Raw genomic sequence first — 533534 nt, forward strand, 5'->3', positions numbered from 1 at the left:
ACTTGAAGACCAACACAGTGCCGACACAAAGTGTGATGAGGAAGCGGATGACGCCGGCGCTCTCCAACGTTTATTTCAAATCTATGAGGCCCAAGGTCAAGGTGTTCGCTGGCCTGGCGCCTCCCTTAAAGGGCGGCGGCAGCGACTGGTACGTGCCGCCTGAAGAACTATTCCGAGGAAGGTTGGTTTTGAAACCTATTAAAAAAGAACAACTTTTAGAAATGGGGTTCGATGGGCTAACACATGTCGGTGAGAAGTTTTTCAAAGGCCGCGAAAAAAAACAGGAACGTTTTAGGGCAAAAAAACTTGAGGAGCTCGATAACTATTGGAAGTTTATTACCAAAGTGAAATCTCAAGAACATGAATTAGAATGCAAACAGAAAATAATTCTCAAAAATAAACATAAGATTGAGCGTGCTTTTCATCAGTTTTGTTTCATGTATAGCACATCTCTCAACAATTTGGAAGAGTTGCTACTTACAGCTGCTATCAAAGATGTGCAGAGGTATAAATCTGAGACATATCAATACATGCAAACTCGTTACGAAATGTTGGTAAATAAACAGGCTAAACGTCTTTACGATCATTATGCTGAAGGACTATTGCAGGAAAAACAACATATTAAATCAGAATTCATAAAGAAACTGCACACAATCCAGAAGTGCTTCACCAATCAAATGCATGACATCAACGTCGAAAAGCATACGGTTATAGAAAAATTAAGAAACTTTCTTGAATGCCAAAACTTAGCTTGTCAAGTGTATGTAGCTTTGAAAGAAAAAGAAGCGTGTGCGAAACAAATAGAAGAAATAAAGCGCAAACATAAAAAACAAGTAAAACTACTGACAGAGCAAATAGCTTTGAAAGAATTTGAAATAAAATTAGCAAAAGAGAAAGAAAGGAAGCGTCACGTATACCAGAATGTGTGGCGTAAAAAAATTTGCGAAGTTGTGAAGAAATTTCAGTTGTTTGTGACTTACTGCTTGAACGAGTTACCAGAATGCGCGGAATTCTTCGTTAATACTGAAAAGCTTCTGCTATTACAGTTGAATGAAGTTTTAGAAAATCCAGACGAGAAAAGCCTTTTCGAGTCTGACAAGACGGATTCAATTCACACTCCGATTCCGCGACCGCATCCTTATTTTCTCTTTTGGGATAATACAAGCCGGCCCGATGTAGACCAGGAGCTCTGCCCCAAACACTGCACGTCGAGCGCCTCCCAGTTCCCGGTGATAGTAGTGAACAAGAGATGCATTTACGCCGCCTGCGATAATTTCAAAACTTTTACTGAAAAAGTTACCGAATATATTAACGGTAAGAGAGGGGATGACAAAGATTTCGTGGATCACCATGATTACACCAACAGTGTCCCAATACAGTGTACTTCTTCCGATCAGATTCAACATCTTAAGTTAGAGAGCTCATTGCAACAACTTCTTCAAAATGAATGGGCGAATATCAGGAATCTTCCCTTAGAATGTTGCAGTTGTAGGATCCCTCATTGCTTTTGCAGTAATTTGAGAGCGCGAATGTCTACAGTGTCAACTGCGGTGTCATCACAAACTTTGACCTCAATAGATTCCGGTAATAAAATAAATACGCGCGAAGTGGAACTGGAGCACGAACGCGAGCCCAAATGGGAGAGTTACTTGGAGTATGTCAAGTCAAAAAAATGTAATTGTTCCAAAATGGCCAAAAATCATTTGGAGGAGCACCTGCCTCCGTACATGAGGCAGATGTCGGCATACGAAACGCCAGACTTGCCGCACTACGAAATGTGCGATTTGGAGACGTTGAAGAAGATGGTGAGAGAATCTCAGGGCAAGCGGACACCAACGCCAGCGCCCGCGTCTCCTGTACAGAACTCTAAAGACATTGGGACACAATATTCCGACTTGAACTTCGAATACCTTTGCACTTGTTTTTCAGAAGAGAAAGATTTCACCAGCACGATTGACTCCAACTGCGAAACAGAAGCGCAATGCAAGCTGGTGACCGGGTCTATAACGGCGACGTATTTGGATCATTCGACGCAGTCTTTTGTAACTGGAAGGACACAATCGTTGAAAAATTTGTTGAACGTTGCGCCCGAACTCGAGGAAATATTCAGAAGAAATGATTGCAAATTTCACTAAATCTTTTAGATGTATCTATTTGTTTTTTTTTAAATAAATTTGATAATAATAATATGTATATTATCAATGACATGTTCTTATTTACAATTTTTTGTATAAAAGAATAATTCATTGAAGATTGGACAGATAATCTCTCTGACGACAACAAGCTTGTTGGAAAGTAACATTTTTGTAAAAAAAACTTGTTAAAATCTTGAATGAAGGGTGACATGAATACGAACATCAATTTATGAATTCTTAAAATTGATTTTCAAAATCCATACGTTTTTGAGTTTATCGCAACAGAGACACGCGAATTTCTTTTATAAATTGTAGTGATAGTGATGTAGTGATTACTCACCTAGTTTTGCTATATTATTATCTACAACCATATTTACGATTATTCAAAGACGACTACCTACTTAGAATAAAACACATTTGTACTTCAAACATTATTTTAATAAAGCTAATATAAAAACCACATTCTAATCATCGAACTTACAATCTGTTTTCTTAAATATCATCTCCAGTTCAGGCGAGCCATCCAGCAGGTCTCTCAACGAGTACGCTCTCCTGGTGGCGAACGAAGGCGATGGCGCGTCCATATATGACGGGGTCAAAGACCCGCTCATCACTCTGAATTGTCTCTGAGCTAAACTTGAATCGTACATCTGAGAACCCTTTATAAACACCTGGAGAAATTTATCAGCTTCATCTTCAGATAAACAAGTACAAAGATAGTCGAAGTTGAGATCCGAGAACTGAATCCCAACGTCCCTCGTCCTCGGCTCTGGCGGCTCCGACGCCGAAGGCGGCGTCCGCTTGCCCCGCGCCTGTTTCACCATCTTCTTCAACGTCTCCAAATCGCACATCTCGTAGTGCGGCAAGTCTGGCGCTTCGTATGCCGACATCTGCCTCATGTACGGAGGCAGATGCTCCTCCAAATGCTTTTTGACCATTTTAGAACAATTACATTTTTTAGTCTTAACGTACTTCATAAAACTCTCCCATTTGGGCTCACGTTCGTGTTCCAGTTCCACTATACGCGTAGTTATTTTATTACCAGACGACATTGACTCCAGGGTGTGTGATGATGGAGTGCTGGGTTTTGGTTCGACCGGCACCGCCGCGTCCATGCTGCTACAGAAACAATACGGCACTCCGCAACCGCAACATTGGAGCGGGAGTTTCCTCACATTCACCCACTCGTTTTGCAAAAGTTGAAGCATTGAGCTCTCCAACTTCAGATGCTGGATCTGATCGGACGGTGTGTGCTTGATTGGAAAAGTGTAAGTATAATCTTGGTCATCTTCGAAATCATCATCATCACCTCGTTTCCCGCTAACGTATTCAGTCACTTTGTCAGAAAACATTTTGAAATTATCGCAGGCGGCGTAAATGCATCTCTTGTTTACTACTATCACCGGGAACTGAGAGGCGCTCGACGTGCAGTGTTTGGGGCAGAGCTCCTGATCCACCTGGGGTCGGTAACCTCTATCGCAGAAGAGAAAGTAGGGATGCGGCCGCGGTATCGGAGTATGAAAGGATTGAGTTTTGTCAAATTCAAAAATGGACTCGTGATCTGGATTTTCCATAACTTCACTGAATTGTAATAACAGTAGTTTCTCCGTGTTAATAAAGAAGTCTGCGTATTCCGGCAACTCGTTCAAACTATAAGACACGAATAACTGAAACTTCTTCACCACTTCGCATATTTTTTTGTACCATACATTTTGAAATTCCTTACGCTTTTTTGCTTTCTCAGTTTCTAGTTTAATCTCGAAATCTTTCAAAGCTATTTGGTCTTTCAGAAGTTTCACTTCTTTTTTATGCTTTTTCTTCGACTCTTCAATTTCTTTCGCACATTCTTCTCGCTCTTTTAATGCTACGTACACTTGACAAGCTAAATTTTGGCATTCAAGAAGATGTCTCAACTTTTCTATGGCCAAGTGCTTCTCGACGTTGATATCATGCAATTCCTTGGACATTTGTAGCCGGGCTTCCTCGAGGTCGCATAAAAATTGTGATTTAAGCCTTTCTTTTTCCTTGAATAGTTTATCTTCATAAAAATCGTAAAGAGTTGTAGCTTGTTGCTTCAGCATTTGCTCGTAGAGTAACTGCATGTGCTTGAGAGTCTCGGCTCTCACTCTCTTGATGTCTTTAATGGCGGCGTTAAAAAGCAAGTCGTCTAGATTACTGAGAGACGTGCTGTACATAAAACAAAACTGATGGAATGCAAGCTCAATCTTGTTTGTGTTATGGAGAGCGGCCATGCATTCACATTCCTCCCTTTCTTCGCGACATTTGGCGTCAATCGCATTCTTCCAATAGTCGTCATTTTCCTGAAGTTTCTTACGTCTGTACTCTGCCTTTTTTCTATTGTGGTCTTCTACAATTTTCTCGCCGAAATGAGCGATGCCGTCGAACCCTAGTTTGGAAAGGTACTCTTTTTTCATAGGTTTCATGACGGCCCTACCCTTGAGGAGCTCCTTGGGAGGCACGAACCAGTCGCTGCCGCCGCCCTTCATGGGCGGTGCGAGCCCCGCTAACACCTTCAACTTGGGCCTCATGGAGTTGAAGTATACCTTAGCGAGAGCCGGCGTCATTCGCTGCTTCATCACGGTTTGCGTCGGAACCGTTCCGGTTTTCAGGAAACATTTTCGTTCATAGTACTCGTCACTTAATCTCGCCATATGTAGTTATAAATATTCTAAAAAAGTATATACTTATTTAAAAAATGCAGAAAACCTATCGAAAATGCTCTGATGTCAGTAATTGAAGAAATTGCAACTTTTTGACGTGACTTACATGACACTTGTGAATTTTTTTCTAATTACCTATTTCGATCTCATTGAAAATTCTCGCCTAAATTAACGCGTTTTAGTGGCCGTAATCCAAATAGGTATATTGGATATATATAAAATACGATGCAAAGTTCCTTTGAACCAGAATTTGGGTTAAAAGCCACACTCAACCTAATCATAAATCTTTAGAGGATATCATAAATTGAAGTAAAAGAAATAAGAGTCAAAAATAACTTTTATTTATACAAAATTATAAATATTTCGCTTATGACTAACTTCAGTTATCTACGTGACTTCGCCTACCGCCATCTTCTGTAATAGACTCATAACATGACAGAACCTCTCTTTGATTTCGGGCACGGAGCGGTGAGGCAGCAGCTTGCTGATCCTGCAAAACATTTCTTCTGAACTAGCCTCCCCCTTAATCACCTGCAGCATGGTCTTATCCTCGTCTCTAGTCCAACTGTTGTTTTTAATTTCAGTTTTAATGACTATAGGAATCGGGTCGATCCTAACTTTTTTCTCTTTTATTCCATCTTTACACGTATGGTTTTTGCTATCTTTTCTATCTCTTTTAACTTCTGCTTTATCATCCTTCTTCTCTTTTTTCTTGTTATTTTGCAACTTCCCTTTTGCAGTTTTGGGGCTGCTTAGAACGTTAATTTCTTTGAGTTTAGTGTTATCGTTAACGTCTTTAGAGTTTTTGGTGGGTGATTTGAGTTTTTTCGTTTTTTTCGGAGTGACCTTGGTCGCTCTGCGTTTGGGGGAGGAGCGTTCCTCCTCGGAGTCCGGGGGGGAGAGGTGGGAGTGGTCGGGGGCGAGGCGCCGCGCGTGCGCCCGGTAGGGCTCCTTGCTGTAGGGGAAGGCGATCCTCGCCGGCCGCAGCAGCCGCCCGTGCTGAAGGAACACTCGTCCGTGGAGGTACTGGAAACAAGATGATGTTCTAAGGACGCGACAAGTGTAGTCTATCGCTGATCAGCTATGTATCTATGCATACCATGTGCATGCGCATAGATTAACAAAAATGAAAGAACGAAAAGACATACATTTTAAGTTCCATCAGTAATTAAAATGCGTACGTCATTTCAATAAATCATTTGTATCACACACCTCTTTGGTCTTTTTTCGAATAACCGCAATTAATAATTGCATAAAGCATTTATCCATCCTACCTTACGATCTACCTCCTTGGCGTCGAGCTTTTTCTTGATTTTGCTTCCCTGATCGTCCCTTAATATAATTTATTTATTTATTTCATACATTATATCGTACACTATCATTACAGGTACTCCCAACGCAATAGATAAGATTAACAAAAGATCATAGATCAACAAAAATAAAATGCATGACAGCTGCTACTTATTCACTCGCGCGGTCGACTTTGTCTAGCTAGGAATTAAGAGTTCATCTAGTTTTATTAGCTGTGCGGGCAAGAAGCGGCCTTAATTTCGACTTTATTTTTGCGGAGGGGTAAGCCTAGCTATGGCCTCTCCAACAGAAACTTAATGCTAAATATATACACATCTTTTAAATAAAATCCATATACTCTTACCATAGTATCCAACTCCTCCTTAACGTCAAGTTTCTTCTTATTGTCGGTTCCCCCCTCGAACTCCCATACATCGCAGCCCTTGTCTCCAGTTAGGAAGCTCTCGTTTAATACGTCAACGCCACTTTCATATGCGCTAAAAATATTGTATACATTTAAATAACATATAGAATAGAAGAATTCAAAATTGAGTTGCAAGGTCCCATAGTATTGACGTCAGACAAGAAGGTTATGAAGTCACAGCCAGAATAATGGAAATCACTGGTTGTAAAATCAAGGTCGAGTCTTCAAAATTATAACGGTTTATTGGTCCGACTACGGGGTTCTCGACGTCACACGCCGCTAAACCTGTGGCATGCAGCCGAGAAAAAAAAGTATAAAATTAAACGGCTTTTTCTATCTGATGCGTGTATATCATCAGGCAGTGACAAAATAAAACAAAAAATTAAAATCTTTATTTAAATCACTTAGATATATTTTTTAAAGATATATATTCAATTTATTATAAGAGTTACTTCACTGATTTATATGCTAAAGTTGTTACCTGTCAGGTGGTCGTTCATCATCAAACATGGCTGTGAACATCCGAGTCAGTCTCGGATGAGCCCGGAGGTGAGGCAGCACCCTGGTCTTCAAGTCTCCACTCTGACCTGTGTTGATGGCCGTGGTTATGGCGCGCACGATCTTGCGCAGTACTGTGGGTTTGCGGGAGAATGTTTTCTGTTGACAAGAACAAATGTCAAGATTTTTGGATTAGCTACAAAGTTTTGCGGGTGAAGATAGAGCGCAGCCTCATTGTTCCGTTGTCTTCCGTTAAAGAAAGGAAATTTAACACAATACAATCTCAATTCAAGGCAATATTGAACACACAAATTAAAAAAAAAATCATTTTTAAATTACTTTAAATACTTCATTCTCATTTATTATGAATCAACACTTTCATACTAATTAATCCTATTATTTACCTCTATATAGGCTAAAATGTGAAAGTTTGTGAGGATGTTTGTTACTCAATAACAAAAAATCTACTTGACTGATCTCAATTATTTTTTACACATTGTTAGATGGTTAGAATAGTGTATAGGGTACTTTAAATCCCAAAATCAAGCATCCTGTCCTGATCCTAAGGAGGAGGTTGTTATCCAATCACTGACCGATTTGTCAAAGATACTTTTTCCGCGGACGAAGTTGCGGGCAATAGCATGTCATTTATAAAGGAACTTGTAAAAATTCTATAAGAAAATTCGCAATGCAAATTAATGTTTTAAAAACTCGCAAGTAAAGCAAGTAACAATTTGTTTTACTTGTTTCATCGTAGTCAACCAATCTTCACTCATTACAAAGGGATTATTCAAACAAAGATGCAACAAAAAATTATTAAAAAGTAAAGATTTAAAGACCTAATTATATAGGAGCAAAATTCTCCTATCCTCCTATGAAGTGAGATATACAGCCAAACAAGAACTAATTCTATTACAATTAAATTAAAAAAAATACTGAGTATATATATGGCTTTATCCAAGATCAAGCAGATATTTAGGCAAACAATTTTAGCAACATATTTTTTATGGTAATACAATAAAAATGTTAATAGAAAAAAATTAATCAAATATAGATCACACCACATTAGAATATGTTTTTTCATCACACATCCCTATATTAGTAAATAGAAATAAAGCTACATATATATGTGACATATAATTTGTTTGACGAAAGCAGGTTTTGATTTGAATAATCCAATAGGTCCTCACCTGTAATAGTTCAATGAAACTAGTCATATGAACAAGGGTTAAATGGTCCATAAACCTCCCTACTTGCCCTGCCTGGCTCGGCTTCAAAAACAACAAGAATTCCTCTACTATGTCTTTATGTTGTTCTCCAAATATGTCTTCAATTCTCCTGTATAAATCGACTGGTGTCTCCTTAGATGGATCGAAAGACTTCAAGGTGTTTTGGAACTGAACAAACTTATTGGTCGGCACCTGGGTGTTCGATGCAAATCTTGATTGTACTTTGGTGTAGTAGGATCTTACAAGTGCTGTAAATAATTACAGAATTCAACAATAAACTCTACAGAAACAAGTATCTTTCATGCATTTGTTTGAATACTTTTAATAAGAAAGCACTTCTCAATGAAGTTTGGTTTCTAGATTATGTTGTTCTTTCAATAATAAAATTGGTAACTCAAGGCAAAATATTGGATTAACAATTGTAAATCCAATATTTATCTTGTGTATTGTACTGTAGTATACAGATTGTAAGTAGTGAATCAAGATTTATTCAATTATAACAATATAAACAAACATTACCTAAAATTCTGCTTTAGACAGCTGACAGATTTGTATATAATATTATGGCAAAAAAAATTAAATCTTAAAGATAATTTAGATTCCATTTATTTAATTTTTATAAGTTCAAAGATCTGTGTTAAGTTACTATTCAGTGGAGTTTTATTTAGCTTTGTCTTACAAAAAATAAAGTGGAATACAATTAATATTTTGCAATCTTTTGAGGGCGAGTCTTATTAAACCTCTAATACTTGCCGGTTTCTAAGTCATTTTCTCTCATTTGCGGCGGGTCCTCTTTTTTCTTTGGAGCTGGTTTACTTTTTGTATCTTTCTGACCAAAGCTGGGAGCATCTTTCGCAAGGATTGGAGGTGGTGGCTGAAAATAAATCGTGGAGATATTTTACTGGTTGTCAACAAAAATGGCGACGAATCTTATTCCATGCAGTTTCATTTTTATATCGTAATTTTCTGATATTGTAATACAAATTATTGCAATAAAATTCGTGATTCCAGTTTTGAGAATTTGCCCACTCCTAATTTTATAAACAGAAAGCTACATTTTATGGCTTAAAATGGTTTGAAATGAGAGAAAATCACATATAAACTCTTCGACTCACCTCTGGATTAATTAGGGGTTTTGCTAAGGAATGTTGACTGAAAAAACTGGTACTTGGTTCTAACTTATTCCCGAAAGCATCCTGGCTGTCTCTAGTGAAGAGGATGGGCATAGAAGGCAGCATCTGGAAGATCTACGTGATCCACTTCGAACAAAACAAGAAACGGCACTCCTTGATTCAAAGATTTTTACAAATAAATTGAACAAAATTAACAACAATATAAAAATAGAGTAAGCACCCACTATAAATAAAACAAAAACACAAATTTAAATAAAGTTACAAGCATTTTGTTTTTATTTATGCAAACAACACAAGCAATCGAAAGAGTGAAACATTTTTGACAGATGGAAGGATGCACGCAAAACTGGTGGCGGGCGCGAGCGAGGTGCGCGAACATTTCATTTCAAAAATTAAACTTTTAAAATTCACAAAATGTATTTGAATTATGTACAAATATTTATTTATTCTATAAAACGAATTATGAAACAAAAGAAGTTTAACAAGATTTAATTTTCAACAATGAAAGTTAGTTTGAAATTCGCAGTGTTTTACCGCGAAATTTTAAAAAGTTTTATGTAAGAATATTAGTCAAAACCGAAAGTAAAATAATTTTTATTCTTATGACCAAATATCCAAATACCTATGTTAGCAACAATTTGACATAATACCATGGAATTAGTAGGTACGTAGTACTTACTGAATTCATGCATAATACTATATATATCTTAGGAAATTTAATTTACCGCGAGTCACTTGCACAAACTATTTGATTTACCTTAAACTACCTTTACCTACCTATTTACCTTTAACTACCTACTACCAAATCAACATGTATAAAAGCTTCAATTTAAATTTATTTACTATACTGTAATACTTGATTAATATAATTAACATTATTATAATAATTCTAAGAAATCATATTATGATTTCTGTTGATAGACTTTCTGTCACTAGGTATACTATAAATCAAAATCGCTTTCCGCTGTCTGTCCCTATGTAAGTATAAGTACTTAGATAATAAAATCAAAAATTATTGTTGGTAATTATGAGTTAGTGTAAATGAATGTGTTATTATTTAGTAGATAGCATACAGTCGGTTTTTGCATATAGTCGGTAAAACAGTACCTAGCTTAGGTTTTTTCTTTTAGCACCAATTGGTTTTTAACATGTTTTTTGCAAATATTGCTTTCAAAGAGATGTACCAAAATAATACTTTATTATTACTGAAAATCTCGACCAGTTAAATATGATCGTAACGGGAAAATATGACTAATTTTTAATTTGTTATGATACCTAAGTTTGCTAAAGATACGAAAATAGTTTATGCGACTATTATTCGTTCGTTCATCCGTTTCGTTGCAATTTCAGTATCCTTACATATTATAAAACAAAGTTACTGCCGCGTCTGTCTGTCTGTTCGCGATAAACACTAAAACTACTGCACGGATTTTCATGCGGAAAGAATTCCTGAGGAAGGTTTAGGTGTAAAATAATGTTTATGCTTATAATATATGTTGCGCGTTATCATATTCCAATTTATATTCTACCCGACTAAGTACCAAAGGACAGTGCCAAACCATCAAAATCTGTTCGTTCATGTAATTTTGCGTGACTGAGTAAAAACATTATCACATCCAAGTTATGTATTAATAAATCTTTTAAATTACTACCTACTATAAATAGTTAACTAATAGGTAGGTACTTATTAGAAAATGTGGTGATTTTAGGTACATCGAATACCTAAGTGATGGTAATGAGTAATTTTCCAACAGTTAGGTACGTCTACGTATCCTATTCTATACTACGTATACTATAAGCGATTCGAAAGTTTGTGAGGATGTATATGTGTGTAAGTATGTTTGTTAATCTTTCATGCGAAATCTACTGGACGGATTGTTAGGATTGTTATAAAATTTGGTACATGGGTAGAATATAACCTGAAATAACATATAGGGTACTTTTTATCCCGAAATTACCACGGGAGCGAAGTCCCGGGGCGCAGCTAGTAAATTATAATTTTAACATAAGTTTTGGGTAATAGTAGGCCACGCCTAGGTACAGCATTGATTCTTGAACTAACTACAAAAGTTTCTAACTCAACATAATAAGGCTACTCGTATTGTCCTACGTATGTAAAGTCTTTATAGTCTTACTAACCGATTGTTTATTACCGCCGTTGTCTGAGTAACGACATCGATTTTATACAAATCGAATCCGAAATCAGCACGGCAGACAATGTGACAGTCGCATCTTTTCGATGTCCTCCCAAATTATACCGAAAGGATTTTTGTTCTTAGTCTCATACATAATGCTGATTTTATGAGTTGAAAGTTTTGAATTTGGGGCGTACTTATTACATTATTTATACGTAATTCAGTAGAAATGGCTTCAATTTTGCCTGCGGGACTACGGAACGGGGTGAGTCTAACCTTCATGTTCATTTAGAACAATTTTAAGAAATCTAAACAATCAGTTTTAAAAATATCTTGAACTAGGCACCTACATCACTTCCGCTGCTTCCGCATAAAATCCATATGTACAACGACTCTTCGTTTAAATTAAAGTAGATTTTTTGGTAGGTGCGTATCCCATTTCTTTGAAGGTTTGTTATTTATCAACCAATGTTGTAGAAAATACTTCAGATTCTGTTTAAAATAGATATATTGTCATTATCATCAACGTCACACTATCATTATCGTCTTCACAATCACAATCATCAACATCATCACTTTCATACTCTTCATCACCACCATCAGCCCTGTATAACCCAACGGAACCGAATGACTAACGAAGATGCTGATGAATTCTGATCACCATGCTGACCAAACCTTAAGAAGCAATCACAGGGCCGTATTTTCATACAAACGTAGTCCCCTAATTTCTCGCCAGATGGTAAAAGTAGAGAAATAATTTATTTCATCAACAAATAGCGACCGTGGTATTACGTCTTAATTGTTAACCAAATCTTACTGACAAATGTTGCTGCCAAATACATATTTTACTGCCCAAATAATTATTTTGCTCGCCATATTTTGCTGGCCAAATAATTATTTTGCTGGTCATATGTTGGTATCCAAACAATTATTTTGTTGGCCTGCTTATAATTAAATTGCCGACTATTATCATGATTTTTTGCGGAACAATAATTAGGTACCACCTGATTTTTTTTTTTTGCCAACCAAATTATTATTTACAGGCCAAATGATTATTGGGCTGACATTTTTTCTTTATCAAATTTATAAAACGGCATACCAAATTATTAATTCTCATTTTTCTGTAGTCTGGGTGTCCTAGTAAAAACACCCCAAGACACACGACAAACCAATCGCATTTATAATTATTCTGGATATTGTAGGCGATAATAGCGGTTTTGCAACGCCACCGAAAAGTTATTTTGTTCACTATACAATATGCTCATCAACCTACTACCTAGGTATCTGATTCGGAAGTGAAACGTGAGACTGACTTTAAAATTGTAACTAGGAACGTCCTTCCGAAGCAGGTTTTCCTGTAAATCAATCATCTGATTGATAGTGAAACCTAACTTGTTAAATTCAAATAGAAATACCTACCTAAGTAATTGGAAATGTATGTAGATATTGTTGTTGCGCTTTGTATGCCTACTACAACTTAATTTAATATGCTTTCAGAAAAATATGCCTAAACAGAAGCGTCTACTTGAAATTTTTCTTGTCTTGGTCGAAGTCGAACTTTTCGATCGGTAACTGACCATAATTTACTCGGTTACTGCAAGATCATGCGTGTATTCGGTCACTCTGACCACAGATTAAATACTTGAAATACTCCATTAAGTACTCTGGCATTCAAAGCTTCTATTTAATGACAGTATAGTATCCCACTGATACCCACCTACTTACTTACCAATGAGGATTGAAATAATCAATCAGACAGCGAACAGTAAAATTATTGTTTTGTTGCTGGCCTTGTAGAAAGGAAGTACTGCAAACATGCAATTCCTTACGAAAATTTCGAACAGAATTCAGTAAACATAGACACGCGAAGTGACGAGCACAAAAACCGCGAAAGCCGCGAAAACTATTTTTGGCAACATGGCTGATAAGAAGGACAGTGATGGTGGTCCCGTGGTCGACATCGACGAGATTGTTATAGGTCAAGCACCGACGGATGTTATCAGTGACGATGTAAAGTGTCCCTCATTTATTTTTCATTTAAATCGCCAGAATAACCTTCAAATCCTCCCTTGAAAAATACAATTTTCCTAAGTACATAGCCATATTAAATGTATGTGTGAGCGATTCATTTTTAGAAATTTTTCTTCCCGCTTTATCTGCTCAACCGATCTTTTTGAAATTTTGGAAACATGTAGGTAGTCTGAAGTACGGAGAAGGACAACACCTGTTTCAACCCGGACAAATAAATGTTCCCGTGGGAAATACACGCGAGCGAAGCCGCTTGAAAATGATATCTATAAAAATATAGATAGTATCGTTGAGATGTATCCCGTAATACAAATCACGAACTTAGTTTGAGGCTAACTCATTTGTTATGCGCATATTATTTTTTTAAAAAATGGCGCGGACAAAGCGAGACCTAAACTCAGCAGTGGGTTGATACAGGCTGAAAATGATGATGATGATGATATATATATTTTTGTCATTCCAGGTCAAAGGTCTGGACGCCAATCGCTATGCCACCAAGAAGACGGTTGCGCAGGGCATGCTGGACATCGCGCTGCTGACCTCCAACGCCTCCCAGCTCAAGTACGTGCTGCAAGTGGGGCCCAAACACGAGTTCTACACGCTCTTGGTTGTGCTCATATCCATCTCTATAATTCTACAGGTGAGATGAATATCTATATCCATGCTAATACTATAATACTATACGCTTTCACAGATGATGAATAGACCTACCGAGGACGGAGCTGCGAGCAAGAGCTAGTATAATAGTATATTTTTGTAACTATTATCGGTAGCGCTGTGGATGAAAAAAAAAAGTTTTCAAAAGAAAAAGTTTTCTGGATTTTGAAAACTCAAATAGTATATGGATTCTTGTATTACAAATGCAGGCAGTTATTGAACTTATTGATCAACGTTGGAGTCCAAGGGTGGTTCGCTGAGCGTTTCGTCGCTGCGCGCTGTCATTACGATCCGTCAATTTTCTTGAGCAAGGAATAATTTCCAAAATCATTCATAAAATGGACATTACTGCAGTAGGTACATATTAATTATTTTAAAGTCAGATTGTACACATAATTCTTGTCTTTGTTATAATTTGAAAAGTTGTAATGACAGCGCGATCGCAACGGTTGAAACGCTCTGAGAAACAGCCTTGAAGATAATTTTATTTGGTCTTTTATCACCTGAAATCCATAAGTTCATCTAGGTAGTAGGTACGTCAACGGAAAATGTTAGAAGAAACCTAATTAAGTTATTGAGAATTGAGCTGACCAGTTCCCCCTAGCAGCACCCGTTGACATGTTGCCGTGAGACGACCCGGCCCACGATAGACAGACATACGGCCCACCTGATGGTGTACGATGACCACAACCAAAGGACACCATTATTATCAGGTGACGCAAGGCGCCACGCCTGCAACGCTGATTCCAAGCCTATTAACGCCCTTTTGAATAACTCCATATCAAAATAGGTGGCGATGGGTTTCGTCCTCTTGACCTTGAACCTGCTGAGAGACTGCCGCTTCCACCAGCCTCGGCACAGGTCTTCAGCTCTGAACATCAACTATGCCACCACCGCATCGGCCTTCGTCGTGACAGTTCTCAATGTACTCGTCTCTGCCTTCGACTCATCGCTGGCCAGATACCTCGAACTTGATTATACTGTTTAGACAAATCCTTTTTTATATATTTTAGTGATTTAAAGTATTTAGTAGTTTCCAAGGAGGTATGGCATGCCAGCGTCGATGTGAGTTGCAGTCTATCGTCGGTGTAGATTGCAGCTAACTAGCAGTCGATAGATTTTATGTCTGAAAAATGTATCAGTCGAAAACGCAACATTTTCTATTATTACATCGTTACTTCATTAGAAATTTTAATTTGGAAATGTAACAATCACTTACCGACCGAAGGCGATTTCCCCTAAGATTTAATTGTTCATTACGATTAGCAATTAATTTCTAACTTATAAACCGACAACTCATAAAATGATGCGATGAGTCGAAGAGCATCGAAGGATGAATAGTCGCATATTTGATGGTCACTAATGTATAATAAAATCAAAATTTGTAAAAAATTTAATTGCCTCAATAGTTTTTGTTTTTTTAGCTCCTCGTCGGGTTGTTATTCGTAATCATTGGTGGTTTGGACCTTAACGACCACGAAGATCAACCTTCAGCGCTCGTCCTCAACGATATCATTGTTATATTCATTTTTGTCATATCGGTCATCAATGTAGTAATATCAGCCTTTGGACTGGAGTATTCTAATAGCCCGTTAGTTTTAGAAAGATTAAAGTATATTAATAGTGAATATTTGAGGAAGGCAAATGCTACTGTCTCGTAAATGACTTTAAATACCTATTATTTATTTTATGGTATGTACGGCGACATGTTGTAGTAGTTGCAAGTTCATTTTAATGTATTAGGTTATAACCTGTAATGTTAATACATCTTAATGTATGATAATAAATAAAAGTAATGTTCAAACTTATATTTACTCTAAGTATGTATACCTACTATTGTAAATTGATTATACTCGCTCGCTCGTTGTAACTTGAAATTGTTAATGCCAAACCTTACCATCATACATCTTGGTGGTAAATGATAGCCGAGGAGTTAGGGATTATGTTGAAAAGTATTGGAATGTCATTTCTGTAATCGAAGGAATATTCATAGGCTGTGCATGTCTAGTCAAGTAATATTAAACCTAATAACATATTTAAATAATTGTTACTAAAAAGTAAATCTATTTTATACCTGACAGTATTTAGCTGTAGTTTAGTAATAATGTAGCTGATAAGTTTAAATGACTTGTAAAATTGTGTACACTTGGAGGAAATATAGGAAAATTACAAAAAATCATTGTAAATGGTATTGCTAAAACAATGAATTTTTATTCCCAAAATAATCATAAATTTTGCTTGACGCAGGCAATCTCGGGCGTTTTGGCGCTGATCAACACGTCTCTAGACGTGGAGCACAACCAGAGACAAAAGAAGATCTCTGACTGGCTGTACCACACGTCCATAGGACTGATGACCGGAGTCGTGTTCTGTGACGTCATTAAGATGACATTTGGTCTCGACCCCGCACTCTCCGAGAAAGATTCTTTTGGGAATAAATCTGCTAACAATTATTTCAGCTCTTGGAATTAAGTTTTTAAGTTTAGGATACATAGTGTTGTAAGACATGGGTAATAATGAAAAATATTTATTACCTATCGTATATAGTGTGCCATGTCAATTAACTGTAATAGTAGGTAGGTAGTATTTTATAACTTAGGAATATGTAATTAGGTAGTAGGTATAGGTAACTACCTATACATAACTATGTAAGACAATATTTTACTAACTACCACTTTCTAGGGTATCTGTAATATACAAACCATTCCTAAGTACATAACCTTTTAGCACCTTTATTAAAATGAAGTATGTAGCAGTAGCACATAGATATGTTTTAACTTTTTTGTTATTTCCATTATGACCATCGATTTACATTTCCAACGAAATCTATTTTTGTTTTTTTTTTTTAACTTTAATTTTTATTTGTTTCTTTTTTATGTTCTTTTTTTTTTAATTTATAGGTGGTGTCTGCAATAGTGGCCATCGTACTAGGCTGCATTTTCAATATAAACCGCCAACCGGACCAACGAAAAGCTGAAATTCTAAACAATGTTAATCTCGGTTTCAAAACAATCACTATATCCCTTAATTTTCTAATCAGCATTTTTTACACTATTCAAAATCAAAATAATGATATTGATGTATGATATTTTTATAAATATCTACCTAGGTACCGCCGAGGACCTATTGGCCATGTTTGGCCACATTTTGTTTGATATTATATTACTTACTACAATTAAATATTTATTTATGTTATTTATCTACTTCTTATAAATTTAATGAGAGCATAGATTATATACTTACCGATTTTGTATTTTTCTAAAAATTAAAACAAGTTCCTTTACCTTACTTCCGTCCATCTTGTTTTTGTGTGTTTTTTACAAAACTATCAATAGCTCTATTTCAATTTCAACTAATGAGATACTGTATTACTCGGATATTATTTCATTTCGTTACATTTAGTTGTTTTTTTTTACTTATATTATAATTCGTTTTCATATCTAGTTAATTATGAAAACAAATATTTTTTTTAATGCTAAATAAAGCAACTGATATCTAAATATCACACATTTTTTAAGATTCTGTGTAACTGTTTTCTCAGGCTAAGCAAAGTTTTTTCAAGTGTTTAACAATGTTTCAATTTTTGTAATCATTCTGATGTGTCGTATCTTGTGCATTTCTTGTCTAGATTTGAAAAATGCGCGCCACTAGAGAGGTATGTACCTAACCATGTAATTGAAAAGCAATTATAGGTACTATCGATTTTATAAATATATTGATGATTGATGATTTTCTATCGATAGTATGTTTAATGTTTCTTCAACACTAGAGTTTGTTAAGTGCGTGGATTTATTAAGTACTTCGAACGGAGTACCTACTAATTCCATGGTTGAGTGTTAGTATGCACGTACCAAGGCACATACAAGTCAACAGCACATCAACCTACCCAAATGCATTGCAAACTAGTCGCTATTACCGCGCCATAGTAATTATTGCGGGGGAACTTAATGTGCTGTTGACCAGACAGAGGTAGAAAAAGAATTATTTTAACTAGTTTTGAAGATTTTATTAATAAATGCGATAGTGGCGCGCGCGAACAATTTCAAACTATCTATGTTCCCTTGTTTAGATGCAAGTTACCATATCATAATCTCTATATTACTCATTTATATATACAACATACAAACTTTCTAATTAAAATATTAAAATCAAAATCAAATTATTTATTCAGAAATTAGACCTTCATAGATAATTTTTCATATTCTAAATTAAATAATATTCACCAAAGCAGCAAACTACTAGCATTTTAGAACGACCACTGCCGAGAAGAAACTCATATAGTGTAGGTCACACACTGCACAATTTTCTCTGTCAACGACCTATACCTATATCCTACTTAGGTTCGTGATCTTGGCGAGAGAAAAACCAAGAACCATGGAATTAGCACGTACTTGTACGAAGTACAAGTACGTGCTAATAATAGTACTAAATCCATGCCAAAAACTAAACGCAAAAGTCTATTTGATGTATGGTTGACATTGACATTTCGTATGTTTCCTTTCTCCCCTTGTCCCCGTCCGTCCTCGTTTGTCAAGTGAGTGGTTAAACTTCAGGACTCAAGTTTTTTGCGAGCAATTGAGCGCAGAGCTAATCGATACCTATCTTATACAATTAATAAAAATAATTTCTATGACACAGAAAGTATACACGGGCTTTCCCACGTGCTAGTTTGGTATTGTTTACTGCAACAAGTAATAGCTAATTTCAAGCAATAGGTACCGGCCTTTCGTGCTTGTGAACGAGTGATAGTCGAGGCTACTTCACGCGATAGATAACACCATTCGCCGTTTGCCCTCGCCTGTCGTTTAGTTACTTTGAAATCGCGACAGTAGCAAGACGTAATAATGGCTAGTGGTAGAATTGTCGTATACGGTGGCCGCGGCGCGCTCGGCGCCGCTTGCGTCAACCACTTCAAATCTGCAAACTGGTGGGTTGCCAACATTGATTTGAATCCGAACGAGAGTGCTGATGTCAATATTACGGTACCTAAAGATGGTTCGTGGGTCCAACAAGAGGAGCACGTCGTCAAGGAACTCGACTCCGCACTACAAGGTCAGAAAGTGAATGCAGTGATTTGTGTAGCCGGCGGCTGGGCTGGCGGCAATGCGGCCAAGGAGCTCAGCAAGCAAGCCGATCTCATGTGGCGCCAATCGGTTTGGAGCTCAACAATTGCGGCAACTCTTGCTGCAAAATACCTTACTCCTGGAGGACTATTAGCCTTGACTGGAGCGAAGGCTGCATTAGAGCCAACCCCCGGTATGATTGGCTATGGTCTTGCTAAAGGTGCAGTCCACCAGCTAACAAAATCCCTTGGAGCTAAGGACTCAGGGCTGCCTGAAAACTCATTAGCAGTGGCTATACTGCCTGTGACATTGGACACAGAAATGAATAGAAAGTGGATGCCAAAAGCAGACTTCAGCAGCTGGACTCCTCTCACATTTGTTGCGGACTTGTTTGAGAAGTGGACCAAGGGGGAGCAGCGACCTACCAGCGGAAGCTTGGTGGCTCTTGTAACAAAGAACAATGTCACCGAACTTATTGTCCAGTAATCCCTGCCTATCTGTACTGTATGTCTTATTAAATTTATAAGACAATTTGTCTAATGTATTTACCAATGTATACATGTCCTATTGAATGTTGTCAAGTATTTATTGTGAACATTGAGGCAAAATGTATCTTAATTACTTTTGATTATTGCACAAGACTGTCAAATAATTTCTAGTATTTTTTATGAGCAAAAATTGCTTTTAATGTCTTAAGCATAATGATATCTGACAATAAGGGAACAAATCTCATTGTGTTTAGTATATGAAGTTGAATATTATTTTTACATAATTTATGTGATATTTTAAGAGTATAATATATGTTGAAGCATGATTACAGTTTTTCAATGAGCATGTTTGTTTTAAGATTATGTAAGTTCACAGTATGATAAGCTAGGTCAGTCTATTTTAAGAAGCAAACTTGTGAAATTGTTGTATATCGTTTTTGACAAGATTCTGATGTTATTTGAAATAACAATCGTATTTCTGCATATCCATTATAAAAAAAAATCAAACTAAAGCAATAACATAGGTATGCCACTAAACCCATATTGCTTATGACGTCAATGACCTAATTGAGTCAGTGGTAATTTCCCAGGTAGCACTTTTGTGAAACCTTAAAATCTTCCTGTGAACAATAAGAATATCTTTTATTTTTATCTTATTATACATTATTGCTTCGATTTACGTAAATATAAGATTGCTTCGATTTACGTAAATATAAGACTGTTTTAACCAGGAATTGGGGGGTTATGTATGGTAACCAAATAATAAACAAAACTTTCACTATTACGCCTTGAAGGCAGAGCAGATTGATTGGGCTAATTTTTTGCGGCAGCCCAGTGATAAAACCACTTTCGTTTTATGACACAAACAAGTGAACCGAATTGCGTAACCCAAATTATTCGTAATGTTTTGCACTTTAATTCGTGCCAAAATGATCTAGAAAGATTTAATAGTTTGGTGGAGTGTGGTTCCATTCCAGAATAGGGCCTGTTAGACCGTCTTCTTCATATTGATTTCTTTCTCCTTTCATGTCCGCGACATAACATACCGAGATAAACCGCCTAAGCTACTACGAACTCACGTTTTATGTAAACATATTACGTTTCTCGGAGGACTCCCGACTCAACAAGTAGGTTCCAATGCTGACGACCGTACAAAAATTTATAGCAGGTACCTAAAATGGGTTGACGTCTAATATTTTTTATTCCCATGAAATCCTGCGCAAATACTAGTCTGGCTAGGTGGTTGGAATAAACGTCTCTGGGTGGGGCGCCTACTGCGAGATTATAGAATTGTCGCACTGTTATCCAATGGACCGTCTTTGTTGCATATTTGTAACAGGCGCATTACAAAGTTAAGCGCCTGCTACACTGTTTATTGTGGGTAATCTAAATGTAGTACAAGTTTATATACCTACTTACGTTGTAGGTATTGGAGGGATTCGTAGACAGAAATTTAAAACAAACATGAATTAGGTACATAAAAAAACGTTTAATGGCTTACTTATTTATAAAAAAGTATTTTCGAAGAAAAATGTAGTTTATGTCTATTACAACATTTTCATCTTAAAAAAGGCTTAAGTAGTAAGGCACTAAGAAAAACTTTATAATAGTTCTAAATAGTTATAAATAAATTAACACTTACTATATGAACTAAATTAATTATGAGTTTATATTGAGATTCGCGTTTAAAACTAAATAATTAATGCCTAACTCTCTCCAATATTGACAATATTTTAACATTTTAACTCAATAAATAAGTATTATCACCGGCCATAACTACGAAATATTCACAAATACTTAGCTAGATTCTGATAAGAGCTGTGGGTACTGGTTAAATTTAATATATAGAAGATATAAGTAACTTCTTTTACAAAAGTAATTTTAGATGGCATCAACAGCTTACTGAACTAAAAGCAAGGCCCTATTGCTGTCTTGCTCCGTTTGTTTTGACATCCGTCGATTCTCCGACGTCGAATCTCCATACAATTTCTATGTATGGAGATTCGACGTACGCACGTGTCACAACCTCAGAAATCAGTCTAGATTGATTTCTGTGGTCACAATCTATGGAAAACAACAGCATTACGAAGCGGCAGATTGCTGCGTCGTCGCTACAGAGCACGACTGAGCAATGGGGCCTAGCTCTACAAGTATAGTTCTTTAACGATTTTTACTATTGTACTTAAATCTTTAACTGTTTTGTTGCTGAATAATGATGAAAAAAGTGTACGATATAATTAAATAACTAAGATAAGCTTTGACACTATATATACCTAGTGATGTAGGTATGTAACTGTTCTTCAAGAATCTTATAACCTATTGTTTTTTTACAATCTCATAAGGAATAGTAATTGCTTTGTTAGATGAATGTATCTAATTTAAATATTTTTACAAGGCACTTTTGATCAATTAATTCGTGTGTTTGATTGCACGAACTGTAATGGTTTTTTTTTACAGAATAGCCAAAATATTTTAGAACCAAACGTGTCGGTGGTGTTGCCAGTATTATTAATCTCACATTCTTACGCGTAAGCGCACTACTTACTAGCTATAAATATAAATATAAATATAAATAAATATAAATATATTAGGACAAATCACACAGATTGAGCTAGCCCCAAAGTAAGTTCGAGACTTGTGTTATGGGATACTAACTCAACGATACTATATTTTATAACAAATACATATATAGATAAACATCCAAGACCCGGGCCAATCAGAAAAAGATCATTTTCCATCATGACCCGACCGGGGATCGAACCCGGGACCTCTCGGTTCAGTGGCAAGAATCTTACCACTGCGCCACCGAGGTCGTCAATTGAGCTATATTGAGCACCATGGAGAGTGATGATGAAACATACTCGTACAGTCTCGTGCATTTATGTATGTACACATCGGTTCTTATTACAATGTGGCAAAGTCTACAAGTTTGGCGATATGGCCCTTGAAATATAGGTTGCGTAGTTACAATAGACGTGTTAGATACGCAAGTTGTATGACTTGCGTTTTGAACCCAAAATCACTCCCCAAATCAGCTCCTCAACCAACGCCATCTACCGGCCGACCACAGCCCTGACGGTGTTCCTCAATATGTCGGTGACCAGTTCCGTAGTTCTGATGATCTTGTACCCGATCTGGTCTATGAGCGTGATCGCTGTGGTGTACGGTGGAGACATGTCCTTATTGGGTCTGAGTGGGAAGCGAGTTGGCATGGAGTCTGATGCTGCTGCTGTCCAGATCATTGTTGGTCTGGAAAAGAAAATAAATAAATTAGCTAGTGATTGCAGGGAGCAATAGTATATGTTAAATAATAATAAAAAAGGTTCATTTTTACATACAAATCACGTCATGAAATCATCAAATCAAATCAAACATCATTAATGTCTGGCCAAGCTGGCTGTTCTGTAAGGCTATTTGGTTTAGTGACGGCAACTCTATACCTAAATATGGCCTTCCTGTGGCCTATATATCTGGGTGTGGTTGTACTATCATAAAAAACACAATTCATTCGATAGTACTTAATACGAACGTAAACAAACAGTGAACTTGTTTTTTTTCTTACATATTGTATGTATATTAGTTTTTATCGCTTACATAAACCTAGTCACATATGCGGGCTAAAAGTGTGTTATGCATATCATCTATTAGTAAAGTACAGGATGTGCATACCAGTTTGCAACATAATACCTACCTATATTTTTTACAATGTATTTATTTAATGCTAATATTATTCCATAACTGATCCGACATAATTGATCCGACAACAAATATCTATGAAGTTGATAGTTAATTTAATAGATTCAATTAAACGATTAGGACCCAAGTAAGTACTTAATGGCCGCATGATTTTGTACTCGGCATACTGGTTTTATTGTTATACAAGTATTTATGACATTTTAAACTTCCTTCTGGATACACCTTCGCACGCGTGACGTTCCACCAATAGATAAAAAATATTTGTATGGATCTAACTATACTTAAGTTGACAATTATTGGTAAAATGTCGCTTTTCTCTCGAAGTGTATACTCTTGTTTTGAGATTTTGCATCGATTGTGAGGAAATTAAAAACAATTTATTAAGCATTCTAATATTCGTGCATTAACGACCCTGATCATCGTGGCCAATTAAATTAGTGGCCACTTATAACGACGACTGATTAGGACGAAGATTTTACTTTTTTTATTTACATTACTTTTGTAAAAAACTAAGTTCATCGACGAAGATTTTACTCTAAAAATATACTTAATTGTAGGCAGCTTACGTCCAATCGTAATGTCAAACTTTACAAGTACGAGAAGTGAAAATAGCATTTTAGCCACTTTTCTACCCCTTCTACCCTATTTCAGAAATGGTAAAGTGTGTCTTCGTGTCTCCTGTGCCAATTCCTGTACCAATTACTATCTCTTCGCGTAATATGTCTTTACATGTTTTCTGCAACTAATAAGTTGTTTTTTCCAATCAAGAATGGAAATTTGATATCTGTAGTATCTTGTATATCTGTAATTCATAAGTACAAGTACAGCCGACCGCATATCAAGCACATCACAACCCTGCCTGGATGTATATGCCGCGGTAATAACGACTAGTTTGCAATGTACTTTAGCAGCTTGATGTGCAGCGTTAAGTCTATTTTAGTATTCTGTGGTATCTCAAGCACAGGGTGTTGCCAATATTTTTTGTCGGTCTCAGTTTTCCAATGGTCTGTCCCACGCTCATTGATACCGCGGCCATTGTTTGATTTTCATCACAATAACCAGCTACAGTCCTAGATGCAATCGTTCCTTTTTAATTTAGTAATTCTTACTTGTTCTCTGTGTTTTGTCGAGGTTAAGAAAGAGGACAATATGTTGGTGTCTTTACATGACTTTCATTGGTTTTGTGAAATATTTCTTCGCTATGTTATCGGTTCGGCTTCGTTCGGGTACAACGTAATAGATTATACACCTAAACCTTCAACGGGAATCATAGGTACTATCTATTGGTAAAAACCACAAGAAAATCAGCGAAGTGGTTTTTAAGCTTATCGCAATCAGACAGACGCGGCAGAGGAATTTGTTTTATAATATGTTAGGATAATGAAGGAAACCTTGCATATTTCCATTGTTTAGTTGATTAGATCAGAATCCAACGTGTGGTTCCCGCCTTGGATTACCGTCACTCTATTACTGACTAAGGCTTAGTCAGATATAGAATTATATTAATAGAACCGAGGGATAAAAAGACCTAACAGCTGATTATTAACGATAGTATTATCAAAGACGTGTGATGTAGATTGTAAATGAGTTAGCAATGAATTTGTTGATGGTACCGTGGCTGCATCATGGGCCGCATGTTGGTAGTTGAGATGGGCCTCATGGTGGGCGGGGTGGTGCCGGCCGCAGACGAGGGGCTGCCCATCATCAGCTCGCCGTCGTCTCCGAACCTGGAACGTTGGGAAACACCGTAATTATTGAGAAAAAGTTATTGACAAATTTAATTTTTTTGCCAAAAGCTTTCATCGTCGTCAAAGAGCATGCTTGACGTAAATTGTCGTGGAAACTGAACTGACCAAAAAAAATTTCGACTCTATAGGACAAGCGGAATTAGGTGAAAAATCGTTCATAAATTTAGAGTTAGTAAGGAATAGACAACGCCTCGGTTTTTCTTGTAACATACTCGTGTTATACACCTTTCTTACTGAATTTAGGTACCTATGTGAGTGACTTCAAAAAAGGTTGTCGTCCATGAAGCATTTATACATGAAAATGACTCAAATTCAAGCACAGCAGTAATTCCTCTAAAGAAATCAGCGAAATTTCATCCATATCGATAACAACTTTTTTGTTTGTAAAATCTTTAGTCTCTGCCAGACTAAAGATGATGACTGAATAGGTACTATGATGTTTTCTATACTATCTATATGACGTTATAAAAGTTACAAAAAAGATTATTTACAAAGTTGACGTACATTTGCCGCGAGGATTTACAATGTAATTTAAAATAAATAGTAAAAAGATAATAGGTAAATAATCCAATGATATATGTGGTATAACTGAGGTAAAATATTTTAATTTCAACGTCTAATTAAAATACTTGTTACAAAAAGTTATTTACCTAAAATCTATACTGACCTAACAAATTAATTAATTTTATAAATCTCCAATTTAATTATATTTGATAAAACATCTAGTTTTTAATGTTCAAAGATTTTTAATACGTATGTTGATACGTTACATAAAATATGTACTTCTAGGTAGGTAGTAAGATAAAAGGACTAAAAGGCGACGATGATGTCAAAATGGCCGCGAAAAATAAAAAAATTGTAATACTCTTCTTTTTTCAAATTTTATTTTGGCGTTAACGAGCGTTTTATCATGTACTAAATATTATTTGTATTTAATTAAACCGGTTATAATCTTTACGAAAGACATCAATACGTTTTTGAAAATGTAAATGTTAATCCATGGGAACTTAGATTGTTGTATTGATCTTGATCCAATCAACGAAGAATGTAGTTAACAACTAATGACACTTATTTTTTTTATTACGTAACAATTTTTTTCAGTCATTGAGACAGATAATTTTTAGCGACGTCGTAAGAACAATAGTAAGTGTACTACCTATTATAATATCTCGACGCATGATTAAAGACTTATGTCTAAGTCATTTTCTATAATTATCACTTGAATAGTTAGTATGATTGTGTTTGAAAAATAGCGTACCTACATGCAAAAGCGATAAATTTTTTATTATACCTATATACATTATACATGTATATTGAAAAAGTTGACAACGCTTTATAATAAGAGGGCATTAGAGTTCAATTATTTAATGCTGATATTGATTGCATTTATCAGAATCGGCAGCAAAGTGTGCCACCGAAATTTCGTGTATACGAATCGAATTATATCGATATCGACACGCGAATCGATCGAGTGAATCGATTGTAATTCGAAAACTTCTCTAAAAGAAGGTTAATGTTCGATTTGATTAACATTTTTGCTATTGTTATGATTGTTTCTGGTGACAGATTTATGTAATAATCTGTGTGATCAATTATTATTACGTCATCGATTGTAATGGTTGGGTTCTACGTGTCTGAAATGTCACCGATATTTTATGATATCTGTGGTAAGTACAGATTAAAAGTACGGTAAAGTTCTAATTGGAATATGCTATCTAATTACGTGTGTATTTAATATATTTTTAACCAAAAATAGTATTTTTAAGTTTGTGTTTGTATGCATTTTTAAAATTACCTATGTATTATGGAAATATGTATGTGTTATGGAAATTATGTTTTAAAAATATATAAACTACCTAAAATAAGAAGTATTAATTTACTAGTCCATCCATTGCATGCGCTTATTAAAATACCAATAAAATCTTAGTTTTCCTTAAATTACGTAAGGTTATGATAACTGAATATCAAGTATTTTAGTTCGAATAAATTAATTACAATAAAACACCTGTATCCGTGATAAATTAGATCGTTTGCGATAACATTGTTGCAATAAATATGCAGTCAATATTTTTATTTTATGTAAATTTTACAATAATGAACCTAGAGATCGACACTACTTCCTATTGTTGATGACGTGGTAAATAAATTAACCAAATTTACTTAATGTAAAATGTGAGGCGGGTAATCTCCGAAACTACCGAACCGATTTTAAAAATTATTTCACCATTAGAAAGGTACTTTATCCAAGATTGCTATAGGCTATATATATTTTATCTTAAAATATCCACGGGGGACGAAGTCCCGGGCAATATCTAGTAATAAATAAATAAGTGATATTGTAAGTATTATGTACAACGCCACATACACTGTATCTGGGGTAGATGTGACTCTAGAATAGGACCATGTCATATGCTCCTGTAAATGGCGACTAAGAGACATATCTTGCCAGTTGATAGGTAACAATAGCATTCCCAAGGAGGGTTGACATCAGGCAGATGGCCAGTTATAAAATTACAGCTAAATCTTCAAAATGTTAAGCATATTTTTAACGCTGATCCTGGGCTTCGTGGATCCACAACCCCGAATACAAACGGGAAATTGCGGAGTGATGAGAGAGATTATCCCTAATAATCCAGAGTAATTTAAAATACGAAGAGTGTTTCGTTCACTACATTACAGTAAAAGTTAAATTACAGTTAAATTATTTAATATGACCACCCAATTATTAAGAATCGGTGGGTAAAACCACTAAACAGCAAAACGAGCTAGTTTTATTCTATAATCTAATGGTTGCCAAATTACTGTAACTGTGGCGTTTCCACTGAGGTATAAAAAAATGGTATACCTAATTGCGTTGCTTTGCAATACAGGTTTTTTATAGCCTAAACGCTTTGAAGTCTTTTCCTAGTAGAGGGTAGATGACAAGGTCAAAAAAGTTTTAAAAAATATGTATGTTCTAGATTAAATAGATACATTTAAGATCATTGTGATCATTCATAGATTGTAACATTGCCGCTGGATCGTACGAAGATTTAAAGTTGATTGGAAATCTTATTTTAAAAATATATAAAAATAAATAAACTCCATTATACCTATGTATAAATTTTAATTTATTTCGTAAGATAAATATAATAATTGATTGAATAATAAAATTACATAAAATATAAAACATTATGAACTCTTCAATACAGACAATTGAACAACAATAAGATCGCAGTCCGATTAGTTAAATCATGATACTTAGATCCCAACACAATACCTAATCTAAGTTCAAGAAGAATCTCACCTGTTTAGTATCACAGGTCTAGGGGAGGTGGACGGAAAGCTCTGCGGGGGGTAGGTCTGCGACGGGGGAGGGTTGGTCAGCATCGGTGGCGCGTTAGTCAGCATCGGTGGCGCGTCGGTCAGCGGTGGCAGCGACGGCGGTGGCGGTGGCGACGGCGGCGACGAGCCTGGGATTTCATTGCCGGCTGTGAACATACATAAAATATATTTTAATATTCTATGACTACTAAGACCTGTGTAGGTGACGTGTTCCATTGCTGGTCTAAAGTCTCCTCCTTTTCCATCGACATCGTAGAGGTAATGGTCCAGTGGATTACACTTTTTTATTTTAGATTACACTTACACCTGTGATTGAAGGGTCCCAGGTTCGAAACCTACTCGTGCCACATGAGTTTGTATCTGACTCATATATAGTAGTTTATATTGACCACCACTTGCTTCCGGTGAACACCTACTTTCAAACATTCACATTTAAGTATAATAACAAAAGGATAAAAGAGAAGAAATATCTTGAAATTCAGATTTTTACAGTATTGTTTAAGCACTTGTCTTCCACAAGTTTACACTTAAATTGTTATAAATGAAATAATAATTTAAGACAATAAATAATTATGTTAGTGTAGGATATTATTATATTAAGTTTGTATATAGACTGTAGATAACGTGTATGTTGTGCTCGTATAGTGGGTAATTACATATAATAAATATATAAATAAGTATCATTAAGTTTCTCTAAGTGTAAGTGTGTGTGTAAGTGAATACCTAAAAATTCAAATTTCTAGAAACTTATTGTGGAGAGACAATAATGTATATAGTTAAAATTCAAAATCCTTTATTCAACATAGGATGGATGGATATACATCACTTATTGACATCAGACGGCGTGGTGGTAAATATACGTTAAACCACAGTATAAAGAGTACTCCAAGTGTAGTAAACTGCATTAGTCACAAAGAGCATAACATTAATTTCTACCATTATGGGACAAAGATAAATGGTGCAAGTGAATTACAGTAAAATGTCACACGTTAACTTAGTACAGCTATATCATCACGCATAGTATAGAATGGACGGATCGAAGAATGCCATTCCTAACGTCATTTTAATTATTCATCATCAATTAAGAACATTGTTCTTATCGGTGGAGCATTTTCCATATGGAAAATGTTATGGTTATGTTATGGAATTTTAATTACTGGAAAATATATAATCAATTACATATTATTATTCTTGTCAATAATCAGACATATACTGATTTTATAATCACGTCACGTGTTTCCACCCAGGGATATAGGGAATATAATGATACCTCGCAGATCGTTATCTGATAAGGCGTTTAAGAATCACAAACATACAAACATGAATCCTGACTGACATGTCACTCTTTTTCGGTAGTAAAATAGTCTAAACTCAAATAATATGCTATAATTTTTTTGATAGACGAATCTCTCTCTTATTCGGGGAAACGCGGTAAACGTTTTTCCGTCTTCGTCCTCAGCCGTTGAGCTTCGGAGTTCAGAGTCCACTTTTCTTGACACGGTCGTCGGCGACCCTTGTTTTCAGATCAGTGGCACGCTTCTCTAAACAAATAGCTATTCTTATTTTCTTCGTAGAGTTTGTAGAAACGGTAAAAAAATACCATTAGTAGAAGGGTCGTTAAGTGGTAATTATGCTATTAATGCTTACTAATATGCTTATTAATACTTAAATATGTTGGCCTTCTTTGGAATACTCAAAGGTAACTACCCTAGGGTCAGAACAGTTACAAAACCGCAATTAAGTGTCATCCGCCACTTGTAAACTTCTGCCGCACTTGCAGAAGTTTACAAGTGCAAAAAGTCTGTCTGTTCCGCTTTCACGGCTAAAGCGCTTTTGATGGAATTTGTTTAAAGTAAAATTCACAATTAAAACTGAAATTTCTTTATCAAAAATCAACCCTTAATGCGGTGAAAATTTGTTTTGTATGAAAATCATTTCTGTTTCGCTTTCGCGGAGAAATTCTCATTGGCGAATCCGGGGGCAAAAGCTAGTAATATATATATTTATTTGTCATTGATCGTGGCTGCACTCTATAGTTAAGTTATAAAGTCTAGACACTAGACTAGATTATTATTTAATGTCAACTTGTTTTTGTGTAGCTATTTATTTTTTATTATTAATATGATGATGATAGGAAATATTTAAATTTTGTCCTTGTCAAAATGTCAATAGACTTTTTTTTCCCCTTGACTATTTTAAGTAATCTTATATTAGTGTCATTTGTACCATCAATAGAACTGCCTAATGATCTACCTATGTGTAACGTTTTTTTTTTCTTCCCACATAACAAACCCATAGGCCCTTCAGGCATCTTGAGCAATATACCGCTCTGGCCATTTTTGCGAGTAACGCCCAAAGCCGAGGTTCGTTCCCACCTGGAGCCCTTTGCGCTGTTACTGTTTCGGCTGTATGATCCTGAGACTGTCGCCATATTTCCTCCAGTTAAGCAGTAAAGGTCGACGTGGCGACTGAAGTACGCAACGATTTAGTTCCAAACCCTAACGGCATGTTCGTTGTTAGAAAAACGATTGTTCATAGGTATTTAATGTACATGTTAATCTATTTTTGTGAAAGTAAGTTATATTCTTCATCATATACGAGAAATGAAAGTAAAAATGTATAAAATGATAATTTTATGCAGTTGATATGCATAGCAATAAACAATCTTATAAATAAATATATTGGACAAATCACATAGAATGAGCTAGCCCCAAAGTAAGTTCGAGACTTGTGTTACTTGTCTTAGGATACTAACTCAACTACACTATATTTTATAACAAATAAACATCCAAGACCCAGGCCAAGCAGAAAAAGATCATTTTCCGTCATGACCCGACCGAGGATCGAACCCGGGACCTCTCGGTTCAGAGGCAAGCACTTTACCACTGCGCCACCGAGGTCATCGAATACATAATTTAACAATGACGACATTTATCAGTTTCAGCGGTTAAAGCTGTCAATATCTAGGTTAATTTTAAACACACGTGAGTAGGTACTGCTGTCGGTGGTTAGCCACTAAGTTGGTTATCTTATGGTTTAACTTCATTAGTTTTATGTTATCATATTTTATGGTTAAAATCACGTTTAAATACTATATTTTCTATAGGTATTAGGTCTAAAACAAATTCCCCGCTTATTGCAAAATTTTTGACCTTGTTAATTAACAAGTAACTCCACTCAAGTAAACGTAATTACGTTTTGTCCACCTGGTTGAGTGGAGTTTCAGTGTCCTTATTTCACATAGGTAGGACTCATATCACCCAGGTGATTGATTTATTTTTCTCCTTTAATATTGCCATGAATTGAGCCAAATGATCATACGTGATTTTTTTTTTAAATAATTGCGGTAATTTATTAGGCTTAAATACTTTTTAAAATTAATTTCAAGAGCGTAAAATAAGCGTTTTGTTTTCTATTTTGACGTAACGTAAATCGTTTTAGGAATTTTAATTTTAGGAGCAGGTAGATAGGTACTTTATAGATAAGACTCTAGAAATACCATGTACAGATACACTAAAAGATAAATTTATGCTATTTTTAACAAGCAAGCCAAACGTTACTCATCCACGACATAAAAAACCGACAACAAACGAGAACTTTTCTCACGTTTATTTTTTTTTTTACCAAAACATAATGTTTTTAGTAATAACACTTGAAAATTATATTTAGTTGATAACATATGATGTCAACTTGTAAGCTGCGGGTTTTCCATATGTGCCTAGATACATCCTGAAGAGTTATATATATTACGAGTATGCCTATTTATATTTGTAACAAAGTTTAGCTTTAAAATTTAGCTTTAAAATTATCACAATGAAAAGTCTTAACTTATATACACTATTCTATTGAAAACACGGTCATGTACGAATCATAAAATTTATTTTTTCAGAGATAAGTACCATATTTCTACACTTAGGTATTCTCTAAAATTCAAAATCAGACTCTCTCAATATATTATTTTCAGAAAATCGATGATGCGAATCGAAACGGTATATATTTCTTGAAATTTTGCCTTGGTCGCAAAAGGGCATTTTATCATCATAGTTAAAGCTGCTTTTACTAATAATGTATTTCAAAGGAAATCCCCATGCAAGTCTCTCATAGGACCGAGATATGTGCTGTGAATCTCAAAAGGAGCCGCAACATAAAAATAATAATCCATACCTAAAGTGATCATACGTCCCGTTTTGAACGGGACTGTCCCTTTATTGGACCACTTGTCCCGTTGTCCCCAAAACAATAATGGGGGATGCAAAAAAGTGCCGATTACGTAACTTGAATTCAAATGCACTTCTTTAAAATCATCACGACCTTAGTAAATTTGTAATACTAAAAAAATATGTTGCATAAAATTTAAATAATTACGGTCATCGAAATGTCGCTTCACTTAATACTGGTTCTTTATTTTTCATGATTTCTTATAAAATAATTTAATTAGGTACTTAATGTGAACACAAAATAAAGAACATTTAAAAGTTGTGTATATATTTTTTTACCTGTTCACTAGCGTATATATATTATATTAGTAGTATAATCCATACTTAATATTAGTAATAATGTATGGATGTCCCGTTTTGAGTTGAAAAAAGAATTGTCAGTTGAGGTATAAAACAAAGGCCTGTGCCGCGTCTGTCTGTTCACTATAAATTCAAATACTACTACAGGGATTTTCATGCGGTTTTCACCAATAGATAGTGTGAATCCCGCGGAAGGCTTATGTGTAATTTATTATATTTTTACCAGCTAATTTCATATCATTAGTAATTTCATTTGAAATAAGTAGAATCTTTGTATTTAAGTACTATTTACTGCCTATTGTATTTCTGTGTATATAAATAAATAAATAAATAACATGAACATTTTACCCACCAGATCCAAGAATGGTGTTGAAGTGTTCCTTCGCCAGGAACTCCTCGAAGTACCTCGTGAAGTCTCCGGTGGGGTCCCACCTGGTGGACAACTTGGCCCACTCCTCAGGGTACTCGTACTTCAGCCGCTTGATGACCTTCACCGCCGTCTTCTTCTGCCGCTCGGTGCAACGGATGCACTTCGTTCTTAGCGCTTCTGGAAGGATTCCTGCGTACAAAATGAAATATGCCTTAGTTAAAAAACATGTGTTTCTCTCTTTCACTCTCTGATCTGCGCGTTTTAACGGATTCTTCCACAGCCATAGAGCGTCGGTGCCCAAGGTTCGCTTTCCTAATTTTTCTCCTCGACTTCGCACGGTTTTCGACATCCTTAATTGTCAGACCTATGGCACACACAGTTATCCTTGATGACGTTTACTTGTGTTAATTTTGTTTTGCACGTGATATCCTACAAAGCAAAACAAAGAATTAGTATTTCATTTATCTGTAAATGGTTTAATAAACTGTTCATCTCTATATCTATCTTAGTTGTTGTAAAGATCAAATTAGATAAAATATGATATAGTTGATTTATCGGTGAATATGAATTCTATATATGTATTTGCATAGTTGCGTTTACATGTCTAATTTATTTCTTTTATCAATAAAAAAGCCTGCCATGTTTTACTTTGTTCTTTGTAATAAAATAATAACTAGTTAGGCTTTATTAATTATGATAATTGTGCAAATAATCGTTTAATTCCGGTCTATTATACATATTATTTTTAAAATAGATTCATGAAATGTAATAGGTTACGATTGCGTGACGTGAATAAGAACGCGCTTTTTAGATTTAAAAAAAATATATAATTTTAAAAAATACCCGCGTGCATGAGTGGATTGCTAATAGGTAATAATTATCTAAAATCGTGTAAATTAAATCAAAAATATACATAACATCGATTTGAAAATAGTGATAATAATATGAACAACATAATGTGAATTTTGACGAGATTGATGCCCAGTTTTACTATTTTCTTAGAAGTTGTGTATTCATTTAGAAATTTGTCACAGGCAGATCGAAAGATCGCGCATAGTCATAATAATAATGTAACATTTGATTTAAAAGTTAATAAAAAAATGATATAAGTACTATAGTTCCATGGAATGTTCATACGTAGGTATGCAATGCACCATGACTGTCATAATTCTATCTTCATCTTAAAACTAAAAAAAAAATAGGTATATTATTTTCAAAATAAAACTTATACCGTTTTGTTTAAGTAAATGTTTTATCACTTATTCATGAGTATGTAAGTGATATTTTTTTCTTTCTAGAATACGTTTTTGTTAATATTTTAAAACAAGTCAAGAAGTTTCCGTGTCATACCTAAGTGTGCATCTTATTTTGCCTACTTAGAATATTTTATTTACTTTTCAAAAATAATATTTCATTCGCTGACGTTTATTTTTATTCTCCTATTTGTGCATTAATGGCGCGCCGGCGCTGATACGGGCGAATTTATAATGATTTTGGATAGGTTGATATCCTACCGACTGTACAATATAGTTGCCACTTGTATTGGAATTGTAAATCGTCGCTACATTGCGTTACAATTGCATTCCAATTCAATGCACTGTAATGTGCGCAATAACAAGAAATAATAGAACATTATTATAGCCAATTTAATGATCATTTGTATGACCGCTTCGAATACAATAAATATCTAAATGAGTCAGTCACATGTGGAAAAATCATAAGATTGACTTGCACCAGTTACCAGTTGGACGTTAACCTGCGCTCCCCTGACATTTAGATAAAATGGCGTACCTCGCGTTTTTCTATGTTGGTTAATGTTAACGTCAAATTTGACTGATGCAACGCACAGGACGCTTAGATTTTTTCCGAGTTACGCCGGTTTTATCACGTTGACACTTGTAGGAATTTATCTATAAAAAGTTGTTGAATAAAAATGTAATTAAATGAAACTAGGAATTTTGTTTTTCTTTATTGAATAAGTACCTATTTTATAAAATGATATAAATATTACAATAAACATTGCGAAGATTAAAAAAGAAAGAATAACATTCCAAAAATAGGTATGAGATGTCAACGTTCGTAAACACTGTCAATTAAAATTTATGTTGAGTTTAAAACTGGGGTCAAAGACACTATAATAGAAATTAGTACGATTCCACTGTTTTGATAAGCAAAGATCTAGCCGTTAATTCATGCAAGAATTTGTCTGGAAAACATAAATAACATCGCTATAAATATCCTAAAATAGCAAGATTCCAAAACCTAGTAAGTATTTTAAGAGCAAACAAAATTATAGATAATTTATATTCGGAACAAATGCTGGGCTATATGAGGTGCATTATAATAATTTCCGCGTTTGACATTATTATTTTTTTTTTCAATAAGTAGGCGATAAAAATGCCGAATGCAATGCTCAGTAAGTGGTCTCAAGATGGGTAAATTATAAAAATTACCGACTGATTTTGGATGCAAGTATTTATACGAATATGTACTGAACTTTTGTATGGTATGTAGGAGCATAAATGGGTAGTTACTATAGTGCCCTGCTCGCCAGGTGCGTGTCCCAGCCCTAGAATAGGACTACACTATATCCTCCCGTGGATACTCGCGTAGACACAGTTTAGGCAGCCGATAGGCAACAATATCATTCCTAAGGAGTGTTGACAATGGCAATTGAGATTGTTATAAGTAGTCAATTTTTCGAGAGATTTGATACTCATATGATTTTCTCAAGACATATCCTTCATACAAAAATATCTACTAGATTTCTCACTTTTCATATCACATTTATAACAAAGAGATCATCGATTCGATTAATTGAAAGTAGATTATTCGATTAGTAACCAGGCAATCATTATTCACATCTGATTTACAAATGCATGCGCCATTCATAATGCATTTTCGACCTTAACATTACCATAATAAGATTCAATTCTGCAGATGCAAGTGTTTCATCATCAGTTTAACTATAAATGGTCATGACATGATCTTCGGGTAAAGGCCGGTGTAGAACTAATGCGTATGCAGCACGCATGCGCAAGGAAGAACGAGTGGGAACGAGAAAAAAATCTATCGCAGCACCGTATTTCTATCCGTTTGTAACCAAACCGGTAATCAATCGCTCATCTTACCTAGTCTAGTAGCCAGAACCTATATTTACCGTAAGGAAAAACCAGCAATGTATATCGAAAAATTTTGGCAGTTTACCGATAATGTTCAGCCGGCATGACGGAGGCCCATGCGACGTGAGAAACGCCTAAATACCTACGTCGCAACGTTTGTGGAAACGTTTGGCCAATGTGAACACGCGACAGAAACACTATAACAGACGTTATATTCGTTCCGTCCGTAACATATCAGCCGTTAGATAATGTGTCCGAAATGTCAAAATGGAAAAATATAACATTTTGAATGTAGGACAGTATTATCTAATGACTGTGAGAATATTGGTAAACGCTCGCAAATTGAATGGGACAATTCACTTAATCTTAATCCCTTAACCGGCTATTATGCACACAATTCACGTGCTACAGTCACTCACACGTTTGTGAAAATGGTTTTAAAAATGGAACACTGTAATTTCCGATCAGACCATATTTCAATTGTGACTTTTGTGACCATAAAGTTTTCGTGTGGGAGTATTATTTCACAATAGACTAATTGAAACCAAAATTACTTTACCTTTTAGTCACTGTCACCGAACCGTCCACTACTGTGTACATTCTTTTCTTTCGACTAAAAAGTTGTAAAATCATTCGATCCGATGATGTGGCGATTCTTTATATATATATTTTTTTATTTGTAATAACTTTCTTGTATAAAAATAAGTACATAAATTAAAATTAATACAAGACATATTTCACGCCGACCCAAGGCTTCGCGACGTCACAACCCCACTAGAAACCGGGAACGTGCGGAGACGAGAGCGACTTTATTTGCCTGCTTATGTTGTTGATTTAAAAAATATATAACTACTATAAAAAATACAAACAAAAAATCATTATTTAACATACATGTTATAACAAAAAAAAATACACGGAGTAATGTACATACATGTAGAACGTCACAGTGATTGTTTCGATTTACAAGCTCAAGATTACAAGAGCGTAACTTCCTGTTATAAACCAGTAAGCACGGAAAACGTTTAATTTAGATTGTATCAGATCATATAGCACCCGACTAGGTACCTATATAACATCTATGTTATACAATATGAAAGTATTTAAACATCATTTGGTTGTGTGCCATCACAATAAAATTGTCATAGCTGGGGGCTTACTATAAACTGATCTGCATCGTTCGTACTATCACGATAATTTTAATACTAATACGATTCATTTCAGGTTCTTAAATTGAACTGCGTGCATGTGAATCGTTTGTATTATAATGGTAAAATTTTAAATCGCTCCGTAAACGTTAATGGTAGCCCTTACTAATCATAAATCAAAGTTTCTCAAACTTTTTGAAGATTTTTGTAAAGCTAACCACTAAAGTTGTAAAATTCAAACTGGTTTTATGTGTAATTTCGTAACATTATACCTACTTACTGTTATTAGACTTTTAGTAAAGTTTAAAGTTCATATTTTCTAGTTAAAACTAGAAATTACTGCTAAATTAGAAATTCATCATTCTCCAACGAGATCAGTCAATTCTATTAAGTCATGTTTAACTTGGAAACAAGTGGAAACTCAGCCTAAAGTCAGCTAAGTCAGTAGTAGTCAGCTATCAGCAACAGTAGTTTCCTCGCTTGAATACGGTAATTTGCATTGTGATGAAGTCGGTCGCACGAGCCGGTGCATATCATCATGAATCATTTCCTCAACAACTGGGCTGTCACACTCGTAATGCACTGATAGATAACAATAACAGGTTATTGATAGGTGCGTTTCCTTGGGTTTTCATTTATTTGTTTAACATATACTTAGAGTACTTACGTTTTGAGTTGAATAACATAGTTAACGTTTAAATGCTAGGATAGTGGACCGTCCGGATAATCTGGACTTTAAGTGGACAAGGACGTCGTAAAAAAAACTGAAATGTTGCAAAGTTTGATGTTATTCTAATATACGTCACGTCTTTTTTTTTGCCATGATAATCAGTATGCCAAAAAGAAAAGGACGTAAGATATACTAGGCCTATTTGCATATTTTTCTGAACATTGGCGCCGGGTCGGCAATAACGACTTGAAAAAAGTTTAATAACATTACATAACCGGATTACTTACCTACACATAGAAAAATTGAAGTAGTCTTAAAACTCATTATAACTAAAATAATAATTTATTATTGATCAACCTCCTATAAATAAAGTAAATGTCTGTGGAATTAACATAATTTAAATTGATTTATGAGGTTACATTTAAAAAAATTGCGACTATTAAAAAAATCGCTGTGCATAATTTATTTTCCTTTACGATTAGCAATGAAATAAAATTCATTACATTGAAACTGATAGATTTGAAAATTTCAACAATCATTCGAATAAATCAATCGCACGCTTGTCAATATCTAATCATTTTAACGAAGTGAAGAGCGATGAATTGAATCGATTGGACTAAATGTATTCGTGTAAGAATAACTACGGGACAAAGACTGACGGTGCTTACGATAATTTTTAAAATACTTTGATGAAAAGACTAAGAAAACCATAGACGACAGACGAGTGTGACCAAATGAGATAGAAGATTACCAAACAAACCCGGCCCAATCCGTCTAATCTATAGTATTATTTTATAGAGGTAAGCGTTTTTGTTTTGCGTTTAACTACGGAACCGATTTCAAAAATTCTTTCACCATTTTAGCCTATAATAATTTTGGATAATCTTTCTAAGATTATCCAAAATTTTTATAGGCTATATTTGAATTCAAAATTTCCACGGGAGCAAAGCCCCGGGCAACATCTAGTCTCATACAAAATGCCAAATTGGGTCGGGCACGTGATGAAGGACAAATATTTCAGCGCTCTGTCTGTTCTCTTCTCATATATTTCTACTCGTAATACGCACATGTCTTGTATGAGCGAAATTTAAAGGAGGACACGATCTATAACTTTTGCTGTCTACGCGTCGAACATTTTCCATACACATAAGCTTTTTTTATACGTCCATGCACATAAGTATGATTTTTTGTAACAGTACTCGAAAATTATCTTTGACCGTCCAAAATTTCATTGGAATGTATCTCACAAATGGATTGAAATTTAACAATGTCCTTGCTGACATATAAGTTTTGTCATATAAGTAGGTACTATATATAGGTACCTACTCATATCTGCTTCCTTATTACTGATAATAAAACAGTTTTTTTTTTAATCTTTAGTCGCCTCCTACTCCATCCGCGGTGGGATACGGAGTGGTCCACAAGACAACGATTGTGGTTGCTCTCCTAGAATTGGATCACTCTACATCACGTGGACGTAGTAGGAGGCGAGTATGGGACAAAGTGCTTTGACAATTGATAGGCAAAGGAAGCATTCGCGAGGAGCATCGTCAGACTAGTCTTAAAATCTTTGCCATGCCATACATGACACAGACGAATCATGAGTAAGAAAAAATCCTAACTAATATTATAAATGCGAAAGTAAGTCTGTTTGTTTGTTACCACTTTACGCTGTATCCACTGAAAAAAAATCCTAACTAATATTATAAATGCGAAAGTAAGTTTGTTTGTACACTTTACTTTGTTTGTGTACCTACTTTACGCACTTTACGCTTACGCTCCACTCAACCAATCTTCTTGAAATTTTACATACATGTAGTTTAAAGTATGGAGAAGGACAAAGGGTATTTTTAATTCAGGAAAAATGTTGTGAAATGTAACTGGTCCCGTGGAAAAAGTAGGTGGGCGAAGCCGCGGACAACACCTAGTTTGATTAGTACTTACTTCCGGTGCCGGAGCCTGTCTACTATACACCTAAATAGCTTATAGTGCCATAAAAGTAACACTTAACCTTAGAATAGGAGCGTAATGGCATTTTATAACTGTACAGTATTAATTTTAAATTATTACCTACTAAACTAATTATTTAATAGGGTTAAAATTATTTTTATTTATACTAGACGCGCGGTGATCACAATATTCTTACCTGTATCTAACTGACTTCTAACAAGTATAACATAAACAAAATATGTGTTTCTTAATTTAGTAGGTACATGTTTTTTTTATATTACAGTAGTTAATATACTTAATAATAATGACAAGAGAGGACTTATTACTGATTTATTTTCAACGAATTATTTTCTGAATTTAGATTTTCAAGGCTTTTTTACAAAAGTATCTATAATAATACACGTTTTAATGTCTCTCTCATTTAAATTGACAAAAAAAATTACGCCGAACGATTGGACTTTGAAAAATAAATAAATAAATAAATAAAATAAATAAATATATTAGGACAAACCACACAGATTGAGCTAGCCCCAAGGTAAGTTCGAGACTTGTGTTATGGGATACTAACTCAACGATACTATATTTTATAACAAATACATATATAGATAAACATCCAAGACCCGGGCCAATCAGAAAAAGATCGTTTTCCATTATGACCCGACCGGGGATCGAACCCGGGACCTCTCGGTTCAGTGGCAAGAACTTTACCACTGCGCCACCGAGGTCGTCAATATAGTCAATAGTATAATATAAAACTTTTGTATTCATATCTTTCTGGCCAACTTGCAGGAGGGTAGAGGCTGAAGAGGCTTGCATATTGCTTTTGAGGTAAGTTTTTATATCTTTCTTATATTTATATATATCTTTCTCCATTCCTGCTGCAGTACTATAATGGTCACAGTGTACGATCTTGCTTGACCTTACTCCAGCTACTGATCTACGAATAGCACAATTGATCAATTACCAAACGTCAAACCAACAATTATAACAATGGTCATCTAGTGGAGTATAAAATAGTATTGCCCGATAACAAAATTATGATCTATGGTTCCGTCATTGTATTGTATTGAGCTGGCCATGTATGGTAGGACTTAAGGTCATACGATAGCCGAAATGGTACGAATTTTATGAGTAATGGTATGACGGATAATAATCATGGAGGATTTTTTTCAGTGTCAAAATATTTTCAAGTTCCTAAATAGGTACTTGTTTTGATACCTACTTTGATTCCTGTTGAGTTTTTTGGCCCAGAAAAAACTAAATATATAATATAATATAAATATATAAAATAAAATCGAGATCCATTTTAGCTATCGCCTGAGTACTTTTTCGCCTCCGAGCTGGTAAATATTCTACGATTATGACTTTCAATGCTTAGTATCTGTTTCGGAACACAGCACTCCGCACAGCCTAGGTTAGTACAGTCAACAGCACATCAACCTACCCAAATTGATTGCAAACTCGTCGTTATTAGCGCACTATACAGGTTCATGCAGGGTGATGTGCTGTTGACTGTAACGACGAAATAAATGGAAATTAGTACAATCAATTCTAAAAGTGACAAGAAGAAATGGAAAAGGGCCGAGCGATTTAAAAACACCGTCCATTACAAAGCTTGAACTACCGAAAGATTTATGACAGACAGACAGCTGTAGGAATATCGATAAGATCGACAATGATTAGCGGCGCGACAGAAGTCGTGGACGCGTAGCATGAATGGTTACAGCCCGTGACTAAGATTTGTAATGCCAATGAATGTACAAAATATAGAAAACTTACAATTAGAGATTTACTGCTCGTCAGATCGAAAATAATTTTGAGCATCACTGATTGATATTTCGTCGACAAAAATTTAACAAATGTGGGAAATACATTATATATAGGAATGTAAAAATATACTATTGGTTCCCTTGAGCTGCTAACTGCTTAATAAGTACCTACATTAGGTATTATTATGTATAATTTGTGCCTTGAGGGAGCTACAAGGGGTGTTACAGGTAAAATCGATCATTAATGATAATGACTAAGTAATCTAAAATGTAATCAGTGTTTTATTAGTCTTTCTTTTTACTCGTTTTTGATTAAATTTTATCAAAATCAGGCCAAGATTAGTTACTTTTTCTTTTTCCTGTGTTACAATAATACTTAATACGGTTATCACTTTTTACTGACAGAGTGGCTCTTCTGCACTGCTTTTTCTGTGGCGAGTGCTGCCGACCTTAGCCGAACTGTGTCGCGAGCGTAGGAATGCGATCGCAATGTAAACAATGGGTTTGGCGCGAAAGTCATCGTGTGGGAAAGTTGTATGCTCGATTGTTTGTTTGTTTGTGTATAAATAAATAAATATATTAGGACAAATCACACAGATTGAGCTAGCCCCAAAGCAAGTTCGAGACTTGTGTTATGGGAAACTAACTCAACGATACTATATTTTATAATAAATACATATATAGATAAACATCCAAGACCCGAGCAAATCAGAAAAAGATCACACGACCGGGGATCGAACCCGGGACCCGGTTCAGAGGCAAGCACTTTACCACTGCGCCACCGAGGTCGTCAATGTATGATTGATCGTATGACTGCTTGACTCATCGAGCTTCTGTGTGTGACGAGTGAGATTTATCACATTCAAGTGGTATAGACTATGATGGCGAGACGACATATTTAATGACTGGTTCGTCAAAGCAATAATGGCTGTTAATAATAATAAAAACATATTCTAACACAGGAAATATTGGCCACATGTTATCCCTGATCACTTAATATGTCCCAGACAATCTAATGTAAGTCATTATATAAAATTGTGCTAAGAATTTTGTGCGTCCATTCACAACTTATTATTGTAAATAGGGGTTCTAGGCAACGTATCGCGATGATACCTATACCAGAATGTATGTTAAACCATCCGCTATACAACTGTGAACCTAATCAAATTACATTTAGTAGTTATAACGTGATGCCCGAACAAACATAGCTAACTGGTTTTACCCGAGCCAAGCCGGGACGGACTGAAGAAATGAAATGAACCTGCATGATCAATCCATGCATTCCACTCGGTTCTAAGGAAGTGCCCAATACATTGGAACAGAAATAAATATGTTTTATGCCCATTGTTTTGACAAAAACACGTCACCAGTGGAATGGATTTTTTTCCTCATAAATATTAATAAATTTATACGCAGATTTATTATATCACATGCGTCACTATAAAATACGACGAAAGAGAGGAACTCTGAAGATAGAGTTCCTCTCTTCCGTCGTCTCCTTGATAGGGGTTATGAGAAGGGAGACGGATAACGTTATAAGAAGGATTATGGATTATGGATTATGGATTTTAAAATGAATGGGAAAAGAAGTAGGGACAGGCGGAGATGAGGTGGTTTGAGTGCGTTAGGCAGGATATGGCTAAAAATAAATAACAGTTTCGGTTAACATCAGACAGGGAGAAGTGGAGGAGACTGATGTGGTATATAGTGAGGCAAGGGTAGGCTGATGATTATAGTGTCACTCTACCTATGAAATAATAACTTACGGAAAATACTTTTTTACCATTTTCGTCGACAATCAGATAATTGGAGGCTCCGAACCAAGTACTCCGATTAAAATTTGATTTTATATATGCTTTTCTTTGACGTTAACTTTAACCAACGAACCACTTTCGTTTGGACAATTTGATTGATAATTGACTGGTATAACGTGTAACTGACCCTTACACAATCCGGTCCTACGATACTCTAAACACGATTTCATAGAAAATGTTTATTGTGATGTGTCATTATTATTATAATGTGTTACATAAAAAGCGGAAGCGCACATGATTTTGTTCTGAAGAGAACGGGCGGCGAGGTCACAAGGTACATTCCTAAATATTATATTTTTTAAATTGAAAGAATGTGTATGCCTTTTAAATATTTTATTTGCGTATCCCATTAGACAACAAAACGCTTTTGTCTTCCATAGGTTTCTGTCTCACTCAGATCGAACATTAAACTTGTCTATATCATCCCGGCCCGCCCCCTGCGCTTGCGCCCCTCGGGAACCCAAGTTGAGTGCGCCCATTTCCCCTTGAGCCTTGCTCTTTTGACGCTATGTCTATGATTATGTGTGTCTATGTTTATCAGTACTTACAAAATTTTAAAGTAATGTGAGTGACTGTTATTTTTTCACTTTGATATCGCTGGGCCGATGTTTATGAAATTTCAATGACCCGAGATCAAAAACGGGGTTTAAATTTTGTATGGCGAACATGCGGGAAACAGGTAGTAAGTATCAAATAAGTCCTTACATTTTATATAAATCAGTCCGTGTCATGTCTGTCTGTATGAAAATTCAAAACTACCGGACGGATTTTTGTACGGTTTTGACCAACATATAGTGTAATTAGAAGGTTTAAATATAATTTATTATGGTTTTACCCGAACGAAGCCAGATGGGCCGCTAGTATCAAGTAAATTTAGAAAATATCTACTCATCATAACGCTTACATACGTTATATTCCACGTACCAAACAAGTTTGCTTCATGAAACATTAAAACGCCATTTGATAATAAAAAAGTTTGCATAATAAATAAATTAGATAATGCCAAAGCGCACGCCACAGACAGTGATTAAAAACCTTACGATAAACTTGTAACAATATATAATTTATTACAACGCATGCGAGTTTGAAATTTTAATATATGATAAATGGTTGCCTGGGACAAAATTACGAATTAATTCTTATAACTTCAATATATGTATACTTACGTAATCATAATAATACAAATCAACTAATAAAATTAGAACACTATATAAACTTAATTTAGTTTTATATAATTATATTATAGTGTTCTAATCATTACTATAAATAAAGTTCCTCTTAAATTACAACATTAATATATTTGTTTATTATGTACATACTGAGAACTTAACAATATTTTTAATTATATACTATTAAAACAAAAATATATTATGGTCTAAAGATAATAAAATTGGTAATAAATTGTGTAAAATATCAGATCACTTCCCGGATGTAGCATGATTAGGATCGTCCCTTGAAATGTTATTTATTTCAATTATTACCTTTTATGGAACACTCCGCGCGCCCGACTCACTCTTGACCCATCGGCAACCTATTGTGTAAAAGTATCGATCTATAAGCCATATAACGGTTATCACCTAGAGCAACTCATTCACAAAACCGTTGATTATATTCCCACAATTAGTTATTTACACAGCTATGTATCAATCTCCAATTGTTTTACGCCACCAACTCAGGCATTAATTATTTCTAGCAGCATCTACACGTTCTTGGCATAATGTTTATGAATTCTGTATTTTAATCGTAAGTAATAAATTTACCATAAGCAGAATTTTCATTATAAATTTCAATGCTATGGTACCTATTTACAATTGTACATTCTATGTTCGAGTTGACATTTTCTTTTTATTTATTTATTCCATCGCGACTCTTCGCTTCGTGTGAGTATACTGTGTCATAATTTGCATGCATTCGTTTTTTTTTTTCAAAGATCTTACGTAATTATTTCACTGAAAAAGGTGCGAAAACAAACGAAGCGCAATTTTTGAAAATAATAATCAAATCAGTATATAGTAAAAGCATGCATTGTAATTTGTAACTTGACATTTACACGTGAAATTAGTGACGAAATTAATGCCATGAACTTGTTATGTTCCAATATTTTTTTTTGTACATTAAAGCCTAGGCAAAAACCACTAAATTAGGAAATACATATTAAAAATAAATTTGTTAATTTAGCTAATTGCTTACAATGACTTCTCAATTGAGTAATGACTGGTGATCAAAAAACCGCAAGTTAATAGAAATGACTTGCTTGGAGTAATATTTAGGATTACATGATGCCCGCGTGAGTTACCTACAAGAATCTTACTTTTCCTGGGATGAAATAATCATAATGTGTCTTTTTGTAGCTACTGTTACTGCTACGCCTATTTACTATTATAAAAGAACTTAATATTATGAAATCTAATATAACAAATAAGGACTTCAGGTTCGTAATATAAGACTTAGGTATATCTGTGATACGGCCTCGTAATCATTGAAATGTTTAATTATGAACACAAATAAAATTAATATTAATAATTGCATGGCTACGTTTCGCATCGCCTGTTAAGATGCCTATTGCAAATGCAATTTTAGTCACAGTAACGGCAAACAACAATAATAAATTTTTTTGGCGATTAGGTATTCCCAGCACACAAGCGCTAACCCACATAGGTATTTATTAATTTTCGTTAAGAAATGGAAATAATTTGATAAAAATGTGAGGTGTGCGAGATATAATCGCCTTAATAAAATTACTTGTCTAATGTGGCATAATAATAATGATAAATTATTTTAAGAATTCATAATTTGTCAAGAGATTTTTTTTTTCGGAAATAAACATAAAGAATGGATAAAAATGTGATGGCGGCTCTACTGTGCGGCAAGATCTATGAGGGTCTTAAGTAACCTCTATATTAGATAATATTTCGTATTAATTCAAATATCTTCTGTCTGTATATCACTGAACCATAATTAACATTAATTTACCTAAATTGAAAACAAAATAAGACCTTTATAGTTAAAATACTAATACTGATAAATGAATTCAAAAGTATAAGTATGTCGGGGTTTTATCGTGGGTTGGATAGTAAATAGGCACTAGGCAGTAGGTAGTAAAGTAAGTTTATTATAAAACTTAAGGTAAGACCTAGAACAATTAAATAAAAATTAAAAATCTAAAATAGAGATTAGGTGATACGTTATATATATTCACAATAAATGGAGCACTTAGCCTTATTGGGTCTGTTCTTATTATTTTATATAATGTATATAAATTTATCACGGCCACCCTCTTGCCTCGCTAGCTTGATCGTAATGAAAATAAAATTCTAAATCGGCTCACACTTTTAGAATTTTAAAATTTATAACAGTAGATCCAAATGTGCCAGCGCAGGCGAAAAACATCGAAAGAGATTCCAAACAAAGCGTAGCTGCGTTACAAGTACATGAACATATTAATAAATACTTACTCTGGGCACTTTTAAACATGAAGTTTGTTTGTTTAACCTTAGACATTATGGAGATAAAATCTCTTATTATGTTCCTAAAAACAACAGTATTGAATTATATTAAATATAATGAGGATATAATACTCATATTTTATTGTACCTATCATTATTTTATTTATGACCGTTTATAGGTTTAAAGTTTCGGATGAAAACAATTTTAGCATTTACATTTTATATTAATAGGTATGTATGTGTGATAGGATAGATATAGAATTATTGGATCACTCCATATACTTCTGTGGACGTCGTAGGAAGCTACTGGGGAGCTATATGCTACAAAGACATTCCTGTTAGGCGCCAGGTTGCAAAATCACAGCCGTATTTTCAAAAGTTCAGTGTTTACTTTTGTACGTATTTGTCCTCGGACACAGTCCCGAATGTAAACAGGAACACGCGAAAACGAGACAGATCTAGATATATACAAAACCGGAAACCGTAACTAAATCAATGTCAATGCGTAAAAAGCTTCACTTTGCCTTGAAAATGTGAAGACAGTCAAGAATTTATTAATCTGTCTCCACTTACTTTTGAGGGCTTTTCCTTCCGGCGTACACCTCGAAGCATTAATAAGACAATCCACATAGTTCCTGACTAGCCTTTTGCTATTAAACAAAGCGTCCACATCCAAATAGTCGTAACGTTCATCGTATTTCGGCATATTTGCCATATCGATAACATTTTGTCCCGCCACTACGTACACACACACACACAAAAAAAATAAGGAGCGCATTTTTCAAATTTGAAATTCGAACATTCGGAAAATACGGGACTCCCGCGTTTTTGTCAATGGTCACATTGAAATGCGCGCGCGAGTTGCGGCGACGCGAGGCCGAGTGTCTATGAGTTGCGCATGCGTGGTAACGCGGTTATAATGTAAAGTGACTGTGTCGACTGCATCGGTGCGCTTTCTTTTGCATTCGATGCATTGAAAAGAAAGTTTCACGGGCAAGTTTATTAGTTTACAAAACCGTTCTTCTTCATGAGATGTAATCTGTATCTAGTTATTTTGTGTTGAGTATGATTACGTGTTACCTCTTAGTAGGTAAATAATTAAAAATTAAACATCATGCGCATTATTATTATTTAAAATATTCATCTATTCTTGAAATACATTTATCTCTTAACGCACATCGTAAATTAAAAAATATAATTTTATTGAAATTGATCATAAGAAATAACTATTAATAAAACAATTTTATAAATATTATTTAGACTTCACGCACAACAACAATAAACATACTTAATTAAAACAGATGCTTTATAAATTTTCCCACAATGTTATTATAACATCATCTCATTAAAAAAATACTTAACTAAAACTTTGATTTCCGTATAAAGTTACGACTTGGTGTTCACTAAGTTGGAATCTGGAAATAAACCGCAAAAAGAAAAGCGATAATAAAAAATATTTAAAAAATAACAATTCAATTTAGATATTAGATGTAATCAGATCAAGTGGATTTTAATTCGTAAATAATGTCTGATCTTACGTAAAATATCTCAGTAGGAGCTGCCATTGTGCGGGACCAACCATCTGCAACCATGCTTGTTCTGCTAACGCGAATGAAGATCAAAATTGCGACATTCACATTGTCTTTGCGATAATTCTCTGTGCCTTTGTAATACTATTGTGATTGTTTTTTAAAGATTTTTTTAGATTTGTAGGGATATTATTGAAATTAATACTTATATCATTTTACTTACGGGTCATGAGACAGCATACTGAGTTATCTCCAATTTGTGTCATTGTGACACATAACTACATCACAGAAATAATGCTTTTCTCTTTGTTTGTTATTATTTATACTTTTAACTATAACCCTTCCATGCTTAATTTTTTTTAATTTTTAGAATGTGTCTTCTTAGTTGATGCAAACACAATTTTTATCTCTCTATCTACCAAAACAGAAGCGCAACATCAAACCGCTACCTACCTATTGCAACAACAATGTACCTACTTTTGTTCTAATAGAAATACAGAATCGCGATATTATCTACACAATTAATGAATGAGCATGGAATCAAACATGAGACGATTGTAATGATTATATTGAGATTTATAGAAAGAAAAACATATACTTACAAACAAATTTGTAAGTATATGTTTTTCACTAAGTTTATGTCATATGTTAATCACAAATGATTCAACCACAATATCAGCCTCTTAATCATTTGGCCAGCAATAAAAAGATTCAAACGGCAATTCTTGTTCCGCAAAAATCGTAATAATAGCAGAATATAAGCAGACCAACAAAATGATTATTTGAGCAGAAAGACAGATAGCAGAAAATGATGTAAATTACAAACCATTTTAGAATTATTTGCTGACCGTAAGTTGCTGAACAATTAGATAACGAAATATATTTTTTGCTGGACAAAATATGAATACTTTGCCGACCGTTTAAATAACACCCATTAAATAATAACCTCAGGCGACTAAGGAACAATTATCGCTAAATATTAGTTCTTTTGTGAACTCTTCAAATTGTATCGATATAGTATATATAGAAGTTTATAGGTATAAGTTTTAAATTATATTATTGAATTTAGATTTTGTTTTGCAGCTCTCGTATAAGAATAGGTGTTAATCTCATCCCAAATTCCATGTGTAGATTAATAAAGACTAAAAAAGAAATATATTTATTACACGCGGCGACTAAAACGTGTGTACGAAAAACATGAGTGAAAGCTAATATAAATATTTAACATTATTTTAGCAAAATTAAACCCTTTTAGCGGTACACTGCGAACGGGGGCCAACCTGAAAGCCATATCTTCTAAATATTTACAAAGTTTTTATTTGATAGCACAAAAGGTTACAATTGACAGCACAACTTACTCAAATTCACTGCAAATTCGCTTATATTACCACGAGAAAAAGAACTATGCAGGATAACTTAAAAGGAGGTCGACAGTATGTGTTAATTAGACTATGTAGGCAGAGTGGCGTAGCTACCTAGAGACAAGACGGTATCAAGCACAAAGGGCCCTAATCTAAATGGGCTCTCCATTTCCTATAAAAAGCGTAGGTAAGGGCCCCAGATCTTTCACACCACTGCATATGGTAGCTACGTGTAGCTACGCCACATAGTGGCGTATGTAATGTAGAACACCTTATTTCGGTCAGGAGTTCAGAGAACAAAACCGCTCGACTGTAAATAGCGTCATAAATATTATAAATCTAAAAAAAAACTAGACTAACGAGTCTGTTTTACGATTATTGTTTTAGATTTCTTAATGATGTTATTAGAATCCTTTCTTAATTTCGTATTTCAGGTTATTGCGAAAGTGTATTTGTAACTTTTCGTTACATTTCCTGGATTGCCAATCGTCGGGAAAATGATATAATTAATAAAATAATATATTCCTCCTTTGTATGTCTGTCTGAACAAAATAAACTCAAAAGCTACTATACTAAGACCTACTTACTATATACTATAATATATACTAATATTATACTATGCGGTTTTCTTTATTTAGATTAGATAAATTAGATAGCCTCCCGTCCCGTAAGATCTATGTAAGACAGTAGTGCAAGATAGTTTGTAAAGTAGGTACTTTGATACTCAAGAATAAATTATGTATTTTTATGCTTACATAACACTTAAATGTAAAGCAGAATTTGTGTAACACAAGCCACGACGACATGTAACGTGCTATAACGGTATTGCCCTTTGACCTCTATACATAATAAATTATGCCCGTTCGCTACTCTTTGGGTTTCGATACATCTTCCTATATTTACGTTGTAAAAAAAAACCATCCAACCTTATATCCTGTTATCCACATATTATAAAACAAAGGCTGTCTGTTCTGCGTCTGTCTGTCTGTTCGCGATAAACCCAAAAACTGTTGCACCGATTTTCATGCGGTTTTCTACAATGTATAGTTGTTATTCCTGAGGTTTAGGTGTGTAATTTGTTATGTTTACCCAAACGAAGCCAGGACCGTTAGTATTACATATATGTGTATTTGTCTGTGTGCGTGTTCACAGTAAAGATGTTCTATTCACAAATCAATAAAGTTTACAAATAATAATAAATGAACAACACACAACGGTTCACACTAAGCACTAAGCTTTTATCTCGGGTTCTATAAACATTAAACACAGACACGGACAAAACACACCAACAAAATGGCTTTCTTCCCGTTTGTTCTACTGATTAGTTCTACTGTGAAACTGTTCAGTAGAATATACAGATTCATAAGCCGCTTATCGTTATTCTGTCTATTTTAATAATTATATCATAAATAGCAGGGGTATTTCCATTATTAAGTACAATACAAAAACCTTTACTGTAACTAATAATATAATCGGAAACATAAATAATATAACTATCGCAAAATCGTGACTGCCATTATTTAATATCCATGGTTTGCCCGAGATATCTGTCTATAATTCATACTTAGTTGTGCTCCAAGTATGGTATTTTTGTTCATTCTATGGACTGACATTTAAAAATAGTTATACTTACTGCTTCGCCAAATAATTATCCGGATGTAGACTTTCGCGTTTAATTATTAATTACTTATAAAAGGTATTAAACGCGCACGTACCTTTCATGCCTCTGATGTTTCGTGTCATGTTACACAGCGACCACGGTGTCGCTCGGTGACCATGGGTTTTTTATTAATCAATTGATTAATATATTAATTGTTGTTGCAGGACGTCGACAGACGTGGCGAGATAACTTTTGCGGTGTGTGGTTCCCGCCCTAGAGTAGGGCAACCCCCTATTCTCCCTAGGACCAAAGACGACAACAGTACACACAAAGGGGGTTGATGTGATGAGTCTGATCGGACATAAAATAACAGCCAAATCTCAAAATTTTAAGGAACGAATTGGGGAACTTGTTTTTTTATTTGATAAAAAAAAACGCGTTCATATCAAACTATACAAATCTATATTATCACAATCATTAATATTTTATCACACGTGAGATGAAATATTGGGTTTATTGCACCAATCAATTTTGACGTTAACTTTAATCTGCGCAGAAAAACGCAAAGTGCGCCATTTTGTCTTAACGTCGGCGGCGCTCAGGTTAAAGTTAACGCGAAAGATTACCGGTGCAACGCACCTTAATATTGATGACAATTAAAATGACATCAAGATATTTCAAAGAGGGTTATAGTAATGGTTTAGTCAAGCCAACCTATTATGTAGATTAATTAGGAAATATAATATCGTTTTCCCAAACAAACATTTAAAACAAATTTATAAGTAGAAAATTCCAACTTTGAGTGATTTACATAGAAATCCCAAATTAATTTTGAATATAATCTGGTCCAATCCATAAATAACGAACCTATGAAAATAATTTGGATTTCGGTGAAATCATTCAAGATTTTAGTGAAAATGCGTTATGTTATGAAATGTGACCCACACGACACTCTGCCAGTTCGTAGATTAAATGAAGAGTACGGAGCGTAAGTTCATCTTGTTTCTTGAAATAATCCAGTCTATAGCTAATAGCAGTGGTAGAATGCCGATCTCGGTAGTCAGGCCACGATTGCCAAGGTTGCGTTAAAAACAATGCACTCTTGCATTTGATATGCAACGGACAGTAATTACGATACAAACCGTGAAATACGCGATTATTGCAGAGTAATCTGACGTCGGTATAGAGCTCTTAAATATACAGTGGAGGGCAGATAAAACAGACTAATAGTCTAACTAACTTATCACTAACACGTGGTCAGGTCAATCTGCCCTTCAGTGTACCGCAACGTTTTTATCTTGAAGCGATTTCAGTGACATTAATGGTGAATGTACAAAATTGCGGCGACAAGGTACTTATAAAAAAACTATATCTATTATCTATAAGTATTAAAAATATGGAAAAAAGTTACTTCATGCTTGTATGTCTGTTAAGTATATTTAGGTCCTCAGAAATGCTCTATCGAAGATGCTATTTTCACAGATAATGTTTTCTATTAGGTTTTTTTTTGTAAATTTCAATGTTCGGATATCAAATCTCGATTTTGACCGTATGTCAATACGTAGTGATCCTTGCTACTTTAATAGTTTTCAATACTTTTCAATGGGAAAGAATAACTAGTTATTAGTGTAGTGTAAGATTTATTGAATTACATAACTGTTACGGCTTCCTGCTGGTCGTGACCACCATAATAGAATTCAACCTGCGGTTCAGCTTGCAGTACTTTAACTCAATCATGTAATATAGTAATGTCTGCGAAAGGATTTCTGATAATTCGTAACGGAGCGTTTGATTGAGATATTTTTTTGTGTACCTACACCCAAATTCGGCGAGGATACAGACTACCTCTTGCGGTAGGTTGATCTACGGGCAACAATAAAATAAGTAATAGACATTAATAAAATCATAAAAAATCGACGATAAACCTGAAAATAGACTTTTAAAAAGTAATAAACGTTTATTTGCTCTCTTTGACAATGCTCTCTTAAACAAATACATTAATAATCCTGTTTTATTCAAGCTCTAAACGAAACAGACCTCTGTTCTGATCTGAAATAAGATCTAAAACTTACGTTTATTTGAACGTGACATTGTCGAAGTCAGTTGGATTTCCTTCACTCCATATCCTTGAAACCTTAGACCAATGCCAAAGATAGGATATGTACGAGTATTTGTGACTAAAGCGAGCGCATTAATTGTATTTGATAATTTCATTATGGCTTTTATTATTTTATACATAGCCATTATATTTTTTATCACACACTACTTACTTGAGTGTCTATTCTGCAACGGGCATATTGGTGTTTCAATTGTCAATCTTATAATTTACAGTTTGAGTAACGCCACTGTTGAAAAAATATTGAGACACGATTTTGGCTAACGTTAACAGAATCTACACCCTGTTATGTCGTGTACTGTAGAATTTTAATTAAAAAAGACATAATCTATAGAGAAACTACAGGTTTTACAATTAATTATATGAATAAAACCATATACGTTTTTAATCATTCGAAATTGAAAATATTCGTTCGTAATAAATATATCTACTAAGTCATAATTATCATGTAATTTAAGAGGAACGCATATAGTTCGATTTTCCCTCACCTTTTGATTAGACACGACGATGACGACTACATTTTACTTTAATTACTGGGTGTGACTAAGTATCTCGTGGTCTTCCTGGGTTGTGATTAACTTTCCTTCTATAATATATCTAAAGAAGGCATGATATCGTTTCAAGTATCTTAACATTTACCCTAGAAATGTTATTTCTACTTTTCGGTATTTCCAATCTTCTTTTTCCGAGATATCTACTATAAACATTTATTAATTTACATTTTACAACACAATATTAAAGTTTAAACAACAATTAAGTGGTTATTAAAATAATATTCATAACGTAGCCTATAAGTTAGCCCTGACCTGACTGACCATATCATATAATATGATCGTGAATATTAATAAACTATATATAAATAAATATAAGTACTAGATCCATTCTCTTTGCTAATACTATAAATGCGAAAGTCTGTCTATCTGTTCTGCTTTCACGGCTAAACCGCTGGACTGCGCTGGGTCGATTTTGATGAAGATTGGTATGCATGTTGTTAAAGACCCCCGTTCAAACATAGGCTACTTTTGTTTCAAAAATCAACAAACCCAAGTAAATCTAATGGGTAGACAAACACACGAACGATACCGCGCGAAAAATCTAGTGCTACATAGATATATTGAAACATAAATAAGTCATATTTTGGCACATACACAGGTAATTTGCAAGATGACTGTTATAATATAATGTATGTGACCTCATCAGTACAATTAGCGTATCAATTTCCGTAATATTTGCAAGCAGTCAAAGCATTATTGGATTTAGTACTCGTAATATATTCTACGGGTGTTACAAAATACATACGAAGTTGGTTACGAATCTACCCTACCTTTGGTAGATCCTTTAAGCGAAGTTTCAAGCTAATAAAAACACTTCTTAAAAATAGTCGATAGTCACCGTCCACTGGAACGTTTTAGAAATGATTATATTAACTTGAAACTTAGCATAAAGGAAGGTGACGTCGTGCCTTCGAATAACAGATAACAGATATTTTGTAACACGTATAAAAATAGTAGACTAACAATTAAATTTATTTTTGCAACTACTTAGTATTTTGTGGCTAGTAGTATATATACCGCTTCTTCTACTTCTAATTTTATACCGCATCTTCCTGTTGGATCATCAAAATCCATCAGTCAATTTTAGGTTAAACACGTTCAAATTTAAATACGATGCAGGTTTTCTTTTATAGCAGTATGATTAGTTGGGTGGCAGTTTGTTTGTTACCTCTTCACGCTCTATCTACTGAACCAATATTCTTAATATGTATTTTGAAGTATGAAGAAGGACATAGGGTAGGCACCTTTCATCCCTGAAAAATAACTGTTCCCGTGGAAAATTTACGCGAGAGAGGTCGCGGACAACAGCTAGTATTAAATAATCTTATATTACTGGACTTAAGGCAAATCGCCAACATAACAAGAGAAAGTCGGCCGAAGTCAGGACCTTTCTCTCAGATCCGGTTCTCTCTTAGGCTAAATGCCAAATGCAATGAAATTTTATCATCTACACCATAAAACTGAACACCAAACTACTTCTACTTTCCTTTCGTATTTCTTCATTTCACAACTGGGTATACCTAATGATGATAATACCTAAGAAAAGAAGCTTCTATAATCGAGTTCAATTGACGACAACGGTGTCGCAGTGGTAAGTGCTTGCCTCTGAACCGAGAGGTCTCGGGTTCAATCCCCGATCAATGATGGAAAATTATCTTTTTCTGATTGGGTCTTGGATGTTTATCTATATATGTATTTGTTATAAAATATAGTATCGTTGAGTTAGTATCCCATAACACAAGTCTCGAACTTACTTTACGCCATACGAACATTTAATTAATTTAGATTTTGAATGTCTTATTTGACTCGGTAAAAAATAAAAAGTATTTCAAAAATCGAACATGGTTCGAATACACACCATTTATTTTTTACCGAGTAAAGCGATTTACTTTTTATTTTTATAAGCGATTATTATTTTTTTTGTTTTTGATCGTAACGTATGTGGAAATGCTTTTTGACTCCAAAATTGTGACGTTACAGTATAAGACGGTCATTACAAACTCCATGTAATTTTATATAGGTATTACAAAAAGTAATTGTTTAGTTGTAAAATAGCCATTTTATATCGTCATTATATTGTGAGACACACACATTGTTGTTGTATTTTTAAACATGGATCCATTATTTTAAACTGGAGATTTTTTAACTAGATAAATTATATAAGTATGGACAATTAGCGGACGGAAGACAGCTAACAAATACAGTGAACCTCGAAATTATCTTCGGTCTGACTTAATGGCCTTAAAAATTTGCTTCATGAATAATCACCTGAGGAAGCAAAATATTGTTTCTCATTACACTTCACTTCTATTTTGGTTTAGATTCTGTTACTTACTGTACTTAGTGCTAAATCTTTTGGACTCAAATATGTGTTATCGGCTATATCTACACTTCATCCATTAATATCGAGTGTTTTATTGCTAACACTAGTGTCAGAATTTATTCAAGTCGCCTAAAGTCATCTTACATGACTTTAACATTTACCCACCGCCATATAACTAAAATGTTCGTCCTCCAAATAGGTATGCAGGTTTCCCCACGATATTTTCCTTCACCGGAAGCAGGCGGTGGTCGATGAAAACAACTATACATTAGTCAGATTCGTATACAAACTCATGTGGCACGAGTAGAATTCGAACCTGGAACCTTTCGATCACAGGCGGTCTTAACCACTGGGTCGCGTACCATTAGTGTTCATCAGGAAGTTCGTAAGTAAGGGGATAATCTTTGGAACTACGCAACCAATAAACAAAATTATCCTAATAATCATAATAACTATAACTATTATTATAAATGCGAAAGTAAGTTTGTTTGTCACGCTCTATGTACTTAACCAATCTTCTTGAAAATTTGCATACATATAGTTTGAAGTGTGGAGAAGGACATGGGGTACTTTTCATCCCGGAAATAACTGCTCACGCGGGCGAAGCCGCGGGCACTTTTACTATATATTAAGAAGCTACAGTATTCTGAGTACATAGTTTACTTTTTCAATGTCCAGAACTGACTCCATTGTTATCAATAACATACAAGATTTAACGAATAAGAATACAAAGATCTTGTAAAACTTACGTCACTCGGATTATTCGCGGCATTAAATGCTCATTGCCGACTAAAAGTCGGTTGCACCAGTCAACTTTGACGTTAACTTCAACCTGCACGCCGCCGTCGTTTAAATAAAATGGCGTACTTTGTGAGATAGTTAAAGTCAACGTCACAGTTACGCGCTCTCAAATGTGAGTTGAACTAGTCAACTTTGACGTTACGCCGCCGCTGATTAGACAAAATGGAGTACCTTGCGTTGTTCTACGCAGGTTAAAGTCAACCACAAAGTTGACTGGTGCAACCCACACTAAATGCATTTATTGCTTGAGTAAGGAATGTACGACGCACGATCGACCTATAGAAGATAATAAACATAAACATATTCATTTAATATATACATGTATACAGAATGCGATATTCATAGCGTAGTGCTCACCACACCCCCGTCCGTTTCCTGGAGATCCTGGGTTCGTTTCCAGCGGGAAAATATTTGTACTTTTGTACTTTTGATCACAGATGTGTCTGCGGTTCTGGGTGTGTTGAATACCTTTATGTCCACAGTACCAACGAGCGATACAAGCTTGCTAAGTGTGGCCCGTTGAGCATTGTTTATTTATTTTTTTATGCCAGCAACCTAATAGTACTAAAAAGTACATCGTAAAAAAATATTACAAACTAGATGTCGCCCTGGGCTTCGCTCCCCTGGGAACTTTGAGGTAAAATATATTTTTATTTTATTTTATTTCTCAAGAAAACTTACAGCTATTGAACAAGTTAATAAGCACTAAACATAAATAACTATTAAGCCATTTACAAGCCGTATAGCCTATCTTGAATAATGTACCTTTCTAATGGTGAAAGAATTTTTGAAATCGGTTCGGTAGTTAGAGTTTACCCCCCTCAAACATACAAGTAAACTCACAAACGCTTACCTCTATATAATAATAGTATGGATAAAAATTTACAACAAAATAAGTACGATAAATGCTAAATTCTCGGGATGCAATATACGTATTTCGACATGGGTATACTAAACATACATGTCTGCAAACCTTCATACTGCGTTTTTTCTAAATTATTACAATATCTATTAATTTGTTCCTTTTCAACCTTTTGTTCCCGTCTGTTCAGCTGCATAACCGCAGTCCCCTTCAAAAGATGGTAATTACAAATCAGTGTTTTGCTCTCTGAGTAAAATCCACACTGAGATACTGTCTATTTGTATCACTGTGACACATGGTCACGATCTCGATTTCCGTGTATCATAATTTCTATGTCTCTTTGTTTGTGTGTCTTTTGTGATGAAAATAAATGATTTAATCTATCTATAAAATATTTAAGTACCTATAAGAAGTTAAATTCAAACGCCACCTATTTTGATCTGTTCATTTTAAAACCACCTGTGAGAGATAACATAGTGTATAATTTTCTTTAAGCTAGCAAACTATATATTAAAGACGAGTACAAACATAGAAGACTCGAGGTGGCAAAACTTGTTAAACTGGTGGTTGTACAGTCAAGCAAAGTTCTTTAGCGCATAACTTTTTTAGGTCATAATATTTGTTGCACATTTACCGCGCTACATGCACATAACACCGCGGACAATGGTGGGTCATCATCTATCGTCCATATCATTTCTTCTTCTGTGCGTGTCGATGGTAAATCTACAAGCGCTCAGATGGATACTAAATATTTTTTGCCAGAACCAAGCCACTTCGATGACTACGTCAGAAGATGCCAGCAAGACAAGCTGAGTACAGGCGTTTGTACACTCGGCACAGGCGAGTTGATGAGCCATCGATTCCAGGGAGAAACGCACGTACTCGTATTATGCAAAATATGATTTAATGCTATAAAATTGTCATTTTGGATTAATGACGATCAAGACATATTCTTGTTCAATCTTTATTCTTCCTAATAAGGAAGGAACTGGATTTCCTTATTGGGAGGAATTAGAATTGAAAAATACCAGTTGTTTAACAAAGAAAATATCTTTCCTCATAGATTGAAATTGAAATACGTTTTTAAAAATACCCTTTTGTCTTTACTTCCCTAATCCCTATAATATGCTATTTCTTTTTTTTCAGTCACTCATTATAGTAGTTAAAAAACTCAATTTTGTAAGACATTTTATTCTTTGATAATTCGACAAATATCTTACAGACTAAAAGTAACTTTACCATATAAATCTAGTAAAACTTTTACTCATCTAAACTGTACATTCTCTCCCTTTTGTGGTGTGGGATAACTATACCGGTTCTAAAGAAGCATTGAACTGTGCATAGAATATATTATACGAGCTGACATTTGAGTCTTTGCAGGCTTTATTGCTATTTTGTTCATGTTCATAATATTCTCTGATTAGGTAATAAAATTATGTGCATTACAGCCACACTAAATGGTTTGTGATTACAACTTTTGTTCACAGATTCTTGCTCTCTCTCTCTCTCTCTCTCTCTCTCTAATATGAGCTTATTCCGGTTTCTTCCTCAGCTACGTTCGTTTTTCTGTTTTTCTACATTTTCGTCCCCATTTGGCACGGTCATCGGCATCCCTATTTGTCAGACCATTGGCACGCATATTATCCTTGAAGATATCAAGCCAGCACTTCTCGGATTTGCTAGAGCCAGGCGGGAACGGATAGCCACACATTTATTTGTCCACAGATTCGCCCGCGATTGTCGTTTTTCACCCTTTGGGATGTAATTTCCGAAGTTCCTTTCAGATACTACGTGACTCACAAAATAAAGAAAAATCCTCCTCTACAAAATTTCAAGTTACTTTAATGTTATCGTAGTACCTATTTATATCGTAAAAATTGTGCACCTTTAATTCAGTTTTTATAATCTGTACATATTACAGACTCATTAACATTTTGATACACGGTGTCCGCCGATGGCAATAAAAACGTGAGAAGGTCTTTATGTTCAATAAAATATGAATATTTTTTGCTTCATATGAATATGTGTAGTACCTACATTGATATTTTTTGTTTCATTCGGCTCTTGTCCCATGGTGTTTAATTAAATATTACAAGTTAGTACAAAAAGAAATCTTAAAAAGTAACTGGTTACCTGATTGATGACCCGATGACCAAAAAAAAACAAAATTAAAGTGCCAAAAATGTATAGAACACGTTAGCCGACAGCTAAATACAGGACGTAATAAAATTTTGAAGATATGACGTCAACTCTCTACTCTCTCTCAATTTGGGTAATTTAGGTATGCAATTGTTGCCTCGCGCGACATCCACGAGAAGATATGAGTGGCCCTGTTCTAGGGCGGTACCACACGCAAATACTATGTGAATTGAACAAGAACAACTTTACTGCTGGTTGTTTAGGGCGTCGTTACTGTTGAATAAATATGTCAAGAAATTGATTGTAAATTTTGGAACATTTCCAATATATTTTATCAAGTATCCTTTTCATTCTGTATCCAGTCGACTAAGCTATACTTATTAAAAAGTCTGTTAACATACACACTTTACATGTCACACTTTCTATAATAACAGTACAACAAAGCACTGTCCACCCACAACAAATCAATCAAAAACATCTTTATGATGACCGTTATTTTCTGTGAAAGGAAAGTATTGGCAATTATATTTTTCTCTATTGTGTGTAAATTTTAATTGACTTAAAAAAAATAACCTACTTGCCTATGACTAAGTGTTGTAATAGGTATGTATTCTTTATTTACAAAAAAAAAACAGCTTCCGAAAGTTCAAGCGAATGCATCGATCGATCGAACTCTTTCGTTTGTCGAAAATTGATGGAGTAAACTTTGATTGCGTGAGAATCGTGCCCCAGGGATCTTTTATAGGTATACTTACTTGCAGAATGCCCATACTAATATTATAAATTTGAGTGTGTGTGTTTGTTTGTCTCTCTTTCACGTCTAAACGGAGCATGTAATGAGTCATTTTCATTCATTTTTGATGTGTATAGATAGTTGGAGAACTGGAACTCTCCAGACAAAGCTAATGCGGACAACATATGGTTTCGAATACTTTATCGTTTAATTGTGCATTCTATGGATTTTTGAAGTGATAAAATGCCTGTGAACGTCTGATTTCTGAATAAATGATTTGATTTAAGTAGAATAAAGAGGTGTTTTTTTTTTCGTATAACGTTTTTATATTTATGACCATTGAACAGCTGGATGCAAGATTATTACATTCATTTCATCAATTAATTCAATGTAGAGAATTTAGTGTATTAAATCCCTGACATGAGTAAGTAGGTATTAATTTATCCTTACCAAATATGGTCAGACAATTTGTCTTCATTATTCTTCGCGAATGGTAGATACAAAATAATTGTGGGTACTTAAGTACAGTACTTACAGAAAATTAATAAAATGTTAAACAACAAAAAATATAATTGAATAATCATATTTCATTATAGTATTTAAATGGTAGGTACCTATAATAACTCTCATAAGTATATGGGAGCAAAAACAAAATACCCTGTCAATACAAAGAACAATGAATTCCGTGTACAGTACAGTATAGTGACGATACTGGAAATAAGTAACTATGAACAACAATTTTCTTGTCAAATTTATTCAACAGCAGCGACGCCGTCACCTCCGTATAAATTTGTTCTTCGGTAACACTTTCAAATTAGTTTCAACATTTCTAATCCTAATCACATTGGCTGATATTATTACTTCTATGATAGTGTAACTTTGAGCACCTAAGTGTCAAAATAACCCAGGCCATAAAGTCGGTAACATGTGTGTAACGCCCCTGGTAACGCCCTGGTAAAGCAGGCTTACATAGGGTATCCCATCATGTGGGTATTATGCCTGCTTTGTATATCTACAAAAAAAAAACTAACCTTTTGTGACTCGTCGGGTCGAGTATCCGCCTTTTAAGACTTGCTTGCTTTTGATCATCAGTTTTAAAATAAAATGCAAAATAACAGATATCGCTTTACTTAACCTTCGTTAACCAATAAAAAAACAACAACAACAAAAAAGTAATAAACAGAACGTTATTCCATCCGGCCAGTATCAACCTATGCGACGACCTGCAAAGGTCTGACACCAACAGTGGCAGCCACGGCGTTGCTAACGTCGACCTGCCTCTGAGCATAGACAATCGTCCCACGTGATTTGGTCTTCTCTGCATTTATGCGCTCCTTGTCACCGGGAGCTAGCACTGGTAATGATGGGTCCACCTTGAATAAAAAACAATAATGACATTATCTGTACCTAATTCAAGGAAGGAAGAAGAAACTGTCAAATGTTAGTGCTGATACAGTTGAGTTTTCCAACCGAACTATGAGAAACCAAAAATTTACCATGTTTCAACTGACTCACTTGGAGACGTGGATGTCTATTACTAAGACGCCTGTAAACCGAAAGGCCCCAGGTTTGAATCAAAGTCGTTTCACATCAATCTTATTCAGTTAAGTTACCCCAAGTTGAAGGGCTCCATCCCTGGAACCATTATTCGACCTGATAGCGTTGATACCAGTTGGTGATGTTCAGTTACTAACCGGTTGTAAGTTCCTATACGTTCTCAAGCAGTCTGCTACTCTCTCCGCGAAGCCTGGCGCGAAGCACTCAGGGTTGATTACTGCAAAGCACTGCCCTAAGTTAGGTGGTCCTTCTTTACTGTCGAGGGCCCAGCCTCGTATATTGTGCGTTGCGTTTGCCCCTGAACATAACAGAAAAACATCAACATAATAAATCAATATATAAAAAATCTGCCGTAGAGCCCAAGGGTAGTACCGCCTCCTACTTTTTCGTCTCCACTTCGCACGGCCGTCACCATCCCTCCCTATAGTTGTCAGACCATTGGAACGCAATCATCCTTAACGATATCAAGCCGGTATTTCTTTAGTCCTGGCCCTGGCAAGAGGTCAGCACGATTTTCCTCTAATATTACACGATGTAAAATTACATAAATTGATTTTATGTAACAGACATGCCACCATAAAAGAAACCACATAAAATCCCAAGGCACATTTTCAAGAATAAAATATTATTTTACCCGTTTCCACAGTACACTACAATGTCACATTATTTTAAAATTTTAAATCTATATAAGTATATCTAAAAGAAACGCTGTTTATTAGGTTTCCATTTATATGGAAATTTAAGCATCTAAAATGGGGAAGAAGTGGCGAACGACGCTAAATCTTTTAGTACACCCAAACATTATCGGCGAACTCAGACAGGTACCGACGCTACTGAACTTACATTGCATAGTTTCTATATGAGATTTTTTTTTACCTCAGGTTAAAGCCAGCAACGTGCCTCGAAATCGCCAAAGTTCGGCGAACCGTACGCCGATAGCTTAGATTATCAAAGACTCTAAATTCTGTGGGCGATAGGTGTACATAGCCGGCGTTATACTCACCCGAGAGTCCGCTACAGAATACTTCAATCATGGCGCTGAGGCAGAACCCTTTGTAACCGCTGGTTTGCTCGAACCCACCCAAAGGCAACAGGTGACCGGTGTTGAACGCCTATACAAATTTCAACGTAAGTAATTAACTATAAAATGTAATAGAATACATTACACAGCGACCCAAATTAGATTTTTCTATTGGTTAGGCCTCTATCTCGATGTTTCGCCCACAAAGTTTTTGACAATTAAATCTTTGAAAATTTTGAATTTGGGATTAAATTATGTAATGCTGTTTTACAACGTTACAATATTGTGCGTTTCTATGTTTCTATGTTTACGCGATTAGTACCTACTTAATGTGGGCTGTTAAGTGTTGTTCATTTGTCCATTTATTATTATTATCTCACCAATTGAGCATCGCTTGTAGTCTTCCCATCGGGACCTAAAGCCCATCCATGAGGTATGGATTCTCCTTTATGAATTTGCACTTCTATCTGAAAGAAAACACACATTGCTTGTTATCGCCACAATATAACCACATAAATAGTTCGTAAAATTTATGTAAACATAAAATGTACTTTATTACTTTTACCGTTTATTTAACGAATCAACGACGAAAGTTATTTATCTGTATGTCTGAACGTGTGCTTAGCCCTCAATGGATACTATTGTTTATTATTTGGTTTAAATCTTGGTTTGAAATCACGATGGATATACTAGTTATTTGTGGAGTCTCCTTTTAATTGCAACCCGCAAAATGCGCGCAGATGCGAAACTGCTATTTATGTTTATGCCCAAGCAAACTTTTAAACCGAGTTTCTCAATTCCTTTTTTACGGCCTGAATGTGTATTAAAAATTAAACTCATTACGTAATTATCCTCACACATATTTTGCGAATACAATAAAAGAAAAGACAGAGAAAACAATAAAGATGTGCGTATTAGAAATGAGAAGAAACGAGACGTGACGTTGTATGGAAGTCTTCTATCTCATGTGGTTACGCTCGTCCGACGTCTTTATAGTCTTCTTGTACTTTGAATGAAAGCTAATGAAATACGATATCGTAGGTTACCTTCCCCATAGCAGCAGTGGTGCTGGCCATGTCGACGCCCAGTGAATCGCCGTCAGCCGCAGGCGCGAACATTGCGACAGGGTTTGTGCCACACGCACGCTAAAACACAACAAAATTCATACTATACATCCGTACTTGATCCTACTAATATTATAAATGCGAAGATTTGTGAGGATGTTTTTCACGCAAAATCGAACGATAATTATGAAATTTGGTACACAGGTAACAAAAGCGAAGCCCCGGAGCGCAGCTAGTATTATAAAAGTATGTCTGTCTGTCTGTTCCGCTTCCACAGCTAAACCGCAGGACCGGTTTTGATTTTGATGAAATTTGGTACGCGTGTAGTTAAACTTTAAAATCAACTCCCAAATAACAACTGGGGAATCCTAATTTCGGGTTATGTTGACCCGCTTTGCCATCAGTGCCATTAAAAGCAGGTAAAGGCTGTGATGTATGTAGGTTAGTTTATAATAAATGGTGGGGGGTAGTCTAAGTAGCTTGGTTGTGAGATGTCATTTTATAAACCAGTCCGGAATAAATGCTTGTTACGTACGCCCGTGTTTCAGTTAGCTCCGCGACACCGTTATCCCTCAGGACTATCGACCGCTATATCACATTGGCGAACGAGGATTAGTACCAATATTTACGCGTGCAGGTTAGACATCGCAATTATGTCGATGGGTAAAGTGCGGGAGTTCGACGTGAAGAACGGGGCGTGGTCGTCCTACGTGGACAGGCTCGAGATGTACTTTACAGTGAACAGTGTGAAAAATGAACTAAAAGTGCCTACTTTAATTGCGGTAATGGGTGACGAAGCTTACGAACTATTATCGAATCTAGCCAGCCCTAAGAAACCAGCGGAACTAAGCTACGAGTGTGCGGTCAGATTATTACGTAATCACCTCCAACCGACCCCGTCGGCACTGGCAGAGCGGTTCAGATTTCGGCAGAGAAGGCAAGCGGCGGACGAGAATGTGGCAAGCTACGTGGCGGAATTAAAAAAGTTGACACGCTATTGTAAGCTGGGGGACGGATTAAACGAAAACCTTCGGGATCAATTCGTGTGCGGCTTGAGGAGTGATCTCATCCGGCAGAGGTTATTTGCAGAGGATGACACGCTCACGTTTACTAACGCGGTGAAGTTAGCCAGCTCATTAGAAGCCGCGGAACGCGACGCAGCTGCGGTTGACGCGACAGGAGCCGCAAGCCGGGAGCTATCGGCGGATGTGCATGCTCTGGCGGTCAGCAGCGGCAAGCAGCGGCGGGAGCCACGGGCGGCGGGCCGAGCCGGGCGCGGTACACATGGAGGAGCGGGAGCGCAGCGGGCGGAGGTCGCCGGAGCGAACCTTAGCGGCAACAAGATTGCGAGGAGTGGCAGTCGGGATACACACAGTGGACAATGTTATAGCTGTGGGGGAGTGGGCCATTATCGGGAAGAGTGTCGATTTAACCAATACACCTGTAGCAAGTGCAAGCGGGTGGGGCACCTCAGGCGTGTGTGCCCGGACCAGAGGCAGGGGCGAAGAGCAGCTGTACACTATGCCGCAGGAGAGGAGGAGCCAGAGGACGAGAATCTGGACAGTCGCGGGGAGGATTTTCACCACTTATGCCTGAACGATTATAAGGCGGTGAGTGTGCCCGTTGTCATAGAAGGTCATACAATTTATATGGAAGTGGATACTGGTACGGCTGTATCCTGTATAAGCCGAGGAACTTATAATAAATATTTAAAACATTTAAAGATTGAGGCTAGCAACGTCATTTTAAACTTTTACGATGGTTCTAAGCTTAAGCCACTAGGTGTCATTAGACCAACTGTGAATTATAAGGGTGTTCATAATAATTTAGAGTTATTTATTATCGATGGAGGGACGACCTCACTGTTAGGACGGCAGTGGTTATCAGAATTAAAAATAAAGTTACCAATGTTTACAAATTGTAATAATATGATAGGTGCAGATAAGAGCCATATACAAATGGATCATGAGTTGAAAAAATTGTTCAACAGATATAAGGAATTATTCAGCGGAGGTTTGGGCACATACACGGGGGGCAAGGCGACTCTGAGGGTTCGGGAGAGCGCGGTACCGGTGTTCCACCGCGCGCGGCCGCTGCCGTACGCGCTGCGCGACCGCGTCGACGCGCAGCTCGATCAGATGCTGCGCGACGGCGTCATCGAGCCCGTCGACTGCTCCGAGTGGGCCTCACCTCTCGTACCGGTAAGCAAGGCTGATGGTTCCTTGAGAATTTGTGCTGACTACAAAGCTACAGTCAACCCGGCGCTTGTGGTAGACCGCTATCCGTTGCCAAAAGTAGACGATTTGCTGGTAAGGTTAAGTGGGTCACAGTTTTTCTCAAAAATTGATTTATCTCAGGCCTATAATCAGGTTTTGTTAGACGAAACGAAAAATCTCACCGTTGTGAATACCCATAGAGGTCTGTATAGGTATAATAGGCTGGTGTATGGCTTAGCATCCAGCGCCGGGATTTTTCAACGAATAATGTGTAAATTATTAAATAATATCCCTAACGTCGAAGTATTTTTAGATGACGTCATAATAGGGGGCCAAACTAAAAGGGATCACTTGCAAGCAGTTGAAGCTGTATTTAGTAGGTTGCATAAATATGGACTAAAGTTAAAAAGTAGTAAATGCGTATTTTTAGTTAACGAAGTACGTTATTTAGGTTATATTTTAAATAGGGATGGTATAAGAACGGATCCAGAAAAAATTCAAGCCATTACCAAAATACCTCGACCAAGCTGTGTAACAGAGCTGCGTTCGTTTTTAGGTTTAGTAAATTTTTACGCAAAGTTCGTTAAGAACATGAGCACAAAGTTAGTTCCCTTATACGAATTACTTAAAAAAGGTTGTACATGGAATTGGTCACAGCAGTGTGAACAAGCGTTCACAGAGGTTAAACGACTTTTGGTTAGCGCGGAAGTTTTGATGCACTATGATCCTAGTCTGCCGCTCATAGTGACCTGCGACGCGAGCGCGCGGGGCGTGGGGGGCGTGCTCTCGCAGCCGAGTAGGTGCGGCGGCCGCGAGCGCCCGGTTGCCTATGTATCGCGCACGCTCAACGATGCCGAGAGAAATTATTCTCAGATACATAGGGAAGCACTTGCTATTATATTTTCTGTTAATAAATTCCACCAATATTTGTACGGTCGTCGTTTTACCCTACGCACCGACCATAAGCCTTTGGTATCGATACTCGGACCACATACAGGGATACCTACCATGGTAGCTAGTCGGATGCAACGCTGGGCAATAATATTATCGGCTTATTCGTACGATATCGAGTACGTGCGCACCGACGAGAACGGAGCGGACGGGCTGTCGCGGCTACCTGTGGCCGCCGGCGGTAAACAGATGAGTCATGCGTCTAGTAATGCACCGGCGCCCGAGCAAACGTATTTACATTTTATTCAACAGGAACTATTGTTAGACTATAATGTTATTAAAAGTAAAACGTCGCGTAATCCGCTTCTCGCTAAAGTTTTGAGTTATTTACGAGACGGATGGCCGTCGGATTGTGAGATTATGAGTATGAAGCCGTATTTTAATCGTAAAGACGGGTTATACGAAGAGTTAGGGTGCGTTATGTGGGGTCATAGGCTGGTAGTACCGGACGAGTGTAGGGAGAGGGTACTACGCATGATTCACGAACCCCATATGGGAATAGTAAAATCGAAAGCTTTAGCTCGCAGTTATGTGTGGTGGCCGGGGGTGGACGAGGACGTGGAGCGGTTGTGTCGGGAGTGCGCGGTGTGTGCCTCGCAGGCGGACGCGCCGCCGCGCCAGACCCCGCGAATGTGGCCCTGGCCAAACCGGCCCTGGTCTAGAGTTCACTTAGATTTCCTAGGACCAATTTTTGGCAAAACTTACCTGGTTCTTGTCGACGCCATGTCTAAATGGATAGAAGTTTGTCAGGTTTCTAGCACAGCGGCAACTGGGACTATAGGAAAGATTAGCGAATTATTCAGTAGATGGGGTTTACCTAAACAGATAGTTACAGACAACGGACCGCCGTTTTTTAGCGCGGAATTCGCTAATTTTGTGAGTAGCCAGGGTATTGAGCACATATTTTCGCCACCGTACCATCCGGCTTCAAACGGTTTAGCGGAAAATGCTGTAAAATCGTTAAAAAGAGTTATTAAAAAAGCTAGTGCGGAGAAACAAGACATAGATAAAGCCTTGTGTACGTTTTTGTTGCATTATAGGAATACTGAGCACTCGACAACTGGGGAAAGCCCGGCTATGTTGTTACTAGGCAGACGGTTACGTACAAAATTAGATGCACTGAAACCGAATAGGGAGGGTAAAGTCAGGGAAGCGCAGCAACGTCAAAAGGTAGCGGCAAAAGGAAGTAATAGGGAGCTTAGGCCAAATGAAACCGTATGGTATAGGCAGTACTTAAAGTCACAGAAGTGGGCATCGGGCCAGGTGGCCGAGTGCGTCGGGCCTAGTAACTATAAGATCAGGGATAAGCATGGGGAGGTCTTACATAGGCATATCGATCAACTGAGACGGAGGACGGGTGGACGTTCATCGCTCGCTTGCCCTGATACAGAATTTAATACCAGCCAAAACGAGTCTAGCACAAATTCTGAACCACAGATAGCCTTGCCGGATGCGGGGGATGCGGCCCAATCGGAGGAGATAAACGACGAAGCCGGGAAGGCTGAGACGCCCCTTAAAGGGTCGGTAGTCAGTGGGTTGAACAGGAGGGATGCTCCTGCGTCTCCCGAGTTCCAGGACGCCTTGCCAACTGTGACTACACCACCTCCTAGTCGTCCTGTACGACAGTGTAGGTTAAGGAAAATGTAATTAAGTTTAAGGGAAATTTTATGTTACTTTTATATTTTAGATTTAAGTTAGTTTAAATGTAGCAAAGGGGTTTTTGTACGTAAGGGTTGATTGATGTGGGGGAATGTGATGTATGTAGGTTAGTTTATAATAAATGGTGGGGGGTAGTCTAAGTAGCTTGGTTGTGAGATGTCATTTTATAAACCAGTCCGGAATAAATGCTTGTTACGTACGCCCGTGTTTCAGTTAGCTCCGCGACACCGTTATCCCTCAGGACTATCGACCGCTATATCACAAAGGCTTTGCCAAAAGTGTCTCAACTAAATAAAAATCTCGACCACTGATTTATCGATTATATTTATTCCAATCTACTCAATAGTTAGAGATATAGATAATAACAATGTAAAAGCAAATTTAACACGAATATTCGCTTAAAAGCCCCAATTCATTATCTTTCTTCCATTACAATAGTTAACTTTCTGAGATAGTGATAGGTTTATCGGAGATATCACTGTGAGAGGTATTATCAAGATTTTCTGTGATAACAGAGAAATGCATTAGGTAGATTTAGATAAGTGGTGTAACATCACGATAACTAAAAATATAAATGGATTTTAGAACTGAGAATTCATAAATTACATCGCAGATGTTTAATCAATAACAAAAATTCCCGTAATGTGAGTAGTGATACTGACTAGGGTTAATAGTACCGTTAATGGTCCTATTAACCCTAGTCAGTGTCACTTGTATTATTAATGGTACTATTGATCCTAGTTAGAATCAGTGTATCGCTATTGGTACGATCTTTTCACCTTGCTACGACTAAACAACAAACGACGTTTGAAATAGAAAATACAATTTTCATTGCTAAACAGCAAAACTTTAATCCCAACTAATATTATAAATGCGAAAGTAAGTTTGTTAGTTTGGTACCTCTCCACGCTTATCTACTCATCCAATCAAGAAGATTGGTTGAGTTTTCTTTTACATAATGTAGTTGAAGAATGGAGAAAAATAACTGCTCGCGTAGGCAGTGGAATAGGAGTACGCGTAGGAAATACACAAGGTCGAAGCCCCTACGATTTTTTATTACGCAAATATTAATATATATAAATATTAATATAACAGCCATTCCGACACGAAGACGAATTACCTCTTACCTCTTTAGACCTAGTAGGCACCATGATAGGCGAGGAGTTGGTGAAAGCCATGCCGATCAGCCCCTGTCGCTCCGCCTTCAGAGCCCACCATCCGGCCATACCGAAGTGATTGCAACCTGGACATTTCAATTGTTCAAATTTCGTAGAGTACAAATTCCCGGCTATCCGCCAGGTTCTGGATGAGCGGTTAAAACAAGCCCAAGAAGTTAAACAGTATTTTTTGTTTTAATCGTTATTTTGTTTTATATTTTGGTATTATGTCTTCAAGGATGATATATGCATGTTAATGGCCTGACAATGGATCTGTAAAGTGACGTGTAAAGTGTATAAAAAAGTAGGAAAACTGAACGTAGGCCCCGACCTAGAGTGTAGGACGTACCAGTGTCAGAGGAATTAATAGGAAATTGGCTTAGATTTTTTTATACCGGTCCGATCCGTATTACTATCTTTATTTTTCAATTAAATTTGTAGGCTAGAGAAATTATACCTTTAGCAGAAACCCATCCCACTCCAGACTCCTTAGCTTTTCTGATAGCTACATCCATGCAGAAGTTCCCGACAGTGGCTCCCAGGGCGTTACCTCCGTCCACCCAGGCTGTGGCTGCCGATTCCTTCAGGATGACTGGTTTGGCGTTGGGATCTGTTGCGCCTGACTTTATGTCGTTTATGTATAACTCTGAAAAATGTTTTCATACATAAATTGCTATGCCTTCCTGTTTCTATATAGTAACTGAAGTCTATGGAAAAAGTGAGTATTCTATGTAGGTTAAGAACATATACATTTTATAGTCAACATTACTTTTCAGACATGTCTGTTATACAAATATAGAGAAAGATCAGCGCTGTCAACTTATGCAAAGCTACAATAAAAAGTGTACAAATGACAAGTAAAGTACATAGCGTGGCTTATTTCGTTTTCCGTTCGCAAAGGGGTGACGCCACAGCGGAACTCTTCCCCACCCGTCTGCCTCAGCCTCGCGTATCGTCACACAATTGTATACAAATGAAATAGGTATACAAAAATGTCTCCTATTTGTTTTTTCTTTGTGGATACTTGTAACGATATAACATACCAATATAGTCTTACCAAGTCTATTCAGCCCATGGCTGTAATGACCCGTGACGTCAGCATGGAGCAACAGCTCGGCATGAGCCTTCGCCTCCGCGACCGGAGCGCCGGCCCCCCTGAGGCAGTCCTCCATGAACCTCTGGACCTCTTCCAGTCGCACTTCAGGCATGGCTGTGGTAAGTCTGAAGAGAGTAGACACTTTATATGCGCGGTGTCGATGTCGGTACAGGAATGGAATTTACAGGATGCTTGCTTATGAGTATATCTTTCTTTCTGTATTCTTTTGGCGAAGCATTTGTATGATAATTTTTGAAGGTTTTAAAAAAACATGTCTACTTATATTAATTTATAGTCCATTAAATCACATTGTTTTACTGGCTAAATATTAGAGATATTGATTAGAAAACTGTAAGTTTGAAAAACAAATTCTACATACTGTAAAAGTAATTTAGCTGGTTTTATTCTGGCAAGAAATGATGACCTTGCGCCACTTCGTACTAGGTTTAACTCTCCGCCGCCGAACCTCTGGTTAGCACAACGCGGCTACCTACCTTTTTTAAACATTGCTTCTTGAATTAGAGTTGAATTAGAAGCAGAGGCCTTTGCCCAGTAGTGGGACACAAAATAGACTTATAAAAAAAATTGGTTTTAAGATTTTGTTTTAACTATACATAGGTATATAACTAATAACTTACTTGTGATATTATACCCGCCGCGAAACCACCACTAAATTTATCACACTACCAGGGAACAAAATATAAAAACATGGACTAAGTTGTATTTTACCACAAACTTTACGTGCAAGATCTTTACAAAGAACAAGGAAGATTCCTTATGAGATTTATCAACAGAATGCAGAGTAACCAAATGTGATTATAGTTATGATAATGTCAAAGTTTATCGATGTGTATTGTAAACGGCTTATTTGGTTACAAATAAATTAATATTCAAATTTACCGATTTTTGTTAATGCTATACTGTTATCTTGAAGATGAAAGTAACACAGGAGTACAGAGAAAAATTACTCGATATAAAATTAAGGAACTAAGTGATTCGATTGAATGAATAGAATATCTAAAATTAATACAAAATAATCATCCTGTATATAAGTATTATAGTCTTCTACGAAGAAAGTGATCATGTTCCAATAACCACGGAAATTATATGGGAAAACAGTTGATATTTGATATATAGAGAAATTATGTGTGTTACGTATAAATAAGTTTCGAATCGAAATGAAAATGTTTTTAAGTCGGTATGGTTCAAGAAATTTTAATTAATGACTTTAAATTAAGTACATTTCGTATCACGTAATTATTATAATACTTTTAATGACTTTTGTCTCGGTGTAAATATATAACATTTTCAAAACAAAATCCGAACTTCGAGTTATTTAATCCGTCTTCGAGTTATGAGAGTAGATGTGACTATATACATTTATGTGTGTTATTAAAGTAAGTACATACAATAGTTATAACTTACAAAATTGATAATTAATTTAACACAATTTACAGTTTCGGTGGAAAATTAAACTTTTAATTTTCTTGCGTCTGAACGGTGGCGGCGCACTAATTGTGTAAGTACGTTTCCAACACTTCAAATATTAATTTATTTATCATTCAACTCTTTATCTTTTCATACATAATTATATAATGAAAACAATGTAACTGTTTGTATTTTGATAAGTACTAATGTCGTGGCAAATATAAGTTTACCTTATCGTATTTTCAGTTTATAATAAATAACTTCATAACAATTTACCTATGTACATATTTCTTATTTCTTCACCGGTATGTCTTTTAAAGAAAATAAGGATAATTGTCATAGAAAAAATCTATAACTTTGTGAGTTTATTGGCAACAGGTGACATTAATTTCCATATATAATATAAAAATAAGTGTGTAGAACGCGATAAACTTTTCATAAATAATAGAATATTAACTCAAAAACTACCGGACGGATTTTTGTATAGTTTTCAACAATAGATAGTGAAATTTCTAAGGAAGGTGAAAATTGTTTTGTGGTTCTATTCTACCCATGCGAAACCAGAAAGGCCGGAATAAAAATTACATTTTTAGTTTTATGACGACAAAAATTAGCAAATTTTTCTTCTGTTGCCTTTTATGACCTCACTACGCAAGAAATATCCCTGTCTTACCTTTTTAACTATTTTACATTATTTTTGTTTTCTTTTGAAAATGGCTGATCAGCTAATCGAACGTCCAATTAGCTAATCAGTGTCTTTTGGGAAACTTTGTAATCCATTTCGTGAAGTCCAAAAATTCGTGATGTTAATAAAAAATACTGTACACCTACATTATCGTCTCTATATTCTAATTACCCATTCAAGTAATGATTGAAAGTAGATAATATAGCCAGTTGAAATGTCAACCTGTTAACGTAATAAAAGTAAAGACATCACATGTCATAATCGGTCGAGTCGAGTATTCTGTTAGTAGTTTACATTGTGGAGGGCTTCCGAGCACACGTGCAGACGTTACGTCATACGTGGCCTTTATCGTGATTTCAAAATTAGAATTTATTTGTTTTCATAAATTATTCTCATTGTAAGTCAGTGGTAAGGTCAGTTACTTTCTTTTTATTTTTTAATTTTTCAACCAGCCCGTTTTGCAGCGTCTTTTGCCGATTATTACTTTTTCTTTTTTTCAAAGAGCCAGTTTTGTCTTTGCCGCGTCTTTTCCCGTTGTATTGTTTTAACCAAATTAGTTCTTATTTTAACTTACTTTGTGTTCCTATTCGAGCAGCATTGGAGATATTATTAAATTTATGTAACGTAACATTACGGATGCCAAGGTCGCTACCTGCTTTGCTGTTTTTAATAGGTTGTTTGTTTACAATAATCATTGACATTGACTCTATATCGCTTATGATATGATTCATTAAAATTTTAAGGATTCAATTCAAATGATTTAATGCGTTTTTCATACAAGACATATTTACGCTAATGAAAAGAAAGAAAGAAATGCTTTATTCGGCAAATAAAATAAATAAATAAGTAGGTCCCGATATAGAAGTTAGAATATTTATTTAGGCATATACATTCTGTTAGATAAAATTTTATAATAATTAGTAGGTAATTAGTATACTAAAATGAGTAATAACAGACAGAACACATGTATTTGTTTTATAATATGTAAGGATGAGGATGATTGATCATTTTATCATAGTTCACTTGACAGATAACCTCATCAATGGCGAAAGTGGTGACGTCAGAAGCAGTTAGGTTCATGGGCGACTGTCTGAAGGCGGTCGGGGCTTCGGCGAAGGCTGCCGAGCAGCAGGCCGACCTGCTCATCCAGGCAGACAAGATGGGGCATCCTAGCCACGGGCTTAATAGGTTAGGTAAGTTATTTATTAACTAGCAATCCGGCCCGGCTCCACTATCGATTGGTGAAAACCGTACAAAAATCCGTAAGCTTTTGAGGATATCGTATTCAAACAGACACAAACGCCGCAGACGCGACGGATTATTAAACAATAGTGTGTAGCCGGCATCAGAACTAAACTAACACGATGGGCATAACATTTGAGGTATCCTTTACATCTTTCCATGGTCCCGGTTAACATAGTTATTGCAATCTTTTCAGAAATGTACGTAAACGACATAATCAAAGGCGCTTGCCAGCCCAACAATAAGCCCGTAATACTAAAAGAAAACGCGTCGACAGCCTGGGTGGACGCCAATAACGTCTTGGGCGCCACAGCCAGCCATTTTGCTATGGACATCGCGATTAACAAGGCTATGATTACAGGCGTAGGATGGGTTACCGTCAAAGGTAAGTTATTGAGGTCTGATTAGTGAAAGTGAGGGATGGAGTTGAGGAGAATCGTGGACAGAAATTTCTTATACATGCTGGTAGGCGATGGTTGCATGCAAAATACATGTTTAATAAACCTACGTAAACTTAGATGTCGCATTATTCTATTTTGCTATGCCGAAACCAGTGCAGATGTCCGAATTAAGTTACGTTTAACACCATTGGTGAATACTTATCACTTATTTTAAACACCAGGATTTCCATATCGATCATTTGAACCAGCCAATTTAAACTATTTATAATTTCCAACGAACCAAATTTTTTATTATTACGAGGATATGCAATACATTATTTTTTAGAATCACCACTAAAGTAAGTAAATTTAAAATTCTCATTATGATGCCAAAGTTGATTTTTGGTTTGCTCCCAGATACTTGGAACCATTTTACAAAAAAAAATTGCCAAGACTAAATTGACAGAACAAAGACTTAAACATATTATGTAAGTTAAGGATATTGAAGTATTGATTTATTTATAAAATTGTGAATATGTACTTGTTTAACAATGCAATCATACAATTCAAGGTGGACACGTTTGTTTATTTTCTTAATTTTGATACAAGAACTAATTCCTAAGAGAGAGCCAGAACTATGTAAAATTTCGATCAAACTTACAGCGTTTATTTAGAATTTCGACTTTCACGTCATATTATTACCATACTTACTTCATTATAGTTAGATAGGTGTGCAATCGTGGGAGGATTGGAAGTAAAAATCCATGTTATTTGTATCAGTCACTGACCGAATGTATGTCTATCTTAACTATCTTATCTCTTGTTGTATACACAACCTACATAGCTCTATTATGATATAGAACTATTGATAATTATATTTGATAGCATGATGGCACTGATTATGTCAATCGAATAGAGTTTTATATGTTCTTCTGGTAAGGGGTATCTACTGCAGAAACACTCTTCATCGAAAACAATTTTCTTAGGAAAAAAAAAGTATACTGTTGACACAAAATATTAATTAATCCTGTTAACAGTTGTACGTGCACGAAAACCTAATGTATTAAATGACGTCATACTTCCACGGATTGAATCTAATTGCTTTGTTACTATTCAACTGCTTAATTGTAGTATGTCCTAATTACGGTTGAATGCGATGCGTTCTTTTGTATGTGTATGAGCGATACAAGAGAGTACAGGAGATGAGTAAAAACGTTCAAATTTCTCAATTGGACAAGTTATTTGGTGAAATCTAATAACATTTTAAATTTGCCGCCCTACTCGTGAATCCGCTACTGGTCCCTGGTTGATGTCATCAAAGACCATTAGTCTGGCAACTGAGGATGCTGACGACCGTGCGAAGTGGAGGAGACAAAGTAGAACGCGAACCTTGGGCTTCAACTCAGAAACAGAGAACAAAGCTCAGAAGCGAAAGAGTGCGGCGCGTTCTCCGTTAATTCATTTAAACTACTTTCGTGTTCACGGGATCGGAACTTTTTATAATGAATTTTATGTTTCAGGATCAAACCACAACGGCATGGCAGGTTACTGGGCTCAGAAAGCAGCTGACAAGGGTCTTATAGGCATGGCGTTCACCAACACTTCACCACTGCTGGCCCCCACAAGAAGTAAACAGGTTTGCATCCGATTTTAATGATATTTGTCACCGAGAGATTGAGGATAAATGAACAATAAACAAGTTATGAAGCCTGAACGTGATTCTTTGATAAGGAAAGAAAAAACTCTTTATTGAATCATATTCATTCCTTTTTATTCAAAATTTCAACTCATACAATTTCGATCGCGAAAGTTACCAACTTTATGTCGCAAATATTTCTGGAGACCATATGCCAATATTCCCTTGTTTCCTTGTATAGCTTATAAAATTTAATGATTTTTTTTTACTCATTTAAGCCCCACTGCTGGGCAAAAGCCTTAATGATCATAATTATGTTTATTCAGTATCAAGATACCCAGTTTTACGCCAAGTATGTTCCAAGTATATTCTCTAAAGGCCGACGTAATCCCATCTACAAGTTCAGTTTACGCCAGTGCTTCAAAAATATATAAGTAATCATTGACTAATGAGTTACATTTATTGACATTTTCAGTCAGCCCTAGGCACCAACCCTCTGTCCGTGGTGGCACCAGCGTCACAAGGAGAATCCTTCTACCTGGACATGGCCACCACAGCCGTTGCTGTCGGAAAGGTGAATATTGACCAAGTACTTTAGGTGCTAAGATAAATAAAGAAATAAATATATAAAGGCAAATCACACAGACTGAGTTAGTACTAAAGTAAGTTCGAAACTTTTGTTATAGGATACTAACTCAACGTTACTATATTCTATAATATATACAAATAGATAAACATCCAAGACTTAGGTCAATCTGAAAAAGATCATTTTCCATCTTGACCTGACCGGGGATCGAACCCGGGACCTCCAGTGTAGCAGTCTGGTATGATGACCGTCAGGTCGTCAAACCGACCTTCTTTACGACGTTCTTGACGTTTTTCTTAAATAATGGAATAACCGTGTTTAAATTTCAGATGTATGTAATAGATACTCGTATGTAGTGGTGCTAAGAAGCCCCAAATGCTGTGTCGTGAATATATGTATTTAGAAAGAATATTTACGACTTAAATTTATATAACTACGGGTGAATTATCCTAAACGACTTTTTCTGAAAAATTGTTTGTTTTATCAAACAGATAGAGATGCAACTAAGAAAAGGTGAACCCATACCCAGCGGTTGGGCGCAGGGACCAGACGGCAAGGAAACTACAGATGCACAATTGGTATGTGAAGCATGAGATACCAGCGAGTATGACCTAGATTACTAACTAGTTACTTCGTAAGAGAATCAGACCACCGTGGCTCGTTCGCTCTCAGACCAACGTGGAAGACAAGTGGAATTACTTGGGGTGACTTGGACCGTCAAATTTGACGTTGATTTTAGACGGCCACCGCGCCACTCGCCTTTAGATAAAATGGCGTAAATTACATTGCGTTTTTCTGCGCACGTTAAAGTCAATGTCAAATTTGACGGTGCAACCCACCCTTAATTGTTAAAATATTTAACTAACCCGCAGGCCTTTGACACAAGCTGCCTGATGCCGCTAGGCGGAGGTGAGAAGACGTCTGGGTACAAAGGATTTGGCTTGGCTGCCATGGTGGAACTGTTCTGTGGAATTTCATCAGGTAACTCCACCATAAGCTATATCGCAGAGTAAGTACTAAAGAAAAAAGAGACGATTCTTAAAATTCCATTCGCCCCATTAAAAATGAAACTATGTTTTGTCCAGTACAGCCAACAGCACTTCAAGTCACCCTGCATGAGCCTTTATGGTGCTTTATGGTAATAGCGGTGTTCTGTTGACTGTACCTATATATTTAAATTAAAAGAAAATGATAACAATGGAGTGAAACCCTGAGTGGCGCTAATGTGCGAGCACAAAGCACTGTACTACGTGCGTGCGTTGCAGTCTCATAGTACGAGAGTGATCCAAAAATTTAATAACGAACACACAATCACAAACTGGCTTTGACAGTAAAAAACATGTAAAATGGATAAGTCTCCTTGATTTCACAATAATTTCAGGTGCAAAGTATGGTCACCACGTGCGGTCGTGGTCGCACAGCGGCGCGGGCGGGCCGGCCGACCTGGGGCACTGCTTCGTGGCCGTCGACCCCGGCAGCTTCGCGCCCGGCTTCGGGGACCGCCTCGCCGACTGCATTCAGCACTGGAGGCAGCTCGAGCCGGTATCGTCATCATCCGTCTACCCTTATTTATTTTACCACTTCATTTTGAATTGATTTTGATGATGTACACGTGTTGTATGTACTTAGAGCAGCACATAGGGTTTTATCATCTTGTAAGTTAAATTTCGCTAGGTAGGTATTTACATTTTCCACATCGCTTAAGTATCCATAACAATAAGATAAGCACATGATAAGCATGACCAACTGGGCCACCCAGGATCGGCTCCCAACGAAAGAACTCCGCAACGGTTTACTGCACTTTGTGCGTAGTGCGACTATGCTATTTACAACTCACCGTCGAGTAGATTCGAAGTAAGACGTAGCTAACCAATCACTGCGCTGTGTCTCCGAATCGATTCGATATCGAAGTGACTTGCAAACCTACTTATACTAAATCCTTTGATTTTTTGTAACGTTTTGAAAGATCTCTTGGGCAATAAAAGCTTGCGTCAATCAAATACTCCTTTTTTTGTAAAAAAAACTTTTCTTTTTTTATCAGACGGATCCTAGCCTGCCAGTGCTAGCTCCCGGCGACAAAGAAAAGAAGAACGCCCAAGAAACAGCAGATCGTGGGACGGTATCATACGTCAAGCAGCAAATTGACTCCAGTGCGGCGCTAGCGAAGAGACTCAACGTCAAGCCTATGGAAATAGTGTCGGGATAACGGTCGCTTCCTTTAAAGACTGGCAAAGTTCATGAGCATTTCAAAAATGCATCAAGTGTAAATTTAATAATATGGACGTATTTTTAAGTCGAGTCTTGTAATATTCCACGTAGAGGTAAATTTTCATCTTCCCTTCAGGACATTCTTTAGCCTTATTGTGACTGCAATTTATATATTTCAGTACGTTAAAAAGAAAGATGAACTTTTATTACAGATTGTGCGCAAATCTGCAAATAATGATAATACCGATACAAGTTTAAATGTTACCTATGTACGACGACCTCGGTGGCGCAGTGGTAAAGTTCTTGCCACTGAACCGAGAGGTCCCGGGTTCGATCCCCGGTCGGGTCATGATGGAAAACGATCTTTTTCTGATTGGCCCGGGTCTTGGATGTTTATCTATATATGTATTTGTTATAAAATATAGTACCGGTTTGTTAGTATCCCATAACACAAGTTTCGAACTTACTTTGGGGCTAGCTCAATCTGTGTGGTTTGTCCTAATATATTTAATATTTAATTTTATTTAATTTAATAACCTATTTATTTTCGTACACATCGTCACGTATTACAAAAATAACTTGTCAATGTTTTCAAATTGTCCTTTTTTTTTTAGCAACCCTTTGTTCCACAACTGTAGCCTATGGGCAAGGAACTTCTAGACCTTCCTATAAGAGGAACGCTGACTCGTGCGTACATTGTGTCCTCCACACAGTAGATAGCGCTGTGGAAATGGAAATGTTGCGTGGGAATGTTGGGATAAAAAGTACCCTATGTGGTATTCCAGATTATATTTTACTCGTGTGCCAAATTTCTTAACAATCTTAGATTTTGCGTGAAAGAGTTACAAACATACATAACATACATACACATCATCCTCATAAACGGTTTTACAGAAATTCGTATCGTGGCTCTATGATTTTGGATTATTCAAGTCTCGCGGGCATTTTTTTATTACTTGGTCCATAGCATATAACATCCACCGAATGAATAAAAAATTCGAAATTTGACATGTACTTACAACTTTGCCTACTGATAATGGTAGGCATATAATTTGGCACCAATAAACCAAGCAATCATTTTTAACACTTTACCGATGCACTTTATGCCGGCTACACACTACCACCGTACTCGGTCAGATGCTGACGGGATTACATTGCGTAGTTTATATGAGCGCTTTTATTTACCACAATGAAAGAAAGAAAGAAAGAAAGAGAAATCATTTATTCGGCAAACACATAAAACCAACAATGTATACCGCAACGTTTGGAACACAGCACAGGCTACAGCTCTACCTGCAGTAGAGGCACAGTTGCAGGCAACAGCTAGTGGTATATTATGTAGTATTGCGCCGGCCCATCATTTCGAAAGCGGAACTAAGTACAAATCCCCGGCACTTAAGTTGAACAAAAATAGCGGCCGTCAGCACAGGTTTTCAGTAAAGGATTTTCCGTGGTTACCTGCGAAATTCAAATTCTTGATTATTTTTTTAAAATAAACATTCTCCACATTCTCAACATTTGTTGAATCAATTAAACCTAAGATGACAGCCGCCACTTTGGTTCAACATATGTGCCGCGAATTGTACAACATACAAGTACCTACTTTGCATCACCTCAATCATTGCCATTCATAATAAATCGTCATGAGCTCATAACTTGACCTTCAACTTTGATCAAATTCGCAACATTACCATACTAACATAACTTATATATAAGATTTTTAGGGTTACGTACCACAAAAAGTAAAAACCGAACCTTATAAGACGGGACACTTCGTTGTCCGTCTTTCCGTCCTTCTGCCTAGACTCTTCCTCAGGAACGGTCAGTACTCAGAATGCAGAAATAATATCAAATCAAAGAGATACTGGTATCAAGTAGAAAAACTAAATTTACTTTTTCAGCTGTGAAAATAATCAAAGTTCGAAGTCAACCTGAACAAGTCTAGCAGATCCTGGGCTCCGACGCTCAACGACTGAGAAATCCGGAAACAATGCGATCAAAAGATGCAACTAAAATAAGCGACATAAGACTAAATAGTTGCCCTAAAATTATATAAGCACTCTATATGAATTGGTAATATTAAATAGCTTTACTGTCTAGCCTAGCTAACTAGCGTACAACGTCCCCTCAGCCTATCACTTTGTATATAAAAGATTACATTGGATAAGTCCATCGTTGTATCTTTCTTGTATTATTTTAAATTTATATATGTTTTTTCTTAAGTTAAATATTACAATCAAACCAACAAAAATATGAAATTTAGCATTTTGCATCACACACTACAGTACATGTCAAAAAATCAATCTGAAAACCATAACCCCAAGTAAAGGGTTTAAAATAAAAACGAACTAAGAAAATACTATTGTGGCTTACATTACATAATATGAACGGAATTATCACTACAAGAGTTTTTTATCAGACAGCCCTACCCAGTCCCTAATACAAATAACGTGAATGTCATCCATTTGACGACGACGGCACATCACTATTGGCGTTCTATCTCTCTCACACAAGTGGTTTTCTCATATCTTCGCTCGCTCGTTCTCAGAGACCGGCGACCCAGCCAGCTAGCGAGCCAGTAAAAAAGTTTTGTTTTATCTGACATTTTGCTTTGCGTACGCAAACGCGACTGTGCTGTAAAATTCGTATTTAATTTTTTAAAATTAATTGTATTTAAAATCTTGTAATAAACAATACTGAAAATAAATTAATTTGGATCTTCCATCCCATAGGATCTAAACTAGTGACGTTTCTAAATTAATCTCGAGGTTAGATTTTATTTTGAAATCATTCATTGTTTTGTTTTGACCTACAACCGTGATTAATTTTTTTTTCTATCTTGTTTCTTATTCGAATTCGTAATTTATGAACTTTTCATTAAAAGTGAGTGACTGTGTAATTTGAAATTTCGTTTCAACCATTATTTTTCCCTGTGAAATCAATGAAAGTGATGCTGTGTTATGGTTATGATAAATCGTGATTTTTTTCTAAAAATAGTCTTTGGACGCTGTTATAGGGCAGTGTGATTGTAAATTTGGATTTCAAAGGACTTTCACACAACATAATTCTTAGTGGTAAGTACATTTTTATCAATATTTAACATGTAAGAATTAGGTACTTATCACAATCTTGTTTTGTATCAAAATATTCCCAGATTTTTTATACCTATTTGATGAATAGTGAGAAAAAAACATCGGCAATGAGTAAACTATAAGATGATAAATGTAGTAAACTAATTAATTTGAATTATAATTTATTTCCTCTGCAGACATCCCTCCCACATCCTATCCTGTCAATTCCAAGAATCAAGATTACTTGCTGCAGCTACATTGTCCTTATTCTGACAAGCATACATACCTAAGTACCTATAACCAGCCTAACCTATACCTGTTACCAGAATGCTAGAATCTGTAATTCATGGAAATTATTCAGTTCAATAAAATAAACAACTTCAAAACCCCATTTTTGTATTTCTATTTTTTAATTATTTTTGGAGACATGGTCAATCATTGTATACCTAATGAAGAACAATTAATGGGTATATACTAATTAATTTGCAATGCTTAATTACATAAAAGTTATGCTTCAAATTGATTTATAAGACTTTGATTATATATTGAACAATCAGTCAAGAATTAACAGTTTTGTTAATTGTGGTACTTACAGCTGAGAAATTATGGTATTGTCTGGAAAAGTACAACATGTTCAATACCTCACAAAAATTAAAAACAAAATTTTATTTGGTGTCTGCTAATGAGTTTTAGGGATTACATTTTCAAATATTTATTTTTTTAACCTGTTCGCTCTTTGGTGGGCAAAGGTCTCTCAACATTTTTATAAGTTATTAAATTAGAAATATACATAATTATATGCAACAAACAAAATTCTACAAATATATCTATGAGGATTAGTCCTATGAAACTAGTTTCAATCCAATCCAAATTCATTATTACACCAAATGAAAACTAGTTTTCACTGACGAAATCAATATCCTCACTCTAATTAAAATCTAACTCTTCTGGAATAATGAATGTATTTTCCCATTTAGTTCATTTTGACAATTCTTGTCTGTTTTCCATAACTGATTTTTTTTCTCTCAATCCGCTATCTTACATTATTCTTGATGAAATTGATTTAGAATTCATTTTCTTAATTACTTACACACCTTATAAAAAAAAATTAGATCTGTTGTTGTCCAGTTGCAAGTACTATTGATTGATTGTTCCTATTTTCATTGAACTCGAATCTCCAAACTTCCTTCGCTCTGAGAAACAAGAAAGAAATGGTAATTGTTATCAAAACACATGTGTTTGTCATTTTACTATTGTTTTGACTTCTGGAATAAGACAGTGCGCCTTCTGTTTATGGCTGACAAATGTCCGTTATGAAATAGTCATATTTTTTTACATCTGTGTATGAATGAATGGAAACTGTTTTCTCAGGTCATACAAAAAATATATATTTGGTGCATGAGAACACATGAAATACATTGTGCAAGAGGTGTCTTACTCTGGGTTTTCTGCGGACTAAGCCTGTTTTTCTGGATCTCTTTTTCCATGATTTGGTCTGTTCTTGTTGCCAACTGATAAATAGCTTTCTACCTTAGATCTCGGAATTGATGCCAAGATGAACAGAGGAGACTAGTCAAATCACTTACCACCTTGGTGTAATGAGACTAAAATTCCATTGTTTACCTATGTCACCCAAGTGCACAAATTGGAATAAACTGCCACAAACAGTGAGAACATTAAAATCGCTATGCTGATGATGATTCCTTTTTTACACATGTGGATAATTACTGTACCCATTTCTAATATGCCATGTATGGCCATGTAATTAACGAAAGAAAACTAGTCTTACATGGAAATCTATTAGTTTTCCCATTAAGTACATTGTTTTATTACTAGGTGTTCATCATTGGTTTGATCATCATCACCAATGATGAACCTGTGGTATTGTACACCTAATAATACATGCAAGTCATAACTTGCATGGATAGATTTAAAATTTATGACTCTCCTTGGTGGCCTACAGTTGATGGCGCAGACGCTGTTACCTCGTGTTTGTATTGCAGACATGAGCCAGCTCATGAGCCAGCTCATGAGCCAGCTCATGAGCCACTATTATCAATTACATATTTTATCGATTGCAATGTTTATCATAATACTCGAATAGATAACGATTCTTTAGCTGACAAATTTTATTATCGAAGTGACTTTTGCTTTCACTGCTCAGGCGTTAACCACAGTGCTTTTTTCACCTGACTGCATGCACAATTGAACACAACACACATTACATTGGCATGCTATATGCATCACTGACCTGATCTTAGTAGAAAGTACCCACCTACTTTATAAAATGTGTGTAGGTACCATATTGGTAGCTTGTACCTACATTCTTCTACTTTGCGCGTCGATGCTGACAACGAGAACAACTCAAATCATATCTTCCCGAAAATGGGCTTCATTCAGGACAAACGAGCATTGTTTGCGAATAGACACCACATTTTGACCACCACCAACACCGCATGTGTTTTCGAAGTTATCAAGCATACCCCATGGACTATCTTGACACAGGCCCACATGAGTAACGCAGTTAGTTAAGCGAGTTCGATAGGTCAGCGCTGTTCATAGCCAGGTGGCAGCTCCTCTCGCGGGGAGACCAATTCCTGAAATAGCTAGAAGTCTTGGCTGATTATCTTATCTATCACTGGCCAGCGATACAAAAAAAAGATTGATTCTTAGATTTTATAATTTCTATATTTTTATACATATAGTCTACATGTTCAGTCAATGTAGTCACCTTATATATTAAGACTTAAGTCAATGAAATTAAAATATATCAAATAGCACACTATAGTGCCATCAGCACTAGTGTTTCTTTTGACGTTTATTTACTTTTGTCGAAAAACAATTGACTGATGATGACATATTATTATTGTTATGCCAAAGCGAAATGGATACGCCAGATAAGTGATCATAAACATGGATATTCTATCCAGCCAGGAAGCAGTCCGATAAGTAACGGGAGCGCGGGCGCATCTACACGCGCCATCCGCTTCACACGCTACTCGATTTGATACCCGACCCGATTATTGCCCGTTGATGATTCCACGATTGATGACTGAAATCTACATGTTTGTAAATGATAGCCTAACAGCAAACATGAATGCGCTACTCGTTTATTGTGAAGGGCTAATAATAACAACATTTACTATACTACTCTATCTCAGACATCATTTCTTAAAATATATTTTTTTCTTTGAATTTACCTACTAATGGGAAGTTACCATATTGTTTCCACTGTTCACGTGTGTTGAGTTTACCAACAAAGATAAGCCCAATCGCACTGATAACTTCTCGATCACTATTGTACCTTATTGTATTTTTTTTATTTTGACAACGCTCACTCTAAGAATCTGTCAAACTATTTTTGCGATACCGAAACGGTAAAAAAGCGGATTTATCGAAGTTCAGTAAGCGATCCAACTGAAGTTACTAACGCAATTGGAGGCTAGGGTGACTGGAGAGTGTCAGCACTACGAACTTAGCCATAGCTTTGAACCATAGAACTTAATTACTGATAATCAAGAACCTTATGCCGGCTCCAACGTTCATGCATCTGTCCAAGTTCGGCGATAGTGTGTTCCCGGCATTATTATATTCTTACTCGCGGATTTATTGCGATGACTGGACAGATTATGTCTATCACACACACATGACTGATTTCAGGTGTGCCATCAATCTAATCGCAACACTGATAAAAAATTGTAATTCACCATCAATTATTTATTTATCAGAAAAAAGTGGATTTATTTATTAACATGTTATTATAAAACAAAATCATTGAAATTGTGGCTATGAACGTCATTGGGACAATTATCATGATTATAGCCGGTTGCACCCATCAGCGATGACCTCAGTCTTCTCAAGGAGTTATTAATTGTCATTTTGTAATTAGGAATGTAGGCTAATACTTATGTACATATACATTCGTCATCACCAGGCCAGATGGAGCAGATCATATTGCGCAGAAATATTTTTTTACAAGCTGGGCTTCGCTCTCGTAGGAATTTCGGGATAAAATATATATCTACTATTCTAGATTGTATCCAAGTTAAATCCTCACAAACATCCAAACTTTGACATTTATAATAGTTATTAGTAGGATAGAATTAAAAGAATTACGTTTGTCTAGACATGTATAAAATAAATCAATATTTCGCTCGGACAGCGTTGTGTTCCACCTTCTCTTTCATCTTAGCGTTTCTCAGTTCCTGCCTCCACTAATGAACGTCAGGTCCGCTTCCCTACTTTTTCTTCTCCATTTCGCACGGTCTTCGGCATCCTTAGTTGCCTATGTTGTATTCTACCTTCATCACAGTTATAAAAACATTGCATTATTAACATAAACATTTTTGTCTACATATCTATAAATATCTGTCACCCAAATAAGTAGTTTGTAATATTACAAAACTGTTTTTGATGCATAAGAAGTTGTTAATTTAACCAGAATAATTACTGTTTTTTATAAAACTCGATGGATATTCGATAATACATCTAGGTAGCATGTTTCGCATCATTAAAGAGCACTTTCATCAAAACGATTCTTGTTAATTAAAGCAAATAGTAAGCAAAAAGATTACGTTGAGCGCACTATACCATAATGCATATTCGCATTTTATGAATAAGAAATATTGTTTTGCTAGTGAGATGATTGTTTCAATGTTTAAATTACAGACCGTTATGTCATCCAACGATCGTCCGTAAACAAATACAAATTGAATGGTGTTTGATAGAGCTGATATCTTTATACATGGGCGAAATGAAAATAGACAAATATAATTGGGAAATATTTTGAAAACCCGTTAAATGAAATGCATTATTCTCCAAGACCGCTGCAAGATATGCTACACAAAACTCCCGATTTAACAGATAGGCCATGTTGTTGTTTTCAGCGGCTATAGCGCCGCGTCTGCAGGGTTTCATTCGTGGTTCTGGTTCTACATCTCTTCGAATGTCTGTTAATCTCTATATTGATTTTGGAGAAGGCACGGCACACCATGTCATTAGTAAAGTTGAAAACTTATCGGAAAAATGAGTGAAATTATCTCAGAATCGGAGGAGCTATCACCCGTGTGATGCTTGCTCGAGCGTCTCCAACTAGACAATAATAATCGCCAAGAAAGTTATACACATAACTTTCTACAAAACGACCACAATCCATAGGCATGAATACAACTATAAGTTGTTTGAAATAACGATTCGGCTACTGGAGTTGTTCTAAAACTGTTCGAAAGATCGTGGGAAAATGATCATTATTATCAGAGCATGTAACGATTCTGACACCCTGACTTCAAAGGGCGATGCTCTAATGCCTGGCTAGCGGTATTCCAGCTAACGGTAGCTGTCACTGAAACACAATACCAACTAAACAATCGTTATTTCGATGACTGAGTGGACATTATAATCAGTTTGTTTAAACTTTTCCAAAACTTTTTAACTTAAATAACTAGTGTGATTTCGGTGCTGTTCAAGTTATGACTCACCTGCTGTATATCTCAACTCCTGCACTATGGAGCATTTGAACGAGGTCAACAACAGAGCGATCAGCGTGGGCACATACTGGTCGAACATCGTCTGAATAACCATTCCGACTTGACAAGAAGAAGAACTTTACCAAAGTAGTAATATGATTTAGAGCCATGCCCCATTACTCCGTTGCGCTCCGTAATCCTTCGTCATGTTATTATTATTTGTGAATGGTTTTTTTCCATACAACACAAACTAGGACTAAAAATCGAGCTCAGGCAAGCTATCAATCAAATGTTAATATCCCTCGACGGACAACGCAGAAATTGTACGTATTGTATCGAGATTTGACGTACGTCAACGCACATCAATGTGAGCCACAACGTGCTACGTCGTCGCAACGGAACAAGACTGAGCAATGCTTTTAGTTGCATTCAGTGTTTGTGTTGAATTGACATCGTACACTATCAATACCAATATAAAATCCATGTCGGTTCGGACTTATAATCTGTACAGCAAACACCACGCACAAGCCTTGCCACCTACGAATAAACTAGCAATAGTGGCAACTATTGCTACTTGACCATGTTGAGCAAAATTTATTAGCAGTAATGGGCTATAGTGAATTTCCAACGATAAATGATTTAAGCCTTGTTCAATTTTAATATTCAATACGACAACACAGGAACTCGTAAATCACAAGGAACGGAACTATTGTGTATGCGCAGTGTAAATTCTAATCCTTCCACTATTATTAACTTCCGAACAAAGGAATATTACATTTCCCCCATATTTATCATTTTAAAAAGTGGATTTTGTATTATTAGGCATGGCACCTATTTAGTCGAATTATCATTATAAGCATATATCATGACCTGCTTATAATGATAATTCGTGGGAATTGTGTAATGATTACCATATCTTTCAAGGTGTGAATAGTGATCATGAAATTAAAACGATGGCCTAGAGCACAATCAGAAGGAGTTCGTTCGTTCCAATAATAAAACGGACCTCAATGGTACCAAAGTCGATAATGCTATAATGGTAGTGAATAACTTAAAATTATATTTAGTTGACTTCCGAGGTCAAGTATGAGCTTTGGTTATATTACTGTAAATAAAACCAAATAATAATATAAAATGTTTTCTTGTCCTGGTTTATATTTCTTTGGAGTCGGAATCACTGATTCGAATCGATTGGCAATCAATTATTTTTTTAATATGTAGGAATAAATTGAGAAATAATTTTTTTTTATTTTGTCCTCGATCAATTAAAGACAAATATTTAATGATGAGGTCTGTTTGTTTTGTATGATTGAAATAAAAAAAAATCTTATAATGATTCTAAGTAACTCTTAGCTCGAAACGGAGGAACATATTTTTATTTATTTCTCGAGTACCTAAGTAATGTATGTCAGGACGTTTTTTTAGGCAATCCGACTGATACCCCAATATTTATTTTCGAAAAAAATATGTTTTAAGAAATAAATAAATGATCCCTGTTTAACAATCACATTACATCCAAAATAGCATTGGACATATCTAATACCTAATACATACAGGCAGGAAATAATGTAAAATTATGGCTTGGCTGTTAGATCCCATCTTTCTTGAAACAGTTCAAAGAACGCTGCTCGTTCTGTGACCCATTTCTTGTAGCCACCTAGAGCACGAATTTCCCATCGAAAACGAGAGGGCTTGGCTATAATCGACAACTTTCATCTGATCTTGATTGGCTAAATGCCTATACAATTCTTTATTTTTGCTCCAAATATTTTTTGTAGAAATGCTAGCTCGCAAATTCTTACACTTGTTTTAATAAACAAAAATATATTTCTCGTATGCGTCATTCACCATATATGGTGCGGAGAAGACAAATGATTTTACTTTAACCCATTTTTTCTCTATATGCAAGAAAATATTTCTTCAAAATGGGATTCGATCTATTCTTTTATTAAGGGTACGGAGTACCACTAAGCAATGGGTCATGGCTTTAACAGCATTGCAATGAAAACTTCCTTCGAAAACACTTTCAACGCCATCTATGAATTTCTTAAGAATCTCGGTGATATGCGATTCCTGTTTTACCCCTATTTCCGCTCCTTGGTTGCTGGGGTTGGAAAACTCACAGATATTGTTTTTACATTTTCCGATAGATGGCGCCAAGAAAGAGGCGTGGGAAATGTTGAAAGGATGAAACGAATCTGGTTTTGACTGTTTCTCTGACTTTCTCTTACATATATCGTAAATTCAATCAAAGGAATAGGTGGGCTGCAGACGTATATGCACGCTGCAGATATAAATTTGGTAGTGCCATCACACTCTATGACGTCGTATCAAAAGAACAGTTATAATATGGCGATAAAGCTCTATAACCATTTGCCAGAGAGTTTGAAGTCACTACCATCTTCGAAGTTTAAAAAACAACTGAATACATTGCTGGTCACCAATTGTTTCTACACTATTAATGAATATAGTAATATTTTAGTTTTAAGTTTTGACCGCTACAGGTCAAATAATAATTTTTCAAATATTTTTTCATTATGATGTACCTGTCTAAATTTTAACTATTGACATACCTAACTCCATCATTTTATTTAAATTTTGTTTTATTAAGCTTATAATATTTTTTAATTATTACTACATACATGGACTCTTGAAAATTTGCATGCCGATTGTTGGCGCAACACGCTTGATCAAATGAAACTGAAATTTTGTCCGAACATGTATTTTTACCGTATTTACCTGCAAATAAATGTATTTCATTTCATATGTAACGACAGGCAGCCCATGGCTCGAAGTTCAGTTTCCGCTGAAAATATAAACCTTAAAAATTTGAGAAATGTGGCATAAAATGTTAAAGATAGGACTAACAAGGTTCAAATTTCTAAAAATAAAACTTATCTAACCTTGAGGTCTTCCTATGAGGCTCATGTCTTGATAAGATGACCGGCATTTGGAAACAAACATGTGTATAGACAAGAAAAAAAAATCACCTTCTGGTATGTTTAAGAAAAACTTGCATTCTGAAAAATGTTCTTTTACTGTTTGTTATTGACTTGTAGCTAAAATTAATAAGTTGGTCCGTATTCAGGTCTTCTTACTCATCCCAAACTATTCATAACTCAACTAAAAAAATGCAAGTGTGTATACGTCATACAAGTCTATATAAATACAGCAAATTGACGTCAAGTGACTTGGGCGCTAATTGGCAATCAATCAGTTACGCAACATCATATATAAAAAATATACAAGTAGTAAGGGACTAGGGAATTCGATTTATTGGATAGGATAGCCGTTTGGTCTAGTTCTATTCACGATTACAGTCGACAGCACATCAATCTACTCAAATACGTTTCAAGTCATGACAAGTTACCTTGCTCTTGATCGAGAGGCATACAGATACGTATGGTTAGGAGTGCGAAGAATTACATGTACAATAAGCTACCCCTAGTTTAAAAAAAAGTGTTGTTCCCGTGAGACTACGTGGGGAAATGTGCGTAATAAATGTTATTGACTATTCATGAAGGCAGGTTGAGACATTAATATGAAGTAATTTAGGGAGTACCTACCCTAATCAGAGATTATCAAATTCTTGTTACGAAATTGAATATTCATATTCTTTACGCGTACTTAAGCATTTAAAAAGTTGTAATAAGATCGTGATTGTAATTAAGATTCATTATGTAATATTATGAAATACCGTATTTTAACTCTCGACCACAGACGGAGGGGAGTTATAATTAAAAATTATTTCAGACGCATTATGTGCAAATTTACACATTGAGTTCATTCGTTAAAAACAAGTCTAAAAATCAACAACCTTTCAAAAAGGTTACTTTAGAATATTTTTAACTAGCTTATTGTGTTCCAATGCTGGACAAAGACCTCCCCCTCCCTTCTTCCAAAAATCTCTATTGATACTTCTGTCAATACTACCAACCCCTCAATAAATTAATGAAAAAAAAATGCCATAGTATGTTATTAGCCCATGATTGCCTCAAAGGGCCGAGTCCTTTCCAATGGATCCATAACTGAATATACGTACCAATATAATTACATATATATACCCGGCATTATTCATATAATAAACGGTAAGTTACGATAGTAAAAAGTTAGTTGGAAACTTGAAACATTTAAAGCTCGTAAATTAATTTAGCTGCTTTTATAAAATTACTGTTAAAGTGCAAAACTAAATATTTGTAATGAGAAAAAGCGGTGCGTTCTAGTGCATTCAAGGAGATCGCTGCTGGAAAAATAATTAAGTAAAAATTAAAGTTTGAAATTCTCCTGCCGGCGTTTTCTTATCTCACGATAAAATAGTAATGTTGTCTCTTTCTTTTCATTGTACATTAAGACTGGCCAAGCCTCACACTAGCACCATCATCAATCACATTTTAAAAAAATTAAAAATCTAAACAACAGCAGGATCTCATGCTCCACCAAATAATTAATTTTATTAGAGTTACTTTCTAACGGACACAGTTGTCATAATTTACTAAAAAAACATCGGTGGCCACCATAGATAAAAGAAATATGTGGCCACCAAAATCCTTGACGAATTGTGACTTAATTTTCGGGACTATAATGCTATGATCTCTTAAAGTCGTTTATCTAGTGTAACGTTTTGTTTATTTTTTAGTTTTAAAACAAATTGAGTAAAACGAGACTCTTTAAACTTATTTTCATTACAACAAGCCCTCGGAAGCGAAGTTGTTTTCAAGTGGATAACATGTTTAAAATTTTTAAAAATCGTTGATTATCGTATATATTGTTAAAGAGGATCTTTTAATCCAGTCGCTTATTTATTTATATAATAATATATTATGTTTCGTCCTGCTTAAGCATAATATATAGCATTAAGATGCATTTTCGCATGGGAAGCTCCCTATAATATATATTTAATTTTATGATAGCTTTTATATCATTTCAAGTAAAGTGCCACCCGTCGTGTCTCCGTAAGTTAATTTCTCGATTTTACTGCCGCTTGCAATATCCTGAGCGGAACTCTGCAATATGCCTGTACAAATATAATAAATATGGCATCTGGTGGGAGCGTGTTTGGCTTAGCTGCTCATTGGATATTTTATTAGGTCGAAAGTACTTAATATTAACGACATTTTTTTTTAATTCCGACCTAATCACATACTCTGGCCGCATAACGTTTATGGGATGTTTTATTGGGTAGTGAAGTACTTAAAAATTTACGAGTTGTTTATTTTCCCTCAAACTCAGCTCACAGGTTACAGTTACCTAATTCATCAAGTGCCTGGGAGGCTACCATGAGACATAAAACAGGTAGCACGTCATTGCGTCCACACGTTCTCTTTTTTTTACACTCTGTATACACGATATGGGAAAAAGTGTTTTGTTCAACGTGTTACTATGTTTTGTGGTAGGCCTTCTGCGTTTTTTGTGGAATACGGCCGCAAACGGGCAAGCGATTCACCTGATGGTAAGTGATCACCGTTGCCTAGGAACAACGGCAATATCACAGGAGTATAGAATAGCAGTGAGATATAATGGCTTCGCTTTTCTTAGTTTGGTTGCTGAACTGGCACAAATGTATGTTTTAGTAGAATATACCTAATATTAAAAAAAAAAACATACAAATAATAATGAAATATATTCTTATTGATTCTGATTGAATACAATACACCGGGGCCGGAAAGACCCAATTTGTGTATGGTGGTATGGATATATTTCTTGGCCAAATTCTATTATATATGATACAACACATTGATAAAATAAAATGCTGGAATTTATTTGACAACTAACTGAAGAAAAGAAAAAATTACTATACCTAATCTGATCTCCCAAAAATAATATAGTCTTCCAATTTTAAATCTACTCACACAGAAAAGGAAAACTCATTACATGGTGGCTGCAGCAGCGTGCAAGTAATCCAGAAGATAAATGGTCATCACGTTTTCAAACTCCCACGTCCCATACATCACGCTAGCTATGACTATTATTAAAACTAATAACTTCTGAACATGTTTTTTTTTTTCTTTTAATAAGTAAAAATTATATAGCAAATGTACCTTACATTTTTCCTATCTCTTTACCGAAGTACATGGGAATGATTTAGTCAAAAGAATATATGCCTATATGGAGACGGAGGAGCCAGTTCATATTATTCAAATTGATACGGAGAAAGTTTATATGTAGAGGAGCACATGCAAATTAGTTTAATATCAGCAAATACCTGTTAATAATCGGGAAAATCAGACGTTGAAACTTTTAATGGCTAATTAGGCTGATAGCGCGGGTTGGTGACGGGTTTCATTTCCTGTTTGCCAACTGTAATTCATATGCTTATGATTTATTCACTACTACCTACGTACTGGTTACTGGCTTCGTCTGTCTGTACATGAAATAACTATTTGTAAGCGTAAATTGCAATATTGTTCCTAATTTTCTTCTAAGACATTTAAAAAATATATGAGAAAATAGAAAGAAAAATTGTTTGCGTTTTTAATTTTCGAACATCTCTTCCATATCTTATTTTATGTTTATAATCTCTATGATTTCCGATTTGAATTTTACATTTAGAACAAAATATTTTAATGTGATTGGTTAATACTCTGAAACAGCAACAACTGGATCGAATGAGAGCGAGCGCTTGAAAATTCAAATGGGGCGACTTTTTAAAGCCCCACGGCAATGACACTCGAGCATTCTGCCTGATTTGTGAATCGCTGAAGAGGCCAGTGAGTGGCAGCGCTTCTACCTTCATCCATTTAGAAGACCACTCGTAATTATTTACTACTGGCTGACAAAAGCTCGTAGAAAAACCACACGTAGTAATACCGGGTATACGTCAATAGGAAACTCATCATGCAAATTAAAGTCGGTGTACTGCCCTCTAATCTAGCTTAATTAATTACATTTCTGTGCGTTTGCGTTTTTTGTAGGTCAAACGAAATTGCTCTAATGTAATAAAGGCCATTACTTTTACAATTAATATCTAGGTACAATATTCTCCAAATGTTTTCATATCATGTGCATCAACACATCCATTACTGTGTATAAATCGAAATTTAATTTATCATATTTTATTCTCATCTTAATCAAACTTGTAAGTTGAGCGTTCGCCCGTTTTGCCATCTCCGGAACTTTCAGACGGTGCAAGTTAATCGGGACAAAGTTGGGCACAAGTCTCTGTCATTTTTTATGATCAGCGATACTGAACTTTCTAGTCGAAGAACTAAATTTTAACGTACTTGTACTGTCACTTTGTCACATATTTTTTTAACAACATATCTGGCTGGTTGCAATTTAGCTTGCGGATTTGGTTAAAAAACATTTACTGGATACGTTTAAATTTGGAATAGCTTCGTAGCCCAAAGAGACGTTTTCTTACGTGGAGGCCCCGAGGCTTTGCATTACCGTAGCACCGGTTATTGCCAATTTTCTATACCGCTGCACTGCACCGGCTGGACAATGCAAGTGGGATGAAAAAAACAACGATTGCCACAGATAGTACAACTAGATACTAACATTTACAATGACATCTATTGTGGTTGATCTCACTTCGTTTCAAAAAATTGCAACTCTTTTGAAGTAGCCATAAAAACCAGTGGTGTGTGCAGTTTGCAGAGACGATTGCACAAGTAACTTAGGGCGTGGCGGTTAAACGTCCGTTCCGTTGCCGTCAATAGTGCTATGTTTTCAAGAGCCCCATTCTTCAATTTTAGATGGCAGTCGTTAAACTACGCTAGACGTCTTGTGAACTAAGTGAACCATTTTACAGAATTTTTACTTGTAATATGAGAGTTATCATGGTTTTATAATACTTCTTCAAAAAATAAATAGTTACCTAGTTCACTAGGTAATAAAATCTGTACTATTATTAAAAAGAGGTAAGCGTTTGTATGTTTATAGTTTGAGGCAGGTAACCTACGAAACTAACGAACCGATTTCAAAAATTATTTCACCATTGGAAAGGTACATTGTCCAAGATATAGGTTATATTTTATCTCAAAATTCCCACGGAACGGAAGCGAACATCTAGTATAGAATACAGCTATGCATTTCACTGGATACCTGTTCTATTTCGACAACAGAAATTTATGGGGAATTCAGTGTACAGTCAACAGCACATCAAGTTACCCTGCATGAACCTCTATGGCGTGGTAATTACGGCGAATTGGGTAGGTTGATGTGCTGTTGGCTGTACTATTTAAAAACACTTCCGTATCTAATAGAAATACATTTTTACATAAATGTATAGTCAGTAGTCGTAAGGGCTATCATCGAATACAGTTCCATACTAAAGCGGGATACTGGCCGAATTCGTGTGAGAAACTGATCACTGTCACTGTGATCACCTTGTTTACGAACTTCTGAAGAGTTGCTCGTGTAGCCAATAGGGTTGCCTAACGCTGACTTTGTATTATGTCATACCTGTAACACTTCATTCGCGCACGCCTAGTTCTATAATTGAGGTCTATTGATTCAATTCTTCGAATGTGTTTTCGTATGCGTCCTGATACATGCTATGTGGTCCATCTGTTTGTTTTATACAATTTTTTATACCATGCAGGCAGTCATGCGACACACCTGGTAGGGTACCTGGATGGATATATCCCTGATCTACTCGTACCATATAAATAAAAAGTAGCGCAACAACAGTTTTCATCTGTGAACATGTTAAATAATTATTATTCACTTTAACTTATGTAGTCGACATAAAATGCAGGAAATTATAATTTAAATATAGACTGAATTGACTTCAACTTACTATATTAAACACCTTTTTATTCACAGACATCCCTAGTGATTAATACCGCGCTGTACAGTATGTTACCTTCAGTGCTCTCCGCCATTTTGCTTGTCACCAAACAGCAATTTGCGGAGTTCCCGCCTCAACATCCTGCTCCATTTCCGAGACTAACATTAAAGAAAATTAGATATTTCTTCCAATTTTAATGTCGATTTGACACATTATTTACCTTGGAAGGTTAACAAATATGGTGTTGTATAGAACATTAAAATATTTTTTCTGTGTCTATGATAGAACAATTTGCATTTGCATCCCATGACTTGAAGAACATCATGAAGTAACATTGTCTTATAGCAAAATGATGTAACGTCTCACAGAAAAAAAGCGTTCATTTAGAATTAGTTTTATATTTAGCCTACGTAAAGAGGTTTTTCTTATGATCGATGTTAATTCGATAAACTTCTAAATATTCGTCTGATTTATAATACATTACTATTTTATAAGTACATTGTTGACCGAGAAATGAAAGTAGTCAGATTCTAACGAGTATGTATCTTGAGAGTTGTGAATCGTACTTTCTGTCGACTACAACTACCAATGCCTAAATAACAACGTCCATCAAATATGCATATTAGCAGTAGTTCCTATTTTTTTTTAATAGAATCTGCTTGCTGTCTTTAAATATTGGTGTAATACAATATTTCTTTTATCTATGGTTGGAGTATGACGTTTGTATTCAGTGAGGTTCATATTTATTTCGAACGGGTTTATATTATTCTCATTCAATTTTTCAGGCCGGTTTTTGTTTGACTTCCATTTCGTACTGTCCCTTATTAGTTCTTTCGAACATGGAATTTAATTATTTCGGTGTCATATAAAATCAATTTAATATTTTTCTGTTCAACCTCCATCCAACCAGCTATAAAATTTTACCAATGCTAATAAAAAATATAAATGCCGAATCGTGAAGAAAGAAATCGTGATATATCACAGCCTTTTTAGAAAAGCTACTTATACTGAAAAGGAAATATGGCTGCCATTAATACTTATTGAGGAATATTTTCGCAATTTATCAAGCTTAGCAATAATTACACTCATAATGAGCATCACAATAGATAAAATTCGAGGCGTGATATTTTATTTAGCGTAGCTTAGATAAATCGGTTTTAAAGTATAAAATGGTGTGTTTTTTATTTTGGACTTCCATTGTGTACGCGTCCAATTCTTATTTCATTTGTATGAGCGTGAAAATTATAATAATAACGTTAAAATAACGTTTTATTGGTTTTTAGCGGATCCATGTAATTCTGTCTCTTATTGTATCCTACTTATATTATAAATGCGAAAATTTGTAAGGATGTTTGTTTGTATGTATGTTTGTTACTCTTTCACGCAAAATCTGCTGGACGGATTGTTAAGATATTTGGTAAAAGAGTAAAATATAGCCTGGAATAAAACGTAGGACCTTTTTTCATCCCGATATTACCGCGGAAGCGAAGGCTCGGGGCGCAGCTAGTTAATACAAATATTCCAGCCAAATCAAAATGCATCTATAGATTCCTATGTTGCACCTAGGGTTGCAAATTCTGCTATACATATATCTACATAAGGTTTTTGACACTCATTTATGAAGTTTAAACCGAAATTAAACAACATTCATATTTATGACGTAACTTAACTACAAACATTACTCATAGTTCCCCGAAACTTCACCAATATGGCTGTTTAAGTTATCTAATCATATTTTTAGAACAGAAACAAATAAGCATATCAGTGCGTGAAGCAATATATAGTCGTAAATATGGCAACACTATATGCGCCCCGGGGCTTCGTTCCCATGGGAATTTTGGGATAAAAAGTAGCCTATGTATTATTCCAGGTTATATTCTACCCGTGTATTGAATTTCATAACAATTGGTCCAGCAGATTTTCCGTGAAAGAGTAACAAACATACATCGTCACAAACTTTCGCATTTATAATTTTAGTAGCATTACTACATATCAGAATTACCTTGTGGTCTTCTGTGTTGTATTTTTTTTAATAGTTCTACTAGCTGAACTACACGTAAGATTATACCTTATACTTTTTAAACGGTTTTGTTATATAATTTTGAAAATAATAATGGAATAAAAAGAACCTATACTTTATTAAAAGTTGCCAGTTGTTCATGAAGCGCAACAGTATATTTTTATATATAATTAGTTCAACGATAATTCACGATTCACATGTTTTTGTCCGAGTAATATCAAGTTAAATTAACTCCATGACGACGCTAAGCAGACGCAATTTCAAAAATAACGTTTCCTTATCTTTTTGATATTTTTTCTATTGTATTTTACTTATTGTGTTGCTTGTACTGTGTGGTCAACAACACAACCGTTCCAAACTTATTGAGAATCCGCCGCGATTACTGCGCCATATAATCCAATCCAGTGCAAATTATTTGCAGTTATCTGTACTTGGATCGTGTGAATGTCACATAGTAGGTATACAATATATAATTATAATAGCGCCCCGTCCTGGCTTCACTCGGATAAAAACAATTATTAATTTACCCTAAACCTTCCTCAGAAATCCATGCACACAGTAATTTTTGAGTTTATCGCAGACAGACGCGGCAGAATATTTAGTTTTATAATATGTAAGGAATTATATTAGGTATTAATTTATTATTAATTCATTCACTAACCCTATCACAAGTTAATTGTTTGTCTTGAAATTTATAACTCAATTAAACTTACTAATATTATAAATGCGCAAATTTGTGAGGATGTATGTGTGTATGTATATTTGTCAGTCTTTCACGCAAAATCTACTGGACGGATTGTTATTAAATTTGGTACACGGGTGGAATATAACTTTGTATCTCGAAATTCCCACGGAAGCGAAGCCCCAGGGCGCAGCTAGTATAAAACGCAATTTGCTCTGTTTATTTATACTGCATACAGAATATTAAAATTACTTTCTAGTGGAAATAATACAATTAGATATAGACAATAAAACCGAGTATATTTATATTCGGTTAATAATAAATGCGAACATGGCAGCAAGTTTATTACAACAACGGTCGGTTACGCCGTATTGTATTTTTCTGAGGATATTGAAAAATTTTGTATTAAAATCAGAAATCTACTATATATATAAATAAAACTTCAAATTTATTATTATTTCGTTAGAAGTAACAAAAATGTTGTTTTTCATTACTGTTCTCCTCAACATAAATTGTATTAATTAATATGTTTAGTTCATGCGACAGGATATTTTTGATTTTAGCGTTTAATAAAGATTTTTGGAACCAGGAAGGGAGGAAGGCTTTTGCCCAGGAGTGGGATATAACTAGAGTCTAGGGAAATAAGAGAAATTAATTATAAAATAAGGAAATTTAATGAAAATACCTTAAATTAAATAATGATTTTCTTTTTAGAACTTGGCTTGTACACTGCCGTTTCTATATACACAATAGATTTATATGGAAAACATGGTAATTCACTTTACATTGTTTTCATTTTTGTTTCAGATTGCCTTGACATGAATTTTACACACACGATGCCGTTTCCACTGACGTAGTAAGTTTTTTTATTATAAGTAAATGCATGCTCATGTCTTGAATTATTTATGTCGAATGTGTTATATGAATTTTAAACTACCTTAATTCTATTTTTTTTCTAATATATTTATTAGAAATACAACAGATTACAATTAATGTTCTAAATGGTTAACCAAAGGATGGCTGCCTAGAGGCTTCCAATGATAATAATATAATTTACTAGAGGACGCTGATATGATAAGTAAAATTAGCAAAAAATGTTTATACAAATACGATTATTTGAGTAGTCAGTATTGCATGTGTATCTGGACCAATTTCCGATATAGTATGTACATGTAGTTTGACAAAAATACACATCTATTTTCCCTAATTTTCAATCCAAGAATGCCTTTCCCATTTCTATACCAGTTTCGTATCTCGATGCTCATTTTTTAAGTTTGGCTGTGGTGGAGGTTTGCCGGGAGCGACCAAGTGGCCCACTACACGAAATTGCAGGTTCGTCTAACTTGGAAATAGTGAAGTCTAGTACGCTGCACTGTACAGGCAATGTTATATTGAAGCACTTTTATTTTTTAACTAGCACCTGTAATAAAATATATACTTGTTTTGCTTAATTTTCTAGATAATTACATCAGTAGAAAAACCTTTAGACGACTTGACTAAAATCACACACCAATGCTAGCAATAACACACTTGAAAAGAAAGAAAGAAAACAGGAATTCGTTTGCTTTTGTTGACCTTGGCCACACCACAATATTAATTAAAAATTATCACATTTATTTAAAGCCTTTGAAAAATATTACTTTGTATATAAATTACGAAATATTTAAAGTTACACAATAAATTATATTGTGAGAAATAGAATCCGAACCAATATTTTTATGAAGAGTAGTTTCTGTCTGACCTGACATTATTTTAACAGAAAATTTATATTCATATTTTAAAACATTGTCACCGGGCGAAAGGAAACATTGTCTTCTAAGTAATTAAAATAGTTTTACATTGAAAACATGCGATTTTAAAATTTTCATAAGAAAAAAAAAATTAAAAATACCGTTGATTATCTCTTGTACATAATTGTGTTTTAGTACCAAACCAACATTTATGTATTACAAAACTACATGTAAAAACAGAACTTTGTTGAATGTCGTGTCTGAATGTCACGCAAATGCACGTCCTACAAATCCTTTCATACATTACAAATTGATACAAAATCCTTGTTATAAAACAATGTCCTCTGCCGCCTCTGTTCGCGATAAACTCAAAAACATTTTTGAGGTGGTTTTTACCAATAGATAGTGTGATTCTTAAGGAAGGTTGTATTATTTATAGCGTTTCTATTGTTGAAGCCGGGTCGGGCCGCTATTAGATAGAGTACTTATAATTATTTTTCAGATTTAACATTTAAATAAATCTAATATCTTTTAAAATAGACTTAACAAGTAAATAAAAATGAACAACGTGTCATTGTTGTTTAAAACTAATTTTTAATTAGAGACTAAAGTGATTCAAAATCAAAATCAATCAAAATCAAATCATTTATTCAGAAATTAGGCCTTCACAGGCACTTTTTCACGTCATAATCTAAATTAAATGATGTTTACCAAAGCTACAAACTACTAGCATTTCGGAACGACCACTGCTGAGAAGAAATGCCGAAAGAAACTCATTCAAACAGTGTTGGTCCCTATTATGCCAGAAGGGCTTACCATTTTTTATATATAAATTTATGTATAATTTTTTATCAGTAATATAACATTAAGTACATAATAAAGTACATGGTCAAAAGGTATACTGAAACATATTATGATTGTGATCAAGTGCTGATGAAAGGAAAATATATATATACTTATATATATATGTATAATTAAACAAACAACAATTTGACAATAGACTATCAAAGCTAGCTAATATAGACAATAGGTGTAAGAAGTTGCGCGTCTATTATTCAATAAATAAATATTTTTGCTTATTTTTGTCACGTTTTGTCCAAATACAACAATTGTACGTTTAATTCAATGAATCTTTTCCGTATTATTGCAAGAAGACACGACAGGAAAAACTCGTTTATGATACAGCCGACATAACGTCTGTAATTTGAACAGTTAGTATAATTTCGGATATTACATGAGTCAATGTCGAATATCTTTTACATTCCCAGTTTGCTTGCAAATAGTTTAACCCAAACTCATATAATAGTTCGGTTTGCGTCGGAGTTTTTGGGAAAAATTTAGGAAAATACTAGGCGAAAAGCCGTCTCTTGTGACCTGAGGGCTTATCATCTCTTAACGCGATCCACTTTGCGATCTAAATTGATCTGCGTTAATTAAAGGCATAGCAGGTTGGTTAAGTTCGAACCATCAAACTCATTTTTAGTATGAATGAGATTCATTTTGTTCCTAAATGAAAACGAACTGAGTTGCATTGGAATCATTCCGTAAAAGTTGATGGTAGACCTGCAGATATAGATTTGTGTCCACATGTACGATTCTTACGCCCAAATTTCTGTATTCGAGCTGACTACAGCACGCCAACTCCTATACTCTGGCTGACTTGATAATAATCTCCCGATGAAGCCAATAGAGTTGCCCATATTATGTAATACCGGGTCACTCTCTTGAGAATATCTTCTAATGTGATCAAAACTATAGTCGATATCTCCGTCCTCCATACACGTGAGTGACCCGTAATTACTATGTGTAATTCTCACGTTGATTTTAATTAAATATAATGTAGCGTTTCGATTTTGCCATCGACACGAAAATAGCTTTTGCTTTTGAAAATAGCGAAGTTTTTGCTCATATTTAAAAAAAATCTAATTACATACGTACGTATCACATCGAAGCCGTTTAAAACTATAGTTTTAACTGCAGCATAAAGTTGATCGACATTGCAGCCATCACATCTTAAAATACCAATACGTGTAAAGACACGCGCAATCTCTTTACTTGCACCAATCTACGAGTACTCGTATGCATTATCTCATCACATTGAATCACTGCTAAATACTCGCAATATGAATGACCTGCATGGCGCACAGATGGCGCCCGTATCGCCTGCGTTTCGTTCGAGTGGTCTGTGTACCGCGGTTTACGCACGGTGCATATTGGCTTACAGTCAATATTGTTAGTAATGGCGTTAGGCTAGGGCGCCCTCCCGGTGCGCTACATACAAAAGGGCGCCTCGGGTTTAAATAAGAAAAATATTTATGGACAAATCACACAACAAATAAACGGCTTTATTGTTTGTTTTATTTAAGTCACACACGCTGCCCTAGGATTTCAAATAGGCTGATGTGTATCCTACATATATGAACTAGACGGAGACGAAACACTACCTAAATACTAATAAGTAAATAAATGCGCTGCAAATTCAAAATATTGCAGCACTAGCCTAAGCTGGCGGAGCCACGGGAGGCGCAATAATGTTGTCTTGATCCGTCGCTGCGCTAATGTAACCGGTACCATTGTTACTTTCGAAAATTAGATTTTTTACGTTGTACAACTCACTGGGCGTCTAAGAAATTTCGCTCAGAGCGCATGTAGTGCTAAAATCCGTACTTACCGTTATACTTGTAATTGTAACAGGTCGTCGTCGCGCCATCAGCAAATATTGCCCTATATTCTGTAGTTTATGGCAACCGTTCAGTTTTTATAACACTCGTTTATTTGATGCCCCAAAAATCCGATTTCACCAAAGTTCACACTGTATACAAACCTTAAACTTATAATGTAGTTGATGATGCTTGCTATTATTATAAAGAGGTAAGCGTTTGTGTTAAGGTTGTGCGTATGAGTTTGTGTGTTTGAGACGGGTAATCTCCGAAACTACCGAACCGATTTCAAAAATTCTTTCATCATTAGAAAGGTACTGAATGAGGTAATTATCGAATTTTAAACTTTCGCGATTCATGTACTTAAATAATATACAGATTGTATCACGCTACGAAACGTCCGAGGTATAAAAAAGTTTTATTTATATTTTTTTAACCTGTAAGATTAAAAAAATAAAAACAGTTCCCCAAATTTTGCGGCGTACATTGCCGGTTTTTCCTTGCGGTAATTAAAAACCCTCATACATACTACGCAATGTTCGTGCATCCGCGTCGGCATCCGAGTTCGACGATAGCGTGTAGCCGGTAATATAAAAGTATATATGAAAATACTACTCGGAACGCTATAGTTCTCGCCGTGCTAACCACTCCTGGCATCGAGGGCGCTCCGCCTTGAGCCGACAGGGCTCCAGTCGAGTGCCAGCCGATACCCGCTTTGTCTCAGCGACTGTTGAGACATAAGTTGATAGGTCAAGATTTTTCACTTATATCATCCGGCTTGAGACGGATAAAACGCATAAAAAATTGCTTTACGGCATGTGTTTCCCGTTTTTTTATCAGCCTGAAAAGATTGTGTGGCAGCACCTTTAACTAATATCTAAAACTTGTTTATAATAATATTTCTATCATATTTGTCCCTGACATTTATACTATACTTCTGCTATAACATGAAAATAAATAAAATAATTATTTAGTATTCTCTTGGAAAAAAAACTAAATTCCTCCTAAACGCGGCTGGTAGATTATTGGTCAATTAAAATAAAGTCGCTTTAATATCTATGCCATTACGCCACCAAAATTATAAAAACAGACCAGACTCGGCTGCATGTCAGGAACACACTGGCCCCACCTTTTTTTTTTAATCTCATACTAAATAAAGTATTTGATTTAATAGTTTTAAAAACACTTCACATACGCCATGAAAGCTATTTCTATTTATGAATACTTACCACTTATCGATAACATACTTGTGATTGTATGTAAATATGCTATAAAATTTGTCCAAATGGCCGAAACAATTTTACGAGCCATAAAATTACCTGCGTAATGCGATGCTTATGGAAAAATGATGTTCACAATTTCTTGTTATGTTTCTTTCATAAAATACGGAAGAAATATTTGACTAACTTCGTTCTGATGCTACACATACAGTATTGCGTGCAGAGCTAGAAGTTGTGAGACGCGAAGGTCAGGATTAGCTAAACGATGGACTTGTTGGTGGAAATTAGATTAAATAGTGATAGCTCGCTAACTTATTGTCTATGCGAAGAATCTACAGTTTATAGCACTTTCCCTTGATTGAATGTCACAATCTGGAAGAAGCAGCTGACACATATATCAGGCAGTATGTTAAGAATAATATTCGCTATAATTTTTATTAGGATGATTGTTTGTTAAATAAATAAAAAATATACATTTAAATTTTAATCCAACTCCTCTATTAGCCTTCCCCCACTACGTAAATATGCTTATCTAACAATTAAAACATGCAAAAGAACAAATTTATTTCACCCTCCTACCCCGTTCGGGCAAAAACTATCCCGACGCGGCGATTAGCGCACATTAACAAACAAACCACGATCCGGGCTCATTTGTATTCAAAACGGAGGTCAAAAGTACCCCTTAAGGGCACTTTGGAATAAAAACCACGATAAAATGTATTTTAAAATTAGCCCACTTAGGTATTTCCAAAGACATTATATAATAACACGTACTATTTCGATGAGATTTTATTCAATAAACAACTATAACTATATTTAAAAGAGGTCAGGAATATTTACAACGCTAAAACTAAATATAAGTGTATTACAGCATTACAACTAAAATTTAAATTAGATGTGTAATAATTTTTTACTCATTTTGTACATGCGAGATTTGATATTTGTTGGATCATTATCAAAATTCGCACACGCAAAAAAAAAAACAAAAATATGAAATGTTGAAAAATAGGACTAAATATTGCTTTTCTTTTGGTCCATGCCTGTGAAAACAACTGAATTTTGTCTGTTGCTTTTGGTCCCGACGTATAATAACGAGTGATTTCAGTTTTAAATTAAATTTTGTCGGTTTGTGTGTAAAAAGACAATTCTGTTAACGTAACGTTTTAATCTTTCGTCTTATCAGCCTATGTCAGTTGAGCGATTTTCCGGTTTCATTCCAGCCGTTGAGCATCGAAGCCCAGAGATCTAGTTAGCATTATTAGTTAACATTAAAAAGTTCCCGCGTAAAATGTCATTTTCGCCCTTTTTATTTGCGTAGTTGGTAACGCGACTTTGATACTGTGGCACGTAAGTGCCGGCACGTCCCGCGGCCCGGGCCCAATGCACATAACCGCCGTTTAGAAACTACTTAAAAGTTTTCACACATGTTTTTCGTGTCGTTTTACTGAACGACTTAAAAAGTAAATATAACGGCATTAAATATAAATTATTATTATAAATGTAAATATTCTAAATATATAATATTACAAAGTCACCATCCGCGTCTGTTTCAAGCTTCTTCTTTTAAATCACACAACTGATTTTGATGCAGTTTGCATTATTATTTAGACAATTTATTTCCCATGGTATATGTATAGACCTCGTGTGAAGCGGGGCTAAATAATAAAAACGAAAACCCGTGGTCACCTGAAGAAGGATTGTAACAAAAATCTATGATCGTTAGAATTTCTCATTTGGGCATAGTATCGAACCGGGTAATGCAGCATTCCGTCGCTCACATAGGACGCCGGGAAACGGAATTACCGAACACCATATGTGCAGTTTCGCTTTCCCTTACACATCACTGCCTCCCCATCATGTTGCGTGCAATTTACATGAAAGCAATCCGGTGTTATACCAAAAGGCTGGCCATAATCTTTTTTTTTAACATACGCGTCAAAATAGACTCTAGCATGTCTATAATAAAATGCAGTTTTGATTGATGCTTCGGAGATTGAAAATGGAACATCGATGTAAGTTTTTAAAATGGGAGAATCGGCCAGTGTTACTATAACTGTAGATTCATCCATCACTTTTAATCTATTGTTGTGAAGCTGTTTCTTCTCTGGATATTTCTGTGATCAATTTCTTCCAAATTACTTTTTTTTTTCACGTTTAGGTCTAAGTTTGCGAATTTATGGTTTTTATTAAATCTGATATTCATTTATTAATAACTAGCTCTTGCCCGCGGCTTTGACCACGTGAATTTACCTGCGAAAGCGGAACAATTTTTATACAAATTGTCACCCACCATTATAGTCATTTGGGGGTTGATTTTTGGAAAAAGTAGCATATGTTTGAATGGGGGTCTTTAACTATATTCATACCAAATTTCATCAAAATTGGTCCAGTGGTTTAGCCGTGAAAGCGGAACCGACAGACTTTCGCATTTATAATATTAGTATGGATGCGGACGAATGCGGAATAAATGTTATTTTTTTTATCATCACGCTAGTTTCATGCCCTAACAACTCAAGTAATTGCCATTATTTAAATACATTGTCGTGTATATATCGTTGTATAGATAAGCAAAAAAACATTAATAGCCGTTAGACCTTACACGAACCATAGCGAAAAACAGAAGACATAAACAAACAAAAAACGGGTTGCACTCCGCGACTGCCGGCACTAGTGAAAACTTGAATATTAACGTGGTGCATTTTTGACATCTTACGAATTTTCGATCGAGTTTAACATTTTCTACCCATCACAAAAAGTGCACAACGCCGCTAAAGAAGTTTTCACTTCTAAAATACTGTTGATCCTGTTGCAAGGCCTAGGGCGACCCCTACTCCTTATTACTGAGCTGTCAAATGGCAGTCAGCGAGCTAAAGTTTGCTCACTTATTATAACTTGTAAATTGCTTTCGCCGGCTGCTTTATGTTTGACAAATGGAGATTTTACATCCTTAATCGAGTATCAAAAAATGTTTCGGTATATTTCTTATTTGTTCTCATATCTGAACAGTTACAAAACGAATATAATCCAGAATGTTTTGCTTCATTCTTCATCATGCTTCTTGACCATGTTCATTCAAGTTTATTACTTATTTACTAGCTGCGCCAAAGGGCTTCGCTCCCGTGGGAATTTCAAGATAAAAATTAACGTATGTGTTATTCCAGGTTATATTCTACCCGTGTACCAAGTTTCAAAACAATCGGTCCAGCTGATTTTGCGTGAAAGAGTAACAAACATCCATACATAGATACACCATCCTCACAAACTTTCGCATTTATAATATTTGTAGGTCTTGGAGGCGTTAAACAATGAATAGAGATTTACACACTTTTTAATTGACATTTACATAATTTATTATCATCAATCATTTAATCTATCACAGCAGTTACTTGATTATACATACATTATTGTTGCAGTGTTTCTTAAATAGCACGATTAATATAGGTATGTATTTAGGCTAAATATACGTAGTAACCGTGCTTACACTAGTTTTTTAATTTAATCTAGTCTTTATATAACATTGACAATAAGTAGGAAAGAATCAAAGTGACATCTTTAAAATTACTTAAACTTAAGTACGGTTGGTGCAAATTATTACAGCAGTAGTATAAGTAGATTTGTTTAAGATGTGCATACAATTACTTATAATAAGTTATGTTTTTATCCCAGTTTTATATTCTCAATTTGGTACTTCAACTGTACAAATTGTAAAAGAGCAAAAAAACAGTGTTTACACACCAAAGTTTACACACATATTACACTATTCATAAGATGTTCTGAACATGCAATTTTAATCATACTATAGTTTATCTATAAATTTAACGATTAAAATAATTGACTCATTATTACTGCAATATAAATTGAAATTCACGAAACAGATCAAATTAATTGAATAATAATTAGACAAGTATAAATGCGTATCTGCAATATGTTGTTACAGTTTATCCCTTACGGGGTAGACAGAGTCTAGGCCGCGAAGGTCACAAGTAGATGGGTAATGGCTTATTATACTTATATATAGGCTTATATATATATAGGCTTATATATATATATATAGGCTTATATTACCAATAAGCCATTCCACCAATTTATTTGCATTATCCGGCTACAGTACTATCCAATTATAGTGACAAGTTTCTAAAAAAAGGTTTTAGCGCTTTGCCTTAACTTTTACGATTTGCGCGGGAAAAAAAGCAGGTGGTATATATGTATTTTCCTCGATTCCAGGCCAGCGTAAAAACATCCACATGTAAAATATATCTCGGGACTCAAGAGGTGGCGACTACATTGGACAACGTTGACGACTACATTGATCATTCAAGATGTCGTCAGCCTTCTGGGCACTCTAAAAACAAAGACAAAGTATATTTATTTGCAAAAACCTGACTTTACATTGTTTACAATGTGGTGTTCAAAGAAAACTTAATCCTACATTCTTCACCGGCTCAGGATGGACAAATTTAAATTACTATTTCTTCTATATGACAATGGCGAATTATACTCTATTTAAGAAATAATTCAATTTTGTTTCACTTGAATAGTTTACATAAGTAATTTTTCTATCTGCACGCTGCAAATAAACCATTAATGTAAGAAATAGCATAATTACTAAATATTGATAAGAGTTGATTAAATGACCTCGTGTGTACACACTATTGAATTGATGCTAAAACGCTAACCACAACACCGTATCATCATTTTAGCGTGTAAACATGAGCTAATAACATAAAATAAGCAATAATATTTTACGATGCGGATTTAAACTCGGCGACTATTATTGGACAACTTTACAATAGGCTATTTTGACAAATTCAGCAATAACATGTATAGCTTTTATTGAGTAATAGTTACACAATATAGCTGTATTATTATTTTTTATTTGGATCATTTGGAAAAGTTAAACATCCAACGTAATGAATTTATCAACTCTGCTATTGTATTCCGTCGTATGTAAAAGTAATATGTCACCATTTAAAAAAATAAAAACACGACTCCGTTTCTAGCTGTCCCCAGGCCTATTGAGTATAATGGCTCACTTACATTACTGTACATCGTAACTGGATATCTAAGACTCTTAGATATTTTTGTGTAATAAAGAAATTCACGTACAGGGCGTGTTGTCCCGCAATGGATTAGAACCACTGCATATTCTCACGTGAGATCCCCAAGAAATATTGTCGTAAGGCAGGCCGGTTTAAAATTACAGCCGAATCTTAAAAATCTTAAGGTTTATTTTGAAAGCTGACCACGGGCTTTGCGGCGTTACACTACACACTAAAATTCGCGAAGATGAAAGAAAGAAATTTACATACATCTAAAAACATAACCCCTTTTTTTGGTCGGGTAAAATACCTATGATATCTAAAAATTCGGCTCTCCGTTTAACTTTTATCCTGTCAGCGGTCCGCGCTATTCATCATGGTCGGATCCGACGGTTTGACGGTCCGCAGACGCGGTCCGCATACCCACCTTGCTTGACACGTGATCCGCATACAGACAGCCGCAGATTATTGCATCAATGAGAAAGTCTCGAAGATAAGCTGTGAGAATAGTTCATCATTCGTGTTTCAAATCTTCTTATTATTTATGTTAGTTTTTTTTATAAAACATCTACGGTAGCCATATTATATAACTGCTCTGGTTTTGACGATTGTCAAGAATATCTAGCCCCGTGAGTCGCTACTGTATAATATTCCTGTCTAAATAGTAAATTAGGAACCCTGGATATTAACGTCCCTGGATATTTCAAAATGACTTTTGGAAATGTTTATTCATTTTATTTTTTACACTGACAACTACCCTAAATGTGTTGTTTTGTGTTGACATAGTGCTTGTAAAATATATTAAATTAATTTTAATTTAAAGACAATTACGACTTTATTAATATATAAGGCTAAGTATACAATAGGCCAAACTTTGGTAAATTAAGTCATATATTAATTTCAGAACAGAATCAATTTCAGAACATCTGAAATTGCATTCTCTTTTAACTTTATTATAAACCATCTATTATAACGTGTCCGGTATTTGACACGTTCACAGACGCTCGACTAGCAGTTATAACATTAACCTCAGTTGCACCAATCAACTTTAACCTATGCGCAGCTTAAAGTTAACGTCAAAGTTGACTGGTGATTGGCTTATACGTTTTAGTCTAGCCTCCGCAAACGTATTAAAACATCAAAGTATTTTAAAGCGTCCGTCCATACGACTTGCAATACATCTGTCATCCGGATTTTCGTGACTTAAAATATTATTAATTTACATATTTCATACAGGTAATTTAAATTACCTGTATGAAATATGCAACATATCGGTCTAGACCGGTGGTATTCCAAATTAAGTGACACAAGATTCGGATGGATAGCAACCTCTATATATAGCAAAAAAAACACACATAAGCTGATTTTGGTGCACATAAAGGCATGCGTATTGTATGCGTATGTTTTTTTATTGTATGGAATTGTAACACGCGTATGCATATGCAGCCAGTCACAATTCCATACGCAAATTACGTACACATACGTAGACAGTTATTGTGTACCGGCCTTAAATGTAAACAGATAAATAAATTGTTGCTTTGAGTGAGACAGGACGTACTGTCCTACCTGACCTACCTAAGCTAGTGATAAAAACATGATGTTGGCGCTAGTGCGATGCGCCCTGTGGCATGCCGGTATCTGGCATATGTTTTGACTTCGACATAGCATCTAGTTTCATGCGTATACATACAGTGTCTCATAATGATTAGACATATTATAACTTAGTGTCTTTGAGGAGGACAGCAGCCTCATACGAAGGAAGTCCGCCGTCGCGGACACTCTCTCTTCGCGGGTTCTCACAGCGAGGACACGACTCTGTCACCACCTCCTGGAAATAGACGTATAGAAGTGAACAGACGATACAGATTTATAAAAATGCATACAGAATTTCATTCCCGTACTAATTTCTGGATTAAAAATTCCCAATTTTATCGAAATCCGCCGAAATGGAATTGACGAGATTGACAAAAACATTTCGAATCTAACAGTGAGTTGCACCAGTCAACTTTGAGGTTGACTTTAACCTGCACGGCAAGGGTTTTAGGCCAAACATCTTGCGTTTTTTTTTGCGCAGGTTAAAGTTAACGTCAATTTACTGGTGCGACCCACTCTAAGTTGTCAAAACAATCTTTGTGACAGTTTAAACGGCCTCATTCAAATCTATCATCAGATTCGCTTTCTTGCAATAATTATCTTGATATGGCATGCATGCCTTGAATCCAATGTAATATCTGTCTCTAATTAACGCAACCATCTGCGTTAATATTGCTTTCTAATGCAATTTACATATGCATGAAGTGAGGCAAAAACTTGGGAACATAACTAAATTAAATTGTACCTACAAAAATATAAGTATTCGCGCCACAAGAACTCTTTATGCAAGCCAAAAAACGTTTTTCTATTACCTTACTGCTTTTACCATTAATTCCGTCTATTATATTTAATGTTGAAATAAATAAAAGGTACATCAATTCTGCCTTATAGCAATATCTTCAAAATTTAAGGTTTTATTGGCCTTTGGGCTCGGAGACGTCACAGCAGTGAATAAAACCGAGGAATTAAATTCGAAATTCTTTACCCTACTTAGGATGAAATGTACATCACGTCTAAAAACGTGAACATCTGAAATTGCATTCTTTATCTTTCAATCAGACTTAGTTTTAGTGAGTTTAACACTTTAAACTGTTAAACTCACTAAAACTAAGTCTACTGCCGACTTCTATAAAGAAGAAGCGGCGCAACAAACTATAATAATGATATAGAGGCCAAAAATATTGACGCATGTTACCTGTAGACTGTGACATTGTTTGTTCGAAGGCCCGTCAGCAACCACGGTGTCGTAGGCCGGAGGGGGTCCGGGCAGGTTCTCCTGCACCTGTCGACAATACATTTTTTCTTTGATCAATACATAGTATAAAAAAGTCGCCCGCCGCGTCTATCAAAAACAAAGCTTTCTTTTACATCAGATCTCATCAACAGATTTTGTCGTAGATCCTCGTAGTCAAAGCTCTACGAAATGTATAGCAGTCGTAACTAAAGCTCTACGAATTATGTAGCAGTCGTAGCGAAAGCTTTACGAAGTATGTAACAGCCGTAGCTAAAGCTCTACGAAGTATGTAGCAGTCGTAGCGAAAGCTCTACGAAGTATGTAACAGTCGTAGCTAAAGCTCTACGAAGTATGTAGCAGTCGTAGCTAAAGCTCTACGAAGTATGTAGCAGTCGTAGCTAAAGCTCTACGAAGTATGTAGCAGTCGTAGCTAAAGCTCTACGAAGTATGTAGCAGTCGTAGCCAAAGCTCTACGACGTGTGTAGCAGTTGTCATAGCCAATTTTTTTTTGTCATTCATGATTTCCTAATCATGAATTTCCTAATTTGTGATATATGGCTAATATTGAATATTTTTTGTTACAGGTGTTCAAATGAAGAAGACTGGTGTAGGGCCTAATTTTTCTATTGTTATGGTGAGTACAAGGAGAAAATGTTTTGTTTCTTTAAAAATGTTGACAGTGCAGTCGAGGTATTAAGTAGCTCAAGTATAATACTTCTGAAATTGAGGTCATCGTGTAAGATCCCCAATCAGGGCCAAATGGAGTAAAGCGGAGTCTTGGCTCCAACACCAGAAAAAACATGCAAAAAAACAACACAGAAAAAAGATGAGATGAAGATAATGAGACACAAGAAAACTTACTTTGAGACTAACTTAATCTGTAAAAGATCCTAGACAACAAAGTAGGAAACACTCGTGTGACCGCTAGTGTTGCAGGTGTTGTGGTGACCACTTATCATCAGGCGAGCCGAAAGCTTCTTTACCCGCTTGGTAGTATAAAAAATGTGTCATTAATTTGTCTTTGTTTATAAAACGTTCAAATTACTGTGAAATCGTAACTACGGACCTTATCACTTTTTGATAAGGAACAAGTTGCCAATTTAATTACCTGAGAGTAATTGGCACATAGGCAAGTGAATAAAACTCGCTCTTAATCGATTTCATAATTGATTGACTGTATCGATATGAGATAGGCACAAGACCGAGAAGGATGCCGGTCTTTAGGAGAGGCCTAAAAAAAGACTATTAATGATGATGGAGGATGATCAATGATGAGATATTTTAGTACTATTTTGAGGTCCTTGATATTGTCTCTTGAAGCAATAAAGTTATTAATAACAAGATTTTATTTTTGCTTTGAATGCTTAAATTTGTTATTGTTTTTACTTCTATCTGAAAGGAAATTAGTTAGTTAATTACTTGCCTTTAGAAACAACACCCTCATAATGTACCAAAATATATATATTTTTTAATCGATTTATTTATGTCGTGAAAATGCGCAAAACAGTTTTAAATGTAAGAACAATTAGTAAAACATATAATTAATAAAGCCACAACGTGCTCGGTTGTCTGCAGGAGGAACTAAAAAATTAAGTGGCTGGAAGGCTTGGAATAAGTGGATAGAAACCGCAGTCGAAAACTCGCTATAAAATGAAACAATTAAACTGTTTAGGCTGTATCGTATTCTAGAAAGGTCAGCTGTACGCTTTTTATTCCACTAGCCTTAAGTTTAAAACTGGTTTTAGTAAGGAAAAAGATATATATTCTACTAGTCTAAGTTGACTTCTTATTAGCAAACCACAAATCAACTTAAACTAATAGAATAAAAAGCTATTCTTGAGCCCCGATTCTCACGCAAATAAGTTCACTTCATCACATTTCTCTGTGTCTGTTCTGCATTCAAAAACACAGTCATAAAATTTTAAGCGAACGCATCGATGGAAGTTTTTCGTTTATAAATTTGATTTGATGAAATAATAAGGAGTACTTCGATTGCGTGAGAATCTACTCCGATATCTTTCGGCTACAACTTCAAAATTATTTCGGCTTTTTTTGGTGTGGTTCAGTACCATTCACATATCATTTCTAAAAGTATCGTTTACTACTATAGAAAAGAAAATCATTTTTATACAACGCGACGACCGTTTATCTAAAATAATTTAAAAAAACTCAAATATCATGTCAAACGCTATGACATGTAGGGTAAAAATAGCATCTAAACTTCTTATATCCAGGATTAAATTTACGTAATTGAACTTTGCGTCGTTAAAAGCATTAAATGCAAATAAAATAGTAAATAACTGCGGGGCGTGTGATGGATTACGTCGTCAACATTCAATTGGAATCTGATATGGACGAGTTATTTGTGTACTCAGTTAATGCTCTTTTTGCCAGAGGTCCATGATCCCTGGCGCTCTGTGGCGCCATTAAAATATATATTACCGGCCCGGAATCACTATCTATTGGTGAAACGTGCACATTCTTACGATGTGTGTAGGAATGTATAATATTAAAATGTACATACATTTTAATTCAAAATATTCATAACTACGGAGGCTACTAATGGTTTTCGTTCGACCAATATACATAATTTCTACATAATCTACTACATTTAAAAGCTTCTAAATAAATAGGTCAAGGTATAGCATCATCCACAATATTCATCTGCCTCCCGCACTTGGTACGTTAGCATTTACTTCAGAAAGAAGCACTTTACGTGAGGCGCCCGCTGCCCAGGGAGAGCTTGCCTGGTATTCCTACTACGAAAACGGAAGGTTTATGCAACAATGATCGCATGCTCAAGAGGAAATTTACTACGTGCCTGTTGAACGAAAATGCATCTACACTGAGTTTATAGGCTGTGAGATTGAAATTTGTGAGCATGCTTGTTCAAAAATGGAAAAAATTGGTTATGGGCTGGATGGCGTATCATTCAAAGATTGTTTTACTGTGGTGACATCTATCGCGCCAAATGCGCAACGCCGTAGACGCATGCTTATATAGCAGAGCATATTATGTGTAGTTTGTATGAGAGCTTTTATTTTTGCTAGGAAAAATCAGCAATGTATGCCATGCCGAATCCGCCAAAGTATTTTAATAGAAATATTTCTAAAACTGTTGGGAGAATATAATCCCAATAGTCCCATGATGAAATTAGATAATATAACAGCTGTTTCATAAATTCTAGAATAAGAAAAAACTTCAAAGAATACTTACATATAGAAGGGAATGTATGTAATGTAAGGGCAAGATAGATATGTACATCATTCTTAGGCTGTTTTTAAATCCAATGCACTTTAGATTTCCCGAAAAATTTACTTACGTTTACCTGTGCAATTAGATTCTATTTTTAATTTCAGAACAATATGATTTACGTCATAAGCGAATCGTGTGTTAGCGTAATATACTCGTATTTATGGAATCTTAATTGCACTGTAAATCTGGATCGCAGTGTAGGCAGCGTGCAACGGAATGCATCGACTGATTTAACGATGCAAGGGCTCATAAGACGAGCGGAACAATGCATGCGATCCAGGGCGTACGGCCGGTTTGATCTGGTTTCAACTGGTTCACTCTCAATTACACAGCTTCCAGTGGATTCGCTGACGTGTAATTTCTCATGTGCTTTTTTATAGCATAACGACGGGCAAGCAAATACCATTACAATAATTGTATTTATTTAACTTATATAATATTCATTTCAAGAGAAAGACGAGAACTCAAAGTTTACACGTGCAACCCACTATGCTGCACGTGTGAACTGGAGCTAGAATGAAAAATAATTGTACAAAAATCCGCTTGGCTATATCATTTTATGTAAATATTATATATAAAGCATTTCAGCTATCCGGAATGGCAGTGTGAGGTTGACGTAGTAAATATTTGCTGTCCAATTAATGGCCGGCCTAATGAAAAAGGACCGGCAATATATCACCAATGATTTAACCGAAGATGACCTCATTGGATTTCTTTAGGAGACAGACTGTTGTAGACTAAATAGTCATTAACCGGGGGCGTGTTGGTTTCCGCCCTAGAACACCAGTAATCCTTCCGTGGAATTTGTATAAGGCGACTAAGAATAAGAACAGCATTGTCGGCCGATAGGCAATAACATTCCTAAAGGTTGATGTTAGGCTGGCGGCCGATCTTAAAATCAACGCCAAACTTCAAATCGTAAACATTTAAATTTTACGAAGTTCCGGGCGTCACAGCCGACTATGCTAAGCGAGGATGAGAAAGAGAGAGAACATTAAATATGATAATGTCGTTTTCCAAGTAAAACTTCGCTGCTTTCTGCGGTATAATGAAATTGCAATTTGCACTACGTCCATCTCATTTGTCTATGACAGACAGACTCCACGAGCAAAGGCCTGCTTTCCATCAAGCTGTTTTGTGGTGGTTAAATTGGATCTCTGTTACCGGCAGCCTTTCCGTATTTAGTACAGTGAACTACCGTTCATCAAACTGCCCAAATTCATAGTGAATTTATTGCTACTGCTGCTGCATAAAGATGCGTGATGTTAGTATGTATAGTTTGTACTTTATATACCAGATAAGCTCCAGGAGTGACATCTGAGCAAGGTACAGCCACGTTTTACGTAGACCGGCAAATTACGAAGAGAATAAATGTCTAGCTATGTCGTTCCCGCCTGACCCTGGCTAAGGGCAAAATCCAAGAAATGCCGGCTTGATATCTGACAACTAGACTATGGATATAGTTTCTCTTTCTCTTCTAAACATTTTCCCGGTGTCTATTTGAGTCAAACTATCCAGTTTGACACAAAAATAATCCATTACTTTCGTCAGACGGAAAACAATAAAGAAAATGCTATTTCTATAGCTTTCAGCGATTATTACCGACCGATTCTCGCCCCTAGAGATAGACAGACGCCTCTTGGATTTCTGATTGAACGAACGAAATAGTTCACCGACGTCTATTGAATAATTCAATTGTGTGATTATTTTGTTGCGCATCTACCTATATGATTTTTTTAATTCGAGAAACTGACATATCAATATTTTTAATTTAAATGCCACGAACTACGAACCGATTGTTTTGACATTTACAAATTTTGAGAGACACAAAAAAAGAAAACTTTTATCGGACGAAATTGAGCGGTGCTATATGGATAAATCAATTATACCTATTTATATAAATTCTTAATTAGGGTTATATTTATTTGGATAATCGTTATAAAAATAAATTATAACTTATAACCGCTAACTAAAAATCCATTCAGTGTTAGCCCAAACAACTTTAAGTTGAAACATTTTCGACGTGTCCAGTCCAGTTATTCGATTAGTCTATTTGCCGCCAAAATAGTTGTCAATCTAATGGGTCGGCGCGAATTACTGGAGCTTTGCAGTTTTAACTAGTTTAATTTGGAAGCTAAACGAAATTGCTTCGTAAATCCAGCGAACTAATTAAATTATAGAACGAAAATAAACTAATATTTTCAGTTCACTGCCTCATATTGATTCTTCAACAAACGGACATAACCTTTAAATGTAACTTATACACGATCCACAGCACTAACACTCGTGAGTAATAAAAAAAAAAGTAAGAAAACACCTCCGAAGATGCTGGCGTCATGAGCTAGAAAATAGCTGCCGGTTTCCAAACGTTGAACTCACATTTTCCAATCATATCTAAGAACACTCTCGATTAAAATCTCTTTCAAATAAATAAAACTGGATCAAAATCGGCCCAGCCGCTACAAATACGCTACAACACAAGTATATACTATAATAATACTACAGATACGTTAAACATATAACTCCCCTCCCTTTGTCGTGGGGGGTTAACAATAAATAAAAAACAAAGAAATTGCTAGCACAGTTTTTTTATTACTTGCCCCTACTGACCCAAAATGCAACTTTTAACCAATAACTTTAAGCGAAGCGGAATAACAACTTGTGTCTCCAGGGAGAGCACTTTCATAAGAAAACGGTCAGCAAATTTGGTAGTAATACCTTTATGTATTAACATTTCAGACATGTTCGTTTACTAAGATTTCCCATGTTTACAATAACAAGCACTTTCCCTCTCGCTCTGCCAGACAATGTCTGATAAAAATCACATTAGCAATAATTGCCTCCGTGATGTCCGTGCAGAATTTAATCTGTTGATAAATTCCGCCATTTTTAAAATACAAAAGGCAGTTTCATTCTGTCATCGGGTGACTTTTATTCTGGAATTATGACAAAGAAGTTCATTAACGGTTGATGGTGTTGCTTTTATAATGTTTTGTGTATTCCTATATCTTTAAAATGCTATAGAATTAAAAATTGAAGTACTTATGATTTTCATCACAGATTTAAAGAACATAAGGCTCTTATAACAATGGGTAGCACTGTAGTGATAGTCTAGTTATAAATAAAGAAATAAATAATAATAATATAATTCGATAAACATTATTAAAACAATCATTAATTTTCACTCGTCATTTTTATTTTTGTTCTTGACGCCCTGAAGCCAAAAATCGTGTAAAATAAAACTTAAGTTTTTGAAGACATTGCTGTAATTTTACGACCGCTGATAGACCAGCGTTAGAACGCAGAACCTTCTTTTTGAAATGCTGTTGTTGCCTATCAGCTATTACGGTTTCTAGGTCCTTAGTCTAGATCGGGAACCACACATCTCAATTTAATAAACAGGGAAAAAAGTTCATGTCGTCCTGTCCGTCCGTCCGATCTGACGGACAAAAGTCTGACCACGTAGCCGGAGCGATTTATTTTCACCAATAAGGCATGTATCCCTTAAAAAAATATTCCAGAAAAAAAAACAACTGTGGAATTTATTACAAATAGCTGGAAGTTGCACGAAGCATATTGCGTATACCTACACTTCAGTAAAGTTTTGTTTATTTATTGAATCGTCCAATTTCTAAGAATAAAATTCACTCTTCGCTAAAGTTGAGTTTGGTCAAAAGTACGTCATCAGATTTAATTGCTCGGTTTAAAATAAAACAAGCCCTTTTTACTGGGTTCCGGTGACTTCCCAATATTAGTATGTAAATAACCCCAGCAGCTCGCTGACGTCAGAGTACTCAACACGCGACACCCAAATTATAAATAAAAGCGGACATCAATAAATTACACGGGTAATCCAATAGTCGCGGACTGCTATATTTCGCTTCATAATTCAATCTCAGCAGGCGGACTAGGTACATGTATTTCGTAATTTGAAATAGGAACGACCATGAAAGGAAAGGTTGAGACAGGTTATATAGCGTAAAGAAGAAAAAACGAATCTTGTTTACTATATAAAATCTGTCTTTCCTTCTCAACCCTTCCTTCTTAAACGGACTATTTGATCATGTTGTTGAAAAATAGTGACTTCATTTCTTCGTGCAGTTGTCATTAGTCTTGTATTAAGTATTTAATGGACGGCAGCGACGCCTGCCCATTGTATTGGAATGAAACTCGTTGATTCTATAGCAAATGGCGAGTATTTTTCAATGACAACGAATTGTCTTTTTTAAGCTTTAGCGCTTAACAAACATGTCTTACTGTATTTTATTCTTTAGTCGGTCGTTTATCGTCACTTTTCTACAAAACTTTGAATGATTTTTTTTTTATATACCATAGACAGAGAAAGTCTTCATCTTCACACTACAAGAAGAGCGTATTAGAAATACATGAGCAGAAAAGAGACAGAGCGCGGTCATCTGATGTCCTTCATCATGTGCCCGTCCCAATCTGCCACTTTATATGAGATTAGCCGGATTGGGCTGGAAGTTGTATGGAAATCGTCTATCTCATTTAGTTCTATACTCGTCCATCATCTGTATAGTTTTCTTGGTTGGGATATGTATAATATCATTTCTTCTATGGGATATATTATCTATGAAATAAACTTGTAATTATTTTTTATTATGCTGTCCGCAGATAAAATTATACAGCATAATAGATTGTTGGGATTTTCGAACACAATTTCGAAGTCAACTCTTCTGCAGTGGTTATTGCTTAATAACATTTGCATACATATATGACTGACCTATTTTTGTGAACGTTTTAAACGTATAGATATGTAAAATAGTATGACATTTTCCTATACACGTACAAAGTTTGCGTGACACGACGTCACGTGATGTCGTTCTAAAACAAATAAATGGCAGCTCGGTTCGTGTCCAGTGTCCATTCACATATATATTTATTTTATCTATGATCCACTACGTACCGGTTCACGCACTATTTATTGTCTTTGGTATTTTTAAAAGTATATGTGTGTCCTGCCTAAAATGAAAGAATAACAGTTTTTTGTCCTAGAAAATATGAATATATACATAACATATAAAATATGCCTGATATTCTCACGACATACCATCAAAAATATATTAACTCCCAAAAAGCACAGGTATATGTTTAAAGACAATAATTGAGAGTCGATTTTATGATATTTTCGAAAAGACAAAAATGGATGTCAGAACAGTTTTTCGATATTTAAATAAAAATTAATAAGTAGGTACATCGTCGTATTCTAATTTTTAAATTTGTGGCGCCACTTCTGAGACATATTGGCTTTCGAGTCTAAAATAAAAATAGAATATAGTTTCTGAACGTATACGCGGTATTTTATCGTGTAACCTTGAGGGGCGCGGCGGGCGCCATAGTGATTGATTTTAAAAATAGAAGATGACTCCTGAATGTCTACTAGGTATTTTATAGTGTAGCCTCTTGGGGCGCGGGCTAATGCGTTTATCGAGGCGCGGGGTTCCGCCGCGGGATTGTTGTTCCGCTTCCGGTTCCGCCGCACTTACCACCGTCAATTTCAATGGGAACTATATAAGTCATGGAATTAGTAGGTACTCTGTGAGTACCTACATAACCATAGAATACAAATATATCTTTAGAAATTTTACAGGTTAGTTCAGGAATTTGTTTATTTGAGAAATATTCGAATGAAAAATGGTCGGAGGGGTTAGTGTGGGTGCATTTCACTTCTCACCATCGAATCGATTCGATAGTGAGAAGTGAAATGTAAACCCGCACTTCGCCCACAGATTCCTAGGGGTATAGGCTAAGAATGTAATCACAATTATTTTTTTTAATGTTTAGGTTCATGGTTTATATACTTATAATCTTTTTCTACCTTTTTTCCCTGTGAAGCTATTTTGCCTATAACTTACAATAGTGAATGTGAGATTGAACATTTCCTTTGTGAGGTATACCGCTGAATGAAGCGAGACGCTATGCTGCATGCGAGATGATCAGCAATGCATTCTGAGGACGCATCGGGGTTGCAGTAATGCATACGCGGAAATATGCTTTGTGATTGAATACCAATACATACAGATATATCTATATGACATAGATTCCTTAGGTATATATTTTGTATGTTGAAGAAAGAAAAATAAACAAATTATATCTGGCAACCTTTTTCATATTGAGCGGTCCGCACCCAAAGGGTGATAAAATGGAACATTATTACTGCCTTATTATAGCATCATCATCAAATGGTTCCGGTGTAAAGAATTCAATAAATATATTAATATTAATATATAATTATGAAACTTGAGAAACTATTACGTACATATTATTTTTAAATCATTTAATCAATTAAAGGCACGCACAATCTAAAAGACTGGTCATGCTGTGTATATGTATGTTAGGCATTATATATACATGTAGACCTTTTACCTAAAACAAGAAACGCTTTAGCTTTTCTTATAATTTGCTAGTTTTTTTTCCATTGCTAACTAAATTTCAGTCGGACATAACTATTTGTGTCTCTCAGTAATCCGTGTTTTTAGGTAATATAGTCTTAAAGGGAAAAGGAAGAAAAACGTCTACTGTCTTCTGCCTTGGCAAATATGTATTGCCAACACTATGTATGCTAATATATTCTATTGCTGAAGGTACGACAGACTGGCTTTATGACGTTTCTCATCTTTGCCTTGACCAAAAAAATAAACTCAATTATGGCATACGACAAACCCTGATTCCAAGCGGAAAAACGGTTAACCTTTTATCAATGATATGCTCTCACGAGGTCGTTGGCGCAACATCTAAATCTGACTAAAATAGTATTAGCAATTAACACACTCGACAAGAAGTTGTTGGCGCAGAGAGATTCGAATGTGAACTTGTATATTTACAATAGAACGTCAGATCTAGACAACTGTCATATACATTTGAATTTGACAACTAACCGTGACACGTGATTAAATAAATCTTTGACACAGTATTGGACCTTGCACCTAGTTTAATATTTCTCTTTTTAATACTCAGTATTCAGACATTTTCCATTGTTCTATGAGGCTGAAACAATTTGAATGATACACAAATATGAAATAGGATACTTTCACTCGTGTAGCAACGATTTATTCGTGGGAAATAATTCGACGCCCTATATACTAGGCTCATCGCGCCTCGACGCGTTTATAGCATTAACTATTAAGGTCAAAGTTGAAAATTTGGTGGTAGCCTTTCATTACGTAAATTAGAAAATACTAAATTGTTTTAACAAAACTATGAGATGTTGTTTCCACTTCGAGAAGTAAAACTATCTATTTATAAATCTTCTTTGTTTGAGGGTTCTTTTTGTTTACAAACCGCAAATCTTTGTCATAAAGACCTCTGGCCGTCTCACTTCGTCCTAATAGTAGCAAACAAAAGAAGCGCTAGCTTGATGTTTTCAAGGATGGTAGTCTTACCAAAGGTCTGACAAGTAAGAATGCCGAAGACCATGCGAAGTACAGGAGAAAAAGTTGAAAAGAAACTCTGAGTAAGAAGCAACAAGGAAAATTCTCATATGAAAAAATACTGTACAGTCAACAGCACTTCAAGCTATACAAAATTATTGCAAAATTCGCAGCTCTATGCGGGGTAACTCGAGGTGCGGTCGATTGTGTCTGTCAGAAGAACAAAAAACTAACCTGTGTAAGTGTGACGTCAGCACTGACGGTGTATACTCCTCTGCATTCGGTGGCGTCATCCGGCTTGTCGGACGGCGCGGATCGCCGCCAGCATGCTGCGCACACCGCCACCAGCACGCCGCATAACGTCGCGCTGTGACAAACAAAATGACCTTCAGCTAATGACGCCTTCAAATGTCTGGCAAATATTTGTCAGTGGTAGTTTTATTTGACGACATCGGTGGCGCAGTGGTAAAGTGCTTGCCTCTGAACCGAGAGGTCCCGGGTTAGATGATCCCCGGTCGGGTCATGATGGAAAATGATCTTTTTCTGATTGGCCCGGGTCTTGGATGTTTATCTATATATGTATTTGTTATAAAATATAGTATCGTTAAGTTAGTATCCCATAACACAAGTATCGAACTTACTTTGGGGCTAACGTATCGAACTTACTTTGGGGCTAACTCAATCTGTGTGATTTGTCCTAATATATTTATATTTATTTATTTGTTAATGATTTTATTTGTATGACTAATATAATAAACCTAATTATATACCCAGAGTTAGAAAGTCGATTTGTCTATACTTGATGCGTTTGTCTGAACTATTATCTGGAAATACTGATCAAATTTGTACAATTATTTCCCAGTTTGATGCCAGATCCGTGAGCAAGTTCCGAAATCTCGAAATAGTCCAAGAAAAATCAATCATGAATGACATGCATCATGCATTTCTCGTTTGTAAAAAAACTGAAAAATAAACAAATTATATAATCGTACGACGCGATCAACTTTGGCGTTAACTTTAAACTGCGCAGAAAAATGCGACGTACGTATGGGTTTACAAAAATAAATTGAAGATTATCTATTTCATACACCCCACTTTAATTGTGATCAAATACGTGACATATATACCTATAGTATACTATGATCTGTATAATGTAATTGTTTTTTCGCAAAGAGATATTGATTTATAAAAAGTAGAAGGTTGTGTTCTAGTAATTACGTTAATAACATAACTATTAACCATCGCGATATAAATTCCCTCCGTATAGACAACAGAATGCAAGTTTTCTCACGATGTTTTCCTTCGCCCGACACAATTGGTCGGCGATTAAAAATCCTCCACATACATAAGACCTTGAATTAAGTCACTAAGACTAAATCAATATGAAAGTACTTCTCGAAAATTTAAATATTTAGTTATAATGGGTGAAAATAATATATTAAAAATAATGCATACATCTACGGCCTTAGTAGTCTTATCGACTAGGTATAACTGCAATTTCTTTTGCAATAGGCAAAGAAAATTCCCACTAGTCGGAACTACTGAGAATTTGTCAGACAAGTTAGGTCACTGCACTATGGGAACATAAATTACGAAATCTTCAGCCTACTATGTATATGTTAATCAATCAAAATCTAGTCAACCCTATATTATAACATATTTTTTAAATAATATTATGAAATGAACTAATAAATGAAAGTTTACAAGTGTATCCGCAACATGCGTCGTCAATGTTACAACTCGCTTTAAATAAATTTCACAACAAAATAATTCGAAAGTTACGTGTAAGATTGTGCCGCAGATCGGTGGTTCAATCTCCCCTTGACTTTTACGACGTTTAATCGTTACTTTGCCGATAACCGTAGCGCGATAACGGAAGGCCTGCTGTCACGGCATACATAATATTTTAGGTTCTCCAAGTACAGTCTACCGCATCGACTTGACCAAATCCATAGAAAATTCGTCGCTATGTCCTATGCGTATAGAGGTGAGAGTTCTTCACCTCATATTGACTTTGTCATTGAATCTAAAAACGAGATACGTTGTTCAATGTTTTCTAACCTCTCCTATGTAGTACATATAATGTCGCTTACGTCTTACAGTATGTCGCACGGAAGAAGATAGTTATTTTTAATAAGTCCGTTTGTAAAAAAAAAAATACAGCCTAGCCAGCGGTATCTGGGCTCGTTTAACGGCCTAAGAACTAACCGAGAATCTCTAAAATGAGAGGGAGATAAGCCTAGATGTTGTCTAAAATATATTACAGCGTACATTGAATTTTATGTTTAATGCACTGAGTAAAAAAAAGATACATTGCCATCGCGAAATTCCCACGGAAGCGAAGCCATTATATCTTCATTGTATAGTTACATTGCACGCTTCTTCTGCCATTGCTTCTATTATTGAACTAATATCCTGGTATTAATGATTAGCAGACTGACATTTCGCTTTCACGAACGGTTCTGGCATTTTCCTTCACGCTCAGTCGCAATAAGGATGTAGCCTACCTTTAAAAATACCTATTTATAATTTGAATCATATTTATAGTATTTTATAGTCTGATTTATCATCCTTGATCACCAATAAGGAACGCTAGCGCCTCAGCTATGGGGAAGCTGTTACATAAAAATAGCTACCGTCGTTTGTATAGTCAAGTCAAATCACTATAAGTCGATGTGATACTTTTTTCTAAATAGCAAAAATAATTTGTATGAAACTTGTATGCTTCTATCTTATCTTTTTTTGTTGATCTATGCTTGTCTGGCATATGAGGTAATTTCAGGCAAAAATGCTGCAAACTGCAGTAATAATTAAAAATAGTAAATCAGGCCATTAATACAATTAGTCAATTAAAGTGAAATACCAATAAAGGGTCATAGAAACGTGTCATGTCTTGCATTGCCATCACTGTAGCATTCATCCAAGCGTATATATTTGAGAAAGAGTGTAATACATAAAAAAATACACTAATTTTTAAATGTTTCATTGATTTATATTTCGAATAAAATTTTGGGTGTAAGTTTTAAAAAAATACTTAGTATGAATATGCCTACATCAATAAAAATCTTTTCACTTTGACAAGTAATGTGCAAGAAACACATGAGTTCCATTATATTTTTTGACGTTAATCATGAATATTAATTCCACCAGTGAGATTACAGAGCACTGATTATTGTCGATATCTGTCGATACCGTAATTAACTATCCTATCAAGCACCACTCGTATTTAGTCTATCTGTTAGATAACGATACATTGCTAGCGAGATCGAAATTACCACACGTAATTTGCCCGTCGGATTTGCAAGATTAGGATTTTTTTCTTGTACTATTTTTCGTTGGTAATATGCGTGAGCGATATTTAAGAGTTATGCGCGATGGTGCATCGACCGACGTATAAAGAAGAATATGTATGTATACCTAGAGCCGTTTAAAATGTAAAGGAAGGTTTTTTTTTTTGTAATATAGCATAATTTTCAAAATCAAAGATAATATTATGTATGGATGCATACATTTTTTTGCGTAAAAACTATGACTTTAAAAGTAATCTACACTAAATTATGAAGAGGCAGTGTATGTAACTTTGTTGTAGGGGCTAATCTTTGGAACTAATAATTTCCAAAATTATTTTACCAGTAGGAAGCTACGACATGGAGCTACGTACATTTATCGTCGAAATCATCAAAAGTATTATTAATTATCTTCTCTGTCCAGCCGGGTACTACGCCATACGCAGCCGGCGGCAAGCAAATAGGATTAGAGAAGGACGCATACTGGAAGCTGCTTATTGCACGCCCGAATAAAGTAATTAGAACGATAGTAAAGTCGATAAACACTAGGGACGCTAACCCCCTAGGGTGTAATACGGTGATAGGTGTCTCACTTTTATTCTTTAAAAAATATCTTATAGTAAGCGAAATTGTACTATATTTTATTAGAAAAGTAAGCATTCCATAAAAGTACAAACTTATGAAGCTCAAACAACGAAAATACTCATAAGAATCCCGTGGCACCCTCAGGGTTCATTGTCGTTATATTTTTTTAATAATTCCCTATTGTCTTGATCAAAAAATGTTATATTGAATCTAAAGTTTGCAATCCTAGGCAAATAATGCCATAATCGTGCAGTTGATATATATTTTTAATATATGTAAGCCGCGTGGTACCAAAATATAGACTGATTTATTTAGACGTCTGTAAACGTACTTGGATCCCACCCGACTGATGGGAACAGTTATTAATATTTTAAAACTTTACTATTTTAAAACAAAAGCAACCGTCCAATGAAAATGACAGTACGGAACATACAATTTTATCACACTGTCAATGCACGTCGAAGACCCGTATAAAACCACGCAAATAATTTGGATAATTGCGTCAGGTCTTCACAGATGTCACCCAGCCAAGTTGACATTTAAAATGATTATTAAATTATATGGTGTGAGCTAGAGACATGGAGACGTGAAGCCAGGGGTTAAGTATAGAGTTGATATTTTGATATCGATTAAAGAAATGGTTTCTTAAATAGCTAGTTGGCTAGATCATAAGACGGAAGAGTATCGTACAAGATGAGTTTCAGAAACAAATTGAGATGTAGTCATCGCCTACAACATCGCATTTAAAAACTACTATGCCCAATACCTCTAATCAAATCTATTATTTCCCTCCTCCTAGTTCTGGTGACTTGGTCTTAAAATACGTAATTATCTATTTTATTACATGTCATGATTGTCTTTCCCAATGAAAATAATATATTTAATAATGCATAGTTTCAATTAATGCTAACCTTGCACTGCCATATCAACATTGTTTCCAATATCAATTAAAAATCTCATTATTACAGAATAATTCATTGTAAGAGGGAAATTAATCAGTGTTAATCCATATTTGTGCGGATCAACTGCATCACGATCACAAATATTTTTGGACCTCACAACTGAAATGGGATTTATTTTCAACTAACTCCGCCCGAGGCGTCGCTCCCGTGGGATTTTCGGAATAAAAAGTAAGCTATGTGCTATTCCAGGTTATAATTGTACCGGTGTACATAGTTTCATTCAAATCTGTTTGATATCTTACGTGATTGAGTAATTAGCACCCTCACATCAAAATTTTGTCATTTATAACATAAGTGGGATATTTAACTAAAATAAATTGAAGTTAACAAGCAATAATTACCAACATTAAATATAAACAACTGTATAATAGTTCTTACAAAACTTATTATTTCCTTATTTTATTTTTATTTGGGAAACAAACAGTTATAAACAAAACAGTTATATAGAAAAACAATAAAATGTAACTTAAATATTACTAAAACTAATAAAGTTTCCACTTTAAATTTTGTACTTTAGACGTATTTGGGCTAGTGTACAAAAAATCTATAATCTAAAACTCGTTCAATGTGCATTCTACTAATCCAAGTAAATCAAGTAGATTTCCTTCAAAATTTTCACCACTCGATCACCAAGTATATAGATAAATAAATAAATATAAATAGAGACAAATTATACTGATTGAGTTGGCTCCAAGGTAAGTACGGGGATCGAACCCGGGACCTTCAGTATACCTATTCGCCATAATAGCCATTAGGCTACGCAGATCGTCAATATTTTTCGTAAATCTTCTGTAATTGTAACTAATACATAAACTGGTCTTCACATGTCCTATTAGAGGACGGCCGACATTTCCTGGAATTGAGCCGAGTTGTGACGTAAATCCACAAGCTAACTGACCTGACAATTTGAGATTCTACGACAACAATACGATTCCACAAACCTTCTTTTCTCTTCGCCATATATGGCGAAGATAGACTATAGTCTATATATACTACATATATTTAACTAATACATATATTTTAACAAGCTTTTATATTTAGTTTCATCTGTCCCGATTTTTATATGTAGTCAAATTTTACAAATTAAATTACACCTACTTCCGCTAACAGAGTTTAAATTTTCCTATTGATGCACCCAAGATCGACTCTCGACGAGGGAACTCCTCAACTGCGCAGACATGATTTTTTTGTGACTCGTTTAATATAACAAGATCTATCAGAAGCATGGAATAAGTAGGTACTCCGTTACTAATTCCATGATCTGAAAACAGTAAAAAATTATGACAAAAAATATTTTTTTGTAAAAATAAAAGATTAAATTAGGTTTTATTAACCCATAGAATTGTCAATGTCATAATGACACAATACCATAATGTAATGACCATCATCAACAAAAAGAGAAAAAAGTAACGGTGTTGACCAATTTCGCCTATATTTATTGATAATGATTGTAAAGATTAATAGGAATGGTAGAAATTTAGAAAAAGATACAACTTAGGTCTATAATTCAGTTAAAAAGTTAATTCTTTTTCGTTGTTTGGAAGGAGCTCGAAGCTGCAGTTAGCTCCGAGCCGCGGCCGAGGGCCGAAATTAGCCTGAATATTAAACTTCTTAATCGGGGTCTTTGTGCGCGCCACGCAAATTAGCCTGGTAACTTTTGGAAATGGCGAATACTTGAGTGCATTTCAGTTATTTTTAATGGGTCAATTAATTGATTAATCATGTCGTGGAAGTTTCCAGTGACAAAATCGAATTTACTAATAAATAACTCCTAAAGTATTGTTCCTCCATTTTAAATGCACGTAACATAAATTGTACAAAATTTAATGTAGTTAATTTGTGTTTGTAGTTGAACAAAATATATAGAGAAAAGTAAAAAAGGTCAACAATTTAGAGATCAAAAGTCTTAGGACTACTTGGGTTTCCAATATTTTTAGTCTAACACCAGTAGTCATCTTGGAATCTTAATATTTTAAGACGTAACTATGTAAAATTTCATTTTGTTTGCGTTAATAATTGAATGTTATTATACGTTTCTTAAATTACGTAAAACGTATCTTAATCTCGTATCTTAATCTCGTATCTCGTATTAAGTTATATACCTGTATACATATAAGCTAAGAGATATCAGTAATATCCATAGGTAAGATCCCAAAATAAAATTTTGACGCGCTGTAGTTTATAATAGCGCATCGTCTTAGGTGAGCGATAGATCGATACACGACGCGATGCGACAGTTTGCTCACTGTTGTAAATAACACATAATTACTTCCAACGCGTAGTGTCACGCTTCTTGCTGTTTTTATGTCTCACCTAGGACAGGTAAGATTTAAAGTTACAGAAACTTTAAGTACAGACATAAAGCTACTTGTAGGCGTGTCTACAAAGTTCGCGTCAAGCTCACAGACGCTTCAGCTACAGAATCAACTCCTACGTCTAGAGGCGGGTGGTGAATTTTTGCGGCCCTGGGCTTATTATACGGGACGGCCGAGGAGGAGTTTGTATCGATATGTCGATAAGAATATAGGGCCTACACGTATCCTCTGTTTATTCGCACACGAGCATATCCATTTCAGGATTGCCAATCCAATAACTTATTTAATTTACATTTTTTTTTTCATACCGAGATACGTCCAACGTGAAATGTCGCTTTAATGTCGAAGATGTTTAAACTCTAGAGTGCGAAGAAATTGACAACAAAATTATAAATGTTTGCGTTCTAATAATCGTTGATGTACGCGACTGTTTAGCTTGGCCAATTTAATCGCTGGCCACTTATAAAACTGATTAAAAGATATTACTTTTTTGTTCTAAAGCACTTTACTTTTGTATGATAATTGGTTTTGCATTATTGAGTAAAAAATAAATCCATAAAAAGATTTTAATTTATGCTCTAGAGCTTAAAATCTGCTTTTAAGCGATTTACCTACATCTAATCACAAAGTCAAACTTTACAGACATGGCATTTATACCCATAGGGCCCTGGTAGCCCAGGGCTAGATCCGCCCCTGTCCTCAGGTAAGTACCTCTCGTTAATCTCATATCCACAACTCCACAACAATGTTGGTTTTCTTTTACAACCAGGAGATTATGGCAGCTCGGCCGCCATGTTGGGTATTTCAACGAATGGAAAATTGACTTTCAACATGTTTTGTGATCTTTCAATCCGTTTGTACAGGGTTAAACCATATTATGGTTTGACCCTGTACAAACGGATTAAATTATATCGTGCTGGTGCTGGATATCGTCAAGGATGATATCCTGATAGTAAAAAATGCTGAAGACCGTGAGAAGTCGATTAGATGCGAAGCTACGCTTTAGGGCTAACGAAGTAGCCAGGAAAAATCGCAGATCAGAGGAGAGATATTTTAGTTTTGACGACTTCCGTGGCCTAATGATCATCACCCCGGATTGCTACACTAGAGGCCCCGGGTTCAATCCCCGGTCAGGTCAAGATGAAAAGTAATATTTTTCAGATTGACTTGGGTATTCGATATTTTTAGATTTTGAGTTTTTTAATAGATTTTGTGATTCCTGAGAATTGTTTAGGTGTATAATTTATTAAATTTTAACCCGAGTGAAGCCCGGACGGGCCGCTAGTAATAAATAAAAAAGGAAAACGGCATCAAAGTTCTCTTATTAACTCGAAAAGTGCCTGTATTTTCTAATTTATATAATTTTACCACTAAACCTTGTTTATTTTAATTATGAATACAATTTATCTATGCATATGACCATGAACTGTGATAGCAAGGTATCTATTATTTCTATTTTAGTTTTTAAACCTTATCGTGGACACATCCGATCCAACAAAATTATTATTCACATTCTCCAAACTATTCATGCGTATATTCATTAATATTTATATGTATACGTAATTAATCTAGTACAGCTAAAATTATAAAAAGATGTTGTAATTCGGAAAATAACGCACATGACATTTCTGAAGATGTCATATATGCATACATATTTGAAATTGTCTTTTATTGTTTCCGAATATGCAACACTAACTAATTTGCGAAAAAAATTGTATATTTATTCTGTAACGGCATAATAACATACGTACCACAAAAAAAAGTAAATTTTTAACGATTCCAAACACGTTAAATGGCCGAAACCACCTGTGTTACCTGCTCACCCTGAATTATTTAGCGTGTATCCACTCAGGCCGCAGTTAAAACTGTCATCTTTAAATCCTCGCATAAATCTTCAAGGTATTATGGTCCATGAAAAATTCATAGGACGTAAAACAGAACGGCTAACGGGACCACGGATTGGAAAATTTCATTGACCAATCTTCAATGGCATGTCTTGTTATCATCATAAACGTTACGACGTGATTTAAACCTGTTAAGAACTGTAGTCTTGTAGGTTATATAGTTCAGATTATGTTTCAACTCGTTTACTGTTATAAAACTTAGCGTGGGAATACACAGAGCTGTTGTAAAATAGTTATTACCAAACATATCATCTTAACTGAAACCGCGCAGTGATGTAATGCTGCAAATAATGTAATATCATGTTACATCCACACCGTTCAGTCGTGTTTAACTTGATCTGGTGCGATTAGTTAGTTGTGTATACGTAAATCATCGAATGTGCTACTACAACGTGTATCTTTGAACGACGAAATGGTAATCCATTAAGCTAATGAACCTATCTTGCTGATACTAACCTGATAAAGAAAACATTGATTGTGTACGGCGAGGCTTCTTGGGCTACGTCGGGTTGCGTGTGGTTGTAGTAATGTCTGGCATGCGAAACCGCGGCCACGGCCGCCAGTCGCTGCGAGCTGCCCATGGCCCAGCCGAGCGGGCTCTTCTGGGCGCTCACGGCACCCGCCCCCACCAGCAACCAGCAACGCCAGCGAGCCACAACCGAACCGCGCGGCGCCGCCTTTGCGACTGCCACCACCACAAAAATTTACTTGTTTTTTCAAAATGTTCTCTATAGAATTTCTCATGCCCTATTCAACCAGCTCTATACGGCTTTTGTTTTTAATTTTTAAATTTTTATTTCCAGCCAGTCCTTTGCGATATCAGCTTTTCTTCTCTTTCAAGCAGCTGCAATCGCGGCGCATCTGAAACAACTTATTCGATTAATAGCGCTGTTAATGTCAAATTATGCATTCGGAAAGTTGTAAGCTAACGAATAGCTAAGTCTAATTGGATTCGAAAAGCATTTTGTTCCGATAATGAATTGAGCGCGCTTCAATGGTGAATGGTGCGTGATCTAACTGCGAAGAGTTTCGCCTTCCCATTGGCGGAGGAAAGAACAACAATAATTCTAATTAGATGGGCGCTAACAAATTCAGTTCGTCTCTCTGAAACTTCGGACGAATTCACAATTGAATGTCGTCGATGAAGGATAACTCCATCTTTGATTGCAAATTTTGTTATCGTTGTTTATGTCATCCCTCAGTGAAAAAAGGGGTGTGATAAGATTAACATTTAAGTATTACATTCATGACCTTGCCTTGAAAGCCCTAGCATGGTACTAAGCTAAGTTTTATTTTTCAGTATTTGATTATTTCAATTTATAGTTAAGTATTTACATTATGAGAGTGTTTTTTACTTCATTATGAGAGTGGGAACTAAATGATAATTACTATTTCACCGGAACATGCTAAAAGCTTCTAAATTTAGAATTTCCGTTTCATGTTTGTGGCGTACATTGGAATGAGAGCAGAATTTAAAAGAAACGGTGTAAATAATGTTCATTACAAAATTATAAACTCAGAGCGTTGCTACTGTTGTATACAAAATTATTAAATTTTGACAATAAAATGACTTCTCTTTTATAATGTTCGACAACGGGTCGAGTATCCTTGTTATTCTATAAGGGTAATAATAGGATTTATTGAATACACGCAACATTTTACTAACACATAACTGCGGGCAAAATAAACTACTGGTTCACACAGGGAAAGGCTCTACGCTGAACAAAACTTGTTTTCAGCATCACGCACACATCAACATAAACATATTATTATGATTTGAACATATTATTAATATTATAATTGAACAATCGACTGATTATCAAAAATACACGAGAGATCCACCTGAATAAAAACTCAAATTTGAGATTATCGTTTATTTATTTAAACGGTTAAGCGCCCAAAGCGCTACAGAAATTACAAACGACAATTTAATTTCATCGGAGACAAACCATCGCGCGTTCTGGTATCAAGTATCGCTATCTGGTAACATTAAAATCTTAAATCCGCGTTCCGGGTTATGAAGCCGCGAAGCCCGGTCGCGATTAAACAATAATTCTACGCATAACACAAATTATAACAAACGAAAACTAACAATGTAATGGTTATAAGGTTTTAAAGTTAAAAGAGCATTGCACAAAACTCTACTACTTTTAATAAAATATCAACTGGTAATAAAAACTTTCATTGCATTTCTTAAATTCCGAAATTCTAAGTTATGGCAATAATATCTTTATTACGACTTTCCTATAGTTTCAAGTCTTGCAATAAAATATATTATAATTATAAATATATTATATAATTATAATTTACATGTATTCATGTTAAGCAAGTTGCTTATATTTATTACTAGCTGCGCGCCGGGGCTTCGCTCCCGGTAGGAATTTCGGGATAAAAAGTACCCTATATGTTATTTCATTTTATATTGAAGTGGTAAGTGCTTGATGGTTTTAATAGGTCGGAAAGTACTGCTGAGCCAAACTGCGTAAACGCTCTTGAATACTTAATTATCAGTTTATTTAGGGGCTATATTTAATATGTTTACTGAAAGGTCACGTGTGTTTAAATTTCCTTCGAAGATCGCACAGACATGTTATTTTGTTTATCTAGTAAGTGTGTAAATAAATGATTCCGGTTTATTTGGGTGTAGATCGCGTGAACGCTTTAGTTTTAATAAAAAATACGATTTATTTCTGCTGTTTTTTATTAAAGATCTATTGCAATTGGTCCACTTCATAGATTTCGGAATAATAAAATGTGACAATCAAAGAAAAGGTACCTCATGGAGGGCAGTCGCATATCTCGCGACGAAACCAACTTTAACTCCTTATTACAACAGTTAAGGTTGGTTTTTAAAAAAAATCTAGATTATGTTTAGGGTTTAGGCTACAATAAAATATACATTATTTTTGAGGCGGAAAGGAAACCATATTACTAAAAAAAGGACGCCAGAAATGGGACGTTAACTACTCAGATCGCGCGACCTGATCGCACTGCGATCCTATTTTTGTTCAATTGTCATTATTATCTCCTGGCTTCAAGTATCAAGAATAGAGGAAAAACAAAGAGATGGATGGTTTGCGGTATAGAACTAGACATAGGAAGGGAGTTTTAAATAAACTGGCAAGTAACGGAGCAAAATGGAAGAAAATATTCCACATGAGTGAGAAAAATGTCAAGGAGAAGTGTAAAATATCTACATAAAAGTTTATCGGTATCAAACGGTATCTTTTTAAAATTATCATTGGACTTTCTTTTTAACTTAAAGTTATTTCTGATAAGCGGCGAAGTAACCGGAGCAATTCGCTTTGTCAGAAGTCAAAAGTTTACTGACCCACTCCGAGGTGAGCTTGCGGATTTAGAGCTTTTACATCTCCGGTTTATTTTAACATCTGTATTTTTATAGCCTATTCATTTCCTTTCGTTTATCTTTTCATTGAGCAACTATTTATATTAAGTCTGTGCGGGGTAAATAAAAATCTTTGTAATGCAAGAGTAAATAGATTGTTCATACTTTTTTAGACAAATACCAATTAATTCAGACATTAGACCTCAAATAATAAACTAAATATATTCAAATAATAAACTAAATATTTTCTAACTAAACTAAATATATTCATTGTTCCTTCTCCAATCTTAAATTTTAATTTTAAACATATCCCTATTTTTTATTAACAATCTTTATCAATCCAACATTTGAAACTAATACCACGCCCCCGCCATATTCTAATTGACGTCAATACAGAAAAGTTCAAAAATTATATCTAAATTCAAAGTTTGTTTCCGAATAACTACAGTTTTTTATGTTAATTTAAACTTTATTTTTAGCTCTGAACACTCATTATAACACTAACTTTCATATGTAAAAGAAAATGGTTGGCTCTACTTCAAAGTTACGAAATATTACTAAAATATTAACCGACTGAAACGATTTGTTTACTTTTATGTTGCTATAAGTAACAGTAACGTTGATTGACGTTAAAATACCACATAGATGTTCATCCTACTTTTAAATGAAATTTGTGTTTTTTTATTATTTTGTAAATCTAAGTACATTTTTACCGATTTTATTAATAAAAATTAATATGATATATGAACTTCAAAAAACGGTATACGTAAACCTACCTTTTAACTCCACCAAACTTAATAACAAACCGCCAAAACAATAAAGTTTGAACAATATATGAACTGGCCGAAAAAAATATTTTATCTAGAAAAAAATATATATTAAATAAGTATTGCAATATGAATACTGGCCGAAAATTAATTTACTTTCAATTTAAATTATATGTTTCGAACACTGAAAAAGACGCGTAAGATACTGCGATCGCAACTTTGAAGTTAGGAACACCGCGACGCGACGCGCTGGCCCCGATGCCGCGGTAAAGTGACGCCGCCCGCCTAGCGGGCTGTTGGGCGGGCGGGACCTACATTGGCCAATGTTTGGAGGTTTGGTTATATCTCACATTTTAACTTACGTTTTTTGGAATTTCAATAAATCTTTCATTTATTAATTCACTTATAAGTAAAAAAAATATAATATAGTAATGTAACGTAAAATTGCAATGTTTCGTTTCTACTGCTAAAAAAGGATAAAAATATACCGCATTAACATTACAAAAATGTTTGTCCGCCGAAAACTATTGAAGTCTATGCAGTGCATTTATTTGCACCATGGATTTAGTAAGTACTTCGTCAGAGTACCTACTAATTCCATGTTTTGCACAAACAATACAATGTGGTGTTAAAAGAAAATAAGGTGACAGGTTTAATTACAAAATAATGTCCTGTAAAATATTTTAAAGAATATTACAACGACCGACTACTTCTAAGTCATAAAATATATTAATTTCTAATTGAAATACTCATCAGTAGTTTGTTACAAATATTTGGCCCTTTGTTGGACCAAATGTTTATCCTTCCTTCGTCAAACAGCCCTGCCGCTCCTGTCACTCCCTCAACTGTGCTCGCCCCGCGACGCCGCCCCAAGGTACGTAAACATTCATAATTACGCGATTCTAGACCTTAATCCAAGGGCATAATAATCCCCATGCACTTATCCCTTGAGACCAATAAAGGCCAAGGAAAAATATTCCACTTTTCTTTGCCGAGGCCAAAGAAATACACCTTTTAATGTCGACTAATTAATTTTGTATGTTTTAATTATAGGATTTGTTTACTTTGGTACCGAAAGGTATGGTCAATGTACAGCACCTAACCTTACGTTCGATACAATTTACGTGTGATATATACAGTAAACCGCATATAAACTTGTGTATGTTGCGTAGATCTTTCTGTCACGGTAATATAGGCAAATTTGCAAATTCATTACTTATGTCTATTGGCTGTACACGACTTTGAACTATACGGTTTCAAATTTGAACTATACAGTCGTATTCCAATCTTGAACCGATACTGAAATGTTTGCATTCATTGGCCCATTGACCTGACGTGTTCGAAATTTGACAAATAAATTGATTGGCTACTGAATGAGTATCAGCAGCCAATCGAGTGATATTCGTGAAATTCAACGACCCAGTTTCCTTCCGTACTATACTAATGCATTTATGAACATATAGATTCACATATCTATGAGATATCCTTTTAATAAAAATTCCATTTTGTCCTGTCTTTAGGCGAGTTGAATAAAATCTAACTGATGTTAGCGAGAACACACTGGAAAATATGAGAGGAAGTAACATTTAAGGAGCTACTAATAATTGATGTATATTTGCAATTGCATACGATGCTTTCAGTAATCTACAACATAACAAAGGGAATATTTACCAACATATCCTTGATGCAATGCTTTCGACTTTGTATACCGTTTAAATATATTTAATTAAAACTGTAATTTCAAATTCACTTAATTATTCTGTTTTAAATTTTTTTTTAAATGAAGATCTTCTATATTAACTAATTAGCTAATATTCCGAATAAACAAGACAAGGTAAAAGCTTGTGAAAAAACATATTAACATTTCGAGATAACCATTGTAGGGTGCCTAGTTTTGTCGTTTTTCGCTAACTCCGCTATATGATAAAATTATCATAGGCCTTTTAAATTACCATTTAATAATGAGGTGAAAAAATTCAAGAGTCTCACGGGAATCGAACCGACGCCCCTGCCCTGCTATTTATGATTTTTAAGATACATAAGATATATGATCCTTTCTGTTCAGATATTTTGACAGGTTCCTATGGGATGTATCGTATTTCATTCATGTAGCTGTGGGTGGAAGGTTGAGGATATCATAAAGTATTTCTTAATATATTTGTGTACTAACTTTTGCCCGCGAATCAACATATTTCACCCATTTATGTGATTTCCAACACAAAAACTACCCTGTGTTGTGCTCCGTTACGTCCTTAACCTTACAGTGAATAAATCCCATCTAAATCGGATAAGTCGTTCCGAAAATTAAGCAGAACAAACAGACAAAATTGTAAATAAATGTTTAGGTAATGGAAACGGAACAATAATACTATATTATTGTTCCGTTTAATTTAATTTTGGGTGAAATAACTAAACACTGTCAACTAAATAAACATGGCCGCCCGACTTGGGTAATTTACACTCACTAAAGAGGAAAACCAAGAAGATAGCACAAAAGAAAATATCCAAATAATAAAAATTCCTTCGGCAACTGCAATCAAAGTTGCCAAAATCGCAATAATATTTCCCGTCCTTTCTTCAGGCCTTTGGAATCATAACTAAACTCGTATATCGAATACGCCTTCATCTGTCAAATTCGCCTTTCGATTGTCCAACCTACATATCCAAGGACATAAATAAGGGCTCTGATACACAGAAACGTGATAGTTTGATCATTGGAAACTTTTTTAGATTTTGTCCTTGGTTAACTTGATTTTTATGCTTACTTCATGTACAATTGTACAGTCGAGGACAGATAAACCTTGTGCTAGTGAGTTAGATGGGTGTCAGGTTTATCAAACATTACATTTGTTCCGTAAAATAAAAAAAAATGTTGTTTATTGTAAATTATTTTCTATTGATCAGCATCCGCCTACCCTTATCCCACTTTATGTGGGCTCGGTACAGAGCATAGCACAGTTTGTTACCGTCAGACAGGCGGCGGGTAGTAAAATCACAGCCGAATCTTCTGAACCGTATGGCTGCATTTTAAAACCCCTGAAACGGTATAAAGTCCTGTCCTACAAGACGGTGTTACCTATTTGGATGGCTTTGCCTGTCTGTTGAATCTTGAAGCCCTAACTGTAGTGTGTATGACATTAAGTTGTCACAAAGGCCGATTATGACGACATAAATCTTGCATTGCCGAGCACGATCAATCAGACTTTTAAACCGACAGCCATTGTGGTGCCTTCTTTGGCGGTTTTACGTCGCTAGTGTCCTTGGTTCGAATGAATTGTTGGTGGTCCAGTGGTTTAGACGCTCGTCTTGGGCTGAAAAGTACCAGGTTTGAATCCTACTCATGCCACATGAATTTTCATACCAATATCTATGATAACCACGATATTGATATCGTGGTTTTCATAGATCAACACTAGTTTCGAAGAGCTAAAAACAAAGAATGAAAAAGAAAGAATGAAAATTTGATTTGCAAAAGACATGAATAAATACGAAAAAGCTACTTTGTAATGTACTTAGATAACCATTTATCTAAGTACATTAGAAAATAGCTTTTCATTTGCAACTCACAGTAACATCGCTCATATTTCAATCTCATCCATAAATGCATGTTTGCTACAAATCGTTTCCCATAGCCTCATTCATCTTTCCAATCGCTAAAGCCTAGCTATATACATATATACTACGCGTATTACTGTCCTTGTGTACGTTTATAGCTTGGAATAATATAGTGCCCTCGGTACAGAATTAAGTCTCGGACGGAGCATTTATGTTGAGTATAAAGCTATTACAAGGTTAAAATACTTGTAACGGTCGATTCGACGAAATAAAAGTAATAAAAGTTTATTTGTAGAATATTCGATTCAATTAGGATTGTTCCATTATTAACTCTTCAACAGGGGTCGTGTCATCGTAGAAAGCTCTCAAACTATTGAACCTATTCTAATGTGTCTTTTTTAACGTGACGATAATCTCGTGTGTTGTGAGCCATGATTCAAAGTAATTATTTTTATGATTAAACATATGTAAGAAATAATTTTATAATATTGATGTGCACGTTAGCTTACAATAATCAGGTGTTAAATTGTTCTGAGGGTTTTAAATTAACCTACCTATGTCGTTGTGTCATAGAAAGACCTCACGCGAGGCAGCAGTTATCTTGATTGCATTATAAAATACACTGAGGTATATGAACCATAAGGAATACTGTAATGTCAAGGAAGTATAATTCCCAAATAGTTATTTCATACTTAATTGCAGTTACAACCTGATTTTTTATCATGATCATTTTGTATTTTGAATTACTAATTTGTAACTTGTCGACATGGGCAGGTCAAATTAACAGATGTCTTTTTAAATAGCATTTTTTTTAGAAATAACTAAAAAAACGATATAAATAACAAAAATATGCTTTGAAAAACAAACCAAACCACAAACCACCAATACAAAAAAGGCAAATTCAGCCCAATACCTATAGAACTGTGTTATGTACAAAACGTAATATTGGGTTATCGCATAATTTGAAATACCTTATTGAAATTATACCAACTCGATATAGGTGATTTTTGTGTTTACCACGATATGTTTTACTTTAATATTTATGATTTGCATTTTTATTTTGTTATTTTTTAAATTCTCTCCGAACGTTCAGTATATTGCTACGAAGTCGCTGCGGCCACGAATTTCCATACTATTTCGGAGAATTGGCCCAGAATATTTCTTTGCTTAGTCCGACCCACTTCAGACACGACACCTGTCCTAGCGTATGGCCCAGCTTCACAGTGGTCGAGTGGAATAGGCGAGACGACTGAGATGATAATCGAAAGTTTGGTATTTAAATAAACAGACTAATTGTCGTCTGTCTGTATTCACCTGTATATTTGACCTAAGACCAAAATCCATTACTTACGCGGTAAAACCAAAATGGAAAGCCCTGAAAAAATTCTTTCATAATGGAAACAAATAATGACATTACATTCTAATTTATTTGCATAGATGGCGTAATATCCAAGATTAGCACAAATAATTAAGATTTTTACAATTACTCGACCAACTCATCACTCTACTGATCCAATATGAACCTCCTGTCTTGCGACCGTGTCTCCAAACTGCACTCCAAGTTTAATTTACTTGTATCCGGTGCCTGCTTGGCATTTTGAGTTATTGAAAGTCTAGCGGGTTGTGGCACTGAATGACGGCGTGTTTTTAATTTAGACAATGATGACACAAGATTTTATGCGACATCGTGCTACGTTTCCGTGGGAATTCCGGGATGATAGTTGAAGAGACAGAAGTACAAATGACAAGAGGGTTGACGTCAACAATATTTTTTTATTTGATTTGGAATGTGAAGATTAAGCGAAGAGGTAACTTATGTACAGAATAGATGTTTGGCTATGTTTCCAATTACCTTTTTACGAAGGCGAAAAAGTAGGACATTGGACCCTGGCCTTCGACCTGGTGCTTCGCTCCTGTGGAACTTTAGGGATAAAAGGACCCTATGTGTTATTCCAGGTTATATTCTACCCGTGTACCAAATTTAAATAACAATCCGTCCAGTAGATTTTGCGTACATGAACAAATATACATATACACGTAAATCCTTACAAACTTTCGTATTTATAATATTTGTAGGATTTCTCAAATTCGAGCACAGTTCAACCAACAAATTGTATACCATCAACATCTTCATAAAGAAGTTCGCTTCCACATTTGCATCATAATGAAGGCTGTCCTTTCTCATTCATTTCACTATTTAAACAAATGTATACGATAATGTATTTATTCCTCAGCGAAAGCCGAAATGCGTTTTCCGGGCGAATGATTATGAAATGTTTTACATTCAGAATCCATTTTGTTTTTACTTCTGTTAATTCAATATTATATTTATTTATATAATATCTCATTTTCGACTGTGTGCAATACCAATTTCTCCCTCAGCCAGGATCAAGTCTTTTTCTCTCTCTTATACTTGTCTTATACTTCTGTCTACCCCGTAAGGGGTAGTGGGAAAGATAACCCAGTGTACCGCAGTCCTATGTCTAGAGTACGGACATGATCACAACTATGTAGTAAATTATTTTCTTATTAAATATTTCCAGAAATTCCTCTATTAGCTTTTTTCACTTTAGATGCACCGTCTTTATCCACATATGGTTCCTAGGATACTTTTTATTCGATTCTATGTACACCCAAGAACGGCTTCCGATGAAAGCATATGTCACGCGTTGATCTCTCTAACAACGATAAACTTGTTTTCTATTTCACTTCTAGATGTATACTTATCTTGTCTGTGGTTCGCCTAACATTCGCAGATATTTTAGAACCAACCCGATATCACTAAATTAATTAATCCAATCTTTCATCATTAATTTAATATTCCACATTAAAGTAAAGCAGGTCAATTGGCATAATTACACATTGTTCCAATCTGAGCTCTATTGTTCAGGATATAAAGGCGTTTCACTTGCGGTTATACGTCATACGGCTGACACTAACGTGGCCCAACGGGTGAAGCCCAATGATGCTCAATTATTCAGTGACATCGATCAGGTTTTTACTGCTTTAAGTAGGTATCACTTGGCCACTTGCAACGCCTATCACTACAGGTCAAATGTGTATACTCAACTAGCTTTTGCACGCGGCTTCGCCCACGTGAATTTCTCAGCGAAAGCGAAACAGACATGATTTTCATACAAACTTTCACCCCCATTAGGAATTTGGGGGTCGATTTAAAAAACATTACATTTTTATTTAGCACTTAATTTTCTTACAAATTTTACTGTTGTCCTTGTCAATTTCTATCACAATGCAGTTGTTAGGTTTTGCTTGCTGTATTTATTTTAGTGTCCGCAGTACTAACGCCACTTTCAAACGCGACACTTAGCAGTAACACTAAACTAGCATCTAGAACGAATGCAACGACCTCACTTTAAGCACAGGAATATTTTAGCATTTCTACGACAGACATGCGCTTTTAAGTGTATTGATGATACACAAATGTAAAGAGCCAGACAGACAAGCGCTTAATGCGCCGTGATCTCTATTTATAAGCATAAAAATTAAAACCATGATGTACTATGTCATAATGATTTTTAAGCGTAACGTTCTTACGCATAATGGTTTACGCATAACAATTTGAACCATAACAAACCTAACCTAACCTAAAAGTTAATTATGCCACATTTACCCGTATGCCATAAAAAAATTATGCCTTAGAACTATTATGCCAAAATCGTTATGCCTAAGAACAATAGGACATAATAATTTATGCAATAAAAAGTGACCCCGCCGCCATCGTGTGCACAAGATATTCCGCGATAATAATCTAACTATTATGCGAACCAACAACTTCAATTAATCATGAAAGATTATAAAGTGGGTGAAGATTATGAAGTGGGCGGGACACGTATGCTGTATGTGGTCAAAAGGGTGGCTACCTCTGGTGGATACCAGACGCCGCTGAAGATGACATAGACCAACAAGAAAATGGCCAGAAAGGGACAAGTGGAAGAAAAAGGGGCGACCTTTGCCCAGCAGTGGGACACAGAATCCTCCCACATACTAAATAAAAAAAACATCAACACTCGCGTATCGCTGTGATCGAGGCGCGCGTCTAGTGCGACTAATATAATACTCATATTCCCGTTGTTTCACAAAGATGCAAATAACAATACAGCGTGAAATGAAACCATGTAAAATTTTAGCAGTAGTACTAGATGTCAACAAGTAGTTTTAAAAGTCAGATGCAATGCCTTTTGGCGACTTTAATAAAATGTAACAAGGAATACTCGGAAAGAAACAACCTATTCGAACGAACATCAGTCTGGAATCCATATTTTTGACGTTTTAATAGGAAGCCAAATTATCAATGATCGAACAAAGGAGATTACAATCACTTCCGTGTTACCCGATTACTTCTTCCTACTTAAAATTCTTGGCGTCGTAGTAAAATATAAAAAATACTATTAAACTTCTCCGTGTTGTATTTTGCGCCCAGACAGACATAATCCACAGGGTTACATAAGTTTGCCAGAGTCTGGAACATGTCCCATACAGAAGTTTTAAACCCGGCTATCGGTCTCTGTGTTATGAAGCTGATGCATGTTTGTTCTGGGCTTTAGGTCGCAAGTGGTCTATTTTTAGGGGTCCTTAACTCTTAAAGCTAAAAATGGAACCCCTAAAACGGATCACTGTTGAGTTGAGTTTAGTCTATTAAGAAACTAAATTCAAGGCAGACATTTTACAAAAATAAATCCCCTATCGAGATTAAGTGATTAGTCCTGCTTCTTTTTAGTTACGCTCAGTTCGCTTTTGAGAGCTTTGCATATTTTCTAGCCAGTGTCGATCATAACCTAATCATGTCTCAATAAGATATTAAGTGCAAACTCAGCCAGGTCCGGGGTAAGTTCGACACCGTTTATAACCCTCCAGCCACTGCATCATAAATAGCCCACGTCACCACTTGAGCGAAACTTTCATTTCTGGGCACAGGTTCTCAACCTTTACGGGAATCATCCACATAATTTAAGGCTACAACAGGTTATATTCTACGACAGACTATGCACACACTCGTCCTTAGCCAAATTACATTGAAATTCTATTTGACGTAATCCATTGCGAAAATCCATTAGGATTACGTCAAATACATATAAACCAACCAACTAATATTATAAAACGTAAGGTCGTTACCTCTTCACGCTTTATCTACTCATCCAATCTTCTTGAAATTTTGCATGTAGATTAGAACACGATTTGAAATACACACGGGCGGAGCCGCGGGCGAAAACTAGCTGAGGAATAAACATCTTTATACAGATGTACACATATACACTCACAATATATTCTCTAATCTAATCCAAATTTGTAAACATAAAATTAATGTTGGAGATTTCTCTCGTTGGGAGCCAATATGTGTTCACTATCATCTTGATTATCACATTAATGCATTGTCATCAGAACCAAAGATGTATTCTAAGTTTAATCTGTCCATATCGAACGGTTGACTATTGGGTTAACTGTTACTTGTAAACTCGACCCACATTAACTAGCAAACTAACACACAAACTACAAACAACAATCTTGTAATAAAATTCTTTTAATATAATATACGAACTATATAATTACAGAAAACTATAGACGCTAAACCGACATTTTGAGAAACTATGACCCAAGGCATAAGGCTGCATACTTTATGTTTCCTTTGCAAAAATTCCGCCATCTTCATTGTAAAGCCTTCCTTCCCGCCCAATTTGCTGGGCACTTTTATGTCGACTTTTCTTACATGTTTACATAATGTATGTACAGTAAAAGCTTGTGAATTTTATTAAGGCATTACAATGTCCTTTATAGAGAAAAATTGGTTACTATATGAACAAAATTTCTTGGTAATTGTATTATTATATCAAAGCAATAAAGTACAAAATGCAAATGTTTATTTTACAAAGATTACGACTAATGTTGGTTACATTAGTTGCGAGTTTGTTTAAACTTTTACCGCGATTTAAATTAATGGCAATAAAAGATTTGGTTATAAAATATTTTATGGTACGAACTCTTAGTAACGTAAGTATAACTACTTACCTATGAAAAATTGTATACTGAGAACATTTCTTACAACGAAAGAATAAACATAAAAGGATTTTGAATGATCTCATGAAATGAAATATTCAATTAACGCTATGTACGTATAGATTTTTGCCAGCTACATTCTAATATGCGTCAAAGTTGTACTTTGAAGCAACTAACTCCTTTTTGTTTACTTGTTTGTGGTAAACTGGCCAGTATTTTTCTAATATTATAATAGAATAGGCTTAATAAAAAATATATTCAATTTTGAATTTGGAACTCTGCTGACGTAGGTGTCTCCGCCATCTTTCCTACGTGCATCATTCATGGCCCTTAGTGGTCGGACGTGTCGTCAATTCGTCATGCCTCTCCTGACCACGCTATAAACTGACCGTCATATTTTATTTATACCCAAACACATACCTATTGAGAAACTTTTAGAGTACCAAAACATATTTAGTAGAAAATTATTTCTAGTCAGAAATATATAATAGTAGGTGAACCCCGCGGTTTTTCATTTGTTGTAATTATTATCCATCTAGTACTATCAGTAGTGACCGTGTGGCTTAAGAATAGGACCACTCCATCTCTACCTGTGGATGTCGTAAAAGGCGACTTAGGGTAAATTAGAGGCCTGTATCAACCTGTGCCTCATACCGACAGGTGACGGTTTTCTTTTCACCAACAATAGCATTCCCAAGGAGGGTTGACGTCAGGCAGGCTGCCGGTCAGAAAAGTAATGCCAAATCTCTTAAAATGTATGTTAATATTATTAGAGGCGATAGTGCAGGGGGTGGATACAAATATGGCAAAAGATTGAAGAATTGTGGAGGGAACCCAGATGATGGCACAAGGTAAGGCAAATGATGATGACAGTAGCGCCATCTACTTAATAAAGCGCCATTGACTAACTAGACTTATTTGACCAAATCCTACGGGAATCACGTACTTTCGGTATAAAAACCTATGTGACAAATCAAGTCCTCTCATACCAAATCAAGCTACCTCAATACCAAATTTCATAAAAATTGTCCCAGCCGTTTGAGCGTGACTATTTAAGTTATTCACTAGTTTACTTGTGGCCAATTACGTGTCGCCATCTAGTGGAAATGGCGACAATTAGTCGTAAAAGTCCTCAGATGCCATTATGCGACTAGATTTAAGTCTGAAATAATATAGCATTCATTAAAGGACACAATGTTTTTCACCGATAACTAAAGCATAAATGTGTTTGTTCCTGTCGGCTCACATATTTCATAATTATGCATCTTAAAGTCCCAAAGAGGAATTTGCATTAACAAGCTATGCTTTCGCGGCTTTGCCTAAATATTTACTTAGCAACATAATGCAAATTGTTAACGCTCCTTGCGTCACATAATATTAATGACAATACTTTAGATAGTGTGGAGTACCTAACGTTAAAATCAATTCATTTATATCCCATCAGTGCAATACTGGCTAGTATTGCGTAACACCTTAAAAATATTCGTGTAAGTGACGTGCTTTAATTTTATTAAAGTTATAAATAGGATATAATACTTTTGTAAAATTAACTACATTTGTAATACATGTAAAATTTTTAAAAAATAACATTTACTCCGCTGTTTCTCTTCCAGTCCAGCGCAGATTGTTAAAATCAATCGTAAGAAAGAAAGAGCCACGTATCCCTACATTAATTTAAAAGAACCGGAAACCGGTGTCGGTCGCATCTGTCTCTATGAACGCGATAAACTCAAAAACTACCGAACGGATTTTTGTACAATTTTCACTAATTGATGGTGTTATTTCTAAGGAAGTTTTAGTTGTTTATGGTTTTACTCTAGCTAAGCAGGGTGAGCCGCTAGTAACATTAAAATTCTTCTCAAACATTTTACGGTGGTAGCAGTCTATCACTAATAAGTAACTATACAGATAAAAGTTACCTTTGAGTCTTGTAACTTTAGGGTCTGTCAACCCCGTAATAGATAAAGACGTGATGCTGTAAATTTATTATTATGCTCAGCCTGTAGAAAATAACAAGGGAAAAGTTAAAATCAAATTATACATACTTCAATCGATGATCACAAAAAATATATAAACAACATTTACCAAACAATTAAAAAATTAACGATCAATCGGCGATGATTATCTCAATTAATATAAAAGCAAAAGTTACATCGATCACGAAACGATCAAGTCCAGAGAAAATACAATTAGCTTCGCTTTTGTGTAACCAATATTTTATCTTATTGTTAATGTACTAAAATGTATTTTGCTTTGTCAGTTTAATCCTGGCTGAGGTCAGTGTATTCGGACATAAAAAATGCAACAGACTCCGAGGCTCTTAAAACAATTGCTTAGTTACACGAAATTATTATGCACAAACACAAATAGTGACGCTATGTAGAAGCATTTGCATCGTCATAAATTTAGAGGGCTTTATCCAACTTAAACTAATGTATTTCATTCGCAATAACTTCTAATAATCATTAATATTTGTATGTCTGGATAGTGATTCAATCATGATCAAAGGATGTACAGAATGCACTTACATACATATAGTCAACAGTATGTCTACTATAATATACATTTCAACATACTCGTAGATGAATGTCGCAAGCCAGCAGATTGAGACCTTCTTCAAAATAATTTCGCTACCAAAAGGTAGCGAAATAATTCGCTACTAATACTAATAAAAATAATTTCGCTCCGTTGTTTTCCGTAGATATTCCATGGATAAACTGACGTGTGTTGTGTTCTGCATTGTCAAAACAACGGAGCCCAACTGAGCGATGGGATCTTAGGCAACATCAAAAAATGCTTACAGTCAACCGCATGTCAAGAACTCTTTCTGCAAAGATCTGTTCGACATTTAGAAAATAGGACTTCGGAAGCTAAGTCCATGCCTAAAGGTTCCTATAGTTCCTTACAGAAATGTTGACCGATGAAGCCTCGGGCAAAAGCTAGTTTCAAATATATATTTTTTTAGACACATACATTTAATTGTATATTCTATTATCGGAATTCCGACGAGACCTGCACCTAGGACAACAACAAATGTATAATATGCAGATGAAGATATTCGTAAAGTGACATGTCTGACTAATATCACTGAACTTCAAGGCATGAACTCCTAACTTTATTCCGAGCGCCTCTCGGGAGATTTCACATTCTACAGTTTCATCTTCAAGCTTATTCATGTATTTAGTCTTGTGCTAATTAGCTTATTTATGTATTATGGTACACCTATATTGAAATTTTGAGTTATCATCCAGGGACTTCCAGTCGTATTCCTCATGTCTGAGGTTCGTGGTCATTATGTGGAATGAATAACGACAGATTCGAACAGACATGGACAGATATAAGTTCAAAAATATATACTTTTATGCTTTGTTTAATTGATAAAGATTCGGTACAAGAATCCATAATAAAAATATATATTTATATTCGGACATACATACAGGCACTGATCTATGCTTGCCAACGAAGTGGCGGGCACAGCTAGTGTATAACATTATAAATAAAGACAAGTACAATTGCACTACGACCCATGTCCTGCAAATGCCAATGCAGACTATACTATCAAATATTCAGGGTTTCTGCCGTCTCTAGCCAGCTTGCGATGTGAACGACACTTTGTATTTTAGCTACGTACCTACTTTTACATAAGGGTTAAAGAGTGTATATAACTAGTTGCGCCCCGGAGCTTCGCTCCCGTGGAAATTTCGGGATTAAAAGTACCCTATGTGTTATTATACTCATATACAACAATCTGTACAGTAGATTTTGCGTGAAATAGTAACAAACATGCACGTACGTGCATGCAAGTGAGAATGTATATCCTCACAAACTTTCGCATTTACTATATTAGTAGGATGTGTTGGTGCTTTTTATGTGCTCACATATTCGCAGTGTCCAGATGTGTTCTTTTTCATTACGTTACTTTTAACAAAATTGCATGATTCTAGGTAATCGGGAAATATCCGAATTTGATTTCAAATTCAAATTTTTTTTTTTCCATGAGTTACCTTTTGAGGTAAGTACAACAAAAACGAAATGTCATACGTACCTACATCGGGATATCATAGATTAAATAAGAAAAAAGATAATGAAAAAGGCCTGCATATCCATCTACATAGAAGAAAAAAAATGTCATTAAAAGCTTGATGGTCTGTATACATATATAATTATTCTGTGGTCTGTATATGTAGATGTCGCGGGGCTCTTTCTAAATCTATGGTGTAAGAGAGTTAGGGCTTTTCTAAATCTATGTGATATTCAAAATATAGTTACGGATTGTAACTATTACATATATATATATATATATATGTTATATTTCAAAACTATTTTTCTACATACGTGTAAAGATAAAATTTAATTAGTAATTCGATGTTACCACGTTTTGTGAAAATGTAAGAAAATTTTCGTTTTGTGTTGTGAAATCTGTAATCTTTCACAGATCAAAAGTTGATATGATTCACTTACTTTATCTATAAAAGAGGCGTGAAAAACAATTATTAGATGTAATGTAAGTAGTTATACTGTTTAGCAATTATAATATAAACATTTAATAGTTCAATCTTGCAATTGCGATCTGGAACCTGAGCCTGGAACCACTAGAATTACCGCCCTATCTTCAGGGTATCTTCATGAATATTTCTCCCTCATTTTTATTCTCAACACCTTTAAGTCTACATTTTCACAACAAACGATACTGGTGAAAATGATATAGGTAATTCCTATTAAACTTTAGATTGTGTTTTTATGTAAGTACATTCAAAAGGGCCCTGAAATTCTTCGATGACCAAGGACCCAGCTTAGTTTAAGACGGCCAAGACTACATGTGTATGTATTTCTTTATCCACTGGTATATTTCTGTCTAAATTTTTACAGATAAGAAGCGTCGCGGCGCCTCTAATTTGATTTATTTTTAATTATAAGAGAAATAAATAAACAAACGGACAACATTCACAGTTTTTGCTTAATGTTTAAAGCATTTGTCGTGGATCCAATAGACAGAAAGGCAGAAAAAGCACAACACATGCTAGACCCAAAATAGCGGTGAAAACAACTAAGCGCGACGATTTGAACCCGATGGCCGACAGTCGCAAGTGGTGGTGACCACTACACCATGGAGGTCACCAAAATTTGGTAACTAAAGGCATTTGGTACTAATACAAAACAATGAAAAATCTTTTATTGCAAATTATTTTAGGTATACAAAAATCTTAAAAATATTAATATAGATATATAAATAATATAGACATAATAATAAGACTGTACATACCATGTTCCGGTGCAAAGTAAGATCGTTTTCGTTGAGGTGCTAATGCTAACCTGAGTGAAGTGACCTAAAAGCAAGCCTTTTAGATCTCGCGCCAGAAATAGACGCAGTCTGGAACACGAACACTCGCACAGGAATCCGACAATAAACATAGCTTCGCTACGTAGTCTATAATTGTCTCACATGCCTGCTCCCCTTTCTTTTTCGTAGAAAATTTTTATTATATTTTAATCCTTAATTGCCAAATACTTATTTGGCGTAATCTGTATTGTCTTTGAGCAGTTTGCTGAAGTCAGCAAGGGCTATAAAATTAGCGCTTGCTTTTCGATCATCTGCTTACGAGTATTATGTTACGGTATTACCGAGCGAGCCGAGACGGGCCGCTCGTAATATGTAAGGATGAGGATTTATGTGTATTCACGATAAAGAACATGATTTTCTTTATCCCCAGGTGTGCTCTAATAGCCGCTAAGATGAAGTCGTGGGCGGAGGCCCTGGGGCGAGGTGCCTCCGCGCACATGCCTCGCGTAGGGCGCCTGCGCCGCGCCATGTGGCTGCTAGCCGCCGCCGCGTGCACCGCTGCTGGCCTGCTGTATTGGAGACAGCAAACCAACGAGCTCGCACATCGGCCGCTGCACAATTTGTACTCGTATGTATTCATTTGTTTGATAGCCTATGACATCCATCCCGTCTCCTCCCTGCTCCCCCGCGCCCTGAGGTATTAGGAAGGATCATAACACTGTACATGAATAGGTAGGCTCCAAAATATTTGCCCCACGTGGGGCGCTTGCCTCACGTGTGCTGCTTCTTACACAAGTTATTAACACACGGCCATTACACAAGTTATACACGATTGTATATAGGGGCCTCCTAAGCATTATACTACATCATATTTCAGCCTCAGCTACTTGATTGAGCTGTTGGTGTATCCATCACCCTCCTGTACACATAAACAGTCTTTTTTAGATTTGTTTTATCTCTCATAAGAACTTAATTCGTTATGACAAAAATCCTGCACAGAATATTATTTATTACTAGTTCTACCCTCAACTTAAATCCCTAAACAATTTCTTCAATTGAATAAAGTAGAAGAGTTTGAGTTTATCTTTAGTAAGTTATAATATTTAATAATGAATCTGTATCATTCAATTTCAGGGGCATAGAACCTCAATGGACTTGGATCTGTCGCAGCGGTCGATGCGAGCGGCTGCCGGCGTTAGAGTCTACGACGTTGCGGTCCCTGCAGTCGTGCAACATGTTGTGTGCGTCCACGCAGCTGTGGCCGCAGCCCACCGGCTCCGCCAGCCTCGCCATCAACGCAGTCCCAGTCAGCCCAGACCTCATGACTCTTCAAATATCTGCCTCTCCTTCTCACGCCGTCTTTAACCACCTCAATGATGCTTTCAAACTTTTCATAAACGACTTACGGCAGTTAGGTGACCCGAAATACACAGAAGTTAAACGAACAGATATCGGCACCACCCGACAGATGATCATACGCGTTGCCGTCAACGGCAGCGCTGATCCACGGTTACGCCTCAATACAGACGAAAGCTACAAACTGGTGATAAAGCCCACAAGAACTTCCTTAGAAGTAGACATCACCGCACACTCTTTTTGTGGCGCGCGACACGGATATGAGACTCTATCGCAACTCATCTGGTTCGATCCTTACGCGGGATCTTTATTGGCGCTCGAAGCGGCGACCGTTGACGATGCTCCTAAATTCAATTTCAGAGGACTACTCCTTGATACAGCTCGCAACTATTTCCCGGTAGGTGAAATAAAACGCACCATCGATGCAATGGCTGCTTGTAAGTTAAATACTTTTCACTGGCATGTCAGTGACTCGCAGTCGTTTCCTCTGAAACTGGACAGCGTTCCACAGTTAGCTCAACATGGTGCTTATGGCCCGGGAGCTATATACACTATGGACGAAGTTAGAGACATAGTGCGACACGCGAGATTGCGTGGAATACGTGTGTTGATGGAAGTTGATGCGCCGGCGCACGTGGGCCGCGCGTGGAGCTGGGGCCCGGCCGCCGGCATGGGTCACTTGGCTTACTGTGTCGAAGCAGAGCCCTGGAGCGTCTACTGCGGGGAACCCCCGTGCGGACAGCTCAATCCCCGTAACCCCCACGTCTACGATATTCTCCAAAGAATCTACTCGGAGATAATCCAAGTGACGGGAGTAGATGACGTATTCCATATCGGCGGGGACGAAGTCTCGGAGCATTGCTGGACCCAACACTTCAACGACTCCGACCCTATGGAGCTCTGGTATGACTTCACAAAGCGCGCTTTAGTCGCCTTACAAAAAGCGAACAACGGCAAAGCACCAGAATTAACATTACTCTGGTCGTCGAGGTTGACACGCAGTCCGTACCTCGAACGGTTAGACAACAAAAACATAGCGATACAAATATGGGGCTCGTCCAAATGGCAGGAGTCACGAGCCGTGCTCGATGCAGGTTTTCGATCGATAATATCACACGTGGACGCTTGGTACCTGGACTGCGGCTTCGGGTCCTGGAGGGACAACTCGGACGGGCACTGCGGGCCCTACCACTCGTGGCAGCAGGTGTACGAGCACCGGCCCTGGGCCGAGGAGACGCCGCTGCCGGCCATGACCCCGGACATTCAGCCGTGGCGGGTCGAGGGCGGCGCCGTGTGCCAGTGGACGGAGCAGCTGGGCCCGGAGGGGCTGGACGCGAGGCTGTGGCCGCGGTCGGCCGCGGCGGCCGAGAGACTATGGTCGGACCGCGACGAGGGCGCCACCGCCGATGTGTACCTAAGATTGGACACTCTACGCTCGCGGTTGACGGCAAAAGGAGTGCGCGCGGCGCCGCTGTGGCCGCGCTGGTGCTCGCAGAACCCGCACGCGTGCCTCTAGCCGCCGCCCCCCACGCCCCCGCCTCTGCCCCCGCGCTCCGCCGCCGCGCGCTCGTAGGCGAGGAGCACATGGTCGTACAACACTGTTGTGCCATGAAAAGAAGGCTCCAAAATACTCGTCACGGACGCCGTATTACTTAAATAACTATGCGAATTGCGCAATGATTTCATCGCTGCCTAGTTATCGATCTATGTAATCGCTGTCGATCTGTGTAAAATCAAAGAAACAAATATGATTTAAGAGCCGCAACGCGTGATTAACATATGAGATTGATAGATTGAGTACTTGCCCGTAGTTAGACGTAGATCACATTGTTGTACATAATAATAGAAGACAAGACTAATAATAATAACAACTAATCTCAACATAAGCTAGATAGAAATTTGTACAGAGCATGTAAGTAGTATTTATTTATTGAATTGAGTTCATCAAATAATGCAGTGGCGAGCATTACAATGTTATGTTTGTGCAATAGCGAAAAAGGTACCTATAGAAGTATAGAAATAGAATATAGTGTCAAATTAGGCTTCTATGTTTCTGTACTTACATGACTCATATGTATATTGTTATATGCGTAAAATTGTATTAAAAAGAAATTTCATTATAGTATTTATGTGTGTGTAACAACACATTTTCATTATTCTTACTACTATGCAATAATCAGAATACTTAGATAAATGCACGAAAATACAATTTCGAAAATGCACAAAATAATAATAACATACGTTATGTTATATACTAGCTAATCCTACATGTATTGTCCTATGCTTAGGAAAAACTCTACATTCTGTTTTGATTCGATACTATTCATCTAATCTGACATTCTTCTTTAATATTCTGGTGCCCTTTTACAGAAAAAATCTGTAAAAGGGCACCAGAAATTGCTTGCGATGTATTTTTAAAAGTCGTGTTGGAAACTGATACTGTAATCCAATAGAATAGCTTCCATTTAGATACATGAGGTCGCTAAACAACTAAAGTCGCATTTGTTTCTAATAATTTACGGTCACAAATGTAATAAAAAAGGCTTCCCTTTTTTAAAATACATTTTTATATCCTCTGTGCGAATAAATAAAAGGACAATTTACTCTCTATATGTCACAAATTTAAAATATATTTGACAAATATTATTGAATGTTTTTTAAATTGTTTACATAGTATATATCGGTGGAATAAAAATTATTTGACGGCGAATTTATGCGTGTCTGTATACCGCACGTGCCAACTTTACGAGTTTTGTCTTGAACTCATGAGTAGAAACCGATTTGAAATCTACATATATTATTCTGTTCTTGTCTATCTATATGTGGGAATGTATTGTAATGCAAATCTTATATTATCACACTATATTTTGTATCTGATTCATTTAAACACTTATATTTATGTCTGTATGAATTTATTTAAGTCGGTAAATACAGTAGTACCGACAAATCACATTTTATTACTTTCTAGAGATTTCAATCAATCAAATTTTAATTTAAAAAAAATCATAAAATCTTAAATCTATTTACTATATTATTTCTTAACAAAGTATTGTATGTATAGATAGAATTTTATAGATAGACTTTTGAAAGAAATGTATTCATTTAGAAAACATTTGTTGTATCCAGTTACATATTTACCAAAAAATCTAAAATCAAAACAAACTAAATCTTACTATATAATATAGCCAGTTTGTTTAAATATTTTAAAAATATAGGTTCGTCTTTTTATTCATATATACATTTTAAAATTCAATCTATCTTTTGACGTTGCAAATTAATATTCATAAAAATCACCTACCTACTATAATCGTTTGTAATTTGCCAAGATAATTTTAAACTGTATATTTCAATGAAAAGATATCTTGATTGATTACCTTTTTGAGAAATGACTTTTTGAGAAACGGGGTACAGTTATATTACCTATAAATTTTGCCGCTTGTTTAAATCATCATATATAACTATTTTATTTTTTTTCCAACATGGTGGCCGACGTCGGTACACCTAGATGTGTGCTTTTCACAAACTTACATAATAATAGGTAGGTACTTAGTATTTACAAAATGTTTAAATTTTAATTTTTTAAACGTTTTTCTTATTATGAAATATTTTATATGCCCACCACATAATATATAATTTAGTAGGCTGTTTTTTTTTGTAAATATACTTAACTTTTTTAAACTGCGCGATAATTTTGAGATTCGTATTTATTTTTTTGTATTTGTTGGAATTGTGTCGACATTTGGAAACTATGTTGTTTAAATTCACGGCTAAATACTGGAAACAGTTTATGTAATGAATTCCTTATAGGCCGATGCAGACCGAATGCGGCTTGTGTGTGTGAAACAGAGACGTTAACTGTATGGAATAAAATCTTCTAAGATCTTCATACCACAAGAGACATTAGTAATTCTGTATTTAAATTGTATTTAAGTATTGGCGGTTTATATGTCACAAAGTTACGTGGTTATATGAATTTAGAATTTACATAAATTTCTCAAGCCCTAGATATACTCGCGCTGCGAATACTACAAAACTACTAATAGATACTTGAGACATAGACAGTCACCACGCGTATCGCGGCGTGAGTCTTTTTGGGGCTTCCGAATCAATGGGTGTGAATAAAGAATCGAGCACAATTTTGTACATTTTGTATGTAATGTTTGGTGCTACAGTGATTTCAATGGTGTAAGTTATGAAATGAAATATAAAATTAATTCTATTTATGTTTTTAATTTAACCGATAAACTAATGCCGATATTAGAAAGCCCAGTTGTATTCTGTCTTCCCTGTAAAGGTAAATACGTATCCACGACTTATCGGTGAAAGAAATTAGTGATAATCATCATCAACCAGAGACAACGCGGCGCGGATGTAGTCCACGCAAGATCCACAGATATAAGAACATTGCATCAATGTAACGCAAGATCCTAACAACTATACACTATAATTTTTTAATTATGCCAAAAAAATTAAAGGCTAAATATTAAAGACCCACTAATGCATGTGAGTAATCAAAATTTAATATTATCGTTTATCACCAAAGTTATTGAGGTTTGCGTTTATGCAAAAAATATCAATGAAGTTTGAAACTCTAATTATTCCAATTCATAGTTTATCGGATTCTCTCGCTTTCGCGGGCAATGACCCTGGCATAAGCAATAAATAAATAAAAAAGAATTGCCAGAATTTATAAATGAAAATCGACTTTGTGTGAATCGCTGCACTGAACCTACCTTTACTATGAAGCGTAGTAGACAGGTGGCACACTCAAGTATTATAACCAATTATCTTTTTTTTTATAAATTTTGGATTTCGATTTTTTATGTTTTGACTGTGTACATATTATCAGTACTGATTGATAGCCCCATTTTATTTTTTGCCATAATTAAAAATCGGTACATTCGAAATGAGAGCGACAGAGACAGATGTATATTTTACTATTTGTCATCTGTCGCAGGTATCAAGCTTTGTTTTACAAACTATAGTACTGAAACAACCCGTCTTTCCCACTAGTTCCATTGTGTCGCGATCTTAGTCTCACCGCTAAAACCGCTTTTTGTTTATATAAAGAAAATTTCATTATTTTACTTTTATTTTTAGGAAATAATTTATTCCGATTAAATACTCTTTTAAAATATAATAATACATTAAAATTTTGTTACAATAATGAATACATTTAATACATAAAATTATTTGATCAGAGCTAAAAATTAATACCAGTTCAGTCAATTTTTACATATCTACTTAAAGATTCTAACTTTATAATATTTACTAGTGATTCAAATTAAATGTCTGTGTTCTCAGCAAGCCAGTTGCTCATAAATGTCAGATTATCTCGATCGACGTCGAGTTAAAAGTTAGAACCATTAGAACTCTTTTTCTGAAGAATCGTCCTCATTATTATTTTCATCAACCTGATGAACAACTTTATTCAGTCGATCAAACACTTGATTAATATTTTTAATAGAAACCTGCATTTCTTCTGTGAGTTCTAGTAGTTCATCGTTCGTTTCTGTCGACAATGGTTTCAGCGACGCGATCTCACTTTGCAGTTCTCTGATGACTCTATCCTTATCTATGATGATTTTTTGTAAAGCAGATATGATCCTCTGGCTGTATATGGGTGACTCCGTGGAGGCTGACGTATTACATTGAGGGTAAGTACGTATTTTTTCAATGGAGGACATGGTTACTGTGAAAAAAGAATAAATCTAAGGTATCTAATGTTGAAAAACATCCTGTGATATATATTACTAGCTTTTGCCCGCGGCTTCGCCCACGTAATTCCTTCTCACTATATTACTTACTATATAACTACTTCAAACTATATGTACTTATGAAAAATGTATTTCTTCTAGATTGTGTAGTGACAAAAAACACTGCAAAACAACTCACTTGCGCCTGTCTTTACCAACGCTTCGTTCTCCTTCATCAAATTCTCCACAGCTTCTCCATAACGCTCGACCGCGCCCAACTTCTTCTTCAAACTCTCCACTTCAAGTTCTCTCTCCTCCAACTCCTTCATACAGCGTTCCTTCTCCTTCTGTTCGTCCAACAACTCCTTACTTACACTCCCAATCACTTTAACCAACCTGTCTTGAGCAATGTTTAAAATTATTTCATTTTTATTAACAAGTTCCTGTTCGCAAGCGTCTAGCTTCGTCTTCAAGTGTGCAATTATGTCGTTTAATGCGTCTATCTCTTCATTCCGTTGGTATAGCTCTCCCTTGTTTCTACCCAATTCCTCGTGTAGCAAATTATATTTCTTTTTCAAGTTCATCTTTTCTAAGACTAGGTTCCCGTAATTGAGAGATTCCGTGGCGCATGAATCTCTCAGTTCAAGTATTTCTGAAAAAGGCAAATAAAAATTTTAAGACACATAACTCACTTTGTACTTCACGTATACAGTACATCTACCTGCTGTAAGTGATACTTATCAATGTTATTTTTATTGTACATCTTCAGCTCTAAGCTATTCTTAACTTAGGACATCAACAACAGTAGTCACAGCTTAGACTCCTAAGCTACGAGTACTTTTATTAATTTACTAGCTTTATCTACCTCTGGCTTCGCTAATAATTTTCCCGTGGGAATACTCCATACAGGTCCTTTTTTGGGATGTAAGGTACTATGTTCTTAAAATTACAATAAAATTGTTTAGGTAGATAATGAACATATATATTAGATAAGACGCATTAAACGACAAACTCCTTGTTGCATTTAAGTATAATATAATAAGTATAATTATATTTACGCGTCCTTTGTTCTTCAACAGTCTTAACCAAACGTAGAATTTCACATTTTAATCTATTGATCTCATTGGAATTATTCAAAGCATTTGCTTTAAAATCTGACAAGATCTTAATTCCTTCCCTCTTGTGCAGTTCATATTTGTTCTTTTCTTGACAAATCATGTCTTTTAAAGACTCGATGGTGTTCTCCAAGATTTGTATATTCAGTTTCAATTTTGTAACATTAATTTCATCTGTACTCGTGAAGATTAGTGAATCTGCAAGGGAGTCTGCCATATTACTTTTTGATATGTTGTCCATAGAATGAACTCGTTCAATTTTGTCTCTCATTTTGTCAACATCAGTTTTGGACATTTTAAATTGGTTTTCCATGGCTGTTATCTAAATTAGCAATATTTTCCACTTCGTCAAATTATATTGTCGCAGTATCTTTAATTTCAAGTCACAACACTGTACGAAATAAAAAAAATATCTTTTACCCAAGATTCATTTGTTTCCTACCTACCCTCATAATACGAAAATATATAGGGTAGTGTAATCGTAAATATGTATGTTAAGTTTTTTTTCATGTTTTAATATGCATGTAATGTCAAAATATAAATTCGGCCCATTTAATTTTATTAATATCAAATAAGAAAATGTATGCGTAAAACGAGCTTACATACTCATTTAGCAAACAATATCTCAATTTTGATCATGAAAGTTGTAATGTTATGTACACGTATTGTGGAGCCAGCCAATTCAGATTTGAAAATAAATCTTATAAATTTTGAGTGCTCCATAAGTCATTTGTACCACAAATCCTGGAAATTGTACATAAACACATCCAAAATTATGTCTATTCTCAGTGTCAATGTAAAAGTTGCTCTTCAATCAAACAAGTATGAGGAGCGACTGGAATCTCAAAAAAATATTTGTCTTCATATGGTTGAAAATTATATATCATTTTGTACCAATTGTACCACATAGTCGCACTAAACAGTCAATATGTGAATTGGTATTTGCACGAGTAGTATTCGAACCTGGGACCTTTTGATCGCAGTATCTAATTGTTATTAAGAGTTATTAAATTAAAAAACACACATTAAAAAATAAATTAATGAATTTATTCAACAATTTCGTGAAGACGAACAAAATGATGACTCATCACTTCTTCCGGAAAATACTTAGTCGTTTGGAGCGAGGGGTGCCCTGGAAACAAAATTGTACAGCTGTCAATAAATTACAACTAAAAAAAACAATTACTTTTATAAAAGTAACAAGCGGCCCATTCCGGCTTCAAATTCTCACACACCTAAACCTTCCTCAGGAATCGGGTAAAATCGCATGAATATCCGTGCAGTAGTTTTGGAGTTTATCGCGAACAAATAGACAGACGCGGTAGAGGACTTTGTTTTTAAGGATTACGAAAATTCAATGAAAATTGGAAGAACTGTCTCACGAACGAGCAGGAGAATACATAAACTCCGTTCGTAAGGCGGGAACAGCGTAGCCGTTATATTGTATAGATCGTTATGGGAAGAAAAAAGACAGTGGACAAAACGCCATAGAATATATATTGTAATCAACTTACATCGGTGGTGTCGTGTCTCTTGAATAGTGCGCGGATCCGGGACGGGGTGCTAGTCTTGCGGGAGGCGCTCGGCTGAGGGTCTGTTTCCACGCGGAGGGACTCGCGGAGCTCACAGTCCTGAAAATCGCTCAATATTGTATCCTGGCAAGTAAAGGTGAAAACAAAAAAAAATGTTCCTCGTTGTGAAAACTTGTCCGTAGCGTAATGTTTTTAGTTGTGTTATAATCTTGTTTAATTAAAATATATAAGATTGTATTCAAGTCAAATTAAGACATAGTCTCAAACTACAAAGAACTGATGAAATATGATAGATACATATAAAAAAAATATTGTTTTTGTTCTTCTGTCCTTCACACATTATACAAAAATAATAACAAAATAATGTAAACTTAAAACGAATCTTAAAACTTAGTTTTAAACACATAATGTATGCGTGTGCATGTCACAATAGCACAAAGGCAGCAAGCTCAGCGTAAAATATTCCCGAAGAACAACCACTGTAGGGATGGCGATCTGAAATCGATTAATCGAATGATCCGACTTTTTATATCGATATGTACTCGATGTAATAATCGATATTTCACCCTTGAAAATGAACATTCGATTGTTTTTCTTTTTTTTGTAAAAACAGAAAAAAAAGGTGATATAAACACTGACCGTGGCGGAGAGGCGGCCGGCCTGTTTGCTGGGAGTGGGCGGGCCGGGCTTCTTGTACGCCGTGATGCCCACCTCCTTGCGCTGCGGCCCGCGACCACACTGCGCACACACCACATGCTGTTGTCACACAGGGAGCTATCGTACGTTATTACTAGATATCGGATAATATTAACTGTCACACTTTATTATTACTTAATAATACCAGCAGTTTGCAGCTTTTTGAGACGAGCTGACGTAACTAAACCCTATTAATATTATAAATGCGAAAGTTTGTAAGCATGTATATTTGTTACTCTTTCACACAAAATCTACTGGACCGATTGTTATGAATTTTGGTACACGGGTAAAATATAACCTGGAATAACACATAGGATACTTTTTATCTCGAAATTCCCACGTGAGCGAAGCCCCGGGGCGCAACTAGTGAAATATATTTGCATTTCACTCGATTATTCAAAGAAATGTTCAACTTTAATGTCAAACTTCCTCATTCTTCTCCACTCACCTTGATATCCTCTTCATCAACGACGGGCGCGAACTGCGTCTCGGCGGGATAGGAACTCTTCAGATGTGGAGGACATAATGAGTTCCTCCAGCGAAGTTCGGAAAGCCTGAGGCCAGATTCGCGGGGCGACGGCGGCCGGCGGGGGGTAGACGACAGCTCTTTGAGGAAGCGGTTGTCAAACACCTCTCCTTCTTCATCAGACATGTGCAGTCCACGGCCGTCTGTAGATGATTTAGTTAGAAAATGATTTAATTATTCTTAGAGTCATGTCTCAACGCTCAGTCGTGCTCCGTTGCACGTTGTGACTTTGTTGTGCTAAGTTGTACGTCGAAACTTCTAACAATTTTTACGTTGCTCTACGTCGGTCCGGCGACGGACGACGACCTGAGGCAACAGAGCAATGGTAAATAAATAAATATATTAGGACAAATCACTCACACAGATTGAGCTAGCCCCAAAGTAAGTTCGAGACTTGTGTTATGGGATACTAACTCAACGATACTATATTTTAGAACAAATACATGTAATAAACATCCAAGACCCGGGCCAATCAGAAAACGGATCGAACTCGGGACCTCTCGGTTCAGAGGTAAGCACTTTACCCTGCGCCACCGTAGTCGTCATAAGATTGTCAGATGGTACATAGCTCTTATTCCTATCTAGAGTTAAAAGATTTCAGTGTATAATTTATTAGTATGGTGAGATGCCAGTGATTAATAAAATTACCTCGTTTTTTTGTGTTAGTGGCGGTGTTGGTGTTAGCGTTGTTGGTGGCGGGCAGCGAGCGCAGCGAGTGGGAGTCCGAGGGCCGCGGCGGGGGCTCCTCCTGCGGCCGCACCAGCCCCGACTGAAATACAGACGATACATTGAGCTAAAGCAATATAGACATTACAACACCATCCCTTCTCACTTACATTCTATCTCATGCTCGCATGGTTTATATACTATACGGTGATGGCCCAGTGGTTAAAACCGTCCTGTGACTGAAAGGTCGCAGGTTCGAATTCTACTCGTGTCAGATTAGTTTGTATACAAATCTAACTCGTGTGTAGTAGTTTTCATCGACCACCACTTGCTTCCAGTGAAGGAAAACATCGTGAGGAAACCTGCACACTGGTTGTTTATAAACTTGTGTGTGCAATGGAGAAGAAAATGGAAAACCACACCATTAATAGTACCAAGAGAATCGTTGTGTGTGTGTCCACGTAATGACCACGACCCTCAGCCTATGCAGAAGAAAATGAACTTACCGAATGTACATGTTGTAACGACATCAGCGACCCTGACCGGTGCTTCTTCCTGAGCCACTCCGCCTCGTCCTTCTTCACGAGGAACTTCTGGCCGACGTCCCATAACTCCATGGTCAGCCCCCGAATATGTTCTTCATAAGCCTTACTCGACTCGGCCAGCTTGTTGCGAGCCGCTTGTAACTCCGCCTCCAAGGCAATTATCTCCTTCTTCTGTTTCTCTTGGAACACCGAGATCTGCTCTTGATACAGTTGTTTCTGAAACATTCATCTCAATTTATTGTCAAAGAATTTAAATATTAACCACACACATGCAGAAGCATCATGCTACACGCACGCCAGTCATGCCTAATATTAAATCTTTACCTTGTCGTCTGCAAGCGGGACTAATCTACATGTTTTAATGAAAACTAAAAAATAAAACGAAAAAGTATCCATTAAAACATTTATTTAACAAAATGACTTAAGTCATAACAGTCAACAAGCCACACTAATAATCCATTTGAAGGTAAAACCACCACACGACCTGATATAGCAATATCAATAACAGAAGGGGTGCAATACTGACCATTTTAGCTTTCATTCTGTTGAGTTTGTCCTCGTACTCGGCGCGGACCTCCATCACGGTCACCGCTTGGGCGTCCCTCGCACCTTCTCCCTTCTGCGCTCGCACCACCTCTTCTAGCAGCTTGTGGAATGACTTCTCCAACTCGTCCAGTTGTACTTCTAGACTGGTGTTCTGGAATGTGGTGGAGGCGAGTGAAGCGCGGTCGCTGTCGCTCGTGAACGCTTGCTGGATCTTCTCCGGAGACATAGTCCTGCCCAGGCAGCGCTCCACCCACCTCTCCATATTCATACAACACTCAGACAAGTCTTGCATCACGGCAGCATAGCCCCGCTCCAACTTGCACATCGTAGCGTCGTTCACTCGCCCGTCTAGACTCAGAATCTCCCGCCGTACAGTCCTCTGTATCGACACCACCCGACTCAACTTCTGAGCGTACAACTCCTTAATATTACTAAACGTTTTGAAGCTAACCGATAGCTCAGTCAAGAACTTCTTCAAGTTTATAATCTCAGACTCGTTTATTCTATTGACCTCGGTCAGTCTGTCGCGTTCTTTTTGCAAGGCCAGCTGCTTTTCTGAACATTTTCTGATATGTCTCTCAGTAGTCTCTAAAAAGTTTTCCAAATCCTCCATGGTGATGGTTCCCGCGTTGATACTTCGCCGCAACTCATTATCACAGTTGGTATTATTACTGTAATTCGTCAATTCCTTCAGTACGGTATTATTTTTGATTTCAGCTATCCGTTTGAGTATGATCGCCTGGTACTTCGCCGAGACTTTGACGATCTGCGTCGCCCTGTTCTCCGTCACGCTCATTTTGGACACTTGCTTCTTTAGATCTGCAATTTCTTCGTTTTTCTGGTGAACTATTTTCTTCAACTGCGTAGACAGTTGGTGGCAATTCTCTTTGGAAACTTCTAGTTCTTTGGTCACATCCAAAAGTTTATTTTCCGATTCCGCCATGAGAGTCTTCATGTAAGTAACATCACTTAGTAGTTGTGTTATCGTCCTATTCTTGTCGTGTATGATTTTTTCTAAGTCTGATATGGTTTTGAGGCTCTCCATGGATGATTGTGTGTAGTCAGATGTGTTATCTACCTGATTGTGATGCGCGTCCCTTTCGCCTGAGCTCGAGTGTTTGGACGCCCTTTCGTACGAGACGACGGGGTCTGCAACAAATGTGTATATTGATATAACAGTATAATACAACTATTACTAATGTTATATGTTATGTGATACGTTTATTAAAATGGTTGGTGGTCGTTTTTGGCTTAAACCACTAGTGCAAATGTACCATACTACCACAATACAAATATTTTCTCTTTATAATATTAGTAAAAATTATAAAAGAAAAGATTTGTATTTTTGTTTGTAATGAATAAACTTAAAAACTACTGGACAGAGAGGTAAAAGAAACATTCAGAAGTTACACAGTCTACTTTTTTTATGGTTTTACCCGAACGAAGCCGGTACGGGCCGCATCTTTAAAAACAGAAAGATATAATGTACTAATGAAACTCACATGTTTCGACGTGACCTACGGCCTTCACCAACGCTTCATTCTCTCTCCTTAGCAGCTTCAACGCTTCCCCGTCACACGAGGCCCTCTCCAATTTCAATTTACATCTCTCCATCTCAAACTCCATCTTCTCCAACTCCTTCTTACACCGCTCCCTCTCCATCTGCTCATCCCTCAGCTCTTTACTCATCGTGCCGATCACTACGTCCTTTTCTTGTGCAATATTGGCAATTATCTCAGTCTTCTTCTCAATTTCATCTTCTAGCGTAACCACCTTCAGTTTGAGATCTCGTACTTCCTCTTGTAATGCGACTATCTCTTTCAGCCGCTGGTCGAGCTCCTTCTCCGCTTTGTTTTGGTATTCTTGCAGGAGGAAGCATTTGTTGGTAAGGTTGATTCTGTCGTTGCCGTTGTCGTCGCGTAGTTGCTGGTTTTGCTCCAACTCATGTTTGATCAGCTGTTCCAAGTTTGTTATCACTGCAAAAATATGTTGAAATATTTTAAAAAAATTAAGTTTATTTACGAACTTACTTCTATTTTAGGGTTATAATAAAATAAGTCTACTACACCGATTATGATGACATTTTGACATTTGGCACAGAGTTAGACTAGACTTTTGTTATTATTTTTGGTTGTGTGTGTACAGGACGGACCGCTAATCTATAATAGATATAAATGAATGATTTACTTATTTAGCTAACCTCATCTTTTATAGCAGAAATACCACACCATTTATTTCCGAGGAAAACTCGGAAGAAATCGCGACCGGCATCATATACTAGTTAGTATATGATAAATATATTTATCTATCAATAACTTCCTTCTTGCCTTCTCTGAAACTGAAACCCCTATAAATTATGGGTTTCAGTTCTCACAGACATGATTTGAAATAAATTATATAAATTATACATACCAATCTTGTTTTCATCGACTATTTTAAGCAAGTGTGCGTTTTCTTTCGTCAATTTATTAATGTCATCTATTTCTTTCGAACAACTTGCTTCAGATTCCCTACATTTTTCCATCAATTCCTGATTTTGCGCTTCAAATTCATTTTTCTCTTTGATTAATTCATTTATCTGGTCATTCAAATCTCTCAGTTTATCATTTAAGTCGGTAATGTTTTGTTGTAATACAGTATTTTCTTCAGTTTTCTTTTTAATTTCATCCTGTAGTTTGCTGCATAGTTCATTATGTCCATCGATATCTTTGGATAGTTTTTCTACTTTTTCTATTAATTCACCTTGTAGGCCATCCTTTTTCTGTATAAGCGCATTGTTGCTTTCTTCTATAAGAGCGATGTCTAAAATAAAATTAACACTGTTAAATTGATCTTGACAAATCGAAATTTCGAACTAAAGAAAATATTTAACTCTAGAATACAAGAACGAAAAAGCGGGAAGCAAAAACATTTTTCTTGATGGCCCCCATGGGAGCCAAGATGCAGGGCAACGGGAATAACTTCTATATCATTCAAATTACAGATTAATCTCTGCCATTTATTTAAATAATTAAAAGCTAAAACAATCCATGTATTATATTGATTTAAATTGTAGTAACAACATAAAACTAAACCTAAATAAAATAGTTCAATATTAGGTTTGAAGGACCCGAAGACAATGACATGGAAATAAAAACGTGAGGGGTATGAGGAATAAGCGATGACAAATTTCGCTACGTCCTCAAGTTGAACAACAAGATTTTTTCCTGTGGGGGCCAAGACGTGGGCAAGACACACAAAGAATAACTCAAAAATGCAAAAAAGAAAAGTTTGTTACAGATATATTTCTGTAGATTTTTTGAAGAAGCGTTGTGCGGATGTTGATGACGCGTACAGCTGATGGTAAGATGTGAACTGTTTTTTTTTTTTAATAAATAAAGCGACTACTCACCATTTTTGCATTTATCTAGAATAGTCTCCAGCTCTTTGTTCTGTGACTCCAGTGTCTGAATTTGAGACTCCTTCAACATCGCCCTCTCCTTCATGATCGCAATCTCCTTTTCCACCATCTCCTTCTCTGTTACAAGTCTGTCGTTATCGCTTTTAAGTGCTGACATCTCTTTAAAAACAGATTCAAACAAGCTCTCTTTTTCTTGTATTTTTAAATCAGCATTTTTCTTCTCAGCCTCAAGAATCATGATTAAATTGTTTTTCTCTTCTTGCAATGCCTCGTTACCTTTTGTATATTCGGTTAAAAGTTTGTTGAGACCAATCTTCTGGTCTTCCATAACGGACTCCGTAACTGTCACCATGTTTTTGAGGACCTGGCGCTCGTTTTCGAAATCTGTTATGAGTTTCTCTTGATTCTGTTTTTCTGCTTTTATTTCTTCTTCTAATGTTTTTATTGCTAAAAAATAAAACTTCATTAATACTACTACAAATAAAATAAAAACTGTTTTTTCCTCATAGTTATTTAAAAAATCTTTGAACTTGAATTACATAATCACTAATTATTTAAATACACGACTTTTTTATTCAATCTGTTCAAAATGAGAAAGTTTAAAAAACACTATATAATTGAATATTATGTTATTATTGTGAAAACATATAGGACAAAATAATGTGTGCGAAATCTCATTTAAATTTAACATCAAGAAAAGACATGACACAAAAAATCTTATTGAAATATTCTCAAGCTCATTCAGTACAGTACCTTGGACATTTTCGTCTACAATCGCCTGCAACCTGTCTCTTTCTCTTCTCACACAGTCCAACTCTGCCGTTTTGTCCTTCAAGTAGTTAGTCAACTTATTCACCATAACATTCAGATTATCAATCTGGCATTCATATGTTTTCTTCAGTTTCTCCGTCAGGTGTTCATTGTCAACTAGTTTTTCTTTGAGTGAGTGTACTTTGACTTCCAACTGTACTTTCACATCATTCAGTTCGTTTTGGAGTGATTGGTTTTCGTGCTGAAGTTTTTGCATGTCTCTTTGCTTAGCCTCCAGAGCCGCATTTGCGTCAATTGTTTTTGATAATTCTGAAAGAAAAGATTTAAGATTTGAGAGCTTTTATTCATACTACTAGTGGTAGGAATATTCACTTTGAAAATCAAAATCCTTGCATATTGCAAATTATTTTGTAATTACATGTTTCACATTAATCTCCAATGAGCTATATTGATTTTTAAAGTGTACACTTCAATAAATAGACATATCAAAATTGTATATCAACTTTTAAGTAGCTAAACAAACGTATTATAGGTAAGGTAAGGGGTTCGCGGAATTTGTGTGCCAAGTATATGCTCACCAATTTTATTTTCTTCCACACAATCTTGCAGTCTTTTATTTTCTTTATGCAAGTCGTGTATCATGACTTCTTTCTGTTGAACCAAATCCCTCATTTCAACAAGAGAAGAATTTTCGTCTTCCAATGCCTGTTCAGCCTTCTTCCTTAGTGATAATTCCAACACCAATGTATCAGCAATGTTGATCAAACATTCACATTTATCATTATAATGCTTGTTCTCTATATTCTCACTTATCAGTTTTTGCAGCACATCACTTTGTATGTGTTCTTTTTTGATACTTTCTAATATATTTTTTAAAGCGGTATCTAACATAGCTGCACATTTGGTGTCACATTCTTCCTTGCCTGTGAAAAATATCGAAATCACATTTAGATTATGAACATATTGCTCTAAAACGATCGTAAATTAAATAATTTCACAAATGAATAGAGTAGAATAAAAAAACTCAAATATTTGATAACACATACCTTGGCATTCCTTCATCAGGCCTGCTATGTGCTGATCAAGCTCCATCAACTTCTCTTGTTTCTCTTTTATTTCCGATGCATACCGATCATTCATTTCGCGCGTATTCATCAGTAACTTTTCAACATTTTCTTTTTCGTTTTTTATTTGGTCTACAGCCACTTGCAATTCGTTCATCATTTTTTCAACACGTTCCTTCTCATCAACTAGTTTTTGATGTTCTTCTAATAATTTGACATAGTTTTGTTTAGATTCCTCCACATCAATAGTAAGGGTACCATTCGACACACACAGCTTATTATTTTCTTCGACCCATCTCTCTTTTGAAATGTCATGTTCTTTAGACTCCTCCATTAATCTTTCTATTTCTTTTGTCAATGCTTGCTTGGCAGTTCTCTCATTTTCAAGTTCTCGATTCAAAAGGGCAATATCTTCAAGTAATTTAACTATTTGCTTCGAATAATCATCTTTATCGTGCGAGAATTTGCTCTCAAACTCTTCTTTTGCTTTCAAAACTATCTGTTTTTCTTGGTCTGCGAGTTCTTTTGCCGATTTCTCTTCGACCAGTTGTTGCGTCAGACATTCTTTGTCATCAACCAGTTGTTTTTTAATAGAAATTTCTTTCGCCAATTCCAGCTCAAGATTAGATTTTTCAAGCTGCAATTTTTTTATTTGTTCTTCTGAAACCTCACGAACGGATTTTTCTTCCATAATCTGCTGACTTAAAATGGCGTTCTTTTTCTCCAATGCGTCTTGATCAGTTTTTACAGCATTAATATCTGCAATCAAGGTATTCACTTGTCGCTCTAATAAATCTTTATGTTCGGCCAATAAACTCTTTTCATTTTCTAATGTATCTTTTATTGCTTTTTCTTCTGCCAATTGACCTTTGTATAGTTCTACATCTTTGAGCAGTCCTTCTATTTGATGAATCATCTGTCCTTCCATGATTTTCATTTCATCAGAATTTGCTTGAATAGCCTGTTTTAATTGTTCAATACTACTCTCTAATTCTTTTATATGATTATCTTTCGCTTCAATAACTTCCTGTGTGTTAACTTTACACTTTTCAAACGTAAATACAGTCTGTTCATAATCTTTCTGTAAAGCCGCCAACTGAATCGACCCAACCTTGAGCTCCTCTTCCAATTGTTCAATAATAGTGTCTTTTTCTTTCAATATTACTTCATGATTACTGTTGTCTTCTTCAATGACGAAATGTAACTGTTCCTTCTCTTTTTCTAAAATGTCTATTGCTTGAGTTCTGTGTTGAATTTCGTTTTTGAGTTGTTCATCTAACATAAACACTTTCGCTTCAAGATTACAGATTTCTGAAAGAAAAGTTAAAAGTAAATAAAAGTGTACCATAATCTACTATTTTACTATAATCTAAAGTAATGAGACATAATTTAATGGACAAACCTTTTTCTTTATCCTTGATAGTCTGTAACATGTCCGCGCCTTCAGCCTTTAATTTTTCTATTTGCATATTTAGTTGAGCACACACATCTGACATATTTCCGCACTTATTTTGATACTCCTTTTCCAAATTATTCCTATAGTTCACCTCTTCCTTCAGTTTACTTACTAACGCATCTTTCTCCCTTTTCAATGTAACAATATTTTCTCTGTCAGATGTGATTGTTTTCTGCAGCTTTCCTAGATCTATGTTGAGAGATTTGACCTCTAGTTCTTTATCCTCGATATTTTTATTTGACTTGGATTTCAGCTTTTTCATAGATTTTTCAGTTTCATTGAGTCGGGCCATAAGACGAGAGGTCTCAGTATCAAACGCATTACCTATTTCGACGCGGCGTGATGTTTCTTGTTTTAACTTTTCTTCTAATGATTCAATTACTGAAAATAAGATTAAGAAGAATGCATGAGCCTAAAACTCTTATAAAAAGATCAAATATGACATGTTTAAAGTTACATACCCAATTTGTTTTCTTTCACGAATTCCGTCAAATTCTCACACTCAGTTCGTAACTGTGATAATTCAATATTTTTTTCATTTAAAATACTTTCTAATCTATTTTTTTCTTTAGTTAAATACTCCTGTTCAATTTGAATTTTACCTTTCTCTTCAATAACCGATAGCAACTTTTTGTGTTCGAGAGTCATACTATCATTATATTTACGAATTTCATCATCATAATAATGCATTTTATTCTGTAAAGTACTTTGCACTTGTTTTATATGGTTTTCCTTAATAACAACATCATTCATCGCTGCTTTTAGTTTTTCATTTAATTTCTCACAGTTAGCCTTCAGTTTCACATTATTATTTTTTTCTTCTTGTACATAAAGATCTAGACCATCAATAGTCTTATCTTTGTCTTGCATTTCATTTTTCAACTTCAACAATTCTGATTTCAATCCATTGATATCCTCTAATAGAGATACTCTAGTTGCTTCTAAAAGAGTCAGTTCCTGCTGAATCTTCATTTTGTATTCAATTTCATTCTGAAGTTGTGTTTGAAGAGTATTTATTGTTGCGTTTCTTTCGTCAATATCTTGCGTTAGTCTATTGTTTTCCTCACTGAACTTGTTTCTCATATTTTCCATTTCTTTTAAGATCTCTTCAACTTTTAGATTACTGTTTTCTATCTCATTTTCCAAAGCAGCTTTAGTTTCTTCTAATTGTTTACAATTGACGTGCAAACCTGCTATAGTTTGTTTGCATTCATCAAATGTTTTATTAAGTTCGTCTTTATATCGATTCATTTCTATCAGCTGCATAGACAAATCTTCGACTTCTTTTGTTTTTTGAAGCAACCGATTTTCGATATCTGTTTTTTGTTGTTTAACTTGTTCTAATTCTACATTATACTTTTCGATGACATCTTGTTTGGATTGGCGTTCGTTACGAAGTTCCGCGTGGAGGGCCTCTAGACGCTCGCCTGCCACAGAAATCTTATTCTGCAGCTCAACCAATTCGTTATTCCTATTCAAAACTTTCTCATTCAACTTCATCATGTTGTTCTCATAGTCTTCCTTCAAGATGGCTTTAGAACTCTTCTCTGAATCTAATTCCGATACAAGACTCGTGATAATATTATCAAGTTTCGTAGTTTCATTTGTAAGGCTTTGCAGTAAAGATAGTTTCTCTTCTTGCAGTGTTTGAATCTCTTGCATCCTTCCTTCAATTACCCTTCTGGATTGTTCCATGTTGTCTATCAGTTTCTGTTCAAGTTCATTGATTTCATTGTTAAGCCTGCTTATTTGATCACTAAATTGTTCTTTTAGATTGTTTTTCTCTTCAATCTCCTCGTTAATGCGATGTTTCAGGTTGAATATATCATTTTCCCTCTCAGAGACAACTTTTTGTAAGGATTGCTTTTCTTCTTCACTCTTCCTTTTTAAGTCATTTAACTGTTCCTACAACACCATTGAAAAATGTGTTTATTGATAGTACTAAAATATTATTGTTTTATCAACATCACTACACTACATAAGTAGTATAATAAAAAGTCGCTTCCCGCTGTCCCTATGTGTTATTTAAAATATATATTATTTTTATTTGAATCTTCAAAATTACGCAACGGATTTTGATGAGAGTTATTTTAATAGATAGAGATTTAAGAGGAAGGTTTAGGTGTGTAAATTATTACGGTTTTACCCAAGTGAAGCCAGGACGTATGTAATTTTATATATTCTAATCTTGATTTTGATAAATAATTAATTTTGAAAAAAAAACACCCCAAAAGTGACAAACCTATGATGACAAAGCTGATATTTGTAACGATCGAAAAATACAAAATGTAACTTTCTCCCTTTTTTACTTACCTCTAAACCTTGGATGAGTTGTTTGAGAGATACAACCTTTGCTCTCTCTTCCCCCAGCTGAACTTCAACAACATTAACACACACCTCACTACAAACCGCTGCAATGAAATATATTTAATTATAGTAAAATATATATATATATTGTAGCAACCTGCCTTAGGAATAGGACTGTCCTTCGGTGGATCTCGTAAGAGGTAAATAAGAGACATAGCCCTGACAGCCCATAAGTTACAATAGCATTCCCAACAAATGTTGCTGTCAGGCAGGTGTCAGGTAGTAAAATCATAGCTATATTTTCAAAATTTAAAGCTTTGTTTTTTGTGCTGATCCCAGACGAAAATAAAATGCATAAGAAGCATAATGAGTGAGATTAAGACGCCAAAGTCGACGCGCCACAATCGCAATGCGTTCGAGAACGTGCGCGGCCAAATTTTGTGTAATCAGGCGGTCTAAAATAAGTATGAGGAGAGGGGTCAAAACATGGTGAAATTTGTGACATTAGACAAGTTAAACATGGTTATGTTCCAAGTTTTGTAATTATTAGTTTCGCCTGTCCCGATGTTTGTTTGTCTGTAATAAAATCTTGCTTTAGTACGATAAGCGTGACCAGATGGTGCGCCCACATTCGGCCCAAGTAGAAACTCCTAAACTTTTACTGCATGAACTTGATTTTTGATTGTAACAAGATCTTTCTGAAAAATTTGTAAATTTGCAAAAACGTAATTTTGTAACAAACTTGTCCTTAATGCAACTCACACAAGTTGTGCATCGAACGGATGCTATTATCAGGATCATCGATCTCACACTGGCTCGCATCAAGTCTGTTCAGCTGGTTGTGTTGACGCAGCTCAGTCAACAACTGCTTCAGTGTCACCACTTGTTGACGCTCGAGTTCCAGCTCGCTGGTTAGCTCACTGACTCGAGTTGTCTCCTGCTGGCTGAGCGCGAGCCACTTGTCTCGCTCTTCTTTCATTTCATCCAACTAAAAAAAATAATAAAAAGTATTCATTTTAATAAAAAATATTATTTGTGTGCTTGAGACAGAACAGGGAAGAATGGCATACAAAAAGAGAGGCTTATGCTCACCATCTGGAGAGAAGCTAATAAACGAAAAATTGTGTAAACAATTATGTTTGTAAGGAATGTCCATTGAGCATAAAATTATTGTACCAGCAGCTTCTTCATAACTTGCATTTTTACAATTAAGATTACAATAGCATTAGTGAATTTTAAAATAGTCCTAGTTTAAAATAATATGTTCATGGATGTTAAAATAATTGTTAATTTATTTAAACTCTATTGCACAAAACACATGCAAAGTACAAAAGCAAAATACTTTATTCTAAGACCAGCTTTTAATTAAAAGCCAAGATAATCAATTTTAATATTTAGAACAAAGAGTTGTTAATATCTTTATTTACCCTATAGCATAACATATAAATAATTACATAAAAAACATTAAAAAAAGTCTACCTTAGTTTTGTATGTATCCCTCTCATACATGACATCATCAAGCTGCCCCTGGATCTCTACCAGTCGCTCTTCCATTTGCTGCAGCTGCCTCCGAAGCTTGCCTATATTCTCATCTCCACTTTCAGTCTTGGAGTCCACCTCTTGCGCACAAGAACATAGAGATATTTTGGACTTCAGGGCGACCATGTCCAGTTTATATTGTTGTTTGTCTTTTACTGAAACAAACATTAAAGAAATGAAAATAAAAAAAAATTAAAAATTTTGCATGAAGCCCAAAAAAGGGTCTCAGAATATTGAGTGAAAGGATACAAGAATCAGAGATACAATGTGAGCTATAAATAAAATCACCAAGACATGGTTGTAGGTATGGCATGTATGGAACAACTGAAGTTTAATAATTCCAAAATAATATATTTTTTTAAATAAACTATATCTTTCTATAAGAGATGCTTGCAGCATATATTGTCATGTACATTTAAATTGATTCAAAGCATACCAAAAAAAGTAGAAACTTACATAATTTTTCTAGTTTCAAATTAGTTCGAGCCAGTTCATCTTGCAAGTAGTTGCGATCAAACCGTTCTGCATCCAACGCTGCTTGCAGTCTCCGTACTTCACTGTGAAGGGAACGCAACGCCGGGGGCGTTTCTGGTACAGTCGCTTGCATGTTTGTGGTCTCTATGCATGCCATATCTTGCCCACAAGCTTCTACAGAAAAGTGTAAAGAACTTAAGTAAATTCACTTAGATTTAGAGAGAAAAACACAAGGAACAGATTACACAGATCAAATAAAGTAGAAGGCAAGAGTATCATACAAGAAGGTCAAAACGATGACTGAGAATAAGACAAATATGGAAGTCACTCCACCAACAAGAAATATACTTAAATATAAATGAAACAAAAACCAAAGTTGGTCCTTATGAAATCACAATATGACTGACAGAAAAAATCAAAATAGAACATACCTGTAATAGCATTTTGTACATTCCTGTAAGATATAGAGGAGTATTCCATCAGATATTTACTGAATTTCATAATGACCTCTTGGTCCTCAACATTGAGTTTGCTGCACATAGCATTCTTTATGTCAACATTCTTGGAGTTTACACACACAAATAACAACAGCAAAGACGCCACCATATACACATCCTCCTCATTTGTCGGCTCTGTTGTACCATTTTCAAATTTAAACTCTGGGTACTTCTCTACGATGAACTCCTCGATAGTATGAGCTTCTAGTACCGAGGACTTGGACTCATCTAAGTTTAGATTCTCACGCAAGTGTGAAATAATAATAATTATGGATTCCAAGCTCACAGTTTGTTCTTCAGTAGGGCTTTCGTTGAAATAACAGTTAATCTGTAAGGTATTAAAATAGCCGCTATAACTGAATCTAAACATATATTATGATTATTTAGTAAATAAAGTTATGTTTACGTTTTTATCTTACCCAGTTTGTTAAGATAGTCTTCCATTTCTGCAACATGGTGGAAAAGTCTTCGTAATACAAAATTCATACATGTACGTCACATATAACATTAGTTAATATAGTTTCGATTAATTTATAGGGACGTTATAAACAAACAAATAATTTCCAGTTGCTCGTTAAAAAGTTGTTGTAAGCCGTTGCAATTTGAATTTGTTTTACTGAGCCATTTGGTTTGACAGAAGACGTCTATGATTATTTGATTCAAACATTCATTCACTCGATTCATTCAACATATGTGGGCTGGTATTCTCGTTTCTCGCACTCTGCTTGCTGATATTTCTGAACGATTAGATAGGTAGGTACAGCTACCTATTTTCCGTGAAGGTACAAACAAACAAATCAACACCACAGCTGATTTTGACGTTTCTCTAACTGGCTTATTGCTTGCAGGTTGCAGCAGTTCCACTATTTTCCAACTGTAGTTTATTGTTTTCTTATTACTATATAAGTTAAATTATCTTCAATAAGCATACCGATATCATGTCACCTACACGTGCTGCAGGATTAGTAATATATAGAAAAATTAATCAAAGTATCCAGTTTTTATTGCTACAAACTTCATACGGCGAGAACCATTGGACTCCTCCTAAAGGTTAATTCAATTAATTTGTCTAGTTATGCATGAAGAAGCTATAACATTTACACTTTAAACATTATTTGCAATAAGACGCAATAGGAATTTAAAAGAAATGAAATGAAACACAGTCATTTTCTTCACTAGCCTGAATATATGGGCTATGAACTGGAAATTTTTCTAATAGGTATTCTCTTAGGTGTACTAAAGGCCACATTTAGCTGGATGGCAAGCCTGCTATACGTGGCTAAATGTGGCCTTCAACTGTGGCAGTCTGCTCTGTATAGTATACACACCAGGTATTTTTTTCTTTTATTATGGATGAACAAGATACTGTATTTGTTTTCATTACTGACAATTTTTTTATCTATATACTTACCATGTCTTACATCACTGGTAGCTGATCTTTCATTGTTGATGGAACTTTCAGGTCATGTAGACCCAGGTGAGTCAGACTGGGTGACAGCTCTCAGAGAAACTAAAGAAGAAGCTGGCTTGGGTGAAGAAGATTTAGAGGTACTGTATAAAACTTATACATGTAAGTATTGATTAGCCAGAATTAATTTCTGGGAAAATTCAGTCTGCTCACTTCTAGACACTTGATAAATAGAATGAGTATACAACTTCCTGAAGGGCCAGCAATGCTCCTGTCCCTTGGTATTGCAGTTTCTGGGTAGCAGTGATCCATTATCATCAGATGATTTGTTTTATTGTTCATCATCATATATCATAAATAAAGTGGAAAAATATATTTCATAAAAAAAGCTTTTTATTTTAGCCAAGCAATTTATCTTTATTTTATTAACAGATCTACAAAGACATCTCAAAGACTCTTGACTACAAAGTGAAAGGTAAACCTAAAGAAGTGGTGTACTGGTTAGCCAAACTGAAGAATCCAGACAAAGAAGTCAAGCTTTCAGATGAACATCAAGCTTTAAAGTGGCTGCCACTGGAACAGGCTCAGCAAATATCAGGATATGACGACATGAAGTTATTGTTGGCTGAATTCAATGAAAAGGCCAAAAAATTATAACGCTATGTATTTATTTTTAATATGTTACTCATAAAAAATAAATCAATACTTTTTTAAAGTATATAACTTAGTTTTTATTATATTATATAAGTAAGTATAATAAGTTTTTATTATATTTTTTTATTGGTTATAATGTATATGATAAGTTATTGCATTTATTTAAAAAAAAAATGAAAATTGTAAATTTCTCAAAGAATTTTAGTGCCATTCCTTTGCCCAAATCAAATATGGCGCATATTCATAATATTTTTGTCCATATCATCTGTAATAAATAATACACTCTTACATGTCACGTTTTTATTCCTTACGGGGTGGACAGAGCCTAGAGTTGTGAAACTCGAAGGCCACATTTACAGTCATAAAGTGAAAATAAAATGAGGTCGCTGCTAGCTGGCAACACTGGGTATATAGTTATCAACCAATCTTGACCATTCTATTTGGTATTGCGAAGGCAAAAAATTTAGTTCATTAAAAATCCGTTTTCCTCACTTTTATGACTTCTTAGCTGTATGACGTACTTAACGTACTTATATGTAGAGAGAAAAACAGGTGTGCATTTTCTCATTTCGGCGCAGCGATTTTTTTCTGTTTTTCAAAATTGTGCGATCACTCGTAGTATTTTCATATATCTAATTATATGTGCCATGGGCACAAATAAAGAGCTACTCGTGTATATTTAGTCTACATGCGTACCTGTAAGGGTTTAAAAAAAACGATTTTGCAAAACGTTACTCCAGCAAAACTCAGTATCTCCATAACCTGAACACGCACAAATTATATTTTCGCGGCGCATACTTCCACACATATAAGCTACCTGACCATGAACAATATTTCTCTCTCCGATTATTAGTTTAAAATTTTCTTGCTAGAACAACGTTACTCCAGCAGAAATCGTATTTTCCATTTAAAAAAAAACTACGACAGGCACAAATGTTTTATGCCGGACACATACATAGCTGATTAGGCACTAATTATAGGTTCTATTCATATTTCTGTAGGAGATACTTTCTAGCTGGAGTAACGCACACGAAAAACAGTGATAGATTGTTTATAGATTAATAAATAATACAAGCCCACATTTGCAAACTATATTTCTTAATATAATAACTAATCACTTAACAAAAGTATTTGTAACAAATAAATTATCCTATCTTTGATTTCAGTCTCAGATTTGTGAGTTAAACTCTCTGATAGCAAATGTATCACTTTGTTATCTTCAATGAACTCCAAAATTGGTTTATCACCTCGCTGTTCCTTTGTTATGTTGTCTTTAATAACTTGCAGTATCAGTTTGTCTTCCTCTCTAAGCCATTCAGTAGTTTCCGATTTGATCGTCTCTTCATCTGTGTCTATGGCCATAGATGTCTCCGACTCACTGTCTAGTTCTTCTTGTTTAATTGTCTGTGGATTTTCTTCTGCTATACTTTCTGTATCCGCTTCCTGTAAGGATATAATACAATGTTTAGTAGCTATCTACATTAGAGAAGAAACTTAAAAAAGAACATACAATCAAAACATACAATGTCAAGAACATGAAGAAAATAATGAGGAGGCTGTCTACTGTTGGTTAGCACAAAAACAAACAAAATAAAACTGAAACTGATGAGGAAGGAATCATTTCCAGTGGGGGGCGGAGAGCACCCTTAATCCATGTAGTGCTTATTACTACTGTCAGTATAACTTGTAAATCTTTTGTATATAAGAAGGAAAGTTATACAAAAACAATGAGTCTTCATATGAATGAAGAATCATTATATCCTTGTGTAAGAAAAGTTCACATACAAAATACGCAACGTATATTCGTTCGCTATCGGCGAACTTAGATGCCGTGTGGAGTAGGCAAAATATGTTTAACATACCGATTTTATATCACTGATGAAAATCTGTATATTATCGCCCTCTATTATATATCCGTCTTCGTCGGGGTCTCCGAGCTCATCAGGTTCCTCTTTGATTTCGCATTCCGCGTCCACATCGCTTGGACTATCTTCATCTTCACCACTGAAATGTTTCAAATGTACTTAAATCGGATACACAGCACGTGTTTTGCCTACACAATCAACAAAAACATGCCAACATTTAAAAAAACACATATTTGGTTTTCTGTGAAATACAGGGACACAAAGTATACTACTACGACAGTAGTATCATCCGCAATTTTGTTTTGCTGAGCAAGTCCTATCGAATGAGCGCAAACATGTTTCAACTAATTGTTTTTGTTGAATGATTTCAAAAAACGTTTGATCCGATTTATTATTATTTTAGGTTGTGGTATGTTTTGTTTGGTTTACCTTAGATGATTCTCTATATTTATTTCGTAGCATCAAAATAACAAACTAAACAGTAGAAGAATTAATCGGAGCTGATAAATAAATTTTTCAATTTTTTTTTTTATTTTGGTAAAATCATAAAATAAAATTCTTTTCATTCAAGTGCTTCAAATAAAATTGGATCCGCCCATGTACTTTAAAAATAACTTTGGTGAGTGGCAGCCAAATTTCATTAAAAATGACGCCAATTTTACCCGAACCCCTTTACGACATAATTTACCTGCAGGATTGATCCGCTTCGTAATCCACGTGCATTTGCGAATTCTCTCCGATAAGAGTCATATCAGCTTGGTCATGTAACTGAGACCTTTCGCCACAGAGAGTGACATCAGCCACATTTTGTGACGAGTTTCCACTCTCATCCCGCTTTTCTTGTGACGAGTCTCCACTTTTTGTGTGTTTAGAAGCATCAGCAACTTTATTATAAGTCTTTTCTTGAGGTCTTTTTTCTTTCTCTTGAGACACGTAACTTGGAGCCGCATCGGATGTAATAGATTTGCTATAAGTATGATCATTCCCTTCATCTTTGCACGGAGCCTTGACTGCAACATCGTTTTGAGTCGACTCACCACAATTGTCATCTGATTTTCGCTGTGGCGAATCGACGCACTTAAAATTAATACTTGGAATAGGCGTGGAGTCACTGCAAAATGTGATGTCCATATCTTCTTGAGCCGTGTTGTCGGTATCGATACGTAAATCTGGTGAGTTCCTGTGAAAATAAATGTATGTATGTTGGTAGGTATATAAAGTATTGTTCATGTAGAATGGCCATAAAGTTCATTGCCCCCACTTACCAATGACAGAGATTGACAACATTCGGCTGCCATTTTGTTTGACAGCTGCACAATATATTTATTTGAAATTTGTTTTCTTTGTTAATATTTGTGTTTAAAATGGAACCACAACCCGGTCCCTCTAATGTGGAAAAGCCAAGACTACAGTGGTTAAAACGTAAAGAGTAACAAACCAACACAGTTAGGAAGATAAAATTAATATCGTGTACTTTTAAATAAATGTTGACGATTTCTACTGTGAACTTGTATGAACCTGTACCAAGTTACCGTGTTTACACAATTTTGCGATACATTTCATATATTCCGAAACTGTCGTTTTTGAAATTGGGAAAACATAGTAAGCAGGTGTAATATACGTATGTAGGTATATATGTATGTAGGTATATAGTGGTTTTCATAATTATGACAAATTTACTGGAATCAAAGACAAACACATGCTTAAAATTACGAAATCTTACATCTACTTTATCATTCGGTAGACACCGGTCGACTGATTGTTGATTGATCGTTGTCTACCAAAAGTAGATATAAGATTTATTTTAAATTGTAAAAGATTGATAATAAAGGCTACCGGCTTTCAGACATAGATCAGTAAAAGTAAATATACCTGTCGACATTCTCTGTTCCAATGTCTACATTTACTTGCGATGTATCTTTCGACACTTGTATTATTCCCTTTTCGCATTCCGGCTTCTTGGCACGCGGCCCTTCTTCTGCAGTGTTAGTTTCGGCCCTAAAACAAACATATTATATAATATATTTTATGACTTTCTTAACCATTGTACTATCATACCTCTGTTTAGAAATTGTATAGTAATCACAAATTAATCTCAACTAATACACTATTCCACTGATACGATAAATGCGAAAGTCTGTCTGTTCCGCTTTCACATTTGGTGTGCATATAGTTAAAGACCCAGTTCAAACATAGGCTATTTTTTTTTAAATCAACCATAAATAGTAATTTAACCATTATAGTATAATGAGGGGTGAAAGTTTTTATGACAATCATGTCTCCTCCGCTTTCGCAGAGAAAATCACGTGGGCGAAGCCGCAGGCAAAAACTAGTTGGAAAATCTTAAAAAACTAGTTAATTAATTCAAAAATTACCTGCAAGCATGATCTTTCTCCGATTCTATTGAAGTTTTCGTAGAGACGTCATTATGTACAGAAACTTCTACGTTTTGTTTATCTTTCTGTGTATTCGTAGCGCGTCTTCTACGCCCAACGACGTTGTTTTCAACACTGAAACGACCAATACTATAACTATAAGCACTCGTAAGAAACTTATGGATCAATACCGACTATTGGTCATGAGAAACATACGGATTAAAGCAAACTTCGGCAATAGTGAGAATAATGCGGACCTAAACAAACTATTGGCATTTATGAGAAATATGTAAAACAAAATCCATATTAGACACGTCACTATTATGTCTGTCACTCTTTCACAGTTAAACCGCTGAACCGATTTTGATCAAATTTGGTATACATACAGGGGCTTTTTTCAAATTATTACCCCAAAGACCAGAAATTGGGGTGGAAAGTCTGTTAGTGTGAACTGACCCGATACATTTTGCCGCGGGCGGAACTATACTACAACAGAATAATTTAAATAGCTATTTACAAATGGCTTACCTAGTCACCTCTTCCATAACTAACGTATGAGGGAATAGTCTAAAGACCCTCTGCGCCAAATGAGGGTACTTGTAGAACGCAGGTAGCAATGATGTACAGATCTGGCATGCTGTCGGCTCTCCCGCGCTCGACGTCAGTACTCTGTGCAATTTCTGTAGTACAGCGCGACGGCACTCGCTTAGAACTATCTCTTCCTGAAAATTGATTACTTTTAAAAGCTAATCTTTAGTTTAAACCTGTATCTATGTAACCTTTTATTCTACTTCTTTTCGTGATTCGTAGTTTTATTTTCATATAAAAAAAAAACAATGAAATTTACGATTCTACGCATCTTAACTCTATGTTATAGTCAAGCAACACGAGACAGTACAGTAGCGTTATGTAGCGGAATCGAACATCGAGTTAACGTTTTATAGAAACGACATTACAATTAAAAAAAAGGATTTTTTTTGTATTTATTATGTTTAAACAATAGTCGTAGAGCAAAAGATGTATCTATGTACCTTATGCGCCTTTGGAAGGTTATGAGTTAAATAGCAGTAACCCGTAATAAGTGCATTTTTGATTTTTCACTTTTTCGCTAGATGGCATTAATTTGTATGTCACGTCGAATGCAAAGGCATGTGAAAAGGCTAACTGGAACAAAAGTTGCAATATCTAATTTACTAGTATTCTCATTCTTTTCTACTACTGCGCAAGAAAACAGGCATGCGGCCCTGATGGCAAGTGGTCACCCCAATAATAATAATTAAAAAATATATATTTACCTCGACCATCTTCACAAGGTCAGCAACGCACACCAGAGCGAAGTAATCCTTAAACCTCCCCACCCTGGCCGCTTGCTCCTTAGTGAGAAACGGAAGGAAGTCCCTGAATAGCGCTGTGTGGTGCCCTGTCAACACTTCGTTTAAAGACTTCGCAAGTTTCAACGGATCGTCACTGTTGGCGTTGAAAGTAGAGAATATCGAGTGCACTTTAGATTTTAGCTGTATATTCGGGCCTAGTCTTGCCATTAATTTCATTTTGTAGCCTGTTACGTACGCTGAAAATGAAAAAGCGTAAACTAGAATAGTGAATAGTGGTAGAATTGGTATATTTTTATTTTATTTTTTGCCCATATATAGCATTCACAATGATATTTAAATGCTTTGTGAGCCAATGGATATTACAAGATACTATTAGATAGTGCTTTTAGCATTAAGTCCATCTATTGTACTTTTTAAATTCAATATATAGGGACAAATCATGCAGGCTGAGTTAGCCCCAAAGTTAGTTCGAGATTTGTGCATATTATTACAAACAAACTCTGAAAAAGATAATATTCTATTTTCACCTGATCGGGCATCGAACCCGGGACCTCCCGTGTAGCATTCCAAGGTCCTGGTGATGATGACCATTCAGAGGTCGACGACTTTCAACAAAAGCAATTAAATATACTTACACAAATCTTCGACATCTGTAGTTCTAGAATCTTCTATCTGATATTTTTTCTCTTCAATCAACTTATTCTGCCTTTTCCTAGCGTAAGAAAACAATATCTTCGCCTGATCCTTAGCCTGTTCCAATTTCATTTCCAAATGGTCCATCGCTATCCTGTACGGGTCTTTGAATGAGTTCACTAATTGTATAAGCTTTTTGGTTATTCTTGGAAGATTCACGTCTTTACAAAAGCAAGACTTTTTCGTTTTTTCCTTGAAATACTCTGTTATCTTTGTCTGACGTTTACACACTTTCCTTAATAATATACAACATTCACAATGATTAGGTTTATTACTAAGTTCTTCATAAATTTCAAGTGGATTACTGATATCCATTTCAGTATCATTTTGTGTTGTACTTTCACATGTAGTAGAACTAATAGGTGCATTCTTGCAACTAACTGTTGTAGTTGAAAATCGAGAATTAGAATCGATTACGTCATTGAAATTCGTAATCGCATTGCAATTTTCGGTGAGATCAATCACAGTATTTGTTTCAATAGGTTTATTTGTTGTTGTGAATGTTGTAGTTAAAGATTTTCCTGCTGCATTTACTTGTATGATAAGAGGGACTACTTGTGCTACCTGACCTGTGCCTTCTATATTATATACAGCAGGCACCGCAGTTAATTGAGTTACATTAGTAGCGACCCCCACAGCCGTTTGCATAGTAGTTACATTGTTAGCGACTGCTTGAGACGTTTGAACAGGGGTTGGTTGGTTACTAGTGCTTGTGTCTGGTGTTTTTTTCTTCCGATTGGTGGTTATAACTTTGGTGAAGTCTAAAGGTAAAGGAGCCTTCATGATTGGAGCGCCCGGGTCTAAGTTAACTTGTAAAGGAATGCCGATGGGAGGTGCGCCGGCGTGATTTTTGTGTCGATTCAAATATTTCTGGAAATAATTTAAAAAGTAAAAAGTACGGTTAACAGCATACTGCCTTACCCAAATTCACCCATATTACGGCGGCATAAAGATGCATCAGCTAAAAAAAATGTCTAATAAAGTTTTACTTAGTTATCTCACCCTGAACCTGGGCTCATGCTTGGCGAGGTAACGCAGCCAGATCTTGGGCATCTCCTCCACGGGCTGGTCGCACAGCGTCATCTCGGAGTTGTACGGCAAGATGCGGTGCTCCACTGGCTTCACCTCGTGATTGGCGAAAAATCTCTAAAAAATATTTTGTTTTGTGTTGTATTGAGATAGGGACAAAATGTTCAACGGTGTCGAAATATCATGCATTGAAAGCATGAGATCTTGAGTTTGTTTAATTTTGTTTAAAAATAGTGATAATACTGTAATTATTTTCGTAAATAATGCCAAGACTCGCAATGTCGAAAAGTTATCAAATAAAGTTAAAAAATCAAGTTTTTTCTGAACCATGTCTTCATCAAACTGTTATTCAAATATTGCAACACTTGTTAAACAAATATTTCCGAGGAAATGCTTCTTTCCTCGGAAATATTTGTTCATTCAATATTTCATATCAAACATAATTCATAGAATTATGTTTGAAAATAGTACTTCAATAGAAAATATATTTTAGGAAAATCATACTGTACATCATAGAGGTTCATGCAGGGTAATTTGATGTGCTGTTGACTGCACAAGAGAAGACAGGAGGTTAACGCTGGAAGTCAAAAAATAAAGTCTTTGTAACATGCATCCCATTCGGTAAACTTACATTGACTGGATTTTCCATGCCCTGCTGCTTCCTGATGTTGGCAACGTGCGAAAGTAGCATCCTGCAATTAATGTATTACTTATTCTGAATATTCATGAGATAGGGTTGTCAACTACATACTGTTACAACTGGTCCAAGATCAGGGTTATCAATAAGATTACGATCCGAATCATTTAGCACGGCGGTTCTGAACTTAGACACAGTGGCGCCGCAGTAACACAACACACGGTAACACTGCGGTTTATCAAATTAAATATACACCTTTATATTAACCTTAAAAACTTAACCTAAAACCAAAATCTCCTGTCAACGAACGGTAGACGTTGGCGACTAAACCGTCAAATAACTGTATGAATATCATTAAACTGACAGCGGAGGATCTGTCTGGGCATCGAATTCGACGCTCAACGGCTGAGCTTCCTCAGCCGTTGAGCGTCGAAGTCGAAGCCCAGACACCCAGCCCAGCAGACAGACAGCCCAGAACCGGGTAACACCCAGACGGTAGAGCGTTATACCTGACAGTGAGGAAGGGCAGCATATGCTGTGAGATGAGGTCGAGGGTGGCGTTGAGCCACCAGCGGTGCCGAGAATGCTGGCTGCGGGGGGGCGGGTACAGTTTGGGGTTGTCCACCACATACTGCCAGAATTGCTCCAAGCCCAGAGTTATTAGTCTGAAAGGTAATACAACACAGTTTTTTTTGTCTATTCCGTCCCACTGTTGGGCAAAGATCTATGTAAAGACCTCTGTCCAAAGTATCTCCAAGCTCCGATGCCAAATCCAACTATTTCTTGATTACTTACAATAGGTTTAAACGCGCGCGTATCTTTTATCCATCAGACGTTTCGCATCATGTCACAAGACGGCTACGACTAAGAATAGGGACACTGTCATTGGTTTTTTGTGACGGTACTTGTCGGAGAAACAACATGGCGTAAGAATATTCTGCCGTGCAGTCGTCGGAGCAATTGCCCGTTGAATCAGTCAGAGACACGACACTGAGATAAAGGTACGTGCACGTTTAATACCTATTTTAAGTAAACAATCATATAGCGCCAATCCGTTTAAAAATAATTACGTTTTTTTTTTTCAAATTTCATACATAACAACGACATTCCTGTTCTATCTTTCTATGAGACATACAACAACACAGCTAAAGACAACTTGATTTTAGCCACAAACACCTTCGTATCCAACTTGAATCAACTTGATTCTGACAGCTTTTTGATTTCGATTTCATATGAGAAGCATGAAAACTCACTCGTCCTCGGATATGAGATAGGCGTGCCTCCGCTGGCGGTTGTGGTAAGGCTTCGGCGGCAAGAGATATGGATATAGGAACACGCTACTCTCTGCTATGGCTTTCTTGTACATCGGGTGGAAATCTCCCATGTAGTAGTTATTTTTAGCTAGGTAGTGAGACCTGAAAGGATTAGAAAAAAAATTTCAAAAATATTTACTTTCGACTTTTTGATTTGTCAAAAATGTTGAAGGGACTACATATATTATATTAATAGGACTTAGCACGAACTTAATATATGTAGCTTACAGTTTAAAGCGCGAAAGTTTAAAAGCACTAATGTTAATCTTGTATGTAACAACCCTAATTTTTAAGTCCTTTCTTAGGAAATCACGTATTAAATGCATAGCCCGGAACTCTCATATGATGAAAATCAATCACTTTGATACCTTGAAGTCAAAATAAAATATTAATTCATAATAATTATTGTAAGCTACTTACCACTTCGCACAATCGTCTTGTATAAATCTGAAATAAAAGAAAACATTTTATATATGTCGCAGCAAGAGAGAAAAAGCCGTAATGCAGTTATATCCCCAAGGGATTTAATTATATGCCGGAATATAGTTATAAGAAAACAATTTATTACTATCTTACTAGGCATATAATTATAAAACGGTTCAAGTTTAGTGATATGATTATATTACTAGATTTGGTTTCACTATATTCCTTGTAAGATAGTAATGAATCTAGGGATATAACTATATTACGGCTTTTTCTATTTTACTGCGACATATACACAGAAATATTGCCAATGTTCGACATGTGGTCTCATTAACTATATCGGATCCAAATTCCATGTAAATCCGACCAGCGATTTAGCCGTGAACGCGTGATAGACAAGACTTTCGTATTTACGATATATGGAAGTCTATACTATTATTGTAAAGAGGTAAGTGTTTGTGAACTACGGAACCGATTTCAAAAATTCGGCACACGGTTAGAATATAACATAGAATAACACATAGGGTACTTTTTATCCCGAATTTCCGCAGCTAGTATGGAAGTATACCTAGTATCATAATAGTATGGAAGTGATGATTTGTATAATTCTGCACGATTCTTACTGTATATACTCTCTGTTTTCGGGCGTGTTCTCAGAGACCTTCGCCTGCCAATTGTTGACGAGCTGCATCGCGGGCCGCAGATTACACACGTCCGCCACCGAATTGGGTGTTTTGTCCGCTATCTTCACTAGACTTTCCTATTATAAAACATTTTTTATATATTTTTATATTAAACTTTATAATATAAAAAAAATATATAATATGTAAATGTACAAAAGGTGGATTTAACGCTAAAGGCATTCAATCATTGTTTATAGGGTAATCATTTATGTAAGATTACTTTCAATTTTAATGTTTCTTTGTTACGGTTTGCGGCGTCACAGCTCCCTATCTCCAACATAACCGGGAATACTCAAGAATAAGCAAGATAAAAAAAATCGTTCCGATTTATCATATATTTTCATTAGTATAGATAAATATAAATATTATTAGTATACAATACATAAAGATAAACTAAAAACTAAAAAAAAAAATATAAACCGCCTCAGAAGTCGCTTGCATCATCTCGTGTGCTAGAAAAGGGCTGACAATATATATCCAAACGGGTGAACGAACATTTTCCAAACATATCTAAGAACAATGTCGTAAATTATCTTTCAAATAAAAAAAAAGATCATAACGGTCCAGCCATTTGGCTCCTACGATGCCACGGACAGACATACAGCTGTTACACAGACACGTAATACTTATAACTTCACACCTTCTGTCGTCGGGGTTAATAAATATCATATTTAATTTGAAATTTGCAAACGAAGATTTTATCTAATCTATTTATATATATATATGTAAACCTCTTGGGTTACTGAGTGACTGACTGACTGACAGACAACGCACAGCCGAAACTTCTAGGCGCAGAAAGCTGAAATTTGATGTGTAGGTTCCTAGGTCAGTGTAGGAGAGCACTAAGAAGAGATTTCCTGAAATTCCCACGGGGAACGGATTTTTACACACATATGAAGTTGTGGGCTAAAGCTAGTTTAATATATAATTTCAATAAAAAAAAACTTTATGAGAGAGACATATTGTCTTTTATATTTCTGTCTTTTTTTAAATAATAAATGGGTATAGTATGCATAGAAAACCTACCAGGAAACTCTTGTAAGTGGGTCCAAATCCGTAGTTGAGGGGGTGCACATACAGCTGCATGAAGTTGGACGCGGCCAGCTGGACGTGTTGGCGGAGCTGTTGCTGGAGGATGATGATTTGTTCTGGAAGGATCTGCAACAAGAGATTTTATTATTTACTCGCGACCTGGGGCGCGATTCTCACGCAATCGAAGTTAAATTCGATCATCGATTATCTCAATTTATTTTCAATGGTTTTAACCAAATTCAAATTGGAAGAAAATCGATCGATTGATGCGTTGTATTTAACTCTTTCGGTTGTGTTTTTTGATAATCCAAAAACTGTGTTGAACATACTAAGAAAATTGGAGGAAATAAGTGAAATGAACTTAAGATTGCGTGAGAATTGAGCAAGTGGCCCGGCTTCGCAATGTGGCTTTTCTAAAGTGTTAATTAACACTGGTGTCAGATACGGGGGCATATATGTATGTAAAAAATTTGGTGATTAAATTGTTTAAATAACAGTGAAAACTGCATCAAAATCCGTTGTGTGGTTTAAAAGAAGAAAGCTTAAAAACAGACAGACAGTGGAACCCCTTCGCTATAATACTTCCTCTTCCTACTAAAATTCCATATCTAATGTAACATGATTTGTTCCAATATTTTTTTTTTATTTTTCGCTAAAAAATAAAATAAATTGACATAAATGTGAGGTGGCGCTTAGTGTGCTTCATATTCATGTTTGTTCGACCGCCTTTCTTTAGCAAAAGACGAAACAGTCGCCTGCCTTGACAAAGTAGTCAGGGTTGTCACAAAATATCAAAGACTTGATACTGTATCTGTATTAATTTTACCATAAGTTACAACCTTAGATTGAGTTTCCATCGCGATATATGAACCGTCGAGACCTTGACACAGCATCTTCTTTTACACTTAAATCTTCAAAATTATACTTGTTTGCCTAATATTCAACCCTGTTACACAAGCCATAATCTAAGTGTGAACACGTGTGTATAGCTTTACTGTGCACAAAAAATGGCGGTCTCTAGGTGGACGTGTTTTTGATACTGAGATTTTTCGTTCATGATTCTATTCTCGATTCGTTTTTCATGTAAAATACGGTTGTGATCTTCGGCAAGTAAAGTTTTGTTTACCTTATCCAATGTTCTTCATTATTACCATTTTCTTATGCGACACTAACGGCCCGTTCCGTAACACCATAATAAATTATACACCTCAACCTTCGTCTTGAATCATTCTATCTATTAAAAAACCCCGCAACAAAATCCGTTGCGTAGATTTCGACACCCAAGCATACATAGGGAGCGATTTTGTTTTATACTATGTTATCATTCTATACATAAACAAACATCCTATATTACATTAAACTCACGCACATATATATATTATATCTCAAATAAATTACACAATGTAGAAACAGACTCACACATCGTTCGGAGTTCATGTGGACCTCGACCCTGGTGACCTTGGACCTGGGCCGGGTCAGCATCCGCTTGTTCTGCAGCTGGATCTTCTGCAGCGGCAGCGGCGCGGACGGCACGGGGACCGAGTGAGCTTCACGACCCACCACTATATTCACCACGTTCATAGCTTGCCTGGACAATATGTAGCCATTTGTATCTCCTCCGATACAAGGACAGTTAAACAGACGAGTTTGTAATATAATGAAATACTAGCCGTGCCTCAGGGCTTCGCTCCCGTGACAATTTTGGGATAAAAATTACTCTATGTGTTATTCCAGGTCATATTCTACTCAAGTGTGTACCAAATTTTGTAACAATCCGTCCAGTAGATTTTGCGCATTTTTACACATACATACATCCTCACAAACTTTCGCATTTAGGAAATTAATAGGATGTGTGAATAAAGGTATTACTATTATTTAAAAATATATAATAGTAAGACAATAAAACTCACCCATCCACAACTTTAACCATATTGGCTATCGAAGGCACTTCCGGCACAGGTGGATCGATGGTGTCCTGTATCAGCTGGTCCACTTTCCTCGCGATATCTTTATTCCCAGCTGGTTGGATGGCTCGCTCGCGTCTACACTCTGCTGTGGGCTCGTTCACAGCTATTTCTAAATGCTGTGGCTCCTCATCATCGTCCGGTGGCTCGATCTTACCTATAAGTTTCAAAAATATATACATCAATACATGTGACAAATGTGCTTACAACATGGTACAAATGTGCATCTAGTATTTATTTAATTGACGGAGTTCGTGCAGTGAAAATAAAAATTGAAAATAATCAAACTTTCAATAAAGGCTATTATTATGGTAGTATTTATTTTCCTAATACTAGGATTCTCTAGTGTGATATGGGTCATGTATTTTACAAGTGCCTGCAACGAATTATTTATTTATATTTATTATTTATTTATTATTACAAAAATTCCCAAAACACAGAGAATTACTGTCGCTACGTAGTAACATAGTCAAATTTTTTTAAAAGGAAAATATTTAATACTATTTCAAACAGAATATAGGCTCCTCAGCGATGCTCACCACACAACATACACTAGGTTTACTCCTAGTTCCTCGAATCGGTGACAGACAGTCATAACAAAACTACAAGGACCTTATCTACTTCTGAACCCTCAAAATCGAACTGTATGTGTGATTTCATTGATATACCTATTGAAAATCCAGTGCTGTCTCGCCTCTCGAAGGTGATCCGATCAGATATTCTTCTGCCCGAAATGTTTGTGGTTTCTTCGTCTGACAACTGTTCTTGCTTGCCTTCCCAGTGGGTCGTCTGTAAAAAAATAAAATGAAACAAAATAGGGTTTTGATCATTAAGTACTGAGAGACAGGAGAGGCTAGGCTTACCCCTCCGCTAAAACAAAAGCGAAACGCACGCGTCATCAAGCTTTTACGGGTAATAAAACTACATGAACTCTGATTCTAGCTAGATCAGGTCGACCGCGGGAGTGAATAAGTAGCAGCTGTATTATAAATGATTTATTAAAATCCTTTTAAAAAAATAGTTTACGTCAAAAACATGTTTACAAAATAATATTTTTTATTTTGTAAGGGAGTTTTTAAGATTCTACAACTGAAATTTGAAAATATACTTTGATCTCTTTTGACCCGTGATGTAGATCAAATTTATATTGCCATAGTAACAACTAGCCAAGTTCTCTCTCACATTTGAGCGTTTCCCGGCTACTTTCTTAGCCCTTGAGTGTTCGACCCAATATTTCTTCTCCACTTTGCACTGCCTACTTACCGGTTGAGTTTGAGCGACCACATCGTTCATGGTTCCAGTGAGACAGTCGTCTTCAGGCATTATATTGAATAATTCTGTTACTAGGTCGTTCAGCTCCTTTTTGGAGATCTTGATGATGCTGCTCTCTAGTGCTTCTTCGTCTTCTTCGTCTGATAACAAAAATCAAAACTTCAAAAATTTGCTACTTGACTGTGTAGAAAAAAAACAAAATTCATATAGGTATATAACCAAATACAACAATTTATTGGACTACTTTCTTTGCACCGATGGTCACCTGGATCAAAGATCCTTTGTTATATTTTGTATAACTTGTAAATACATAAAACTTACTTATAACGAGAAATACAGGTCCCTCACGAGTGATAGTATAAATAGTGACGCATTTTTTAATAATGTTATATTTGTAATTAATAGAATGAAAACATACTAGCGTCAGGATCAGCAGCGACGTTATACTCCGGGTCAGCGTCGTCATCGTCCTCGTGGCGTGACGTCAGCGCGGGGTCCAGGCATTCCGCCAAGAACTGACTCCAGAGATCGTCGACCTGCAGGGCAGGTAATATACTTTGTATGGTGGCTATCATCCAAGCTTCACTGTCTCTGATAGTGACCACTTTGTAAGCAAAAATCTATATAGACACACTTTCTTTCATACTATTGTTTGCTATTCAACTATATCTATAACTATGTATAACTCACTAATAGGTCAATTTACGATTTCGATGTTGAATTAGATCGCGAAAATGTTTTGAATTATTTTTTAGAATAAAAATTATACAGAGCGGTGTCAACCCGCATCAAAATCCGTTGTATAGTTTTAAAGATCTAAGCATACGAGTACATAGGGACAGACAGCGGGAAGCGACTTTGTTTTATACTATGTAGTGATAAATTTATAGACTTTGATTTATCTATGATCACGTTACCTGCACGGGTATGTCGTCCGGGGGTATGAACGAACTCTCTATATGCTCTATGGGCGTCTCCGACAAGCAGAGTTTGGACCGAGTCCGGAGGGCTATGGTCGCTTCCTCTTCTTTCTCCAAGTTGAGTTTCCGTCGGGCTGGAGTTAGTTCCTGGTAAAAGAGAAATAAATGAGTGAAATTTATAATTTATTCCATTCAATATTCGTTAATTCAGATAACCAAAATCTGTTGTTATATATACTTACTTAATGTTAATATATTTTAAGTAAAGAGAAAGTAATTTTTATGAAGTGGCCCATTATAACTCAGCCCATATCCATAGCAAAGACCTTCTAAAACTGTTGGATTTGTAAGATTTTTTTACATTTTTTAAATTTAATTTTAGAAACTCCAGAACTAGGTACCTGGTCTAGGCAGTACAGCCTTATGATTGTGAAAACAAAAACAATATAATATAATAATGAAATCCCAGAATATGTATTTAGTTTCATAATGTAAAGCATCTTACTTGTGGTACTTTAAACGGTCCATCCTTGACGAGCCGGGGGCTGAGGCGGGCGGGAGTGGGGGTGGCGGGGGTGCGCGGTTGCGAATCTACGTCGCTGCACGACTCCAGGGTCACGTCGTCGTCACTCTGTAAATACAGATTTTACTAATTACATAGAGAAGTAGGTCGGTCGATTTTGTTAAAGATAAGTGTATTGGATGACGAGCCATTCGCTAATACTACCGTAGTAGTGTTGGCGAATGGCTCGTCATCTTCCTCGACTTTGCGCCTTTTATAATTCGTAGAATAGTGTGTATAACATGCGAGGATAAACTTAAGGAGACATAACAGACAGAACACGCAAATACTCTGGAACCTCGGGCTGTCTTCACTGGGATGTACATGCCTTTTTTGGTTTTAGAACATGCAAGAATAAAACCAAGAACACGCGAGGACGCAATTTAGAACACGCAAGTATAAGGACAAGTGTACCGGTGCGGTGGTGTTGGCGGGGTGGTACTCGTCATCGTCCTCGTCCTCGGGCAGCTCCTGCGCGATGAGCGCCGTCACCTCGGGCCGCGTCTTCACTGGGATGTGCTTGATGGGGGTCAATTCCAGTCTCTCCAGATCCCAGGGGGTCTTGCATGATGATGCCTTCTTCAATTCCCTGAAGAAAATATTGAACAGGAAGTATAAGATCCTCCCAAATTTAGAGTCGATATGCTAAACAAAAGAATACTCACTTGACTTTCGATCTGGTAAGTTTGGGAATATGAGTCCCTTCTTCAGATTCCCTCGCCTGTTCTTCCTCCTCTTGTAACTTGACTAGAGCCAATACATGGTCATTCGTTACCACTTTCTGAAACACATTTATACTAATATGTATAATGTGAAAGTCTGTCTGTTGTGCTTTCACAACTAAACCACTGGACCGATCAATGTCAATTCCATCCCATCAAATCAAGTATTATAAATACAAAAATTACTTTCGTTTGTTATCAGGCTTTACCTATACAACAATTTTCTTTTTTTTCATACACATACTTAGACGTAGTGAATAGAACATAGACCTTTTATTCTGGAAAAAGAACTATTCCCTTGGACTGTTCATGCTGCTGGCAATAGTCAGTCCTAATTAAATTGTGTATGTACCTTTAAAATCTTCTTGACAGCAGCATCATCCAAGTTATTTTTCACTGCTGCTGCAATAACACTTTTTTCTATCTCTAGAGTATTTTCTGGAAGAACATCGTCTATATCTGAACTGCTGTTGCTTTTTGCACTGTAAAAGTGTTCATGTTATATATAGATGATACAAAACAGTTAAATAAATAGAAATAAATACATAGCTACATATCACAAAGATTGAGTTAGCCCCAAACTAAGTTTAAAATTGTGTTACGGGATTATTATCCCGTAACACAATTTTTATTATGTTATTACTCAACATAATAATACTACTATATTCTGTAACATATATATATATATATATATATATCAAAAATGTCTAACCGTTTTCTTTTCTTTTTGCATGTGCTTGGTCTGCTTTTAGGTGACTTTCCAGTATCATTTTGTGTAATTTTTGGAGAAGCTTCTTTCTCTTGTAGCTTAGAAACTGTTAAGTTCTTCTGAAATACATACATAAGTATTAGATTCCAGGCAAATATTAGCAAGCACTCAACAAGACAAAATGTTATTTATGTTGTCTGTGTAGCTGATATAGCAATCTCGTGTCTGCTAAAGTGGTGAAAAAAACTATAAACTAATTAGTAATAATAAGTATTTGGTACCTGTTCATCATGATCCACATCTGAGCTACTATCACTGAACGCACTGTAAAGTTATTAATATAAATCAATGTATGGCACATATGCGAAATTAAAAGTGAGCAGGATAACATAAAGAACATAAAGAAGACATTTTTGTTTACTACCAGGTTTTATGGAAATAAATACGCATGCAAAACTGATTAGATTAGATAAACGAGCTGACCGTTTACGTTTCATTGCGCGTGTTTTTGGTCGGAATTCTGCGGAACTGCTGTCATTTAGTTCAATTCTTTATCTTTCATTTGAAATCAATCTTCAATCTTAACAAATAAGTAATTTACCTATTATTTTTAAAGAAAAAAACATTTTTATTTTGCTTGTGAAACCTACAAAACAAATCAACCGTTTGACAGATTTTGATTTGATATCTCAATTCAACTCAATGATTCACTGACATTAGATAAAAAAACCGTGCGCGAGGCCTTTCTAAATCTATGGGTAATACCATAGACTAAATCTATGGTATTACCCAAGTAAGGCCCTGCAGGCACTACAGGGTGACGCCAAAGATTTAAAATAGTTTCCGAACGAAAATTAAAACGTCATTGCTATCGCTTAAAATGTTATTCTGTCATAGCTTGGTTGGTCTGGTTGAGTCGCTGTTATTTTTGTTTAATTATTTCAATTTAATTTTGCACTCAAAATGGCTCGCAATTGCAATGAAAATGATGATGAAAGTATAGATCCGACGTCGATAACATCTCATGTGAAAAGTACTATCAAAAACGTAAGTAGGTAGATGATATTTACTTGCTTGTGGGACCTTCAATATTTTATCATCATCATCTCAGCTCTTTTCTGTCACTGCATAGGCTTCTCTTCTTACTAATAAAAAGATGATGTAAATAGCTGGCTTGGCTTTTACTTTTAGGACATCATAAAAGAGCTGATACAGGGGTCATTTCAAGATAATAAAACCAAGCTTGGCAATGACGCGTTGTCTTTGGTCGTCGAAGTAGCAAAGTGCTTGGTTACTGAGACCTGTCTGCGAGCCTCCAACCAAGCCCTGCGGGAGACCTGTGACAAGGTTGAGTTGGAACATGTTGAGAAGTGCCTTCCTCAACTGGTAAGATTTTTATTTCAAAATTATTAATTAACACTTCATCTGACGACCTTCGTGGTGACCCTTAGGTTACCACGCCTGTCTGATATCTGAAGGTCCTGGGTTCGATTCCCAGCGTAGGCAAATATATGTAAGTATATTTTAAAAAATATTTTGTCTGTGGTCTAGGTTTGCTGTACATGTTTGTGTCCATCTGATCTGTGATACATCCTTATTGCTTAATGTGGGCCATTGAGTGTTGCCAATTCGTTTATCTAGAATATTTGTTTAAATAGAAAATTATAAATGGTACTTATATTAAATAATTTTCTTTTTAATACATAGCAGTTTCTAAGGCCAAGAGTGTGATGAAATCTGTAAAAATATTACTATCATAATATTTTCTCATTGCAGATGCTGGACTTTCCATAAAAGGGGAAATGACTAAAACATGATCACACCTCTTTTCTTGAAATCAGAAAAACATGTGCCCCACAAGAGATGTGGATGTGATGTAAAGATACCAGTCACATTTGTGGACCAAGTGTTTTCTTGCATTTTCACCGTATTTTCTTATAGTGTGTACAACACAATTTTTATATGTGCATTATAGGATTCTTAACAATAATAATTGAGTCTGCTGTAAGTGTATGAGAACATCTTTATCACAACTTACAGTAAAGTGTAAGAGTGTCTCAAATTAATGAACACTAATGAACACAACCAATGCCATATAAAAAATAATTCATTTATGCTATAAAAAATGTGATTTGCATAACTTATATGGCTAGATTTTGTGTGAAAGCTTTGTAAGTCTTATGAAAGCCCCATCCTTTGTAGGTTGTAGTACCTAGCAGTTATACCACAGATCACTAGTTACTTTGATTATACACAGAAATAACTCTACATTCTTTAGCACCATTTGGAAATTGCTCACATTCTATGCTTGAAAGAAATAAATTTATATTGAAATGTTGAAGTACAAATTTTTGAATGTAGAAATTAGATTGTGATATTGATAATTTAAAGTATGCGCAATAGCGAGAATTCTAGACTTTGTAATTTTAGAAAAAACTGCTAGTCTAAATATATGAAATGGAAATTGAAATATTTTATTTCGAATTAGTAGTTGTACAGAAATGTGAAAAGCAATAAATATAAATAACTTCAGAGTAAAATTGCATTTTTGTACTATTTTGAAAGAAAAGAAAATGATCTGCTTGTCCTGTTTAGGCCTCATGTTTCTTGGGAAAGAAAAAAAGCAAAACAATATTATGAAATTTTTTATTGCCAAACTAGATATACAAAGTTTGGCATCTACCAACTAATATGCATGCATTCATCATGAGAAGGCCGCACACCCTAGAATAAAAAACATTTCTGAGGACCTGATTGTCTGCAAGGGATTAACATTAGTTTGCACCTTGTAACATAATGGGACTATTATTTTTGTTTTAACATGAAAAGTTAAAAGTAATGAATTTTGCTTATACAGTTGTAGGCATTGGTCTACTCACACAAATGGTTGTACCAAACAAAAACTAAACAGGTTAGGTGAGATGGATATACAACATTTATCTTATTACAAATAACTACATCAGAGATAAATATGACAATAAACATGACTGCTTGGTAATATAATTTCTCCTCAGTACATGTACGAAAATACTTAATATTTTGCTGACTGGCGCGAAACCATGGCAGCAAACTATTATTGTCTACTTTTACACTTTTTACAAACCATGGAATGAGTAGGTACTGACGAAGTACTTATTAAAATCCATGTTACAAACACAGTCAATTGAACCATAGGCACAGATTTTAATTTGTATAAATTTCGTAGGCGGATGTGAACACAATGCCAAAAGTAATAGGATTTCTATTTAAGAATATATTTTTTAATCAGCATTTAATATCCAACTATATTTTGTAGGACAGCATTTTTCATTTGGATTTTAGGAATGCCACTATGATTTTGCTGTCATTTCATCTTTTTATATTGAGATCACTTTGACAAATAGTGGCTAAATAACAAAATTTCACAATATTTGAATGTGCTAAAATCCAGTAATACTTTACACATTACAGTATTTTTTTTGTACATACATAGTTATATGTTTTGGCAGTGTGCTGATTATTACAATCCTCTAGTCAGATTCCAACAAGGTTGTCATCAAGCTAAAAATCCTTTTTACAGATGTACACTTTTAAAAATCCTTTGGTATAACATCAAAGGTTTGTTAACAGCTTAGTGTAGGGTAAAACTTAATAATTAATTCCTTATATAATAGTGGATCTATATCCCATGATCCAATGTAGAGATTTATTTCGCTTGGCCATTCCAAAATCAAGGCTTATAAAAACATCTGCTATCATCATGCATATCCAATATCTATTTTTTAGCATAGAAGACAAGTACTTACCATCAGGCAACCCACATGTTGCCTGATGGTAAGCAAATGCCGCATTCTATGGAAACCAGAGGGGCTAACATAAAACACATAGCACATCATTTTCCCACAATATGTATTATATTAATTATTATTATATATTTTTTTCCCATATAGTGAGAAAAAAAGACAGTATGTGGATGTTACTAATGCGCTATTATTTGCATTTGTAAGTTTCATGGTAGTCATTCAGCAAACTAATAACAATCAGTGTCTTATTTTAAAAAGCAATAGGTTCTTATATCAATGTTAATAAGAGGTTTATGCATATATGGCAGATTGCATACTTTATATGCTTGTTTCACAAATCAAGTACTTGATTTGTGAAAATCAAGTACAGGCTACTGACTATCCAATATCAATTCACTTAGCACCAGAAATTTACACCTTTCTTTATCAAATCTTATACATCAGCAGCCCGTGGAGTAGTCACAAATCATTTGAGAGGTTTGGTAACATCGGTACAGTTTTCAGAGCGATGGACCAACATGAATGGCGACGAAGAAGACTGCCTTGACTCCTGCCTACTGGAGGAACATATTCCCAAGAATATGTTACTTATTTGGATGAATACTACATTTAAGCATTTGATTAAACATATCCATTGGCTTGGGGTTTTTTAAAGGCAAAAGAGTATCTTCGAGTCTGAATATCTCTTTCTAGCATGGTTTCTAGATAGCACGTTTTGAACACCAAATCTGTACACGGTAACTCGTCATGACAAATAAATGGATATACTCTCATAATCGTTGCATTAGGACCCAATAAAAGTTCCGTTCCGTATATCAGCAAGAAATTCACTGGTGAACGTAGGCCGATTCCCTGTGATTTGCGGTTTCGTTTAAATATCTCGTAAAGTTGCCGCACTTCTTCACACTTCACACCGAGAAAGCACCGTCCAATCACATTAGAACAAGTCCATCTCATCATTGCACATGACTTCGAGGTAGTCGTCGTCTTCGGAGTCCTGCAGCTGGCGGCCCTTGGTGTGGGACAGGGCCGAGGCGGGACGCGGGTCCGTGTGCGTGTCCGTGTCGCTGGAGCACTCGCGCGCGTCCGTGGCGGGCGACGGCGGCGGGTTGGAGCCGTGCTCCGACTGCACGGTCGCCTCGCCGCGGGATAATAGCGAGGGTAGTTCAGAATCTGACAATGCGAAACGTTTATTGTTTTTCACGATATACACAAGAATGTTTCAATTCAATGTCTTTGTCATTTCGATCAGTACAAATCTAAGTGCAATGTAAACTTTGTTGGTCTAATTTGATAGATGTATTTGAGACTCTCTTGTACGTGTACTCGTGTATGAGGTCAAGACCCGCATAGAGTTGCAGCGTCATAAGAACTAAGGAGTATTATTTTTCTTACACCAGAAGCAAATGGTCTTATGAAATATATTAGTACGAGAAAACTAACAATAGCCGACAGGCAGTCAGTCAAGATGGTAGACGCCAGGCAGTCAGTTGTAAAATTACAGCCAAATCTTCAAAATTGTAAAGGTTTTAACAGCCCCAACCTGAGAACATGCGGAGGTGAGAGATTTGAAATAAGCAAACAAACAACCTGTGAGGCTTTGTTTGAGCTGTTCCATGACCTTCTGGCGGCTCTTGGCGCGGGCCTTCTTGACGCGGCGCGTGGTCTCGCGCCGGTCCTCGTTGAAGATCTGGCTCACCGCCTCCTGCGACACGTCCACGTCCCGCTTCAGCAGGAAGAAGTACACCCCGCCCGGTGTTCGCCGCCGCGACCCGTTCTACACGGCAAATGGGGCATTTTAGAAAGAAGAAAATGCTTTATTCAGCAAAAAAAAAACCATAAACTTACAATTTTACATTAGTTATACATGTACAAACTAGGGGTCTATGCCGAAAAGCATCCCATCTCAGCTTTGTGCTGTGACTGAAAGCCACAGCGCTGATAAGTCATAAAAAATTGAATATACACAAAAGTAACTTCAAATGGGAAGAAGAAAAAGGCTTAGTGATATTCAAACATTGATAAAGAATAAAGACGAATTATCACAGTTTTTATTCTATGCTTGTTCCCTCAAATTGAATGCATTATGTTCAAAGGATAAAAATTTGAGAGAACAGAGAAGATAAGTGTATATAAATTAATAAATAAACATAATATATTCAAACAGCGTACCACAATAAGCATGCCTCCATCTGCTTCCAACCTTTGAGTTTCTTTGTATATTTCCATAGCTTTGTGTGCACCAATCACTTGGACGATTCTCCCTGAAAACAAAATAAACATCTAGCTATTAACTGCTTCTATATTAATGCTCTCTCTTTCTCTCATCTTAGCGATTTTACAGGCGTCTGTGATTCCGCTCAGCTCAAGCCAGGCTCAGCGTGAAAAATATTTATTCATAAAGGTTTAGAATTTTGAATATTCGGCTATGATTTTACGACCGACCACCTGCCTGAGGTAAACCTTTGGGATTGCTATTGTTGTCTATTTGGTGTCATAACTTTTTATCCTTTAGTCGTTTCATATGACTATATATGGATATAAAGTGTGTGATTCTAGGGCGACCAGACCCTGGCTGCAATGAGCATAATAAACATAATAATAATAACACAGGCATGAATAAACTTGTTAGTATTTGTAAATTTTGGGGTTTCCACCAGATAGTTCACCACAGTGTTTTTAGTTTGTATAGTAACTTAAATTTTAATATTAACTTACCTAGTAAATCCTTCTTCTCTTCCTCTAACTTTTCAGCAATATCATTTGCAATACTTTCTGCTGCATCATCGGCACTGACACTCAAATCTGGTAAGTACCTCGGCTTTTGTTTCTCCTCCAAATGCCTGTGACTGTTGGTTCGTTTACCAAGCCTTAACTTCACATTAGATCGATCTTCATTTGTCCTTTTATTAGATGTTCGCTCCTGATCATTACTATTATTGGAAAATACTTTCTTAGATATATAGTCATCATCTAACCTATACTTAATAGTATAATCATAAGATTCCACGCCATATCTGCTTTTCTTTGACACATCACAGCTGACCATGTCCTCTGTTAATAGGTCTTCCTGGAATATTATTAGAAATTAGCTAGATTATAAAGCTTTGCCTGAAATTTATAATCTCTTGCATGTATCAAGTCAAGTCCTATAGCAGTATTGTTCAAAGACCTGGTTGGTTAATTGTTTTGTATCACCCAATTATTATAATACAGAAGTTTTGTGACCTAAGTGTCCCTTACTAGGTAAAATGGTACCATGATGGGAGGACCAATTAGTTGTCAAGTACCTGCACTAAGCAGGAAAAAATAATAAAGTGTCCTCTAAAAGCCTCTTTCTCAAAATACATTTTAAAACAATACTTATGCACCCACTACAAGTGCACTGTGATTGGTGTACAAGAAGTATTTTAGGCTTGATACTTTTTTAAATATTAATATCTAGACATAAATCTAAATTCAACACAAATTATTACATGTTATACCTGTAATGCTGTACACCAAACATTGTACTTGTTTTTCTTTTCTGGCTGTGGTTGAGGGTGCGGCCGGCGCGGGCGCACTTTCAGCCGCTTGGGACGCCGCCGGGGCTCGTCGTCAGACTCGGAGCCAGAAGACTCCTCCTCGTCGTCACTCTGCTCATCTTGAATTTGCATATTTACTAACGACGGAGGATTGAATGACTCCGGTCTCTCCAGCGGTATATATGTACCCTCTTCGACATCAGAATCGTCCAGCTGCAAAAGAAAGAAGGCCATGTCAATTTTATAAACGCCTAACTATTACGACGCAGAAATAAGATAAACATGAAAAATACATGTATTTCCTATGTTATCTGATAAGTAGCAAGCACGTGAATTATAATATCTAAATATATACGCTTATAATTAAGGAAATAATTGAAATTATCAACAAAATTTTCAATAAAAAGCTTTTATCAAAAGATTGATTTAACCTCCCCATCTTCTCGTTCATTGCAGATTTCAAGATCCAGTTCTCCTTCTGTTGTAGACATCATCCTCTAGTGAAGAGATTTCGAAGATAATATAAAAGATCATTAATTTAACTGATAGAAAATAAAAGTGTTCCGCCTAGATAGATTTTCGTGGGTTTTCGTCGCTCGCTTTGTTAGGAGCTGTCAATGTCAGTCATTACTGACATTGAAAGTTAACCATAAACAAACCATTTTTTTTTCGACTATATCCTTTAAAATCTTGCAAACGCCTTGTAATTTGGCTAGCAAATTTATATTTGCAAGAGATAGAACTGTCTAGTGCCATCTCTTTCGTAATAAAGACGTGATCCACGGGCGAATAAAGGCTCATTTGTACGACCTTGCTTTCCGAGCATTTTATTTATATTACAATTGATTTGCACTTACTAATTGGCACCCAAAAACATTTAAATTCCAAAACCTGCTAAGTTGAAAAGATCATTTGAGCAGCAGATTTTATAGGACCAATAAGTAAAAGTCCCGAAGACGTAGCGATACTGTCGCTTCTAACAACAATATGGCCTATCTGTTAATGCTAGTTTCTCATATTGCCATGGGCATTCTTTCGTAGTATTGTCCCTACGTTGCAAACTGTAGAAGAAAGGGATGCACAATACAATTATGTAAGAGAAAAAAAAGTCCACTTACATACTTCAACTTTATCTTCCTTTTTTATACTATGTGTAGATGAAATAGTTGAAATAAGTCTTTTTGCTTTACTCTGGATACAATAATGTTTTTCTTCTAGAAAATGTCATTTACAGAAACACTTGTCATACCATTTATTTTCAATCGTCTATAAAATAATAGGATTCGACTTCAATGAAACTAATTTCAATTTTATAATTTTATCCATCGATATTTTCCTCGTATTTGACACATATCAAGAAAATAATTATAATACCGATGGCAGTCTTAGTAGTATATTTGGGATATGTTTAAAATTTTGGATATCTAAAATATTTTACATGTATTGAAAAGAGAAATTAACTCATATACTTACGTATCTTCTGCCTAAATTTAATATTACATAAACAAAATGTACCTAATCAATCATCATATTTTTGCATAATACAATAACAGGGTTACATCACAATAATGTTCATTTTAAACTTTGTTTTTGCAGGGCGGCCTTTGAAGGTGTAAGCAAAATAATAGTGAAGACACTTGGAAGTACAATGAATTTTGTAGACATAAGAAAGGTAACATTGCCGGAGAAACCTATTTCAAGACCGCCAAGCAGCAGAGGCTCTCAAATGATTATACCTGAGGACGAAAAAACCCCATTTAACCCACGCCATCACAGAGACCCTAAAAAGCCAATCAGGTTTTTATTCATTATTACTACTCGTAATTTATGCACGTACAATAAGCCAGCAAAAATCCATACATAGTTTAATGACTAAATTGGCGTGCGCTGGCGTGCGCGCAACTCACGCACACATCGACATAAACTACAATAAATGAATATCAACCTTGATGGAGAACATATAAGGCTCAATATATTTCTATAAAATATGGGGGTGGTTGTCAGGCTGCTGTTTTGTTTATTATTACTATTAATATAAGTAATTCTTTATTTCGTCAAATGACTCATAGTTAAAATGGTATGAGGCTCGGTCTCGTCTTAGACCAGCAATGAATTCGGTTACAATCGAGCACTGAAGTTTTGCTTGGTTTATAACCAACTAAATCAAAACTAAATGAATATATAGGAGTTTAATATTACCTATACAAATGATTTGAAAAAAAAAGTTTAATGAAGTTTATGAGAAGGGTTTCAGGGGTGTAAGAAAACGAGGTAGTCTCATATAAAATGTATTGTCTGTCACACACACACAGGAGGTTACAAAATACAGAAGGGTTCGGAAAAATCCCTTAAAATTAATAAAGTCGCGATAGATATGGGAGCGCGCGGATCGCGGCACATCAGTGTAGGTACGCGGAAGATGTGAATAGCTTGCCGGTTAATGGCTGACTGCCGAGCACAGAGGCGTCGGGGCAAACGGCGCGCTATATGACGTAGTGCGCATGCGCGATGTATCATGCGATGCGCGCGCAGGTGTTTGAAAGAGATTGCTATTCTCTATATCGCGTCGGCAACCGACCGAGGGAGGCCCGAGTGGGAAGGTCAGATGTACGGTGGTTTACTATACACTCCCCCTCAAGTCCTGGAGAACGCCCCCGCTCCTGGACTGGTGATTCAGTATCAGGTTTGTGAGGATTAGGGGGACGTCCACGTCCTTTTTTAGGGTTAATTGGCTTTGGCAAAGGTTCCTCATTGGTGTCACCTTGGTAACGAGAGAGATCTTTAGAGTGATATCTCCCTACAGTAATGTCCGGTTTCTCAGTGCTGGAGATGGCAAAAGTTGTAGGACTTATCTTTGCGGCAATCCTGTACGGTCCATCGCGGCGCGGGTAAAATTTAGCCGTCAGGTTCTTCTCTCCTTTGCTAAGTAAATGGGACTTGATCATCACAAGGTCACCTACCTTGAAATCGTCTGATGGGCGACGTGCTGCATCAGCATACTCTTTGTTCTTATCTTGTTGCCCTTCAACTCGTTCTCTGATAGCTGAAAGGGAATTTAAGAACTTACGAAGATATGGAGTAATTTGTGGAACAAAGTTATCTTTGTCCATGATAGCACGTAGATCATAAGTCACTTCAGTGGGAGATCTCATCTCCCGACCGAAGGTAAGGTATGCCGGAGACTTACCCGTTGTGCGGCATTTAGCGTTATTTAAGGCGAAACGGATTACCGGTAGTTTCTTTGGCCAGGAAGTGTGGTCATCCTCCACGAGTTGCGCTAGCATGGCCTTTAGATCACGGTTTTTCCGCTCTGCAGGGTTTGATTCCGGATGGTATAAAGGTATGAAGTTTTGTTTGATGTTCAAAACTGACATGCACTGCCGCATTATTGCGGACACAAATTGTACTCCATTGTCAGAGACAATTCTGCGTGGCAGGCCGTACCTTAGAAAGTATTCCTCCAAGAGGACATGAGCACAGGCTTCCGCCGTGGCTTCTTTAAGAGCATATAGCTCCATCCAGCGAGTAGCCGTGTCCTCGACCAACAAGACCCATCGCTCCCCCTGTTCTCCTTCTGGCAACGGGCCAAACAAATCTATTGCTAGTACCTCATTGCGATGGTTCATCACCGGAGTCTGGAGCAAGCCCTGCGGTTTGGAGTTGGTAGCTTTATATCGTTGGCAATGGATGCAGGCTTTAACGTAATCGGTTATTATTCTCCGCATTCCTGTAAAATAATACAACTGAGCTACTTTAAAATATGTTCTGTCAATACCTGGATGGCCAGCTGTAGGAGAATCGTGAAGTTCCTTTAAAATATCAGTTACTAGGCTGGTTGGAACTACTAGCTGAGGGGCTTCGCTGTCCGAGTCCGGATTAAAGCGGTATAGGACACCTTGGTCCATCAGATAACCCCTTTCTAACCATCGTTGAGCTGCGACATCGTCGGATCCTTCGAGCTCTTTGATTACTTTTTCCACTTCAGCATCCGCCGTCTGTTCTGAGCGGAGTTGGCTAGGGGTTTTTGTGGGCAGATCACATATAACGGTACAGATACCACAGTCGTCGCGAGATTCGCTGGAACAAACTGGCCTGCTAAGTGTGTCTGCCACGACATTTGCCTTGCCTGGTGTATACTGGAATTGGATATCAAAGGATTGGAGTTTTAAGGCCCAACGTACTAACCTGCCTGCTGGTGATTTCAAAGATAGCAACCAACGGAGAGGCTGATGATCGCTGCCGATTATGACTGGTTGGCCGTCTAGGTAAGGCCGAAAACGCTCTACAGCCCATACTACAGCGAGCGCCTCCCGTTCGGTGGTGGAGTAATTTCGCTCTGCAGCATTGAGTAGTCGGCTCGCGTACTCGATTGGCCTTTCCTGATGTCCGTCACCCTGTAGTAAAACGGCGCCCACGGCGTAGTTACTTGCGTCTGTACGCAGAACGAAGGGACGACGAAAATCGGCTTGTACCAGTATTGGAGCTGTGGTTAAGAGATGTTTCAGCTCGTTAAATGCTTGGGTCTGTTCTGAGCCCCAAGACCAGCTTTGGTTCTTCCTAGTTAATCGCGTCAAAGGCTCAGCGACCTTTGAGAAGCTAGGGATGAATTTTCTAAACCAAGAGCATGTTTGTAAAAACGTTCTTAAGTGTTTAAGATTACCAGGTTCCTTCATCTCGAGAACAGCACTCACCTTTTCTGGATCGGTGGATATACCTTGTTGTGTTATAACGTGGCCGAGATATTTTACGCTCTCTCTAGCGAAAAAACACTTCTCCCTGTTAACGTGGAGGTTAAATTCAGCCAAACGTTTAAAAACTGCCTCGAGGTCCAGTAGATGGCGTTGGTAACCCTCAGAAATAATCAGAAGATCGTCTAAATAGGCTAAAATAGTTACGTCTTTTAGAGCAGAGCACGAGCGTAGACGGTCAATGAGACGCTGGAACGTAGCCGGCGCGTTGCGAAGACCAAATGGCATTCTTTTAAACCTGTAAGTGCCTAGGGGGCAGATAAACGCTGTCTTGTCCCTATCGGCTTCTCGTACACTCACTTGCCAGTAAGAAGAACGCAAATCCAATGTACTCATGTAGCAGTCACGCTTCGTGCTTTGTACTAACTCGTCAATGCGTGGCATTGGATAAGAGTCGGCTTTGGTGATTGCATTTAAGCGTCTGTAATCGACGCAAAAACGGATAGACCCATTGGGCTTCGGTACCATGAGTGCCGGTGAACACCAAGCCGATTCACATTCTTCGATGACGTCATCTTTTAACATTTTGTCTATTTCAGTCTTCATCAGCTCCTTCTTTGAAGGGTTGAGGCGATAAGGAGGTACTGATATAGGTGGATGCTCACCTGTATCGATGCGGTGTTCAGCGTATGGTGTTGGTCCTCCCCCTGCTCTAAAAATGTGTGCATGCCTGGTAATTAGCTCAGCTAGCGCCTGTCGCTCAGCTGGTTTGAGATGAGTACCTTCATCCTTTCGGAGTATGTCGGTATATGCACAGGACACGCTACGCGAGGTGGGTGGTTCGAAACACAAGTCATATTTGACTGTACTATTTGCACTGAAAAACCAAACTTCCTTACTAAAATCTATAACTACACCAGCGGCGGTAATGAAATCGATACCTAATAATGTTTCATTATTGGTAGAATCCGGAAAAATTATGAATGGCATAGTAATAGACTTCGTTTCCAAGCACACCTGTAAGGTGGTAGTGAGTACCTCCATGGTACGTACAACACCGTCGGCAAGTTTAACTTCTCGCGTCGACGGGAGGAGGGGGTGTCCCCTTCCTTGAAGTAGAGTGTATAGAGAATGACCCGCAATGCAATGTTTAGCCGCAGTGTCAATCAAGGCGGTACCATTAAAACCTAAAATTTTAATTTTAAAAATCGGTCGTAAATCTCGGGTCGATGGTCTCCCGGAGTCGTTACCGCATGTAAGCACATTATTGTGATCATTTATTACACAAAAGTCATGTGAAAAAAAATTACTGTCCCTTGGACTATTTGAAAATAAGTTACTGTCCCTTGGACTATTTGAAAATAAGTTACTGTCTCTTGGACTATTACAAAAATCAAAACTGTCTCTAGGACTATGTAAAAAAGAGTTACTATCTCTTAGACTACAATAGTTATTAGGAAGAATTTTATTACATACATTATCGTTGGATAAGTTAGGTACATAATGTTTACGCTTTACACTAACGTTGTTATTGCTAACACTATTGTTATTGTCTGTAGTAGAGTTTTTCGATGAATAACACGATGAAACGGAACCATTATTATTATTACACATAGAGTTTTTCGATGAAAAACACAATGGAACCGAACTACGATTACGAACACTTTGAAGAGAGTAAAAACTTGTTTCGTTAACACTTTTAGGCACTGTGTCAGAGTTAGGTGTTAGGGATTGGGACTCACCTGAAGACGCCAATAGCTTACGACATTGATCCCTTGTATGTCCAAAACGTTTGCAGTAGGCACACGTAGGACGGGACTTTTTGGATGCAGGGGCGGAGTCCCGGCTCGGCGCCGTCGTAATAGGCGACGCAGGCGGCTGTCGTGCCGCCGAAGCCGAGGTCGAAGGCTGGTTTCGTGTCGCGTGCGTCGCGGCACGCGCGGGCACGACGGGCGCGTCGCGCAAATCGCGCGAGTTTGCGCCGTCGGATGAGGGCGCGGCTGCTGGAGCGGACACGTGAGATGCGGGTTTCAACCCTGCACTTGGCCTTTGTGCCTCGTCGAACGCATCTTCTACAATTCGTGCCAGGCGTAGTAAGTCCGTAAAATTGTTAAACTCCTCTCTTCGAAGTCTTTCTCTTATGCGATTATTTATTAGGCCGTAGGTAATGTCCAATTGGGCAGACAATGTTAAGTCACCTTTTGGCAATCTCGCTAAGAGAGCGCGTAATCGCGTAACAAATATATCGGTGTTTTCATTTTGTTGAGGGGAAGCGAAAATTTCGATATAAATTCGATGGGGTGGGCGGCGGTCACCGTAGGCGCTAATCAGGGTATTCTTCACCTGTTGCCATGACGAGACGGTGTCTTTAATACCTTGCCACCACGTGGCTGCATCGTCTTTGAATAGGTAGGCGAGGCCACGCAGGATATTGGAGTCAGCCACCTGCGCACACTCGCAGTACGCCTCGACGGCGTCTATGAATGCTTCAACAGACTCTTTTGGACGACCAGCGAAAGTTGCCCTACAGCGCATCAGGGTTGCATCACCTGACGGAACGCGCACGGACGAGTTTGCACTCATGGACTCCAGGATATCACGGAACGCTTCCGTTTGGGAACGCTGGAGTGACGCAATAATAGAGGCCACATTTTCAGAGGTGAGTAACGCAGTACTCTCTGTTGCACTTGTAGTCGCACGTGGTTTTTCCTCTTTACGACTGAGGCTCGACGAACGCGTATTTAGGGGCATTGTCACTACTTATTCACAAATTTTCACTACACTGGGATAAAACTATCGACTTTAAAACGTTGGAGCGCCATATATGAGAAGGGTTTCAGGGGTGTAAGAAAACGAGGTAGTCTCATATAAAATGTATTGTCTGTCACACACACACAGGAGGTTACAAAATACAGAAGGGTTCGGAAAAATCCCTTAAAATTAATAAAGTCGCGATAGATATGGGAGCGCGCGGATCGCGGCACATCAGTGTAGGTACGCGGAAGATGTGAATAGCTTGCCGGTTAATGGCTGACTGCCGAGCACAGAGGCGTCGGGGCAAACGGCGCGCTATATGACGTAGTGCGCATGCGCGATGTATCATGCGATGCGCGCGCAGGTGTTTGAAAGAGATTGCTATTCTCTATATCGCGTCGGCAACCGACCGAGGGAGGCCCGAGTGGGAAGGTCAGATGTACGGTGGTTTACTATAAGTTTTTAATTCAATGTTTTACATAACAACACTTTGTTTACACATATATCAATGGGTAATAAATATTATATACACATATTTATATCAATTTCAAATGTTTAGCTATAGCTTAATTATTCGTTTTCGAAACGAAAAGAAAATTGAAGCTAGCTAAACATAATAATAATATCACGCGACGGCGCGGGATTTTATTTTCTTTCGGTAGGGAATTGAATAGAAATCTAAATACTTTTACTTTACATACGAACTGCAAATATATTATTATTTTACAATTATAAACGTTATATATTTAAGATGAAAGAGAAAATAAAGTTAACATTTAATATAACCTCCCCTATTATCAATAACTGCAAGCAAGCAATGATCCGTCTATATTAAAAAAAATATCTGTTCCTTTTAAATTTTCCCATACTTCCATACAGTTCGTTCAGATTCCATATTTGCCATAACATTTTGGTCACTAACGAGTTGCAACCCTGCGCCATAAGTGAAGTCTTCCATGTTGAGATGACAAAAACGACTTCTCATCATTAAACATAGTACTCCTGTCAAAATCTTCAACCATGAAGCTTCGCTGATGCACTAATGCCGCAGACGACCACTATACGTGACTTAGTGGTTACAACAATACCTTCTGGAAAACGAGTTTTCCGCCCCTTTACCGTTATCTACTGAAACAAAACAAAGTAAATATAAATACTTATAACATGATAATATTAAGTGAAAAATCTGTTGAGAGCCTAATTAAAACAGTTTTTGCAATAATACCTAATCATAAACAAAAGGCATACTTACAGTAGGTAAATCTTGTCTCATTAGCAATTGTAGATATAGTATATCTCATATTATATGTATCTAGATTTTCGATAATGCGCGTCCTTTCCTGCATACTAATATTAGCTTGCATAGTTAGGGAACGTAGTATTTAATCAACTTTGTCACAGCACAATCACTCTCGCTAGCGAACTAGTAACAACGCAAAGTCACGAGTTAAAATCAATCGCTGTGTAATTTCTTCAGTTACGTAACTTTTTACCGTTTAAGAAAATGTTAAATCAGTCTTACCCTTCACTTTTAAACATTCTTTAGAAACGTTTATAATTTCTGTTCCTATTAAAACATTATAATCAAACTTTAAAAAAACTGCACAAGATCACTATAGCGGGGATTGAACCATTGATCTTGCGATTACGAGTCTGATTCAATACCGCAATACCACCGAGCCAGTGATTATTTTATCGAAATTACGGATATGTTACTTGGTTAATTAAAAGATCAACGTGTAGTTTATTTGTTTACTTGTGTAGATATGTGAGTGAACGCGACCGAACGTGACCGCTGCATACGATACTTTTTCTTCACTCTATATGGACTTTTGCAGCTTACTGTACTTACTCGCATTTCATGTCTTTATTTATTTACTTAAAAAAAAAATAACAAGAAAGCAAGCCGGACTTCTTATAGAAAACCTGTTAAATAGGTAATTTTACAAATATAGGATTAGGCAAAATTGTTTATCAAACAGTACTTTTTTATATGGCGGTGTTTCCTCGTTGGTGGATCACCTGTTTAAAGATCTTATTTCGTAATATTATAATAAGAATTCGAATACTGCGTACATACAGGCCAACAAGTGGATTTTTTGGTATGGTTTGTTTAAAAATAAGCATTTTTTCACCTGTGTTTTTTTTTCACCAGTCCACGAATGGCTTATTTCAACTTGCTGAGGACATGTTTCGGCGCAGGCGCTTTAGGCCTGCCGTTAGCAGTAAGCCAGGCAGGCATGGTTCTCGGAATAATCATATGCATATGTATAGGACTCCTAATCATCCACACACATAAAATGCTGGTATGTACATGTCAATTTATGGATTAAACAATAAAGAGGAATTACACTGAATTTGCTTTAACATAAAAAATGGAATATTTGTCAAAGGCGACTAAAATGTGACCTATCTATACCATGAAAATAGCTAACATTATTGTTTGTTTAGCTAGAATGTCTCAACGAAATTAGTCGACAACTCAAGATACCCTACATATCCTATCGTTATGGCTTCCGAGTAGCGCTTCTTCATGGTCCTCCTATACTGAAGTGCCTCGGTGAATATGGGCCGTAAGTATATCGATACTCCATTTTAATAAATCCTAAATTCGAAAATCTGTTCTCTATCACGTCTAAATAGATTTTGATAAAATTTAATGATTTATGGAGATAACTTCATAGAGATGGTGCCTCTCAAATCTATCCCAGACCAAATATACATTTTTTGGTGTAAATAATTTGTCCATGTGTTCCTCGTATATTAGACACGATATAACTCGAACACACTCCATTTTCCTTCGTAATGCCTTCTCCATCATAATAAATCTCAACTACATACAACCCGTGAAATAAAACTCCAATTTCTTGCTTTTAATTCTTTCAGGTGCATTATAGCTACCTTTATGATAATGAGTCAACTTGGGATATGCTCAGTCTTTGTGATATTCACCGCTGATAGCTTAAAAGATGTAAGTAGGTATTCAAATCTTATGCACCGGAAGGAGTTGTAAAGCTTAAGATAAGATGCCAGGGTTGACGCCATAATCGCAGTGCATGAAAGATCGTTCCTATAAGGCAATTGCGCGGAGTTGTGCGTTCGATTGTATTCTAATTGTATTTTTAGATTAGGATCTTCCGTAAATGCGTAAGCTGAGTTAAACCTTTATAAAAATGTGGAAAATTTGTGTGAAATAACTGTATGAGAATTGGGTTCTTGATTATGGAAAGAGTCAGAGAGTAGCCGTGTGAGCCATGTTTCTGTCCATAGGTTGGTATGGTCTGTGGTAGGTAGGTATTATATTGTGGCGCAACTAGGGCATGTAATATCGGATAGTAATCAATATGAATTAATTTTCGATACTAGAGACCTAATACCGGAATTTGCACAATTTGTTTATTCTATAAATCTATACTTATTTATAATTACATACATAGTGTGTTTAAATAAAAGAACAATCGTCTAATCAGTCTCCTAATTTCTTCATATTTACAATTCAAAATAATATCAATCTAATATTGTTCTTGTAGTCTGTAGCGAGCTGTAGAGTAAACGAATTCGGTGCGGGCGGGGGAAACAACGCGGGGACCGGGGAGCGCTTTTCGCAGCTCGCGGCTTGCGTTCGGATTTAGCCGAGCCGTATCTATATCGCAGTCAACTAGCTTAATTAGCCGTTAAATTAGCAGCGTAGCCTCTTTACCAAACAGCGCCGTTCAACTAGCGGCCTGAATTATATTATTATAGTGTAATTTGTCCGTATTTTTTTTATGAATACCGTATTACGGTATTTGTCCTTCAATTCCGGTATTGAAATATCGAAAAAATCTGTCCGAGATACCGGAGGTACGATATTCCGGAATTCCGGTATGCATGCCTTAGGCGCAACATAACTTTACAATAGAAATGTAACTTTCTTTTTTAGATAATGGATTGGCAAAGTATAAATTCATCACTATTGACTTTGTTATTGCCTTATTTATTACTCGAATTCTCAATGAAGAACTTGAGTATAATAAGTCACGTGTCTATGGCCGGTTAGTGGACTACGTTTATTTTCCACCATTACATACCTTTACACATCGAGATATTGCTAAGAAGAGTAAGTAGTTGCCAGTGTTCATTCCATGTAAATGATACTGAATTTCATAAAAAAGTTAAAGCATACTATAAAATTTATTATTTGACAGAAATAAACAAGACATACTTTACCATAAAGTATGCTTTACTTTTTTTAAGAACGAGATAGTCCCCACTGAGCCAAAACAAGGTGCATCATCGAGGGCAAGTTTCTATCTCTTTCCTGCAAACTATGAAATTCTCATGAAATCATACAAAGGGAAGAGACAAGTACCTCTATATCACTGAATATCGCCGTTGACGTTCGTTAACTCGAGGTGGATGTGTAGTAGATATAACATTAAAATATGAGGTTAGACATTTACCAAAAATTACTATATGTACCTAGTAAAAAAAAATCATCCCGCTAATGAACCGAGCCACAGAATCCAAATCGAGAATTCGAATCTTTTTGGATGGTGGCTAGATAACTGTATTAAACTAGGTACCTATTTGACCATTCTAACCATGAAGCTGTATGTAGGCTGAATTTTAGCGGTTTTTACGAACCGTCATTTGATTCGAATTATATATTCGAATCAAATGACGGCAGATAGCAGGACAATTAAAGATTGGTAAATAACCAAGTAGGAACTAAATAACTAGTTTACTCATTGTATGAAATGTTTCAGGAAATATTTTGGCATTAGTAGGCATACTACTAATATTCTATCACATATTTGCTGATCCACATGGAGAAAATTTTGTCGTGAACACCAACCCTCTATCCATTTTGTTCTCTATTGGAACATTCTTCTTCAATATGTCAGCTGTAGGAGTGGTGAGTAAATTACAACTTAATAGTAGTTGTATTATATGATTATCGTTCCAACGTCTTCTACACGAGCGTAATTGTACACTAGTTAGTTATATAAATCGAACTGTTTTGGATTCAACATGAATTCAGGTCTCAACAGATACGAACATATTTTAATATCCCTGCCAGTAGCAGTCTGATTTGGCAGACTCCGACATCCGACCGACAGAAAGGGATATAGGTGTACAAAAGTCGTATTAGTTATTACATACATAATAAGCCTTGATATTTGATTTGCAGGTACTATCCATGGACAAGAATCTTCTTAATCCCGAAGTGATGGTGAGCCGTTATGGAGCTATCAATGTAGGAGGGGCTGTTGCCGTTGTTGTCTGCACCATCTTCGGCGCCCTGGGTTACTGGTCCTTTGGCACAATGGAAGAGAATATTCTACGATCCTTGCCATATGACGATTAGTATGTTTTTGGCGTATCCTTACATATTATAAAAAGACCCCCCGTCGCGGCTTTCTGTCTATCAGTATGAATGTGATAAACTCAAAAACTACGGAGGGGTTAGTGCGGGTTATCATTTCACTTCTCACCATCGAATCGATTCGAAGTGAGACGCAGCGAACCAATGACATTACCGTGTGGTTGTTGTTGCGTCACAATGGCGTAATATGATTGGTTCGTTGTGTCTCATAACCAGACACTCTCATTTCGAATCGATTCGATGGTGAGAAATGAAATGCTAACCCGCACTTCGCCCACAGATCGGATTCTTGTACGGGTTTCACCAGTAGATAGTGTGTTTCCCAAGGCCGGTTTTGGTGTACCTATAATTTATTATGGTATTACCCGAGCGAAGCCGGGACGGGTTGCTAGTTACTAATAAATTTAATACGCTCCGGGGCTCAGCTCTCGTGGATGTTCGTTATGTAATCTTTCTGTACACTTGAATTTGTAGATTTTGCGTGATTAAGTAACAAACATCTTCACATAAGTGTCACAGTCAGTGTACAAGTCAAGTTTCAGATTTACTCTGTTATCTTTAAGCTAAAGTATGTTTTGTCACTATCGCACTTTATAAAATTTGGCATTGACAGAACGAGACAAAACATACTTTAGCTTAAAGTATATTTTATCTTTTTTATGAATACTAGGTTAATATGTAAATAAGTATAATCATCGTTAGTTCAAACCGACTTTACATTCTAAAGTAAAACTTTACCCACGAAAGTAAATTCCTAAAAAGTCTATTTTAATTTATACCTATTGGTGTAAAATCATAAAATGACGTGGTAAGATTGTTTACTTATATTAGTAAGAAAAATCGAGATCGGGTCCGTGGTGACGCCACTCACCAACAGCTCTCCACAAGCTGTCCTGCGTCAAATGAATGCACTGGAAATCCAGAAGCTGCGATGATTGTCTCGTCACATATTATTAAATATGATATACCCAAAAAATAGACTCTAAAGTTTTAATAATTTATTTTTAAACTTTGCTTACAGCTCAGCAATGACTGCCATAGGTCTTTACCTCATAGCAGTAGGATTCACTTACCCACTCCAATGTTTCCCTGGAGTCCAGATCATGGTTGAGGTGATCAAAAACTACGACTTTAGTGAACCAATATCTGAAGAAACCCTTAAAATCTTTGAATACATTGCTAGACCAATGTTTGTAGTAATGACATGTAAGTTACTGAAACAGTATTTTTATGTACATACTTACCTTATATATACCTATTTTTATTGTGTTCCTAATTTGTTTAGCCTCGTTGCACATTATCTGGTTGAAAATTAGTTTTATAGTTGAAAATTGAATTTTTTTTTTTATAATTGATAATTATTTAAATCATATAACCACCTAAAACAATTCCCATGGTGTGGCAATATAAGTACGGAACTATCAATATTAGATCGGCCTTGTTGTTGTAGACAGTGACTGATCTATAATACAATTTTTGTTTTTCAGTTTTCATCTCCTACTCCATACCGTTTCAAGGACCGTTTGTGGCATTCGTTGGAAATCTTTGCACCACACTATTATCGGTTGTATTCCCCGCTACCATGGAGCTCTGCCTCTTGTACCCAGAGAATTACGGCAAATATCGTATCTACTTCTTTAAGAACCTCATTCTGATCATCTTTGGGCTGATTTCTTGGGCTTTTGGGGTGGCATTTAGCATTTATATCATATATGTCCGACTTTTGTCTGCGGAATCTAATGAATACATTCATGACTTTATTTGATGTATTAAATTACAAAAACCTTGCTTTTATTTTTCAAATTTATTTTATTTCATGTAACCTCATATAATATTAGTACACACAAGCGATATGGCCCAGCTTCGCACGGGATCATTTATGGACCTATGTATAAATGTTCGGGAATATGGTTTTTACGCGGTGAAAGGTAAAATGAATAGGTTCAACGGGCTAGCGTAGGTAGCGATAGATCATTTTTTTACGATTCCCTGGCCTATTTCATACAAGTACAGGATAAACAAACGAACGCATGGTATGAAAAAGGCCAGGAAGTTGTAAAAGATTGTCTTGTATGACCAAAATAATGACAGATTAGTACAATAGGTACCTACCTAACCATTTGCCTGTGCCTGAGTCTACGAAAATATATATTCAATATACAACTAAATTACATATAAATACCTATTAAATTAATTTAAACTAATAATTGAATATAAATCGCCATCGTCGTTTTAATTCAAATTAATTTTAATTTCATTTACAATCTTTAAATTATTTATCTAGATATATAGCAATTTTATTCATTTTAATATAAAACAACCCTACCCACGCACGCCTGTGGCACAGCACAGGAAGTTAGGAAACGGACGTGATGTAAATTAGACGAGCTCTCTATGTCTAGCCGTGTGTGTACTTCGCCTTAGGGCATTTATTTTATTAAATTTTATTAGCCCACAGGTTGTTTTGAAATGTAAATTAATGAAATAACAGTTTTACCTATAAACATTTTCACAACTTATAATATGCTTCATTTTTTAGTAGAGAAACTAATAAAATATTGAAATTAATAAAGGTAGGGACACATTATTTTAAAAAACTATTAACCTTGTCTATTGCCAATGTGGCTGCCGTGCTGCTGTCGTACAAGCATGACGTACAAGCGTCAAGATATGGCGGACGTTTAGTGAAATATATTCGTAAATGTTTATGAAAGTGATAATTAAATGTTAGTTTTAATATTTAAATAACTGTTAATATGAGTAGATATTACGATTACGGTAACGCGATATCATGGTAAGTTGTTTTATGTGTGTGACATCCATATTGTTTATAAAATAAATACGTTTATTGAATGTTTTAATGTTATCGATTTTTAATCAATAGTTACTTAAACTTATTATGATTCATGTTATTAATTACATTCAAATGATTAAAGCCCAATTGAGTATCAACTCGTTGTTCGCAATTAATCTCCTAAATTTGCCATCACAACTTATAAACGTGGTGGTCCTCCTACCTATGTTTTTCTATTCAGGAAATCTGAAAATTTTAATAAATACATCTATAATTTGACCAAACTACTATAAGATGATAACGAGACCGTCTAATATATACTTTAAAATTGTACGGTAATCACAGTGAAAATAAAATAATGAAATTTTTAATAGGCACCTGCATACATTTGAATATTCATTGATCCTAAATTACCTATAAGTTATGTAGATAATAACATTTATTCTCATTTCTGACATTTTACTGGAACTCCCTAGAAACTTTGAATAAATAAGCATCGAAGGTACCTAGGTACCTGTCTAACTAATTATATATATAGGTATTATAATTATTACTGAACCTGTTTTTACATCATGTAATAGATGAGATCTGATATCATCTCTCGAAACATAATAATTAACTGAATAAGAAAGTTTTTCTTTTTAATTTATATATACAAGATTGAATACAGACAATTTACTTTTTAAACCTTGTCTCTAACCAGTGTTATCAACAATAGTTTGTAATTGCACTTGGCTCGGTTTATGTTTAACACTGACTTTGGGGTTCCAAGCCTCTCAGAGATAGGTTTTGCAAGCTCTTAAACTACAATTTCCCTAAAAGGTTGGCATAGTCATGCAACTGAAGCATCATCAAAAATATTCTTTTCCAGCTTTTTCTTTAGATCAAAATCTGTGAAGTAGTTTTTCTGAAAGTCTACAACAAAAATCAATTTTGACAAACTTAATGATTACAATATTAGTAGTACTTGTGCAGGATTTTCATGAGTTTGGAAACATAGTTTATGTTCAAAACAGTAATTCAGCTAAGCTCATTGTAGGTATATAACCTAAATGGAGCTGAGTTATTGTGAATAAATGTTAGAGAAAATATAATTTAAATTGAAAAAAAAAACAGCTATGTCCCATGCATGAATTAATATTCCTACATAGAAAAACCCTATTTAAATTAAAAATTACCTACTGTAGAAATTTTTTTTAGCTTAACATAATTTAGTTTCATTGCTTAACTTGGTTGTAGCAGTAGAAAATTATGTACGTTAGTTTATTTTTGAAAAAAGAAATCAGTGGCATTAATTTAATTATTTTTGTATTAGGATAAGTACTGATACTTCTATGTAGTCTTAATAGTAGGGTAGTAATATACAAACAAGTAATGGAATAGTTTTAATACCAATCCTTACTGTATTTAATAGCAAACCCATATCTAGCTGTGTTCTATTTCGTCCATGTTATACTGATTTTGTTTAGGTATTTAAAAAAAGGCAAAAATCTTTCTGTATGTCTTTTTGTTGCAATAAAATACTTAAAAATTAAACTCTCAGCACATTACAAATTAAGTAATTTATGATTTGTAAAATAATTAAGTTGTTGTACTAAGGTCTTTATTTATAACATCTATATTTCCATAAAAATACATGTGAAGATTTTACCCTTTCTATAAATACAATACAACCAAAACAAATGCAGTATAGACAAGATTAGTTTCAGTGTTAGGTATATCATTGAATTAGTTATTCTAAACATGCAGAATTTTGTGGTGGTCCCATTAGATAGATATACATATAAGACATTTTTTACAAGTTTCTCTACATAGTCAACTCTGATTAGAGTAACTTGTTGTCTTGTCAGTTTTCTGGAAAATTTTAATGACAGGACCTCTTATTTCTCTTACATGTTACCCAACATGTCTTCCAATACTTGTGTCGGTTGTTGAAACCTTTTAATACAATTTCTCTCCATAGCTAAGCTCCTTCACAGCTGCAGTGGAATAATTTATCAATACAAAAAGAGACCGCCATCACTGTTTCCAATCAAAATACCTCCGATTAAGGACATTTTGTGGTTTGTTTAGATAATAAAAGCTGTAAGACATGTTTTAACCATTGATGACTAAAAATGGGTAATTATTCAATTGCAGATGTCATATCGAGCCCCTTTCCCTTTCAACTTTCCAAGCGTAAGAGAAATAAGGAGTTGTTATGCTGAGATGCCCAATGAAGAAATTTTCCAGAAAACCCTTTAACAATTCCACTGTTTTAAGATAGCTTCTGTCCGTTTTCGGACTCGTGAATTTCAGTTGACATGAGTCGGTCGCACGTCAACAATGGTTAAAACACGGTCTTCAGCGAGGGTAGGGAATGCGGCTTCGAGCGCTCCCGCTGAGAATGGGACTTCCGAACTTAGAACACGGCTCAAAACCACAGAGAACGGACACCGCTCGCAAAAGAGCAGCAGTAACAATAGGCAAGTGTCTGTTCCTCTCGCGTTTGCCTCGCACCTAGCTCTTAGCATGTCCAGTGCCTAGCTGCGGTGGTTACACTAGTGCGGGCACCGTTCCATGTTACAGTCAAGCCAACAAGACCTATAAATATCTTAATAATCCTGGTCTTTTTCTATAATATCCCGTTCTTCTATAGCTGTCTTCTTGGCTTGATTCGAAAACATTTTTGGAGCAATTCTACACGTGCCGCACGCCTAAAGCGCTCAGGTTCGCCGGTGATCATCTAGTTCTTAGAAGATATGATGCATGAACCTTTGGAACTGGTGATGGGTCTTAGCTTTAATTTTAACAGCTAACTTGAAACAGTAGCCATAAATTGGTGTCTTCACAGGATGAAATTTGAAGACTACCTAATTGATAAATGAAACTGAATACAACAATATCATGTTTGAAGCATATCAAGGGGATGTTACGGGTCGATTGCAGATTACATGACGTTAATTTGACGTGTTTGGCATGAAGAAATTAATTTAATTTTAAATGTATTTCGTTCGATTCATAGAACTGAAACTTTTGCATTAATAAACTGATTAACTTCACTCAGATTGTCATGTCGAATTAGGCAGTAACGCAATCTCAATCGATCGTAAACGCTCCAGAAAGTGTCGAAGTTGTTGACTATATCGTTCTATCTGCAGGAACAATCAGGCCTTGCCGTCAAGCGGGGCGGGGCACGGCGCGGGGTCGCAGGGCAAGGACCCTCTGGCGCCCGCGTTGCCCGGCTCCCGCAACATGTACCAGCACCCCGCCGTCACTGGGTACAATCCTCAGGACTCCAGGGCGCAGGGCATGTCCGTCACTGTAAGTCGTGTCTGTTAGGTGCATGACCGTGTGCAAGTAGATATGCATCTAGTTTACACTGTTTTGTAGACAATTGATTATTATTGTTTTTTTTTCTAGCTAGATAAAGAGTGGTAAATGTGGATGTTGTGCAATTTCAAAAATATAAAATTGGATGAAGAATTGAATTAAAAACTGACATGTTTGAGTTTGGGCTTTTAATGCATTGCATAAAGCGTAACTTTTGTCCTGTTCGCATATGTTGCATATTTAATAAAAAAATATAGTAATACGACGAATTTAATGATAAACCTTGATTTATCAATAAATTCGTTAGTAGCATTTCTTTTAGACGTATAGTCTTATCTATAAAGAGTAGAAAGTTCTTTATTATTGAACTATGTTTGCCATTACAATAAGAAATAGTAAAATGGATATAATTCGTTGAAAAACGGCCAGTGTTGCTAATCAAGAGGACACAGCGGCCTCATTTATTTTCTATTTTTTATAGTTTGCACATACTACATGTGCAATAGTTACAACCAAGTCATTGCTCCAGCTCCCTCGCACGCTTGGTAGCGTAGAGTTACTATGCCAAATGAACAGAAGTGCATTGACAGGCGCGGCAGAACGCGATGTACGCGGGCAGCATGTACCACGGGTACGCGCACGGCGGCGCCGGCGCCACACTCGCGTCCATGCCGGCGCCCTCCCCCACCGCGCCCCTGACGCCCTTTCCCGTGCATCCTGATGTTAAATTTAAAAAGTAAGTTTATTTACATTGTAGATCCCTGACCGTTTTCGGCTGGTGACTTTGTATAAGACTTCGTTTATTTAAGTATATACCAAAGTCTGTTATGTTTGGCTTATAAGTAAAAAATATAAATTAAAAAGTAAAGTGAAATTAAAAGTTTAGTACAGTAAAAAAGCTTAACCCGTACAGGCCCGTTTTCACATCAAATTTTATATTTATAGTATTTTTTTAAAAAGATACAAACTATGATTTGTTATCTGCATGTAATATTGAATTCAATTACCTCTATGCCAAATCAAAATCTATGTAGTAGTTTCTGATTTTTTTAAAACAAACATACAAATATTTTCTTCTCTTTATAATAATTAGTAAAAATGTGAGTAAATGAACTCTAGTACACCATAACAATAATTAAGAGAACAGAAATTAACTAGGTGTTTTATCGCTAAAAGCGATTTCTTCCAGACAACCAATGTGCAAAATAAAATATCACTTGTTAGCATATTTTTTTTCCCAGACTTCCCTTCTACGACGTGCTGGCCGAGCTGATGAAGCCGTCGACCATGATGCCGATGCAGGCGGGCCGCATGCAGGAAGGCACCTACATATTTCACTTGACGCCACAGCAGGCCACGGAAATCGCCTCGGGCAAGGACATAGTCGGGGCCAGCAATAAGCTAGATTACGTCGTACAGGTACTGCTTTTTACTATTGGTAGGGACTTTGGTTTTGTTGGTTGACAGTGTTTTGTGTTTTAGTCCAACAACTAAGATAGTCATGGGAATATTTTTTCGCCGTTTTACTACTCGGGCAAAAAAACTGATTGGACAGAGTGAAGAAGACTAGTATTTACCTAATAGTACAATGAACAGCAGATCAAGCTATCAACCATATTGGGTGCATATAGCTGTATTGACAAAGCATTAATTTAATAATCGCAAATATTTTCAGTATTTATGGTTAAAACACTAATACCTAGCAATTATAGACATTAAGTCCATTACCACAGTAGATTATTTTAAAGTCTGATAGTAAAATTAATTATCTTTCGTCTTATATCTATATTTATCTATATTTTTAGATATCCTATATAGAAATATATATTAGATTATACTATTAGATATATTGATGTGTTCAATATTGTTTCACAGGCGCAACTGAGATTTTGTCTCCTGGAGACGTCGTGTGAGCAGGAAGACTACTTCCCACCTAGTGTTAATGTTAAAGTAAACAATAAGATGTGTCCACTACCAGTAAGTTATTGTGTTTATTTATTTAATAACATACTTAACAGATTACAATCTTTAACTAGGTAAACAAGCTGATCTAAATTGTAGTCCTAAATGCTTAAAAATAGATTGTTTGGCATTCACTCACTGGCATTCACAGGGCTACATGGCTTGACATTAAAAATAAACAAGATTTATAAATCTATTTGTCGAAGTCAAATCATTTATTCAGAAATTAGACCTTCAATAGCACTTTTTGCGTAAAATTATATTTATTAAAGCTCTTTTCTCACTTTTCTTTTTTTGAAGTAAAAGTAATGCCTAAAGAACAGGTGTACTTTGAATTTGACCAGAAGTTGCACTCAACAGTTATCAATTCTTGAGAAGTTATTAAACATTATATGCCTGTTTTTAAACAGCCAATACCATATCAGGCTATCAGATTAATTGTGATATATCTACTAATAGTCAGGTGACATTGTTTGGGTCACCACGGAAAAGCGTTGAATGGGACTGGCTCAGGACCATAGGAAAAAAGTGGTGCGAAAATAGGGAGGTCTTTCCCAACAGTGGGTTGATGTAGGCATTATCTTCAAATGATGTTGAATGATCTATACATGCTTTAATTCCCCCAACAGAATCCAATCCCAACAAACAAACCAACACCAGAACCAAAGCGGCCACCTCGGCCAGTCAACATATCTTCCCTGGTGAAGCTCTCACCGACTGTAGCGAACACAATCCACGTCTCGTGGGCGTCGGACTTCACACGGGCCTACGTTCTAAGTGTCTTCATGGTCCGGAAGCTGACCTCAGCGGAGCTGCTGCAGAGGTTGAAAAACAAAGGAACCAAGAACCCGGATTATACTCGGTCGTTGAGTGAGTTCATTGAATCTGCTTAAGTTAGTTACCTTAGTTATGGGTCTGCAGAAAGCTGATATAAATTTATTTTATCTTATGACAGAAATACACAATCAACAAAGAATAGATATGTCATCATCTTGGTATATTAAGCTGACTCTGCTGTGCTGTGTTTTGGTGTCTAATAAACATATTATTATGTCTTGCCTCCCACAGTCAAAGAAAAGTTATCAGAAGACTACGACAGCGAAATCGCAACAACTTCTCTTCGCGTCTCCCTCATGTGTCCCCTCGGGAAAATGCGAATGTCGTGTCCGTGTCGGCCGGCGAATTGCCCGCATCTGCAGTGTTTTGATGCGTCGCTTTTCTTGCAAATGAATGAACGGAAACCCACGTGGCTGTGTCCCGTGTGTGACCGCCCAGCTCCTTATGACTCCCTGGTAGTCGACGGGTGAGTTGCACTTCGTTTTATTAAAGTATTTTAGGAATTCACTAACACATCGAAGCCCGCATCTGTAGTTTTTTTTTACAGTACTCGTGTAACTCAGTATTCGACGACCTCCATGGCGTAGCGGTTACCTCTCTTGTCGGCTGGAGGTTTTGTATTCAATTCCAAGCGCAGGAAAATATTCTTACTTTTTCGTGTGCGGTTCTGGATGTGATGTGTCATCATCATCATCGTAGGTACCCTCAGTTCAAGCTTAATGTTGTCGTCGCCCTCGTCAGGTACTTCCAAGAGGTGCTGACGTCGCCGCGGCTGTCGGAGTGCAACGAGATCCAGCTGCACGCGGACGGCAGCTGGTCGGCGCACACGCCGCCGCCGCGCGCGCCCGCCGTCGCCGCGCCCGCCGCCGAGCCCGTCACGCTCATCGCCGACGACCTGGGTGAGACAGATATATACATCCAACTAGGACAAAGGACGAGCGAGAATATTAATCGATGTCGTCCTAGGTTAGACGTATACCTGCCGTGATACAATAATAATTTATTCGAAGCACACACGTACATCACATAAATAATGTGGGGAACAACAGGTATAACACAAGGTTAAAACATAAAAGAAATATCTATCCTTATCCTTACATATTATAAAATAAAGTCCTTTGTCGCCTCTGTCTGTCTGTCGGTTCGCGATAAACTCAAAAACGACGACACGGATTTTCATGCGGTTTTCACCAAAAGATAGTGTAATTCCTGTGGAAGGTTTAGGTACACCTAAACCTTATACATAATTTATTATGTTTCTACCCGAGCGAAGCCGGGACGGGCCGCTAGTATATAGTAAACCATACAGTCGAATAAATAAATAAATATAAATATATTAGGACAAATCACACAGACTGAGCTAGCCCCAAAGTAAATTCGAGACTTGTGTTATGGGATACTAACTCAACGATACTATATTTTATAACAAATACATATATAGATAAACATCCATCATGACCTGACCGGAAATCGAACCCGGGACCTCTCGGTTCAGTGGCAAGAACTTTACCACTGCGCCACCAAGGTCGTCTATATTTATATTCTAAATCAATTTATATTCAAGATATTTTTCTTGGTGGAGTGATTTCCTATATTCTATATACATTAACATGTATAACATTATATACAGAAGTGATACCAGTACCAGAAGGCGGCAACGGCGGCGGCAAACGGGCGGCCGTCGGCGAAGCGCGGGCGCCGAAGCCGGCGGAGGCGGTCGTCGACCTCACCTCGGACTCCGAGGACGAGTTGCCGCTCAAGAGGAAGGTGCCGCAGCCGAAGGCCACGCCGCCGGCACCCGAGTCCTCCATCAAGACGGACGATGGATATTCTTCTAATGGTGAGTTTTAAATTAAAATATTTTATTTATATACAATATTTATTTAAATATATTAAGCAGGCAAGCGAACATGCGACTCATGAAGCTATAGATAACACTGGAACTTTAAAATTTTGTTTAGTCAATTGGTCATCAAACCATTTTTCTATCCAGAAATTATTTCATTTTATATTTCCTTTTATCCTGGAAAAGTTCAACCATCGATTCTCCTTGTCCCCAGCGGAAGCCGTGTCGTCTAGCGGCTACCGGTCGCCGGCGGCCGGGCCGGGCTCCGGCGCCGTGATCTCGCTGGACAGCCCGTCCCCGCCCGCGCCGCACTCGCCGCACTCGCCGCACTCGCCGCGCCGCAACGACGACGACCACGCCGACAGGCAGAACGAGAGATGTGAGTAATACACTGTTCAAATAAAAAACTACTTGAGTTGACGTCGGGCAGGGCCGGTTGTGAAATCACAAACGAATTTTCAAAATTTTAATGTTATTTTTTATTTTTATGCTGACACCGGGCTTTACGGCGTCACAGCCCTGAACACATCCGGGAACATGTGGAGAGAAGCGTTATAATCGAAAACCGTATCGGGTTGCTGGTGTCTATGAGCTGTGTTTGCTCACAGTCAGGCAATTACTCATTTAGTCAGTATGATGTGAAAAAAAAAACACTTTGAATTCAAAGACAAAGCTAGTATAGTTAAATGAGATAGGTGTAGGTTTGTTCATATTTATTTTATTGTTTTTCACTTATATTTTGCACCTACATATAAATTTCTGTTTAGCCTAAAATATGTACACAGGTTGTTACAAAATACCTCCGCACGAAATGTTAACATATGGCACCTTAAGGAGATATTTTGTGCCAAGTTTCAAGTTAATATTAACACTTCTAAAAAGGATACTCGTTAAAGGACGCTTTCGTATAAGAATGAGTTTGTTTATTTATATATACTTTATAGTGGACGCGACTGATGACTACTTTTTAGAAGAGTTTTACTTACATATATTTATTTTAATTTTTATAGCAGGTATACCCTTTTTGTCATTTTCAGAACGTAATTTTTTAAATAGATTGTGTAATTCCTGAGTAAGGTTCAGGTGTATAATTTATTAGTATAATTTATTGTTTTACCCGGGAGAAGGGATTGGCCGCTAGTCTGTGCTATCTATACTTATTATTATAAAGAGGTAAGCGTTTGTGAGTTTGTATGTTTGGGCAATCTCCGAAACTACCTAACCTATTTCAAAAATTATTTCATCATTAGAAAGGTACATTATCCAAGATTTCTATAGGCTATTTTATCTCCAAATTCCGGGCAACATCTAGTAATTAATAAAGTATAAATAAATAAAATATGTCCATACAGGTACAAGCAACACCAGTGAGCGCGATGACAGCGATGCGGCGGCGGCGCACTGGCAGCCGTACGCTGAGACTGATGCCAATATGGAAAACTATAGAAGGTAATAATGGCTGAGGCGTGTGGTCCCGCCCTGGAATATAATACAGAGTCACGTCTTCATCCCTTACGGGGTAGACAGCCATGAATGGCATTAGTAATTAGCTACTTCTAACTAGGCACATCAATTCATATGGAGTTTGTATGACAGTAAATAATTGTGACGTCACCGATTTTGGAGTCAAAAAGCATTTATAATATACTTGAATGAGACCAAAAAAATTGTAAATCTATAAAAATAGTGAATAGTAAATTCATAAAACTGATCAATTAAAGTGGCATTTCATTAATGTATATGGTTATTTAAATACCTATGCCGTCGTAGGCGCTCATTAGCTGACCACTTCTCTCATCTAAAAAATGACATTTAAAAAAATATATAGTTGTAAAAATTAGATTTTTTAATTTAAAAAATATGAGTTTAAAACAATACTTTCTATCAACAGATACTGACTACGGGAGAAGAGTGGTCGCCCCTCTTACGTCAGCGGCCATTCTTCCGAAGACGATCAAGAACCTAACTACCCCGAGGTGCCGCTGCTTCCGCCTTGAGAGACCAGCCATTATAGTGACGAATTCAAAAATGGCGGGATATTTTACATTTTTTAATGCAGACGGCTTTCGAAATCATGCAGTAAACCCGATATACATATACAAGTAAAACGCGCAAGGAGCTGACATGTGCAATGATTTTGACATGCTTGTATATACAGTGGCACGTGCCAGTAGCTGGAATGCATGATCATCATCATCTGCAGCCCTCCGTGACCCACTGCTGGGCATAGGCCTTCCGTCTACGCCAACCACTTCTCTCAATGGCAGGTGTACATTTACTAGTATATGTATTTCCGCTGATAGATCTGAAAAAGCAAAATTCACAATTTGAGTCGAAACTGATTCTTAGTTACCATAATCTTTATTTAACCATAATTAAAAACATTTTGGGAGTTGTATCGGCTCATTAGAAGAAACAAAGCAGCAATGTTGTATGCCTGATTAATATTTTGCACGCCATTTTTTATTCGTTTCTCGTATGGCGCGTTGTAACGTCTAATATGGTGTCGGCGGCCAGTATTTACAAATGATTGATCTGCAGTGTATGTAGTTAATATGTAATAATTAAGCTACAGCTGCCCATTTAAACGCAGCATTTACTGTGTTGCGTTATCTTTCCAATTCCCCCAAATGTAGATGAAAATAGGAGTCGAATTATTAGGTATATTTTACAAGCAACATATTTTCCTTTAATCGTGTAAAAAAATCACTAGACAAGCTAATGCGCTTAAAATGATACTGAATTCCTGATCTTGTCAAAATATCTTCTTTTTCATGATAGATCCAAGTCAAGATTTGGCTGCGATGATTTTCAAGCTTTTTGCTCATGGATGGTCGTGTTAAAAATGTCTACACAAATCCAAATATTATATACCATCAGAGTGACTACTACTATCTTAGTGATGTGAACACCTGCTGCAAATCAGTGATAATATTCTAAAGGGACTGCAATGAACTGTTCCAGAATATACTTTTCTAGGACCTAGGATATTGTTTATTTTAATGTGAATTTATTCACTAAGTTAGATTGTAGTTAAATTCCGGATCTATTTAATTTGAACACAAGTTAGGATTATATTTCGTTTGGTGGTGAATGACCCGCCGATTTTTTTGTGTCTCTGTATTCATTTCCCAAAAATATTTTTTATGTTACGTACGAAATTATTGTAATATTTCAGTACCTAATAAATAAGTTTACAGAAATCAGTTAAGTGATAGATTAAATACGTGAAAATAAGCACGATAAAAAAATTCTCTATGACTCAGCTAATACCGCGAATGTACAGATGAAATTGCTGTTCTAAACTCTGGAATCTAATTTATTTATATGTAAGGTGTAGGTTAATAAAACTAATTGTAGGCCAAATAGTCAAAATTGTAATTCTAGCTGTCTTTGTTTAGATTTTATATGGACCGCGACAAAATGAGTCTTCAGGAACGTATTCCTAATGATTTTGAGTATTTAGTCGTTAGAGTCACCATTGCGATACGGCCACTCTTCCAAACACGTTCGTCGATGTAAGAAGTAACAATAAATGTAAATATGCTCACTAATTTGTTTCATTTAGTGTCCCAGGTTATATTTACTCGCATCAAACAGCTAATGAACGACATAAAATCAAGGTTCTAATAGAAATCCGAAAATGCTTGCTAGGAAACCGAAAACCTTTGCCATATATCGAACACAAATAACCAGCAGCAGACAAGCAAGCAGAATTTTCCTCGAACCTCCACAAGAGTAGCAATAATCCTCTCAGTAGAAGAGAATGAAAAGTAGGTAGGTATTATAAAAAACTTGCTTTTAATAAAGTTCATATTTTATAGTTATGATTTAGTTTTACAATGTATAATACTTTAATATAAATTATTATAATAAATAAACCAGACATCTATACAGGGTTACTCGTATTTAACGCATAACCTTCCAAAAGCGCATAAGGTACACAGAGACTAACATCTTTTGTTCTATGACTTGTCTAAACTTAATAATTTACGTAAACGTTACCTCTATGCTGAGATTAATCTCTATGTTCGATTCCGCTACATAACGCTTCTGTCTGTACTGTCTCGTGTTGCTTGGCTATTAGATTGCTTTTTTTATATATGAAAATAAACTATGAATCACAAGAAGTCGTTGAATAAAAGTTGCTTGTTTTGATATACCCAAGTAGTTTTTAGGAGGTTTTGCGTTTGATACCTGTAACCCTGTATACCTATTGCTCTAGTCAACTGAGACCAGCTGCACCTAGCTGTAGCCGATATCGGAGTTTAGCCGTCACAGGCTTAGCTTGCAAGTAAGTATAGGCAGGCTACAAGACCAAGCAGGGCGTGTAACAAAACAACGGACAGGTGGTATAATAGGTATATAGGATGGTAGCATAGTATAGCAGTCCCAACACGATGGGTTCATCGTAGCCTGACGAATGAAATGACAATGACCTTTCGCTTTAATTAACTGCTATTATTTAATGAATGAGCGACCATGCCGCCAAACGTATACAATCGTTATCTATTCAACGTGGATCAATCCAAGATAGCAGCAGTGCGTTACGACGCCGATTGTGCCTTGTATGCGAACTGAACTCAAAGCCCTTCTCGTATTTTTATTCCTCCCGCTGCATCGTAAAAACTCTCACATCCTTTTCGCTCTTGACGGTTTGTAATATAGTCGCCTTGCTCACTCTCGCACCTCGCCGGCCAGCCGAGGGACACGTCGCTCGCTTCGCCCAAGTTCCGTGGTCGCCCGCCGACTCCGATCGGCGCTGACGTGATGTGTTGTGACGTTGCTACGCTCGTGTTTTTAATGTGAAATCACCAGTGTTATTTGTTTATACTCCACATAACAACCCTAAGATTGACTAGCATTCGGCAGGATTTCATATATTGACAGTGTAGTGTTCTCGGACGAGTGAAATTGTGTGCCAACAACGAATACTGTTGTTAAACGGGTCGGTTTCGTTTATGTGCTGAATGGTGATTAAAAGTAATTTACTTTTACTGTGTTGAGGGCCGGTGCGTATCGATCGTATTTTGGAAAACAGAGCTGTGGATTTTTGAGGAGACAAGCTGGTGCAGGCAGTAGGTAAGTCGAACTTGATATAATCTTTTGTGGAGTGGCGATGACCGGTGTCGGCGGGCGGCGAGGAAGCCCTTGGTGCGAAGCAAGCTACTGCGCGGGGAGTGATACGATACCCATCCTATCCAATTTTATGAGTTTATGACTGTTTAAATACCTATAGAGGCAAATACTCTTTCTATTGGTAGCACATTGGTAGTAAGTAGGTAAGTAAGAAGGTACGTATACCTACTTTCATACTTGGGAAAACCTTGCTGACACTATAGGTATAGGATGGGTATAGGTATCTACGTTCCTTGTCGTTCGTCAGATACCTATGTATGTAGGTATAATGTTTGTCAATGAAGCACAAGAAAGCATAAAGGAACACCTTTTCTGATGTACCTAATACTATCTAATTGAAAGGATCGGACCAAATGGAAATAATGGAGGGGAGGGAGGCGTTTGCCTGTAAATAATAAATAATACAAATTTAGGTTTTGATTTCGATAAGATGGCTAGCTATTTAATTAAACGGCCATTTTAACGTGCTAGCTGCGACATGCTAGATACTAGATTAGTAGGTATAAATATACACATTAATTAGGTGCTACATAAATACACGTAGGACTAGGAAGGATTTACCTACTATCAATTTTATGTATAGGTAACAGTAACAGATTCTACCTAATAAATGGCACGAACGAATCACCGAAACGGGTACCTACCAATATGTTTGATGCCAATGCACACCATAGCGAAATGATCTATATTCCAACGTTATAGAGTTCATGAAAAGATTATAAAACCGTTGATTACAAAGAAAAATCGGATGCCCAAAAAAATTGGGAATTGATTTATAGAATCACGTACCTATTGTTCTTTATATCTACGCATTCGTTATCATTATAGTTAAGTATTGAATAAAGCACTGGACCAAATGTAAGTATCTGTCATAGTTACATACATTCTATTTGGATAAGTACCTACCAAATTAAGTGTCCTATATGAATCGGTGGTGGTCTGACGCCCGGCTGTGAACTGAAATATTCCAGGTTCGAATCCTACTCGTATAAGTACCTACCTACGTACCTACACATAAGTATGGTTACTACTTTAGGCCCCACCATCCATTGTCGTTACATCACACGTCTCAGATGCACCTAATCCACAAAACAATCTTCACTATCTACCTAGGTACCTAACAAACTACCTAACTACCTAGAATAACTATAGAACACACATGTAAAAATATTGTAACTTGTAACCTAAGGTTGTAACACAGACATTGTGTAATGTGTTGCTGGTTAGAAACAAGAAAAACCAATTAGTGAGATAGTTATTTTAACTTGAAAGAGAAATCCTAATTATGTGTTTCTCTCTGCGTTTCTTCTTTCGGTAGCGGCAGTTCAGAATAATCTTGTTGGTATGGTATTATAGGTATTCATCATCGTAAAGTTATACCCAAATGCAATCACAATCGAATTACCTATTTGTTCGTACCTACTCATTTTTCCTGCGGAGCTTTGAACCGTGCTGTATTGCTGTGCCTGAAAAAGCCAAGGGTGTAATTAGGTATGGGATCAAACTTGTATGGCATGCACCTTTTTATCACTCTAATTTCTCAGGGAATAAATGTATGGCTATTTCGCCTGGCATAAGGAGCAAAGTCAAAAATTCCTTATGCGAAGTGGAGGGGAAAAAGTAGGAATATAGACCTGGAAGTCTCGGGAAAAATTCTCAGATGAGAAGGACATTGTGCCTATAGCTGCTGAATGTATTTAAATAAATCACGACATCGAAGTTGCTAAAATGCAAAAGGCCGTATAAGGGCGGCTTGCAAACTGCAGCAAAACCTAATCATTAATATTTCATTACCGCTGACATTTGTATGGCAGCAATAGCGCAATTATTGCAAACGTTGACCATACAAAATACCAAGCAGACTAGAAAATATACACTACCTTTTTATTTGCAATATTCTAGTCCAGTGACAGTGCTACTATAAGATATACTTTTATAATAGTCTTGGACTTACACCAAGTCGGTATTAGTAGCTAGTTTCCCAAAGACAGATAGATCATTGTCGCATAGGTATATTCAGTCACATAAGTGTGACATAAAATAGAAACTCAACGAATAAGTATTATTAGATAAATCGGTGAAAACTAATTGGAGCCCTAGATGGGAGTCGCGTCGAGTCCCGGCTAATAGCCGCGTTCTGAGTAATGTCCTGCCCTAATGGGATAATGGCGCGACGCCCGAAATATAAACCGACCGAATCGACGGCGCGCCGCGCCGTGTCAACACGCGGCGGCTATTGCGATCACCGTTGGGGCGAATAAATAAATAAATTAACATTGCAGAAGAATATCTTGAGAAATCATGCGTTTTCTCTCTCATCTAGACGATTTCCCGGTTCCATTCTCGGTTAAAGAGCGCGAGTGCTCCGATTTCCCTATTTTCATTCTCCACTTCGCGTGGTTTTCGGTATCTTTCTATCCTATTCTGTTTTAGGACAAAACATGACGAAGTGTGGATTTATTCCTGTCATATTCGATCTCAATTGTATCTAGAATGTCCTTATGGACATTCTAGACTTAAAAAGTCTTGCCAAACGAATCTCGAAATAGGGTTTAACTGTTTGAACCGTTGTTGTTTGAACATATAAATCTTGAAACATAATTCCGTACATACCAGAAGGAGAAAATAAAAATAACATCCTCATTTGGGGATTAGGTACCCTAAAATATATGTATAAGGATATAACATAAATTCAATGATTTTATTATTCTGTACAGTATTTCATTTTACCTATCAATTCGATAAGGTTATCCATAGATACCAGTCCTTTATATTCTGTCTAAATATAAATAAATAAAAAATGTTGTTTAGCACACCAGCAACGTTTCTATAAATGCTATCTAAATGTAAAATGTTATTCAGGTTTTAATGCAGCATGACATGCTCCAAGATTCTACGAATGTATACATCTAGAAGTACAAGTATATTAAAACAAATTGTAAAAACGCCGCAACAACCACCCGTGCCATGAATATACTACGTAAGTTAATATGTATAAGTCATAGGCGTTGCCCGAAAATCCACCCGCGGCGAAAGTAACCTTCGTTACTTCTCCAGCTCTCTACCTATCTCCACATAAATAACCACATCTCTCCACCAAGTTTTGACGTGAAAGAAGGACAAACAAACACACTTTCACAATTATAAGTAAGTTGGAAGAATGTATATGGATTGGCATTCCAGACATAGACCAAGAGCTAGTAATTACCTAGAATAGTTAGTTCTGTGATAACGTGCATAAGATATTCATAATTACTCATGAATATTAATAAACAACGTACTTCATGCTAATTGTTTTCATTATTATGAAAGTTTATCTCAGCATTGCTTTAATTTAATATCTTCATGACTAAAAGCAATTAAATTATCAATTAGCATCGCGACACGATATTCCTCTTATAATATACTATATAGAATTTATATTTTATTGAGATGTAAATAATATATTTTATCGTGTTCAAAGTCCATTGGAGTGACTACATATTGTGTAGTCGAGTGTTTGAAGTGTTCTTGGCTGCTTTTGAAGTGCCGTGTGGTGCTCAAAAGTGATAAGTAAACAACTGAAGATGTGTCGGAAAAATGTGGTAAACAAAGATATTCGGTTGGTGTGGAGCACCAAAGCTAAGAGGGGTGTGACTCCACGGACATTGTATGAGTAGTTAGGTGACACTAAAACTGACATTTGAGTATGAGTAGTTAAGTGACACTAAAACTGACATTTGAATCCTTACTAGTGCTATTTGTAATTGTGCTTAAAAGTTTGTGAGGATGTATGTGTCTACATGTATGTTTGTTACTCTTTCACGCAAAATTAGGATCATTATGAAATTTGGTAACGGTTTGGTAGAATATAACCTTGAATAACGCATAGGGTAATTTTTATTCCAAAATTCACGGGAGCGTAGCCTCGGGGCGCAACTAGTATTGCATATACTAACATTCACATCTAAATTTATTATGCTGAATATCTAAGTTGTAATATATGCATTTTATGCTATTTTCTGCAATTTTGCAACGCGAAGGAGTCAAAGAGCATATATGAGTGGAGTGACGTGAAAATTTATTGATTTTGCTACTAATAAATAAACACGGCTTATTTCTACAAGCATAAAACCTGATGCTAATGACCCTTGGTATATTAAGCAGTAGACACGTATAGAAACAATGCAATAAATATTATATTCCCAACTATTACTTATGAACTCGTTTTTAAGCGCTTTATCCCCGTGAGGTGAGCTAGTAATAACTTAGTCGAGCTTAGCTCTCGTACTAATATTTTTAATCCGACTACAGAAGGAGAAGAGTTATAAGTTTAGCGTATGCGTGTATCTGTATGTCTGTCCGTGCCATCATAGCAACAAAACGGCTGAAACTTGAGAGTGTTCTTAGCTATGTTTGCAAAATGTATGTACAGCCAAGCTGTTTGTAGTATGGAGAAGGACATAGGAGAATCATCCCGGAAAAATAACTGTCCCCGTGGGAAATTTCCGCGGGCGAAGCCGCAAGCAAAAGCTAGTTATTTATAATAGTATAATGTTTACTGCCCACACTATTGATCGGATCAACATGGCATATCGCATAGAACAATGGCTTTCTCAGAACTCCGTATTTAGTTCCGGATGTTGGGTCGTGCTAAAGTTGCGTCTCTCCCACGTAGCTGTGTGCCAATTTAGCTTCTCCTCATATATATCTGCCAATTTAGATATTATTTTTTAATAACTTGATTACTTAATATTTTTTCGTTCTCGTTAAAGTAAATAATTTTCTAGTATTCTATTTAGGAATGCTTATTGACTCATTATAATGAGTCAAAAAGCTGTGACTATAGTAACGTCACTTCGACATCACTGTTGTACAAGTTCCATATAAATTATTGTTTTTTATATATTTATAAAAGTGTATGATTTGATTCGTTATAGTCTATTTCTTCCATTGACAATGCTCTAACGTTACTAATGGAGTGTTACATGTTTTTTACGAATACATAGAAAAATCAAAACCTATCTGTGGCATTTCTAAATAATAATATAAGTTTTTTTTTACAAAAATGACATTTTTAACACAAGTTTCTATTGTTGTCAGAGAGATATTATTTAATTCAATGAGCAGTAAATCGATGAGGAGTTCCCACGTCTGGAGCCGTCCCTGGGAGCACTATTAGGTTATGCTTATCAAAATAATGCATTGTCATCCAAACTAAGCGTATGTACAAAATTTCAGCTCAATCGATTGAAGATATCTGCTTCAAATTTAAGTTGCAAGATTCCACCCAAGACTTAGGGATATAGTAGGTTCATTGCAAGTTAAATAAAAGCTACTAAAATAGAACTAACTATTTTGCTAACGGCGAGTGTAACCAGGTAGACATGAGTGCAGTGGCTACTACGTAATGCAGTCATTGTCCGGCTGCAGCCATCACTACATTCAACAATACCGTATGCATTTTGCCTTTGTGCAGCCTAACTTCACTCTTCATACTTAATTCAGCCACATAAGTAGTTGTAGCATATCAAATTTATTGAAGTAGGGTCGTGAAATCACAGGTTTTAAACCTACCGTGCTTCAAGATCGTGAGCATGGTACTTTTAATAAACGAACTTACCACCTGTCTGAAAATGTTTATACGCTAGTGTCAATATATTTATAAAATAAATGAATAAATTATTGTATTTGCCAGGCGACCTAACTCAGACTGATCACAATTGTGTGAAATGATGGACCCAAAAAGCCTACACCGTGTTTGGTGTTACAACAACAAAAGAGAAAAATGATATTAGCTATCTACGTGAATGTTAGCACTCCACCCCAAGGCTTATACTAACATTAAAACAACTATCCAATTATTATAAATTGTCCTAAATAGATATGATTGACATTTACGATTGGTCAAAGAGTATAAGACAAATTGGTTTTCAGGCTTCCATTGAAAAGAACCGGTTGCGTCCACCGCACCGGTAAGACACAAACACTGCCAAAGCCGATGAATCCTATTGAATCATTTGAGACATATTTGGGACACTTTTACCTCAATGCAATGTAATAAGTATTAATGTTCTAATGAATTTTATTCGCTATTCGCATTATGCTGTAATCATTGCTCATAGTTTTTAATTTAGGCCATTACATTAGTTCACATATTAGTTTTAGGGCTTCATTGTTCAGGTAAATGATGATTTACTTATGTTACTTTGTTAGCTATCGATATTATGAGTCAATGTCAAAATTGGAAAAGACAAAAGTATTATGCATTTCATAATAGCAAAAGGTAAGGTCATACATGCTCTACGGTGTCACGTACGTATAATGATCGCAGTTACATTACAACTGAGAATTATAGATACAGCCTTTAACTCGAGAAGAGGAGGTATACACGCTAATGTCAATCCAAACGTCTGTAAACAGCGTGACCTTTATGAGTCTATTACATAACAAAAACATGCGTTTTAATGTAATCTACACGCTGTATCAAGCACAATTTACATTTGTAAAAGGTGGAACGACAATAATGGAAAGTTAAAAAAGGACAATTGATTGCTGATTCGCGGGACGAAGCGTAGTAGTCATGTATATTACTACAGTAATGGTTTGCCTTTCAAAATACATAAATGCAATCGACTGTTGGAATGGAATGTTTAAACATTGGCTCGTTAGTGCCGGCTTCGAATTTGTTTTTTCGGCGATACCAGCGCCGCGGGGCCCAGCGGGCGGTCTACAAACTACAACACACATTTGCTTTGTGCTCACTACACGAACCTTAGTTGCTCCCTTTCGTGGAAATACTCATTGTACACAGTACTTATTGCCTCGCTCTTTGTGCCACGTTCAAGAATAGATTTGCAGTGGCCAGAGGGAATTCAATCATATCTTCATATGCCGAAGTGCGAAATGCTAGGAGTTGTTTGCAAATGCTACTTGTTCTTCCTACATCTCAAACGCTGCAAGCGGTAAACGGTTTCCAATTTCATAGACGTCTGTCTTTGGAACACTCCAACATTACGAAAGTTTCTCTAGTTAATAAAACACAGTTATTATACATGTATTCTGCTGTCAGTCAGACAAGCACGTTTTTCTCGATCAACATCACTATTAAAATCACACTTGATTACATCTCGTCTCGGGGCTTTTTAATTGAGCACTACAGTGCAGGTATGCTCGCCTGGTACCCGCCACTGGCGCTCGACCAGACCGCCCGCTCCATAAACGTTTTCTTTTTTAGTTCTTTTATCTTTAGCCGTATTCCTTTTCGAATTTTTTTCCTTTGTCCCTTTTGTTGGAGTTTTCATATCCTTCTGTTTTCCGGGTGGTTTAATTTTAATTTCGATTCGAATCTCTTGTTTCTTAACCCCATTTTATGTGCGAAATGAACTTTTGTTTGACTGAATTTCTACCAGACAGTCAGACAGATTTCAATAGGCATTTTTAATTTTGCTGGAATGGTTTGATTAAATTTAAAAGCTATACGATACTTAAGTCACTGTAGGTTAGTTCATCATTCCGTGCTGTTCGGAGGAGCACGATAGATGGAATATTTTATCGAGGGGTCGCGAGATCACGCCGCGCCGCCCACTGGCAATTTGCTGTGCGCCCGTGGCTCGCCGAGACGTGTTCTTAAACTAAACGCTATGCTAATGTAATGGGGCTCCATTTGATCGCAGCCCACGGCCGATTTAAAATTTTCAATGAGACGTTTCGAGCCGCAGCTTTATTAGATCATTGTTTACCACTTTAACTAATCATGTAGTGACATAGACTTCAACTTTATTGAATAAATTTAGGAAACAGATGGATTCGTAGAAATTAAAGGCAAAACGTAAAATGAGTCAGCGAGCAGGTGATATTTTTTCCATCCATTAAATCCTGGCGAGCGAGATAACACAAAGGATGTTCTGAGAATGACCGCTCTAACAACCTTAGCATTTACGCCCTAATGACGGGGCCCACTTTGTCATTAAACCCACAATCTGAGCGTGCCTCTACAAAATGTTGACATCGGTTTCTCACAGCAAATATTTGTCAACGCTAATTCGTGTTGTAGCGTTTGAAAGGTTTTTGTTGTCGCAGTCGATTCGTGGCCAAACAACTAGTGTTTGATCCTGGGCTCTGAAGACAGCTATCGGTCTGCGATCTTGTTTACGTTCAGCCATTTATGCAACGTCGGCCGCGTGTTTAACACTCAATTCACGTCTGTTTCTCAACCGGGTTATGTCTTTTCGCTTATGGACCTAGGGTTGCCAGATACAGAAAATGTAAGAATAAAACGCCTCATCTGATCAAGGCATTATTTTAAAACACGAGTTAAGAGATTCATACAATGGTTTACTATTTTAATTAAATCTAAAACAGTAATCTTCCATGGGAACATACAATCTGCCTTCATTGTAAATTACAATACACCTACTAAATTAACTGTATCTATTGTTTGATAACCACAATTTTAAATACAAACATTTTTGAATTTTTCAAATAAGTTAATCCTGACCACAGATATATAATTAATATAATGTTCTTATATTTATATCTGTGATCCTGACATTAGGCCACAAATGACGTATCTTGATGGTCAGTGGCAAGTGTCCTATTAGTAGCCCTATTGAAAACTGGTATAATGTAGAGTTGTTTGCATGTGTGGACTCACGCTGCCAGTAGGTAGCGCTCGTAAATCACTGTGCCGGGTAATGCGTAGATAAGAGCTCTCTCATTTGTTTTCCCATTTCCCCGGAGAAATTCTAAGCGACATTACCACTGTATAATTTAGAATGAGCAATTATAATAATACTGCCTGCCGTGTCTGTACAGATTCTGTTTTCATAACACTTTAACTTTAGTTTTCCAATTCCAGATCTTAATAAACGAGCTCTTTCAGTAAAAATACTGAAACAAGTTATTAACATCTGCAAAGCGGCCAGTATTTCTTTGTTTGGAGAAAAAAGAAAAAAACTTAGTTAAGAAAAGCTATGTTTAGTTAGACATCAAACTCTGCAAAAGAAATGTTGGCTCATACAAAGGAGTAAGGTAGCTATGCACATGTATTGCATCATACGACAGTGACAGTAAAACAGTAGTTGCTACTGGAAGCAAACTCCTCTGAACAATTAAACAAATCGTACAATTGCAATCGGCTGTACACAAGAGTCAACACTGCTCCAGACCACACGCCATCTCGCTTTATTAAGCCCAATTATAGACTTCACGCGATTATACTGTCGCGACTCACGGATAACCCCTCCATTTGCAGTGAGAGACGCCTCTTTCATTACCATACCATGAATTGCCATGCCATTTCCATGTTCGAAAGCTTAATGGCGTCGGGCGGGGATGGATTTAATCACCACGCTGCACGATGATTTCTACTGCAACAAATTACTATTGTCAACGACCACGATAAAATTGGGTTCATTTGTAGTCCGACATTTCTAAATTACATTTTTTACAACAATTCGTCGTCGCGTCGAATCTGTAGAAACCCCACGGCTTACTTGGAAACCATCTATTAATCATTCTAGAATTGATTTGTATAGCCATTTTCATGTTACCTTTTTTTAACCTAAAAATCTAGATATTCAATTCAATAAAATAAATACGTTTCAATAAATATTAAAGGTTGGTAAAAGGTACATGAGCTAGTCTGTTTTTCCCTGGTCATTAAACAACTGTTTTATTTTACAGAGGTTTCATTATGCTGTATCTTTTACATTTAATTTTTATCCTAGAGTCACGATTCGTATTTACGTTCTCCTAAAACTATAAATTAGCGTCTGTATCTCAACTTGAAAATATACCTCCACCCTCGCAATTTACTTTGGATTTGTTTCTTGTTTATCTAGGCACTTTACTCGACTTCCACTGAGATCTGGCCAAATCTCCTTGGCGTATTTGAGTAATCGGATTAAGAAACCTCGACGTTATTATCGTACTTGTTGAAAACATGATTATGTGGAAAAAAGCTTCTCGATAATCGATATTAATCGAAATGTAATCAGACATAGTGATCGGTTCTACCAGGGGCACATGAGCGCGCAGGAGCGAGATAGTGCGAAGGTCGACGCTGGAACCAGTTTGGCGGGACGCGCCGCGAGGTGCCGCAGGCCAACTTAAGTGCGGTATATTAGCATCATCGCCCGCCCTTTCATGTCTGCTTATCTCCTGGACTAGGCAATTTAAATGTGCCTATTGAATTGCATGTAGCTGAAAGCCTCCGGCCGTTACCACACTATTTAAAACATGTCATTAGGCCTACACAAAAGCTCCGTAGCATTCATTAGTACTCTTTGAACATTTTCTTAACGGCCGCCTGTGAAAGCCATGTAAATTGTTGGTCTCTTTATCCCAAAGGAACGGCACTTGTATATTGCCTTTCATGTTTCATCTCTGTGGCAAATGGATTTTGCATATCATGTTAGCATTTCCTTTAACATTGAAGTATTCATATGTGTATGAATAACATAAATTATAAAATTGGGAATTAATGAAAATAATGTAGGTACGAGAGTATACATTCCAAGGGAATATGGGTTATTTAGGCACTTTGTAATTTTAAAGACCTACTTTAACTATTGATATTAAACCTACCTGTTTCCTGTGTGTCACCTATGCTGTACGTGAAGATCCAAAACTTATAAAAATAGAATGTGTACGAACACGAACTGAGGCAGAAGCTAAAATTGTAATCTTAGGCATGCGCATTAGTGATTGTATCGTGTCTCCTATGCGTAACGTATTAATAACAGTGATTATCGCGACCGATTCGTGTGTTATTGATAGTCTGTCATTAATTTTGCTGCTCGCGTCATATTTTAAGTGAAATTGTTATATTACTAACCTTTAGGATCGAAGTTATCTGAATAAACAGTTATATCTTAAATGAAAAGATTTTAAATGTATACAATCTTGTATTTGAATATTATTAAAAAGTATCTTATGAGATCTCACAACTCACAATCTAAGAAACTAAGAGCAGAGCGGCGGGGCTATTTAGCCCCAAATAATTTTCCTCATTCTTTTATAAATAACTATAAAAATGTTCCACATCACAAGTACTTAGTCTCAATAAAATCAAACAAAACAACAAATTCTTTTCCGAAATAAATATTAGTTGTGGTAATGGAGTTCATGTAGAAAGGTATTTATTAGATCTAGACGCTGCGCTGTCGACTTTGGTTTAACGAGATAATAGGGGTTTCGCAAATTCGCGGAGATAATGGAGGGAAAATACCTTCCAACCAGTCAGTGAATAAGATATTGCCTTCTATCTAATAAATTGAATAGCTGCTAGACTAAAATACGATAAATATAGTAATTTTGAAAATAAAGCTTTAGAGACCACATGGGTTTGGGGTAAGGAAATAAAAGATTTCATCAACGAATTGGGTCGACGCATTATTTTGAGTAAATGTGATCAACATTCCAGTTCATATTTGATCCAACCAAAGGACTTCTTTGACCATCCAACGGGGTTGGGGTTATGGGGACCTTTTGAGATGGGATTGTTTGTAAAAAAGAAAACATATAAATAATATTAATTTATGTTCAGTGTAGAAGACATTTTAAGAAGCCTGTTGTATGTTATTAATTAACACGCACTCTTGGAACTACGAGGAACATGATTGTTATATTCAGAACCACTTCCTACATGTCCAAAAATTTGCTAGAATATCTGGAATACGTGGAGAGTATTTGTGCAGTATAGAAGTAAATAAAACTTTGGCACAGTGGCCAATTCAGCAAGTTGTCTGGAAACTCTGAATTTAACACAGAAACCGCTGTATTCCCGCCGCAGTTACTCTACTGTTTTAATCCTCAACGGATCTCTGTATTTGTCTAAAACGTTTTATTGTTTTAGCAATACTTACCAATTTTATGCTTAGATATTTCTGATATAGTTATTTTTGTAAATTCTTTCGGAAAATTCTGTATGCAATAACATCATCCATATAAAAGAGTTGTTTTTGAAACTGTACATTGTAAATGTATTGTACAATTAAATCTTTAAAAAATCACATCAGTTTCGTCATATTTTATTTAAGTCTAGATACTTAGTGTTCTCAGTTTCAATGAATTGAATATGTAGCAGAAAAATATTTATGCAAATCTTTAAGTATGAGGTGATATGTAAAAAACATAAAATGTTTTTGCGGTCTCGTTAATTTGTAACAACGGTCTAGATCGGATTTAATTAACATGTTATAAAACCAATACTGTTATGAGCGTTTTATTTCATTTTTGGTCTGATGTCTCATGTCGTTAGTTTCAAATTAGAGAACGCTCGCTAACAGTGGAAACTATTTTACGGCCTTGGCTCGTTTGTTTAAATTCTTTGAATCGCATTTGCCAATTTTCGAACATTAAGGCATAACTTATTAGGTAAATGTTTACTTTCTATCTTCTGTTCATTTTACGAGTTCAAATAAATATTTATCAATTGTAAACCATTACTTTCCTCTGGAAATATTACGGTAGCTCGTATAACTGTTAAATATTAAAGTTTCCTCGGCGAAATGAGATCCATTAAGTCCCGAAACACCTGAAAATAATATCGGTGATCCTCTTTGTTTAATTTACTGGGACAACCGACAAAATCTGGAGGCGCGAGGGTAGCTACGGTTTCCATAACAACAGCGGTGGTATCCCCTCGACCCGCACCCCGCCGCCGGCACCCTCCGAGCGCCCCCTCCCGCCCGGTATCGATCTCGCTTCCCCCCGCCCTCCCCGCGCCACTCCAAATCAAATTACAGGAGCGTGGTGCGGTGCGAGCGAGTGCTGGGACGAGTTGTGACTGCAACCAGTGAACTCGCATGCTAGTACACTCGCCTGTAGCACCAGACAACTACCTCGCTGCGCCCTCCATTCAATCAAATTTGTATTGGCGTAATTGTATCTTAATTCTATTGGCGCGCTTTTAACTATATTCTATAATAGCTAATTTTAATCTATCATAGCTAATTATAATCTCCAATTTATGTGTAACGGATTATAATGTTAGTCATTAATTTAGTAAATTAGAGCCCATGTTTGTTAATTTCGACGTTTTGGGTAATTATATTACTAAAGGATGAACAAGAAATCAATAGACTGCAAATTACATCACTATTAGCATAAATTCAGATATTATTGCTTGGTCGTTTTGTTTATTTGCTACATTCAAAGAGTCTTTTGTTCGTCCCACACGCTCATTCCATCCGGACAAGCTATTAAAATATTTACAGTAATGTTCTTTGAACAAACCAGCACAAATATCACCACTGATTCTGCAAATATGAAATGAGAACTTTTGAAAATAACATCCAGATCAACAGCCTTTTGTACGTAAACTAACTTCTATTTTAATCGAGTGCCACAACACAATCGTGGTCGAATTGGTTCCACTTCACACAACTCTGGTATCGATACCGTACTCACTATTCCGTAATCGTTTATACTAGAATTTATGCTTAAAGTAATAGAACACATCTTTGCAAAGATTGTAACAAGTTTTAAACAAAACAGTGATTGATTCGCAACGAGGAATATTTGACAAAAACAAAACATAAAACGTACTTATCGCAAATTTTATTGCGATCGGCAATAAAATCGATTATCGTATCGAATCGTCGACAGTCCGAGAGCCAGGGGACGACAGTCGCCCGGGGGACATTTTAATGAGGGAATGCCGTGATGCGAGCCGAGCAAACCGGCGGGACATTTGTCTCCCTCCGAATAATGGAAAAGCGCTGAAAGGATATTTATCAAAACTGCCGGGACTGCTTGTTGGCTTATTTTATTTGCGATATTTTATCAATCGGCAAACGAGTAGCGATAAAATTTTGTGAGCTGCAAAATTCTCCACATGCTTCTCTAATCTGACATGCGCGAAAATAAGAGCGGAACGTTTCACAATTTTTATCGTGACAAATGTCGCATTACCTCCATGCAAATAGCAAATTGTCGGCAGTGGCATTTTCTATGAGACGGTAAATTTGTTGTTAAATGATGTCTGCGTGTTGCGTGATTGTGATGAGCATGATTTGGATGGCAGCCAATAGCAGCTGCTCACTTCTACAAACATTGTCGGGTGGACGGACATTTTTATTCGAGCTGCGTTGACTCATAATGTTTGCATTTATTACATCTTCCAAAGAACGTTTGTCAAATGAAAAGAGCTCTCAAACAATTTATTCACCAGTTAGACAAATAAAATAGGTATAGTTAACCGCAGAACACCGAATAACTTTTTAAATTGCCCATGCAGTACACTAAATCAGAATTGTAAATGACGTTGGATTTCCGCCAATGTTACTTTGTTTCCAACTATCCAAGTATTCATAACTGCATGCCTAATCGAAATACTGTTTTTGGCTAGTTAAATTTTATGCAGCGCTGAGGTTTTTGGCGGCATTAAGACTGAATAATTAGATTGTACCCGTGTGGCCGTGGGAGCTCTTGTGAGTGGAGAAAGATTAGTGGAACGATATTAGATGACCTCAGAGGGTCGTGCGGATCGGACCTGTGGCTATACTGTAAACATGTGGGTATGTGGGATCGACACAGCAGAAACATTCGCTAATAAACACCTAGGACGCAGCGCACGTACAAAGCCACTTCGTGCGGACACAAATTGGTTTTGTTCGCAATCGGACGTGCCACGATCCTCAGCCCGGCTCCACCGACATATGACGGACTCACAATGGTCATCTCGCAGATAATTACTTACGACTTTTACCATTTCTAACTTGCACACGTCTATTGAATACATTATCCGCTTGAAAGTTAACCTCGATCGTTAGTAAACTTGTAACGAGAATGGCCATTGTGTACTCTCTGACAAACAACATAGTTATGTGGGTTCGTCATTTACATATCAGTGCCATGAAGCTCAACAGATAAAAAAGCAATAATTACAATACTTATTTTACTATCTGCTAAACACACGAAATCAGATATTTCAGTAGGTGATATGATAATCTAATCTTGTAAGATTTTAATGCCGGAGGCGTACCGTATTTCACTTTATCTGGGTGATATTTCAATTGTTATCCGCCATCGCATCTATATGGTAGGAGTACAAGGCGATCATAAAACTAAAGAGAACGATTTGGCTTAATAATATCGTTTGTAGCGCTCGCGTGGGTGAGCCGAGTTGATGCTGACATTTTCCTCATATAAAAAATGAAAATGTGAATTTTCTTAGGTGTTAGATTGCGCTTCGAGAACCGACTACGGGAGTTGTTTAAAACTTTATTGCTGTGTGTTTTAGTAGGTTAATTGCATTTGATTTTATGTTTCTTAGTTTGTTTTATGATTACATATTTATTCCGGGGATTCGATTTCGATCTCCAAATTTTTTCATTTTGTTTTGTTATACGGTCCTGTGTGATTGTCCACAATGTCCACTGCTTCTATCAGCGTTAATATAACGTGTCATGATGTACACATACACTTTAAATTGAGCAAAGGAAATCACGTTCATTATTATTTTTATTTATTATTAAGGGTTCATTTTGAAACAAAATAGGTGCATAGTGACTATGTTATGTTTGACCTAGGGTCATTATTTATATCTATTCCGAATTTCATCAAAATCGGCCCAGCGGTTTAATTGAGAAATCGTGACAAACTTTCGCATTTATAATATTTTATTAGTATGGATTCACTACTAGTTTATAAGTAAATATCCACTAATTGAGAAACAGATTATTTATAGGCTCACTCCTGTAGTGTCCGTTTGTCTGCCACATCAAATTAGCCCTGAATTCTTAATCTACTGGACCTATTAAATGCAAATTTACTAAATGCGGATTGTACCGTCAACTTTGACGTGCGCAAAAAACCCAAAGTCCGCCTTTATGTTTTAACGTTATCGCCAGGCTGGTTAAAATCAACGTTAAAGTTGACTGGTGTAGTTCACCCTTAATTCCCTACCTATGTATAAAGAATGTTATGAAAACAGGAACTTGCATAGACAATAAATAAATATTTAATATTCGAATTCTTTATTTAAAAAACCTTGAGTTAAAATTAAAAAAGTGGCTACTGTACAAACGAGCTGAGCTATTGTTATGATGAGGGTGTGGAATATATAGCAATGATTTATATAATAAAGGAAATAATTCGTTAATAATCATAATAATTAATATATTATTTATACTATAGAAAATAGAAGTACTACTACTATAGAGAATATAACAACAAAGAAAAACGCAAAATATTTAAAATGAATCCCTACGCGTGGGTTTAGTCTGCTGTTTGAACAGCCATGTATATTTAATATTTTATCCTACTAATGTTATATGAATGCGAAAGTTTGTTTGTTACCTCTTCACGCATTACCTACTGGACCGATTGTTATGAAATTTGGTACACGGGTGGAACATAACCTGGAATAACACATAGTGTATTTTTTATCCCGAAATTCCCACGGGAGCGAAGCCCCGGGGCAAAGCTAGTCATAACTAATAGTATAAATGTGAAAGTTAGTTTGTTACCTCTCCACGCTCTATCTACTCAACCAATCTTATTGAAATTTTGCATACATATAGTTTGAAGTACGGAGAAGGATATAGGATACCGCGGGCATAAGCTAGTTATAAATAAAAGTGAAACAAACAAACAAAAAATGTGAATCCCTTCCGATGTCGTCGTTTGCCCCGCCATTATAGAGGGTTTTATCGAGTCCCACATTGATATGATTTGACTTACTCATGTGAGCGGGACTCCGGGAGTATCCTAATGTAATATGTATGAATATGAAATATCTAAAAAGCAATATCGGTATGTATGTTCGTAAACGCCTCCTTGAGTTTGCTGACTCCTCGACACTTCGGGAGATTGTCTAGTTTTTGCATAAGAAGTATTTATGAGTTGCCCCTTTCGCTGAAGTTTCTTTATTTTAAAACTTTCATAATGTTAGTGACTATTTAAATTTAGCTTCTATAGATGGGTTTAATCCCAATATTTTCCAAGATTGGTCCCAAAAAGTCCATCTCTGACTTTAGCTCTTTAGTATTTATTTTGTCAATTTTGAATGCCGAAGTGAATATAGCCACATTCAATGTAGATAGCAATTCTTTTAAGAGGCATGCCCCATTGCTCAGTCAAGTTCTGTTGCGACGACGCAGTACGACATCGCTCCGACAATGACGCTATGACTGACTTTATTGTGCATTTAGATCAGAATTCAGAAATTATGTATGTGAATACATAATTTCTGCGTTGTTCAGTGCTGTCTGTCGACGCACGACAAAACGACGGAACGCGACTAAGCAATGGGGCTTGGCTCTAAGAAGCAATATATATATATATATATATACTCAGGACTCCCTCTACTCTTGTGGTTCAGGTTCGGCAACTCGCGTGTGATCGCGATATCTTTGGTGTTGCAGGCGTCCTTAGGCAGAGGTGACCGCTTCCCATCAGGTGGGAAACATGCCCGTTTACTATAGTTGTCTATATAAAAGGCAAGATTACTTTTTCGCTATTCTACAACAATGAGGCCTCCTTTTTTCCTTTTGATGCCCAAAATCTAAAAATAAGTATACATTTTATCGTCAAGAGGACAATTGGGTAATATAGCAACGTGGACTGTTGTTGTTATTATTATTATTTATACTTAAATATTGTTTGCTGTCTAACAAAGACGAGATTGTGACAGACAAACATTGAAAATTTATTTCAATATTACTAACACACAGAGAAAGAAATTGCAATGAAAAATAAAATCATACCCTATATTAAAATAACTATATTTAAACTTCCAATTTTTCTTCTAAACAAATCAGTGATCGAATTTGTGCTGCTTTTATCTAGACCGAAATGTTTTGGCAACTTTATAACGGGGTTTTCACGGAAAATAAATGTATTGAGTGTTAAAAACGGTTTGTGGGGAGCGCCGACTGCGGGAGGGTCGTAGAAAGCTGTTCTCTGTATTGTCCGAATTGTTTGGGGCGTTCATAATTCGTCACACGCCTCACTTCATCGCTAACGGTTATTCTCGTGAACAACCAATTTAGAAATGCCGACGACAATTTATTAAGAAAGTAAATACGCGATGTAAAATTATACTCAGAATTGATCTTTATGCAAAAGGCGTGTCAAGTTGCGTGTTATTGAATTTCGACGTAAAGTGTGATACTAATCTGTTTGCTTTTGTTCGTTTAATGTTTTAACCCACGCGTTCACATTATTTATTCAGATAACGTATTTATTTGAACACCGATCGTGATTTATAATGAAACATTATCTCTATAAATAAAATTAGCATAAACACTCATGAGAAATGATCAAAGTCAACACACGCCGAAATGAACTAAATTTGTTTTAATAAATAACAAAAACAAAGACATTAAATCAGGGAAGTTTCATCGTTCCGCCGAGAACAAAAGAATTGAGAAGAAAGAACAGCTACTAATTCCCGCGGCTCGACAGCGTAACGTCGTATAAAGTTATTAACCAAGGCTCGTAACCTTATCTCGAGTGTAAATTTATGCAACAATCTCATCGAGCAGTCGCGGCATCGGGGTGTCAGCGATAACACGAAATTGACACCGCGCCATCAATCACTTTGCAGCGAGTGGGCCGATCGAGTATGGTCTCGCGTTGCAGTTGTGGTTATCGGATACAAATTGCTGTCGCTCCAATGATTAACAACGTGTGCCTCGCAACGCCAAATACATAACTAAAAAATATACAAAGGATAGCAAGGATCGAAATAGAATGGGTTTAAATAAACAATCACACGATCCGATGAATAACATCGACGCGGCCGTAATATAATACGCGATCAGCGTAACAATAGCCGAAGGTATTTCAAAACACGAAGTAAAATTGTGTTGCACAATCCACGTTTGGAATCGTTTCAAATCATGTAGAAAGAGCTCGGCAGTTGACAGTTGTGAACGGTGAAGACAGGTTTATTATGAGATTAAGCGTAAAGGATGGGACATTCGTGTTTGAAAGTAAACCCTTGTCGATTATAGTTCCGGTGTCTCTTTCGCCCCATTGTTCAGCCGAGGTCGTGTAGGCTTTGCTTCATCCGGCCACAATAATAAGGTCGGTTCTCAGAAGTGTGTAGGGCTCCCTCCTCGCCTCGCATAGTTTAGATTACAATGTCAATAGACGTTTTGGCCATTGAACGGTTACATACAAGCGCGTGTCTTTTTCGGACGTACGTTGTTTGATTTTAGATAACATGTTGGCAACGGACTACTGGCTTGATACACTCGTTTCGTTTGTACAGTTTCATATCTCATTTTAGTTGTCTTATACGTATTTCTGACATCACGTTTAGTTTGTGAGTTAGTTTTAGAAAACAAAAATAAAATGCGTAAGAATGAATTTCTAGAAAAGTTTTGCAGTTAAAACTCGAGATATCCGCGTTGAGACGGAGTCTCTCCGAATAATACTCGTTTTTCTTATTCAGTAAGTCTTCCTATAACTCAAACAACAAAGAGCCAACCGCAGAAATCCTAACAAAAGAATATGAGAAATATCTGCGCCTCTACAATCCGGATCGCATCGGTTCTTCGCTTATATTGGAAAATATTTCTTCTTTCTATATCATTATTTGAAAATACATCAGTATCTGAAAGAAGCCGCAGGTGGGATTGAGTTTTGCGCTTTTAATATTTGTTATCTAGTTAATTAGTGAACAAAACAGTAACTACGTGAAGTGTGAAGATAAATGCTCGTTTATAATTTAAACCCCAGATGCTCAGTTTAAATTTCTTCTGCGCGGGAGGTCTTTGTCATTTGTAACACAAAGCAGCCGACTACAGAGGGATTTTCATCGCGGAGAAATCTCCAAGCTTTTATTATGAAATTGAATAATTGAATTAACTGCTTTCCAGTAGCATTTTAAATGGGGTTTTAAATATAGTGAAATAATTACTCGCTTCAAGATCAGCTTGTTTTAAAGGCCATCTATTGTTATAATTTATTAGTTCCCGACGACGGCCGCGGTAACCGCCCATAAAACGCTTTGTAATTATCCGTTTGTTTAAAGAATGTATTACACAAATAAACTTTACGAGTCCAACGTTCAAACATAACTTTTTATTATCTCACATGTTTCCTTCGACGCGCTCTCGGACACGCGGAGGAAAATTGGTTTTATAACGGCACGACCGAGGCCTCATTACAGCCAAATAATTTGTCAAAGAAATGTGACAGTGCGTGATCCATCACTTCATAATTTATGGATAAACTTCAATCAATTCCATATAATACCAATAACATTCTGTTATCCCTTCATGCATAAATGTTTGTATAATATTTCGATCCCACTGAGCTCCCCCAGCACGTTTTGCCCGCGTCTCCTCTCGCCACGTTGCATCGGTTTTATCTATCCATCTCTTTCTATCATTGAATATGGGTACAGTACGCCATGTGGTGACAATCCTTGTCACGAATGACGGTTAAGGTTTAATGAAACATATTACAATTTTAGTATGTTTTAAAAATTATACATATCTTCTATATTGTAATTACTAATTACACACAATTTTAACACATTTCAAAAAGAAATACTCTACACATTTAATTACAAAGCTAATATAACAAAAAAATATAGATTCAATAACTCATGCATGGTATACTCATCCAATATTACTCAATAACGTTTTCATTATCTGCTTTTTATACGTAATTTGTATTCTTCCACTTAGTGAAGCGTGAATCTCAACTGAGTTGAATATCACGATTCGAATTTCGAATGCCGAGTCGCTGCGGCCGCGGGCGACTCGACTCGCTGTCAGTATTCGTGTAGCGTGGCTTTACAGCGCGCGTATTTTGCCACGCTATAGAGTAAAATAAAAAGTATGTGTGTGTAGCCCTTAGTTTTTAATATTTTTGTGGCGAAGTGTTTGCTGATTGGTTCCTTTGTCTCTTCGTAGGTGTGGAGCAACGCAGTGCGGAGCCAGGAACACCGGAATGCAAATGTGTCTTAGTGATGGTGGTACCAACGGAGTTGTGTTAGTGTAACTATAGTGCCCATACAGTGCTGGATGGATTGTGTGTTTTTTGGATTGCCCCCGCGAGTCCTCGATAGATCTTACTGGGAACGGTGAGATTTTTTCTTATATTAACATTAGGATAGAAATAAGATTTACTTAATATAGATTGTATTTTCCTTTACAAAAATGTAGGTAATTAGTGATACGCAATACGCATGACTACTAATATTACATATAATGCGAAAGTTTGTGAGGATGTATGTGTGTATGTATGTTTGTACAGATTGTTATGAAATTTGATACGCGGTTAGAATACCTATAACCTGGACACAGGTACTTTTTATACCGAAATTCCCACGGGTTAGAAGCCCCGGAGCGCATAGGGCTAGTATTATTATAAACTCTGTATCAAAATGTAAAGTCAATAAAAAATCATTTACAAATGACACAGGTAGTTACAATGTTTAGCACATAGTTAATCTCCTGGTTATTCATGACTTTGTCTTATTCAATTTAACTTCCTCATAGCACATACCTATCTGGTAATAATTAGCATTCAATCGATTTTAACGCTAAAACGAATTGCTTCTCGCTTGGAAAAATATTCGGATAATATCGTACTTGCTAATAGCTACATTACACTATAATACAAGTAGTACATACGTATAAATTCTCTTCTAAAATGTCATTGGAATTTATTAAGCGCTGTACTATTCATATTAGCATATAAATGCAAAAGTTTGTGAGGATGTATATGTGTATGTTTATTACTCTTTCACGCAAAATCTACTGGAAGGATTATTATGAAATTTGGTAGACTGGTAGAATATAATCTGAAATAACACATAGGGTAATTTTATCCCTAAAATCACAAGGGAACGAAGCCCCGACATTTAGTGTGAACAAACGACAGGCAACGAGGCTATGGTCGAGCGACTATTCAGCCAATTCGAAATACAGTCTGTATGTCTGTCCGCCCTTAGTACCTATGTCAATGTATGTGGTTTCCATTTTATTTCCATAGTTTAATAGTATATTTGGGTGCAAGTTATACCTGACCTTCTGTACACAATAATGATTGTCTCTTATAATAATTATCTACGTTAGTCTAACGAGTATTATTTTTGCTTGGCATTTGTGTACACACCTTTATGTAGTTTTGAAACAAATGTTCACGAAAACAACATTGGCGTTACTTTTTATTTACGATTAAATAATTAATTTCAAATGAGGGTGATCCGGGCACGATGCCAAATTCTTTCAGCTTTCTGTGCCCAATTCTTTGGGTTGAGTGTATTTTTGAGTTTTTAATAAAACAAATTAAATGTTATCGATAAACGTAATAAAAACGTTAATAAAATAATATTGGGTATTGTACAATAATAATACCTTAATATAAGTTGTACAATACCCAAGTATTACTTTAATTGGCGTCATTCATTATTGTTCGTACACGTGTGTCGACCGATACTGGTTAGAGTCTGCTAAAGTTAAAGTCGTGTCTCAATAGTATGGTCAATATTATTGCATTTTATACATAATTCATAGATGTAGAACTATTTCATACATCTATGACGTAACTAGCGCTCGCTAACGCGCCCTGGTAAAAACATGATAAATTAAACACCTAAACCGTCTACAGGAAACACTATATATTAGTGAAAACCACATGAAAATCCGTGCAGTTGTTTTTAAGTATATCGTGAACAGTAACAGTCAGACGCGGCGGAAGTCTTTGTTTTATAATATGTAAGGACAAGGAAGGATAGAAATAGTTTTTATTAATAATGTGCAAAGGAGTATATGTACTCATAAATCACCATTGAGACATTAGTTTGATAAGTCAAAAAGTAGTAAGTCAAAATTGCGACCTGGCCTAAAGGTATTAAACTAGTAAGCCTTAGGTTAAGCCTATGTCAGGAAACGTATCCAAAACATTCTTAGAATCTCCTAATCTTGGATTTTTGTTATCGCAATACTTTTCTTTTACGACTTTATTATGTGAGGCGTCTTACTTATCTTATCGCGAAAGATATTCTATTGTTAAAACAATCCGTAGCTAAGCCCCGTAGTAAGCCATTCATCAAAATGTGAGAAAAAGACATTAAATCAAGTCTCTATAGCACTACTACATCTATACACATTGCATAGCGGATGGCCTTACTTAAAATCTGTTATAGGTTTCAGCACGATACGTTGCTTAGATATATGTTATGTACACCATTACATTATGAGCAGAATAAACCCGGGCGACGTGCTCAAGCATTATACAATAAAGGAGTACTAAAATACTATTCATATCACAATGCTAATGTTATACTTTCCTAATAAGACTAATTAATTAAATGAAAATTAATAAAATATTAATAAGACATTACTGAAAATTGATTACTGCGGGCGGCTCGCTGTTTATCGTAGTTGTTTTAGCAATCGTGAATCATGTAATAAATTAATTAAAATTACTATTGGCTTTACAATTACACATAGGATATTATGTTAGGGCTTGAAATGTTTCTGAATGTTTTCTGATATCGTTTGAAAATAAAAATGTACATATTATTTTTCTCATATTTTTATTGAAAATATTTGTCGTTTAAACTGCCAACTATTTCTATATTTAGTCGCATCCGATCGTTTTAATGGCAAAGGTTGATAATACAAAACTGCTTTTCGAAAAAACAACATCTACAGACACTTTTGATAAGTAAAAAAAAACTCGGCCCTCTATAAAATATGTAAATGTATGGTTTTCTTAGATAGGATAGTTTTAAAATACTTTTTATCTTTTAGTATCGGTCCTCACAAAACGGTTGAAACGCTAAGACGAAGCACATTTTTAAACTAATTAATAAAGTATTCCTTACTAAATAATTAGTTTAAATAACTTACGTGTCTTATTGATAACTGTAGTTTATATTTTCTTACTCTATAACCTTACATTATTATTTACTGGAATCAGATAGGAAGCGTAAGCGAAGTAATAAAATTATTTTTAATTTTATGACCTATTCTGCTGTCACGGAATATGTCGTCAGACACACGCATCAATAAATTTCAACTTATTGAATCTTCATTGTCCTGTCCCGTATATCACGTATTTTCAATGCTAGTTGACATTGTGTAGCTTTTTTATTTCATTTATTTCATAAAGCCATTTGCTTCTTTTATAAGCGATCAAACCATAAAAATATCCCAAAAATAATTTGACAAAACAAAAACTTACTTCACCAAAATGTGTAAGACTTCCTACAAAAATATTCTTTCCATTTTGAAAGCCGTCTGGGTTTAATCCCTCCGAATGCCCCGGGCCATTCTCGCTCAACTTGTATTAGCATCTACGAGATGACAAGCCAGAATATCCATCCAAATCAATTACTTTACCTTCTTATAAAGAATAATCCTCGCACCATATGATCTTCACGTTCAAGTTCACAAAATCTTTATCCCTTTCAGGCATTATGAGATGTCTAAAGGTGAAGGAAGATTATGCACAGATTTTTTCCTTGGTAAAATGCGTGTTTTTAAAATTCGAACATTTCGCTTGCGCAGTAATGTGTATGTTGTAGATTACAGACTCATAAATCATTTGTGATCAGAGTTATTTTCTCGGGTTTTATGGTGTTAAACATTTTTTCCTACATTCATAAGATTGTTAAGAGATTATACTAAGTACATATAGAGGTTTAGTGGTTGATGAGATAATCTGTTACGCAAATACCTACCTTACAGTGACAAATAAAAAAAGTTCAATGGTGATCTTTTGTGATGAAACGGGCAGTTTTACAGTCATCATTGGAAATTCGGCCTTATCAATGTGGCATAAGTTCCACACAACTTTGACATGCTGTTTTCTATACACTGTGTCGGGTTGCATTGTTTCCCTGGCAAGTGTGTTGAGCACAGCTTTGAATGTTTGAATTGAAAATTTTAACGATGTAAATGCCCATGTTAAGGAAAATGAATGATACGATTGCGATCATAATAAATTTTATTGTCTGAAATAAAATCATTCCTAATTAGAAAATGTAAAAAATTAGATCATGATTAGTAATGTAAAATGAAACGAACAATGTTGACCTTTCACCGGACTGTAATGTCTCAATAGTAATTCTAAATTCTAATCGCATATAAATATAATAAATACGCCCAGAGGGTGTTATCGTTTTAGATCACCGGTGTAATAGAGAACAAAGTACTTTGCCAAATAGTCGTCATGTTCAACTTTATGTTGACTTAACAAAACCGCTAGTCATGCTGCCTTTCAGATGAGACACGATCCACAGTCTAATAACATCATTAGCATGAAATGTTTAACACAATAATGCAGGCCATATCGCGCGGTACGTTATTGCTTCGTATAAAGTGCCGCAATTTACTCCAACAACAATTTTGTTGGATAGTTACATCATTATCGCGAACGTGAGATAATTCCGTGGAGATAATATCTCGTGCCACGTCAGATTAACGGTGAGGATTTTGTTGCCAATGTCGACTCTTGTCATGAGTTGTCTTTGTCGTATTGTTTGACTGATTAGTTATCGAAGCCCTCTATGAATCATTCAAAATCAAAATATATGTAGTCGTCTTGTTTCTTTTTTTCATGTTACATCTGTAGATAACATGAATATTGTATAATATCCCCATTTTGTAACAAAGCCTTACCAATATTATAAGAACATCTTCAAACATGAATGTTATTCCTTTATTTAGCGTTACGTAATTTTTTATTTTACACTTTGTAGTAGGTAAGCATGTTGTAATCGTGTCTCGAGAACCAAATACAATTTGTTACAATGTGTAAATGAGCAGTTGTACAAATGGTTGTAATAAAGAATGTTGCTTAGTCAAATAAAATATATTTAAAGTGTAATAACAAACTCGTCTTGTTTTCCAGATATATTCCATAATTAATAATGTAAAATAAAAGCGACAGTTGTATCAAGTTAAAAATTGTTGTACCTATAATCTTTGATAAAATCAAGACTCAAGCTATAAGTTGTATAATATTGAATTATGCAGAAACATGACATGAACTAATAAAACTCTAAATTATTACACGTGAATAATCTTGATATTAAGCTGTCTCTATAAATAAAATTCAAAAGATCGTGGCTCTGCCATTACAAGCAATCTTTGAACAGTCAACAAATCAGTGTTTTCAGTAATAAAATGCTATTTGCAGCAGTTAATATCTCGGTAACATATTTCCGCGAAAGAAGCGATTTTTCTCTTGCAAAGTGCACCTTTGGTCTGGGTTCGATGCTCGGGCAGCGCGCCAAGTAGCGCGCCCGGTCGGTAAATCACCACAAATTAAAGATAATACCTATATGGCATTTTGTTCCCTAACTAGATTTTACCTGGAGCTCTTGCGTAAATCGTCAAAATTACAGGCTATACTGTTCTTGTTTTAGCTAATACAAAAAAGCACGTGTTAAAATTATAGTAGGTAAGGTAGGTACTTAAGTACTTTTTGTACTATATTATTTTTCTATAAGATATTGGACAGTTGACTACAATAAAATACGATACTAAATATAGTACAGTCAACAGCACATCGAGTTACCTGCATGAACGATGGCGCGGTAATAGCGGCGAGTTTACAATTAATTTGGGTAGGTTGATGTACGTACAAGTAGTAAACCTAATCCTGAGCTTCATCAATTTTTGGTCGAGGAACAAACTAATCGCTCAAATTAAAGAGGCTTCTTAATCTGTGGTCACGTGGGTATCCCCAGAAAATGTTGGAAGAAAGAAATGAAAGAGCGTCAAAGAAAAATAGCCATCTGTTATATGAAAATAGCCTCAGTCCGCGTATTCGTATTGCAATCTCATATTTCATCGAAATCCACATCTAGCAGATATTATTACAGAAAACAAACATCCCGGACACATTTTAGCGACGTAGGCTTCTGTGTCCTCTATGATGTCGGTACCAGGCTCGCAGAGGCATCGAGGAGCTCCCAATCAGACGGCCTATTGACAAACATACGGCGTTGGTATAATGGAAAACCCCGCGATTTATTTGCCGATCCGATCCGACTCGTCCTTTTGCTAGATCGAGGTTTAGAGGGAATGAAACTGTCAAGATTTTTTTGTGAGATTACGCCGCCATTGTTGTTATCTTCATTGTTGTCAGAGAAGGTACATTGACGCCGTGATTATACCATTTTTGTTAAGTACATTAAACAATAATTTAGTTTTTGAACATTATCTCGTCCAGAATATAATTTTTTATCCAAAATAACTTTCATACTTGTGATAATTTTGTCTTCAATAATGTATTTGTATTAAGTATTATTATTTATTTTGTTATATTGCTTAAAACTAACGTGCCTTTTTGTGCTTCAAATGAACACAACAGCTAATTATTGCTATTTGTCCAATTAAAATTAAAATGCTTTTTGTGATTCTATATATAAATACTCACTATAAATAAATGCTCCGACATCGCTATATTGGTGTGTGCACTAAGGGTGGGTTGCACCGTCAACTTTGATGGTAACTTTAATCGTTTATTTTGTCTAAACATCAGCAGCGGCGCGCCGGTTAAAATCAACGTCAAATTATGTTCCGACCTCATATTCATTACTGCACAGTTTGTTATATTTTCGTAAAATTATAATTAAAACAATTCGCTTATGAATCAAATTACAATTTCCATAAACATTTAATCTAATATAACACACTTTAGTTTATTTTAAACTGAAATATTAATCAAACAAAGATAACGATGAATATTTATAACAGCATATATATATAAATAAATGAGCGAGCGACATTACTATGATAAATTACCGTATTATGATGTCGATGACATTGAGCCAAGATATATGCGTAACTCTGCGTAAGCGCATTACATTATTACTTATATATATTGTTAGTGGAAAGATGACAGATGTCATAATGATAAGCACATTAGGGCTTATAATAAACTAGCTTGTGCCCGCAGCGTCGCCCGCGTTTGTTTCGTGCGACCGCTCATCATTTATTATTATCGATATCTTGGGATCTAAGCAACGTATCGCGATGAAACCTATACCAGATTTTAAGTTAGACCTTCCGCTATACAAATGTAAAAACTGCATCAATCGAATTCCATCCAGTAGTTTTTACGTGAGGCGCTATCAAAGATACAGACTGACAGGCAAAAATTAAGAAAAAAGATGTTTTCGCTTCTATTAGCCCCATAAAGACCCCCATAATATTTTTTACTTAATATCTGTACGGACAAAGTCCACCTACAGTTTTCTATATACATATATGTATATGTAGACTAGCGGCCCATCCCGGCTTCGCTCAGGTAAAAATATAAAATTGCATCCTTAAACCTTTCTCAGGAATCAGTCTATCTATTGGTGAAAACCGCATGAAAATCCGTGCAGTAGTTTTTGAGTTTATCGCGAACGATATCTTCGTTGGATGCGGTGGAGGACTTTGTTTTATTAAGAATTTGGATAAAGGAAGTTCTAGTAGTTGATCGATTTGCACGAATCTTAACAAATGTCTTTTTTAAGTTAATCAATCTTATTTAAAGGTGTTCCGTGCTTCAAACGTAAAAAAGGGAAACCAATTATAAGACCACTTCGTTGTCTGCCTGTCAAGACATTTTTCGCAAGAAAGCGTCGAGGTATTGAGTTCAAAATTTATATCAAACTAGAGGCACCCCCAGCTTCGCCCGGATAAAATTAATAATACAACCTAAACCTTCATATAAAAAACTCGCATAAAAATCCGTTGCGTAATTTTAAATATTTAAAGCATACGTAGAGACAGACAGACAGCAGGAAGTGGCTTTGTTTACTATGTAGTGATAGTGATAACACTCAGGTCCACAGGACTCTTTTGCATTTCAAAAACTTGTACACAACACGTTTTGCGTACATAAAGACCGCATCAAATTTCATCTAGCAGTTTTCGTCTAAAATTCTAAAAAAAAAACATTGTTTTGGTTTCTATTACTCTCATAACGACCGCCCATATTTTTTTAAAATATCTCCTATATAAAGACATGCCTATTTACAGTTTTATTATATGTATAGATTATTTATACTTTGTGTTTATTGATTTGCTATTACAATAAATAAGCCAAATAAGTGACATTTAGCACCTCGTGAGTTAACTTTATTGAATTATTAATTTGTAAATTGAATGCCAGTCTGTCTGTCACAATAACTACCCGTAGTGTAATTAATGTACATGATAAATAAACTTGTTTATCAATAGATTAACTACATCAGTAATGCATGCCCAATGTTTTATTAAATGTTTACGTAAAACATGATCTTGCAATAACATTGAAAAGTACTGAGAAGTACTTTTCAATTTTATAATACTGAGAAGTATTGAGAAATATAGCAACATATTTTTGTATTTAATAGATTACCGAGAAATTGATATTTTTAACCCTTGAAGGGAAGGGATGTTATAAGTTTGACGTCGCTGTGCGTGTGTCTATGGTTACATAGCTCGGAAACAAATGACATTTTGTTTTGGTTGTGAGGTGATTCTGATCCGGAATGTTCGTGATATGTAAGATTTTTTCTTACGGTTTTACGAAATTATGTTGGCCAAAATTCATGACTACATAGTATAAAACAAAGTCGCTTTCCACTGTCTAGTCAGTCTGTCACTGTGTGTGCTAAGTTCTTTAAAACTTGATTTCGACGAATTTTGATGCATGTTTTCTTAATGATTTAAGAGGAAGGTTTGGGTGAATAATTTGTTATGCTTTTACCCGACCGAAGATGGGACGGGGCGTTTTCAATAAAAAAACTTTATGACAATTGATGTTTACGACATAATATCATTTTAATTTATTTTTCGACTGTCAACGCGTCAAACTGTTTTTTGCCAATCTTTAGTCGCAATCACGAATTAAATTGATTTTTTTTGAGTGGCCAATTGGCCATTTGTCGTTTTTGAGGTAAAGACAGAAATGTCAAGAATACTGAAGGTTGGTTGATTAATTACACAATTTAGTCAAAATGTCCATTAACGGCATAATTATTGGATGCTCGTAGAGATAATTGACACCAGTCGTTGCCCTGGAAATGTGTGCAATTATTTTAAAGTTCACTGAATCATTTTATTTCACTACACTATGTTCTGCGATCCGGTTCCGTGAATAAATTACCATTTAAAATATAATAATTTGATTAATATCTTGATACGTTGAGGATTGGATTTTAACACAGTGCTTCATAAATTATTCATGGAGTAGATTATAAAAGCATATTATTTCTTTATTGTTTTAAGTTTGAAAATAACATATTTTATGCACAAAACAGAAAAGTATTTATGTGACGTCCGATATTTTATTATATTACTAGTATAAGCCCGCGGCTTCGCCCTCCTGAATGTCTCACACATTTTTTCGGAACGCTCTGCCAATTAAATTTATGTCAAGAAGATCGGTTGAGTAAATAAAGCGTGAAGACTTTCAACGCACGTGTGATACCCCTAGTATTCCAAGTGTCTATATGCTGACCACTTACCATCAGCCGCATGCCTGTTTTCTTGCTCAGTAGTATATAAAATCTAGTCATTCTAACCCTATTCAGGCACGACTCGGCACTTGTCTATTACGGCTTTAGACACGATTATTCACTTTTCAGTAGTGGCTTTCGATTAGTTTAGTTCTATGATTAAAAAGTTAAACTCTTATTGGTTTTTAAATTTAATAAATTGAATTACTACGGACGTAAACTCCAGCAGTACCAGGCTCGCATAAGCACGCACGTCATAAAAAAGTTATGAGGAGTTATCAAATGGGTGCCCGTAAACCCTGCTTCGTCGTCGACTTCGGGTCATAAAGTGTCCACACCAAGTATTCTGTCGTTTTTCTATTCCTGAGTTTCAACACAGACTTATTTACTTTGCTGTAAGAAACATATTACATATCCTGTCTTGTTTATAGAGTAGAAAATAAATGAAGACGCTGTGTCCTCTTTGCTGGGTATATTTATCGACCAGTATTGACTATATTTGGTATTGCAATGGCTAAAAATATAGTTGATTAGAAATTAGTTTTCTGCTGTTTAAATTAAAAACAATCGCCTAATTTTTGCGTGACTGGATAGTGGTAAAATCGACAAGAATATAACTAATTAAATCACATAAAGTAACTAATATTAAATCGATTGAGAAGACATCGGATGAAAACTGTACAATTCTTTAACTATTTTATTATTTATTTATACATATATTGTGTTATTTATTTTGACTTAATTAAACTGTAATGCATTTACGAATATTTTGTTGACTTAATTTATATTAAAGCAATTTCGAGAGTCCTTTAAAGAACCTCAAGCTGAGAATAGCTCTCAATGTGCATTCGTTTGGCAGTAAGCACGCACCTCCTAGGCTTATGCCCCTTTGTAAGAGGTCTGGCTTATCTACGCTGTTTTATAGCTATTTTACGATTATTAGCCTCTTTGAATTGGTTATAAATGCGAACGATATGAAATTTCTACAAAGGAATAATTTTAAATGGACATGTTCATTTAAGTACTTTTATTCGTATTAATTTTTATAGTCCCGTCGGCGCTATGGTCGGCATTTATCTTACTGTTATTCGAATATGTCGGTAACTGATTGGATAGAATATATAGTTTTATTATATTTATTTTTATATTGAATCTAGTTTTTCAATAGCCTATAAAACGTAACGTTTTCATGCACATGCCATAAACTTAAATGACTAGATTGTACAAAGGCAATTTCTGCAAATCAAAATCTAGTGTCTTTCGGCTGGAGAAATAAACAGAAAAACGGTCAGATGAGAGAACTTATTTGGACTTACGTGGAATTCTGTGGAAATTCTTGCCTTTCTTCCCTTTGCTCATGTTCATGTGTTTGATGATGATGACCAGCGCTAATGTTACTTTGTGTTGTTGCAGGGCTACAATGGTGTGTGCGTGTGAGGGTGAGCGGGGGGAGGGCGCGGGCAGCCGGCGCGCATGGCGGCGCCAATGAGGGAGGGCGCGCCGGCCGGCGGAGCTCGGGCGCCCCACGCGCATCCCGCCAACTTCGAGTACGATGACAACGAGTGGGACATCGGCATCGGCGACCTCATCATAGACCTCGATGCCGACATAGAGAAGACCGACGAGGCGGGCGGCATGGCGGCGCGCGCCGAACCGGACGCGCAGCGCACCGCGCTCAAGATGAAGATCAAGCGCACCAAGCCCGGCACCAAGAGCTCCGAGGCAAAGCACGAGATCGTCAAGTCCAACGAAATGAACGGCGAGCCCAAGCCAGCGCCGCCCGCGCCCGCGTCGCAGCCCGCTGCCGCCAAACGCGGTTCGGGCGGCCATCGGCGCGATAAGGCTCGCGATAAACATCACCATCCTCATCCGCCTCACGACGTCAACGGCGTGGCGAGAGTACCGCCACCGCCTAATGCCCCCGGGCCGCCCGCCTCCGCGCCGCCGCCCGCTCAACTTACCCCCGCGTTACCTCCTACGCCGCCGACCACGCAGGCCAAGCCTGAACCTCGGCCGGCGCCCGCGCCGCGGTTGGACGCCAAGCCAACCGCGCCCGCGCCCGCGCCCGCGCCACCGCCCGCGCCCGCGCCTCACCCGCCTCACGCGCCGCCACCGCCCGCGAAACCAGAACCTGACGATTCGCGGCAAGATACCAATAGTTCGCAGCCCCCAGCGAAAAAGCAAAAAATGGAACCAAAGGTACATATATTTGACACACATATTATATTATAACACAACCTGCCGAAATTCTATATATGTACATGTAAGAATTAAGCGCACACGTCCATTTTTAAATATAAAATGGTATGTGCACGTTTAACACCATGTACATTATTTATATTTCAAAATGTAAAGATTAAAATTCTTTTTAAGTACTTTAAATAAATCAGTTTTAGATTTCGTATTTTATGTATACATCTGTCTGTTACTGTCAAACACTTTAAGATCTTTATCAGAGACCCGATCGCGCAGATAACAATAATCTCGCACTAATTGTCCGATTGCTCTTATCGCATTGTACCGATTGTTTCGGAGTATTTAATTGTTCAGGCTTAGGGCTGTTTGCGAGCTTGATTGAGTGCAAACGCTCGTGGGGAGTAATCCGCGCTGTCGCCCGCCACATCGGTTCATTAAATCACCCCCTCGCCGCCTCTGCTCGCCTGGTAGCCGGACCTCACAATGCTCGCTGCACTCCACAAATTAATACGATTGTGGCCGCTGTGGCAAATAAGGCTGTGTATCTTCGCTCTACTTGGAATTGCAGATGCTCTCACATCCATAATGGCAAATCGCATTCCGTTAGTTCATTAATTAACACTGCATACTATTTAGCCATTAAAAGACCACCTAGACTTCGACGTGTCGTTGTATAGCTCAATCGAGCACCTGCATTACGAGAATATCTTTCACGATCTTCTTCGATGGGCATCATTAATCTCACTGACGTGACTCCAGCTTATTGCCAAAGGCTCATGCAAATTGCGCTCATGTTTTATGAACTTATCACGATTAACAACATCAAATGATGCTGGTTTATATTTACGTCTCGTACCTACATTACGCGACGCAACAGCTGTTTAAGCAATATTTGCTATCGCAACCACAATATTTTATGACAGAAGCCAAATTACAGCGGCACATAAAGAAATAGTACCTATTTCGTATCGCGCAACATGAGAAGGGTGGCTCCCTTTGCTTTTCTTAGCGTTAGTAAGTATGAGGGGAGCAAAGAGTCTGAATACATCGAGTCTCCGAAATTCCTTTCATTAATCACTGTCAAGGGCTCTAAAAATTTCTTAAGTGTTCGTAGAATCAATTTAACGTCCTCTTGCTAACTGGAAAAGTTTCCAAGCGTTTATAATTAAAGATGAAACATCAAGTCCTTTTATCTTATGACATTATTAGTCTTGTTTGATATAAAAGTCATCGTTATTATTAAATTCTTCTCGACGATCGATGCCTGTTATACTTCAGTCTTTTGTTCTTTTATTTTTAATTGTGTTGGATGACCCTTTCAAGCGCAATATCTGTTGCATTGCAGTTTACATTTATTTAAATAATACAAATTTCTTTGAGCCATATCTCATAATAATAATCTCATAACTGTTTGTAAATACTGCATTTCCAGAATCTATGAATTTTAATGTACTGAGTGAAGCAATAGAATAAATTGATTAGGCAATAAGCGGAGATGATTTAAAGTGATGATAAAGATGCAGCTATTTCTATCCAACGACCCGAGCCTTATTACCGTCTCAATTATGAACAACTCAATCTAAATTACGTCTAAAATAATTATCAATATGAGAAATTAATAAGATTTCTATCTGAACGACTAGGGGAGTATGATCTTTAACATGTATATGTCGTGGTGAATGAGGTTAATAGCTCGGCAGCGCTCGATTATACTGATCGTTCAGAATAAATTTACATGTTGATTGCCGCTGATCAGTGTTCCCCGCTAAACTAACTGCTAACTGGCGGCTTGGCTTGCCGCTAACATTAAATAAATACCCGTACACGCTGGGCAATATTATAAACAATTTGTGGTGTCCATGATTTCGTAAGTAAATCAATGTTGCCATAATAATCTTGTTTACGTAATAATCTATACACAATTTAAACCACTGCGCTGGGAGATTTATAACATACTGTTATTGCCGTATTTGCTGATGAATGTAATAATACAAACGATGAAATATTGTCCGAATACAATTCAGATTAAACGAGCAAAACCATTGCTAATATCAGTGATAAATTCCATTGAATTTTCCGCTTCAACGGCTTTATTTATCCTCGAAACGGACGTATCGCTTTACCTGCTGGCGCGTATCATCATTCATTTTACAAAACCTTATTGCTTTACCCGAAACGTTACGAGAACCTTCTCGGTCGGACCGTCAATTAACTTTTTAATAACGAATTTCAAGTAATTGATTGATACAATTAAAAAATTGCCTCCGGAAACAAGCGGTAATAGCCATAGGGCAATAGAGCAGAGCAAATCAAGATAATTGTGACCAAGAGAATGAAGTTCGATGCTGTGTAATCATTTAAATGTTAAATAATGATAATAATGGAGATCAAAGCTATTAAGGCGTCAAGAAATTAGCTAATGTTCCTGTCAACTGAAGACAAGGATAACGGAGACAAATTAAGAGAACATAAGAAAAGTAATGTAATAAGGTTGGTGGAGGTGGCCGTAAGGAGGTGGCCGCACCATGCGGCAAGCGGCCAGCAGCCGGCTACTGTGTAATTATTATTGGCGTAATTAGGATGTGAGCCGGGCAAAGCCCGCGGCGCCGACAGCGCTCCGCTATAACAAATGCCATTATTATTTCCGCTTCGCATTATACTCCGCTGCGGTTTGTTACGTTCTCGTTTATTATGTCATGAACAATTGAAACTATAATAAATATTCACTCGCACAGAGCAAATTGATTCAACGTTAATTGCGCCGATGCGCGGGCTATCACGTCTCGCGCCCCTCGCCTCGCAGAGTTCATGTTTAACAGTTACTTATTTAACGGTTTTGTAATTTAGCTGTGTAACTGAATATTATTTCCGCTCAAAGTGATTGCTGAGCGTCTGTTCTGCTTCATTGCTTACATCGACATGCGTCTATTACTACTTCAATTAACACCAAAGTCGATCTGTCTTCGCCGAATAAGTCTTCACGTTTCATTGTTCTCTCTCTCTTCAAATTCCTCCGTCTTAGTTGTTATAAAACCATTTAAGTTAGTTATATAGTATCCAGTTCGGATCGCAGAGGGTTCCCAGTTGAGTGGTGGCTGAGTCTGTCGACGAGTTGGAAGACAAGTCGGGCGTGTCGTCGAGCGACAGTAATCCGCAGCTGCCGTGTACCTGGCCTCGCTTTGTTCGAGTGGAAAGTTTCGCGTCCCACAGATTTGTCGCAGTAAGCGGTGCATCATTCAGAATCTTCTCTAAACTGTTATTTCGTATTGGGGAGTCGCTCAGACAGACGCTCGTCTCTGTCACCTTTTTCTGACTCGTGACTTTTGTTATTATGAAATAATAACAGCCAATAAAGTCACATATAAAACCATTTGTATTATCTTAATGAAGTACTATTTCAGGACACTGTTTTCTTCTTTTACTTATACTAATGGAAAATATATATTCTCAAAACGATTATCGATATCCGGAATGTCAGTGAATCGTATCGGGCGACTAGTTCGTCGACCAATAAAACCTTACAAATACAGTATCGGTAGGGGAACCGGGGATCAAAAGCCGATTTTTTGTCACAATTTTTTATAAGCCGCTATTTTGCCCTCTTTTGTGCCTGTGTTGTTTACTAATGGGTTCTGTTGGATCGACTTAAGATAAAAGTCTGGTTTTCCTCGGTGCTGGCGAGCCCATGTGTCGCGAGGCGAGTTTTTGCCGTCGGAAATGCGAGAATGCTGTCGGGTGGGATTAAAATATATTTGTTGATCTTTCGGCTTAATCTGTTACGGGTGAGTGCGGCCCGCGTTCACGGCCGCCTGTTTTTATTTTGTTTCAACATAAAACTGGCGATTTTTTAATTCACTTTCATTTTGCTTGAAGCTCAGTTTGTTTTCGGTATTTCATTGGAACAATAAAAAAACTGCTTCTTGAATATTTTCTTTGTTTAGATTACGTATCCGATTGAAGTTTGAATATGACTCAATGGAACATTATCAGATATGTTTATACTGTCTTTATCTGGTGCTGATATTTCTAAATCTTCAAGGCTTACGTTATTGACATAAGAATTTACAGTATTAGTGTCAATCTCACTATCGTTAATTCGTTTTGTCCTCAGTTATCAGCTTACAGCAAGATCCTTTACTTTATCTTGAGATAATGTACTTGCCACATTATCTGAAGATGTGTTGTTTCATTAAATTTAATTAGAGTCAGCTCCCCATTTGCCAGAATACCGCAATATCCAGCGTAATCGTTATCGCCGCTTAATCAATCACCGCTCCGTTTAATGCCCCAATATCCTGCGGTACCAACTAACAATTACATGTGAGGGTCCCGTATCGCGCCGACCAGCTCGGTGCCAATAACATAAATTGTCACGGCCGCTCGGAAGTGTCCTCTCTCCGCACCTCACCCCACACACCCCCGACAGACCCTCAAGCTCCGCTTCTCGCCGAGGTCTTTCCGAGATTGCTGTCGACTCTACAATCGATATTCAATCTCTTTGACGTTTTATACGCTCCCTACTTTCTTACTTTGTGTTGGCGTTTAGAACACGATTGGAACCGAAGGAAGCATTCGACAACGCTTTGATTTGATACATCTCGCCATTTCCTTGCTCATTTTCTGTTCTTATTTTATGTTATAACGTTTGTGTAGCCGTTTTGGTTATTATGTTGCCAAAAATTTATTTACTTTATAACTGAATTTAAAGAGGAGTTTATTACCGACTTGATGGCATATTTGACATTCCTTGAGAATAAACCAATTCACACATTTTTATTACCTTTGATTGATGACGTAGCTCTCTTTTGCGAAATGAAATTTTATTTGATGAAATTAATGACACCAAAAATTTATAATTTATCACAGTCGTTATTATCCAGCAGCTGCTGCCAAAGCGAGCTCATAATTACGTCATGGTTGAGGTAATTAGTGGATTCCAGACTAGGAGAGTAGCATCGGTCGGGAGGTAATTACAAATGTGAGCCACGCGGTTCATTCTATACTAAGTTAAAATTGAAAGCTCACTGGCCCAGAAGCCTCCGCATGTATCGTGTTATTAGGTGCGCATACGTAATTTGTTTGTTAAAGACGGCACGCAGTTATACCCGCTGTGAATAATTTAAATTCATCCCCTCGATGGGATGCGGGGTGGCAACACTGGCGGCCTCCATATCGATTATGTTCTATCTGTGTGAGTGCGTGTGTTTGTCTGCAAATGCGATGCGACTGCCACTTACGGCTTCTGTTACCCTGATACTCTGGTATTAGTGAGCGAGGATTCTCGGCTCGTTCACTCGGTAAGGTACGCCGCAAAGCTAGGGCTATCAACTTGACACGCCTAGGGACACAGAACGTTAACAGAAGTTACCTTATGTGTGCATTTGTCATTAAACTCTATGCCCATAGTGTTGAAGTTCGTTTTAGAATACATCTGTAACATAGTCTTAATGTGTGCGTTGCCAAAACGCATATTGTATGAAGTGTTATCAATACGGCCGTTTCTGAACATTTGTTGAGCGCTAAGCAATTTTATGGTCATCAACGAGCAAGCACGCGTTTAACTTCACCCCACGGGAATCTAACCCCATCACGAATTAAATTTTGCCGTTATGAATGTTTAATAACTGCTGGTTTGTTATGATGATTTATTTTAAAAAAAACATTTCGCCCTGAGCAAAAGCCATATATTTTTGTTATCTAACGTGTAAATATTGTATGTCAACACAAATATTTTCTTGGCGTACAAAACTGTTGATTAATTGTTTTTCGCGACTCTATTGAAAACTTGCCGTTTCGCAGAAACTCGTGTGTAAGTAAACGAAGCAAACGCCAGCTAATTCTGTTAAACTCCATAATATTTTGACTCGGAGCCCACTCCGGCACGCATGTCTATTTCCAAATGTCGCTGCTTGCTACTCTATAACTTGGTACAAAATGTATAGTAGGAAGAATTCACATATACTTAAGACACACACAGAAACTTAAGACTTAGCGAACTTAATAAATTTTTACAAAATTGTGAATATTTCAAAAACTACTTAACCTACTTTGTTGCTCCACGAACTTAAAAATTCTATTGATCGATCCTACATACCTTTTAAATTTCATCAAAATCAGATCGATAAATGTATTTTTGCCCCAAGTTGATTTGGAGGAAATGATAATTCTTTAATAAAAATATAAATTGAAAGTGTGTTAGTTTGTCCTAGTTTCACCTCAAAACAGCATCGCGTATTTTTAGTCCAAAGGGATTGCACTAGTTCCGTTAATATTGCCGACTCTTTGAAAGGCCTATTGAAACGCAGCCAAACATGTTTTTTTCACCAATACAATGTTTGGATGCCAAATGTCAGATGTCAAAAATAAATACATGGAATTTACTGTTGTGCGCTGTGCCCTGTTTTTGGCATCCAGTCAATCATCATGTCTTCGACATAAAATATAAGCGTGCATATGTATACATACTCAAAATAAGTATTACTTGAACTTGTAAATATGTAAATTTTATTTGTATGTACTCGGTGTTTAGTGACGATAGATAAAGTAACCAAACAAGTACCAAACTGTTTGTGTTAGCAATAAATCCAGTTTGCATACTCACTATAGTACTTTCTGCAACGTGCTTGTTATTCAACTTTAAAACATGTTACTTTCTGTAACATGTTTTAAAGTTGACGTTTTAAAGTACGTTGACGTTAACTACCGGTACGTATAGTGGCGCTGGCCGCACCGTGCGTTCGTGAGCTAAAATAAACTACATTTATTTTTATCAACGTGCAACACTAAAAGTGACGGCCCATCTGATGAATGCGCGATATAAAACAGCGCTCTGTGCATGTCGGAGCAAATTGACTTAATCGCTTATTTATGTAGTCCTGAAACAATTAAATGGCAGATGTAAAATTAATAACACCTTTTATAAAAAACATATTATACAAATAGCCACCTGGGCATTCTTTTAAATTTCTGAAACTGTTTAACCCAATCAAATTAGTTAAACCCTTTTACGTACTACATTAATTGAGTTTAACAGTTCTTAACAATTTATCAGTACAGTGTGAATACCTTGAATCAATATGACATTCGAAATGTTGACTTGACGACCTCGGTGGCGCAGTGGTAAAGTTCTTGCCACTGAACCGAGAGGTCCCGGGTTCGATCCCCGGTCGGGTCATGATGGAAAACGATCTTTTTCTGATTGGCCCGGGTCTTGGATGTTTATCTATATATGTATTTATTATAAAATATAGTATCGTTGAGTTAGTATCCCATAACACAAGTCTCGAACTTACTTTGGGGCTAGCTCAATATGTGTGGTTTGTCCTCATTTATTTATTATTTATTTATTTATTTATTCGAAATGAGAGCGACAGAGACAGATGTATTATCATCATATGATGTCACAAGCTATATTTTACGAGATTTGAAAATCAATAAATAATAAGTAGTTAGTACTTATCATTGATTTTCAAATGCCATAGTCCTATGCTCTCGATAAAAGATAAAATGTACCAGGGCCACAGGAAAAGGAGGAGCGGCTGGCTCCCGACTGCCTCGTAAATGAAGCGGAATTCGCGACGTGAATAATTTCCTCGGGCATCACTGTGGCTACAACTGAATAAAGTTTCGTACCGCGTTAATTGCCAAGCGACCGAACGGCAGGCACGCCTTTAATGAGACGGCTTCTTTAATGAAAATACCGGCACACAGCATACCTCCCACCGGATCGAGTTCACATGCGACTGTATACAAGTATGCTTTTATAACGCCCGTAATAATTACATAGATCGGCGGATAGATAATTGAAATAGCGTGAATAAATAGTCTGGATGCGGCAACTACTCTCAGGCACGTTAGATCGCGTGCGTCGGCAGCTGATTAGAGCTACAAAAAATTTGAAACATTATGCTTCTCGGAACTTGGCGGAGCGTGAACTTGGTCAAGTTTGCTCTTATTTGTTTATTGAAATGGCTGAATCTCGTTATTCCGGCCGGTTATGCTTTTAGTCATGATAGCACGACACGGTTTGATATGTAGTTAACCATAGTCAACGATACCAATATTTGGTTGAGCTCTTTTTACATGTTATGCGTTAATCAACGAGGGTCGTATTAAATTGGTGGATCACTGTACTCGTATGGCAGTGGAGCGTTATTCCAAGCTCGAACGGGGGTTGCTATTCAATTCCCTATTTGGGGACGTGTTCTATTATGAAAATATGGCTCGTGAGGTTTATAATCCCTCTTTTTTTGCGTAATAATATTGCTGTTATCGAGCAATATGGGACTTATGAAATATTTGCAGAGCTATCAGAAGCTGATGAATCAGCCAGATATTATAAACAAATAAATTCATCTATCGTTGATTGTTCAATGTTTAAAATGTAACACAAAAGCGATTTCACTTCCACTTATCATTAAATAACTTAAAGGTCACATCGGGGTTCTTAGTTATCTCGTGTTAATAAAAAATTGCTTTGGAAACAGGCCAGCATTTAATTCATAACGATTGTAAATCGCCGCTCGTATGAAAATTAAATTTCAATCCAATAATATCATAAACATAAATTAAACAGGAGATAATTGTACGTTTGCTGTGTGGTCTTTATTTATTGGTTTCTGTTTTAACTACTGTTCGAGATACCCATCTGTCTCTATAGAATTTCATGGTAATAATGATTCCCACGAGATTAAATTGAATTTAGTTAGGTGTAATAAGTGATTTCAAAATGTGACACCTGGCATTTTATTCCAAATTGAACGAATAAATAATAGGTACTCAATTTCGTATTTCTGAATGTTTCTTTTTGCTAATTCCAAATTTGTATGCGATCGATAATATTCATTTTACAGCACAAAGATGCAATTCAACAATGGGTTTTTTTTTTCTATTAATTAATTGTAGATGCATCTTTTTTACGATACATATTAATAATTAATATGTATTTCATGAAATATTTAATACGTGTGAATGTGAATATAATTACAATCATCCGTAATCTAATATCATCCGTAATATCTGAAAATATTTTTCCAGAGATCAGACTTAACTTGATATATTTTCCGACCCAAAACACACAAACGTCGTGAAGTCGTTGGAGCAGTTTTCGACTTCGGAACATAAATAAACAGACAGCATGCCTTTTTGAACTCCAGCCAAATCGCGACAGGTTTCAGACATGAAACTGAATAACCTTCTTTTCTTTTTATTACTGTTTTCCTTTTAATTCAATTTGTCGGTGTAACTAAGGCCTTATCTTTCGTACTGTAAAATAATAATATAACTCTTTATTGCACCATAAACAAATGAATATACAGGAGTACATTATGCCACAATATTGATATTACAATGACGGTCTTATCGCCAATGCAATTTCTTACAGGCAACCCGACAGATATTCTAAATTTTAATAAGAATCCACCAGTGGATCGAAAATGAAAAACAATATCCTAAGATCCACGTGTGGATCGACACGGAGTATCTAATAGGAATGGGATTACAGTGAAAGCGGCCATATGTCGTCGAGTCTTTAATCAAAACCTGATAACTCTTTCATCGACAAATTTTATGCCTCCATAAAGTTGTACACGATCAATTTTGACTCCATCCGAACATTACTATAAACGTACATGCCTCGTTCCTTCGCCCATAAAGGTGAAGTTGTTTTATTTCGATAATTTACCAACCACTCGCTTATTTCTCCAACTCAGTTCACTTTTGGTACAAGAACCAGTTTGTTCAGATAATATATAAATTAAACACTTAATTACATATACTTGGTAATTTACGCTCAAGGCGACAAAGATAAAAAAAGTAATAGTAGGTACCTATGTAGTGTTTTTGTAATTACACATAATTTACATAAATACATATATGTCGCCAGTTCAAAATTGAGTCTCACACACGCAACCGTTTTAAAACGGCATTTTAAATTATTTGGACTTTACGAAACTGAAACTATGTAATTATTTTGTAAGTAGATTTTGTGATTTATGCCTTCAGTTATTTGGTAAGTAAATTTTGTTTTTTAACACAATCTTATAAGTCTTATTTTGTATGTCTCTTAATTTTTATTATATACAATTTATTGTATGAAATATTTCGCATTTTACGTAATTTAGCCGGAAATTATTTTGTTTGGTCAGTAACTTGGCTTTTTATTCATCTTGTTTTATTTATTTAACTCACCGGCATTCATAGGAGGACGAGTAGGTTTGATAGGCATTCAAACAATGTAGGCGTCGTCGGTCCTGCTCTTGCATGCCATTATATCGTAAATCACAGTTGACGCGCCGCGGTAATTGGCTGGCCGCGGCTGCGATTGCCTCGCCATTCATGGACCCCTGGTAGTTTCGACACTGATGATCGTGGCATCCACTGCCCTCGACAGTTGATTGATTGATAAAAAAATACAAAACTAATAGTCGGCTTAAGTATAGATTTTAATAGCCCACGAATTAAAATTATCACTTTGTCTGTAGTTAAATCATAGTGGTCAAATTATTAAAGCTGTATAATGTCAGATTTATGCAGCATTTATTAATTTATATTGCAGAGCTCACATATATACTTACTAGTACAAACAAATAGTATCAATAGAAATTTCATTAGACCATTTTGTTAGTGTGAAAAAAAAAAACATTAAAAGAAGAAAACAAAAAAACATTGATTGTTTCTACTAGAAATTTAAGGAAATATATATATTATGACTTTAATAACCACCTACTAATACCTGACTAACGTTTTTACAATGATCATGTTTATGACTTGGAAATTATGACAGGAAGCAAACTACATTAATATGTCACAAAATAGCGAGAATGCAGATGGATAAGTCCTGAATCAAACAGTGACTTAGCGCATGACATATGCACTTTGTTAGTCATTTTGATTTGTTTATTTTGGTCTATAACACATATGTTATATTTATTTATCACACTAGAACGCGATGAAATACTATCGATTAAACGTTGTATAATTTAAGCACGCTTATAGCATGTAGTTTGTTACTACTTTATTTGTGTATTATTAACGTGACTCTGGCATGCTTCCCGATCGTAACTCAAAATAATACGTCTCACAGTTCCTACAAGTTACAGTCGAGTTAGCCGGAAAGTTTATGTGCCATAGCGAAACACGTTCTTTTCTTATTCAATTGCATTTATTTATAACAAACAGTCATAAGAACACAAGTAACGATATAAAATATTATTTCTTACGTAGTAAGAAGAAATTGTTCTGTTTGTACACAAAAAGGTTTTTGTCTAATAAAAATGTCACATACCCTAGGGTGGTAGGTTTACAACGTGTAAGTCCAAAGGAATAAGTTATCTAGACGCAATTAACTTTTCAAACTATGCTTTTAATGTTACATAATTTATAATGTATGTTTATGACAAGCCACGATACTAAAGAAGTTTTAATTAAACTGAATAATTAACTCAGAAATGTTGCCAATTAGCTTGCCAATTAGATTTTAAAACAAACATAAAAGTGCGAATAAAACATTTGCTCAGTACGAAATGAGTAAAACCAAATAAAATTAAAGTGATAACAAGGAAGCAAAGTTTTTTAATAAAGCTGGAATTATAATTTTAGTTTTGTGTAATACTAGATGTTGCCTGGGGCTTCGCTCCCGTAGGAATTAAAAAAAAAATAGCCAATAGAAATCTTGGATAAAGAACCTTTGTGTTACCGAAACTACCGCTTACCTCTTTATAATAAACACATTAACGCTTACCTCTTTATAATAATAGTATAAGATATACAAAGTTAATAAGTTCGGGTGCTATAACTGCAATTGATAAGCCAAGATACGACTAAATTGCTAAAGGAAAACCAACATGGCCGGCCGCCGGCGACACCATATGTATCATATCACGCCTCGCCTCAGCCATAAAACGTAGCATGACTAATGCACCCAGCCCGGCATAAAATGCGGTCTAACGACTGCCCAAATCACCCAATAAATCTCACATTTCGAAACTGCATCAGTATTCGTGAGCAGTTCCAATGCGCCTCTGACAGGAAAATTTTAACGTCTTCCCAGCGAAAATTACTTATAACAGATGCAAAGCTAGCTTTTAGCGCTATAAAATAGTTAGCTTGGATCTATAGCTGTATAATTAATTGCGTAATGCATCAGTATTGTTTTAGAATATCCAATCTATGGAGTAATTCCTTATGTTATATTTACCTTGGCAAGAAACCAAGTATACATGTATACAGCTGTAAAAGTAGTTCGTTCCAAGTAAAATGAGTAATGAACTCCACAGAGCAAAGATTTGACATTTGTAAAATAGTTTTATTAGTGTTCTTGGTACTCATTGGTGTCATATAGCCGAGTCGTTCGAGACAACAAAAGGAGTGCTTAAACGACAGACCATTTGTCGGGTCGTAGTAAGGAAATGCTTTTATATTGCAGCTGCACATTGGATGCACATTCGACTGCATGTTAATTTACCCTTCAGAGATCTCTATGCTAAGGTGATAACGGTGAATTTGCCATAACGTGCCGTTGACGGTACAACGCCGGATTACTATTACCGTCCGCAATATCTCGAATGCGAACGCGACGCTACTCGTATTTAATTTAGCATTACCCGAATACTAGAACGACTGAAAACTATTAGCGTCGCGTGTCTTCCGTTCATGATAACCTGGTATAAATGCACAATGCTGAGAATATTGTCTGGGACATTTTAATGCAATTTAAATGTTATTTTATTGTCCGTGAAGTTGAGTTGCATAGTTTTGTATTAATTTTATCGCTCGTTCAAAAAGGTATTATGACGAAGTATTGTACATTTTATTTACATTACATTAAATATGTTATCGAAGAAATTGACTGTATACGGAATGTGAGGTCGCTATAAGGATGTTTAAAGTGGTTAATATACCCGTGAGTGATAAAGTAAACGTAAAAGCATTCTATTTATGTTTATTGTCGTATTCATGAAATAGCCATTTCCACAACAATGCTGCATCCGCTAACATATATTTTTATCTTTTGCAGGTAAGACAAAACTGGCTCAGCAGGTGAGGTTTTGTTCTCTTTGCAGCCCACTCGGACATGTGTGAACTTTATTATTACTGGTTTTGTTGAGGCCAAGCCGCTGCCGCCGCAAACGACGCGTTTGAATTGAACCATGACCATGAGTGACACAAAAACAATATCTGAACAGGAAACAACTTCATATTTTGTGCTGTACACACAGATTTTAAGCAGCAGATTGACACATTTGTAGGTAATAGAAACGTAATTTGCAAGGTACTTCAAAACTTGCCTGTACTTACGCGGTCCAAAGATACGGCCAAAAGTTGCGAAACTCGATAGACTGCGGTTATCTGGATAAGTGTTAGTGGAATCGTATATCACACTTTCAGAAATCCTGGATTCAGACGATCAATCATAAAACAGATGAATGACCCTACATTTCATCCAACCTTCATTTTCTGACTCCGATCTGTAGATCACAATCTGAAAATACTTTTGTTTTCATGCTATTCATGGTAATAGCCAGTCAGATTTATGGACTATATTCCTTTGACTGTAACATAAAAGTTTGAGAAAATATATTGTTATATGCATTTGTTTGTTCAATACTTGTGATATGGCTTCGTTTACGCCCATTATTTTCCTCAAAATCTCAATCTGTGGCTAAAGTGAGGGTGTTTCACAAATTGGTGGGTGTAAAATAAAAAGTCAAGTATAAACTAGTTTTTTCTGTGATCTGATTAATCTCAGCCTGTGGTCTGTGGGGCACACTGGGTACTTCGTGTCCTAACGCGTCTCTTCGATCATAGATACGTGAATACTGGTCACTCTTGCTACACTGCCTCACAAGAGGCAACCATAATAGGTCGTCCAACTTATCGGCGAAGTCAGATGCCAACGCGAATGAACAGACATTGCGTAATTTGTACTTTAGATTTATTTTTTTACCGCAGGAAAAACCAGCAATGTACATGTACCACGCCGAATTTCGACTGTTTGCCGATAGAGAGGAGCCGGCATATCAGTAAAGCTATTTAATAGTTTTTTAAAAAACCAATACAAACCTAATAACATCGATCTGTCTGATGCATTCTGAGGCAATAAGTTTGTTTTTTATTTTTAATAAAACAAGCAAGACCAGATAATAATAATATATCGCGTTATTATGAATTCAAAATGTAAAAATATGCTTATCTATTATTTAACGAAATATAAACGGTTAAAAAACGTGTAATAAAAATATCAGCTTTGGAATAACATATTTAATATTTGATATTTGGCCTGGCTTTGTCATATCATAAAGTAAATTTAAACAAGCGATGGCTTCGCGGCAGAGGACCGTAAATTATGTTGCAAAAAATTCTTATCATATCGCCTTTGTTTGCTAATATAAGTTGATGCGTGTGAACTTGCGCGGCGAAACCATTGTCAGGTCTAAACGACCGACATCAACGTCTATTACCGTAAAATAACGAATGTGTAGAAGGATAACTTATTTACTTCACTTTCACCAACAATTTTCTCTACTACAGTAGTAATTCCAGCATGAAATTCAAATTCCATTCCAAATCCAAATTTAAATTTTGTCGCGTTTATTTCTGTATGTATGTGTGTGTTTGCACTATAATATGTAATGTTTTTGAGTCGATTGATGTTGATAAAGATTTCTGCATTTGTTCCAATAGTTACTTTGTTGTATTATTCTGTACCTTTTTATTTCGTATTTTCTATTGAGCATTAAGCCGACATTAAGGCTGATGTGACATTAACACTCATAACAATAACGCTCCAGCAGCGCGGCGAATTGCTGTTTATTGCAGCTATTTTAAAACGACATTAAATTACTCTCGACGAAGTACTTACACGCTATCTTTATTGACGTTTTGACCTATTCGTTAATAGGTGACACAAATTGCGCACGAGTATAAGAAGGTAATATGTCGCCAGTCTGGCAAGCGATAATGTAACGTGCGAGGTGTCAATTTCCAAAAAGCAAATTGTCTATATAAATATAAGATAATACTGATAACATTAACTGCTTAGCTAAATTCAGAAATCTTTTATTACGATTTATGCTAAAAGACTTCGAGAAATTTTGAAACTGTACTTATTCTTAATTCCGTGATCGCTCCTAAGGAAATCGACTCGTCACCGCCCCATTTCGAGATTTCATCGCATTGATATGGTTGGCCGTATTCCATTGATCGTTGATGGCTGATTGATTCATTTTATTGAGATAAAGTCACGTTGCCGACTTTATTGCCGGCGTTTTATTGTCTCTGGTATTAGGCCGCGCGGCGACATATTACGGTCAGCTATGGCCGCCAATATTTATAACGTTAATTTAAATTTTCATTCATGTGATATAATTGGATTATGAACGGTTGTTTAAATTGACATTTGCATTTTTTTTTTACAAAATAATAATTATCACCGCTTTTGTCCACAGCAGCGGCTGAATTCAATTCGGTCTTCTGGAATCAAGTGAACGATCTAAAACCCATATAGGCTAGTTAAAAAACGTTAATTTTGTTAAAGAAGCGTGCGCAATGTGCATTTTTAGCGGTAATGCAGTAGAAGTCTGGCATTAGATTGGTACCCATAAAAGGGAAATGCAATCTATTACAATCACCATTTATTGGATATAGTAATGCAGGACCAATCTAGGTACTAACTACACCGCACGCCACTATACTAACTACTACGACATGCCAATATGAATCTAAGTAACTACATTCAACCAAAATCTATATAATTTCATTTTAATAATATTTCAAATCTGTCGGCAGCCTATCAACCACTTATCTAGGAGAATAACGGTTTTAATACGATAAAAACACGATAAAGAATCTACAATGAAAACATACTTACAAAACGCAATTAGTTTAATCCACCAGATAAGATCCATCTGATCTATTAGCTGAAGCAATAGTCAGAAATAATCGATAGAACAAAATAGTTATCGATGAGAAGAAAAACTTTATACACGCAGTAATTTTTATGAACTATTCCGACTTTAGTGATTCAGATATGATATGTTTTATTAGCACAGTAAAACGATGGTTTCAACAACTAAATGAATATTATAATGGAACATTCTGTCGCAATCAACTCTATAGAATACGATACGGCAAATAAGCTATTCAATATGATTTACTACTCACGACTGACTTACCTCTTCTAGTGCTTAGGTCTTACATTATCAGTACTTAGTTTATTTGTGGTTGTAGTATAAAAGCATATTCTGTGGTTGTAATAAAAATGTTGTTATAGTATAAAAGTATATTTACAAATTGTAAGATATGTCTCAATAATACTGACATTAATACTGATGATTTCTAAGGTTAGTTAGAAGTAGTAGTCGTTCAAAAATTGCACAGAACTTTACTAGTAAGTTGTTTTAAATTCTCTACCCTCGTTATACCGTGCCTAAACGCTAGTACCGATTCATATCTTCAATTTATATTTTGATCGCCCTCGCGCCGCTCCATAGCAGCAAATTAATGACGATTGGTGTTTTATGATCCCGTTTGTATTAGATTCGCCTCCATGATGCTTTTGTACGTCTATAACGCTAAATTTTATATCGTTTGCGCTTATGAAACCGCTATATTCTACCCAATCTATCATATTCTCTCTATCATATTCTACCCAATGTTATTGAAATTTCTTCGCAATTACTGCCGCATTGAATCTTTTAAATGAATAGTCCAGGTTTATTTCAGCGGACTCTGGGCTCCAATTTTCAATGACGATGAAAGTGACTTGGGCAAACGCTATAATAAATAGAGAATCTCAACTAATTAATATCTTATTGTACAAATAAATGACCTCGCTTTGTGTAAAATAGAATAAGTGCACTTAAAAGTAATAGTACAAAATCAGTAGAAGGAATACAGCGCTAAATTTAAGTAAATACCAAATAACAATGTATGATTACAGCCGAGATTCAGGAAAATGTCTCGTTGAAGTGTACTTTGCTCTTTGTACATCGCCCCAGCCATGCACACAAAGTTTTTAAGTGTAAGTGCAACATTCGCCTGCACGGACCTAGGATGTGCATATTGTGCATGAATAGTAAACGGTTTATGAGCCCATAACGGCGGCTTCTAAAACTACAATGTTCCTGCCAGCTTTATAGGTTTATAACCCTAAATATTGAGAGAACGGATTTGACACGAAGTAAGGAGATTGTAATCTCGACGCTCAATGGCTGTGAAAGCAACCGAGGAGACGCTAAGATGAGAAAGAGATATAAAGAGACAGTAATATAAATCGTGTTAATAAAAGACTGGAAAATAAAAACCGATCACTGAAATAATAATTAACTCCAAAATTTGTCATTAAAATTAAATAAATTAAAATAGTGTTTGCAGAGATTTTGCAATTAATTTGGTTTGGTTAAAGAGCAGCTGCTATCGATCGAAAGTATGAATGGATAAGTGACCCTCCTACACCGACACTATTTTTATTTTACTTTATAGCGTTTGTTCAAAAATGTTAATACCGCAATTTGCGAGTCGAGAAACTGTTCTCGCCTCCTGCAATAGACTCTTTATTGTAGTGATGTAATCGCAGTCGGTTTATAGCGAAGCAGTTTGTTTTCCACAACTTTTCCTCGATAAACCGACTATTAGCAGGAGTGCAGTTAGAGTGGCTTGTTTCAATTATTTAATTAATGCCGTATGTGCTGTGCTGGACTGCGACGGGAACTGCTCGTTAGTTTAAAAAAGAAGTGAGTAGCGTATGTGTGTATGTGATTGACTACTTGGCAATAGTAGGTGGTTGTAAAAGTCATGTCAGGTGCCTTTAGGCGACTTGAATAAAATCTGACACCAGTGTTTTCAATAACACACTCGAAACGAAAGAAAACAAAGGTACGTAGATATGCAGCTTTTGTAAAAATAATTACTCTTATCCAAGGATCCAATCATTCGCTTGATAAAGTTACTGTTCTGCACTCTCCACATTTTCCTCCGCTCGCTCGCCGCAGCCAAATGTGCTTCTAATTACATAGCCCTACTTTTGACTAATAACCGGCCGGTGGGAACAAATAGCCCGCTCTATTTTTAGTTGTTGTTATTAGTACACACATACATTATGTCATTACGCGACTCGCCCCACGATCATACGCTCTATTATATTTACAACTGACTGCAAAATAGGTTATCTTGATGTAGATCTGTTTAGATTAGATAAAACTGAAGGTTTTGGCTTTGACGAAAAGCTGGAATTAAGTATTTATTGTCTTAACTCTTATCATTATTAATCAGCTGTCCTATTCTTACCAAGTCCAAAACTAACTTTATTGGTTCAAATGAACCATTAAAAAAAGGCGAACTTGCTTCTAAAATAATTCTCTTGGATCCAAAACCAATGAAGAAAAAGACAAGGACATTTGTAGCGCGCAAAAAATAATACAATAAAATGTACTATAACACAATAACCTCTTAATAACATAAATGTTTAGTTTGCAAATCTTTCGTTTCCATTCAATTTAAGGCTTGATTGTTTCCTTTTCTAAGAGGTCTTCTTAGTAAAGTTTTGGGTTGAGTACAAAGTTTTATCTCTTTGGAAATTGTATTAGCTAAATTTTAACTTTGGCACCGTGACCGTTCCTACGAATTGGAGTTTCTTCGTCAATTTTTTATGAAATTAATAAAGTTTTAATTGAATTCTGTCGGAAAGCAATTTCGGTTGTGTCAAATAGGTTATTCACTTTGATTGCTCAATGAGGAAGCTGCTTTTTGTACCTAATTCGAAGTAACAGCGATTGACTGTGACTCACACAAATTGACATACCATTTCTTTGTTCGTGTACTTTCTTTTGTAAAGCTACATCAATCCGCTTCTCCTTCGATTCTATGAAATATTTTAACTATCTTCCAATGATTTATTTGTTTATAATAAAGTCTAAATAAGATGATCAAAGCAGAGATGAATATCAAAGTATGATGACTGTTATGAGAATTTGTGCAGTCTTTGCCAAGTTTCGTTACCGAATCATACATAATGCTGTTTTTAATTAACACTTGGAGTATGTACAAAGTGCATTTCTGTTCGTATTTTTAATTTGCTCTCAGACGAGCTCAGCTGTATAAATCACGGTTAGCGCTTTCTTTGAGCCGCGAGCTGCAACGGATTTATGGCGGAATGCTCCACATAGCTTCCTTTGCTTGGTGCTCCTAGTACTTAACCGCCCCGCATCGATCACTTCGCTATCGATCCCATTTCACATTTTTGTTATATATTATTACTGACATTCCCATAAACAATGCGACTCAGCAACACCATAATGTTTATAACTCACATTCCACTTACAAAAACATTTCCATCGTAACAAATTTATCACGCGACGGAAAAACGTTTTGAATATGACAAAAATAAATGAGACGTCTTGTACTTGAAATAGTGGGACGATAGTGAGAGCAATCGATCACAGGAACTCGCAAGAATTGCAACATTTATATAGATCCCGGGCCTTCCCGCTTTTATCCCGGGAGCGGAGAGATTTATATTCAGACGCGACACCTCCTGGCCCTTTGAAGTCCTAGATGGGGGAAATAAATTCTTACCGCGCGGCATCGTTGTTTTTAATTAAAGCGGCATAAACTTGAAACGTTATTATGTTTAAAAAGCTTTAAGAGTAAATGGAAAAATGAAGGCTCACAGAATTATTATTTTGAAAAGGCGTTTTCGCATTTATTGTGTAGTTAAACTTCAAGTCTTAAAGATGATCGTTTCTTATATGGCGTAACAGTTAAAAGCCATTTCGGGAGGCTGTCCGAGTGAGCCCGTCTCGGGTGTGATCTCCGCTTAATCCGGTGGACGCGGATAACAGCGCTAACAACGTGATAAAGCCTCTCCGGACACGTCTCTCTCGCAATAACTATAAACTATCAACCGCAAACGTCTGCCATCTTGTAGTCGGAGTCGATGAAATATCCTTCTCTCCCTCTCTCACCTCCCAGTGGGTGTTTTCTCCCTCTCCACCCTTCGGCTCCGTGTAGACGAGCGGAAAACACGCGGCAAGTTTATTGAAGAATTTCCAGCGAAGCGCAAAATATTGTGATATTATTTTGTAAATTAATATCTGCTAATAAATTGAACGCTTTCCGATTATGTTTATTTTCATAATTTAATATGTAAATTTATAATAAGCTTATGAGAAGGTTTATTTTACGACATTGATTATAAGAAAACAATTTGTGTTGTGCTTATGAAATTAATAACATTGATCTTATCAATATAAAGCCTGAAATAGATGCTGGATGACCTACGTAATTTTACCATTGACATTGTCTAATTTATCATTCCATGTTATACCAGTCACTTTGATAACTTTATCTCCTTGGTTTTATATTCTCCTGGTATTGGAGTTTAAATTAGAATTTAATATAGGCGGTCAGTCATCCCAATACTTCTAAAATAAGTGTCTAGCTGTTTTTTGATTTTTGATATTAGGTCAACGGCTCCTAAAGTTTTTATACACTGGGCAATTTCAAGATTATTTTTTTCATTGTATATCTATAACTCGATATTTGTCGATGCTGAGATTTCCAGTTTGCGTATAAATAAAGATTATTATGTAGAAAACGGCATGACGGATGGAAAATATTTTTGTGTTCAGTGTTAGAATTAGTATGGGTATCACAGAGCACTTTCTCAATGGTGCGATGCGATGTCGCATGAATTATTGATGTAGGACGCGGGTACTGCCACATCCACTCCACATCTCAGCGCTCTATTAAACTTATTTTTATACTCGTCTGTCCATAAAAATATTGAATACGTAACGGGTCCATAAAAATATCTAATATAAAATAATATTTAGAAATCTTCGATAAAATTACAAATATTACAGCCATATAATTATTTTCATTAAAACTAATTGGATATACTAAAAGTTGAACTGCTGCGCTAATCTTGGGTTATTCCAGTTTGATCTCCAAACAAAATCACTGCCAATTTATTACCTACTGTTTTTGTCTAATCCGCTGTAAATAATTTCCTTTCTTTAATTTTCTGATGAAACAATAATATACTTATAGATTAATGGATCACTTTCTAAAAATCTAAAGGAAATAACTCCTATTACATTACTTAATTATTTTATAAATTATTTTCTTTGATGGTGAATATGATCTTATTACGATTTCCTCTTGTTTGTAAATCATTAGTTACACTTATTAACGACATTGATTAAGATCTCAAACGACTCTCAATTACTTGCCGTAACAGACAGGTTCTCAAACTGCGAATCAATTACACACACCGGTGCGCTGACCGCGTGCTTTTTCACCGCGTAATGGATACCACAACAGTACAATGAACAACACATGAACTTACTCAATTTCATTGCAAATTCGCCTCTATTTCCGCGATACAAACATATGAAAGCAATCTATTGACATACAGTTGGCTGTACGTGGCCGTGTACATAACGAGCTCGAGACGAGTTCACGCACGAATGCCTTCACAAGTACGAGGCTACGCTACACTACACGTTGTGTGCCTGTTTTATAATCCTGTATGTGTGGCAGTGGCAGCTTTATGCCGGCAAAGCGGGGCACAAATTAAAAAGAGAAACGGCAGTCCGTAAATGTCTAACAACGAATAGATATCGCACATGAAACGTGAACATGATTATCTCTGCAAATCTTGCAGAGTACAATAACGAAACTTAGCGGTTTATAGGCGAGTAAAAATATAAATGAAGTGTATAAAAGTGAATCTAGGATACCTTCTGTTATATGAGTATTTTGTGTATCGGGCGTGGATGGGGCATCGAGTCGCGTGTGTGCCGCTGCTATTTTTCGAGAGCCCGGCTTGCGTGTTCGGTGTCGTTTTTGCGCTCCTTTGTTTTATTGTTTTCGTTTGCGACTACAAAAATGAGCGACTTCGTTGTTATTGTTCACTCGACTCTTCGGTTGGTTCAATCATCGTGGTTGTTGGCAATTTTTAATGTTTCGTTATAACAACATTATTAACTGCTTTTGTAAATTACCGTTTCTGCCTTGCTAGTACTCTATTGAAATCTGTTTTTGTCCTGGTTTCACTAAGAGTCTCGTTAATTGTCGATACAAAGCAAACCATGCAAACGATTGAACTCGACACGGTCGATCGCTCACTGATTTAGGGCTTTCGGTTTACAATGAGCGATTGGATACGCTTATGCCCAAAGAAGGGGTCTTACATTTACATAAGGACGCAGAGTTAACGTCCGCGGCCCAAATAAAGACTGAAAGTAATTTGCATATGCAAATATCTGTGTTCTCATGCAAATACATGGTGTATTACAAACGGCTTAATGATACTTACACAGCCTCTAAGACCCCTGGGTGTTCCCGTTCGGCGCGAGGCCCATTTGTCTCAGAATCGCGACGAATTGAATTGAAAGTGATACTTGTATAATTTTTTGCATTTCCATCCCGTTTTGGTTGAATTATTCGTTTTGTTTCTTAAAATACTTTTGCAAGACTAAAATAAACCCTACTAAATTTCTTGATTTTTTTAGAAGTTACTACCAGCTTAATTCTGATAGAGTTTGTAAAATGTATTTAATAGTTTCAGAAACTGCAGGCACATAATTTTTTTTTTTTCTCTTTTTAACAAGTATTTAGAGAAATTGACCTCGTTTATTGTAGCTACCACCACGTTAAAGTCGTTTACGCTATGTTCCATTATGACGTCCGTAGTGTCAATCATAGATTCATTGATTCACACCTATTGATTTTTTGCCGGTTCGATTCGAGCACATCTCGTTGTCATAGCTATGTTAATAACGCTTTGTGAGCACCTAATTGTCGTGTCATTACCATATACATCGCGATAATTAGCATAACCACCTCTCGTACGTTAATGATACTTACATGACTAATGGTCTCGCATTGTGTGGTGGCAAAAATGGCAACTTTTTGAACACTCACGCCATGTATGCAAGTCTCAAACAAGTTTTGATGGTATTTGAGATTGCAAACAGTTTTGTTGTTTGAACTTGGCTTGTTATTTACATTGTAAATTAATGTTTTATCTCCTATGCCATTGCTTTTTTATTACACTCTGTTGCTATAAAAACGACGTGTTGCTGTAAATAAGTATGTTTCATCACATTTTTATGTGTTTTGCTGTCTTTTATCACTTTGTTATGAGTGAAAAAGTCAACTTGTATCTTACCGAAGTCGTAACCTCAATTAACTATATTATTTGATAACATTTTAATATTATATGGTATTTGGTGTGGAGTTTTATCTTGAATAATTCTCACGATAATACGATTAATGGTTTTATTGATTGCGTTTTCGGCCAGCAACGAAGCTGACTAATGACCCGGGTTTTGTGGGTACTAAATTATATATACGTTTAAAAATAAAACGTTTATGATAACTTTTTGTCGGTAGTCTCGCTAAGCTCATTTGAATTTCAAATTTACATCTGAAGGTACAAAAACCAATAGCGGATAATATTTTCATAATCTTCAATACCTATTTGACTGAATTTACGTATATTCTGTAAATGTTAAGTCATGTTGTGTAGGAAAACGCAGCCAATAGATTGACATTGACAAGCGAAGAATAAGTGGCCGGGAATTATCAGCGTTCTATGTAGACAATAAACTGGTCGTGTCTCTGCCGCAGCCTCCCGTGATAACATCTCCACTCACTATACAAATAGCGCTATTAACCTTAACACCGCGACATGTTGAGAACCGCTGTCACTGCGGTCCTTGTCCCACGCGTATAGTAAACTATCGCTGTCCTGCTCACTCGCTTTGATCAATATAGCCATAGGCTGATGTTGCATGTTTTAAATAACCGTTGGACGGTGAATTAAATTGATAGCGTTCGTAGTCGTGTACAAGTGACGTAATTCGTGGTAATTGATAAATAAACATTAGATTGCACAGCGGGCGGTGTTCAAATTGATACCATCACTGTTTTTTTATATATTTATGTCAAAATTTGATAGGACGTTTTGATACTTTAATAATAAGCTAAGCTCTTGCCAGTGTATTAATATTGCCTTCATTATTTTAGGAATTAGTAAATCAACTCTAGTAAAAAACCGAATAGTTGTTATTTTGACGCTGTCCAATTAAAACTGTGTGAATTGTTGGCACGAACAGCAAAAGTGATTTATTTTTACGAGAAGGAATGACCCATTACAGAGATTAACAAAGTTTAAACTTTCGTCTCGAAGTAGTTTAAGCTCTAGCAGTTAAGTTAGTGAAGCCAGACATATTAAGCGTACTAGTTGGAAAAACCTTCCAAGCGCCAGATTGTTACGGCACACTCAAGCCTAATTCACTGAAATTTTAGTTGATTTAAAAAAAACTTTTACGATTTAATAATGCTGTACTCGTACAAGTGGAATAGTGGAAACAAAACACATAGCACAGAATCCAACTCATAAATATTCCGACCGATGTCGATATACACATATTTATATCATTATTAACTCTCACTAAATGTCAATAAACGAGGGTTATAGAACATTAATTTTGCTTGATGTGTGTCTCAAGTTTGCAGCAAAATACGACTTTGTGTTAATCCCTTCCAATAAGTGGCAGATGGCTCTATTTGTGCTGGTCTAGTGCCCGAGGCCACGGCGGGGTTCCTCAGACAGCTCTGGATATATAGCTTTAGTTTACAAGTTAACAGCGTAAAATAGCGTAATTCATCCTGTCAAGTAACTTGAGACAACATACTCTTAATTACAATATTAATCTCTACTTAATAAGCCTTCGCAATTAGGCGTAAACGTTAAGCAATCTCATCACAGAGATCAAAGGATCCAATTAAATTATAATGAGATTAGATTGGAATTGCTGTTTAGTGATCATTGTGTTCTCCATTCTCGACTCATCCCACATTACTCAATTAAATTAATGACTTGTACAGGCACAATTATGACTCCAATGGTTCGAGCTGCGGAGTCTCAAGGTGGAAAGTTAGCGTCGAGTGTAATTAAGAATGGTGAGCCTACAATTTCAAATGGCATTCATTTTTCTTTAACAAAAGTCCCCTCGTAAAAGCGGTGCGAGGAAGAATTAGAGACGTCATGCGCGCTTTCTTTGCGCGCTCCACAGCCATAATTTCATTTTCTCCGTCAGGGTAACATGAGGCGGCGGAGCTCATTTCATAACCATAATGCGCTCTCTCTGTCCTGTTCATATGTCAGGAGTGGAACGAAGACGGAGGTAGTATAATACAGACGTGCACAACTTTCAACCTTACGCCTTCTTGATTTGAAGTCAGTTTTTTCCGTGATGCAGACGACGCAGTGATGTCTTCCGTCATGGGCAAAACAGCACACTACACTTAGGTGGAAGTTTTCTGCTTCATTTATTAGCGGGCGAATGTCGAGTCGAGCCAATAAAGCGACGAGCACTGTGGTACTCGCCACCCTCTCCAGACGATTTATGAGTAAAACTCGTACTAATTCCACTAACAGCGCACCCCCAATCTGAATGTTAATTTTTAACAATTTAAGACTGTTAGTGACTTTGTTATGAGTTGAGTTGGAACGCGTCTGTTGAATCTGTAATTCCGTAGCTCGTTCATTTCGGATTTGCGCCCTGAATCGCTGCCGTAAACGTTGACGTAATAATGCGATTTTATGATTATGGCGCGGTTCCAGTCCCTAGAATCGAAAGCAATCGTGCATTATAGAAGAATAATAAGCAAGAATTTTTATCGTGTCGGTAACCGCACAGTAGGAGATCTTTTATTCTGCGTGTTGAGTTAATTTATTTAATATGTAGGAATCATGATAAAACAAATATGTTATAACTATTTCGTATTTTAAAACATGGATTACGTTTAATTTTAGTTTGTTATTTTTGCAGGTAAGTCGGCGTAGTTCAAGGCGTCCATTTAGTTTCTGTGCACGGTGCGGTAAGTTCAGCAGTAGTATAAATCTCATTAACAATAGTAAGATAAGTATTTACGTATTTTTCAAATACCGTCACTTCGTTAATTCGTTCATTTGAATATTAGCATACAAACAACTCGCAGTTTGCATAATTCTCTTGTTTTTGGAGAGCTTACTTATGAAATGATTTTGATAATTATTCCGAAGAGGTGAGCAGTCACGTTTCTAACATTTCTAGCTACATTAATGACGCCTGTTATTATCGAGATGCCGTATTTAGTCACCTTTTAAGAAACTATAAGGTTTAAATTGTTATGAAGCAATATTTCAGTCACCAAAGATTAATTACTTTTCAATAGGTATAATGCAATTAAATCTAAACGAGGTGGGAGTATGTTTTCAATACTTTACAGTAATAAATTTCACCAGGGCTGTCAGTAACTCACGGTAATAGCTATTTTAACCGTAACAAATGCCAAAATCCGGTGCGCAAGCCCTATATTATTTACGGAGGGGAGCGTCGTGCTTTGATCTCTCTACCTTCTGGCATTTCTTCTACCCTCTTTAATTATTTCGCCTTTGAGCCTCCCTAGCTCCCCGCTCGTGAAGTGAATTTTAAGAGGTTGTCGCAAAATGGACTCTTAATTACGCCGGGCCAAGTTTTATTTGTAATAATTAATAAGTTTCTTTTAAACAAAGCTCCGGCTCTTGTATTTAATGTACGCAGATGAGACAATCATGGCGTTGATTTGCTTTCCGGGTCGTCACGGTAACGACAGGGGAGAAGTGAATCGTAAATGAACGTGATGTCTTTTTTAAGGCACTTATGGAAGTGAAACGAAATGGCGCTGTAATTATTTTGTACCTTACAACGGTACAAAAAACGGTGCTTTGTGAAAACTTTCAAATAAAAATATTATACAGATATAAACATTTATATTAATATTAACCTCCTATTATATATAATGTTGAACTAAATTAATATCCTAATTGCAAAATAAAATACTTTCAAGGACCATGGAATGGCCCGTGCGTGGGGTTGGGCGCTTTACAGTTTGAGAACCACAGGAAATTAATACTTTTGATAATATATATAGCTATAATTGGATTTTAAATATAAATTATTATAAATAGTGTCATTAGTGGCCTGGTGGTCATTAGTCTCAGGTCTGTTGTGCCAAAAACTTGAATTAAAGCTCAACCAACTGTGGGTCAGAGCTCACTGGACTTCTTCAAAACATGATTACGTTTAGGTATAAAGTTAAATAAATAATCCTTTGATTTATTAATTTCGATAGGTAGATAGATAAATAAATCTTTGTAACTACAGACACGCAAATTGGTCTTGTCTTCGTATATATGTAGATACCTACATATTTTTCAACCAAAATTTTGGTTTGTTTGTTTTTTATAAATTCATGTATAATAACGACATGATTACATAATAAGAATACACAACGGCGGACTTATCCCAAGTAGGGATCCAGTCAACAGAATATTTTATAGCACATCAAAATGTAAATAAAAGGACGCGTAGGTATAATTTGGTTGGGTATGTCATTTTTTGTAAGTTCAAACCCAAACAAAATACAAGCTGAAGTCTCGGACGAGGTCAACTATAATTTTATTGCGGAAATGGAGCAGCCAGTCGTTAAGCACCGGACGAGAACTTGATACAGCACTCTTTTATACGCCATAAAACTCGGCACGGCTGTAATTACCGATAGCTAAAGGGAAGTTATGCTTCTCGGTTATTTTTTATACTATCAAACATGCAAACAAGCAAACAGGCACGCGGCCCACCGATGGTAAATGATCAGGTGACCATTAGGTCACCTGATGGTTTCACACAACTACACACACATATACACATACACATTGCCTACTTTGTGCCCTAGGGTCTTTTGCAACTGTACTGTAATTAAATTGGGTATACCAAACAGGGCTAAATTAGTGGAAAGACTCTTTTAAGTCATAAGATGAGATTGTAAGGTCATAAGATGTTTTTTGATTTGGTACGCGGTGTGTGGTCCGCCCTAAAATAGACCACTCCTCCTCCCAGGGATGTTTTACGAGGCGAAAAGCTTTGACAAAACAGCATTTCCAAAGAGGGATTCAGCCGGTCGTAATATTACAGCCGTATTTTCAAATATTAAAGTTTTTTTTTGACGTTGATCGCGGGCTTCATGGCCGTGAATACGACCAGGATCTAGGAAGAATTATACCTTTAGTATCAGTATATTTTCCACGACATAAGTCCTGACCACAGCACAGCACGACGTCAAATCTTCGAAAATATAAACGTTGGAAGTCTCCGTCTTTATGTTCAGTGTTCAAGAGAGGAATTTCTATATATCAAGGAGGTTTATTGGCGTATTGCGATGCGGAACACAATCTGGGAGTGCGATAGAAAGCCGGAGTAATATCGCTTTTATGAGGGAAATTCTATTATATTTTTATGCAAACAAGCCTGTTTACGTCAGCATTGTTTCCTCTAGAAACACAGGTTTTATTAATTTCGACATACTACCTATGTACAATGAACAACACATAAACCTAGATTAATTGCAAACTCGCCGCTATTACCGCGCTATAGAGGTTCATGCAGGGTTACTTATTGTGCTTTTGACTGTACATATTGATCCTTAGTTATTGAATTAATAATTAGTATTTTATTGAGGTTAAAAAGTGAGTTTTCCTATTTTTTTATAAGTACTAAGAACTGAATATAATATTAATCACCAGGAAAACATAGGCGCTGTAACGTGGCATTTACAATTAGAAAGTTTGCGTGCGAATTAGTAGGTAACACGGGAGGGTGCGGTAATCCCGTTATAGGGCTATCGGTGGCGTGTGGGTAGAACGGAACTTTGTCGGCCACTCTCATCCCCGTCCGATGGGTAGTTACATTACTAATTGACATGCCTGATTCTATCACAAAGGAACTACCCACGTACGATGTGTATTTGGTTTAGTTTAGTTTTCATTTCATGTTTTTGCAAAGAGAAGATCGTTTGAGCTCAGTTGTCAAAGAATTCTCAGAAACTGATTATATTCAATAACATTGCCATATCGCTCAGATAAATTTGATCATCTGCAAAAAGCGGAACAAAGAAAAATTGTTGTAAAACGTGGAAAACCTTGTTAACTTTTTAAAGAATTCGTTTGTTCCTCATGTTTTATTCAGGAGCCCTGTGGCACACATGAACCGGCGTAGTGTTTGTCACGCAGTACATATCTCAGTACCAAGACAACATAAGCAGACCGCTACCCTCTTCACAATTGACATTTAGCAACGACCCAACCCTTGCCGTATGGAACGGGAATTTCAATGGCAACGAGGTTAAAATTGCGCAACCGTAAAAAACAGATTTCATTAGGGCTCCTTTTCGCCTGTCATTTTCTTTTTAAGAGCCGCTAAAGTTGAATATTTCGTACAAGATAGCGTTTTTGTCCCAGAAGCTTGACGTAGCAAAGGTAATTAACTCGCTGGCCGTCGTTTCCCGCGTTTTCTCAATTAAAAATAATTTTAAATAGCTAGAAGCACGAAGATGCTGTCTTTGGTCGGATAATTTGGAGATTTAAGCGAATTGGGTTAATATCTGGTGTAAAATTATATTTTTCACGAATCAGGAATCTCATTGTCGGGTAAAAATTGCTTTGAACAAGCAATTTATTAAAAAGTTTAAGCGTTTAGTTAGGTACATTGGTTGAATACCAATGTACCTAACTAAACGCTTAATCGATTTTATAGTGTGCTTTTGAATGGGAGAGAATTTAACAACAATATTGTAATGCTGCTGGCGATTTGTGAATATAATAATATATGTTTACGTGAAGGAGATGGGCGGGTAGACACAAAAGCCCTCTAAGCTTTTTTATCTCTCCCCGGTGCGGAATCGATCCCTGGATGCTATTTCGAAAATCCCTGATTCACAAATAATCGTTGAAACTCGTGGTTTCCATTTGACATCTAAAAGTTTTCGGTCGACTTCTATATTATGGGTGAGTGAGATATTACCTCCATACTAACCCCGTTATTCATAAAAAAATAAAGTATACTTTAAACTACAGTATGTTTAGTCGCACTTTACACAATTTAGCAATGACAGAATGAAACAAAACATCCTTAGCTTAAACTATGTTTTATCTTCTTTTATGAATAACAGGATAAAATTATAAATTTGATAGTCTGGCACTTTTTCATGGATTTTGATCAAATTTGACATACATGAAGTTGATGAACCGATAAAATATTGCGACAGTTAGTATCATTTGCACACTGAAAACCTGTTTATTGCACAAAATTACGGGAAAAAATATGTAGGTACACAGCGCAATAATAAGGGCGAATTTGCAATTACTTTGCGCAGCTTGACTGTACATATATATCATACATTCTCTATCAGTCTACAATTAGACCAAACATAAATAGCGAGGTTTACGTACAGCAAATGAAACTCAAAATTCTAATTAAACTATCTATATCTTGAATAAAATGTATAATAGCAAGGTAATCGAGAAGAAGTAGGTATGTATGCACGTACATAAAGACGAAATCACACGTTTAACACTTCTTCTATATCGGAATCCTGCGGGCGAGACGAATGAAATCGTCCATCTCATCGTTTTTGTTGAGACACAGATTTTGAAAATAGCACACTGAATACCGCCCGATATTGTGCTCGTAAAAACCGTTCGCAGGATAAATAACACGTCGCGCGCGTCGGGAGGGTCGGGAACAGACTATTTCACATTACATGGATTATATTTCCACTAAGTATTGGATATTTACTTTGGACTGTAGGCCTACACTCTTCACAGTACTTATTATTGAATTTCGTTGAAAATAAATCAAATATTAGTTCAAACTTGTTCATTCTTAAGCGAATTATTTATCTCGAAAGTAATTTCCTAAAAAGTAGATTGTTTTTTATGTTACTGTAAAATCATAAAAAATATCAAGTCATCCCAAATGGATTGCGAAATAATATGTATGTAAAATCATAGAGACAAAAAATCTGAGTTTACTTGTGTTGAATTGTAGATTTTACTTCGGACTATAGAAACTACTACAATTTTCATATTTGTCTATTGTTTATCTCGGTTTTAGGTTTATTGAGGTATGTATAATGTTTATGAGACATAACTTTGTTGCCTGTTTTGTCAATACCGTTATGTTTGCAATGTTTCAATGGAATTGGAAATTGGCAATGTAATGTAAATTCTCACTTCAAGTTAACATATACCGTTGTCTTGCTCTCTAAGCATATTTAATGCAAAGAGTTTTATATCGTACTTTCATACCAGTTTTGTAAGTATGTACCCTCTTATTTATAAAAAGTCAAAGCATACTTTAAGCTTATGTATGTATCACTATTGCCCTTTACAATATTTGACATTGACAGAACGAGATAAAATCTAATATAGCTTTTTTTATTAATAAGAGAACTGAATATAAACTAAATTAATTTTACTTGTAATAAAACGAAAATATCCTAAGTCTTTGATCTGACTCTAGAAAGTTAAAATTGTTACTGCCTATTTAATTACTCAGCAAACTGCTGAAGGGCTAAAAGCCACAAAAGCATTATTTAAACGAGAAAAAAATCACTTAACAGAATGTTTTCACCAAACAGCTAGTGGGGAATGGAGGGACGGATATAAATCAGATTATTCCACCCACGGGCTTAAATTAAATGGCTCTGAACGTAAATTACGACGTTATGCCCGAATATACTTTTTATTTCGTTTCGTTTATTTGCTTTTTACCTTTGATTAACTAATGTAAACAGGAAAACCAAATGGGCGTGTACAGTCTACTTGACGTTAAGTTCTGCATGAACCTTATTCGACTGTTATAGAGACTAATTTGAGAAGATTGTTTTATTAACTACATACCACTCACGGTATTAGGATTAGGATTTCATGCAGATATTTCGAGAAAGGCAGCGATATAAACTCACATATTATAATTAGAAATAGAGCGGTGTAGATATGTATAATTTTGATTTTAATCGAATAAACAAACAATGGGTTTCTATATTTTGGTTAGAAATATTGACCTTTACTTATTTGGCTGGTGTTTAAAATAGGTTGAGTAACACAAACAGACGAATTATTTTATCGTTAGCTTAATGCGATTGTTTGTGTTGTGAATTTTTATGAAAGTCTCAATTTTTGATCATTCACAATGAGGTCATACTTAGCTAACCGCAGGTCTGGTCGTAGCATAAACGAAAAAAAAATTGCTTTCACCGGACAAAAAGGGTGTCTCATATAAATCATCAAAACAAAATATTTTTTTGCTTTATTCAAGTGACGATGCCTAAATCTAAGCAGTGTTCTCCACACTAATTAGATATTATGTAAAGTAATTAATGTATTGCCAGCAAAATGGTAGCCGAAGAAATGCGCGCGATTTCCCGCGCGGTATAAATCTCGCACATTTCCTTCAGATGTTTGAAATTCGTGAGAATTTCCTAATTAACGTAGGACCACTTAGTTTTGCAAATTCATATAAAAAATAAGCTAGCGCACTCAATTTACGACTTTTTCCTGTGACACTAATAGCCCATTAAACTTTGCCAAATCGCTTTAATTTAGCGTAATTAATATTTGATTTTTTTTATTCTTATTTTGCCGTTTTAAATTAATTTTGCTGGCAAAAAATTTTTCGGTCACTAAGATATTTAGTACTCTTTATTAATGTGTTTGAAATGCCATTTTATATTTATCACTAATTAGGTACTAAACTATTATGTAGGTACCTAAATTCATCTAATCTTTAATTTTAAAATTAACAGTTTGCAGTTTACATAACTTTTTTAAAAATACACAAATAATCTGAATGGTAATAAAAACTGAAGCACTTTTTTGTTATATTATGTACATTTTATCTTTTTACTTACTAAAACCAACATTTAATTTATATGACTGAAATTAAAATTTGTCTTTTTTTTCTATGCTCCGGGAATATAGCAATTACAACGGTATAGAAATTCCATCTGCGAAATTAATGTACCAAGCCGAAATGGAGCGAGCACTGCCAGAGAAATGGACTATTTACATGGTACACGCTGCCAAAACTGTGGAACTACAATTATACTAGCGGAAACACGAGAGCTGAATTAAAAATATTTAACGCTCATTATAAATACGATAAAGCGTCTAATTGAACATGTGAAATACCTTTTAGATATTATTATTGTGGGTTTCACAATTAGTTTTGTGTTAAAGTCGATTTGCCACAATGTGAATTCGCCGTCAAAATTAAATAGAAATTTTACTATGTATTCGTCTTTTTAATAATTTCGTGGCAAATTGACTGTGGTAAACTGACATAAATCCGTTGCCCGTTGGTTCCAGTAAAAATCACACGGCTCACCTACTTGAAGCACGGCCCTGTGATTATGTCGTTCTAGATTCGCCGACTCGCCGACACTGTTCCGTGTCGCATCCCGCGTTTACCAAGGTTCTAGCTAGACCCTCACTAGGATTGTGCAATTTACACCTAGCACTGCCACTACATTCTTAATGCCTCTCGGAATAAAAGCTAAAATTCTACAAAGGCTCACCGGCTTCACAAAGGAGTACAAAGTTGCATTCTTTCACTCAATGCGAACCCTCGAGCAAACTCTCTGCAATAATACTTTAGTTTTTATCTTTTGTAATGAAATAAATGAAAAGTCTGGTCTTAAAAGCCTCTTTAGTCCTCGGCATCTATCTCAAAGTTTGTAGCTCAACTCTTGGTAATTTTATGTTCATCCAAGATTTGAAAGCTGCAAAATGAATATTAAATAGTATTACAAAGATGGGAGCGTTCATATTTTAATACTTATAATACAGTATACCTTTTACAAAACGATGAAGAATATGTGACAGTTTCGAAATTATGTCCAATGGTCATTCTTATTTCAGCTGTTGTATTATTTTTCTTTGTGTACTTTGCGTATTATATCTGTGAAGGGGACTTAAACAATCAAACACAAACCATGCAGCTGCGACTGTTATCTTCATCTTTATTATTTACTAATGTAAAAAAAATGGTGAAACTTCCCAATAGTAGAGCCATAAAAAATAAATTACAAAAAGAAGCTCCTTTAAAATATGAATAGGTACATCTTTATCATATCTAGTTCAAACTTAATTAATTTAGTTAAACGTGAACCCAGATATGTAAAATGACAAAGAATAACAGAAACACAGTTATCTTAGCTAATTAAATGTCAGATGGTATAAATATCGCAAGTGGGTTGAATCCGGGGTCAGCACTTATTGATGTAAGTACATTGCCAGTGATAACCATACACTAACGGTTGTCCAACAATTAGAACAGTCTTGTCAACATTGATTATTTACTACATACCTACCAACAAGCTGTAACTTATATAAAATCAATGTATCAATTGTCCCTTTACTTATGTATTTATGTAGTAGTATTTTTACGTACTTAAACTATACTACTATTAGAAGTGATAACCGGAAACATTGAAATCATTAAGTGCAGTAATTACCATCAAATAAATATATGATGAGTTTAAGCAACGGAAATATAAATTTATGTGTGAACGTGCTGTGGTTGGTAGAATTACCATAGGACATTCAAAAATCTGTGCTCCTCAAACCTATAGTTACGCATTATACAGTAGTTATACGACCAATCGGTGCATCGACAAACAAAACTTCTTGTAAATAAAATACACACATAACTCCGGGGCATAACATAAGAGGATATTTTAAATGTAATTTCAAAACAATAAATATTTCAACACTTCCAAACAGTGGAGAATGGAGATTGACGTTGACAAGTGAGACGCGAGGGTTGCCAGCTCCCGGGTCGCTCTCCGAATAAACGAATATTGAAACAGTTGCGATGCGATGCGTTCGCCTCAAATCGAATTGTACAAAGTTAATTAGAGAGTGTCAGCGTTGAGGAGGGTCGCGGGCGCGGCCCTTCGTTGATTGTGTTACACGCTTTATTATTATTCACTAGCTACTGCCCCGGGCCTCGAATCCACTTCAGTACGTTATCTTTTTGATATACAGTTATATTACTATGTGGGTTGATATAAACATTATAGTTGTGTTCACGCGTTGATCTACTAATGTTTACATTATTAATTGTTTGTGAGAAAATTGCAAAACGATTAATTCCAATAATATGAATTTTAAATTTAAATTATTTTAGTAATCGAAATTTGCATTCATCAATACCTTTAAATTGCTTTAATTGATAAAATATGCAGACGATTGCAAGAACCGGTATTTGTATTGTTGTTTGCAGTATTCAATAAAATTAATAACAGTGTTTTAACATAAATCAAGTCTCGGTTGGTGGGTCGTCTTTTTGTATTGTTTCATGATTGATGATAATTATATTACCGATAATTAAAAATGTAATGTAAATTGGAGTAATTATTTAACAAGTACTTTTAAAATTCAAACAATGCTGTTAAGAATAATTTTCACAACAAACGCTTTCTAAACTTTATTTTTATGCAAATACTTGTAAGCAAGTAGATTAGACCAAAGCAATGCATTGGTCTGATGAAACAGATTCTTTTGGATATCAGGGTTTGATAATAGTAATTACTGCGCTAATTACTGTAGGAAGTTTTTAAACAAGATTGTGGAAGGCACTATCCAGACGTTTACTGCCTTCGTGTCCACTGGAATCCACGTCTCATAAACACGCGCACTAAAACGTACAATTTCCCTAAATTATTTTAATGATATGTTGTTGGATAGTAATTCGGTCGGTCACACCATCCAACGTTTCTCGCTTTTAAGTCTAGCACTCCCCGCTGCCAAATATTTGCCACGTTCACGGAATTCGAGCAATTTGTTATGGCTCGCCGCACGAACACTAGGTAAATCTTAATGGCCTTTAGAAGTGACGCTCGTATGAGTCAGGTCGGTCAGGGAAACATTGTTTCGAGTCATTAGGCATGTGGGAGGGTGCCGTTCGACGAAACGGTTTCCTTTTGCGGCTCGGGTCGGCGGAGAGACTACAAATTAGTTCCTGCGAGGACGCGCCGCCGCAATGAAAGATCCGAGAACGACTCCCTTCGGCGTCTTAATCGTGCTGCATGGCGCTCATTACATTCCCTCTCGACGCGCCCTTTTGTTCTTGACGTTGTGAATTGATTTACTTCCTATTGTTTCAATTCGCCGCACCGACACCGGCACCTCTTATGTTTGCGGCAGATATGCCCGCTTAGTTGGAGCATTCAAGCGAACTTTATTGAAATGTAAATTCGAAGCGCATGAACGTTTTTTCATATTTTCCGCCGGTTCTCCGCAGAGATAAAGCGGCAGCTGGGCCGGCGACCCCTCCTGTTTGCACTCGACTAGCGAGAGAGCATTGAGCCGCGCCATAACTTCGCCGACCCTCGCTAGTACAATGCCTCCTCCAGACTCAACTTGTAACGTTCGCGCCAGGGTCCATAAAGGATTTAATAGCGATATGGTGGCGTGTCGAAATATTAATATGTTTGCGGCTAAACTGTCCATATAAACGAAATGTCTTTGGCGTTTGTTTGAGCGCTCGAGAACGGCTGTGGGCGTAAGATGATAGCACATTTGTCTTTCGACTAACAATAAAGCGTTTAATTTTATTTATAGTCGACGCGTGGGTATGAAGCAATCGATTGTTTTGCTGTTATCGCTCTTAATGTACTTAGACATATGACTTCATCTTTAGCGCAGATTTGCGCGCCAATTGATAATTATTATGGTTTTTCGATTTAATTTTCTGCCACACGCATCAGGTTTATTGATTACGGCTTTCATACATATCTATTTACATCGTAACGATTTCATACAGGATATTTACAAACGTTATCACTAATACGCGATCAGCTTTTGCTGTCGGTCTGTTGATTTCAATTTTCATTTCTCATTAGTAACTATTAATGAGAAACGAAAATTTGGTATTGTAATTAACACGCTTTGAGATTTCCGTATTTCCATTATATTGACAATTGTCTGTTAGTGCTAATAATAACTATATATTAAATCGTTTAGCTGTCATAGCCACTTTGATATTTGTAGTAAAATGTAAAAGTTCTATGGCACTTGAAAAGAGGAAGAAGTTTCACATTTAAGATGAGGGGTGCTTTCACAACTTGCTATTGTGTACTGCTTCCCTGTTGCTGGAACGTGATACGATTATTATGGAGGCAATAATATCTGTCGACTCGTATAAAATTTTGTTATTTTTCCAATACTTGGTAGCTGCCGCTTGGGAGTTCGCGGATTCCCTACCTGAGAGTGCTTCTTTCCAATTTGTGATGCCATTAAGCGCGTGCGTGAGAGAGAGGTCTTAATATAGCTGTTCTTTTCTCATGTCGAGGTTTGAATGTAAATGGCTTCATTTGATTATGTTCCGTGCTGCGACGCAAATGTTCTTTGCATTTATGCAATCCTGGTAAACTTGAACGCTGTTGGCTTTTCTTTGAGACAAAATGGGGAAAAATTGCTACTTTTGATATGAATGAATCATTCTGGACTTTGAATTTAATTCTTATCATAGAGGAAGGAAATCGTTTACGATATAATTTTTAGAATAAAGTATGAGTAAGTAGTTTTTCATTTATCATACCTTTCCCCCATGTCATATATTTAATGGCTGACAATGATACCTTAAATAAAAGTTTGAGAAGTACTGGTGTTACTGAATCGATATTATTTGTACTATTAAATTCCTTTACAAGTCTGAATTTACGTAAATTAATCGTCTAAATAAAAAAAACTGTCATTACACTAACAAAGGGATATAGGTTAATGCGTTTTCTATAGCAACAAATTAAATGTATCAAATTAAATAAGTCATTAAAACGCTTTACAAGCCGACAACAACCGCAAATATGTGTGACATTATGAATTATGGACACAAACGCTATCGGAGTTGTAATTAATTTAAAAGCAGTAATTTATTGACCAATCACGAGCCGCGGCTCAAATTGAGCGTTGGCGCAATGTTCCACAAAAGCTTGCGGTCGCTTTCGCTCAGCCAGCTTTGTATCAATTATCACGATTTCACGATATTCCGTTTATTGTGTGTTCGTTTGTGTAATTAAGGCGTAATAACACCGCAAAACGATGGCGCACGTTTTAACAACACGAACAAAACAGGGTTGCCATATATAGAGACATTTTCTCATTTGGTATAGGGGAAATTATTACTTTTATAAAGAGCTAAAGGATAGCTAGTCAACATTCCACAGTCAACTTGCCACTGATTTGTGAGTTCCACGTATTTATATTCAATTCTTCTCACTTGAACCATATATTTTTGATGACGAATTGACTGTTATGGCAAATCGAGAGAGACTCGGCAATGGCAACCCTGTAGTTCAAAGTATAAAATGATGCAAAGCACCAATTTGTGATATTTAAATAGTGATCAATCTCCTCATTTATAATAGACTACTAATTGAATACGAAATCGATATAACTGCGTCAAATCGAATGGAATAACGGATTCGATAAATCTATCGAGGATTGCGTATTGTAAACTTAATTGATATTTTCCATTCAAACAGACGATGGTTTAATTAAATTTCGGTTTACGTTTGCGCGACAACGACAAATTGTGACAAAAAGTAATTACATTTTCGGAATTGGTAAATACATTTTATATGAGTAGTTTTAATAGTTGGTGCGACATAGATTGTGTATTAAATATTGCAAAATCTTGTACATACGAGTATTTATTTCAGGGCCGCTCATATCGATGCTGGATACACATTCGATATGCAAATTTCTAACTTGTGAACATATTCTTAATACAGGTATAGTCGTTTCTAACTTCCTTTTTTATTTAGAGATACTTATTAGGCAATATTATATATAAACCAAACCTCAAACCCCATTTGTATATAGAGGAAAAGTTACAAAAATAAACAGGAAAAATACCGAAGTTACATACACGGAAACTTCCTTTATTTCGGGGCCAGTGCTCCGCCAATCTGTATGCAAGCCTTCGCGCCTGGTCGTGATCAGATCATAAACTTAGCATGTGCTCCGACTTTGTCTATGGATCGAGCAATAACACACTACCTTATACATCGGCTTCCGACGATTTATTATTGAAATTGTGGGTTGAAAGTTCAAATAAATGCTTTTTCTTATTTTTTACGGAATATTATTATGCTTAATATTGATATAAAATCTCTAAATGAAAGTTGAATTTTAATCATCGTGTAATTTTGTCATGTAAACCAACAATATTTTTGACAGATGTAAAAATCTGCTTGTTCATTTTGACAAGTGGGCCTTCGATAGCCATTGACAAGTAACATCAAAGTCTCATTTCTTCTTGTATAAATTAATTTAGTTTGTAAGCAATAAAGTCAAAATTCTTGGATTTTTGCATTGCTTACACATATAGATAGATATTAAAACAATGAATATTTTCATTACAGGAGACAGCAGAAGTATGTGTTGGAACATCAGTTGGGACGATCACAGAACCAGACTGTCTGGGGCCCTGCGAGCCTGGTACATCGGTCACGCTGGAGGGCATCGTGTGGCACGAGACGGAAGGTGGTGAGTTGTTACTAGCGCACGAACGCAATGCACCGTAGCGCAGCTATTTCATCTTCTGCACGCTTATGCACGCCTAGTACATGTACCCGCTTTGCGTTCCGTGAATGCTAAAGTTGTGTCTTCAAATTCTAATAATCTAAGATTAATTTTAATTTATTTGTTTAAACAAATTTAAGTTAGTTTTATGAGATCATGAAAAACATCACTTTGGCATTCTTTCCCATTCCTTCATAAATTAATTTGAGTATCAAGAAATACGGTACTGATTTTTTGAAGTAATAAAATCTTAGAAAGATAATAAATGATGAACAGAAAGACAATAAATAGGTCTATCTCCGCCATATTTTCGATGAAATAATTTTATTATCTAAGTAGACTGATCAATATCTAACTGATTTATATCGACCTGACTATATTATCTTAACAAGTTTATCGAGTTTGTTTAGCAGTTGAGGTCAAATTATATTTCTGATTACTACAAGTGATAAAAACTAATTCATATACCTAGTTGTTAACGTGACAATTTTTTTACTGTACCCGTACCCTGTACAGTAAGTAGGTAAATATATTGTTAGTTATTAATGTGTTGTTAACCTTATTTGAAAACAACTATACTCACGTCATTAATTTTAAAATTACGATAACATTGAAGCTAGACTAGTAATGTAAAACCGGGCCACAGTAAGAGAGCATGTATGTATACTAGAGCCGTAATGCTTTAATTTATAGCACCTGGCTCTCGGAGATTATTGAAAGCGCTTGGTCCTTTTTGTCGTTACATTTCATAGCGGCTTTATAGCCGCTATAAGCCATAACCACGACTTTTTTCTTTGTATTTATAGCTCATAACCGAAAAGCCGCGATTAAATGTTAAAATATTCACTCCGTACATAAAACTGTATACTGAATGAGTCCCCGCATAATTAACTGGGCCCTTATTAGCGGTAGAGCGAGATAGCATCGTGGCATATTTAATAACCTTGTTCTTTCCAATACTGAGGCCTTTACACCTTTTATGTTCGCTTGGTAATGAATGCTTCGACATGTTAACGATCAAGCAAACTTATTATAAACGTTTTTCAATAAATTGTTTATTTATGAGTTTTATAAGGCTTTGTAACATGACTAACGGGCATTGTAAGCAATTCACAACGGCTTATTAAGATTTCTTGTCATGTGACTTTAAATAAATCACACTTACGTGATTTTTAATAAGTATTCCTCTACTAATAAATGAGCGATATAAAATGTAAATTGGTACTCGCGTTTTCGAAAATAACTGTAATGATTTAGTTGAAATATAAAATATTGATGTTTATGGGCAAAAACTTCGTTACTAGTATAATTTCGTAATTGATTTGATCGATAAAGCAATATTATCATTAATCTCCTTTAACCTATTAATTCAAGGAAATTACGGAAACTACTCGTACAACATGTCAACTGAATCTTCCACAAGAGCGAATCTCGAGTCAATAAGTCTATACAATATATAATTAATTCAAGTCTGTTGTCAAGGGAAGTAATATCTTCAGAAATGGCGACGCCGAGTAATTCAATTAATCCGAGTAATTAACGTAGAGAGCTTAGCAGTCCTATCTAGCTAAATGTTTACTGTCTGATTGAGACCGCCATACCAGAGGAGCAGAATGCTGAAATAGGTTCATTTAGGCGGTGCTAATTACACCTCGGGCCGCGTAATCAACAGCCGAATGGCTAAGGCCCCACTCCGCCACCACACTCACTTACTTTGTTTACATTTGACCACCTCTTCACCACCTCCACTATTAATTGAAAATTTGAAACCCAGATCCTCATTATTAAATTCACAACTAACTAATAATTGAACAGTAGATTTACCAAATGGTTGAGAACGTTCAAGAATGCAATGAATATATACATTTTAAATCAGCGTGAATAGTACCTATTGTGTTGCTAGTATTTTTATAACGGTAGCAATACAATGACTCTAATATACAGTTGAGCGCAGTGGGCGGTGATGTTTCGTTTGAGTATCGTTTTAATCAGACTTGCTCATTGTTTCCCACACCAAGACAAACAAGGTTCGGAGGATTTCATTTACATCCATTCAACGTGCTGCCGACCTGTTGGTAAAGTAAACTTAGCGGTCTTAAAAGGTTTTCCACACAAATGAAGATCGCCGGATTTTATTTTACCCTTTAGTTCGAAGTGAGTGTCAATTTGTTTAAGTGAGACAAACCAAAACTTTGTAAAAGTAATAACATTTAAAATATGTGTGCTAATTAGTGGCGTGGAATGCACTGCACCGTACTGAGTCTGGATAGCCTCTTAATTGTGAGCGCGTAAAGTCTCTGCATGGCTCATAAACCAGTCTCAGGGGCATTTTTTCTCGTGTGCGCCAGATGTCGGCTTCAATTCCAGAGCTGAGCTATTAAGTCGAGGTGATTGAAGTTTAGAACTATCTTCGAAATATGACCGTATTTGAACGGATGAGTCAGGTTTAGGCCGTATAGGACTGAATAAGTTAAAAATTATTTAACTAATGGATTCCATAAGTCTGAAAACATTACCATCTGCTTCATTATTATCAAGACAGTGATGAATGACGATGCTCAATACATATTTACTTTGACATTTCAGAAAAAAGTTTCACCATTAACATCCATCTGGTGGATCACATAATATTTTAATTTCATGCCAATAAAAGGAAGTTAAAAGTTTTAATTCAAATCAATATTTTACTTATTCGTAAAATATATTATGCTCGAAAGTATTCCGGTTTAATTAAGAAAATATTTTGTTCCTATTTATCAAAACAAATTAATCAGCCCTTGTAATATTATAACGCGGTCAAAGTCTCACATCGCAGTATTTAATTTCCGTAAGCTGCTCGGCGCCATTAGCCGAAAATAAATAAGCTCGGAGAGGAAGGGCGTGAATTGCCTCCCCTCGCCAGCGGGCGGATAAATTTGGAAAGTGGCAACAGAAGCGCGCAGATGGTGATTTATTACTGTGTTTTATAATAATTACGAGAGGCACCCGAGCATTGTGTGCTAGCCCTAATGGCATCGGGACGTGTGCTCTCACTCTCTGCTCTCCTATTACATTGTTCTGTTTTATTTCCATCCTAATGATGGACGATTTGTGGGAACAACACCAGTGCGTGGAAGAATTATTGTTATAATCTCTCTTACTCGTCGTCCTTTTCACAAGAATAATTTAGGATGATTATTATTTTTATTTGGTATTTTTTTTCTCGTTTTTATAAACTGTGATATTGTATTATAATGAACATTATAGTTAAATGTACCTAGTTGCTGTAAATGATTTTACAAATTAAATGGGGATAAAATAGTATTACGTAATTTATTTCAAAAAACCTAAATATTCTTAGTATATATTAATCAATGACCAAACTACACTTTCAGTTATGACGAGATAGCACAATGTCGAAATCCAATCTAATCTGTATTTTACTTATCTATTATTGGGAATGTTATAAATATGTATAAGCAATGATATACAACCCTCCGATCTGTCGGCTGATTGATTGGTCGTTATAGCAACCTGTGGTAACCTTAATGAATATCATAAGATATGGCCAATTTCCGCAATATTGCTGGGTCTATTTATTTTACAGGTTAAAGTAATTAATAGCCAACAGTTACGGTATTTACGAGATCATATCTTTCCCGGCGATATTCCAGTTCGCAAAGATAAACAAATTACAGGAAAACATGACGTTTAATGATAGTTTACTGGTCGGGCGGCGCTGGCGATGTTAACGATCTGTCTAATGACGTCGCCAAACCATTAGACAGACAGATGTACAAATCGAAGCGATTACACGCGAGCAAACAGGACCGGACGGCCTCTAATTTAACTTTTCCGTGACCGGCAGTCCGTATTAACCATTTAGAAGGGAATTCCACCCTAAATAATAAAGGCACAGGGCGGCCGACAATATCCGAGAGGTCGAAACTGACGCGGGTGAATGGCCATCTGCCCGCCACTTTTAGATGTTCCTGCGGTCCTGGTACAGTCTACAGCATACCGACCTAACATAACGTAATATAAAAAGGATAACAAAGCTTTTATTCCATTCATTTGTTGGGCGAGTCCGACATATGACTGTACTTAATTTTAGCATGTGTCTCATGGGAATTTAAAGAAAAGTGGATAATTCAGATTTTTTACATATAAATACCAGACGTCAGTTTAAGTAATTAAAATTAGCTATTGGTATGTATCTAGACAGTGACTGACTGACTACAAGGCCCTAAAAATAAGAATATAAAATGCCTTTGAGTATTCTAACCAAGCCCAAGGCATCCTTTTTGCAATAAAGTTTCGAGATCTTTACTAAACCAAGTCTTATTTTCGTCAAATTAGGGATAATTATAACATAAACATTCATGTATTTCTTATGGAGTTGTTAGTTCGTTGTAATCTGAATAATTCATTTAGCTTAAATATTCATTGGTTCAAGGCATTTAATTCAAAGCAAGACGTATTTGCAATTGTGCTATTAATTTTATAAGTTCATAATACTTACATAAAAAGTTAAGTTAGTGTTATGCAAATTTACAGGATTCTAAACAAGAATTAAGTGGTCCTTATTTCACCCGTGTGTGGGTTATTGTTTGAATATCAGTTTTAGTGAGTGGTGCAACTGCACACTGCACTGTTAATGCATAAAGTTTAACTTTACCGTATGAGCGGTGTGTGAAGTGAAGATGTGAATATCATACTGTGTTGAATCCAAAAGTTATTTGGACATGTCCCGGTAAAGAAGTGTACAAATATATTTTAATATATTTCAAACAATCGCCCAGCGGTCGAATTGGATTTTATAGCGCTATTTTAGTATATTTTTAATAATATCAAAAAAGTACACCTTTTTTGACATACCTTACACACACAACACCAACTACACACACACACCTTTCAACATATGAACTTATGCTTATGTGGCAAACTGACATAACCTTCATTAGGGTTGTAAAAAAATTATACAATAATAATATTGTTGTTATTGATGTTGGTTCGCATAAGCGTGACTCAAAGTCACTTTTTTATTCGCTATAATTGAAATTTAAATATTATACAATTCGTTTAAGATAATTATTGACATAAAAATAAATATATTCATAACAGAAAAACATACTAACGATATTCAATTTATTAAATTATGCGTGGCCTTTGGACAATTTATTAAAACACTAACTGCTCGCAATCCTTCTTGTTTGACAGATTACAACCAATTAACAAGCAATTATATTGAAAGAACGCGAATGGCTTATAGAAATGCTTTATGTGTCCATTGTTCCGTGGAACGATAAATATGGTTGGGAAAATCTCGCGTTTTGCCGGTCTACAGCTGAGCGAGACGACTTTCTAATGCCGTTTCGTTTCACGGAATATTTTTTTAATTCTTGATGTTGTTTGTGTCGTCCATTTTCGTGTCTTGTAGAATGTAAACATTTAATTTAGTTTTACTACATAATGTCGGTATTTAGATATAATTTTTTTTTTGGTCGAATGAATATATATTGTATTTATCTTAATGAGTTAGGATACTCTTAATAAATGTTAGGTTAGTATATAATATAGTTAATTAGGATCGGCAAAGTTCAAAATATGAGGCAGAGTCGTGCGTTTCCACGTTTATTGGTTATTCTCTTTACTTGAGCGTGGTGGGATAGGAAGGTTTGCTTACCTTTGTGTTTAGTCGATAACTGTTCTTGCTCGGCGTAGTTTTAATAAATAACACATTATTTCCACCACAACACGTATCAACAAAACATGTAAATTGTTAGGGCGTGGGCGAGCGTTAATTAGGTAAACCCACAATTTCTGAGGTATTTAGATACATTTGCCAGCCTCTGAAATCTCTTTAAACCTTTTCAAAATGTTAAGCAGGTACTTATTTACAATTCAACGAGACCGCTATATAAAATCGAGTCGTCGGAATACTCGGTCGGGATTAAAAAGGGATTGTCCGAGATACGAGACCCTCATTTTTATCTCAATTTGTTCATCTTGTTTACGAAAAGCATTTTGCGGACAAAGAGATGATTAACTCACGGCGAATCACAATAGCTCTGTGAAATATGTTTTGTGATTATAAATTCATGGAGAAAGTAAAAAGGGAATGATATTGTAATTTCTAGAAAAAAGTTATAAAAGAGGAGGGGTGGAAAATTTATTAATTAAATTTGCATAAGTTGACACGCTAGCGTGATAAGTACTAGGGTGGCATGGCGCAGTGGAGATGGGTCTATATGCGGTCGGAGTCACGTCCGAGACGCCGCCCCAGCCCTCCGTTCCCTAATATGTAAATGAGACTCTGACAAATTGGATCGGAACTCCACCACCGTAAAATAATAACTGGAGCACAGATTTTGTTAACGCTGCCAATCGATTCTTATTAACTTTATGATGTTATCTATGATGTTATTATCTATCTATCATCATTGTTTATAGTCTAGTTAGTTAAGGTAAAATAAGGGTGAAGTGTGTTGTTACAGGTGTCTTAGTTGTGAACGTGACGTGGCGAGGGAAGACCTACGTTGGAACGTTGCTGGACTGCACGCGACACGACTGGGCGCCGCCACGGTCAGTATTATATAAAAATACGTACAAAACAAGATTATGTAAAACTGTCAGATTAATAACAAATTTGTTTTTAGATTCTGTGATTCACCTACAGAAGAGCTAGACGCAAGAACGCCGAAAGGGCGCGCGAAACGAGGGCGGGGCGCAGCCCCCACCGATATGACAAACTTCACAGAAACGCGCTCCTCCGTGCACAGCAAGTTAAGAAACGGCGGGGCAAAAGGGCGTAGAGCGTTGCCGTCGCCGACGCCCTTCACTCCTCCCAGACCTGACTCCAAAAGGAAGCGGACTTCCGAAGCTGAAGAGCGGCCGCCAACGCCAAAAGCGAAGCGGCCTCCGCCCGCTCCCTCCTCGCCGCCCCCTGACCCTGTCCTCCTCGAGTGTCCAGAGCCCAACTGCTCCAAGAAGTACAAGCACGCGAACGGACTCAAGTACCACCGGTCGCACGCGCACGGCACGCCCGACGACGAGGACAAGGACGGGTCTAGCTCGGAGCAGGAGGAGCCCACGACCGAACCTGCGTCTCCCGCGCGGCCTCCGTCCGAGCCCGCAACGCCGGCCACGCCTGTGAAGTCTCCCACCCCGGCCAAATCACCAGAAGCTAAAATAGATAAAACACCGGAGAAATCCCCAGAAAAACCGGAAACGAGCGTGGAGTCGCCGCAGCAGCCGCGGTTCCCGGAGGAGTTCGCGGGCACACCGGAGCCGGCGCCGGCGCCGGAGCGACCGGTCACACCCCCGGCACCTTCCACGCCGCCACCTGACAGTCTGCCTGCACTACAGCCTACACAGTTCAAGGTACTTAACAAAAATTTAACTGGTTCAGGAATTTTTCTTACTGGGGAATGACGGTGCATCAGAGTAGATAATTTATAGAAATAAAGCCTTTACTTTAAGGCAGAAAATATAAGAAATTTTATAACATGTAGCATTATAATAAAAATACATAAAATTTCCTTAAAAAGCAACAAACAACAATAATTATCGACGTCCAGGTGAAGCCGCGTTCAGCGTTGATGCCGGCGGAGGAGCGCAAGTCGACGGAGTCGCCGCCGGGCGGGTCCCCGGGCAAGCGGCGGGCGCGGCGCTCCCCGACGCCGGGCGCCCGCTCGCCCGCGTACTCCGACATCTCGGACGACGCGCCGCCCGTCGACACTGAGCCCGACCCCGCGCACAGGCCCTTCCCTGTCTACCATCAGGTTATTATTCATCTTTCTTTCTTATTTTTATTATTTATTCATTCATTGGTGCTCACACCAGTTTAAGTAGCTTTGTACCATAGTTATATATAAAAGTTGTTTACAACTTTAATATAGTTCTATGTAGTTTATTTAATATGGTTATTATTATTTAATATACAAGGCTAAGGGTAGGTATAATTTACTAAATATATGAATGGTAAAGTTGCATTGTCGGACAAGATGCTAAAGGTCAATTTGTCAAGAATATACACGACCTCAGAAACCTGAGTGGACTGTTAAATCTGTGAATGATTTAAATAAAAAAGAAATATTAAGAAAGTAGTGATCTCAGACTATTTTTAAATCTTCTTTCTTTCTTCAAAATTCAATTCATAAATTCTTTATTTTTCTCTACAATCTAATACATTATATTGACAACTAATAGTGTCCCACTTCTGGTTCACCGAAAAAAAAAACGATTTTTTAATACCACTATTTCTTCTTTCAAATCGTTTATTGTTTTAATTACCTGTTGCAGTATTATGGTCAGCCTCCGTACCTACCTCCGACACATCCTCAAACGGCGCCACCTCCTTCAGGAGACAAGGGCAAAGAGGACCTCAGTAAAGGAGACCCGAAGATTGATCTCAAGGTAAGCATTTATAAAACAAACAAAAGCACTTAACACTAAGCAAGACAGTTAAAAGTGGAAAACTTTTAAACCGTTTTGATTTTACGGGTTATCTATGAGAGTTCGAATGGTTGTTGGCAGAGCAATAACAGAAACATATAAGAAAAACTATTATATCTAAACTCTTCATTTTTCTGCAACTATATTTTATATCAACATCGATATATCTATTCTAGGAGGGCAAACCAGAAACTGGACCTCCAAAGGTGCTTCCTCAGCACTTCTACCCCTACAATTACGTCCCAAATTTCCCCTACAACGTGGAGGGGGGGCCTCCCCCTGGAGCGGCATTAGACGACAAGTCCAAGGAGCCCGACAGATCCAAGACCACGCCCAGTCCTTTGGAGAAGAACAAGCAGTCGCGAGGACCGGACGGGAAGGAGAACCCCAACCGGCCGAATGACAACCATCAGATCTTGAAGGAGAGCATTGAGATGAAGGCGCAGATGGGCCCGTATGCCTTCCAGAGGCCGCCTCATGCGAGAGAGGAAGAGTTGAGAAGGTAAACTATTGGTTTTTAGACAACTTTCTAGAGTTATTTACATTATTTTTTTACAATTACATCTACTATTTTCTATTAAAGGTGGATGCAAAGACCCACGAAGCCGAAATTGGCGTGATAAAGTGGATTAATAGCCCTATCTTTCATTGTTTAGTTATTGCTGCATAGAAAGCCATTCGCCAATAGAATAATATTATAAAGTATTTGTAAATTTGTGTTAATAGGTCCCATTAGTACGTACGCTATGGGTCCTATTAGGGGTAAACGCAAACATTTGCCCCAGCCCCCTATTGTAAAAACATTTTTTTTTGCATCGTCAGATACTACATGACGCTGGAGCAGCGCCGCAAGGAAGGCGGCCCGTCCCCGAAGCCGGCGGGCGCCCCCCCCGCGCCGGGCACCGCGCCCCCGCGCGCCCCGCACCCGCCCCACCCCTCACACCCGCACAAGCCCCCCAGCAAGGATAAGGACGACAAGCCCAAGGAGGAGGTCAAGGTATGTACCGCATCATTGCAGAAAAGAGTGTTATTAATTGAGCAAAGTGTGTAAGGTTCAAGCGTGCATAAAAAATAAGCGTATTTTAAAGGTTTGTGAGTCTCACTTACATATTTGTTCCACCCCACAACTGACTTTCTTTTATGTTTCGCACAGAATCTCGTCACAGTCGTCGAGAATCTCGTTTTGTCAATTGCTAAGTGCGATAGTGACATACATACTTTAGCTTAAGTATGCTTTAACTTTTTTATGAATAAAATGGACATATATATTACAGGTGAAGCAAGAAGGGCAGAAGCCGACGACGGAGACGCAGGGCCCGCCGCCGCCGCCGACGTCGCAGTACTACCTGCCGCCGTACATGCAGCCGCCGCACTACGGGGCGCTGCCCTTCGACCCCGTGTACCGCGCGCCGCTCAGCCCCATGCTCGTCGGCGGCTTCCCGCCGGGGTGGACAGTGCCCAGGTTATTGTCTTTATATACTTTTATTTAACTTGGAATGTAACTATGTTCCCCATGATTTTAAAGCCGATATCTTTAATCGGTGAGCTGAAATTTTGTACACACGATTAGTTTGGATGACAACGTATTATTATGATAAGCATGACCTGATGGCCTGATACCCAGGAATGTGTATAGCCATGGAAACTCTTGAACGGTTTATTGCACGGACGTATTTTTTTGGCACACGTTTAATGCAATAATATCTCACGGGTTGAATATAATCTGGAATAACACACACTTACTACGCTGGCTCAGCGACCCCAAAGTGGATCTTTGCCTCCGAAACGAGAGTACGCCCGGAATAACACATAGTCTACTTTTTATCTCGAAATTCCCAGGGTGCAGCTAGTAATGATATAACATTATTTCTTGGTCAGATACCACGCGCCGGAGGACCTGTCGCGCGCGGGCGGCGGCGGCAAGCTGGAGCTGCTGCCGGCGCACGCGGCGCCGTACTACCCGCCCGGACACGCGCCGCACAAGATCCACGAGCTGCAGGAGCACGCCAAGTCGCCGCAGGTATGGCTTTTGGTAAACATTCTTTGGTTTTTGAATGGACAAAAAATATTAATTATTAAAATTTAATATATTAAAATATATAGATGCGAATATCGATATCGATGCGATATCTATGTCAAACTGTCAAGTAATATTTGAATTTCAGTGTGTAAATACATTTTTTTTTCAGGTAATCTAAATTTATGTACAAAATAAGTAAACCTAAAGTAAATTATTTACTTTGGAAAAAATTAATATTCTTCGTCGACTTAACATTCTAATTGCAATACAGTCCTTTTTCTGTTCGCGCTGGATTTTTTTTTACAATGTATCATCACAGGATGATTAAGTATTATTTTTACAACAAAGAAAAACACTTGTTTGAACCTAGAGAACTTCATGTAAAAGAAATACTTTTTTCTCTGAATTAGATAGGTCTTATCGTCTGAATTTTCGTTCAAAACTAATTAGATCATAGAAAAGTATTACAAATTGAACAGCCACACGAGTGCCACCCAGCCTCTAAAGCTATATCTGTGGGTGCAGGGCAAGCCGCCGCGGCCGGAGCCGCCGAAGGATGGGTCGCGGTCGCCGCCGCCGCAGCGCCACGTGCACACGCACCACCACACGCATGTCGGCCTCGGCTATCCGCTCTACCCGCCGCCCTACCCCGGTTAGTATACCTTCTTGTTTGCGTATCTATGGTGAACCTGAACACTTGAATTGGATACTAAATATTTTCTTGACATTTTGTTGTTTTATTGGGAAAACTAACAGTCTTAAAATATTACAAAGGATCTTATAAATAAATAGACCACATACCCGTTTCCCAACAGTTTTTACCACTAATGTCGGCTCCACTTATTCTTTAGAACGCATCTACTCTAGCCCTCAACCAAGCGTTTCTAACCTGCATGTGATTGGTTGCAGGGGCCCGATAGCACTCGGCAGAGAAGCGGCCCAGTCCCGCGCAGCCGGTCTAGCGTGCTCTAGAGAGATGTCATTCTAACACAGACTGGAAATATATGGAGTTATATGTTGCAGCGGCGGCGGTTCTCGCAAGCACACAGGCCGTCGTCAACTCCTTCCCCACGCCGCCTAAATGAGAGAAACTACATCACTGACGGAGCAAACCTTGACTTATCCGCGTCTCACAGACGCGAGAAGCGAATGGCGCTTTGACCGCCCCAAAATTTGCTTCAAACCAGAATTGGACACCTGGCAGTGACAGTGAACTGTGAGATAGACTAGTGAAAATAAAACTTTAGTAGATGAACTTATCTATGCCTGTAGCCATAATTTAAACACTGTGATCTCGCGTAACCCACGATGTGTATGTGATGTGCGCTTTGAATGTTAGCATGTGTACGGACCGATAGTTACCTGAGTTCTATATAGTGAACGAGTGTTGTGTTAAAAACTCACCGAGTGAAGGAAATTGTGTTGCGAAGACGTGGACTTGGCGTGATGTCAGCCTTTAACTAATTTGTTTTATATGTTTACTAGCGAAAGCACAAACTAGCTCTGTACATATTAGTGTTACATGTAAATTACATTATGTCATTTAGTGGTCCGTAAGTTTTAATGTAATATAAACATCGAATTCACTGATTTTCCAACAGGGCATTGTACTGAAGTTTGAAGGCCCTTTTAAATTTGATATTGCGCGGTTCAGCCTAGTAAGATCTTTATTTATGAATACTGCATTCCACAAAGAAAGCGAGCGTACCTAGTTATAACTTAAGATAAGTAATATTTAAGTAATTGATAGTGTAATTTTAAAGGCGTTAATGTGATCATAGCGTGCACAATCAGTCTCGATTATAGTGATTAATCGAATGACTTATGGCCATTCACTATAAATGGTTCGTCGATAGACACCGTCATTGATTATATTATACCGATAGTTAAAATTTGATAAAAGTTGTGTCAACTGTTTCGAATATTAACATATCAGTAACATTCTGTCGACGGATGATTTTCATGAGAAAATGGCCACTATTATAAAGTAGAAAGCATTCTATAGGGTCGTGGTGTGTTTGACTACGCTGTACGCACGTGTATGTTTGTCTGGCTTTTAATATAATTATAAAAATCTCATAGTCCGATATATTCTCACACAAGGGATTAACTTTCTGTAATTTCTGTATGTACGGCTGTAAGGCCTTTTGTATGGTCTGTTTGATTCAGTTGTATTTGTATCGAAATGCATTTAATATTTTGGCGGGCCATCCTTACACTGATTGAACATGCCATACACATAGTGTGCTATTTACATTGTGGTAATAATAATTTTAATATCTTCCCATGACAGATACATTTAGGATGGACCCTGACACTGCACAGTTTAAGTCTAAATATTCAATACAACAGTCTTCCAAAAGTTTTTTTGCGTGATTTGCAATCACTATAAAATTTAGTTAACCTACTTTTCCTATAATCGTGGCGGAATGAAAACTATGCTTAATCTTTAAGCTGTAATGATATAAGATCGAGTAAATTGAATATATCGAAATAGAGAGGTGTTGGAATGCATTTCAATTTAGTAGAACATTTATAACACCTTACATTAGTGATTCGATTATCTAATTACCTATAGTGATATGGTATTTTTTTCATGACATTAGTCAATGTACGCATGTACCTGTTTCATATTTCATAATTAATGAAAACATTTGTATAAACGCAGGGCCTAAACCTGAGGATTTCAAAGTGAAATTTTGTGTAACCAGTGACTGAATTTGTATGATTTTTTAATTATGCCGATTGGGAATATACTTATTTATTCGGAGTTTGTAATCAGTTTGAACATGTGAGGATTTTTTGAGCAACATCATAATGAGTCATGTAAGTGTAAAATGCTAACAACGCGCGTTTAGATATTAATGTGTAGATGTAACCTCTAAGAATGGACTTATGTGTACTTGTGAGTACCAAGTGACAGTATGCTACGTTTTCATTGGCCAGTATGTCATGGACTTATAGAACATGTTAGAATTATAATTGTTGCTGCATGGTTAAAGCACTACCTACTCTATAAGGTACTCTATTAGTGCGTATTCCCTAGTTAAATTAAATAGCCAATCGAATGCATAATGTTGGATATAATGACTTCAGGTAGCAGTCTGCGATTGGTGGCGCGCGTAAACTTTCTTGACCGGGTGGCGATATTTGCTACATCGTGCCTTGTTATTTGTCACCTAAAATACTCCGTTATGTAATGTAACATGATAACAAAGCTTTATATGGAAATTTCGTTACGCATCTGTTTTGCATAGGTTATATTCGTTTAGGTGAATTCAAAGGCAAATAAAACTATAGACAAGGGCTGAGCCACATGGACTTATCATTTCAGGAATGAATTGCCCGGTAGGTCGCGGTAGGCTACCCTTGTAAGAGCTGGCGCATGATGGGAGAATAAGATTATTACGTTTTGTTTCTTTTCTCCTCATGTATTTCTAATACGCGTATGAATGAAATGGATGATATCACCATGCCTACAGTTTTATCTGTCTATGTTAATAGTAGATACAGTCAGTTTACATAAGCCTACAGCTGACACAATGCTTGTCAATGAAAAAATAGCTCTGTCTTGTGTTGTCATATTATGAACTTGGTTAGTTAATATAAAAAGCTACAACTATTTGCGACCGAGTGCTAAGTTAAGCTAAGCTCAAACATTATAACACTTAGCTTGCCTTAGATGCTGGTATGGAACATGCTTTAAATTTAGTCGATGGCTGACTCTCCGATTGTTATAATTAAAGTAAGGTTTATTCAGATTCATGGGGTAATTTGATTGAAAGAAAACATAAGTTTCTCCTATGATTATGTAACTATAAAGTGTTCTGTGTCTTCAACTTTTTATAGACTAGTTGTTATTTTTATAACTATTTTGTTTCACTGGTTTACATGTAATCTGAATAAATCTTTTATTGTATGTACATTTAATACTGTTATGCGAACAGCATCCCTAACCCAATCGTAACAGATCATTAGCGTGTTTGTATCAGGATAGATAGCTAACATGATCTCATTCGCTCCTTGTCAATGAATGCATAGACTGATTGTTCTTTACCTTCCGAACTACGCAAAGCCGTAATAGCGTGACCCATAAAGTGGAAACACTCTTTTTTATCATGTTTATGGTATTACATTGTTTTGTAGTTTTCGTATCGCCGGGTGTTGAAACACCCAGTATATTTTATGTAATTTACTTTTGAGTACTTGGATTTTTTTTTATGTCTTTGTCGCTGTTACGGACGTGTGTATCGTTCATTCGGCGATGAAACGCTAAACATTACGCTTCATTAATTTTAAATGTACCCAGTGCCTGTGGCGACGTGGTATGAACATGTTCATTGTATTTATAATGCATCTGTATGTTATAATGAACCTTTGTGTATTTTTTTGATGTAACTAAAGCCAAGATTGATTTTTCTTAGAAGAGAATTCGAGACGTTTAAAAAAGAAATAATAAAGATAAATTATTTCTTAAAATGTGTTTTATTTCATCAAATTATTTGTGACGTGTTATTAAAAACAAATGAAAATAAATCATAGTGCAACTGCAATTGAATGTACTCATTAAAATACAATAAACCATAAATCTAGGAATACAATTAATTTATATTTATGCTTCAATTCAGAATTATGGGTGTATGAACATTATTAAAATACATTATAAAAAATCTTTCGAAATTCGAGCGGTAAATATATAAGTTTAAATCAAAATAAAATGAGTGGATAACATTTCCGAATAGCCTCTTAAAGATTTTGATAAACTTCAATACAAGATTAAGATATATACGGCAATATGGAATATAAAATATGAACTGTCACCGGTCCAAAATAATACGAACTTATAATAGAATGATACAAATTAAGCATTTGGTTCTCGAAACTTTATGAAGGAATCTTATTTGTTTCGTAATACTGGTTAGTTTGTTAGTAAGTGGTAACTTAATTATTATAGGCGTGCAAAATTAAAGCTTACTAGAATAAATATCGATTACAGGTATCAAAATAGTGTCAACTATAAGTGGCAATAAGGCATAAATTATTTGTTGTAAAAACTTATAAATACTTTGGCAACTTTGTACAATAATTCTGCAAGTATATGCAGGAAATCACATTAAAAAGTAAATGTACAAAAAAGCAAGGTAGTAAAATGCCTTACAAAAATTTTAATTAAACACGTTATTATTATACTTTGTTCAAGTTTGGTTAACCTAAGCATAATATTATTCAACTAGCGGCCCGTCCCGGCTTCGCTCAGGTAAAACTTTAATAAATTATACACCTAAACCATCCCCTTGAATCACTCTCTTTATAAAAAAAATCCGTATCAAAATCAGTTGCGTAGTTTTCAATATCTAAGCAAACATATGGTCAGACAACGGGGAGTTACTTTGTTTTACTATGTAGTGATGTTGAGCACGCGCTGTATTAGTGAGCGGCCTCACAGTTCCGTAATGCAGAGTATTGCACCGTCGTTTTACATCAATTTGATATTGTCGTAAGCGTGGACGGAGCGTAACAGAGCAGAGGGCTCCCTGTTAACAAATCTTGCGTGTCGCAGAAATATAAATAAAAATAAATATGTCAACAACACAAATCACACAAATTGAGTTGGCCCCAAAGTAAGTTCGAAACATGTGTTATATGGTATACTAAGTCAACGATAATATATTCTATAACATACATAAATAGATTAAGCCAGCGCTGTTAAGAACTTTTTCATATTTCTAAGTTCTTACACTAGCTTGAGTATTATATATGTATAGATTCGTGTTCAGAAATGGATTCGTTGTATCTCTTTGTAATATTTGTACTGCGACGGCCAAAAAGCACGTGCGTACGCTGTGCTATCGACGTACGCTGAGCATAGGGTTTAGTTTCCTACTTTTCTGGGTAGAAATGGGTTAACTTTCAATAGACATATTTTGTTGCAATCAGTTACATTTTTAGTTGTCACTTCATTGAAATTTAACTATCACTAAGTATAATGCGCAGTAGCATTAAGTATAAATAAAGTTGAGCTCCAACTAGACTCCTTGTAGATCATCAACATCACTAAATTTAAGAGTTCAAAATAAATTACCATAAATATACTTATAAACCTTACAATCGTTTCAATAATATTCACAACCGCATCTTATGACGCTGAAATGCAGAGAGCTTGGAAATTAATACTTTATTCTTCAATAGATCACTACCATGGCCATATTTGTGTATATGTGTGTACGCGCAGGTACACGTGCGTTAAAATTCCATTTTCCACGGGGCTTTATTTGTATTGCCACAGACACTACAATATAACCCCTTAGCGACGAAATCTACATCTACAATCTCATTGCTACAAAGGAATATAATTAGAAAGGTAATGTACAATTAGTTCTTCGAATAGCTAAGAATAAACCCAATTAAAATAGGCTTTCAAACAGGAAAGCCATCAATAAAATAAAATCGGTCAATTCGTTCGTTACATACGATTTCAAACACACGTGTAAATGGCAACGACCTCATTACGTCTATGGTTAAAATTCAACATCCATCCATCCTAAAACAGAATATCACGTCCATAAAACAAACTATGTCGTGGGACCACGGTAGTGAAAGTCATGTGTCAGTCAATATCATCAGGCCTCAACTGCCTCTCTCCTTCATTGAAAAATATCAACATCGCCTTATAAAGCAAATACAGTCCCAATAACTTCTTTTCCTTTAGCGGCCAGGACGCAGTCGCACCGTAGTAGTTGCCAGCTTTTATATTCTTCAGATTCTGAAGGCCTATGGCGTCAATCATGGCTGCCTCGTATGTATAAGCTTCGGCTGGAATGACGTTTTGGAAGATGTGGAGACAGATGACACCGACCTTGTCTGACCAGATATCGAGTATGTGCTGGACCTTCTTGTCTCTGGACGTGGTGAAGTCCTTCTTCCAGAGGGTGAGGGCTTGGTATAGGTGTGAGTATGGACGGGAACGTTTACCTATAAACAATTTATAAATCATTATAAATGTCTTCCTTGCATGTTCCAGGTTTAGTTTTGGTGCTGTAAAGCCATGAATGAAATTGAACAATACAAATTTTGAAGATTCTGTTGTGATTGTGCAACCGGTCGCTTGCCTGATGTCAAGTCTCCGTGGGAATGCTACTCTAGCTGCCAAGCTGTGTTGGTCGCCTTGTACTACACCCACGGGAGGATATAGAGGTCTTTTAGGGCGAGAAGATGCGATTAGTAAATGAATAATGAATGAAATAATGAATGTAAATGAATTTTTTCACATTCTCAAGTAGAGTTTATAAATGTGATTATATAAAAAATATTTTGTATATGCGGATTTCAAACAGACAGACTGAATATTCGGTTTCGCCATTAAAATCTCGTTTCGGTAATAGTTTTAGTTTCGGACCATAATTTAGCCGAAACTTACATGTTTTTCGCTGATTTCTAATATGAAATATGGAAGTATGGAATACCTTTTCCAACATAGAAGATGGAGTCGAGGAAGGTGTTCCAGCAAGCGACCGGCGTCAGTCCGGCGGCGCGCGCGGGCAGCGCGGAGGCCACACGCGGGTCCAGCAGCAGGTACGAGAACGACGTCTTGGCGTCTCCGCCGCGCCAGCGCCGCGCTCGATCAGCGCTCGCGAACGATGCTCGAGCTTTGTTCTCCAGTTCTATGTACGGAGACAGATTCTTCATCCACTCCCCGTCGCGCAGTGATTTTTCCAACTCTACGCTGTATGCTGCGATTGGATAATTCAATTTATCGAAAACAAATTTAATATGTAAACAAATGATATTGAAATTAAATAAGATTGTAATGTAATTATTAGTTGCGAAAAGTTTTCTATCAATATGTGAAATCAAGAAAGTGAATAATTATTATTTGAAGCTAAAAAAATTGTCATTGACTATAGTATTGAAATTGCAACAAATGCACCAGGCACTCACATTTATCGAGAAGTATTTTAACAACATTTTTACTGGGCAATTTTAACTTTTTAATCACCATCACGAAATAATTTTATTCAAAATTACTTTGATCAAATTTTAAAAACTACACGTAAATAAACATAGTGTAAACAAGTATAAATGACGGGTCATTGACACTCACTTTTTCCTTGATTTTTGACAACAATTGGACTTTTCTTTAGGGCCTGTAACTTCTTCAGGTACAATGTCCTAGTGGAATCCTGGATGGGTCCGGGTTTGAATCCTAGTTTGACCAGTTCTTCTTTCAGAGTGTTGTTGTCGTACTGCACAGAGGGAGGCAGTGAGGAGGCCACGGAAATAATGGTCTGATCTGGACTTGATGTATCTGCTGCTTCGTCCAGAGGTAGCCTATAAAGTTACAAAATTAACCTATTGGGCGAAAGAGATAGCAATAATGTGGGACAAAGAATTTGTGGAATACCTACCTATGTCCATGGTCCAAATTTGGATATTATCAATTATTATATGAAGCATGTTTACAGCTCAAAAAATAATATCAAGTATTGTTTACTTCAAAATATAACAATAATAATGATTAAGATTGATTACCTACTGATAATAAACATAACCGTTTGATTTATATCTATCTTCTCTAGATCAATTTAAAAACACTTCATAATTTTATTTTCCCTCCATTGCAAAGAATAAAATGAAGAAATAAATGATAATAAATACATATTTGCTAATTCAAAATTCTACTTACACAATAGGAGACACCAGCAACCTTTTCTCGATCAACACAACATCTTCCTCCTTATCCTCATACTTATATTCTTCCTGCATATTAGCGATGACTATGCTTCCTGAAGAATAGTTACTACTCACACCACTACTAGCTGATGATCTCCTGGTATTTTGGTCCTTGATCACAGAAGTCTGACCTTCATTACTTGACCATAACCACTCATTGGTCCTATTTTGTACTATAACCATCGCTTTATCTAATCTCTGTGATGAATCGTCACTTCCAAGTGATTGTGTATTAAATGTTGATTGTGTTTTATCTTTGCAATAGCATTTGCTCTTTTTTAAACTACTTTTCGTGTGATAATTTTTGTGTATGATGCTATTTGGAGATCCTGGCAGTGAGAAGTTCTCATAAATACTCATGCGGTGGTCGCGTCTCACATTCAACTGACTCGAGCAAGAACAAGAATCCTTTGACTCGTCAGATGTTATTTCTAACCGCTGTATCCCACTTATGTCAACTTCATCTGATAACTTTTTAGATAAACATGTCTTAAAGCTAGTTTCATTCAGGTTATCGTTTGATAACCCACTTTCTGTGAGATCAAGGGTAATGTTTTTGGTAAAATCAATACTTTTCCATGGCACAGATTCATTTTCTATTAAATATGTGTCATTTATTACAGTTGGGTACAACTTGTTCACAACAAGACTGGTTTTTTCGCACCAATCTCGGATCATTTCAGATTTCCTTGGTGCCGTTATGCTTGATAAATGCGGCTGTGTGATGGGCTCATATTGTGCCACCATCTCATCTGTTGTCACTAGTACTTTATCTGAAATATTAATAAAATATATCTCATAATTTCAATATACAAAATTTTGATTAAATAGGCTTACTGCATTAGCTGAGCATTTATTTGGTTAGAGATAATAAGAATATGGAAGACCATTGTCCAGCAATGTGACAAATTACATATTTTATGTATATATTTAATACATTTCTATTTTTGTATGAGTTCCTGCAAGGGTAGCAATCAACAGAGATTTTTGGAAGGAAGGGGAGGCCCTTGCCCAGCAGTGGGACACACATTAGACTTGAAAAAAAAATTATGAATAAATTACATAGGTTGAATTAGACCAAAGTAAGTTTCAGATTTGTGAAGGGAGACTAACTCCTATAGGTACTAAAAAAGGAAGACTTTTTATTGTATTATAAGATTGTATTAGGTACTATAAATAAATGTATTTTTTCATGCTTTCATGCTTACCTAAATCTAAACTATAGCCACAAGGAGAGTTTATGGAGTCATCAAGGGGGTCCACTACATTGTGTAGATAGTCATATACTTCCCATTGCTCTTCCTTGACAGCATAGTCAAATGATGAGTGTCCATCTAAGTCCTGCAGTGAGGGGTCCCCTCCACAGCCAATCAAAAGTTTCAGGTTATCCACCCGGCCCCATATTGCAGCAATATGCAGGGGTGTTATACCGTCATTGTTACTGGAAAATTATAGGTAGTAGGTACATTAAAACAGTTACAAGTTTTACCAACAAGGTGGTATAAATTTTAAAAGACAGTTAAACCTACAAGATTTAGTACATATTTATGTAGGTACAGTTAAACTTATGAATTTGGGTATTATGCAAAGAAACATGTGACAAACCAATGTTGCAAGAAAAGGGTTGTTAATATGCAACAAGTGTTGCAAAAAAAAGACCTAATTTTTATTTGTGTTAATCAGAAATTCAGGTTTAATTCCATTGGAAACTCACCAAACATTGGGATCTGCCCCATATTTTAGGAGGATGTCTGTAAACTCCTCAGACTTGTCTGGGGGGTCTACCCCCACAGCCAAATGTAATAAACCTATACCTTTGCATGGTAATATGTCGTTTACTGCTACAATATTATCTCTTAAGTAACATTTGAGAGAGCTGGAAACAAAAAAGATTTAGCAATCAACAGGTGTACAATTTTTTGTTAAAGGTTTTTATGCAGGATGTTGTTATGAGTCATAGTGTTTTTGAAAGTAAATGCAACTTCCACCCGCTTTTACTTGTATCTAATTAGGCTCTAAGAAAATACAATTGAGAAAAAAGCCATACCATAATCTAAGGACTCAAAAATATGTGTAAAATTGTAACATTTTATTTTTATTGAAATTTTATCATGGGTTGGGTACTCTATATTGGACATATTTTACGAATTAATACATACCTATATTTACGAGTTATATAAATTGTTATACATACCTTATTTCTCCATTTTGAATTAAGTCATATAGTTTAAATAATTCTCTATAATTTGTACCCATGATTCAATAAAATATCACGATTTCGAATGGTAGACTGGACACATTTCCTGTGCAGATTATCACATTATATCGCTTAAAAACAGTTATTTAATTGATATTGATAACAGATTACAAGCAACTCAGGATATTATTAACACTGGTTATGAAATTCACTTTACTTTTACATTTTTATTCATTTGTTTTTGCGAAATTTTCAAAATAACGTCACACTTCCTTCCTTTGTTTACGTTTGGAATTTGACTGCGTTTTGTTTCACAAGCGTTCGTGATCGTGAAACGTTCAGAATATTTTCGAATATAACAGACGCTACTAACACTTAATTTATTGTGAAATTTAGGGAGAAAAATTATATAGGTAATTTAATTGTAACGTTCATTACAGTAACCAGCGCGGCAGCGCATCATTAAATAAAACCACTTCATAAAACACGTTTCGTTCTTCAATTTATACGTTCACAAACGCATTTCAAAATAAATCGATCTTATTTCAATAGAACAAACGCAACTAAACTACCTACGGACTGGCAGGTGTTTTCTTTTTTTTTTCTTCTCGTTTGGTTTCTGCATCTGCTTGGTTGTTCTCCTTGGTCAAATACAAAATAATAATAATACCTACATGGAAAATGGAATGAACTATGTACCTATTCTAACTTGTAGGGTATAAGTGGATATTGCGTAGGTAGTGATTAGGTATATCCTCTTTGGATATTGGATATTGCTATTACGATTTATTACATGGATAGGCATCCACTGTATGTAATAAATCATAGGTGTGAACTTGTATGAAATTGTTATTGGATGAAAGACACGAATATAGTTGGCTTTTTCCTAGGTATGTTCTTCTTATACTAGGTAGTACCCACACAAAATCTTTCTCATAATAACTACCTACCTATAGGAATCTACGAGAATTCATAACCAATGAATCGATTCAAAATGGTAACATTCCAACCAAGAAGTCAGAAACCTGTTTCTATTCCCAATGGTTTTTTTTGTATGTACCTACCTACTTATCGACCTATAGGAAGTCAAACAACACCCACACAGCTCAGTTTTGAGGTAAGGTAAAAGTAAAATCTACTTTTTTGTTGTCTTTGCATATAGGTAACTTTGTTTTTATTTTTTTGAAACGGGAACATTTTATCACCGGCCAATCTTCGCCGAATAATCTTCAGAGGATCAATCTTCGGATAAATACCTATTTATTCACTTGTCAATCTTATCTCAATCACAATCGGGGTCAATGACCGGCGACGTAGTGACAGCTGGTCCTTCGGGTCCCGTTAGAAGGAAGCTTGTTATGCAGATAAATACAAAACAGTGTCTATTCTACACGTTCCATTAGCGTTATCTCCTGTTTTTACTATGTAGGTTTTATTTTCTTTTTGTTAGGTATTGGTTTTTGGCAGAATTGCATTCAAAAGTCCTTCTGATTCTTGGTCCTTTCTCGATCTGGACTGATGGACTTAACAAAATGTTGGTATAAAAAGTCATTAGGTGAAAATCGAAATTCATCAAAATTTAATAATTTTTGAGTGGGTAACAAACATATGCGTGTGTATGACATGTGCATGCAATTACAAGAACTTGGAATTTGTTGTGGTTGTGCACCACGTGTATTTCAAACATATTTGGTAAAAAATGCTACCTGCCCCAGGCATGCCTGACGTCAACAGCTGCATAAGCGCTGCCAAGACTTGTCCCTTAGCCGCCTCGTACGACATCCACGAGAGTTGACGGAAGTATATGCAGGGTTATTTATTATACTAATATTATAGATATGTGCAGGAAGTGTGCAGGTTAACCTGAAATAACTTTCTATTATAAGTGTATCTGTATGTCAGTCAGTGGAATCGTAGTCTTATATCGTAGCGCCAAATGGTTGAACCGATTTTGATCTAACTACCAATCTATAAGTTTTTTTGAAAGATAATTTAATCTAGTGTTCTTTCTTATCTAACCACCAGCTCTTTTCTAGAAGATGAGTGAAAGCAACTTCAGAGTCGGGGGTTTCTTATGTAATACCTATTAATTAATTTGTTTTTTATTGATACGTTAAATTATCGACTTGTTTTTTTTTAAATAGAATTGTTGGAATTGTTGTTTAAAAACAGATCAGCAATACTGCTCCTGACGGTCGTTATCTTTGCACAAAAGAGGCTATATAGATGACCATGAGAGACAGTAATGCAGACGATTGTGTTACGCCAAGTCGGACGCTTCGTGCTTCATGTTTGGTGCCGTTTATTTTTGAATTTAGAAAACTATTGTTTTAATTTACTGATGTTTTGTATTTGTGGTGATTTTGTAACTGGACAATGGTGAGTAATACAAATAAACAATAATTTAAATTCCAACATTTGAATGAGCCAATCTCATATTTTTGCCTAGAAAAAAACTGCAGCCTAAAGTTTGACATTATGATAAACTAGCTTTAGCCCGCGGGCCCGCGTTTATTTTCCGGGATGAAAGGTACCCATCCTATGTCCTTCTCCATACTTCAAGAAAATATCAAGAAGATTGGTTGAGCAGATAGAGCGTGAAGAGGTAACAAACAAATAAACTTAGGTTGAAACTGCTTACATAAAGTAAAATATTCGTCTATGAATTTTTTTGCTCGATAATAATTTCTCGAATAATTGCTCTTAAAATAATATCTCATAAAATAGTAACATGCTCTAGATAACAAAAAGTAGAATCTTCGTTTAATCAGCATAAAAATGTGCAGTAATTTGATTGGCCAAGTACATATACAGGCGCGTAACTACATCAACGAATATTACACATATTAACATTCAGAACGCTTATTTTATTGTTGTCTTGTCAATTTCCCCGCAATCGTCGTGAACAGTAGAGATTAAACCCTCGGCATAGTCGGCATAGCTATCCGTCATCAAAGTTCACCCTCGCATACGGCTCGGATGGATATTTACGCTTCGTCTAAAACGCTTCACTGTACCTAAAATAAATATAGTAGATTATACACAAGATAGGTAGATCTTGTGTATAATCTACTATATTTATTTTAAGGCTTTTGCCAGATTGCCAACGGATCCGACTGTGGCCCAAGGCTTAGGTACTTACTTAGGTTAAATAGTCGTAAAAGTCATGTCAAATGCCTTTAGGCGACTTGAATAAAATCTGACACCAGTGTTAGCAATAACATACTCGATATGATGATATGACTTCTAAGAACAAATAAACTAATTTCGTGAAAACTGCATAAAAATAAATTGATTGAATACAATCATTACGTACTTACTTATTGAATTCATTGAATTACGAGTTAAATTGCTCGATAAAAAATTACTTCATATTAGATTGCACACTTGCCGAAAAATAAGGTCATGAACAAAGTATCAGATTTTTTTTCTTTCCTTACCTTGCCTATTCAAATTAAATAAACAAACTGTTAACTTAAATAAATGTGATACAGATTGACAAGGATATCTACTTGACCCGGTGACCAGAATTGGAATGGACGGACGGACTAGGAAAATTAATTTTCATCTAATTTTTCTATCAAAATTCAACAGTAGCGACGACGACGTGCTCTCTCGTGTTTAAATAAGATTTTTCCTCTACTTTCTCAGTTCAGACTAAAATAACATTTAACCTAATTTTTTTAAATTCCTATATAAGCGATACTTCGGGATACAGCTAATTTTAAATCAATACTTCGATACGTAACTAGCGGTCTGTCCCGGCTTCGCTCGGGTAAAACCGTAAAACAAATACAGGCATCACACACACTAATCTATCTAATAATTATTACAAAAATGATACCATGTATATTTCTTGTATTAATTCGAACAACAATGGCGGACTTATCTCATTTAGGGATCTCATTTCACAGTCGAGTTAAGGGACAATTGGACTGCTCTAAAATTGGTCCATGCGGACGATGATGATTCGTCCGAAAGACAAGATGCGGACCATGTAAACTTGTACTTGTACAGTTTGGCACATGGCTTGGCCCAGTTTCTTAGTAACAGTCTTTGTCCCACTCCCATATCTCCACGGATGTGGAGCCCCGGGGCGCTACTAGTATTTACACAATTTTCTATTGTGTACTAAATACTAGTTGTGCCCGGGGTATTGTGTATATATTTCGCTATCACCTGCCGTCCTTTTAAGAATTCCAAATGTTTGGTGATAACGGAAACACGGTTATTTATTACCGTTAACCTTCTTTAACGAAAGTCCTATGCCGCGTCAGTCTGTCTGTTCGCGATAAATTCAAAAACACGGATTTTCATGCGATTTTCATCAATAGATAGTATGATTCCAGAGGAAGGTTTGAGAGGCCAGTATAGGCTGCTAGAAAGTATAGGTAGGTAGGAGTTTAGAGACAAACCTGATCGAAACAAGTGTGTGGATATACAACACGCATGTTTCCCGAGACTAGGTATAATACCTAAATATTTAAATATTTTGTACAGTTACCCATACTGTTTTTGTAGTGTATATGATCATATAAATTGTGAAAGGTTATAATTTGATAGTGAAAATGTTAAAAGAAAATGTTATTTTCTTCTTTTTGGAGCATTTAAATAAAACCTTTTTTTAAGTTATTTTTTTTTATTGTTAGTCTTTTTTACCTAGATGGTGCCTATTTTGCTGGTTGGTGCGATCTTGTCATGCGCGGCGGCATTGGACAACGGCCTCGCCCTGACGCCTCCTATGGGCTGGCTGTCCTGGGAGAGGTTCCGGTGCATTACGGACTGTAAAAAGTACCCTAACGAATGTATTAGGTAATACTTATTTTTTTAATTGTTGTTAGCAGGTAATAAGTTGGTGGTCTTCCAAATAAATAAGTAAAAATAAAAAGATTTAGATTCATTACACGATGTGTGCCTGTGTGTGTGTAATGTACACGCACAGGCACACATCGAGTTAGGTACACATATGTTGCACTTGGCACTGGCCATATACTACATCAATATATTATTTTGAAAGAAAAAAATATGATCTAATTTTATGAGATTTTTATTTGAAATGTTCTTCTTACGATGAAAAACAATATTCCGCTGATGATTAGAGATGCGGTTTTAACGTGTGAAAAATAATTATCCACGTACAATTTTATTTTCTCTTCATATTATCTAATTAGGTATATTAAATTAAATTACATAATAAAATAATATTAGGCAAGGTGCCTATAAAAAGGCAGCATTGCCGCGTTGAATTGCAATGGAAATTGACTATGCGAGAAAGCTACTCACCCGAGGGTCACCTGTTGACTCCCTCAACCATTTGCCTCTGCCCCAAGAACCTAAAGTCTCTAATTGTAAATTCCAGCGAGAACCTAATTAAACGGACAGCAGATCTGATGATAAGTGAGGGTTACCTGGCCGCGGGATACAACTACGTCGGGATAGACGACTGCTGGCTGGAGAAGAAGCGAAGTGAAGAAGGGCGGATGGTTCCTGATAGAGAACGTTTTCCCAGTGGAATGAAGGCGTTAGCTGACTATGTAAGTTGTGATGCCGATGCGAATGCACGAGCATAGTTTGTATGAGTATAAAGCATATTTACCGCAATAAAAAACCAGCAATGTATACCGGATCCGCCAACGTTTGGCAAAATCATATTTGTAATGCTATTTGTGTAATTGAGATAAATTACAATACAATACAATACAAATTACTTTACTGCACTAAAACGAAAATGGCAAACACAGTAATTATTATAATGTGCAACTTCACAATTTCAGATCCATAGCAAGGGGCTAAAGTTCGGCATGTACGAAGACTACGGGAACATGACGTGCGGGGGCTACCCAGGGGTGCTAGGCAGCGAGGAGCTGGACATCGCGACGTTTGTGGAGTGGGAGATTGACTACCTCAAGCTGGACGGCTGCTACATCAAGCCGGAGGCCATGGATGAGGGTAAGTATACCGCTTTTTTATATGACGCTTTTTTGTACTACTGAGCAATCAGACAGGTTATTGGTCCACCGGATGGGCAGAGTCTCCGTGTCCATGTCTTAAATATGGTCCATATCGAGGATAGAGGAGGATACTCTGTGCGTGATATACAGTAATTTGTGTAACATCTGGGACAATGGTTCATAATACAAAGGTATAATTGTACAATATACATACACATGTAATAAATATAATATTATTCCCAATTTTCAATACAGGTTATCCGAATTTTGGCAGACTGTTGAATCAAACTGGACGTCCTATAATGTATTCCTGTAGTTGGCCAGCCTATCAGGAGCCAGAACGCATATTGGTTAGTTTGTATAGTGTACTCTATATTATTTTTTTCTTGTTAGATCATTCATGTGCATCGATATGTGTCTACTCAATAAAATGATTAGCACTGGTTGTGACCCAGTACGACCCGTGTCGTGTCTGGTTCTTTATTGTCGGATTTGCCATTCCTTAAGGTGACTGGTCTATTCGATTCTGATCTATCCATATTTTTGCAACCATTTACATTTTTTTTACTAAGTAAGTAAGTATGTAAGTATTTTGATTTCTAAAAACATGTTTTTAGCCAAACTACGCATCGATAGCAGAGCACTGCAACTTGTGGCGCAACTGGGACGACATCGAGGACTCCTGGTCCTCTATGGCCAAGATCATGGACTGGTTCGGCGACAACCAGGACCGGCTGGCCAAGTTCGCAGGCCCAGGGCACTGGAATGACCCAGATATGGTAATTTCAGTCTATGTTTAAGTGTTATAAAATTTGTATAGTTGTGCTGTGGGGGCTTTAAGTTTCCCGCCATTTGCGGGAATGTCCTGCAGACATGGCGCTACTGTCGCTGAATAAATATGTAGCTTTAGAAATAGAAATAAATTTATTTATTACATACTAATATATCACAGAAAATGAACAAAATGTTAATATTACAAAGGTACTTACATTAAATATGCTACAAAAGGGTATCACTCAGCTTGTGCCAAGACGAAGAGCCAATGACGCTGTTTTCATTGATACCAAATAAGATGGCACTAGCTTTATTGGATCCTATCCTAAAACCCAATTATTATCTGTTTTCCAGTTGCTAATAGGAAACTTCGGTCTGTCCATCGACCAAGCCCGCGTGCAAATGGCGGTGTGGTCCATTTTGGCTGCTCCCCTGCTCATGAGCGTGGACTTGGCGACCATCAGACCTGAGTTCAAGGAGATTCTGCTTAACAAGGATATTATTGACGTGGACCAGGATAAGATGGGCAAACAGGGAATTAGGGTGTGGAAAAATAAGGAAAATAAACTTGTATGTATCTTTGCTTAATAGCTGATCTAAGTGGAGATTTTATTCAGTGGGATAAACCACAGTACATCGGGGCTCCAAGGGCAGAGGCCCTTGGACCTAGACCCATTGGGCCCTTTAATTTTTGTACCATACTATCATATTTCATATAATAAAAAACAAACCAAATAAGATTACAAGGACTTATAATTTACTGTTGATAATATCTGAGCAAATTATTGTCTAATTATCATTGATGCTCATCATTTATTCATTTGCTAAAATTAGATAATTGATTTAGGATTGCTCACTCTTCTGAACATTCTCCGTTGCCTCTCAGCTGTTAATCGTCGGAGTCCAGGTTGTCTTTATGATGATTACTAACTAACACTTTGGTTAACCGTAATATTTATCCTGCAAATGATTTCAGAGAAAAAACCTGGAGATCTGGAAACGAGAGTTACACGACGGTTCTTACGCCATGGCCTTTGTCAGCCAAAGAGATGACGGCATACCTTACCCCGCAAACTTCACCTTTGAAGAAATGAGTCTGAAGGAACAAAGTTACGATATCAAGGTACCTATTTACAATATGTACTAGCGTTGCCAGATGTCCCGATTTTTTACTCTAGAATTTACTGTCCCGCGCGGACATCTCTGACCCGCTTTTCTGGATTTGCAGTCAGAAGGAAAAAACCACGACATCGGCATATAAATTGCATAAAATCTATAAAATAGATATACCTAGACTTAATTTATATATTCCATAAAATTTTGCTATGGTAAGTAATTCAACTAATATCAATTTGCTTTTTTTACATTATGCGTTTGACGAAATAATAAATCCCGTTTTTTTACTTATTCGGAATAAAAATCCCGCTTTTCCCAAAAAATAAAAAACCTGGCAACGCCGATATACACTCATTACACAGATATTGTAATGTAATGCACAGAACATTGTATAATGTTCTTATATCTGTGACTCATTGTGACTAAACGATAAAAAAACAATACATTTTTTAAATGTACCTAAATGTTTTTTACTTTACTTACATGATATTGCACTTATGAACTTAGATACACTTAGCCTATGTACCTACTTATATAGGTACCTACCCACTTTAATACAGGGTATTTTTTTACACTGCACACATTTTGTAAGCAGATAGGTACTTACTTACGGATGATGAAATGAAACTGAGTCGGTATCCAAAGAAATCGAGGTCAAAATAAGACAAAAAATGTTTTGCCCTCCCTTACAAATTGAATGATCAGTGCAATTCACATACTATTATTCCTTTCGGAAGTTGTTGTAAATATTACATGTACTGAGTAGTTATATCAAAAAAATTGTACACTTTATAAAAAAGCCTGTATCAACCCTGGTGTCTCTATTTCTCATCTTACCGTGTTCTTGGTTGTTTATTGTTTGAGCGTCGGAGCCAAGGATCCGCTTACCTACTTTTTCGTTTCCAATTCGCACGGTTGCGTGCATCCCTGGTTGTCTGTACTCTTAAAACCGAATGAATATGTACATATACCCGTAGAAGTGTTTAGATTTGTACTATCTCATTCATAAAATATAAATATTCATAAAAGTTATACTTCTAAATCAAGTTTTGTCTCGTTCTGTCAATGTCAAATTGTCGAAAAGTGCGATAGTGACAAAACATTTTTTAGCTTATGATATGTTTAATTTTTTTTGGTGTCTTTAGACTGTGTAAATGTTTTTCAGGATCTGTACAAAGATGAAGCAGACCGAATCCTGAGACCTGATGAAGTATTTGAAGTCAGAATAAATCCTTTAGGTTGGTTCTTACTCATTAGCCTCTAAATATGTTCCTATATTTTCTCAAGTAAATCTTTTTATACCGGCTACACACTATCGCCGAACTCGGACTGATGTCGACGCGAATGCATAAACATTGTTGTGGAGACAATACATGTGTGTGGAAATGGGAGGTGCTATTTGCATCCGATTAATATTTAGACATCCAGAAGATTATATTTTATTAAATTTTACACAATGTTATACAATTTCATATTGATGTTATGTGGTTAAAGTTTATCTGCTTTAAATATTATATTTTGTTTTCAGGGGTAAAGTTTTACAAATTTATACCGAGAAAGAGTGAGAACAACGCACAAGAGACCGAAGATATATATAAGAACAGAGTCATAAAAGATAATAAAAGCTAACTTAAATAAGAATTAATTGTACCTACTATCCATACTAATCGAAAAAAGTAATATTATGTTTTTTTACTCGTTTAGTTTTTTTATCCTAATACTTAGTGTATATACATATACATGAAATCCATGCTCTAATATGTAAGAGTCAGTCTGTCGCTTTCACGACTAAACCGCTGCTGGACCGATTTTGATGATTCTTGGTCCCGAAGTCTAATATTGGCTACCACAAGTGGAGCAAAACAGATATTAATAAATTCATTATTTTATGAAAATATTTTCTTTTGATATTGATTCCGTTTCGGAGGAAACATCAGCATGTTAGAAAAAATCATCATTACTTATGTACCTACCTAGTAAACTGTTTTTTTTTATTTTGTTGATCTATGTAATGTAGGCACATATGTACACTATATGAGATACAGGCTTAGTCTATAAAAATAGCTCATGTTTGATATGGGTCCTTATTTTCCCTCCCTTATTTTCTGTTATTCTAGGTAATAGGTAAGTATACCTATTATTATACCTAGGCCATTGTATACGTAACAGTTTTTATACATATTTCGGACGAAGTCCACTCGTGGTCGTGGCAGTTTATCAATGAAATAGGTTGACTGCTGAAGTGGTGACGGATTTAAAGTGATAAAATACTTAGGATTAAGATTGAGATAAAAATCATTCATTTTTGCGATATCGTCGGATTCGACCACATTTTCCAAGCGTCTGTGAAGACGTGAAAATTTACGTAAAATTACTATTACTGTGACTGAGTTTAATCTTTCCTGATTTATTTCCACGCATACTTGGTCTTGCTCTTTGTTGTTATTTACTATTTTGTCTTAGTATTTTATTTGTCCTTTTTCTGAGAGTAATAAAAAAAGATCTGTCTGACGACATTGACATATCTTTCATGACATATCTTTGTTTTGACATTTTCCCGTCAATAACTTGATTCGATCGGTTATGTGTACTGTACATAACCTAGTTTTTTTTTTTGCTTAAAAGTTTGAATAAATGTATTAAAAATCGGAAAAACAGATGCCCTGATAATCAGATCTTACGTAACTTGTATATTAGTATCATCGGCCGATGTTTCACGTTGATACGCCGCGTGACGTGCAAGTTATGGTACTATCTCGTACTATTGAAAGAAAGTTTGATATTTAGGTCAATGGTGAACCGGTAACGTAGGTGCTGACGTACATAGCAGACGAGACTTAACTGAGAAACGGCGGGGAGCATCAGTCTGCGCCGATAACCGCTCGGTTAACACGCCGTCACTCGGCACTTCCTGGTTAATTTTATTAAATTCGTGAAAGTTACTGTGAGCGACAATGGGAGGCAGAGTTGAGAATGTCGGCGTGCTCGCCATGGAATTATACGTGCCTTCCCAGTATGTGGACCAAACGGAGCTCGAGAAATACAACGGCGTGTCCCCGGGAAAGTATACAGTTGGATTAGGTCAAAGCAAAATGGGCTTTTGTTCTGACAGAGAGGACATTCAATCCTTATGTCTTACAGTCTTGCACAGACTGATAGAGAAGAATAACATTAATGTACACGATATAGGTCGCCTGGAAGTGGGCACTGAAACTATTATAGATAAAAGTAAGAGTGTCAAAACTTTTCTAATGACCTTATTTGCGAAAGAAGGTGCTACAGACATTGAGGGCATTGACACTACAAATGCTTGTTATGGAGGCACTGCTGCTCTCTTTAATGCTATCAATTGGGTGGAATCCTCATCTTGGGATGGTAGAAAAGCCATAGTTGTGGCTGGCGACATTGCAGTGTATGGCAAGGGCCCAGCACGGCCTACGGGCGGAGCTGGAGCAGTGGCTCTGCTTATCGGCCCCAATGCACCATTAGTGTTTGACCGTGGGGTGCGAGCTTCATATATGGCACATGCATATGACTTCTATAAGCCAGACTTGGCTTCAGAGTTTCCATTAGTAGATGGAAAACTTTCAATCCAATGCTACCTCAGTGCTTTAGATAGTTGTTATAATTTATTTTGTAAGAAAATGAGAAAGACAGATCCAGACTTCAGAGGACTGTTGAGTTTAGATGGAATGTTGTTCCATTCTCCATACTGCAAATTGGTGCAAAAATCATTAGCTAGAGTATGTTTTAATGATTTCCTAAATTCACCACCAGAGGTCCGGGAACAGCAATTTCCGGGTCTGTCAAAGTTTAAAGACTACAAGTTAGCAGACACATATTTTGATAGAGATGTTGAGAATGCCTTCATGACATACAGCCAGAAGTTGTTTGATGAGAAAACAAAACCATCTCTATATATATCTCGTAATGTTGGAAACATGTACACACCGTCTCTCTATGGAGGTCTGGCTTCATATCTCGTAAGCAAATCTCCTAAAGAGTTAGTGGGAAAGAAGTTTGCATTATTTTCATATGGATCTGGGCTAGCATCCACAATGTACTCTATAAACATCTGTGATGATGTTTCAAAGTTAAATGGGTTGATAGATTCATTGAAGCTTTCCGTTTCACTCTTAGACAAAAGAGAAAGTGTAGATCCAGCTGTATTCTCTGATATCATGGACTTGAGGACTGCCAACTATCACACGGCGCCATACACACCGACGGGGTCCATAGATGTGTTGTTCCCCGGCACTTACTACCTCACAAATATTGATGACCAAAGACGACGCACATATGATAGGAAAGTATGAAGATTGGTGAAAGATTAGTTTAGTTTAATTTTGTGCTTATGGTGCAGGAGACAGAACTTGTCTCTATAAATATTGGATAAATTATTTATTTAGTGATTTTATTACTTATTTATATTCCAGGGTCTACTGTTTATTGTATATGTTATTTATATAAATTATTTATTGGGTTTCTTCATGTGTTGGTTGATATTATAATTTTTTGAATGCTGGTTAGACAGGGTTTTAGGGTTGTCACAGAAATTATTACTAAATAAAATATAGTTATAATTTTATATGAAATACAAGCTGTATTAGATCTAACTGCAATTTTTTGCCTATCAGCATTCATTGTATTATATAATATTTGTATTTTTAATAAAGGTATCACACAAATTGATGAAAATATAACATTAAAAAAGATTTTTTTTAAATGTGTGTGTAAAATTACCTTATTCACATTAAATTATTTTGAATATTGATGCAATTTAAAAATAATGCATAGAATGCATTTATTATCATGAAATACCCATCTCTGTGATGTAAAAATTAGGAGTAAAACATTATTATTTACCTCACATTTAAATTACAACTTAGCCAATTTATTTTATTAGCAGTATCTTTGTAAATGCCATTTCCATTCAAATTGTTTTGAAATAAGAATATTATTTAATAAATTATCACGTTTGTTACAAGCTCGCCATTCTCTTAAGAAATATAAGACAAAGTTATTGCATAGACTACAGACCTTGAACTCTGTAATAGATAAGACCTGTGGATAAGACACTATCAATTTTATGACAGTTTCATCCATGCTACAGAATATCCTCACAGAAATTTCTCGATTATTGAGCATTTATTTTTAATCTAATTTGAAAATGTTATGTATGCTTTACATAAGTTCATTCTTATATTAAACGTCAAATAAAGAAAACAGATTCGGTGAATATATATATTTTTTTTGTTTCCAAGTTATACATTTAATGTCATACCAAAAAAATCCTCTAACACTTCAATAAATTTGGTTACTCTCGTACGATCGACTCTAGTTAAAATATGTTTTGTCTCATAAAAACATATTTTAAGTTTTAAAGTTTTTTAAAACTTTTAGTGAAATATGTTTATTTAACTTTTTATGAATAACCCTCTGAGTTTTACGTAGTCATTAGGCCCTGACCTTAATTACGTGTTGAAAAACTGGAGACTAATATGAGCTAATGAAGTCGGTGGTAAATTAATGATCAATTACTATTGGCACTCAAACTTGCCAATTCAATCATCATTCGATAACCAACTCATGGTCTAGTAGGAACATCGAGAAACTTAGCCGTAATTTATTTATTTTTTTCAGTAATTAATTTTTAAAAACGACACGATTGAGCGATGGATTGGATTTTCCCCATCCCCGTAATTTAATAGAATATAATCAAAAATGATATTGTTGAATGTTAGAAATATTCACGCACGGTAATTTTTTTGTCAAAAATACCTAAGTATGTCGTTGTAACATAGTAACATAATAACTACTAGGTAAAGTTATTGAAAGACTATTAAGTCGCAACTATGATTTAAACGTTACACAATCGACACACAAATCCATGCCTGATTACTTAGGTAATTAAAAAAAAAATGGAATAGTCCTGCCAGGTGGGTGTCTGCAAATCCGAGAAGTGTTTGTCATAGACGTCAAGGTTATAATTATGAGATCGAACCTCGTTCAGAGCAAAGTCGAAATGCCCAGATATATGATTGACCTGGGTCTCGCACGTTTATCTCTCGTATACGTGTAGGTATACATATAAATAAGTACTAATTAAAAAAAAAAAGCAAAATGAAGTTGAGAAGTTCTTTATTGTGGAGTATAATCTAATCTTAAATCTCATCGTCATCTGTAGCAATCCGAGTCCCACTGCTGGGTATAGTATGCCTCATTCAGTCTCCGCCAATCTTCCCGGCCCTGGGTCATCCTATCCAGTTGTTGCCAGCGATTTTCTTTACATCCAATTAAAATCTCTTCCGTCCAAGATGAATCAACCATTTATGAAATTGTGACCGGCTGCAACGCACGGTCTAGCCGGAATTATATAGGCTAATAAAACCAAGGTCTCGCCATAAGCACGCTACACCTAAGTGTAACCAACCTAGGTCTATTACAAAACCTAGTTGTAGCCGAAGTTTGATAGTAGGTACCTAGATAAGACACTACTGTGCTTCGAAGTTTAGCGTTAACATAACTATACAATATAATAAAACAGTAAAATATTTTGTGAAATGGATAGAGGGACACTTAAAAAGAAAAATAGAAAGCAGTTTTTTTTAAATTTTTGTCTGTCTGTATGTATGTATGATCACGCTAATCTCCGAAAGTACTGGACGGGATCGAATGTTTTTTTTTGTTTTATAGCTATTAAGTATGGGCAACATATAGGGTATAAACTATTTTGAGGAAATAAAGAAATGATAGGAAATAAAGAAATGACATCTTAACAAAAGTTGTTCAGGCTGATGAGGAGTTGAAATATAAAATTTAAATTAAAGCAGAGATTCTCAGTGGGAGTGGTGCCGGTGAAACTGTACTTATCCCGCGAATACCATTCATTGCGACTTTATGTGGCTTTTCCAAGATGAGTAACTCTTCAGGTCTTTTTATATTGGTACTTCAGGTATTTTTATAAGGAAAGACCCTCAATACAATTGTATAAACAAATTTTCACTCCTTACGAAAAATTGTTTGGCCACGCGAATGAAGTCGCGGGCATCAGCTAGTAGGTACATAAATAGATAAATAAATAAATAAATATATTAGATTGAGCTAGCCCTAAAGTAAGTTCGAGACTTGTGTTATGGGATACTAACTCAACGATAGAAAGAAAGTAAGAAAAAAATATACGATACTATATTTTATAACAAATACATATATAGATAAACATCCAAGACCCGGGCCAATAAGAAAAAGATCATTTTCCATCATGACCCGATCGGGGATCCAACCTGGGACCTCTCGGTTCAGAGGCAAGCACTTTACCACTGCGCCACCGAGGTCGTCAAATATATTTTTATTTATTTGTAATAGAGATAAGTAGATATATGTATATTATAAAGTACTTAAGTGTAACATTGGAAGAGAATGTTATACTGTTATTACTTCGACCTATAGTTTACTAAACATAAAATGCTAATTTAGAAATGCGAACAAAAAACCAAGCTCAGAACATGTTTCAAGAAAAAGCACCCGTACGATAACAAGTATAACGTAAGTATTTTTCGGTGTACGTGTAATACATAGGTAAGCTACGAGCTAAACATAAGCTCAACAAACCATTGTTTCAAATTGAAACCGACATTACGTTCTACGGGGTGGCTTTTTGAACTTAATTTCAGGATGAAATCCGAATCAATGGCAGTCATAAAATCCTTGATGACATCAAGTCAAAACAGCTTTGTTAGTCCTTTCTGCCTGGAGGAAACTGCATAGCCAGATATTTGTTTTCTACGAAAATTGTCGGTTTAGGAAAGACTGCCGTACCAGCGTAAGTGGCTCTCCTGGAAGTGTCTGTCATGCTAGTGTAATAAAAAAAGTACTTGCAAATATTTATCAATGATTTTTGACTTTTAAGTAGAAATTTTCAAATATTTTCTCACCTAGGACATTTTTATCTGCGCTTTGGATAAAAAAACGCCTCAAATCAAAGAATCGATTCTTCGACTGGCATCGATGCCCACGCATGTGGGCGTGAGTAGCTCACTCATGTGGACATTATATTCACTATTTACCATGTATGTCAGGTGTTTGAGCCTGTGCTAAGTAAAAACTTGTGTTACACGACTCCAATTTTTTAAACATGACAGCTGAGTCATGGTTTTGAATTTTCTCGATTACCTCGGGTACCTAACATTTGGGGAAATTCTTCTGTGAACCGAGTAGGTATCTTGTCTTTCATTTGTTCAAATACAGTGCGTGTTTCCGTTGTTATGATTGTAAGTAGGTAAGTACCTATTGTTTAGGTAAGAAACTCGATGAATATATGGAAATTCCGACAACATGATCTTTGACTTGCATTGAATGGGTTGGATATAGGTAGGTACTAATTTTAGCTTTTCTTGGTGAATTGTCAACAGGAAGTACCGATTTTTATCTCGGACTTCAATGCTTTGTTGTTAATTCTTGCTACGTCATTGTTAAAGACAGGGTTTGGATGCAACTAACTATACTTAATTTCAGTTATGAAGCGTGCGGTTCTTGCCCAAATTTCCTGCTCTAGAATAGTTCTTCTTCTTCTTCATGAGTGAACGATTCGCGGTGACGTCATCAAAACGTCACACGAATACAAAACGAATATAATATGGCAAATGGCAAACGGTGGCAAATTCTATATATATAAAACTCTCGCGTTACCGAGTGACTGACAGACAAGGCACAGACGAAACTACTGGGCGTAGAAAGCTGAAATTTGGTGTGTAACCTACACCCCGGGGAGTGTAGGGGAGCACTAAGAAAGAATTTCCTGAAATTCCGACGGGAAATGGATTTTTACGCACATACGAAGTTGTGGGCAAAAGCTAGTAAAATATAATTTTGATGTATGTACAATTATTTTGATTGACTGACATATTTTTTTCTACAACTACCTAGTTGTAGACAGGTTTTGTTGTTTTTGCAATTATTGGAAACAAGTAATTATGTATACATAGCCATGTGAGATAGACAAACATTTTCCGTTCTTGTTTTATGAGATTTAATGCATGGGGCAGCTGATTTTACATGTCGCATTATTTGCAATGGAAGATTACTGACTACAGGTAACTATAGGTACCTTTAGGTACTTCCAGGTATAGTCAATATGTATTTTTAGCTGTAAGACACCTAAAATAGAGTAGGTACTATAATTATATGTAGTAATAATTATAATAGAGTTGTGTACTACCCTGACTTACGGTTGGCAACCCTATGATAATGGGGTATAGTAAATAGATATAGCAGGGGCGTAACTAGAAGAGGATTACCTCTTATCCTTGGGCTCTATGCTTATCTCTATAAAGTACTTAAGAGTGCCTACCTAGGTAAGTATAGGTATCTAATACAATTATACCTATTAAGGTATTACTAGTATATTATCTGTGCTGGTGTCTTTGAGTTGTCTTAAGTACCTATTAGGCAATTGTATAAGGTATACTTACCTAAGTAGGCACTCTAAGTATTTTATAGAAAAGGAAGAGCCACCATGTTTCGCCATATTATTCTATTTCATGCAAATTCAATTTTGATCATGAAGGCATCCTAATCTTTTAATTTGGCCTCATTTTATTATAATATTGACCTTGAATAGAACACGTGAGATGTCGATGCCTCCGTAACCTCCAAACGTTGGAATTTTTATGTATCAAGTTCACATCAAGTTAGACGAACGATTGTAGGTATTACCCACCAAGCCCACCGTAGCAAGTTCGTAGTAAGAAGCGAGGAAGCTCGCTTTGTTCATAATATGTACGTCGGTGTCTAACGAATTTTTCACCCACTAAAATCCTAAAATGTAATAGGTAGTGACTGGATTGAAACTGGGCTAATATCATGCTTATAGGTAGATAATAGTTTATAATTGAAATCAATGTCCTGATAAAAAACGAAGGTCCTTTAAGCAGCGAGGGAATGATACGAATGAAACCTATCTATATCTGAATTACCTAAGTAATTGTATAGCTTCCTGAATTATTATCATTAATTATAAAAACAACTGAGTTTCAATCTTGTACTTTTTGCGAGCAAGTCACTATTTGAATGAAGGCAACTGTAACCAATTTTATCATTGTACCTAAACCGTAATAAATACTACATAATAAAACGTCGATCAGTTTATAATTTTATTTAAGAGATTAAGATTACTGGCCTTCCTCAATTTGCGTGTTGCTTCTATTTTCTGACAACCACGGGCGAAAAAGAGAAGTGCTATTAAAGACCAACCGAGTTCTATAAAAGAAAAACTGTGAACGTTTTTCTAACAAAAAAATAATTTTGTAGCCTCGAAATTCTTTACATCTGCTTTCATAAATTCACCAAATTTATAGATATTATAACCAATTTCTAGTATAATCAAAGCATTGTGTATTCTTTGTAGGTAATTCGTGTATTCTGTGTACCTAAAAAAAGATATTCCATTAAACAACAGAATTTACATTTTTCTCTCTAAGTCAACCAAACAAACAAATCTGAACGGACTGACACCCCCATAACAAGATAGTAAAATCAAAATTTATTAAAAAATTCCTTACTTCAGAAATTCGACCTCCACTGGCATTTTTTCCATCAGTAATTTTAATTATATTTCCCAAAACGACAAACTACGAGCATTTCGGAACAACCTCTGCTGAGAGTTGTCTATTAATAGATGGTAATCATAAGATTTCGCCACAATCGAATTTTGTCTCACGAATTTAAATGCCTCAGTAAGAAAAAATAACTAAGTATGAAAACAACAGGAAAAAGGAGTGACGAACGTTTCTGATTATTTAGTAGATCGTGTTTGGAGGTTTATATCGAGTTTATTTTTATACTTTTATACTATTAAAATATGAATTTTAATTTATTTTAGATTAAAATTATTAATATACCAGCGGCCCGCCCCATGTTCGCTCGGGTAAAACCATACTAAGAAAGTTGCCTATGTCACTCCTGAAGGTTTAATCTACGTCTGTGCCAACTTTCTTCAAAATCGGCCCAGTATTTTTTGAGTTTATTCGTTACAAACAAAAACACAAAAATTAGCTATGCTTATCATGGGAATGACATTAAAAATCGAGCTTCTGATTAGCAGCTAGTTCAGCCTAGGCATGAGTGTAGTACTTAAAATCATAAAACAAATTTATTACATATTGTGCATCATAAACATAATCTATTTACTATATTCGGTATTTTGATAACAGTGTTCTATAAAAACCGCACTAATTTTTGAAGGAGTCACAATTTTGATCCGATTCCAAATCATGTAAGTATTCTTTGATTGGTTTTAATTTATTGATGTTTTTATTTAAGTTATGGAAATGTATTTTTATGAATAGCCGTTAATATTACGTTTAATATTTTTATATCACAGTCAAGCTTTACATGATAAAAAACTTAATTTTGTAAATCTTCTAACTTCCAACTCCAGCAGTCATTCAAAGTATTTCACTGCTATTTTATTTTATTTAAAAGGCCTTATTTAATTACTAGTTTCTTTTTTTTTCAGAAAAAAATGAAATTCTTCGCTGCTTTCGTCGCCGTGCTCGCCGTGGCCGCGGCTGGCCCAGTGGGCAAGCCCATCAACTCTGATGACGCTCAGGTGGCAGCCATCATCGCCGCCATCCAGAGCCCCAACACCGACCCAGCCACCGCCCTCCTACTCGAGCAGCAGCTGATGGAAATCATCGCCGCCTCTAACCCCATCGCTGTCGGACCCGCCATCATTGAGCCGACCCCAATTGCTGTTGGCCCCGCCATCATCGACCAGCCCTCCCCCATCGCTGTTGGCCCCGCCATCATCGACCAGCCCTCCCCCATCGCTGTAGGTCCCGCCATCATCGACCAGCCCTCCCCCATTGCTGTCGGACCCGCTATCGTCGACTTCCCCGTCGAGGTGCCTTCCCCCGTGGTTGAGCCCAGCCCCGTCGCCGTAGTCCCCTCCCCCGCTGACGTGCCCGTGTCCAGCAGCGCCCCCCTCGTTCAGATCATCCTGAACATCAACCAGGCACAGTCTGCCCCCGAGGTGATCCCTCCCGCGGTTGTTGACGTACCCATCGAGACTCCCGTCGCCGTTGACCCCGTCATCGTCGTCGACCACGCTCCCATCGACCCCTCTCCCGTGATCGTGGCTCCCGAGCCTGCCCCCATCAACCCCTCCCCCGTGATCGTGGTGCCCGCTCCCGTTGTGGATGTTGAGCCCGTCCTCATTGGAACCCCCGTCCTCCCCGAGCCCGAGGCAGTCATCATCCCCGAGCCCGTTGTCATTGGCACCCCCGTCATTATCCCCTCCCCCGTCATCACCCTCCCCGAGGAGCTCAACTAAGCGTTACTTTGTAACCTCTGGGTAATCCACGTTTATAGGAAGTGACTGAGGTGTATTGTATACCTATACTATAAAATATTCCGATTACACGAGATACTATATTACCTATATGTTATTTTTATTAACCCTAAGTTAAGTTTCTATTGCTAAAGTGAGTTGGTCTGCGAGATTATTAATTAAGAATTCAATGTTCCCTATATCGTACGTAAGTAAAAAAATTCGACACAGAAATTTGTCCTACTAGGTATAATACGGTGAACCAGGACAACGCGCCTGGTGAATTTAAGGAGCATAGGTGTCAAGGAATAGCCATTGACTCTACCTATAAGTAATAATAATGTCTACCTATAAGTAATAACATTATTATTACTTATAGGTAGAGCAAATGTAATAAAGATCGGCATTTGAGCATGGCTGACAGAGATACACAGACTTTTCCACTTATAATGTTATGTTTGGATTTTGAGTCTGATGGTGGATCAGTAATTATTACATTACTGTTGTATTACAGCAGCGTCAAGTACCTAAACGCATGAACATGTAGGTATAAACCTTCATAATTATTTTATGAGAAAAAACAATAAGATTTCGTTTTATTAAAAACATCCTGGCACAATTAAACAGCGCATACTAAGGAAAAAATAAGGTCGGTCGACTGCTTGCTTAATAATTTTTACTCTTGAACGTAATTATTATTATTTAAATATTTTTAATCTTTAACCGGCACATTCCGGCTTCCCTCGGGTATACATAATAAATTATACATCTGAACCTTCTTCAGGAATCACATTATCTATTTTTGGAAACCGCATGAAAATCCCTACAGTAGGTAGTTTATGAGTTTATCACGAATAGACGGATTCGGCGGAATCCTTATCCTTACAATATTATAAAACAAAGTATAAGTAGTTAAGAAATAATAATTTTTGAAGTAAGGCACATTAAATTTTAGATTTAAGATTGTGATTAGTAAAACATAAGAATGGTATACTTATTTGTGGTCATAAAAAAATGGTACGTGGATAATAGAACGACACTGGGTACGGGAAACGAGCGGGACAGTATGTACACAATATGAGAAACTTTGCAGAATTGGGTCGAGACACATAGTTGGAAACGGGACGTGACACCGTATCTAGTAGGAATCCAGACGAGACAAAAACCGGGAAACGAGATGAGTTATGTTACGGGATATGGGAAAAGGGGTGGGAAAGGTAGAGGGTAAGTATTAACTAAAGACTATATATTAATTATTTATATTATTTTATTGAAAAATGTATTGAACACTGTTAATCTAATAAAGATAAGTCCCGCTAAATAACTCAATTTAATTACCTCACTTAGAATAAAACCTGAGTAAATATTTATTACTAGATAAATTATTTATTAATCATTTAATTAAATGCCATATAGATATATAGGAAATCTCTAAAAAGCAATGAATTCCCAAAAGGAGAAGGTGAGCACATTCATGATGACCGGCGTGCTCAAAAAATGTCCTGTTTTATCACGATGGCCGCTCGGCTCATGTCCAATATATTATTCTTTTATCTATGGGTTCAACTCTAAGCAAGTCTCGCGGTTTGCCACCTTAAAGGGTAATTAAAAGAGCTGCATATTACGCGATAAAATAATGGCTAAAATGTAGATTTTTGGAAGGTAAATTCACGCGGAAGTTCCTCAAACCCGGAAGTGAAGAAGTTTCTCAAACTTCCTTGCGATTTTCTTCTTATTTTCCGTCAGCACTATCCAGACCGTGTGTCACTCATTAGATTGCGATGTCATGTGATGTAGGATGTAGGTTTTTCAGAGACTCACAGAAGTCACGGACTCAATGAGAAGCAATTTTTTTTGCGTTATGTGTTTTCATAGTCACTAGGTACCTATCCTATAATAATTAGCCAGACAAGTTGGGGGTTTACAATTGTTATAAAAGCAAAAAGAAACAAACCTTATTTATGATAGTGGACTTTAAGATATTTCTAAATAACACGTTGGTAATAATCCTTTTTATATTTATTAGTGAGCACCGCAGTCTTATCTTTGATCAATATACCAATTAAACTACTAAATTTCCAAAGGTAAAAAAGTTATATAGGTATTCAATATCTGCTGTATATCAAATCCAGTGGATATCTATGTGATAACCCTCACCATTTTTGGTATAAAAGCTGACTGACGTTCAGGTGGCTGTATCATTTTGATTATAATCTTACTTGAGCAGTAAGTATCGTAAGTATCCCATATTATTAATACTTCTTCATATAAGTGGTAGTGGTCTTGTAATACAGGTGTTGGTGGGCCAGAAGTCCTGATCGCCTGTGATCCAAACGTCACAGGTTTGAATCGTACTAATACCACATGAGTTTGTACACCAATCTGAATCGTACAGTAGATTTCGTAGGCCACAATTTGCTAAGTGAAAAACATCGTGAGGAAACCTGCACACTGGCAGAACGAGTAAAGCCGCGTCCCCATTGCCCAGTCGCGCTCCGTTGCGACGACGCAGTACGTTGCACTATAGTATATTTAACATACCATTAGTGTATATGCGTCTACTGCAACTAGATGGCAGCACTCATACACCAGTATTTTAATCGTTAAGTAAGAAACAATGAAATAGTTTTTTTCTTGTTCTGTTTTCTTTTTGTTTGGTTCAGAGAACCTGCGAATGTGTATGCGTATGTAATTAAATCACTGTTCGAACATTTCAGATAAAAAATGAAGGTGTTCGTTGTAATCGTCGCCCTGATGGCGGTGGCTGCGGCCAGCCCTCTCGCCAGGAACGCCAAAGTGTCCGACGCTGAGATCGCCATCATCGTGGCTGCCATCCAGAGCCCCAGCACCGATCCCGCTACCGCTGCCATCCTTGAGGCCCAGCTCCAGGCCATCCTCGCCGGAGGCAACCCCATCGCCATCAGCCCAGTGGTAATCGACCCAACTCCCGCCATTGTCGACAACGTCGAGCCCATCGCCGTCGGCCCTGCCATCATTGACCAGCTCGCCCCTATCGCTGTTGGTCCTGCTATCGTGGATTTCCCCGTCGAGGTGGCCCCTAGCCCCGTCATTGTTGCTCCCAGCCCCGTTGTGGTTGAGCCCGTGCCCGTCCTCAACCCCAAGCCCACTCCCCCCGCCGCCGTCGTCGAGCCTTCCCCTGTTGCCACCCTCCCCGATTCCGCTGCCGTATCCACCGTGTCAGCGTCTCTTGTCCAGATCATCCTGAACATCAATCAGGCCGCGACTACCCCTGTAGTTCCCCCTGCAGTTGCGGAGGCTCCCATCGCCGTTGACCCCGTCACCGTCGTCGACCACGTCCCCGTCGACCCCTCCCCCGTGATCGTGGCCCCCGCCCCCGTGGATCCCGTCGTCGTTGTGGACCAGCCCTCTATCATCCCCGACCCCGTGGTGCTCCCCACCCCCGTGCTTCCTGAGGTGGTCCCCGAGCCCGTGGTTCTCCCCGCCCCCGTCCTCCCCGAGATTATCCCCGCCCCCGTGGTCCTCCCCAGCCCCGTGCTGCCGGAGCCCGTCGTCATCCCTGAGGCCGTCATCACCCTCCCCGAGGAACTTAACTAAGCATTTGATGTGAGAAATTCTCTGATGATCACATTCCACTGTTATAGGGATGTTCGGACTTTGTAAAAACACCTTGAAACGCTTGTATGTCCAACAAACAAACAAATAAATTTATGTGAATAAAGATCTGGTCCCAATCATTTACTATCTTTAATTTTACACCTGCCTACATTACATAGGATAAGCTAAAATAATAAAAAATAAATTGGTATTTCACGTAACATCAATAAAGTTGAATTTTACTAATAAATTGATAATAAATGATGGTGGCAGTGCCTATGCGGGTATGCGTTATATCGTATAAGAGTTATATTGATGTACCATAATACAAGTCTCAAAGTCATGAGTTCTTCAAAGTAAGTTCGAGATTTGTCTGTAGACGAATTTCAGATTGAAATCTGTTATTTGTTACTAATATCTATTCTATTCACGTTACAAGGCAAAAAAAATCCTCATCATATTTTTGGGACCGGTCAACACTTCCCATCACGCACTACCTCATCTCGAAAACTACTAAGTACGCATAAATTTTGGCAGGAATGTAGGTTACGACCAGGAGAAGTCGCACCAGAACAAATTATTTTTGAAAATTTGGTGAAATTGTTGTAGTGAAAAAATATAATTTAATTTTCAAAATTATTTAAATCGGCATGAGTCATATAGAAAACGAAACGAGATACGTAATGGAAAACAAGATGGTGCAAGTTGCGGGAAACGGGACGAGACATGTAACGGGATACATCACGTTACTGTAAATAGGATGTGGCACGTTGCGGGGTAGGAATAGCGACAATACACGTAATGGGAAAGGGGATCAAGAGACAGGAGACTTTATGAATTAAAATCAAATAAATTTCAGTACTGCAGAATACGTCGAGATAAAAAATGTCTGCAACTGTTTCTATATATCCTCCTTGGCAAAAACCAAGCAGACTAGATTCACCCAGCAGGAGCCAATTGGCCCCAAATGGTTGTGTTAGTTGGGCTGTCAATTTATTATAACAAAAAAGAAAAACAAAAATAGAGTTATGGAAGACAATTGGGTAGTAACATAATCTAAGTATAGTGGAGTAAGATTGTCCTTCTCTGAAAAAGATTAACGAAAAAAAATCTATAAAAGCCGCGGAGTCTGGGCTCCTCTGTAGATCCATAGCCATAGTACTAATATTATATTTGTGTTTTTCCTTCTTTATATCAAAACGGAGTGAAGTAATGTGATTTGTTGAGCTGCACCGCACAGCGACATCGCAACGGAGCATGAAGGTGCAAAGGGGCCGGGCCTAACGATTGAAATGCATGCATGCAACCCGCACCAAAATCAGTTGTGTATTTTTAATTAGGGACAGACAGCGGGTAGCGACTTTGTTTTATACTACCTATATACCTATGCAATGATTCATTATTTTTTGGTTTGGAAAAAGTATATAATTCGCCTTGATGGCAATGGCAACCATGACATGCAACTTTATGCAAGCACTTAGCATAAAAACAATTATGTACTAGTGAGTGAGGCAGTGGTGAGGCACTACTGAAATGAGTCCTTACAAAATATGTGTATGCAGGGAAATACGCTAGAGGCACATAATATTTCGACTCCTTACGACTAACGAAATGAATGAAAAATTACTTACGAAAAATGTTAATTAATTTAATTTTCACATTTTTATTTTTATTTCACATTTTTTAAAATTTAAAATTATAGTAAGAATATGCTGTGTGTGTAGATCATAGATGGTGTATGTGTTTATATTATTATTATAGTATATATAGTTATCTGCCACTTTAACTCAAAGTAGGAATAAAGATGACAGGTAGGTTTGTTCTCACTAGTTTGATTAATTAGTTCTATCGTCGAACTAGTAAATTAAAGTTAATGGTAATTAATTTTTAAAAAAAGGTAAAAGTACATACAGGTATCAAACATATATGTATAACTAGCTTTTTTTTCAGTTCTTAAAAGGAATCGAAATAAAATTTCAGTTATTCTTTTACCGTGTATTCAAGACTGGTAAAATTTATTTATTATTAATCAAATTCGTATTGACCTCTCTTCAAAAATTATAAAGTTTCGTATTTTCCACCCCTACATCATTCCCGTATTCTTTTGGTAAAGTTAGGGCGCATATATCAAGAATCTTGGCTCTACATGAGATCTGACCATTTTTTCATATATTTTGACTAAAATGTAGAGTTTGTGAAGCAAACTAGACTCGGCAACATTTTTCATGAAAATGTTTTTGGTGGGATTTAATTTATTTTTGTGAGTTGGTAAAACCTATGCAACCAAGTGTTTTACTATTGCATTTCTATAGACCCACTATTTTTGTTTTGTTTTCTTTATTTTTTTTTAATATATATATTTTTAATTTTTTTAATTTCTTTATTGACCTTGTAGCGACGGCCGTCGTCTCTATTACCGTATAAACTTTCACCTCTTTTTTAAGGAGTTAGGGGATGATTTTCGAAAAATTACAAGTAGTATGTTATGTTACAAGTAGTATTATTACCAATTTTATGATATCTAGCACAAGAAATATTGCTAGTCTCATACAAACTTCCACCCCCTATACCAAGGGGATGGGTTAGGTTAGGATTTTTATTTTTTTTTGTTGTCTCTGTACTAATATTAGCTTACATACCAAATTTCAGCTTTCTAAGAATTCAGGAAGTACCCTAACAATTTTGATGATCAGTGAATCAGTCAGGTTTTTGGCCATCTATAAAATCTAAAGTATACTAGCTACGATATTTAAACTTTGTATGTTTAATTAATGTACTCATGGTATTATATCTTGAAAACTTTAACTATCTGGCATTATCCAAACCAAAGCCACGTAACGTTCAAAAATACGACGAAACGTTGAAGCGTTTCGTCGAAGCGCAAGGAAAGAAGCACTGCCTAACTTTTCTTTTGAGAGAAGGTAGGCATACTTACATTATTTCCTAGTTAAAGAAATATTTTTTGTTTGGTTTGAGCTTCATGAATATATTAAAGACGTTCACTTTCTTTTTAATTAGTTAAAGATACCTTGAAGGTATTCAAAATAATTTACCAGAAAATCAAAGAAAATAAATAATTGGGACCAGATCTTTATTCACATAAATTTATTTATTTCGTGGACATACAAGCGTTTCAAGGTGTTGTTAGAAAGTCCGAACATCCCTATAACAGTGGAATGTGATTAACAGAGTATTTCACACAGCAAATGCTTAGTTGAGCTCCTCGGGGAGGGTGATGACGGGCTCAGGGATGACGACGGGCTCCGGCAGCACGGGGCTGGGGAGGACCACGGGCTCGGGGACCACCTCAGGGAGCACGGGGGTGGGGAGCACCACGGGGTCGGGGATGATGGAGGGCTGGTCCACAACGACGACGGGGTCCACGGGGGCGGGGGCCACGATCACGGGGGAGGGGTCGACGGGGGCGGGGGCCACGATCACGGGGGAGGGGTCGACGGGGGCGTGGTCGACTACGATGACGGGGTCAACGGCGACGGGAGTCTCGATGGGCACGTCAACAACCGCGGGAGGGATCACCTCGGGGGCAGACTGAGCCTGGTTGATGTTCAGGATGATCTGGACGAGGGGAGCGCTGGCAGCGGGGGCGGGGGCGGGGGCGGCTTCGAAGTCGGGAATGATAGCAGGGCCGACGGCGATGGGCTCAGGCTCCACGACGGGGCTGGGCACGGGGGCGGGGACCACGACCACGGGAGAAGGCACCACATCGACGACCTCGACGGGGCTGGGCTCGGGGACCACGACGGGGGCAGGTCCCACAATTTCAGGGATCACGATGGGGGCAGGTCCCACAATTTCAGGGATGACAATGGGTGCCGGTCCAGCGATGTCGGGGATCACGATGGGGGCGGGTCCAGCGATGTCGGGGATGACGATTGGGGCGGGCAGTTCCGCGCCGGGCGCGATGGGGACGGGGCCCGCCACTTCGGGGATGACAAGCGCGCGCTGGTAGGGACCAGCGACGGCCACGGCGACGACGGCGGCAGCGAGGATTAAGAATTGCATGTTTGCTGAGGAAACAATTTTAATAAATTATTTTTTGAACTAGTAACCATACGAATTGATTAGTAATTGAGTTAATTGCAAATAAAAAAAAATGTTATAATTTTTTATTTTATTTAAATATAGAGGAGGGTCAGACCCACCTATCTCAGGCACCAGTTCTCTCCACTTAATTTAGATATTGCCATAAGCTAAACTATGTATACCCAGTACTAATAAGTTGAGAGAAAAATAAATGATTTATTTATTTATGTATGCTTTGAAGCTTACCTGCTTTCGTTGTAGTAACAAACTATGCGACAATAAGCAAATTATTGCATTTTATACCACTTTCGCTATCAGTATCGTGACGATTTAACAAAATTGCAGATAACCGTATTAAATGCCCACCCTCTAATCCTAGAACGGATAAATGTGTAGGTACCTAGGTATCTTAGATAAAATTTGGCACACCGGCCTAGGTACTTAGAATGAACGTAATAAATTAATAAATAAGTAGTTAGACATAATCTAGTTAACAATTTGATTGTAAATTGCGCATTCCGGAATGACGCACGATTGTCATTTGGAAAAATATAAATACTTATTTATTAAATATCTACTTACTCCTAAAAATATTCTCATGCTTTTATTCTAATATAAGTATATGCGCGATAGATTTCATTTCAATAATATAGTAATTTTTATTTATACGCAATAAAATATTTATTTTTCCTATTGAGCGATACTAAGGTACTTAATTTGGCTCTTTCTCTCATTATTTTATGTTTTTTTTCTCATTCTTTTAGATTGCATTCTCGGGATGCTAGCAAGCTACCCTGGCGGCCGTGAAAAAAACATTCTTTAAAACCGGCCGTCTGCCTGATGTCAACCCTCTTTGGGAATGCTGTCGTTCCTTATTGTCAACGCTTCTTGTCCTTCTTCCACAGGAGGATATGGAACAGTGTTATTCTAGGGGACACTCTCATTTTCTTACAAAAGATTTCTATTTTGATTTATTTATTTAGAAGTGTGACACAGGATAATTATACGCATGGATAATTTGTATACAGCTGCTGCTTATTTCCAAAGAAATCTCTTACCCCGAGGAAAGAGGAAGATGGAATGGATAAGAGATTTACCTACTTTAAACTACGGCTTTAGGTAAATGTGGGAAGGAAGGTAGTTTGTAGTGGAAAATCGCTAGTTTATTTAAAGTTAAATAAGTCATCATCATGATGAAAAAATACATTTGTTTTGATCATATTTTAAGGCGAAGGAAATCATATCGAATTGTATCTCAACTTTACAGCTTTTAAACAGGAAATACAAACGCTTATCGACTGATATGTTTATTGATTTACAACCTGTATTAATTTGTAAGACAATAAAAATACGTTAGTGATTGAGTAGGTGCGCATTGAATGGACGTGATAGATAAAGAAACATGTAATTTTTTGTAATATGAATATTCTCCAACGCCACGTGTGGCTCCTCTATTTTCCTCTAGTTTATTCAGGAACTCCGTCATTTAGTGTTTCTTTTTTCTGGCTAGCTAATCTATACTATATTATAAAGAGTAAGCGTTTGTGAGTTTGTATGTTTGAGGAGGGTAATCACCGAAACTACCGAACCGATTTCAAAAATTATTTCACCATTAGAAAGGTAAATTATACAAGATTGATATATATATTTTATCTTAAAATTTCCACCGGGAGCGAAGCCCCGGGCATCGTCCTTTTTAAAATTACGCTACCATATATTAAGATATGTGGTAGCGTAATTTTAAAAAGGACGAGTTTGGACGACGCAAATGTCTTTCGCGCAATTTTTTTCGCGCAAGTATCCTAATACGAAAAAAAAGGACTAGATGTTGTAGTCAAAAGTCAAATGTCTGGCTATGCCTGTCCCTCTGAACCGAGAGGTCCCGGGTTCGATCTCCGGTCGGATCATGATGGAAAATAATATTTTTCTGAGTGGCCCGGGTTTTGGATGTTTATTTATATATGTATGTGTTATAAAATATAGTATCGTTGAGTCAGTATCCCATAACACAAGTCTCGAACTTACTTTGGGGCTAGCTCAATCTTTGTGATTTGTCTTAATATATTTATTTAGATAACAAAACAGAGAGAAGTGGAAAAACAAAAGTGAGAAACAAAATACCTACAACTGAAAAAAAATCATAGTTATTTCTTGCTAGGTCATCATAAACTTGGTCTATGGTATCATCTAACATTTTGTTAAAATTTGGTTGGTGTTTAAAAAACTACCCTTTATTTCTGAAAATTTTGTAAAATTTCAAGTTTTACAATTTCAGGTTTCACAATTTGGTAAGGTGAATAATATTTTCTGCACGGAAAATTACACGTGACGAGATTGCGCATCTAAGCTATAAACCATTTCGTTGGGTTATAAAGATAACTAAGTCTTAATGAGTATTATCTGCTGTTTATTTATTTACAATCATTCATATGTTAGTTGCTGGCTTGTATTTACGCATAGTCTGTTGTTGATATACCTATATTACAATAAAGAATTAAGGTTGACAGAAAAATAAATGTATAGAATTAGGCTCATTATGACTATTGAGTGATCTGTTATAAAATATTAAAATAATAAAAAAAAAATTGTTGACAAGTTTAACATAAAAACAGGTGTGATTATGGTATTTGAGGAGCAAGAATTCGACTGCATTAGGCTCAGATTCTTGTTAAATAGTAATAAAGTTGTTTTTCCTTGTTAAAACCACAAAACAATTTAAATAAAAATAAAACTTGTACATCTGTTTACTTAAAAAGAGAGGACAATAATCTAATATTTCTGGAAGTATACCTACATTCTGTGTCTATGTCAACGTTTCGTCAGTTTACAATCTAGCCAGATTGTCAACTGTCGAGCTTTTTGCAATTTATAGATATAAGTACTACCTACGTAAGTTTATAAATTTCAGTGTCCAAAAGTCAGATTGCAAATTCCGTGATACATACAAGACAACAGATCCTAACCTTTTATCCCAGAAAAATAACTGATCATGTCGTGGTAAATTCACGTGAGAAAACAAAAAATAACAGTGCTTAATAAAATGTTAAAAAACACGAGTAACTACATAATAGGACATTCGATTCTGAAAAAAATTTAAGCTACATACAACAGGACTTAAGCACGAACCTAAAACGCGCGTTAAAAAATCAAATGTCTAAACTTTGTTTGTTTTTATTTAAATTTGTTTTGGTACATGGAATAGGGCATATTACGCAAAGCTCAGCGCAGATGGCGCTACTGGTACAACTAAGGTACACAAACATGCAAAAAGCGCCAATTTTCAATATTGTTGCAGATTTACAACCAAAAATACCTTCTACGCAATCGTGGTGCGAGTTTAAAGGAAAAAGGAAGGATTTAGTGGTAATCCACTCTTCTGAAAATAATTTATTTATTTATAAAACTTTATTGTTCCAAGTAAAAACATACTTATAAACAAATGGCGAACTTAATGCTATAAGCATTCTCTCCCAGCTAACCATTAAGAGAAACAGAGAAAAGTTGTGCGGCGCAAAAAATAACTTAAACACAAATAAGTACTACCACATACTACAATAGTAACTACATATATAAAATAAATATAAATAGCAAAGCATATATACATAAGACTCCATATATATAAATACATACAAACCAAAATAATAAAAATTATGTCCAAGAAATACAGATAAAAGCTAAACAGAAAAGAGAAAATCAGGAGGAAAAGAAGTCCAAAAGATGAGCATGAACTCTTTTCTTGAAAGAAAATCTGCTGTTTAAGACGGTAATGTCAGCGGGAAAAGCATTCCAGAGTCGTGAAGATTGGAGAAAATAATAACACTATTTTAGGTTAGGTATGTTTTGTATTATTTGGTCAACTGTGGTCATAAACGGATATAAATAACCTGATTTTGACTGAAGATCTTTTCTGTATATATAGTCCGTATTTTAATAAGTCTTCACGTGTGAAGTGTTCCTTCTTTTCGACCATTTACTGACTCGAAAATTTTACAGCGTATCCCATAGTTTTCGAAGTTTTTTTATCTTATGGAAAACGATTTTTCCCAATACTTCGGTACCCGAATATGCTACATTGTTGTATATTTTCACAAACGAATACTTACATAATGAAAGGATTAAAGTACTCTAAAATAAACGTTTTATCAACATAGCAAAAGGCGGCAAAGCTTTTGTGTACCTAACATACACTGTACTTTGGTGGGATAAATGTGCAGTAATACTCCTATTCCATGGTTTGGTACGATAGACGAAATCATATTTACTGACTAGTTAGGTATTGACTTAACCTCATGGCATAATAAGTACCTATATAAGTAGGTTGTAAGTATGTCGACCTCGGTGGCGCTGTGGTAAAGTGTTTGCCTCTGAACCGAGAGGTCCCGGGTTCGATCCCCGGTCGGGTCATGATGGAAAATGATCTTTTTCTGATTGGCCCGGGTCTTGGATGTTTATCTATATATGTATTTGTTATAAAATATAGTATCGTTGAGTTAGTATCCCATAACACAAGTCTCGAACTTACTTTGGGACTAGCTCAATCTGTGTGATTTGTCCTGATATATTTATATTTATTTGTTGTATTTTAATTTGTATATGATAAAACAAAAATAAATATTTTTAAGAGGACACGAACTTATTTTTAACCCATATTATTCTTAGTAAGAGTGACTGTGCGAATGATTAGGTACCTATTATTTTGCAGACTTGTAAGTAAAGTTGTAAAAATATTTTTTTTTAATAAAAAAAAAAACAACATATTGACGTCAATTTTGCCTACAAAATACATTTTGAATTGTGGGCACACCCATGATGTTATGTGAATAGCTGAAATGATAAATTATGCATAACAAGTTTCTGTTTGGATATTTATTTATCTATGTATTTGTTTTAGAATTAGTATCGTTAAGTTATACACAAGTTTCGAACTTACTTTGGGGCTAACACTATCTGTGTGATTTCTCCATTTTATACTTAGGACCCTATTTATTTATTTTTGTAAGTTATAACTTAGGCACAGATTATACAACATTTCCAATACTTATAAGGTAAGTATAATTGTTTTGAAAATACAAGTCTCAAAAATGCAGGTGTAACTGTACTTTTCTAATCTACAAATCTCGCCGTTCGCCGCGAACTTAGACCTCGCGAACACAATAAATTTTAACAAAATTGTGAAAAACGACTTAACCGATTTTGATGCCCTACGAACTTAAAAGTTTTATTGATAGATCCTATTTATCTTTTAAATTTCATCAAAATAAGACCAACTGTTCGAATGTTATCGAGCTATAAACATACATAAGTACATACAAAAAAATGTATTTTTGCCCCAAGTTTATTTGTAGTTCTCGCTTGCTTCGCTCGCTCGGTCAAAAACTTTGCTGTCGAAATAGATACTTATGTAACTAGGTAATACCTAGAATACAGTTAGCCATTAATCTACGGGGTGACTTTTTGTACCTTGGCAATATTTTGTCCACATGCTCAGTCCATGATTCTGAACAACTTTTAGTATGGGAGTAACTCCGAAATCGCGAAAAAGAAATCAGCTGTTATTATCGCGAAAAAGTATGGATCAGCTGATTTTTTTTTCCGCGATTTTAATGTTGCTTCCATGCGAAAAGTTGTTCAGTACCATCTACTTAGCATGTAGATGTAATAATACCAATGCATATGAAATCACCATGTATACTATTATTATAAAGAGGTAAGCGTTTGTGAGATGTTTGAGGCGGGTAATCTCCGAAACTACCGAACCGATTTCAAAAATTCTTTCATCATTAGAAAGGTACATTATCCAAGATTGCTATAGGCTATTATATATTTTATCTCAAAATTCCCACGGGAGCGAAACCCCGGGCAATATCTAGTAAACTAAATAAAAATGTGATATTGAAAGTTTGTTGGTTGGAAAGTTAAGTACCTAACTACTTAGGTAAGTAAGACTACTTAACGACTTACGACCTTTATATTCGACTTCCAAGACGGAGTTGCATTTTGAGGATTCCGTACCCAAATATAGCCAAAACGGGGCCATGACTTCCAAATAGATTTAGAACGGAAATATTTATGCACAACTAGATACCCACTAAGTATTCATCATTTTAACTAGATACCCACTTCAAATAACTAGGTATATTTCATAGAACTCTGAAGCTGTGTCTCGGAGCTCTGATGTCGTGTTTTCAGGATTTCGGGATAAAGTACCTACCTTTTCTGATGTTCCAAGTTATATTCTACATGTGTCCAAAATTGCATCGAAATCAAGTAGATTTTGTGTAATGACTTATTACTTAATTTAATTACCAAATAAATAAGATGATATGATAGGGATCATTCTTTCGCATTTATATTATGAGAAGGAAATACGATGTTTAGAAGTAGTTTCTACATTTAAATATACCTACTTATTTAAATTTGTTTTATACCAACAAACTGTGGGTATAGGTTATTTCTTAAAATATTGCTTAGGCTAATAATCAATAAAAGAGATATTAATATTGCATCTCGTGTAATCGAAACATTTTATAGAATACAATACACCTCAGTAACCTTCCTCTGACCGTAGATTACCTAATAGAAGGAGTAACGCTTAGTTGAGCTCCTCAGGGAGGGTGATGACGGCCTCAGGGATGACGACGGGCTCCGGCAGCACGGGGCTGGGGAGGACCACAGGGGTAGGGATGACCTCGGGGAGGACGGGGGCGGGGAGGACCACGGGCTCGGGGACCACCTCAGGGAGCACGGGGGTGGGGAGCACCACGGGGTCGGGGATGATGGAGGGCTGGTCCACAACGACGACGGGGTCCACGGGGGCGGGGGCCACGATCACGGGGGAGGGCTCGACGGGGGCGTGGTCGACGACGATGACAGGATCAACGGCGACGGGAGTCTCGATGGGCACGTCAACAACCGCGGGAGGGATCACCTCGGGGGCAGACTGAGCCTGGTTGATGTTCAGGATGATCTGGACGAGGGGGGCGATGGGCGTAGCCTCAACGATGGGGGTAGATTCCACGGATTCAGGGAGGGCCACAGGGGTAGGCTCAACGATGACAGCAGGGTGGTCGACGACGGTGACGGGGTCGACAGTGTCAATAATGGCGGGTCCGACTTGGATGGGGGAGGGCTGGTCGACGACGACGACTGGGTCGACGGTGTCAACGATGGCGGGGCCGACTGCGATGGGCTCGAAGCCGAGCAAGTCCTGCAGCATCTGCTCGAGGGCGGCGGCGGTGGCAGGGTTGGTGCTGGGGCTCTGGATGGCAGCAATAATCTGCTCTACTTCAGAGACCCCAGACCTGGGCTTGGCCGTGGCGACGGCGGCGATGAGAAGGAGAACCAGGAATTTCATCTTGATGGTGCTGGAACATAAGAGATATAGATCAGTTTTATGGTGAGATTATGGAAAAATTTAAGTAGGTAAGTAAGTATCTAAGCAAGTAAAAATTTAAGAATCACAATAAAACATCAATCAGTTCTTAACCTATTAATGAGTTCTATAAATATCTAGACATCGAGATATATTAAGTATACCTAGGCAGTGAAATAGTATTGTGTACTTACTTTAAGCCCTTGTGTCGATTACACAACTATGTCTCTGAAATATTCTATAAGGTTTTTATATTAATCAATATCTTGCATTTTGACGTTATCTCATCACCTGTATTAATGATTAAATTAAATTTAACAGTTTTAATGCTCCTAATCTTTTTTCTGATAATATACTCTTTGTATATTTTTTGTGATCAATGGACTACTGTGTACATAAAGTGCCGCCGCTAAGCCCTGCTGTAAAGATGTTAATAATTCTTGAATATCAGTTCCATAAAATTATTATAAAGATATGGTCCGTTCAGTTTGATTATGACGTCGTAAGTAGTAAGTGTTTAATGTAGGTACTTTACTTGATTAAAGATTTTTATTGAAGTAAGAATGTGCTGTCGAGCTTGAATACCTATATTAAAATTACTTGTTAGTAATTATTTCTATACCAAAGGAGCAATCGGAGCAATGCTCTGAAGTTAGTATCATCTTTACCCTCATTGTGACTGCAAAGTACTAAACCAAGTACGTAGTCGTTGATCACAATTCACCTCACCGCAACCCTTTGTGTCCCCTAGTCCTATTGACTAGACGAGAAAATATCAGAATGGACCATCTGACCGTGAATTTGTGGATGCATTCTATTCATATATCATGTGTAAAATGATAAATTAGGCCGCTGCCGTGGTAGCAGCCTCCGCGCCGGGTCCGTGGAGCAGGCATTGATACCATGTGGTTTTAGTCGGTTCGAGTCCCACATATTCGTCCGGCTTCCCGCGGCCGGATTGATGACACGGAAATAAAATATTAGGATGTGCTAGTGTACCGCCTAATGTTTTTAGATATTTATTAGTAATTCTATAATATCTACGATTCAATAGCTGATGATCCAGCGTTTGGATGGATCAATGTAAGTCTCAGTCATAAAAATTTAACAAGCAAATGTCAAAAGATATTGTCATTGTCAAATTGTGTTGACAAACGTTAATAACATAACCTATACCATAAGTAGGTAGGTACCTATTGAGATTTTAGTTTAGCAAATAAATTTGTGTTGTAAGTAAAGTTCTTAAGTATTTTCTTAAGAATATTGCTTTAAATAAAATTTTGCTAAAAATACATTTTGAAAACAACAATGCGAATAAATCCACCAGTATTTGCTACCGCCAGACAAAACAATGCAAGACGGCCTCAAAGGGAGCCAGTACCTTTTCAGCAACTTCTGCCACTGCAACTGAAGAAGACAGTTTCTGGGAAAGGAGATAAATTGAAAGAGTCAGCATGCATGCAGGAACTAGCTATGATGTTCGCGTGTTTCAAGAAGCACGAGTTCAACCAGCAAGAATGCGCAAAGGAGGTCACTTCATTTCAAAGTTGCTATGGCGAGTTCAGCAAGAAGCTTGCGGTTCAAAGAGAGCAAGGAAAGAAAGGTATTCTTGTTCCCGGAGAGAAGAACTTAACACATAGACAAATGAATCAACTTTTGAAAGCCTTTCCTCCACATCAAGACCACCCAAAAAGAGTGTAATATTAAATTGACTAGTAAATAATATTTAGGTTTTGTGAACATAAAACAATGTACTTTTAATATAGATGTGTATATAATCAGTATTTGTATGTTAATATACCTGTATGTATCCATTACACAAAGCCAATATCAGTTCTAACCTCATAGATGAACAAAAAAGAAATAATCCTAACCTTTAATAAAAGGCATTCTCATCCTTATTATCTATTCCATATGTGAAAGCAGTTTGGGTCCTCCTTTGGCATTGGTTCAAATCCCAATTGTTATTTAGATGGAAAATTATTTTAAAAAATAAATATACAACAAAATAAAAATACATATGATTTCTATTTCTAAAAGTAACAAGGGTGTTGCAATCATGGAGACCCATCTATATGGCATATAATTTATTTTAAAACAGCATCATACACATAATGTAATTCAACCTGCTTAGAAATATATTAAAATATAAAATAGCACAGTATATCACTTGGGGGCAGTGTGGATCCATTGAGGAGAAGACACTTTTATTTCGATCCGCCGCACTGTTATCAATTCATCGTCTGCTTCATGTACATTGTAAAAACGTTCGAGGTCTTCTATTGCTTTATCTTCCAGCTGTAAAAAAATTCTCAATTTAAAAATATATTTTTGACAAAGCTTGTGGCAGTTACATTTCTGTACATCTACTGATGTAAGCATGTTGTAGATATATTTCTGTAAACTTTTATTCTTCTATAGCCATACCAATATTAAGAATATTATAAAGAGAAAAGATTAGTACTTTTGTTTATAATGAAAAAATGACTGGGCTGATTTTGATAAAATTTGGCAGAGATAGATGAAATCGTCTGGAGTCTGAATCATCAGGTAAAGCCATATTAAAAAGTAGCCTTACTTTTTAATATGGTTTTACCCGAGCGAAGCTGGGGTGGGCCGCTAGTAATAATATAACTTACGTACAAAAGCCTGAGGTGCCTTGTAATTCTAGGCTCTCTTGAAAAGGCTTAAAAAAGAATGTCTCATAATATTTTATTATTAATGAATGCCTCCTTGCTAGTAAATTTGTAAAATAAATTTACTAACAAGGACGAATATATATTTATATACCTGAGTCAATCCAAGTGGTTTTGTCATGATCCTTGAATAATCGTCTCTCTGCTTCTTCTGGTCTGTGAGAATTTGATTGAACTCTACAGCTTTTGCCTTTGGACTACTGCTGGCGGCAGGAGTTTCCACTACTTTCCAAGGGTTTCTCGGTTTCTCAGGAGGACTTTCAATATTTAATTTATTCAAGTACCCATCTAGACGTTGTGGCGTATCGTGCCCTTGCAGAGCCATCTTTTTCCTCTGTTTCTGGGACAATTTGGGCCCGATATGGTTTATTACAAATCCTTGGGACATATTTGGGCTCTTAGCCATTTCGGCTATAGACGAATCTTTGGGTGACACAGATATACGGGACGTCGTAGGGACATTTTCAGACTGAATTATTGAACTAGACGAATTATTTTTCGTCAACTTTGTGAAAGATTCAGTTGGAGTTTCGTTTAGTATATCTCTAGCATTACTTATGGCTTTTAGTCTCGCCTGAACAACTTTCTGCTGTTTTTGTTGAGACGATGACACTTCTATCCACTTCTCTTGTTTCTCTCGTGCACCTTTCTCAGACTCTTTCGAAATATTGCTTAGCGATAAAGTGATGTCACCCGATACCTCATTGGATAGATCTAGTGAGGTCACAGAACTGACTGATTCGTACCTCATCCTTGCTTTTTCACTCTCAGTGTATTCAATCTTTTTAGCCTTGCTTTTCTTTTTAGAAATGTCTTTATTATCAATCATACTGTCATTTTTCACATCTTCGTCAGTTAGTTCTAAATGCACAGGGAAATTCGCAGCGCAATCATCTATAACATCATCGCTTGGTGCGTTGTAAAACGGTGTTATTACCCGGGATGACATTATAGGGTTAAATTTGCAATAGTAACGAGATATATCTTCGACGACATTGTCTTCGATGAGTTCTAAGGTTCGGTTTTCGAGTATGCTGCAGAGGTTTAGCGATATGAATTCCATACAGCACTGTTTGAGCTGTGTAGCGTTGTATGTGTGAGCGAATTGGCATAGTTCAGCGCAGTTCTTTAAGTTTAAGAGATTAGAGAGTGCCACTTCACACATTTCCCTGAGTCTTGATATAAAGAGTTGGTCGGCTACGATCAGCATGCTGCATATGAAGTCGACGCTATCGGAGTTCGTCACTTCTGGGCATGAATCCGTGTAGAGAAAGTTGATTATGGGTTGTAAGATTCCTTGGTTTATCGGTAGCGTTACTTTGGATAGAAGCTTACTCTGTAACAATAACAAATTACATGATTGGTTAGTGAATGATTAAAAAACAGATTGCAGACAGCAAGGAAATAAAAGAAACGAATAAAATATTCAACAAAATAATAATAAATTTTATAAATTGTGTTATTATTATTTTATATATTTTCAGATATCTAAGCCCTAAGTTATATCAAGTTATAAAATATTTATTTTGATCATTTGTGTCTAAAATTTTATCAAAATTCATCTACCAGTTTTTAAATGTAAAAACATTCGTTTTTAAATATAGTAGTAGGCGTATCAACGATATATAACATAAAATCAATATAGAATATTCACATTTATCATTTATGTATTTATGTTAATAACAGCTGTGCCGAACATTGTATTTATACTACGTACTGATAAAATATTGTATCGCGTATCGCGAATAGACAGACAGTCGCGGCAGAGAACTTTGTTCCATAATATGGAAATAAAGGATAATTTTCAATTATTATCAACATTTCTCTCACCTCCGTCCAAGAATGCATGAACATCCCGTGGAAGTACTCCAGCCTGGCGGCCAACACACATTTATGAGCAGCGGTCACCCCACCATCCTTGGAGCACACGGTGGTGTCCACTAGTTCCGGGAACCTGGTCCGGTCCCACACTGGGGAGGGGTTCTTGGTGAAGGTCGCCGAGTCGCGCAGGTACACTGTGCCGTCGCGATAACTGAGAATGAAACAAACAATATAATAACTATATGAAAAAACAACATTATTTTTTGGAATTTTATAAATTTAGATATTTATACTGTGAAGAAAATTCGCATAGCATTTTCTGTATCAACCAAAAATTTACTGTTATATATAATGCTTTTAGCATTATGTGCGCGTACAAAATTGATCCGAGTTTTTCTTCATATTAATTTAGTTGGGATTATGGCAAATAAATATATTCTGATAAATTAATCTTCGGTATCCTAATCAGACCATTGTACAGATTTAATTTTAATTTTATAGTGTGGCGAGTGAGTGAGTTTCTAGAGTGGAACCAAACGCTTAAACTCACTAGAACTTATCCAGAAGTTTGTGCAAGCCCATGACTTGCAGCCTCTTGGCGGCCGCTTGCAGCAGCTTCACAGGATCACAGCACGTGCCGTCTGCCTGTCTTTTGGTTTTACTCCCCTTCTTGTTCTTCTCCTGCTTGTACACCTCGAACGCTGATATCTCTGTAGGGTTTTCTGGAAATATGAAATGTATATTACAATCTCCATTCTGGTTTGAAAATATTTTTGAAAATAACACACAATTGCACCAATAAGCTTAGCAACTACAAACTCTTACAATACCCTCGTAATTTTATGGCAACTCAAAACTATTGAACCCATTTTTTATTAAATATCGCTAAAAAGTTTCCCTTCTTCCAATTAGGTCCGCCATCTTGATACTTCACAACATAACTCACCAATTACATCCAACTCGAGGTCAACGTCTTTCTCTTTCTTCATCATATTGTTCAGATCTTCCCTCCTTATCTTCAAGCTGCACGGGCCGAGCTCAGCCACGTCACACGTTCCCGTGTACATGTACCTGAAGACATGAATTAAATATAAATTATGTATTTGAAATCTACATTTCTACACACCTATTCCACATTTCTATATATCGGTGACCCATATTGAGTTAGGTCCATAAGCTGCGGAGTTTGCTTACCATCAGGAAACCCGCATGCTCGTTGGCCCACTATACTATATTATAACAAAAAAACTGAATTTCTTCGTAATTGCTCAATCGATTTCCAAAATTCTTTACACACACTTTTAGTTCCAATTTTTGTAAAAAATCCCAGGAGGAAGCCGCACCTGACCGGGACCCAAATAATGATTGGAATAAATGTTAAAAAAATAAATCCACACTATAATATTATAAATTTGAACTTTATTGAGGTAATACTTAGTGTGAAGATAGACAGCAGTGATATAGGCTAGTAAATTGAGCAGGAATCTCACCTTAGAATCCTCTCGAAGACATCAGGCAGTACATTATCTAGAACGATCAGCGGCTTGTCTTCCTTGCTGGTCCTGATGTCCTGGTACAATTTATACAGGAGGTCGCTGTGAGACGCTATTATGTACACGTGTGCCGGGTATAATCTTGTGTCGACCTGGAAATGTATTTCTTTTGAAAATATCAGTCAAATCACTTATGTCGGATATTTAGGTTCATGATTTCTTAGATTTTATTATATACTAGTTTTTGCCCGCGGCTTCGCCCGCGTGAATTTCATAGCAAAATCTCAGTAATTTTTTTATCGCGTATTTACCGGGATGAAATGTATCTAATTTTCCTATAGGACCCTCCTCATTTTCCGGGATGAAATGTCTGTAAGATGTTAACCCGGGATTCTGAGGCATTTTTGATTCATAATTAGTTTTTCAATTATCCTACGGGAACCTGTCCATTTACCGGGATTAAATGTATCTAAGATGTTAACCCGGTATATACCTACATACCAAATTTCAAGCAAATCGGTCCAGTAGATTTCGAGTGATGCGCGTTCAGACAGACAGACAGACAAAAATTTACAAAACTATATTTTCGTCATCTATATCAGTAACTAAGTATATTCCATGAAGAATTAAAAAAAAATCCAAAGTACAAATTCGGCCTTTCTTCAATTTTATTATATGTATTGATGATTATTAAGTTCCTACAGTCGAATTTCGAAAGACTGTACGCAGGGCGATCGTCGCGTTTCTTCCTCCTAAAGGTATATATGACGCATTAGAATCTATATCACGAATAGATAATGACACAGTAATTTTGTGACAACCCTAACTGCATTTTCAACGCTGGGGGCTCTTTAGCCCTTAGCAAGGCCGTCAAACAACTATAAGAATTTAATTAATCTGTGCTACTTGCTACTGTGACCGTGCAAAAGGGAGACGAAAGTAGGAAATCGGACTCTGGGCTCCGACGCTCAAACTCTGAGGAAGAAACCGTGAAAACGCTCAGATGAGAGAGACAGTGCTACTCGGATGTGTATTTCCTTCATAAATTTTATAAATCCTAGTATTTACGGATTACAATTACAATATGAGCGGTATCATGTCTGATGTGGTGTTAAGAAATTGGTTTAGATACCTTAAAAACGATATCATGTAACAGATCATCGGTGGAAGCAGTTTCCATCAGAGATTCCATATGTTTGGACATGCTGGTCGGTGACAACTCCGGTATTGAGGTTAGCCCACAGGTTGGTTTTATCTGAAATATTTTATTTATTTAAAAATGTAGGATTTTAAAACACAGGTAAATCAAATGTTGTCATCTTTTTTATCAGTTGTATAGCTACAACATAGTACAAAAAGTATTAAATATTAATAAAAAGCAAAGACAAACTGGCGTATACCTAATAAAAGAACATTTCCATACAATTTAAGGCAATATTACGTTGGAAGGCACGTTAAGTCGTTGGTCCCGGTTGCATTTGCAGTCGTTAAAACCCACTAATCCGCAATGGGTCATGGCCCACACATCTCATATGGAAGGTCTGTGCCCCAGCAGTGGGGAAGTTTAAATGGCTGTTGATGAAAAGCACTGTAATACCAACCTGTAGGCAAGCGAAGTTCAATCCCTCACTATCCACCGCTATGGCCACCGCTCGATGAACATTCGGTACTTTCGTGATCCTCACCGGCGTACAATCATCTTTCTCCAAAAACTTCACTAATGCGGACTTGTTGTTGTCTCTCTCCCGCTCTTTCCTGATTGGCTGCGGTTTTGAGGGCGGAGCTTTGCGTGATATCGAGCCAATGAACGCTTCGCCGTATTTCGTTGTGAAGTATAGCGCGTCGTGAGTGAGGGCCACGTGGGTTATGACTGTTTGGTGGCTCAAGCCGAATACGCATCTGAGAGAAATAGCATTATTTAATAATAATTACTCAGAAGAATCTTTACGATAGTTATACAAAACTTATTAAGTTTAAGGCCAGTTAGGCCAGCCTGATTTCATGCCCAAAAATATAAGTTAAAAAGCCTGGACAGCCGATGGGTAACATTTAGAGGGTTGACGTCAGATAGGCGGCCAGTCCTAAAATCACAGCGAAACCTAAATTTAAAGGTCTATTGTTGACATCACCTGTATTATGCGAACAAACTATTCTTTACGTAACCCGGTATATACCCAGCCTAGAATACGCGAGGATGGGAGATAATATGTGGTGGTCCAAATCAAAAGGAACATTATGGCGGCTAGCCTCACGACAATAAAGACACTTAGGTCTTAAGATAGCCGCCATAAGGTCCCTATTGATTTGGACGACCACATATAAGACCAGTGTGCGTAGTGCGACTTTGCTATTTACATGTCACCATCGAGTCGATTCGAAGTGAGACAAAGCGAACCATACAACATATTGCGTCATTGTGACGCAACGACAACCACACTGCAATGTGATTGGTTCGCTTCGTCTCACTTCGAATCGATTCGATGGTGAAAAGTGAAATGCAAACCCGCACTAACCCCTAAGGATATTTACCTAGTGAGCTGGGCAGTGGTGTCCTGCCAGATGAGCAGTTGTCCCACATTGGTGAGCAGCAGCACTGTCACTCGCGAATAAACTCCATGCTCGCTTACTTTCGCCTCCACGCATACTTGACTCACGTTTATCTGTCTGAAAAATTACGTTCAAAACTCTCGCAAGGTGCATCAAGATGATTCATATTTCATAGGAGATAAAAGAAAATAATAAGTAAGTACTTGAATAGCCCCTGTATTGCCAAGCAAATCAAAGGAATTTTTATTATGGAGTTCACAATATGGATAGTTATAATATTATATATATATATACACATTGACTTACTTGATGGCGATTTTCTTGCATATGTACTTGTGTAGTAAGTACACGTCCCCACGACATGTGGTGATGACAGTGGCCGCGTCACCCACGCCCACCAGTTGTAGGCCGGCCTCTTCTTTATTGTTCACTGATATCGCCACCTAGAATAGATTTTCTTCTGTTCATTGATATCCACCTAACGCGGAGGGGAGAAGGAGAAAAGAGACCTTACCCTCTTAGGTGCGGGCACAACTTTGTCCTCCTGGGAGTGCCCCAGCTGCCCCAAGTTGGTGCCCCACGTATACACAGCGTGGGCATTCCATACAGCTACGTGTGATCGCGCGGCAACAACGCCTATAGGCTTGGATATCTTCAGTAATGGCTTGGTTGACGGCAGCTTGATGGCGGAGGGGGTGTTCGCTGATTGGCTGGCGTCCGCGTTGTTTAAGCAGTATTGGACTATCTGGATTAAAGAATTGACAATTTTTATAAGAAACTGTGAATATATAGACCACTTGTATCGATTATATATTACTCATCATATTTTTTCTTTCTTCTGATGTGTTGTCATTAGAGCGAGTTCCTGATGCGGTCTTGTCTATGACACCTCGAAGCTCGGAGTAATATACGCCGAGCTTAGATGCTTTATTTTTAAAAAAAATAAACCTTCTAATTAAGATTCAGCTATGGTTCCCATCGTTCGTTTGTCTGGTAGCTTGAGACGGGCAATATACATATATTTATATTTAGAACGATAGACAAAACCATGACTCGATTGAGCGTCACGTCAGTCCAAGGCAAGGTTGAAGGCACTAGGCCGCGCGGAATGACTACAAGCAGGGAGAGATGGCGGGACGTCGTACGGCGAGCTACACTTGCCTCCCAGAATCAAAAACCATGTTGACCACGACCACTCTGTCAAGAGTGATACGAATAAGATGATGATGATATTTAGAATATATATTTAGTAAATAGTAACAGCGTATATTCCCCGTTACATAGTAAATAGTATTTAGTATTCCCTGCACACTGACCGCGCCGCTGTCCAGCAGGAGCACGGTGCAGGCGCGGGTGAGCGCGGCCTGCAGACAGGGCTCCGGCAGCCGCAGCGGCGCGGGCCGCAGCGCGGTGCCGCCTGCGCCGCCCGCGCGCGCCGTCTGCCCGCACACGTACACTTCCGGCCCGCCGGCGCCCTCGCAAACCCAGATGCTGTGAAACTTACCCAGGCACACCTGCAAATCGATATTAATACAACTAGTTGTTCGCCACGAATTTAGACCTCGCGAACGCAATGTTTTTTAAAATGATTTTTTTACAAAATTGTGAATATTTCAAAAACGACTTGAACGATTTCGATGCCCCACGAACTTAAAAATTATATAGACAGATCCTACATACCTTTTAAATTTCATCAAAATCAGACCAATGGTCTTAACATTACAAAAAAAAAATTTTTTGCTTTTTGCCCAAGTAGAATATGTTTTCTTAAAAAAAAAAAACAAATGTTTAAAAGTCATTTGGTTGTGAAAGAATACTTGTGATTTTTATCATAAGAGTTGCTTTGCCCGTTCACAAAAATGCTCCGCATACTCTTCCGCCTGCTTCTATCTCTTGTGTTACAATTATCATATCTACAGTTTCTTGGACTATCTGTTGTAGGTATTTCTGTATTCATTATAAACCTTGTTAGTAACCCATGCACGACTATTGTCAGTAAGAAAATAAAATATATGTCGTCTTGTGCTGAAAATATGTATATAATATAAAATTCTGTAGTTTGTTTAAATATGTGGTTTAATTACTAATTATATTACTATCTGTTTGCTGTAATCTTCACACGCGAAATCTATATCTTGATACGTAGACCTGTCGTATTATCATTTTACCGCTTACCTACAGGTGTACTGTGCCCGATTCTATGTTTTACGTCCATTGGACCCGCAATACAAGCTTAGCGCTTGGTATATAAGCCGTTAAGTTTTGTCCATTTATTTAATGAAAATAAAAGCATCAAATCATACAAACATAATTTAATTAAAAAATTCTACATCGGGCGTCCAATATATTGGGGATAAGTATTGCTGAGGTGGCCGTGGTCGTACGCGCTTGGAGCGATCGGCGCACTCGGAGCGTATTTATACGTCTGGAACGGATTCGCTGACGACACAACCTTCACCACTTTCTTCGGAGGCTCCTCCATATACGACATAGTGTCGTAAGAGTGCTTCCTTTCCACTATGGTCTCTGGCACGTTTCTCGCAGGCAAGAAAGTAAATCCGCCCGAAATAGCTTTAATCAACGGCTCGCCCCTGATGATACAGTACGCGAAAAACGTCAAAGCCGAATATAGTGTGCCAAGGAACACGATGTAGAAAATCAGCAGTACTTTGTTCTCGATTATAGCACGCCTCAGTGCCAGAAAGCAGCCGACATTTTTGTACGACTCAATTGAGGCATCGTCGACCAAAGTGCAGTTTTGTGAGACAGGTGTCAGGTTGTCTCTGTTTAGTAACTTGCAACATTGAATAGGGTATAATTTGACAGGATTGTGTCTATGCCACTGGGAATTATTGAAGTCCCTGTATCCGTTGACGCCGCAGCACTCATAATTCTGCATTGTGTAATTCCATAAAAATGTTATCATATCACTTTCTTTTCCATAATCGAAAATTAAAGACCGTTCCAAGTATAATCTTGTTTTCTGGTTGTCCGAGTAGATGTTGTAGATTCCAGTTATGAAGAATATCCAGAAAGCGATAGACGAGAGCACCGTAGCTAGGAACACGTAGGATTTGATGGCGCACTTCATGCGGCAGCCAGCGCCTAATATGCCGCAGCATGAGGTCAACATTGTGACAAAAGCGATGGGTATCAAAATGGACGTCATTGGCGTATACCACAACTTCAAACTGAGGAAATCCGCGATGCTATCGACTATGGAACTCTTCGTCACTGTGTAGTTCACGTCTTTGAACAAGTTGGGGTTCAAGGAGCACCACAGACAAATGAAGAAACCTATCATGCCGAACAGGAAAAATAGAAAGTTTGTGAAGCCGAGACATGTGCGGGGCAATGCCACTGTATGCATTTTGTATGATTATAACTAAAAATCGTTGAAAACTAAATTGATCTTTGTTGACATATTGTTTGTAGATGAAGCTGACGTGCTTTTTACTGAATGACGTCTGTCAAATAAAAGAAGTAAAAATTAAAAAGTTTTTATAGGTTTATATTGATAGAATAATCAATTTTATCATGGAAACTATTTTTCTTATTATTATCATTTTTTAACTTTGACCAAAACACTGTGTGTATATCTCAGAAACAGTTGTTTTATCCAGGATAAATTGTACCCTACTCGTCCTTCTCCGTGCTGTAGTTTAAAAAACGACATGTATGATTGAGATTTCAGGAAGATTAGTTAAGTAGATAGAGAATGAAAAGGTAACAAACTTACTTTCACATATAAAATATTAGGATTAGTGTATATGATAAAGTAATACATGAATAGTAATACCTGTTTAACCCAGACATTGGTCCTATTGAAGCATCCAAGCAGCTCTGGCACATTCCTCTGCTGCTGTGTCCCCGTGCCGAGGGTGTAATTAGAGTTGCTGCCCCAGACGTAGACCTCACTAGGGCCGGAGCCTGCGTGCTTGTACATGTACTGGCGGTCCAGCATGGCGTGTTCCAGGGCTTTGTAGTCGTCCTTGTCTACTATGTCCGTGTTTACACCTGTGAAGGAAAAATTGTTAAATGTCAAAAATATTTATATCGGCAAGGGGCCAATAAAAAGTCAGTGCCGAATTTCTATGAGGTTAACTGATACTCGGGGTCAGCTTAAAAAAGAATCCTTAATTACGATTCAGCTGCTCTTTTCAGTTAGCCACTCAATCTGACTTTAAATCTCATTGGAAAATCCGTTGTGTCCTCAGAAATGTTATTTTCTTTTCAGCTTTTTTCCCTTAGTTCTGTGTCTACACAATGGTTTTATTGTAGGTTGGGAGCCATATGCCACAGTTGTACAATTTAGGACTTACCAATTTTCATCAGAGAAACAGCGGCGTGTATCTGCCCGTAGAAGATGCTCCTGTGCAGCGGCGTGTACCCCGACTCCCTGTCGCGCGCGTTTATAAACGCAACAGAGGAGTGACGCACCAACCAGTCCATGAGGCGGGCGCGGCCGCGGGACGCTGACATGTGGAGGGCTGTGCGACCCTAGAATATAATAAATTATTGATATAATTTATATTATATTACACAACATTTTGGTAATGTAACTAGTAACTACATTAATTCAAGTATAATTGGTCCACAGTTCTATTCAAAAATAAAAAAATATTAACTGCCAGTAGTTCAGAAAATAACTTTAGAACTAAGATTTCCAATGTTTCGATAACTAGGGATGCTGAAGACAGTGCGAAGTGGAGACAACAAAGTAAGAAAGCGGACCATGGGCTCAACAACTGAGGATGTAACAGGGATAATGCTCAGATGAGCGAGATTTCCTGTGCTATGTCAACTTTTACTTATTCCTTATATTTTTTGCTGTTTAATAGGCAAAAAGATCTTTATATAGCCATTTTTAATGGCCTCTATAATGTGGCTAAAAATATAAGGGATATGTATTAAATTAAAAAAAAGCTGATGGCAAAATATTGTGTAAGTAATTACTTACCTCAAAATCAAAGGCTTTAACAAAGTTTGCACATGTAGCTTTGATGAAGCAAGCCAAAGCCTCATCGCTGCTAGATCTCTTCGTTATGGCACTTGTCAAGGCTTGTCCATGACTCCTTGACTTGCACCGCCTTGTGCAGTCCACCTCAGCTTTGTTTTTACTCATTTTTACAACTCACAATGAGTTATTGTAATAAATATCTTAAGTTTGTTAAATAATAATAGCAGATATGTATTAAAATTGAACTATGAGTAAACAGACAATAGGTACTGTAGAGCCTAAGCCCTATAGTAACCCCTAAGGGGTTACATTGTCTTCTTAGCAAGACATAATGGTGGTTGTGGCCCACTGAAACAAAAATATTTCAATGTTATATTTTTTTTAGTATGATAAAGTCTATGGCTTCCAATAGAGGTTGACATCTCTTTCCTATGATATACAATATCATGCCCTTGATGGCAGTCAATAATAGAATAAAGCTGGGCCACATTTGTAATTTTAATAGAAAACCAATTTTATATGGTAGGTGTATAGCTTGTGGCCTGAAGGGACAAATTGAAAATTTATCCCTTCTTCTCAAAAATACCAGTAGATATGGAATTATAGATTTTGTGGACAGAATCAATAATTCCATATCTACTGGTATTCTTGAGAAGAAGGGATACATTTTCAATTTGTCCCTTCTGGCCACAAGCTATACACCTGAGGGCCATGGGTTATAAGTCATCATATAAAGCCTAGATTATTGCACAATTTGTCAATGTGTGGTGCAAAAACAAATCAAATGTTATGGAAGCGAGAGATAGGTCTTTGTCCACCATTGAGAAACGGGTGGCTAAAGCTGTTACAATTAGCATAAAAAATATTTTTTAATTTTTGGAACAATCATGTTAGCAGTATTTTTTGCTGTGATCAGAAATTAGTTCATCACAGATAGTAGATGCACTAAACGTTAGAAATGTTTATTCATAAACACTTTTTACGAGAAAATACAAATTTAAAACAATTTCAAGGGCAAATGATATTTGATAAGGTGACAGAAGTTGAGAAAATCTAAAGCCATTATCAGATCTGTTAAAAACAAATACTAAGTATATGTATAATAAGTTGCATGTAAATAACATTAACAAGTAAATGTTATGCGCATGTTATAAAATATTCATTATGAGAATTACATTAATACCTACCTTTAGGAATAAACAGCTGTTTGAAGTTCAGATCTCACAATAGCCGATTTGGATACCATTTTTTTTACCTGAAAAATATAGTTGAAGAAGACATAAAATACGTTAACTACAATTATATGAACACATAAAAACAAAAATTAATTAATTAATAATTATTTAATTAAATTATTGCGAAATATTGGCAAATAGGACGCCAAACCAAAAATCTGACACTGACAGATTTTGCGGAATTAATATTGACATTTATTTTCTTTCATTTTTGCGTTGTGCTTTTTTTTACGAAAAAACGACGTTGGACAACTCAAGGAATATGTAATTTTATATTTATTTAGTAGTATAGCATCGTACGTCAGCAAGGTAAGATCCGCACGCAGGATGTTAAATGGCATTCAATGGTCGGTCATGTTTAAACATTTTTTAAAATTAATTTGATCATAATTTTTGGTCGAGTTTGTCAATGTCATTATTTGTGTTTGTCAAAAGTTTAGAAATTTTTTGCAGAGCCAGAGCCTGTCGTTGTATAATCAATCCAAAATAGTGCAACTGAAACGTAATTTATTTTCCAATTAAACCATGTTGAAGGCAATAACATGTGCAGGCAGATTGTCGAAAGGACCCCTGTCTAGGTGAGTTTTTGATTGCAATTTATTGACATACAGCTTGGATAAGGACTGAAAACAAAACATGATTTTGTCAACATTGATTTTTCAGAACTGTGCCTGCCTTTTCAACAAGCAGCTCAATATGGACTAAAGATAAAGATCCTGTTGGCATTAAGGAGGCTCCCAAGATAGAAAATGAAGCCGTGCTGGCGTTGCCTGAGGAGGCTCGGGAGAGAAGTGCTCTGGAAGCCAAGATTGTAGTTCCCACGAAGGTATTTTATGATGAATAGAATTGGATTTTTAGGCTCTGTGTTCACCAGGAAAATCGTTGTTCATACTGTTGTATGAACAACGATTTTCCTTTTATCATCTTTTGCCACTAATTGTGTGTAAATGTCAGAAATTGTGTGTAAATGTCATTATCTTGTAGAAAACTGTTAAACTTTCTATATTATGCTGTCAAATGTAAAAGTGTTTTTGTAAACCCTTTAAATATACAGTTTTTAATCGTACTATTGGACTTTCGGCATAAAGTACCTTATTGGCTTTATTTGGTTTAAGCATTCCCTTTACTTCAAATAAATTATCTATTACATATACAATAAAGCGAAAAAGTAAAGAAAACCATACTATATTATTTTTTATAAACCTATCACATAGGTCTCACTGCTTGGCAAAATTCTTTATTGAAGGCGGCGATCAGTTTGATAGCCTATTTTATATATAGTATAGTTTTTATTGCTTGTGGAATAATTAGAAATGCATTTCTTGTCCTTTTCCAGGTGGATCTAACACCAGTCTCAGGAGTACCAGAGGAGCATATCAGGACTCGTCGTGTTCGCATCTACCAGCCAGCTAAAAATGCTATGCAAAGTGGCACAAGTAATATCCACCATTGGGAGATGGAATTTGATAACCGTCAGCGTTGGGAAAATCCCCTCATGGGGTGGACTTCCACTGGTGACCCATTGTCCAACATGAAGGTGCAATTCACCTCACCCGATGAAGCCATAGAACATTGTGAAAAAAATGGCTGGTGCTGGTTTTTGGACGTGCCAAAGTCAGAAAGACCCTTACGGCCTAAGAGCTATGGTATCAACTTCTCATGGAACCGCCGCACTAGAGTGTCGACCAAGTAGATTGTTAGTATAAATTGTTGATTTTATTTATAATTTTAGAAAATGATTTCAGATTTGATTCCCAGATTACATTTTGGCAGTTGAATGTGTTTTTTTTTATTAATGTGGGTATACCAGAAAGTATAGGAATAGATTGAATGGGTTGCAGCCAAAATAGTCTTACCAGTTAAGCTGCACTCCAAAAAAGGGTAAAATGGGGGGATTGAGACTGATCACAGTAGTAGGCAATTAGAACGGAGTCTAAGCTTCATACAATTACGTTTCCATAGGTCCACTACTACAAGCATGCAGCGCGTATGTGTAGAAGATACCTTCTAGCCGATTGTCGCATACGTGCCGCAACTGGATAAAACAGGTTTAGGCGCGTTAGACTAGTAGACAAGCTGAGGACTGTGCAACGGCTCAGTAAAAATAGAAGAATTGTTTTTGTGGAATAAAGTATAAATAGTTATTAAAAAGTGTAAATAGTTATATTCGTAGGTGATAATCTAATAAATGTTTTGTTTATTTAAATCTCATTTGCCAATCCTACTAAAATAGGTAACAATTAGGGACGCTCCTTAGAAGCTTAGTCTCTGTTCCGAGTTCCGATACCAGACCACTGCACTGGCAAATAATAATAATAATTATGAAGGAACCAAATTCACATGGGAATCAAGCTTTTTACAAATTTGGCTAGTTGTATTGTCTTGAAGATGGGGATTTTACCGTATTTATATTGTCATTGTGAGATAAATAACAAAACAAAACTGCTATATTTTCGTTTAATCATAGTTTTCAACATGGTTAATTTCATATTTTGTACCTCGGAAGAAAATCATATTTCGCAGGTCTCACTTAAAAGTTTTTATTTACATATAATACAATTTAAACATATGTTACAAATTATCTCCGAATCATGCCAACACATGCTTTAAATATTGCAATTTTACTAACTACCATAGTTTTACATGTACATCGTACATAAATTTTAGAGTTTTAAAGTATTTTCTAACAACCTTTTTAAGACATAAGTAACTATAGATAAAATTATGAAAAATTATTGCATCTTCTTTTTTACCTATTTACATAATAAAGAACAATATTTGAGAATCTATACTATCAGAACAACGTTATTATTTTTTTGTTTAAAAATTTCAATACGTAGTGATAGCAGTTTGTTTATTGAATTATCAAAGGGTTGAATCCAAAGCAAGTTGTGTAAAATTTGTCATAAAGCGAAGTGGTACAAAGAGTAATATTCGCGTCTGCTCCTATAAGTCTAGAATAATTTGAAACAGGCTTCGAAAATATCTACATACAAATAATTTAAAAAGAGGTTTGGTCAGGATCGAGTATTAAAATCGAGATAAAATTTGTAAATCAATCGACATTTTGGTCCTTACTAAATTGAGAAAATATAGGTAGGATCTATAACTATACCTACTGATTGGTACACCGTCGCGAATGGTGACCCTATTGAGATAAGGGAACTAATGCATTGACTAATTTACAGTCGCAAGGAAGAACCTAGCAAATATTTTGTTCGTCAAACTTAAAATGTAATCCCGTCGAAATAAAATTTAATTTTTAAAATCTAGAACGAATGGTTCTTAGTAATGTTCTTTTTCAGTTGAGGGCACTTCTACCGCGAGTGAATAGATTATTTATTAGAAGTATATGCGTAAGTATTTTTTTAAAATCTTTTCACTAGTTTTTTATATATTGGTATGCTAAATAGAATAAAGTAGATATTTTTAAAGAAACCCTTTTATGCAAATGTTATATATAACGCGTACTATAATTGTACTTTTTTTTGGAAAAATAATACATTTTTATTCTTACATATTATTTTAAATAATAAAAAAAAACATTTTATAAGCACTATGTGTAGTTAATTTTTTTTATATAATGGTAGCTAATTCTAATATTCTATAATTCAACTGAAAGATTACGTGGACGGGCGAAATATTCCAAAGTTAAAAATATACAAGCAAATATTTAAATAAATTGTTTTCAAGAAAAGAAATGGACACTTGACCATATCCATAGCTTGATATCTCGGGGCCAATAAGCCGTCTCAAAACAATGTTATGACATCGATATCTTAAAATCGAATTATATTGTCTTTTACAATTAAGTAGTAATGAATAACGAATAGTAAATAAATCTAATAAAAAATATTTGTGCGAATTATTATAGTGGAGAAACATATTTATATCCGCCTTGAGCGATATGAACATTAAATCTAATTTGAAGGCATTTTGCTATTATTTCCAACATCAATACATATAATTCTTCATTCTCTTCAGCTAAACAAAGACATTTTTAATGCTTCCAAGCGCGCCTGCAAATAGACATGGCAGTGTGGTGCGGTTTCTTAAAAAAACCATGCTATCAGCGTACTGGTTTTAAATGAAAGGCCGAGTACAGCTCATTGGACATAACGGATACAGATGTTATTTGTGTTTTAAACTTTTCCCGTATTAACCAAAAGTACACCTACTTTGAATACTTACTTTTCAAGATTTTTTATTTTTCATTCACTAGACACGCTTTAATAGTTTAAAAACTTTTTTAGGCTAATAAAGTTCGACACGCTCAGTCCAAAAGTTCAAAAGTACATTACTTTAAAAAACGCTTTGGAAAATAATCGTGGGAATATAGGTGTAATGCGCACCTTAAACATCTGCCAATCATACGTGATTGCCTCTAAGCATTTACAGAAATCACCGATTCCTAAATCTAAATAAATACTAAGCTAATTGTACTAATTAAACGTAAATAATTTTATGTATTAAAGCGAAAATTGACTCTATAAATTCATTTTCAATATCTAATTACATCTCACAGGAATAAATAAATCAGATTGGTTTAATATCATGATCAATTCATTTAAGTTAAATACACGTAACTTCGTTATTGCAACCCAATTTTACAGATTACTACGTTGTGTCATACGTTGTGATTTTGACGTAAAACTTACAGTTAGATATATGGGCTGCTTATTGTTAAGTTAAATTTAATTCTTGCGAGAAATTTTCAAGATAATTTTTCTTAAAAAAATTAATATCATCTGAGGAACATGCATAATTTGGTTTTGTTAATATATTTATTTATGACATTAAATTGCTTTATTGCCGCATTAAATGTTGCTTTGTTGTTAACGAGAACTTATTTACATTGATGATCTCTTGATTACAGTATCACATTTCTATGTACTACCAACTATCAGTTTATACCATTTTTAGATATGGGGCTATATTGTGCCTTATAAAATACATTGAATTATTTCATTGTGATAGTTATATTAGACGATGAAATTATTTTGTTACTTAACGGAAGAAGGCAATGTTTAAATCTAGCTGTACTACGTCGAGAGGCAATCGGGTTGTTATCGTATCGTAACCCTACTATACTATTGTTTGTTCACACAGTATTTCTACAGGGATGATTCTATTGAATGGTTTACATAATTTTATTCAACTATACATAGAATATAATCATATTTTCTGCATATTATTACATAAAACAAAATTACATGTACAAACAATATTAACTGTAGAAAATTATATTATTACAACTCGAAGTTACGCATAAATTTATAGAGAATACGCATGGATCATAATAAGCGCTATACGTTAATGATTTAAGCATTTCATCGTTTCATTTCCTATCTAGTTTCGAGCTAAGATGACGAATCAGTCGTTCTCATATAGCTAAAACTATTTACAACCATATTTGAGACCGATCATTCCAGAGCGTTCCAATTTGTTTTATTTCAAGTCAAGCGTTTCTTCAAATAATAGTAATATTATAGGTAATTATGAAGTAACTGGGCGACGAGTCGAATAATATTCAAATTACTCTTTATTTGTTCATCTTACTTATTTAAAATATTAAATAGTCTTAAATATAACTCAAAACTTGATATTTACGCACTCGAATCTTCGCTTTTATTTACCATGTTAAGATACATTTTAACGTAGATAATCAATATTTATTGCAATGTATCTGGAAGTTCCCGGTGTCCTGTTTTCGCGTATTAGATTGCAGATAAATAGACATTATTTAGTTTTAGTAAAAAAAAACAACAGCGATAACTTGTCTACGTTACGCGAAAAACTAAAGCTAGCTTATGAGAAAATAACAATTACGCATCTATAAAACTTTTTTACGCAATTACGCATCTATAAAGCGCCAACTTTAACGTCTTTAACCAAAACTAAGACGTCTATTTATCTTCTCTATCGAGTGGGTAAACTACCTAATTTAAGATTAAAATCACAAAATTACAATCGAACTTAACCGTCCGGTGTATCACTCGAATGCCGTGCGTGCGTGAACACATAACTCTTGACGAGTAGATTTTGACACTTAATGTTCGAGGGGTAACTAAATGGGGGGAGCCTCAGGCTCATCGGGTGTTGATCAGCTGGGTTGTTCATCGCTCTCTCGGTGGACGAGCACGCGCACGACGGTAGGCGGGGCGGCGGGGGGAGGGGCAGCGTCTGGAGAAGCCTCGGTCACTAGAATGCTCACTTCACTGTTGGCGTGCGGTGAAGGTGTACGTGGCCGTGGTGGCAAACCCGGCGGTCCTGGTCCAGCTCGACGAGCAGAATTCCGCCGCGAACTCAGACGAAGGGAACCTGTCATGGCACTGAGTCTGAGTGATTGCTTCGTAATTTAGATAGAAATTATAGCAGGGATTTGGATCATACCATGCACACACATGCAATAACCCTAATAGAACATTAGGGTTATTGCAAAATACCGCAAGATAGACAACATCATAAACATTTGTTCTGCAAGTTTTGATTATTCAAAAATAAAATTATTTAATTTCCGTTTCAATGTTAATAACTTAAAACTCATTTTAAAATTCATTTCGCAAACATAGATGCACGAATATCAGGGCATAATAATAAAACTTCAAAAATACTTTGTAATGTATTGATTTTTATTTTTGTCAAAAATGTAGGCCGAGCGTTGTTTACTACGTCAGCCTTCTAGTCCTACTTAGTACATAATTGTATTCAGGAGTGTTTTAGAATTATATAGTTGGGAAGATTTTCTACATTTATTCTTTGAATAATTTCTGTCTATTATAACCAATGTATTCAACAAATGTGTTACTATCTAGTTTCCATAACTAGTCCATATGCAATAATTTAATAAAATTTAATAAGGTATACGTCAAAAATTTGTTCAATTTACGTGATATTTTGATCAACTTTTTTGTCACTTTATATATTTTTTACTGAACACCGTACACGCACTAACATATACTAACTACAAACATGAAAAGGATGGGATTACAATGAATATATTTAAAGCAAGCACAGTCTATTGTGCTGCTTTGGTCACACTGGACTGGATACATGAAGCTTAAGCTAGCCTAAGAGATATACTGGCAAACAAACATATGGATATTATTTAGAAAAGTACAAGCAATCATGCACAAGCATTCAACAGCAATTCTCACGTTTTTTTTATTTAGATATGTCTATAAATTTTGATTTAAACTATTTGGCCAATTTTGATAATTCATAAGAAGTAATCTAAATGTCAGGGTCGATGAAAGTTTCAAGAGATTTACCAAGATTTGCGCGACGCAGTAAATTAGCGGCAACATCTATGGTCTAGAGAAGAGACACGAAAAGCAAAACATTACATATGAACCTGCGCGTTTCGGGCCTCCGTCTTCGTCGACTGCGTCTTGATGGCGTAGGAATATTGGCAAACCATACGCCGACCGCCTACGAGGCGGGGCTGTTTCGGAACCGCTCGCCACCTGACCATAAATATCATCATTCGTCCCCTATTTGAGGAAAGGATCAAGGCTCATCCATTGCTGCGCACTGACATGCTATGTATCGAGCTAAATTTTTAATGAAGAAGACAAAACGTCTACTGAAATTAATGACTACGCTACACATGGATATGATCAATGCAAAATTTTTGTATTTGATGTTTCAACTCATTTCATACGTGACAGTCCATTGGACGCTATTACTGTCACATTAGATAAAACGGAATATAAGTTTTTGATTAAACATTTCACGGGCAGGCTTAATACTCGAGTAGTGATCACTATCTGATTTTGTACCTAAATAGAGTCCTTGCGTAGAGTAGTGTGTGTATTTAACGCAGCTATGGAATTACAGCCTAACTGAAGAACTTCAATATAGAAGTCAGCATTGCGAATGATGAGCTCTTTGCCCAGGTGAATAAGAAGTACATCCAAACCAATGGCTATGCGAAGAAATGATCAAATACGATCAGAAACTTGCCATTCCGAATCAATAGTAAAAAATGAAAATCAAGCTACGAATTGGCCTAATTTTGACTCTACTTACTACGACTAATAGCTAGATTACGTCATGATCTTTAATTTTGGTCTTTTAGTTTAGCTATTTCAAAAATAAATAATGATTCAATTTTATTAGTAAGTCTTCCGTTACTGGTATTCTTCCAATTATCTCCCATATCTTCTCATCTTTCATGCTTTCGATATTTATAATATTTACCTGATCGCCAGGGTTTGCCCCCGGCAAAAGGAGTAAAGGCAAGTTGAGCCACGCTCCTCCCAACTCGCTTAGGTCAGAGGCATCCGAAGCTCGAGAAGATTTCCGACTTGACGCGTGAGACCCTCGTCTTACATGTAACAGTGCGCTTAAACGTCCACCCCAGCCACCTCCAGGAGACCATTTCGTGCTTTCTTCCTCATTTGATGGACTTCTGTTTTTCCGTCTGTAAGGTCCAAGTTATTATATAAGATAATGTCAACTTCTTAACTGCTATTTTGAAGATTGACAGAATACTTACTTCACATATTCTCTCCAAGTCCTTTGAATCATTCTTGCCGCCTTGTCTTCTCGCTTCCATATTCTTGTTGAAGACACTATCTCCAATTCTTTCCTTGTTGGGAATTGTTTCTTAAATTTAATATCCATCTGTTCTTGCAGTTGTCTGAAGGTATCTGTCTCTTCCACGTGTCCCAACACATGTTTGACCAATGCATGAAGGATATCTAAACAATGTATCTTATTGCCTTTAGCTATAGGAAGATTGAAGCTGACGAGGGCTACTGTATTAGGTTTAGAAATACCTAGTGGGGGATCAAGAGATGCTATGAAGTCTGATAGTTGAACGAAACTTATAAATTGTGTTGCATGGGGATCATACCTGAAATAGACAAAGCGATTTTTTTTTAAAATTGGTCTACAACTGACGGAAAGAACATATTTGCTTGTAAATAATAAAAATTTTAAACACATATATGTTTAAAATAGAAAGTGAATAATTTATGAAATTCACGCATACTTATTAAAGATTTTCTCGTTCGGGACTAAATTTTTCTATGATTTTAATTTCACAAATACGATAATATAAAACAAAGATAAAAAATGCTTACTTAGACCATCGAATGTAGAACATTTCTAAATCATCTTCAACGATTCCAATTTCTTCTTCTTGGTGTGCTTGGTTAAAGTTCTCGAGTATAATAGCGATGTACATGTTGATAACGATCATGTAGCTGATGATGATGAAGGAAGTGAAGTAAGTTATGGCAAGTAGCGGACTCCCGCAGTTGCCATTGAGGTGCCCAATTTCTCCTAACTCGCATTCTGGTGGCTGGATCATTAGAGATTCCAGAACGTCGTTCCAACCAGCGGATGTCATCAGACTGAAATTGATAACATGATACATTATTTACTGTGTAGTAATTGGTGAAATGAAGCAAGCAAAATTTGTGCACTCATTATTTATGCAAAGCTGAACCGATAAAGTATTTATATCGTGAAATACACACGTAAGCGAAGATTCATAATGCACTTCGAAACAAATTTATCTCTTACCGAAAAAGCAACTGCATGCTCCTTCCAAAGGTCTGGAAATTGACTATGTCATCCAAGGCGCCCTGCTCCTTTACATGCCCGAAAACAGACATGCCGATAATGGCGTAGATGAACGTGATCAACGCAAGCAAGGCACCGATGTTAAAAAGCGCTGGCAGTGACACTACCAGTGCGAATAGTAGCTTCCTAATGCCTTTAGCGGCCTGAAAATCAATATAATATTTTATATTTGCCACTTTTAATTTCAAGATTTAAATTTTGTCCCATGAATCATGTTTATATCATTGTGATTCCTGCTAAAAATCTTTTCCAACAATGAATATTGCTTTGTATGTATATTTTTTAACACGGAAATATATTATTAACACAGTTTTCTCACAAATAGGATAGGTACTTTAAGAATACTCACTTTAATCAGTCTTAAAATTCTCCCAATGCGAAATACTCGAACCACCCTCAGCAGCGTAGGTGATATGGGCAGGTCGATCATGATGTCTTCCATTAGAATGCCTAAGATTGAAGCCAGGACTAGTAAGAAGTCGAATACGTTCCACGGCACCGTGAAGTAGTGATAGCGGAGTCCTATTATTTTCACTATTGCTTCTGAAATTTAATAAATTAAAATATTATATTTTATAAAAATTTAATAAATTAAAATATTATATTTTATAAAAATTTAATAAATTAAAATATTATATTATATTTTATAAAATTTAAATATCGTCTTTGTTATTTTGCAAATTGGCTGCAAATGTGAGTTTATTTGAAATAATTTTTGTCAGCGTTTCGCGAGGCAAGTTTTATTTTTCATTAGAAATAGTGTTACGGATGTAACATTTTGGATTACCTCGTAAATGTTAGACATAGCATTATTGATTAATGTTTGCAGATTAATTATTTACGTAGACTTAGCGTGGATATGGATAGCGTTGGTCTGTCAAGATCATATCCATGTCATTGTCAATTACAACAATTACGTACTCACCTAATCCAAAAACAGTCGTGAAAAACGCATTGCTAACTTCCAAAATAAAGAACACAGAATGTGGCTGGTCGTAATGTTCGATGCCCATCGTCAGCATATTTAAGAAAATGAGCACAAATATTGCTATTTCGAACCGTCTTGAGTTCGACAGGTCATAGAACATAGCTAAAAACTGGTTCCTTGGTCTCTTTATGACTTTTTGGGGCTTCTTTCTACCCAGTTTCTTCATGGCTGTGTAGTAGTGCTTTTGGCTTTCGGTTAGGAACATTTCTAAAACGCCGCCTTCGTACTGGAAATAGTATTAAGTTATTGAAATTATTGCTTAGCAGAAATGTATCATCATTTTTATTTTAGGTTTACAAAGAAAATATGTTTTCATGCGTAATCAATAAAATTTAAATACCTAGTTTTAAATATAGATGGTATAAGATTTCAAAAATCTAATACAGATTAATTTAAAAGTGAATGAGATATATTAGGATAAATAAATAAATAAATATATTAGGACAAATCACACAGATTGAGCTAGCCCCAAAGTAAGTTCGAGACTTGTGTTACGGGATACTAACTCAACGATACTATATTTTATAACAAATACATATATAGATAAACATCCAAGACCCGGGCCAATCAGAAAAAGATCATTTTCCATCATGACCCGACCGGGGATCGAACCCGGGACCTCTCGGTTCAGAGGCAAGCACTTTACCACTGCGCCACCGAGGTCGTCAAAATGAGATATTGAAATGGTTTTCTATATTCTAAATTAAATTTTGAAAAAGCCATATATTTTTTCTGTATAATCTTTTTACTAATCCATGTCGTCTATATAAAAATAAGTTGACCGTTATTGTAGTGTGAAGAATATTTGGCGGGCTTCTTTATTATCATATCTAACTATATATACATACGTTATCACCTTGTATTGGATTGAAAAACGTACCTTTTTCTTGAGCATGTTAAAATTGTCAATGATGACTCCTATGAATAGATTGAGGGTGAAGAATGATCCGCACACGATGAATATCACAAAATAAATGTAAGCGTACAAATTGGCTTCTCTCGCTGGCTGCAGGTCGACGCCCCTGGCGTCTACCGCGTCAGCCATAACCTCCATCCAGCCCTCGAAGGTCGCGACTTGAAATAAAGCTAAGTAAGCTATCCCCACATGATCAAAAGATATCTTGGAATTTATCCAAGAAAAGTTGTTATAATAACACTCCCACTTATCGTTTACTATCTGAAAAGAAAATCAGTTTTAGATATTTCTATCCTCTAGCGAGTTACGATAGAATTCCATTTCTTAATGCGCGTATAATGCAAAGTTAGAGTCGATGTTGAGAATATTTTACAGTATAAACTCTAGCTCGGCTCTTAAAAGCGAATTCAATATTCTATTAAAAATAGAGTGTATTTCTTAGATACTCAAGATCATTCTGTTGAGCTTGAATTTAAACTTACTAAACTTTTATTCAAATGAAAAAGTTTATAAAAGCACAGGGAAGAAATACATACCTCTAAAGGTAAAAGTTCTCCTTCATTGTCGACGCATTTGAAGAACTTCCCGCCAAAAAACTGCACTCCCATTATGGAGAAAATCAACCAAAACACTAAACAAACTAACAAAACATTGAAGATACTCGGTATCGCGTACATTAACGCGTTTACCACGATGCGCATCCCCTGCCACCGGGATATCGCTCTCAATGGTCTCAAAGCACGCAATGTTCTCAAAGACCTTAGTACCTTTAAATTTTCATTCTCTTCTATTAATAAACTAAAAACTGATACCTGTAAAAAAATATTTATTTTATATCTCAAACATACAACATGCAATGCCTTTGTGGTAGATGCATAGAACGAGAGGGATGAATTTATAAAAATAGATAATGTTACGCTTAGCGCTGTTACGTTAAAGGTACGTTAAAGGTGAATGCTAGGAAGCACTATTGGTTACTCGACTGTTAAAAAGGCATTGAGATAAGCATCAAATAAAAATGTGAATAAAAGCATACTTACGAAAACTATAGTAAAGTCTAATAAAGTCCAAAAACTCGTAAAATATCTGAAAAACCCCAAGGCAATCCACTTGAGAAACATTTCCACGACAAAGATCATGCAGAAACCAAGGTTGGTCCAGTATAATATTTTCTTCAACGGTTTGTTTTTCTCAAGATGGATATCTTCGAAACATAGGGTTATACTGGATGCAAATATTAGCACTAGCACGAACCACTCGAAGGCAGGCGTGTCAACATAACGGAGGATGAAAGTACGGAGCAGCATCCAGCGCTGACCCATCTTTGTTTCGATACATGAGTCCCAGCATGGACATCTAAAAATATAGTCAATACCATGCAGTTAAACTGAGAGAGTGAGTGAGGGATACCAGACAGAGCAAAAGGTCATTCGCATACGTACGCATCGTAACACTGGCGGGGGTAGCAGTCCTGCGGAACCTTGGGCTCTTTGGCTTTTCCAAATCCCGGAAAGTTTCCCATCGCGTCAACGTATTGGCCCTTGGAGTTTTTTCTCCCACCTACGGTTAATTCATCTACATATGAGACTAAAGTTTGCCACGGATGCCTCATTTGTTCTTCATCGGGGCGTTTTGCGGCTTCCTTACTTATAATATTTGGTGTGTCCTTCCCGTACTGTCTTCTCTCTGGGGTCGTTCTGCTGGACAGCTGTGCCATTTCGTAGTGTTCGTTTTCATCTGTAACGATAGGTAAATTGTGTCGGAATATGGTGCATTGTGCCAAATGACTGTACAATAAGTGGATCGGCAATATTTTGTGAATGATTCCACAGCGTTATTCATTGAACGACTGTACAAATATTCGTAAATTTGTATGTATTGAAGAAAACTGTACTATATTCTTACTTGTAGAGACTAGAAATTTTGGTGAAAGGGAATAAAATAAGTGTTTTTCTATGATCTTAGCGTTTAAATCTTATGTTGAACTGATCTTAGTTTTAAATTTGGCTTTATCATAAACTTCTTAAAGAAAACAAAGTAAATGTTTTACCTCTTGAATCAGATGGCTGCGTGTGGTATCCAGAAGACATCTGATTCAAAAGTTTCTGAGCTACGACTGGTTCTGTAGGCGACGTATCTTCTAGATTTTCCTTCGAATCTTCCCTGATGCTAGTAATTTTGTGCTCTGCTGCCAAGTCCCTGACGTCCTTCAGGGTCTCCTGACTCCCGTGGTTGAAGTTCGCTTGGTAAAGTTGCGGGTACGCGAAATCTGATCCTACTGATATTGGCCTGCAATAAGTAATTATGTAAACGGAAATAGGTTAAATATAGGTTTTTCTTGGGAAGTATAAATCTTTTCAACCAGTTTTGTGGGAACAAGGCAAAGTTTTCGAATTTCTGCGCATCTTGCATTTTCAGCACATATGTTCCGTGATACTTTACAAGAGACATTTATTTTCAAATATAAAGATAGCACCGAAGACTTACCTATTTAAAGCTTCTTGGTAACTATGGCTATAAATATTGTCATGAGGGAACAGTATGGTTTCCTGTATGGACGCCGAGAATCGCTGTTCGCTGGGTATAGATACCTTCTTCTCCTTCTCGGCGCGCTGCTGCGCCATAAATTCGTTAACTAGCTCTTCTAACTTAGATTTTTTTTCAGTCTCTTTACTTCTCGATATAAGGAAACCCTTTTTTCTTACTATGGAACGTATTCTATCGAAACTTTTAGCTAATTTTGAATCCTCTCCTACTTCCTGCAATATTAAAGGTTTAAAGTTAGAAACTTGAGACCTGCTCTACTTTGTATTCATAGTTATTTTCACATTACGGCCACATTGTAGCTTCTTTGGAAACATTACAAAGTTAGAGTGGCTATTTTTTATGCAGCTATAGTAGGTATATGATTGCTAGCAAGGTTTTATAAAATCGTAGCAGTTATGACCTTACAATATAAATAAAATTTTTAAATTTTTTGACACGGCAGACCATATACGGCATTGGAATTATGTTATTTCCATGGAATTAGAAGGTACTCACGAAGTACTTACTACATCCATGGTTATTTCATCCTTGATTGTCAAATCTTATCAAAGCAATTGTCAACAACAATTTATTTATTTTTGTCAACTATATAGTAAAAGTAAAGAATAGGCTGGTTTACAAATTTTGTTTTGATGACCATTCGAAGGCCCTTATAAATAGAAACACCAGTGACAAAAGTATACAATATTTTGAAGTATATAACAAAAATAAAATCACACATTTTTGGACTGGTCCAAACGCTCCAGTAAAAATTTTATATTTTTATTATGTTCGAGCTTGTTTTTATAATTTTATACTATTAAAAATGGTCTTTCCAACCAACTTTAAACCTTCGTATACCTTTAAACCAGCTATATTGTTACAGTCTATGAATTATCATAATGATCCTAAAATCTCTATTTTATCTAGACTATACATATTTTTTACAATCCTCTAACCTTGTCAACTACTCTATTATACTTGCCTCTTTCTTATTCTTAAGTTCCTCACTGTTGAAGCTATTGAGCAGCAAGGCGAGGAAGAGGTTGAGCACCATGAAGTTCCCCATGACGAGCGCAGGCAGGAATATAAAGAAGCAGCTTTCGGCACCGCTGGCCTGTTCCGCCCTCATGCAGTCCCAGAGTGGCTCGATCCACTCGCCACACAATATCCGGAATATCATCATGAACGAGTGGAAGAAGTCGTTGAAGTTCCACCTTTTGGGAGTAAAGTGCTAGTAAAAAGGTTTCTAACAGATTGTTTATATCAAACAAGTGTTTATTAGACTGATGATTAGAAGCGTGATCCCATTGCTCAGTCGTGCTCCGTTGCGACGACTTAGTTTACTTCATTACATACGATAAAAACCAGATTAACCGGTAGTTGCAAAGACATTGAGATCTCTTTATCGTCAAGATGCGTCATAAGATTCGTGATATTTATTTATATGTACATATGAAACTTAAATTATAGATTACACGATAAAAATAAATACAAGGGTGCGTGACCTGGTGACATTATGACCTAACAATAATAAAATACAAGTTGGTGATCATGATTCTCCATATTTATCCAGTAAGAAATGCCAGTGCCCCACAGTGGGGACTTTAAAATAACTGATGATGATGACGATAATGATTACCTTGGCACAGGATCGGGTTCGAACTTGTCCGGCGTGTACGACTTGGAGAACAACTGCATGCCGATCACAGCGAATATGTATATAACTATCACTAACACGAACGTCAAATTACCGAGAGCACCGATTGTCGATATTATAATACTCAACAACACTTTCATTGTAGTCCACGACTGAGCTAGTTTTAACACACGCAACTGAAATGAGAAATTTTTGTATCGTCATTCTGTAACTGATTTCGACGAGAATTTTGAAAATATTTTACTTTAAGATTTTAAGAGTAAGACTGTCGTATATTACCTATGTACTGACTGGTATCGGAGATAGAAGAATCTAGCAAGAATTCTTTTATAGTCAATACAAATGAAGTATTTCTAAAGTTCTTAATGGCAAATGAAAACTTTACCAGAAATAAGGTAAACTTTATGTTTATTTCTATATTATAAATTCTAAATAGAATACATGCCTAAATAAATAACGTAATGATTATGTCGCTTACCAAACGAAGGCCTCTTAACACGGATAGGCCATCAACGAGCTCGAATATAAGATCTAAAAGGCTTGCAGATACTATAATCAAATCGAATATGTTCCAGCCACAGGCGAAGAAGTCTTTGCTCATCGCCATCACTTTCATCATACACTCTAAAGTAAATATTGACGTGAACACCTGAAAAGTAGAAAATATGACGATGATAATAATCATGAGTTCTGAATATCTAATTTGCCAATCCATACTTATATATCAATATATAAATGCGAAAATCTGCCTCTCTTTCTGTCTGTCACTTCAACAATTCCAAGAGCTAATGAGTAAATTTGAATTATACAGTAACGATCTTACCTTATTTCCTATATCTAAGGCCTGTCGTACGTTCTCGCTCATTCCATGATGCTCTAAAGCCAGGAATAGTGTATTGAGAACTATACAAGTTGTGATAAACAACTCAAAGAGCGGATCTTTCACGATCCCATACAAGCAGTTCTGAAACTGGAGCCAGCCTTCATAGTCTATGCAGCAAGACACGCAGCATTCACAGTTTCTATCCACAAGCTCATCTGCGATAAAATTTAGGATAAGATTAAAAGGACAAAAGACCTTGAAAAATTACATTCAACAGACAACATTACATCGAAAATAGAAAAATTTAATATCGAATTAAGAGATCAGAACAGCAAAAGCATAGTTAAGCAGAGATACTTAAATATTTTATTACAAAGCTTGAATTTGCAAATTTTTAAGTACTTTGTTATTATGATACTTATTTAAAATCATGCAATCAAAGCGAAAAACGGGAGCTAAGAACATATGCAGGAAAATGCACGGTTAAGATTTAGAATGCCAATTTACATGATTTTTAGCGTGTTCAAAGTGCAACTTGAAGGTCGAATTGTGATTGTAATTTTGTTCCCAAATTCATTGAATCGCATAGAAGTTCAGCAGAATGTGGAAAGTGTGAAAGTATGTATAGGGGTAGACTAGAATGCGATTCCCGTTAGGCGATGAGACGACAGCAAGTCAGCCAATCGCACATTCACCCTGCAGTCTTCCTGTGAGGAACAGGGGTGGACTGGGGGGTAGAAGCGTTGGCGTTTGTGTTACTAACCTGTGAAGTAAGTGCAATTTTGCTCAAAATTGCCCATATGAGTTTTGTGCGTTGCTGCCAATAAACTGATCTCATTAATTTTCGTCGTCTCCGTTTGCGGGAGGTCGGGCGCGCGCTTGTATGGCCAGTCCGCCCCTGACGATATTAATGAGGGTAGAAGCGAAATTGCAACAGTGTTGTATCAGAATGCCCAATGGATCAATCCATTGGGAAGTGAAGCTACTAGTGAATGTTACCAGCCATCAGAAATGACCAGTTGTCTCTTAACAAAGTTAAATAAATACATTTGAGATGTAATAATTTCCTGAGAAAAATGGTCAATTCTAGAAATAGCAGTAAATTTGTTGTAATTGCAAAATGGTATTGCGGTATCTACAATTCTGATAGTTTTGGTATTATAAAATATTAATTCAATATCCAGTTTACAGTATAGCTTAAAATTAAAATGAGCTAGACAGATAACAAACTATCAGAATTAGTAATAAAAATTAAATAAATAAACCTTACATAATGCTTGTGAAATCCAAAGAAAATATCATCTGTTTGCAAATGCAAATTGAAACAGAATCATAATTAGATGTTTGGAGAAAAAATATGATTAAACTATCTAACAATTCCGTATTATAATTTTAGAATTTTGTATTTTATAAAAGAATTTTGAAAAAGTAGAAAATTGCAAAGAATGCAAGCACTGAAAGTTTGTAATAGACAGTAGATGTCCTAATAAGTGTTTTATTTTTACAATAGTAAAATATGAAATAGAAGAAGACATGCATATTAGTAGCCAATATCATACTATTTAATTCTAATCTACTGTTCGGAAATCAATCGAATGTATTTAGGCCAATAACCCTAACGAATGCATTCGCTGTTGATTCAATCCAATGTTATACCTATAGCTTTCATTAATTGCGAAGCATTTCATTCTTGGGAAAAGTGGCAGCCTCGTTTATTTCGTGTTTATTGTTCGTGCTTTCCGTGTTGAAGCCGTGCCAATCAAATTCATTGTGTGATGCAACCAAATTTTGTACAACTTTGTCATTATGTTTTATTTTTATATATTTTTTGGTAACATTACACGTTTATTGTGAATTGTAAGCTGTGCATTGAGTGTTATGAATGAGTTTTACCTAGCACCACGATCTGATTGAGGTAGTCTGGATTCAGTGGATACTTCTCCTGGATGCTGCTCTTTTCACATTTCTTCGGTTTTTCTTGTGGCTTATCCTGCTTTTCTTGTTTCGTTATATTCTTTGGCTTTATCGCCACTGTTTGACTTTCCTGTATCTGTTGAAATGTAAAATATATGATCCAATGTTCTTTATCAAATCATACATGCAGTATTAAAATCATTACCAAAACTAGCAAAATCACACATGACAATAATAGTATGCTATGATTTTACGCTATGTGTTGAATAAGATATGCATCATCAATGGTACAAGGGGAGACTAAAAATTTGTATCTAATAAGTAATTTATATACATGTAATAAATGTTTCGTCTTTGCATTTTATCTATTTTATTTAAAAAGTAAATCCAAGGATAGAGAGATATGGCGAATACTCCGCCGATAAGAGCATAGCTCATAAATCAGAGAAGAAAGGTTAGGTACATAAAGTGATCACTTAATAACTGAAATATTACTAAAAACCATAAGCTAATGCTCATGGTTTTTTTAGTAAAATTTCAGTCAAATCAGGTTAATTGAGTAAGATCATGCAACTATTGATTTGTTAAAAATGGTAACTGCTCTTTAATAATCACCTGCTGTATCATTGGCATCGGCAACTGATGGCTCAGCAGCGGCACGTGATGCCTCCGCGGGTGGTGCTGCGGCGCCTGGTCATCAGACGTGTGCTCGCCGTCGTCATGGTCGTCCACCACTCCTGAATCGTCCAGCGACGACTCTCGGTTATTGCTGTGGTCGCTCAGTTGCCGGCCTGCAGCGCTTAGTGCGCCGCGTCCTATATCATTTACTGTTTTTTGTTTAGTTTATTTTGGAACTGCAGTCCTTTGGCAATTTGTGATTTTGAAATTGAGGTCATAATCATCGTCAATTTTGGTCTGCTTTTTATGGTTTGGATAATTGGTTGCAGGTTTCAGACATAGAAAAACCACTTCTGGATTTTAACAATCTTTTATAAATTTTCATATTTCTAAATCCTTCTCGAAATATTGCTATCTCATGCCGATGCGTAGGTGTAATAGCGTAAACTTTAGAATTTGTAACAGGATGTAATCAATTACAAATTTGGAAGTTCGGGAAACAGGTATTACACATTGTTACTCATGTATTCAGCAGCCTTGAGAAACCTTCGATTAAATATTGGCATCACCGCCACGCACAAAATAATAGTAGAATTTATTTATTGGCTAAAAATGTTCTAGGATAAAAAAAACAGTAAGATACATAAGTAGTAGTATAATTTTTAATAAATAACTTTAATCCTTTTCTGACTTTCTTCAAGAATGTATGCTGAATCCGTGAAGAATTTCATAGTACTTATTAACAAAAAATGAAAGTGCATCAAAACTTTATGGTATCAAACTTGTTTTCTTTGAGTAAAAAAATATAAGGGATGCATTTACCTAAAGCGTTGTCGGGATGCAGTGTGTGGGGCGGCGGCGGGGGCAGCGGCGGCGGCAGGAGGGGGGGCGATGCACTTGGGGTCACTGACCTCGACCGCGACCGAGATCTCGACCTGAAATTTAATGGATGGATCATTTTCTGAAACATTACTCGTCCTTGAAAATTTTAACGAATGAATTTAAAGGTTATTCCGGGCAAACCGTGTGGGCTCCATGGTCAGTCTACCCATGCGCTATGGTATTCAAGCATTTATTCATAAATTAGGACTTTACACACACTTTTTATATTAGATACCCTTCTGTTTTAGGCCATTTTGTTGTGTAGTAAATAAACATATACCTACCTATTATTTTCATGCCAAACAAACTACTGGCATTTCGGAATGACCATAGCTGAGAAGAAATTCCTTAAGGAACTCAATGAAATTATCTTTTACAATTTATCTTTATGCAAGCTAGCTGTATAGTGAATATCTGTAAAAGATTTCAAAGTGAAGAAAATATATTCTATCCATTCAATAGAATTACGTAGTCTTGCGATGAAAGGGGTATTGTATTCTGTGATCAGAGATTTTGCCTTCATTTTACATTACGGTGTAAGATTTCTTACACAACCGGAACTATCTATACGTGTATAGTATTCCACTTTATAGATATACCTACATATCTAAATATTATAAATAGTTTGTAACTTATAATCTCAAAAACTATAAGAGAGTTATGACAAATTCAGGAGTAACATAAGACATTTTTTTTTCATGTAACAGTTTGGATAAAGAAAGAACGTTTTGTCCATAAATGTCCAGGACCTCGGACAAGTTAGTCAAATATAATTGAATATTTGTCGATGTCGGTGAAAAATAAGAAAAAAATGAACTTTACCCTGTTAATTACTGCCACTTTATTCCCTTACAGGTTTCGCTTTATACAATAAATAGTGTACAGAAGTATAGCTCGTGTGTATATCGCAACTGGTTCAATAATCAGATAAATAGATAGTTCTTATATAGTTTGAAATTAATATAACTTGAAACAAACAGAGAATAAATCAGTAACAATTATAATAACATAAATATATATTTTTTTCAGATTTAGGTAAATCCATATGCGAGTTACATATAAACTAAACAGTTAAAAAAACAATAATAAAATTTTCATATACATTTTCATATGTTGTTTTGGTTGGTTAGCGGAGGGTTTTGTTGTGCGAAATCTATTTACCGGCTAACATACCAACTAGGTTTTTTTGTTGGTAAATAAACAATTCTATATACTAAAACAAAACTGTTCCAATTTACTTAAACTATTCGGTGTAGTTTTTCCTATTTTTCATTTTTTTCAGCTTTTGGCAAAAAACGGTACTTTTACTCAAGATATTTTTTTAAAACCTTTGAATTTTTTTTCCTGTTATTTTTTTCAATGCCAACCGCTGCCGCATCAACATATGTTTCACCTATATTCTGTGCCAACGGTATGCAAAACCGCACCAAACACTATTATCATGCAAATTCATGCGAGTTAGCATGTTTGCAGATTCAGGTCACGCGGAGACCAGATACAGTGTGACACTTAATAATTTAACAACATGTTGATGTATTTTTAAATGAAAATTCGACCAGAGGCTTGCAATTAATTAACAGGAGTAAACGCTCGGCTGAGAGAGCGAGAAGCATTCAATATTAACATAATTGTTTTACTTACGCTGACGTGTAGCTTTCTCCTGACATTTTTTTGTATTTATGTAGAGACACGCTTAAGTGACACTGTATTTTGCACACCGACCACACGGTTTAACATTGCAGCACTTTTATAATTGTAACAATCATATGATTTCAATGTTTTGCAAATATTTATTTATTTCTGTAAACGTTTAGTTCTGTTTATAGGGTAGACGTCAAACGATACAGGTTCTCCTCGTGTCTGTTTTGGCGGCAACATAATTTATAGCTACTGTTGTACCTAATTACTTTCAGTTTTCATTCTCAGTAAATAATTTATTTAAAAACGAAACGAAAAATAAAATTCGTTCCTTTTTTCCAAATTCTCTTTTAGCCACCTTCAGCTAAATTGTAAATTGGTACGTTTCGACCAAATTATACTTCTTATTGCCTGCGATACCCGAATCCTATAAAAGTCCGGTTTTGATTAAAATATTTTATTTTGTGAATGGACCTCTCTTGGAGACTAATTTGAGTTGTGAGTTCTGGTGGATTTGTTTTTGTATTTTTAGGGTACCGTTTTTCAAGGAATAAATCGGGATTTTACGGAACCGAGAGTTCCGAACTGTTGGTCTTCTTTGACAAGAATCGTTGTGGGTTTTAAGCACCGATATTAAAAGTTTCAATATTATACTATTTACTAAATGTTGCCCGGGGTTTCGCTCCCGTGGGTATTTGAGATAAAATATAGCCTATAGATATCTTGGATAATGTACCTATCTAAATGTTTGGCATCGGTTCGGTAGTTTCGGAGATTACCCGTCTCAAACATACAAACTCACAAACGCTTACCCCTTTATAATAATAGTATGGATGGCCGAAATATATGTATTTTTACCACAGTTTTCAAGGCGCAATATGTCTTCATTGATGTAACTATGATGTAGTACTCTGGAAACATGCGTGTCTCCTAGATCTAGCATACTCAAAAATATCTAGGTCAGTCTGTCTTGTACCTATACAGGTAAATTGGTGAGGATTGATGGCTATAGGTGAAAACATTTCTGAATATATAATAAATCTTTTACGTAAAAATAGTTCGTCCTTCATATTTCGTATCTTAAGTGCTAGTATTTGCTTCGCACACACACACACACACACTTTTCGTCCTGTCATGTCTCTACCATAGAACGTCACTTTTAAACAACCTCTATTTCGCGAAATGTGAAATTGTTTACGAATCCTCAAGTAATTACTTAAATAAACAATAGTTTGTTGATATACCGTACATTTCATAATTTATACTCGTAATAAGGTTTGGTTGCATCAGTAAATTTTGACGTGTAACTTTAACCTGCGCAGAGAAAAGCAAAGTACGCGCGCAGATTAAAGTTATTATCAAAGTGGACTGGTGACACCTTTATAGATTCACATGGTTCACCAACATACTATTTTATTTACCATTGAAAAATTATATTTGCCATCACGACAGGCAGAACGAATTATCAAAACTGGTAGAACAAATTGTTTATGACGTAATTTATAGTAGGTATACCTTCTCGTACTTAATGACTAAATAGATAATTCGTTCTGCCACGTACATTCGCAGACTAGCATAGATATAAATAATATCGTGGCTAATGATCTGGACCTATTTTGTTGCTCTTTGAATGATTTCAGAAGAATTGGACTATATGTGATTTGCTACAGATTACAATAGGCTCATTCTAACGCATTAGGTAATACCTGTAATGTTAGATGTAAGAAATGTTAATAAATAAATAAATAAATAAATAAATAAATTATTGAGTCGTCATTCCCGATCCCTCACGGAGATGGTGAGCGTCGGGAACTAGGTCGTGCAGCGGAGCTAAACGACACCCATTATCCGCTCCAGTTTATCTGTGACGGGAATGCATAAAGCTGATATGTAGCAGAACAAGTACAAGTTACTGATATGTTTGATTTGACTATTTTATGTCTGGTCGTGGAACTACGGAGTGTAGCAAGCCTCGGCTCGTAGTAGGTCTTTTTTATAGTATAGTGGTCAAACGAACTTGTAGGTCTAGCCTGATGGTAAGCAACCGCTGCCCATGGACACCGGCAATCCGATACGGGTCATTGGTACGTGGCCAACTTTTTAAGATTCTTTTCTTTGTCGAAACTATTAGGGAACACTGCTGAGGCAAGTTTATTCCATACTTTCGTACAGCGCGGAAAGAAGTTATGTGAGAGAAAAGTAAGCCTATGGCTCGTAATGGGTCTACGGAGTGTAATAAGTCTGCGGCTCGTGGCTGGTCTATGTAATGTCTACGGAGTGTAGCAAGTCGATATTATTAGAATGGCCTGAGTGTGACTCGTGTGACCTATACTCATACAACGCCACAGGCAATACTTTGACAGTGGTGAGGTAATGGTCTTCACAAATTTGACGTAAAAAAAAAGAAGAAGAATAGTGCAAATTATCATAAAATATTGCACATACATATATTTGACTGAATAAAATAATTCCTGTTCTAAATGGAAAATAAGTCCCAAGTGGATATAAAGCGGTTTCATTGAGGGTATAAAAGAGGTAAGTTTAAAGAACGAATGAATTGAATGGAAACCTGTTAGCGAGCTTGTAGCAAGCTGCTTATTGAATCCCCCGAAGCCGGGATTTGGACCGGGATCGTATGCTTTAGATATTTCTGCTGCACTCACACACACTTGCTTCAACTAGATTTTGTTAGTGCACCGATATTCACCGATTTTTAGTAGGATTTCGTTAGATCTTATCTACATAAATTAATATGTTCTATAATATACGACCTACTTGGCGTAGTGATCACCGTGTTTGCGATCGGGTCTTGGGTTCGATCTGTAGTGCAATTATAAAATATATATAATAATAAAAACATAATAAAATTATACTCGTTAAATAATTGATTGTGGATAGCCCTAGAAGCATATATCCTCACGGATTTTATACCACTTCTATGGGATTAAATTTGGTAACTTGACAGTGTTTTATCATAGCCAAAATATTCTTACAAGAACCTTACATTTTTTATTTCTAAATCTTGATACAAAACAATTCATACTAAAGCGGTAGGTATTGCAAAGAAATGCATTGTGTGCTATTCCATCCAGATCCTTTTATTTTATTCAAGCTCTTTCGTGATAACAGAGCGTCTCGTCGTGATTTTCTAGTCTCGGGTTAACTTGATACTAATCCGAGTTGGGCTACGGTCGACCCACAGGGACTCTTTGTTTCAGCCCAATGGAATCACAGAATTTGGAATAATATAAACGAAATTGTATTATTATTATTGTTCTAGAGGTTGTGATTACGTTGTAACTTTAAATATTACAAAAAAAAAAAAAAATTGAAGTCAAAATTACAAAAACTATGGAATTAAGTAACGCTATATATTATCTCATTTAATTATACAATAATATTTTGACTGTAATTTTAGCGTTTAAATAAAACTAGCTGCTCCAGACATTGATGCGTTCAAAACAAAGTTAAAAACAATATTGTATTATACTTTATTATTAAGTACGGAATATTTAATTTAGCTACTAATACTCCACTTAAATGTCTATGTAATCATATACACTCGATCTCGAATATTATCAAATTAATTAATCGTTTTTATGACAGCCAGTAAAACATTGCTCTAAATCACAGTGTACCTTTTATAATTAAATTTGGGTCTCACAATATATTCCGATTGCCCAAGGATATAAAATAATTATCGCACAGAAGTATCTATCTGTTTACTTTAAATTCCCAATAGTGAGTGTAGTAGCAATAATTTTTTTGAATAGGTGGAGATGGCGAGACGATTGAATGATTTTCTGGGGGTGCAACGGCAACATTGTTGCCATGAGATGAGATTTCTTTTGTGGACAAGGGAAGGCTTTTGCTTAACAGTTTTACTCGTCTATATGCTTAAAAAATGTTTATGAACAAAATAAATGCCACTTGCTGATTGCTTGCGGAGATTGATGCTGATGGAATTGGTCGTTTCGAGATGCTAGTAGTTTGTAGCTTTAGTAAACATCATTTAATTTAGAATATGACGTAAAAAGTGCCTGTGAAGGCCTAATTTCTAAATAAATGATTTGATTTTGATTTTGAAATAAAAGAAAAAAGTGATAGAGTCGATTATATTGGATTAAAAAAAAAATTGCAAGAAAACCTGTATGTTTAAATAGACTGTCTTTGCACTTGCGACACAGAGAACAAGACATAGACATGCTGTGTGTAATACCCAATGGACTGCAATTAGTAAAAGTCAATCAAGGGAATGGGCTTATCAAATCTGGTTCATCTTATGAATAAATTAATGAACGTTTATTGGCGAGTAACATTTTTGTATTGCTTATGAACTACTTAAGTAAAGACTTAGATCGTTGCTTATAGGTCATCAACCTATACAATTCCTCTAATAAGCATACAGCTTAACGTGGCCTTCGACTTTGGCAATTCTTAGCTCTGACGACCCAGTAAGGGAAAGACGAAATACTGTATAACTTGTTACGCATTAGGTATATATTTCCGAAAAAAATAACAATGTATTTATTCTGTACTTTTAGTAATGTAAGACAATAGAACCCTTAATTTGTACTGCGAACATAGGGCGTTTCGAATAAATGATTAGATGGCATGTATTTATGTATGAGGCAACAACATTTCCCCAACAAATTATACGCGAATATCTCATAACATGTAACCCTGATAACTGGCATTAAGTTACAGTAAATCAGAAGAGTAATATAATACTTCTCCTTCGCACTTGGCACCGACTTCCATTCAAGTAGTAGGTAGCATACCTATATATGCCTTAATGTTTACGAGTGTCAATGAAGTCTATTAAATTTTTTTCGAAAAATATAGTTAGCTCAAGAATATTTGTAATGTGTATGTAAATTTGTATTAATAGTAAATGTGTAGCAATTTCAGTGTATTTTCAGTCATTTTATAAGCTTTAATTTAACTTGCAATGTATGTAGTTACGAGTATGTCTTGCAACTCGATTATGAAGCAGATACCTTCAGCCGATTGAGCTGAAATTTTTATATAATTTAGATGACAATTGCATTCTTATGATACTAGCGGGTAAAATCATAATAAATTATATACTTAAAGTTAAACCTTCTCTAGAAATCACACATCTATTAAAATATCAAACGAAGTCGGTTGCGCAGGTCAAATATTCAAGACGATGAAATATAGAATGGAAGTAAGAAATAATATTGATAATTTATTCCAATTAACTCCAAGAATCTTGCCCTAGGGGTTCTTTTATTGAATTCTTTTGAAGGTAAAATGAGGGTGTTTTCTTTCAACCTTTTGATTAATAAATCATCTTTAATCATCGGAATCACTTTTGAGGCGATAATTGAAAATTGTGAGATTGAAGTTTATTCTCAAAAGTACTATTTAATTTAAATTAGTTAACTAATTACATATACATTGCGTTTGCGTAATGGTTTAAGTACACAAATGCAATCAAAGCATTGCATAGATCAACAAAAAAGAAGAGACTAAAGTCAAGTATAAGGATGGAAAATTGTCTCTCCTAATGGAGTACATTTTCACACATAAGTAATATGTGTATTTTTAACCTCATCATATTCTATTGTTTTTAAAGAACAAATTAATCTTTATGGTAGTAGTAATATTTTATTATGACGAAAATCTATATATATCTATAAAACTCTTGCGTTACTGAGTGAGTGACTGACTGACAGACAGACAACGTGCAGCCGAAATTACTGGGCGTAGAAAGCGGAAATTTGGTGTGTAGGTTCCTAGGGCAGTGTGGAGAACACTAAGAAGGGATTTCCTGAAATTCCCACGGGAAACGGATTTTTACTCACATACAAAGTTGTGGGCAAAAGCTAGTGCTTTATAAAACACCCATTCACGCATAAAAATCCAGCGATGTCAAATCTGACGGCTGACCCGCCGAAAGCCATTTTCGTGTGTGGACCGCGCATTATCTTTCACGAGCCGTTTGGCATCAATGAGTATAAACTGCGGTATTAACCGTTTATCCCACAGAAATCGGACTAAATAAGACCATAGAAGTGTAACACATAAGTACGTTATTTTATCGCCCACTCAAGGATTAGCTCACTCGAATAGGACTGAATAAAATTAGCATTAGATTTTTCAGTTGCTTATTGCTACTTTTTTGGAGTTCACGAATAGTTCCATTAGATCGCATAATAAATAATAATATATATATAAAAGTTTTGTTTAATTATTAAATACGATAATTAATGTTGGATAAAATAATCGATAAAATTTATTAATTATTACAAAATCACAACAAAAATGTATATCTACAAACGGTGGACTTAACGCCAAATATTGTAATGTGGTGTACAGTCATGACATTTCTGGCTTGCATTTTACATTATTACAATTTCTGTGATATAAAACAAGTAGAAAACGTTTATCCTGATGACAACCCTGTTATTATAATACGCCTTGTGTGCCCCACGCTTTGCCCCTAACCCTAATACAATTATTTGAAGCGATGGCTCTGAAATACTCTGAATACACTGTTGTTTTGTGGTTACCCTTTTCATGTTTTGTACGTGATGCTTGTGTTAGATTAGATTGTTGTTAAATTGATGAAAAGTTTTTTTTATAATATGTGAACAAAGTACAAAAACTTTTGAAATTAAAGTGAAAGAGTTTCTTGGCTTTTGTTTATATCATATCTACTATTATTATAAAGAGGTAAGTGTTTGTAAGTTTGTATGTCTGCGGCAGTTAATCTCCGAATCCGATTTCAAAAATTCTTTTACCATTAGAAGGTACATTATCCAAGATTGCTTTTATCTCAAAATTCCCAAGGGAGCGAAGCCCCGGGCAACATCTTGTATTTTATAAATAAAAAGTATTTTTACAAAATACACATAACAAATTACTGAGAAAACAAAATATAATTATTAATTCCGTTCCGAAAGTATCGAAATGTAAAAAGACGTTTCCAAAATGGAGCCTACATTTTTCTATGACCGTTCATTATACAAAGGGTTTAGCGGTAACATACTTATAAGTACATTATAAAAACTTATAAGTATATTATAAAAATAGTATCGTTGAGTTAAGTATGTCATAGCACGAGTATCTAAATAACTTTGGGGCTAACTCAATCTGTGTGATTAGTCCAGATATATTTATGGTTACCTTTCAGCGACTGCAGCCACCGCGGCCGCGTGATGTATCGCGCTCTTGCCTCTCTTGCGTCTTCTGGTCCTTTTCCTAGAGTAGGAGGCCAATAGCAACCCCTTTCTGGCGTCGATGCGCTTCTTCGAGTCCTTGGCCAGCGTGCGCACGGCTAGGGAGGTGGGGTCGAAGCTGAACGTCGAGTCGTCTCTGTGCTCATTCAAGTCTTTCTTTCTTTCCTGTGGAGTAAAGTAAAAAGTGAGTAGGTATTTTACAAAATTTACACTGGCGACATTATTTACAAAACATCAATCCAACACGTGTATAAAAAGGGTAGCCCCAAAATAACAGTGTATTCAGATTATTTCAGAACCATCGCTTAAGATTATTGTATTATGGACAAAGCGTGGGACACACGAGGCATATTATGAATAATACGCTTGTTATCGGGATAAAAGGTTTATACTTGTTTTATACCACAGAAATGGGAATAATGTAAAATGTAAGCCAAAATCTATGTGCCGTGGTAGATACCACGCCAGACTCAATGCAATCTCGATACAGTCGTAGGAAGAAGCTGAAGCTATTTTCATTCAGTCATTGTGAAAGTATTTGAGAGAGGCCTATGTCCAGGAATGAACTTCTTGCGGCTGAGATGATTTACTATAGAATCGAACAAGTCAAATCAATTCGCATGACTTGATGGTGCACCCAGGGACGGCTCCAGATGAGGGAACTATGAGGGGAGATCGCTCTGACAACATTAAAAGCTTGTGTCAAAAATATCATTTTTGTAAAAAACTTATTTCCGAAGAAAACTGACATTGTAAGGAAAGAGACGAATAGCGAGAAAGGGAGACAAACCTCTTGTGTGATCTGCGACTCTTCTTCATAACTGAGCGCCACCACAGCCAACATCAGGTTGATGAGGTAGAACGACCCGAAGAACACCACCACTGTGAAGAAAGAGACGGACATCGGTCCGCACGACGACAGCACCTGGTTAGACAGAGATAGTTAATTTTATTCTAAGCGCAAAAAGAGGAGCAACAGCCACGCCTCAAATTCCACTGCAGAATTTTCTCCAAATAGAATTTGTAACTTAAACAGAATTAGGTTGATTATATCTATATAATTTCTTTCAATATCGCAATTTCCCGGTTGCACTCCGGGCTATGACACCCCGAATCCCGGGTCAGCGTGTAAAATAAACTTTGAAAAAGGTATATAAAGGCTGGAGTCGTCTCATCCACTAAAATAATCTCAATTACACTAGGAAGCCTGCTATCCTTATATAACTTTGCCTTATAGTTTCGCGCTTTTGGCCCTGTCTACCCCATTTGGATAAAGACGTGATGCTATATTTATATAATAATATTTATTAATTAACTAATTCGAGGTAGGTTCATCGGCATTGAGATTACTGGCTAAACTATCGACTGTAAACTAATCACCCGTATTATAAGCGCTGGCTGATTGAATGATGCCGTTCAAATTAACTACATACATACTTGTATAGTCTACTGCATGTTAATCTGCATTAGATCTCTATCATGCGGTGATAGAGGCGAATTCGCAATGAACTTGTGGAGGTTGGTGTGATGTTAATTGTACTGCGTAATAGCAGCTTTGTCATTTAGGCGACATTAGTTCTGAACAATAGGTACCTATATGCTTCAGTGGATAAGATATGAAGACTATTAGCGTTAGTTTAATTTTTTTTGGATAAATGACCTCAGTGGTGCTGTGGTAAAGTGCTTGCCTCTAAACCGAGAGGTCCCAGGTTCGATCCCCGGTCGGGTCATGATGGAATATGATCTTTTTCTGATTGGCCCAGGTCTTGGATGTTTATCTTAAATATGTGTTATAAAATATAGTATCGTTGAGTTAGCATCCCATAACACAAGTCTAGAACTTACTTTGGGGCTAGCTCAATCTGTGTGATTTGTCCTAATACATATATATTTATTTATAAATTAACTTATTTATAATTAACTTGGTTAAAAAGTACTAGTAAAAGATTACTTATTTTCAAATAATCTTCGTCTTTAAACATATGAGTTTACATTATTCACAATGTGGTGTTAAGTTAAAAGAAACCTTAATCCTACATGTGTCACCGTCATTCCACAAAAAAACTATTATATATTAATATACAAAAACATTTTAGGATTGAAACCGAGAGCTGATAAAAAAAATAAACATAAATTTGAGAATCGAGCGTCAACTCGTGAACGGGTGCTGCCACCACGGGGCCAGTCCTCGTGGTAGCACCCGTTCACGAGTTGATGCATGGGTCAGTCATCGCGAAGTTCAACCAGAGGGAATTTAGTTCTAGTAGATAAGTTCATTTAGTAGGAGGAAGACGAAGAATTTACCACAAGTGCCAACTTCATTTAACTTTGTACGGTAAAGTTAGCGCAGCAGACTTCAATCGGATATGCTCGACTTACGAAACAAACAAACTGCTCAAACTTGACAGTCTTATGAGAATTAGTTCCTCACACTATAGGAATACTGATTAGTTATAGGGTGGGTTGTACCGTCAATTTTGATTGGTAACTTTAACGTGCGCGGAAAAACGCAAAGTACCTACGCCATTTTGTCTAAACGTCAGCGGCGCGCCAATAACAACATTCAACAAAAAATTAAAAATAAAATGTAAGAAGACCGAAATGAAAAACAAAAATAAAAAATAAAAAAATTAAATAATTATTTGATTATATCCATTTATGTATGATGTATAATAAATTATGTGGGATTTAACTTAACCTGACCTGACGAAGGTAAAGGGTTTTTTACATTGCGTCGGATTAACAGTAACTTATTGTAGCCCTGTTCATACCTACTTAGTTTGTTAAGTTTACTTGAGCTTGAAGATACGAATATTCCAATGATGGTTTGTTTAATACCATTTATTTTAATCTAAATTTTATCCGCAGGTATTATATATACCTTACTAGCTTTTCTCCGTGGCTTCGCCCACGTGGTTAAATTTTGAAAAGAAAGTAGCCTATGTTTGAACGTGGTCTTTAAATACATGCGTACCAAATTTCATCAATGTCGACAAAGCGGTTTAGCCGTAAAAGCGGAACAGACAGACAGACTTTTGCATTTATTATGGTTTAGTACCATTTACGTATATAAAACTGGCATGAAAGTGAGTTGATATAAATTGAGTTACGTAATGTGATCCCGGGTTTATCATTTAATTAATTTTGGCATAACGTGCAGGACCTACAAGTGGTTGTGGCTGGGTTGCGGTGTGTTATACCAATATTGTCTGAGAAACTATCTCCACAAAGCTTTTAGTATGCAACATGCATTAATTTATTCAAAACTTGGCTGGAATTTCGAGATACAATGAACAAAAAATTATTATCAATATTTTGTTACCATACCTATAGGTAGTTAGGAATTTGACCAAAATCTTTTTATTGTTTTGATAAATGTTTCATATTTATAATTGCTGTTGGAAGTAAAATTTCAGCTGCTATAAGACCACAGTGACAAAATATATTTTTAAACTCCGAATTATCGCGGAAACAGTGTTCTGCTTTTGACGCGTTACTGAACATGAAAATTAATAATAAAAAGTTATAATAATGTATTTTTACGCGTTTAAGTTTACATCCAAAATGTCAGTCAAATTGGAACTTAACAAAGTTTTAATAGACTTATTAGATAATAGTTATAGTTATTGGAAGGGTATTATTAGGTTTTTGGTTATTGGTCCTTCATCTAATGACCACAGAGTCCGGTAACTGACCCGGGGACGGGGCTAATGACTTGTAAAAGGCGCCATATTGGTCACAGTCCATATTTGAATTTCATTTTCCTTTATTGAAATAGTCTCGGCTTGTTCATAATAATTTTAACATAATTGGTTTGATTTTTACTCGTTAGTACATTCAAGTAGTACTTAGTAATTTAATCATAAGGTTAGAATTCGGCTTTGGTTTTGTTCGTTCGGCATACCCACAGTTTCATTCTATATTATCTAAATTCTTATGCATGTCTTTGAACAGATACGCCCAATATAATATTTGTACATATTGCTTTGCATGTTAGTTATAAGTGAATATTAAGTGTTATGCTCGTCGATTAACATGTATATTAGACATAGTTTCTCAGTAAGTGAATATTGTATATTCTATTTGAGAAATAAAATACTTAAAACCTAAAACCTAATTCCTCAAAAAGCAACCTACAGCCAACTGTATAATTTTTAGTTTAACTTAAATATAGACTTATATTAGACTTTACATGTACTTGTATGCGATGGTTATAGCAGCGAATTTGCACTCTTTTTATGTAGGTTGATGTGCTGTTGACTGTACTATTTTCGAAATTTGTCTATTATGGGGACAAAGCTACAAATAAGCGTCGCTAAATCACAAATTGTCGCGAGGTTTTGTCCGTTAGAACGGCACATTGTTGCAGCGTGGTCAGTGAAATATAGGGTGTTTGTATAGTGATGTATGGGGTGAATTAGCATCCCGCCAACCAGCGTGTTCCGGACAAGAAGTGACTTTATTTATGGCCATCCGATCAGCCTTTTGGATGTAAAAACTCGTAGTACCTAAACGTTTTTAGGTATTGATTCAGTGGTGATAGTCTCAATCCCACACATATTATTGCGAAAGTCTGGCTGTGTGTGAGGATGTCACTCAATCACGTAAAATTTAATGATTTTTAAAATTTATTCACCACCAGCAGAAACTGTAAAGAGATACATTTATTCCTGAGTTACGTACGAATAGGTTATCTTTAAACCTAGCAATTCCCGCACGGCCCGATTTGACGCGATCCTGTTGTTATTAAATTGTTTTTGTTATCTTCAGTATTAGGAGGGTTAAATAAACTTATAATCATTAATTCATACAAATTGTAGGTTATAATTATAAAAGGTACCGTACACTCTATGTCAACTTACCATATTATACACATTCTCCCAATAATCCAGAGTGATCAGTTGAAACGTGGTGAGCATGGACCATAGGAAGTTATCAAAGTTTGTGTAGCCATGGTTTGGGTTGGGGCCGACACAGAGACACGTGTACTGGGGGGGACAGTGCCTGGCGCCCGTCAGGTTGCCGCAGATGATAGGAATCTCCTCGTCGTTCACCATCCAGTGAGAAGGCTCCCTTATCCATCTGCAGAAAAAAATATTCTTGATCCATAAGTTGGGAAGACAACTTGAAGATTTTCTTTCTTTAACTTCAAAGCGTTTTTCTTTTCAGGTTTTTCTTCTCCACCTCGTATGGTCTTCGGCATCCATTAGTCATGGAGAAAGTTTCGTGCATTTTTAATAAGATAATTTCAAACAGTAATTATTTTCAATCCGGTCGGAAAATGACAATCCAATTTCATAATTTGACAAGTAGCAAACTTCGGCAAGTCGGCGAGGACACGAGAACAAACGAGACTTCAAATTATTTGGAGGCGTCATCACAATTTCATTTTAACTTCTCTTGGTGATATGATTTCCAGATATGCTTATTTTTATCTCAATCTTGTCTCATGGGAAGCAAATATGAGGTCTAGGACTTTAAGTGTAGCAACACCTAAGGTTAAAAGAGGCTTATTTTCTTGCCTTGAAGTTTTCTTAATGTTGGGGAAGTATTAATGCGGGGAGAGAACTACAAAACTTAGCAGTAGGCAAGTGGGCAATCGAGAGTGCAATGTCCATTTGATATATTTTCAATAATAACTTCATATAGTATCCTATATTATGAGCATATATATTTATCTCTGACTGATTGCACAGGTAGTGAGTGTACAATGTATAAATCATAGTACATAAGTTCTTATTAAGCTTACTCACTGCAGCCAAACGTCGTCGGTGAAATTTTCCCCCGGCACGGGCACAAAATTCTTCACGCACTTGTTCCTCAACTCCCCCATGTAGACCTGCAGAAAATTTTAATGAAAATCTCTATTCCGGAATTCACAAATACTATATTTTCATAATGTTACGATACCACGAATCGCTGCCAGAGTCAAACCAAACATATAGAGGTAGGTAATGTTTATTTTTTAATTATTAATTAATTTACAAGTCCATTACAGATTTAGGTACACCTAATGCGATAGTGTAGATGTATGTCTAAAACTATTACACATAACAGATCACAAATAAAGTGGCCATTGTGAACTTACTTAATGAGCAATGAGTATCAGAATGTGTGGAACAGTGTAGGAATAAATGACATTGAGTTTGGAAATGATAAGCTACTCTGATCAGAGGGGTCAATCTTTGAAATCGAAATAAGTAGACACTTTTTCTCAGAATGTGTTTTGTAGTATGATTCATCTACCTGTAACGCGAACAGCGCGAACACCATCAGACAGAATATCGTCAGGGTCATGACCTCGGCTAGCTGCTTGAAGGAATGGAGCAGTGCGTTGATGATGGTCTTCAGACCTGTAGACAAATATATAAATATACATATGAACAAATCACACAGATTGAGCTGACTCAATTAAAACTTTTAAAAACTTTTATTATGATACTCACTCAACGGTATCATATTTTATAGTTAAAACCCAGGTAAATCTGAAAAATATTATTTTCCATCTTGACCCAACTGGGGATCGAACTCGGGACCTCCAGTGTAGCAGTCCGGCATGATATGTATTTATAAATATTAATACAGTTATCCCGCGATCGCAAGGGTTTAAAAAATCTCTGGTCTTGTGCATGGCATGAAATATGATAAAAAATTTCACAATAGAATGTAAATAATGTATTTATTTCGTTCCATTCCAACGAATTTTATTTTCACTCCATCAATAGAGCCAATAAAAACAAAAAGCCTTATTTAGGATTTAGCTAAGTTTCTGAATTAACAACGAAACTCTTTGAGCGTAACAATATTCATCTGTGTTGCCACACTGGCTTCCGCAGATTGGACTCCGTAAATTATTCTGTTTGAGTCTATTTTGTCAGAACAAAAATAAACAGAGTCGGTTTATAATAAATCCTCGACTTTGCAAGCGACCAGAATATTAATTTTACAATTTTACTTTCTAAAATTCCTTTGTCGGTCATGATTAAAATTGATTGAGAAATAGATGTTGAAAATTAAAGCTAGATAAGCCAATTCCATTTAACATCAGAGTGGGTTGTTCCAGTCAATTTTGACATTAACTTTATTGTACGCAGAAAAAACAAAGTACGCTATTTTGTCTAAACGAGAGCGGAAGCGCAAGTTAAAGCTAACGTCAAAGTTGACTGGTGCAACCCAAAATAGTCTAGTAGACCACTAGAACGAAATTGGCATAAATTTCCGAATAGCAAGGCATTTTTAATAATCTGATTTTGTTTAATTTGTAACCGTTAATATAGTTACTAGTTAATAAATGATAACTGGCATTTATACTCAAAGACTCATGTTTCGGATTTTCTTGGTATCAAAAAATATGACTCTTTTTGAATTGTGGGCAAACGGCTTGCAGGTTGGTAAGCAAACACCGCTGCTCATGGATACCAGCAACCCGATTCGATCACCGATGCGTTGTCGACTTTTTGAGAAACCTTTTTACAAGTCGGTTAAAACAGCCATTACTCTCCATTTTGGGAAACCCCTCATTGATTTTAACCAGCCCTGTGACGTTAAACATTTGAATGTGACCTTAATTCTTGTAAATTACAGTTTCTCGCCTCGCCGCTCCATTAATAGTCCATTACAGCTCTGATTATGGACATGTCATTTTGAACAAAATAGTCGTTATCATTTTTATTAACTTAGGTTGAGTTTCACCACTCAACTTTGACTTTAACCCGCGCGCTGTTGACGTTTAGACAAAATGGCGTATACTTTGCTTTAGCTTTTCCGTCAAAATTGACTGGTGCGACCAATTCTCGTCGTTTGTCGATGTACGTCGTTTACGAACAACGGAGCACAATGGAACGTTGATGCAACCGCGCAATGGAGCCTGGCCATTAGTTGCAGCCGCATCGATTTAAGGTGCCTGAGGCCACAAAAGTTCTGATTTAAAAAATTAAAAATTTCAGAAATTTTTAATTTTGTAAAATTCGTAATATGATATTCACCAAAGTTAAGATCATTGAAAGTAGGACAGCGTAATATCAATGCAAATGCAATTTAATTTGAAGGAATAAAGCACTTAATAAGTAAATCAATAAATATCTGTGATATTGTCAGAAAAAATTTACTATCCACGAATGCAATTACAATAACTTTAATTTCCTTTAAAGCATTGTTTCAGAACACGGTTTGAGTAATATTACATTTCCGTGACACTTTAATCCCGGACAACGTCGTGTCATTGCACTTCTCATTTAATGCGATTAATGAATATTTTGTACGAGAGAACCATTAATCTTTTTACACTACAATTTATTTATTATATTATGATTTTTTAAATGAAAAAGTGTTTGATTTCTTCTTTTTGTTTTATTACTGCATAGCGTGGAAATTTCTGGATGTATTAATGGGGTCTCTTCTCGATCAGGTTAGATTGTAATTTTCTTTTTTAAATTGGCATGGTCCAGTAGATCAAAGATTCTTCATAGTCGTACTCCTGATGGTTGAGTGTCATGGTCATTACGTGGAATTAAAAACACACAACAACTTTCTTGGCATTATTAATGGAGTGGTTTGCCATTGCCTTCTCCATTTCACACACAAGTTAATAATAATCAACCAGTGTGCAGGTTTCCTCACGATGTTTTTCTTCACCGGAAGCAAGTGGTGGTCGATGAAAACTACTATATATGAGTCAGATTTGTATAAAAACTCATGTGGCACGAGTAGGATTCGAACCTGGGACCTTTCGATCCACAGGCGAGCGTCTTAACCATTACGCCACCACCGCCGCAGATTAAAGATAGAAATAATAAAATCGGTCCACAGGTGTTGATCGAGGGATATTTAGATTTTATATATCAAAGAAAAAGAAGAGGAAGATCCATACAAATTAACAATTATTCTAGTCCACTAGATCTACTACCCTAGTCGGTGGAGCATAGTGGTAGAAACAGTTTCAATCTCTTTAGTAAATAATTTTCATGCGCATTATAGTTTTGAATTATTTACTTTCCTTTATCATAGATATACATAGCCAAATGACAACACAACTAACAGATTATACATCATGAATATTCATTAATCAAAATGCATATCTGAATCTTCAAGAAAGGTACCGGCGTTAATATAATAATTCTAGTGCTAATTTCAGTAAAGGAAACGTGGACGATCGCGAACCCTGTTACAAGTGAAGGTAGGTACTTAGGAAATTCCTGACATTATTTGAATTTGCCCTTCTAATGATGTCGTTTCGCTGTCATCATAAATTAATGAGGATTTAGAATGAAACCTTATACATTTTGAGCTGTCATCAAACGCGATCCACAAAAAGGTCAAAGTCCTATAATTTTAAGATACAATTAATTTCCGTAAAAGATATGTTTATTCATTTATGTAGAATTTGTGATTATAAAATAAAAAATAATCTGTCAAGAATCAATATGTGTATTTATTGAAATAGTGAAAAGAATAAGTAGACTCATTAATATTATAGGTATTGTTAAAATTAGTAAAAAAACAGGATAAAACGTATAAAGTTCCAGTTCTGCTGGAACTTTATACATTGTATCCTACGAATATCTCGAAGTAACATTACTGATAACATTATTTTTTATGGAGTGGACCGCGAATGTGGTGAAATGGGTTAAACAATAAAATTATATTTTACAAATATAATTTAACAATACCATTATTTATTAGTAGCGCAAACATAAATTGATGTTTCTATCACCCTTATGTTTTGTTAATTAATTGGTAAGGATTTAATATTTTATTGCTACTCATAATGGAATCATCACAATGGAGCAAAAAAGTGTCATCAAAATTTTTTTAGATGAAATACTATACTTATGCCTCTTCTGTATCTTCCATATTGTATGGCTATTATGAAATGCCCCTGCCCTGATAGGTAGGAAAGGAATGATATACTTAAAGATTGCGATGGTAATGAGATAGATGCCTATTATGTGAGCGTGTGATTCGATTAACATAACCTAATGTTGAAGGTAGCATAAAATTTTGTAGGCACTCTTACGGTTAAGTAATTCAAAGTAATTTTCAATAAAAAAAGTCGAAACATGAGCGAGCATAACAATATTTTTCATTGAACGAATTCACTTATTATGACCAGTTAGAACAGTCACTGAAATTCTATAAACTTATGTTTACCTATATAGACCTCACGCACTTTCGCTTGTGTAAATCAGCCATAATAAGAATCAAGCTTACCAGGCATGATGGAGACAGTCTTGAGTGCCCGCAGCACCCTGAAGGTCCGCAGGCCAGCGAGATTGCCCACCTCCATGCCAATGGTGGCATACCCCGACGTGATCACCACGAAGTCCAGCCAGTTCCACGGATTCCGTAGATACGTGTACTTGTTCAGTATAAACCCCTTCGCTATGCACTTTATTATCATCTCCGCCGAGTAGATCGCCAGGAATATGTACCTATAAAAAAAGAATTCGTTTGTTTAACCGCTTGGGGATAAATTATCAGATAGCCTAAATGGAACATATAACAGACACCGTTAAAAATACTATTTCCGAGTTTGTATGCGCATATTGGGTTTGTTAATCTTGTCTGTTAAAGAGAAATCTATACGAGCCTCATGTTTTTATATATTTATGAATATCTCCGAAACCGTATGCTCCGTTCTGTTACTTTCAAGAGGAACGAAATTCAACCTAAATACATGTACATATCAAATATATATTGGGCACCTGATTCATCTCAGACAACGTAATATGAACCTTACAGTTCACCAAATAAGGTTGTAATTTGAGTTAGGAATCTTAAATCAGAGCCTGTGCGGTTTCCCGTTTTACTACTTGCGTAAATACGTATGTTTATCTTAAATATTTATCAAGTTTCTAATTAAGTATACTTAGTGGGGCGTGTGTTACTAATCTGTATTAGTTGCTTCTGTTGGTACTATTTACGTTTGAGCAGATAGGCAAAGTGATGTTTACTGATGTACTTAGTTCAAAACCTATAAATTGGTGAAGAAAATGGGCAATTAATAAGTAAATCTTTTTATTTCAGGGAAAAGACATTAGTATTGTGGAAAAAAGCTAATGTGGAAAGGGACTATGGGATCTTGTAAAATAAACACATACCTAATTCATATTAAAATTGTAAATTTAAAAGTGTTAGTTTGTTTTACGTCTAAACGGAATATTGGATTGATTTTTGTTTGAAAGCTAAAGAGTGATATAGATTTTGTCCCGAGCGGAGCCGCGTTTAATAGATATTTTTTAATACCTATAGGCGAAGAACTAGCAACTATGCAGCCAAACGTGGCCTTCGAGATAGGTCGGTACACAATTCTTGGACCTGTCTATCCTCTAAGGGATAAAGACGTGATATTTCACCTGTAATGAAATTAGTGCTCACTGAATCTTAATACCAATCAGATACCCGATAATATTTTATGTTAAATTACTAAAAATTTTGCACATAAAAGGGAAATTTAGAAGACAAGAACTTCGAAGTGAAAAAATATAAATTGGTTAAAACCAAAACGTTTTCCAATAATGATTTCGTTACGCCGAAAATGAGTGGTTCATTATAATAAGTACGATATAAATTGAGATAATTGGACTCGCTATTAATCAGCTTTGTCGAAAACAGAGAGGGCTGTTGTCCGATATTAAATTTGATATATTGTGCCACAAATCATAATGAAGAGTAAAGCTGGGATAAACCGAAAATAACAGACATGTTTCCAAAGTCTAACTCGCAAAGTGCAGTGACCGTTAAAGATACACTGCGTAATCTTTTTGTTAGAAATGGGTAATTTGAAGAAAATTATTAAAATATAATTAGGTATATAAATATAGAATTAGGGCATGGAATTAGTAGGTACCCCGGAGTACCTACTAATTCTATAAATTAGGGTTAATTGCACCAGTCCGCCTGGGAACCGAAAGGCTCCAAATTCGAATTCTACTCGTGCCACATGAGTTTGTATACCAATCTGATTCTTGTATATTTAGAAATTTTAATGTATTGTCACTTTGGTTCCAGTGCAGATTAACATCGTGAGGAAATCTGTACATGATGGGAAATGTGTGAACCGCTGAAATATAAAACACAATTTTTTTGTGTAACTTTTGACGTTGTCTATAGAGCAGAGAGAGCGGTCCCTCTGCAAAGTAGACGACACATTCAGTTCACCACTCATGGTTCATCTGACAAGTTCACCTATTATGGGTACAACTGGGCACTTGTTATACGTACTTTGAATACTGTTGATGCATTAATAATGAAATCAATACAGTAAAAAGCAACATAATAAACGATTCATAAAAATCATGTAGAATTTAAATTAAAATAATTGGAGTCGCTATAAATCAAGCGCCTCACGACAATATGTCCTCTATGTGGCACAACACTTCATTGAGGAGAGTATCAAGCGAAAACACTGAATTTAATCATGTATCTTGTTGATTAAGTAAATGAGAGGCGTATTAACTCTTGTAAGCGAAAATGCGATGACATAATGTGGGATTATTTCAACAATGTTCGGGAATTAGAATTTTCAAATGTAAGTAACATTTATTCAGCTTATTATTATTATTATAAATAAAATTAGAAATAAATAAGTAAATTATTATTATATATGATAAATTAAATTAGTTATTTTTTTTGAGAAAACAAAAAATACAATGCTCGTGGCGATGATGCGGGTGATCTTTTGTTTTCTTCCTCTCGAACTGCACCTCACTTCACGTAAATAAATGTATATTGTGTATTTACTATTATAGCCTAAACAATTCACTCAATCGTTAAAAATGCCGCAGTTAACAGAATTATTTCTGTATATAAGTAGGCTATATAGGTGTAGGATTTTTTTGTGGTGAGCAATAAATAATAATATCATAATTTATTTGAGCACGGAGCAAAGACGAAGGACAAAAGGATTTTAGCTAGAAAAATTGATATTTTGAAAATCTCTTTCTCATTAACTCCAGTTAGCAAATTAATTCAAAAACAGTGTGAAGAGACAAAATGGCGGCGTCGGAACATAAATCAGCGTGGGAGACAGCGGTCGACAATCGCTAAATTATTATACATCAGAAGGGAATTGATTTGCTTTGCCACCTCTAAATACCTACAGATACTTGAAATCAATACATCTGATATAGTGGGTATATTTGATTAAAAACTGACGGTAAATACAGTTACCCGATGCCTATTTGTAATGATTCTTCTCATAGGCGATGTTTGTGAGAAGGATCTCCGGTTTATTTTACAATCTGGAGAATTAGTGGAGAAGCAACTGGCATATTTTATGTTTTTATTTCGCTCCCACACAATAGATATAGGTTTAAAGATGTTTATTCTCATTGAGATATGTCTATACTAAGTTACATGCATAAATTAAATATTAAGCACAGGTTGTGATAAAGAGATAAAGGACAGTTTATTTTTAAATGTAGTGATATTGTTACAAAATCTCTGAAACCTTAATATATCAATATAAAATAATATTAAGGCCCAATATAAAAAGGGCTAAGAACTTTGAGTTTACTTTACGTTTGTACCTAAGTAAAACATGGAGGAATTGAGTAGTCGGTCATATGTGTATTGATCAGCGGTGGCATAGGACGCTGACATGCGATGTTGTCGTTATATTCTCGGGTCATGACCATTTCAATAATATTACACGTTAAATATGCACGCTCAAGTTATATTTTTGGTCAACGACCATTTTTGGTATCCCCATTAACGTATACGGATGAAGTATTAATAGTTATGCCTGAATGTGTCGCTCTCTCATCTCGCTGTGACGCCCTGAAGATTTGACTAGGCTTTTACGACCGGCTGCCTATCGGCCGGATGCTATTGTTGCCTATCAGCTGTTAAAGCATGTGTCCCTTAGTCGCCTTGTACGACATTCACTGAAGAATTTGGAGTCGTCTTATTCTAGGGCGGTACCACACTACACATTATGGCTGAATGTGTCTCTGAAACTATATGTGAAGAGCGCTTTGAGTATTGAATATGACTGTGAATTTGACTAGTGAAATTCTTTTGCCGTTGAGCTAAATCATAATAAAATATTAAACAATTAATACACTCGATAAAAAGAAGAGTCTTCAAATCAATGAAAGGAAATAATATAGTATATTAGTAGCGACTGGCTCCGGCTTCGTTCTGGTAAAAACATAACAATTTGTACATCTAAACCTTCCTCAGGAATCATATTATCTATTGGTGAGTTTCTAAGTTTGTCGCGAACAGACCAGACGCGACAGAAGACTTTGTTTTCTAATATGTAAGGATTTCAAAGTATGTAACTAGCATCAATAAATAATCTATTTCAAAAGCACATACAGTATGCAGAGCTCAGATCTTAGGTACACGAAAATGAGACCGCAAGACATGTTTATCGGTAAATAGCTTTGGATAGCAACACCAAATTTCCAAAAATCAAAACCACCATTTTTAATTTATATTTTCTAGTCTGCGTTAATTATCTAAATGCTCAAGGAATATTGGGTAACAATGTTTGGGCAAGTAATTGGATTTGGCCATTTCTTGATGATGCCAGGAACCTCTCACATGGAGAACTAATTGAGTGAAGTAAGTCTTGACCGCACAGATTTAACTAAACATTTAGCTGAAATAGGGTAGTTGCCATCACGTAAAATCACATAAGTTCTTTTTTCAATGTGAAAAAATAAAAAACAAACATTAGATATGTGGGGCTTGTATGACAGGAGGTACAAGTGACGTTACAAATGTTGGAGTCACCATCAGGTCACGCTTATCATATTATGGCATTGTAATGGAAACGAAGCCGACGTGGAAACTTTCAACTCTGTGGAGTTAGGTGAAATTCAACTGAAATCAGTGTCGTAACGTGGTACCACGACCTAGTAAAACAGCATTGGGACAGGTGAAGCTGTGGCTGAAACTAAATAAAAGCTTGTTATTTTACTCACGGTATCACAATATAACAGGAGTCCTACGCTGTAATGAGTTAACGTCGTGTTTTCGAAAATAAATAGATCCTAAGATTACACATTGAGAAAGTTTGAGGAGACTACGCTTTTGACTTTTTTAATAAAAAAGTAAGAACTAGGTATGTATGTGTAGATACAAATCTTGTCTAGTTTTGCCCTTTCTAAGTAAGTATATTATTATTTAAATCAATTTTACATATGTTGGATATCAAAATAATATTATTAACTTGTTAAAAGCGAGCCTTAGGAATATTCTCAACAGTTCGGTGGGGAAATTTGTTCGAACAAACGTATAGACTTGAACACGCATCGCGCTGGCCGCACTGACATCGGTTTTGTGGTAATGCCAGATTTTATGTATGCTATTTGATTAGACGAATTTAATAGTCTGAAAGAGAGTCATAAAAAATTGGGTATATTCTTTTTTAATACGCCAATTGTTAATAGGTAATTGGAATGTCTCAATAACTTTAGTCTTCTTAATTATTATTTTATAGTAAACTATACACCAACCTTCCTTAGGAATCACACTATCTATTGGTGAAAATGAAAATCCAAGCATCAGTTTTTGAGTTTATCACGGACAGACAGAGAGACGCGGGGCAGTGGACTTTGTTTTATAAAAACGGGTTGCACTCCGGGAGTGCCGGCAGAAGTGAAAACTTGAATATGAACTTTGTGCATTTGTGATGTCTTACGAATTTTGTCACGTGTCCTGACGCGAGTTTAACACTTTTTACCCGTCATAAAAAGTGTACAACGCCGCTAAAGAAGTTTTCACTTCAATATTAACGATTCAAATTGGTCAACAAATAAAGTTCTTACGAAAATAAAACCTTTAGGTAATTATAGTTAATGCACAATATTCTCTTGACTTTTTATTCTACCAGCCAAAAGGAAACATGAAATAAAAGAGTCTCTTCCACGTTGAACTTCTGAAAGATAAAACAGCTGAATAAGATAACATCACTTCAAAACTCAAGATGGGAAATCAGATTCGACTTGAGCCGGTTCTACAATCAACAGGTTATTGATCGGATGGCCCTAACTCCCAAGTTGGTACTCGTATTAGTGACGTCTGACGGCGGGTACCATGGTGAATTTGAGCACCGTCCCTGAGATACCCTCCTTGAAGTTTTAACAAAGACAAGAATATTTTTACTACCCTAATTATGAATCTGTGTTGGAGGTAGTCTAAAATTTTATCAATATTTGATTTTGAAGATTTTAGAAAAGTTTTTTATTTTGAAGGCCGGTAATGACGGCGGTCAAAATGTTATGTCACCCGGGAATGGTCAAGCAGCGATTCTTTATGTGTCACAGCTTGACCATATGACCGTAGGGCTAATTCCGTGTGATTTGTGCACATTTGTTTAAGTATATAACCTATTAAGCACAATCTGGTGTCAATTCCTCTCCTCCTACTGTACGTAGTGTCATTTACAGACCAAATCGCCCACATAATCTCCTGTTTCAATAACTACCAGTGATATGCCTATGTCCGGACGCGATCACCCGTAAACCGGTTATACCCGGATCAATGTCCGACGCCAGTCCGGGACGGACATTGACAAGCGGTTTGGCTGATTTTGACACGTCATACACGACGCGACGTGGCGTGACGACGGGATTAGTTTCGGACGTGACAAGTTGGTGATGGGGCGATTATTATTTTGTATTCTGGTTTTCAACTACTGTTCTAAATGAGACAAATACTGGGGCGGATAATACAGATATAATACTACACTGATTCTAGTTTACTTTTATAAATGTGTATTCTCATTTTCGCGTGTTCCCGGTTGCATTCGGAGCTGTGACGCCCCAAAGCTCAGGGTTACCGTGAAAAATTGCCATTAAATTTGAAAGATTTGGTTACAATTTTACAACTGGCCGCTCGCCTGACGTCAATCTTTTATGGGAATGCTATACATTTTATAAATGTGTATTATTTTAATTTATAATGACGGAGAAGCCGTTTGGCTGATTTTGTGACATATACGACGCGATGTGACGACTGACGGGATAAGGTTCGGACACGAGACTGAAAGCGTGACATATTGGTGATGGGTGCGACTATTATTTTAGTTCTTAACTACGGCGCAAGTTGTGACAAGGGACGGATACGAGTTGCCAACTTTTTTGTAGGATAAATGAAGTATGTTTTTTTTACAAAAACAAAGTACACAAGATAAAAACGAGTATTTGTCTTGTCTTGGAATAGGTTAACCAAAGCAAAGCCGATATTTTGTAGCTGTGGATACAGTCCTATAAGTACTCGTAGCCAGTAGTAATCAGTTTTACGTAAAAAGAGTATTTTAGAGTACTTGATGTCGTAGATTACGTACGCGTACATGAAAAAAGATAATACTGTGTTTTAGAATACGGGTTAGAGATATTGTATTGATAAATATGTCTTTACATATCAATTAACACGTTCGTTTCCATAGTTTTTTTTTAATAAATGAAATTATAAAAATTATTAAAATCACGACCAAGATCTTGGATGATAAAAAACTTTGTAATAAATCAAACCTAACGAATAATATGTAACACGAGCTCAATATTTCATTTATAATTGCCATGTTGTCAAACTGTGTCTGGCAACACTATAAATTATACTTTACCACATGTGAGATGTCCCACGATTAGCATAAGTTTTGCAAGGACCAGACCAAATTGTTCGTCGGTTTGTCCCAAACAAACGCTTCCAATTTCAAGCTAATTAGATCCTCAACACAATGGCGACCTATGACATGGATATATTCCCAAAACTACTGAACGTACTTTGTGTATTTTGCATGTGGGAGCTTTTTTACGGCAAGGATAAGCGGGATTCGATCTTGGGACAGATTAGCGGATAATCTAAACCCACTAAAAATATTATTATTTTCTCTCTGCATCACCGATTAGTTGATGGGTAGAAAAAGCCTTAGGCTTTTATTCCGCCATTTACATGTTTTTTGTAATAAAGTGAAATAAATAAATGAATCTAAACTCTTATATCTTAACCTATGGATAACCAACAACTTAGTAGTAAAGAGGAGTTAGATACAGAACGGAACGTTGGAGCTCGGGTCAGCCTCCGCTATCCTACATTTACTTTTCCACTTTGCACAGATTGGCACACATTTTTTACAACATCAAGCCAACACGTGTCTGTATATTATGTAAATCTTCATTTGACATACCAAAATACAGTCCAGACATGCACTTCATTACGTGCAGTGACCAAATCTACATCCGGCCGAATTGAGCGCAAATGTATCAGCGTACTGCATAATTAATTGCATCCATATGCAGTATGTACTTTCGACCGTATAAGTACTCACCGCGTATTTACTTTTTCTAGGATTGAAAACACAATTAGGGCGTTGTGCGATTGAATGCGAATATGCATTTCGTATTTTGTGTAGGTTCTTATGTGTTTTCAACCGTTAATACTAATATTATAAAGAATAATACCTATTCCAAATATTTGAATTTTTTGGGCGGATTTAAAATGGCAGTGACAACAAGAGTTTTTTTTGCGTGTGTGGTATCTTGTTTCGGGTTACAGTTTCGATTTTAAGGCACAGTAGCCAAGTCTAATAGCTGTTTTTTTCATTGATTAACTATTAACAAAAACGACGAATTTGTGAACAGTTCTTTTTAAAAAAATAGGCGATTTAGAATCGATAACAGACACGTGCAATTTTGGACAAAGCTTTTGGCACAGCCGAACCCATCTCACCTACACGTTTCAAGAGAAATATCCACAAATTATTGACAGGTACCTACGTGACCATTTGGCTACTTTCGGGTCGAAATAGACTTTGATCAATGAGACTCCCAAAATAAGAACAAATAAAAGAAGCCACCAATGACGAATGGCAGGGGAACATGATCGAGTGAAGAAATGGAGCAAAATGATGAGAAAAATGCGGTTTGGTTGAACTGTCGGTAAATTTATCGGAAAAATATTTGTTTGCTTCAGCGGAAGCTTATCTTACTTAGCAAGATATGTACCAAGTAAATCTCGGTGAATCTTGGGCTTATAATAATTCTATGAAACGCTTTTTGCTAACTTACTTAGTAGTCATCTATTTATTTATGTACACAAGATAACAGTGTATATATAAAACTTACAAACTTATTACCAATTTATATTTATATTACTTCAGTTTAAAATAAAAAAAAAAATAATATATAAAATGTAACTTTTATTTTACATAGATTATAGGTAATCTATAACATATACATATATAACCTTCCTCTTGAATCACTCTATCTATTGAAAAAACATACATAAACATACATAAGAACAGACAGCGGGAAACGACTTTGTTTTATACCATGTAATAATAATAATCATTTATTTTGGGTGTTATCGACTTACATTTTCGAGAAATTTTCAAAAGTTACGTGGGAGGTTGTACCCAAAGGATAAAATAATCCTTAAAAATTGCCTTCAATAAATTCAGTCTAGTTTCCTTGGCATGTGGGATGGAATTAAGATAAGTAGAGCTATCCGAATAAGTTGTGTAGTTTATCACTTTTACCTTTTAACTTTTTATTATGCAATTACATATTATAAAAAAGACCCACTGTCTCGTACGTCTGTCTATTTGAACTTGATAAACTCAAAGACTACCGGATAGATTTCATTAATATATAGTATAATTTATTATGGTTTACCTCGAGGAAAACCAATATAATCCAGGAGCAATTTAATTTTGAGCGAACTAGCCCAAAATTAAATTGTTTTCCACGATTCAAAATCATTATAATTTCTCAATAGAAATCGACATTTACGAAAAAGGATATTTAAAGGTATTTCATTAATGAAATTTTCATTTAATTATCATAAAAACTTTCCTCATAATCCTTCGCATTTGTAATATTAGTGGGATAGATTATGAGCATAGTGCGTGACGTGCTTATTAAAGTAAATAATGTTAATGCTTAATAAAGTAATAAATAATATTAGTGCTTAATAAAGTATACCTATTTATTTTGATATATATAGGAAATATGAATAAATATAGGAAATATGATACAATTTATCACTGACTTATTCTCTTGATGGATGGATTTATAAATAGGTTAAATTACAAAGTTGGCATTTGTAAATATTTACTTGAATTATTTTCGAACAACTGAACTCGCGTTTCGGAAGTTACGACAAGGGAAGCACCTCTGATTTGTTGGAAACTTTTGATGTTTTAATAATCTCGTTACAAAATAAAAAAAATGTGGAAGTATTTATAAGTAGATATCCTACGCTAGGTCACTGCGGAAATCAGTGTTGGGCATATTTGCTTAGTGTAACACTGAACCGTTGCCTACAAAATCAAATCATAAATTATATATTTGTTTTGATAGTTTGCCCATTAAGTATTTCTTTTTTAAACTTCTTAAAAAAACTACAGCTAATTTGTAAGTATATAGCAAGTTTGATGTTTTAAGTCAGGTCGTCAGTCTTTAGATTATCTTTAAACTTGTTGATTTGATCCTGAGCAGAGGATTGCTCACAATTTCAGCAATAACAAACTATTTTTTCAAGAATTTAAGATTTTTATAATGTTATATTGCTCACCAAATCTAATCTTGCGGAGTTTTTGTATAACTTCCACATTTCGATTCCAACAAATAATGTTCTTCATTATTCAATCAATGCGTTCTAGGTGCGCGACTAAATTATTCCCTATGCAATGTCATGCTTTGTTTAGAGTGATTGGCACTCGTAAACACACTAGCTGCGCCCCGGGGCTTCGCTTCGGAAAAAAAAATCCTATGTATTATTCCAGGTTCTTCTACCCGTGTACCAAATTTCATACCAATCCGTCCAGTAGATTTTGCGTGAAAGAATAACAAACACATATATCCTCACAAACTTTAGTATTTATGGATTATTAGAATAAAATTGTTCATTGGATATTGTAACATAAACGGCTTCAAATCAAAAGAGACACAATGCGGTTGGAGTGGTGAAGCGACGGATAGTTTTGTACCAGTTGGATTTTTGTTCCGCTGCTAGCTATAGTATTATCTAAAGCACATCTATAGTTCGATTGCGGGGAAACTAGGGGGTTACCATGAAACATAAAACACGTGGCACGTCATTACGTCCACGCGTTTTCCCTTTTTTATACACGACACGTAAACGTTTCACATATGTGAAAACCGATAGCATGTGGACGTTAATGACGTGCTACGTATTGTATAATTTTGCGGTAGAACTTCTGGACTTCGATCGCGCTGTAATAATATCAGCTGAATATATATATAATATATAGACAATGACATAGCCCGACTCGTCTTTTCTCGAGTAAAACCATAATATAGCCTATGTTGTTACTGAACGTTTCGTCGGTCTGTTTTCTCTTTATAACATTAGGATTTATTACTCTATATAATATTATTCTATTATAATCTATATTTGGTTCTCTTTATAGCATTATTTATTGTGGATCCAACTCAGGTGAATTTGAAAAATATCATATATATATGATATTTTTAAAATATTGATATATATATCAATATTTTAAGACAGTAATGTGTAAGGCAGAATGGCAGGAAAACGGATTGAACCGTGTATTGTGAAAGCAGAAAGTGGAGGAGTTCCCAGCGGGACCAGAGGGACACAAAATAGGCTTTAAAAAGTGTGTAAGCATCCTAACTCTTGTCCTAGGGTGATCCACCCTAGGACAAGAGTTAAAGGTGAATATTGTTAGACCATAAAGGTGGATATTGTTAGGGGCTTGGAACTTCGCGTGACAAAATTACTGAGTTGGAACTTGAAACTCTAATAGTGTTAATTTATGAATACTGTAGTGTAGGTTGAGTTTACTATAGATTTATAAAACTGGATTGTACATACATCTTGATATTTAATTCGAAAATTAGTTGCATATACCTATTCGGAACCAGCAAGAAAGACAATTTTGAAACTTTCTTTCTAATATTGCAGAAAAAAATACGCAAAAGAGTTTAAAAAAAAACTGCATATGAGAAAAAAAGAAAAAAAGAGCCCGTAAAAAATGAATATTAGCTTTCAGTTTCAGGGTGAGAAAGGACAGGTTTAGAAGGGAATTCCTGCTTTGTTCTGGACTTCTACCGGCATAATTTATTTAAATCACGTCGTTTCAGTAAACGCGAAGGTTTATTATTTTGTTAGGTTTATAAAATTTGAGTCCTAACTCCGCGACGTAATGATTGCGGCCTGTATTTTCCGCCCTAAAATATGACCACTCACGAGAAGCTATATCTATATAAACTATAGAAGATGAACAAGGAACAAAAACGACTTTTGTATCAAGTAAAATCACAGCTGACTGTCCAAAATGTACGATTGTAACCAGGAATATATGGGGTTGCAAGAGAGACTTATCGCGCTGTCTTGCAGCTTTTGTCTCTCAACTAACTAGTCTCTAGTCTAGAGACTAAAGTCTCTAGTCGGCCAAAGCTTGCGGTGAATATCTGGCGTTGATTCAGCCACCGTTGTATATCAAAACAGAGTTATAAGCTCATCGGATTTACCGGAGTCAGCTGCCAGCTCGGCACAGCTTGCCTTGCCTTTGATTCATATCGATCTTTAGCGTAATTTTTGTTTCAAAATGACTTTGTGTAAAAATCTAGATAGATTCTTGGTTTCCTGGTGTCTGCTGTGTTTGTTTACCATCAAGTTTACATCTTTATTATTTAATATTGAGTGAACAATATTAAATAATAAAGATGTTTTTATCTTTCTTATTTAATATTGAGTGTTTAGGTCTTTATTATTTAATATTGAGTGAACAATATTAAATAATAAAGATGTTTATGTTATATTAATGCGCAAAATGTAAAGAAAACACAATAGCACTAATTCGCCGAAACAAAATATTGAAAGAGATATTTTTGATTTGCAAAATTACTAAAATTATCATCAACCGGAACGGGAAATTTTAAATCATATTTACTAAGTTGTCATGTTATTGAAGATAAAGCCTTCTTTCATTATTAACATAACATATAATATAAAGGATATAGTGCATCTGTTTCTACATACCTCTGGAATTCTATTTTTATTAAAATTAACTATATTTTATAAAATTATTATAATATAATTATTATTTATACTTCTATTGTAAAATGTTTATTTAAAAATTCACTTGTTTAAATACGTTTTGACAATGAAATGCGCGGATAAAGGAATTATTATTTAATTTATTTACTAGGGTTACGTATTTCTAAAGAAAATATGAAAGTAAATATATCTGTTTGTAGGTCTTTATTAGCCAATTTAAATAAATATTTTTTTCCCTACCTTAATAAATATCTGGTTGTTTTCTAAGGTTCGGCTGGCAGAGAATGCCTTGTGGATTTCAGGCCATATTGTTTACATTTCAAAGAACCGACTATTTATTCTAGTATAGAAGTTGGGTTGGGTCGCTGAGTCAACTCATTAAGTATTATAAACATTTCAAATTATACATGCTATGCTTAAATAGACAAATTAATAAATACTGTACGGAACCGTCCATTGTTGCTTAAATTGTAATTTTTGAATTTTTCATGTATACTTATATAAGACAGTGTTTGGTTATTTCGTTTCATAAATGCTTGTGCTAGTTGAGACATTACACAATCGAACTAGCAATGAATTGGAAAGCTTATATCGTACCATTTTTAATAACAATTATTTTCAAATATAGCCGTGGGTCAAATGGTTGTACTCCATTCAGGGCTAAAAATTTGGGTTCACTCAACCCCACGCTGTTAAACCCTTTGATAGATAAAATTAAAGACTATATTCCTGTTTTTGATGAATCTACAGTACCAAATTTTAGTTCTATCATGGAGGAATTCAACGCTGGATCAAGCAATGAAGATATTCATCTCAACATTACCGCATTGTTAAGAAAATATGGATACGGTGCGGAACAGCATCAAGTGAAAACTAGTGATGGTTACCTTTTGAATATCTACCACATTCCTGGTAAAGGACCTGTCGTTCTTGTAATGCATGGCATATTATGTAGTTCAGATGTCTTCGTTTGCACTGGCCCTGACGTTGGATTAGCGTACCTCCTTGCGGACCTCGGGTATGATGTGTGGCTTGGGAACGTTCGGGGCAATCCATATGGACGAAAACATATCACTCTGTCACCAGACTGCGCCGAATTCTGGCAATTCACTTGGGACGAAATGGGACGCTACGACCTGCCCGCCACCATCGACTATATCTTGAAGGAAACAAAGCAAGAAAAACTTGCTTACATAGCTCATTCTCAAGGCACAACGATATTTTTCGTGATGGCATCAGAACTCCCTGAATATAACGACAAAATATCGGTAATGATAGCATTATCTGCAGTGTCATACCTGAGTCATACGAAGAGTCTTTTATTGAGTACATTGTCGAGATTATCCGATCTTGGAGATTTTCTAGCGCAAGCTATTGGCTTGTACGAATTCACTCCTCGTAATCAGTTTTTAGATGCGATCACGACAATAGCCTGTAGTACGCCATGGACGGCATCAGTATTCTGTGACAGCTTTGTGTTCCTCTTCACTGGATTTGATTTTCTTGGGGCTAACGCCACAATTCTACCAGCAGTCTACGGACATTTTCCTGAGGGTGGTTCTACAAAACAATTAATACATTTCGGGCAGTTGATTGTTTCTGGAACATTCCGGAAGTTTGATTATGGAACTTTGGAAAATTTAGCCAAATATGGTTCTGCTACACCGCCGGATTACCCTCTTGAGAAAGTAACAAGTAAAGTAGCCATTTTCTACGCTGACAATGATAACTACTTCTCTGCAGCTGAGGATCGCGCCAAACTCGTAGCTAGACTGCCTAATATTATAGAACAATACCGAGTGCCATACACTGCGTTTGCCCACTTAGATTTTCTATTTGGTAAAAATTTAAAAGAGCTTGTATATGATAAAGTAAAGGATGTATTGTCCAAAAATGTGTAGATACAATTACGTCATGATTTCAATGTTGATTTTATTGTCACACAAGTTTTCAAATAAAAGATTCAATTTGTTTGTCACTTGAAAAACTATCATATATAAAGGAAAACCGAAAAACTACAGTAATAGTCTGTTTTATTAAAACAAATGTTCCCAGGTCTTTAAGAAGGTAATCCTAATAAATAACTAATATTAAAAATGTGAAAGTAAGTTTGTTTGTTAACTTTTCGCGCTTTAGCTCTTCAACAAATCTTCTTGAAATTTTGCATACATGTATTTTGAAGTACGGAAAAGGATATAAGTAGCCAACTTTCATCCCGAAAAAATAAATGATCTCGTGGGAAAATCAAGGGCGAATTCACTGGCAAAAGTGAAAAATATTTCTGTTTTCGAAACTACGATTTTAATGAATATTGTAACTCTAAAGTCAGCATGAAAGCTTTTAATCTTCGAAGCTGCAGTTTAATCTTCCTTAAGTTTATTAGTATGACATCAAGAGTATAGTTACTACCCTACTTATTTTGTATTGAAGTTAACTTGCTTATTATTTTATAGAATGTAGGTATAAATAAAAATATTGAATCTTGCGCGCAACGACAACATTGTAAATCCTTTTTTAGTTTAAGCCATAGATTCTCAGTTCTCATGTAAGTGAATGTTTTCTTATGAGAATAAAGATTTCTTTAACCCGAAGAGACATTTTTTTATTCTTATTCTATCTTATGGCTGGCATAATTTTTAGAAACATTATTCTGCACGAATGATGTTTTAAATATTTATTTTTATTCTTTATCATTGGGTTAGGAACATGTGTATGCTACACGTCTATTGTAGTGTAAATACATTTGTATGACGGCAATGAAAATTGACACAATTGTTAAAATATTATTGTTTCTCCAGAAGGTTTCGTCTGTCTCTGTGCCAACAAATACTAAATCAAATTTTGAAGTTACTCTCGAGTGAAGTGTACATTTCAACATTCGGTTCGTATGTAAGTGGCGAACGAGTTTTATACGGACGGATAGACAACAACAGCGGTCCGACCGAGAGGAGCTTAGAGGAGTGAAGTCAATCAGGCGGCTGGTCATAATATCAAAGAGTATTTTTGAAAATATTAATGAGATGAAAAAATTCTGGAATCGAGCGGGAATTGAACCCGCGCCCCTGTCTATCCGGGACAGTGCTCTTGACCACTTATTTGATGTAAGACGTCTTATGTCATACAGTATTTTCATTAGAGACTCTTCTTAACTAACTCAAAAATAAGTTAAAAAGCATGTATGACATGTATAATAAATCCATTTAAATCAAAGAGTATTCTTTCAAATGTATCGGTTTATTTGTAACTTGAACTCCGGGCTTAGTGTGCGATGAGAATCAGGTGACAGGTAACAATAGCTTCCCCAAAGAGGGTTAAGGGTTGAGGGTTCTGGCGGGTGCTGGTCATCTAACCACAGCCTTTGAGAGAGCGAGAGAGCGGGTTTTTTCAGTCGGACGCTTTACGGCTAAGGACTGGTCTTCAGTGGTAACGTAAAATATAGACAATATTTCGATTTAATATTAGACTACTAATCAATTTAGGCAGTATTCAGTGCGTTGTATCTGTGGTTAGTTAATTATTGTGCGTGGTTGTTGCAATGTCGGCTATTATACCGTTCTAATTACTATAACTGAATTTGATTGCGAACTGCATTTTGTCTGACTAGCAAATTACGAATTTTGCTCTAGTCTCAAAACATTTTAGCATTTCACTTATAACGTAAACATGCATATATTTATTTTGTACATTATTTATATTATATACATGTGTTAAACATGTTTTGAATGCCATTTGTATAATTTAAAAATTCTATGAAAGTAAGAGGAATAATTTGTGAAATATATCTTTACTTTAAAACAGTCATAGTTAAATATACACAGATATGTCGAACTAATTCTATACTAGCTTTTACTCGCGGCTTCGCCCGCTTTTATTTGGCTCAAAAATTATTATTATTATTGTCAATCTCTAGTCTCTCAGTAACGTATCTAAATATCACTAACGTATATCTTCTAGGTAAAGACATAGCTCACTTACAGTTTTCATATTACATGTATAATAAATAATAAATATATTAGGACAAATCACACAGATTGAGCTAGCCCCAAAGTAAGTTCGAGACTTGTGTTATGGGTTACTTACTATATTTTAACAAATACATATATAGACATCCAAGACCCAGGCCAATCAGAAAAAGATTACTTTCCATCATGACCCGACCGGGGATCGAACCCGGGACCTCTAGGTTCAGAGGCAAGATATGGATTTAGATATATATTTGCGTTGGGGGTTAAATAAAAAAACGTAAATGATCTAACACGCACCACAATCACTTTAGGTAACCATTTTGCTATTTACGTCGGCGTTTGATTGATGGTACAATCATATACCTTCTCTTGCACATGAGTGATGGGCGGCATCGTATCGTATTGACATCGTAGGAGTAAATAAACCTATACGATATTAAAACGTTGTTAATATAATTTTACAGGATATATTGATAAATAATTATGATTGTTTAAGTATGTCAAAAGGCTGAACGCTGATTACATCTGCAAAATTTTTGTTAGATGTAATTCCAATAACAATACAATATCAAAAAATAAGAGCTTGAACGAATTAATAATTATAAAAAAAAGTTAAATTGTGTTTGTGCAACAGTGCCATGTAATGTTTTTTAATGTAATAAAGATATTTTTCATTTTCATTTTACAGGATTGTTGAAACACCAACACTTATCTGAGCGTATTCTCGATTACTTCCTCAGCTGTTGAGCGTCGAAGCCCGAGGTCCGCTTACCTTTCATTGGAGCTTAAAATAATAACTGCGTTGCATTGGATTGAATCCAAAATTCATACGGCGACGTATCCATTCCGTATGTGCCTCCATTTCGTTTGCCACTCACGTACGGTCCAAATGTAGTTGCATAGAGCAAGTATCACTATTAGAGCACGAGCAGTGATAACATAACTATAAATTCGCGATATGTTCCTGTGTTAATTTCTTTCCTTTTATTTACTCATTTAAGCTTTATTGTACGAAAAAACAAAAGGCGGAATTAATACTAAAAGCAATATCTAATAGTTTGTCATTTTTAAATACTATTATATATCATATTGAATAGACTTTTGATTATGGCGACAGTGTAAGTTCATCTATAAGTTCCCATCTAAATGTATAGAATCACAATCAAATCGTGTATTCTTGTTCACAGAGGTCAAATTTTAATTTCACTGAATTAAAATTAATAAAACAAAAATTAGGTACTGGATTCAATGTCTTCAGTATTCAGATATATAAAAATGTCGACCAAAATTCTCTATAGATAGATTCTATGTTATTTACACAGTACGGACCGTCTTGGGACGCTTTGAAATGCTGAAAGGGCAATTTGTGCATTCAGTTGCAGCGTTATTGCATTAAGTACGATCTTATCGGGAGCCGACGAGTGGTGTTAAATCAATTAGACTTCAGGGCGGGCTAATTCCATCTTCCATTTTCAAATAAATAGATGAATTTGTGGCCAGTATTATTTGATACTAAAGTATAGTTTCAAGGTTCAAATATTTTAAAAAAATTAATGGTGCATTTATGTTTTTAACATTCAATGTATACTGGCCATTACTTTTCTTCATCATTGTATAGTCTAATCTAAAGTAATGATTTTGTATTTTATGTTTTTCGAATCTTCATCAACTATGTTTGTTGGGGTGAAATCTTGCAACTCAATTTTGAAGCAGATATCTTCAACCCATTGTGTGTGTTCAGTTTGGATGACAATGCATTATTTTTTTAAGATATGCAAGACCTAATGGTGTACCCAGATAAAACTTCTAAACGGTTAAATGCACGGGCATGTTATTTATGGCACACGGTTAATGCAACAAAATGTCTCTGACGATAATAAAAGTTTGTGTAAAAATATTCATTTGTTTTTTAAGAAATCTTATCTTTTTGCTATGTAACTATAGGAAGTATCATAAAAATGTGACAATTAACAAAAAAAAACTCACTCAGCTTCCTCAATAGTCTCCGACATGGCCAGGAAGACGCAGTTGAACAGTATAGTGGCCATGACGAAGTAATCAAAGTACTGATTGGTGGACAAGTACACGCATGCGCGGCGCACGGGGGACCACGGCGACCACCAGAACAGCGACCGCGTCGCCGTGAACCGGTGGATGTAGTTCTTACGGAACCGCTTCGACACCACACAGAATGTCTGAAACAAATACATCTAGATTTTAGTTAAGAGTACCTATGTCTAATGAAAATACTGTACGAATAGATGAGACTTAAGACGAAAGAGATGAATTAATTCAGCGGAACTGGCATGGTTTTGAACGCTCAGTGGTCAAGAGCACTGTCCCGGATAGACAGGGGCGCGGGTTCAATTCCCGCTCGATTCCAGATTTTTTTTCATCTCATTATTATTTTCAAAAATAAGTTAAAAAGCATGTGTGACATGTATAACAAATCCATTCAAAAAGACATCCAGATTAAAAGTAATCCATGAAACATGAACTGTTAAAAATATCCAATACTAGTTATTGTCGGTGGCTGCTTCCGACAAAATAGATCTACACAATCCTACCTACAGATCTATCATAGATTTTTTTAAAAACCTTTCAATCCGGAAAAACGTAATATAACAGGGAACTGACTCGTGCGAATCCGCGGGCAAAAGCTAATATACTTATATTTTTCGCCATAAATAGGAAAGCAATATTTATAATTCCTTACTAAATATTTGAAAGACATAAACTTTGTTCTTTGGGAAAGTCTCTTGAGCACAATTTCTCGTTTTCACAGACTTGAGGAAAACATTTGGGATTACAAAAGCTACCCGAAAAGTATTTGAACAATGAGATTCCAATTTTGAATCGTTGTAGTAATTACATTTTTAATAATTTTTATTTTAGAAAGACAAAAGAGAATTGTTTGATCCAGACACTTAATAATATAGTTCCAACGATGTAGCATATAAGTACTTAAATAATATTAATAATATGGATAATTATAAATATAAATAGAGACCACTCACGAGTAGGATTCGAATCTGGGATCTTTCAAATTACAGGCTACATGCATCTTAACCACAAGACCACTATTCTTTTCAATTTCAATAGTTATACATATTTTATTCATTTTCAATAGTTAAACATATTTGTTTGAATATGTAAATAAATTTGGCAAGTGTAGTATTCATGTTTGCATGCCAAATTAGATGCAAATCTACCTCTAAGCCTAGTTCCATTTTATCCCACCCTGCCTCTTTATCATCCCTTGCTCGAGTCCACGGCAAACTCGAGCCCCGACGAACTCATTAACACTTATTACCCTAGTCCTACGTGAACGACAAAGCGTAGCAGCGCGACCCAGTGCGCGTCAATTTATAAAATAAGTAATTCTTCATAATTATTGTGTTTTGTTTATGATTTAAAAAATGTAGGTAAATCATACATCATGCGAAACAACTATAATATATTATCTTATATTCACTGAGTTCGGTACATACACATTGAATCTTAACTTTTATTGCGCGTTTGTTATTCATTTTTCACTATCGAATCTTTTCGCAATTAGTGAGTGATTTCAATTTAAATGTGGAGCATTGATTGCGTTGCGACGACATGGTTATCGCAAAGATATTAAATGTATTTTTTTACATATGGCCGCCACAATTACACGTGCGTCGCGTCGCATCGTGCGGCGTTTAATCGCTCACCTAGGACACCGGGTTAATACAGCGCAGTTTTCTACAAGCCAATTAGCTGGAACTATGTGTGCACAAGTTTTAGTTTACGACTACGATGACCGTCGCGCTATAACTAAGGTGTATAATATTTGTTGAAATTGCTCCCAGATGGGCTTTAAATCTATTTGGATAAGGACTATGTTAGCAAGTACAGTTATGTTGTTCACGAGTAGTCGTCTGAATTATTGTAGCTTTAAACCCCACGGAAGAAGAAAGTACAGTCAACAGAACACCAACCTACACAAAGTCATTGCAAATTCGTTGCTATTACCGCTCCATAGAAGTTTATGGAAGGTAACTTGATGTGCTGTTGTCTGTATATTATTATATGGTTTAACTAAAATCTACCTGAAGCGTTGGATAAAAGTAGGAATAATTCGCGTTTCTTTCGGTTTCTTTTAACAAATCTTACTAATAAAGGGGTTCCTGTAAAAGAAACATCAAATTGTGGAGATCAGTTTCTAATTTTACGACCGGTCGCCTGCCTGACTTTCCCCTCATTGGGAATGATATTGTGATACAGCGAAGGCTTTTTGTCCTTCAGTCATGGAAGGTTAGGGAGTGGTCCTATTGTAAGGCGGGAACCACACGCCTCAAAATTTCACTTACCACGTCAAACCTTATATAAACGTGTGCACATAGATTTATTTAACGCTATCAATAATATCCAGCAACCTGTAGCTTCTTTGACAGCTACGGAAAGCCTTCTTTTGTACGCATATAGTGTAGGAAAAGGCGAAAAGTATTTGTGAGGAATTTATAAAACAACCTCCAGTAGAGGAAGTTGTGAGACTTTTGGATGAATCTTTAACAGTTTCACTATAGCAAAATCCACCATTTTTAAAATCATATTCTTATTGATGTAGAAGCTGTCGTAACAGATTTAAATAAAATGTAATTTCGAAACATGTCGAAAATTGATTTCACTTTAACGAAAATGTTTTTGCAAGTGAAAGTAAATCTGAATGAAACGAGTGGAGAATTATTTTTTAAATATTAAGATTTCCATTGCACCCTCACTGCCCGGATATTAGAAAACAAATTAAAAAAATAAAAACATCTTTGTTTTTCGACAACAATGAACGTCATTTATTTAAAAATGATCTCATTAATATTATTCTTATAATATTAATGAGATCATTTTTAGATTCAATTCCTGTTATATTCAATATTATAAATGAGAAAGTTCGGATGTTTGTACGAAGATGTATGTTTCTCAATAGGAATTGCGGGATAAAAACTATCTTATGTGCTTTTCCATGTTATATTCCATCCGTGTACCAAATTTTATCAAAATCCATCTAGTACGTTGTGCGTCCTCCCCCAAATCCTCATTATAAATTTTATTTCATAGAATATCTACTTAGAATTTTTCACTGGAAAATAAAGTGGTCAGGAAGGTCCACAAATTAAATTGATTTCATAATAATTATATGAATTTTAAATAATTGCATGTGTAATTAATCGGATTGCAAAACTAATTTCGGTGCAAGCGGCGCGTTATAATTGCTGATCGTGATATTAAAATGGCGGCCATTAAATTTGCTATGGAATTTTATTGCTGAAATGTAAAAAAGGTAATCGACGCTAAAGCTATCGGCTTAATTTCATAAATATATATTATTTATCTTAACTACCTAAGTAATTTTACAATAGTTAAAGTTATCATTGAAAAATACGTCAAATACATTTAGAAAACGTCAAATGTCATAGGATTATTAATTTCGATGCTCCCAATCACGCTTTCGTAGAAGTTTCTATATAAAAAACCCGTGTACGTTTGTTTATCTTTAAGCATGATTCTTTGAAAATCTATTGTGATTTTCAAATCTTAAAATTAATTGCAATGTGCAAAAAATCGAATGCTCCATACTTTTATTTGTGGCCGAACCATTTGGTTAAACGATATAGTGGAAGTATATGTTTACGTGAAACGTAAAAAAAAAACTTATGACTTTTTTATATAGACAGACCGTTTGAGCTAGGTCAGGCATATTTACCATTCGCTGACGTCATGCATACCATATCGTGGAAAACATTCTTTTACATTCTTCGATATTAGATATTGATTCGAAAATAAGAATCTATTTTCGTTGTGTCCACGTTCTGGGTCATTTGGCAATATCGGCTTTAAAAGTTCGGACGAGCTGAAAGATAAACGATCTATATTTGACCGATGGAAAATATAGATTTTATTGTAGCCATTCTGAAAATAATATAACGCTTCATATATATTGTTTAATATTAGTTTATGTAATGTATTGGACGCAACGTATTAATTCATAACCATACCCATTCCATATTTAATCTTTCCATACTTCATACTAAGTAATATATGAAATGCCAACGTCTGTCTATCTATTACATTTTCATGGCTAGATTTTAATGCAAATTGGTAAAGATATAGCCAAAAATTCTGGGTCCAGCATACGCCACTTCATTATTGAACCTTATATGGAATGAACTATTTTAATAATAAAATATATGTGTGACAAACTAATTTTATTTACATTCTACATAACACTGTAACTGAAACATTTATCCGTATCCCCACTGGTAGGGCACAGATCTTCCCTATGGGAGGAGAAGGAGTACCTATGGGCCATGACCCACCACGCAATTACGGATTGGCGGGTTTTAACGATTGCAAATACAATCGGAACCAACTGTTTAACGTGCCTTCCGAAGCACGGAGGAGCTCAAGACAATTTTTTTTTTTGGTCAGTCATTCAATGATCAACCATTGTGAGAGTGATTTGTACAAACTTTTGCATTATGCTTCATTGTAAAATATGAAGCGGCTCTATCTTCCGTATACAAAGACTACGGGCTCATATTTTAGTAGGCATTTTTATGCCACGACATACTTACAACGTTTATCCAGCAATATTATATAGCAAGACTGATTAGTTATAACTAAGAAATAAAAGCTATACAGAAGTAAACTCACAGAAATACTCTAAGAGCGATGGCAATGGCCGACGACGCAGCACATTGTGGGTCCGTTGTTTTCTATAGAAATAGAGATGGCGACGTACGTCGAAACTTTCATACGATTTCTACGTTGTTCTGCGTTGATCCGTCAACGGACGAATGGTTCTATCGAGTTTGTACCACGCGACGACGCGACTTAGACTAGACATACTATAATATCGATTCGATTCCGACTTTGTACCAACCAACTTTGTGTTTGTTTCTGCGTTTGTCTCCATTGAACCTAGAATACAAACTTAGCGTGGACCGTTGAGTGTTGCGTTATTATTCACATTTATATGTGTTACATCTGTTCAAGTGTTTCTTCTGTGTTTTAGATACTTTACATCATAACTCAGCCGTTAAACCGTCCACTTCGCCGCAACCATAAAAACACAGTTTACTTTATCGTCATAACTTTATAAATGGCCAGTTATAGGCGATGGCCACCTGCGGCGGCTAATCAAAGTTTATGGTTTGGTGAAAACTATAGATTGTAGTTCAGCGTGTAATTCCCGCCCTCGAATGTCCTCCCATGGATGTCGTATGAGGTGAATAAAAATTCAGTATTTCCAAAAAAAAGAAAGGATTTTTGCCAATAATGGTTTGGAAATCGATTCAGCAATAAACCAACTAGGAGTACCATAGACCGTGCGAAGTGGAGATGAAAGACTAGGAAACTGGACCCTGGGCTCCGACGATCAACGGCCGCGAAGAAACTAGGTGAGAGAAAACAGTATTTCCGAACCGCAAGGACAAACCAGCAATATACGCTGATACCGCCAAAGTTACCAAACTATTTGTTTGGAAAGATAAACAAAAATAAAATATTCTACAGGTTAACCTACTGAACTTTTGTACTGAGATCCTGTACTTGTATAGGTGGCGAACTCAGAAAGATGCCGACGAGAATAAATGTCCATTGTTTAGTTTTATATGAGTATTTGAACCGCAGTCCAATTCAAACTAACAATGTATGTCAAAACCGTAGTAAAAAAGTTCCATTCCATTTGAACAGGTCAGCTCGATCTTTAAATAAAAGTTTTTTTTTTGTTTGGTTAATTATACATATATATAGATATGTATATATTTTTTCCTTTCATCAGCACTTGATCCCAATCATAATATGTTTCAGTATACCTTTTGACCATGTACTTTATTGTGTACTTACATTGTTATATTACTGATAAAAAAAAATATAAATTTATATTTAAAAAATGGTAAGCCCTTCTGGCATAATAGGGACCAACAATGTTTGAATGAGTTTCATTCGGCATTTCTTCTCAGTAGTGGTCGTTCCGAAATGCTAGTAATTTGTAGCTTTGGTAAACATCATTTAATTTAGAATATGACGTGAAAAAGTGCCTGTGAAGGCCTAATTTCTGAATAAATGATTTGATTTTGATTTTTGATTCCAGAATCTAAAGTTATTTGGTCGGGTGTAACTGAGATAGCAGAACAGAACTTATACAGAGTGCAACAGCAAAGCTGGGCTTAGTGCAGTGTCCAACAACAATCTGGTTGTGCTGTAACATTCTGTAGGTAGAAGGTAAAACCATTTTCGCTTCTTCATTGTTTATTTAACTGGAAATTATGCAGGTGATTTTCTGAGAATCTTAGGTTGACTGGTGAACAATGCTTACAGAATGTTTTTTTATTGTTTATTTTCGGGTGTGTGTTTCTAATATTGGTGTCACATTCTATTCAGGCATCTGTCTTTTACGACGACCTACCGTTGACTTTTTGGCACTAGATATGCTAAAAAGTCAAGTATCTTTTCGGGCCGCTTATGCTTTTGGCATTAGCACGTAATGATTATAATAGTTTAAATCAATAAATAAATTGTCAATATTTTTTCCGAATTACATCGCAGTATTGGATTTAAGAACATAAACATGTTTATGAGTTCATATTAAATATTTATAAGTAGTATTAATACCACAAAGGTAATAAAAAAGGAAACTATTTTAACCTTAACGATTGTTTTATTATCGTATAATATGTTAGGAGGGTTTGAGGTCTTGTTGAAAAATAGTGAAGAGAATCGAATCTGACATCCGGAGTACGAATCAGAACATGGAGAAGAAGAAGACTGGTTAGTCTTCTTCTTCTCCATGTTCTGATTCGTACTCCGTTTATACTAGTTGGCTGTTAAATATTTTTTATTCATTTATTTCAGGCTATCAAGTTACATTACAATAACTTTAGGCCCATATAATATATAAATAAATATATTAGGACAAATCACGCAGATTGAGCTAGCCCCAAAGTAAGTTGGGGACTTGTGTTATGGGATACTAACTATACTACTAATATTTTATAACAAATACATACCTACATAGATAAACATCCAAGACCCGGGCCAATCAGAAAAAGATCATTTTCCATCATGACATGAACCCGGGACCTCTCGGTTCAGAGGCAAGCACTTTACCACTGCGCCACCGAGGTCGTATACCTTACAGACTAACATACATAATATGTATAATACAGCGACATGAGACGCGGGGTTTCAGCAGGCAGCAGTAATATAAATCATTAGCCTTGCAACAGTCTAAACAAGTTCCAAACAATCTACACACCCACCCTTGTTAAACAAATGTAGCTTTGCGGCCCGCAATTAATTTCAAGAGGGTCAAAGCGGTACTCCGAAGCTTAGGGACGATAGATTTTACACCCCACGACACCAAAAGATAAATTTTAATAAATGGTTGGAAACAAATGCCACTGGCCATGCTATTCCCGCGCAAAAGAACAAAAACAGTAAACCGCCTGGCAAGAAGGCGTAAATACAAAAAGTGCTGGCTTAATCTTGCAGCAACATATGCGTGACAATGGCTTGATGTAGTCTCTTTAATCCTCTTTGACTAATATAATGAACATACTCTCTTAATAGAAAATGTAATGAGAGCAATAAAAAATAATGTTAACAGTAGGCAAAATAGTTCAATTATTTGATCTTCTATTATAAATCGATTTAAATATTTATTAAAAAATAAAAAAATATTAACTAACCTACTAAAATTTTAATTATAATTAAAACAATTAATGTATAAACATGAAAAAAAAATAAGTTCCATTCATGGATGGCTCTATTATGGAGGTTAAAATTTGATAATGTTGCAATTTCTATTAAATTTATATTTTTATTAAATATAGTCTGCCAAATTAGAAGTTGCTAGGTAGTCTGAACCTGAAACAGAACGACGCGCGATGTCAATGGAATATGTAACCTAGCGTAATGCATTTCAATATCGTGTCACTTTTGAGGCAAAACTGGTCTAATTTTGCCTCAAAAGTGACACAATATTGAAATGCATTACGCGCATTCTGTGTGATAGTATAATATTCTGTGCCCAAAGTTTTCCCATAAACTGTATAAGGTTGTTACAGATTTATTGAGCAATCGCCATTTGTAGAGGTGAATACGTGACCCGGAATATATTAATAACCAAATTTAATACCGATTTGAGCAATCAGAGCAATGTACAACATTTATCGTAAAAAAAAAATATAGAAAGGCAGAACTTTGGAGCAGAATTTTGGGCAAGAAATCTACTTAGTCGCTAGCAGAAGAAATTTAAAAATCCGTTTTTATCTTCAGCTTTAAAAATGTTTGAAATCATGAAACTTACAGGTACGTATGTTTCACAACTAAACGTTTCTTTACTTCTTTCTACAATGACTCGACTTCCTCAAACCTCTAGCCAAAGATTTCGCTCTTCCATCACATATTGATCTGTTTTCGCTGAACTAGGAGGCATTGATCTGTTTTTTTAAGAAAGAGTAATAAATATTCATCCTCGCAAACTTTCCTTTATCTGTCAAGTCTGTTAAATATTATCTGACAAGTTCAAGTTAAATAATTAATAATCTCAATAAGATTTCAAGTTAATTTACGCTAAATTTAACAGTGTTGATGTCTCGTGTACTTGTGTTGTGACACTGAAAACTAGCTGGTAGGTACATTTTCTAATTGATAAACAGATATGTCTTGAAGCCTAGTTAGAAACCATCGATATTCTTCATGTCAGAAATACATTTTTCATACTTTTTTCACATTTTCACATACTTTTTACATTTCTTGGGTGTAAAAATTTTCCGTGTGCTTTAATTTTGATGTTTGTGGACAGATAAAAGATTTATTATTTATTTATATAAACATACGTTTTTATAACACCCATTCACGACTTCGAAATCATTTATTCATTGCAAAAAAATCCTATTTATTAAGTATTGTTAAATTAAAAGCTAAAACCACAGGATTCCTAAGGACTAAATCTTGCCTTCCACTTCGGATCCCGACGTACTCGTACGTCAAGCCATAAACCATAAATAACAAGCCCTTTTCGGATGAAAGTGAATAAAATATTCCCGATAGAGGGCGCTCCATCCGCGTTATAATAAAAGATATAGAACGGAGGCATATAAAGACAAATTGAAATGTGAACCTTCGGAACAATTCGTGCATGGATCTCGCTATGACGGTCCACTTTATTCCAGATCCAAATGTCGACGCATGCAGTATATTTAAAAATCAGCTGTTTATTTTGACCGTGTCCATTATTCAAATTAAAAATTAAAAAATATATTCTATTATGTTAATTAATATTATATAATAGAAAATTTACCAAAAGAATTTTAGGTTAAACATGAATAATCTTGAATGAATTAATGAAATGTTTATTCGCTTGAAACATACTACAAATAGATGTTATGTATATATATACATTTTCTATGTACTTTAAAAATAAACTCCAAATAGACTTAACTACATATATGTATTAACGGCTCATAGCACAAACTTTGTTGCTGACGTTTCAATTACCTTGCAGTCAGTATAAGTGGTAATGTGTTCAAAGCGCGAAAGTTTAAAAAACATTACTCCAAATATACTATTAAGAACAAGACGTCCTAAACTAGAAATAGTTCAGAGTTTGTTCCCTAATGGCGTCTGAGGACTTACAATCTCCGATCGTCCAATTTAAAGGTAGTTACTTAAGTTAAAAGCGTCTAGTCTTGAAATTACCGATCGCAAATTGTACTACCAAGAGATAACTTATTTTGCTTTATTACAAAGTTGGTCGTAGTCGTTTTCCGCTTTGTTCTACACAGGATTTTAATTGGTGCAAACAATTTTGTTGTTCGTGTTGTAAGAGCTCATCTTTATTTAATAACATTGTTATTTTTATAACGTTTTGTTCAAAAGTAATCAAAGTGGCATCAAATCATAATTTAATCAGATTACCTATGATTCACAACTAAGGGTGAGTTGCACCAGTCAACTTTGACTTTAACTTTTAAATCAACCTTAAAGTCGACTGGCGCAAGTTACCCTAACATATTTGATTTAATTTAGAAGTACGGATACATTTTGTAAACATAATTTAAAATTTGGACAAACAGCATCTGCGCATGATTGACGAGCCAATTCGATTTCATCTCATTAGCCTTCTGCAATCAGCAACGTTTTGCGGTCGCGAGTAGATCCAAATTGCATTTTTTTTTCTGTGTCCATTTTATTGAAGTGAAAACTTATTTAGCGGCGTTTTGCACTTTTTTGTGTTAGGTAAAATCGAAAATTCGTAAGATGTCAAAAATGCACAACGTTAATATTCAAGTTTTCACTTCTGCCGGCACTCCTGGAGTGCAACCCGGTCTTTTATATCCTTAATAAAGTCTGTTATAATATAGTGTCTGTAATAATATTGATATATTGTTGATTAACTTCTCTTTGTCTAGGTCGCACATCATTCATTTTCTTAGTTATTATTTATTGAGCACAAAAATTCCATATTTGTGGGTTCCCGTGATTCCTGTTGGTTCGTTACTCTTCCCATAGAGAGAGAGCTATTGCTATTAAATATATTTTAGTTCTACACCCAATAGTTTCATCTTTGCGTTGTTCATCACGGATCGGCGAAAATTGGTAAAATTCAACTTGCAAGATTTGATTACAAACACACATTGAGACATGTGAAACTAAATAAAAGGTTGTGTCCATTGAAAATTATGGGAACCTTTGTCTTTAAACACGCTCACGATACCTTTTCACTCCTATGCCTTTTGAAGTACGTAATACCTACTAAAAAGTAGGCTATAGTACTCCACCGATGAAACTGTAACAAAGGGGAGGTTGCATGCAAATGACACAGCACATAACGCGGATGCCGTGTATTATTTTCTTTCACGCACAAAAGAAAAAGTCTTTAATTCGTACTTAACTAGCTTTTGCTCGCAATTTCGTGCATGTGTAACAATCCCGATTTTCCTTCCGGTCCGGGAAAGTCTTAATATGTTAGAGCATTTTTTATGCTAATTTTATTAGAACTTATCGATATAAATATTCAGCAATATGGTTAGATATATTTTTGAGGTAATCGTATTATATCTTATCTTTTATCCACATATTCAGCAAATAAATATTTAATTCATTTCTCTCTTAGCGCTCCAATCATTTTGATTCTGTTTTTATTCAGCGGTGTAACGACACTGTTGAAAAATAAAACAATTTGATTAAACTCTTAACTAAATTATTTCAGCCTATCCGATAACTGAGAAATTAATATTATCTATTTTCCTGTAAGATATATTTTGAATGTTTGATCCACTTCACCAAAATATATATTGTAATACATCACAAAAAGGTTTCAATAAAATGGAACATTATTTGTTGGAAGTTGATATTGGAGTTGATAGTTGGTGATTGCAAAACAAAAGCCGACTAACGACGACGGCTTTAAATCATCGCTAACTTTGACAGACGGGGGCTACAGAACACCGAATATATAGAAGAGAAACTTTAAATTTGTATATTCATATCCATCCTAACTAGCCATCCAAATTATCCCTCCATACCAATATCATGAATGTGAAAGTGTATTTATCGTTTGTCATTATTTTACGTCAAAACGGAGCATTGTGGTTCATAGTGGCGTGTGGCCTTAGAATAGGACCACTCCATATCCTCCCGTGGATGTCGTACGAGGCGACTAAGGGACACATTAGCTTAGGCGGGTGATAGGCAACAATTGTATTCCCAAGGAGGGTTGACGTCAGGCAGGCGGCCGGATGTAAAATCACAACCGAATCTTCCAAATAGTTAGTTAATAGTTTTATGGTCATTTACATAAATGATTTATTTAATATTTAACATAAATGTGTTGACTGAACTTCAATAAATAACTATTTTTAATGAAAAACTTCTTTCTAATCTTTCTAAATAACTAATTTTAGCCTGATAATAATTATGATTGAAATGAAACATAAATGTATTAAATATAAAAAAAATATTCCTTACGTAGTTAGAAGCTATATTTCTGTATCTACGTTAAGGTACATTGTCGGTTCAGAAACTAATTAGAGTGTTTGAAGCAAAATTGTGGCATCAGCCTCCAACTGAATACAACTGATGTATGAATGTTGATTGCTCAGCCTCAAAGCAGATTGAGTACTCGATATAATTCAATGCACTAGTGAACTTTGACTTTGACCTTCGTAGAAAAGCGCAAAGTTCGCCTTTTTGTCGGAACTCCAGCGGCGCGCCGTTAAAGTCAAAGTTAAAGTTCACTAGTGCAACTCGCCCCAAGACATCAGTTTAGGGCGAACGTTGCACTAGTGAATTTTGACTTTGACTCTAACCTGAGCAGAAAAACGCAAAGTATGCCTTTTTGTCAGAACTCCAGCGGCGCGGATTTAAAGTCAAAGTTCACTAGTGCAATTCGCCCTAAGCTGATGGCATAGGGTGAGTTACACTTCGACCATACATTGAAGGTGAATGAGTCAACTTTGACTTTGACTTTAACCTGCGTAGAAAAACCCAAAGTAGGCCATTCTGTCTGAACGTCAGCGACGCGCTAGTTAAAGTTAAGGTCAAAGTTGACGCTGCAACTCGACTTCTAGTCGTTATCTTCAACAGCGTTTGAGTCATTATTTATTTGCCAAAAAAATACAGTAGGTACCTAGTTTACACAGATGAAAATGTATGTACAATACAAAGTCAAAGTAAGAAAGAAATTACTTAGTCCCTTACAGGAACTCCTTCACGTCAAATTTTATATTACTTTAGCTTCTGCCGCTGCTTCGCCTGCGTGAATTTATCTGCGAAAGCTGTTCATACAAACTTTCACCAAAGATTAAAGAGTATTATGGGGCGGGAACCACCACACTCCTCCGAGAGCCACCCCAAAAATAAAATCAACGAGAACAGCTATTTGGCCGGTTGCCATTCGAATGATAACTTTATGATTATTAAGCTTTAAGGGAGACCGCCCGAATTGATGTTTTTCAAGATCTTTGGATGTTTTCTCGGCAAATTAATGCCTTCTGGAGAAATATATAAGAATAGTATATAGATATAAGAATTGGATTGACTGAATAAATTAACTGTGTATCCAACGTTATTATTATATAAAAGGGTTCATGCGTATTAGTAGTGCAAGGTTACGCGATTAATAAAGTATACAATTATTAATTTTATTATTATTTTTATTGTAGTAAGTATATGTATCGAAATTTACACGGAAATAGGATTTTTCTCTCAAATTAAAAATATATTGGAGCTTCTACGAGATTCGTAGCATGTGCTACGAATGCTACGATTTAGCTTTGTAGCGTGCTACGAAAACACTTCTGCTAATAAGTGCATTCAATTTAATTTATGACTGTTAGTAGATTATACAATTATTGTTGTATAAGTTAGCCAAATAAACTAAAAAAAACTGTATATATTTTTTATTGAGCTGTTTATATTTTAAAATTTATCAATACACACATATGACCTTCGTATATCCATATAAAGTTCAATTTCTCGATTGACCAGACAAGGCTTCAAAATTAAATTATTTTACTTGACTGGCCACGACGACGCACCGACCCGCAATCGCTGCATTAACCCGGTGTCCTATGTAAGCAACTAATGCGGCAAGGCAGCGCAACGTTATGTAAATAAATAAATATATTAGAACAAATCACACAGATTGAGCTAGCCCCAAAGTGAGTTCGAGACAAGTCTCGGATATCGTTATGGGATACTAACTCAACGATACTATATTTTATAACATATACATATATAGATAAACAACCGGGCCAATCAGAAAAAGATCATTTTACATCATGACCCGACCGGGGATCGAACCCAAGAACCTCTTGGTTCAAAGGCAAGCACTTTACCACTGCGCCACCGACGTCGTCAGTATGTAATCATATAAATAGAACAAAGTTGCTTGTATAGATCTTTCATTCATTCATATCTAGTATGTTAGGACTGTTAGGTATTGCTAACACTGGTGTCAATTTTTATTCAAGTCGCCTTAAGGCATCTGACGTGACTTTTACAACTACCTACCGCCAACTAGTGGAAAGTAAGTAATACACACCAGTGAACTAAACTGTCTACTAATGTGCAGATTTCCTCACGATATTTTCCTTCACATAAATCGTTGAAAACTTAGATCTTTAAATCAATAACAGATTTTGATACGGGATTATTTGATGCAGCGTTCTGTTGTTCACCTAGGACGGGGTAAAGGAATCTAATTTGTTCCGCAAAAGCCTTATCATTCCCATCCGCTGGCGGCAATATTGGGTATTGACGGAAAGGAATTATTTGAGCTTAGTGACTGTAATATTACTCTCGCGGCTTAATTCGTATCTTTAAAATTAAGTAATGGTTGTCTGGCAGCTTAAAAAAAGCCGAGAATATAGTGGCGGCTTCTCCCGTAAGATCGTCAAAATCAATGAAGGAACGACGAATGGACAAACTGGCAATTCATATCAGAAATATTTTTTTTATATAATTAATGATGGCTTAATATGTGACAACAAAGAACACTCTTTTAATATACAATTTGGATAGGAATTTCCACTTTTTGTTGTCTTGAATGCTTTATCCGGATGAATGAACGGATTCAAGAATAAAATTTAACATAACCCTCGTAAAACCGGTAGTAAAAAAAGCAATGAAAGTGAATATTTTTATGTACCTAACTTTCGGTGTGAGAATAATAATAGAAAATATAGTCTCAGGTGAGCGATGTAAGGCTGCACAACACTGTGCCTGTATGAATGATCACACGTATCAACATAAGCCACTACAAAGTATTGAGACACCGGAAGCAAAAAGTAATACATGCACAAATGACTTGGATATATAAACTAGTCTAAATAAAATTTGTCTGCAACTTCGACTTGAAAAGAAGCCGATAGTATTTAGGTAAGTTGTTCTCGTAGTACAGTCATCAGGAAAATAAATTACCGGCATATAAAAGTTTGACCAACAGAATCTTGTAACTAGCTGTGCCTCAAAACTTTCCATGAAATTCCATGGGTAATTTTGTATAAACTTCTGTATAAACAATAAACATAAATTTTTCAAGTCAAGGAATTAGCATGTTTACATATGGAATTGTAATGTAGATATTACTTAGGTAGTGTAATAGATATAACAAAAAAAAATAGATAAAAACAAATTCACACAAGAACATACAATATGTGTTTTTGATATCTCGATTTCTACATAAATAGAATGTCGACATCTGGCCTACAAGGTAATACTTTAGGATGGGTTGCACCATCAACTTTGACCTTAACTTTAATGTACACACATAAATACAAAATACGCCATTTTATCTAAACGTCAGCGGTACGCCGGTTAAAATCAACGTCAAATATGACGGTGCAACTCACATTTAGTCGTTGAAGGTTTTATTACACGTGTTATGTTTTTATTACAGCCATTCGGCCAGGGTCACGAGTCCTCGAGGTTATGATGATGGGTCCACCTTATGGAAATATATGGCCCGACATGAATTAGGATTAGTAAGAAAAATGAGTTTAAACTTTACGCCACAGGAATTGATTACTACTGGACTGGAACAAAAGAAATTGATAAAAATAGTGTGCGGCTAATAGCGCCTTAAGCAGCCTTCAATGTTCGTAATAAATTATGACTCTCGTACATAGAGATATATAACTGAAACTATGCAACCATTAACATAGTATTTATCCAAAGATCGAACGACAAACAATCTCTTCGTGTCTATAAATTTTTACGGTAAATATAACGAGATGAATGATGCTGAAAATACATTTTTAATTTTATTCAGAATTTCTATTCGGCGTTAAAAAATATTATTGAGGGATTAGTGAGATTTATGACTATTATTACCAGCGCTGTGAAACCCTCCCACATTTTGAACAATGAAAATTTAATTAAACTTTATCTTCTCTCTTATTTAATAAAATACGGATACATAATCACGTTTTTGTTCCTTACGGAGTAGATAGAGCCCAGTAACTCGAAGGTATTGATGGGAACTGTTGCAAGCCCATCGGCTATGAAAATAATCTCCAGTTAATACTCTTGATTGACTTTTACAATCTGCGCTAAACTTCTACGGTTCTACCGTCATAAAATAAATACCTGATTTCCATAAGCTTCCATTTCACAAACAAAACCTATTATTGAAGAAACTCTAAAATAAAACAGACAAGCCATGTTAAGTAATTTAAGAGCGATAAACTAATACAAAGTTAACCCTATGATTGTCGACGAGCCCGCCCCCGCGATGACGTCACGGTGTCGCAATGCCGTGCCGTCAACACGTGTGCACGCAAACATATAAAACATATATACGTTTGCATTATACATAACATACTGCAACAACTAGACAACTGTTGCTGTATTCATACAATTTTTTATGTGTCAAGTCAGTTTTTTTTTTCTATTAATAATTTGCGTTTGACCTCTCAATCTAACCTAGCAAAGATGAAGTCTTGTATAAAAAATGCATATGTAATCTTTGTGATCTAAATCTATTTAAAATCTAATGAAATATGCATATATTTCATGCTAGTAAGCAGTTTAATTAAAAGTCATTTTATATTTTTAACCAGTGGTATAGTGAGCTGTTGCGACACGTCACCAGCCGATTGTTAAAATTTAATTTTACATTTTATTGAATACTCCAAAGACGAAATGGAGCTAGAATAATATACCCCGCAGAATAACCTATTACTTATATTATAAGTGTATATTTATTTTCACATGGAGAACTAAAAACAAACAAGTTCTCAATGAGGTTTCCACTAGAAATAAAACTTTAAAACGCTCGGAAACGAGGTACAACATCATTTTATTTTATAGTTTGAATTTATTTATTTCTGGAGTAATCACTTACATGTATGTTACATTTATTTGTTAAAGGCTCTTGAATACAAGAGCCTTTTCCGTGCATACTTAGAGTGGGTTGCCATAGTCAACTTTTTCGTTAACTTTAACCTGCGCGCCGCTGACGTTTAGATAAAATGAAGTTCCAGTTAATGACGCGAAACTGTAATGACCGGTATTTTACATATTTCCCTACAAAAATTTTAACATTATATTAAATTTGGAACCATTTGTTTTTAATTACACTACATATTTTGTTATATTTGGTCTTTAAATTTTCGCTATTCTTTTCTCCAAGTCCGTTCCCCTAAGTAATAAAGACGTGACTAATATCTGCTAGCACTGTCGTCTGATTACACAGTCGTTTAATTTGGTTGTTTCACGAATCTATATTATAATATTTTTATTTACCCAAAATAGGCGGCACATGGGAAGGAGTTGGTGGTAAAAATTAATGTTTAGTAAAAAAAACTGAAACAAAAAGTTAATTCACTCACTAAAATGTAAATAAAACAACAGCTGGTGGGCTAGCTGTGAGCCAGGTAACAAAAACAGGTAATAAAAAGAAAATTAGGCCAACATTTTCATTATTCCTATAGGTATAACCTCTTTATACTTACGCATAGTGCATGTGCTTGTGCATTAATGTTACGACATTTATGCATAGTTGAATATCTAAAAATAAATAATTGTGTACAAAATATTTTTTCAGAACAAATCGATTTGGACATTTTGGAATGCGATATTAAATGTGGTGATTTGACTATAACATTTAATCAATTAAATAATAAATTAGTGTAAAGAATGTACTAATGCTAATATCATTATCTACCAGTGAACCTTCGAAAAAACCTGTGATTTAATTTACAATTTCAGTATTATAATTTATTTTACCTACCACGTACAGACGAGATAACTAATAGATAAGTCAAAACTGAGAGTGGACGTTTAGAAAAAATGGCGTTATTCCGTGTAGGTTACAGTTAACGTCAAAGTTGACTAGTGCAACCCACTTTAAGGTTAGATATAAATAGGTATGTGTATGTAAAATGTTTAAGCACAACTGAAAACTGTATAGTAGAACTTTGCTAACTGGTGAGAACTGTTAGATGTATTTGTCACGAATTTCATTCAGTTACGTTTTCAGTTTCAATGTCTAGATTTTAAAATTATTTCGTGAAATGTGTGTGAATTTTGTTATCCAGCTGAATATTTTATATTGTACATCCAACAATTTGCTCAATAGCAATAATGATTTTTGATGGAATGAAGACAATTCACAGGATTTGTCTTTTTCCCTACTGGTAGGTTTAATATCTGTTGTTACTAAAAATGTGCTTATTTTTATACAAAAATAGTACACGGATAGAATATAAGCTGGTATAACACTTAGGGCACTATTTATCCTGAGACTTCAAAGGATTTCAAGGATCAAAGCCCCGGGACGCTGCTAGTACTTTAAAAATCTTAAGTTCTTTAGCTTTCCGTAATCCATCAAGCATTTCAGGATATTTTACATTTGAGTATTTTAAAGTGTCCAGTCAGGGCTTGCTGCTTTATGGCGAAGATAAACTTTATTGCAACAATAAATTTTTATATTACTTTGCCAATTGGTAGTGGGCAACGATGGATGCTAAGCACAGCTGTTCGCGTCAACTTTGAAGAAAAATTATAATAAATATATCATCTTTTCCATTTTACACACTAAATGTTCGCTACCATGTGTATATGTATGGATCTCAATCTAGATTAAGACCATTCCCGTGAGACGACTAATGGACACATGTCATTGACAGCTCATAGGCTACAAAAACATTCTCAAGGAGAGTTGACTTCAGGCAGATGGATGGTTGTAAAATTCACAGCCGACGATTTAAGCCGAGTTAATTTCATATTCTTCTTCTGCTTCTCCAAAATTAAAATAATCATTGTAAATAGATCGGACACTTTCAGACAATATGTATGAAACAAACGTTGGGCTCTCTAGTATAGATACTGCGTCTTACTCACACGAACATGAGTGACTGAGACAAAACACCAGGGTTGGCGTCATAATCGCAATGAGTTCGAAAACGTATAAACATCTAGCATTACGTATACTATGGTTCAATAACTTTGTCTATCAATTTAACGGCCTCAGTTAAAAATAAATTAGGCACCCATATTGTATATCTTCAGTTTAATCAGAACATAATTCATATTTGCCAAGTTTACGACATCGTAAATTATTTTTCGAAACAGCGCCAGTAATTACCAAGTCAATTACGACCGGAGCGACATTTTTTATGTGAGAAAAAAAAACGCGTTTTCGCAAACACTGACTAAATTATCACGCAATTTATAAGAATTTATTTCTTTCAGATGAAACGTGAACCTTTGAGAATCTATAAGAGATATGACAAAATATCATATAAATCAATTTATTATAAACTGAAGTATATATCCACTTTAGTTTCAGATCCAATCTACCTGTCTTTTGAGGAATTTCCTGGTTTCTTCCGCGGACTTAAAGCGTCGGATTCTTGAAGCTCCTTTTTTATTTTTCATCTCCTTTTCACACTCTTTTATCAGATCTTTGATATATATCATCCGTTTTTGAATTTATTTTTCAATACTTTCATAATTTAATAAAGGAAATCTATAAATAATGTTTCTAAATTTAGTATTTATATGTTGTGCGTTAAATAAAGGAAAGGGCGCATGCGTTTCGTGTCTTCCTGTAGGTACTACATTTCCAGGAATTAGATGGAATTCAATTTAGAGGTTAGACGAGTCGGAACTTTGGCAGTATAATTTGATCTCGTTTGGAGTTCCCAGTTGAACTTCAGTCTCACCGCTAATGGTCGCGTGTCTTTGCTAACCAGGAAAAAGCACGCTTTGTCCAGAGTTACTAATGAAAAAATCTACAAAAACCCAATGATATTTTATTTATTTACTAAATCGGTTACTTGTAAATCTCTATAAATTATGTCAATTATAATTTTTAAGTTATTCCACTATTTCGAAACACGACACAGACAGACACGACAAAATTTGCAAGTACAGTCGGTCGCAGATAATCCTCACTTTCCGCCTATGTAACTTATTACAACAGATGGTAATCCCATTATCTAATTTAAGAGCGAGGCTCTTGTCGGTGGAGTATCTTCCATTGCGCGACTATACTTCTTAAATATATATTAAGAAAATATATATCTATACTGGACCACCATTTGTGTAAACATAACAACATATGGGAACAATTAATATAGCTAAAGTATATTATTGAATACGGGATGAACATCAACGTCTGACAGAAAACCATGCTATTTATGTATATCAAAATTGATGGTCATTTTTGCGTCCAGTATTGAATAACCGCATGCGTTGTTAATTTCACGTTGTCATATTTTATCTCTCTAAATCCTATATACTCATACCATGAACGTTGTCAATTGATGTTAAAAAAAACAAGTGATCACAATCAACACCGCCATTGTATTCGCATGTTGTATGTGATCTATCAAAGCGTTTAGAACGTTGCAGCTCCGCTGTCATTACAGTTCTTCAAATTTGAACAAAGACAAGAATTATTATAGACAAAGAAATTAATTATTAAGTTAATTTAAACTGTGTACTGTGTTAATGTCAATTTTATGAATGATTGATTTTGGGAATTATTCCCACCTTAAGAAAATTGAGGGACCGTAATGAGTGCGCGCCTGCAGCGATCGAGACGCTCTGACAACCATTCTTCTAATTATAAATAGGTAGTAATTAATAGGACAACATTTAAAAAAGATTTATTTTTTTAATTTTCGTTGATATTATCTTTCCGTAACCTATCTTTTTATTATCTATCCGTAAACTTCAAACTTAGTTGGGCGACATCCTTCCCGAAACTTAAGTGTCAAACAAACAACATAGGAATAGCTATATCTATGGTTTTGTATATAGTTACTATTTATTCTAGACTAGCTTTTGCACGCGCCTTCGCCCTGTAAAAAAACCTAAACCTATACAAGATTTTAAGTTAAACTATCCGCTATACAACTGAGAAAACCGCATCAAATTCCATCCAATAGTTTTTACGTATTGCGCGAACAAACATAGCCCACTTAAGTACAGTTTTATTATATGTATACATATATAGAATATAGAATAGATATCTTCTTCATAGTCGTATTCCTCATGGCTGAGGGTCCTGGTCATTACGTGGAATTAAACACACACAACAACTTTCTTGGCATTAGTAATGGAGTGGTTTGCCATTGCCTTCTCCATTTCACACACAAGTTAATAATCAACCAGTGTGCAGGTTTCCTCACGATGTTTTCCTTCACCGGAAACCTTCAAGAATAGATATAGATACTTACTACATTTCATTACATATCAGTTTACCTGAAAAGGAAAACAAATGAATTAATATAAATTCAAAGAGGATCGAATATTAGATTTAAAAAGTTTATTCTGTTGTACCCGCGACATAGTGGCAAAAGAATCAAATATGAAAATATTTGATTCTTTTGCCACTATGTCGCGGGTACTTTCATCTAAATAGGAGGCTGTTTACCATAAGTAAAAATTACTCAATGAATAAACTATTTAGAGCATATCTACTTTCGGTAAATATTTTCGGTTTTTACGATCAGACTTAAACGTTTCTTTTTTATATTATATTTTGAAGCACAAACGGAATAGAACAGATTAATTTACATAAGTAAATTAAAGGAATTGTGAAAAAAATTCAATTCATCGTAACTCAATGAGACTAAAATTAAAAACAAAAGAATCGTTTCATTGTTACAGGTAAAACCTGTCGGTTGCCTTTGAAGTGTCGAGTTCCATTTTCAGGTTCGTGTACGATCTTATTATGTGAGATAATTTATTCTATCGTTTCACTCGTAATTTTCAAATTCCATTATCCTCCTACATCTACGTGTCCGCGCATGATGAAATCAAAGCCGTCATAATACTAAAATCTCGATTTTAAATCTATAAATACTCGATTTATTGTTTCGTGACAAGATTCATTTGGCGAATGATTAAAATTTAGACACCGACTTAGCATCATTCGTCCAGTCTAGTAACCAATCAATTTCGATGTTAACTTTAACTTGCGCTCCACAGCCAATTAGATAAAACTTATTTTACGTCAATGTTGAGTGGTGCAACCCACTCTTTAATTCACTTATGATCTGTATAAATAATCTCAAAGGAAATCAATTGTTCAGTATTACTATGCAAATAACTCAATTTACTCATGAATATAATTCGATTAGTTTCAGTAGCTGACATTAATCAACATTGTATGCAGTGAACTAATCACCCTTGATATAAACGTCAACATACGCTGCTTGCTGACTTAATGGGATATTTTGCATTGTGGTATTATTGCAGGCAAAAACGAACTTGAAGTAATTTCTAAAATGATATATATATATAGGATTATAGGGGTAACCCTGGGGCGCAGGCTACATTCCCGCTCAAGGCCTGAATTTAATTTTCATCCCATTATTTTTAAGGTTTTAAGAATAGCTTCTTACCAATATAAAATTTGAAGTTGGAAATTCAATCTAATTATGAAGTTAAATTTATATAAAGTGTAAGAATATTGTAATTCAATCTTAGAAACTACAGAAGCGGAGCTTGACATTTAAATGTCCAACATTTTCCATTGGTGGAATAAAAATTCAAATATAGAACTCGAACGCTTTCTCATTTTTGAATATTGAAATTTTGACGTGTTAAAATTGGGTTAGAAGACAGGTCGAGGCGAGTTGTGCTTTTTGTGAAAAGCTAGGGCTGCCCTTGGTCTCGCATATTTAATTGTCGGTCGCCGGCCAGTTGTAACTTTTAGTAAAATAGGCCCGAAAATATTAGGACTGGGCCATGCACCATTAATGTAGGTTCTTATAATTTCACACGAATGAGATGTTCCGACGATCTGGATGGGACAGAATTTGTATTTATTTGTAAAATCATTTTGTAATATTATCAGCGCGTTTGTTTTTTGAAATAAATAAAAAAATATATAATACAGGAGATACGCGGACAGGGAGAGATGGTATGGTAACGCAGAGGGGAGGCCTTTGCCTAGCAGTAGGACACCATAGGCTAATAAAAAATAGAAACAACGTACAGTGTTCCTATAAAATACAGTTACTATTACGAAAACAAAATCCACACTTAACAACCCAATATAGGATTTCCGAATATCCCAGCCTCTGTCTGCTGGCGACGTATAGAAGCTATAAAACATCCGGACTAGTTCCAGCTGCATTCCTAGTGAATGTTGCCAGTTCTCAGGTTCTGCAACACTCCAAGATGCAGTACATAACAAAAGCGAGACAGCTTGAAATATCGCGTCTCGTTTGTGTGATTGTTAGTTTTCATTCACTGAAATATGAAGTATTTTCATAAATAAAAACACATTATGATCAAGAATAACGAAATTTAAACGCAGAATTTGTTATATCGTCTGAATCAAAATTTTATATTTATGTATACTAAGTATGTATATAAGTCGACACCACATCAACCTATCCAAATTCATTGGGAAGTTAGGCCATCATTACGGTCAATCAGGGTAACTTAATATGCTATCGGCTGTACATTGTTTAGATAAATAGATTCGTTGTTGGATGGACATTATAGGAATGTAGCAGTAGATCTTGCTCTTCCTTATATCAAGAATTTAAAATAGTTCAGTTATTACAGGTGTCATGACGTAAGTAATGTTACCGAAAAAAATCGAATCCTTTTAAATTTCTGTACACGTACAATTATAATAAATAACTAAATGTACTGTGCAATAATTTTCATACATCATACTTGCATTTTTATTTGACTGTACTAAAGTTATCTCCATAGTTTCAATTCTATAACTTTACGTAAACAAATTGACAATCAAAGGCGGTTTTTATAGAACGCCCTACATTAACTAGTCTAGCATCGATTCTGAATCGAACACCGTTTCAGATATAGATAAGTTCATGCCTCCGTGCATCACATGAAACATGCATCCGAGTTACCAGGGTAGCAGAACGCCGCAAGAGGTTTATATGGGACGGCTTCAACGTAATAGCAGTTTCATTTCATCGTGCCGCGCGCCGTTCGTGCCGTTCCCATTCCCGTACACGAGTAATTATATTTGAAACATTAGGAACAACTGTAATGACGATATGCTTCTGTGTTATGTCGCCTTGGTAAAATGAATAGAGATTTATCCGATTACAATTTAACACCCTGATGCAAATATAGGGATGCTATAATACCATATTTAATGTAATAGTATCGAATTTGTAGCTTCTAAACTGATGAACCGATATCAATCTCGGTAGTTTTTTTGTTGGAAAAGAAGTTTAATTAATCGAATTAGATCTCTTTTCCAGAAAAAAACCGTTACCTAACGGTTTTTTTAACTTTAATCACGGCTACCTAGCCGTAATTCGAAAACTATTTTTAAGCTCATAACTGCTCGATATACAAATTATGCATTATAGTTTAGAGGGCAGTTCTTTTGCAAGTTCTCTGTTTTAAAAGCTGAAAAAACAAAAAAATATCGATAGGTGTAGTTTGTAAAATTTACACAAATATTCTAAAATACACGAAAAAAAAATACCTAAGGCGTATAAACCACAAATATATGATGGTAATCGGAGGAATGGATCTGAATTTCTAGGTCTGCCTCTGGACACAATGACAGACGAACAATGGCGCTCTGGATACCAGTTTTTATTCACAAATGTCCAACGCGAGCGTCCTACTTATTACTACATTATTTGTTCGGATGTGACAAGAACAAGCAATGTTATGAAAAGGTTTTCCCCGAAGCTATCTGTCTGCACAAATCTTGACTTCCTTATCTCAGCCACAATTATGGAAACGATGTAAACTATGATGTTTCGATATGTTTCTTCATTGACCACATTTGTTGATGGTAATTTTATTTCTCGACATTTGTATACGAGTACTTCGTATTTCGTTCTTTTTAGAGCATAACTCCTCGAAGTTAGTTGCATAACCAATTTTTTTTTCAATATATATATATATATATTTTTAAATGTAATTGGCATGTGACCAGGACATATATTTAAACACTACTTATTATCAATAATCGTAATTAAATTTCAAAATCTAATAAATATTAACATCCAAAACATCAACATCGGTACCCAGGGTCCGCTTTTCTATAATTTCTTCTCCATTTCACATGGTCTTCGGCATCCTGTTGTCAGGCCATTTGCACGAATATCCTCCTTGAGGACATCCAGCCAGCACGAATCTTTTAAATCCGGTTACTCGTTCATTATCGAGCTCATCGCTTTTGTCTTCACTTAGTCCTATTGAGTTTACAATCAGCCAGAATTAAAGAAAGTTACAAGTTTCTATTCTTTCTTTCTTTGCATTTTTATTTAATATAATTATTTTTCAGGATATTGAATTGTTCTGAAATTGATATTAAGTTTTATTCCTACAAATTAGATAGTATTCCGCGTAGAGGTTGAGGAAGAAACGGAGAAAACGATCTGATAAGAGAGAGAATATATTAACCAACACTTAAATAAAATATCTACTTAATATCAGGTAATATTCAATTTCATAATTATACTCGTTATCTAAATATCAAACAATAAGCATTTCTAAACAATTTTAATTCATATCTTTCGAAATAATTATATCGAAATGCCGAAATTATTCGCGATTAGAATCCAATTATAGAATTTAATTTAATCTCAGGCCGGGACGAGGAATAACAGCGAAGCGACTTGTTTTATCAGTGATTATCATCGTCAGACGGGACTAGGGCGAAACGGGAATTTTCGTCATTGGCTCCGGGAATTATTTCGTTAGAATTAATTATTCTTTTGTTCGTGTTTTTCTGCTTTTGATGATAAAAAATAATATTGTGTTTCTATTAAGTATGTAGCTTTGAAGAGAGTTCACAAGGTTTGCTGTCAAAGTGGAACAAATTTAACTGGCACGGTGAGTGCATTCGAGATAATGACTTTTGAAAATGGACTTTTGGTCTTTGGGTCAAATATCCGTCATTTTACTGAAATAAAAACTTCCTGATATTTTATTTTTATCGAAATCCCAAGCAGCACAATAGAATAATAAAATTAAATCTCTAAAAATATATGTTATAGTTCTGTTAAGGTGTTCCTTAAAGTATTTACGCTATCACTACTGTAGTGAAAGCGTATATAGGTACTTTAAAGACGAACAGAAGCTTACAAAAGAAAAGAAAATTAAAATAATCCGTAATTCTACTGTTAAAAAAATATTCTTCATATTTCATTTCATGAACAGCAAGTCCTAAAGTCCAAAACTTGTTTTGTGTGAAATCTGCATTTTTGTGTACTGGTTGAAAGGGGGCAGTTTCAACTTATTTGTATGGAAGTAGCTTCCGGTTAAAACAATCAGCGTTCCAGTTCACGCTACCCGCGTATTGAACTGTTGCTATCTGGGTCGCGAAGATGAGTAGAACCATGGATGTACTTATAACTAGATGCCGCATTTTCTTTCTCTAAAGCTGGTACACATTTTTTGTAACATATTGGTACCCCAAAGATGGTAAACAATGGTAAACAAAGTCAAGGAGCTAAAGAGATGAGAAGACCAAATTAACAGCTGGTCCAAATTCGAGAAAAGTCGTGAATGAAAGGCACCAGTTAAGAGAGTTGGAGAAGGCCTTTGCCAAGGGGACACAGAACTCATATACATTTTATATCCAAGAACAACTAAGACAAGAGTTCAGGATAACGCGGTATGAAGAAGAAGATCTCTGGTGTCACGAGTTTGAATGACTTATGCTTTATTCCATAGGCTGTGTGAAATAACCACATGGATTTATGTCGTTTGACTAGTGAATTGAGCGACAAAAATCTTACAAAATGGTATATGAATGAATAATTGTGAAAAGAATAAACAATCACAGTCTTCTGATTCTGATAATATTTCCGTACCGACGCCGAGGCCGATCCTAGTTTGGAAGGAAACTTCCATTTTCGACAATGAAGCGCTAAAATTGGGTTAAATCATCAACTTTGAAGTTAACTTTAATCTCCACAGAAAAACGCAAAGTACGCCATTTCATCTAAACGTAAACGGCGCGCAGGTTAAAGTCAACGTCTAAGTTGACTGTTGCAACTCACCCTAAAAGTTTTCATGCCAACGTCCGTAGACAGACAATGCGGAACAACGCAAAAATTGTATAGAGCAACGCATGTCAACGTCAAAACCTATGGAAAACAATGGAGCACAACGCGACTACAAGAGCTGCGTCCACGCAACTGAGCACAAATGTGCAATAGAGCATAGCTCTAATGCGGTATCTAGTAGAGATATAAGTCTATGTTAGAGCACTCTTATTATTCCGCGCCATCGCTGCTCTGAATGAATTAAAACTACAAGGAACCTTCCGGGTCCACGGCTTTTGTATTAAAATTACTTGATTCACAGACATATATTTTGCTAGATTTGGCAGTTTTTATAAACGATAATAATGTTTTGTTCAGTTTACGTTACACTTAAATAAGTATAACGTAAATATGCAAACAGTCAGATCTATCTCTCTCAACGTTTTCCCGGCTTCTTCCTCAGCCGTTGAGCGTCAAAGTCCAAGGTCCGCTTTCCTACTTTTTCTCCTCCAGTTCGCACGGTCGTCGGTATCCCTAGTTATCAGCTACTAGCTTAAACTGTTGCCTATCAGTTGTCAAGGCTTTTCATCCCTTAATCGTATAATAAATAAATAAATAACAAATAATCCATTGAAGAATATACATTAAATCTATAAGTATTGGTACTATTCTAGGCCACTAAAACACACGCCACTAAAGACCCAATTATAAACAATAAAGTAACTACAATAATCATGGAAATTAACTCAAAAATGTATGTAAAATACTGCCACTAAAGCGAATAACTCCGTCCTTTACCAGTAAAACTATTTCACGCCATTCCGAAATTTTATTTACGTCAAAGCCGAAAGCCGCAGCCGTGTTACTTTAAATTATTTAAAGAAAACTCCGAGGAAAATAATTTCGGTACGGAAGAATAACCTGTACGACAGCCTTGCGTTCTATGACTTAAGACGCGAACTCACAAAATTAATGCTTTTAAAAAGGTTATGTAATAAAAATAGATGTACTTTCGCATCATAAGTCACATCTGGCCCCTTCTATTACATTAAAACATCAATCATCGATTGATCGAATATTAAATGTATTCGATCAATCGATGATTGATGTTCGATCGAAATCTCCCTATCTAAATAGGGAGATTTCTCGTATTATGTATAATGTAAGAATAGATCGACATATTTTCACCAAACTTTCTTCAACGGTGATTGATACTTTATTTTGCATATAAGCTAACAGCTTTTTGTATGCATGTACTTTATGTTCAAAATTTTTGAAAGTAACTTCTGGACATTCTTTATTTGAAACCTCAATCCAAGTGGCAGGCGTGGATAAAATGGCGCATATAGGCTCAATCCTGTCTTCGGGATAATGAGCCTTACGTCACTGGGAATAGGGCGATTCTGGGGAAATTGAGCATCTGTGGCACGCAGCCGGTAAAATTTCTGCGTCAAAATAGGATTTAATATTTAACGATTTGTCAACTGGACGCCAGATTCTGTTTGGAATATCAAACATTCATCTCGATACAATACAACAAATCAGTCTGTATTTTTGAAGGATGTCGCGAATTCGGTATACATTGCGGCAAATAAGAGCTCTCGTAGAAACTACGCAATGTTTATGCATTCGCGTCGTCATCTGTCTGAGTTCGACGATAGTGTGTACCCGAAATAAGAATTTGATAATGAAAAAGTACCTACTCTGTGTAAATCCAGATTTACCCTCCTATAAGTTCTAAAACTAACTACCAATGTGAAAGTAAAGACATCATTATTTACACTTTATAAGGAGATGTTATAAGTTGTTGAGTAGCAGATATATAAATACCAAAACCGAACTGCATTGTTTCTGAATGCTGATACTTTTTATCACGCTAGTCCCAAAAGAGTGATAATAAGTTTAGTTTAGGTATAAGGTAAGATACGAAACCAAATTCCTACGACTATGACGACAAAAGGTTTCAAGAAACTTTATACTTAACATATATAACCAGACTTATAAAGTTTGATTTCTTTGTCAAATGATTTCAATTCCAGCGAGTGATATGTTCTGCTGCATCGCGGGATAAGCTGCCACCCGACGTCCTAGTTGGGCGACAAATCTGACAAAATATCATGACCCAGCGTGATGGGCGTAGGTATACATAAATGTACATAAAAATAAATGAATACACAACACTCAACGGCCTACTCTAATCACTAAGCTTGTATCGCGGGTCCGACAGACATATCGAAACTGTCACGACACACTCGGAACCGCAGACAAATATTTGTGATCTACTAAATATACTGGTATATTTGCCCGCGTTGGGAATCGAAGGACCTCCAGATACCGGACGGGCATGTTGACCACTAAGCCACGGAGGTCGTAATATTTACGAAGTTACGTACTTTTTATTTAATTTTGCAGCGTAACGTGATTCACCACGGTCATGGACGATGGATATTTTTGGAATTATATAGTGTTTCATCGCATCGTGACACGTTGCGCCGCTCACCTAGGTCGCCGGGTAAGTTTCCACTCTCTATTGTAAGCTATAAGCTGCATTCGCCTGGCCTTTGCCGGGTCGAGATTTCGAAACGTCTCCAACATGTGGATAGATATTTCGCATAAAATGTGGAAGTTTCTGGAATATTTGAAGACAAATATTTTCTATGATCGCATAATATGAACTTTATTTACCCCGGAAAAAAACTGTCTTTACGGAAAATCGTAGTGGATATGTTGAACTTATCTATATAAAATTTGCGTCTGATGCAAAAGACAAAAAGATATAAAACTACACGCACTGCAGTAGAAAACTATTGCACATTAAATAAGATATTAAGATAATAACATCCTCTCAACTCATTATAAAAATAAAATTAAAAGCTTGAGTTACCTACTTTACAACATTTGACATTGACAGAACGAGGCACTTTTTCACGTCAAATTTTGTATTAAGTATATAGTGATTTCTCAAAAGGCTGGAAACTACTGGCATTTTCGACGACCACTGTTGAGGAGAAATGCCGAAATAAACTAATTTAAACAGTGTAGTCCCTATCATGCCAGAAGGTCTTTATCATTTCTTACATATACGTCACTCTTTTATCAGATCCCTCCCTCATTAAGTGTCAGAGCCTAGAAACACTTTGGTTGATATATATTTTTTACTTCTTTCTTCTTCTACACTTTTATTATAACATACACTACGTAAAAACTAAGTATTTCATTTTGCAAAGATATAAACAAAAAGCACAGAGAAAAGCAATTTATTAAAATTGTTCAATAACTTATTCATAAAATAATATGTCTTCCCTACTCGTATTAAGGAATTGACAGAACGAGACTTTAGCATAAAGCGTTCTTTATCTTTTAAAAAAAAATAAAAAGGTCGAACTATATAACGGAAACAAATCGGGACATTACCGCACAATGGACCGACTCAAACGAAATCTAAAACCAACTATTCACGAAATATTACCCTATCGGTCGCATAAATCTCCCACTGAAATGTTCCCGCGGTTTTTGGACTGGCTCCAAAGCTGTACTCGTGTGAAGCCACTCGCAACCACTAGTTGGTGGTTAAGCGCTCTTAGAAAATCAACATCTTGTAAACTGGAATCGACAGTTTTGATGGCTATTTATCTGGTTGTTTTTAGGGTTCCGTAGTCCAATAGCAAAAAATAGAATTTTTATAGATTGGTTACGTCAGTCTGTTGTCATCAAAGTCAACATTCACACATTTGTTTATAAATTATTCCTTCACAGGCACTTTTTCACGTTAAATTTTGTGTTAGGTATATAGTAATCCGGTGAAGGAAAACATCGTGAGGTTAAATATCAACTTGTGTGTGAAATTGATAAGGCAATGGCAAACCACTCCATTAATAGTACCAAGGAAGTCGTTATGTGTGTTTCATTCCACGTAATGACCACGAACGTCAGCAATGAGGAATACGATTATGAAGATATAATAATTTCTCAAAAGGTTAAAAACTACTGACATTTCCGAACGACCACTGTTGAGGAGAAATGCCGAAATAAACTAATTTAAACAGTGTAGACATGCCAGAAGGTATTTATTGATAGTCTTTTTTAGCAGATCCCTCCCTCGTTAGGTGTCAGAGCCTAGAAACACTATGGTCGATATTTTTATTTTCCTTTTACAAAAGTATAAACAAAAAGCACAAAGAAAAACAATCTAATAAAATTATTCAACAACTTATTCATAAAATAATATGTCTTCCCTACTCGTACTCGTATTAAGGGATTTCATTTCCTTCACGCAAACCTATCCCTCGTGAATGAAAGATGTCCCTAAAATATTCGTACCCTAATTGACCCTATTTCACCACAAGGCAAAACGCCCACTTTACCCACAAGGCAACTTTAAATAGCTTTTATATATAGAGCGCGCTGTTTGCTTTTGCGATGATTTTTTAATATATATTTTTTTTAATATGCATGAATTTGTGATATCAGTTTCTTTTAAAAAATATATTTAACTTGCAATGTTTAGAAAATATGTTTATGTTCGGGTGGAATTTGCAGTTCAAATTTGAAGCAGATATCTTTGACCGATTGAGCTGAAATTAAATCAGTTAAACCACACAATGGATGATAGTCATCCAAATTATTATGACATATGAATGATCGGTCAGGATCGGCTCTCGACGAGACAGCCCCATAACGGTTTAGGACACGGATATGTTTTTTTTGTCTCGCATTAAATACAACAAGATTTCTTCGTCGAAAGTTAAAGCATGTGCTCTACTACTTGCCACTGAATATGTTTTATCGGTTTCATTTTAATTTTATACATAACTATGTTAACATTGTACAGATTCACATTTAATGAGCAGAAACATTTCGCTCTTTACACTCACAATAAATGCGTGTTTCCACTATGTAAACTTTACTGCGCACCTTCTACAACAAAGAACAAAAGCCGTTCTAACTCCTTTCCACGAGGAATCAGTGTGTTTGCTATAAAAGCGTCAATTTACGCGGAAAACGTCTTCCAGCAAACAACGTGAATCGCAGGCACGTTCGACTGTAAAATAAGTTTTCTTTTCTCGCTTTCACCCTTTTGTCATTTTCTTTGAAATTCATAAAAATAAAATGTACTTTTAGCTATTTGAAAACAACAAATTACATTTGAAAGCAAAACTATCACTGTCCTATAAACTGTATCTATTATTTCATAAACCCACATAAACATTACATGAACATACTTTCATATTAATAAGAATTATGAATGCAACACAGTGTCCTCTCTCTAATTCCTGCATATTCCTATATTTCTGGTTGTGTTCGGGGTTGTGAAGTCGCGAAACCCGGGATCAGCGTAAAAAAACCTTAAACTTTTGAAGATGCTACAGTGGTCTTACAATTGGCCGTCTTCCTGACGTCAACTTTCAACTCAACTCGCCTTTGTTGCATATCAACTGCCTATACATGACCCTTAGTCGCCTCGTACGACATCCACGTCAGGATATGGAGTGGTCCTATTCTAGGGCGAAACCACGGCTAGTAAATATTTTTCTGTTTTTTGTCAAAGCGCTTGCCAAGTCTATCAGAGTTGATTGAGCAACGCCAGCTCGTGTCACTGTCACAGCGAAGCAATTTTCCCACATTTTTATTATTTTACGTCATTTCCGCGCCGCCGCCTTTTCACACATATTAAATTCTTCAACTCAACCCGCTCCGCCCGTTTCGTGCTTAGTCGGCTTTTTATTTTAAAGGCAATTTTACACCCATCAAATTAACTCTATTCATTCTTTCTGCAAAATTATAGCTGTCTGACAAGTGTGTTGAACAATTGTTCTATTTCAGCTTTTTATATTTCAAATACTGAATTAAAACGTTCGATAAACGAATTTACTTTTTCATTTTTATAACATTTTCGTCTACGTTTGAAATATTCGCATCTACTTGCAAATTATGGAAATAATTATATCTTTCTTTCATGAAGTATCTCTTTATCTTTTAGACCAAATCTTAACTACAGCTAATGTTAATACATCAACTCTTGTTAAGCTTTTTTGGGAATGCTGTGGGTATATGTTAGCTGTCAAAGCTGTTCTTTATTCTTTAGCCACGTGAGGATTTCTAGTCGCCATATGTCATCAACTTAAGGTGTAAGTTATAAAATCTATAAACCCTTTCCAAGACACTCAATAATGTCTATAAACTTTACAACAATTAAACTTCTTTTAATCAAAATATTGATATCCAATCTGACCGCAGAACAATAATAAAAAAGTGATTTCACGATAAGGTATAGATATGTTTTTAATTATTTTCACATTGTTGTTTCTAAAGCAGATAACTCGAGCATCTTCTACACTTAGCCTGTAAGTAATATTGAGTGTTATCCGGGCCACCATCGCGAAGCAACAAGTATAGATAACGCTTTACCTGTCGACTGCGGTCACCTGTAGCTTAAGTATTTCAATGGAGTTATATTTTAACTAGATAGAGGGGTGTTGGTTCCTTAGAATAAAACCACTTCATACGGAGTGCAGGAACGTGGGGGACATCTTAGTATACTGGTGTTGGATAGTATTCTTAAAAATGTTTAACCGACGACATCGACAACGGATGAAAGCAGCGTTTTGTTTTGATGTTAGGTCAGCCGAATTTTCGAAATTGTAAGGTTATTTTTTTATGTTAAAACCCGGAGTTCGGGGCGTCACAGCCCCGAGAGATGTTAAATAAAGAAGGGTGTTAATTTTGTAGCCCTTGTGTATCCAGGTTTTTATTGTTCATAAAAGTATTCATTTAGTACCTATTCGAAAAGTGTCTTCATTTGTGTAACATTCTTATTGCAGATAACTAAAATTTACAGAATAAAACTTTGTCAATATTGCCGCGGGCGGAACAACATCATTTCTTCTTAACCCTTTCCTGTCTACGAATAAAAAAATATTGATTATATTAAATAGCTAAAAAATCGAGCGACAATGCCTGTAGTCAACAAAATCAATCTCTTGTCCCGTATTCTGCAGAACTGGTAAAATTATGTAGTCTTGGCTTCCGTCTGTATTGAGGAGTAAGCATTTTAAGAGTTCTTCCGCGGCTATCAATCGTAATCAGAGGCAACTTTTCTACTTTTTCTTATCCATTTTGATCGGTCATGTCCAACTGCGAGCTTACTGTATTAAATAATCCTGTTACATTCATTTTCTAGTAAACATCGTGTCTGTCTGTTTACAACACCAAAATAATTTTGCTCAACATCCGTATAGCACAAGCAATAATATACAATGCGTATAGTATAAAATAGAAAGCATTTACATAGTAATTCACTATGTTGATTCCTGAGTTCCTTGTGTTTATTTGAACATTTTCGTGCGAGATTTTTACATAGTTTATTTAAATTAGATGATGATTTAGTGGTCCCGTATGAATTCAAATTCAAATCATTTATTTTAAAATTAGATCTTCACAGACACTTTTTCTCGTCAATTTTTATATTTATAGTTATTTCTCTCAAGCTACAAACTACTGGCATTTCGAAACGACCACTGCTGAGATGAAATGCCGAAATATGAGGTTGGAGGTTCTTCTGTTTTCTTTCTGATTCTCTTCTTCATAGTCGTATTCCTCATGACTGAGGGTCAAGATCGTTAAGTGGAATAAAACACACACGACTTTCTTGGCACTATTAATGGCATGGAGTTTGCCATTGCCGTCTTCATTTCACACGCAGGTTGATAATGAAACAGAGTGCAGGTTTCCTCACGATGTTTTTATCACTGGAAGTAAGTGGTGGACAATGAAAACTACTATACATGAGTCAGATTGATATACAAACTCATATGGCACGAGTAGGATTCGAACCTGCGACCTTTCGGCTCATAAGCGGGCGTTTAACCGTTACACCACCACTGGTTCGTTCTGATTCTAACAAATGACTTTAATTCTGAAAATGAACGAATGAATGACTTTTCATTTTAAAAACCTTTGAGTAAATAAATAAAATAAGGTATATTTTATCATTTTAGGAACCTTTGAGTAAATAAATAGGTATATTTTATTTGATCTTCACTACGCACTTGAATGAATTCACAGTCAAAATGTTTACATAACGTATCTAATTCCGAATTTCCAGTAACTCGTTACTCGAACGACGACGATTGAATGAAATGAACGATTTGCGAATGATTTGTCTGTGCATTGAAACGTCGAACAAATTTTCATCACAAGTTATTGATTGGAAACAACTTTAGGAAAACACAAACAAACATTATTTTTAATTTATTCGTTCAGATTTGGAAAATTTTCGCACAAATAACAAAATACTTTTTTATTTTAATTACACGACTGCCCAAAAGTTTGGAGTATTATGTTTACAGGATTCATGTTCGTATTTGAGTTTCTCTAAACGCCTTACCAGTGATGACGATGTGTAGTGCGGTAAGTTACCGTTACAATCGTATCTTTCTTGTATTAATATTGATTTGTACATAGTATATTTCGTACAACAAATGTATACAACTTAAAATTCGATTTCTGTGGTGTATGTATACCGATGCTTAATTCCAAGATGGCATAATAAGCGAACCATATAATGGACAAAATAAACTAATCATTCTAAAAGACACCTGATATTTAATATTAAATAATAAATATTCAAATCTCTCTTACATGTCATAAATACGAAACGTTTTACACTCCTAATATATAATGAAAAATGTAAAAAAAAAAATTCATAAAAAAGTGAAAACAAAACCTGTGTATAAAAGTCGTTAGACTGACCCAATAAAGCGGCTTTCATAAATTGTTGAAATAGCACGGAGTTGAGTTACGGTTCTGCACTGTTTCCACTGTACTTTTTTTATATTTTTTTATTTGAATTTTTGCGGCTGGCAACTGGCGAAATGGTTTGTGAACTGAATTAAAAATACTAGTTGCCACCTCTTTTTAAACTCCCGTGGGAATGAAGAAACAAATATGTTGCAGTGATCCATTGTGTACCTATTTACTCAAATGTAAACAAATATTTACTCAATATCGAGAAATAATCTACTAAGAGTGGGTTGCACCAGTCAACTTTCACTTTAACTTTAACCCGCGCAGAAAAATGCAAAGTGCTCCATTTTGTCTTATCTAAACTTCAGCGGCGCGCATTTTAAAGTCAACATCAAAGTTGACTAATGCAACTCATCCTAAGTAAACCCTTAGTAGCTGAACTTCTCATATTTCGGACTTGTAAAAATAATCAAGAATGATGCATTTTTTAAATATCCATACTGAGTCAATATTCGCAGCCAAGTGGCACTACATTACTTAAATTTTACTCTCATAAAGATACGAAAGTTTTAAAAATGTATAAAAGTATAATCTGGGAGACTCCAGAGCTGTCAATCCGGCGGGAACGTAATATCTCACAAACTTGACGTTCTCCGATCATGAAACTCTTTGTAGTTCCCGCTTTGCAAATTGCACATTTTGAGGTTATATTTCACAGGAATTAAAATTGTACAATACCTAAGCTTATTAATTTTTTAATGTTAAATATTCAATTACCATTTTTAATCCACTCTTAGAGTGGATGCACCGGTCACCTGCGTACAGAGAATATAAGTTTTTTACAAAAATGACATTTTTGACATGAGATTTTATTGTTGTCAGAAAGATATTATTGAATTCAATTCAATGTGTGACAAAAATCATGTCACATTAATTCATTCATATAAATAAATTTAAATTGAATAAATTCGACGCGCTGTTTTATCAATTGAGTATCAATTAAATAGAGTTTATAAAAGCTATCAAAATACTCGTCGCATCACGAATATAATACATCAATATTACAGTTGTTGAATGAATGACTCTCGAATATGACGTGTCGAAAATAGTGTATTGAATATTCACCGCTGTCTACCACTGTTTTGTTTTCTGTGGCAATTTAATAAGTACTTCGTTATACGGAATAATTCCATAAATAATTCCATGGTGGCAAGTTTTATCTAGCAAATCGTTCAGAGATGCAATATCACAGAAGTAACTTACAGACCTGATACTTACATACATTTAAATTTTCATGTGTCTCGTGTGTTTCTTTAGTTATATCTGGCAAGATAATATTTAGTATCTAATAGAGCATTGATTTGCCATCGACACGCAAAGAAGAAGAAGAAGCTCTCTCGAAGGAAACACCGGAAGTTAAAAATATCAGATAGTTCCTTCGATAGAACTTATAGAGGAACTACTGATAACAACGGAGTACAGGCAAAAGAAACTAACTCAAACTAAACTTACCTCATCGTATATAAAATTGTCGATCTCCTCGAGCGGTCGTCCGTACAGCTTGGGCGGGAAGGGTTCGTACTTCCTGGGCAGGCGCGCGCCGTCCTCGACGCTGAGCCGGCGGCGCGGCATGAAGCCGAACTCGCGCACGAGCTGGGCGCCGCGCGAGCCCGCTCTCCGCGCCGACTCGCGCGTGAACGGCGTGACGGCGGCGCGAGGCTCCTCGCGCGTGCCCCCGCCGCCCTTCTCCCGTGTCTCGCTCGAGAACGTGACGCCATCCAAAGGGATTCGAAGCTCCTCTCGCCGCGGCTTCTCGCACTCCGCGTCCAGCGCATCCCGCGACTGTGAGGCGACCAGAGGAGCCGCCGCCTCCGGGTTGGTCGCCTCGAGCGTCCGAACTATCTCCCCGAGGAGCCGGGAACCGTCGATCTCTTCGCCGGGCGAGTTGAGCGGCGCCGGCGGCGGGAACGAGAGCCGTCGCTCGTCCTCCTCCATGCCGGTCACCCGCTACCACGCCCGGCCCATCGCCACGCGGCCCTCACTATTTGCAGATCGATGACGCCATTTCCGATTGTTACTGCCACCTGAAAAGAATATATATATTTTAAAATCCTTGATCGATGTTATTTTCGACACATGGCGCACTAAACGTCCACGTTTGAATAATCTGTACGGTTTATTTACGAAAGCTTTTTGTAAACATTACACGGTGGCGCCGCGGATAATAAACCCAATGCGTGTTTTTGCAACGAGAACAAGTTTAAGGGCAGATTTCGAGATATCTCTAAATAATATTGACACACGAGATCGTAAAGTCTTGTTCAGAGGCTGCGGCGTCGAAGGCGAAAGATGGGGAAAGTAAATCTTTGAATCTCTCGAATTTATGTATAATGTAAAAAGTATCTTTGATTATATTTGCATTGCATCATTATTACTGAGATGGAGAAAAAAGAAATGTGTACAGAATTGCAAATATTCATTTTATGTTTTTACTTTTGACTAGTATACATTTAAAACTTTCAACAGCATAATTTTACAAGCGAGTTGTAACTATAATAGATCCGGATGGTATAAAAGCGAGACAACTATAGATACAGACAGTGGCATAGCTATACAGGGCGGTGTCCCGGGGCTTCAATCTCAGGGGCCCACAGACTCTTGACTATAAATTTAACTAGTGTAAAATTCTCCTAATATTTAAATATAGCTACATTTTGACTTTTATTGATAATCTGGAGTACGTGGAATACAGAACAAACGATTTTAAATAATTTAGATGGGCCTCCTGTTTATTTTTTGCCGCAGGGCTTTGAAAACATAACTGCGTCACTATACGACGGCCGTTACAGAAGCAACCACCATTGTGCAAATGTGCATTGTCTCCACTCGACATAAAAGCTCGGAAGTATTTTTATACAGGAAAATGTCTGCCATTTCATAAATTGTTAGAGAAATAGTTATGTTATTATATTTGAGCGAAATATGTAAACTATGTAAACTGTTCAATTTTCAGGAATGTCCACAAGCTGTTTCTAAAATTGACATATTATGAGAATTTAACATTAGTCTTTTTAACCCACGATGACAGAAGGAAGGTCGTTATAAGTTTAACGTGTCTGTGTATCTGTATGTCTGTCCGTGCTAGCTATACGGCTAGACCGATTTTAATCTAGTTTTTTTTTTTTTTAATTTTATTATTCTTAACTATATTTGAAAAATGTGTGTTTAATCGTTTGGAAACCGGCAGCTCTTTTCTATCAGATGAGAGGATGCCAGCAACTTGCGAGTTTCTTAAATTTTTAATTTAACATTTATTTTCCTTATAGGATTATATTTGGTATTGAAGATAATGCTAATTAAGTTATTACGATAATTCTTCTAAGTTCATTTTGAAAACTACCAGCCTAGTCAAAATAATTTCACATAATTTCGGAAAAACATAACTTGATTTAAACCATTTTTTTTTTAATTTCTGTAAAAAATAGCAAAGACATGAGGAATATAACATTTCGATCTGAATTCAATTTATGCCCGGCTCCATATAAAGCCAATTTCCCTGTTGGCTCGCGGCGGTCTAAAGACGGGTGCACCGACGCACTTATTCACGAGTGCAGTGGTAAATATATTGCACTTTGAAAGCCACTGGCTACTTCTACCGTTACATAAATCGACCACGTTTAAATGTTTTATTTAACACGAGTGCTTTCCATAAATTATGTTCGAAATATTTATCTACCTACACTAATTTATATGATTTCAGTTTATTTACTCATTAACTCATTAACGGGTGCTGCCAGAGGGAACTGGTCATCTCGTTTCTCATATATTTTCATGTAAGTTAATTGTGTTTCACATAGATATATATATATATATATATTATAATCAGCACTCGGATCACAATCATAACCTGTTTTGATATACCTTTTGACTATGTACATTATGTACTTTTATATATTATTAGAAAGAAAAAAAAAACATTGTAAGAAACAATAATGGTAAGCCGATCTGGCATGATAGGGACCAACACTGTTCAAATGAGTTTCTTTCGGCATTTCTTCTCAGCAGTGGTCGTTCCGAAATGCCAGTAGTTTGTAGCTTGTGAGAAATAACTATAAATATAAAGATTGACGAGAAAAAGTGCCTGTGAAGGTCTAATTTCTGAATAAATGATTTGAATTTGAATTTTGAATTTTGAATTTGAACTCCGAAGAAATATTCAAGAAAAAACGAACAAATTATTTCCTGACTGATAATCACTGTATAATAAATAATTCTATGTTTATAGCTCCTCCCTGACCCCCGCTGAAATAAGTTCGTGTCTACATTCAGTTACTATAAAAAGTTAAGGTTCCACATTCTCCAATCTGCCTCATTTATAGTAGTTTTCATAGGCCACCACTAGTTTCCGCTGAGGGGAAACGTCATAAGGAAACCTAAACACTTGTTGATGTAGTTCACTAGTGTGTATGCGAATACTAAATAAATAAATGGACAACACATACAGTCCCGAACGCACTGCGAAACGGCACTGACCCAACCTGTGCTTATACCGAATTGCTACTAAACGCACGCACAGAATTTACCGATGAAAATGTATACCCCACAGCTGTTCGCTGTTTTCCTCGAGGAAAACAGAAAACCATTTCCATATTTGCGTTGTAAGCATCTTTTATGATACCTAAAGCTCCAATATGTTTGCGAACACTGACCTAAAAGTTTTGTGCGCTAAAAGATTTCTCTATATTACGACGGATTCAAAGAGTGCATTGTTTGCAACTCTCTCTCTCTTTCTTGCATTATTACTTAGAGTATACCTTTTTGAACAAGCTTTTGTATTTACATTTAATCTCTTAATAATATGTACATTTTGTGCTAAATTCAACCTATCGCTGTGATCAATTAATTTTTTCGTGTGTTACACAAGTCTTATAAGACTTGTGTAACACACGCTATGGTTTTTGTATATTAATTTATATAAATTTTGTATAAATGTGGCTGACATTAAGACATAACAGCTCCTCAAATATGTTTCATTACAGGAACTAGGATTTGTTGTGTGTAATTGAACAACATTAAGACAAGATTCTGAATCGCTCTGTTTTGGTCCCTATCATAATATTTACATTCCTGCTACTTATCCGATCAATTTGTCGATAACAAACGATGGCTGCCAACTCAAAACGAACTCGCCATCTTCGAAGTTATTTTCCGAACCTAAATCTTTTGAAATTGACAAATTATTGTTTGATATTGAAAAACTTCTTTCTAGTGCCAGTACATATTTAAGTGAATGCATATCATTTACTACAATAGTATTAGCTTTAATGCACATTGGAGCTATTACATAGTTTATATTTATTTATTTTACATATATACTATATATTTTCGACGTTATATAAAAAATAATGATATCTTTGTTAGTTCAATCGATAAAAAGATAAACAGACAAATCTCACTAATATGACCATAGCTTACATAAATATTTGATACCTAATACGACCTAATATAGTCAAAGACCGCCATTATTCCGCCATAAAATTGCAAACTCCTGCTACACTCAGCATACAAAACCCCCAATCTCCCGAAATCCTTCCTATTCGTCCCAGAATCCCGAGCTACATCACATCGGACCCGAAATAAATACTTGTCTTACTCATACAAAATTAAACTGATTCACTGCCCTAATTTGCGGCTCGATATTGCTCTCTGTTTGTCTGTTTGGTTACAATATATTAGTTATTGAGCTTATTATTTTGCTGACCCCGCGCTTCGCGGCCTTTCAGCCCCGATGTTTTGATAATGATAAGGATGGACGAGATTATTAAGTAGCTTCGAAACGACGTATTTATAAATATTAAAACTTCGCCCGCTGTAGCTTATGTTTGACCACGGATCACGACCTGTATTCATATTAATATTTATAAATTCGAAAATCTGAGACGGCTAAACTATTGGGCCAATTTTGATGAAATTCGAAATAGATATAACTATATCCATCACAGACTTTCGCATAGTATGAATACAGGTAACAGACATACATTAGACATTTTCGCGTCGCGTCGCATCGCGGCTCTTTGAACAAGGTCAACCACAAAGACACCATATGATATCATAACAATAAGTCAAAACCAAGTTTGCGTAGAATCATCCCCTTTCTACATCAAATAACAATACAGAAACCGATAACCGCTCTATAGAAACGTTAGTATTCATTAATTCGGTGGCAGGTCCCTTTATACAAATAGATAAAACAAAGCGGGCAGTATGATGAATGGTGGAAGTTGACCTATTTCAGCAAGTAAACAGTTGATTTCTCCGACCAATATTGGGGATTTGGTTTGGTCTTGTGGAGTTAACGTTTATCTGTTGACGAGCTATGCAAACTATGTGTATTTAGCAGGAATTTGTCTGTTAACATTTTATGTTGTCCACCAAAAACGACTACGCTCAACTGGTGAACCGAAAGATATTTACAGAAAAAAGCGGATTTATAATTTTCTCACACCCTTATAATTTTAATATACAGTTAGTTAAAGTTTAGTTTTAAATGTATGTATATACGACTAGATGATGCCCGGGGCTTTGCTCCCGTGAGAATTTCGAGATAAAATATAGCCTTTAGCAATATTGCATAAGGTACATTTCTAATGGTGAAAGAATTTTTGAAATCGGTTCGGTAGATTTGGAGATTACCCGCCTTAAACCTACAAACTCCCAAAGTAGGTAAAGATTTATTCAATATATAACCTAGATTCAAACTTCAATTCGAAGATGGCACCCCATGATGATGATGATAATAACCTAGATTTATACTTAGAGAGATTCGTGAAAACCCCAATAATTATGATGTCCGACCGATTTCGGTCACACACATAACTTCAAAGATTTTGAACCAACCGGTGTTCTCGCTTGTGGCTTATATAGACGATCTTATTGGTTCTCATGCATGCGGGCTTACCCCAATAATATCAAAATCTAAAATGTACTCTGTTGTCTTTGAAATTCAATCCAACTAATACTATTGGTGACTTGAGCTTAATAAAAACTAGGCATTTCTTGTTTCTGAGAGAATTTTGATATTTATAGCCTATAGGAATTTCGTCAAAAATCACATAAATGTGGCACGGAAAAAATATTGTGCATCCTTTTGTCTCAAATCTCAAATTTGCAGGTTTCCCAGACTTTCCTAAAATTATCACCAAATATACACTCATTTCATTATATAAAAAAATAAGTCTCCTGTCTATCTGTATGAACGCTATAAAGTCAAAAACTACTGGACGAATTTTTGTACGGTTTTTATCAATAGATAGTGTCATTCCTGATCACGGATTTGGAGCGAAGCCGGGACGGGAAATTAGTACCTAATTACTATAGTTATTCAACTTATCTTAGTATAGAGAGTTCAGATTGTTACATCGTATATTGCCTGTCCCTGCCTCCGAGGCACGTAGCCCGCTCTTGACATCTTCCGACCTGAAGTGAAGAGCGGCTCTAGTGTCAACACTCACGAGATATCACACTATCCGAGCAAGATTATAAAGGCTAATGAAAGGTCGCCTTCTGGCGACTTCAATAAATTCTAACAAAATAGTTTCCGACGTGAATTGCCATCGACATGCAAACAAGAAGTTAAAATAAAAATCTTGGTTCCTAGCTAGTTAACAACTAGTCACATCAGATACTTTTTTATTAGGATGTCAAAAAAATATGGCGCTTGCATAACAGTGCTGTATTGTGATGTCACGGATTTTAGAAATCAAAATTTAGCATATATTATTATTATATATTTTTATGATAACATTTAATTATATAGTTTGTGCCTCTAGAACTTTAACAGAACGCAAATATAATAAAACACAAAGTCGTTGATGATCCATTTTTTACCACGACTTTCCCAAGAGACCATTTCGTCCGTCAAAATACAATATAAAAAAAGAACATTTCCCGAAAAACACAACACCTTTGCCGTTACAACCGAAAATAAAACCCTAATCATGGCGACATAACATTTCATTTTACGACCATCTGAACATACTTCCACATGTAGGTTTCTTCCTTTTTGATCACCAGTGGTATAACCTAGGTTATCGAATCCCATATTTTTTTGCCGTGAATTCACCTGGGTGACCTAAACCCACAAAATATGTTGTTTAATTTTATAAACTAGTGTGATAGTCTCCTGATTAGATTTACTCGAGGTAAATCTTAGTACAATAAATGTCTTCTGGTACCTCTCATCTATTTCAGCCGCTATACAGCAGTGATTACATTGTTGTGTTTCCCTTTGAAGGTTGAGAGACGCAGTGTATTTATGGCATACTGTTAGGGTAGGTAGGTACCCTTATTTTGTTTATTTTTTCAAATAACTTAGTTAATAAAAATACATTTTTTATAAAGTTAGCTTGTTTCCATATTTACCTATCATTTCGTTGTACAGAATTATTTTTATCATCCACAATTGTTTTGGAATGTTCATCAAATCTCAAGCATATGTTCAAGTGTGCCCTCAATCATCAAATTTTTTGTTTCAATCCCATCACCTGGGTCGTATCACGCTGGTGATCAAAGTGGAATAAACCCACAAGTAACGACTCCAGAAACGTGGTCATAACACGTGACATTTCATAGATCTAAATGATAGACTCGCCAAAGACGAACCCGTTTCGTCACGTTTGCCTCGTTCATTACGTATCTATACTGCCCCCTCTGTGATCTGTTACATTGATAGAAGATGTTCACATTACCATATGTTGTGGAAGGTTTAATATGGTTAATGTAGGTATATTTAAATTTAATTTTAGAACTGTTGTCGCCCATGACGTCAACCTTGACATGTGTACAGCTGCCTATTAGATAAAAAGCCATATTTTGCGCTGTTCTGCTCTGGTTAAAGTTAACGCCAAAGTTCACAGGTTCAACCCACCCTAAGTTTCATTAAGGCATGTTTACGTGCTATGAAAATGTCTGAATTGGTGGGAAAAAAACAATATGTTGTATAACATCTTCTGAACAAAACAATTTGAATATGAATTTATGACATTCATATAATATATACCTTTCTCCGAGAATCTATCAACTGACGCATTACCAAAAACGTCTACGACATGATTTTCGAAATTACGGAACATTATCAGTTTTCTCCTTTGTATATTAAACCGGTTTCGGCCTTTTTATTTTTTGTTTTGATGCCACTATAAGAGAAGAGATAAACATCTTGAGTGTTCTGAAGCTTGAAGATAAATGAGAGCAATTCATTCAGATGCTTTTTCCCACTTTTGCTAGACACGCGTGGGATACACAATGGAGATCTTCTACTAAGTGACGTGTACGCATTGTTGTTTCAAGTTTTCTATTGAGACAGAAATAACAATAAATATTTTATGAGATATTTTTTATTTATAAGTATTTTTAAGTAAGATTGAGATTGTGTTTTTATTGAGAGAGTAGGTATAAAATAAAATAGGTATAGGTATAAAAATAACATAGTATAAAAGTCGCTTTCCGCTGTCTGTCTCTATGTATTCTTAGATCTTTACAACTACGCAACTAATTTTGGTTTTAGATTAGATAGATGGAGTGATTCCAGTATATATTATGTATAATTTATTATGAAAGCCATAATAAATTACATCCTCTATTTCCTAAACCCGAGCGAAGTCGGGACAGTAGGCCGATAGTTAACTATAAATAATATGGTAAGCAGGTACGTTCAAATGAAAATAATATTAGAAACGGAAACTCTTAAGGAGCATGTCTGTAAAAAAATGTGCACCATTCCGAAACCTGTGCGACATGGTGAAGAAAAGGTAAGAAAGCGGACTTTGGGCACCGACACTTCATAGCTAAGGAATATAATAAAGTAGCAATCATATGAGTGATAGAGAGATATAAAACTCCAACTTGGACTTGCCTTCGTAACTTAAATTACCTACAAAACACTAGTACTAGGTCGTAGGTTCAACTTAGAAACTTAAAATCCAGCTTAATAGTAAGCAATAGTTAGAAGACTGTTCTTGTCAATAGAACTGTCCTAAATCCTTATTTGACGAGCTCTCAGATCGTCTCATCGCTTCTCACTGGATTAGACTGAGATTTTAAGAGTCGGTTGCACCAGAAAAATAAAATAATTAATAACAAAATAATAACTTTGCCTTATTAACGCCTTATAACTTTATTAACGCCGCCGTGTCGTCGTTTAAATAAAATGGCGTACATTGAACTTTTCCGTGCGTGTTAAAGTCAAAATCAAAGTTGACTGGTGCAACTCACTCTAATAGATACTTAGCTGGCGTGTGGTCCCGCCCTAGAATATACCACTCCTATAGTTGATGTCGTATGGGGCGACTAAGATACACATAGCCTTAGAAGCTGACAGACAACTACCGAATTCCCAAAGAAAATTGGACATCAGCTACCGATTACAAATTTTCGAAATTTTATTATTCATCTTTTACGCGGACACCGGGCTTCGCGCGCCACAGCCGAGAATGAAACCGTGAACTACCAAAGTTGAGAAAGATTTTGGCTACGTAACATTTGAATGCTCATACACAAATACGCTATGGTAAGGTATAAGTAATTTGATTCGTTTGGTCATTCTCAATTTCAGGGATAAACAACTCCAACATGACACCGTTTTGTTTATTTGCGTTCGTTCTAATAAGAATCTAACGGGGAACGTGTTAAGGTCTAATTTTGCGTGAAGATAAACGGCAATAAAATCACTTTTGAGCAATGGGTACAGTCACGCACAGCCATAAATCAGATAAATACCTACGTACGAGGTAGCCATGATGATTACAAGGAAAATTTCGTTTCGTTTTTACTTCTGTTAGTTTTACGATCCATTCGTAATATATCGTAGACAATTATTGCTCTGTTGAATATTACTACACTTACTGATGAAAAACATATGAACTTATTTTTATTACATTAAAGCTATCGCGTGAATAATTTTTTACAAAAATATAATTTTCGCCGCGATAAAAATTATATCCGTACAGTAAACCGTTGAAGAGTTCCCTCGTTGTAATCCGATCCTGTGTGCACCATTACGTCACGCTTATCATAATAATACACTCTAAAACTGAAAATATATGTGACCATAACAATTTTTTTGAGTGAACTTTTACCAGTGATTACGAAATTCCCGCTAAATAAGTTGCCAGCAGTAGGTAGTTACTTCATAAGGTCAATATAGAGGGTTCTCCGAATCCAAGGAACGAATTACTACAAAATCTCATAATCCCAAATCCTGATCCATTGACTCCACAACTAAATCAATGTGAAAACGACTTCAGTAAGTTGGCTTAAGGTATTAAATGCCGTAGCGCGGCGTTAGGCTATTGGCAGTTTCAGAAATAAGTATAATTGTACAGGGCACTAGGAAATTTCGATAGTAGGTATATCTACAAAATACCTTTAGTAACTACTTAATATTTTTTTACTTATATTTACTTTTCTGCTAAGTCTTTTGAAGTGAATAGTGAATAGTTTTCGTACCTAACTCGATTGTGTTAGTCTATGATTTGTCCATACATATTTATTTTTTTCTTTTTTTTTTTTATTCTTAACAAATTCACGGCACTTAGTCGGCGGTCCTTTGAGAGTATATAGATCTAGACGTAGAGGTATCTGTTTTTACATGACACCCTTTAACAATAGGTACCAAATTAAACTGAAAAGTTCATATAGATGCAATGTGCAAAGGACTTTGTAGTTCTGCGTTTGTCTTATTTAAATTATCAAATGAATTGAAATACGAATGCCTCTTACAGTATATATACGGTTAGCTGAATAAGTACTTAGATACGGAATATTTTTCTGGAGAAATTCTGCAGACAAGTATTTAGCCTTTAAAGACCAAAAACGTAGTATTCACGCATTGTTGAAATTACATTAACTAAATAAATAAATAAAAATGTATGGACAAATCACACAGACTGAGTTGGCCCCAAAGTAAGTTCGAGACTTGTGTTTGGTTACTAACTCAACGACACTATTTTAAACATCCAAGACCCAGACATTGTAAACTCATTTTACAAATAAATATCTTTGTCGTTGCGATTTTGCACATCCTTTATTGATTTTTTTTTTTCAAGAAATCTGCAAAATCAATTAAGTAAGAATCATTATGAACGTAAAAATGGCATAAATAATCATCATAAAATTTCGAATGCAATGATATATATATATATATATATTTTAAGTAGTTTATTGGTTTAATTTGTTAACAAGTACGGTTTAATTCGGTTCAGCAATAACATCAAATTTTATCTTTGTTACTTTAAAACTCCAACATACATTTTGTTTGTATGTTGGTAACAAAATTATTAAATAGTATTTATACTAGTACTAGCAACTAGGTGTCATGGAAGGTAATTGTCTAATTTCCAACTATATGTATAATGTTGTTTGATGCATGTCAATATACCTACTGACTAAATATGTGTTTCCATAACCATTTCCTCACTGTGACATTTTTGTGTGATTGATACGTTAACATGAGTTTACGGCAATAAACTCATCAACTGTAATACCAGTGCCCTATTATTTCACGGTTACCTATATATATTTCCAAAAATCTGTCACTTCATTTAAGTCAAATCTTAAATTGTTTTTATTAAATGCTGAATCAGATACGTAGCCGTGCTGTACCTACTGTGATAATACCCAAATAGAATATTTTTATTTTTATTCGTTTCACCTTTCATATTTTAAAGTTGTTATAATTATTTGTGTTGTATTTTCCTCGCAGTCATTAATAATGTTCATCCATCTTGACATTGTTATTTTGATAATATAATTGTATATGTTTCGCGGATTTATCTTGCGAACTCTTTTCTGGTCTGTGCCATCTTGTTTGGTATCACTGAAAATCAGCGTAATGGCTCTTCGTCATGGCACAAGCTTAGTGGTACCCTTTTGTAGCATATTTAATATACCTTTGTAATATTCTCTCATATATAGTAGTTTTCATAGACTATCCACTTGCTTCCGGTGAAGGAAAATATCGTGACGAGTTTAGTTCAGTAGTGTGTATGCGACTACCAGCCACTAGATGACGGTAAGTAGTCGTAAAGGTCATGTAGGATGCCTTTGGGCGTCTGGAATAAAATCTGACACCAGTGTCAGCAATCACAAACTCGATATGATGATGATGATGATACACTTTATCCCCCTTTAGTAGCTATTGTTTGACCTACTATATGACGTACTTTTTCAAGATCAACATCATCAACAAAACAGACAAACGTAGTTTTGCTTTTAATATTAATAAGAATGGATAGATAAATAAATACGCAGCAGACATCATGGCCTTAAACGCTAAGCCAAATTATTGCAACTATATATCATCTGATATTAGGAACAATGGAAATCTTTTACAGATAAAGTTATGTTATCTTTCAATATTAACGCGATAACATTGATATTCTATAACTTTTACAAGTCCAATATAAATTCCTAGATTCCTTCACGAGACTCTGATCCTAGATATTTTCAGAATGTTTGTCTTGTTATATATCATATCCATGTGAGCATTGCTGGTTCGGTAGTTGTTACTCTTTTACACTGTTAGTACGTGCCAGCTATGCTCCCATGCAGTTTGTAAAAATCAATTAAGGTAAAGAGCTATAAAATGGAGATTTCTATCATAAGCGATGGGCTGAAGACCTATCAATATCTGAACCTCATACACCAAATACCCGCGATGCGGAAACACGTCCCATTTTGCGACTTTTCCGTAAGGCTTACTTTACCTTTATATAAAAATGTATTAGTAACTGATAATAACATGTTTTTTCGACCTCTTTAGCTGTCAAAATCATCAAATCACAGGTCATAATTGTTGCTTGAATGACCGCTTCATTCACTAGTATACATAGCTATACAATTAGAAGGTAAAAAATTGCATTTTTTTCAACCCATTCATTTCTCTGCTTCAATTCGTTAACAATACTGAAGCTATAAATATTATCCAAAGCTGATGAGAAAATTATCTAGTAATTATGCTTCTGTTTCATATACCGCCGCTGATAAATATATAATCATTCATTTTTCTATTTTCTTGTAAAACTGATTATATGTATATATCATTGATATAACGCTTTAAGTCTATTTATCTTTTATTGCAGTATCATTTAGTCTGACAAAGCTAATCTAATCCAGAAATTGTAAATATGCCAGATGATGTTTATTTTCGAAGATTATACCAATAAATTTCACTAATTGCTTCTGATATTAATGATAACATAACAATTAAAACATATATAAGCAAAAAAATATTTGAGGAAGACATCAGTTTGATCGGAAGAAAAGCCGACCTGTAAGTGTTCCTTTTATTTTGATCATTCTACCATTTGAAAAAAATCATTAATTTTCTGCACATATAATGTCTTATGTACTTAGGATTAACCCATGAAAACAATTCTTATTTAAACTCCAAAATTTCGTTGAACTTCCAATATTCACTAATGTCTATTATCCATTCATATCATTAAATTTTAATGCTTCATTCTTTACTTCTATTTATTTTCCATAATATCTGTATTACTACTTTTTTCTGTATTAGTCTGTGATGTAATAATCACTTTCACATTCGGCTGTGATTTTACAACTGGCCGCCTTCCTGACGTCAACCCTCCTTCGAAATACTTATAGCTATAAGCTGAAAATGCTATTAGTTACTACGATCAATATCCTCGGGAGGATATTCGGTAGGCCCTAGTTTAGGCCGAAACCATACGCCACCAGAGCGGAATGACACGCTACGATTTTTAACCTCTCCGTAATAATTTGTGTTGCAGATTCAAAATGAAATTCTTCGTTGCATTTGTTGCTTTCATCGCCCTGGCTGCGGCCAGCCCGGTAGCTCGGATCACCGACGCTGAGCTCGCCACCATCGTGGCCGCCATCCAGAGCCCCAGCACTGACCCCGCCACCGCCGCCATTTTGGAGGCCCAGCTCATGGCCATCCTCGCAGGAGAGAGCCCCATCAACCCGTCGCCTGTTATAGTCGAACCTAGTGTCGACCCCGTCAACGTTGTTGATGGACCCACTCCCATCGCCGTCGGACCCGCCATCATCGACCAGCCCTCCCCCATCGCCGTTGGCCCCGCCATAGTTGAGCAGCCTTCTCCCATCGCTGTCGGACCCGCCATCGTCGACTTCCCCGTCGAAGTGCCTTCCCCCGTGGTTGAGCCCAGCCCCGTGGCTATCCTCCCCACTCCCGCTGACACGCCCGTGTCCAGCAGCGCTCCCCTCGTCCAGATTATCCTGAACATCAACCAGGCTCAGTCTGCCCCCGAGGTGATCCCTCCCGCGGTTGTTGACGTGCCCATCGAGACTCCCGTCGCCGTTGACCCCGTCATCGTCGTCGACCACGCCCCCGTCGAGCCCTCCCCTGTGATCGTGGCCCCCGCCCCCGTGGACCCCGTCGTCGTTGTGGACCAGCCCTCCATCATCCCCGACCCCGTGGTGCTCCCCACCCCCGTGCTCCCTGAGGTGGTCCCCGAGCCCGTGGTCCTCCCCGCGCCCGTCCTCCCGGAGGTCGCCCCCGAACCCGTCGTCATCGGAACCCCCGTCATCATCCCGGCCCCCGTGGTCACTCTCCCCGAAATCCTCAACTAAGCGTTTAGTTATAGTTGATAGATTCTAAGCCCATATGATTGATCCACATTAAAATCCCAGCTAAAATTTTTATACAATAGCATATACTAAGAACATGTTTTTCTTTTTGTTGTTGACATAGAATGCAATAAAGATATTTTTCAGTTAAACATTCGTTTTTATATAAGTCCTTAAATTTAGTTTAGTTGCCTAATATTTAAGTAAGTAACATTTACTCATGGAATTACGTACGTACGTAATTAAGTACGTAGTATCTATACAACGTACTACGTAGTACCTACTAATTCCATGCATTTACTGTATTGCGACAATTGTTATAAAACTTACTACAAATAAATATACATTTAAGTCTACTATTTTATGATAAAAACACAACACAATGCATATTTAAAAAGGAAAATCCACTTGACATGAAACAGGAAATTAAATGAATAAATTCAAGTGTTGACACGTGTGATAAGGGTATCGACTGGAAGCTGACGAGGACTGGCTACAGATGAATCAGGGAAATTTCCCTTAAAAACTCTTACACTAGATTAGGGATGAGTTTTCGATTTTTATTATTTTAGAAGACCATAACCTTAGATTAGCAGCCATTTACCAAAACTGACTCAAATTTGCAATTTTTCGAAGAAAAATTTTCAAATTCTGCCTACTTTTATCTGGCAAATAATAGCGAACAGGCGGGTGAGAACCAATTACATCCCCAACTTAAGAATTCATGAGCTCCTTCCATAATTACATTTTAATTTTCACCACCCATTGCTTACTTATGATTTAATTACATCTATTATTCAATACAGAGACTGTAGTTTCTTATTTGCAGAAATGCAGAATAGCAAGCTTAAGAGTGATGAATACTATTATCATGTTTATGTTTGTTTAACAAGTGAATTATATACGCTCCACACTGTCGCCAAACTCAGACACATTCCAACGCGAATGCGTGAACATTGCGGGAACATTGCGTTAGTATGAGTGGTTTTATTTACAGCAATTCAAAATTCTTTATTCAATTTAGGATAATATACATCACTTATTGACGTCAAAAAATTACTTAAACTAAGTCTACTGCCGACTTCTGTAATGAAAAGCCAGCGATGATACGGAATCTACTAACTGTTTGCCGACATTGTAGAGCTGGCATAAGATACAAACATTAATATTGATTTTTATTGCATTTTGTGGGTTCTAAAAAAAATATTTATTTATATATTAAATACTTAGTAGTGAAGTTAGGGTTCAAAACGCACTGATCGGGAATATTTAGAGTAAAAAATGTGATTGCATTGATTTCATTGATTGAGGAATTGCGACGGGTTTATTAGACTAAGAATCGTATTTTAAATGTACTTAACTAGATTAAATAGTAGAAACGGTACAGTTAGATAAGTTAGATAATTTAACTGCGGAATCGCGATAGATAAATATGATATGTGTATACCCATGATGTCCTATAAATTATACTGGTATACAAACTCATATGGCAAAAGTAGGATAAGAATAAAGGACCGATCACAGACGGCAGTTTTGACCACTTCACCGCCATATTATATATTTCTCAAATTTATTATACATTATTTGCCGGCATATAAACTTATCCCATTATCTAAAGCGGACATTGTGTTATCATTCTATTATTAATAAAAAATATTATAGTAAGTTATTGTAACATCGCACTGAAAACTCGAAGAGAAACATAAACTTCGACACTCCAAAGACATTTCCCAGTGAACTAACCGCAAAGCCGCTGTAGCCAAGTTTAATTGAAAATAGTTCAGGGGTCGAAGTACGAGCTTACAATTCACGTTTCACTATGAAATCTTTTCTCATTGAGACGCAGTCAACCAATCACAGTTTGGCTTTTGTGACGCGAAAACAACCCAACCATATCGCAATGTGTGTGGACGCAGCCACATGCATCTCAATGTGAAAAGATTCGATAGTGAAAAGTGAATTGCAAACTGACACTAAAAACTTATATTACTTTAGTTCCACATGGAGCTGTCCGATCCGCTTTCTTCTGTCAAACAAAACTTTACAATTTAAATGGTAATATATTCGTTCGTTTGAATCTTCTTTCAGTTCGCATTGAATCTTCCTTCCGAATTTGCTTTAAAATTTTCCCTATAGCTACTTGAGCGCCACTCTTTGGGTCATAGGGTAGATGACAAGGACAAAAAATTGTAAAAAATATGTATGCTCTATATATAACAGATATATTTAAGATTATTGTGATAATTCATAGACTGTAACAATTCCGTTAGATCATTATACGAAGTTTTAGAGTTGGTTGGAAGTCCATTTTATAATAATAAAAAAACTATAAAAATAAACTCAACCTTCATATATAAAAAAACCAAAAAAATTGAAACAGCTTTTATTAAGAAGTCATCACCATAAACGCAATAATTATATGTTTTCTTCGTGCAATAAAGAGTTTACAAACAAACAAATAAACATTATGGTAGCTGTTGAACAAACATAGCTTATCTCGCTAAGATATCAATTACTTAAACGTGACGTCACGTTTTAGTGTATCATTTAGTATGCAGAGTTTGGACGAGTCCAAAAATTTGTGATTTGATTAATATCAATATGTTTATTGTCAGACAAAATAATTGAAAGCATTATCAATGTCACAGTAATTTTTTTCACTGGTGCTCTAATAATTTATGGGCCTTCGAATAGTCACCAAAATAAAAATTAATCATCTAGTCTTTTATTGTAAGTGATACTTCACATTTCATGTGAGGCTTTTGCCCATCAGTGGAAAACCTGAGGGCTGTAAAATAACTTTACATAGATCTACATCAAGTTTGACTCGAAGTGAGGGCGTTTATCTAGAAATTAACCGTTCACAGCCACTTTATTAAAGTTACAAACAATAATTTTAAAGCTACAAACTACTAGTATTATGGAACGGCTGAAAAGAAATGTCGAAAATACTCATCCAAAAGCCTCGCAGAGAAGTTTACCACTGTCAAGAAATGTGAATTTGTCAATACCCCAAAAAGCCATTGAGTTTCAGCGAAATCAGTCGCTGTATGCAATGAAAGAAAGTTTTGCATTAACGACCCTACAGCGCGAGTATATTACGGTGGTATTGCTTTTTAACTGGCCGTTTGACCCGTGGACTTTATCACCATTTACAATACGTTTTGTTGTAATTGTGAATAATGTATAATGTAAATAAATTTAATTTTTAATATATTCGTTTTGTATGGTTTGATTTTGTGTAAAATTACGTAAGCTTTGTGTAATAACTAAGTAATTGTGTGAGAAATTATTAAGTAATCTACCTATAGAAAATATAAATGTATTTATAAATGACAAATTTTGAGAATATTAGTGGATCCAGGACTCCGTCGCTTAACGACTGAGGAAAAAACCAAGAGTGGGTTAGATGATTGATGATTTATCAAACATAAACAAGAAAGCTGAGCTCATATTTTCGAAATATTTTTACGGCATCTCGTAAAAGAAAAAATGCACATCAGCTATTTCTATAACTTGATTGAAATGTTAAATGGCTTGAACAGACGTCGAGAAAATATTAGTTAACTTTAGCATAAACGTTGAGGCACGCCGCTCTTTGCACCAATTCTAATGGCGCCGATTCGAATATACACCCAGCCATAGCACGCGTCAATGTTTTTAGGTGTGCTATTCTAGGAATAATTGAAATTTATTTTTCCTACAGCTATTTTTAAGCAGATAAACTGTAATAAAATAAATATTTCTGTCGATTACGGTTTTGATTCTTCGAAACCTATCTCACTACACTGCTGAAGAATTAAATCTTCCCTGAAAAAGTAAGTCGGTGCCATTCCAATTGGTGCGCAGAATGGCATATATACCTCCAAACATTGTATGTCCTCCCAAATGGAGTGAAACGAGGGTTTAGTAGGGGTGGAGTTGAATATAAAGATGACCCACCATGTCACTCTCTGCCGTGTCATCGTGAGTTGGATAAAAGGTATTTTGGTATGGGTGAAGAGTGATTTGAGAGGTTTATTTATACATAGCAAATCGACTTTTAATTACATTTAAAGTAATATTCTCTTCAACTAAACGTCTTCACTTGGTCAACGTGAAGTCGATGTGGCACGTGAACTATCAAACTATTTTTTAAATTTAAAGTTATAGAGATGTAAACTGAAAATTTCAGAAAAAAACCCCTTCGGGAATTTTTCGAAGAAATTTTATAGAACCACTAGCTTATGCAAGCTGCTTTTCCCGCGTTTATTTCTTGCGTCCGCTCATAACTTATTGTACTATATTGTCAATTGGGTTCTAAGCAATGTATCGCGATGAAAGCTATACCATATTTTAAGGTAGACCATCCGCTATATAACTGTAAAAATCACACCCAATTACCATTAGTTTTCGCGTGATGCGCGAACAAACATACAGATAGAAAGACAGACAAACAGACAAAAATTTTAAAAATAATTGTTTTGGCCTCTATTAGTCCTATCTTACATAATTATTGTTCTTTAATATCTCCTATAGATGCACAGACTTCAGCCATTTACGGTTCTATTATATTTATAGATATAGAATATAGATTAACAGCATAAGTGTATATAGTGTGATACATGAATTTTCAATTAAAGTAGTGACTACTTATAAATAAGTGTACTCTGGCCACTTATAATCAAAAAATGCTATCAGCCTCCTTTCCCAACCTCCTTCACTTCAGTTTGTAAATATTTTCTCATCAAAAACACGAAGGTTCGAAGGCTAATTATGAAGTGCGGAGTCAAGGCCTGATTGTGTACAACAGAACAAAGGAACGGTTAGCGAACAAAACTGGGATAACGCAGCGGACATTGTAACAAAATGGAGTTCGGCGGCCTTTTTATTTCTTTTTTTTTACCTTTTCAACTTGCATGGTTTAAGAAATTTAAATTAATTTACCGTAGTAGTTACTGCTGTTTGTGCCAGTATTGTGGTTGTCGTAATCTCATAATCAAATAAATCTCTCTTCCTCGTCTGACTGATTTCCCGGATTTTGCTCACTCATAACAGCATCAGAACAAATGGTCCGATTTGTTCCTAATCAAATGTCATATGTTTAATGACATTTATGTTATATTATTTTATGTTTCTATTTTTGTTTTATTCTAAATGTTAATATTTATTTCGGTTTTAAACCATTTTAAATTAAACATTTATTATTTAAACACAAAATTACAAAAAATCTTATACAAATTGGACACTTAACGCCATATGGCATTGTCTCTATTGACACTCTTTTCCTTTCATCTTTCCTATATTTAATGTACTATCAGTATGTTTTCTTTTTACTGATATATTTCCATTAAATATATCAACAAATACCATAACATGCAACAAATAATATTGTAAAAAACTTAAGTATGTATTTTTTTTAAGTTTAAACTTAAGTATGTATTTTTTTTATCTATATCCATTTGGTTTCTATCTCTCTGGGTAATGCGGAGTCACTGCGCCCAAACAACCTATTTTTAAGCGAAACTTAATTGCTACCCTTTCCCAAAGGGCGAATTTGAAAGTTTAACCAAGAGTAAATTAATTGAGGTCACTTTTACTCTCTTTGTGGAGGTGAAGCTTCGTTTTCGAATGGGTGTTGGTTTACGGTACAGTTAATAACTTTTTCTTTAAAGTAACAAGATGTTGATATCTTATGTTAGGTACTCTACAGATCTCCTACTAACAATTAGTTTTACGAGAATGAAGGACAATACATTATGTACCTCTGCATTTAGGTATAAATGAAAACTCAGGATTTTCACGTTGATCGAAAATATGTTCAAATAAGTACAAAATATACTATTGATTTTTAGCATCGTTTCATTTCATGATATAAAAAAATGTAAGTACCTAAGGTATTTTTATGAATAAATATACAATATCAGTAAATTATGTTTTGTTGCGTCCTTTCATTGCTCGTCCTTCTCTCTTTAGTGTTTTAAATGGTGTGGTTACATAATCATCGTAGTATTTCTGGCTGGCTACAACTTAACTCTGCAGGCCTGCCCCGTGCGGTGAGCGAGCCATTCACGGGCAGCAAGGTCGTGCAGGATCGATGGCGACACGCACCCACGCACGACGCCAACACGCCTTCACGGCAAACACTGCGGTTTTAACCCATTGCTATTAAAATTGTTATTGAATTTGTAGTGTTGTCTTCCAAATACATGCCATAAACTGGTACTATAAATGTTACATGTAAATTTAAATATCAAGTAGGTAGTCAAACGTAGGGACATAATGTATTGTATATCTGTGCTACTTTCTGTCATTGTAAAAATTCTTGAAAACAAAGGTACGCCCTTTTTATCACATTCAAAATTTTTGCTGTATTGACATACGGTTCTTAAAAGCAAATTAATTATACTTATTTAATTAGGTTGCATAGAATAAATATTATGCTGAAATTTGTAAATTATTTGATACCTATTCGTTAACGTTTAAAACTGAATAGGAATTTTAGGATATAAATATTTGATTGTTGACTTGTTGATCGTGAAATAAGTTTCACGATAGTTACAACTACAGAATATCCACCTATAAAATTTAATGTCAATTTATCTACTTTATTACTGCAGTGTATATAAAACCCGTGTAAACGTTAGGGTGCAGTCCACTAAAGAATAATTCTAATATTGTGTCAGATTTAATTTACTTATATAAATAATACGTAAGTTACTTTGTTTCCACATCTTATGAAAGCTTAGACAAATATTTCATTAATGTACTTACCTATATACCTAAAACCTACATACGCAGGTATGTACTTATATATAAGATTGTGTAGGTAAGTACTCTCAGTACCTATGAGTGAACGCACAAAATCTTTGAGGATAATTAATTATCTTTCAATATTGAATGCAACAGTTTGACATAATTGTCAGACTGACTTCTATAATTAGAAGGCGAAGATGTTGGAAAAAAGTTGGAAATCGAGCTGTACTCGATGTATTGCTATCCTTGTCTATGGACATCGAGTACAGCTCGCGTCGCGCATCTTTACATAAATCACTTGAACTTCTATGTAGCTAAGTTTACTTAATTTCATAACTTAGCTTCACAAATGGAACAGCGGCCTTAACATTGGTTAGGCGACAGTCCGCATTGCGCTGCAACGCTAATCGGAATCAATCGAAACATGGTAATCGATTCCTAGCGCGATTTTCAATGCAATGTGATTTTTCATTTCTCAATTATGTGTCCCACTCAAGGAGTTTATGTCCTATACATATATATACTTGTATACACCTGTATAAAATTTTTGGTGAATCATTATTATTTCTCTTCTTAGCTAAATATTTAAAATCTTTTGGGAGAGTTCAAAATTATAGTCAAATATTTATTTTAAAGTCTCATCGTTAAAATTATCAAATTTGTTAGTTTATGACGAAATCACTTTAGCTTTTCTATTAAAGCTACTATCAGAAACGTTTTATTTAGGTAATTATTTGGGCAAAAATAGTGCAAAGGCCGTTTAATACTTAAAGCACCCGGTTGATACTAAAACAGAATAAACAAATTCCAGATACATTCATATAATGCAAATTTAGTATAGACCACATACCTAAGAATATTATTTACTAGCAGATTGATCATCATCATCAACATTCCCCACTGCTGGGGCACAACTCTTCCTTATGGATGGATACTAGCAGCTAAGTTTAAGAAAATATTTTGTATATTTTCTCGTGTCGGCAAATAGCGCTAGCGTCGCCAATTTTCGATCAATTTGAATTTTATCGTAGTCTATTAGCCTCAAAACAAATTTAACTCATAACAACAAAATCTGTTTTAATTCGCCATAGCTTCAATTTGTTTGCGTTTCCAAGGGTCACGGTTAATATAAAATTATTGTTATGGCTTTATGAAATACGTTGCTAAATCTGAAATAATGAAAAATGGTAACTTGTCTACGTTTTTGTATGGGCACTTCAAAAAAATCTCTTTGAAAATCTGAATTATGAATTATTACACCCTAGTTACCGTACCTACATGTAGATAGAATGCTTACCGTTGGGATTTGAATCACATTCTCTATAACAGCACTGCGACATTTTTATATTCACCATTAGATTTCTCGTGGAACGGTGTTGAAAAAAAATATCTAAGAGTCGGTTGCACCAGCCAACTACATTAACATTAATGTGCAGAAAATCGCAAAGTACCTACCTATGCCATTTTGTCTTAACGTCGATGCCACGCAGCTTAAAATCAACGTCAATGTTGACTGGTGCAACTTACCCTAAGTGTTCAGTTAATGAATAAAGTGTATGGCTTATTTTCAGATTATGATGATAGATATAAATGGTATTCGAAAACATTGGCTGATCACAATCTTAATCAAATAATGAGAATGTGATAAAAAGTACTTATAGGTAAAAAATGCCACTCTAGCTGTTAAAAAAAAATAAGACCAATTTAGCATGCAAAAACTCGTCTCTCGGTTCATTCTATTCTAACATCAAACAACGCAGCAACAAGAAATGCAACATAAAAATGCAGCGGCGGCGCGGCGGCACGCGAAAACCTTGCGTTTGTTACTTTTACCGCCACCGGTCCGCAGCCATTTACTGGGATATATACCCGAGCTGATATTACCGAACGCCATTTTTTCTCGGAAAAATGGAAGCGATGCTCTTTTTTTTACTTTTTTTCTAACGGCTTTCGTGCCAGTACTTCTATTTCTAACGCTATTCTTGATTGTAGGTAAAATTTTATATTGTAAATGGAACAGTTATTAGTTCTATTTATTTTGTTTTCATAATTAAACCCTGGCGTAAAGTAGGCATGGTATAAATGTGTCTGTGGTATCGTATATGCCATGCAGACAAGCTGATTGACTAACTATTAGTTATAGGTTTTTGTTTTTTAAGTCTGTTAAAAAATTGCGTATCAATAAAAGGAACTATCTAATCAGCTTTTATATTGATTATCAATGGATGGACCTACTAATATATATTCAACGGGACTTCATGAAACGTTTAACGGACGCTGGGCTCGGTTAGTAAAGTAACCGTGAAAACTTTCAGATAACAGTTAATTATGTGTAAGAGCTGAGGATTTAAAAAACACAGTGTGATTCCCAAACAAACCAATACTTACGGGTAAAGTCATCCTTTTTAGAACTATTTTGTCACGTACGTAGGTTATAGGACGAGCTCTCGGCCACTGTTTACCCAAGGGACTAATATAAGGGACCTTTAACAGGGCATCAAAAGATTTATTTCTTTGTTACAAGTTTACTATAACTATCTATTGACCGAATGAACGAAAATCCATATTTCCGTACGAATTATTTACTGTATGTACTAATTATTACTAATATTTTTACTAGCTCGAGTTTTTATTTGTTACGTATTTTTTTAGTTTGGTGCTAATATTATCGATACTATTCTTCCAAGCGAAAAATAATTTAGTAGCTTAGTATTTGTTCTGAGATATCGAAATACATAAACAACAACAATATAAATTCATACAAAAATAAACTACCTACCCAAAAATCTTAGTAGTTTTCAGTAAAAATACTTATGTATTTTCTCCACATATTTGAACCAGGGATTAGTCCTCGCTCGGCCACATAACCTAAGCACAATATAACCCACTGTTACACTAGATAAGCCACACTGCCGGTTCACATTTCCGCCGGTTGTATTACAATTGTAATTCGTATTCAGTGCGAGAATACAATTACAAATAAACACGTTTCGCTTGAATATTTAATTTTTTTAATAATGTACGAAAACTGTTTTTAATGAAATTAGAAGGTGACGAATGGAATACTATGTTTAATAAATAATAAAAATATGTATTTAGTAGTAGTGTTCGTTGAATTGCTTTTAAAAATATCCATGGTATTTTTAATTCTAAATCTTTTGAATGAATATTTTCTTCAAGATCTTTTAAGTACGTAATCTAAACAGTTGGAATCTACGGTTCAAACAAAGCATCTTATTTCTATATTACTTTGATAATACATGTGATATCTGTATAAATCTATCTATATTATGTTCTTAAGCCAAATTTTATGTGGCCAAAATGACCACGTTTGGGGCCCCGCCAAAACCAACATTTGGCCGACACCTGGGCGGGAAGCATATGAAAATTCTCGTGAAACTAACTCGATATGACTCTTACCATGGCACACCTCCACGGCAGCAAATTCGTATATTTATAACTACCTTGTTACGTGAATGGAATGCGTTTTCTGTTTGGTCCCAAGATTGGCAGACAGAGAAAACTATTAGTAACTTTTTGAGTTGTGCAATATAGTTTAAACAAATATTACGGAATAACATTGGTGAAATGTTATATTCATATAATACATTTATATTATATATTAAATTAAACTACTTTGTAAAATAACTTATAAATTAATGATATTATTAGAGTTGCCCCCCTAGGCAAGGTTCCTATCGCACAGACAGCAATCACGCGCTGAATTGCAATAAAAATTCGCTGTAAATATATATTTATAGTTTTTTTTGGGGATAATATTTAATAATAATACTCGAACATTAGCCATTTGACGTATCGCATGCGATGTAGTATTTATTTAATTTGGAATTATAAACCAATTTTCATAAGTCGTGACGAACCAACCACTGAACTTCATATACTTTTAAATTATTTAATTTAAATAACACAAATTTATTTATCGAAAATACTTTGATACTTTTGAAAACTATTCTTCTATATTATTATTATTAAGAGGTAAGAGTTTGTGAGTTTGTATGTTTGAGGCAGGTAATCTACGAAACTACAGAACCGACTTCAAAAATTATTTCACCATTAGAAAGGTACATTGTCTCAGATTGCTATAGGCTATATTTAATCTCAAAATTCCCACAGGAGCGAAAACCCTGGCAACATTTAGTCTACTATAAATCTAAATATAATGTAACATTTTGTCAGTTACACAGCAACAGCGACGTCGCGGGCGAGCATACTTGAACATTCGCCGGCGGCGCACCGAATTTATCAAAGCTCACGAATCTGACGCTAAACTTTTAAGCTCCGCATTTTTCCGCTACTTGGCCTGACACGCCAGAGCTTAATTTTTCAAGCGAAACCTGGAAATGGCAATTTTATGCACTGCAAAGTTTTCTTTTGCCTTATGTTATAGCACTTTGTGTGGCGATACGGCTTATTGTCTTTTCCTTTAGTTACTTTACATGTGCGGTGTTCTTACATTTATTTTGCTTTTTCAGGTACTTAAGTAGTGGGATATTTTAGTAAGTTACTAGATTTTGCTCGCGGCTTCGCCCCCGTAATTTTCCCACGGAAGCAGTCATTTTTAGGCGGGATTAAATCCTAACTAGTATTATAAACGAGAAAGGAAATTTGTTTCTTTGTTACCCTTTCATGCTCTATCTACTCAACCAATCATCTTCACGTGTAGTTCGAAGTACGGAGGACATAGGGTACCTTTCATTCCGGAAACATAACTGCGCCTGTGGGTAATCACGTGGGCGAAGCCGCGTACAAAAGCTACTTAAATCATAAAAAAACACACAATGATTTATCGTAACAAAAGTCATTTAACTTCTGAAAGTACTCAAGTACTTAAATGGTAGTAAGATGTGAACCAATTACCTGAAATTTGGCCGCTATTCAGTGGGAATTGCTATTATTGTTAACGATAATCCATACTTCCCATTCTTAGGGTGCGTCTATACCATACGACCGAAGCTCTTTCTGTCACCACTCTGGCTGACCAAATGGCTGTCTGACTATAGGCTATGATTATATGTCATTTAGTATAAATGCACCCTTATAATCTAAGGGGCAAAGCTAAGAAACGCTACCTTTTGATGTGATCGAAAGGAGAATGAATATAGGCGTGGTAATGGTTAGAAAACTTAAGACGTCGAAGTGAAGAAGAGAAAGAAGGAAAGAGACCGCATACCGACGCCTTATGATCAAAGAATCCATGCTTTTCTAAACTTAAAGGGTAAATAAAATACTAAAACGTTCGTGCCCACTGATTTTAATTACGATAATGACGTCAACATCGTGTGGACCGTGGGAACTATCGATCGCTGAGGCCGCGCAGCCATAAGGAAATATTATACTAGTACAGTGACCATAGTGAAAGGAAATATAGCATGTTTATGTCATAGAAAACTACTCGTTACGGCCTGTCTCTGTTACGCCCGGGTAAAACCATAAAAAAGTAGTTGTCTATGTTATGAACAACAAGTTTCATCAAAATCGCTCCAGTAATTTTTGAGTTTATTCATTAGAAACAAAATTATTTTTTTCTCTTTATAATAATAATATGGATATCCACATTCAGCGTTGCCAGATTTATTTTTTGGGCAATGCGAGTTTTTGAAACCTAACGAGTAAAAAAGCGGGATTATTTTGTAAAATAGTATAGTATAGTTTATTATAGTTAAATAGTAATAATATTAGTTTTAAAAAAACAATAGATTTTATTGGACATTTAAAACACCTAATTTAGACATTTAAAAGTAAAAGTGTGCCGAAGTATGTTTTTTGCTTCTGACGACAAATCCAAAAAAGCGGGAGTAAGCTGTTCCGGGACGTCCCGCTAAAATCGGGATGTCTGGCAACACTGGCCACATTGTAAATATTGCCAGGAAATTAGTTTCATATAAATTTTATCACACCCAATTATATATAATACAGTACAAGGCTTTATGATCTACAAACTAATTTCCAACAGTACACTGAGTGTACACATTTTTATATTGAAAGTGTCATAAAATTACGTTACGACCACAATAAAGGCGGTACTACCCAGCCGGCTGCACTTTTATATTCCCAGCCTATTACAGCTTTCTATTTTGCTACAATATTTTACTTTTTAAAAGACATTTATTTCCCACAGGAGTTCGTTTTGTTTTAAATCAGCGCCTCTCTTTTTGAGCCATGAAATTAAATAGGTTTATGCGTTTAGTAAGACGTCATATGCATGTGTTTCATTAACGTAACATCATTAGCAAAATTAAATAATTATTAGAAGAAAAGGCATATTTAAATAATGTTAATTTTATTTAAAAATCACACAAGTTTGTTAACTTGAATTTTTTACATAGTTTCCATATTGACATGGGGTAGGTGGGAAACGCGGGAGACGCGAGCAGAACCGCGGAAAAATCTATTGGATAATTGTTTGCTATATCCCAAAATATGCGATATGCCAAAGCTAGCGTTAGCGCATAAGTTGAGGAAAACTTTCTGAAATAGCTGACTGCCTTCACCACAGAAAATAAAATAATTGTGACTTTATTCGATAAAGAGGTGAGTATAAAATATACTACTCAATTATTTTAATTTCTGTGGTGGTAAAAACTCAATTGAGTGTTTATATTTATTTAAGAGCTATAATGGAGGTTTGCTCTTGTTTAGAGATGAAACGACTCTGGCAATTTTTACGCCTAAATCATCGCATTTCGACACATTTTGCCAGGGTATGTATTGTACAAAACAAAAAAAAAACAAATCTAAAACCGTTAATGTACTATTTCTATGGACTAACAAAACATGAAAAATCGCAACCTCATTTCCGCTGCGTAGAGTACAATTGAATTTAAGAGTGACAAAGCCACTTGTAAATCTTAACATTTAAAGCCAACAGGACGGCGTGTGGGGCCCGAAGAGATTTTTAAATAAAACACAGAGATGCGAACACGGTGGAATTTTTTGCATATTTCATTACAAAGTCGCGCTCATAGCGGTACTTGGAACGCTTTGAGTATTATTTTTAGCTTAATCTCTAGGTGAAAGTATTGTAGAGGTTTAAGTTGGTATGTTTTCATAGATCTTCTATAATATTTTTTAAATATTTATATATTTTTTATCGCGGAGAATCGAATATATAAATCTGTGCAAGACAAAATAGATAAACAATTGTTATCTAGTAGCCGGGTACCGGTTAGTAGATGACGGGTTAATTATATACTTAAATTAGATACATCACAGAGCTAGCCCCCAAAGTAAGTTCGGGACTTGTGTTATGGAATACTAACTCAACAATACTTTATTTTATAACATACCATTAACATCCAAGGCGTAGATCAATCTGAAAATATCACCCGAACCTACAGTCCGGCATGATGACCTTTAGGCTATAGAGGTCGTCAAATTTCATTATTTTAACTAACATAGAATCTTATTACTAGACAAAATAGTATGGATTGCAGTTAGGCCAATTATAGGCATCCTTAATAAATTTACTACTAAAATATTAATACAATAGTTAGTACTACGAAATCTTGAGTTGGACCAGGAAAATCTTTATGTTTAAATAATAATAAATTTACGAAATAAAAATCCCTTTGTCTGTTTTTCCTTATACCATTATCTGGAATCGGCATAATATGTCTTATCCTCTCGTAAGCTCTGTTTTCAGTCACAAGCTTTAATACCTTGGCAAATATAAATAACTCAAATTTTATTCTTGAACAACGTATATTAAATCTATGTTTTTAGTTATCCATTATGAAAAAGGGGAAGCTTTTGTGATGGGAGGCTAAGAAAAAAAATAGTAGTAGGTATTACTAAGACTTTCATGTTTTTAAATGGATTTGTTATACATGTCACACATGCTTTTTTAACTTATTTTTGAAAATAATAATGAGATGAAAAAATTCTGGAATCGAGCGGGAAAAAACTTTCAGGTTTTGCCCACACATAAACATAAACACTATTTTTTAAATATTTATTAGTTTTTTAAATCAAGACATACAATAGGAGATATTGTTAAACAATATTAAAAATGACGATACTAATTTTTAATGTTTAATTTTTTTTTAAAACTTGCAGCTAATTTACAGACAGTTACGGCCGCTGCCGTAAAGGGAAGTTGTGTCACAGTGTCACCTGGTTCACTCCTGTAAACATTGCTCCGCCACGCATCAAAGGGATGAAAAGCCGACCCGGTTTCACCCCATTCGCCTCACGATCACATTTTATGTACCTTAGTTAATGACACACATTCTTTGTGGTACAGTCTACTGCTTGTCAAGTTAACCAACGCGATTTTTATGTGTCGGTAATAGTGACGAGTAGCGATAATGGGTAGATTAATGTGCTGTTGACCGTATTATTATTTTTATGAAACAATTAGCCAACTAGTTCGATATATTTGATGAAGGATTGAAAATATATTTTTCCAATGTTTGTCACCAGATGAAATGTCCTTGTTGATGAAATGTTGAATTAAATAATCGATTAGATCGAAAATTTGAGTCATCAATTTCATCAAAATAGGTACATCTGTTATGAAAATAATCATTTAAAAAAATATTCAGACAGCCTTCCTTCTTATTTAAAAAAAAACAAAGGTGTTTCAAAATTACAATACACACTATACAATACAAACTATCGTATAGCTATGGATTGAATAGTTTTTCATTGAAATTAGAAATCATAGAATGTTATTCAGAATATTCATAACAAACTGTTACTAAAACTTACACAAGTATCATAAATCAACATGATATAACGGGGCGCTGGAGCAAAATATTAGGGTGTTAATTGATTATCGGATTCAATTAGCGAGAGCTGAACACGTATATACGATCGTTAAGGTAGACTGTGCACCGCGGCCGATAATATTGTCCAAAAACCTAAATTTCATTTAGGTTTTTAATTAGTTGTTATTAATAGATTGTTTATTCAATTCATATCACTACTTGTATTTTGTACATACAATGAAATAAAAACAAACTAAAACGTAAATAAATATTTATTTATTTGCAATGTGAAGCGTTAGCTTTGATAAAAAATAAACAATCTAAAACTAAACCAACAAATGTACAATTTGAATTGATTAAAATTTTAGGCATTAAATTATTTATATTTTTATTTAAAAAATTTAATTCAATCATTCGGACTAAACAAATGGACTAAACAAGTTACCAGCTGAATTATAAGACATGAAAAACGCATTCAGTTTATTTACAACGATTTATTGCAAATACAAAGAATGTCTAAATCCTTCGCATGAAAACATAATGGGGCGAGCGTGGCGTGCTCACATCTTCTTAAATATCTGTGTTCGGTAGTCACCGAGAATGTTCGGAAAATCGGCCGATATTTACGGGTCGCCAGTAAGCCTTCCAATAACGGATTAAAATACTATCTGTAATTTTGTTTAGTTATGATTTTCCATTGTTTTATTTAAACTTTGGTTGCTTCAGCACTGGGATTCTCAATTTTTAACCCTCAATGACAGAAAGAGGGGAGTGGAGTAGTAAGTTTAACATATCTGTGTATCTGTATCTGTTCGTAACAGCCAAACGGCTTACAATGAGAATGAAAAGTCCATTTAAACGAAGGATCACTTTGTTTATATTTTGCGCCTTTGATTTCAATACAAGTAATTTAACCCTATATACCAAATCTGATTTGTTAGCAACTTGTTTTAATACAAAATTGAAAGGACCCCAATCGATGGGCCAGCGGAAAGGTAACAATTGTCTCAGTGAAATAAACTGCCTGACCTTTGACCCTTCAGCCCTACGCCCACAGCCCGGCTATTGACGTGCCGCCGCCATCGTCCTAACTTATCTGTGGTGATATTTACTCAAGCAAATACATATTTTTTCTTTCCGAATTTTTATTTAAGCTGTATTTTTTTCTATTCTTTCAATAGGTACTATTTTAATCTGATCAACTGAAGTTGGAACAGCTTTGCTTGAGAATAAAAAATGTTCTATGCGTCTATCTGTTGAAATCGGAATTGAAAGTTTTTTTTAAATAGATTGTGTCCCTCGTAGAGGGAGTCCCTCATTGCTAGCCCCTTTTCTGTTTCTATCTTAGTGTCATTGTATTTTCTTGTGAAATGAAGTTATTTCAAACAAACAATTTAATCAGCTATTATTAAAAATAATTATTTGGTGGCTTCGTATTGTTTCTAACCTGACTTTAGCTGATTTGATCCGCTTAAAAGAAGAGGAACAGTAGTTAGTTTGGATAATGGGTAAAAAATAGAAGATATTACATAAGGAAAAGAAAATTTTGTGGCTCTTTACCATCTACATTATTTGTTCTATATATTTGTTGTTATGTTGTAGAATTAGAACTTAAAATACCAATAGTTTACAAACATTTCTTGAAAACCGTTCTTGAAGGAAATTCTAGAAATTCCCCTGAAAGCAAGTAACAGATATATTTGAATTAACGATTGCAAATAGCAGTTAAAGCGGGGATTAAAGCTAAACTTGCCTGAATATGGAACTTCTTAGATTGAAACTGTATGAAGTGGAGTTGAAACTGTATGAACTGTACGAATAGTACGTAAATAAATGCTTTCTTTTCCGAAGCATTTTCCGTTTAACATCGGATTTATTCGCGACCACGTCAGGCGACCCTTTTATCATTTGACACATGAGTTATTCAGCAAATTATCGTGATTAATACACACATACGGGTCGAATAAATTATCGTTATCCTTGTTTTTTCTCGATGTTTTCGGAATTTGGAAAATCTGCCATCACTTTTGGCCACGAAAACATATTGATAATATATTTGACTGTACTGAAATTGGTCACTTGGATTTACATTTTTCATTTTAGTTGCTCTAAGAGTGGGTTACCCCTGTCAACTTTGACGGTAACTTTAAGCTGCGCGCCGCGCGCCGCCGTCATTTAGACAAAATGGCGTTTTTCTGTGCAGGTTAAAATTAACATTGACAGGTGCGAAGACGTACGGGGTCTATTCGTAAATTGATTATATTTATAACTAGATGTTGCCCGGGGCTTCGCTCCCATGGGAATTTTGGTATAAAATATAGCCTATAGCAATCTTGGATAATATACCTTCTTAATGGTGAAAGAATTTTTGAAATCGGTTCGGTAGTTTCGGAGATTACCCTAGCCTCAAACATACAAACTCACAAACGCTTACTCTTTATTATTATAAAGAGTAAGCGTATACAATTGTATAGATAATAAGTAAGTAATTTAAAAATAAAATACATTTTTGTAAAATAATATGTTCTCTCTCTCACTCTCTCTTATTTGAGCGTTTTCCCGGTTTCTTCCACCGCCGTTGAGCGTTGGAGCCCAGGGTCCGCTCACAGGTTGTAACATAATAAGAGTATCTTATCTGTTATACATTTTATGTACACATGCACAAACGATGACGCGAATGTATGAACATTGCGTAGTTTGTATATAAGTGCTTTTATTCACCGCAACAACATTCCAGTTATGTTTGCCGAATCCGACAAATTCGTCGAAATGATCCACGATAGTGTGGAGCCGGCATGATGTTCATCTATTTTAAACAAATCTCTTTTTATCTCCCGCAAACCAATTTCCTTTTTCATAATAAATGTATACTTAAGGAATGTGTAAAATATAATTCGGCATTTTGCGACGTACTATGAGTGTTGAGCAAAAACTTAATTATACGAATGAAAATCCACCGAACGGGTTGTTCCACTTCGATTTTAATTTTGTTTGTTTGTAATAACTTTATTACACAAAAATAAGTATATTAATCAAAATTAATACAAGAAAGATACATTATACAACGGCGGACTTATCCCATGTAGGGATCTCTTACAGTCAACCGTCCATAGGTTGAGAGGACGTGTATACAGCAGCAGGCTAGTCAAAAATGTTATGTCAAATCATCGTACTAAACTCATAAATGCGAAAGTTTGTGAGGATATGTCGGTGTATATATGTATGTGAAATCTACGGGACGGATTGTTATATTGACGTACACGGGTAGATATATAACCTGGAAGTACCTAAGTTACTTTTTATCCCGAAATTACCATGGGAGCGAAGCCGCGGGGTGTAGCAAGTGTTGTTAGATTTCGTTTAAACTAACATTTCTCTAATGAATCGACTATAAAATGAAACGATATTTTTATTATTATTAATTTCCGAGTACCTTAATTTCATTTTAGTATTTAAAATTCTAAAATAAACTTTTTATGAAATAAAATAATTACAATAACATATTATTTATCCAATTATCAAATATGTCTTCCATAATAAAAGTTAGGTACAATTTACATTCTATATTTTAATCTTATGCTAAAATCTGAGCTACTTTGAAATATTTCTTCAATTTCGAGGGCTCGTTGAACAATTCAAATGTTGTAACATTTTAAAAATAATAAATTGAATATTGATGATAATAAATGGATCACCATTTTACTCTATGGATCACATGTGTCGAGTGGACTTCCCCGCGCGCTGAGCCGGTAGTATGGCGGCGCTGTCATTTCCGCTTCCCGCCGTATTCAAATATTATTACAGGAAGTTACTTTTCGCGCGTTTTGTTCCAAGCCCCGTCACCCAGGAAATGCGAAGACAATTTTAATGTGGATTTTGCGAATTGTGCTGCAGTTTTCGGACGTATTATTCAGTTTGCATATCAAATTTGATTGATAACATAATAATTTGTATGGAAGGAGGATTTATTGTAATGGAACTAGGATGCAAATAGGATAACCCTTTTGGGTTATCCTATTTGTTAACGTATACAATATTAGGAGTTTGTATGATGTATTTCTTAAAAATACTATCACAGAGTGCTGGGGCATTTTATACTTATAGGGTACTAATGTCTGTCTATATGGCTTCCGCTTGATCCTACCAAAACAAGATGGTTTAAAAATAGCAAGGACGATATACGTATCTGACAATCAAATATGCTGAAAAGCGAGCATACAAGAGTGGAGAAGAAAATTCATTCGCAAAAACGCAATTTCGTAAAGTATTAATATTTAGCAAACGGCCGCTCGGCGGAGTTTTTGTAGGCGCTGTGTCTTCGGAGTATCACAGCCGTAAATGCAAAACTCAAGGATAAAACAAACAGACGCTTGGACAATCTAACTATCTGAAGCTACAACATTTTAATACTCGCAAGATAACGGCCGAAATGAATTTGTTAGAAATCAGAGCGCACGTATCCCGTCACTAGTTCTTAGCCACATTTACCCGTGATTACCTCAGGGACTCTCCTCATGCATTCTCGATACGCTAACCACAATTACACTCGCCCACACAGCACGAATTCTGTGGCCAATACACGTACATACAACGACCAAGAAAACTATTTAGACGACAAACGAATGGAACCAAATGAAATAGAAGATTTCCATACATCTTTCTAATCTCATACAAAATGGCAGATTGGGCCAGGCACGTGATTTCAGCGCTCTGTCGTTTCTTGTCATCTATTTTTAAGACGTATTAGCGATATATATCTTTCTTGTATGAGCGAAATGGAAGATATGACGGGGTCCATAGCTTTCTCTGTCTACGCGTATGAGTACATTGCTCGATTTTAATGAGTATGTTGGCATGTGTTACTCGTCTTAGAATCGGATCACTCCATATCCTCCCGCGGATTTCATACAATGTGAGTAACGAATAAAAAAGGCAACACAGCATTCCCCAAGGGGTTAAGCAGGATGGTCAGACGTAAAATTACAGCTTCAAAATGTATGTTCGTGGTGTTACAGTTAGTTACAGGAATACAACCACACTAAGATTAATGAAATATACGTTGATACAATGAAAAGCGAGTTATGTACGCATAGCCCAGTGTGGAGTAGACTTTACAAACGCGTACATTCATTCTGCAGCTAATATATCTAAAAAAATTGTGTAGTTGGAAAATTTATGACCCAAAAGTAGATTAAAAACCGTAACTTTTGAATACATTGTTCCGGAGCTAGTGATGTTATCTGAAAGTAATAAATATGGCCTTTGACACTATAAATAAAAAAAGTGTTTCGATTAAATAATAGCTGCGTAGCTAATTAAAAAATTACTTGTTCACTGTTACATATTCCTCAAATTTGATATCAGTTACAAACATACACATTGCAAGAATATTGCTTGCTGTTTGTATAGCTAATCTTCCAAGTGTAAGATGCAATGAAATAGGTTTCACATTAAAAACAAACATAAACCATTTAGCCCAGGATAACAAAAAAATATGGGTCTAAATTCTCTCTTAAAGCACATTTCATCAATTATTGTTTCCGTCCACATAGACGTTAGAAAATCCACAACTAAAGCAGAAGAAACCTTCATTTATTTAGCTGAAAACTGTCCAGGACATGTTCAGAGCACCGTTGAATTGGTCATTATTGGATAAAACCGGAAAAAACCGGATTCAAAGGTCCCGTGTTTTGACAAATAGCCGGTGCGTACCCGCTTAGAGGTTTGTGTTGTATGAAGCCTGTAATCCTATTGGATAAAGTGGAGGCTTACCTGACTTTGGGAAGGTATCTCAAATGCTGATACTTCAGGAAATCATACCATGCACTATAAATCATTGCTTTGAGAAGCCATTCGTTTATCTTTAACAGGTGATTCACATTAACAGATTTTAACTGACTTTAATATATATTTTATCAAAAATCGGATAACTTAAATAGTTTATCACTTTTTTGACTATGATGAGTTGGACTTGCTCAACGTTTTCATATAATTTTCTAAAGATATGATAACTTAAAAAAAATACTTAGATATTTCTTAAAGTGAGCTGTAAAGTATTAAAACCACACCATTTTTATCGTATTTTGCAATTTAAATACACAAATAGCTCAGATGTCCACGGCGGATGGGTGAAAAGGGTTTGGGTCCATTAGGGGTAGGAACCTCGTAAAAGTGTAAGGGGAAAGTGCGATGTGCGCTCTTGCTGTATCACGCTCCGTTTTTGTCACAATATACACGTTTTAACACATTCGCAGCAAATAATTAAGTTATATAATCTCACATTTTATTTCTTTTGGACACAAAAGTATTGAGACGAGTGATGACGAAATTTAGTGTTTTAAAATTGAATGAGATGAAAAATTAAGGTAACTAACGCAATTAAGGTAGGTAAGTAAGGTAAATTAAACTAATTTAAATTAGCTCGTGTTATTCTCTTTTATCATTTAACTTCTAACGTCAAATACATAATTTGTTAAAAAGGTTTATCAAAATAGTATTTCGAAACAAGCTCACATTTCCTATCTCACAAATAGTCGTTATATGGTTGATCGAATTTAACAATTGGTAAACATAAAATAGTTACCATCAAACTCAAACATTCATCTGTACGCAAATAGTAGCAAATAGTATTAATAGTAGTAGTTAATAGTAATAATAATTTAATGTAATTAGATTTAATAGTAATAGTAGTTTAATGTAATAGTAATTTAATGATAAAATATGTATGTCATATCATTAAATTTTGTTTTCATAAATAATAATTAATACCAGACCACATTCATTATCATTAGCACAGATGAAACTAAAAACTCAGCAACTGGTAAAATGTTATTGCAACCAACAGCCATCAAATTACAGACTGAATTAATGTTGACACTGTATGCATGACTGATCAAGGATTAACTATAAATCCCTGGAGCATATAATCACGTTTTAATCCATATGTCTCTGACTGAGCCAGAACAGGCTTGATTAACGAGCGTCTTGTTGACGGATTGACTCACAACCGCGCAATTTGTCAGTGTGAAGACGAGGTACTCGTAAGGCTAAAAGTGATACGTTCAAAATTGCTTATCATCATTAAGGTGTCATTTTATAGTATAATGTCTGTTACTTCCCACTGTCTCTCTGTCCCTATGTATAAATGGAACGGATTTTAACGCGGGTTTTTTTATATATGTGATTCAAGAGGAAGTGTTATATGTATATAAGAGCATAATATAGCACCCGTGTGAAGTCGGAGCGGATCGCTAGTTTGATAAAAGATAATTATGTCTAATATTAAACGGGAAATTCACCAGTTTTATCCAGTAAAGATTTATACCTATACGTAGACAAATCAAAATGACAGCCGAATCGATAAGAGATTGAAATACTTAACTACTGTACGAGTAAATTGGAACCCCTAGAGATGTTTTAAATAGAGACTTAAGAGACTTGAACTATTTTAGATAATTTTTAAAGATCAGATATTTTTAATTGATCTACTTATTACTTTTATCCGCTAAATCATGCCTGTACTTTCGAAATCTGACAATTAGATGTTCTTTTTTATAGTAGTAAAAAAGGAAATAAACCTCTTAAAAAACATTTTGTAATTTCTTCTATAAACGATCGATAAAATGGAACACAATTGAATCCAGCTCAGTTTAATCCACACATTATTGTTTTAAACTGTTTCGAATCAAACGTCTTAAGTCTGAGCTAGTGTTCACTGCACAGTTTATTTAAAAAGTTTGTGCGAAACTGGTACTAAACTAACTTACACTAGATAGGTCCGGCGGGCACCATCTCGTTGGAAAATTTACTTAAGTTCCAGTTACCAAGTTCTGATGGTTGTTTATCGCTCTACGAACGTATCCCGTATTGTATCGTTTAGCTTTCTTTTTTTGAAAGTCATATGCCTACTTTTCACTTATTTGGTATCAATCTTCGTTCATGGACAGATTCATTCCCACGGTGGCATTTTCCACAAATGTTACAAATGTGAATATCTGAATGTTTGTTGCTTATTCTTCTTAGCGAGTCGTCTCTGGCGTTCTTTGTGTGGATCAATACCTCGTCGCTGACAAATCATTATCCGTGGCGTTGGACAGATCTATTTTTTGAGTGTATTTGACACAATTTAGGCTGATGGAAAGCAAAGACGAGGTTTAGAGTGGTGGTGTGGTGCACAGTTGTGTATTACTTAATGCAACCAAAACATCTAGACGGCTTTATAGGCACGCGGTTTCCAATTAGAGAAAAAATATGAATAAGACCGAAACTCTTATCATTTGAGCATTTTTTTGGTTACTTCTCAGCCGTAGAGCGTCGGATCCCAGGGTTCACTTTCCTGCTATATCTCCTGTACTTTGTAATATCACATGGCTAATGGTAGCTATATGTTTTAACCCAAATATTGAGCCAGTTAACTATGAATACTTCAACACTTTGCTGATTGAGTACGTTATACACAGTCTCAGAAAAAAAATCATACATTTATATGTAGATCTTCGCTACTCACTCAGCATCACGAGAGTTAGTTTGACAATGTGCCAAGCAAATATCAGTGTCTAAAGTAGACATAGTAAATATAAAGAGCTAAGTATCAAAAATATCAGTGCCATAATGGCATGGCGTCGTGGTCAGTGGCTTAGTGCTTAGTGTGGGCCGTTGTATTTATCGAATAACAATTTTAACAAACTTTGTACTAAATTACAAAACCCTGATTTTATTGCGACATAAAAATTAATACATGTGTTTGAGCCTAGCGTCACATAGAAGGTCGTATTTCGATCGTAGACATGTTCTAGTATCACACTGAAGGCAATAAAATAATAGATTATGGCGAGAGGGACGACGTATAAATATAATAGAAGTTTTCCCTAATTATTTTTTCCCAAACACCTCGGAATTTAAATGGCCGCATTTCCCGCACACAAAACACTTTGAGTACAGATGTTGCCTCGTGTACCCACATTTTCGAATAACACCACATTCTAATTCTTTTTATCTAAAATGTATTAAAAATCTAATTTTGAGACATTAAAAATTAATAAAAAATAAAAGAAAATATGATAGTCGAGTTCGTGATTTTATTACAGCGTGCGTGGTGAGTTATATGTACTATTGTGTAGGTACTCAACAACACGTCATCTAACCAAAATAATTGCAAATTCACCGCTGCAGTTCACCACGCTGGGCTTTCTGCTGAGCTGGGCCCTATTGGCAACCACTGCGACATCCATTTATGTATAGGAATCAATTAGTATTTATAGGTTAAGTCTTTAGGTCGAGTCACAATATACCCCTTGTGTCGCAGTTTAAGTTTAGCCAATAAACTTTCTTTCTCCTGACTATCCAGTGATCATGGATCCAGAATTATCGTTAATCTTATCGTTTCCTCCTTCGCCATTGAAAGGCACGTTTTGTTATTGTTATTTGCAGTCGCTAATCCGGAATAAGCTTGCGTGGTGAGTCATGCATAGCCCATACTCCTAATCCAACCATAGAAAGGCCAGTACCCAAAGCAGTGGAGCGTTTAAATAACTGATGATAATGATTTCTTGTTTCGCGTAAATTTTCATTAACTCCTCGTCTAGGTACATTCAATTTCAGCTCAATCGCTTGAATATCTGCTTCAAAATCACATACATTGCAAGTTAAATAATTGCTTGTAATAAGCGCATACTCCACAAGTGATTTAAGGACGTAGTATCTGTTGACATGTACAATTTATGCACTAAGGTATTTACCACGAATATAATTACAGCGCTCAGAGCCTGATGGATTTTTAACAAGCCCTATGTAATTAGTGAAATCAATAATTGTATGCATGAAATACTGAACGAACCATCCATTGAAATTTATGGTCGACAGTTTTCAATTTGGTCAAAATTCTTAGTTCTTCTTATTATACAATCTGGAATTAAATGTACCTAAATACTTATACAAAGACTTGTATTTCTATTCAAACTAATAAGTAATAAAAATATTAAAAAATGTTTATTTAGGTAACAAAATGTACATTATAACGCAGGTTGTGGGAGTACCTAGAAGGCTCCGCTCTCTCATAACACAGTAATTATATTTTTATTATTACCAAATAAACTGTTTAAAATTATAATTAAAAATAAAATTCATCAACTCACTGTAAAATACCCAGTACAAATTTATAGAACAATTACTCTATAAAATCCAACCAATTCAAGACTATTCGCGTCACAATATAGAAAAACAAATGCAGGATATGCCGGCCCGTCACATTATATGTCTCGACTTGTTATCATGGAAAAGGCTTTTATGTTGCCAGAACAACTCGGGTCTAACAAATGGCCATCCTGTTTATAACACAACCTTTGCCCTTTCTAGTTCACGTGGAACCGACAAAAAGATAAACTTATGTATGTTTTCTTGAATATTTTTTATCGGTAATTTGTCACACTTCACTTGTTTCTATAGAATTTTATATCTCACTAACTTTTGCGCGCGGCTTCGTTCGCTTGGATGATTTTCATACAAACTTTCACCCCCCATTATTACCAAATTTACCACTACTTATTTGGGACTTGAAATAATGAAAATGTTTAAACGGGGTCTTTAACTAAATGCATACCAAATTTCATGAAAATTGCTCAAAACTAGAATCGCAAGCATGTCCCGACATTACGAAAAGAAAGTGAAACAATTTATTTTTGTAATCGAAGCCCAATTTGTCAAAGCCCATTTCTATGTTTGTGTCCATAGACCACAGTTGAGTGTTGTCCATTTCTTTTTATCTGTCGATTTTAATAAAAATTACACAATACAATATTTAAATACCTATTGTGACTACAAACAAGAAACATTCCTATGTCCCTATGGAACGGCTCGAACAAAATGAAGCCCGCAGTCCCAGACGCGTTGTGGCAATGTTGCAGACACACTGCAGCAAATAATTACAAAAGCGATGGATAAATTACTTGCATGTGTCGCAAAGATTTTATTGTAAATTTGTTTTCCTTCTAGCTCGGTGTGCTTTTAAAAACACGCTTATGAACGAGTTAATTTATTTACATTTTTCGGATTGATTGATTTTTTAATGCAGTTTCAGCACTAACTATTATAACGTTCTATGGCGGCGAGAATAACCGGCAAGAGGTACATATGAGAGAGAGTAAAAGAACAAAGTGCCGTGTAGTTTCGTTATAGAAGGCAACCCCATATTCTCCCGTAAAATGTCGTACGAGTCGATTAAGGCAAACATAATCTTGTTAACTTGCATTCTTATGGAGTGTGTTCTTACTAACGCTGGTGTCTTATTTTATTCAAATCGCCTAAAGGCATCTGACACGACTTTTACGACTACATGTCGCCATCTAGGGGCATCACTGTCCATCTATATGCAGGTTTCCTCACGATGTTTTCCTTCACCGGAAGCAAGTGGTAGTCAATTAAAACTACTATACACCGAGTCAGTACACCAAACTCATGTATCACGAGTAGGATTCGAACCTGGAACCATTCGATCACAGGTGGACGGTCTTAAGCACTGGGCCACAGCTTCAAAGCTTGCATACTAAATTAATACGAGTATTAATACAGAGGAAATATAAAATCTTACCAAAAATCAACAAGTTATTGCGACGGTGACCCAATTGGTTAGTAATCGAGCCCAGATGCCCATACAACCTGGGGCGATTCGGACATTTGTGAATATTTGAGCGAGGGGAAGAGAGCGCGAGAAATCAGGAGATTTGGCGGGAAAATAATGTAATATGTATGTGGTAGTGCGATACGACCTTGAACTGCGAGAATTCATTCGCATTACACATTATATGCTATATGTATGTTGCAAGTAGGGAAAAATATACCTTAAAATTCTGTGTTGCCTTCAGCTTCTGTTATTGCTATGTATCCCTTAGTCGCCTCGTAGGGCATACAGGAGGATATGAAGTAGTACTATTTTAGGGCGAGAGGGTCTCTGGAGGCATGTAAAATGAGATAATCTTCTAATATACTCATGAATACTGAACGCGCAATCTAATACACAGAGAAAAACGGGAATTTCTTCCCGCGCAAATGAAATTCAAATTTCCTTCTTTACATTTAAACTATTCTTTTTTAATCCCCGGCGACAGAAAGAGGGAAGTTATAAGTTTAACGTGTCTATGTATCTCTATGTCTGCCCGTGGCATCGTAGCAGCCAAACGGCTGAACCGATTTTGATATAGTTTTTAGGGTTCCGTAGTCAAACAAGGAAGTAAACTACGGAACTAATGAGAGCACTTATTATCTCGAAATTCTTAAGAAAGCAAAGCCCACAGGGGCGCAACCACTACATTATGCACATCACATCTCAAGCAGATGTTTACAAATTCACATACAAAATATCAACTAAACAGTTGGTTGAATGTTCGTGTTTTCCCCGCATTTGTCCTGTGTTGCCCGCACCACACTTTAGAAATACGGCCGCCATTGGGAACAACCTGCATTGTGCACTTTGCGCGAACTTTACAATATATTCTTTTCACATTTAAACACACATTACGGCGAAAGGGTAGGCACTGTAAAACAATCTAATTTATCTTTGTGTAATTGTTTGTTTGTAAACTCTTTATTACACAAAGAAAGCTTTAAAATGACGCATTGGCGTATGTTGTTTATAATCAGACGTAATTTAAAAACTGTTTATATTTTATATTTACTACCAACCAAATATAAATGTGATTAGTATTAATATGTAAATTATTCAAGTAACCGATAGAAGAACCTTATCTTCTTCATATTTGATGATTTGAAAACTTCTATTGAATTAACGTTTTTCACTAATTAATTAGGCTCTTAAAAAGAAAGAATATATCATAAATCGTACCAATATAATTTTAGGAAATAAAATAATAGCCAGAAAATATACAGTACGAAGCATATTGTGATCCTAGCCTCGAAAAAGACACAAATAAGCATATTACTTTCATCCAGTCTAGTGGAATAATGTAGATTTACCTACCTAGGCAATATCTAGGTACATCAAATCCTACCAATATTGTAAATGCGAAAGCTTGTGAGGATGTATGTATGTTTGATATTCTTTCACACAAAATGTACACGACAGAATGTTTTAGAGGCTTAACTTGTTTGTTTTGCTGCCTTTTGTAGTCTTTTTATTGCCTTATTTACGAAATTAATGACTATACAGACATAGTATTAAGCTAAGATAATAGTAGATTAATATACAACTACAAGGAAAGGAATCAATACCTATACAAAGCAATATCCAAGTTGAAGTTTCTTATGAATTAATCTAAAAATTTATAGTAAAATAGATTAATAAATTACCCTCGTAATTACTAAAAAAAAAAGTACTTATATTTTTATGCACACTATGCACAATAGAGCCATCAACATTGTAAAACGCCATTGACTATCAGAGCTTTTGACCAAATCCTACGGGAACCGCGCACTTTCAAGATATAAAGTACCCTATGTGTTAATCCAAGATATCAACTACATCAATACCAAATTTCATAAAAAGATTTACCTACCTAGGCAATATCTAGGTACATCAAATCCTACCAATATTGTAAATGCGAAAGCTTGTGAGGATGTATGTATGTTTGATATTCTTTCACACAAAATGTACACGACAGAATGTTACACGGCAGATGTACACGACAGAATAAAATTACAGGTACACGGGTATAACCTGGAATAACACATTTTATCCCGAAATTCCCACGAGAGCGAAGTCCCGGTAGTAGCTAGTATTAAATAATATCTTTGCATATGGCGGCTAAATATAATTTAAGTGAGCATAAAGGTAGGAATAACTTGTAGCAGTAGCTGGAGTTAAAGAGTTGTGAAAAATAAATTTCAATTTACTGCAAGAAAAACTCTGACATGAATTTGTATCCATTTAGTTTAAATGTGCATTTCATACCACTGTGGAAGGATACTGTGGAAGGATACTGCTATCAATAGAGATTTATGAAAGAAGAAATGGAATGCCTTGGCCCAGCAGTGGGACACAACAGGCTAGTTGGAAAACAGTACACACAATCTCTATAATCTTTACGTGTTTACATTCGGGGCTATGAGGCCGCGAAATCAGAGGTCTGCATAAAAATAAATAAAATGATAAAAATAAATTATAATTTTGAAGTTTCAATTATGATTTTATGACGACCCTCTTTGGAAATGTTATTGTTGCCTATCAGCCAGACGCCTCATACGTCATCCATGGTGGCATCCGTCTGTTGGAACCACGAACCCAATTCTAGTGGGACTATGAGACCGGTGGGACATTATTAAGCGAGCCAAAAATCATTATAATGTATATAGTAGAAACTCAAAAGTAATAAGAAATTTCTATATCTAAAAGTTGATATATGTCTATGCTTGGCCTAAGAAATACGAGCGATTAAACAACATCCAATGTAGTTAAATTTCTAGTAGAGTAGGTATCGACTATAAAGTTTTATCGTAGCTTTAGTATTGAATAGAAAACAAACACGCATCTGCTAGCAATCAACTGCACATTTAGCTAGACTGTGATATTGACCAAATGGCACACTATTCCATTTTAAACACGAATTCGAAATAAAACTTGCGAATCGCTAACATACAATTGCTAACAATATTTTTTTATTTCACTAAGTCTCATTCTACTTGTTTATAAAATTCTAATATTCTAATATTCTTTAAAATTATTGAATACATGTTATTTCAAACAATTTATTTTATTAGAATATAACTTCAATTAATTTTAATTCAACTTTTAACTATAAAACAATTCGATGCATTAATTTTGTTAATTTCAAATACAAATAATATAAGTTACAATATGTCTTGTTTTATATTGACCAGGTTTATTTATTTACTGAAATGGTTTACTATTATTAGAGTGACCTTTTGAATTCTACAAATTATTTTTAGATAGGTCGTATCACATAATCCTCGTTGACAAAATTTACATTTATGGGTTTGACTATTTAATAATACTCAGAATATTAGGCAACAAGGGACCATGGAAATTGAGCGAAGCTTAGAGGCTTAACTTGTTTGTTTTGCTGCCTTTTGTAGTCTTTTTATTGCCTTATTTACGAAATTAATGACTATACAGACATAGTATTAAGCTAAGATAATAGTAGATTAATATACAACTACAAGGAAAGGAATCAATACCTATACAAAGCAATATCCAAGTTGAAGTTTCTTATGAATTAATCTAAAAATTTATAGTAAAATAGATTAATAAATTACCCTCGTAATTACTAAAAAAAAAAGTACTTATATTTTTATGCACACTATGCACAATAGAGCCATCAACATTGTAAAACGCCATTGACTATCAGAGCTTTTGACCAAATCCTACGGGAACCGCGCACTTTCAAGATATAAAGTACCCTATGTGTTAATCCAAGATATCAACTACATCAATACCAAATTTCATAAAAATTATCCCAGTCATTTGGGGGTGAAAAAGTAACAAATACACTCACCAACTTTCGCCTACACAATATTAGTGGGATGTTATTGAGATGGAAACTGAATAAAATAACCGAACATTTCTACTAAGGAAAATGGAAAATACGCGCCACTATTGTATGCAAAACATCTCGGTTCGCACAAAGGTGGTGTTCGGTAAGAACCAACTCTACTGGAATCAGATTTGTTTGTTGCTTTGAAACAGTAGTATACGGCTATACGGCTATATAGGCCAATGGTAATTTATGTATTCAACCCGGTCCAAAAATTGATATGAGTATTTTAAAAAATCTGTATTTATTTATTGAAATAGTCTGTGATGATCTGTAGTCGATTTCGGCCGTAATGACCATTTCTATTTTTGTTATTATTATTCTTTATATATATATACACACACCATCATATAACTTCTATTTACGCTTTGACTATGGTCCGTGTAAATAGAAAAATAAACCCCATATTAAAGGGAGAGATATATATACATATACCATACCATACATATATACCTTACCATACCATACCATACCATAGTCAAAGCGTAAATAGAAGTTATTTGATGGTATTAAAAGCATGGGATACGGAAGACGTTAGACGGCAAGTATTTAATATGACTGCCTTCTGCAAGAGATGGAGGATATTTTTGTGGGCTTACAATATATATAAGCATCAAAATACAAACTCTATTACAAGGCAAATGCTTCAAGATTTTAAAGAAGTCAGTTAAACTACACTTTTAAGATACCTACCTAGCCCTTAACTTTACTAGAAAAAGACTAAAACATAATCTAAAGTTGTATTTGCTCCGTAAGAAAGTTATAACTTAATTTTATACGTAAAACTTCAGCTTGAAAGTCAGAAATGGGATCTTATATAGCTTTCACTTAACTCGAGTGAGATGTTCAGATAGAATATTTTTCAAAACAAAACGAACTTATAAATCTTTCTTCTTATAGTTTGGATCAATTCAATGTCTCATTATTTATGAATACCTAATACAGTCCTGTATCGCGGCAGTCTTAGATTTGACCTTTCACCTTTGAGAGAATTGAAAATAAGACCGTGTTCCTCCAAGCATCGTTGTGTTCTGACGTCTGAATACTGAAGTAGGACAGCCAGCTTCAAGCACGCCGTGCTTAACGCGGCAAAGCGCTTTGCCGGCCGAAATCTATTATTAGTGTCCAAATACCATTGTAAATAATGTATCAAACTCACCGACAAAATATCGATCTCGGTCACAAAGTTCAATAGGTTCACATAGAAAGTTTCACTCGAAAAACCTGTATTCGCTCACCTGTATTCGCGTTTATACATTAGAGTTAGAAGATCGGGGCTCGTGTCCGCCGGGGTTGTGGGGTGGGGGGTGCGGCGTGCGCATGGTCGCGCGGCACACGACGGCACGAGCGGCGGCGGCGCGGCGTGGGGCGGACTGACGCGCGCCCCGCCCGGGCGCCGCGTCGCGCCGCGCCGCGCCGCGCCGCCGCCGCTCATGCCCTAAATTCGCATTTCAGAACCGTACCGCTGCAGCCCACGGCCGCACGCCCGCTTCTATCGATTCCACCATGACGCGTATGTTCCGTGAAAGTAAAAAGTTAACTCGATCGAATGCGATGCGGTCTGGAACTGCCTCACTATCAAAACGCGACCCATTTCTAGGTCACATTAATTGATTTATTCACTGCGTACCTATTAATAAGCGGGACATGCAGATGTTTCACGCTGAAAGGGACAGGCGACTTTTTTTTTTGGAAGCCGTTAAATATTCAGATAGTCCGTTCCAACAAGAAATAACTCTTAAATATATGAAATAATACTTAAAAATAATTAGGAACTTCGCTTTCACAAAAAAATTGCGCAAAAAATAATTGTTTACAATGAATATGAACGAACATAAGTCCGAAACTGTGAAATCGTCGTAGCATTGCGCTACAACGCGCCGCCTTGCTACGACATTGGCGCTACGGAGAGCTGATGCTACGAGCCTCTACAACGTGCTACGCCTACACAACTTTTGGATTTAACAAAAGATCTTTGTAGTATTAAAGAGTATTACTTTTTTTTCAATCATGTTATTATTTCAAATAATAGAAATCCGTATATTCACACATTTTTTGCTAAGAAATTTATTAATTTTTATGCAAATATTGATTGATTGAATACAAAGAGCTTTAACACAGGCATATGATATTTCTTTATATTCTATCCTATCCGAAAATTGTCTCTTCATAATTAAAAATAATCTGACTGAATAATAAGTATCTAACATTTTTATTTATCCTCTTTATAAAAATTCTATTGTGACTGCAAACATACAATTTCTTAGTTTGTCGCCTTAACAATCACTACATATACAAAATAAAGTCGCTCTCCGCTGTCTATTTTAAGCTTTCTTCTTTAAAACCATGCAACGGGTTTTGATGCAGTTTTTACTGTTATTTAAACAATTTATTCCCTAAGGTACACACATAAATTACCCTGGACGAAGCTGGGCCATATAGCCAGTATAACTTAAACTATTTTAATGAAATATTGGATGCCTAATTAATATATGGCTATCAGTTTCAGTGGTGTTAGTAGGGGGCGGAATCTATGGTCCTCCTGAAAATTTAATTGAGACATGAAACACACAACTTCATAGCATATCGTCCTTAACAATTAGAATAAGGATCAAACGCGACCCGACGACCCAGTTGCCGACAGCGCTGCAGGTCAAGGATCGCGGGTTCATTTCCGTCATGTTACTGTGTACACTCCATACATCGGGCTTCTGAGGAAATCAGAATTATTTCCTCACATATTTTTAACTAACAAATTTGACATGAAATTTGTCCATAATTGTTATTATTAAACAGATATTATTATAATATTGTTTAATTATAGTGCTTCTTCTATTTGTAATACCAGTAGAAGGTAACAAAACAAAAGAGTGAAAACAAAAGACAGATTATCAGGACTATGTGTTAGATTGGAATTCAAACGCGTATAGGACGAGTAGGATTCGAATCTGGGCCAGTCGCAAGCTACTTAATCACTGGACCACCACAGCAAAACACAATAACAAAAATAAATATACCTACGTATTCCCAAGCATGCCTGAAAGAAATTGCTTATAGCACAATGTTGTTGTGGAACAACACAGCCTTTTGCACAATTTAAGAGCCCTACTTAACTTTTGTTTTGAACTCGTAGATTGCAACTTTCCGAAAGAATTTAAGACTATTAATTACTTGAAATTAAAGACCTTTCTTTCATATCGTTACATTTCAGCTTAAAATTGCGGTTATATACAAATATTTTTTGTAAAACTATATATTCTGTCACTTTAAGACACGAAAAACATAATTTTAACTAACTCCTTACATAATTTATATTATGTGTGATACTTTTTGCACTCATGTACCTACTATGTAACTTATATGTGCAATAAAGTATTATTGTATTTACTAAGATAAAACTTATGTACGCGAAAGGTCACTTCATTTGGCAAGTTCTACGTCTAGATAACATCAGAAAATACCGAATGAAACGCGTCTACTTCTTAGGGATCATTGTTTTAGAAACGAAGCCCCATAATATTTTATTTTTATTGTTCTTGAGATAAATCTAGAAAAATATTAGCTTAGATTTTTTTTCTTTTTACAACCTTTTGTTTAACTTACAATGTACTCGTATGTGTAAAATTATCTTCTCCTAAATAAACCTAACTACAATTATTGGGCTAATCCTCGCATATCCCCGTTACATTCCGGGCTGTGAGTCCGCGAACCCGTAAAAAAGAAACCATAATAACTTTGAAGATTCTCCTGCGATTTTACAATGACTCTTACGAACTAGTACGAAAACCATTTGTGGGAGGTATGATGAAAAATTGGGTGAACCAATGTATCACAGGCCGATACATTGTGGCAAAGCTGTAATTTTATTGTAATTTATTGTTTACCAACATAATAGTAAGTTAAATTGTTACAAACACTTTATGGACTGTAAAGTCTGAAATAAAGTGGGAATTTGATTCTAACCTAACTGATGCCAAGGCTATGTGTCTCTTAGTCGCGTAATATGACAACCACGGGAGTTTGGAATGATCTCATTTCATGCAAAAAATCTAGAAAGAAGAAACTTAATAAATAATTATACATTTTTTCACAAATATCAATTAAATAGGTATAAAATTACATTTTTGAACCTTGTCCATTTTAGCCGGTCACTTTTGATCATTTTTTGCTTTGTAAGAAGGCGGGCAATCGTCGGTCGATGTGGATATTATACGAAATAGAAATGTTACGATAAGGCATTGCCATGGCTGTCGCGATATGGCACTGGAAGCGCGATTGCAAAGAATGGCATTTTTTGTGCCATTGATTTTGCTGGCATTTAAAATAAAAATACATTATTCAGTTACATCACAATATAATATGCAGCTTTTCTGCTTTGTCTTGAGCAAGTGAAATTAATTGTCTTGACTTTAACTTACATTTAAAATACAAGAAATCTTAGAAGATACTTTACGTATATAATTATAAGTCTGTGCTTTAACAATTGTTGATCTATTTTATCTCTAGCGATCGCTTTCGCAGTAATTTTGGTAGAGAACCTAAAAAAACGTATTAATCTCGCTCATACACCAGTACTAAAAATCTAAAAATCAAATAAAACAATTTGACACCACATTTTCAGGTGCCGAGAGGTCGTAATCCTCAGAAAGAGAGCCGAAAACAGTTACATTTGCCTGGCCAGGGTTTTCTACATAGAATGACAGTTACATAGAACACCACATGCACAATTTTGACTTAGACTTTAACCGTTCTTTATTCATCATCAGCGCCCCTAACTGCAAATTCAACTTTAATTATAGTAATTACTGCAGTAATTTAAAGATTTTGATTGCTCTTATCTATTGATACATCATGATTATTATTTAATGTATTAATACACATAGATAAATCGATTTTTCAGACAGCGCGCGCATGTTATTTTACTATTGCAATGGGTATGGATGAGGTAAACACCCACTGCTTTTAAAACATAATAGTAATGTATCCCTTTTTTATGCCCTACAGGATGGATAGAAACAAAAGTAGCAATGCTTTAAAGGCACTGAATAGTGGGCTTATTGGTAATTGTGACAGGTTGCCAGTGCATCGCCTACGAGAAACAGTCCAGGTTTATACTTTCCTTGTTCGACTTTTTGTATGGAAATTCGACGTACCTCTACGTACGTCAGTGTTAAAACCTATAGAAAACATCGGAGCCGTGACGTGATGCGTCGTCGCAACGGTGCATGACTCTCGGTTATAGCCATACCCCATTGAATGGAGTCTAACCAATCACTGACGAGAGCGCTCTATAGCCATATAGTCATTTTAAGGTATTTTAAGAATCACAACACGGCGGCACGCACGCGGCGGTCACGCGACCTCGCTACTCGATTACCGCAGTGACCAGCCCGAAACAATGACTACAAAGACGTCACACAATAACTTTACACAAATAAAGGAAAACACGACTCCAGCCGTGTCACAGTCTATGTAACACTTTAGGGAATATCGTGAAATAAAGGAAGTTACATGCTGAATGTGGAACTGGCCCTATAATAGGATCATTCTATACCATGCATGCCGTACCAGGCGACTAAGACATAATTAACCTTGACAGCTAAGGTAACAATACATATTCAAAGAGGGTCAACGTCAAGACAACCGATGGAACTGTAGTTGTATCTTCAAGCCTTTTTAAGGGGTTTATTTTTAAGCGGTCTCCTAGCTTCCAGGCATCATAGCCGTGAATGAAACGGAAAACATGCTCAAAGGAATCAAAGTCGGCTCCGATAGCTCAGTGGAAAAGTCCCTACCAGAATGAGTATGATGCGAGTTCCGAACATTATCATCTAAGTTCTGAACTTTTACTTAGTTGCGAACTAGAATAATAAAACATATCACCGTTGTTTCTTTGCCAGACACTCTGTAAACACTCGTGTGTGGTAACGAGGTGAACACCGAACTTACTCCACTTGAGAGAATGCCAAACAACTCTTCACCGATATAAAATACCGAAAGTACACAGAAGTATTTAAGTAGGCACTCTATTAAACTAGCTTGAGCTTAAATTATCTTTTTCTCATTCCTGTCTTAGAGCTCCTCTATATTCTTCAAGGAGCCTAACCACATATCAAATTTCAGTAATTTCCACCCATTAGTTTTGGCTGTACGTTGTCTGTCAATCGGCTACGGAATTGTTTTATATATACAGATATATTAGTAACTGCTGTTACTAATATATTTTTATAGATAAAACAATTCCATCACGATACTGTCCTACCAATATTATAAATGCGAAAGTTTATGAGGATGTATGTTTACCCTTTCACGTAAAATCTACTTGACGGATTGTTATTAAATTTGGTACACAGGTAGAAAATAAGTTTGAATAACCCATAGGGTACTTTTTATCCCGAAATTCCCACGGGAGCGAAGTCCCAGGGCGCAGCTAGCTGCGCCCTGGGATATGCATTCATATAGTATACTACTAGTAGTATACTATATGAATGCAGACCAAGACAGAGTTACGTGAAGTAACTTGGTCTGGTCAACAAACAAAAAAGTGAACGCTCCACATCGTGCTGTCTTATCTCATTAGAGCCATGGCCCAATGGGGCATGCCTCACTCGTACTCCGTTGCGACGACGCAGCGCGTTGTTTTCCATTGTTTTCCGTAGGTTTTAAATCTTACGTAAGGGCATGGCTATTAGCACGCCGAGCGAGATTCAAACCAGCGCCTTTCAACTGCAATTCATGCCGAGAAAGATTGAGCCTCAACCGTTCCACCTACTTACAGTAACTTAGCAAGTTCGCCCACTGGCCGACACCGTGCTAACGAGCTAAGTGAGCAAACTTAGCAACTTGAAAACGTGCCAAAGTCAGCATATCTAAATTGCTTATCGGATTGTCATAAAGTCTGCTTCAGAAACAGCTTCTCTATCAAGCGTTATCTTTGAGATATCGGTTTTATCTAAGGTAGGAAATTGGGTAATAAATATTTAAACAATTTAAGCACAGGACAGAAAATAAATCTAGTGACTAGAAATTTGGAATGACAGAACACCCGCTAATTCAACCTTATATAAAAGTATTTCCGAATCATCTATTATATTTATAATAAATATTATTCTTGTTACGAGCTACGCTGTACTGTATGTTATACAGTTAACTATATAGCAAAATTATAATTATAAATATTTTTATTTTAACTTTTTGGTTTCTATTTATTTCATATGTAACCAAAAGCAACATACTCGTATGTATAATGTTAATAACCATCCTTTAGAAGTCAATTATTCTAATATACGCGATAGCTCTGTTTGTTTATTACTATTATACACTCCTTCTTCATGAGTAGAAGAGAGGTTCAGAAAATCACAATATCATTTCTATAATAAACAAAGATGAGCGAAGGAAACATCGCAAAATGGTAGATAAAATTAAATAAAACTTAATATACTTACTTATTTTAAATAACATAAATATTTATTACGGAAACATTGTCCACATATATCCTGACATATAAACCACATTCATTTTCCATTACACATTTATTTTTATATAATTTGATCCGTAGTTTGAGATTGAGTTGCATTGTTGAAGTAATTAATGAGCGAATTGTACCATGACTGGAGCGTAGCGAGGATTCCGACAGATTCCGGAGATTCATCTACTATTATATCATTGTTATGAAATGATTGGTGTTCTGGTACTGGCAAAGCCTCAGGAACAGACTCAGGAATCACCTCCAGAGATGGAGCCGCTTCAGGTGGAGATCGGTCAACCATAGGCTTAGAAATAACATCTGGAGATGTACCCAGTTCAGTGGCTAAGGGTGCAGGAATTATCACTACAGAAGGGTGTTTAGGGGCCACGGAAATACCAACTAGGTCTGTTTCAGGAAGCCAAACTGAAGAAACTGACACAACCTCATGTGATCTATTCACAACGACACCCGCTGCTTCACTGTAGACAGGGGCGGATTCGACTAACGCCACTAAGAAAGTTATCAGTAACATCTTCATTTTGAGAATAACTTATAAAAAATATGAATTTTATGGCGGTTATTGCCTATTGATTGAAAATTTAAAATTATAATTATGTAACAAAAAGAAAAGACAATGTCATTCTGGCAATTTCATTCTATCCATCATCTATCACCATAGATGCACGGTTCACCTTATTCCTTATTTTTTAAATATTAATTATATGTGAGAGAAGAGAAACAAAGATTATATTATTATTATAGATCAACAAAAAGAATAAATCTTTACAAATTTACCGATGACCCTGGATTTAACAAGTACTTCGTAGGGAGTACCTACTAATTCCATGCCGATGATCATTACAAAACATAAATCGAAAAGGTATAAACATGGAATTAGATTCGATTCTATACCCTGCATCAATCTCTATGGCGCGGTAACAGCGGCGAGTTTGCAATGAATTTTGGTAGGTTGATGTGCTGTTGACTGTACCTACTCCCGTACTCCCATAGATTTAGAAGGGGGTGCGCAGGGTACTCCGTAGTACCTACTAATTCCACGGGTAAAAAATAGGTAAAAAGAAGAAAATACCCAAATGCCATCCTAGGAGTCACAGAATACATTTTTATATACCTATCTAGGAGTACAATTCCTTGCGGAAATCGTACCATCTAAAAGTATCAGGGTGTTTTTGTTTCTGGTTGGTCTATGAAGGATATTTCCCTTGACATCCACTAAAATCACAGATACATGAACAACAGCATTGATTGATATAATAATTATTGATTCATAATAAATATTGATTCAAGATATTTTTTAATATTACGTACATCAAACATTCTGTTCATATTTAGGAATAACTATTATAAATATACAACTTCAGAGCAGTTTAAGTAATAAAATCTGCAAACTTCAAGACACGCATTAGCTTAATTAGCTGTTAGTGTGTTATAAAATAAATAAAATCCATTACAGGTCGTATAAATATTTATTTCAAAAATTTCGTGCACGTGTTAATGATAAACACATTACAATGAACTATCAATTTGGATATTAAAATAAACACCGATAAGACCTAAAATGCACCAAAATACTTTTGTATCCAGCTTAAACGATTTGTTGGGTGGTTTGGGCACCGTCGTTGAAGTAATTCATGACCACACTGAGCCAAGACTGCAGAGTAGCGACGATGCCAGCATCTTCGGGAGCATTCACGGACACTTGGACAGTGCCGTCGTTGTAGACCTCACCAAACTGGTGTTCTGGCTCAGGCTCAGGAACCACTACTGGAGATGGGACCACTTCAGGAGCTACGGGATCAGGAATCACGACTGGAGAAGGAACCACTTCAGGAACCACAGGCTCAGGGACGACAATTGGAGCGGGGACCACTTCTGGCACGACTGGCTCCGGAATCACAACTGGAGACGGGACTGGTTCAACTTCAGGTACAACGGCTTCAGGGAGTACTGCTGGCTCAGAGATAGGTGGTAGTACATCTGGCTCAGGGAGAACTGCAGGTTCGGGAACAGGTACTTCAGGGACAACAGGGGATGGTAGGACAATAGGGATGGGAACAATTTCGTTTTCAGCAACGACATCTACGACTTGAACGGGATCAATGTTTTCTGCGACATCCACAACTTGTACTGGCTGAGCTTCGATTTCAGCAGCTGCAGCGGCTTCCAAGAGGCCGACAGCGCTGAAAGGATGCAGCAAGTCAGTGGCAGCTGCTACTTGTCCGTCAGCATGTTCCTTCAGCTTGATGTCAACGATGTCTGCTACCTCTAAGGCTTGTCCTTCCTGTAGACCATTCACGACAACTTCGACTGCGTCGCCAGAATCTTCGATAGGGGCGGAGGCGACCAACGCCACAAAGAGAGTTAACAGGAGCATCTTCATTTTGAACACACCTTCAGAAAAATAAAAAAGAGTACAAACACCATGATTTGTAACTTTGTGAATAATAATCATTAGTAATTTAAAATTGTAATTAAATGTCAATTGTACCTCCAAAAAAATGTTCACAAAAAGGAAACGATTTCCATCATTAACACATTTAATTATCTCATATAATGTTGAACATAAATGTTCATCTGATATTTGAGTCTTTTCGTTTCCCAAAGATTACCTTGTAGGTAAAGGTAGGTAATATACTCGTTAAAAAGGGACATAATAAACATTGAATACTTATTCCTTTTTTAGTACGACGTCTCTATTATATTATTTAATCACATGGTGATAGCTTGTAAACAATTGTAAATAATTCCTTGAATAAATTTATTTAATCGATGTGGATAATTTAAGCCACTTCATTTTATATTTAGTTGTTCTTAAAAATAATTTCAACCAAGAAATTAAAGATTAAAATTATTGAATTAAAATTCATAACCGTAGATTTTGAGGATTATTACTATTTCGTGTTATATGTCAAGCTTAGTTTTGTCAAAAAATAGTTATACATGAGTGCCTGATATAAAAAGCTAACCTATCATATGTTTTCTGTAATGGTAGGTTATGTTTGGTCAAACAAATAAATAAATAATGATGAACAAATAAACTATTCTCACCTGCGCTGTAGAAGAAGGTTTAATGCCTTTTGCCGAAGAAAATCCTTTACAGAATGCTCAAATAACAATAATACGTCATATCAACACTATAATAAAGATTACTAATTCATGGAAAGTCTTAATAATTTATTGGCAATACGCGTAGTAGATTATGATAATGATAGAACACTTCCGTTAGTTTTGTTAATAAGAGTAGTAATTCATTATTTATCGTTTTATTGTGTTGTAAAAGATAACTTACTGCTTCGTACGATAAATTTTGTTGATTTGAGTCACAATGTAGGTATTGAAATCTTTAATCATTTATTGCTATACTGTTCTGTACTACTTAGAACATGTTCCCATTGCAGTTCAGTCTTGCTCTTTTACGGCGACACACCACTTGACCATGATATACCCGTATGTATGTCGAACTTCATACAATTTCTTCTTCTTTTTATATTGTGTAAGGGATCACGCCATGGAATTAGTAGGTACTCCCTAGTACCTATTAATTCCATGGATCTAGCTCTTATAGATAATATTATTTATGTAATATTATATGAAAATGAATATTTTTACTTATTGATACTTTACAATGAGCTTACATGCTTCTCTTCTCGCACAATTTGTATAAGTACCTATCTAAGGGATGCTTTAAAGTCTTTTTTATCAAATGTGCTATTTGCCGACACGGATATCAGGAAGTCGTTTAAAAGGCATCTGACATTACTTTTTCGACTACCTCTATCTAGTGGCAAGAAGTCGCATACATCTGCTAAAGAAGTAGTCAACATGTGTGCTGTTTAACTTCCTTCCAGAAGCAAGTAGTGTTGTGGTACTGGAAGTATTGTATACCTAATCTGTGGTGTGGTCAATCAAATCTGCGAACTCGAGTCTATAGATTTAGTAAGTACTACGGAGTAGGTACCTACTAATTCCATGCCCGAGTCAGATTTGTATAAAAACTTATGTGACATAAGTATGATTGAAATCACTGGATCACCACGCCTTTAATAGGTATAGTATTTTATTGTGTAAATGTATTTGTTAATAAGCCCACTACCACTATCCCGTCCGTAACTTGGTGAAGTCTCGCCATACTTGGCTCTGTCTAACCCGTAAGAGATAAAGTAGTATTGTATCAAACTTCCAAAGAGCTCTCTAAAGAACATATAAGTACCATTAGCGACACCTAGCGCTAGTATATAGAATTAGGAAAATACCATTATGCCGGCTACACTTCAATATCGCCGAACTCATGCTGGCGCGAATGCGTGAACATTGCGTAGTTAGTATGAGTGCTTTTATTTAACGTAATAATAAAACAGCAATGTATACCGAATCCGCCAATCTTTGGCAAACTGTTCGACGAGTGTGGATCAGACAGATGCCGACGCGAATGACATTGCGTAGTTTCTATGACGATAGTGCGCAGTATGGAGCAGCCTACAAGCACGAACATATTAATAGTTAATTGTATGTCAAATATCTAGATGGAACTAAGAACTAGGATAGTTCCAATGAACAATGCTAAATTGAGTTAATAAAAAAGATATTTTTAAATCAATTCAGAAATTACATATCCTGTTTGGATAGGACAAGTATTTTATCAGGTAAGTTTAGGGAGGAAAGAAGTCAACATAGTACATTTTAAGTAGAATCCGCAATCAAAGGAAATTCAAAGTCTAGCTCAAAACTAACTCACGTCATAACTATCCTAATCTTAACTATATTGCGAAAGTAAGTTTGTTACCTTTTCACACTCTATTTACTCAAGCAACCTTCTTGAGATTTTTCATACATGTAGTTTGAAGTATGGACAATTTATTTAACTTTATATTACAAAAAACATGTAAAAGGCGGACTTAAAGCCTGAGACTTTTTCTTCTATTTTTAAGGTGAGTGGAATTAAATGAAACAAAGAAAACGGACAATACAATAATTTATTAATATAATGCATACCATAATAAAACAAATAAACTATAGCTATATTGAAACATAAACAATATGGTAAAGTCAAATGGATGAATCGATTTTGAAACGTATGATTATGTGCTTTTATTTAACAGAAAATGTACTTAACAAAATTAACGTTTAAATTAAGGTTACCATGGAATATAATTAGGATTAAGTATCTAAATCTACATTAAGAATACACGCAATCATGGATTTGGAGTAACAAACACCAAGACTGGGGTCAACTTCGGATCCCAACCTGTGTTCTTGGACTGTGAGGTCAAATCGCCGCTTTTGTGTGTCTCAGAGATTTTTACAAAGATATCTTTAAATTTCTTCTCGATAGTTCTATCTTCGATGGACTGGTCCACGTCATCAATGGTGCATTGTGCTGGAATTACGGTTTTCCCTGTTGTATAAGGCGTCTCTTTGCCAAACTGCAAATCCATGAAGTCATTTAAAATTCCCGTCAACACTTTCTTTGGTGTGGGGCTGATGGTAGGGTCAGTGGAACCCTTGGATAGTTCGTCAATGGTTACCGTCGGCACTGGAGACATATTGCTGTATCTTCAATCTGTGAAAATGATTTTTTTTCAATAGTAAAAATTGCAACCCTATTTTATCGAAATCGGTTTTTTGAGTGGGTGCTTATCGATAGTTCGATTGACCTACATAATCGATACTGTGAACACATCGGGCCCATATCCCTGGTGTCCTATCGAAATACAGTAATACCACAGATTATACTTTATATATCTATATTAAAACTATCATTATAGACATCTAAATTCCTTGTCTCAACTCGAAAAAAATATTGAGACGAGACAGAAAGGATCGATTTGAAACCCATTTTAGGTAAGGTAAATAAAATGTAAAATTATTAATACAGTCTATCAATATTTAAATAATATTTAAGCCCCACTGCTGGACAAAAGCCTCCCCCAACTTCTTCCATGCATATCTATCTGTAAAGAGTGGAAGATAAATGAGTAGGTACGCTGTATCGTCTTGGCTGGCAACACTGGGTATTTATCGACCATCTTGGCTATTCTATTTAGTATTGCAATGACAAAAAATGTAGTTTACTAAAAATCTCTTTAAAAACAGTCTGTAGTTGAACATTTTTCACTGGAAATTTTATTAAAAGACAAACACTTGATCCTTCCTCAAACATAAAATAAACTTACCCGATTTAACTTAGAAAACGTCCTTTATAACATCTATGTCGATACAAACTGACAAGCCATGACACACCTATATCATTATATATTATTTGTAAATAACACAATCAGTTCTAAAGATAGGAGCTGTCAGATTATTAGATAAAAAAAATACATAACATCGAATTTGTGGTGACTCGTTTTACCTCAAAAATTGATAAAATTTGATTAATCATGTACATAGATCACAAAATATTTTTATGCAGTCATTTCAGTTCGACACCGTAAGGAAATTTTTCTTGTAGATATATAAATAGATTCAATAAAATGAAGACAATTTTTTGTGGTTCCTTTCGTACTATACTACTTCTTTCTGTTCAAATTAGCACCTAAACGAAGTAGTATCAAAAATCTTAGTATACAAACAATGATTTTATTCAATATTCTCATGTAGAGAACTCGTTTTCTACATCGTTCTACTCTGGTAGAACCAACGTTCCAAGGTTGACCATTTTTTCGTGCCTATGCCTCAGTAGAAGCATGCAAACCCACAAGGACCGCCCTGATTTTACTTGAAGATCTGTAGTACAAGGTTCTTTTAATATTTCAAGAAAACCTTTACAATGTTCAACGACCAAGTACTACCGGCAGAAACTGTTTAAGCACATAAATGTAGTAAGTAGGTATATAGCTTTGAAAAATATCATATCATTCAACTTTGAATATGACCAGATAAAAAGTGTCTGAGAAGCTCTATTTTGAGTACATAAATGATTTTGACAGACTGGATGCATTCAATGTTTGAATTTATTAAGTTATAAACACTTTACATGTTAAGTGTACCTAGTAATATTGAATCACATGGTTTTTGCGTTTTTACAATCGACCACTTGATAAGTGCACTCCCATGATACCACATTGATAACTTATCTTGCAATATTTTGGCATTCTTATGCCATCTTATCACATGATTTTATCTTATTTTTTCCTTTGTACCGTTACATTTGCCAGTCGACTTTTATCTACATTTGAGGTAGGTATGTCAGGCACTTCGAAAGCAACTTTCACAAGTAAATATAATTAAAAGAATATTCTAGGCATTTCAATAAAAAAAAACTTTTTTTAAAAGTCTGTGTATTTGCTGAAAAAGTTGGTAAAAATTTTATCACCTTATTATGTACATTTTTTGTTTTTTTTTTTTTATATATATATATTTACATGGGTCCAAAGTCAGGGGCACCAATAACGACTCCGGGTACGATGACGGGGTTGATCAAGTCCACGGGGTTGACTTCTGGGGGGGCGACGGCGATGGCCTCGATAGGGTTGACGGGCTCAGGGTTGACCGCGATGACGTCAATAGGGTTGAAGTCGATCACTGGGGTAGGGATTACGACCTCTGGAACGACAACTGGCACCGGGGGGCGGGGGTTGACGGGTGCGGGGGGGCGGGGGTTGACGGGCGCGGGGGGGCGGGGGTCCACCAGCGCGGGGGGGCGGGGGTTCTCGAAAGGCTCGCCTTCGCCGACGGGAGCGGGCACGATGACGGCTTCAGGGGTCACAGACTGAAATTTAAAATACGTTTAGTCAAGTCAATGATGCCTTTAGGCGACTTGAAATGACATCACATAATGTCAAGAGACTAGGCAAAATGTAAGAAATCCTATACAAGCGATAGGTACCTACTTAAAAATTACTTTAGATTTTTTTATGGAAATCATTATATGCTTCAAATAATGAGATCCTATACCTAATTTAAACTAAAGTTACTTGTAAGTTAAACTGTAATAAAATGTTCTTAATTTATTTTTTACGCATAGATTCAACAGATACGTGAAGCAATTCTGAATGTACATTTTAAAGATTTTTCTTACAAATCTCATTATGTAAAGAATAGAAATTACCATTTCTATTTTTTTATCCATTTATTTTATCCATTTCTATTTTATTTAGATTTACCACATCCTTTTATGATTTCACAGCAATATATATATATTTTTTTGTTTCAGTAGCGATGAGTGACTTTGTTTTATATAATGTATTAAGTTACCTGCTGGTTGATGTTCAGGATGATCTGGACAAGGGGGCTTCCAGAGACGACAGGGGTTTCGGGGGCCACAGGGGTGGGCGCCACCACTGGGGTGGGCACGGGGAGGGCCTCGTCGACCACCTGCACGGGGTCGATGACCTCAGGGGCGACCACCACCTCGGGCACCACGGGCACGGGTTTAGCGACTGCAGCGGGGATAGCCAGGACGATGGAAGTCTGTAAAGAAAATAAATAGATAGATATATGGGGAGTTAATAATAGATTCAGTTGGCCTTAAATACGGACCTGATGGAGATTGTTGATAGCATTCGATCGTTTGGTATAAACGCACCTTACGATTGACGTAAAAAGTGACTGTGAACTTCTAATTTCCAAAAGGAATGGTTTTGAAAACTTAACAACCCTGTTAACAAAGATAAAGCTGAAATATGTTTTGCCACTATCTCACCTTACAATATTTCAACTTGACAGAACGAGACGAAACATATTTCAGCAAGTAATTAGTTTTGTATAATAATATGAATTATATATTGTATTTTGTACTATGAAGAACTAATAAAGATGTTTACAAAGAACATATATAATAAAAGTTCGATCATTACTTTTTATGAATAAAAATAAGACTTACCTGTTGCACGCCGCTAAACAGGTTGTTCATGATGTGGTTCAGGGCCTGTTCGAGGTAGGGGATCATGGCGGGGTTGGTGGCGGGGCTCGCGAAGGCCAGCTCCAGGTCCTTCAGGGTCCAGTACGAGATCTCCAGAGCGGGGATCTCCACGGCGACTTGGGCGGTGGTAGCCTGACAAAAAAATCATTTGTCCAAATTGCTGCCATACAAGAGAAAATATTAAAATGCATGTTTATGATGGATATTGAAAAAAGTAAACGGGATATGTCGATATCATCTATTCATAAATAGTGTTGATTTTTATTTTTCCATTTTAAAAATCATCTTTTTAATGTGTTATTCAAATATCAAAAAAGCCCTTCGCCATATTGAGTTTGAGGTGACGTCACTCTGTTAGTAATCAGGATACTGAAAGAGATGTGTGTGAGTGAATTGTATGAAATTACCATGGAATTAGTAGGTTAACTCCGGTACTTATTAAATCCATGGAAATTACTGACGGAATGGCGTCACGAGCCGAATTGCATGGTGCCTGATAAATCTAAAAGGTTTACCAAATTTGAAATAAAAATTCTAATGATTCATTGCGACCACAGTATTGATTTGCTTTTAACTTTGACAAAAGATAAACTTTTCAAAATATAGTTTCACCCGCTTGAATAAAATAACACCTCAATGCTATTAGTCATGGGAATGTACCTGAACTTCACCGGCCAAGATGGCGTTCGTGAGGCCATTAAGGGCGTTCTCCAAGTAGGGCAGGATGGCGGGGTTCGTGTTGGGGTTCTCCACGGCTTCCGACAGCTCGGGCAGAGTCCAGGTCGACAGGTCAACAGCAGCCGTGGTGATGCTGATGTATTGCTGGACAAAAAAAATATAATAAAATACTAGCTGGAATTTGAGTTTTATAGAAACAGAGGAAAAAAAATATTCGAAAATACTGGCTGGAAGTTGAGAATCATGGAAACAGAAGAAAAAAAATATTTGAAAATACTGGCTACTTTGAAACAGCATTATTTAACGTAAATACCTACCCAATGGAATTTTAAACTTTATGGCCGATAAATAGATGCTTATCTGTATTAATTCCTCACATATTTGTAAGTCATAGACATAGATTTATAATATAATTAGTCAGTAGATATTAATAGATTGGTTGTAGTGATTTTTTTTATTGTTGCATTGATCAGAGCATAGCATAAAAATTATGTGAGTTATTTTTTAATTTGAACTTATTAAAAATAATGAGGTGACTCACGTGGCTCTGGCCGGCAAACATAGCCTCCATGTAGGAGTTAAGAGCTTGCTCCAGGATTGGCACCAGGGAGGGGTTGGTGTGGGGGCTCTCCAGCGCCTCCGAGAGCTGGTCCAGGGTCCAGTGGGACTGGGAGCCGAAGGCCACGGCCAAGATGGCCGCAAAGACTGTTAGGAATTTCATGATAGCTGCAAGGGAAATCATTTGTTATTATTTATTACCTGCTATTATTTGTATTACCTGCCGCAAAGAAGCCAATAGAGTTTCGTTAAACACTCGTGTCCGAATTCAGGTTTTACGCTTTTTTCGTGAGTCAATTGGCTTTAGATGTAAGTACCTAAATTTACAAGTAGATAGGTCGACCTATTTCCCGTCGCTTAAAGAAAGATAATACCTAATTTAATCAGCACA

The 533534-nt window shown here is 35.9% G+C and overlaps 33 protein-coding genes and 2 long non-coding RNA genes across 63 annotated transcripts; 17 read left to right on the forward strand and 18 right to left on the reverse strand.

Annotated features, from left to right (window-relative positions):
* Positions 1-2558: 2558 nt before the first annotated feature.
* LOC128677771 (uncharacterized) lies at positions 2559-4927 on the reverse strand. Its single transcript, XM_053758856.2, has one exon. It carries the CDS (start codon positions 4805-4807, stop codon positions 2600-2602), a length of 2208 nt encoding a protein of 735 aa, XP_053614831.1. The 5' UTR covers positions 4808-4927; the 3' UTR covers positions 2559-2599.
* A 208-nt stretch (positions 4928-5135) lies between these two features.
* LOC128677456 (uncharacterized) lies at positions 5136-9742 on the reverse strand. The gene is made up of 6 exons (XM_053758323.2): positions 9373-9742; positions 9011-9131; positions 8219-8505; positions 7012-7187; positions 6471-6603; positions 5136-5842 (listed from the first exon to the last, which is right to left on the reverse strand). The coding sequence occupies exons 1-6, from the start codon at positions 9493-9495 to the stop codon at positions 5204-5206; spliced, it is 1479 nt and encodes a 492-aa protein (XP_053614298.1). The 5' UTR covers positions 9496-9742; the 3' UTR covers positions 5136-5203.
* A 1850-nt stretch (positions 9743-11592) lies between these two features.
* On the forward strand, positions 11593-18440 carry NijC (Ninjurin C). 5 transcript variants are annotated; one of them, XM_053758332.2, is made up of 3 exons: positions 11593-11790; positions 14017-14193; positions 15635-16413. In XM_053758332.2, exons 1-3 carry the CDS (start codon positions 11755-11757, stop codon positions 15869-15871), a joined length of 450 nt encoding a protein of 149 aa, XP_053614307.1. In that variant the 5' UTR covers positions 11593-11754; the 3' UTR covers positions 15872-16413. The 5 variants fall into 5 exon arrangements, with proteins under 5 accessions (XP_053614307.1, XP_053614304.1, XP_053614302.1 ...); XM_053758329.1 differs by lacking the exons at positions 11593-11790; positions 15635-16413 and adding exons at positions 13411-13535; positions 17111-18440; XM_053758327.1 differs by lacking the exons at positions 11593-11790; positions 15635-16413 and adding exons at positions 13411-13535; positions 16458-17252.
* A 278-nt stretch (positions 18441-18718) lies between these two features.
* Positions 18719-20087, forward strand: LOC128677458 (dihydropteridine reductase-like). The gene has a single exon (XM_053758325.1). It carries the CDS (start codon positions 19055-19057, stop codon positions 19757-19759), a length of 705 nt encoding a protein of 234 aa, XP_053614300.1. The 5' UTR covers positions 18719-19054; the 3' UTR covers positions 19760-20087.
* Positions 20088-21230: 1143 nt separating this feature from the next.
* Positions 21231-48228, reverse strand: LOC128677457 (formin-1-like). The gene is made up of 5 exons (XM_053758324.2): positions 47906-48228; positions 33399-33605; positions 28492-28675; positions 25071-25184; positions 21231-23010 (listed from the first exon to the last, which is right to left on the reverse strand). Exons 1-5 carry the CDS (start codon positions 48108-48110, stop codon positions 22815-22817), a joined length of 906 nt encoding a protein of 301 aa, XP_053614299.1. The 5' UTR covers positions 48111-48228; the 3' UTR covers positions 21231-22814.
* A 14234-nt stretch (positions 48229-62462) lies between these two features.
* Positions 62463-73607, reverse strand: LOC128677578 (uncharacterized oxidoreductase YjmC-like). 2 transcript variants are annotated; one of them, XM_053758527.2, is made up of 10 exons: positions 73497-73600; positions 72710-72754; positions 72033-72196; positions 71433-71621; positions 70946-71061; positions 64975-65073; positions 64309-64395; positions 63911-64019; positions 63045-63205; positions 62463-62723 (listed from the first exon to the last, which is right to left on the reverse strand). In XM_053758527.2, exons 3-10 carry the CDS (start codon positions 72181-72183, stop codon positions 62562-62564), a joined length of 1074 nt encoding a protein of 357 aa, XP_053614502.1. In that variant the 5' UTR covers positions 72184-72196; positions 72710-72754; positions 73497-73600; the 3' UTR covers positions 62463-62561. The 2 variants fall into 2 exon arrangements, with proteins under 2 accessions (XP_053614502.1, XP_053614500.1); XM_053758525.2 differs by lacking the exon at positions 72710-72754 and having other exon boundaries at positions 73497-73607.
* Positions 73608-74437: 830 nt separating this feature from the next.
* Positions 74438-80832, forward strand: LOC128677393 (uncharacterized protein). 6 transcript variants are annotated; one of them, XM_053758171.1, is made up of 9 exons: positions 74438-74597; positions 75215-75377; positions 75623-75811; positions 77327-77442; positions 77918-78016; positions 78520-78606; positions 78901-79009; positions 79410-79570; positions 80070-80832. In XM_053758171.1, exons 2-9 carry the CDS (start codon positions 75227-75229, stop codon positions 80232-80234), a joined length of 1077 nt encoding a protein of 358 aa, XP_053614146.1. In that variant the 5' UTR covers positions 74438-74597; positions 75215-75226; the 3' UTR covers positions 80235-80832. The 6 variants fall into 6 exon arrangements, with proteins under 6 accessions (XP_053614146.1, XP_053614150.1, XP_053614148.1 ...); XM_053758175.1 differs by having other exon boundaries at positions 80081-80832; XM_053758173.2 differs by having other exon boundaries at positions 74458-74592.
* Positions 80833-81544: 712 nt separating this feature from the next.
* fdl (fused lobes) lies at positions 81545-157916 on the forward strand. Of its 2 annotated transcripts, XM_053758169.2 has the most exons (5): positions 81545-83310; positions 101013-101061; positions 114266-114315; positions 152772-152969; positions 153476-157916. In XM_053758169.2, the coding sequence occupies exons 4-5, from the start codon at positions 152794-152796 to the stop codon at positions 155211-155213; spliced, it is 1914 nt and encodes a 637-aa protein (XP_053614144.1). In that variant the 5' UTR covers positions 81545-83310; positions 101013-101061; positions 114266-114315; positions 152772-152793; the 3' UTR covers positions 155214-157916. The 2 variants fall into 2 exon arrangements, with proteins under 2 accessions (XP_053614144.1, XP_053614143.1); XM_053758168.2 differs by lacking the exons at positions 81545-83310; positions 101013-101061; positions 114266-114315 and adding an exon at positions 151995-152187.
* On the reverse strand, positions 83687-85330 carry LOC128677395 (uncharacterized). The gene is made up of 2 exons (XR_008405523.1): positions 85293-85330; positions 83687-84500 (listed from the first exon to the last, which is right to left on the reverse strand). It is a non-coding gene; the product is annotated as an uncharacterized LOC128677395 (long non-coding RNA).
* On the reverse strand, positions 109857-137766 carry LOC128677394 (uncharacterized). Its single transcript, XM_053758178.1, has 5 exons — positions 137503-137766; positions 133837-134241; positions 124562-124694; positions 113643-113729; positions 109857-112682 (listed from the first exon to the last, which is right to left on the reverse strand). The coding sequence occupies exons 2-5, from the start codon at positions 133959-133961 to the stop codon at positions 112569-112571; spliced, it is 459 nt and encodes a 152-aa protein (XP_053614153.1). The 5' UTR covers positions 133962-134241; positions 137503-137766; the 3' UTR covers positions 109857-112568.
* A 934-nt stretch (positions 157917-158850) lies between the features above and the next one.
* Positions 158851-160940, reverse strand: LOC128677392 (protein hook homolog). The gene is made up of 3 exons (XM_053758170.2): positions 160452-160940; positions 159593-160045; positions 158851-159389 (listed from the first exon to the last, which is right to left on the reverse strand). Exons 1-3 carry the CDS (start codon positions 160819-160821, stop codon positions 159064-159066), a joined length of 1149 nt encoding a protein of 382 aa, XP_053614145.1. The 5' UTR covers positions 160822-160940; the 3' UTR covers positions 158851-159063.
* Positions 160941-161533: 593 nt separating this feature from the next.
* Positions 161534-177145, reverse strand: LOC128677878 (repetitive organellar protein-like). Of its 2 annotated transcripts, none has more exons than XM_053759043.2 (21): positions 176947-177145; positions 176462-176855; positions 176013-176204; positions 175497-175711; positions 174780-175005; positions 174024-174121; positions 172172-173615; positions 171657-172091; positions 170237-171565; positions 169769-170113; positions 169173-169499; positions 168411-168866; positions 167432-167821; positions 166522-166995; positions 166098-166168; positions 164435-164689; positions 163911-164031; positions 163185-163405; positions 162680-162778; positions 162023-162139; positions 161534-161640 (listed from the first exon to the last, which is right to left on the reverse strand). In XM_053759043.2, exons 1-21 carry the CDS (start codon positions 176980-176982, stop codon positions 161596-161598), a joined length of 7290 nt encoding a protein of 2429 aa, XP_053615018.1. In that variant the 5' UTR covers positions 176983-177145; the 3' UTR covers positions 161534-161595. The 2 variants fall into 2 exon arrangements, with proteins under 2 accessions (XP_053615018.1, XP_053615017.1); XM_053759042.2 differs by having other exon boundaries at positions 165000-166168.
* Positions 177146-177341: 196 nt separating this feature from the next.
* Positions 177342-178652, forward strand: Datp (Diadenosine tetraphosphatase). Its single transcript, XM_053759044.2, has 3 exons — positions 177342-177577; positions 177990-178075; positions 178368-178652. The coding sequence occupies exons 1-3, from the start codon at positions 177466-177468 to the stop codon at positions 178590-178592; spliced, it is 423 nt and encodes a 140-aa protein (XP_053615019.1). The 5' UTR covers positions 177342-177465; the 3' UTR covers positions 178593-178652.
* A 1014-nt stretch (positions 178653-179666) lies between these two features.
* Positions 179667-196813, reverse strand: LOC128677880 (uncharacterized). 3 transcript variants are annotated; one of them, XM_053759047.2, is made up of 29 exons: positions 196606-196813; positions 196404-196446; positions 196126-196241; positions 195766-195895; positions 195357-195472; positions 195106-195280; positions 194635-194760; positions 194127-194276; positions 193628-193745; positions 193201-193349; positions 192606-192726; positions 191884-192094; positions 191393-191561; positions 189968-190099; positions 188882-189018; positions 188256-188282; positions 187776-187937; positions 187032-187187; positions 186517-186577; positions 185859-186002; positions 184799-185726; positions 184125-184399; positions 183358-183551; positions 182830-182964; positions 182327-182452; positions 181307-181634; positions 181143-181273; positions 180452-180593; positions 179667-180032 (listed from the first exon to the last, which is right to left on the reverse strand). In XM_053759047.2, exons 1-29 carry the CDS (start codon positions 196617-196619, stop codon positions 179700-179702), a joined length of 5049 nt encoding a protein of 1682 aa, XP_053615022.1. In that variant the 5' UTR covers positions 196620-196813; the 3' UTR covers positions 179667-179699. The 3 variants fall into 3 exon arrangements, with proteins under 3 accessions (XP_053615022.1, XP_053615020.1, XP_053615021.1); XM_053759045.2 differs by having other exon boundaries at positions 181143-181634; XM_053759046.2 differs by having other exon boundaries at positions 181143-181634; positions 196126-196238; positions 196606-196793.
* Positions 196814-196989: 176 nt separating this feature from the next.
* On the forward strand, positions 196990-198662 carry LOC128677882 (centromere protein X-like). Its single transcript, XM_053759049.2, has 3 exons — positions 196990-197169; positions 197314-197508; positions 197899-198662. Exons 1-3 carry the CDS (start codon positions 197086-197088, stop codon positions 197914-197916), a joined length of 297 nt encoding a protein of 98 aa, XP_053615024.1. The 5' UTR covers positions 196990-197085; the 3' UTR covers positions 197917-198662.
* Positions 198663-198749: 87 nt separating this feature from the next.
* Positions 198750-204044, reverse strand: Phax (Phosphorylated adaptor for RNA export). Its single transcript, XM_053759048.1, has 6 exons — positions 203860-204044; positions 203390-203641; positions 202623-202974; positions 202077-202168; positions 201495-201681; positions 198750-201077 (listed from the first exon to the last, which is right to left on the reverse strand). The coding sequence occupies exons 1-6, from the start codon at positions 203920-203922 to the stop codon at positions 200842-200844; spliced, it is 1182 nt and encodes a 393-aa protein (XP_053615023.1). The 5' UTR covers positions 203923-204044; the 3' UTR covers positions 198750-200841.
* A 617-nt stretch (positions 204045-204661) lies between these two features.
* LOC128677455 (proton-coupled amino acid transporter-like protein CG1139) lies at positions 204662-218032 on the forward strand. Its single transcript, XM_053758322.1, has 10 exons — positions 204662-204939; positions 205025-205225; positions 213026-213176; positions 213322-213443; positions 213757-213841; positions 214793-214904; positions 215619-215767; positions 216044-216219; positions 217260-217444; positions 217726-218032. Coding segments are annotated over exons 1-10 (1461 nt in total). The 5' UTR covers positions 204662-204937; the 3' UTR covers positions 218004-218032.
* LOC135309895 (uncharacterized) lies at positions 211748-212645 on the reverse strand. Its single transcript, XR_010370151.1, has 2 exons — positions 212123-212645; positions 211748-211998 (listed from the first exon to the last, which is right to left on the reverse strand). It is a non-coding gene; the product is annotated as an uncharacterized LOC135309895 (long non-coding RNA).
* An 827-nt stretch (positions 218033-218859) lies between the features above and the next one.
* Su(var)2-10 (Suppressor of variegation 2-10) lies at positions 218860-230539 on the forward strand. Of its 3 annotated transcripts, none has more exons than XM_053758320.2 (13): positions 218871-219032; positions 221331-221497; positions 222173-222335; positions 222944-223080; positions 223586-223763; positions 224220-224321; positions 224936-225176; positions 225375-225609; positions 225885-226042; positions 226774-226983; positions 227204-227368; positions 228342-228438; positions 228881-230539. In XM_053758320.2, the coding sequence occupies exons 2-13, from the start codon at positions 221358-221360 to the stop codon at positions 228885-228887; spliced, it is 1833 nt and encodes a 610-aa protein (XP_053614295.1). In that variant the 5' UTR covers positions 218871-219032; positions 221331-221357; the 3' UTR covers positions 228888-230539. The 3 variants fall into 3 exon arrangements, with proteins under 3 accessions (XP_053614296.1, XP_053614295.1, XP_053614294.1); XM_053758319.2 differs by having other exon boundaries at positions 218872-219032; positions 222935-223080; XM_053758321.1 differs by lacking the exon at positions 221331-221497 and having other exon boundaries at positions 218860-219032; positions 222935-223080.
* A 1170-nt stretch (positions 230540-231709) lies between these two features.
* LOC128677843 (zinc finger protein 608-like) lies at positions 231710-319125 on the forward strand. 5 transcript variants are annotated; one of them, XM_053758989.2, is made up of 14 exons: positions 231710-232071; positions 252990-253159; positions 263948-264733; positions 304031-304154; positions 310667-310754; positions 310829-311552; positions 311750-311953; positions 312474-312587; positions 312803-313128; positions 313449-313623; positions 313901-314088; positions 314505-314646; positions 315172-315298; positions 315556-319125. In XM_053758989.2, the coding sequence occupies exons 3-14, from the start codon at positions 264008-264010 to the stop codon at positions 315564-315566; spliced, it is 2949 nt and encodes a 982-aa protein (XP_053614964.1). In that variant the 5' UTR covers positions 231710-232071; positions 252990-253159; positions 263948-264007; the 3' UTR covers positions 315567-319125. The 5 variants fall into 5 exon arrangements, with proteins under 5 accessions (XP_053614964.1, XP_053614962.1, XP_053614960.1 ...); XM_053758985.1 differs by having other exon boundaries at positions 231711-232071; positions 315670-319125; XM_053758988.1 differs by having other exon boundaries at positions 231711-232071; positions 304031-304151; positions 315670-319125.
* LOC128677844 (ankyrin repeat and LEM domain-containing protein 1-like) lies at positions 319113-326085 on the reverse strand. Its single transcript, XM_053758990.2, has 7 exons — positions 325571-326085; positions 325091-325252; positions 324585-324817; positions 323330-324149; positions 322748-322974; positions 322110-322376; positions 319113-321618 (listed from the first exon to the last, which is right to left on the reverse strand). Exons 1-7 carry the CDS (start codon positions 325630-325632, stop codon positions 321254-321256), a joined length of 2136 nt encoding a protein of 711 aa, XP_053614965.1. The 5' UTR covers positions 325633-326085; the 3' UTR covers positions 319113-321253.
* A 461-nt stretch (positions 326086-326546) lies between these two features.
* LOC128677845 (alpha-N-acetylgalactosaminidase-like) lies at positions 326547-335107 on the forward strand. Of its 2 annotated transcripts, none has more exons than XM_053758992.2 (10): positions 326547-326690; positions 330237-330385; positions 330933-331107; positions 331348-331522; positions 331780-331874; positions 332142-332303; positions 332653-332868; positions 333275-333421; positions 334580-334652; positions 334943-335107. In XM_053758992.2, the coding sequence occupies exons 1-10, from the start codon at positions 326553-326555 to the stop codon at positions 335041-335043; spliced, it is 1431 nt and encodes a 476-aa protein (XP_053614967.1). In that variant the 5' UTR covers positions 326547-326552; the 3' UTR covers positions 335044-335107. The 2 variants fall into 2 exon arrangements, with proteins under 2 accessions (XP_053614967.1, XP_053614968.1); XM_053758993.2 differs by lacking the exon at positions 326547-326690 and adding an exon at positions 327805-327952.
* Positions 335108-335582: 475 nt separating this feature from the next.
* On the forward strand, positions 335583-338655 carry Hmgs (HMG Coenzyme A synthase). The gene has a single exon (XM_053758994.2). It carries the CDS (start codon positions 336369-336371, stop codon positions 337728-337730), a length of 1362 nt encoding a protein of 453 aa, XP_053614969.1. The 5' UTR covers positions 335583-336368; the 3' UTR covers positions 337731-338655.
* Positions 338656-344568: 5913 nt separating this feature from the next.
* On the forward strand, positions 344569-345853 carry LOC128677745 (calphotin-like). Its single transcript, XM_053758800.2, has 2 exons — positions 344569-344686; positions 344930-345853. The coding sequence occupies exon 2, from the start codon at positions 344936-344938 to the stop codon at positions 345743-345745; it is 810 nt and encodes a 269-aa protein (XP_053614775.1). The 5' UTR covers positions 344569-344686; positions 344930-344935; the 3' UTR covers positions 345746-345853.
* Positions 345854-347869: 2016 nt separating this feature from the next.
* LOC128677744 (calphotin-like) lies at positions 347870-349456 on the forward strand. Its single transcript, XM_053758799.1, has 2 exons — positions 347870-347977; positions 348460-349456. The coding sequence occupies exon 2, from the start codon at positions 348467-348469 to the stop codon at positions 349316-349318; it is 852 nt and encodes a 283-aa protein (XP_053614774.1). The 5' UTR covers positions 347870-347977; positions 348460-348466; the 3' UTR covers positions 349319-349456.
* Positions 349457-352392: 2936 nt separating this feature from the next.
* LOC128677797 (calphotin-like) lies at positions 352393-361079 on the reverse strand. Its single transcript, XM_053758903.2, has 3 exons — positions 360929-361079; positions 359957-360726; positions 352393-353346 (listed from the first exon to the last, which is right to left on the reverse strand). The coding sequence occupies exons 2-3, from the start codon at positions 360714-360716 to the stop codon at positions 352529-352531; spliced, it is 1578 nt and encodes a 525-aa protein (XP_053614878.2). The 5' UTR covers positions 360717-360726; positions 360929-361079; the 3' UTR covers positions 352393-352528.
* An 810-nt stretch (positions 361080-361889) lies between these two features.
* On the forward strand, positions 361890-362515 carry LOC128677799 (uncharacterized protein). The gene has a single exon (XM_053758906.2). The coding sequence runs from the start codon at positions 362043-362045 to the stop codon at positions 362433-362435; it is 393 nt and encodes a 130-aa protein (XP_053614881.1). The 5' UTR covers positions 361890-362042; the 3' UTR covers positions 362436-362515.
* A 291-nt stretch (positions 362516-362806) lies between these two features.
* LOC128677791 (uncharacterized protein) lies at positions 362807-375650 on the reverse strand. Its single transcript, XM_053758898.2, has 16 exons — positions 375439-375650; positions 374252-374599; positions 373614-373791; positions 373091-373308; positions 370608-370805; positions 369806-370036; positions 369598-369734; positions 369274-369408; positions 368346-368643; positions 367877-367999; positions 366742-366896; positions 366198-366322; positions 365802-365973; positions 365261-365462; positions 363525-364766; positions 362807-363032 (listed from the first exon to the last, which is right to left on the reverse strand). The coding sequence occupies exons 2-16, from the start codon at positions 374414-374416 to the stop codon at positions 362901-362903; spliced, it is 3711 nt and encodes a 1236-aa protein (XP_053614873.1). The 5' UTR covers positions 374417-374599; positions 375439-375650; the 3' UTR covers positions 362807-362900.
* Positions 371589-373082, reverse strand: LOC128677793 (tetraspanin-1-like). The gene has a single exon (XM_053758900.1). It carries the CDS (start codon positions 372659-372661, stop codon positions 371618-371620), a length of 1044 nt encoding a protein of 347 aa, XP_053614875.1. The 5' UTR covers positions 372662-373082; the 3' UTR covers positions 371589-371617.
* Positions 375651-375918: 268 nt separating the features above from the next.
* Positions 375919-377264, forward strand: ND-18 (NADH dehydrogenase (ubiquinone) 18 kDa subunit). Its single transcript, XM_053758905.1, has 3 exons — positions 375919-376064; positions 376150-376312; positions 376823-377264. Exons 1-3 carry the CDS (start codon positions 376012-376014, stop codon positions 377177-377179), a joined length of 573 nt encoding a protein of 190 aa, XP_053614880.1. The 5' UTR covers positions 375919-376011; the 3' UTR covers positions 377180-377264.
* A 665-nt stretch (positions 377265-377929) lies between these two features.
* LOC128677790 (sodium channel protein 60E-like) lies at positions 377930-516923 on the reverse strand. 7 transcript variants are annotated; one of them, XM_064436544.1, is made up of 32 exons: positions 516794-516923; positions 470474-471045; positions 433206-433414; positions 414463-414683; positions 410500-410606; positions 410007-410092; positions 409116-409335; positions 405044-405178; positions 404201-404418; positions 395348-395460; positions 394523-394734; positions 393887-394043; positions 392757-392891; positions 391994-392208; positions 391649-391819; positions 391153-391346; positions 390496-390727; positions 389472-389743; positions 389035-389273; positions 388632-388721; positions 388427-388544; positions 388025-388340; positions 387521-387796; positions 386949-387245; positions 386006-386294; positions 385430-385623; positions 385021-385223; positions 384576-384848; positions 383987-384346; positions 383689-383911; positions 382841-382952; positions 377930-381807 (listed from the first exon to the last, which is right to left on the reverse strand). In XM_064436544.1, the coding sequence occupies exons 2-32, from the start codon at positions 470954-470956 to the stop codon at positions 381590-381592; spliced, it is 6588 nt and encodes a 2195-aa protein (XP_064292614.1). In that variant the 5' UTR covers positions 470957-471045; positions 516794-516923; the 3' UTR covers positions 377930-381589. The 7 variants fall into 7 exon arrangements, with proteins under 7 accessions (XP_064292614.1, XP_064292613.1, XP_053614867.1 ...); XM_064436543.1 differs by having other exon boundaries at positions 388427-388721; positions 394523-394722; XM_053758892.2 differs by having other exon boundaries at positions 388427-388721.
* LOC128677792 (lipase 3-like) lies at positions 427775-429845 on the forward strand. The gene has a single exon (XM_053758899.1). It carries the CDS (start codon positions 427827-427829, stop codon positions 429153-429155), a length of 1329 nt encoding a protein of 442 aa, XP_053614874.1. The 5' UTR covers positions 427775-427826; the 3' UTR covers positions 429156-429845.
* On the forward strand, positions 483193-484743 carry LOC128677795 (cytadherence high molecular weight protein 3-like). The gene is made up of 2 exons (XM_053758901.1): positions 483193-483290; positions 483772-484743. Exon 2 carries the CDS (start codon positions 483779-483781, stop codon positions 484592-484594), a length of 816 nt encoding a protein of 271 aa, XP_053614876.1. The 5' UTR covers positions 483193-483290; positions 483772-483778; the 3' UTR covers positions 484595-484743.
* Positions 516924-524491: 7568 nt separating the features above from the next.
* Positions 524492-526218, reverse strand: LOC128677537 (magnetosome-associated protein MamJ-like). 2 transcript variants are annotated; one of them, XM_053758462.1, is made up of 2 exons: positions 526093-526218; positions 524492-525435 (listed from the first exon to the last, which is right to left on the reverse strand). In XM_053758462.1, exon 2 carries the CDS (start codon positions 525422-525424, stop codon positions 524630-524632), a length of 795 nt encoding a protein of 264 aa, XP_053614437.1. In that variant the 5' UTR covers positions 525425-525435; positions 526093-526218; the 3' UTR covers positions 524492-524629. The 2 variants fall into 2 exon arrangements, with proteins under 2 accessions (XP_053614437.1, XP_053614435.1); XM_053758460.2 differs by lacking the exon at positions 526093-526218 and adding an exon at positions 526011-526032.
* A 4097-nt stretch (positions 526219-530315) lies between these two features.
* LOC128677697 (calphotin-like) lies at positions 530316-533334 on the reverse strand. Its single transcript, XM_053758721.2, has 5 exons — positions 533127-533334; positions 532568-532729; positions 531869-532039; positions 531241-531456; positions 530316-530755 (listed from the first exon to the last, which is right to left on the reverse strand). The coding sequence occupies exons 1-5, from the start codon at positions 533325-533327 to the stop codon at positions 530405-530407; spliced, it is 1101 nt and encodes a 366-aa protein (XP_053614696.1). The 5' UTR covers positions 533328-533334; the 3' UTR covers positions 530316-530404.
* Positions 533335-533534: the final 200 nt, after the last annotated feature.

Source organism: Plodia interpunctella, chromosome 18 (genome assembly GCF_027563975.2).
Source record: "Plodia interpunctella isolate USDA-ARS_2022_Savannah chromosome 18, ilPloInte3.2, whole genome shotgun sequence".
In the NCBI taxonomy this organism is placed as follows: domain Eukaryota; kingdom Metazoa; phylum Arthropoda; class Insecta; order Lepidoptera; family Pyralidae; genus Plodia; species Plodia interpunctella.

Excerpts from the sequence above, each read along its gene's own strand:
- LOC128677771 (XM_053758856.2), bottom strand. The coding sequence starts at position 4,807 with ATGGCGAGATTAAGTGACGAGTACTATGAACGAAAATGTTTCCTGAAA.
- LOC128677456 (XM_053758323.2), bottom strand. The coding sequence starts at position 9,495 with ATGCTGCCTTCTATGCCCATCCTCTTCACTAGAGACAGCCAGGATGCT. Across the intron at positions 8,506-9,010 it reads AGAAAATGACTTAGAAACCG|CACTTGTAAGATCCTACTAC; the intron begins GCAAGTATTAGA and ends AATTATTTACAG. Across the intron at positions 5,843-6,470 it reads AGGAGGAGTTGGATACTATG|TACCTCCACGGACGAGTGTT; the intron begins GTAAGAGTATAT and ends TCTTGTTTCCAG.
- NijC (XM_053758326.2), top strand. The coding sequence starts at position 13,443 with ATGGCTGATAAGAAGGACAGTGATGGTGGTCCCGTGGTCGACATCGAC. Across the intron at positions 13,536-14,016 it reads CGGATGTTATCAGTGACGAT|GTCAAAGGTCTGGACGCCAA; the intron begins GTAAAGTGTCCC and ends TTGTCATTCCAG. Across the intron at positions 14,194-15,634 it reads CCATCTCTATAATTCTACAG|CTCCTCGTCGGGTTGTTATT; the intron begins GTGAGATGAATA and ends TTGTTTTTTTAG.
- LOC128677458 (XM_053758325.1), top strand. The coding sequence starts at position 19,055 with ATGGCTAGTGGTAGAATTGTCGTATACGGTGGCCGCGGCGCGCTCGGC.
- LOC128677457 (XM_053758324.2), bottom strand. The coding sequence starts at position 48,110 with ATGCGCTCCTTATTTTTTTTGTGTGTGTGTGTGTACGTAGTGGCGGGA. Across the intron at positions 25,185-28,491 it reads AGACCTGTGATACTAAACAG|GTTCGGAGACGACGGCGAGC; the intron begins GTGAGATTCTTC and ends CCAACGTTCCAG. Across the intron at positions 23,011-25,070 it reads CGGCCCATGATGCAGCCACG|ACCAACAATGATCTGGACAG; the intron begins GTACCATCAACA and ends TTTCTTTTCCAG.
- LOC128677578 (XM_053758525.2), bottom strand. The coding sequence starts at position 72,183 with ATGCCTGAAGTGCGACTGGAAGAGGTCCAGAGGTTCATGGAGGACTGC. Across the intron at positions 71,062-71,432 it reads GGGATGGGTTTCTGCTAAAG|GTTGCAATCACTTCGGTATG; the intron begins GTATAATTTCTC and ends TGAAATGTCCAG. Across the intron at positions 65,074-70,945 it reads TGCCTACTAGGTCTAAAGAG|CGTGCGTGTGGCACAAACCC; the intron begins GTAAGAGGTAAT and ends GTTGTGTTTTAG.
- LOC128677393 (XM_053758171.1), top strand. The coding sequence starts at position 75,227 with ATGGCGAAAGTGGTGACGTCAGAAGCAGTTAGGTTCATGGGCGACTGT. Across the intron at positions 75,812-77,326 it reads AGGATGGGTTACCGTCAAAG|GATCAAACCACAACGGCATG; the intron begins GTAAGTTATTGA and ends TTTATGTTTCAG. Across the intron at positions 79,010-79,409 it reads GTTCTGTGGAATTTCATCAG|GTGCAAAGTATGGTCACCAC; the intron begins GTAACTCCACCA and ends CAATAATTTCAG.
- LOC128677394 (XM_053758178.1), bottom strand. The coding sequence starts at position 133,961 with ATGGGCAGCTCGCAGCGACTGGCGGCCGTGGCCGCGGTTTCGCATGCC. Across the intron at positions 124,695-133,836 it reads ATCAATGTTTTCTTTATCAG|CGCGACGTTATGCGGCGTGC; the intron begins GTTAGTATCAGC and ends TGTTTGTCACAG. Across the intron at positions 112,683-113,642 it reads AACAATGTCACAGTCTACAG|GAGGTGGTGACAGAGTCGTG; the intron begins GTAACATGCGTC and ends GTCTATTTCCAG.
- fdl (XM_053758168.2), top strand. The coding sequence starts at position 152,168 with ATGGAGGTCACCAAAATTTG. Across the intron at positions 152,188-152,771 it reads ATGGAGGTCACCAAAATTTG|GTGTGCTCTAATAGCCGCTA; the intron begins GTAACTAAAGGC and ends CTTTATCCCCAG. Across the intron at positions 152,970-153,475 it reads CCGCTGCACAATTTGTACTC|GGGCATAGAACCTCAATGGA; the intron begins GTATGTATTCAT and ends ATTCAATTTCAG.
- LOC128677392 (XM_053758170.2), bottom strand. The coding sequence starts at position 160,821 with ATGGAAAACCAATTTAAAATGTCCAAAACTGATGTTGACAAAATGAGA. Across the intron at positions 160,046-160,451 it reads TGTTGAAGAACAAAGGACGC|AAATACTTGAACTGAGAGAT; the intron begins GTAAATATAATT and ends TGCCTTTTTCAG. Across the intron at positions 159,390-159,592 it reads GTTGGTAAAGACAGGCGCAA|TAACCATGTCCTCCATTGAA; the intron begins GTGAGTTGTTTT and ends CTTTTTTCACAG.
- LOC128677878 (XM_053759042.2), bottom strand. The coding sequence starts at position 176,982 with ATGTTGCAGAAATGGAAGACTATCTTAACAAACTGG. Across the intron at positions 172,092-172,171 it reads CGTGAAAGAAAACAAATTGG|TAATTGAATCATTAGAAGAA; the intron begins GTATGTAACTTT and ends TCTTATTTTCAG. Across the intron at positions 167,822-168,410 it reads TCTAGATAAATGCAAAAATG|ACATCGCTCTTATAGAAGAA; the intron begins GTGAGTAGTCGC and ends ATTTTATTTTAG.
- Datp (XM_053759044.2), top strand. The coding sequence starts at position 177,466 with ATGTCACCTACACGTGCTGCAGGATTAGTAATATATAGAAAAATTAAT. Across the intron at positions 177,578-177,989 it reads CCATTGGACTCCTCCTAAAG|GTCATGTAGACCCAGGTGAG; the intron begins GTTAATTCAATT and ends TGGAACTTTCAG. Across the intron at positions 178,076-178,367 it reads TGGGTGAAGAAGATTTAGAG|ATCTACAAAGACATCTCAAA; the intron begins GTACTGTATAAA and ends TTTTATTAACAG.
- LOC128677880 (XM_053759045.2), bottom strand. Across the intron at positions 195,896-196,125 it reads TGCAAAAAGAAAAGAAAACG|TGCAAAAAGCAACAGCAGTT; the intron begins GTTAGACATTTT and ends ACACTTTTACAG. Across the intron at positions 193,350-193,627 it reads CGCTGCTGATCCTGACGCTA|ACGAAGAAGACGAAGAAGCA; the intron begins GTATGTTTTCAT and ends TTTTGTTATCAG.
- LOC128677882 (XM_053759049.2), top strand. The coding sequence starts at position 197,086 with ATGGCTCGCAATTGCAATGAAAATGATGATGAAAGTATAGATCCGACG. Across the intron at positions 197,170-197,313 it reads TGAAAAGTACTATCAAAAAC|GACATCATAAAAGAGCTGAT; the intron begins GTAAGTAGGTAG and ends TTTTACTTTTAG.
- Phax (XM_053759048.1), bottom strand. The coding sequence starts at position 203,922 with ATGATGTCTACAACAGAAGGAGAACTGGATCTTGAAATCTGCAATGAA. Across the intron at positions 202,975-203,389 it reads TTTGGTGTACAGCATTACAG|GAAGACCTATTAACAGAGGA; the intron begins GTATAACATGTA and ends ATAATATTCCAG. Across the intron at positions 202,169-202,622 it reads AGAGAAGAAGGATTTACTAG|GGAGAATCGTCCAAGTGATT; the intron begins GTAAGTTAATAT and ends TTTTGTTTTCAG.
- LOC128677455 (XM_053758322.1), top strand. Across the intron at positions 213,177-213,321 it reads TCCACACACATAAAATGCTG|CTAGAATGTCTCAACGAAAT; the intron begins GTATGTACATGT and ends TTGTTTGTTTAG. Across the intron at positions 213,444-213,756 it reads TGCCTCGGTGAATATGGGCC|GTGCATTATAGCTACCTTTA; the intron begins GTAAGTATATCG and ends TAATTCTTTCAG.
- LOC128677843 (XM_053758987.2), top strand. The coding sequence starts at position 264,008 with ATGGCGGCGCCAATGAGGGAGGGCGCGCCGGCCGGCGGAGCTCGGGCG. Across the intron at positions 313,129-313,448 it reads AGAGAGGAAGAGTTGAGAAG|ATACTACATGACGCTGGAGC; the intron begins GTAAACTATTGG and ends TTGCATCGTCAG. Across the intron at positions 314,089-314,504 it reads CCGGGGTGGACAGTGCCCAG|ATACCACGCGCCGGAGGACC; the intron begins GTTATTGTCTTT and ends TTTCTTGGTCAG.
- LOC128677844 (XM_053758990.2), bottom strand. The coding sequence starts at position 325,632 with ATGGGTACAAATTATAGAGAATTATTTAAACTATATGACTTAATTCAA. Across the intron at positions 324,150-324,584 it reads TGGCTATAGTTTAGATTTAG|ATAAAGTACTAGTGACAACA; the intron begins GTAAGCATGAAA and ends TTAATATTTCAG. Across the intron at positions 322,975-323,329 it reads TTGCTGGTGTCTCCTATTGT|GCTACCTCTGGACGAAGCAG; the intron begins GTAAGTAGAATT and ends GTAACTTTATAG.
- LOC128677845 (XM_053758992.2), top strand. The coding sequence starts at position 326,553 with ATGAATCGATTCAAAATGGTAACATTCCAACCAAGAAGTCAGAAACCT. Across the intron at positions 331,875-332,141 it reads AGGAGCCAGAACGCATATTG|CCAAACTACGCATCGATAGC; the intron begins GTTAGTTTGTAT and ends ACATGTTTTTAG. Across the intron at positions 333,422-334,579 it reads AACAAAGTTACGATATCAAG|GATCTGTACAAAGATGAAGC; the intron begins GTACCTATTTAC and ends AATGTTTTTCAG.
- Hmgs (XM_053758994.2), top strand. The coding sequence starts at position 336,369 with ATGGGAGGCAGAGTTGAGAATGTCGGCGTGCTCGCCATGGAATTATAC.
- LOC128677745 (XM_053758800.2), top strand. The coding sequence starts at position 344,936 with ATGAAATTCTTCGCTGCTTTCGTCGCCGTGCTCGCCGTGGCCGCGGCT.
- LOC128677744 (XM_053758799.1), top strand. The coding sequence starts at position 348,467 with ATGAAGGTGTTCGTTGTAATCGTCGCCCTGATGGCGGTGGCTGCGGCC.
- LOC128677797 (XM_053758903.2), bottom strand. The coding sequence starts at position 360,716 with ATGAAATTCCTGGTTCTCCTTCTCATCGCCGCCGTCGCCACGGCCAAG. Across the intron at positions 353,347-359,956 it reads CCTCCCTGAGGAGCTCAACT|CAAACATGCAATTCTTAATC; the intron begins AAGCGTTACTCC and ends TTGTTTCCTCAG.
- LOC128677799 (XM_053758906.2), top strand. The coding sequence starts at position 362,043 with ATGCGAATAAATCCACCAGTATTTGCTACCGCCAGACAAAACAATGCA.
- LOC128677793 (XM_053758900.1), bottom strand. The coding sequence starts at position 372,661 with ATGCATACAGTGGCATTGCCCCGCACATGTCTCGGCTTCACAAACTTT.
- LOC128677791 (XM_053758898.2), bottom strand. The coding sequence starts at position 374,416 with ATGAGTAAAAACAAAGCTGAGGTGGACTGCACAAGGCGGTGCAAGTCA. Across the intron at positions 370,806-373,090 it reads CCAATGTCTGGGTTAAACAG|GTGTGCCTGGGTAAGTTTCA; the intron begins GTATTACTATTC and ends ATCGATTTGCAG. Across the intron at positions 368,000-368,345 it reads TGAACTTCGCTTGCCTACAG|ATAAAACCAACCTGTGGGCT; the intron begins GTTGGTATTACA and ends AAAATATTTCAG.
- ND-18 (XM_053758905.1), top strand. The coding sequence starts at position 376,012 with ATGTTGAAGGCAATAACATGTGCAGGCAGATTGTCGAAAGGACCCCTG. Across the intron at positions 376,065-376,149 it reads TCGAAAGGACCCCTGTCTAG|AACTGTGCCTGCCTTTTCAA; the intron begins GTGAGTTTTTGA and ends TTGATTTTTCAG. Across the intron at positions 376,313-376,822 it reads AGATTGTAGTTCCCACGAAG|GTGGATCTAACACCAGTCTC; the intron begins GTATTTTATGAT and ends GTCCTTTTCCAG.
- LOC128677792 (XM_053758899.1), top strand. The coding sequence starts at position 427,827 with ATGAATTGGAAAGCTTATATCGTACCATTTTTAATAACAATTATTTTC.
- LOC128677790 (XM_053758892.2), bottom strand. The coding sequence starts at position 470,956 with ATGGAGGAGGACGAGCGACGGCTCTCGTTCCCGCCGCCGGCGCCGCTC. Across the intron at positions 410,093-410,499 it reads TCGCGCTGTTCGCGTTACAG|GTCTACATGGGGGAGTTGAG; the intron begins GTAGATGAATCA and ends AATTTTCTGCAG. Across the intron at positions 382,953-383,688 it reads GGGCAAACCCTGGCGATCAG|GTGGCGAGCGGTTCCGAAAC; the intron begins GTAAATATTATA and ends ATTTATGGTCAG.
- LOC128677795 (XM_053758901.1), top strand. The coding sequence starts at position 483,779 with ATGAAATTCTTCGTTGCATTTGTTGCTTTCATCGCCCTGGCTGCGGCC.
- LOC128677697 (XM_053758721.2), bottom strand. The coding sequence starts at position 533,327 with ATGATTTCCCTTGCAGCTATCATGAAATTCCTAACAGTCTTTGCGGCC. Across the intron at positions 532,730-533,126 it reads TGTTTGCCGGCCAGAGCCAC|CAATACATCAGCATCACCAC; the intron begins GTGAGTCACCTC and ends TTTTTTGTCCAG. Across the intron at positions 531,457-531,868 it reads TGTTTAGCGGCGTGCAACAG|ACTTCCATCGTCCTGGCTAT; the intron begins GTAAGTCTTATT and ends TTTTCTTTACAG.